The sequence below is a fragment of the Mauremys mutica genome, chromosome 8, assembly GCF_020497125.1.
Source record: "Mauremys mutica isolate MM-2020 ecotype Southern chromosome 8, ASM2049712v1, whole genome shotgun sequence".
Lineage (NCBI taxonomy): Eukaryota > Metazoa > Chordata > Testudines > Geoemydidae > Mauremys > Mauremys mutica.
The window spans coordinates 42088449-42571904 of record NC_059079.1 but is presented as its reverse complement, the minus strand read 5'-3'; the positions used below and the strand labels follow the sequence as shown (position 1 = coordinate 42571904).

General features: G+C 42.3%; 2 protein-coding genes and 1 long non-coding RNA gene across 5 annotated transcripts; 2 read left to right on the top strand and 1 right to left on the bottom strand.

Annotated features, from left to right (window-relative positions):
• The first annotated feature begins 21051 nt into the window (after positions 1 to 21051).
• SLC25A24 (solute carrier family 25 member 24) lies at positions 21052 to 63057 on the top strand. Its single transcript, XM_045028589.1, has 10 exons — positions 21052 to 21607; positions 44252 to 44378; positions 45081 to 45168; positions 46139 to 46250; positions 47705 to 47863; positions 48900 to 49052; positions 52723 to 52830; positions 56081 to 56248; positions 58588 to 58738; positions 60769 to 63057. The coding sequence occupies exons 1-10, from the start codon at positions 21425 to 21427 to the stop codon at positions 60945 to 60947; spliced, it is 1428 nt and encodes a 475-aa protein (XP_044884524.1). The 5' UTR covers positions 21052 to 21424; the 3' UTR covers positions 60948 to 63057.
• Positions 63058 to 200181: 137124 nt separating this feature from the next.
• Positions 200182 to 435252, top strand: VAV3 (vav guanine nucleotide exchange factor 3). Of its 3 annotated transcripts, XM_045028140.1 has the most exons (27): positions 200182 to 200385; positions 252698 to 252814; positions 286135 to 286193; positions 289696 to 289761; positions 291346 to 291454; positions 300361 to 300453; positions 300562 to 300630; positions 307741 to 307844; positions 309687 to 309786; positions 310855 to 310950; positions 312396 to 312464; positions 314333 to 314419; positions 314851 to 314936; positions 315352 to 315484; positions 315872 to 315981; positions 342788 to 342889; positions 345271 to 345371; positions 358279 to 358301; positions 362127 to 362172; positions 388148 to 388284; positions 403874 to 403939; positions 413450 to 413484; positions 415624 to 415740; positions 416429 to 416516; positions 420766 to 420895; positions 430365 to 430516; positions 432353 to 435252. In XM_045028140.1, the coding sequence occupies exons 1-27, from the start codon at positions 200182 to 200184 to the stop codon at positions 432392 to 432394; spliced, it is 2541 nt and encodes an 846-aa protein (XP_044884075.1). In that variant the 3' UTR covers positions 432395 to 435252. The 3 variants fall into 3 exon arrangements, with proteins under 3 accessions (XP_044884075.1, XP_044884076.1, XP_044884077.1); XM_045028141.1 differs by lacking the exons at positions 200182 to 200385; positions 252698 to 252814; positions 286135 to 286193; ... (10 more) ...; positions 315352 to 315484; positions 315872 to 315981 and adding an exon at positions 326665 to 326759; XM_045028142.1 differs by lacking the exons at positions 200182 to 200385; positions 252698 to 252814; positions 286135 to 286193; ... (10 more) ...; positions 315352 to 315484; positions 315872 to 315981 and adding an exon at positions 339127 to 339327.
• On the bottom strand, positions 302698 to 320247 carry LOC123376258. Its single transcript, XR_006581733.1, has 3 exons — positions 319674 to 320247; positions 303223 to 303299; positions 302698 to 302959 (listed from the first exon to the last, which is right to left on the bottom strand). It is a non-coding gene; the product is annotated as an uncharacterized LOC123376258 (long non-coding RNA).
• Positions 435253 to 483456: the final 48204 nt, after the last annotated feature.

The following is a 483456-nucleotide window of genomic DNA, read 5'->3' as shown; positions in this document are numbered from 1 at the left end:
AGCACGGGTGGCGATGCAGTCCGAAATCAAAATAAAAAAAAGAGCTCCCGCATGGACCATGCGGATGTGATCGCTGTAAGGGCAGGGCAAATCCGTTCTATCAGTTCTATCAGCGCTCCGTTACAAGAAGATGAAATTCAGAATCCTTTTTTAAAAATCTCCAGACAGACGCCATAGCAGGGACTCAGCGCACTGCAGCGTGACAAGCGTAACGGAAAGCCAAAGAATCAAATGGATGCGCATGGGACTGGAGGACTGAAGCTATCCCACAGTTCCTGCAGCCTCCTAAAATTTATTTGCATTCTTGGCTGAGCTCCAAATGCTTCTAGGGTCAAACACAGTGCCCGCGGGGTCAGGGCATAGCTTGGCAATCTACTCACCCACCCCCCACCCACCCCCAGAAGCGCAAGGTAAAACAATCCTCTGACTCTTTTACATGTCACCCTATCTTTACTGAATTGCTGCAGATAGACGGCGATAGTGCCAACACCAACATCCTTGCTCCCCCCCCCCGCCATGGGCGGCTGATGGTACAAAAGGATGGAAATCCATCCTCATCATCAGCATAAGCTGATCGTACAAAATGATGGAAATCCATCCTCATCATCAGCCTCAGCTGATGGTACAAAAGGACTGGTAACCGTCCTCGTCATCAGCCTATTGGCCCTAATTTTTTCTGGTGGATGGATGGTGCAATATGGCTGGTAACCATCCTCATCATAGCAACAGGGGGCTGAGCTCCATCAGCCCCCACCCTTCATGTGTAAAGAAAAGATTCAGTTGCCCCTGGACTAGCAGTGGGATGCTGGGCTTCTCTCCTACACACTCCTTACTGTCCTGTCTGGACTATCATAGCAGCTGGAGGCTGCCTTCCACTGATTTCTCACTAACAAGTCAGTGTGTCTTATTCCTGCATTCTTTATTAATTCATCACACAAGTGGGGGGACAATGCTACGGTAGCCAAGAAAGGCTGGGGGAAGAACGGAATCAACAGGTGGGGTTGTTACAGGAGCACCCCCTGTGAATAGCATACAGATAATAATTTCTGCGGGCTCTGACACAGAGCAGGTGGTTCTCTAGCACACTTGCCTATATTAGGCAGCACTGATTCTATTTTTAGATACCAAAAAGGAGGGATTGACTCAGGGAGTCATTCCCAATTTTTGCTTTTGCGCCCCTGGCTGATCGGCCAGGGGCACTTATGACAGCAGCCAATGGTACAAAACGATGGAAGGTGCAATATGGCTAGTAACCACTCTTGGCTTTTGCGCCCCTGGCTGATTGACCAGGGGCACTAGCAGCAAAATGGTACAAAAGGACTGGTAGCCATGATCATCCTCAGTTCCAATTTATGGAAGGGTTTGGATGGTGCAATATGGCTAGTAACCATCTCTGCTGTCATGCAAAAGCAAAAGCATGCTTCTGTGTAGCGCTGCTGAATCGCCTCTGTGAGCGGCATCTAGTACACATACGGTGAGAGTCACAAACGGCAAAAAAAGCTCCATGATTGCCATGCTATGGCATCTGCCAGGGCAATCCAGGGGAAAAAGGTGCGAAATGCTTGTCGGCCGTTGCTTTCCCCCAGACGAAGGAGTGACTGACGACATTTACCCAGAACCACCCGCGACAATGATTTTTGCCCCATCAGGCACTGGGATCTCAACCCGGAAGTTCCAAGGGGCGGGGGAGGCTGCGGGAACTATGGGATAGCTAGGGAATAGCTACCCACAGTGCAATGCTCCAGAAATCGACGCTAGCCACGGACCATGGACGCACACCACCGATTTAATGTGCTTAGTATGGCCGCGCTCCACCCGATTTTATAAATTCTGTTTTACAAAACCGGTTTATGCAAATTCGGAATAATCCCGTAGTGTAGACGTACCCACAGTCTACATATAAGCTAAGTAACTTGTTTTATTTACACATATACATCAGTCCTTGCACAAAGGGAATTGTACCACACAGCATTTTTTCCTAGGAATAGATAGCTGGAACAATCCTCTGCCCCAAACTCAGGCCACATGTAAGACTAGAGTAGAAATTGAGCCAAGCAGACCAAAGGGTTTACCAAGAGTCTGGTAACAAACACAGAAGTGGTAGATTATTGAAGCTCTGTGCATGTCTGTGTGAGGGAGAATCACCTCAGACTCCGTGAAAGCAGTAGAAAGCCAGGGCCAGTCAGAGTGTAGCGTGACCCTGAGAAAAAAGTTAGAGTGCTTTTGGGTAAAGTGCTGGCTGGAAAGATGCTTGGAAGCTATAAGAAACAGGTTGGCTTATGGAGTAGGGGGCATTCCTAGTCAATCTATAGGAGAATTGAGGAAGAGCTGCAAGGAGCAGGGAGGCTGTGGCAAGGAAGCACCTGGTGTACAGGAAAGATAGCTATTGCATTTATGTTGAACAGTTTTATTTCTGGGTTTGCTAAAGATTATTAGTACAATCTAGAAATGGTGCCTTGAAGAGAGATCCTGAACAGACTCTGGGTTTGCTGTTTAATTCTTCCTGCACTGGGGAGACAGACCAGCAGCCTACACAGGTCAAAAAGTTTCTGTTTAAAAACATGTAAGTTAAGACAAGGAAAATTCTATTATAATTTAATGATGTACATGTAGGTCTAATGTGAGTAATCTACAATTATTTTCTCCCCATATTATAGAATAAGCTCCTAGGGCCTGATGTAAAGCCCACTGAAGCTGATGGAAATATGCCCCATGATTTCAATAGGCTTTGGAGCAAGACCTGGCATAGCTCAGTAAATCAGCTTCTTTACTGCTGACATATGTTTATGTTCTCAGTTCTCTGATTTGGAGAAATGTCTTTCATTTCCTTAGAGAAGGTGGGTGAGGAGGTTATATCTTTATTGGACCCACTTCTGTTGGTGAAAGAGACAAGCTTTCGAGCTACATAGAGCTCTTCTGCAGGTCTGAAAAAGCTCTGTGTAGCTTGAAAATTTTTGTCTTTAACCTACAGAAGTTAGTCCAATAAAAGATATCACCGCACCTGCCTTGTCTCTCTAACACAGGGGTCGGCAACCTTTCAGAAGTGGTGTGCCGAGTCTTCATTTATTCACTCTAACTTAAGGTTTCGCGTGCCAGTCATACATTTTAATGTTTTTAGAAGGTCTCTTTCTATAAGTCTATAGTATATAACTAAACTATTCTGTATGTAAAGTAAATAAGGTTTTTAAAACTTTTAAGAAACTTAATTTAAAATTAAATTAAAATGAAGAGCCCCCCGGAGCGGTGTCCAGGACCCAGGCAGTGTGAGTGCCACTGAAAATCAGCTCGTGTGCCCCCTTTGGCACGCGTGCCATAGATTGCCTACCCCTGCTCTAACATCTTTGGACCAACACAAGTATAACACTGGTCAGACCCTTAGTGTGACCTTCCTGGCCAAAAGCATCAAAATTAAAAGTGTCAGAACTATGGATTTCTTAGTGTATTTAGAACTTTTAACCAAGAGGAGATCTCTTAAAATAGCAAGAGAGATCTTTATCTTAAGTAAAGGAAAAATACTGTAGGCAAAAATCTAGCAACTTGAGATCATCAATATAAATGTAAATTTGATTTAAAACTTCACCTAATAATCTGTAAGAGTTAGAGCTTTATTTTAGGGAAGCCTTATAAGTGCTTAATATATTGGATGTGATTCAAGCAGGTATTTATTGTGGCTAATCCAGAAAAATTTAATGGCTCCAAGTCCCAGAGTCATATTAGATAGGATTAAAAAAAAGAGGGGGGGGGAAATATATCCTCATGCTTCAGGTATAAGCCAAACACTAAGTGACAGGAGCCAGGAAGAAGTTTCCTCTATAAACAGGCTATTCCATAACTGTACATAATAAGGTTTCTCACACCTTCCTCTGAAGCATCTAGTACTGGCAACTGTCAGGATGCAGCATAGTAATTCCTATGTTTCTAAGTTCTGTGCACATTCTGCAAGTCAGAACAGTATTTCAGATAGTAATTGATTTTAAGTGTACTGTTCTCATAAAAATGAAGTTGTAGTTTGCGAAGAATAAAAAAAGAAATAAAAGAACTGACTGAGGGACAGTCTCATTACATTTGAAGCATGAATGTAAATGTAGAAGTAAGAACATGCCTTAGTGACTGAACTTAACTCATTTTTAAAGGGTACACCATTAAGCCCCAACCTTGCAAACATTTATGCATGTTTAACTTTAAGCACCCAAGTAGTGGTCCAAAGTATCAGGACCTTAATGTTTTTCAGTTTTTAAAACAAAAAAAAAAGGGAAATTGTTTAAGGGTTTAATCTTGCAAGGTTCTAAGTGTCCTCAAACAGTGCTTTGCAAGAGGTGCTCTGTATTTCACAGGAACAGCCTCTGTATTAGGGGCTCCCAAATCAGTAAGGGCCTGATCCTGCACAATTTAAGCCTGTGAGAGTTTTGCCATTGACTTTGGTGGGAGCAAAATCAGGCCCACTCAGCATATACTACCATATAGTAGCGCTTTGAAGTGCTAAGTGTAGTCAAAGCGCCAGCGCTAGGAGAGAGCTCTCCCAGCGCTGTCCCTACTCCACCTCCCTGTGGGAAATAACGTACAGCGCTGGGAGCCGTGCTCCCAGCGCTGTGGCTTTGACCACACTGGCACTTTGCAGCGCCGCAATTTTCAGCGCTGGAGAGGGTGTGTTTTCACATCCTGCTGCAGCGCTGCAAATTTGCAAGTGTAGCCATGGCATAAGGATAATATTAATTTCACATTACAATTTTACTTTTTACCTACTGGTTTTTGTGGATTTTTAGCTGGACTGCAATCGCAACGTAAGTGGGTAAACCAGTGACTATAGTGTGGGACTGATGGCTTTGATAACTGCCTGACTAACTCAAGCCATCCCTCTGCTCTGATTAGAATGTGTGAGCTGTACATTGGTGAGCCTCCACAATGCAGTGTATGACTTATTTGTTCAACCAGGCTTTTGATCAATATTTGTAACAGGGAATGTGTGTTTCTCCTAACAGTTTTGTAATGTAACATTTTTACAAAGACAAAGCACCAGTGAGGTTTGCGGAAGGGCACAAATTAATAATTTGTGATTAAATAAAATATTGACTACAATGGTATTTCCTTTCTGACTCCAACAATACAATGTACTTTCTCACTTTTTTTTATATATTCCAGTGCCAAGTGTTAGAATGTGACAGATTGATTAGAAAACAGGATGGAACTAAATCACGGAATTCAATGTTTGATAAGGAAATATTTTTGATTGTATAATATTCAGATTCCAAAAAATACACTAATATCTTCTAACGTCTTATTGTAGATGGGAATCTAGAACAGAATGCATCTCATCTATGCAGAGAAGAAAACATTCATTTTATCACCCTAAAATAAAGAAAATTGAGCCTTGAATGTGTTTTACCCAAAGTTAATATACTTGCATACTGTACTTATCCTCTGTTTTCAGGATAATTACAAAACGCTTAAAGCATTTTCAAAGAATGAGACAGGACTGACTAATGTAGGTTTTTTGCCTAATGCAGAATTAAGAGATGGGGCCAAATTCAGTCCTGGTGTAAGCATACTACAACTTCATGACAGTCAGTGAATTTAGGCCAGGACTGATTTTGGCTCATGGAATAGGCAACTTTCATAACTGTTTAAAAGTGCATTATCAAGAAAGCCTACATATCCAGCAAGAGCCATGATACCTGGTGCAGGCACTGAATCAAAATTCAGCTGAGTTATCTCTCCCCCCCGCCCCAACCAGGCTATTAATAAGATTTATTAAGCAGGCTTATAGTCTTTAGATAAAGAGCTATAAATATACTAAAGTATAAGTGGTGGTATTGACACAATTGAAATATTTATTAATTCTCATGAGAGTCACTAATTAAAAGCTTTTACTTTACTAAATTAAATGTATATTCTGCCAGACTAGTATGAAATACAGGTCACGCTGTTTTATCCCTTGATAGTCTGCTGCACAGCCATGCAGCTTAGAGGGAACTTAGACCAGCACCCCCTGCTCTGAAGTGTTTCCATCATTTACAGGGTTTACAGTTTTGTTTAATGGCTTTTAGTCTCCCACCTCCCACAATAAAAATTGTTCCTGCACACCTATGTGACTCAGCCTTCCAGACAACGCTCTCACACTATATATATGAAACAGACCAGATCTCTTCTAGGTCATACAGTCCTCCAGGGGCCCATCCCAGTACCCCTCTGTTGGTATCTTTGTAGCCTTCCCCAGGCTGAGTCTTTAAATAGTCCCAGCCCTGCTATGGAGCCATACCCCTAAAGCTTCCACCCTGGAGACTGTCTTCCTACAGCCCCCCCTTGGGCTCAGTCTTTACTCAGTCCCAGCAGCCAGCTAGGAGCCCCTCCTTTGCTCCCCTCAGTTCCTGCCAGGCACAATCTCTCTCTTGTTCCTCTTGTCCCTGCAAGCAACTCATCAGTCCATGGTTCTGCTGCTCCCCCACCAGCCACAATCCTTACTACTCCAGCTTCAGGCAGCAATTGAGTGACTTTGGCGCTGCAGCTCCTTTTATATGAGCCTGCTGGGCCCTGATTGGCTGCTCCCTGTAGCCTCCCTCATTGGCTGCTTCCCTACAGCCACTCTAAGCCACTTGGAGGACTTTTCTTTTGCTCCTCTCTTGGACAGGGTGTGGTAGGACCCTAAGGCCTCCAGCAGGGGGCCTCAGACCCTGGTACACCCCATCACAGAACCATTCTGCATTAATATTTTAAATCACAATGTATTCTGTTCAATGACATTCTGCACTACTCTATGGGAACGATTCCACTCTTAGGCTTGATCTGCTCTTAAAAGTCAACATAGATACATTGGTCAAGTGTGTGAAAAAACATCTTCTAAAGTGCTGATCCAACCCACAGAATAGATGCAGCTATGTTGATAGAAGAATGTGTCTGTTGATGTAGCTACTGTCACTCAGGGAGGCGGTGTTCCTACAGCGATGGAAAAACAACTTCCATCAGTGTAGGCTGTATCTACACTACGGGGTTATGCTGGCATAGATATGGTTACTTAGCTATGCCAATATAGTCTCCATAGTGTAGACGTACCCTGAGTTACACTAGTGAAAATCTGGAATCACTCCATTTACGGCAATAGGCTTGATTCTCCACTACTTTATCTTGTGTAGCTATTTACACCTGTGCTAAGTGGGTATAAAATGCACTTGTAAACCTTTCTGCCATCTGTCAACTAGGGTTGGTGTCATGGGGTGTCAAGTCACGTGTGGTGAAAGGAAAGGGCAGAGGCAATACCCAGCCTTTTAGGTCCCATGCTGATGACCCTTACTATAAAGCATGGTATTACTGCCTAGTGACTGGAGTCAATAAAGCAGCCTTCCCAGCCAGGGCAGTGTGACCAAATGGCCAGAGTCAATAAAGGCACCCACTTCTCGGTACTGTGTAGCCTATTGGCTCATTGAGGAAGTGGGGCACCACCTAGAGAAGTGTGGCACCCTGGGTAGGGTGACAAGCCCTCCCTGCTCCTCCAAGTCCCAGCCTAGGGCCCTGGTGGTGCTGGGGATGCTCACCACAGAGTCAGCAGGGATCCTCCCAAAACACACTGACCGGTTCCCAGGTTCGCCCACCAAAGAAGTCCCCTGGGCTGCTTCATAACCTTTCTCCTTCAGCAATGCTCTACAGTTCCCCCAAGTCTCTGGGGTCCACAAGCGATGTAGCTCCAGCCCGCACAATCTCTTCTCCTGGAGTCCATCTGTAGTGCTGCTTGTCATTGCTCTGTAGCCAGGGCCTGTAGCAGCTCCCTGAAAAGAGTCTGCAATCTACATCCTCCCTCTTCAGCAGCCTGCCCAGACCGAGTTGGGCTGCTTCCTTTTATACTCTGCCTCCAGGCTGAGCATGCCCACCAGAGTCAAAGGGGCAGGGCTTCCTCAGCGTGCAAAGCATAGTTAACCCTTTGGGGGCTGGTGCAAGGTAGGTACACACCATCACAGTTGGGTTCAATAATACGTCCAAGGAACCCTTTCTATAAATGAATAAAATGTCAAGCCCCCACCAAACCTTGCTCTGTCTCCCAGGATTTAGGGAATTAACATTTTAAATCCCCCGGACATCTTTACAGGCATTTTTTCCCCCTTGGGATACAGGAGCCCTTGGGAATGTGAAACCAAAAATACTTTTTGTTTGGGAAAGTTACAACAAACATATTTATATAAAAATGAGCAAACCCCAAACAGTATCAGGGGTATGGCTTAGCCCACAATCCTAACTATTTATTACCTGATTTATTGCAGTGCAGAACTCAATCACAAAACAATCCCTGCCTGCCCGCCCACCCACCCACCCAATGCCTTTCTCATGAATCCAAACAGACTCAGTGATGCTGAAGAAGTTGGCTCCATTCAAGTTCAGCAAAGCCCACACCACCAGATCCAGCTATAACATACACCTCACTAGTCTGGATTCACTTGGTTAGCTATACCATCTCAGCTGCTGCCCAGTCCAGTTCACCATCGCTACTGGTCCAGCCCTACACTCCAGCATCTACACTTCATTATGCAGGCCTGAGTCCAACCACCCATATGCCAGACTTCCACCTAGCATCCTCCCAAACTGTGGCTGCTGTATCCCTTTGTTTGTAGTACAGTGTGGGAAAACTTGACTGTCCACTAAACTTGACTATTCAGAGGACAAATAAAATTGACCCGCAGGATTGTGGAATACTTTTGGCAGCTCCCAGAACATAAGTCCAGTGGGGTTGTGTCTACACTGCAAAGCAATAGGACTTGAACACTGGGTCCTGGCTTTACTCAGCCGCAGCCTCTCCACTCCTGTGAATATGTCTAAATAGCAATGTAAACCCAGGCTTGAGCCTGGACTCAAGCCAAACCCTCCTTGCCTCCACACACCAATTGTGCTAACCTAGGGCTCAGATCCAGGGTCTCGGGACCGTGCAGGGCTGGAGGGTCCAAGCATAGGGTGCTTGCGCCCCCCCCGCCCCAACTCCACCCCTGCCCCACCCCATTCCAACCCCTTCCCCAAAGTCCCCGCCCCAACTCAGCTCCCTCCCTGCCCCTATTGAACTCCTTCCCCAAATCCCCACCCAGGCCCTGCCTCTTCCCTGCCTCCTCCCCTGAGCATGCTGCCAGGGCCGGCTCCAGAGCCCAGCGGGGCAAGTACCCGCCTGGGGCGGCCCTTTCCCGGGGGGGCGGCAGGCTGGGCCGGCGGACCTGCCGCAGTCATGCCTGCGGGAGGTCCACCGGAGCCCCGGGAGCAGCGGACCTGCCGCAGGCATGACTGCGGAGGGGACGCTCGGCCGGCGGCTCCAGTGGACCTCCCGCAGGCATGACTGCGGACGGTTCGCTGGTCCCGCGGCGCGGCAGGACCTCCCGCAGGCATGCCTGCGGCAGCTCAACCGGAGCCGCCGGACCAGCGAACCGCCCGCAGCTGCGGGAGGTCCAGCCAAACCGCGCGACCAGCGGAACCTCCACAGTCATGCCCGCGGGAGGTCCGCTGCTCCCGCGGCTCCGGGGCGCCTCCTGGGCATGACTGCTTGGGGCGGCCGAATTTGTAGAGCCGCCCCTGCATGCTGCGTTCCCGCTCTTCCCCCCTCCCTCCCACTCACGGCTTGTTACGCCACGAAACAGCTGTTTCATGGCAGCAAGTGCTGGGAGGAGAAGCAGGAAAGGCGCACTCAGGGGAGGAGGTGGAGGTGAGCTGGGGCGGGGTGTGGAGGGGAGCTGCCGGTGGGTGCAGAGCCCCCACCAGTTTTTCCTCATGGGTGCTCCAGCCCTGGAGTACACACAGAGTCAGTGCCTATGGGTCCAAGCCCATGTTAAGCAGAGACCTAGGGTCTGACTCCTATTGCTTTCCTGTGTGCACATGGCCCTGGCTTGACTTGGGTCCTGGAAATCCTCCAGATGTATCCCAGAGTTCCCAGCGGCAGAGGAGCAGCACTGCAGGCAGCCAACACAGCAGCCAGAAGCACCATTGCTGCCTGGCTGAGCGTGGTTCCCCCTTCTTGCTCCAGCTCCTTCTTACTGCTGTGTGAAGCCTGCCAGGAGCTGAGAGCAAAGCTTATATGCAGGAGGCAGCTCCCAGCCATGGGATGTTGTGAGTTGTCCCTCCCCCAACTGTGCTGAAACAGGAGCCCTGCTGCTCCCCCTGCCTGCAGGGCAGCACTTGGTCCCAGCTTTGCTCTCTGCTCCTTGCTCCTCCCACTCCTACCTATTGATTTGTTTGCAGGGGCACCCGGGCTGCATGGACTGTCAGGGTGGTGTGTGGGAGCCAGACCCAAAACTTCCCCACAGCCTCCCAGAGATCCCTTATTCCTGCCTCCTGGGGTGCAGAAGGGGCAGGGATAAGGGATTCCTAGAGGGTGCTGTAGCATACTGCACTCCAAGCCCTGGGGTTGCACTTTAATGCTCTGCAGCAAGTAGCAGTCAGGCTGGGGTGTATGTGTGTTTTTCCTCTGAAACCTACATTTTATGTCAAACTTCAAAACAAACAGACAAAAATAAATAAAAAACAACCAAACAAAAACAATGAATATCAAATTTCAAAAATTAAGAATTGCAAAGTTTCATTTTAATAGGGTGGAGGCTGATGTCTTAATTATCCTCAGAACAGGTGCACACAGGCATTTTCCTGCCCATGTGACTCAGCCTACAGGTGGAGAGCCCAATCCTCAGATTAGAGGGTAGTTCAGTATAAAGCCTTCTCAAACTGCAGTCATTCTACTGAGCCAGCCACCAAAAGAACTAAGTATGCTCCTTACGGGCACCCGAGTCCCATCAATAGCACCAGCACAGTTAGGAAACAGGATGGGCAGTAAAGTTTCCCCACAGTGTACCACGTTCCTATGGCTAGAGTGTGAGGGGGGGGCCTAGGCACTTAGGGATATGTTTACTTTGACTCAGGTTTGTGCACAGCATTGTGTACACCAGAACCTTAGGTTTGAGCACGGGTCAGAAATTTCTTAACCTAGGGTTAAAATGCAGTGTAGATACTCAAGTCCAGGGTTCCCTGACACGGGTCAGCTGATTCAAGTTCCACATTGCAGTGTAAGGATGATTTGTGGAACTCCTTTGGCTTAATTTAATCAAAAGCTGTCCTTTGTGCCGTAATGTCTTTGAACTCATATGTTCTTGGGACTTTAAATAAATTATAGCAAGGTGCTGTTACTACACAAACTTGTATGTATTTTCATTAGCTACAATATTATTTGATTGATTTAATATACATAAGTGTAACCCTTCTGCCTGTCCGAGTTGGCAGCAACAAGGGCCGGGTTCAGTATCTAGAGGTTCCGTTTCAATAACACAATGCAAAACCGGTTCGAGCCCCCACCTAGTGACCTGGGACAATTACATACCACCCCCCAGGGCGCCTCCAAGAGGCAACACTTCCCCTCTCGCAAGCACGGAGTCTGAGTGTAGCAAAATCCTTTTAATAAAGGAGGGAAACAATGCGGCATTCTGTTGGGGAAACACCACAAACAAGATTCATAACACAAACCATGAGCAAAAAGCCCCAAGTAAGTTTGACAGTGTCCTTTTCCCCTCAGGGTTTTAAGTTCAGCAACCCCAAAAAAATTACCTAAAGTGCCAAAAGTCCAACATCCCAAAAGTCTCTTGAGTCCAGCAACCCAAAATTCACCCCAAAGTCTCTGTCCCTAGTCAGTGCAGCCCCAGAGTTCAAAAGTTTATCTGCAGAGTTTTACCTCCCGCCAGGGTGGAAATGGGGGGCGGGGGCGCAGCGGTGTTAAGGGGCACCTTACGTGGTCTGAGGCTGACTGCCCCGCCTCTCTGTGGGGTTCTGCTGCAGCCTTCACCGCCAGCCACTCCGCTCCACCAGCCGTCCCGTGAGCCGCTCCAGACGTCCCACGAACATGCTCCGCTCTGTTAGCCACTCCACCAGCCACCCTGTGAGCCACTCCAGCCATCCTGCAAACTGCTCTGCTCTATCAGTCACTCAGCAATATATCTTCAGGCCCCCCCAAAGCACTCAGCAATTTCAGCTCTTCGTAATTTTAGCTCTTTAGTGACTGCAGCTTGTAGTAGGGGAGCCTCAGAGCTGGTGCACCATTAGCCCAAAGTTAATTCAGCTCAGCAGCTTGTAACTAGACTTCTAATGAAATCAAAAGTAGCTCTGATATTCCACAGTGGAGAGAGGAGGCAGTGCAATTGGTGTTTCAGGTCTTGAAAATGGCCCATACCACCAGGTACACATATCTGTCCCCAACCTTGCTCAATTCACTGCATTTTGGAACCCATGTCCCTTGTCTAGTGAGTGCTACTTAGTTGATGGCGAGTCCCTCTGTCATAAAACAGTTCCATTGTCCTTGATTCACATAATCAGGGTAACAACACTTTATTCTTCCTGCTCCAATAACAGAGAAACTGGGGATCCCACAGCAGCCAAAGTGACCATTTGGGCTGCTGTGGGCTCATGCTAGGTGGGGTGGGTGTGCCTATGCAAACAAGATCAGCCCCTGAAGTTCTTTTCCACAACACGCCACAATTCACCACCAGATGTCAGGGTAGAGCTCATCCTGACTGCTTACATAAGGAGAAAACATTTCATGTATAAACATCAGTGTCTAAGGCCTGGTCTACACTACAGAGTTCAATCTAACAATGAAGAATCCTGTGGCACCTTATAGACTAACAGACGTTTTGCAGCATGAGCTTTCGTGGGTGAATACCCACTTCTTCGGATGCAAGTCACGAAAGCTCACCCACGAAAAGCTCATGCTGCAAAACGTCTGTTAGTCTATAAGGTGCCACAGGATTCTTTGCTGCTTCTACAGAACCAGACTAACACGGCTACCCCTCTGATACAATCTAACAATGTAAGTGTCTACACTAAAATTTCACGCCTACCAACGTAACTGCCCCGGTACGCCAACTTAATAACTTCACCTCCTCAAGAGGCATAGAGTCATTGTTGATAGGTCAATGCAGTGTCAATATAGACACTGCACTGCTTACATCAACTGTTACTGTCTTTCAGAAGCCATGCCACAATGCCCTATGCTGACAGTACAATCAATGCAAGGACTCCTGGTGAGGACACGCACTGTTAACGCAAGGAGCGTAGTATGGACACGGAAAAGTGAATTACTGTGGCAGCTGTATGCCAACATAACATAGGTCGACATAATTTTGTAGTGTAGATATGTCCTAAGTGTAGTAATTTTATAAAATGTAGTGTCTACTTTTGTACAGTTAGGAAAATGTCAATTCCAACAGATTCCTGTGAGTATTTACATGCAATTTTATTAATCATGTGGAAATGATTAGGTGATGTTGAGCATAGGAATGACTTATTGGCTCAGCATGTAAGTTAAAGTTGCCTGAGGTCAACTTTAATTTATGGTCCAGATGTTTCTGTGTTCACTTTGGGGCAACTCTAAATCATACACCAGCGTTTCCCAAACTTTTTTGGTCACGGAACACTTTTTAGCCTATTACGGCACACTTATAATATTATTTTGTAGTTGTTTGGTTTTCAAATAAAAATTGTGTTATTTATGCTCAAATATATTTTATTTTATAAAACAAAGCAAAAATACAAATTTAAAACAACTTGAACTAACAATTTCTAACTGGAAAGCACGTATAAAGTAGTACAAAAATCAAGTGCAAGAGTCAAAATTAAAAACAGTGTTCTACTTAAAAAAACTGTTTTTATATCTAAACAAACACCAAACAAATTAGATTTTTATTAGGAAAATCTATTTTTATAAATAGAAATACAAATTTAGATTTAATGGGATTGGTGTTTCTGTGTTTTTCTATCACAAATTTGCTTAATATTAGGAATAATGCTGGAAAGTTGAATCCTCATGCCAGGCACAGCATCAAGACTATTCCTATATTTGGTTTTTGTTGCAGTATAACACGAAAATCCCGTCTCACACAAATAAGTTGTAGCAAAAGGAAAGAGCACTTGAACTGCATGTTTAGCCACATTAGGGTACTCTTCTATTAGGCTGCTCCAAAAATTATTCAGTGGAAGATCCTTACACTTTTGTTTCAAATCAGAGTCAGAAATTAAGTCAATTAGGCTTTCATAATCGTGTGCAGTAAAGCCGACTGGTTTGGCAGTAATTACAAACGGATTTCGAACCCAAGCATTATCATCAGTAGTTGTAGGAAAATATTCTAATAAAGAGGCCTGCAAGTCACATAAGTGCTGTAAAATGGTGCTGGAAACTTCTTCATGGACTGTAGAATTTATTTCAGTCAGAAATTCAGGTATTGTAGGGAAGCAGTCGAAGTTACACAGAAGATGCCCAGAATTCCAGTTTCTTTTTTAATGACGAAATTTTATCCATTATAGTAAAAATGGTCACATTCTTTCCTTGCAGCGACAGGTTAATTTTATTTAATTTTGCAAAAATATCTGCAAGATACGCAAGTCTCATTAGCCATGAGGAATTTGTCAGTCATTAAATTTTTGTCCTGAATTATCTGAAGTGAAGAATACCAGTAGTTCACTATGAAGCTCAAAAAGCCTCACAAGCACTTTTCCTCTGGATAGCCACCTCACTTCCGTATGTAAAAGAAGCGCTTTGTGTTGACTACCCATTTCCTCACACAAAATTTTAAATAACCTGGATTGAAGTGGTCGAGATTTGACAAAATTGATAATTTGTACTGCTTCATCGAGCACAATTTTCAGATATGCTGGTATTTTTTTAACTGCAAGTGCTTGTCTGTGTAGAAGACAATGGCTCTTAGTGCTTTCTGGTGCCACACTTATGATTTGCGTTACAGCTCCCTTCATCTTCCCAATCATTGCCCGAGCACCATCAGTACATACATCAATACATTTTCCCCAACTAATTTCATGCTTTCTGATAAAATTGTTGATGCAGTTGCATATTTCTTCTCCGGTTCTGTTGCTTTGCAGAGATTCACATAAGATCAGGTCCTCTTCAATAATATTATTAAATCTATGTCGGACAAATACTAGTAGAACAGCAAGTCCTGAAACGTCAGTGGACTCATCTAGCTGCAAATTTTCAGTCGGCAAACTAGCTTTTTTTCTATGTCATTGGCAAGATCTTTAATACGGCGTGCAACAGTATTATTTGACAACTGTACAGCATCAATTTTTTTACCAGACTGCTCGCTCAACATGCATGTTACAATATCTTTCGCGCAAGGCTTGATAAGCGTTTCTCCAATAGTGTGAGCTTCTCTAGCAAGCGCTATACGGTAACTTACTCGATAAGATGCCTCTGTTGCACTTTTGTTGTCTGTTTTAGCAATTGTAATCATCAAAAGTTTACAATTTCCAAGTGAGTCATGCTTCCTCTTGAAAACAATTATATCTTTGTCTTTGTATTCAGCATGCTTGGTTTCCAAATGCCTACGAAGTTTAGCAGGAGCCAATGAACTATTTGCTAGTATTTTGTTGCACACGATGCACTGTGCATCAGCAACATCTTTATTTCCAACACACGTAAAACCAAAAGACAAATAACTTTCATCATACTTTTGTTTTGGTCTTTTAACACCTGCTTCTTCTTGTTTTTTTGATATACTTCGGTGGAAATTCTTTCACCTTGAATAACTCACTAGTACCAACAGATTTTTCAGCAACAAAAGACTGCGATTGTTCATCCTCACTTTGAAGTGTCTCAATATTTTGCTTGTTTATTTCGGCCACAGCTGGAATCCCAGAATAACTTGCTTTTTGTTTCAAAGTTCCTTCTTTTAGCTACAAATCCATGGTGATTAGGTTTAGTAACAATATTTAAAAATACTGATTTTTTTCAAATTTTGTTTTTTCACAAATATTTATATTGTTTCGAGTGAAGCTAGTTTAGTTGTGCTTACCGCACACACGGTAAAGACAGACAGGTTTGAACGTGTTGAGAGAATATGTTATATTCAACATGGCATAAAGAGAATGGTGTGTGCATACCACGGCAGTTCGCGCAGGCTCAGGTGGAAGGGGTACGACGTCACTAACTGAAACATGCCCAAAAGGGGTAGACATCAACATGCTTGCGTGCCACGTTCTCTTTATGCCATGATATTCAATACGAGATCTATCAATAACTGGAAAAAGAGTTTTATGTTAAATTATAGTCATTCAAAAAGACTTGTAAACTATGCTTCAAATATGCCAAATTTAAACTTAAAAAAAATTTAAAGACCCTTTTAAAAAATTATGATTCTTTCACGGAACACATCATGTGGAACACAGTTTGGGAAACACTGTCATACACTATATAGCACAGTACTTGTTATATTATCTTACACAGTACACCAGAAGAAATAACTAACAATGACCTTGTTTCAAAACACTTTATAACTTTACAATGTTTTCTATTGCTGCAGTGAAAACATAGAGCAGGGGTCCTCAGTGCAGTGCCCGTGGGCGCTGTGGCACCCACGGGGGCATCTAAATGCGCCCGCGTCCTGGTCGTCGGTCGAGCATCTGCCGAAATGCCACCGAAATTCAGCAGCAGTTCAGCGGCGATGCCTCTAGATGACGCTGCTTGCCACCGACAAGCGACGTCATCCAGAGGCGTTGCCGCTGAAATGCCGCCGAATTTAGGCCGCATTTTGGCGGATGCTCGACAGCCACCACAGTCCTTCGTCTGGCACCCGCCAGACAAAAAAGGTTGGGGACCACTGACATAGAGGGATTGAATCTGGTCTCACCTTTATTGGCATAAATCAATAGGTGTAGGTCCATGAAAGTTAATGGAATTACACCAGTATAAAACTGGTGAGAGGTCAGATTCAAGCTTGTCATATTGGAAAAATTGTTTAGTAGCACTGCTCAAAAAAAAAAAAGTTCTCCACACCTAACATACAGCATTCTGTGATCATACAAAAAATAATTAGCCATTGCATAACTGATAGATAATATGGAATAAATAACATACAACATGTATTTAAAGATTAATGCATGTTGTGGCTGTTGTATTATGTAAGCTTTGGGGTGACAATAGATTTTCTGTGGTAACATGCTCCAAGATGTTGCAAGTGTTATGCTTATAAGAAACACACGAGATCTTTTTCAGGGGAAAAGGCAACACACCGCATTTATTGAAGATACAACAATTAGCATATGCATTCAATCACACCAAACACACACAGACACACACACTGTCCTGCCAGTTGATATTATAGTTACCAGTCTAGAGTCCAGATCAATCTAGTGGCCAACTAGGTTGATCAAGGGTAGGGTGGAGCTGGGTTCCATCAGTCACAACACAATGCTCTGGGGAAGTCTTAGTGGGACAAACCCAAAGTTTCATGGCAAGACACCCTGTTTATATAGGGATTTTCCTTCACTGGGATCAATGAGTTTTGCACCGTCATGCTGTAATCAATTGTTGTTTGACAAGTGCTTGTTTTCTTAAATTGTCCTTCACATCCTTTATCTTGTTCTTTCATCAAGTTCCTCAGGGAGTTATCCCATGGTGGTTTTGATCACAGCTATCTTGTCCCCAATGATAGATGCCTGTCTCATTTTTAGAGTCATCAATCTGCCCTCCCCAACATTTCAATAGGGGCGTGTTGCAGCCCCCTGGCGCCTTTGCATCTCTCTTCGGTTCCTCCCTCATACATCTGGTCCAGCGATGGCCTTCACACTTAGCTCTTAACACATACATTCCCCATTCACACACAAAACAGAATTCATTTACACAGGACATTTTGAACAGGAACATCAGATTGCAATGCAAAAGAAAACAATCATGGCATTCTTTTACTTATTTTAAAATGCTAAACCTACAACAAATTGGTGACCCTCAAAGGTCTGTTACTGCCTTGAAATCAGTCCAGACACAGATTCTGGCTGATGTATCTCTACCCATTGTCCCATTAGGCCATTCCTTTCTCTTATTCAAAAACAGTGGCTGGCAGGATATGATCAAATCATACACGAGTACATTTAATATATGCTACATTATTATTCTTTATCCTTTATTCTAAATGATGTTAATACATACTACATTATTATTCTTTATCCTTCATTCTAAATTATATAAAATACAAGAATAAAATCCTACTACTACACAAGAAATAAAGTCATATCTTGCTAAAGCAGCATGGTGTTGGCCTTACACCTGAGGATATTAACAATGATCAAAGGAAGGACTAATTTAAATGTGTTCCTTAATGAATAGCAATAGAAACCCAGTCCTTATTTTGGCCTTTATGATACAATAAAAGTACAATAAATAAAAAGAATAAACTAATGATGATGGCAAAACCATAAGTGTTACCATTCCTAAATTCTGAATGCAACCTAAAATGGTTGTGGCAGGGTACAGAGACCCTCTAGAGCATGGGTAACAGGCAGGGAGCTGACTCATTGTGCATGTCTCTTGCTGGCATGGAAGGGTAGAATAAAATGAAAAGGCTGAAGTACCCTATTAAATGAAATGGGCTAAACTAGCACAGAGCCAACTCAAACAAATGTGGGGGCCCCTGCAGAAACAATCAGTTGAGATTTAGTGTATGACCTTCTCCCCAACTTTCCTCAGACTGCTATGATGCCACAGCAGTTAGGGGCAAATAAGGAATGTGTCCAGAACTGGTGTGTGTATTTTTCCCTTGGGTTATCACAGAGCTCTCAGTCCGCACAAAACATCTTGTACTCCACAGCTGGTAGCACTGGAGCATGAGTGGTAAATGTTCCACTGTGATTTCAACATGTTTCCCTAGTAATGTAAGGCTCCAATGATCTCTATGGAGCCTTGAAACAGGGACCATGTCTTCTCTCTTTACACAGCACCTAGCACCATGGGGCCCAGTTTGGATGGTGAACTCTTAGTACTACCAGAATATAAATAATAAATAACAATAACCGAGTGAACCAGCCCTGAAACCTGGAGTTCTATAATGGTTCCTTAGTATGCAGTGTTGTTGTAGTTATTTTTGGATTGCATTGTACTGTACAAAGCAGGTAGTTGTACCAAATGTTAAAGGAACTTTTTAGCTTGAGTAGGGACTTTTGGGTTTTTTGTTTGCTCATGCTCCTTGCTCATGCTGATTGTGGTTTTGATTTGTTAAAGCTGATTAATTTTCCTCACTGGATAATAGAAACTTTGGAGGAAAAAATTGATTGATTACATTTTGTTTTTCCATTGGCCCATGTGAATTGCCTTTGAGAGCTTACAATGGTCTAATGTGTCTTAGATTTCCAAAGGGCAGATGCATGGTTCATGCTGTGCAGTCAGATACACAACTAAGTTAGAACACACACACATAGGTTAGAAAATCAGAAAGTGACCTTAAAATGCAAGTCAACCTGGATAAATATGTCAGGGCAGACTGCAGTAGATTAAGCCTCTATTTTAAAACTAGTTTATAATCTTAAACACATTTTTCAGATTCTGTTTATAAATAAGCTAAACAAATGTAGTGAATGCAATCCCTGGGCCAACTCTTGCACTTTCTTGTGTAGGTGTACTTGGGAGCAGGGTGGATAAGAGTACAAGAATCCCCTTCTCTACTCAAGACATATACGCAGCGGCTAGACAGAATGTCCACAGTGCTTCCTTCAGTGCTAGGTGAGTAACCTGGCTAATAGACTTAGTAACGATCCATGTGGGGTATGGTCTGCTATTTTGGTGGCATGGCCAGACCACTGGCCATTCTGTACATATGCTGCCATTGGCAGCATGTTCTGAGGATATATGTGTACGCATTATTCCCTTTTGGATTAACAATGAGTGTTGCTGAACCTATTGCTTCCAGAATAAGGAAGCAGGATGGCTCGTGGATCCTCTGCTTGACTACTCCTACTCCATTCTTTCTCCAGTGTAGTAAAGAATGTTAAGGGCAGGGTTTTCTCCTGTCACAAAATAGAACCACATTATTCGTAAGAAAATTATCATCATCAGTGACTTTTGAATATAATAGAGGTATGAAATAATTAGGAAGAAAACACTACTTCCTCAACTACACATTTCAGTATACTTAGTTGTTGCAGCATTGCAATCACATCTATCCAAAGTCCAGTACTGCAACCACTTATGCCTTTGTTTGACTTTAATCACATGAGCAGCTGTGTTTAAAGTTAAGCGCATATTTACAGGATTGGGGCCTCAATGACTATAAGAAAGACCTTTTGGTGCATGCTCCATGTAATAAGACTAAGAAAAGTAATACCACTCCACTTAATTAATGTCATCATGTTTGAGCATTGATCTTATTAGTCATTCTTCCTTTGGATCTTCCATAACTTGTGACAATGTTCCCTCTTTTAACTTATAAATTGCAGCCTCTTGGCAGTGGCAAAATTCCAAATAAAATAAGTCTGGGTTAGTATCTCAAGTCCTGAGCCTGCTTTCATTGAAATCAATGACAAAACTGTCATTTATATTGGGACCAGCCTATTAATTAAAAATTCTGCCCTCAGGTACACCCTTAGAACCTTAGTAGGGTATGTGTTTGTGTATCAAGAGAGAATTTGGTCAATTGGCAGGCAACTTAGACCTAAAATGTAGAGTTTAGCTAAAAAAAGAAAAACAATAACACTTACTACTCATATAAATCAATTAAACAGGTTTTCTGGTTGAATATAATCTCTTACAGTTTTTGCAACTATTGCAGGATTGCTGTTGCATGAGAATCTGAAAGTGAACAGACTACAAACAAAATGAAACTATCTTAATTGTCAAAGTTACATAAAATGCAAAAAGTAAAAGTAAACTGGATATAGCAAATTATTTTTAGTTTTGTAATGTACAGCATTAGTAGCATAATCGCAGGGTTTTTAAAAATGTGAACTTCAACCTGGCAGTTTCCCTTTAACCACTTCCCTAACCACTGGACCATCCTTCCTCTCCATGCAGAAGAGAGACAACTGTCACCATAAATGGAAAGACCAAGGACAGCAGAAAATGTGGATCAATAAAGTTTGAAATAAACAGTATTTGCAGGGTCCCATCTTGCTAAGCACTGACCCGCTGCACGCACTGGTACTGGGGCTGTAGTTGGGTTTCAGTGAACCGGGGGTTTCAGTTAACCGGGGTTTCCCTGTACTGCCTACGGGCGATGTTAAAAACTCTGGTTCCGGCCCTGCTGGCGCCCGCCCCCCAGGGACATGACAGCCTGGTCCAGCGCAGCTTTCCCGTATCGACCCTTCTTCTCCGGCGGTTCCCTGTGTAACTCACCCCGGCCGCTCCCTGCTCCGCCATGGGCGGCGCCCGAGGCGAGAGGGGCTGACACGGCACAGGCTGGTCCCATCCCCCACCCACACCCGTCACCGCGGCGGCTTCCCTGGCCCAGCCCAGCCGCCGGCTCCGCCGCTCAGGGAGGGGAGCAACGCCCCGCCCAGCCCGTGGCGAGGCAGGCCCCGGGAGCCGCCCTTCCCCTTCCCCTTCCCGCTGCGCTCACTGGCCGCTCCTGCCGGGCTTGCCCAGGCTCTGGTCTCTCCTCCCCGCGTCTCCGGCCCGCTTCCCGCCGCTCCGCCCGTCCCCGGCGGCACCATGTTTCGGTTCCTGCGGGGCTTGGTGCTCCCCGAGGCTGCCTGCGAAGAAGCCAACAGCAGCTCCAGGTACGAGAACCTCTTCAAGAAGCTGGACCTCAATGAAGACGGGAGAGTGGACATCGCCGAGCTCCATGCGGGCCTTAAAGCCCTGGGCATCCCCCTGGGCAAAGATGCCGAAGAGGTAGGGGCTGGCTGGGGCTGGGGCCGGGGCCGGAGTGTGTGTGAGAAGAGGTGACTCCTGTGAAAAAGCTCTGGGCTCCGAGGCAGTGAGCAGGCACTGGCCTCTGCGGTAGTGAGTGGGGTGTCCCCAGTGACCACTTGCCTCTGGCTGGTGTGCAGAACGGGGCCCAGCCTGCCCGGGAGACTGTCTACACTACGGAGTTTTGTTGGCAAAAGGCAGCTTTTGTCAACTAAACAGTGGATGGAGGTGTACACACTGCAAGGCGCCTCCCGCCGGCAAAACTCTCCTGCTTTGGCAACAAAATAAAACCATCTCGACAAGAGGCGCAGAGCTTTTTTTGCGACAAAGTTAGATGGACTAAATGTCAGTGGCGACACCATGCTTGGTTTCGATGCTGTTAGTGGCCTCCAGGAGGTGTCTCACAATGCCCATCCTGACCGTTCTGGTCAGTAGTTTGAACTCTGATGCCCTGCACCCAGGTACACAGATATCTCCCCGCTTCCAGGGTTGGCTTTAGCAAGTGCAGGGCCTGATTCCTTGGGGGGGGGCAGGGCTTGTACTCACTGGGCGGTGCTCCCAGTCTTCGGCAGCACTTCGGATTGCCAACCGGGGTCATGGGGCTGTGGGTTTTGCCGCACTCCAGCCGGGGCTGCGGGGCCATGGGGCTGCCACGCTCCAGCCGGAGCTTTGGCCGGGAGAGTGGGGCCTCGGGGCTACCGCTCTCCGGCCGGGGCTGTGGGGCTGCCGCACTCCAGCCGGAGCTCCAGTCGGGAGAGCGGGGCTCTGGGGCTTGCCGGGGTCACGGGGCTGTGGGGCTTGCCGCGCTCTGGCTGGGGTTGTGGGGCCGTGGGGCTGCCACGCTCCAGCCGGAGCTCCGGACAGGAGAGCGGGGCTGCAGGTCTTGCCGCGCTCCGGCCGGCGCTCTGGCCAGGGGAATGGGGCCGCCGAAAACCCTGGCGGAGCTAACTGCTGCCGGGGTGAGTAAAAAAAATTAAAAAGGCGCCTAAGGCGCGGGGCCCTCTTAGGTGCGGGGCCCGGGAATCGGGCAAATCGGCCTAAAGCCGGCCCTACCCCCTTCCCCCTGCTTTTAAAGCCAGCTGCTGCAAAGCTCTTTGTCTTGCCCTGAATATTACGATTACTTCCCCAGCTGTTTTTTTTTTTATTTGTTTGCTCTGTTGCCCATTTCAGATCCCTTCTGCCCTGCGGTGGGGTATAAGGCCGAACCCATTAGAAGAAGCAGGCCATATAACCAAAATGGAGCTACATTTCTAAAGTCATTTTGCTATATTTAGATATATCTTGTATAAGAAGAGCCTCCTCCAATATGTGTTAGTGTAAATCAGGAGTAACTCATTTTAAATCAGTGGAGTTACAGTAGTCTAGGTGAAAGGAGAGAGAGGCCTAAAATATGCAAAACCTTTTTGTCAGGGTTCTGGTGGGAAACAATTTTTTTCCTTTTAATATGTCTAATTTAAATATCTTAGGCCAGACAATTTTTTAAATAAAATGCCAGGACTGCGCGAGTCATTAGCTGTTTATAACCCCAATCTTTGAAATGGATCTGCATTTCAGTGGGACTCCGTCCTGTCATAATGGTACACTTGCGTGCATCTAATTCAGGACTGAGGCTTGTGTTTTTAATTCCTGAGTATTGGGGGTTGGACTAGATGACCTCCTGAGGTCCCTTCCAACCCTGAGATTCTATGATTATACAGTTTTTATTGTAGGAACTATCATGTATAGGCTCTCTGTAAGGCTGTAAATAGATTAAATGTCCTGAGTCAAAATTTTATTAATAGCTTGGCAGTTGGTAATTCTGTGGGCAGTTGGGCTTGGTCTTGCTCACAGTGTGTCATCTCTGGTATCTCGCCACCCCTTGTTGCATGATACCTGATAGCACATTCCAGGCCCAGCATAATAAAGAGAATGATTTTGCTGATTTTGGCCCTGGCTGCACAATTTACATCTCTCTGCCTGCATGATCTGAGTCATGGCAGTGTAAGTTCCTCTTGGGCAGCAGATAAGAAAAGTTTTAGCACCCTCACCCGTCAGCCTCTGTGTCAGTGGGGTGTAACATTAGCACTGGCTACTGAAGAGCAGATGCCAGTAGAAATGATGAGTATGGGCCTGGCCAATGGAGAGTTAAAATACTTTTTTTAGTTTATATGTTTATAGGACACATTCCATGACTCCTCATACACACAACCCCAAAACATTCATACTTCACTGTGTTGTGATGTTCTTGTTGACCCATTGCACTTGCATGCACTTTACTGTCAGTGACATAATTTCATTTATGAATATAAAAATCTGACTATATTACAGAAATACCATTGGCCAGATTCTTAGCTGGTGAAAATCACCCTAGCTGCACTGAGTTTCATGGAGCTATGCTGAGTTACACCAGTTGGCTAGGGGTATATTGTGAAATGGCTTATCATACATAATTCTGTGGATAAGAATCTTCTTATGGTAAGGTGATTTTATTCTGAGAAGGCAACATTTGGTCCAATGTGTGTGACTTTTAATTAGATCTCCTTGTTAGCCAAAGCTGGTGAGATTGGCCTTACTAGGATAGCTAATCTTAAAAGTTTGCATTTATTTTAGTTATCTTCAATTCGTATTGACTTTCCAAATTTATTATCAAACCTGAGATTAGTTTGGCAAGATAGATAACTCTATCCAGTGTCACATACACAGTATATCTCAGACTTCCATGTAACACAGTGGAGGGCAAACTGCAGCCCGTGAGCTGGATCTGGCCTGTCAGGGCTTTCAGTAGGGTTCCCTGCCTGCCCTGGCCCTGCGCCGCTCCTGGAAGCGGCTGGCACCACATCCCTGCAGCCTGAGGGGGTTGGGGGGGCAGAGGGCTCTGTGCACTGCCCTTGCCTGCAGGCACCGCCCCCCGCAACTCCCATTGGCTGGGAATGGGGAACTGCAGCCAATGGGAGCTTTGAGGATGGTACCCGCAGGTGAGGGCAGTGTGTGGCGGAGCCGCCTGCCGCACCCCACCGCCAGGAGCCACTGCTGGACATGCTGGCCGCTTCCGGGAGCGTTGCAGGACCAGGGCAGGCAGGGAACCTGCCTTAGCCCCTCTGAATGCCGCTGCCACCCCAGAGCCGTTCAAGGTAAGTGGTGTTGTGCCTGAGCCCTCACCCCTCCTGAACCCCGCACCCCAACCCCCTGCTGCACCTCTCCTGCACCCCAACCCCTTGCCCTGAGCTCCCTCCTGCACTCCACCCCGCTTCCTGTACCCCAGCCCCCTGCCCTGAGCCCCTTCCTGCACACCACACTCCCTCCCGCACTCCAACCCCCCTGCCCTAGTCATACAATTTCCCCACCCAGATGTGGCCCTCAGGCCAAAAAGTTTGCTCACCCCAATGTAACATAACCATAGTGTAACATTATGCATTTCTCTTATTTTTATTATATGGAATAAATAATTTGTTTTTTAATGACATGCATTATTGATTAGGCCTCCACTTATGGAAATAAACGTGTGTGTGTGCGCGCGCACTTATCTTACAAAGGGAATGGGAAACCAGGACAAAGTGGCCTAATGATAATGTTACATATAGTGTGTATTCTTAAAACTCATCACTTTCAAGTTGATCTTGAATAAATAAAAGATTACTGTACTTAAAGGAGCTTTTAGCTTCCTGACTGTCCTTGGTATTCATTCATATTCTATATTGTCATTACCCAAGGCAATTTATTAATATTCATACAGGAAAATAAAACAGGAAATGCACTTTTGAGATAGAAGCACACGTCATATGGCCTCCAAATCAGAGAGATTCATTTTGTTTTCATCTGTAAGGGTGCAAATCCAGAGCAGGTCCACCAAAGTGAATGGAGTAACAACTGTGTAAAATAGGTGCAAGTGAGACCAGTACTGGATGCGTTGAATTAGAAAGCCTGATATAGTTGCAGTGTTCAAAACCACCATTGCAATGGGTGGATTTGTGTTCTTTATTTTTTCTCAGTTACTTAAGGGAGGGACGGTACAGTCTGTTTGCTTAACTGTGAGAATTGTCAGTTTTTAATTGCATGCCAGCAGCGAATGTCAATCCTACTTCGTATGCTCAATATTGAAAACCTGTTGCACCAGTTTCATGCCTGTAGTAAAGTTGGCCTTTTACCTGGTGCAGGGGATGAAGTGTGGGTGGGGCAACTTAGGGACCCAGGTTTTCTCATATTTAAGGGAAACTGAATGTTTAATTTCTCAACCTACCGCACTGAAAACTCTGGGAGTCAAGATGCCTTTTCTAAGGTTATAAGTAAAAAAAGTTTTACCATGGCAACCTCCTAATAATTGTCAGCCTCTCCAGTTTTGCTTGATAACTTTTACATATGGAAAAGCTGAACCAAATGTAGAGACTGAGAATCTCTCTGCCAAGTACTGCTCAGTTACATCAGTGTAAATTGGAAATAAATCCATAGAAATCAGTGGAGTTACCTGGATTTACAGTGATGTGACTGAGAACAGAAATTGTCTTCCCTTTCTTTAGCTGCTACAAAATTTAAAAAACAAAACAGAACCAGAAAAACCCTACCTTCCATGAGTCATGTCATGCATGCAAGGGTGGGAAAAATATGTGGAATGCACTCAACTTCTTGTATGTTGGTTGTTTTAAACTTAGGCTGTACTGTAGAAATAGTCTATGTCAGCAAAATGTATGATGTTCAGGGGTGTGAACATTCTGCCCCTCTGAGCGAGGTAGGCTACACTGACATAAGCATTCATGTGCACAACAAGAGAGCTTCTCCCTACACCTTGGGCATGTCTACGCTACAGAGTTATTTCAACCTAAGTTATGTCAGCATACAGCTGCCACAGTAATTAAATTGCATTTGCACGTCCATCCTATGCTCCTTCTCACACCAACATAGCTTATGCCTCTTACAGAGGTGAGGTTTTTTTAATGCCTAGACAAGAACTCTCTCCCATCAGTATAGAGCGTCTTCACCAGATGCACTACAACTGCATAGCTGTACCGGTGCAACTGTGCCACAGGCAGCCTCACCTCCAGCTCTTTTCCTGTGCTTAGGTAGCTACTCAGTTTCTTCTGCCCTTTTCTGAGTCTAAACAAAGTAAAATTGTCCTGTTCTGGTGCTTTGTTTCACTTCAAGTCTTAGACGTGGTCTACCCTACAAATGTATGTTGGTATAAGTATGTCACTCAGGGATTTGGAGAGTCCACATCCCTGAGTGACATGGTTATATCGACATAACCCTCAGTATAGGCAGTACTATGTCATCAGGAGGGCTTATCCTGTCAACATAGCCACTGCCTCTCAGAGTGGTGGAGTACCTATGCTGTTGGGAGAAACTCTCCCATTGGCTTAGATAGCATCTTCTCTAAGTGATATGGTGGCACAGCTGCACTGATGTAGACAAGCGCTAAGGCCTGGTCTATGCTATGGATTCAAGTTGATGCAAGGCAGTTTATGTGTAAATTTCGCTCCCATTGGCGTAACTGTTCCACTACACTGACTTAATAACTCCACCTCCGTGAGAGGTGAAGAGTCAGTGTTGATGTAGTACAGTAAAAGCTCTTCTATCTGGCATGTTGAGGGGCTGGTGGAAGCCGGTAAGTGAAAAATGCCATTTAACTATGAGGGAGGGAGTTTGGGTGTGGGAGGGGGCTTGGGGCAGCGAGTTGAGGCATGGGAGGGGGTGCAGGGTGCCAGATCCGGGGGGGGGGAGGCGCTCACATTGGGCAGCTCCCTGCAAGTGGTGACCTGTCCCGGCTGCTCCTAGGCAGAGGCGGGGCAGGCAGCTCTGTGTGCTGCCCCATCCTGCCCCAAGTGCTAGCTCCGCAGCTCCCATTGGCTGGGAACCACGGCCAGTGGGAGCTGCTGGGGCGGCACCTGCAGGTGGAGGTAGCACACAGAGCCACCTGCCATGCCTCCGCCTAGGAGCAGCCGGGACAGGTCACTACTTGTGTGGAGCCGCCTGAGGTGAGCGCCCCCCACCCCCGGATCTGGCACCCCATACCTCCTCCCGCACCACAACCCGCTGCCCCAAGCCCCCTCCTGCACCCAAACTCTCTTCCAGAGCCTGTGCTCCACACCCTCTCCTGTGCCCCAACCCCCTGCTGACCCCACGCCAACCGGACTATAAACTGGAACTTCAATGAAGATCAGAAATGCCGGTTTATAGAACTTTCTGGTTGGTGAAGTGCTGGATAAAACAACTTTTACTGTAATTAGGTCAACACAGTGTCAATGTAGACTCTGCATTGCTTACAGCGACTGCTACTGGCTTTCAGAAGCTTTCCCACAATGCACTGCAGTGACAGTATTGTCTGTACAAGCACTCCTGATGAGGACATGCACCGCCGACACAAGAAGAGCATAGTGTGGACATGCAAAAGCGATATAATTACTGCCATGGTTGTATGCTGATGTAACTTAGGTCAGCATAATTTTGTAGTGTAGACATGCCCTAGGTGTAGACAAATGCAAATTCAGTGCATAAAATTAAGTGCACATATAAGTCTTTGCAGGATTGGGGCCTATGAAAAGATGATAAATCTCATGCTTCATGGTGTAAGTTAACTACTTGAATTGTTCAAGAAGAAATTTCCCTTTCATATTAAAGGATTATATAATTGGCCTCTTGCATAAGGAGTCTTTTAAAGAAGCATCAGATAAAGGTCACTGTCCATTTTGAGATAATGGACTAAATGGTATGCGCTGGTATTTCCTCTTCCCCATCTTCTCATTCAACTTTATTCATTTCAAAACATTCTGGCAAGTGAAATAACATTGTTGCTATATGAGGATTTATGTGCACAGCCCTTAAAAGTAGAATAATTTATCTCACAAAAGGACCCTATAGAGCACACTAATAAAAATATGAGGAGTTGATGGTCTGCTTCTGCTTCATCTTGTCAATTTGCAGCAGACCAAACCCAGACTTCTTAAAAATTAGAAATGTGCGTATATGAAAGGCTGCCAGAATGGCACTGATTATAGTTTGTAGTATATACTACTTCCCAGAATCAAGTAGAGGCACAGATCACATTACAAAGTTGCACAGAAGCCAAATGGACACACTATTTCAAGTCAAACAAAGAGGAAATGCAATATGGCCACAGTATCATATGGCTTTCCATAGACAGCATTAACTATAATAATACCGTTAATGCACAGTCATTCTGAATAGTGGAAAAAATCCTTTTGCAGAGAAGCAAAAGGAAAATAGATACTGATTTCTTCTTAAAATGAGAGAGCAAGAAAAACTGGGACCAGATCCTCAGTTGGTGTAAGTTAGTGTAGCTCCGGTGATCTGATCTATTCAGAATACACTGAAGGTGTTAAATTAGCATCCCATAAACAATGCATTTACATGTAGAGTTCTATTTTTGTTCATCTCATCATATTGCATACCAAACTTTGTGATAAAGCTGAAGATGGAAAAGAATTTTCAAGTGTTAGTTTTCAGAATGATAGCAGATTATTCGGTTGTTTATTATATATCTAGACCCAAGATAAGACTAGTGAGATGTTATCAGATTGAATATTCCAAGTTTCAGTGACAATTTATGGTCTGGGTTGAATTACTTTTATTTAAGATAATATTTTGACATAATGGGCCTGATACTCATTTATAGTAAGAGTATGTCTACACTTAACCCTGCTGTAGCAATTCTGTGTAGCCACTCCCTACATTGATGGGAGAAGTTAATTGACCTCCACAAGAGGCAGTAGCTATGTCAATGGAAGAATTCTTCTGTCTAATTAAGCACTGTCTATACCAGGAGTTAGATCTGCTTAACTGTGTTGCTCAAGGGTGTGGATTTTTCACACCCCTGAGAGATGCAGCTGGATCAGTTTCACTTTTTAGTTTTGAGCTGGCCTAAGACCTCTTTACATAGCTCGGACAGTGTAACGGGACCTTAAGGTGGGAGTAAATTACATTTATACCCATATGAAGGCCCCTTTACACTTTCAAACTGGCGTAAAGGAGCCCTAGTATAAATGAGAATCAGGCCCAATGATATTTACCTCTCAGCAATTGGTTTGCACTAATATCAACATTTTATCAGGTAAAATGATTTTTCTTTTATGCCCTGAAAATAAACCAGCAAGTGACCCAGAAGTCCAGTTTTAGTTCTAAATACATGTTCCCTAGACCTGAAAACACTGCAGAACATTGAAGTGTATATAACATAAAGAATAGAAAAACAAAAAAATAATTTTAGAATGCTTTCAACTAAACCAAAGTTTTTGAGGTTTGCATTTTCTTTATAGTTCTGCCCCTTTTGTCTGTGAGGAGGTTTAAATGCATAATTATACCACCATATTTATTACGGCATAGCTAAGTATGTGTATAATCTGATAATTGTCTATTTTAAGTCTTAAAATACCACAAAGCTAAAGTGTGTGTGTGTGTAATCAGATTGAAACTTGTCATAGATGTTTCTAGCATAGAAAGCATGTCCCCCTTTTATTTCAGCTCTTAAAAAAGCAACGTCCCACCCCTCCCCTAAAAGCTACATAACTGAAATTAATAACAAAACTATGTGACATTTATTTTTCTTGATGAGACAAGGTGAAGTAAGCAGCGTTTTAGGCCAAATTAATCTAAATTAGTGCCTCTTCATTATAATGTAACCTGGATAATAACATTTCAGAAGTGGCTGTAGCTGCAGCAACTGCGTGAACAGAAATTTGGAAAGCTTTCCAAAAGCAGACTGTAACTACATTTTGAATCCATATAGTACAGGGTTTACCCATGAAGTTTCTCACACATTTCTCTCTCAGTTCCCCAATTACCCCCCATGTTCCATTCAAATTGCATGACTGTTTGAGATCTTTGTTTCCTTAGTTCTCTATTCTTGCGTCCTTCCAAGCCAGATAAGTCTTCTGTTGCGCTGAATGTCAGCTGTCTCATTCCCTTCTCTGTTCTTAGATACTCTTTTTAGTAACTATTGATTAATGAGTAATGAAATTGCAACATTACTTCTCTTCAGATCTGCAATAGGGGGCATAGAAGGTCCCAAACCTTACCATAACCAATGTCTTATCTTGTAGACTTCAGTGACGAAAAATCACAAATGTTTCCTCAGTAATAAATCTGATTTTAGTTTTAATAGGACATGCCGATTAATTAAAATGAAATAATTTTTAAGACCACCAAAGCCTGCCATATGCAGCAGGCCCTAAGTCTCCATTAAAAAGATATATCAAGTGTGCTTCTCATACTTAAGCCTCTGAAAAGTGAAAATTAATCTTTATGTACATTTGGGTTTCATTGGTTTTTATTTTATTTTTAAGTAATGCTTGATGGTAAGGTCAGGATTTTATGAAAAAATGTCATAAGTGATTATACCTCTTCCTCTTGTTGCTCCAGCTCATAGCAACAGAAATTGCCCCATATGGACCCCAAGTCAGCAAAGCTCTTATACATGTGGTTAACTGCTTTGCTGAATAATGGTTTTGAGTCAGCACAAATGGGCCCAATCCAGTGGAAAACTGTTGATTTTAATCCAAGACTGGAAGACCCCATGATTCTAGGTTTGTCTACATGGGGACACTCAGGAAAAATTAATCCAAATTAGCTAAAGATGTGAATTAAAACTGGATTTGTTAAAGGGCATTCAGTTTTATTTAATTAACTTCCAAAGTGAATTAAAATAAACTGAATTAAAACCACTTTAATTCAGAATGAGTGTGTCCACACAGGGGTTTAATGCAGTATAACTAAACTAGTTTCAGTTCACACCTTTAGTTAATTTGGATTCATTTTCTTGAGTGTTTCCATGTAGACAAGCCCACGTGACAGGCTGTCCTACTTAATGGACAGATCACCCTGCCAAATATGTCCGGAGTTGCAAGGAATGCAGATGGAGAGCTCATGCAAAGACAACTCGTATCTCTTATGCTGTGCTGCTTCAGATCTTGGCAACTTTTAACTCCCAATCCATGAGACTGAGGGCAGGTCTACACTAGAAGTGCTACATCGGTTCAGCTGTACCGATGCAGCTGTGCCACTGTAGCATGTCTGGTGAAGATGCTGTATGCTGACAGGAGAGCGCTCTCCCATTGGCATAATTACTCCACTTCCATGAGAGGCGGAACCGCTGATGACATAGCGCTGGTGTGGACAGCACTTAGGTCACTGTAACTTGCATCGCTCAGGAGGGTGTCATTTTCACACCCCTGGCAAAGTAAGTTAGACCAACTTAAGCAGTTGCGTAGACCTGCCCTGAGTTGCGAGTGTTAATCCAGGCTTTAGAATAGCCTTTTCTGCATGCCATAGGTAACAAACGATGGACTGGCATCTGATTGGCTAGCCTCATTTTGTGGATTTTGTTGCTTTGCATGGACTGGTGAAAAGAAGATCTCTTGCTCCCTGGTACTGTAAGAAGGGAGAACTTCAGGTCAATAAATGGTGTAAAGTGCTAACAGGGACAAAGTTGTCATATAGTGATCAGCATCACACACTTATATATCATGGTTCCTTCAAGCTTCTTGGATGGATGGATTTCAATTTTGGGAGCAGGAAGAGGCCACTGCATATATTTTAAATGACAGCAGTACTCCTGGGAAGGAGGGGAAATAATCCAAAATACAGTGTCTGGGTAGGTAAGCTTGGCCTCAGGTTCATTTGGGTTTAAAAGGATCTATACTGGAACTATCCCTCAGCCACTGCAATGTGGAAATACTGATTTATTTATAGTGTTGTATTTAGTGTATTTAATAGTGTCATTTACAGAGTTCCATAAGTGTTCTTTAGAGATATAAATAGGACAAGGGGCCAAAGTTAGGCTTGGTGTTAGGAGTACACATCCACTGAAGACAGTGGAGTTGCACTCACTTAAGTAGGGTTGAATTTGATCCAAGAAGCTTGCAGTCTGATACAGAGGTGACATTAGACTAGGATGCAAAGTTAGATCCCATATGAAGGGATATTCAGTAAGCAAGCTTTCCTTCAGCTATACCCCCTCTTCAGTCTAGGGAAAACCTGTGAAACAAGTGGTCAGTATTGGTGACCTGCCTGGTTTTAATATGTAATGTGAAAACATCTGGTCACAGCTGGGCAGATAGTTACTGTTCTTATTGTGGTGCTGTTTTGATTTTGGCTTTTTTGTAATGCATTTGCAGCACTGCACTCTATTTACTAGTCATAGTTTACAGAATGATCATGAGTCACTAATTGCACCAATTAAGAGTCTTTAAATGCTGTTTCTTTGTCCTTATTTTCTACTCTAGATGAAGAGGCAGGAAGTTGGAAACACCCAGCAATCTCTTGGTGACTTCTGACTTTTAAACATTCATAAGATTTAATTAATCAGTTAAAATAACAAGCTAATTTGATTGAGAACTATTTTATAAAACAAAACCAGCCTTGTTACCCACCACTTCTTTATTTTGGAACAATGATTAATTCTGAAAGGGAAACTTTTTCACAAACTTTATTTAAAATCATAGTTACAATAGTTTAATAGTGACATTTTCAGGAATTTAAAAGAAAAATCTATATACAAATGTAAAATAACTTCTACCCTCTTCTACTGTGTAGGTACCATTATGCTGAAAATATCAGTGGGTCATAATTGTACCACTCAGTAATCTAACAATGTGCCAGGTCAGTTATAAAGGTGTCAGGTGCAAAATATTTAGTGGCTTATTTGAGAGATTGTTGCAGGTTTACCTTGTTTGGCAATGAATATTGTATGTTTATGAACAAGAAATCATGGAGTAGCTGAGAATACTGGGGAAAATAAAATACTGCAGCATCCTTGCCTATTTCCTCAACCCAGGTTTTTAATTTCTTCTAGTGTTTCATTCCACCTCCAAATGCTTGGGCTTGTGTTGCCTTAGTGTGCTAGGTTGAGAAAAGGTGAAACAGTTAGCTGTTTGTACAAAAGGCACCAGAAGCAGAAGAATAGTGACAAACTGTTCATTTGTTAGAAACCACAGCTTGAATGGTATAACATGTCGGATCTGGATATTCAGTCAAAAAGTGGAAGGCCTTGATATTAAAATACAAATAGACAAACAGAAGGCAATTTTAAGGTTTGTGTATCATTAAATCTGCTGGTGTGCTCAACTATTAGTTATCAGTTCTTTGTATATATGCCTTGTTGCTATGTCTCGTGTAATATCTTTATTGCTTGGGTTCAAAGTTTCAGACAGTGAGACGTGAAATGGCATGCCTTGGGGAAACATGCAAACTTTTTTTTCCCTTGCCGTTGGACCTAACCAAGGGTGTGGTGAGCCAACAGCAAGTCTATACCAGGAAATAGCTCTCCTGGCAGCTCAGGTTACCAGCCTCATCATTTGCCTCCCTAAGCCTCTGTTGTCTGGTTCTGGGGAGTAACAGGGAGAAGCCTGCACTGTAATTCATCTAATTACCCCTTATGGGGAAAGCTGGAGAGTAAGAGGAAGCAGCAAGAAGGTTCCAGAAGGACAGGAAGATAGAAAACAATGTCTGGTACCAGTCTGCACCTGCAACAAAATAGAAATTTGGTGGCAAAAGTGTTGAAACCTGCGGTGTCTTAGAAAAATGCCAAATTCTGCAACCACAGAATAGCAGAGTCAATGGGGCCCTTGTTGAGGTGAAGGTGCAATTCATATCTCAGAGTTATTGTTTCAGGTTCTCTGCAGACTCAAGCAGGCATCATTGCATTATCTATGCTCACAAAATACGTGGGCTGCAGCCTATAATGAATTTCTGATCTTCCAAGCATTGCTGCTCTCTTCTTTTTGTTTTTAAATTTAGGGCAGAGAGGGGAAAGAAGAAGCTTTTAGTTTTGGAATATAAATTCTGGTTGTTTTTCAGTTTCTTTCATAATCAAGTTATTTTGTTTTCTGTGGTGTAGCTTCACAGTCAAATATCTGGGTCTGTTCCCAGTGCTAGGTTGGGGGGAATAGAGCGCTCTGCACCCTGTCTATTTTCAAAGTCTGATGCATTTAAAAAAAAACAAAATTCACATTTAAAAAAAATTAAAAACATACCTTAAAAATGTGTAAATTAACTGCATTCATGACCTGTTTATTTTCAAACACATGCTTTGAATTCTGAAAGGTCATTGCAATTAAATTTTTATTTAGGACACTATCCAGTTTCCACTGAAGATAATAGGGATTCTCTTTATCTGACATTGGTTTGCCAGAATGAAAACTGCTCACTGGATGTATATATTGACCTGCTGCATGCCAATTAGCTTAGCCTAGAGAGCATATCAAAAGGGTCAATGAAAATTTTGCCCCAGTATCTGAGGATAAATTGACCTATTATGTGTGTCAGCCTATCAAAAAACCAGGTTATCTGTATTATTATTTTTTTTAAAGCTTATGGTCTTTTTCATGTGTAAATAATGATCAGTCATGCAGCTATCTGATTGGCACACTTTTCCATAATTAATCTAAATAAATATCTTTAAAAATGTCCTTTTATTATTATTTATAAAAATGATATAGTGTATATGTGTATAAATAACACACACCATTATATTCTGGCATCATGAAAATGATTCATTTATTGTTCTTGTACTCATAAGTGATGCTCTTCTCATATGACACATGAATTAACAAATTACATGGCAAATGAAAATTAACAGATAATAACTAGAAGCAAATTAGTTGATTATCACTGACACCAGATTTTCAAACACTTGGTGTCACAAATGAAGTATGTGCTGTAAGACGTCCATCAGCAGGAAACTCAGAAATGTTGGCTTCAATCAAAAACTTTATCTAAAAAATAAATTGTAGAAGATTTTCATCCTAGGAATTTCCAGAATTCTAGGGTGAGCAAAATGGATGATCCTTCTTTGAAACACACCTTTTTCTTCCGCCCCACCCCTCCCTCCACCATGTCAAAATGGTTTGGAGAGGCTCGGACTGTGGCAAGAGTTTGTAAAGACAAAATTAGGGAGTCCCCATTTATTACTTTCTAGTGACTTCCATATAAAATGTGTTGAGTTTATAAGTAAAATTTATGTTTTCTAATTGCAAGCCCTACAAACTCAGCCAGGAATCTCTATTCTCTCGGACTCTCTTGTTGTTCTCTAGTAATAGAGATTCTGTAATTGGAACTTAGTTAGTTAGCATTCTGTTTCACCTATGAGCCAGAACATAATCTTGCTCATTTTCCCATAGGGGTGTGTGTGGGGGGGTGGTGCACACAGAAGTATGGAGTTGTAACAATTTATTTTAGTCAGTGAAGCACTTGGAATATAAACACGTTTATTGGTTTAGACAGTGCTACTTCTAGACAGACAGGGTGGGCGAGGTGTAATATCTTTTATTGGATTAACTTCTGTTGGTGAGAGAGACAAGCTTTTGAGTTTACACAGAGCGCTTCTTCAGGCTAAGCTTGAAAGCTTGTTGGTCTAATAAAAGATAGTACCTCACCCACCTTGTCTCTCTAATATCATGGGACCAACATGGCTACAACAACACTGCATACCACTTCTAGATGTCACATTTCTGATCAGAACTTCAGTGTAACAACCTCTTTCTATAAAGGACTAATCTAGAAAACAGACTTTTATCTCCTAACTAAGAAAGTCATAAGAACATAACATAAGAATGGCTGTACCGGGTCAGACCAAAGGTCCATCTAGCCCAGTATCTGTCTACCGACAGTGGCCCATGCCAGGTGCCCCAGAGGGAGTGAACCTAACAGGCAGTGATCAAGTGATCTCTCTCCTGCCATCCATCTCCATCCTCTGACGAACAGTGACAAGAAATCTATTGATGAACTTCTGAGTGATGTTATTAATGACAGAATCTGGAAGGACCAACCACAGTGATAAGGGTGTTTGAGTGAGCTTGGCTTGGGTGTCCCTCATCAACCAGTTGTTGCTAAAAGAAATTAAGTCATAGCCATACTCTACAGTGTGTTAAGAGCAGTAATACTGAAAGAAGTTGTACCCTGCAGTCCATTAAGAATAGTTGATATAGTGCAAAATAAAATGTATAGTTGTTTTTGAACTGTGCACAGTTTGCCATGCTAGAGGAAGGCATGGAAGTCACTTTTTATTTATTTCATAACTGAGTGCCATCTGACCTTCCCCCTCTAAATATTTATTCACAATTGTCTAATCCAGTGGTCCCCAACATGGCGCCCGCCGGGGCATTTATGTGCGCCTGCCTAGTGCCCAGCAGGGGAGAGAAGCCGTGGCCCTGCACCAGCCGGGGACAGAGAACTCAGGCTGCGAGCATGGTGTTCTCTGTTCCCAGCAGGCGCGAGGCCTGCCTACTGCCCAGAAGGGGAGACAAGTCGCGGCCCCGAGCCTGACAGAGACAGAGAAGTCCAGGGCTGCAGGCTGCGGGCGCTGGTGTTCTCGGTCCCTGGCAGGCGCAGGGCCGCGGCTTAAGCCAGAGAGAAGCCACGGCCCCGTGCCTGCCAGGGACAGAGAACCCCGGGGCTGCAGGCGCCGGTGTTCTCTGTCCTCATGGCTTCTCTCCGGCTTCTCTCTTCTCTCTGGATTCATATATTATGTTATATTAAATATGATGTTTTTCATATTATTTAATGTACAAATACAAAATAAGCCTTGAAAAACTGTTGGCGCCCGCCACACTCTTCTGAAAACATGAATCTGCTACTGGCCACAAAAAGCTTGGGGACCACTGGTCTAATCTCATGAATTTTGTTCAGAAGATCCAAAATGTTTAAAACTTCAAATATGGGCATAGATTACTTGAGTGGAAGGGTTGGGGGAAGAAGAAAGAGACATTTAACATACCAAGATGTTTTAGAGATCTCCTCCTGGCCTGTACAGCCAGCATATGATACATTTTTAGTTTTCTTTAAGCTCAGTAGATTTTTTGGCTGATTCTTGTTGGTCTGCTCATTCTTGGAATGTGCTTTTTATTTGGGGGCATGGCTACACTTGCAAATGTAGAGTGCTTTGAGTTAAGCCAGCCTTCAGAGAGCGCAGTAGGGAAAGTGCTGCAGTCTGTGCACACTGACAGCTGCAAGTGCACTGGCATGGCCGCATTTGCGGCACTTGCAGCAGCATTGGGGAGCAGTGCATTATGGGCAGCTATCCCACAGAGCACTCTTCCCGTTCTGGCGCTGTGGCTTGTGGGAAGGGGGTGGGAGGTGTGGGGCATTCTGGGTCCTGTCCCAACACCTGTGATGCATCGGTTCGCATCCCAACATTCCCTGTGTTTCCGTCCACATTTGGCACCATCTTTCAACGTTTTATGTACTGCGTGCTCTGTCTTCCCTTTCGGTCTGCGGGAATGGAGCCTGAGCTGCTGAGGAATGTGCTGATGAGTCTCGCCAGCACGTCACGTTTGGCAGTTGAATTACTCCTTAAGATCCAAACAGACAGTGAGGACTCCGATGATATCGACTTGAGTAACGCATATGACATGAGATTGCTTGTGGCATTCATAGACATGCTCACCACTGTGGAACACTGCTTTTGGGCTCGGGAAACAAGCACTACTGAGTGGTGGGATCACATCGTCATGGAAGTCTGGGATGACGAGCAGTGACTGCTGAACTTTCGGATGAGAAAAGCCACTTTCATGGGACTGTCATGAGCTCGCCCCCACCCTGTGGCGCAAGGACATGAGATTGAGAGCTGCCCTGACGGTGGAGAAGAGGGTGGCTATGGCAGTCTGTAAGCTGGCAAGTCCAGACAGCTACCGATCGGTTGCTAACCCGTTTGGAGTGGAAAAGTCAACCGTTGGAATCATGTTGATGCAAGTTTGCAGGCCCATTAATTGCATCCTGCTCAGAAGAACCGTGACTCTGGATAATGTGCATGACATTGTGGCTGGTTTTGCACAAACGGGTTTCCCTAACTGTGGAGAGGCGATAGATGGAATGCATATTCCAATTCTGGCGCCAGCCCACCTAGCCTCTGAGTATGTTAATTGGAAGGGGTATTTCTCTATGGTTCTCCAGGCACTTGTGGATCACCAGGGGTGTTTCATTGACATTAATGCAGGCTGGTCCGGAAAGGTGCATGACGCATGCATCTTTCGGAACACTGGCCTGTTCAGGAAGCTGCAAGCCGGGACCTTTTTCCCCAGACCAGAAGATCACCATTGGGGATGTCAAAATGCCCATTGTGATCCTTGGAGACCTCGCTTACCCTTTAATGCCGTGGCTCATGAAACCCTACACAGAGAATCTTGACAGCAGCAACAGGTTCAACAACAGGCTGAGCCAGTGAAGAATGACTATGGAGTGTGCTTTTGGCCATTTAAAGGGCCACTGGCACTCTCTGTATGGGAAGCTGGACCTGGCCGATGACAACATCCCCACAGTTATATCTGCATGCTGTACCCTCCAAAACATTTGTGAAGAGAAGGGTGAAAGATTCACTCAGGCATGGAACTCGGAGGTTCAACACCTGGAAGCTGAATTTGAATAGCCAGAGAGCAGGGCTATTAGAGGGGCCCACCTTGGGTCTGCAAGGATTACGGATGCCTTGAGGGAGAAATTTGAGGCTGAAAGCCACCAGTAATGTTTGGTGCCCTGCATGGGAGTGAAGTGCAGTGGTTCCAATGTTAGTAGGAATTTGTGTTTTCTACGCTGTCTTGCAGTGCCTCTTGCTTTCCTGGGCTAAGGTAACTTTTACTTTATGCAATAATAAAGAATGTTTTCAAAGCCAAAAAATCCATGTATTGAAAAGAAACAACTTCTTGGGAAACAGGGCAAAGGGGTGGGATGGGGATCGGTACAATCACAGATTTGCATATGTCCTGTTATCATACTCAGCCTTCCTGTCTGGAGTGCTGTGCAATGAGTGCTGCACTTCAGGATGGTTATACTGCATGGTGATGGGGGTTGAGCGCAGTGGGTAAGGGTCATAGTTTTCAGGGCTGGGTGGTAGTGCTCCACCTGCATGGCTACGAACGCCTGGATCGAGTCTGCTTGGCGCTCCATGATGCTTATCAGCCGATCCGTGCTTTTGTGCCGGTGCTCCTCATTCTGCTGGCGGATCCTCCTTTCACTCTCTCTCCACTCCTGCACTTTTAAATTCTCATTAAGGGACTGCTGCAATCTTTCGGCCGGTGTTAACATGGACAGCTGAGATCTCAAGGTTGCATCTGTAAAGGCAAAATGCAGAGACGGCATTGTTCACACCAGACAGAGCAATGATTCCCCCTGTACTTAAGCACAGTCTACACAATAGCATAATTTGCCTGTCCCAAAGCGAGCGCACATAACCCCCGGGAGCCCCCAAATGGTGACTAAGCACAGGGTCAAGTGTGACTGTTTCATGGCCGTACTGTCCTCTGGGTTTCTGTGCCTTTGGGAGAGCCATCAGCTGCAGGGGGCCCCTATACTGAACACTGTCCCCACATTTTCCACAGGAGTTCATCCTGGAAGATATCTCGCTGCTGAGGGTGACCTGGGAAACAAGGGAGGGTCTTCTACTACAATGCGGCTTCCACCCTGGCCCATATGTAGCTTGCCTGTGTGCAGCAGTGGTCCCCCCACCCCTGATGGCACAGTGGCATGGACATGTTAGCCTGACTGGGACAAGGACCACAGTGGCTCTCCCAAGAAACCTGTACAAGCGCATTGCCCAAGTTCTGGATGAGACCTTTGAAGAGACCATTGAGGCCGATTACCATGATGTGAGAGAGCACATCAATGCCCTATTCTGCATCTAGGCATACAGCCCTAACCCTCTTCGCCCCAAGAGCCCACACCGAATAACTTCCTTCCCAAAATAAAAGTTGCTTACCGGGAACCTCCTCTGGTGTTTGTCCTTCCCCAAGCACCATCCGCCATGACTAGCCACCTTCCTCCTGGCTTGAGAGCAGCTCATGGCTGCATGCATCTAGGGATTCCGGGGTGTCTTCCTCCTCAGTACCCTCATTCCCACTTTCCTCCTCCTCCTCCTCCTCCTCCTGCCTTGTGGAACTGGGCTCTAAAGTGTCCATGGTGGTCCTTGGAGTGGAGGTGGCGTCGCCCCCAAGTATTGCATCCAGCTCTTTGTAGGAACGTCAGGTTGCGGGGGCACCACCGGAGTGGCGGTTTGCCTTGCGAGCTTTGTGGTAGGCATTCTGCAGCTCCTGCACTGCAGTGCGTCCAGTCATGGCCCCTTTCCATTATGTCTCTTGATATCTGCCTGAAGGTACTGTAATTCCTACGGCTGGAGCGCAGCTGAAACTGGACAGCTTCCTCCTCCCAAACACTGATGAGGTCCAGCACCTCACCATTGCTCCATACTGGGGATCACCTGGTGCGTGGAGGCATGGTCACCTGGAAAGATGCACTGAGAGCACTCCATGCCTGGCTGAGCAAACAGGAAGGGGATTTTCAAAATTCCCAGAGAATTTAAAGGGTGGGGTCTGACGGTTGGTCACCTGAGGGCAGGGTAGTAGAGTTCAAAGTGATGACCAGAGTGGCTAGAACAGGCATTGTGGGACACTGCTAGAGGCCAATCAGAGCGCATTAAGAGATCAGGGCATCCACACTGGCTCTGCAGCGCTCCAGCGGGGGTGCATCAAACGTTATTCCACTTGCTGAGGTGGATTACCAGGAGTGCTCTAGCCGCGGAGTCTGGGCGCTCTACATGCCTTGCCAGTGTGGACGCATCGTGAGTTAGGGTGCCCGGGGCTGCTTTAATGCGCTCTAACTCACAAGTGTAGCCATGCCCTCAGTAAGTTGTAACTGGTTACAGTGGAATGAGCACTTATTGCATATTGAGCGATCTTGTCTCCAGATCAAAGTAAGCAAATATGGATTCAGTAAAATGTCATAGTTCACAATAGCCATACAAATTTGTACTGAGATTGATTACCTACCTATATAAGTGCCATAGGTATGCAAGGCATTTTACGACAAGGCTTGCATAAAATCCTGTGGTAATATAATTCATACAGATAACACATCATTAGTACATGAGTGGGTGGCTAAGGTAAGTAGAATGGAACTGATGCGGAAGTTCTTGGGAGACCATTTTTGTTTTAGTGCATGTAAACCCTGATTTGCAATTACTTGAGTTATGTTAGGTTCTTGGTTCATTTGTTTTATAATCCCATCCTATTCAGGAGCAGGAGTGGCAATGGGGAGTGCCAGAATGCAGACTAGCAATAAATTGGCAGAGATGTTGTATTTATACAATGAGCACATTTGGATGTAACTGGTTGTCTCAGATCCTAGCAAGCAATTCCTCCTGGCCACCCACTAGAGCCACTGTGAGAGGAATCCAAAGCCTCTGTGCTAGGGCTCTCCCGGGGGGATTAAGCTTCTGGAGCCTCAGCAGGCTGCAGCACTGGCTCCTCCGTGGCTGCTATCACTCCTCAGAAATGGGGCTCCTCAGCCTACCTGTCCTTGGCCCCTAGGACTAGTGCTGGCCTCTGAGATACCCCAGTTACTCAAACACACACCTCTCCCAGAGCTCCACCCCAAAGGTGTGAAACTTCTGGTTATAATTTAACTCTCTTAGGGGCACACAGCAGTTGTCAAGCAGTCAACACACACAAACTATGCACAGAGTCTAACAACTTTATGTTCTTTTATGGTTAAAGTACAGGAGAGTACAGATTATACAAACCACAGACACTAAATGCATGTCTCCACCTCAGTTTCCTCACCACTCCAGGGCATTCTTTGGAGTTGAATCGTTGTCCCTTGGGGCCATCTGGGTGCAGGAAAGCAGGTAGGGCTCCCTTTCCTAATGAGGACGCTACATGCTGGGTGACCTTGTCCTCCTGGAGCCCCTTACTCAGCTTTTGACCCCTTCTTTCTCTTGCCTCGTGCTTCCTCTTCTTGTGTGGCTCCCCTATTCCTGTGTGTTTCTTTATTTAACCCCCTCTTGGTTACCGGATCTCTCTTGTTCCACTGCTTCTACTACCCCCACTATCTTTGGATGTGTTAAGCTAAAACTGGATTTCTAAAGCTTCAGCTACTTTATATCATGACCTTTGTGAGTTTCAGTACTATTGTTAACCTTAAGTATTTCCCACTTTCCCTGTATCTGCTACAGGCCCTGTCAGCAATAGTGGATTGACATACATATAGGCACTCATAATACAGCAGTTTTTCATAATATAGCTTCACAATATCAAACTGAATTAATAAGTTGTACAGATATAGCCCTGATTCATCACACTTGTATGAAAATATTTAAACTAAAAACACATTCATTTATTTTTTTTAGCAGAGATTTCAAATGTACCATGAGGCGCTTTGAAATATATTCTTCAGAATTCTGCTCTCAGATCAGTCTCTGATCCACCCAGTGCATCTCTAATTCTGTATCCTGTCTCATTAGGAACGCGACATGTGTCGGGAGAGTGGAATTTAGGCATTCATATCCATCCTGAAGTATGAGAGCAGAACTTCACCTTAAACTCTATACTCTAATCAGTGATTCTTAAACTTTATTCATTTACATCCTACCTTAAATTTTTTTTGTGAAGTTAACATCAAGCTCACGTATCACAGTTTGGAATCCCTGCTCTAAGAGATTAGCATGCTATAACTCCTCATTTTTGTCACTTCTTTAGACACAAGCAGGGCAAGGTGTTGAACGTAGACTAAATGCCTAGTAAGGGCTTGGCTACACTTGCAAGTTAGAGTGCATTAAAGCAACCCCAGGTGCCCTAACTCCCGACCCATCCATACTGGCAAGGCACTTAGAGTGCCTGGACTCTGCAGCTGGAGCGTTCCTGGTAATCCACCTCCACGAGAAGCATAATGCTTGTTGCGCCTCGGCTGAAATGCCCCAATGTGAGTGTGAACAAGGTGTTGCATTACTGTGCTTTGATCAGCCTCCAGAAACATCCCATAATCCCCTTAAGTCAAGTGGCCACTCTTGTCATTGTTTTGGAATCGGCTGTAGGAATGTGTATATGCCCATTCAAAGCTCCGTTTCTGACAGCCAGCATGCTTATCTGCTCTGGGACAAAGCAAGCCATTGATGTGGAATGTTGCTTGCTGTGAGTGTGTGAGAGAGAGAGAGGTGGGGGGAAGAGGGGTCTGAACTTACAAGACTGTATGCTGACACACTCTCAACGCCCCAAAACCCCACGCTGTCTCCCCCAACATACACACAACACACTCGCGGTCACACTCCACCCCACCCCCCGCATTTGAAAAGCATGTTGCAGCCACTTGAATGCTGGGATAGTTACCACAATGCACTGCTTTTTGTGGCGTTGCAAGAGCTGCTAATGTGGCCACGCCAATGTGTTTCCAGCTGAGAGTGTAAACACTCGGCAGCGTTTTCCCTGCTGCAGTCTCCGAAGGCTGGTTTAACTCCCAGCGCTCTACATCTGCAAGTGTAGCCATGCCCTAAGTAAGATCACAACCTGAATCCAGTTCATCCCTGTGTCAAACATGTATTTATATAGGCTGTATTTAACCCTTGGATAATTTCATAGGTAGAACTACATTTAAGAGTGTGTTTTATTTGTCTCAATATGTCTTATCATTGCTTCCTAATGACTGTCTTACATACAGTCATTTTAGTATAAAATGGAAGTAGCAATATTTTCCTACCCAGCATGGGGTGTGTTGAGGTTCAATTGGGGGGGTCAGTTTTGGTGAGTGAGGAAAAGTGTTTCTTTCCCAAACTCTACCAATGTGAGATGCCGGTCACGGTTGATTGTGCAGATCTTAATATTACAAAGCACTTTTCTTTCATTCATTCTTTAATCAATAATATTTCCTTAATTATTTTTCTCTCAACAGAAAATTTTTAAAACTGGAGATTCTAACAAGGATGGGCAGCTGGACTTTAAAGAATTTATGCAGTACCTTAAAGACCATGAGAAAAAAATGAAACTGGCGTTTAGGAGTCTGGACAAAAACAATGATGGTATATCTTTATTTCCACCTGACCTGGGGTTCAAAAACCTGTTTGAAAGAAAAATGTGTGATACCAATTACTGAACTAGATTTCAGAATAATTCAGTATAAAATGGTTATTTCCCCAAAACATTCAAGGACCTAAATATATTGTGTGTAATGTAAATATTGTATGTAATAAATGGAGATAAATTTTTTTTGTTGGAGTGTAAAGTTTGCTGAGATGGAACTTGTATTGCTAATATGGAACTTGCATCCTCTCTAGTTAATTTCCATTGGAGTAGGAGCAGACTCGTAATTTTGATTGAGTATCCACATCATAGTCACTTACTAATTATATAAGGATTATATTCTCCTCCAGTTAACAGCCTTCAAGATGGCAGACCTAAGGAATTTTGCTCTGCAGCCGGAGGAGCTGTGAGGAAGTCTCTTGTTAGAAAATATATTTTCCCCTCTTTGATAGAGGGAGACTGACTCACTAGGTGTTTGTGATGCACTTATGTATTACAAAGACTGAGCAGATATTATCCAGTTATATCATTTAGGACTTCAGGGTAAAAGTGTATTAAGTGGTCTGGGCTGCTTTGTACTAAACGATAGTTTAAAGACTTCCCAAATTTTTAAGTAGAACAAAGATCATTATCATGTGAGTTTACATACCAAGATTTGAAGAAGCTTTTAACTTGTACATATTTTCTTTTAATGCTTTAAGGAAAAATTGAAGCATCAGAGATTGTCCAGTCTCTCAAGATATTGGGTATAAATATTTCAGAACAACAGGCAGAAAAGATTCTAAAAAGGTCAGAAACTATTCTTATTTCTAGTCAGTGTTTGTGACTTTGTGTATTCTTCAAATGATTGTTCATAAACATGTTTACATAATTCCAAATCAGACATAAAAGGATAATTTTTAATCAAATATAACTATTGATTAGCAAAGTACAACACTAGTTTTTATTTTCATATTAATTTAAGACTGAATCTGAGTCATGCTAATATTTAGGTATCACACCTATCTGCATAACCAAAAACAGTTTAACAATAAAAACATGCTCTATTTTCCTTTCTTAGAGTACTAAAGAGCCAGTCATACCCTTCCAAATGTGATAGTACACTTCTACCCCGATATAACGCTGTCCTCGGGAGCCAAAAAATCTTACCGCGTTTTAGGTGAAACCGCATTATATCAAACTTGCTTTGATCCGCTGGAGTGCGCAGCCCGGCCCCTCCGGAGCATTGCTTTACCGCGTTATATTCGAATTCGTGTTATATCAGGTCGCCTTATATCGGGGCAGAGGTGTAGAATAGGAATTCTACTATACTAGGTATTTAAGTTCATAAAATTGAAAGATTCATAAATCGAACATCTCAAATTTACGGTAGGTATGGTGCTTAAGTTGTAGTATGGTGCACTGCATTGTTTTCTTGTCCTTCAGACCACTGCAGAGTGTGATTTCAAATGCATTGAAGGCATTGGAAATGTGAAGGGATGTCAATTTGTACTTCATTAACATGACTTTTGTTATGACCACTTCCCCTTCCCCCATACCTCAGTTGGGAAAAATGGTTCGTTTTACTGGACAGTTATAAGATTGGTATTCACTGCTGTACATGGATTTTCACACTCGTGTGAGGACTGGTTTGCATGGGTTCACAGGACTTTAAGCTTGAAAAAGTTTGCAGGTAGAGTAACCAGATATTTTATTTATTTTTACTATTTTCCAGACACAATTTAATATTTTGCATACTTTTGTTTTGTTTTAATTTCAGCATTGATGCTGATGGGACAATGACAGTGGACTGGAATGAATGGCGGGATCACTTTTTATTTAACCCAGCTACAGACATAGAGGAAATAATCCGTTATTGGAAACATTCTACTGTAAGTTCAGCTTGTATTTTAAAGGAGGGGTGTGTGTGTGTGTGGGTGTGTGTGTGTGTGTGTGAGAGAGAGAGAGAGAGAGAGAGAGAGATTATCCTGCATCTTTGACTCCTCACCTGGATTCTTCTTCCAAATCCATCTCTGCCAGAACTAATTTTAGAACTTCAAGCCTTCTGAGAAGCTTTAGACAGCTGGTATAGTTTGTGTTTTTTCCTCCCCAGATGTGGTGTTCTTATCCCATCTTCCTGCCCCAAGTATCCTTGTGGGAGTATGAGTATTTAGTCCTGGATCAGTGAAAAGTCTAAGGTCCAGTATCTTGCTCCTCCCAGAAGAGCTTGCAGTCTAAATAAACAAGACGAAATGCTACAGAGTGTACTATCTCCATTTTACAGATGAGGGGGACTTGGGGCATTAAGAGTGGTACCATCTAAAATTAAATTCAGCAACAGTATAAATATAATTCACTTTATTAAAGGAAAAAAATTAATCCTCCCACTCCCCAGCTACTTTGCAGTAATTGCTTTCTCTTATTGGAAAGATTTTTCGCGCTCTTTTTTTTAACAGCAAATGTAACTCATATGTGAAACTGTATTAGTAGTATTAAATGGTGCAGTCCCTCTAATTTATTATTACATATTATATGATGAAAATGAAGGTATGCATTTAAGTTATTTACAAAAATCCATAGCCCCCTGTCACCTTTAGTAATGTTCGCTGTTGTTCAAGTTGAACAGTAAATATTTTAAACTAAACACCCATCTGGCAGGGAGATTTTAGACTTTCGCAACTGAATGATAGTCACTAATGTCTCTTCAAAACATTCAGTAAAATTGTTGGTTGGAACAAGAAAGATTGTAATGGATTAGTGAAATGAATCATATAATTAGGTGCTATATTTATTTATAATAGAAAGCTATTTTTAAATGTGTGTCTGTAAAATACATGAATAAATTACCTTGAATTATTAATCTCTTGACAGCATCTTTAAGAGATTATCAAACTAATCCTTAAAGACTGCCTGGATGAAAGGTTAGTAGCATGTAAGCATTTTGGACTTGGACACTGTCTGGAAAGCTTTACTGAGCTTGACAAAATGTCTTCATTACAGCTGTGCTCAAGAAAGGAGTTTGTCATAATTTTTAATGATGATGGTGCTGTCTTTGAAATGGTGGGTTTTGGGTGGTGGTTTTCTAAATATATTTAAAGAGAAAAAAGGGTCACTTTTGATTTTTGTTGTATAGAATTGCTCTTACTGTAATTTCATTCCATTGTTATACAATTCAAGTATGTACATTACAGATTATTGATAGCTATTTTTATGTCTTTAATGTAACTTTTTATACATTGTCATTTGGTATGGTGCCTATTTGTAGTCAAGCCAGTGTCAGAACTATCAGTAAAATCACTAAATATGAAATATAGTTATTGCCCCTTTCTGCTTTGCATTGTGACAGGTGTTGGATATAGGTGATAGCTTGACTATCCCAGACGAATTCACAGAGGAAGAGAAAAAGTCTGGGCAATGGTGGAGACAGCTGTTATCAGGAGGAGTGGCTGGTGCCGTCTCTCGAACAGGTACAGCACCATTAGATCGCCTTAAAGTCATGATGCAGGTGAGTTGCAACACTTAAGCAATTTTAAATTCTGGTAAATCACTTTTCCCCTTTAGCATAATGTGGGCCATGTTGTGGCAGTTTTTTAGAGGAGTTCCAGCTGGCTGGGAGTGTTTGTAAATTAATAGCAGAATATAGCTTCTTACTTCTAGAGAGGCTCTCATTGTGCTTTTAAAACTGTTTCATAATTTGTTTTGACTTAGGTCCTAATCCTGCAAAGATAGACTACATTTAACTATTCTTGTGGGCATAATAGTATGCAGGATTAGGCCCTAATTTGTAGATGTCTTTTGCACCCTGATGCTTGCATGTTTGTTTTATGCATTTTGCTGCTTTTTTTAAAGAATTCAAATGCTGCATTTTTGTAATGAGACTTGCTTTGTGGTGTATTGTTGTACAGATATTATATTAAATACGTTCCCGTTTGATATCTGAAATGATTAATAAAAGACTGATACTGGAAAATACATCTACCCTATCAAAATCAGTTGTGCTGGTATAAACTACAACAGTGTATTAAGATCAGCAATAAATTTCACACTTTTTATACACTTCCCATACATTTTCAAAATTACAGGATTTTAAACAGTAGCTTGGCTTTATGTTTTCTGAGTCTGCCGCATAGAAAGTACGACTCAATCTAAAAAGCACATTATGTAGTGTTTCTATAGTATGCATTTTAAGGAATATATTGCATTTCTCTTGATAATGAGCATTTATATTCCCTTTTGAACCAGTAGCCAGTTTGGAAGAAATATCACAACTGCTATAAAAATGAAAGACTGGAATATTGTTACTATAGTGTTAGTTTTCAAGAAATACAACAGATAATGAATGGTGTGAAAACAATCCTTAGTTTACAGTCATATTGCAGCATCTCAGATTGACTACAGCTATTCAATTATGAGACAAGTAATTATACTGTCTGTCTTCTAGGGTTTTTTGACTTAAGTATTTACTACAACATTATCCTTTGTTGCTTAAAATGAGTCCTATATCCAATCTAAGCATTTCTTTTTCTTATTGTGGTTAATAGGTTCATGGTTCAAAGTCAAATAAAATGAATATATCAAGTGGCCTTAAGCAGATGGTGAAAGAAGGAGGCGTCCGTTCCCTTTGGAGGGGAAATGGTGTGAATGTTATTAAAATTGCACCTGAAACAGCTATTAAGTTCTGGGCATATGAACAGGTAATGTGTTAAATCAAGGTGATGAACATTAATACTGAAAAACAAAGAATGCAAAGATGATGAAAATACATATATAATGGTTTTATTGATCAAATTTAAAATAGTCTCATGACTGGTTTATAAAATATGTGAGTAATGTGGATTATTACTGTTGTACTGTGAACAATGTAGGAAAGAAATCAAACTCGCATCATTTGAGTTTAAAGCTACTTACTTATCTATGTAACTTTTTATGGAGAGGTGCTCTAATGTTAAATACTTCAGTTTTGATTTCTAAATAGTGAACACATAAAAATTTAGCATGTTGTTTTAGCCTAACACATACCCATGTACAGGATTCCTTTTAAGTCAAATGTCATTGTGCTGCAGTAAGATGCCCTTAGCATGGATTTCAGAGTTATATTTACCTCTGAATCAGCTTTACACAACATATTAAAGGCCTAATCCTCCTTTGGAATAGAGATCTCCCTGCGATCACAGTTTTAGTTTGGAATTGTAGAACACCCAGTAACTGATCTTTGCTTTCTCATCTGTGAAGATGGCAGAGTCTTGCTAGGACCAGAAGTAAGAGCAAAGTAATGTACAATACATCAACACTCTTCTGTGCTGTAAACAAACAACCCCAAACCCAAAGCTATTTTAAAAAATTATCCTTTGTGTATAGGATGTCTGATTTACAACTTCTGATGAGAGGTGGTAATTTGCCCTAATGTGCAGTTATTGCTTACATCCCTCAATACATTACTCCTTCCTCAGCTTAGCTTATTAGTAACTGATACAACTACTCAGGCAGAACAAAGACAAGACTGTAGTATTTGGCTGCCTATAGCAAGTGGTATGGTGCACATAAGGCGTAATTCTCCATTCCTTGAGTACCCATTCACTTAAGTTGGAGTTCTGGGTGTGCAAGGAATGCAGGGTTCTCTTCTGTTATAAAAGTGCAACCATATAGGTATTGAATGACCAAAAAAACAACATTTCTGCAGAGTTAGGGTTGCTTAGTGATATGTCGTCTCCTTGCAGAATGTTGAGTGAATCAAAACTGAAACTTCTGAAAACCAGGAAATGCGGAGTTAAGGCATCCAATCTTTAACTCTACCCTCCTTCAGCAGTTACCCAATTCATCCCATTAGCACATGTACTGCTCCTCCTCTCCATAATGCCCTCCTTTCCCAGATAAGTTCATGGCAGATAGGTCTATCAATGGCTATTAGCCAGGATGGGCAGGTATGATGTCCTTAGCCTCTGTTTGCCAGAAGCTGGGAATGGGCGACAGGGGATGGATCACTTGATGATTACCTGTTCTGTTCATTCCCTCTGAAGTACCTGGCATTGACCACTGTCAGAAGACAGGATACTGAGCAAGATTGACCTTTGCTCTGACCCAGTATGGCCGTTCTTATGTTCTTAAGCATTCACATGTCTAATTCCCCCCTCATATTTTGATTATATTCCCCACAAAATAAAACTGCCACTCATGACTCTCAAATTGTAGCACTACAACCACTCAGTTCAAAATTCCTTTTGTGTTCCATGGGTGCTTGTGATTAACTTATCCTTAGTTATGTTAATTGAAGGATGACTTTGCAGCAGTCAAACAGAATGAGCTCTGATTCATCCAGTGATTAGTAGCTTTCAGTTTAACAGTACAGGGCAGCATAAGGAAACTTTTTTTAAGACGACCTGTAAACTGGGAACCTCTTTGTCAAGTGACCCCAAATTTGAATCCCTAGCTCTACCCTGTGCCCTCATGAGAGACACCAAATTTTCAAACCAATCTGACTAACCATTTGGATTTCAGACTACTTAGACTTGAGCTTTAAAGCATATAAAATGGTGGGAATGAAAATTCTCTAGCTGCTTTTCTGTATTGGTACATGTGCATTGTAAAAACGTACAGTAATTCCTCACTTAAAGTCATCCCGGTTGTTTCGTTGTTACGTTGCTGATCAGTTAGAGAACATGCTCATTTAAAGTTGTGCAATGCTCCCTTATAACGTTGTTTGGCAGCTGCCTGCTTCGTCCAGTGCTTGCAGGAAGAGCAGCCCATTGCAGCTAGCTGGTGGGAGCTTGGAACCAGGGTGGACCAGCAGCCCCCCTATCAGCTCCCCGTTCACCTAAGTTCCCTGTGCTGCAGCTACCCAGCAGGCTATCAATTGCCGAGCAGTTCAGCTGTCCCTCCCCCAACTTCCATGTGCTGCTCCTGCCCTCTGCCTTGGAACTGCTCCCCGGAGCTTCCTGCTTGTTGTGCAGGGTGGGGGGGAGAAGAGGGGGACTAATGTCAGGGTGTCCCCCTTGCCCCTGCTCCTGCACCCTTCTTACCCCATCTCCATAGAGCAGGAGGACACACGACAGGGCTCAGGATGGAGGGAGCTTGCCAGCATAAGCTGCTGTCTCAACTTGCTGATCTACTTAAGAAGGCAATGTACTTAGAGTGAGGTCAGCATACTTAAAGGGGCAATGTGCATCTCTCTCTCTCTCACACACGGTGTCTGTGTCTGTCTCTCTCTCTGCCATGCTGCCTCCATTCGTGCTGCCTTGTAGAGTACGAGGCTACATTAACAACAATGGGTTAACCCTCAGCCGATTGCTAATTCATCATTTAGCAGTAAGGCATTCCCTGGGAAATAGCCCATCCTGTGATTTCACCACCTCAACCAAGTTTCACAATCATCATCGCTGTGTACCAGTATTAAATTGTTTGTTTAAAACGTATACTGTGTGTGTGTGTGTATTTGGTTGTCATGGTAATAGAATCTTGTGTTGCTATTAGGGGATAGCCCAGCTAGTTTTGGCTGGCTGTTGGTTAGTTCTGTGGTGGCAATAAACGGCTGCTTCAAGGTTCACAGCTCTCTGTGTCTCCAGTGATTTCTTCTTAGAACTGTTGCCCCCCAAGGATATAATATATGTGTGTGTGTGTGTGTGTGTATGTATGTATATATTAAAAAAAATTACCTGGAACCTAAACCCCCCTATTTACATTAATTCTTATGGGGAAATTGGTTTTGCTTCAAGTCGCATTTTTCAGGAACCTAACTACAAAGTTAAGCGAGGAGTTACTGTACATTTTCTTAAACACTATTCTCAGTTTGGGTCCCTCAAAGATTGTGTGCAAAGCACTACCTTGGATAAAATTTGAGAGATCTAGACTATTTTGACCCTCATCACATCAATAGCTTGATCTCTAGATTCCCCTCCCCCCTGCAACTTTTTTTTAAAGACTTTTTTCTAAGTCTTATATGTCCAGGACCCCTGGCACAAATGATTCTAAATGTGGGTCACACATCCTGCCCTGTACCCTCCTGAGGCATACCAAATTACAAAGACTAACCAACTCAATTTTAGGGGATTTAGAAAGGTTGGTCTTTAAACCAATGTCTTGGGGCAACCTTAACTATAGTGGTGTTCCCATGCCATTATAGTATGGGCAGAATTGATCCCACTCAGTGGGACCAAACGTAAAGGACTTTCACAGGCTGGAAGATCTATGTTTTTATAAATCATTACACAAAGAATTGGAATGTAAATATTTTTAAGTTGTGTTAATTGGACATCTATAATGCAAACTTTGTGGGAAAACCTCTTGTCATATTTCTGCTTCTGCTGGTGGATTCTACCTGCCTCAGAAAGATGTATGATATATTTGTCTTTATGTATTTTACCTACACAGTATAAGAAGATATTTGCTAATGAAGATGGAAAGATAGGGACTGTTGAAAGATTTGTATCTGGTTCTTTGGCTGGGGCAACAGCACAAACCTCTATTTATCCCATGGAGGTAAGCAAGAGAGGACCGGGCTCCCACTGAAGTCAGTGCCAAAAATCCTATTGACTTCACCAAGAGCAAGATAAGGCTTTTTTGTGGAAATATTACAGGAGTTCTGCCTACATCACGACTTTCACTTGAATTCTGTAGGTTTACTCCTTCAGAATCACACCATAATGCTACTTGACACTTTCTGGAATACAACATGGCATGTTCTATACTTAGATTTTCTGGTGTTTAGTGTTATGTGGGGTTTTGCTATTTTCTGAGTTTTATTTTATTTAAATTGCCTCATTTAAAAAAAAAACAAACCAAACCACCATGTGCATATGTGTTGGGGGTTGTGTTGTTTCTCTCTTAAAATGTTAGAAATTGGATTGTCACAAATTGCATGCTAAGTCTCCAAGTCTGGAAAGCATCTTTGTTCAGCAGATCAGTTCAGTGTGTATTTAAGTCTCATGAAGTAAAAGACGTAAGCATATGCTTAATGTTAAGTATGTGCTTAAGTACTTTCCTGAATGTGGCCCTGCCACTGGGACTGGCCCTCTGAAGGCCAGGCATCTAGCCTGACAGCCTCCACTAAGGCAAACGAGCCAATCCAGATCCACCTGTGGATAGTTAATTGGATAAGCAGCTGTGTGGTAATTAATTAATTAAATAAAGGAACACTTGCTTTATAAATGGTTCTGAGGGTCAGGCAGGAGACCAGAACATAGAGAGGAAGCTCTTGGGAAGAGAGCTCTTCAGAGGAGCTGGGTAGGAAGCTACGCCCAGTGGTAGCAGAGGCTCCTGGAGAGAGGAACAGTCCCCGAAACATAAAGAGAGACAGCTCCAGAGGGGAGAGACTACAAAGCTCTTGAGGCAGGGAGGCCTGGGAGATCCCCTGTGATCTCAGGGTAGAGACTGCACAGCTCCAGGCAAAGGAGAAGCCTGGGAACTTAGGGAAGGAGAAGGCTTGTTTACACACTGTTTGGCTGTTGATTAAATAAACAAAATCTCTGAAGGGGCATTGTTCACTGTATATAAGCATCATTCAACTTATTGGTGTCAAGTATCGGGGTAGCCGTGTAGTCTGTATCTACAAAAACAACAAGGAATCCGGTGGCACCTTAAAGACTAACAGATTTATTTGGGCATAAGCATGCATCTGAAGAAGTGAGGTTTTTTACCCACAAAAGCTTACGCCCAAATCTGTTAGTCTTTAAGGTGCCACCGGACTCCTTGTTGTTCAACTTATTGAAAACCTGCTGGGGGAACTGAAGCAGTTCTACATCAGACCACCAGGGGGCACTCCTTTGAGTCCCTGCTATTACAGGGCCCAAGTCCCTGGCATGGGGTGAGGAGGCCTTGCCTGCAACAGAACCAATACAGGTCTGCTGTGCAAAGTTGGGGTTAGATTTAGGTAGCTTGTGCAGATGAAGTTAAGCTACCTCTGTTGGTTTTCGTTGCACTATGGGCAGATCCATCTGCTCCTCTGTGGAGTCACTGCTATTATTCCTCCACACAACAGGTAGCGGCTTTCAGCATGGTATTGCAGCAATTTTTCCAGCCTCAAGAATAGAATAATAGCTCCAGAGTGGCTATTTTTCATTCTGCAGCCTGGGTAGAAAATCCGTTTCCTCTGCCTGAAAGATGAATGACTCTAGTATCACACAGCAGAGTTGCCCAAGCTGTGTGCTGGGACCAGGATTTAGGTCTGTTCAAGCATTGCAGCAAGATTAGAAACTGATAAAATGTATCCGAGGGGTAGCCGTGTTTGTTGCTTTTACAGATCCAGACTAAGAGTCTTGTGGCACCTTATAGACTAACAGACGTTTTGGAGCATAATGCTCCAAAACGTCTGTTAGTCTATAAGGTGCCACAAGACTCTTTGCTGCTGATATAAAATGGTGACTCACCCTGAACTCTTTCTGATAAGGAGTGTCTCTCTGTGGGGATAAAAAAAACAATGGCATTCTACATAAACTGTGGTAGAATTTTTTGTTTTTAGTTGGGTCATTATTGTCCGTAGAAAATCAAGTCACAGCTGGCTTCTAAGCACATAGAATAAAGCAACCAAATGTTACAACATTCATCATTTTATATTCAAGTGGTGAACTACACAAGAATGAGTGTGGAGGTATGTAGGCCCTGTTCTACAATAAGGCCTGGTCTATACTTAAAATTTAGATTGACGTAGCTGCATTGCTCAGGGGTGTGAGTTTTTCACACCCCTGAACGCCATAGTGATGCTGACCTAACCTTGCTATAGATGTGGCTAGGTCAGTGGAAACCTTCTTCCATTGACATAGGTACTGGTGCTCAGAGAGGTGGATTACTTACAATGACAGAAAAACCCTTCCATCGCTGTAGGAAGCGTCTGCACTATGGCACTGCAGTGGTATACTACAGGTCTGTACCTGTGCTACTATAGCACCTAAAGCAGAGAAAAGCCCTAAGATATTCCCATCTTCCCAACCGTGCTATATTATTGCAGTAAAGTTGGTTTCTATGGTGTTCCTGGCCAAGATTGGATGCTGATGTGCCAGACATCACATATGGGAGCCATCTCTTACGAGACTTCCAAGCAGGCCAAATTCCTGCTCAGGGAAATCCCTTGGCAGTTTCATTTGAACATGGTGTTCTTCGCTCCCTATCTTGCAATGCTGGTGTAAAGTCACAGGCACTGTTAAACAGCTGTTGTGTTGCATTTCAGTAGTGAGTGAAGTGATCCCTGTATATCCCTTAATCATCTCATAAGGGTGTCATGAGTCTTTTTTTAATGTTTTCAATATGATTTGCAATCCTCAGTTGAAAAGCTTGATCCAGTGAAGCCTTAGAAGGAATTAGTTCATGTTCCTGCACAGTCTCTGCTTTCTAAATGCTAATTTCGCTAAGCAACAGCCCTAATTAGAGGCTCTAGATATCTTGTAATTTGTTTTTTAAAAAATTGTCTCTTGAACATAAGAAGGGGGAAAAAGGCAAATCACAACTTTCATCTTATTCTGATTTTGACTAAAAAAATACACCCTGTTCCTTCACAACCGTGAGCTTCTTAGGTGGGCTATTCCTCTCACAAATGATAAAACCTTGAGAAAACTAGTGCTAACCAAACCTTAACTCTAGTTGTTACAAAGGAGATTTTAAGCAGCAAATGCAAAGAGGTTCACTTTTTGGAAACACACACTTATGAGTATGCAAAGATTTGTTGTGCCAGGTTACCTATATGTAAGCTGTCTCGTGACCTGTCAAATAATTAATTCTACGTTTCTTCTACCTTCAGGTCTTAAAGACCAGACTGGCTGTGGGTAAAACAGGACAATACTCTGGGATGTTTGACTGTGCTAAGAAGATTTTTAAAAGAGAAGGGTTGAAAGCCTTTTACAAAGGTTATGTACCCAACATTCTGGGCATAATTCCTTATGCTGGTATAGACCTGGCTGTCTATGAGGTCAGTTTACTAACTTGATGCATGTATTATTTCTTTAGACACAAAAATGTGAACTGCCCTCCTGTTACCCTCTTAAAATATGTATCATTCACTCACATCTGTAACTTACTTGTAGTTACACTTATTTGTGGATTCAAAAAATATCCGCTGTAGTATGCTCAGGGCCAGTTTTTCACATATTTGTCCTTACTGTGTTACAGTATTGCCAACCCCATGATTCAAAAATCATGAGTCAGACCCACCAAAATCATGAGATTCCCCCAGAATCATGTGGGGTTTTTTTTGTTTGTTTGTTTTTTCATTTATATTGTGGTTTTGGTCTGTCTGGATTTAGATGATTTTGGCTCCCACTGCGGGAGCTCTCACCCCAAGGGATTCTTTACCTCTTCTCTCAGGCCTGTGGGGAGTCAGCTGCAGTGGAGTCTCCTCCTCCTTCCCAGGCCTGGTGTTGCAAGGAGGGAGATGGGAAGGGAGAGGAGCAGCGGAGCGATGCCATTGCTCACGGGAAGGAAACTGGGGAGGAGAGAGCAGAACTATCCTGAGCTGCTGAACCTTTTTGTGCCCCCCTCCCCTCCTGTGAGAACCGCTTTGGCTGCTGATGGGGGGTGGGGGGGGGGCGGGAGAGAGAGCTCTGGCTGCTTCCTGCAGCAGCCCTTCCCAGGAGGCAGGTGAGTGGAGAAGGCAGCCAATCAGGGGGTGAGGGGCTTCTCCCAGGCAGGCCTGAATTATCTATTTTGTATCTATCTGTTTTCTTTCTGAAAGAAAATGTATTACTCTTTGGAGCAGGGGACATCTTTCTGTTCTGTATTTGTACAGTGCCTAACACAGTGGGGTCCGGGTCCGTGCCTAGGGCTCCTAGGTACTTTGGTAATACAAATAATAAATATTGCTACTACTACAGGGAGATAAAGTGGCAGGATCGGACCCTTACACAAGTAGGTGATCCTTTCATAGTCAACCTCTTTTCCCCTGTAACATCCAACGGCATTGCTGGCATGAGTAAGTGTTGCAGGATCTGGCCCATGTTTTGGAAGTGGATTTCGGTAGGTTTAAACCAGAACATTAGACAGCTGGTTGTTGCAATGCAATATACTCATATCTTTCTTTTTGAGCACATCCCTTCTACAACAAACTTAAACCCTAAACACCTGATGGCTATTGTATGTTATGTAGCCCTATGGCTATCATACAGTTGAACATATGTAATTATTCCCTCTCATTATGACGTGATTATATTAATGTGACTGTATCAGAAATGTGCTTCACACTGAGGGGCTGCCTACACACAAAATGAATCTGATATAAATCGGGTGTGAGTTCAAAGTGGATTAACTATTCTTGATTAACTTCATGTGTGGATGCTATTATTCTAGAATAAGAGTGCTTTATTACAAATTATCTTAATCTACTTTGGGAGTGGATTAAACTAATTCAGAATAAGAACATCCATACATAAATTTAATCAGAAATAGATATTTCAGAATAATTTGATGTGTAGACAAGCCCTGGGAACATGTTTCACCAATGGCTCATTTTGTAGCACTGGCTACCAATTAGCTTCTGGGTACGGTTTAAAGTGTTGATTTTTGTCCTATAAAGGCCTAAATAGGACCCCTAAGACTGACCAGGACTAGCTAACATGTTTTTAAACATCCACTCTCTTTGCCTACACTGGGTGCTAAGGGGTCTCTAAAAATATGTTAATTAACACAGATTAGCTAACACATAGTATACTTTTTAAAGACTCATTTTCCCAGTCTAGACCAGCAGCGGAAGTGCTTGAGTTGAAGGCCCAAGTTTAAAGCAGTGGTGAGACTTGATGGCATTTTCTATAAGGGATCTTCTATTGTGGTACTCATTTTCCCACCTGCACTTGGTCTGAAATACCTCTGTCAGCCTTCTGTGCACAGTCTGTCTCATGTAACTGGAGTATAGGCACTTAATTCTGAGAAATGTGCCTCATAATAAAACTTGAAAAGGCAATTTAATATTTTTATCTATCACATTTTTAACTTTTATTTTGTGGTGCTTGTGGATCTATAAGGCTTGATCCTCCACTTGCTGAGTGCTGTGGCTCTTAAGCATGCACTTACTTTAAGCATCTAAATAATACCACTGAAGTCACTGGGCTTACTTAAATACATATAAAGTTAAGCACATGCTTAAGTGCTTGTTGGATTGAGGCAGAGCACTCAACACCTTGCAGGATTGAGCCCATGAATGCATTTGGAATATTTTTATGGAGGCAAAGGAGCACCTTAATATTGTTGTTAGCTGTTTAACTATCTAGTATAAACTTTTATATACGGCATTCAAATCCATTTATGTTTTCCTGGCAGGCTTTGAAGACTGCTTGGCTAGATCATTATGCATCAGACTCTGCTAACCCTGGTGTCTTTGTGTTGCTCGGATGTGGTACTGTCTCCAGCACCTGTGGTCAGTTAGCCAGCTACCCTCTTGCTCTCATCAGAACTCGCATGCAGGCTCAAGGTGAGAATTGAGATTTGGGAAGAATATCTTTTAAAGGTATTTATAATTTGGAGAATAATCCCTACTTAGTATGCCTGTTTTTAAGGTGTCTAATACCATACTGACCTTGCCCATCTAAACTTTTGATTGGCTTCGTTAGTGCTTGACACAACCTTCATGTTACAGATTCCAGCTCTGTGTGTTTTAATATTTATATTTTATAGATTTGTGTCATTCACCTTATGTATTTTAACCCATTTATGGAGCTCCTATCACAATCTATATAAAGATCATATTGTAAAATTAAAGGACAAAACTGAAGTAGAAAAAAAGAAAGAAAGAAACAAACACCAGAGCAAATGCATGGCCAGAGGAGACCAAGGAATGTGGTGTAGAGGAAAGCTCTGTGACCCTCAAGGAAAATACGTCCACCACTAACAAAGCGTCACTGACCAGCTGTTAAAAGAACAGGAGTACTTGTGGTACCTTAGAGACTAACAAATTTATCTGATCATAAGCTTCATGGGCTACAGCCCACTTCATCGGATGCATAGAATGGAACATATAGTAAGGAGATATAGATATACATACAGAGAACATGAAAAGGTGGGAGTTGTCATACCACTCTAAGAGGCTAGTTAATTAAGAGAATTTTTTTTGTATTGATAATCAAGACAGCCCATTACAGAGTTTGACAAGAGGTGTGAAAATACACCTCTACCCCAATATAACATGGTTCTCTGGAGCCAAAAAATGTCACCGCATTATAGGTGAAACCACATTATATCCAAAGGTGAAAGTAAGCCGGTATGGTCAGGTATGGCGTACCAGCAAGAGCTGGTATGCTGTGCCGAACTGGACCAGCTTCCCTGGCGGTGATTTAAAGGGCCTGGTGTTTTGGGGCATTGCTGGCACATGATGGCATATATCACATTGGTAGATGTGCAGGTGAACGAGCCCCTGATGGCATGGCTGTTGTGATTAGGTCCTATGATGATCACATTGTGATTAGGACCTGATCACATCAACCACGCCATCAGGGGCTCGTTCACCTGCACATCTGCCAATGTGATAGGTATGCCATGTGCCAGCAATGCTCCTCTGTCATGTAAATTGGCCAAACCGGACAGTCTCTATGCAAAAGAATAAATGGACACAAATCTGGTATCAGGAATCATAACATTCAAAAACCAGCAGGAGAACACTTCAACCTCTCTGGCCACTCAGTAACAGACTTAAAGGTGGCAATTTTGCAACAGAAAAGCTTCAAAAACAGACTCCAATGAGAAACTGTTGAACTTGAATTAATATGCAAATTAGACACCATCAAGTTAGGCTTGAATAGAGACTGGGAATGGCTGAGCCATTACACACATTGAATCTATTTTCCCATGTTAAGTATTCTCACATCTCTTGTAACTGTCTGTAATGGGCTATCTTGATTATCACTACAAAAATTTTTGCTCTTAATTAATTAGCCTCTTAGAGTTGGTAGGACAACTCCCACCTTTTCATGTTCTCCTTACTATATGTTCCAGTCTATGCATCCGATGAAGTGGGCTGTAGCCCACGAAAGCTTAGCTCAAATAAATTTGTTAGTCTCTAAGGTGCCACAAGTACTCCTGTTCTTTTTGCGGATGCAGACTAACACAGCTGCTACTCTGTTACCAACTGTTGCAAATAGGTGAGAAGAAAGGTAGTAGAAACTGCATGGAAGAGCGAGGTCTCAAACAGGAGAGGATAGATCAACAGGACAAATAGAACTTCCAGCATGTTGTTAAGGCAACCAGCAAGGTATTCTTGTGGATCTTTCATGGGAGGGAGTTCCAAGGCACAGGTCTGCAGCTGAAAGAGACTTGCCCCAAACTTAACAACTGAGAGCAGACCTTGCTGTGCTAGGAAATAGTGTTGAGAAGACTCTGTACCAAAGTCCATAGGGTTAGAGGTGATAAGTTGTGCATCTATGTAGTGAGGAGCTTTATATGATTAGAACATTAACATCACTAGAACTGCTGAATGATGGAGATTGCTATCTTCCTTTTCTTTTCTAGCCCTGTTGGAAGGAGCCCCACAGCTAAACATGGTTGGACTCTTTCAAAGGATAATTGCTAATGAAGGAATCCTAGGACTTTATAGGGGCATAGGCCCAAACTTCATGAAAGTGCTTCCGGCTGTCAGCATCAGCTATGTGGTTTATGAAAAAATGAAGCAAAATTTGGGAATAGCATGAAAAGAAGGAAAAAGCTGATAAGCCTCTAGCCTTCTCAGGAATATTCAAACCAAAAGGATTTCTCAAATAACTGGGTTGTTCTTGTTTATAATTGGAGAACAGATTACTGTGCAAAGCAGCTGTGGCTTTGTTTTTTCCCCCAAGTTGGAAGGAACTGCCTTAGTTTCTAACCCCCAATCCCAAAGTGCTATCAATATAGTATGGATTTTAAAAATAAAAAACCAACAGCATCTTTAAATCAGCTACACATTAAAAGATTATCAGGAAACCACCTATGGTTTAGCTCTTGGCTTTAATTTTTTTTGTAATTACTGCTCTCTTAAATATGCATTTGACTGGGGTGAAGCCACATTTGGGAGAAGTGTATACTGCATTGGTATTAAAACCCATAGATTTGTCATACCATCTTATACTCAAGCAACTCACAAATATCCTTTTGTACTTACCATCTGTAAAGGCAATATTGCTTATTTTATCAGTTTATCAAAAAAGTCATTGCCTTGGAGGCAGGTAAGAACAGAAAACCACATTAAACTTTGTCTCCTGTTGATAGCTTTTCTTTCAGGATGACAAAATGTTTGGCTTTTATTCCTCTATTTTTCCTCTAAAGAAATGAAAGTGCAAGGGGATGTTTTTCTATGGCATCAGAATACCTCAAGCTGAATTAAATTCTACATTTTTATGGTACAGTCACAATGACCTTCATAGCTCATTTCACTGGGCTGCTTTCCACTTAATTTATAAATGCTGGCAGCATTAGCCAAGACTGCCTTGGTTCTTGATGCAAGTTTTATAGTATCATAATAGTTAGCAAAGAACTACTGGATCACTAAACTCACTGCAAGCGCAGGTTATACTTCCAGGATAAAGGAAATACAGTATCTAATATGAAATTGATGCTGGCTGTATCAATTGGAGTGCACCGAAACAAGCAAGTTAGTAAAGATCACAGGGCTGATTATTGGGAGGCTTTTGAATGATTTTTCTCAATGGGATTTGGAATGCTGTCGTCCTCCTCCTGGAGTCTGAAGACTCATTTGTTTCCCATTCAGAATGGTTGCAGTTCACCAGCATCCTTCTAGTTGATAATACTGGAGGAGGAGTTGCTGTTGAACAGTGTGAGACACTCTCTCTCCCCACCTACCAAACCTGAAGGTCTGAGAGCACGGGCTTAGGGAGTCAGATTGGGACCAGAAAATGAGACTAGGTTGCTGAATGACTGGGTAGGACACCACAATCAGACCATTAAAGTGGCCCTTGGTTTTTATATTAATTAGGAAAATTACAAACAAAGCACTCAGAGCCCAAGAACTCATTTTTGATAAGCTATTATTTCACAGTTTCTTCCATATATGGGACGGATATTTTAATGTACAGACACTTTGTAAATGGCTTCCCCACTAAGGTATATTTCAGTTGCTTGCTGGCCTGAACACTGGCACAAAATAACTGTTTTTGTAGTGTTAATTTGCACTAATTCCATGTGGATGGAAAGAACAGATAGAATTTGGCCTTTTATGTAAGACACACACACACGGTGTAACCATATTTCATTCTTGGTCTTATAAATCCTGAGAGTTAATCTGGTGATATTATAAAATGGCAGCTTTTTCTGGCTTTACCTTTATGTTAACCTGCCCTCTAGTTTATGCACTTCTTTTAAAAGCCAGAGTCTGTCGCTCTACAGAAGGTATTATGCTGCTTATGTACAATGTCTTTATGATCTGATTGTCCATGTTCTTTTGTCTTTGCCAATCTCTTTGTACCTACATATAATTCATGGGATCCAGTTTTGTTTCTCAATTATCCTTTTGACTGTAACAGTTATATTCTTTATGCAACACAAAGATGACCTAAGCAGCGCCTGTTGTGTAGCAGACTCAGTCCATTTTGTTAATATTGTATAAGTGCCATTATGAGTTTTCAGTTGTGGTGGGGACACTTTCAACTGCCGAAGAGCATGAGACTATTTGAGTTTTAACTTTTCACCATGTGCCTCTAATGGGCTGTGTTCAGATTATGTATTCTTAGTCTGTGTACTGAAAAAAGCTGTTGATCACTTTTATAGATCTGTAAAATGACCTGTTTATAATAAATGTTTGTTTCCTAATCTGTCTGGGATGTATTATATTATTCATGGTTTGGAAAACAGATGCCCAAAAGTGACAATTCCCTTAACTCCAGTACCGTATGTGTGCTTTAATGGCAAATGAAAGACAAAGCAGCTCTAGCCAGAAATTAGTACTGAAATCGGTGTACCCTGTACCCATTACAATGGTATTTGAACACCTATTTTAGCATTTAAAGGCTGTGTCCTGGCTACACTACAGAATCAACTGTCAGAGGTCCCAGCTGAAGTATTAACACTGTTCTATCTTGCAGTGTAGATGGGAACAAGCAAAGTCCATATCCTTAGCACAGTTCAAGGGACACTCAAACCATGATTTGGTATGGTGTACTCGGCAAGATGGAAGAGCATTTTATCTGTCCAAGGACAGCCATGTTTGTAAGAGTGACTTAACATAGCTGAACCTTCTTGTATACTTAGTGCTTATCTGTCTTTAATTTAAAGCTAGCTTAGAAAGCAAAGGATACAGCCTTTTCAGAACAACTGGCTTCATTTTCGCTGTACACTTAATGGTTTGTTTGCCCAGCTAAGCATGGAGTGAATGGACAGCATAAAGAATTCCTTTTGATGCTGCAATCTTTCACATCACTCTACTCCTTCTAAAGGTTGAAATTCTATGGGAAGAAGCCTCCCAAAATGTGAATGTCATTCAATACCTAAAGTACTGTACATCGTACATAACTAAACAGAGATTCTGTACAATTACCCTCTTAACCTGTTGAGTTAAGGGCTGTGTATGATTCCTAACAGAACAAACATGTCTGCTATTCAGTTCTTTATTCAGAGAAGGTAAGAATGTGCATGCACAGAACTGTTATTGGAAAGACTTAGCCCTAAATGTAGAAAAGGAAAAAAAAAAAAGGATCTAGTGCCACCTGCCTTCTGTTGTGTTTAGAGGTAATGGCAAGAAACTTACAGCACAGTTTCTGTACTGAGACAGTCCTGCTAGCTCCTGTGAAATTGGATATTAATTGAGAAGGTAGTTGTGTGTAGGGATGAGTGTTGGAAGATGTATAAATCATGTTGTCCGAGTCAGTAGAGAGGTAGGTGTGTGTGTGTGTGTGTGTGTGAGTGTGTGTGTGTTAAAAAAACCCCTAGTACTAGAACATTGTTTTTCTTTAAATCTGCTACCCTGAGAGACTGAGTTCTACAATCTTCTCACTGGTATCTGGTCCTGATAAGATATTCTCAGATATACTACAGCTATCGTAATTAAGAAAACACGACTGCTCTGATGATTGGTTTTGAGATAGCAGTGATCCACAATGCCAACAGTGCCATATCAGGTACAAAAAAAACCCAAACCCACATTAAGAATATTAAGATAGGCAACGAGGATGTGGAAGAGAGAAGACTGGGATGGGAGGATGAAAGTGACAGGACAGAAGTGTCTGCACCCACTAGAGTTTACCCCCTCTAAGAGGGAAACATTTGGACCAGAATCTCCCATTAAAACCATCTGGCACTAGCAGAGAAGCAGAACACTGACTATAAATCAAGAACCATTTCTTCATACCTGCTCCCATAACTTTCAATGTACTCCACACTACTGATGATGAGACAGTTGTCAGAGGGCCTTTATTAAAGGAAAGTGCAATCCAGAAACATAACTGAGTTCAGTCTTGAAATTATTAGTGTTGTAGTTGTTGCACACACTTTTCTCCTTCCCACTCCTCAAATTATCTGTGTCTTGATCTAAACGTTTGTTAAACTCTGCAGCCCAGGAAAATGTGTTTTCTCCTTCCTATGTCTATTTACATTATCATTTGCTAAATATACTACATGTCTGATACTACTTCACTTTGCAGTTTCAAGGCATTTTGGTGCAAGACAGTTAGATTAACTTAGTGAAATGTCTATAACTCATACAAACAATATCCATAGGGCCAAAGTGTGGAATGAATATTTTTCATCCATAGATCTCAAAGGGTAAATATAACTATTCTCATCTTACACATGGAGAAATTGAGGGACAGCGAGGGTAAGTGACTTATTCAGTCACACAGCAAATCAATGGCAAGGCCAGGAATAGAATCCTTGATTCCTTGTCTACTGCCCTACCTCCTGGGCTTCTGAGACACACAGTGCTTGTAATAGTTGCAGTGTGCCCACCCAGCCTGGCTGGTCTGCTGTAGGAAGGCTCATGCACACATCTATTCCCTACTTCCTTTGCTAAAGCTAGTGATTAATGTGAAGTGTAGTATACCACTGAGCACGATGCAGTGAAACAAAAACTTGCCAATTATTTTCTTTCCTACAGAATGAACAGCACACTCTATTCCAACGGTGAGGTAAGATGAGGCTTTTCAATGGGCTTCTGACTTGGTCGCCCATGAGCTGTGAGGTGTTTATACCTGACATTAACTGCATATCATGCAAGAGCTTGAGCCCCTTCATTGTGATGCCTGTTATTACTCACCTTTCGTTTCAAACTCTTGCGTTGGTGGCAGCTGCATGTAGCAGAACCCTCTTCACACAAATCTCCCACCTGCACAGTCTATCTTTAATTGGCCTAGTTAGAAGTTTAGCCTGGAGGTGGATCCCAATGAACAGCTTTTGTGCTGGGGTATGCAAACCTCACACCAGGTCACACAGGATTAATGAGCTGTCATAGCCTCAATCTGCTGCACCACACCTGTGAGAAATGTTAGGCCTGGAGGGAGGAGCTTAAAACAGGAAACCACTGCATAATTAGTAGTAGATCAGAGAGGAGTAGTCTCCCAGTGCTCAGTTTCTAGAGAAGGGTTAGATGAAGGCCAGAGCTTTGTAAATGGCTGCTGCCTGAAAGCCACTGGCCCCTCCCTAAAGGGTGGGATAGCCTGACTTTGAACCACTATTGTTACAGACTAGCTCAAGCCTGATTGGGGCTACAGCTTACCAGAGGCTCTCTGAGGAAAGAGTCCTACCATGTCTGTGTGACAATTCATTGGTAGCCCAGAAGGGGTGGACTCTCCTAGACCCAAGTAAAGTGTTTAGTCTCTCGCCACTTGACCTGTGTGGTAGACTGCCTGGCTGTTGCCAGCTGGAGGCCAGGTGAGTGTAAAGGCCTTGTCCCCCCAACCCCGCAAAGTGCTCTGAGAGAGGAGCACAGCACAGCACAGTGAAAGGAGGCTGCTGTTCAGAAATGATTGTTAGGAATACCAGTGTGAGCAGGCCATTCAGGAAGACCTATCAGAAAGGTAATCTGAAATAAGATACTGTCCACACTGAATGGGAGTCAGGGATGGCTGATTATGTATTCATAGGCCTTTCCCCATAGTTTCATTTGATTCAGAACTATCCAACTGTGCACTTTGTTAGCCAATGTAAATTGTAGGTTCCTATTAATATTGGGGCTTGTCTACACAGAGTTATAGCTCTGCTGGTCAATTCCTAACACCCACACACCCCATGCTGGTCAGTTTCCTCCTGGTGACAAGTCCTTGTCTTATCCTCCTTCCCTACTATTTCTTGCACTCATTTACTGAGTCTTGTTTTAAGATTATAAACTCTTCAAGGCATGGATCTTCTTATATGTTTGTACAGCACCTACCACCCTGATCAGGTGGTAGGTGCTGTACAATACGGCCCTGATCAGACTGGATGATACCACAATACAAACAAGTTAACTGATTAAGCCTCTGCCCAGGAATTAAAAAAAAGGCCTTCCAAGGGTTTATCTCTTCATCACTGTACAATGAAAAACTAGCCTAATTGAAACAGCTCTGTAAAAATGAGCAAAGATAGGTAGATAAGATAAAGGGTCAGCATGCCTTTACCCTTAGTATTCAAAATACCATCAGGGATATTTTATGGAAAAGTTGAGGCAGCTATGATCCCAAGTCCTGCTAGAAAATGCATAACAACCACTACCAAGCATTGAATAATATTATGAAATTTTGATCTAAAGCTGGGGGTCGGCAACCTTTTGGAAGTGGTGTGCTGAGTCTTCATTTATTCACCCTAAATTAAGGTTTTGCGTGCCAGTCATACATTTTTATGTTTTTAGAAGATCTCTTTCTATAAGTCTATAATATATAACTAAACTCTTGTTGTATGTAAAGTAAATAAGGTTTTTAAAATGTTTAAGAAGCTTCATTTAAAATTAAATTAAAATGCAGAGCCCCGCGGACTGGGGGCCAGGACCCGGGTAGTGTGAGTGCCACTGAAAATCAGCTCCCGTGGCGCAGGTTGCCCACCCCTGATCTAAACAGTATATAAGAAAGAGGTAGACTGCAATCCCCGATTCTGTGAGACGCTGAACTCTGAGAGCTGAGGGCACTCAGCACCTTGCAAGAGTGGGCCCTGAATCTGGAATTGAAGAACAAGACTTGCAATGATATTGCATATGAACAGTTCTAGCTAAGCTCTAAGACCTTACATTGTCTTGTAAGATGCAGAAAATTTGGATACCATCAATGTAAATATTCTCTACATCCCTAGCAAATGAATAGCAGACTCATAATGATAGTTAGCAGGGTGCCAGATATCTGAAGCTACATGCCTTTGCAAGTGTACGTTGTCATCCAAAGGCAGGCTCCCCATTACATTTCTTCCCTTCTTCCTGACCTCTTCCTTTAATACTTCAGTGCTTCTTTAGTGAGCTTTGTAAGGTAAGGCAGTAATTCACCTACCCTTCTCTCCTATGGGCTGAGTGTGCCAGTGTTATACAGGCACAGCTTCTGCAAGAGACAATAGATGCAGACAAGTGTCGTCTATGTGGTAGCATGTGACTGTGCTGTCCAAACCATAGTTAGCCCTATGAAACCCAGGCAAGAATGTTTTAGACCCACTGCAATATTATGTGATATAGCATATCCACTACCACACTAAGTTATATGTGTAGGAAATGAGAAATAATCTAAGGATGGAGGGCAACACTTTATTACAGCTAAATGGCCAGCACTTTTATCTGAGCTGGAGCCATTACTATCTCTTAAAGAAGGCTCTCTAGTTACAGCCCCGGACCTACCTTTCAGCTCTTGTCAGTACACCTTCATCTAAGGCCCAGGAGTACTAAATAAAAAGAGGTTAACTACAATGTTTTTTATTTCCAATAACTTATTTAAAACAGCCAAACACTATACATGGTAAATCCCTGTAACCCTTTCTTCGAGTTTAAATTGCATAATATAAAATATAATGTATCTAGGCTTTAAACCCAGCAGTGCCATCTATTGGTACACTACAGTATAGGAGTAAAGAAGTGAACTCACAGCTTTCCAGGTGTCCCCTGCCAAATATGTAATGTATTCTACAGAGTTCAGATAGCTGAGTGGCTGTACAATGGGAAAGAGGCTGGCAAGTCTCCACCATGAGTGGAAAATGCCAGCAGCAGCAGCAGGGGTAACTTTCACCTTCGTTAAAATAAAGGGACTCTAGCCTGTAGCCACACAGCAACAGACCTGCTTGGGTCCTATGTGTAGTGATCCAAAGTGGCATTGGATTCCAGCTTCAAGACAGGCAGCTAACTTGTATGAGTTCTTGGGGCGGGCGGGGAGGGAACCTCTTCTTCTAACTGAAAAGGTTATGCAGTGACCAATAGCGGGGTGTCACACTTCGTAACTTCTGTCAGCTAAGCTCACTGCACACACCAGAGGTTTCTTGCATTCCTCCATTTCCTTCCCTCCCACTGTGCCATCATCCCAACCCCCTGTTTCAAGGGCTCCCTACAACTCCCTCTAATCTCCCCTGTGCCATGGGTTGTGTGCCCCCATTTACCAGGGTCCCCCATTCTTTCCCATAGCTGGTGCTCTGTGTACCTTCCATTTGGGGTCCCCCACAGCTTGGGCTGTGTTCACATTCCCATTTACACTACCATAATTTTTAATCTGGTATTCAGGGTGTCAACCTGTTAAATTCTACAGGGAGGATAAGCAAAGATGACATGAGGTACTGTTATAATGCAAGATGTTAATATGGCACCTATATATAGCTCTTAAAGAAGGCTCTCTAGTTACAGCACCTGACCTAGCTTTCAGCTCTTGTCAGTACACCTCCATCTAAGGCACAGGAGTACTAAAAAATATTGTAGTTAACCATTTTTTATTTATTTCCAATAACTCATTTAAAACAGCCAATCACTGTATACATGGTAAGTCCCTGTAACCCTTTCTCAGAATTTAAATTGCATAAAATACATGCATCTAGACTTTAAACCCAGCAGTGCCATCTATTGGTGCAACCCAATATAGTAGTAAAAAAATGAACTGCTCACAACTTTTCAGCTGTCCTCTTGCAAATGTGTAATGTAATGGCACCTATATCTATATAGTCTGAGCTATAGAAAATGGCAGAGGTGGTTGAAGCTGTACTAAACAGATGGTAGAAGATCTCTGTGTGTTCCCTGTCCTCCTTTGGTTTTCCAGTTTTCGCCAAATTTAACAAGGTTCAGGCCATTGATCCTTAGAACATTCCCTAAACTTTTGGAATTGATTAGCATTCAAAAGTTGTTACATACTTAAAGATGCTATCACATTAAGACCTTTGCAAACTCAGCCAGTATGAGGAATATTCATTCCACACTGCCCCTGACTGGCTTACTATGGGGGCTAGAAGGGGCCAATTAACTTTATAGGCTGCACCTGAAGGGGAGTCGGAGTTTGATAAGGATTAATTACAGCTGAAGCCAGTGGGGGTAGGATTATAAAACTGGGAAGTGCGGCTACAAGGTGGCTGTAGGGAAGGGTTTGCAGCCTTTCATGATAGGCAAATGGAATCAGGAGGATGCCTGGGAGGAAAAAAAAAGTCCTGGGATACTGGCCGGGTCAAGGTCTAGGTCTAGGAAGGGTGAAATAGTCACAGGGAGCAGAAAAAGCTCTGGTAGTAAATGCAGAGACAGGCCACGAAGGAGGTGGGGGGCAGAAAGGAGCCTGGGAAAACATAGACTGAGCAGATTTGAAAGGCCAGTCTTAGTGCCCTTGGCTGGAACCCAGAATTGTGGGGTGGGGGGCCCTGGGTTCCCCTACTAGTTGTGGGGAAGCGGCACAGGATCCAGAGGTAGAGTGGAAGACAGTCTGAAATGGCATCTGGACAGCTTGTCTGGTGAGGACTTTGATACCCTAGAAGTGGGGGTGGGAACTGTGTAGTGAGCTAGAGGGCTGAGACTCAAAGAGGGAGTACTTCAGTCACAGAGAGAGAGAGAGGGACACTATAGCCTGAGCAACTGACAACAGGAGACAACAGCTACTTCCTGGGCCTAGACACAAGGAGGTGCAACTGTGGTGAATGAAGCCCTTTGCAGCCAATAATAGGGATGTTCAACTTTTTAAAAAATAAGATTTTGCAGAATGATAGATCCATAATTAAATATAGGGACGTATAAACTTTCTATCTTGAATGTATTTTTGGAGAATTCTAGCTAAGGTATTTGTATGTCACACGGTGACAAGTATGGCTGTTAGTACCAGATGTGCAAGGTGAGGACAGAAGGTTTAACCCCCACCCCCCTAAAAAAAAAAAAGGCAGTTAAATAAAGTGATTGCATACAATGTTACTATAAGGCTATTGAGTAAGATCTTTTATGAAAACTTGTAAAGTGCTGAACTTAATAGTCATGATGAGACGTTCAGGGTGTATATGTTGTAATTGTAACTCTGGTGTGACTTCAGCATCACCTCACAACAAGTGGTGAAGCAATTGGCCAGGAAAGGGCTACCTCCCCACTGAGAGGAGATTGGCTTCAAGCACCTAGCCATTGTTCAGCCCAGGAGAAAAACAATGAGGAATCATCAAAACAAATGGGAACAGCTTGAAACTGAAAAGAAAACAGCAGTCTTCAAAAACTAAAGAGATGAGGGAGTTTTCCCCACTTGGAACATCTGTAGTGACTGAAAGAAAAACTCCCCTCAAATATACCTGTAAACCCTTTTAAAATGGAAGAGGTTTGAACTGAAGGGCACCCAGAACTAGGGGGACAGTCTGAAGGTCGGAGGTTGTCAGTGAACAATGGAACACTTATGTGGGTAGGGGGTATAGTGGGAAACTGATTAAAGACAATAAGTTTCCCTTTTGTAGAAAAGGGATTTTATCTAATATGAAAGTGTAAAGCCTGAGGTTGTCTTTGGTTTGTTTTTCTTTTAAAAATGGGGAGTTTGGTGGCACCTTAAAGGCTAACAGATTTATTTGGACATGAGCTTTTGTGGGTAAAAAAACCCACTTCTTCAGATGCATGGAGTGAAAATTACAGATACAGGCATAAATAGACTGGCACTTAACAGAAGGGAGTTACCTTACAAGTGGTGAACCAGTGTTGACAAAGCCACTCCAGTCAGGGTGGATGTGGTCCACTCCCAATAATTGATGAGGCAGTGTCATACCAAGAGAGGGAAAATGGCTTTTGTAGTGAGCCAGCCCCTCCCAGTTCCTATTCAAGACCAAAGTGATGGTGTTACAATTGCAAATGAATTGTAGCTCTGCAGTTTCTCTCTGAAGTCTGCTTTTGAAGGTTTTTTGTGTTGCAGGATGGCTCCTTTTAAATCTGTTGTTGAATGTCCAGGGAGATTGAAGTGTTCTCCTACTGGCTTTTGTATGTTACCATTCCTGATGTCTGATTTCTATCCATTTATTCTTTTGTTTATCTTTGTAACTTTGTTTGCTCTTCTTTACTTTTCTGTAGTTTTTCTATTAAACTCTTTATTTTTTCCAAGCAAATCTGTGGTGTGCACACTCTCTGGAGTGTGTATGCCAAAGTGAGCTAACTGGTGGGGGAGTGGGGCTGATTTCATGCCTTCAGGGGCTGATGAACCAGAGGGGAATGATTCTAGTGTCTAGTAATGAACTCAGGGAGGATGGTTTTTGGGGGAGACTTGGGTCTGGAGGGTTGTTGGTATCACCCTGCAAACAGTAACTAGGCTGGTGAGAACCAGGGTAAGACCTTCTGCGTGTGGGCAGGCTGCTGATGTCAAGGAATTTGGGGGCTTTTGTGCTGTGAACCATAGCAGCAAAGTTACAGGGCAAGTGGTGACAGATCCCCTTACTGGTCTGGGTGGACCCCAAAACATCACACCCACATTACCATGGTATGTGTGCACCTTATCGTTTTAATGTATTTATCCTCACAATCTACCTGTGAGATAGGGAAGTGTGATTAGCCCCACTTTACAGCTGGGGAATTGAGGCACAGAGAAATTAAGGGCGAGATTTTTTTTAAAGGCATTTAAGCACCTAAAGAAGCAGATAGGTGCCTAATGAGGTTTTCAAAAGCACCCAGGTGCCTCACTCCCATGAATTTCAACTGAAAATTCCCCTAGTCACCTATCTGCATCTTTAAGTGCCTAGGGAGGAGATGACAATCTTCACAGAGGCTCCCCGGTTACAAGCAGAAGCACAGTGAATGTTGTATAGACAATTGAACATCTTTAAAGGATCTCCTGGTCAGAAAAACAATGGCAAAAGCAGCCCATGTTAGGGCCAAACTTTCCTTCAAATAGGCTGATTGCTGTGATAGTCCCTCAGTGCTGAGCTGCATATCTAAAGCAAAGTGTGATTACATTGCAACTATCCTGCAGACTTAAAACATTGATGTCCTTGGACTAGAAGAAATGTCTGGAGACTGAAAGCCACCGGTCAAAGGATATGTCCTCATATATGCAAGCTGTCACCCCAAATATGGACTCATGATACATGTAAAACACAACCCTAAGGATCCTGTCCTGGCCACTGTCATGGGAATGGCCATGTCCAGTGTTACCAACACCAAACCATCCTGCATGCAATCACTTATGTGGTGGTACCAGGGGCATCGATCTAGCTACCCCAGAAGCATTAGTATGGCTTTCAAATCTCAAGATTCAGTTATATTCTCAGCCCATTGCTTTTCAAATGCCATATGAAAAGGTGCCTAAATACCTTTAAAAATCTGGCCCTAAGTAATTTATGAGCTTGTGAAAATTGTACTCATAATATTTAAACTCTATATTTTTATCTTTATCTTAGCTCTGTTCCAAACTTGTTTTCCTGTCCAGATGGTTTATATACATCCATGTAGCAGTATTGTTGCAAATGGTCATTGGAATGCATGTAGACAAATGCTAGAGTTCACATCTGTGGAACTCAACATGACAAAAAAGTCATAGTCCTTTCTCATGTCTACTTATTATGGCACTCCTCTTCCTGAACTACATTCAGTGGCTGTTTCTGGCTCAGGAGGCAGAGTTAAATCCAATTTATTTTGTCTTTGTGATATCAGTTTTACAGGGATGGGGAAAAGTGAAGAGTACTAAATTCTGAGAGGGTGCTCCATATGTCATATTTTGCTACCCCCGAGACCAGTACATGGAGAAAGACGAAACTCAGCAAGTTCTGACAGGGCGACTCGCCTCTGTCAGAATTTGCTATCCCTGTCTCTGAACAAGAGGAGGTATTTTTGATGGACTAGCAAAAATGATATGCCCCAGTAACAGATTTTGCTGCAGATAGAAACTTTGTCAGAATTTGCTGAAATTACAGCAAACAATAAGAATAAGAAAACAGTGAGACCATTTGACCTATAAAGTATTAAGTAAGGCTTTTATTTTAACAACATTCCTTGTCTCCTTTCCCTTTAGCTGGTGAGTTTTTTAGAAGTGTGTGTGGGGGTTCCCCAAAACTTCTTTGACAGGTCTTTAGATGGTGGTAACAGCCCTTCTTTGTGGAAAAAGAGAAGTTAGCTGAGATGGATTGGATCTGTTGTTGTTGTTAAAGTCTCATTTTATTTCCTAAAAGGAAAAACAAGACGAATTCATACAAGAGGGGAAAGAAGACTAGCAAAGATATAAAATACAGCTTCTGTCTCTGGTGTTGACTCCCACTTGAAACCTCACTGCTGGAAAACAGAAGCTTAGCATCAGGGCTGACCCACAACATTTTGGCACCTGAGGCGGGGAGCTCAAATGATGCCCCCATGTCCCCTTGCTTGGGCCAAAACTTTGAAAGGTCTCAAATCTGCCTTCTTTCTGTTCTACTCCCCTCATGGCACTGCTCTGCTACCTACCCCAATAAGGGAGAACTAACAACTTAAAATGCCACGTTAAAATTTTTTAAGTAACACTTAATTTTCAAATGCCTGAACAGCAAATGTAACTTTTCTTGTCTGCATAGTAAACACTGGCATTTTTATCTGTTTGAATAATCAAAGTGGTGCTTTCCGTGCCTTCTTGGTTGCAAAGATTTGAACTGCTTCCTGCTGAAGGTCTACAGTCTGGGCCAGCTCATTCTCTATTGAGATGGTTGCAAGGCCTCTCCTGTGTCATTGTGGATCATAGATGTGTTTTTATTAACTTCAGCTTGGAGAACCTGCATTCTCCACTGGCAACTGTTACAGGAAGTGTTAGAAGTATGCACAGAGCAACAAAAGCATTTGGAAAGAGCGTGGTCATCTTATTTGTGCACATATATTCCAGAACAGCTTTGGAGTTGATCCTACTGAAATGTATCTTGAAAGGGCTTTCAGTTCATCACCTAAATCACTCACATCAATATCACACATGTCAACACTGTCTCTAGTGTCCTGCATTGCTGGTGTAGGTCTTCAGGTATAGTGAGGAGTTTTGGAATATCATACAACAGCCCAAATATACTGCTGTGTTCCTTGAGCTGCATGAAACATCCTTCAACTGATTGTATTGCACAATCTAGCACCTGGTTAAAGAATTCAACTTTGAATTGTTGTTTGGAGTCTCTTATGGGATTATCCCATTCCTCGTAATCAAAATGTCTTCTTCGGTGACTCTTGTATTCTTGAATGGGTGGGAAAATAGCTTCAATGTAAAGTTCCTCTGCCAACTTCTGTGCACTCTTCAGAACATTGTGAAATCCCTCATCTGACCAGTAAGACTGTAGGTATGACTTCGCTTTGTCCAGTTGTTCCATTGCTCCAGATATATCAAGGTCAACACCTTGAAGTCTCTTGCTTACAACATTTATTTCAAACAGTATGTCATGCCACATCACTAAGCCACACAGAAATTTGAAGTTATGTATGTTTCTGGTGATTCCATTTCTTTCTGCCACTGTTCTCCCATGAACAGTTCCTGTCATAGCATTATCCTCCATAATGGCCCTTATGGCATCATCTATCTTCCCAATTTGGTGTTTGATAGGCTTTATCGCCTCCACTCGACTTTCCCATTGTGTCACACTCAGTGGTTTCAGTGTCAGAGGATAGTCCCAGATGTTGCTTCAAAATTTGCCATCAATGAGTTAATGCAGAGAAAAATAGATGCTTTGAATTACATTTAAAAAATTCATCAGCCTCACTAGACGCTGATGCTGCATCACTGACCACCAAGTTCAATGAATGAGAACTGCATGGGATGAGAAAAGCTCAAGGGTTTAACTCTCAGATCAGTGTCTGCACTCCTCTGTTCTTTCCTCTCATGTTGGCACCATTATCGTTGGCCTGACCCCTCATGTTGGCTATCGCAATTCCCGTATCTTCCAGCTTTTTAAGAAGCATATTTGTCATACCAGCTCCTGTAGTATCATCAACATGAATACATTCTAGAAAATGCTCTCTGACAGTCACCATTGTAGGGACATTTTCACTAGGTTCTGTTGTTGTTACAAAACATACCATTAAAGTAATTTGTTCAGTATGGCTGATGGTCGGGTGTGCAGTCCAGAATAACAGAGTCATATTTTGCTGGCTTCAGATCTGCCACAATTTTCTGTTTGACTTTGTTGCCAGTAACTGTCTGATCTCATTTTGAATTGTTTTTCCAAGGTAGTGGTGTGTGTACATTTCTTGCATGGTGACTCCTCTTAGATGCTTCTGGAGTACAGCATCAAACTCAGCCATCAGCTCCACAATTTTAAGGAACTTTCTATTGTTTGGCACATACAGCTGATCTGAAGTGCCACACAGTGTTAGGTTTTGGGTAGCAAGCATTCTCACAATGGCAATGAGCCTTTTCAGAACATTTTGCCAGTAAAGAGACTCTGATGCAATCTTCTCTTGATGCTGATCATCTATGGTGGCCTTTAACCTTAGTCTCCTCTCACGCTCTTTCCACCTATGGAATGCTCTCTGGTGATTTGCTGCCTTCTCATGGCATGCCAGATTTCTAGCCAGATTTTTCCAGTCCTTTATTCCTGTAGAACCCAATGTGGCTGGAACATTAGACTAGAAGAGTTTGCAACAAAAACAGTAAGCAGCATTCTGGGTTTTTGAGTACATAAGCCATGGCCTCTCCACTTTGTCACCATTGGGGATTTCACGCCAGTAATGTGTTGGATGGAAACTTCTATTTTCATTGTCTTTGGGGAACATGAAGTTTTTCACTTGCTGTGGCCCATGCAGTGCAAGGAAGTCCCTCAAGCTACTGCTCAAGTGGGTCCACAGTCCCGGATCATCTAGACTTAAGGAACTAAACTCAGCAGCAGCTGTTTCTTGCGCCTCCACAAAACTCTTCTCTGATCTATGCTTTTCTTCAGGAATGTGCATGGTTACATCCATTTGAGATGGAGATATGGATGCTGCAGTAGCTGCCAGGTCACCTGCACTCTGACTAACTGGAAGATCAGGCATCTCCTCACCATTCACATCCTCACTGGGGCTGGAAGACTCACCGTGAACATTTGTGTCTATGTATCTCAGGAGAGCTCCTTCCTCCTTAGGCCTGGTCTACACTAGGGTGGGGGGTCGAACTAAGGTACGCGACTTCAGCTACGCGAATAGCGTAGCTGAAGTCGAACTACCTTAGTTTGAACTTCTTACCTGTCCAGACGCCGCGGGATCGAAGTCCACGGCTCCCCCGTCGACTCCGCCACCGCCGTTTGCGATGGTGGAGTTCCGGAGTCGACGGGAGCACGTTCGGAGTTCGAACTATCGCGTCTAGTTTAGACTCGATAGTTCGAACTCCGAGAAGTCGAACGCTATGCGTCGACCCGGCAGGTAAGTATAGACCTACTCCAAGATAGAAAAGCTTCCTTTGCTTGCTTGCTTTTTCTGAATGCTGCCCCACAGGGGTGTTCTTTCACTCATGACTGCTGTTCTGTGCCAGCTATAGTGGCTCTCAACACTCAAATGAAAGGGGACGAATAAGCAGGCTGGTAGCAGGGCCTGAGTGAAGGAAGATATCCGCATCTTAAGGGCTTAACTGGCTCCTACTACTTCAGTTGACTGCCTGTTCTCCTCAAGTGGGTTCAGGGAAGCAGCGGGAAACAGGAAGCTCCCTGCAAAGTTGGTGTTAATCAGTCCAGGCTCCTGGGGGCTAGAAAGGTACATAAGAGGCTCCTCCTTCTCTCTCTCTCTCTCTCTCTCTCTCTTCCCCCCCTCCCCCCCTGCAGCTCCAGTTGATTTCTGTTATTCCCTCTCACCTTTTCTCCTGCCTGCCATGTCACTTGTGCCCTTCTTCCTCCCGCACAGCACTCCACCATCTCTGTGCATCTAGAGCAGAGAGAATACATATGCACCAGCAGCAGACACAATTTTCTACACTCTGGATCTTAGTGGCACCCCCCGTCACCCCCCCACACACTCTGGCACCTTAGGCGGCTGCCTCAGTTTGCCTCATGGTAAGGCCAGCCCTGCTTAGCATGCTGACTTATCAGCCAGTCTAAGACCTGGCAAACTAGTGCAGTGTTGCGCTGTTTCGGGCATAGCTTTTAGCTGTAACTTTGGTTACAGGCTTACAGCAGTGCTTCAAAATATACAATCTTGGCCAGATAAGCCAGACTTCTATTAGATGAGGGGTGGCAGGGGGAGAGGGATAGGAAAGAGAAGAAATAAGGTGGGAAAGAAAAAGGTCAGGCAGGGGGACTAAGTGTTACACCCTAGTGGGGGTTGGGATGTAGCCAGAGTTGTGGAGGTGGTGGTGTCATTTGGGTTGGTCTCTCTCTGGCCCAGCCTGGTCAGGATATCTTTGGTGATCAGGATGATGAAAGTATAAGGGAGTTATGCTGGATTTTGGAGTCCCAGGCAATGGTGAGGGTGGCAGCCATGATGGCAAAGCTTCCTACAGCAGTTGTTGGCAGACAGCTGCTTTTTCTGGTAATTTTTCCCCACAAGCTTTTAGTGTTTAAGAACCCTAAAAGGGGGTGTAGGGCAGAACAGTCCATCCTCTCATTATTTTGTTCTGCAATAGGCCTCATTTCCAACACCCCAATTTTGATTAATTGATTTTTTTTTTAGGGGGCGGGGTCCTCACTTTCCATATTTACCAAGCATCAGCTCAACACAGTTCTTGAATTATATTAGTAGGCCTTTTTTGTTTTAATCTAAACAAAAAGGCCTACTAGTATAATTCAAGGACTTTGTTCGGATCATGCCTGGTAAGTATATGTGTGTATTAGTTTAGTCTGTCTCCCTTTTCTACCTTCTCCCATCAGCATTTATTATTATAGATTATTGTGACACTTTATAAGCTATTATCAACTTTCTACAGTTGAACTCATAATTTGGGTAAATTTGTAGGCCGAGTTATTAAACATAATACATTCTGATTCCAAGCTGTCTGCAGGCTTGCAGCTTGTACAGATGGATCAACTGTGGCTCACACAGCTCATACCTGATATCTGGCTCATAAATATTTCATGTTGCATTTGCCAGCCAGCCACGGTTTGGGAAGGGATCAGATACCAGTGCAGCAGAGCATTTCTCCCCAGGGAGCTTCTGCTATACTTCAGCTTTCTTCTTCTTGACTATAAATCACTCTCTGGTACTGTCCATCTCTGTATCCCCTTTGTTATGTTAAAGCTGACATAATTTCATGTTCAATGCCCCTACTGGGAACATCTGCCTTTTAGTTTATGATTTGACCAATAGGTTTTAGTCTAATTCACTATATTAAGGAAGAAGAAAGGATAAAGGGGAGATTTATCTAATCAATATGACTTGTTTGGGTTTTTTTTTTTCTTGGAGTGGGTAGCTAATACCTACACATTGCTTTACATATAGTTTGTTGGACAATGCTCCAGTGCCACTAATCATTGTCACAGGGTGATACCTTTGTTAGGTGAGAGTATAACCCAGTAGCTCGGGCATTAGACTGGGAGTCCAGGAGATGTGGGTTCTTTCAGCTCTGACAGTGACCTTGTCAAGTCACTTCACTTCTCTGTGTCTCTGTTTTCCCCTCATAAACTCAGTCCCTGCCTCAACTAGATTGTCTTGTCTGTTTACATTGTAATCTAACACTGTGTGTGATCAGCACCTAGCAGAATGAGGCCCTGATCTTGGGTGAAGACTTTTGGTGCTACTAGAATACAAATAATAAATAATATTCTGGTGCTTCCTTAACTCACTAATCTCGGCTGTCTCTCACAAACCCCTCCAGGTGCTGTTACCACTCAGTACAACTGCATTGGGAGCCCTTTGACCAGCTAGATTGCATGGATGCTCCCAGAGCCACTCCCGAATCTCACAGACAGGCATCAGTTAAATCCTCCTTCCCCCCCACCCCACCTTATACTACAGGAATATATTGTCTTGCACTGCTCAAAACCCTTTTTTGAGCAATGCAAGTTTATTAATTGGTTCACCAGTTCATCAATGAAAGTGGACATGCACTAGCCTTTGTAACCTGAGCAGATTTACCAAGCACTTCAGTCAAACTCACTGGTAAGGATAAACAGAATAAGTTTATTGATTTAGAAAAGAGACTTTAAGTGATAGACAAAATCAGTAGTTACCAAAGGAAAAGTAAAGATATAAGCACAGTCTTATTAGACTATGCAATATCTGGACTAAGCAGTTTTCCTCTCCCTACTGGACACTGATCAGATACCAGTGCAGCAGAGCATTTCTCCCCAGGGAGCTTCTGCTATACTTCAGCTTTCTTCTTCTTGACTATAAATCATATGTAGGCTCTCCCTGTTAGCCTGGGGACCTGTCTCCTCAGTTCCAGCATTCTTGTTGACTTCAGTGTAGGTGGGGGAAGAGACAGGACCAGCCATGGGGCTTCTGTCCTCTATTTTATATCCTCATTCCATGTGCTTGGAGTACACACGTCCAGGCCTATCTGGTGGGCATTGCTGACTCACCACGCAAGGTTGAGAAATTCCCCTGGTGTGACCTTGTGCAAGTGAGTCATTGAGTTGTAACTCTCTTGCTGGACAATGACTATTGATGGTTGTTCAGCACCTGCCCGGGTGTTGGTTACCTCCCTTGTTGTCTCTGGGGAGCTAATATCTGGGTGATTTCCCCAACCCACAGCATATTTTGGTGACAACCATATAACACAATCTCATAACTTCATATGTACTAATGATATATATATTTAGATAGAACAGTGGCTTTCAGAAAATCATAACCCTTCCCATGATGTTTTATGTCATGCTTTATATGAAATATCAGTTGTATATAAATAATGAATATGGGGATTACAGGGTGCTCCCCTGAGGTATAGAATGTCACAACATCGTGATCTGGTGGGATAGGTGCTAAAGGTATAGGCTATGGCTGCATTAGAGCGCTTACAGCAGTGCAGCTGCACCATTGTAAGATCTCTCATGTAGCAGCTTTAAGCTGACAGGAGAGAGCTCTTCTGTCGGTTTAATTACTCCAGCCCCAGTGAGCAGCAGTAGCTGTAGTGCTGTCCACATTGGTGCTTAGGTCGGTGTAATTTATGTCACTCAGGAGTGGTTTATTCACACTCCTGAGTGACACAAATTGTGCTGACATAAGCTGTAGTGTAGACCTAGACTGTACCTAGAGAAAGGAATTTGACTTCCTGTTTGGTTGGCAATTTTAGCGCTGCCTCTTTGGCAGTACTTCTCACAATGACAGCAAACCAGCCCAAATCCCCAATATGGAGCATATCAGACTGCTGAGAACTGGAGTTACAAACCTTACTTGCAGAGGAAAAGTGTTCAGCATCCGGAGAAAGGAGAGGAAGGATTTAGTGTTCTCATGATAGATAAATGCAGCTTCACTGTCTAACTGGGACTTTGGTTTTAGAACTCAAGATGGGGTGCAGAATTCAGCATGCACAGAACAGCCAGAAAGGGAATAAGGGAATTGCAACTTCACCTCCCCTTCCCCCCATTCAAACAAAACATGTCACGTATTTATACTGCAGTTGTAATATAAAAGCAGATATTTCATTATTTCCTTTCTCCCTGCCAGGTGCAAAAAGCCAGTTAGATGGAGGTGATGATAGAGCTGTTTTCTGTCTGGAATGCCTTAGTTAAATAGTGCTGCTACCAAAACACTTGTGAAGGTTTCCCCTTCCTCTTTCACACCCTGGAATTATCACCATAGATAATAGGTGAAATTCTGGGCCCTACCTGACTCCTGGGAAGGGTGTGGTTAACTCCTACTCTAGTTTCCCAATTCTCTTACTGGTACTCATGAGAAGGCCTGTGAAACTGTCTGGTTGTGGGAGGGGAGGGAAAGAGTGCTTGGGGATGATAGAGGCCTAAACTCCAGGACTGGGATGAATTTAGAGCTAGGGAATGTTCTATTTATTAGTAGCATTTTAAAATTATAATTTTAAGTGCCAGCAATGTGCTAATATGCAGGTTGTGTTAGATATCCTGGTTAGTTGAATTACCTTATTTTCTTGTTGTAAACTATGTCCTTTACCCCTCAAGAACGTCTCTTGGATGAAGAGACCTTGCTGACAAAGACATGAAAGATGAGTGATAAGAGAATGAGCTTTGATGCAAATTTGGAGTAATAATATTTAGCTCTTATATCAGTTTTTCATCTATGGATCTCAAAGTGCTTCAGAAAGCAAGTATCATCATCTGGGATTAAACCAAGCAGATTCCCAAAGGGAATCCCCGCTGTGCAGGGAGAATCTCTGCACGTGTAGCTGCCTTCTACATCAGCTCTTGTCTGTATTTCTGGTGTAAGAGGTGAGCTGGGGGCATGGTAGAGCTGAGCTACACTTTGTCTGATCTTCCACTGCTAGAAAGTCCAAGAATGGAAGTTAGAATAGCCCTTCTGCTCTACCTTCTTGCACAGCCAAGTGGCCAAGGATCAGGGACCTATAACTGGGTCTCTGTGGTGGCCACTCTACACATCTGATCCGCATTCTGGCATAGTGAAGAATCAGGACCACAAGGTGTAGGACAGAGGAGTGTTGGACTCTATATATTGTGGTGTTTGGGCTCTGCCCATAGAGGGGAAATGTTTTTTACTGTCACAAAAGTGCATTCAGCTTTTTGTTTTCTGGTTCTTGTTCTTAGGGACCAAAACTACCCCCCAAAAATAAGCCTACAGTTATCTAATTTGTCCAGTAGGTGGCACACCTTTCTCAGTGCTGAGAGGTGCTCTGCACTGCAGACTATTGCCAAAACAGATACTCTTTGGCACTGATACTTAGACCTCAGTGGTTCAGGGCAAAATTAGTGATCAACATTACCCAAAAGAGCCACAGTAGTATGAATGAATTGTTTCATTTACTATAGTACTATATATTCATATTTAAACAGCATAACAGGAAATACTTGGTTTAGTCATTTTGCTATGAGACTAATAAACTATTATTTTATAAACTACAGTTGGTTAATAACCTAATAAAAGCATCCTGATTGGGTAATAACTTAGAATGGTTAAGAATTTCATCAGGGTTTTAATATCAAGTGCTGCAAAGAGCAACAGGAGACACTTTAAAGAGCTGCTTGTGAGCCTCAGTTTGAGTATCACAGCTCTCTGGTCTTGGAGGGTATTTCGTTAAAGCTCTTAATGTCTGTTCCCAATGAGTTGGGGAAAAAACACTGCACCTTTGAGGCTGGATATAAATATCCTCCACCTTCTATAATTATGTGGGGAGGGGTGCAACAGAGTTATTTTGCCTGATGGAATAAAAGCCCTAGCTGGGCCCCCATCTCTGCCCCTGTTTCAGTGGCTAGAGGGCCAGTGGGAAGTCACACCTTTTTTTGTCTACAACATCTGACTAGGAAAGCCCAGCTAACACCTTCACCTCAGCTCCTGCTCTTCTTCCGGCCTCCCTTTCTCTCAATGTTAATAACAGGTTCTTTCAGTGTTTGTATCTATCGTTTGCTTTTCTTCATCTTCTCTTTTGTCACCTTTGTCCCTTTTTCTGTTGTCATATCTGACAGGCTAATTTAGGGCCTGATCATTCAAACCTTTCTTCATGTAAATAGTATGTGCTCACACAAAGAATCCTGTTTAAACTATGTTATGGCTCCAATGAGACAGCACCTCTTGTGCTATATACAGAATAGGACACCCCAGTAACAGATGAAGGTCAGCAAATTGAAGGGACCTCCAGGGAGGGATCCAAAAATGGTTACGGGATTTAGGAAGAAAGTTTCAAAGAATTAATAAAATGTATCCTGGCTATACATCCTGGCTATACAACAGCCAGCTCTGGAGTATATGAAGGGTGTAAACTCCAAGATAAAGGAGGAAAAGTGAACACTGGTACCAGTGATGGGAGTTGGCTGGGGGGAAATGAGATCAAAGTGAGCAAATGAAATTTTAGGCTGAAAATCAGGAAAGTATTTCATTACCAGGGAAAATCTCCCAAAAGATTTTCATTGCTTGGGATGCTATTTAAAGATGGAATTAATCAGACCCATTAGGACATGTGATAGAATACAATCCTCCACTGCCTACGTGTTGACTAGAGTTGAACTAAGAGATCTCTTGCCTTTGTCTATGATTACTGTTTTTCTCCATCATACAGAATTATTGTTGTATCTTCACTTGAATCTATACCATTCTGCTCCTAGATTCTTGAGAATTGGTGTCAAGTATCAGAGGGGTAGCCGTGTTAGTCTGGATCTGTAAAAGCAGCAAAGAATCCTGTGGCACCTTATAGACTAACAGACGTTTTGCAGCATGAGCTTTCGTGGGCGAATTCCCACTTCGTCGGATGATGACTTGCATCCGAAGAAGGGGGTATTCACCCACGAAAGCTCATGCTGCAAAACGTCTGTTATTCTATAAGGTGCCACAGGATTCTTTTTGAGAATTGGTGAGTCAGAGCTTAAACACTGACAAGGCACATCTTGTTAAAACAAACAAAAGGGATACGAAATGTCCACACTCCAAATCTAAAAAGCCCCATGTGTTCAACTTCATGTCCAACCCACATACGTTCTGATAAGAATGTCCAGAGAATAATTTGACATTTCAGTCATGTTTAAATATTAATATTTAAAAAAGATGATGAAAGTAACTTCTTTTTGAGAAATTCTGACTGTTAGTTCTCTAACTTTCCCATTGTAGTGTTAGAAATAAATCAGCTGGCTTCTTTTAAAGACTGTGATCCCAAATGGCAAAAGTTCTGAAAGATCTGGAATTTTAAAAAGTCTAACTACTAACAGTTGTCTCTAAGGTGATTTATACGATTCAAAGACATCCAGGGCTGGAGTTTGTCATAAGAGGAAACAGTAGGAAACCAATGCTCTGGTGCCACTTTAATCTTCAGGAACTGTTGCTCACTAGAAGTATTTGAAACTTGTAATTACAGGCTTTTTAAACTTTCAAGTCTATCTCATTAGTATTTGAAGTTTAAATACTCGGTGGGTTTGTAATGGAATGGATCTGTTGAGAATGGACCTTATACTTTGAAAAAGAGAGATTCTGCTTTCAAAGGCTTTCTACAAATGACATTCTTTTCAATTTTTTTTGAAAGGTGCTTTTTGAAGGTGAACCTATTGTCAATATTAGGATTTTTCAGTAATCTGGCCTGTTGGAATATTTGGGCTTCAGTCTCTGAGTTCTCCGGCTTTAGACTTACCCAAAGTTATTTTGTCTGGCTCTTCAGTAGCTTATGTGAAATCGGTTTCATGGCAGTCCAATTCCTAAAGGTCAGGAGACTGCATCACAAAAACCATCATCACGATGAGTACTAACTAGCAGCTTGCTAACAGCCTTAACAGAAGACTGAGGTTGAAATGCGTATGGATGATTTCAACAATTTCCATCCCACCATCAACCTCAGCCTGGACCAGTCCACACAAGAGATCCACTTCCTGGACACTACTGTGCAAATAAGTGATGGTCACATAACCACCACCCTATACCGGAAATCTACTGAATGCTATACTTACCTACATGCCTCCAGCTTTCATCCAGACTACATCACACAATCCATTGTCTACATCCAAGCTCTAAGATACAACCACATTTGCTCCAATCCCTCAGACAGAGACAAACACCTACAAGATCTCTATCAAGCATTCTTAAACCTACAATACCCACCTGCTGAAGTGAAGAAACAGATTGACAGAGCCAGAAGAGTACCCAGAAGTCACCTACTACAGGACAGGCCCAACAAAGAAAGTAACAGAACGCCACTAGCCATCACCTTCACCCCCCAACTAAAACCCCTCCAGTGCATCATCAAGGATCTACAACTTATCCTGAGAGACGATCCCTCACTCTCACAGATCTTGGGAGACAGGCCAGTCCTCGCTTACACACAGCCCCCCCAACCTGAAGCAAATATTCACCAGCAACCACACAACAAAAACACTAACCCAGGAACCTATCCTTGCAACAAAGCCCGTTGTCAACTCTGTCCACATATCTATTCAAGGGACACCATCATAGGACCTAATCACATCAGCCACACTATCAGGGACTTGTTCACCTGCACATCTACCAATGTGATATATACCATCATGTGCCAGCAATGCCCTTCTGCCATGTACATTGGCCAAACTGGACAGTCTCTAGGCAAAAGAATAAATGGATACAAATCAGACATCAAGAATTATAACATTCAAAACCCAGTCGGAGAACACTTCAACCTCGCTGGACACTCAATTACAGACCTAAAAGTCGCAATATTACAACAAAAAAACTTCAAAAACAGATTCCAACAAGAAACTGCAGAACTGGAATTAATTTGAAAACTGGACACCATTAAATTAGGCTTGAATAAAGACTGGGAGTGGATGGGTCATTACACAAACTAAAAACTATTTCCCCATTCTAATTTCCCCCCTACTGTTACTCTCACCTTCTTGTCAACTGTTTGATATGGGCCATCCTGATAATCACTACAAAAGTTTTTTTTTCTCCTGCTGATAATAGCCCACCCTAATTGATTAGTCTCATTAGAGTTGGTATGGCAACCCCCATTTTTTCATGTTCTCTCTGTGTGTATATATATCTTCCTACTGTATTTTCCACTGCATGCATCTGATGAAGTAGGTTTTAGCCCATGAAAGCTTATGCCCAAATAAATGTGTTAGTCTCTAAGGTGCCACAAGTACTCCTGTTCTTTTTGCAGATACAGACTAACACGGCTTCTAGTCTGACAACAATATCAGGATTCCAAACCCCCTCATATATTTTCCCCTTAAATGCACATAGAAAAATACTGTGTATAAAATACTAAAATAATGCTTGATCTTGTCTTCATAAATAGAACCAACCATTTAAAACTCCTCCTGAGCTAAGGCTGTAGCATAGCTTAGAAGCATGAACCCAAGTCTCCTCTCACACCAATGTAAATCCGTAGTATCTCCAATGGGAGCATCTCACTCTCTCATCAGAGCTCTCTTGCTCCTCTGATCTCCTTGGCCAGCCCACTGCCCCTGCACTCATGTGCCTCCTGAGGCTCTATTATGTTGGACAGTTGGTCAGGAGCTCTCTTTCCTTGGAGCATGACAAGCAAGGGAGATACACCCATGTCTCCTTCGGGTTTGTCTTCAATTGGGGAGAGGAGAGAGCCTGCTGCAATGAACCAGTTTCTCTCAGTGCTTAATTTGTGCTAGGGCTTGCCAGGGCTGAACTCCGCAACTCTAGACTTGGCAGTTTATAGCAGCTCTCTGGTTGCTGCATCAGTTATGAAAGTTTTTTTTTTGGTTAAATGCTTGAGTCTCAGTATCTCTTTCATTACAAATTAAGCATTGGTCTCAAGAAGTCCCTGTGGGGAGGATAGAAGTGCATGGATTGTTAAACTCCGCTCACTGCTGGGACCTGTGGTTGGGGGGTGTGTGTGTGGGGGGGGCGCTGTGAGGAGTTGGCACTACCTTAGGACTTTACAGTTGTCACTATCCCACACCTTCTGGGCACGTGGAACAGAAGGGCTAGAACTTAAATCCTCTTGCTCCAAAGGCACAGAGGCCTACCTCTTGAGCAAAAGAGAATTTCTCTAGGAATATAGAGTCTTGATTTCTTTCAGTAATAATGTTAACTATAAGTAATGTTAAAAGTATTAATAGAGATCAGTGCTGTAAACATACACTAATCAGATCATTACAATATATTTGAGAACGTTTTGTTAAGATGACATACTTCTTGTTTTTTATTTTATGTGTAGAACACTTGATTTGCTGCAGATTACTGGAATTTATTTTTTAAAACAAGTGACAGATTCATTAATTTCTCATAAGAGTTGTATACATTTGCTGAAGTATTACTATTTAACTGCATGACTGACATCTGAGCATTGCCATACCAGGAAGATTGTTATTAAATTAAGTTAAAGTAAGATATACAATATTATTAAAATGAATAAAACTGACAAAAGCTGGAAAATGTGTTGTCCAGGATAAACTCCATCTTTAGCTCATGTTGCTGTGCCAGTCTTGTAACGTATGTAATACAATATGTAGTATCTTCCTCAGTTCTGAGGCCACTGATAAAGGATCTTAACAGCTGTAGTAGAGGTTCAAAGAAGGGCTATAGAATGAATTTCTTGCTTTTTGTCAGCTTAAAACAGAGCCTTATATTTGCTTCCTATATCGTTTGGTGTGTAACTTCCTTTAATATGTATTCATTTTAAAATAAAGAGAAAACAAACATCTGTCAGAATGTAAGAGTTGAAATGTGACTGAATCATAGAATCTCAGGGTTGGAAGGGACCTCAGGAGGTCATCTAGTCCAACCCCCTGCTCAAAGCAGGATCAAACCCAACTAAATCATCCCAGCCAGGGCTTTGTCAAGCCTGACCTTAAAAACCTCGAAGGAAGGAGATTTCACCACCTCCCTAGGTAACCCATTCCAGTGCTTCACCACTCTACTAGTGAAAAAGTTTTTCTTAATGTCCAACCTAAACCTCCCCCTCTGCAACTTGAGACCATTACTCCTTGTTCTGTCATCTTCTACCACTGAGAACAGTCTAGATCCATCCTCTTTGGAACCCCCTTTCAGGTAGTTGAAAGCAGCTATCAAATCCCCCCTCATTCTTCTCTTCTGCAGGCTAAACAATCTCAGTTCCCTCAGCCTCTCCTCGTAAGTCATGTGCTCCAGCCCCCTAATCATTTTTGTTGCCCTCCGCTGGACTCTCTCCAATTTATCCACATCCTTCTTGTAGTGTGGGGCCCAAAACTGGACACAGTACTCCAAATGAGGCCTCACCAGTGCTGAATAGAGGGGAATGATCACATCCCTCGATCTGCTGGAAATGCCCCTACTTATACAACCCAAAATGCCATTAGCCTTCTTGGCAACAAGGGCACACTGTTGACTCATATTCAGCTTTTCGTCCATTGTAACCCCTAGGTCCCTTTCTGCAGAACTGCTGCCCAGCCATTCGGTCCCTAGTCTATAGCAGTGCATGGGATTCTTCCGATCTAAATGCAGGACTCTGCACTTGTCCTTGTTGAACCTCATCATATTTCTTTTGGCCCAATCCTCTAATTTGTCTAGGTCCCTCTATATCCTATCCCTACCCTCCAGCGTATCAACCACTCCTCCCAGTTTAGTGTCATCTGCAAACTTGCTAAGGGTGCAGTCCACACCATCCTCCAGATCGTTAATGAAGATATTGAATAAAACCGGCCCCAGCACCGACCCTTGGGGCACTCCACTTGATACCGGCTGCCAACTAGACATGGAACCATTGATCACTACCCGTTGAGCCCGACCATCTAGCCAGTTTTCTAGCCCTTACCGTCCATTCATCCAGCCCAGACTTCTTTAACTTGCTGGCAAGAATACTGTGGGAGACTGTACCAAAAGCTTTGCTAAAGTCCAGAAATAGCACATCCACTGCTTTCCCCTCATCCACAGAGCCGGTTATCTCATCATAGAAGGCAATTAGGTTAGTCAGGCATGACTTGCCCTTGGTGAATCCATGCTGACTGTTCCTGATCACTTTCCTCTCCTGTAAGTGCTTCAGAATTGATTCCTTGAGGACCTGCTCCATGATTTTTCCAGGGACTGAGATGAGGTTGACTGGCCTGTAGTTCCCCGGATCCTCCTCCTTCCCTTTTTTAAAGAGGGGCACTATATTAGCCTTTTTCCAACCATCCAAAACCTCCCTCGATTGCCATGAGTTTCCAAAGATAATGGCCAATGGCTCTGCAATCACATCCACCAATTCCTTTAGCACCCTCACATGCAGCGCATCCAGCCCCATGGACTTGTGCGCGTTCAGCTTTTCTAAATAGTCCCGAACTACTTCTTTCTCCACAGAGAGCTGGTCACCTCCTCCCCATACCGTGCTGCAGAGTGCAGCTGTCTGGGAGATGACCTTGTCTGTGAAGACAGAGGCAAAAAAAGCATTGAGTACACTAGCTTTCTCCACATCCTCTGTCACTAGGTTCCCTCCCTCATTCAGCAAGGGGCCCACACTTTCCTTGACTTTCTTCTTGTAGCTAACATACCTGAAGAAACCCTTCTTGTTACTCCTAACATCTCCGGCTAGCTGCAACTCCAAGTGTGATTTGGCCTTCCTAATTTCACTCCTGCATGCCTGAGCAATACTTTTATACTCCTCCCTGGTTATTTGTCCAATCTTCCACTTCTTGTAAGCTGTTTTTTTGTGTTTAAGACGAGCAAGGATTTCACTGTTAAGCCAAGCTGGTCGCCTGCCATATTTACTTTTCTTCCTACACATCGGGATTCTTTAAAATACAGCCAGCTTTCCTCGACTCCTTTCCCTGTCATGTTATTCTCCCAGGGGACCTTGCCCATCAGTTCCCTGAGGGAGTCGAAGTCTGCTTTTCTGAAGTCCAGGGTCTCTGTTCTACTGCTCTCCTTTCTTCCTTGTATCAGGATCCTGAACTCGACCATCTCATGGTCACTGCCTCCCAGGTTCCCATCCACTATTGCTTCCTCTACTATTTCTTCCCTGTTTGTGAGCAGCAGGTCAAGAAGAGCTTTTCCCCTAGTTGGTTCCTCCAGCACTTGCACCAGGAAATTGTCCCCTACACTTTCCAGAAACTTCCTGGATTGTCTGTGCACTGCTGTATTGCTCTCCCAGCAGATATCAGGGTGATTTAAGGTCACCCATGAGAACCAGGGCCTGTGATCTAGCAACTTCTGTTAGTTGCCGGAAGAAAGCCTCGTCCACCTCATCCCCCTGGTCTGGTGGTCTGTAGCAGACTCCCACCACGACATCACCCTTGTTGTTCATACTTCTAAATTTAATCCAGAGACTCTCAGGTTTTTCTGCAGTTTCATACTGGAGCTCTGAGCAGTCATACTGCTCTCTCACATACAACGCAACTCCCCCACCTTTTCTGCCCTGCCTATCCTTCCTGAACAGTTTATATCCATCCATGACAGTACTCCAGTTATGTGAGTTATCCCACCAAGTCTCTGTTATTCCAATTACATCATAATTCCTTGACTGTGCCAGGACTTCCAGTTCTCCCTGCTTGTTCCCCAGGCTTCTTGCATTTGTGTATAGGCATGTAAGATAACTCATTGATCATCCTAGTGTCCCAGTATGGGGCTGGAGCCCTCCCCTCTTGCACTCACCTACTTGTGCTTTCTCCCGATATCCCACTTCCCCACTTACCTCAGGGCTTTGGTCTCCTTTCCCCGGTGAACCTAGTTTAAAGCCCTCCTCACTAGGTTAGCCAGCCTGCTTGCAAAGATGCTCTTCCCTCTCTTCGTGAGGTGGAGCCCATCTCTGCCTAGCAATCCTTCTTCTTGGAAGACCATCCCATGGTCAAAGAATCCAAACCCTTCTCTCCGACACCATCTGCGTAGCCATTCGTTGATTTCCACGATTCGACGGTCTCTACCCTGGCCTTTTCCTGCCACAGGGAGGATAGACGAGAACACCACTTGCGCCTCAAACTCCTTTATCCTTCTTCCCAGAGCCACGTAGTCTGCAGTGATACGCTCAAGGTCATTCTTGGCAGTATCATTGGTGCCCACATGGAGAAGCAGGAAGGGGTAGTGATCTGAGGGCTTGATGAGTCTCAGCAGTCTCTCCGTCACATCGTGAATCCTAGCCCCTGGCAAGCAGCACACCTCTCGGTTTTCCCGGTCAGGGCAGCAGATAGATGACTCAGTCCCTCTGAGAAGAGAGTCCCCGACCACCAGCACCCTCCTCCTCCTCTTGGGAGTGGTGGTCGTGGAACCCCCATCCCTAGGACTGCACATCTCATGCCTTCCAATCAGTGGAGTCTCCTTCTGCTCTGTTCCCTCAGATGTATCATCCACTCCACCCTCTGCACTAGTACCTGCGGAGAGAACATGAAAACGGTTGCTCACCTGCATCTGTGTTACTGGTACATGGACATTTCTGGTACTCTTTCCTCTTCTGGAAGTCACATGCCGCCAATTATCCTCACTGGCCTTCTGTCCCCTCTGCGTAGCCTGCTCTGAATCTTCAGAACATTGTGCCCGCTGAAGCTGATCCTGACGTCTATCCAGGAAATCCTCATTTTTTTTTATGGAACGCAGGGTTGATATTCGTTTCTCCAGACCTTGAATCTTCTGCCTTTTAGCTGGAAACGTATTTAGATACTTTTTAATACTTGTCTTTAGAGAGTTTATAAAAAGTTCATCCATCTCCTGTTGATCTGTAGTGGCTTGTTTTCTAATTATGCATCTAGTGTCTTGTGATTTAAACCAAAAAGACCATTTTGATTGGTGGCATTTTGTAACAAATTTTAGTGAAATTTTTAAAAAGGAGATTTCAGGCATACAGCACTTAAAAATTCTTTCATATAATGAAATCTCTGTATGTTTATGCCTTATGGTTATCTTTACTGTATTCTTGTGTCGTACTTCTGGAGGAAAAGAGAGGGAGACTGGTGCCTGGGTGACAGCCTTAGAATGGGACAGTAGTTAAAGATCATCAGCAAGTGAATAAGCCTTTGCACAGCAGGACAATGGGGTGGCTGCAACCTAGGTAAAACCAGTTTTTCATATTTGGACTTCTGGAGGGTGGTAACAGGCAGCAGACCACCTGATAGGGAATTTTTGCTCATGTGAAGGAGTCTTTGAGGCTGGCCAGGAGGGTCACATGACAGAGGGGATTGGAAATTATAACAAGACCAGGTCTCCACTAAATAGAAATCTCTTACAAACCAGAAGAAGACTTGTCCCAAGGAGTGAGGGCCAGGAGAGGGGAACTGGAGACCTTTGGGGGTTGTCACTGCTTTCAGAGAACCCGTGAGTTGTGAGGAAATTGAGGCAGGGAATTATGTTTCTTATTTTGCCTGATTTTGTAGATCTCTTGTGCTGTCTAAAGCAAAGAGAGATTTCTAAACCAATCACTTTTTAAAGTCTGCATCTTATTTGTTTCAACTGTCACATGTTTCTGAAATTATAAATCAGATTACCCACAAGGCTGGCGCTCTGGGGAGGGTGTGCCTAAGCTCCATGGGAGTCATGAGCAGCGTTCAGCACTGGTCCTGGACTAGGGCAGCTGGATGCTGGGTCCCACATCCAGGATACTAAAGCAGTACTGGACAGTTCAAGGAGAGAGCCTCGAGGCCAAAGGAAGAGACAATGGCTGGAGCCTACCCACACCAATGTATGGATCTAATCACAGCAGCCTGGAGGAAGCTCAGCCAGGTGTGTGACCATCCCACTGGAAACTTGAAGGCAACTAAGCTTCAGTCCTATTGAGAAGAATGGGAGGAGGTAGCCATTTTGAATAAGGTAATAAGAGAATGGAAGACAAGAGTAAGAGTGATCATGAAATCAGGAGCAGCTTTAAACCTCCTCCCCCACCCGCCTGATATCGCAAGGCTTGCAATAATCACACACGAACTGGCAACTCAGTAGCTACATGTTTTGTAAAATTGACTAAGTCTGCTGACAGTGTGCATTGCCACAAGTCTTTCATGAAGTCCACACTTTATCTAGTCCTCATGAAATGGCTGTGACTTTATTGTGCATATTTAACAGCAGCTGTTCTAAATGGAATACTTCAGTCATTTTAAATGTCTCAAACTACTCTATACCGCTACCTCTAGAAAAACCTCATTACCCCTTTTGATCTGGGCAATTAGCCAAAAGTCAGGGTCCTGTGGGCTCTTTCCATTAAGAGAAGACACTAATGATGGAGTCAGTATTTGTTTGAGGTAATCTTATTTACAAAAATGTACATAAAGTCTTGCTTCCCTGAATATAGTAGGAGACCAATTCTTTGCTCACAGTGCCAAGTCTCTTTCCAGATCGCAATCTACCCAAAAGTTCCCCCTCAAGGACATGTATCATGATACATGTCCTTCTCTGGCTGTCCGTGGCTTTCTGCTGCATTATCTGTGTCTTTCTGTGGTGATTCTCATTTATCTCTTTCATTCACACGTACTTGCATACCTATATATATGCACACACACCCACACAGCTGCAACAAATGCAGGGGTGGGGGATTGAGTGGATATTAGATGTCTGGGAAACCCCATGGGCCACATGTCCCAGCCCCTATTCCAGCCTTACATGTAGCCTGTGTTGGGCTGGAGGCTCTTATTGGTTCCGTTATCTGCTCTATAATGGAGCTCAATCACTTTTTGCATTTATCTTGAATTTTCCCTCAGGAAATGAAGTTCTCAATGACTGAGAATTTAAATTAAAACACCAGGAAATTCTCAGTCAGCAGCCAATGTTTCAATATAATCTGCCTTGTGTACATTCAGGCATGCTCCCTCTACAGAACAGAGAACCACTCCCTACCCATTACCATACCATGACGTTTTTTTAACTGGGGGATTTTTAAAAAAATTTTGCTCAACTAAATATAAATTAGGGGATTTTTCTCTTTTGTTTCTGTTTATGATTATTTGGTTTCAGGTTTCTGGTTTCCCAAGGTTATGATGAGCAGGTGTGTGGGTGTGAGGAGGAGAGAGAGAGAGAGCTGTGAACCAAAGCTCTCACCCCCATCATGTACGCACTTTAATTTCCACTTTGCGTCTCTATTCATGAATAATCTTCACTGGAGGGAAAATATCATACTAAACAGAACCCAGTCTAAAGCTAGCTGGAAAGTTTCTCAAATAATAAAATGAATGAGGTTGCTGAGCTAAATGTTTCCCTAAAGACTGTATTAATGAGCATTCTGCTTATTTTGGATAATTCCCCTTTCATTTAATGGCCAATGTCAAAGATTAAACAAACCACTACTGTACATGTTAAATTTATACACAGTTGTGCCCTTGTAGAAAGTATAATCCGCCTGGTAGGATGATCAGATGGGCTGAGAGTGAGTGAGCACAGAAATGCTAATGAGAAGGAATTTATGTATTGGCAAAAAAAATAAATAAAAAAATTACAATATTTGCTCCTGGCTTCAGGCTCTAGGTGGTGCTTCCAAAAATTAAAGGACCACCATCAAGTTTAAAATCATATTGTTTAAAAAAATTGCTATCCTATATTGCTAATAATACCTCATGTTATTCATCTGAAAGAATTTTAAAAATCTGTTGGTTTTCAAGACTTTTTGTTTACTGTTGGTGTATCTGTGAGCTTGGACAATGGAGAGCAGCTGGTTTATTTACCATCACTTTTTGGTTCTCACATACCCAGTGTTGTGATGTTTGGGATGCAAATGCTGCAGGAGAAAGTTCAAATCCAAACAAAACTGTTTTCATTGAAATGAATAAATGTTATGAAAACATTTCTATTAATAGCACATTTAAGGTTTTTGGAGGGGGTGATAAAAAAACCCCCTACATTTGGGGCCAAACTTCCTGACAATGCCTCTTAAATTTTCCCATTCTGATGCAATAGGACAATGCAAAGCTATTTAAATACCTTCTTTATCCAGCATCTTCTAAATAGTTCCTTCCATCTCTTTTGTTGCAGTGCTGAAATTTGAGGATCCCTGACTTGAATCGCCCAAGACCTATTAGGGGACCTGCTTAGATCATGGAGAATCTCATATTTTAATGCGACGTAACATAGTATTGGCTTCCTTTCACTTACCTAGACTGGAGAAGTGGGACAGTCCCTTATGGTGCCATGTTCTGCCTGCTGAGAGACAGATCCATGCAGGATTGGAGAAGGGCTGAATTGCCATTGGGCTTGGCAGCACTTCCACTGCAGATGGTGTTTTTGTATGGAGTTAGAACTCTGCTATATGAATCCTCCAAGCTGGCAAATCAATACTATAGCTCGCAGTTCTTAAAGCTTCTCTGCCTTCGCTGTTATGGACACTCTTGTTTGAATTGGTAGATCTCAAATGGATGACTTCAAAACTTGAGTTCTGACTAAGGCTGTCAAGCGATTTAAAAAAAATTAATCGTGATTAATTGCATTGCTAAACAATAATAGAATGCCATTTATTTAAATATTTTTGGATGTTTTCTACATTTTCAAATATATTGATTTCATAGAATATCAGGGTTGGAAGGGACCTCAGGAGGTCATCTAGTCCAACCCCCTACTCAAAGCAGGACCAATTCCCAACTTAGGCCTGGTGTACACCAGGGTGGTGGTGGGGCGGCGGAATCAATCTAAGTTACGCAATTTCAGCGACATGAATAACATAGCTGAAGTTGACGTACTTAGATCGACTTAGCGTGCTGTCTTCACCGCAGCGAGTCGACTGCTGTCGCTCCCCCCTCAACTCCGCCTGCGCCTCTCCGGGCAGTGGAGTACAGGAGTCGATGTGAGAGCGCTTGGGTCAATTTATTGCGTCTAGATTAGATGCGATAAGTCGACCCTCGCTGGATTGATCGCTGCCTGCCGATCCGGTGGAAAGTGTAGACATACCCTAAATCATCCCAGCCAGGGCTTTGTCAAGCCGGGCTTTAAAAACCTCTAAGGAAGGAGATTCCACCACCTCCCTAGGTAACCCATTTCAGTGCTTCACCACCCTCCCAGTGAAAAAGTTTTTCCTAATATCCAACCTAAACCTCCCCCACTGCAATATGAGACCATTATTCCTTGTTTTGTCATCTGCTACCACTGAGAACAGTCTAGATCCATCCTCTTTGGAACCCCCTTTCAGGTAGTTGAAAGCAGCTATCAAATCCCCCCTCATTCTTCTCTTCTGCAGGCTAAACAATCCCAGTTCCCTCAGTCATCAGTCATGCGCTCCAGCCCCCTAATCATTTTGGTTGCCCCTGTTGGATGCTTTCCAATTTTTCCACATCCTGGTTGTAGTGTTGGGCCCAAAACTGGACACAGTACTCCAGATGAGGCCTCACCAATGTCATATAGAGGGGAATGATCACATCCCTCGATCTGCTGGCAATCATAGAATCATAGAATCTCAGGGTTGGAAGGGACCTCAGGAGGTCATCTAGTCCAACCCCCTGCTCAAAGCAGGACCAAACCCAACTAAATCATCCCAGACAGGGCTTTTTCAAGCCTGACCTTAAAAACCTCTAAGGAAGGAGATTCCACCACCTCCCTAGGTAACCCATTCCAGTTCTTCACCACCCTACTAGTGAAAAAGTTTTTCTTAATATCCAACCTAAACCTCCCCCTCTGCAACTTGAGACCATTACTCCTTGTTCTGTCATCTTCTGCCACTGAGAACAGTCTAGATCCATCCTCTTTAGAACCCCCTTTCAGGTAGTTGAAAGCAGCTATCAAATCCCCCCTCATTCTTCTCTTCTGCAGGCTAAACAATCTCAGTTCCCTCAGCCTCTCCTCGTAAGTCATGTGCTCCAGCCCCCTAATCATTTTTGTTGCCCTCCGCTGGACTCTCTCCAATGTATCCACATCCTTCTTGTAGTGTGGGGCCCAAAACTGCACACAGTACTCCAAATGAGGCCTCACCAGTGCTGAATAGAGGGGAATGATCACATCCCTCGATCTGCTGGAAATGCCCCTACTTATGCAGCCTAACATGCTGTTAGCCTTCTTGGCAACAAGGGCACACTGTCGACTCATATCCAGCTTCTTGTCCACTGTAACTCCTAGGTCCTTTTCTGAAGAACTGCTGCCTAGCCATTTGGTCCCTAGTCTGTAGCAGTGCATGGGTTTCTTCCATCCTAAGTGCAGGACTCTGAACTTGTCCTTGTCGAACCTCATCAGATTTCTTTAGGCCCAATCCTCTAATTTGCCTAGGTCCCTCTGTATCCTATCCCTACCCTCCAGCGTATCTACCACTCCTCCCAGTTTAGTGTCATCTGCAAACTTCCTGAGGGTGCAATCCAAGCCATCCTCAGATCATTAATGAAGATATTGAACAAAACCAGCCCCAGGACAGACCCTTGTGGCAGCCGGTATCAAGTAGAGTGCCAACTAGACATGGAGCTAATGATCCCTACCTGTTAAGCAAAACAATCTAGCCAGCTTTCTAGCTACCTTATAGTCCATTCATCCAGCCCATACTTCTTTAACTTGCTGGCAAGAATACAGTGGGAGACCGTATCAAAATCTTTGCTACAGTCAAGCACATCCACTGCTTTCCTCTTATCCACAGTGTTGTGTATTTGGTTGTCATGGTTTTTGGTTCCTATGGTAACTGAGTTAGATTATTAGGGGATAGCTCGGCCAGCTTCAGCCGGCTGGGTGAGTTCTCTGAGTCTGTAAATAAAATGGTGGTTTTGTTAGCTGTCTGCTGTCTGGCCTCAAGTGATTTCTTCCAAAACCGGCTGCCCCCAAGGATATAACAAGTGGCGACGAGGGTGAGATTCCGGTGCTGCTCCAGTAACAGAAGGAAGTAGAAGTCAAGGTAAAGAACAAACAAACAAAAAAGCTGCTTGTTTGCACTGACTGTGAAAGTGAAACTAAAATCATGGCTACTCTGACCAGGCCACTGGAACCTTTTGATGAGAATATAGAGCAATGGCATGTGTATACTGAGCGTTTTGAGCTTTTTTTTATTGCAAATGACATTACAGAAGCGAAGAAGGTGCCAATATTCTTAAGTGTTGTAGGGGCTAAAAACTACTCCCTGCTACGCAGCTTACTACACCCTGTTAAGCCAGCAACTAAATCTTACAGTGACATTGTGGAAATCCTGGAGTCCCATTTTTCCCCAAAACCACTGGTAATTGCTGAAAGATACAGGTTCCACAAAAGAGACCAAAAGGAAGATGAAACAGTTGTACAATTTGTAGCCATTTTAAAAAAGCTAGCAGAACACTGTGAATTTAAAGAAATGTTAAATGATGCCCTGCGTGACAGGTTAGTGTGTGGCCTCTACAGTGAAGCTATACGGAAGTGCCTACTGACAGAGGCTCAGCTTACCTTACAGAAGGCTGTTGATATTGCTCTCTCCATGGAGAGAGCAATAAGGGAGGCGCAATACATCGGTGCATCCCCTAGGGTGCAAAAAGTGTCACAAGAATAGACCCACAAAATTGTGCAGAGTCAAGAATGTTACTGCTGTGGTAAGCCGGGTCACCAGGCATCAGAATGCTGGTGTAAGGACCGGGTGTGTCGATACTGTGGCAAAAAGGGATACATTGAGTGTGCCTGTAAACAAAAGAAAAAGAGGCCTGTGGTCTGGCCGACAAAAAGAGGAACACTGCATACCCTAGAGCAGACCCAGGATGATCAAAGTGACACCTCATCGCAAGAGGAAGTGCCACTGCATGTTTTGTCTTTGGCAATGGGCTCACATGAATACTGGGTAACCCCGCTGTTGGAGGGCAAACCTATACACATGGAACTGGACACCGGTGCAGCCGTCTCGCTGGTTTCCGAGACTGTGTATAAAGAAAAGCTACAGCATCTTCCGCTTAAGGCAACAAAAACTGTTCTGAAGACGTATACGGGAGAAGCTGTGCCCATGTTGGGCACTATTGATGTTAAGGTGGAGCTCAATGGACAGGCTGCTAAATTGCCACTGTTTGTGGTGAGAGGTAACTACCCAGCCTTAATGGGTAGGTCTTGGCTTGGGAAGATTCAACTGAACTGGGCAGAAGTGCACCGGATGACTAAAGAAGAAACCAGTCTAACCCCTATACTAAGGAAATATGCTGCTGTTTTTGGAGATGATTTGGGAAGTATGAAGGGAATCACTGTGACATTGAACATTAAACCTGACAGTCCACCAAAATATCTGAAAGCCTGAACTGTGCCATATGCCATCAGGCCGAAAGTCAAAGCGGACCTGGAGCGCCTGGTCACCAATGGAGTCCTAATACCAGTTACCCATAGCTCATGGGCCACTCCTATCGTTCCAATAGTGAAGAAAGATGGCTCCCTCTGGATTTGCGGTGATTTTAAAGTCACTGTCAACCCAGTGTTGTGTGCAGAGCAATACCTGCTTCCCCGCATCGATGACCTCTTCGCAGGCCTGGCTGGGGGACAAAAGTTCAGTAAGATTGATCTGAGTCAAGCATATTTACAGATGCACGTTGATGAAAAGCTGTTGACTATTGTGACTCATAAGGGGCTTTATCGATACTGTCGCCTACCCTTCGGAATAACGTCTGCTCCCGCCCTGTTCCAGAGGGCTATGGACCAGATCTTGTGTGGCTTGTCAGGAGTTCAGTGCTATCTGGATGATCTCCTGGTCACTGGAAGAAATGAAGAGGATCACTTAAAGAATTTAGAGGCTACTCTACAAAGACTGGAAGAGTATGGCCTACGAGTTCGCAAAGACAAGTGTGAATTCTTCAAACCCTCTGTTGAATATTTGGGACACATCATTGATTCTGCAGGTCTTCATAAGGCCCCTGCAAAAGTTAAAGCTATTGTGGAGGCTCCCCCACCTCGAAATGTAAGCCAGCTGCGCTCGTTTCTAGGACTACTGAACTATTATGGAAAGTTCATCTCACAGTTAGCCACACTGCTAAAACCACTTCATGAGCTCCTTGGGCAGAACAAGGCCTGGAAGTGGACTGAAGCCTGTAATGTTGCATTTAACAAAACTAAGGATGCATTGCTAAATTCTGAAGTTCTAACGCACTTTGATCCATCCTTACTCCTACAATTGGCCTGCGATGCCTCCCCTTATGGAGTGGGAGCAGTCGTGTCACACATTATGCCTTTGGGAGAAGAGAGACCTATTGCTTTTGCTTCACGCACTCTAAGCAAAGCAGAAACCAACTATGCCCAAATCGAACGTGAGGCATTAGGAATTGTTTTTGGAATTCGGAAGTTTCATCAGTACCTGTTTGGGTGAAAGTTTACTCTTCTCACAGACCATCGACCTCTGACGTCAATTTTTGGACCCTACTCAGGCATTCCCCCATTAGCTGCTAGTCATATGCAACGTTGGGCATTGTTACTTTCAGCACACACATATGACATCAAATATCGGAAATCCACTCTGCACGGCAATGCAGATGGCCTCTCAAGGTTGCCTTTGCCGGTCAAACATCAAGGTAGTGCCCAAAAGGAAATCTTCTACTTTGAACAGGTAGAGAATACACCCATCACTGCTACTCAGATAAAGAAGGCAACTCGCGTTGACCCAGTATTGTCCCAAGTTATGGACCTGGTGATGCATGGAAAATCTCGACAAACCTCTCCGGTCTCACCCGACCTTGTTACATACATGTCCAAGAGGACGGAGTTATCGGTCCAATCTGGTTGTTTGTTGTGCGGGAGACGTGTCATTATTCCACCACCACTGAGATCACAGATGTTAGAACAGCTACATTCCGGTCACTGTGGAATAGTGCGCATGAAGGAAATTGCACAAAGCTATTTTTGGTGGCCTGGATTGGACAGTGCTATTGAAGAGAAGGCAAAAGCTTGTATGTCATGTCAGGGTGTGAGGAATGCACCCCAGTGGGCACCCCTACACCCATGGGACTGGCCTGAAAACCCGTGGCAACGTATTCACGTTGACTTTGCTGGCCCCCTTGAAGGAAGCATGTTCTTGGTGGCAGTAGATGCCCATTCTAAATGGCCAGAAGTCTCTATAATGCAGTCCACTACTGCAGAGAGTATTGTCCAAAAACTACGACTCTTTAGTCGTTTTGGTCTGCCAGAACAACTTGTGAGCGACAACGGACCGCAGTTCGTCTCTCAGGAGTTTCAAAATTTTATGAAGGCAAATGGGATACACCACATCACGTCAGCACCATATCATCCATCCACCAACGGATTAGCTGAAAGATTTGTGCAGACAATGAAACACGCTTTGAAATCAGCAAGGGGACAACACTCCATTCAAAAGCGTCTGGATACCTTCTTACTTTCCTACAGAAAGACACCTCATGCTACGACCCACGCATCTCCGGCCTTTCTAATGATGGGACGACAGCTGCGCACTTGCTTTGAGCTGCTGAAACCTTCTGAACCCCGACAAATTGTGCAACATCAGCAGCAAAATCAAGTTATCAGACGAGCACCCAGAGCAAAAGAGCGAACCTTTAGCCCGGGACAGCCAGTTTTGGCTCGGAATTATACTTCCAGAGCTAAATGGGTCCCTGCCACAATCATCACTCAAACAGGACCTGTTTCCTACACAGTCCGGACTGCAGAGAATCTTACCTGGCGGCGACATGTAGATCAGCTGTTGCCAGGTCATGCCAGTCCTCAGGACACATCTGCAGTTGAGGGGTCTGACTTCACCACTCCTGGTGAGACACCGAATCAAAAATCACCTGTTTCTGACTGTTCTCCTCCATTACTGCCGGCGGCTGAGATGCCCCTTTGCCCAGCACAAGCTGATACCACTTCCTCACCCGTTCGTGCTGCGGACCCTGAGCCCATGGTACTTTCGGGTGCAACAACACCAGAAGTTCGCCGTAATCCACCTAGAGACAGAAGGCCTCCTCATCGGCTGGATCTTTAGCTAGGGCGAACCCATGGTTATGGGGCAAAATAATCCCCAGGGTTTAGCCGGGAATGGAGGCAGTCTACCCTCCTTCTCTAGTCTAGTGTGTGTTTTATTTAGGGGATGTTCTTATTAGGGGGGGAGGAATATGTTGTGTATTTGGTTGTCATGGTTTTTGGTTCCTATGGTAACTGAGTTAGATTATTAGGGGATAGCTCAGCCAGCTTCAGCCGGCTGGGTGAGTTCTCTGAGTCTGTAAATAAAATGGTGGTTTTGTTAGCTGTCTGCTGTCTGGCCTCAAGTGATTTCTTCCAAAACCGGCTGCCCCCAAGGATATAACACACAGAGCCAGTTATCTCATCATAGAAGGCAATTAGGTTAGTCAGGCGTGACTTGCCCTTGGTGAATCCATGCTGACTGTTCCTGATCACTTTCCTCTCCTGAAAGTGCTTCAGAATTGATTCCTTGAGGACCTGCTCCATGATTTTTCCAGGGACTGAGATGAGGTTGACTGGTCTGAAGTTCCCCGGATCCTCCTCCTTCCCTTTTTTAAAGAGGGGCACTATATTAGCCTTTTTCCAACCATCCAAAACCTCCCTCGATTGCCATGAGTTTCCAAAGATAATGGCCAATGGCTCTGCAATCACATCCACCAATTCCTTTAGCACCCTCACATGCAGCGCATCCAGCCCCATGGACTTGTGCGTGTTCAGCTTTTCTAAATAGTCCTGAATCACTTCTTTCTCCACAGAGGGCTGGTCACCTCCTCCCCGTGCTGTGCTATCCAGTGCAGTAATCTGGGAGCTGACCTTGTTTGTGAAGACAGAGGCAAAAAAAAGCATTGAGTACATTAGCTTTTTCCACATTCTCTGTCACTATGTTGCCTCCCTCATTCAGTAAGAGGCCCACACTTTCTTTGACTTTCTTCTTGTTGCTAACATACCTGAAGAAATCCTTCTTGTTACTCTTAACATCTCTTGCTAGCTGCAACTCCAAGTGTGAATTGGCCTTCCTGATTTCACTCCTGCATGCCTGAGCAATATTTTTATACTCCTCCCTGGTCATTTGTCCAATCTTCCACTTCTTGTAAGCTTCTTTTTTGTGTTTATGATCAGCAAGGATTTCACTGTTAAACCAAGCTAGTCGCCTGCCATATTTACTATTGTTTCTACACATCGGGATGATTTGTTCCTGCAACCTCAATAAGGATTCTTTAAAATACAGCCAGCTCTCCTGGACTCCTTTCCCCCTCATGTTATTTTCCCAGGGGATCCTGCCCATCAGTTCCCTGAGGGAGTGAAAGTCTGCTTTTCTGAAGTCCAGGGTCCGTATTCTGCTGCTCTTCTTTCTTCTTTGTGTCAGGATCCTGAACTTGACCATCTCATGGTCACTGCCTCCCAGGTTCCCATCCACTTTTGGTTCCCCTACTAATTCTTCCCTGTTTGTGAACAGCAGGTCAAGAAAAGCTCTGCCCCTAGTCGGTTCCTCCAGCACTTGCACCAGGAAATTGTCCCCTACATTTTCCAAAAACTTCCTGGATTGTCTGTGCACTGCTGTATTGCTCTCCCAGCGGATATCAGGGTGGTTGAAGTCTCCCATGAAAATCAGGGCCCATGGTCTAGTAACTTCTGTTAAGTATCAGAGGGGTAGCCGTGTTAGTCTGGTTCTGTAGAAGCAGCAAAGAATCCTATGGCACCTTATAGACTAACAGACGTTTTGCAGCATGAGCTTTCGTGGGTGAATACCCACTTCTTCGGATGCAAGTAGTGGAAATTTCCAGGGGCAGGTTTATATAGGCAAGCAAGAAGCAAGCTAGAGATAACGAGGTTAGTTCAATCAGGGAGGATGAGATAACTAACCTCGTTATCTCTAGCTTGCTTCTTGCTTGCCTATATAAACCTGCCCCTGGAAATTTCCACTACTTGCATCCGAAGAAGTGGGTATTCACCCACGAAAGCTCATGCTGCAAAACGTCTGTTGGTCTATAAGGTGCCACAGGATTCTTTGCTAACTTCTGTTAGTTGCTGGAAGAAAGCCTCGTCCACCTCACACCCCTGGTCTGGTGGTCTGTAGCAGACTCCCACCCTGACATCATCCTTGTTGTTCATACTTCTAAATTTAATCCAGAGACTCTCAGGTTTTTTTGCAGTTTCATACTGGAGCTCTGAGCAGTCAGACTGCTCTCTTACGTACAATGCAACTCTCCCACCTTTTCTGCCCTGCCTGTCCTTCCTGAACAGTTTATATCCATCCATGACAGTACTCCAGTCATGTGAGTTATCCCACCAAGTCTCTGTTATTCCAATCACATCATAATTCCCTGACTGTGACAGGACTTCCAGTTCTCCCTGCTTGTTTCCCAGGCTTCTTGCATTTGTGTATAGGCACTTAAGATAACTCGCTGATTGTCCTGCTTTCTCAGTGTGAGGCAGGAGTCCTCCCCTCTTGTGCTCTCCTGCTCATGCTTCCTCTCGGTATCCGACTTCCTCACTTACCTCAGCGCTTTGGTCTCCTTCCCCCAGTGAACCGAGTTTAAAGCCCTCCTCGCTAGGTTAGCCAGCCTGCTTGCGACGATGCTCTTCCCTCTCTTTGTTAGGTGGCGCCCGTCTCTGCCTAGCACTCCTCCTTCTTGGAACACCATCCCATGGTCAAAGAATCCAAAGCCTTCTCTCCGACACCACCTGCGTAGCCATTCGTTGACTTCCATGATTCGACGGTCTCTATCCGGGCCTTTTCCTTCCATAGGGAAGATGGACGAGAACACCACTTGCGCCTCAAACTCCTTTATCCTTCTTCCCAGAGCCACGTAGTCTGCAGTGATCTGCTCAAGGTCATTCTTGGCAGTATCATTGGTGCCCAAATGGAGAAGCAGGAAGGGGTAACAATCTGAGGGCTTGATGAGTCTTGGCAGTCTCTCCATCACATCGTGAATCCTAGCTCCTGGTAAGCAGCAGACTGCTCGGTTTTCCCAGTCGGGACATCAGATAGATGACTCAGTCCCCCTGAGGAAGGAGTCCCCGACCACCACCACCACCCACCTTCTTCTCTTGGGAGCGGTGGTCAAGGACAGTGCATCTCATGCCTTCCAATTGGTGGAGTCTCCTTCTGCTTGCTTCCCTCAGATGTATCATCTAGTTCAGTCTCCACATTAGTACCTGTGGAGAGAACATGAAAACAGTTGCTCACCTGTATCTGCATTGCAGGTACATGGATGCTCCTCTTTCTTCTTCTGGAGGTCTCATGCTGCCAAATTTCTTCACTGTCCTTCTGTCCCTGCTGTGCAGTCTGCTCTGATTCTTCAGAATGTTGTGCCTGTAGAAGCATATCCTGACGTCTGTAAAGGAAATCTTTATTTTCTCTTATGCAACACAGGGTTGATACTTGTTTCTCCAGACCTTGAAGCTTCTCTCCCAGTATGGAGACCAGCTTGCACTTTGTACAGACAAAGTCGCTTCTGTCCTGTGGAAGCAAGACAAACATGGCACATCCTGTGCCGGTCACAACAGCTGATCGCTCACCATCCATATTATCTTCCTTCTAAGAGCTTCCTCAGCTGTTGCAGTAACTACTCAGAGAAGCCTGCAAGATGAATGCCTCAGTGGGCTCTCCTCAGGCGAACTCCCAGTCAAACTCCCTCTGTTTGCCTCGCTGCTCAGTTGGTTTGCAGCTGATGGCCTTTTTATAAGTCAGGCCCACTCAAGGCCCACCTGGAACAAATCACTCTCAATTCACACTTTTCAAACAATCAAGCACTCAAATTTGAGTGAGTGGCACTGCAATCCCATGAGCCAATGAAATGAGTGGAGTCATAATTAAAATTGCTGCAGTAGCGGTGCTAAAAATAAACTGGCTAGTTTGTAAAGGGATTGTGGTGAATGGAATAACTGTAATGGAAAGTCCTGCACAATGTGACGGAATGTGATGTTTCTGCTAGAAGACCTTAGAACTCCTTTCTACTCCTATCAAGGAAGCTATACTATAAAACCTGTATTTGCTGTAGATCTAATCCATTTACAGAGAACTCAACTATGGAGACACTAAGAAACCCCATTGTAGTACATAGATTGCAGTGACTAATAAAATCCTGCAATTCACTGGAGTGACATTACTTATTCCTTAAAAAGGAGCAATTTTTAGATCTAACAACTCTGGGTGGTAGTTGAAGAGGGAGGAGAAAAGAAGGGCAGATCCATGCAACATTTTTATTTATTTTTATTTTATTTTTAAAAAAGCTTGTTTTGAGTAATAGAGCTGTAATTCCATCTGTAGGCTCGGGTGATTACATAAACCACTCAAATTTTGCTCTTTTGAATTATGACATGAGTAGAAACTCTCAATGTAATTACGGGTTTGTAATTTGCAGTTGCCTGTTTGAGTATGGAGTTTTCTTTAATGTCTAAATCAAAGAAACGTACCTACTTGTTGTTTACATAGCCTCACCATCTAACCTTGTGTCAAGAATATAAGCAGGACTTTAAGGATGCCAATGTGTAAATCCAGCATTTCTTGGGTGCCTCTGTCAGTCCCCACAGAATTCAAGCTATCATTAAAACACAACAGAAAATCTTCCACTGCAATCCAATGCCTTCCTTATTCTGCAGACAGGCTGAAAAAATAGCTGTATTAACTGCCTCATTCAGCATGGGATATTAACTCTGAAGCCTAATGATAAATTATATATTAACATTAAACGGTTTTGCCCCTTATTGTTTTAGCTGAATCATCTGGTAGTGCTGGACATGGTAGATTTTTAGAGTTAGGAAAGATATGCTAGGTTATTGTGTACATCCTTGGGCTCCACTGCAGGATTGTTCTCATTATTATCCACAGCTTTGTCCAGTCTAGCTCATCCATGGTTGCTGCTTAGGGACTGCAACAGAAAATGCTGCCATATTACATGCTCTGTGCAGGTGTTCCTGCTCACTAGACTTCATGAATGTGAATGAAGTGGCCCCTCCCTAATTCTCCTTTCCCTGTCAGCTTATTCAATGCTGGTCCAAAGATCCCTCTTCCCCTATATCCAGAGTACATAGCCTCCCCGTGCAGCTGGTTTGCCCTCCCGCCCAAGGTACTGCCCGTAAGCTGTCCCTCTGACAATTCACTCTATCTTCAGTGAATTAGGGGTAAATTATTACAGGTGTATCTATACAGTATCACATCACAGTATCATCTGGGCACTGTAATTCACACAGTGGTCAGATCTTTACTGATACACATAATGACAACAGCATCTTATGAACATCTATCTTATTTAGTCATATCAGACAGGTTTTCATTCACTGTTTAATGCATGGGGATATAAAGTATTTAGCTGAGAACAGGGTTCTATATATATATATATGAATGTCACAGAAAGATTTATGAGGATCACTAGAGCAAGTGTGCAGTTTTAATTCTATTTAAAACAACAACCTCTGTTCTGCAGGTGAAGCAATGACAGATTGATGAAGTGCATCCTTAGGTTAATTGGCTTTCTCTCTCTCCCTGCCTCCAGATAAGTGTGAAGTAATAACTTTTAAACAATCACCCTTTCACTCCCTTCATGTTACAGATCATATCCAGAATAAGCCAAGTATAACAAGGTTGATTAGTATTTTGCATTGCAGGGAACCCTGTATACCACTGTAGTATTAAAACTTTTGACTGTTATAACACTTTCCATCCAAGGGTCTTAAACCAGTTTACAAACATTAGTTAAGTCTTCAGTGATATGGTGGCAGGGTAGTATTATTTTATCCCATTTTATTACAGGGGTATTCTAGCGTATAGAGAAATTACGTAACTTGACCAATGTCACTGAGAAATATGTGAAAACTAGTGATAGAACCCATATATCCTGAGACCTGGTCCTATGCGTTAACCTCAGCTCACCAAATGAGTGTCGTCAAGAAGAAGAAGTGTTTCTTATGGTTTTGGAAAGGCTGTTCTGGTAATTCTGGCATTTTTTAGTAGGAGGATGTTTTGTCTTTCACATTAAGAATTGACTGCACAGTCCTGGTGTACTCCTCATTTAGTAATTCGGTCTCTCTTGGGTACTTGACAGAGAGCTTCTTATCTATTTCCCTCCAACCCTTCTGTGAGTGAATTAACAATAAATCACCTTCCATTGCATGCTGTGGACTCCACCAGCTTTAAGGGATATCCTGGGTGCATAGTTGGAGAATCCTTATCCAATAACTGGGAGGGCAGGGAGCAAGTGTGAAGGCATGGGAACTTGTGATGGTGATCAGTGACTATAAGGATGCTGGGGGATTCACTGGTTTGAGGGTCAAATCTCCTGCTTCTGGAACATGGGTCAGAGCTGGACAAAGAGTATATATTCCATAAGACTATAATAAGGAGAAAAGTTCTTGAGTGTTGGCTTTTTAAGACAGTTCCTATCTTCAGCATGGGTGATGAAAGGCAGCTATGTGTCCAGATATCGGTTGTATAAACTGTTCTTATGGCTAGCCATTTTTTCCATCGTTATGACTTCCCAGATTTTCATGAGCCATCTGCCTAGCATTCTCTTTTTTCCCATCTGCAGCAGTAGTAATTCTAGCAGCTTATAACCGCAAAGTAGCACAACCTGGCAACACTTAAGTAAAGTAAGAGAGACAATAGATTAATTAAAAATTTTATCCACCAGCAATCAGAATCTTTTGATTGTTGGACAATTTGGGAATATGATTTCCATAGTCATGTCAGCATAAATCATTTTTGGGAAAACCAGCCCTGTGCAGAGGATTATCAGAAAACCTTTGTACCAATTTGATTCCATCTAAACCCATTTTTCAAGTGCACAGTTAGCTGCAACAGGAGCAGATTAATTCTTCTCAGAAACTAAGATTTTATTTGCATGCCAATGAAAACTGTCAATAAAAATCAGAAAATATTACATGCCACATACGGTCTATGTAGCATGTATTTCAGGGAATCTCAGTGTGACAGAAACTGAACGTGGCCCAGAAAATTCCCAGCTAAACCTGCAGATCTGGCTCTTTCCTAGCACTGTTATTCCTGTGTGTCTCATAACAGCACACATATGTAATGTAACACAGTATTTAGGCTGAAGATAGTACATTGATTTATGGGACAGCAGCAGGCTTAGCACTAATGCCCTGATCCTTAAAGGTATTTAGGCATCCAATTTCTATTGAAATGAATGGGAATTAGATGCCTGAATACCTTTTGAGTAGCTGGGCCTAAGTTTCTTAGTTATTGGTGGTTTGTTAGATGCCCTAATGTTAATGGAACTAGGGCTTGTGTGACCTCTGCAGGGTCTAGTCTATGTGGGGTTTATGACCCAAAACATCCATGGTCTCTTTCTAGGATAGAGGTCCCCAAAACTGTGGTGCCCCCCCCAGGGGTGTGGAGGAATGTCCAGGGGGATGTGGTGGGGCCTGGGGAGGGAGCGCCAGCCAGCCCCGCTCCACCCCAGCTGCCCCCGTGTGTGGCTCTGTCCCGAGCCTCGGCATGGCTCTGCTCCTGGCCTGGCTCCTGCTCCCACACCCAGCCTCGGCCACTGGCCACGGCTCTGTTCCCTGGCCATGGTCCAGACTGCCAGCTCCCATTGCAGCCCAGCTGTGGCTCCATTCCCACCCCTACCCTCAGTCCCTGGCTACAGCCCCACTCCCGGATACAGACCCGGCCCCAGCCTTGGCCCCCTTATCTCGGTCCATGTCTTCCCCCCCCCCGCTCCACCCCGAGCCACAGCCCTGCTCCCAGCCCTGACTCTGGTGGGGCGCAGATGGGGGCATGACCCTCAAAAGTGTGGGGACCATTGTTTTAGGATTTAGCAGGAGTGGGCCAACCTTTGATGGCTCACTTTGAGGATGAGGTTCTACAGAATGCTAACCTGCAGCCAACTCAGCAAATCACCCCACAGCATTCATGTTGCTTAGCAACTATGTGCTAAGACTTAAGGGGTGCTGTCTGACTCTTCTGCTTCACCCAGCAGTGGCTCCAGAAGGACAAGGAATGTGTCTACTTTCCTGCCGCTTCTGTGAGTGCGGGAGAGGTATGGAAGTTAAGTCGCTTCCTGACTCCCACTGAAGAGCCAGTGGATTAGTGGAGTATGGGCTACTTGCCAGACACAGAAGAAACAAGATGGCTGCCTGGTAACCCTTAAAGAAGAAAGCGGCATCTGATCTATGGGCATAAGGTCACTGGCTTCTCAAAGTCCATGAGGGTAGGATGGGCAGCTTCCCAGGACCTTTGAGGAAGGCTCCAAGTGGAGAACATAGCGGGGTGGGAGCCAGGACTTGAGCATGAGTTTATGTCTGTGAAAATGTTACAGACCTAACTGCTTGTTTGAGGGCTTATTGAGTTCCGGGCTCTGCCTGAACCCATTACATAGCACTAACCATGGTGAAAAATACAGAGAGGTGGTGGGTTGTTTTTTTTAACAAATGGAAAAATGTGTCCAACTAGTGTGGTACGACATTGGCAGATGCCCTTAAACTGAGTAACTTTACTTACATTCCAGCAGTGTTCTCAGACCAATAATACTGAGAAAGAGACAGTGCCAAGTACACGTTGTAACATCAGAATATGCTCAAACAAATATCTTGCTTCTGTTTAAGAACTGCACTCAAAAGCCACAACAATATTATTTAGGCATCAGGCTGGTTGGAAATGGGAATTTTTCGTGTGTGTGAAAATTTGCCCCTTCTTTTTCTTAGAAAAATGTTGAAACTCAAAATGTTCTGCCCAGCTTTACATAGGTGTTTAATCCTGACCTTTTATTTCAAAGTCAGTAATGGGAGAAAAAGAGGAAAGTATCTTAAATTCTGTTTGGGGGTTTCTTTTGGATCCAGCATGTTGTGAATAAATGGTATAGTTCTTTTTTTGGCTTCAGGAGCTGTTGTCAAAGAAAACACTTCTGTTGGCATTGTACTGTATCTGCAGAGCTTCTGTGCCCAATACACTATGAACTGAACTGTTACAGTCCTTCCAACTGGTGCAGTAATGGCTCCTTCAAAGCCATTAAAAGTCACACCAGCCCTCCTCAGAATAATTTACAGTGTGCTGTTCTTGCTCACCTGTTCTGTACAATACTTGGAATTAAGAGTATTCTCTCCCTGAAAAGCCTGCTAGAAACTGCAGTGGTTTAATCAGATTGTAATTCCTGTAGAACAGTAGAGAATTTATATAGTTACAAGCAATTGTCATTTTTAATCCTTCAAAGGACCACGTGATACAGTATTTGCAACTAATGCATTTAAATGCTTTTTCTATCATTTGTTAAATAAGTTATTAATAATTATTTTCATTATTTGACCAGTCCTAATAGTGAGGGTTTTATCGAGTTCAGATTTGTTGCCACCTGAGCCTTGTTTTTAGTATTCTGTTTTTCATCCTTAAAATGCCTTGGCATAAAATATGAAGCATTCCTCTTCCTCCCCTGAAGGCTCAGAGGAAACTACTGAGCCAGCTGTATCTACCCTTCACCATAAGTTAATTAAAAAAAAAAAAATTACCCCTTGTAACGGGTCGGACTCACCCCCCGTGGCGCCTCCTGCTGGTGACTCTGGGAATTAGCTCTGTTTCAGCACTGGAGCGCCCTCTGCAGGCTGGTGATCCACCTGTCTTCAGGCCCCCCGTGTCCCTCCCTGGACCCGGTGCCCTCTTACATGGGGTGCTGCCCCCTAGCAGTAACCCCTTTCTCACTGGGTCTCCCCTCCTTGGGGAACCCCCACTCTCTAGCCCCACCTTGCCTCAGTATGTGGCTACTGTCAGTCATTGTCTAGCCCCACACCCTGGGGCAGACTGCAGTATCAGCCTATTCATCACAGGCAAGGAGGGTTTGGACCTGCTGCTTTGTCCTACCCCTGGGCTGCCCTCTGCAACCCACAGTACCTTTGGCCCACTGCTAGGCCACAGCCTGGGGCTTTCTAGGCTGGAGCTTCCCAGCTCCTCAGCCTTTTCCCCAGCCCTGCTTCACTCAGGTATTCAGCCTCAAGCTAAGCAGCCAGGCCCATCTCTCTCTGAAGGCAGAGAGAGACTGTCTGGCTTCTCGCTTCCCTGCCTTTTATAAGGCCCTGGGCTCAGTTTGGGGCGTGGCCCCCAGCTGCAGCCATCTCCCCAATCAGCCCAGCCAAAAAGCCCCTTCCCAGGGCTGTTTTTAACCCCTTCAGGGCCGGAGCAGGGTCCACCCTGCTACACCCCTGTAGTCAGGCAGGCACTGAGAAATGTGCATCTTTGCCTCTAGGAAGTTTTCTGGCCCCCGTCACTCTCCCTGCAAATGAAAGGGGCCTCATACTGTCTCAAAACATACTGTCTCAAAACTGGCCTGTGACTGGCTTTTGATATTTGAAAAAGCAGGAAAATGTAATGAACTAAACTCTAAAGTCAGTCGGTGACAATACTTTGCCCTGATTGATTTGACATGAAATAAAAGTAACTATAGATGATATATCTGAGTCATATAAATGATACAAAAATAGGAATTACTATAGAGCAGTGGTTCCCAAACTTGTTCCTCTGCTTCTGCAGGGAAAGCCCCTGGCAGGCCGGGCCAATTTGTTTACCTGCCGCGTCCGCAGGTTCGGCCGATTGCGGCTCCCAGTGGCCACGGTTCGCTGCTCCAGGCCAATGGGAACTGCAGGAAGTGGCGGCCAGTACTTCCCTCCGCCCGCACCGCTTCCAGCAGTTCCCATTGGCCTGGAGCAGCGAACCGCAGCCACTGGGAGCTGCGATTGGCCGAACCTGCGGACACGGCAGATAAACAAACCTGCACAAGTGGCGGAACAAGTTTGGGAACCACTGCGATAGAGGATCAAATGTATGGTCTGTCTAGTCCAGGATTCAGCCTCCAATGCTGGCCAGAAGTTTCAATGGAAAGTGTGTAAAAGCAGCAAAGAGTCCTGTGGCACCTTATAGACTAACAGATGTATTGGCGCATGAGCTTTCGTGGGTGATGTACATGCATCCGACGAAGTGGGTATTCACCCACGAAAGCTCATGCTCCAATACATCTGTTAGTCTATAAGGTGCCACAGGACTCTTTGCTGCTTTTACAGATCCAGATTAACACGGCTACCCCTCTGATAATGGAAAGTGTGAAATTCACAAATGAATAGTTATGCAATAACATGCTTGTAAAGGAAGTTCCCCCCCATCCCAAGTGGTTAGTGGCTGGATGATATCCTTAAGCACGGGAGATGATGTTTCTTATAGATTTTTATCCTAGCTAGTGTATCTGTATATTATATATTTTACATAGTTTTTTTAATAGCAAAACAAAAATCTTGAGTTACAGTTAATATTGCTAAGTGAAATCTGAGACCAGATGTACCATTAAACACACATCTGTGAGTAAAACAATCAACCCCCACCCACAATCACTCCCCCACACAGATATTCAAGTCTACGGAAATAACTTTAATTGCTCTGTCATTAAAACTTTAATAACTAAGTAGCTGACAGAGCCTCAGTTCATAATGACAAAGATTCAGTATTAGAATTTTAAAATGCCATTTTAATGAAAACAGCCCTGTGCAGAAGTGTGCAGAGTGTGGGTAAGTATATGTATATATTGTGGCAAACCCAGGCAAAATGGCTACAAAGGGAGGGGTAGGAATTAGTCCCAGGGGGGTTAAAAGGCTTCTCCCTATCCATTGAGGAGAGACAGCCATGAGAAATTAGGTTCAGATGGAACAGGGGTTACTAGGGAACTAATTTGGTTCAGCTGGCCCCAATTGCTGGTGACCTTTTAAAACCCTCCCTGGCAGGGTTTCGGGGGTGGGGTGGGGAGTGAGAGAAGCAGAGAAGCTGCCAGCGAATAGGTGCAGCAAGGCTCTGCCCTCTTCCAGCAAGGGAGACTACACTCTGTCCCCAGAAGGGGAGAAAAACAGCAAGGGACTGACTGAGAGGAGGATCAGCCAGACCCTGCGTGACTGGGAAGGCTTTTACTTTGCCCAAGCCTGTGTCTCCAAGGCAAAAAGGGACTGAGTCAGCTGAGGAGAAGCAGGTACTTTGCCACACATGGTGTCAGGGGTGGGATGTGCTAGTGAGTGTGGCTCTGTGGCAAGCCATCTCAGGGCAAGGTAAATCACAAAAAAAACAAGAAAAAAACAAAAAACAATGGAGGACGGAGTGAAGGCGTTGTTACAGGCCACTGCGGCCCAGCAAGAGGCTACCAGAGTACAGGTGGCGGCCCAGCAAGAGTCAGTACGTGTCCAACAGGAGACAAACCAGCTGCTGATGAACCAGGCGGCCCAAGATCGAGCCACCCTGAATGAAGTAGTGAACCAGCTGAAAGCCCTGACCACGCTGACCCACGGGGCCCAGGGGACCCGGCTGCTACGGGCGAGCAACTATTTACAGAAGATGACTACAGATGACGATATAAAGGCACATCTCCTCGCATTCGAGAGGACGGCACTGCAGGAGGCATGGCCCCAAGACCAGTGGGCAGGCCTCCTGGCCCCATTCCTGTGTGGGGAGGCCCAGAAGGCCTACTTTGACTTGACCACAGAAGCAGCTATGGATTACCCCCAGTTGAAGGCGGAAATCCTGGTGAGGACAGGCGTGACGCCGGCCATAAGGGCCCAGCGCTTCCATGAGTGGAAATACCGGGTTGACAAAGCACCAAGGTCCCAGCTATTTGATTTGATACACCTCGCCCGGAAGTGGCTCCGCCCCGAGACCCATGGGCCGGAGAAGGTGGTGGAAATCCTGGTATTGGACAGGTACATGAGGGGGTTGCCGCCAGACATACGAGGGTGGGTCTGCCAAAATGATCCCTCCTCTTCTGATGAACTAGTTGCTCTCGTAGAGAGACACTTAACAGCCCAAGAACTTTCTCGGACCACCGAGGAAGGGAGGCGCCAGAATCGGAGACCAGTCTCTGCGCCGAGGCCCCGGTTTGCCCTAGCGCCAGGCCGGACAATGGAGGGGAAGAAGGAGGCGGGAGAGCAGCCGGCAGTCCCGGAGAGGCTGGAGGACTGGGGGAGAAAGACTCGGGGGATAAATCCCAGCAGCCCGAAAAATAGGGGGCTGCCCCAAGCGGGGTACCGATGCTATGCCTGTGGCGAATTGGGGCATATTGCTGCCCAATGCCCAAATCTAGGAGAGCCTATGCAATGTGAATTGGGAGATATAGGGGGACTATGTGATCTAATAAGTCTGGTGGGGGTTGCGATGGTCCCACATAGATACACTAGGCCCGTTAAGATGAACGGTATAGAGACCACAGCATTAATTGACTCGGGAAGTGCAATCACATTAGTCTCGGGGAAGCTGGTCAGGCAGGACCAACTATCCCGGGCCAAACGCTCGGGAATATCCTGTGTGCATGGGGATGTCAACTATTATCCAACCATCCCCGTAAGCATAGAAGTTCTCGGAAACCCCACTAAGTTGACGGTGGGAGTAGTTCCGAAACTCCCTTACCCTGTCCTTATCGGACGAGATTTCCCGGGGTTTGATGGCCTACTCCCCGGGGATGAGATAGAAGAAAATAATGACCCTGGGACCCAAGGTGTGGTCCAGATAGATGGCCCTTTCCCAGCCTTCCATGAGTTTAGCTAGGATTTGTTCTCCCCGCCGGGGAAGCCCAGGAAGACTCGGAGGGAACGGAGGGCGGATAAAAGGAGGGGGACGAGGATCCTGACCCAGTACCAGAAGTCTACGCTGGCAGGGGAAAGAAGGGGCTCGGCTGACAGCGGGACTGGGTCGGCCATCAACAACCCTATCATTGGGCCTGGTTCCCCAGGGGCTCTCCCCGAGGGGGAGACAGAGGTAGACCCCCCCAGAATTTGGTCAAATGGGGACCGCACGCGGGAATTTTGGTCAGGATCAGGCCAATGATCCCATATACCACAGTATTCATAAGGAAGTAGTCGAGGTAAATGGGGTCCCAGTGGAGGGGAGAGTTAAGGGCCCAGGGCCATATTACATGATTAAGAAAGATCTGCTATATAGAGTAGTCCGGGTCCAAGAGCAAGTTATAGAACAACTCTTGGTCCACCGGAAGCATCAGAGGGCAGTAATGGATCTGGCCCACAGTCATCTGTTCGGGGCCCATCTAGGAGTAGATAAGACCCTTGATCGGATCCTACAGAGGTTTTTTTGGCCTGGCATTTATGCGGCAGTCCAGCGATATTGTACCTCCTGTCCGGAATGCCAAATACATGGGCCCCAACCATACTTAAGGGCCCCTCTGGTACCTCTGCCAATTATCGAGGTTGCATTTGAGCGAATAGCTATGGACATAGTAGGGCCATTAGAGAAGTCAGCCCGGGGCCATCAGTACATTTTGGTAGTGCTAAATTATGCCACTCGATACCCCGAGGCCATACCCCTACGGAATACCATGTCCAAGACCATAGCCAAAGAATTAGTCCAAATTTTTTCCAGAGTAGGAATATCTAAGGAGATCCTGATGGACCAAGGGACCCCCTTTGTGTCTAAACTGATGAAGGACCTATGTACCACGCTCCACATACGGACCCTTAGAACATCGGTCTACCATCCCCAGACCGACGGCCTTGTTGAACGTTTTAATAGGACATTGAAAAACATGTTGCGGAAAGTGATTAGTCGTGACGGGAAAGACTGGGATGCCCTGCTGCCTTATGTACTGTTTGCTGTGTGGGAGGACCCTCAGGCTTCCACTGGATTCTCCCCCTTCGAGCTGTTATATGGTCGCCACCCCAGGGGCATACTGGACCTGGCTAAAGAAGACTGGGAAGAACAGCCGAACCTGGGGAGAAACGTTGTGGAACATGTGCTGGGGATGAAGGACAGAACAGCCCAAGTCGCTCCCCTTGTGCGTGAACACATGGAGAAGGCCCAAGGGGCACAACGGACGTACTACAATCGTCAAGCGAGGACCCGGAAGTTCCAGGTAGGAGACCGGGTGATGGTGCTCATACCCACAGCAGAGAGCAAGCTCCTGGCCAGGTGGCAGGGGCCATATGAGGTAATAGAAGCTATAGGAGAAGTCGACAATAAGGTCCGACAGCCAGGTCGCTGGAAGCTGGAGCAGATCTACCATATAAATCTGCTGAAACCTTGGAAGGATAGAGAAGCTCCGGTGGTTGCACTGGGGGCACCATCCCCTACAAGCAACCAGCCCGACCTGGTGGGAATATCCTCAGAGTTGACTCCGGAACAACGGTCAGAAGTGATCAGCCTGATCGAACGCAACCAGGATGTGTTCTTGGAAAAACCAGGCAGGACGACTGAGGTTCACCATCACATCTTCACAGAGCCCGGAGTGAAGGTGAACATCAAGCCATACCGGATCCCGGAGGCCAAGAGAGAAGAGATTAGGAGAGAGGTCAGGAAGATGCTGGCCTTAGGAGTCATCGAAGAATCTCATAGTCAATGGTCCAGTCCCGTGGTTTTAGTGCCTAAACCGGACGGCAGTATGAGGTTCTGCAATGACTTCCGCAAGCTGAACGAGGTGTCCCGATTCGATGCATACCCTATACCCAGGATAGATGAGCTGATTGACTGATTGGGAAAGGCACGGTTTATGTCTACCCTTGACCTTACCAAGGGCTATTGGCGGATCCCCCTGGCCAAGGCCGACAAGGAGAAGACGGCCTTTGCAACTCCAGAAGGACTATATCAGTACACTGTTCTCCCCTTTGGGTTGCATGGGGCTCCCGCTACCTTCCAACGGCTAATGGACAAACTGTTACGACCCCATGGAAAGTACGCGGCAGCCTATCTCGACGACGTCATTATCTATAGCCCCGACTGGGAGACACACCTGGAGAAGGTAGAAGCAGTCCTGGACACTCTGAGGAAGGCAGGACTGACTGCAAATCCCTCCAAATGTTCAGTCGGGTTAGCTGAGGCCAAGTACCTTGGGTATATAGTGGGGAGGGGCGTGATGAAGCCCCAACTCAATAAGTTAGAAGCTATACAGAAGTGGCGCCGACCACTCTGGAAAAAACAGGTCAGAGCATTCCTGGGACTAGTGGGGTACTATAGACGGTTCATTCCCCACTTCACCACCAGGGCATGCCCGTTAACAGACCTAACCAAAGCTCGGGGCCCAGACATAGTAAAATGGTCTGCTGCAGCCGAAGCCGCTTTTGCCAATCTGAGGACAGCCCTTTGCACAGACCCCGTACTAGTAGCTCCGGACTGGGGGGAAGGAGTTTATCTTACAAACGGACGCCTATGAAGTAGGGCTGGGGGCGGTGCTTTCACAAATGGTCGGAGATGACGAACACCCCATCCTCTTCCTCAGTAGGAAGCTCCTACCTAGGGAACGGAAATACGCCATAGTGGAGAAGGAATGCCTGGCAGTAAAATGGGCCATAGAAAGCCTCCGCTACTATCTACTTGGGCGGAGGTTTACCCTGGTCACGGACCATGCCCCTTTGCAGTGGATGCACCAAAACAAGGACAAAAATGCGAGGGTAACAAGATGGTTTCTGTCGCTTCAACCCTTCCACTTCAAAGTACGACATAGGTCTGGAACCCAACATGGCAATGCAGATGGCCTGTCGAGGGTGCACTGCTTTCCGACCCAAGTAGCCCAACCCCGTAGTGTTGAGCGGGGTGGGGGGGAATATGTGGCAAACCCAGGCAAAATGGCTACAAAGGGAGGGGTAGGAATTAGTCCCAGGGGGGTTAAAAGGCTTCTCCCTATCCATTGAGGAGAGACAGCCATGAGAAATTAGGTTCAGCTGGAACAGGGGTTACTAGGGAACTAATTTGGTTCAGCTGGCCCCAATTGCTGGTGACCTTTTTAAACCCTCCCTGGCAGGGAAACGGGGGGGGGGGGTGAGAGAAGCAGAGAAGCTGCCGGCGAATAGGTGCAGCAAGGCTCTGCCCTCTTCCAGCAAGGGAGACTACACTCTGTCCCCAGAAGGGGAGAAAAACAGCAAGGGACTGACTGAGAGGAGGATCAGCCAGACCCTGCGTGACTGGGAAGGCTTTTACTTTGCCCAAGCCTGTGTCTCCGAGGCAAAAAGGGACTGAGTCAGCTGAGGAGAAGCAGGTACTTTGCCACAATATACACACACAGAAGCTGCAGTAAAAGAATATTATTAAGGTTGCAAAGTCAAACACTCAAAAGTTAGGAAATGCCAGAACTAAGGTGGCCCATGCCACATTAATTTGTCTACTTTCTGCATGTGCATTATGATTTAGTCTTTAATTACATGATCATATACTATTTTTTCCCCCACAAATAGGTGTCTGAAGAGTTAAGTGATACTGCTGTAAAATTTAAAGACTGCTAATTTTGGATTAAAGGCACTAAGTATCTTCTAGGGCCTAACTTTCAAATACACAAAGGCCCCTTCATGTATTTGAGAATCAGGCTCACTGGATGCAGCTTTCTGTATTCTCAGGAAAAAAAATGCTCCTATTAAAACTGATTTTAATCACAGAATCTTTGTGTCTGTACTATCATGTCCTACCTCCTCTCAAACTAAGCCACCTTCTTCGTGGCAGGAAATGGGGGAGGGGGAAAATACTTGGAACCTTTGTCTGTGTTAAATAAAAGTTAAAGAACTCCAAGTGAATGCCCTGTGATATTTCAGTACATAGCGTACCCTTCTTTTCCTATACTTGTTGACCCTGATTCTCTGTTGTAAGCCTTGTGCCGTCTTGTACACAGCTGCTAAGTGAGTCTTGTGGGTATACAATACTCTCTCAGGGAACTGATGGGCAGGATCCCCTGGGAAAATAACATGAGGGGGAAAGGAGTCCAGGAGAGCTGGCTGTATTTTAAAGAATCCTTATTGAGGTTGCAGGAACAAATCATCCCGATGTGTAGAAAGAATAGTAAATATGGCAGGCGACCAGCTTGGCTTAACAATGAAATCCTTGCTGATCTTAAACACAGAAAAGAAGCTTACAAGAAGTGGAAGATTGGACAAATGACCAGGGAGGAGTATAAAAATATTGCTCAGGCATGCAGGAGTGAAATCAGGAAGGCCAATTCATACTTGGAATTGCAGTTAGCAAGAGATGTTAAGAGTAACAAGAAGAGTTTCTTCAGGTATGTTAGCTACAAGAAGGTGGTCAAGGAAAGTGTGGGCCCCTTACTGAATGAGGGAGGCAACCTAGTGACAGAGGATGTGGAAAAAGCTAATGTACTCAATGCTTTTTTTGCCTCTCTCTTCAAGAACCAGGTCAGCTCCCAGACTACTGCACTGAGTAGCACAGCATGGGGAGGAGGTGACCAGCCCTCTGTGGAGAAAGAAGTGGTTCAGGACTATTTAGAAAAGCTGGATGAGCACAAGTCCATGGGGTTGGATGCGCTGCATGTGAGGGTGCTAAAGGAGTTGGCGGATATGATTGCAGAGCCATTGTCCATTATCTTTGGAAACTCATGGCGATCAGGGGAGATCCGGATGACTGGAAAAAGGCAAATGTAGTGCCCATCTTTAAAAAAGGGAAGGAGGAGGATCCGGAGAACTACAGGCCAGTCAGCCTCACCACAGTCCCTGGAAAAATCATGGAGCAGGTCCTCAAGGAATCAATTCTGAAGCACTTACAGGAGAGGAAAGTGATCAGGAACAGTCAGCATGGATTCACCAAGGGCAAGTCATGCCTGACTAATGTAATTGCCTTCTATGACGAGATAACTGGCTCTGTGGATGAGGGGAAAGCGGTGGATGTGTTATTCCTTGACTTTAGCAAAGCTTTTGATAGAGTCTCCCACAGTATTTTTGCTGGCAAGTTAAAGAACTATGGGCTGGATGAATGGACTATAAGGTGGATAGAAAGCTGGCTAGATCGTCAGGCTCAATGGGTAGTGATCAATGGCTCCATGTCTAGTTGGCAGCCGGTATCAAGTGGAGTGCCCCAAGGGTCAGTCCTGGGCCAGTTTTGTTCAATATCTTCATTGATGATCTGGAGAATGGTGTGGACTGCACCCTCAGCAAGTTTGCAGATGACACTAAACTGGGAGGAGTGGTAGATATGCTGGAGGGTAGGGGTAGAATACAGAGGGACCTAGGCAAATTAGAGGATTGGGCCAAAATAGATCTGATGAGGTTCAACAAGGACAAGTTCAGAGTCCTGCACTTAGGACGGAAGAATCCCATGCACTGCTACAGACTAGTGACTGAGTGGCTAGGCAGCAGTTCTTCAGAAAAGGACCTAGGGGTTACAGTGGACGAGAAGCTGGATATAAGTGGACAGTGTGTCCTTGTTGCTAAGAATGCTAACAGCATTTTGGGCTGTATAAGTAGGGGCATTGCCAGCAGATTGAGAGACATGATCATTCCTCTCTTTTTTTTACATTGGTGAAGCCTCATCTGGAGTACTGTGTCCAGTTTTGGGCCCCACACTACAAGAAGGATGTGGAAAAATTGGAAAGAGTCCAGTGGAGGGCAACAAAAATGATTAGGGGGCTGGAGCATGTGACTTATGAGGAGAGGCTGAGGGAACTGGGATTATTTAGTCTGCAGAAGAGAAGAATGAGGGGGGATTTGGTAGCTGCTTTCAACTACCTGAAAGGGGGTTCCAGTCTAGATCCATCCTCTTTGTTCTCAGTGGTAGCAGATGACAGAACAAGGAGTAATGGTCTCAAGTTGCAGTGGGGGAGGTTTAGTTTGGATATTAGGAAACACTATTTCACGAGGGAGGTGGTGAAGCACTGGAATGGGTTACCTAGATTTTTAAGGTCAGGCTTGACAAAGTCCTGGCTGGGATGATTTAGTTGGGGATTGGTCCTGCTTTGAGCAGGGGGTTGGACTAGATGATCTCCTGAGGTCCCTTCCAACTCTGATATTCTATGATTCAAATCAGAATAGTACTTTGCACATGGGTGGAAATGATTACCCAAGGTGCAGGGCCCCAAAGAATTAGGTCCACTGTATTTCTTTGGATAGTAGAGCAGATAAATCAAGTAAAGACTCAGTATCGTTGATAGTAGATTGTTAGATGTATAATGTAGAGTTCATCATCACTCCCATAATTGCATTGGTCGTTGGGGCACCACCAATTGTCTCCACCCTTGACAATTGGGTGTCGGTACTTAAGTCTCTGAGAAGTCCATTCCTGTCCACTCTTTTATGTTGTCAGTCCATCTCTTCTTCTGTCTACCTCTTCCCCTGTACTGTCTCTTGGATCTTGGATAGGCCAGATAATCTTGTTACATGACCTACCACGTTAGCTTGCGCTTCTTAGGAGATGCCCAGGATTTTACGGAAGTATCTTGTGCAGCAGTTTCAGTTTGGATTCCAGGGACATGTTCTTATTCCTCCAAATTGGCTTTAGCTTTGCTGCTGCTGTTTGCGCAGTTCTTGCCAGAATTTCTGTCTTGGATCCTTTATCAGTGATGATTGCCCCCAAATACTGAACTGTTTCACTGTCTCCAGCTCTAGTGAGCTGATTCCATCAAGTTTGTTTGTCATCAGTTTGGTTTCCTCTGCACTGATTTCCATGCTGAATTTTGCAAAGGTTTCATCCAATCATTTCACAAGGTTGGCAGGCCATCAATGTCATCAGCATACCAAAGATTTGAGATTGTTTGCCCCCAATGCTGACTATTCATATGTGGTCTTCTAGGGCATCAGTTATTATGCGCTCCAAGTAGATGTTGAACAGTGTGGGTGAAAGAAGGCAGCCTTGCCGGACTCCAACAGTGGTGCGAAACCACTCTCCTATTGTGCTATTAATGAGAACTGCATTGTTGGCCTTGGCATACAGTTGTTTAATGGTAAAAATAAGCTTACGACCAATGTTGTACTTCTTCAGGGTTGCCCAGAGAGCTTTGTGCCATACTCTGTCAAGCACCTTATTGACGTCAACAAAGACATGGTAGATGTCCTGCTGGTGTTGTAAGTACTTCCCACATAGAACACAAAGGTTGAAAATCTGTTCTGTGGTACTTCTTCCCGCATGAAAGCCAGCCTGTTCTTCAGTAATTATATTCTGTACTTGTGGCTTCAATCTGTTCAATTATCAGAGGGGTAGCCGTGTTAGTCTGGTTCTGTAAAAGCAGCAAAGAATCCTGTGGCACCTTATAGACTAACAGACGTTTTGCAGCATGAGCTTTCGTGGGTGAATACCCACTTCTTCGGATGCAAGACTTGACTTGCATCCGAAGAAGTGGGTATTCACCCACGAAAGCTCATGCTGCAAAACGTCTGTTACTCTAATCTGTTCAATATGACTTTCAACATCACTTTGCTGGGATGGCTAATTAAGCTTATGGTCCAGTAATTTTGATACAATTGCAGGTTGCCTTTCTTTGGCAGAGTGATGATTAGTGACTGTGTCCACATAGAGGGCCACTCACTGGTCTGCCAGATCTTTTTGCAGATCTTGGTGAGTACATCTATTACTATTTCTCCTCCAAATTTCATCAGTTTGTCTGGGATGTTGTCAATACCTGTAGCCTTTCCATTCTTGAGTGATTTCACAGTTGTCTCTACTTCTTCACACAGTACAGTATTGGAAAGTCATCCTCCTCTGTTGAATCTGGGCTGTCTAAGACACTAGGATCTCCATTTGTCTGGTGGCTGTATCAGAGCAGTAGTTTGTCCGCCTATTAATGATGTCCCTTTCTTCTGTAAGACTGTTCCCTTCTTTGTCTTGAATTGCATTAGTTTTGGTCCGTCTTTCCTTTGTCAGATCTTTTACAACCTAGAAGGCTCGTTTGCTATATTTATATTTAGAACATTGTTTTTCAATCCATATCTCCTTGGCCACCTTCATTCCTTTCTTGATCTTTCTGCCAATCACTCTGTATTTATCAGCTCCCTCAGTGCTGTTCTTGTCTCTCAAGTTCTCTTCTAATGTCAAACATTTGTAGTATTTCATTTGTGACCCATGGTTTTGTCTTAAGATATTTCCCAAGGATGTCCTGTGCTGCCTCATTCATTACAGCGTTGAAATTGTTGGTCATTGTTTCTACGTCTTCCTCTAGAGCAAGCAGCGGGGCAAATTTTCTGCTTGGAATGACTCTGCAATATTTTGGTTTCTGAGTCAAACTTTGGTTCTGGTGAACTTTGGCCTGACAATTTTCCTTTGCTGCAGCCAAAAATGTAGCATTACAAGGTCCTTGTTTTAGATCTGTTAATCCTAGAATGAAATCGGTTTTGCATCATGTAGTCTATCTAGTTGTGATGTAGACCATTGTGCATGCCATGTTGATCGTCTAGATGCTTTATGTACTCCTAATGTGTTTGCAAGAACCAGATTGTTATAGCTGGCAAACTCCAAATGTCTCAATCCTCTCTCATTGGTTACTACATTACAGAACGGGCCACAATAATCTCACCAATTTGCCTGTGCATCAGTACCCACTTTAGCATTCCAATCTCACTGTACAATCAGGATATATTTCTTGTAGGGGCGTAGACTTGTATTACTGTGATATTAAATGGTACTGCCTTTAGACGATGGAAATAAACCTGCTGGACATTGGGCGACATCCTAATACTGAATTCTTGGTATCTTTATGCACAAGAAATCCTATGCCATTGACATGTTTGTTCTTTCCACTGTAATAGAGTGCATGGCCTTCTTCCATTAGTACCCCTCAGGAGGTGCCAGATGTACTGTTCCATTTTGTACATGAGTTCTTTCAATCTCCCTATTTGTCTCAATGTCCTAACATTGCCATAGCCACGTGGAATGTAATCTCTTCCACGGATCCTCCTTGTTGGGGTTACACCTGTAATATATTTGTCGCAGCTGCCCTGGTGGCAGATAGATGGTGCAGTCATTATTAACCCAGGCTGTGATCAGTCTGGTATGGACATGGTTGACTTGCTCATCATATGGTGTATCTTGGGCAAATTTCTAACCTGGCAGAGCCCATCCCTCTCCAGGTAGCTCCCTTTTAGTTGCTTCTTGTGACATGCAGGAGGAGCAGTGGGTCTATTCTGTCCCCGGACCCACAGGGGAAAATGTAGTTTTATAGAATATAAAAACCAATTGGTTTTTCACATGGGTGTGGAATTGCCTGGCCAGTAAAACCCTTAGATTAATAATGCCAATTACTAGGTAGTTGGGGGCCTAATCCTGAAAGGCGCTCAGTAGATCTGGGTGAAAAAGGTAATTCTGTTTCATGGAGGATTTAGAAATTTAGTTTAACTCTGATTCTGAACAAAAAACCAAACATTTTGAAATTCTCCACCTAAGGGAATGGAGCCCTGGCTCAGGGACAGTGTGACTGCCGGGCTGCCCCAGAGCCATGGACTTGGAAGACTGTGAGTCCCTAACTCCAAGGCAGTCTAGTGAATTGGCAGCAGAACAGGCAGGTTTCCATTGGACCTTGCCTAGCAGGCAGGCTTCTGCCAGTCCTCTGCCTGTATTGTGACAGAACTTTTATCAGAACTGAACCGCCTCCACAACACATTTAGATTTTGCAAATTTCACCCCAAAAAGGGTTTCGGATGAATTTTTGCGACCAGCTCTAGTGCTGATTGCCTGCAGAACCCACAGAGGACCTGATCCAAAACCCATTGAAGTCAATGGGAGTCTTTCCATTGGCTTAGTTAGGCTTTGGATCAGGACCTGAAAACATAGGGCTTCTTGGGAGTTACTCGGCAACTCTCAAAATATGGCCCATAGTTATTAATAATGGTTGTAGTTTTATCAGGCCAAACAGAGTGCAGCTACTTTAGTTTCTCTTCTATTCCAAATGGATGAGTGGGAAAGAGTTAATTTTATTTTATTTTGTCTATTTCATAATCATATTCATTTTTAACTAGACTGCACATATCTGTGGCATTAAATCCAGGGTCAGCCTTGATACAACTGATGGAAAATGTCAATTTCCATTTGTCACCTTAGCTTAATATTAGATAAATACTTAGCATTTTGCAGTGCTTTATCTCCTCCACATTAGTGAGTCTGTCACTGTTCCTAGTTATCTCCATTGTCTGAGTGATGGTGACATAATTCTAGAGAATACAATGAAGTCCACTTCTGTTAGACCTTTATAGTGATATATTGCTCAAAACTCATCTTTATCCTTGTCCTTATGAAGACTCTACAGGGCCACTTCATCCATGAACCTGAGTGACTCTTGGCATGAGGATTGAGGTGGAGGCACAAAGGTGACACTGTAGTAGGTCTAGCCTGGTACATGTTGGAATTGCTTTGACCCTGGTGCAGGTTACAGCAAAAACTTGGACTCCAGCAGCAATGGCCTATATAATCCATTCAAAAACTGGAAATAGCAAGGACAGAGGAATTCCCAAACTCATCCATTCCTTCCCTGATGTATCTGTCCTCCATGTCCCCTGAAACAGAGGGTCCTGCAGGAGATAGTGTAGGCCTGACTACACCAGCTCTGTCCCTGCCAGAATTCCATGGGGGTTCCTTGTCTCCTTTATGTTGATGGAGTCAATGCAAAAGGGCTGCAGTGGATCAGCGATTTTAGCCCTATGTACCCTGATTGGGGTTAGTACCTTTTATAATAGCATTTGATCTGTTGTATACCTCCCCTTTGATCTGATAGACTTGCCTAAACTGGGTGTGAACATTCACAGCTGGAAGATTCATTCATTTATTTTGTAATGGGGTTTTAAACATGAAGGCAGTGATATTCATGCCTTGTCTTGCAATTGCATCACTGTTCGCATTGGCTCAAATTGTATATGCCGAAATGTCAATAGCTGACAATCTGAAATGTGGACAACGCAAGTCATGGGATGAAATGGTACCAGCCTGCATGGTTTATTCATTTTTTGCCATAGCTCCATGTCAGCTTATTCTGCTCCTTAGCTGGTCACCTACTTCCCTTTGGATTGCTCATTCTGGTCATTTTGCAATATGTGAGATGAGTGGGTCTGAATAAGGCACAGTAGTTTGTCAGAGTATTTTCCCCATTTCACACTGGTTAATATTCTGAATCCAACTGTCTGGTCTTCTTGTATGTTTACCTTCCTTAGCTGTTTGGATTGCTCTTGTCCTTTTTCCTAATGGACTCCCATCTGATTCAGAATGAGAATAAAATATCCACACATTGCTCGTGCTAAATTGCTTCTGTGTGGTGGCTTTGGATTGACCCACGGCTTCTTTTGTTGGAACTTGAGATGCCTAAAGTTGAGATCCCTGCCAAGAAATGAGTGCAGGAGAGAGTGCTTTATATTCAGTGGCTCCTTCCTATTCTCAGAGGGAGGACTGGAAGGTTCAGTTTATTTAGCCTGTTTTGTGCCTTAGCTGTACAGCATGGTCCCTGTGAAGGTCCATTCTCAGAGGGAGAAACCTATGTTTTTTACTGTTATCCATAAACATACACAGCAGTGGGGCCCAAAGAAACGGTACCCATTTTGCTCAGTGCAGCAAAGTGAAAGCTCACGTGATACTCATCTCTTACTGTATAAATGGTAATATGCATTTTATAATGACACTTAACACTGACATTTCCAAGACTCCTACTAGCATCCTGATGAAAAGTGAAATGATTTTTGCCTCCAGCAGTGTCAGCACCCAGTGTATGGAAATTATATCAGTAAAAAAACAACAACAAAAAATCACCTCCTGATTCCCTCTCAGTTTAACAGGAGAAGCCAAGCTTTCCAATTCAAATACATATTCAATGTTCTGCAGTCTAATTCTCTCCTGTGTGGTGTTAAGCTAGTATGAAAGCACAATGGGAGCAGCCTTTATGCTGCCTTACCATGGCGTCCATAGAGCTGGACTTACACATGATATTAAAATGAGAGAGTTGCTACTAGCAGGAGCTTTGGAAATGCCAAGCTTAATGGAACACTATATTCTGAAAATCCCTTGAAAGCGTGTGGTGTTTTGGATTGGTACACTGCCAGCGGTTTCATCTTCATGTCTCTGGCAGCATTACTACCTAGAAGCAAGGTTAGGCAGTCTTTAGCTGCTTTAAATCTGGGCACTGTCTTCTCCTCTCAGGAAATGTAAGTCTGCTCAGGCATCCTCTTCCAGTACAGGCCTGTTTCATTGACATTGAAGACCTGTTTAGGGGAATAGTCACCTTCCTCAATTATTTTCTTGAGATAGTCGGAGTTTTTTAACTGTTGCAGTATCAGCACTAGCTGCCTCACCAGACATCTTGATGTTATGCATGTGGAAGTGCCTCCTGAACCGATCAAACCATTCCCAACTTGCTGTGAAAGTCTCTGTCTGTGATCGTCACCTTGGTCTCTCTTCAAATTGTCATACAAACTTTTTGCCTTAGCTCGTATCACTAGCAAACTTAGAGGTATGTTCCGCTGGTTTTGGTCCTCTATCCACCGTGAAAGAAGATGCTCCATGTTTTCCAGCAAACTACTTCTTGATTGACTTATTGTAGTAGCACTAAGCAGTGTTACACACCGAGCACTAGCCCTGATCTTGTCGGTATTACTCCAAAATAGTCTCACAGTAAGACCTAGAGTGATGCCAATGTCTACCGCATGCTCACCTGCATCAAAATGCCTTAAAATGTCTAATTTAATACCCAAACTAATGGTTTTCCTGGTTTTCTTGCTGCTAGTGGTACTGCTACTGCTGGGCACTCCACTATCACATGTTGGATGTTTTTGACTCATGATGCTGGGTGATGCTCCTCCGGACGGCACATGAATGTGCTACTCTTCACTCCCTTCACCCTGGAGTGGCCAGGGTCATGCAGCATCAATCAACTATTGCAAGGGAAAGAATTTGGAAAACCCATGTCATTCTCCGTGGTAATCTGCTCCCCTACTGGAAGCCCTGTGGGTTTAGGCTAGGACTAGTTATGGGGTTCTTACTTTCTTGCAGGTTCTTATTTTCACAGGAGCCCTGCTGGAGGACAAAAGGCCTGTCTTCCAGGGTGCCCTGGAAAAGCTGGCCCTGATATATCGTCCCTAGTAAACATGCACTCAGCACCCGGGCAGCATTGTAACCAACATAGTAAGAGGAGGAAAATAACATTTGCTGCTGGGCTGTGCCCCTCCCTGCTGTGTGCATGCAGGGGCAGAGAGATGCAACTGGCATTAAAGTGAATGGCAAAGCTCCCATGGATTTCACAGACTTTCATGGGAGCAGGGCCAGGTTCTGTGCATCTCTATGCTGCTCTATGCTCTACCCCCTTGCTACAGCGAAGCAGGTGCTGGAACGCTATTACCGTAACTTGCTTTTGGGAGGGCTGCTGCCCCCTGTGTTCTTACCCCCCTCCAGTGAAGGGTGGCGGGGCGGGGGGGGAGCGGATAGAACCAGGGCTTTGGAGCTGTGCTCCGGCTCCGCTCCAGCTCCAGGCAAAAACCTGCACCTCCACTGCTCCGGAGCTGCTCCGCGCTCCAGCTCCGGGCTCCTCTCCAAAGCCCTGGATGGAACATTGTTTATTCAGCCACAAGATAGCAAGGCAGGGCTGCTGCTGAGCACCCCCCGCAGCTGCTTTGCAGTTGGCCTGTAGCCTCGCAAGCGCTTGGCATAGCACCCTATTCCCGAGCAGGGCGGTGACTGGGCCATATAGTTGCTCTTATAAAGTTGCTTCTCTTCTGGAGAATCCTGCAAGCCGTGGACAAAGCAGGCAGCCAGATGATGTTATAAGGGAGCATTGCACAACTTTAAATGAGCATGTTCTCTAATGAAGCAGGGACATGACATCAAAACAACGTTAACTGGGAGGATGTTAAGTGAGGAGTTACTGTATATTGGGAGTGGAGAAATTCTTATGATATATGATGGCATTCACCCAAAGCACCTTCTAGTCTGTAGTGTTTTGGACCATGACAGTACAATATGGTAGTGCTTTCTTTTACAAAAATAACATCTGAAGCTGAGCTAATAATTTTTAGTGTTGTTTATCATTCAGAGCTGGATGCCCGGCTAACAGCTGCTACTCTCCAGCTGCCCAGATCTGAAGGCAGCATAGAAGTAAGGGTGGCAATACCGTGACCCCCATCTTAAAATAACCTTGCGAACCCTGCAACTACCTTTTGGGTCAGGAACCCCAATTCAAGAAACCCTGGTATACCCTGTGAAATTTGTACAGTATAGGGTAAAAGCACACAAAAGACCAGATTTAATGGTTTGTGATGCATTTTTCATGGTCGTGAATTTGGTAGGACCCTAATTATGAGTGGCCAGAGAAGTCACATGGTATTGCTTCTGTTCTCTGTTCAGATAAGCATACAACCACTTCTGGTGTGAAGATTAGTATATGCAAATGTAAAAATCTTATACTATTTATGGTTATCAACCGATATTAAGATAATCCTGGAAGGTAGGTAATGTCCATTTCTATTGGTATGGCAACGCTGAGCCTGGATGTTTGTTGATGTTTGCAGTCCAATAAAAAAAAAAGTTCATAAATACTAAGAGTGGGAAGTAGATAAAAAGTAGTCTTCTCACTTTCCTACCTCCCATAACAGAGACCTCCAGATGTGCTCAGGAGATTCAGAATAGAGAAAAACCTAATACAAAATTACTATAGAAAATACCTCCTAACCTTTTATGACCTGTGGGTTCTTTTTGTTGTGCTCACTAGTAACCAAGGCCTGGTCTACACTAAGAACGGGGGTCGAACTAGGGTACGCAAATTCAGCTACGTGAATAGCGTAGCTGAATTCGAAGTACCCTAGTTCGAAGTACTCACCCGTCCAGACGCCGCGGAACCGAACTCCGCGGCTCCAAGGTCAACTCCGCCACCGCCGTTTGCAGTGGTGGAGTACCGGAGTCGAACGGAGCGCTTCCGGAGTTCGAACTATCGCGTCTATATTAGACGCGATAGTTCGAACTCCGAAAAGTCGAACTCTCCGCGTCGAACTGGCATGTAAGTGTAGACTAGCCCCAAGAAACCTTGTAAATTCTGAGAGGTATAACTGTATAAATTACACAACAAACTTAATAAATCACTTGTGAAACTCTGTTCTTTTCTGTGGGATGCTATAGTACGCCACCTCTGCCAGCCTCTTAACCCTCCTCTTCTCACCCTCTAATTACATTAGTTCTACAAGGAGGCTTTTTAAAGATAATACAAAGAAAAATAAGCCCACATTAATTATGCTCCTCCTTACAGACAATCATACAAAACAGTAGTATTGACTTAACCAGATCACTACAACAAAGACATTTGTCTTTAACTGCACGGGAATAACACCCCAATAAAGGCCAAGTTTTCTGGTATTCAGCGCTCTCAATTGGGGCCAGATTTTCAGAAGAGCTCAGCACCCTGCAAGTTGGAGTCTTAATGGGTGCTGATCTGTAGTGTTTAAATGGGAGCAGAACTCTTGAAAATGAGACTCCAGTTGTGACTGCAATGTACTGAGCATCTTTTGCCATTCAAGTTGAGGGTTGATTTCTGTGGGAGTTGATTAAGCCCTGATCTTTCCTTGCACTGAGGAGCAGGAACTGAAGGTCAAACCACTGCGTCGCTGTAGTGCTTCAGTGCAGGTACTGCCAATGCCAACAGAAGAGGTTCCCCACTCGGCATAGGTAATCCACCTGCCCAAGAGATGTAGCTATGCTGATGTAAGTTCCCAGTGCAGACCAGCCTGGGACTGCCTGTGGGGACTGAGTGCTTCCCTCACTCTGACATGAGGAAGTGGGATGGGGAAGTATTTTCCTTTATTTTTAGACTTTACATCTCCCTTTGTATTTGGTCTGCCCAGAGAATGACACAGGAGGTGAGTGGTGCCTGCTGTCACTCCAAAGAGGCGGAGGTGGCAGTAAGAAGTTAACCTTTGACAATCCAAAACAAAGCCAGCTCCAGTTGCTCTTCTTCTGCAAGCATGTGCTAGTTTCAGCCAATTATCCCCAGGCAGTGCTTCAGCTTTTCCCAGTTACCAGTATGTTTTGAATAAACATAGATGAGAGGAAGTAGGAGCCATTATGTCAAAATACTTCCCTGCTCAATGCCTCAAGGAAAGACCTATCACATTGGTACAAATGCTTGACATACAGATCATATTCAGTGTTTGATCATCTGTCATTTTTCTTCCAAGAAAGCATGCTATCGTTTGCCACTGTTTAAAATAACCTCAGAGGAAGTCAGGAATTAATCTTAACCTCAAACACATTGAGCCTTATATTTCCTGTCCTGCTACAGAATGTGCTATCTGGTTTCCTACACTTCACGCTTGCTAAGTTTAGTTCCTTGAAGCCAGCTGTTTAGAAGGAAGGGAAGTGAAAGAAAACAATGTTCTTCATGGATAAAGCATTACACTGTCCATAGTAATCCTGCTTATTTTCTCCTCTCCCCAAATATCTTTTACTTTTTTTTACAAAAATTACACAAAATAGTAATTTCCATGAAATTTTTCAGTACAGAAAACAGTTGAACTCTTTTCCTTTGTCCCATAGTTCATACATATTTAACTTCTGTTGTGATGTGTTGTAGGGAAAAAAACTATTATTTAATAACCTTGTCATAATCATTTAGCAGTAACTAGTGTCACACACTCAAGCCATAGCTAATTTCTATATTGAACAGTTATGCATTAACGTCATATCAAATCCAATACAATCACTCAAGACTTCATCTTAGAAAGTAGACAAATTAGCAGGATACCAGACATGAATTTGAATTGCTTCAGTAGAAATATTAAATACCATAAAAGGTAGAGTTGCATACACAGTGCAACCAATCAATTTTGCCTATACATCAACACATTTCTCAGCCCATATACTTCAGACAAAAGGTACTTTTCCTGAGTAGGAAGTTTCTCTCTCTCTCTCTCTCTTTCATTTTTTTTTTTTGGTGTTTGTTGCAAAGGATCTTTCTTGCTCTGTTCTGCTGCTACAGGCAACAGAATTTCAATGGCATACTGTCCAAACTGAAAACTTGCTGGGAACCTTATTTTTCCTGTATGGGCATTCAGCTGCCTCCTCTGTTTCACGTCCATTTCTCATGACGATTCTTGGTGGACTAGTGCTGAATCTTCAAACTGTTTCTGTTGTTGGATTGCTTCTAGTACCCCATATCACAATCCAGACCTCCTTTGGGTATTTGGGTTAGGGTTAGGGTTGTTGGCTTTTCTTTTTGTTTTTTTATTGTCCCCTGATACTATTGTGCAATGATCCATTTCTTCAGAAAGACACCTTATAGACCTTGATCTTGATTTTATTTTATTCTGTGTCCTCTCTTTCCATAGCACATTGGTTAAGCTCTTTCTGCCTGTCACTTTTAAAATATATCTGACCTTTCAAACCATGAAAACCATTCAAAGGACAATTTCCTTTTAATGAAAAGGTTTTACAACATAACTAGATGCAGACAAGCTATATACAATCTTTTGACAGATGCAATAACTCAGCATAGGCATGTATGTCTGCGCATCTATGTATGTTGAGTGATCCTCTTCAAATCAGAAATTAAAGAACTACTTATAGGGGATGACAGTTAAAGTCATTACTAATGGTTCAAAAGGCTAAATGACTAATGATGGGACTTTGGGTGTTTCAGTTAGACCGAATTTATATTGTGAACTGCTATTTCCCTTTTATCCCACCTAGAAGTAGCTGTAATGCCATTTGGGTTGCTCTGGTGTTTGCATAATATTGCATCCTTCCAGGATCCTGTCACTAATGGCAAACAACTGTTATACTGAGTTGCTGTGCTTGAAATTCAGATCTAAATTGTACACTCAGAACTCATATCTATTAATGTAAAAAAATGCTTACCCGTCCTTGTAAAAATATTTTAAATAAGGTAGAATTCAGTGGAGGCTAGTGACATATGAAAGTGAGCTGGTGTACATTCAAAGTTTACTGACACTATTGTGTAAAGATCATACTATGTCAATGTTGAGCTTAAAACAGTGTGGGAAAAGCCTATCCTGACATTCTGCTTTTCCATACACAGAAAGCAAACTGATATTTTCAGTCAGAATGATTGTTACAAACAAACAAGAAAGCACAGAAGTATAGTCTCACAGTGTTTGTACCTCCTTTGGGATGGCTGCATTGAAGTGGACACACAATGGATTCCTGTCTCTGTGGACTTTTGAGCTTTTAAGTTTTAAAAGTGCAGTACGCAGAAAACCCAGGCCAAACTGCTACAGATCTAAATTAGTCACATCTGCCTAATCTTAGGTATACCCACTAGGAGAATTAGTGACAGATGGTGGTTCAACTTCTTCTAATATCCAGACACTGGTTAATAGAAAAGCCTGCTTAAAGTACATTTAAAAAGAATTAAATTAACTTGTAAAACAAATATCATTGTATATTGGAAATTTACAATCAAATGTCTCTTTTTCTCTCTTACTAAAGAATGGGCCCAGTTCTCCTCTCATGTAAACCCAGTATACAATGGTGTAACTCCATAGACTTTAATGACATTACTCTTAAATCAGTATCAGAGAGAGGAGAATTGGGCCTCGTTTTTGTGTTCAAAAAAAAATTTAATTACATGGAAGAATCTCCCCCCCAACCCAACCATCCAAGACCAGTTTCATGCTCGCTGATACTTAAGCAGTATTTTATACTGTAGCTATAGCATTTATGACAAGATGAAGGGAGAAGAGGATGGGCACAAAAATCAATTAACTATGCTCTTGAATAGAAAAATTGTCCTAACATATGACTGTATTCAGATTAATTCCATGAAGGAGACAGGATTGGTCAATGTTTCTGCTGTGCTGTTAGGGCTGGGAAACTGCTAAGTAAATATAAAGAAGATGACAATATCTAATTCAGATCTGATTGTTCTACAGATGTACTGTAACAACTCTGCGGCCACTCAGGAGTCTGAGGCCATGTCTACACTACAAAGTTAAGTCGATTTTATGTAAATCAGCATAGAGCCTCCAATTTAAGCAAGTCTATCAGGTGGTTATGGGTACTTGCTTACTTATGGGTATTCCCATGATGCACTTGCCTGCCTCCCTCCTTCCCTCCCTTCCTGAAATTAACAGCAAAGAAATCAAGCCTTTTTTACACTTTTTCCTAAGCCTGGGTTACAGCTGCCATAGCACTGCAAACATGGTATGCTTGCCAAAGCTCCTTTATTTTCATGGGGCACTGCTACATGTCCCTGGTGTAGCTCCTCTCCCCCATGCCCTGTGCGATTTTAGCATAGATGTTAGTGTTTCTTTTGCTGTTTCAGAGCTCTGCCTGCACAGACTCTTCTCCCCACACAACAATAAGATCCACCACCTCCTGTGTACTCCATGCTGGAGCATGTTTGAAGCCTTGAGCATCCATGATCAGCTGTGCTGACGAGCTCTCCATGCTGATCAAACAGGAAATGAAAATTCAGTGTTCTCGGGGCTTTAACAGGGGGATGGCTGTTTCCTATGTACCTGGCTGACATGCCGTGGAGTTGAAAGTGCTCTTCAGAGCAGTCACAGTGGAACATTTGAATTACACAACACAGTGTCTACACTATCCCCATGGCAACCCGTGGATGTCGAATCAAGTGCTACGCCTCTCATGGAGGTGGAGTACAGAAGTTGACTTTAAAGGCCCTTTAGGTGAGCAGAATGAACTCAGTAGTGTAGATACATACATTATTAAATTGACCTAACGCAGCTTATGTCAACCTAACTTTGTAGTGTAGGCTGGGCCTAGATTGTGTCACTATTCTGTACCTCACAGCCACTCAGAACTTCACGGCTGCTGCAGGTAAAGAGCTCAGATCCTTTTGCACCAATAGCACAGGCTCTTGCCACTTGAGCTAAAGGAATATTTCCATTACTTACTAGCAGTATAATGTTTGTGGCACCGAGCTGAGTAATTCTGCTCCCATCCAGTAGTTGGAAACTCTTTACAACAGTAAATAAGAAAGATGGTAGGAACATATTTGACACTTTCTTCCCATAATTAGTGGGCCAGGTTCTGCCTCCTTATTCAAGATGAGTTGTACCTTACTCCCTGAGTAGTCTCCCTGATTTCAGTGTGACTCTACTTACAAAGTAAGGCAATACTCAAGATAGTTAGGGATGGCATAAATTGGGCCTAAGTAAGCAGCTTCAATAATATATAGCTTTAGGTCTAGCTGCTATGGTCTCAGCATTGGTAGCATGCTCCCTCATGGAGGTAGCCTCTAAGAGCCTCCTTTTACCCTTGTAGAATCCCAAAGGTAATGTCCTGTAGCTTTACTATAAAATCATGGATTTTGTCTATAATCACATTACAGTAAGTGTCCACATTTCATATTTCTGATCTTCCACTGGTTGGAAAAAAGGATCCAGATGAGAAACTTAAATCAGTCCCATCTGTCCATCATGATTTAAGCAAATGACACTGCTGACATCAGAAAGTGTATTGCATTTGAAAAGGGCATCTTTATCTACTTGGAAGTAGGTAATTTAGACATTATGAAATATAAATTAAGAGAAGTCAACATTTCATAGTAGTGGCAGGGTCCTGGCTGATAGTCATAATGGACTGAAAAGATTATAAACAAATATAAAAAGAGTACAATTAAATTTTAGTGTGCATAAATATATAGATTAGATGATGATTTCCAAAATGTTAACATCTATCAAATTCTTATATATTATTTAAACAGGTTTTAAAGTGGGAAATACATTTTTAACTATTTTAAAAATACAATATTTATTACTAGGATAATTTTGGGTTTTTAAAATAGATATGGTGGGGTTGAGGAACTGTCCATGGAAAGCAGCAGGGGTTGGTGTTTAAATCATTGTCCTATACACCCAGATGCCCTAGCCCCCACAGTCAGAATTGCAAAGGGACTTACTCTGGATGCAAGCTACCTGGCAGCTAGACAAACATGGAGCACAGGAGTTCCTTAGGAGAATGCTGATGTCGCAGCTAGCACCTGAAGCCCAAGGGAGAAGGGGATATAAATAATTGGCAGGGAAGGAGCTAGGGAATGACAGCAATATAGAGGATAGATAGAGAGTTGAATGCTTGAGGAAGCCAGATGAGTAGTGCAACAAGATGGCATGTTTCTTCCAGTTCATGTGTTAGTAGCTGCTAGAGCCCTGCGGAGAGCTCCTGAAGTTTAGTTGATTCATTGAGGCAGGCGTAGTTTGTTATATCCCTTCTGGGATACAAGAGATGGAGTGGCCATTCAGGAAGAGGGAACAGATGAGGCCCCAGGGAAAACTTTGTCATCTTTACATGCAGGGAAAAGCGAAGGTGGAATGCAAAGACCCTTTGGACATTCCCTTGTGCGGAGGTGGCAGGTTTGTATAATTTTTGGTGGTGCCCAGAATGGGTCCAAGTCCCCCTGGCCTAAGGCTCTGGGAGGGACTTTGGATGCAGGCTCTGGGAAGAAGTTTGGGTGCTGGGTGCAGACTCTGGGCTGAGGCAGGGGGTTGGGATGTAGGAGGCGGTGTGGGCTTTGAAAGGGAGTTTGGGTGCAGGGTGGGGGCTCTGGTCTGGGACAGAGTTGGGGTTTGGGAGGGAGTGTGGGGTGTGAGGCTGGGCCAGGGATGAGGAGTTTGGGGTGAAGCAGGCAGGCTGCCCTGGGGCTGGGGGCCCAGAGAGGACTCCCTCCCCACCAGCCCTCTTCCCACTGGGGGAGGAGGGGCCCCTCCCCACCCTACCCCGGCACGAAACTTCCCCAGGCTCCCCCAGGCTGCTGCTCAGGAGGTCCAGCCAGGATAAGTCCCCTCACTCCAAGTCGCCTCGGAGTTGCCTGCCAGGAGGGGGTGCTGCCTTGCACTTCCTCCCTCCGCAAGTGCCTTAGCCTTCCCCTGGCGCTGCTCCCTTGTGGCCAGCAGCAGCTGGTGAGGGAGTGCAGCGTAGAACTGCAGGGGGCAGCTGCCCGGGGCAGGCACATGGGGGCAGCAGGCAGGGCCAAGGGATGCCCGGGGGGAGGTGCACGGGGCAGTAGCCGGGGAAGAGACCCAGTCCCAAACATTGGTGGAGCTGGGCCTCCCGGGCCCTGAATTTGCAGGCACCATGGGCCCATACAACTCGCCGCCCCTTGTGCTGCCCTTGTGCTGCCCTTGTGCTGCCAATAAAAAGCATAGGGACAGTTGCGGTCATTACATTTGGATGACTGCAGGGACTGCTCTCTTCTTCCAGTGCCCTCAGGTGCTCAATCTACCCTAAGATGGGTGGGGCGGGGAGAAGGGCATGTCCTTTCACCATCCACACACCCCAGTTCATGGAGCTGTGCAAGTGCAGAGCATAATGCAAGCTGTACTAGCCTAATGGATAGTGCAGCCTATATACTCAAGTGCACTGCAAAACTTGGGGTAACACTGTACCTCTTGAGGCCCAATCCATCTTGCAGCCTAGACCCTCCTGGAGGTGCACTCACCTAATGCAGGCGAGTGGTCAAGTAGTTCTCATTTTGGGTGAGTTCAGAGAAGTACAGTATATGTTTACTATGTTGACAAAACCTGGTTTCGCTTTTAAGTAATAGGCAATTTTCTAAAATAAATGACTGAAAGGTTTCACTTTTTTAAATCTCTGTTTTAATCTGTTCTTTCAATAGACTTCAGAGAATAATGCAGATCTACTAGCTTGTGGAGTCATGGATTCCAATCATTGCTCTGCCAATCATGGCAGCCTTAATCACCCACCAGCCTGCTTTTCCCTCAAGCACGTGTTCTCCCCTGCCATCTGGTTGCACGGGAAAAAGTTCATGTCATAATTAATAAAGCCACCAGCTAAATCCTTTTTTAAAAACTTCCTCTGCTGTTATGCCTGTTAATATGCTCCTGCCTGGCATTGGTTAAATAAGTAGTGAGCTGTGACTTCTGCTTTTCTGCTAACTCTGTGTTCATTTTATCATTGCGTCATCCATCCTATCCTACCCCACAGAGTTTATCTGTTTCATCCTGCTGGTATGGCCTATCTGACATGCAGTGTGTGAGCTCCCTGGGGCAGTGATAATCTCTTTACTTTTCTGTACAGTGCTTGGCACAATAGGGCCCTGATCCTTGAGTGGGCTTCTTAGGTGCTACTGCAAAAGAAATAATTAACAATCAGGATTTAAAAGGAAATTTTGAAGCTGTAATTGGTGGCACTGTAAGTAGGGCTTCTGAACACACATTTCTGAAGAAAAATGAGGTTCTTAGAATGGCATTGCTATAGGACAGGACAGTATTCCTAGCATTATACCAAAAACATTGCTGTGTACTTGTATGATACATTTCTTTAGTATCTTGAGCAATCGATGACTAAGTATCATCGGACACTTCATCAAAAAATAGATGAATGTTTGTTTCCCTAAAACAAGGAAATGATGAAAATCTTGTAACAGATTCTAAGTAACAACCCAAAATGCCTCCCATTAAAATTAAAGGAAAGACTCCAATCAACTTCAGTGGGAACAGGATCAAGCCCAGAATGATGAAAGAAAACAGACATTTGCTTGCAGAGTCCTCTAGAATGAAGACAGTGATGGCAGAGAATTCAGGATTTTTATTGTACATGTCACAGTTCAGGGCAACTGTACCTATATTCCCCCCTATGGTCCACCAAGGAGATGTACCTAAAGGTTTCCGGCTCACAGCCATCACCTCTCCTATGTGGATACCCATGTCTCTTTCTCTCTCCTGACCAGAGATTTTCCAGGCTGCACACTTCAGTGCTTATACTGTGATATTTCCAGCATACCAGACTGCCGAAAAGGCTAGTATCTGTGCTTTGCTTTCTCTGTAGAGGCTGTGCCTAGTATATTTCCCACAATTATAAGTTATCACACAACTTGTTATAAGCAAGCACATTTATTCTTAAGGTGAAAACATTACATCATATTAAAAACAATAAAAGACTCTACATACATGCTGAAAAGCTTACCAGAGGTCACCCCAATTCCAACCTCAGGCTCTGGTAGGTATCAGTCCTTCAAAACCCACACCTGGCTTTTCCCCATGGTTACAGGTTCATTTCTGCTCTATTCAGAGCACAGTCTGGGTAGACCAGGTGTTTCTTTATACTGGTTGGGCCTTTATACTGAAGGCCTTGGGCCTTCAGTAACAGGTAATCAGCAGACTAAGATCCTCTCCTCAGAGTATAGCTTCAACAGGCTTGGTTTTTGCATAACCAGAGTTGGGTAATTTGCATTAACCTCTCCCTAGGAAATCGCCAAGAAATCTAGTTAACACTTATTGTCCAAAAAGTGCATACATGTCTGGTATTTTTCAATAGTCTTTTGAAGTCCCTGTTGTTACATCACTCACATCTCCCCCCTAGAGATGTTACATACAACCCTAGCCCACAATAATACATAAACTTAATACAATAAAGTTTTTCAAGAATACTGCAAGAAATTACCATATCTGTCACACATAATATTCACTGTAAAGTGATAACATCGAGTTATCAAAATATTTCCTGCAGCCTATAAGATGACTCAGGAATTTCTCTGAGGTTCAATTTACAAATTATTCAGTGTAGCCAATTGTACTCCCAGTTTAGAGTGAACATCATTCCAAAGCAATAACTTCTAACATAAACTGATTTGATTTTAATGTGTTTTCACTACCCATGATGGTCTAGAGCGATGTGATACAATATATAACAATGAAAAGAAGCCTTACCTCTCAGAAAGAAAACTGTTAATTCAGATAGTTTCCTTGTATTTACCAACAAAGGCCAGCAGTGTTTGTTGTTGGATTTATTGACATAAGAGAACAGCATATGAAGAACCAAAAGTTTAGTCTAGCAATCAGGTGTTTGGGCAATGTTTTCTGATAGATTGGGTCATTAGGGTCCTGCACAAACTCGAGTATAACCTGCAATGGCAGTAATCATATGGACCCGAATAACCTATGGAGTCTGACAAACTAATGGGTGGCCTGCTCTCTTTCTGTTTCTGAGGTAATTTTTCACGACTCCAGGAAAAGACACTCAGTCTTAACCTCAGACAGAAAGAGGAAGAGAAGCCTAGCTGTAAGCCAGAAAATATCATGAGAAGGCTAGTTCTTGTGGGATCTTCAGCCCCTAAAGTCTATTGCGTGATGCAACATCAGCTGTTTTTTTGAGGTGGTTGGGCACTGAGGGAAGAACAGTAGTTTTGTGAAACTGGTTGTTGGTGACAATAGTTCTATTAATTAATTCAATTTTTCTGGGGAATAATCCCTGCACTTATTTTAATAAACCCAGCAACCATTTAGGGGAATCTCTAATTTAGTTGAATAAATTCTGGCTTTGGAAGAAAACTTCCAATCTTTAGGAAGACAAAAATCAGCTCTCAGAATATTAGAAGGAGTTAAAATTCAAATTGCAGCAAGGGCCATTCTTGGCAAAATGTTCAAACCTGGGTATTTAAAGTAATATACCTACATCCACATATGGGCACATAAATAGAAGTGGCCTTGTTTTCAAAGACACTGAGACCCTGAAGCTCCCACTGACTTTGGGCATGCAGCATTTCTGAAAATCTGGCTATTTTTATTTGGGTGGCTAAATACTGATTTAGGAACTTGAGGTAGGCACTGAGGTTTGAATATTTTTGCTGTTGATGACATCTATTGCTGTGTTGTGGCCAAATTTAGCCCTGATGTAAAGGGAAGGATTGGTGGGGATGGGAGGATGTGTGTGTGTGGCGGGGAGAACTCCACTGAAGTCAGGCTTTTGGCCTCTTACACCAGAGCTGAATGTGGCCAAGAGAAACACAGTGATTAGGCACTGCACACACACACTAATAATCTAATATAGTTTGGTGTTGGAGACTCTGGAGAGTCCTGCACACATTTACATCATTCTAACAAACCAGATGAATATCTATTGCATTATCAAATGGAGAGGAAGGTTCCTTGTTATTGCCTGATCTGGTATGTTGAAGCTCACTGGAGCACAGCATTTTATTTGTTGGAACAATTATAATTACTTCAGCAGAAAGTAGCTCTCTATGTCATGGCTGCTGACCACAAGCCTGGTGGTAATTCTTTCTTACAGTCACCAGGGCATCACAAAGGCAGATTTGCTGAGGCCATTTGAGCATACAGTTCTTGATTTCAGCAGGCATATCTGAGCAAGGTCACCCATATTCTGATGGTTAAAACTCATATTCTATTGGCTAAAATAGAAGACTAGCCGTTAAGCAGATTGTGGGTGTGTAATTATGGGAACAGGCCTAAGTACACATTTTACACGGAGTTCAACAACTGCTTGGTGTGTTTCTGGTGCTAGTCTTTCCAAAGGTGGTAGAGAAGAAAGGATCACACCTGCTGCCTAGTGGAACTGCCCAGGTAGAGAGGAGGAAAAAAAATTAAATCAAGCCACTTCAAGTGTGCAGCAATCACATAGGGTTCTAAGGGTCTGGTTCCTAATGTAGGCACATTGCTTGTTGGAGCTCCCAGCTAGGCAGTGCGCTTCCATCCCCAGCCTCTAAGATGAGGTATTGTGCCCACCTGTGGTGATTAGATGTTGCTTGTAATTATTAGAACTGGGAGCACTGGCTGTTGGGAGTCTGAAAGGACAGGAAACAGGAAGGAGGGGGGAAGAGTTTAGGAGGCTGAGTGAGAGCTACCCAGCAGCTTGGTAAAGAGGTTTCCACTTAAAAAATAAAGTCCTGTTGAAATTTGTTAGTATCTTGCCTGGTTACTACAGCACCACCACAGTGGTTTCCAAGCACCTAAGAGTAGCTATCCTATTTTAAAATCTTTGCTCAGCATTTTCATAGATGTCCTGACAGTCTATCAGAGAATAAAATGTATGTCTTTTCCACTGCTTTTGACTCATATCAAATATGTTCTTTTACTCAAATTGTACTGCAGTATAAAAACTTGCTGGTCGTGGAAGTTAGGAGGTCTGAGAATCTTCATTTTTAGTCAATACTGATGACACAAGACACATTTAGGATGATTCAAGGAACTGTGTTTAATGTGACCAAACCAGGGTGAGGCTGTAAGCAGCAGATCATCAGGGAGGTGTTTTAGGACTTTGGCTTAATTGATCAATTTTGTGATGCAAGATTAACAGGAATCCATGAGTTGGGCTAGCACTATAGTTTAAGCTAGAATCTATACTATTTCCATAAATCAATCCCTGTTCATATTGGCACATCAAGAGGAATGCATGGCTATTGCTTACTAAAGCTTATTGCATTCAGTGTTGTTATTTTACATTTATTTTCCTTCTGTAGGCAAGAAATAATTCACTGATAAGTGAGAGAGGTTTTTACTATATATCGGCTAATGTGATTTAAATCTTTGTGACTTTAAAAATACCTGTGAAATACACAAGAAAAAACTGAAATAGAAATAATATTGAGAAATAAATAATACAGCACACACATCACTCTACTTTCCAGTATTTTCTGGGTTTGACCAGATCAGAAATATCACACAAAGTGCTCATCTGGTGGCATTTCTGCTTCCCGTCCCAACAGAACCGAGGTGTTACAGCAACATATGAAATGACAAAGGGGCCTGCCTGATCAGTCCCCCATCACAACATGCAGAGTTTCCCCTTTTCGTGGCTCTCCCCGTGTAGGCTGAAGAGGGAGTGTTCGGTCAGTTTGGCAGTGCTGTCTAGCTCCCATATTGGAAAGGGCTCTCTGCAGGACCAGGGATCTATGGCTGGGGAAGTAGAGAGAGAGGCTGTGGTCCTGCTGGTGGTTGGGCTGAGGGGGAAACATGTTTCTCTCCCCACTACCCACACCCTACAGAAAAGTTAATCAGCCTGAGGGATTTGGAATCTTCATGCACTAAGGCGAGAACTTCTTACCTCTCCCATTCCTCACACAGAAAAGATTTGCAGGGAACCCCCTTGAGGGGTTCCTCAGAGACTCTATTCCTTGAAGAGTCAGTTATTTCCACAGAACTGGGCAATTCAAATTGAAAAGGGTGGAGGGGGTGAGGGAGGGGCTCCAAACTTGACAATTGTTTAAAAACTAAAACCTCAAAAAGGATTTGAATTTGGTTCATTTTGAATTGCTTTGATATTTTAGGCCAATTCTCACTTAATCTGAACCAGTTTGCCCACCAGTTTTCTGGTGGCCAAAAAAAGAGCCAGAAACTACAGCACATTCCTTATGTGTAGTTTTCATTTAGAGATACTTTGAGATCTCATTTAGAGATCTGAGTGTCTGCTAAATAGGGTGTATGCCAACAATCTTGCACGAAAACATTGCTGATGACCTTATACCTATTAAATAATACAAATGCTCTTCCTGTTTGCCAAACAACATGACAGTAGGGATCACTGCTATGCACTGGGGAGGCATGAACTATATAAATGGCTTTATCCTTTTTTAATTAGGCCATGTCTAATTAAAAAGGTGGCATGCAATTACTAGCATTCATAAAATGTTTTCCAAGTCAGCATGACTCATGGGTGTGGATGGGGAAAGAGGGCACTTTAATCTACTACATGTATATATTCTTTTGCTGTGCATCTATTCTTTGTAATCACAAGCAGGTTTGTTTGAATTATTTATTGTGTATATGCGTTTTTTTGTTGTTTACTTTCCAACACAGCAGCTAGGCTGGTGTCATTTTACAAATAGCATTGGTTAATGATGTTTGGATGGTCCATATATGGGAAATCTGATTTTGGGGTCAAATTTAGGATTCTCAAAGGGCAAATGAATTTGAGAGAGGGAGCCAGAAGGGGAATTTAACAGTTCAAAATGACAGGGTAATTAAAGAACTGATGCTGAATTATTCAAGTCAATAGGAGTTTTTCCATTCAGTTAAATGGGAACAGGAACAGGCCCCAGAACTTTAAGGATCCCACTCAAATCAGCCCACCAATGACTGAGTCACTACTTTGAGAGACATGCACAAGCCCTTCTTCCAGGGATATTACTGCATATGAAACATGGATATGATGCTATTGTTGTCTGCCTTCTAGCCAGTGAGGCTATATGTAGAATCATAGAAGGACTGGAAAGGTCCTCAACAGGGCTGGATTTCCAATTAGGCACAGTAGGCACATGCCTAGGGGCGCTGGTGTTCTAGGGGCACTTAAAAGTTAAAAGTGTATTAAAAGTTTCCTTTTTTACAGAAAACGCAAAGGTCAGCTGTTGGAGGAGACGGGGGGCACTGATGACGCTGTGCCTAGTGGCACGTAATGTTTAAATCCGGCCCTGGTCCTCAATAGCTATCTAGTCTAGTTTCCTGCACTGAGGCAGGACTAAATATTATCTAGACCATCCCTGACAGGTCTTTTGAGTAATCTGTTCTTAAAAACCTCCAGTGATGGAGATTTCACAATTTCATTAAGTAATTTGTTCCAGTGCTTAACTATCCTTACAGTTAGGAAGTTTTTCCCAATGTCTAACCTAAATCTCCCTTGCTGCAATTTAAGCCCTTTACTTCTTGTCCTGTCCTGAACTGATAAGGAGAACAATTTATCGCCCACCTCTTAATAATGGCTTTTTACATACTTAGGCCTGGTCTACACTCGGGGGGTGAGAGGGAGGAGGGATATCGATCCAAGTTATACAACTTCAGCTACGTGAATAACGTAGCTGAAGTCAACGTACTTAGATTTACTTACCGCGGTGTCTTCATTGTGGTAAGTCGACAGCTAACGTTCCCCTGCGGCGACTCCTGCGCCTCTCGCTCCGGTAGAGTACTGGAGTCGACGGGACAGCGCTCAGTGGTCGATTTATTGCGTCAATGCCTATTGATCCAGCGGATAATGTAGGAAAGCCCTTGAAGACTGTTATCATGCCCCTCATCAGCCTTCTTTTCTCCCGACTAAACAAATCCATTTTTTTCAGTCTTTCCTTGTAGGTCATGTTTCTAAGACCTTTACTCAGTTTTGTTGCTTTCCTCTGAACTTCCTCGAATTTGTCCACATCTTTCCTAAAGTGTGGTGCCCAGAACTGGACACAGTACTCCAGTTGAGCCTTATCACTGCTGAGTAGAGTGGAATAATTATTTCTCGTGTCTTCCTTATAAAACTCCTGGTAATATACCCCAGAATGATGTTCACTTTTTTTGCAACAATATTACATTGATGACTCATATTTAGTTTGTGATCCACTCGAACCCTCATATCCTTTTCTGCAGTACTCCTCCTTAGGTGGTCATTTCCCATTTTGTATGTGTGCAACTGATTATTCTTTCCTAAGTGTAGTACTTATCATTTGTCCTTATTGAATTTTATCCTATTTATTTCAAACTGTTTCTCCAGTTTGTCAAGATCATTTTGAATTCTAAGCTGGTCTTGCAAAGTGCTTGCAACTTCTCCTAACTTGGTATTGTCTGCAAACTTTATAAGTGTATTCTCTATGCTATTATCCAAATAATTTATAAAGATATTGAATAGAACTGGACCCAGGACAGATCCCTGCAGGATTGTCAGGAATTCAGCAGCCTCTGGGCTTGGTTGTCTAGCAACCCAGTGAACTGGGCTGGGCTCAATAAACACACACTAAATGACTCTGCTCCTTGATTGGTCAAAACAGCCAACAGATTGCCATTTAAGCCTTGTAGCAACAGCACTGCAGTGGCTGCTCAATGCATTCCATGGCAGCAACTGTGCCATACGTGCTTCATGTCCAGCGCCTGCTCCACTTCTGCCTTAGTTCCTGCCTGCTTCTGAACTCCTGATTCTTAACTTCTGGTTCTGACCACTGGCTTGTTCCCGACCATGCCTCTGATTCCGCTCCAACCACTACAGTGGGTTCTTGCTCTGACCACTAGGTCGCACTGCCTACACCTTGGTGTGTGACTGAGACCCCACTCAATATGCCATTCCAGCTTGATTGTGATATATCTATCCACAAAGCTTGTTACCCCAACAAAGAAGGATATTAGGTTTGTTTGACATGATTTGTTCTTGACATCCATGTTGACTGTTGCTTATCACATTATCTTCTTTTAGGTACTTCCAAATTGATTGTTTGATTATTTGCTCCATTATATTTCTGGGTACTGAAGTTAAGCTGACTAATCTAAAATTCCCCACATTGATCTTATTTCCCTTTTCATAGATAGATACTATATATTCCCTTTTCTAGACTTCTGGGATCTCTCTTGTCTTCCACAAGCTCTCAAAGACAATCGCTAATGACTCATCTCTTTATCAAGTTCCTTAAGTATTCTAAAGGAGTACTTTTATTTTGTCAGGCTCTGCCAACATGAAGACCTCTAACTTGTTCATGTAATTCTTAACTTGTTCTTTCCCTATTATTATCTCATATCCTACCTCATGTACATTGCTGTTCAGTATGTTAGTCGTCCCATCACTGCTAACCCTTTTGGTGAAAACTGAAACAAAAAGGCCATTTAACACTTTGGCCATTGTTGTGTTTTTGGTTATTGTTTTTCCCTCCTCACTGAGTAATGAGCCTACTCTGTCCTTGGTCTTCCTCTTGCTTCTAATTTATTTGTAAAATGTTTTCTTGTTACCCTTTATGTCCCTAGTTAATTTAATTTCATTTTGTGCCTTGGCCTTCCTAATTTTGTCCCTATATGCTTGGGTTTTTTTTTTAATATTTATCCTTTGTAATTTGACCTAGTTTCCACTTTTTTGTAGGACTTTTTCCTGAATTTCAGGTCACTGAAGATCATCTGGTTAAGCCAGATACTCCCCATCTTTCCTGTGCAGTGGGATAGTTTGATTTTGAACCCTTAATTATGTCTCTCTAAAAAACTGCCATCTCTCCCTGCATGTCCTTCCTGAACAAGCTGTACCCTTTTATAGAAATATTCCAGTCATGTGAATTATCTCACCAAGTCTCTGTGATGCCAAACCACAGAACTGGGTTATTACTTATAATTTTACCATAATATCATTCAGAGGTCCCGAACCTCTGTACTAAGGGGACCTCTATACTAAGTGTCAAGCCTTTGGAGCTTACAGTCTAAATGAACAAGACAGACAAAGTGTGGGGAAAGGAAATATTTGTATCCTCATTTTATAGATGAGGAACTGAGACTCAGAGAAGTCAAGTGATTCACCCAGAGTCATAGAGGAAATCTGTGGCAGAGCTAGGAACTGACACCATGCTGTTGACTCTTCAGTCGAGTCTTCCCCATAATCCCACTCTCTAGAGCTCTCTGTTGGAGATGCTTATTCTGGATATTAATACACATCATCCTCATATAAAACACAATGAAATGATGCGGCAAAGTACAGTACAGACCCATTTACGCATAGATGTTGGGAGTCAATCCGTCATGACCGCGTGTTAACGGACCACAGGTTAAGAGGGCCATGCTGAAATATCTTAAGATATCTATATATACACGTATAATTATCTAGGATTACATACGTATTCACAGCGTCCCAAATACTGCAGGCCTATCTGTTAATGGCGCTTTGCAAGAATATAAATTCAAATGTGTAATCTAATAAAAACATTACTACTACTACACAGGGGTGAAAGTAACTCAGGACACTTACTGGTACAGGGCAGGGGCAGCTCTGGCCCCCAGAAGGGGCGGGGCCTCAGGCAGAAGGGGCGGGGCTAGGGGTCAGCATCCCCCAGCCAGCCCTTAGAGGCCGCCTGGTCTGCGCTGCCTGGGGTTCCCATTGTGATTTAAAGAGCCCGGGGTTCTGGACGCTGCTGCTGTGGTAGTGGCATCTGGAGCCCCGGGCCCTTTTAAATTGCCGGTCCCGGGGCAGCTGCTCCCTTTGCCTTCCCCCCCACCCGTCGGCAGCCGAGGGGCGGGCAAAAAGGGCAGGGACCTTAAAGTGCTGCAGGGTCTTTTGCCGCGGCAGTGCTTTAACATTGCTGCATCCCCCCCGCCCCCCGTCAGCGCTGCCCTTTTTGCCTCCCCCGTCGGTGGCCCTGCTGGTGGGGTCCCTACCGGCAGGGCCGCTGACGGCGGGGGGGGGGGAGGGGCAGCAACATTCAAGCACTACCATGGCAGTGCTTTAAGAATGGTTCTTGGCCGTGGCAGCGCTTTGGGGATCCTTAAAACGCTGCCACAGCAAAGGACCATTCTTAAAGCGCTGCTGTGGCAGCGCTTTAACATTGCTGCTCCTTCTCCCTGCTCCCCATTGGCGGTAAAGACATACAACACATTTCCGCTCCGCACTTCCTGTCAATTTCTATGTCAATGAGTTAGTGAGAAAATCTGTAGTGCTACATAGCAAGTTCCTGTACCGCATGTTAATGAGTCTCGCGTGTTAAATAGGTAGCACTAGGAGGCATGGTGCTACCGTGCGTTAAGTGGATTCATGCGTAAACAGGTCTGTACTGTAATTTAAAAACACTTGCTAAAAACTTGGAAAGCGAACTTTTGCCTGAGGTTTCACCCTTCCCAACTACCTCCCACCATGGGCTAAAGTACAAGGATCACGTGCATATTCCACACATGATCCTTACATTATGCAAGAGTGTCCTTTACTAGGTATAATCCTTGCATGTTAATGCATTACACTTGAGTGACATATCCATGTATCAGCCATGTATGATCCTTGCACTATTTTTGTTGGCGTAGGACCAAAATATAAGGAAAAATAAATAAAGCTCCACTCTCCCTCTCCCACATGTAATGTAGCATAGTGATTAATATGAACAAAGCAACAGGGTATGTAACTGACTTCTGTCACTATACCTTGTCCTCCTTTCATGTCTCTTTTCCTACTTGGTTCAGAAAGCAGAAGCTGAGCATGGAGTATGGCTGGCAGCTATCAGGGCTGAGCTTTGGAATCATATTTTCCTGCAGTGAAAAACACTAGGTTAAGATCTAGTAACTAGATTAAGTTTGTGAATGCTTCATTGGCTGGCTTTGCAGTTTTCTCTGAATGGCTAAGTGCCAGCTCTGAAATATTTCTGGGCCTTTGCCATGATGAAGCAGCTGATGAGCTGTCAGGGTTATGATTTCCTCCCATGTCCCAATTTCCTTTTGATTTAACTTTAGTTTTCAGGAATGTGCTCGTATCTATAGAATGTGAGAACAGAATCTTGTGTAAACTCTGAGTTTGGCAGCCAGTGTTATCCAGTGGCAACAGAAGAAGATTGAGGCCTTGTCTATATAGGGACAACCAAGGCTTGTCTACACTTGAAACGCTACAGCAGCACAGCTGCATCTCTGCAGTTACACTGCTGTAGTGCTTCAGTGTTGACACTGCTATGCCAATGGGAGGGGTTCTCCTGTCAGCATAGGTAATCCATCTCCCTAAGAAGTGGTAGCTAGGTTGATGGAAGAATTCTTCTGTCAACCTAGTGATGTTTATTCAATGATTTAGGTCCCCTTAAGTATGTTTCTCAGGGGTGTGGGTTTTTCACACCCCTGAGCAGTTAGCTGGATCAAACTAATTTTCAAGTGTAAACAAATCTCTGGAAAGTTAATCCAAATTAACTATTGAAGTAGATTAGTTAAACAACATTAGATCCCTGTGTGAACACTCATATTCAGAATGAAAGTGGCCTTAATTCAGTTTAGCTTCATTCACTTTGCAAGTGAAGGAAACGAAACCAAATTAAGGCTACTTAAATTCTGAAGGAAAGTGTTCACATAAGGATTTAATGCAGTTCAACCAATCCACTTCAAATTCACATCTTTAATTAATCCAGATCAATTTTCCTGGATGTCCCTGTGTAAACAAATTTTAGGAGGCAGGATACCTGGGTTCTATATCCAACTACTCTTCACTTCTTATGTGATATTGCATTTACCATTTGTTCCTCTCTGCACTTCAGTTTTCCCATTTATAAAATGAGGATAGCAATACCTACCCTTCATCGTATAGCATGTTGATATTCTTAGATAAAAATTAATATATTTGTGCAAACTGTTGTAATAGTGATATCAAGTTTAAAATGCAGGAAAGAGTTCTGTGGCACCTTATAGACTAACAGACGTATTGGAGCATGAGCTTTCGTGGGTGAATACCCACTTCGTCGGATGCATCGACGATGCCACAGAACTCTTTGCTGCTTTTACAGATACAGACTAACATGGCTACCCCTCTGAAGTTTAAAATGGTAAAATCAGATCAATGCCAACAGCCATGTTCACTATTTTCTAATATATTTCAACAACCTGGCACTGAAAAACCCTCCTTCAGTACTCTCGCATATGAATCTATTTCACATCTGTGTTCAATTCAAGAATTAAAAGTAAGGCTTTTAACTGCTTTTGTGCACAGAGTGCTTGATTACAGAATCCCAACGTCTACACTACGGGATTATTCTGATTTTACATAAACTGGTTTAGTAAAACAGATGGTATAAAATCGAGTGCACGCGGCCACACTAAGCACATTAAATCGGTGGTGTGCGTCCACGGTCCGAGGCTAGCATCGATTTCTGGAGCGTTGCACTGTGGGTAGCTATTCCGTAGCTATCCCATAGTTCCCGCAGTCTCCCCTTGGAATTCTGGGTTGAGATCCCAGTGCCTGATGGGGCAAAAATCATTGTTGCGGGTGGTTCTGGGTAAATGTCGTCAGTCATTCCTTCCTCCGGGAAAGCAACGGCAGACAATCATTTCGCGCCCTTTTTCCCTGGATTGCCCTGGCAGACGCCATAGCATGGCAACCATGGTGCCTGTTTTGCCTCTTGTCACTGTCACTGTATGTGTACTAGATGCCGCTGACAGAGGCGATCCAGCAGCGCTACACAGCAGCATTCATTTGCTTTTGAATGATAGCAGAGATGGTTATCAGCCGTTCTGTACCATCTACCATGCCATTGTAAATTGGCAATGAGATGACGGTTACCAGTCCTTTTGTGCTGTACCATCTGCTGCTGTCATAGGTGCCCCTGGCTGAGATCGGCCGGGGGCGCAAAAGACAAAAATGGGAATGACTCCCCAAGTCAATCCCTCCTTTATGGTATCTAAAAATAGAATCAGTCGTGCCTAGAATATGGGGCAAGTGTACTAGAGAACCAGAGAGCACAGCCGCTCCGTGTCAGATCCCGCAGAAATGATGAGCTGTATGCCATTCACAGGGGGTGCCCCTGCAACAACCCCACCTGTTGATTCCCTCCTCCCCCAGCTTCCTGGGCTACCGTTGCAGTGTCCCCCATTTGTGTGATGAAGTAATAAAGAATGCAGGAATAAGAAACAGTGACTTGTTAGTGAGATAAAATGAGGGGAAGGCAGCCTCCAGCTGCTATGATAGTCCAGACAGGACATTAAAGCAGTGTGGGGGAGAGAAGCCCAGCATCCCGCTGCTATGATAGTCCAGGCAGAACAGAATCTTTTCTTTAGACATGAAGGGCGGGGGCTGATGGAGCTCAGCCCTCTGTTGCTATGATGAAGATGGTTACCAGCTGTTCTGTACCATCTACTGGGAATGATCAGGAGTTTTTTACCCAGGCGCCCCCAGCCGACCTCACCGGAGACTAGCCAGGAGCACTCACGGGCTGATGATGAGGACGGATACCAGTCCTTTTGTACTGCACCATCTGCCACAAGGCTGATGATGATAATGGATATCAGCCATATTGTACCATCAGCCACCCATGAGGGGGGGCGAGGATGCTACCGTTGACTGCTGCAGCATCGCGTCTATCAGCAGCATTCAATAAACATAGGGTGACATTTAAAAGAGTCAAGAGAGGATTTTTTTCCCTTTTACTTCTGGGGGTGGGTGAGGGGGGTAAATTGACGAGCTATGCCCTGAACCACCGCGGACAATGTGTTTGACACTACAGGCATTGGGAGCTCAGCCAAGAATGCAAATGCTTTTCGGAGACTGCAGGAACTGTGGGATAGCTGGAGTCCTCAGTCCCCCCTCCCTCCCTCCATGAGCGTCCATTTGATTCTTTGGCTTTCCGTTACGTTTGTCACGCAGTAGCGTGCTGAGTCCCTGCTGTGGCCTCTGTCTGGAGATTTTTTAAAAATGCTTTAGAATTTCGTCTTCTGTAGCGGAGCTCTGATAGAACAGATTTGCCTGCCCATACAGAGATCACATCCGTACGGTCCATGCTGGAGCTCTTTTTGGATTTTGATTTGGGACTGCATCGCCACCCGTGCTGATCGGAGCTCCACACTGGGCAAACAGGAAATGATATTCAAAAGTTCGCGGGGCTTTTCCTGTCTACCTGGCCACTGCATCCGAGTTCTGATTGCTGTCCGGAGCGGTCACAGTGGTGCACTGTGGGATACCGCCTGGAGGCCAATACCGTCCATTTGCGGCCACACTAACCCTAATCCGATATAGTAATACCGATATTAGCGCTACTCCTCTCGTTAGGGAGGAGTACAGAAACCAGTTTAAAGAGCCCTTTATATCGATATAAAGGGCCTCTTAGTGTGGACGGGTGTGGCGTTAAATCGGTTTAATGCTCCTAAAACCGGTTTAAACATGTAGTGTAGACCAGGCCCCAGATATGTAATCATTTCATGTTCCTGCTAAATGACTGACAGCTCTGGCTCTGCTATCCTGTATGTATTCCATGTGGCTCACACCTCACATGATTAGAGGTAGACAAGTGCACAAATGTTTTGTAAAAAGTGTTTTAATACAAGATAATGCCTTGAAGTGTGTTAGGTACATTGTGCCATTTACCCAAATAGAACTACATACATGGAATTGCTTTAGATGGAACAGGGTTAAAAAATACATAAGGAAAAAGCAATGAAAAAATAACTTCATTTGAAGTGAAAATGCTCCTAGACAGGGGCAGCTCCAGGCCCCAGCACGCCAAGCGCATGCTTGGGCGGCAAGCCGTGGGGGGCGCTCCAGAAACCAGTTTAAAGAGCCCTTTATATCGATATAAAGGGCCTCTTAGTGTGGACGGGTGTGGCGTTAAATCGGTTTAATGCTCCTAAAACCGGTTTAAACATGTAGTGTAGACCAGGCCCCAGATATGTAATCATTTCATGTTCCTGCTAAATGACTGACAGCTCTGGCTCTGCTATCCTGTATGTATTCCATGTGGCTCACACCTCACATGATTAGAGGTAGACAAGTGCACAAATGTTTTGTAAAAAGTGTTTTAATACAAGATAATGCCTTGAAGTGTGTTAGGTACATTGTGCCATTTACCCAAATAGAACTACATACATGGAATTGCTTTAGATGGAACAGGGTTAAAAAATACATAAGGAAAAAGCAATGAAAAAATAACTTCATTTGAAGTGAAAATGCTCCTAGACAGGGGCAGCTCCAGGCCCCAGCACGCCAAGCGCATGCTTGGGCGGCAAGCCGTGGGGGGCGCTCTGCCGGTGCTGCGAGGGCGGCAGGCAGGCTGCCCTCGATGGCTTGCCTGCAGAGGGTCCGCTGGTCCCGCGGCTTGCCTGCCGTGCTTGGGGCGGCAAAATTCCTAGAGCCGCCCCTGCTCCTAGAGCTGTAAAATGTATCATTGTTAATCATTCCCAGCAGCACAGAGCAATGTCAATTAAAACAAGTATTTATGCTTCACCAGCATGTATTGATTCTCACTTGCTGATCTGTGTATTTTATAAGATCTATGTACAGTCCCACATGTAGTAGAAGATGGTCCCTACCGCAAACAGCTTAAATGAATGTTGATCTCATGTGTAAAACTTACTTTTTCAATAAGAAATTGTTGGTATACGATAATTGACCATGTCTTTTCTAATTGTTTTCAAATCTTTAGATACCAAAAAAATATAATGCCTGAAAAACAATTAGGCTGTCAAAAGATTTTTAAAATTAGCAATTAATTGCAAGATTAAAAAATAGTCACAATTAATTGCAGTTTTAATTGAACTGTTAAACAACAGTAGAATACAAATTTAAATTTATTATATATATTTTGGATGCTTTTCTATTGTAGCATGGCAGGCACTCACCACCTGGCCGCCTCCTGCTGGTTACCTCGAGGATTAGCTCTTCCAGCTCCAGAGTGCCTCCTTCTGCCAGTGTCTCCCTACCAGTACCTGCTTCATTTCAATCTCCACCACTGCACTTCAGGCCCCGCGTCCCTCCTGGCCCACGGTGCCCCTTCTCTGGGGTACTGCCCCACAGCAGCGCCCCCCAGACTCAGGGGTCTTCCCTTTCCTGGGGAACCCCAGTCCCCTAAGCCCACCTCAGGGGCACACTGCAGTCTGAAATGGCCATTCATCATCGGCAAGGGGGTCGGACCTGCTGCCTCTTCCTTCCCTGGCTGCTTTCTCACAGCTCCAGGACCTCCTCAGGCCTTGGAAGCAAAGCCTCAGCCAGGGAGGTCACCAGGCTGGAGCTCCTCTTGCTCTTCCCAGCACTGTTCTGTCCAAGGTACCCCCTTCTACTTGCAGGTAGCCAGTCCTTCCCTCTCTAAGGCTAGAGAGCAACTGGCAGCCTTTTGGCCCTGCAGCCCTTTTATAGGGCCCAGCCTGGCCCTGATTGACTGCTTCCCAGACTTCTCTGATTGGCTTTCAGCCCCAGCCCTCCCCAAGGGCTGGCTTTTAACCCTTTCTGAGCCAGAGCGGGGTGACTGCCCTGCTACATCTACATTTTCAAGTATATTGATTACAACACAGAATACAACGTGTACAGTGCTCACTTTATATTATTTTTATTACAAATATTTGCACTGTAAAAAAATAGTATTTTTCAATTCACCTCATACAAGTACTGTAGTGCAATCTCTTTATCGTGAAAGTGCAACTTACAAATGTTGAATTTTTTTTTTATATAACTGTACTCAAAAACAAAACAATGTAAAACTTTAGCGCCTACAAGTCAAAGTGTGAATGGGCACATGAATGTTTAGTATACCTGGCACATAAGTATCTTGCATCACTGGCTACAACAGTACCATACGAATGCCTGTTCTCACTTTTAGGTGACATTATAAATAAGAAGTGGGCAGCATTATCTCCTGTAAATGTAAAAACTTGTTTGTCTTAGCAATTGGCTGAACAAGAAGTAGGACTGAGTGGACTTGTATGAGATGAATTGAAAAAATCTGATTTCTTTTATCTTTTTACAGTGCAAATATTTGTAATAAAAATAATATAAAATGGGCACAGTATATTTTGTATTCTGTGTTGTAACTGAAATCACTATATTTGAAAATGTAGAAAAAATCCCCAAATATTTATAATAAATTTAAATTGATATTCTATTATTGTTTAACAGAGTGATTAAATCTGCAATTAATCACAACCATTTAAAAAATCTAGTTAATTTGTTTTGTGTTAATTGCATGTATTAACTGTGATTAATTGACAGCCCTAAAAGAATAACTTATTTTGCATAACGAGGACTTGTGGTTAAAGCGATTTAAGTAAAACTGGGATTTACTGTATGTATTCTTTGTTTTCTAAATATTGGGATGAATTTAGAGCATATGTTTGTATGACTGTATCACCAATTGATAGAATTACAGAAGAGATAAAACAGGACTAGAAGTACAGTAAACTAAAGTGAGCCTCATGCAAATGTTGCATTGCTGTACTTAAGGCTCCCTTAAGTATGTTGAGAGCTGAATGCTGTACATGTTAAATTTTACATAACCAAGCAAATGCTTAGAGCAAAAAATTGTATTTCCACAAGTAGTTGTACTACTAAGTTACAGTTGACTAGTTTTCTTACAGTTGACCATGCAAGAGCAGAGGTTGCACTAACATTACATCCAGGTGGCAAAATTTTCCATGTGTGAAAAGTACACAATTAACTTTGTACTGCAAAGAGATGACACATCTGTTACTATGCTGGAAAGAGTTTCTGTACTAGCATCCACAATGCAATTTAGGATTCAGAAATCTAACAACATATAAATAGCATAAAACTTGCTTGATTAAATTCTGAACATTAAAATGTTAATTAAAAATAATTCCTTTAAACTGTTGCTTCCCTCCATACACTGTCTGTGCTGAGTTGGTTGGGGTTTTACATGGAGAAAGTGTACCAATTTCTGATTGATACTTTGAATATTAAGTCTATTATTCTTCTGGGAAATAAAAGGGACTCTTTATACGGGAGGTCCAGTCACAGAAATGATGTGAGTCCATGTGACAAGCCAGTGTATGCAGCAGCTGGTCAGATGGGGAAAGGAACTGAAAACTTAATTGTAAAGCTTACGCATGTGAGTAGTTCCACTGAAGTCACTTGGTCCCAATGGGAATTTAGTCATGTTTAAAGCTAAGTGTGTATGTAAGTGTTTGCGGTGTTTGTCAGCTTCTTGAAGCAAACACCTGTCTTGTTCTTGTTCTGTGTAGCATCATGTACTCTTCAGGCATTGTGTAAATAATAGTAGGGTCCCCAGTCTTTAGGGGAATCAAGAGCTTCATGGCAATTATTTTTAAGCCAGCAGGAGTTCAGTGGGGGAGAGAGAAAGTTGATAACTCTGGAGTCTGAGATTGTCAGCTGGAAAAAAAACCCAAACCCTAAAGGAATTAAACCTTCAGTGTTTGGCAAATACCAAACAACTCAGCATTCAGTGCAAGGATAGACTAATCTCCTTTAAAGTTATTAATATTACTAGCTGCAATAGTAATAGTATTAGTAATGTGTGATAGACTATGTCAATGTGTATAATTCCTAATTAAAAGTCTGCTCTGAATAATTAAAAAGTCTGCTAGTAAACATATAATCAACATAGTGCTACTTTACTATTTGCTCATGACTCCAAGATATTTTAATGGATAATGTCTGTCTGTAAAAATGACTCATGACCTCTAAATCAGTTACTGTCTGAGAAACATTGGAGTATCAAAAGCCGTTGGAAAACAGCATGTTTTTATGCCCTCTGTATCACAATATACAGTGTCTTTAACAAACTTTAGCTGGTGAAGAGGTCACTGTAGCTTCTGAAGTCACATCATGCTCCTCTCTCCAGTTTGTTGCAAGCTATAAAGCTCTTTGGTTATTTCTGTGTGGAAAATATACAAATGTACGTCTATTTCCTTTGTAGTCATCTTTCTTCCTCCTGCACTTAAGCATTTTCCGATGGTAATTTATATACAGTAAACACTGACGTCCAAGAGGCTGCACTTCCTCTATCTTCATCAGTCGATCCATTCAAATACCAAGCCATTCAAACTATGTTAGGCAGGTTCAAGGCAGGTATACACTATCTCCTCAATGTTTTGACTGTGCTCTTCTCAAGGAGCCTGATTCTCTTCTCATTTGCACTTTGTGTAGCTACCCGTGCCTGTAAAAGGGGGGTATAAAATGCTATCATTTGGATCTGGCAGTGTTTGAGACCCACTTTGCACAACCCAAGGTGCCAAATACTGGTGATCAAGCTTGAGTCTATTTTATATATTTGTAAGGGACAGGAATTGAACTCTTTCAAGTGGTCACATTATCTCTATTTTGAAGTAATTATAATAAGTTGTAAGATTCAGGGTGACCAGATGTCCTGATTTTATAGGGACAGTCCCAATTTTTGGTTTTTTTTCTTATATAGGCTCCTATTACCCCCACCCCTGTCCCAATTTTTCACGCTTGCTGTCTGGTCACCCTATTCACCATACACACACAAGCTGATGAAAAAAATATTTCCATTGATAATAATCAAAATGTATAGATAGGCAAAGTGAAAAAAAAACTTCAGAGTCCCACCTTAATGTGTATAAAATGTATTGTATGTAATGAATGATAAATACATACACTGAGCAGCACAGTATGGGGAGGAGGTAACCAGCCCTCTGTGGAGAAAGAAGTGGTACAGGACTATGTAGAAAAGCTGGATGAGCACAAGTCCATGGGGCCGGATGTGATTGCAGAGCCATTGACCACTATCTTTGAAAACTCACGGCCACGGGTGAATTCCGCCACCCCAAGCAGGGCGGCGCGCCGCAGGGGGCGCGCTGTGGCTCCGGGGGACCTCTTGCAGATGTGCCTGTGGAGGGTGCGCTGGTCCCGCGGCTCCGGTGGAGCATCCTCAGGCATGCCTGCGGGAGGTCCACCCGAGCCGCGGGACCAGCGCACCCTCCGCAGTCATGCCTGCTGCCCTGCCGGCAAAATGCTGCCCCAAGCGCGCGCTTAGCGCGCTGGGGTCTGGAGCCGGCCCTGCTCACGGCGATTGGGGGAGGTCCTGAATGACTGGAAAAAGGCTAAAGGCCAGTCAGCCTCACCTCGGTCCCTGGAAAAATCATGGAGCAGGTCCTCAAGGAATCAATTTTGGAGCACTTGGAGGAGAGGAAAGTGATCAGGAACAGTCAGCATGGATTCACCAAGGGCAAGTCATGCCTGACTAACCTAATTGCCTTCTATGATGAGATAACTGGCTCTGTGGATGAGGGGAAAGCAATGGACATGTTATTCCTTGACTTTAGCAAAGCTTTTGATAGAGTCTCCCACAATATTCTTGCTGGCAAGTTAAAGAAGTATGGGCTGGATGAATAGACTATAAGGTGGATAGAAAGCTGGCTAGATCATCGGGCTCAATGGGTAGTGATCAATGGCTCCATGTCTAGTTAGCAGCTGGTATCAAGTGGAGTGCCCCAAGGGTCGGTCCTGGGGCTGGTTTTGTTCAATATCTTCATTTAATGATCTGGAGGATGGCATGGATTGCACCCTCAGGAAGTTTGCAGATGACACTAAACTGGAAGAAGGGGTAGATACGCTGGAGAGTAGGGATAGAAATACAGAGTGACCTAGACAAATTAGAGGATTGGGCCAAAAGAAACCTGATGAGGTTCAACAAGGACAAGTTCAGAGTCCTGCACTTAGGATGGAAGAATCCCATGCACTGTTACAGATTAGGGACCAAGTGGCTAGGCAGCAGTTCTGCAGAAAAGGACCTAGGGGTTACAGTGGACGAGAAGCTGGATATGAGTCAACAGTGTGCCCTTGTTGCCAAGAAGGCTAACGGCATTTTGTGCTGTATAAGTAGGAGCATTGCCAGCAGATTGAGGGACGTGATCATTCCCCTCTATTTGGCATTGGTGAGGCCTCATCTGGAGTACTGTGTCCAGTTTTGGGCCTCACACTTCAAGAAGGATGTGGAAAAATTGGAAAGAGTCCAGTGGAGGACAACCAAAATGATTAGGGGGCTGGAGCACATGACTTATGAGGAGAGGCTGAGGGAACTGGGATTATTTAGTCTGCAGAAGAGAAGAATGTGGGGGGATTTGATAGCTGCTTTCAACTACCTGAAAGGGGGTTCCAAAGAGGATGGATCTAGACTGTTCTCAGTGGTAGCAGATGACAGAACAAGAAGTAATGGTCTTAAGTTGCAGTGGGGGATGTTTAGGTTGGATATTAGGAAAAACTTTTTCACTAGGAGGGTGGTGAAGCACTGGAATGGGTTACGGAGGGAGGTGGTGGAATCTCCTTCCTTAGAGGTTTTTAAGGTCAGGCTTGACAAAGTCCTGGCTGGGATGATTTAGTTGGGGATTGGTCCTGCTTTGAGCAGGGGGTTGGACTAGATGACCTCCTGAGGTCCCTTTCAACCCTCATATTCTATGATTCTATGATAAAGTATGTATTTACAACTCTGCTAAAATAGCCAGCTCAGGCATTAACCAAGCTGGAACTGAAGATAATTATGTGGCATTCATAAAGCTTTAACTTTTTGAATCTGAATGTTTACATTAATTAGAAATTTATTGTCTGACACTTTCCCTCATAATTTTGTGAAACTCTGAAAATTTAAATGGATAAAAATCTAAAAAACCCACTTAAATAAATTATATATATAGAAGAATTCTACCAAGCTTAATAATCATATAATTTCATTGTTTCTATTGTTGCTAGGCTAATAGAACTGAAGACCTCTTCAGGACAAAACAGAAATAGTGGAGTGTTTCACCCCAAAGTGACTCTAATTGTCAGGTATGCACAGTATCAGCAGCATAATGCAACACACTGTGTTGGCAACAGATGGAAGGAGCCCTGGGGTGGCTGCCATTCAGAGATTGAATGGCCCATGTGTCAAAGATGTAGTCAACTTGGCATACAGAAGGACGAAAAAAAATCCATATAATTCATGCACAGGGGGTTGGACATGGGGAGAGATGGGATGGGAAGAGGAAAAGCAGAACCTCTGTACATATGATCCAAGAACCATCTTGTTGGTGCAGAATACAATGGCTCAGTATAGATGATCGGACATCAAAAGGTGCAGCTTGTGCCCCCAGCCTACCATATGCTGAAAACAGTATCATGCTATCAGCCAGCTGGCACCTTGATTGTGCCCTACTGCTTCTAGTCCCTTATCCTTCCACTGGTCTTCCTTGCTTACCCGTCCTTGCAGCAGACCCAGTTCTCTCGGGTAATGGGCTTCTCATAATGATCCAAACTTTGTGGATCGACGGACTCCCCTCCTGGCCTGGATCTATAGTTCTTTACTAGTCCATTCCTGCTGTTCCATAGCCAGCAGGCTGTATCCTTTTGGGACTGGACTATGCCAACAAAAGCCATAGGCAGATTCTTTCTAATCCTCTCTTGTGCTCTAGTATGAATCCATCTTTGCTGCACTGGGGATGGTTGTGTTGTAGCAGAAGTTAGTTTCCTGTGATCTCTCCTTCACCTCATTCATCTGTACAGCACAAAGCATAATTCAACCCTTAGTCTTTTGAATATTCATGTTTCTTCAGCACTTCCTATAGATAAAACTCAACTTTATTTTGTGAAGCATTTTCTGCACAAAATATGGGCCTGAGTCTGCCAACCCAAACCTGACTTAATTGGGGCTACTCACATGAGTAAAAGGTGTGAAAACTTTGGGCCTCTATTTCAAATGGCTTAGGAAATGTAAGCAATATAATTACATTGTTAATAAATAACAGCAGATGGAGATACTGAGGAAATATGAAGTCGGAAGAAAGACATATTGTAGGTTAGATTTGTAAAGTGGAGAGTCAACGAGACCTTCTCAAGGACTCTCAAAGTCTTCCTGCATCTATAAAATAGTCTATTTGATAGCCTAGTCAGTTCTACTTATACAAGCAAATGATGGTCTTTTAAATGTTGCATTAGTCTACCCTAGATCCCATGCCAAATGCTCCTTGCTGACCCTGCAGTATCTTGTACCAGTATATACTGCATGGGGTTTAAATAGCAGAATAAGTCCTTACTGCTGACTTCACTCCCATACTTTACAGGATTATTATGTTTTGATAATTCTATTGGTCCTTTACCTGAATTCAACTTATTCATATATGTTGAACTGCAGAAGTCTCTTCAGAGCTGTCCCATCTCCCCCTTTCATACATATTCCAGATGTAATCTTTTTATATTTATTTTGAGGGGTCTTAGGTCTGTCTTCACCACTTCATTATTAAATAGGTAGCTAGTCACTTTCATTCATTGACTTTACAGCTTTAGGACTCAATCTTGCTCCCAATGAAGTCTGATGCAAAATTCTAATTTACTTAGGGGTTAGGCCCTTAAACAGCACATACTTTATAACTGTTGCTTATTTAGTCTGCATCGTAGAGGCTTCTTGAAGATTTAGGCTGAGATTTGCAAAGTCACCTAAGAGGTTTGGCCACCGATTCCTATTGAAACAACTAGGAACGAGGCATCCAAATCCCTAGATGTCTCAAAAATTGCAGTCTTAATTTTTCACTTGTCTGTGTTCAAATTCCACTTTCTTACTTGTTATATTATTGGTTTTCATTCGAATGAAATGTTTATTTCCCTGATGAAGGTGTGGGTGGCCACTTCCTCTTTTCCTGGAAGTGGTCAACAGAGGAGAGTAGAAAAGAAAAAGGTTTTAAAATGCACACATTTTAAAAACAGTCCTATATCTTATTTTGGCCTATCTGTCCTCCAGTTCCACAGAAGTGTGTACAATTGAGTAAAAAAGTGAGACTGGAAAGAACAGCAGCAATCAGCACCTAAGAGGGGAAAATGTTATTTAGGTTACCAGCTCTCGTCTACAGTGGTTGGTTTGCACCTTCTTGGAAAAACAAAGCAAAACATAAAAGACCCAGCTGCAGACTCTAAAAATAGTTCTTAGCACCTAAAGGCATTAGCACTTTGTTATAAATAATTTAATGCAAAATACTCAAGCAGTTATTTATTTGTTTTAAGGAGGAACCATTTTCTGAAAAAGTCTCGGCAGTCACTGGAGTTGAGAGGAGCTGAAGGTTCACATAACAAGGATTGACATAATTGCAGGTTCACACCCAAAGTAAACAGGGGGCCAAATTCATCTCTGGAATAATTCCATTAACAATGACGTATTCACTAGGGATAAATGTAGCCCAAAGTCTCTTACTCTCTACACATCTTAGTCATAAACAGTATCCAGATTGGTTTGTTTCTTCCTGGAACCAAGTACCCTGCCTTCCTCCGTTTACAGACCTGCTTTCCTGAAGAAGACCAGCTGCCCGTCTTCCTTCCAGGAATAGCAACTTCCTGTGCGGTGAGGCAGGTATTATATCTTCCTTCCCTCCAGAGATAACCCTTTCCTGCCTTTGCTGAGGATGAGGTACATACATCCTGTCCCAGTATCCTCACACATAGAAAATGCTATCTTTAAATAACTTTAAATACATGGATGTTTAATTAAAAAAAGAAGTAAGCACATTTTAAAGTAAAAGTAAAAATCCCCCCTCAAGCAGCTTGTATCAAATGCTTTTGCTTCTGTCATAACTGAACACACTCACACTGTAACAAATACTCAGCTAGTCAGATATAGAGAGATTCAGTGATAAGTGTTTTGTGCCTGTGCTGCTCACAATTACCTGTGAATACCAACTGGGGCAGCTTTGGGATGGTTCTGGACAAAACACATTGTTCATCTGTACAGTGCCAAGAAATTTCTTGCACCACAGGAAAGATGAGAGAATCTTGCAAACATGGAAAAACATGATCAAATCACTGACAAGTAAAGACATGTGTGAATTAACCTGGAGTCTGCTAACTCATTTATGTGATGCACAGCATTAAAACATGCTGTGACTATTTTTTTAGTACAGAAAACCACAGTTTCTGCAGTGTGAGGGGCTCCATTATGTCTTATTGGCACAGGAACGAATGGGGGATGATGTGAAGCACTAACATGCCCGAAGAATAGGCAATACTCTGTTGGTGGCATACCCTGGCAGGCATTGAGAGTATGCTGCTGCCATCCACCTTTTTAAGAGGGGCCACCAAGACAGTTCTTTGAACATATACATGGAGTTACACCTGGGATGAACTTGGCCCACTGTGTCTAGATAAATCATACACGGGTTGAGCTTTCAAGGCATTCAACAAGTGCTGAGCACACTCAACTGCCCAGGGAGTTAATGGGCACTCAGCAACTCCTAGCAGAAGATCAGTAGGTCCTGAACCCAGGAATGCTGGCTTTCAGGCTGCTGCTGCATCCACAACACCATTCAATGGTTCTACTAGTGACTGGCGAATTGGGAGACCTAAAGCTTTACACTCCACTAAAGCTACTGCCCCAAGAGACACGACTGGAAGATCTGCAGAGTCTCTGATTGGGCCAGGTGTGCTATTTAAGACAGAAAGAGATACTGGAAGTGGTTTTTCCAGCAAGGTGGATTCTGGCTTGTTGATGCTAAGACTGTGCCAGCTGCTGCCTGACTCACAGCCTTGTCCACAGTTCCTGACTTTGACCCTGCCCTGTTCCTGGCTCCTGCCCTCAGTCTTGTTCTGGTCCCTGAACTCTGTCACTCTAGTTTCTGACAACTCTAGCTCTGTCATAAATATAAAGGGAAGGTAACAACCTTTATGTATGCAGTAATATAAAATTCCTCTTGGCCAGAGATATAGAATCACTTACCTGTAAGGGGTTAATCAGTTCAATTAACCTAGTTGGCACCTGACCAGAAGGACCAATGGCGAAAGAGGATACTTTCAAATCGGGGGGAGGGGAGGGGAAGGTTTTGTTTGTGCTCTCTTTGTGTGTGCCCTCTTGGACAAAGAGAGGGACCAGGGCGGGAAGAAACATCTCCTAAAAAGATCCTGAACTGATACATCTAAAATTACAGAAATTGTAAGGAATAGCAAGGAAATGCGTTAGATTATCTTTTGTTTTAGCTTGTGAATTTCCCTATGCTAAGAGGGAGGTTTATTTCTGTTTTTGTAACTTTGAAGTTGAGCCTAGAGGGGAATCCTCTGTATTTTAAATCTTTTTATTTACCTGTAAAGTTATCTTCCATCCTGATTTTGCAGGTGTGATTCTTTAACTTTTTTTTTAAAATAAAATTCTTCTTTTAAGAACCGGATTGATTTTCAGTGTTCTAAAAACCAGGGATTTGGTCTGTGCTCTCTTTGTTAACCCATCACAGGGGGTCTCAAACTGGGGGTCGTGAGGTTATTACATGGGGGGGGGTGACAAGCTGTCAACCTCCATCCCAAACCCTGCTTTGCCTCCAGCATTTATAATGGTGTTAAATATATAAAAAAGTGTTTTTAATTTATAAAAGGGGGTTGCACTCAGATACTTGCTATGTGAAAGGGGTCACCAGTAAAAAACTTTGAGAGCCACTGACCCATCAGTCGGTATATTATTCTCAAGCCCCACCCCCTCAGCAAAAGGGGGTGAAGGGGCTTGGGAGAATATTTTGGGGGAGATAGGGCTCCAAGTGGCCCCTCCCTGAATGTTTGATTAAATCACTTGGTGGTGGCAGTAATACTGTCCAAGGACAAGGAAAGGAATTTGTGCCTTGGGGAAGTTTTTAACCTAAGCTGGTGGAATATAAGTTTAGGGAGTCTTTCATGTGGGTTCCCACATCTGTACCCCAGTGTTCATGGGTGGCAGGTTTGTAGAAATTTTGGTGGTGCCCAGAACCTGCCCCCCAAACTCCGCCACCACCTGCCTAAGACTCTGAGAGGGAGTTTGGATGGGGGAGGAGGTCTGCGGTGCAGGCCCTGGGCTGGGGATTAGGGTGCAGGCTCTGGGATGGAGTTTGGGTGCTCGGTGCAGGCTCCAGGCTGGGGCAGAGGATGGGGGTACAGAAGGGGGTGAAGGGTGTAGACTCTGGGATGGAGTTTGGATATAGGCTATGGGCTGGGGCAAGGGGTGGGGGTGCAGGAGCGGGTGAGGGGTGCATGCTCTGGGATAGAGTTTGAGTGCAGGCTCTGGGCAGAGGGGTGAGGGCATAGGAGGGGCGAGGGGTGCAGGCTCTGGGAGGGAGTTTGTGGGTGGAGGGGGTACAGAGGGAGGGGGTGCAGGCTCTGGGAGTTTGGGAATGGGGGGTGCAGGGGTGAGGGCTGTGGGGCTGAGGATGAAGGGTATGGGAAAGGGCTCAGGGCTAGGGCAGAGGGTTGGGGTGTGAGGTGAGGGCTGAAGGGCTGTGGATGAGGGGTTCATGATGCAGGAGGGGGCTCAGGGCTGGGGCAGAGGATTAGGGTGTGGGGGGTGAGGGCTCTGTCTGAGACTGGGGTTGAGGGGTTTGGGGCATTGGAGAGGCTCAGAGCTAGGGCGGAAGGGTAGGGTAAGGGCAGTCTGCCCTGCCTTTAGTAGATGGGGGGGCACTAGGACTCTGCAGCAGCAGTTGATGGCAGGAGCTGGCAGAGCAGGGTCAGAGTGAGCTGCAGGCTCCTGGGCCTGGCGGAGGTGAGCGGAGGCAGCAAGTGAGGGCTGGGGGACACTCATGGGGAGGCGCGTGGGAGTGGCAGGCAGGGCCGGGGGAGAGACCTAGCCCCAAATATTGGTGGAGCCGGGCCCTGAATATTGGTGGAGCCCGGGCACCACGAGTGTATATAACTAATAACCGCTCCTGCCAGCGTTCAGAGTGAGGAGGGAACCCTGACAGGCTCGGACCCTAGGTTATGGCTCTTTGGCCTTTGACTCAGCACTGACCATTAGCTTTGACTCCTATTTCCTGTCTGACCCCAGGTCTGACTTTCAGCGGTGACACCTGGCTCCTGACTCTGCACATGCCCATGGGCCTTTGGTTCCTGAATATCGTACTGACCACCAATCCAGACTGCCCAGGGTCACTGGCACCTATGTTCCACAGACCCTCACAGTCATTTCTTTGCAGCATCAGGCACCCAGCAGTTAACAGGGAAGACTGTTAATGTGGTGTGGTTGAAATAATGGTCTCCAAGGCTTCCAAAGCCAGGAAAAACATAGCCTGCATCACTTTTTTTTTTTTGCCAGAAGCTGGGAATGGGCGAGAGGGGATGGATCACTTGATGGTTACCTGTTCTGTTCATTCCCCCTGGGGAACCTGGCATTGGCCACTGTTGGAAGACAGGATACTGGGCTAAATGGACCTTTGGTCTGACCCAATATGGCCGTTCTTATGTTTTACTTTTTTGGGGTGGCCATGCTTGAGCAGAACTGAAAATTATTATTACATATTTACAAAGCTTGATGATCATTCCTCTAAGGTGGAATAACTTTTCAAGTGAGGACATCTAAAGTAAATGTCCAAGGAAACATGGAGGGTTTGTCTGAGCAGCAAAGATGTTCGCTGCTCTAGCTCATTCTAGGATTGTGGTCTGCACAGCTCTTGCTGGTGATCCAGAGAGCTGATTGGCCACATGGTGCTGCCTGTTATCATCAGTCCCAGAACCTGATGCTGCACTTGCTTTATGTCAAGCGGCAAAGTGGAAAGAAGTTAAGTAGAAAGACTTGACAATCCTCTCCACCTTCATATTGCTGGCAACACTGTCAATAATACACTCCATAAGAGTTTTACTGCCATCTCCCACAGGTATCCAAAAGCAACATTTACTCCACCTTCATCAAACTTGTGCTCTAATGGAAAACCTTAAGTGACCTCAGCAGGGTTAAGGCAGAATAACTTCCCAAATGCAAAGAATGTGTGATGGTCAGATATACCGACTCAGGACGGATGCTGAGATAAAGTTCCTAGATACCATTAATGACTTCTTCTTGGAGCAGCTAGTTCTGGAATCCACAGGGGAGAGGTAATTCCTGATTTAGTGCTAAATAGAGCACAGGATCTGGTCCAAGAGGTGAATATGGTTGAATTGCCTGTTAATAGCAACCATAGTCATTAAATTTAATCTCGTTGTGGGAGGGGAGATACCAAAGAAGGCCACCACAGTAGCATTTAACTTCACAAAGGGGAGCTACACAAAAAAAATGAGGAAACCTGTTAAATGGAAATTAACAGGTACAGTCACAAGAGTGAAATGCCTGCGAGCTGCATGGAAACTCATAGTGGCTCAAATTAAATGTAAAGCTAGAAGCCTTTGGTAATTGGCTGAGCCTTAATCAGTGGGTGTGGCATTCACACAGGCCAGGGCTTTATAAAGCAGCACACAAGCGACCAGGGAGCTTTGCGACCAGGGGCTGCTAACAGGGAGTTTCGCAAGGGAGTTGGGAAGGGAGTGAGGGTCCCTTGCCGGTTCTACCTGTTTCCCTTTATTCCCCTTAAAACCTATAAACTTAACTACATTGAAAACTTCTTGCTTTAAACAACTCTTTCATTAACTAGGAGACCATGCAGGCAGAAGCCCAGCTGCAGAGTCGAGACTATCCAGTTTATTGCACTGAGGGCAGGTCTACACTACGGGGGAAAATCGATATAAGATATGCAACTTCAGCTACGTGAATAACGTAGCTGAAGTCGAAGTATCTTATATCGAATTACCTACCGTCCTCACGTCGCAGGATTGATGTCCGCGGCTCCCCATGTCGACTCCGCTACCGCTGTTCAGGTTGGTGGAGTTATGGAGTCGACAGGAGTGCGTTCGGGGATCAATATATCGCGTCTAGATGAGACGCGATATATCGATCCTCGAGAAATCGATTGCTACCCGCCGATATGGCAGGTAGTGAAGACGTACCCTGAGTGTAGCATGTATGATTACCTGCCCTGTGGGCGGGTGGCGTATGTGTGCATTCGGTGCAAGGAGCTCCTGGATCTCAGAGACCATGTACGGGTTTTGGAGGCCAGGGTGGCGGAACTGGAGGAGCTAAGGGAGGCAGAGAGGTATGTTGATGAGGCTTTCCGGGACACTGTAGAATTGTCCCAACTCCAGTCAGACAGCCCCTGCGCTGTTGAGGAGGATGAAAGGCCCAGGGAAGCAGAGCAGTCAATGGGAGCAGAGGGAAACATTTCCATAGTTGGGACCCTCCTTCCAGGTGCTGGGGTTGCCTCCCGCACTGAGGTTACCTCTCCAGGGGAGGGAACTCCAGTTGCTAGGAAAAGGCAGGTGTTAGTAATGGGAGATTTGATCATTGGAAATGTAGATAGCTGGGTTTGTGATAACCATATGGTGACTTGCCTGCCTGGTGCGAAGATTGCAGATCTCTCAAGGCATCTAGACAGACTTATGTGTAGTGTTGGGGAGGAGCCGGTGGTCGTGGTACATGTAGGTACCAATGACATAGGGAAGGGTAGGAGAGATGTCCTGGAGGCCAAATTTAGGCTGCTAGGGAAGAGACTGAAATCCAGGACCTCTATGGTGGCATTCTCAGAAATGCTCCCAGTTCCACGTGCAGGGCCAGGTAGGCAGGCAGAGCTTCAGAGTCTCAATGCGTGGATGAGACGATGGTGTAGAGAGGAGGGGTTTACATTCATTAGGAACTGGGGAAACTTTTGGGATCGGGGGAGCCTATACAGGAGAGATGGGCTCCACCTAAACCAAAGTGGAACCAGACTGCTGGCACTAAACATTAAAAAGGTTGTAGAGCAGTTTTTAAACTAGGAGATGGGGGGAAAGCTGACTGCTGCAGAGAAGTATGTGGATAGGACAGAGACTTCTCTTAGGGGAGAGTCTAATGATAGAGAATCTCCAGGTTATAGTCAGGAGCAGAGGATGGAAGAGGATAATGTAAGGGCCAGATCAGATGATAAACATTCAGATAAAAAAGAACTGACACATCAGAAAAGGGCAGACAAGTAAACAGTGACAAGTTTTTAAAGTGCTTGTACACAAATGCTAGAAGTCTAAATAATAAGATGGGTGAACTAGAGTGCCTTGTAATAAAGGAGGATATTGATATAATAGGCATCACAGAAACCTGGTGGACTGAGAGCAATCAATGGGACACAATCATTCTGGGGTACAAAATATATCGGAAGGACAGAACAGGTCATACGGGGGGGGGAGGGGAGTGGTACTATCTGTGAAAGAAAATGTAGAATCAAATGAAGTAAAAATCTTAAGTGAATCCACATGTTCCATAGAATCTCTATGGATAGAAATTTCATGCTCTAATAAGAATATAACATTAGAGACCTATTATCGACCACCTGACCAGGACAGTGATAGTGATGATGAAATGCTAAGGGAAATTAGAGAGGCTATCAAAATTAAGAACTCAATAATAGTGGGGGATTTCAATTATCCCCATATTGACTGGGAACATTTCACTTCAGGACGAAATGCGGAGATAAAATTTCTCGATACTTTAAATGACTGCTTCATGGAGCAGTTGGTACAGGAACCCACAAGGGGAGAGGCAACTCTAGATTTAGTCCTGAGTGGAGCACAGGAGCTGGTCCAAGAGGTAACTATAACAGGACCGCTTGGAAATAATGACCATAATACAATAGCATTCAACATCCCTGTGGTGGGAAGAACATCTCAACAGCCCAACACTGTGGCATTTAATTTCAAAACCAGGAACTATGCAAAAATTAGGGGGTTAGTTAAACAGAAGTTAAAAGGTACAGTGACTAAAGTGAAATCCCTGCAAGCTGCATGGGTGCTTTTTAAAGACACCATAACAGAGGCCCAACTTCAATGTATACCCCAAATTAAGAAACACAGTAAAAGAACTAAAAAAGAGCCACCATGGCTTAACAACCATGTAAAAGAAGCAGTGAGAGATAAAAAGACTTCCTTTAAAAAGTGGAAGTCAAATCCTAGTGAGGCAAATAGAAAGGAGCATAAACACTGCCAAATTAAGTGCAAGAGTGTAATAAGAAAAGCCAAAGAGGAGTTTGAAGAACGGCTAGCCAAAAACTCCAAAGGTAATAACAAAATGTTTTTTAAGTACGTCAGAAGCAGGAAGCCTGCTAAGCAACCAGTGGGGCCCCTTGATGATCGAGATACAAAAGGAGCGCTTAAAGATGATAAAGTCATTACGGAGAAACTAAATGGATTCTTTGCTTCAGTTGTCACAGTTGAGGATGTTAGGGAGAGTCCCAAACCTGAGCCGGCTTTTGTAGGTGACAAATCTGAGGAACTATCACAGATTGAAGTATCACTAGGGGAGGTTTTGGAATTAATTGATAAACTCAACATTAACAAGTCACTGGGACCAGATGGCATTCACCCAAGAGTTCTGAAAGAAGTTGAGGAGCTATTAACTAAGGTTTGTAACCTGTCCTTTAAATTGGCTTCTGTACCCAGTGACTGGAAGTAAGCTAATGTAACACCAATATTTAAAAAGGGCTCTAGAGGTGATCCTGGCAATTACAGACCGGTAAGTCTAACATCAGTACCGGGCAAATTAGTCGAAACAATAGTTAAGAATAAAATTGTCAGACACATAGAAAAACATAAACTGTTGAGCAATAGTCAACATGGTTTCTGTAAAGGGAAATCGTGTCTTACTAATCTATTAGAGTTCTTTGAAGGGGTCAACCTACATGTGGACAAGGGGGATCCAGTGGACATAGTGTACTTAGATTTCCAGAAAGCCTTTGACAAGGTCCCTCACCAAAGGCTCTTACGTAAATTAAGCTGTCATGGGATAAAAGGGAAGGTCCTTTCATGGATTGAGAACTGGTTAAAAGACAGGGAACAAAGGGTAGGAATTAATGGTAAATTCTCAGAATGGAGAGGGGTAACTAGTGGTGTTCCCCAAGGGTCAGTCCTCGGACCAATCCTATTCAACTTATTCATAAATGATCTGCAGAAAGGGGTAAACAGTGAGGTGGCAAAGTTTGCAGATGATACTAAACTGCTCAAGATAGTTAAGACCAAAGCAGACTGTGAAGAACTTCAAAAAGATCTCACAAAACTAAGTGATTGGGCAACAAAATGGCAAATGAAATTTAATATGGATAAATGTAAAGTAATGCACATTGGAAAAAATAACCCCAACTATACATACAATATGATGGGGGCTAATTTAGCTACAATGAGTCAGGAAAAAGATCTTGGAGTCATCGTGGACAGTTCTCTGAAGATGTCCACGCAGTGTGCAGAGGCGGTCAAAAAAGCAAACAGGATGTTAGGAATCATTAAAAAGGGGATAGAGAAAAAGACTGAGAATATATTATTGCCCTTTGTGATGGAGCAAGGCCGGATGGCTACAGGAAAGTACTCAGGAACAGGTATGTTAGCCCCAGGCTAAGCAAATCCCTAGTACCATGGGAACCAAAATGGCAGTTGCTCCAGGGTAATTAAGGCACCTGGGGCCAATTAAGAACTTTCTAGAAGGCACTGGAGAGAGCTACATTGATTGGAGCACCTGCAGCCAATCAGGGCAGGCTAATCAGGGCACCTGGTATAAAAAGGGCAGCTCACTCCAGTCAAGGAGGAGGAGCCAGAGGAAGGAAGGGCGTATGAGGAGCTGGGAGCCAGAGACACAAGGAGCTGAGAACTGAGAGGGTGTACTGCTGGAGGATTGAGGAAACACCATACAATCAAGCAGTATCAGACACAAGGAGGATCCTATGGTGAGGATAAGAAAGGTGTTTGAAGGAGGCTATGGGGAAGTAGCCCAGGGAGCTGTAGCGGTCAAGCAGCGGTTACAAGTAGCACTATAGAGACTGCTGCAATTCACAGGGCCCTGGGCTGAAACCCGGAGTAGAGGGCGGGCCCGGGTTCCCCGCAAGCCTCACTACTCCTAATCAGACATAGGAGGAGGTGATCCAGACTGTGGGTTTCATCCAAGGGGAAGACCACTGAGGGGAGGAAATCCTCCAATAAGCACAGGACCTACTAGAGGAGAGGAGGAACTTTGCCACACCTTATATAAATCAATGGTACGCCCACATCTCAAATACTGCGTACAGATGTGGTCTCCTCATCTCAAAAAAGATATACTGGCACTAGAAAAGGTTCAGAAAAGGTCAACTAAAATGATTAGGGGTTTGGAGAGGGTCCCATATGAGGAGAGATTAAAGAGGCTAGGACTCTTCAGCTTGGAAAAGAGGAGACTAAGGGGGGACATGATAGAGGTATATAAAATCATGAGTGATGTGGAGAAAGTGGATAAGGAAAAGTTATTTACTTATTCCCATAATACAAGAACTAGGGGTCACCAAATGAAATTAATAGGCAGCAGGTTTAAAACAAATAAAAGGAAGTTCTTCTTCACGCAGCACACAGTCAACTTGTGGAACTCCTTACCTGAGGAGGTTGTGAAGGCTAGGACTATAACTGCGTTTAAAAGAGAACTGGATAAATTCATGGTGGTTAAGTCCATAAGTGGCTATTAGCTAGGATGGGTAAGGAATGGTGTCCCTAGCCTCTGTTTGTCAGAGGATGGAGATGGATGGCAGGAGCGAGATCACTTGATCATTGCCTGTTAGGTTCACTCCCTCTGTGGTACCTGGCATTGGCCACTGTCGGTAGACAGATACTGGGCTAGATGGACCTTTGGTCTGACCCGGTATGGCCGTTCTTATGTTCTTATGTTCTTATAACCCAAGTTAAAAAAACATAGTAAGAGGATCAAAGAAGAGCCACCATGGCTAAACAACAGAGTAAAAGGAGCGGTTAGAGGTAAAAAGGCATCCTGTAAAAACTGGAAGTCATATCCTACTGAGGAAAATACAAAGGAGCATAAACTCTGGCAAGTCAAGTGTAACAGTATATTTGGCAGGCCAAAAAAGAATTTGAAGAGCAACTAGCAAAAGACACACAAACTAGCAGCAAAAAATGTTTGAAGTATATCAGAAGCAGGAAGCCTGCCAAACAATGAGTAGGGCCACTGGATGATCAAAGTGCTAAAGGAGCACTCAAGGAAAACAAGGCCATTGCAGAGAAGCTAAATTAATTCTTTGCATCGGTCTTCACTACAGAGAATGTGAGGGAGATTCCCATACATGAGGTATTTTTCTATGACAAATCTGAGGAACTGTCACGGATTGAGGTGTCACTAGAGAAGGGTTTGGAACAAGTTGATAAATTAAACAGTAATAAGTCACCAGGACCAGATGGTTTTCACCCAAGAGTTCTGAAGGAACTCAAATAAGAAATTGCAAAACTACTAAGTGTAGTATGTAACCTATCACTTAAATCAACTTCAATACCAGGTGACTGGAGGATAGCTACTGTGACATCAAGTTTTTTAAAAAGGTTCCAGAGGTGATCCTGGCAATTATTGGCCAGTAAGTCTAACTTAAATACCAGGCAAATTGGTTGAAACTATCGAAAAGAACAGAATTACAAGACACATAAATGAACATGATTTATTGGGGAAGAGCCAACACGGCTTTTGTAAAGGGAAATCATGCCTCACCAATCTATTAGAATTCTTTGGGGCTGGGTCAACAAATGTGTGGACAAAGGTGATCCATTGTATATTCTGTACTTGGACTTTCAGAAAGCCTTTGGCAAGGTCCCTCACCAAAAGCTCTTAAGCAAAGTAAGCAGTCATGGGATAAGGGAAGGGCATTTCATGGATCCGTAACTGGTTAAGACAGGAAACAAAGGGTAGGAATAAATAGTCAGTTTTCAGAATGGAAAGATGTAAATAGCGGCGTTCCCCAGGGATCTATGCTGGGACCAGTGTTGTTCAATTTATTCATAAATGATCTTGGAAAAGAGGTAAATAATGAGGTGGCAAAATTTGCAGATGATTACAAAATGTCTCAAGATAGTTAAGTCCAAAGCAGATTACAAAGAGATTTCACAAAACTGGGTGATTGGTTAACAAAATGGCAGATGAAACTCAGTGTTGATAAATGCAAAGTAATGCACATTGGAAAACATAATTCCAACTATACATACAGAATGATGCGGTCTAAATTAGCTGTTAGCACTCAAGAAAGAGATCTTGGAGTCATCATGGAGGTCTCTGAAAACATTTGCTCAATGTACAGTTGCAGTCAAAAAAGCGAACAGAATGTTTGGAACCATTAGGAAAGGGATAGATAATAAGACAGAAAATATCATCATATCACTATGTAAAACCATGGTACACTCACACCTGGTATACTGTGTGCAGTTCTGGTTGCTCCATTTAAAAAATGATATATTAGAACTGGAAAAGTACAGAGAAGGGTAACAAAAATGATTAGGGGTATGGAACATCTTTCGTATGAGGAAAGATTAAAAAGATGGAGACTGCTCAGCTTAGAAAAGAGATGACTAAGGAAGGATATGATAGAGATCTATCAAATCATGAATGGTGCGGAGAAAGTGAATGGAGAAGGAATATTTACACCTTCAGATAACACAAGAACCAGGGGTCGCCCAATGAAATTAATAGGCAGCGGGTTTAAAACAAACAAAAACAAACTTGTTGCCAGGGGATATTGTGAAGACCAAAAGTACAGTGGTTCAAAAAAGAATTAGAAAAGTTGGTGAAGGATAGCTCCATCAATGGCTATTAGCCAAGATGATCAGGGATGTTCTGGGTGTCCTAAGCCTCTAGCTAAGAGAAGCAGGGAGTGGATGATGGGGGATGGACCATTGGTTTGACCTAGTATGGTCATTCTTATGTTCATATGTCTTGATAAAATTGACATAAATCCCTTGAGGCAACTGCGAGGGCTCTGCTGCTATAAGTACATATGGAAAAATAAATTCAGTCCAAATCTGTATTAACTTTTCCATGGCCCTCTCTAAGTATTAGGTAACCGCTCATGAGGGATTCTGGGCATGGTTGAAAAGGACATCAAGACACCAAATATAATATTTTTAAATTCTCATGATTTTTAAGATGATCTTAGGGGTTTGGGGGCCTGACTCACGATTTAAAAAAATATTTTTGCAGGGTTGGCAATACTGAAAATGCTAAGGGCCAGCATGATGTTCTAGTGCAGGGGTTATTGCAACATTTTTTTTGGTGGACCCACTGACACTTTTTCCTAAAATTATGTATTTTTCCTAAATTAATAAAGTACTATGCACATTATATGTATGTGTGTATATATATATATGTATATATATATATATATATATACACACAAATCATTGTAATTTATTGATGTAAGGTTTTGGAGTTTTTTTGCAGACTCAATAATAAAAATAATTCATAGTTATCGCTATTCTTTACTGGACCTAACAGAATACAAACACAAATAAGGTGCTTTGCATGTTCTTGTCTTTTTTTTATTATTGTTTCTTTTACTTTTTTGTAAAAGTGGTTGTATAACAATTCTGAAGTAAATTTTAAAATGCTTTGACATAATAGAAGTCCAAATAATAATGAAAAACATACCTGCGTTGCTTGGGTCTGGGGAGGGGAGAAGAAGAGAGGCATGGCTGTGGATGCAGCTGGCCTGGGGCTGCTCTGGGCAGGTGGTGGGGCTCGGAGCCCTGGCTGGTCCTGAGAACCTCTGGCCAAGGGTGGGGGGGGTGTGCTCTGGACTTCGGCTAGCCGGGGCTCCTCCAGCCGAAGGGTGGTGGTGCTCAGGGCTTCTCCGGGGATGGGGCTTGTGGCTCCAGTTGCAGGGGGGGCCATGGGTGGCAAGTTTGTAAAAATTTTGGTGGGGCCCAGAACCCGCCCCCAACTCCGCCCCCCCAACTCCGCCCCCACCTGCCTAAGGCTCTGGGAGGGGGCTCGGCGGGGGAGGTCTGGGGTGCAGATCCTGGGCTGGGGATTAGGGTGCAGGAAGGGTGCTGGGTGCAGGCTCTGGGCTGGGGCAGGGGGTGGGTGTGCAGGAGGAGGTGAAGGGTGCAGGCTTTGGGATGGAGTTTGGGGTTGGGAAGGGGTGTGTGGGAAGTGGGAGGGAGTTTGGGGATAGGAGGGAGTGCAGGGTGAGGACTGTGGGGCTGAGGATGAGGGGTTCATGATGCGGGGGGGCTCAGGGCTAGGGAAGAGGGTTGGGCTGTGGGGTGAGGGCTGTGGATGAGGGGTTCATGATGCGGGGGGCTCAGGGCTAGGGAAGAGGGTTGGGCTGTGGGGTGAGGGCTGTGGATGAGGGGTTCATGATGCGGGGGGCTCAGGGCTAGGGAAGAGGGTTGGGCTGTGGATGAGGGGTTCATGATGCAGGAGGGGGCTCAGGGCTAGGGCAGAGGTTTGGAGTGTGGGGTGAGGGCTGTGGGGCTGGGGATGAGGGGTTCATGATGTGGGGGCGCTCAGGGCTGGGGCTGAAGATTAGGGTGCAGGGGATGAGGGGTTCATGCTGTGGAGGTGCTCAGGGCTGGGGCTGAGGATTAGGGTGCGGGGGGAATGAGGGCTCTGGCTGGGGCTGAGGATTAGGGTGCAGGGGATGAGGGGTTCATGATGTGGGGGTGCTCAGGGCTGGGGCTGAGGATTAGGGTGCGGGGGGAATGAGGGCTCTGGCTGGGGCTGAGGGTTTGGGGTTGGAGAGGCTCAGGGTAAGGGCAGCCTGCCTTGCCAGTAGTGGTGAAGGGCAGGCACTAGGACCCTGCGGCAGCAGACAGCAAATCTGCTGGGAGCCCTCCTGGCAGCAGGCAGGGGAGAGGCGCGCTGTGTTCTGTCAGGCAGGGATGCAACACAACGCGGCGGGGGGGGGGAACACACGGAGGGGGGTGGCAGGCGGGGGCTGGGACCTGCTCCAGGCAGGGTCGCGGCGGCAGGGGGAGACCTACGGTGGCCGGGGCCGATCCAGGCAGGACCAGGGGGGCGGGAAGAGACCCAGCTCCAACTATTGCTGGAGCAGGGCGCCCAGCCCTGAATATTGCTGGGGCCCGGGCCCCACACAAATATATAACCTGCCGCCCATGGGGGGGGCAGAGGGGTCTTGGGGCTCTGGCTTCCGGGGGTGGGTGTGAGTGGAAGGGGTGGAGTCAGAGGCTAGCCTCCCTAAAGGGGGGCTCCACCCACTGCCCATGTGCCCGCTGCTTGCCTACTCACCCCCCTTTCCCGCCACTTGCCTCCTGCATCCCTCCTCAGTCCCCCACCTGCCACTCACCTCCTCACTCTCCTGCCCCAGACACCCCCTTGCCCACTGTGAGAACCCCCTCTTGCTGATGGCTCACCACTCACCTCCTCACTCCCCCGCTCACAGCCTGCCTCCGCACCCTGCTGCTGGCTTGCCGCTCGCCTTCTTATTCCCCGCCAGCCCCCCCCGCCACTCGCCTTGTTGCTTGCCTCCTCATCCCTGCTCCCTCTCTGCTCGCCTCCTCACCGCCCCCCACTGCTTGCCCTCCTCTTGCCTCCTCACTCCCCCGCTCACAGCCAGACCTCCCCACCCACGTCCTCACTCTGCTGCTTGCATGCCATTCGCCTCCTTACTCCCCCTGCCAGCCCCCCCCCCACGCCGTTTGCCTCCCCGCTTGTCTCCTCACCCCTCCTCCTCCCTCGCCTCCTCACCTTGCTCCTTAACCGTTGTGCGTCCCACCTGTGTCTCCAGAGAGGCAGCACCTTGAGCAACAGGGAGGAATGCAGTGTTCCCTCTAAGTTTTTCCACCCATGTGCAAAATGAATTTTGTTATGTGCACCAAAATGGAGGTGATGTGTGACACATCACCTTAATATTGGTGCAAATAACAAAATTCATGTGGTGGGGGTGGGGTCAAGGGGTTTGGAGTGTGGCAGGGGGCTTAGGGCTAGGGGAGAGAGCTGAGGTGTGAGGGCTCCGCATGGAGGTGTGGGCTCTGGGGGGGTGGGGCTGAGGATGAGGAGCTCAGAGGCTGGGACAGAGGGTTGGGGTGCAGGGGTCTGAGGGCTCCGGCTGGGGGTGGGGCCGGGGAGAAGGGGCTTGAGGTGCAGGAGGGTTGTCCAGGGCTATGGCGGGGAGAGGGGACTCCCCCCCAGCTCTCTCTGCCTGCAGCAGCACCTGGGCTGGGGGGGAGAGGTGCCTCTCCCCGCTACGGCAACTCTGGGGCTGGAGCTGCAGGATAGGCACCCTGTTGCCCCAGCAGGTTCGGGCTGGGGGAGGAGCGCCCAGGTCAGGCCTGGGGCCGCCCTATCAGGGCCGTGGCTGGGTCCAGGCTGGGCTGCTCTGGCTGTGCTACCCCGGCCACAGCAGAGTTGGGGCTGGTGGACGGGTTCCCCCCCAGCTGCAGCAGGTTGGGGGCTGGGCTAGGTTAGGGCAGGGTGAGAGGTGCCCCTCCCTGGCCGATCCCCGGGCGGGTTCCCTGAGTGCCTGTGTGGAGCTAAATAGACTGCTGCATGGCCACGCAGCTTACAGGGAACTTGGAGGGGCTGTTGCTTTCCCCTCCCCCACCCAGGAAACTGCTGTGGCCGCAGGGAAACCCCATGGTGGCCGCAGGCGGCCACGGTGCCCACATTTGAGAAACGCTGTTCTAGTGTCAGCCCAATGCCTGGTGGAGCTCAGGCCCAAACACGTATCCCTCATTCCTCTGGTTTTCAGCGGCTGTGTGCGCTATAGAGATAGCAGGCCAGTCCATGTTGGGTAATATTTTGTTCAAAACTGTAGCCTAGGCAGGGCCATATTAGACCTTTGTACTGAACCACAATGATCCTTTCAATTTATGCTCTGTTTTCCTGTGTGTTCCAGTGTTCTGCTTACTCTCATCACTGCAGCCAGATATTGACCTGGTGGTTTTAAGTTTCCATCCATTGTCAGCCAAGCACATTATCCTGATAAGTGTGTTTCACTTATGACCAATTAGGGTGCACCCCTTGTTCTATTCTCCTGCCTGATTATCATTATTTTATATAACCTCTTTTTACCCCACAGCCTCCTTTGTCCAGTTCTTTTATGTCCAGTGTTGTCCTCCCTCTACATAAAAGAAATGGAGAGTTATTGATCCATTGCAGTTACTAATATAAGGAAATGTAAATGTTAAGATAAAATAATCTCCTTAAAATATCAGCTGCTAACAGGACTTCTGTTTTTCAATATTATTTTAACTCTTTCTAAAATTCATCTGGATAACTAAATATGGGTTACATCTTAAAGCCCTTGCCAGGCAAACTTTCATATGAGTCAGTGTAAAAATGGGTAAGGATGTAGGCAAATAAGCAGGAAAAACACAAAGGGTGAAATCCGGGCCCCACTGAAGTCAATGGCAAAACTCCCATTAACTTTAGTGGAGCCAGGATTACACACATAAAGGCCAAACGCTGCACTCCTAAATCAAGCTAACCTGAAGTGAGTTCAGTGGAAACTTCACTTGATTAAGTGCCATAGAATTTGTTTTGTGGGAAGGGCCGGAGAGGAAAACAATAGCAATAAACACTGTACAGTACTCAGTACATCATACACACCAGAAAACTAATGATAACAGGTGAATTTTAGTGAATATGCACAGCAGCAATATTATTAAACACTGATTATTAGAACAATTGTGCAGTTAGAATGGCTATCGTGGGGGAGGGGGAGAGTAGGGTGTTTTCATTAATTATTCAATAGTTGGAAGATCTATATTCTGCCTCAGACTGACTGACATTTCCACCATCTGCTAGAAACCTCATTTTCATGTGAACAAATGGTAAAACACTTTCCCAAATGATAAAGGCTCATATTTTTGTAATGCTTTGCCCTTTCAGAGTAATTGCTATTCACTTCTTCTGAGCTGTAAATAAGGTTGATTTGTGTTCTTTAAGGTTTCCAGTGTAAATATATAGGAAAGTGTTACAAAGACTAGATCACTGTAATTGCTCCATATTTGGATGTGCTTGACAGGCAACCTGTTAGGGATAGAGTACACTTGTTTTTTCTAAATTGTAATAGGGGTCATTTTGAGGCCCTGATCCTGCACACACTTATGCATGTATTTAGAAGTATTCCTCTGAGTAAATCCCAATGTGGGACTGGGACCCTCATTTTAAAAGGACACAGTGGGTCAGATTCATTCCTAGTGTAACTCTAGTGAAATAAAGTCTTCACTGGGGATTAATTTGTCTCAAGGGTGTTTAATTATCGGTGAAAGCCCCTTATTAAATACAGGTGCACTGCTGCAAAGGAGCATAATGCAATTACATGGTTGAGAAAATGGTCATGCACTTGCCCTTTCTTTGAGGGTGCCATTTAAATACATAAAAAATGCTGTGTTGGCCACTGCGGGAATTGATGAGAACTGTGGGGAAATGCCATGGGCCAAGGAACATTGATAGGGATTATGGGAAAACTACAAAGCTGCTGCCCTTGCTCAGCCTAGTCTGAGAAGACCTCAGGTTCCAGGGCTGGGTCAGCACCTTTCAGAGGCATTGACATTTCTACACATGTTTTAAAGAACAAAATAGTCCCTATATCAAATAAAATTCAGGAAAAGCTCTGGTTTGAGTTAAACAGAAGTCAAGGATCTATTACACAACACACTTATGGTGACTACAGCAACAGATGGAAAATTCTGTCAGCCTTTTTTACCCCTACTATTTTTTGAATGTTGGCTGGTGAAAAATATGGCATCCAACAGGGCAATATGGCTTAGCAGTAGGCTAATCCTGCATCACTCTGCATATCATTCCACAGCTTGCAGCAAAGACAGGGGAGGGAGACCACCTTCAAAGTGCAATCCTGTTTATGGAAAAGCACAATCTGGGGCTGACATCAGCCAGGCTCACTGCCTAAATTATCATGATGCCTGGCTCATATTCAAGAACTGCCGGAGGAACAGTTTAGAAGTACACATTACTCCGCTTTGCATAGAGGATTACATCCTGCTTTCAGGAAATCTAGTTGTTGTGGTTGCCAGCAACATAATAGGCCAGATCCTGTAGTCTTTATTCTGTTAAAATTTTCACTGGATGTAATGGGAACTTTCCTGAGAAAAGAATGCAGAGTTGCCCCCACCATTTAACACTGTTTCTACATTTGGAATGTTGTAATTCTGGAGAAGATGTAACCAAACTGATCATGGAAACATAAACTCCCCTCTTGCTTTTTCACTGCAAAGGAAAGATGAAAATTGAATAACAAATAATGCGCAGCTTGGCTCTGTAAAAAGGGCATTATGGGAGTCCACTTTTTTATTGTCTCTTTTTATGATTTCCAGGATGAACTAGCTGAATTTACAAGAAAGGCAATGTTTGCATCTAATTTGTAAAGTCAGGCTGAGTTCCGAAATTCAGGCTGCATTTTTTCTGGCTCATGTGCCATCACCAACCATCAAGATTCTGCAGGCCACATTCTGCTCTCCTTTACACCTATTGCAAATCTATTGAGCCTGTGTTTCCACTACTGTAAAACCTATCACAGGCATTTACACCAGTGCAAAGTGCAGGTAAAATGCTGCCAAATCACAATTATCTTGAATTTTAATATTAAGAACAATAAAATATTTTCCCTAGAGTTTTTCAGTAGTAACGACAGTAAGGTCATCCATGCAATCTTACCAGATCCATCCATGTCTTTTCCGTTCACCATTCACACATTCCAAAAATACCCTGCATCAGGTACTTGTTAGGAACATGATTAGTAATATAAACAATGCACACTAATATAATAATTTATTTATCTAGCTCCTGCCTTTTCAAAATATTCCTTTTATAATACACATTTCTGGGCAATATTCAGTATTTATGGTTAGAATAAATACAGAAAAAGCTTTTGTGCTGGATTCTGTTTTTTCATAACAAGTTGGCAATTGGATGAACTTGTCAGGATGAGTCAAATTGAGACAATACATTCAGTTTAATTCCCCTAGCCCACAGCAGAACATCTACCTAGGTCATACATTACAAGAAGCTTTAAACATGCCCTGATACTACAGCAAACTCCATCTACTCTGTGAATGTTAACTTACATGCTTCAGCAGTTTTATTGTCTTTCAAATGGAAAGCATCTTCAAATGAACCTCTAGGGATCTTTTTAGAGCAATATGGATCCCTGTCTTTACTAACGTCTCACAGAATCCTTTAATAGCAACATACAACAGATGGACAGCTACCAATGTTCATAATTGTATTTGGCATTTTATGACCTATACAATAATGCCAAATGTAAATCTCAAATATATTAAAGTGGCATGTTTCTGTCACTGCTTTTAGTGCAACAAAAACAGCAGATCTCAGTTTTGGTATTTGAGTTTATATGGTGGTTCTGAACCCAACTTTTTTTTTTACTTCCTTGTTTTCAATTCTTGATTTTGCATGAATGGTGAAGCCAGTTTTACCACTAGATTGACCATCTTCAGATATGAAGGAAGAACTTTGGATACTGAGACATTAGGATGGTCCTAGGGCTAGGAGATAAAAGATTATGCCTGTCTTTGTCACTGATTTCCTGTATGATTGGAGGTAAGTCACTGATAGCCAACTTTTCAAAAGTGGCCTCCAATTTGGGGTGCCCCAATTTTTCGGTGCCCAACTTTAGAGCCCTAGAGTCTGGTTTTCACAGGTGATGAGCACCCACAGCTGCAGTTTACTTCAATTGGACTTGTGGGTGCTCAGCAAAAAAATCAGATCTCAGGGTAAATCATGACCCTGCTGAAATGAATGGAAATTTTGCCATTGACTTCAGTGGAGTAAGGAGTTCACCCTTGAGTCTAAAATTGGGTGCCCAGAAATAAAGGCAACCAAAACTAAGAGATCAGTTTTGAAAAATTGTGTCTTAATCTCTCTGTGTCTCAGTTTCCTTATCTGCAAAATAGGAATAATAATACCTATGTCCCAGGGGTATTATTGTTATTTATTACAATGTTGGCACACTGAGTGAAAATTAGTCCCTCCTAATAGCTAAAATGACAAACCATCTTTGTTAGAACTCTCTCCCCCTCTCTCTGAGCGTGTTTTACTCTCCATGGCAGCAAACTTTTTACCTGCATGATCCCATTTTCAGACTTACTGCTTCCCACAGTCTCAGACAGCATGGAGGATGTCACTTTGTAGAGAAAAATGGTGTTCTTTGCACAGAAGATTGCAACTCCATCCGCAGATGGTGTGATTCCACTTGGGGCACCGCTGCTCTATGAGTACATTGGCATGTGTCCTTCAGTCCTTGCAGATGCTGCATGTGGTTATCTCACAAAAGTATCTTAAGACTCTTGAGATTGATAGGGGTTAATAGAGAAAGAAAAATCATGGAGCAGGTCCTCAAGGAAGCCATTTCGAAGCAATTGGAGGAGAGGAAAGTGACCAGGAACAGTCAACGGGGATTCACCAAGGGCTAGTCATGCCTGACCAACCTGGTTGTCTTCTATGATGAGATAACTGGCTGTATGGATATGGGGAAAGCAGTGGACGTAATATATCTTGACTTTAGTAACACTTTTTTGATACCGTCTCCCACAGTATTCTTGCCAGCAAGTTAAAAAAGTATGGATTGGATGAATGGACTATAAGGTGGATAGAAAGCTGGCTAGATCGTCGGGCTCAATGGGTAGTGATCAACGGCTCGATGTCTAGTTGGCAGCCGGTATCAAGTGGAGTGCCCCAGGGGTTGGTTCTGAGGCCGGTTTTGTTCAACATCTTTATTAATGATCTGGATGATGGGATAGATTGCACCCTCAGCAAGTTTGTGGATGACACTAAGCTCAGGGGAGAGGTAGATATGCTGGAGGGTAGGGATAGGGTCCAGAGTGACCTAGACAAATTGGAGTATTGGGCCAAAAGAAATCTGGTGAGATTCAACAAGGACAAGTGCAGAGTCCTGCACTTAGGACGGAAAAATCCCATGTACTGCTACAGGCTGGGGACCACCTGGCTAAGCGGCAGTTCTTCAGAAAAGAACCTGGAGATTACAGTGGATGAGAAGCTGGATATGAGCCAACAGTGTGCCCTTGTTGCCAAGAAGACTAACGGCATATTGGGCTGCATTAGTAGGAGCATCGCCAGCAGATCGAGGGAAGTGATTATTCCCCTCTATTCAACAGTGGTGAGGCCATATCTGGAGTGTTGCGTCCAGTTTTGGGCCCCCCACTACAGAAAGGACGTGGACAAATTGGAGAGAGTCCAGTGGAGGGCAACAAAATTGATCAGGGGGCTGGGGCACATGACTTACGAGGAGAGGCTGAGAGAACTGGGCTTGTTTAGTCTGCAGAAGAGAAGAGTGAGGGGGGATTTGATAGCAGCCTTCAACTACCTGAAGGGGGTTTCCAAAGAGGATGGATCTAGACTGTTCTCAGTGGTGGCAGATGACAGAACAAGGAACAATGGTCTCAAGTTGCAGTGGGGGAGGTCTAGGCTGTGTTGTGTATTTGGTTGTCATGGTTTTTGGTTCCTATGGCAACTGAGTTAGATTATTAGGGGATAGCCCGGCTGGCTTCGGCCGGTTGGGTGAGCGCTGTATCTGTAAATAAAATGGTAGTTTTGTTAGCTGTCTGCTCTCTGGCCTCAAGTGATTTCTTCCTAAACCGACTGCCCCCAAGAATATAACAAGTGGCGACGAGGATAGGATTCCAGTGCTGCTCCAGTAACAGAAGGAAGTAGAAGTCAAGGTAAAGAACAAACAAACAAAGAAAAATACTGCTTGTTTGCACTGACTGTGAAAGTGAAACTAAAATCATGGCTACTCTGACCAGGCCACTGGAACCTTTTGATGAGAATATAGAGCAGTGGCATGTGTATACTGAGCGTTTTGAGCTTTTTGTTATTGCAAATGACATTACAGAAGCGAAGAAGGTGCCAATATTCTTAAGTGTTGTAGGGGCTAAAACCTACTCCCTGCTACGCAGCTTACTACACCCTGTTAAGCCTGAAACTAAATCTTACAGTGACATTGTGGAAATCCTGGGGTCCCATTTTTCCCCAAAACCACTGGTAATTGCTGAAAGATATAGGTTCCACAAAAGAGACCAAAAAGAAGATGAAACAGTTGTACAATTTGTAGCCATTTTTAAAAAGCTAGCAGAACACTGTGAATTTAAAGAGATGTTAAATGATGCTCTGCGTGACAGGTTAGTGTGTGGCCTCTACAGTGAAGCTATACGGAAGCGCCTACTGACAGAGGCTCAGCTTACATTACAGAAGGCTGTGGATATTGCTGTCTCCATGGAATTGGCTACAAGGGAGGCGCAATACATCGGTGCATCCCCTAGGGTGCAAAAAGTGTCACAAGAACCGACTCACAAAACTGTGCGGAGTCAAGAATGTTACCGCTGTGGTAAGCCGGGTCACCAGGCATCAGAATGCTGGTGTAAGGACCTGGTGTGTCGACACTGTGGCAAAAAGGGACACATTGAGTGTGCCTGTAAACAAAAGAAAAAGAAGCCTGTGGTCTGGCCGACAAAAAGAGGAACCCTGCATACCCTAGAGCAGATCCAGGATGATCAAGGTGACACCTCATCGCAAGAGGAAGTGCCACTGCATGTTTTGTCTTTGGCAGTGGGCTCACATGAATACTGGGTAACCCCGTTGTTGGATGGCAAACCTATACGCATGGAACTGGACACCGGTGCAGCTGTGTTGCTGGTCTCCGAGACTGTGTATAAAGAAAAGCTACAGCATCTTCCGCTTAAGGCAACAAAAACTGTTCTGAAGACGTATACGGGAGAAGCTGTGCCCATGTTGGGCACTATTGATGTTAAGGTGGAGCTCAATGGACAGGCTGCTAAATTGCCACTGTTTGTGGTGAGAGGTAACTACCCAGCCTTAATGGGTAGGTCTTGGCTTGGGAAGATTCAACTGAACTGGGCAGAAGTGCACCGGATGACTAAAGAAGAAACCAGTCTAACCCCTATACTAAGGAAATATGCTGCTGTTTTTGGAGATGATTTGGGAAGTATGAAGGGAATCACTGTGACATTGAACATTAAACCTGACAGTCCACCAAAATATCTGAAAGCCCGAACTGTGCCATATGCCATCAGGCCAAAAGTTGAAACAGACCTGGAGTGCCTGGTCACCAATGGAGTCCTAATACCAGTTACCCATAGCTCATGGGCCACTCCTATTGTTCCAATAGTGAAGAAAGATGGCTCCCTCCGGATTTGCGGTGATTTTAAAGTCACTGTCAACCCAGTGTTGTGTGCAGAGCAATACCCACTTCCCCGCATCGATGACCTCTTCGCAGGCCTGGCTGGGGGACAAAAGTTCAGTAAGATTGATCTGAGTCAAGCATATTTACAGATGCACGTCGATGAAAAGTCCCAAGAGCTGTTGACTATTGTGACTCATAAAGGGCTTTATCGATACTGTCGCCTACCCTTCGGAATAACGTCTGCTCCCGCCCTGTTCCAGAGGGCTATGGACCAGATCTTGTGTGGCTTGTCAGGAGTTCAGTGCTATCTGGATGATATCCTGGTCACTGGAAGAAATGAAGAGGATCACTTAAAGAATTTAGAGGCTACCCTACAAAGACTGGAAGAGTATGGCCTACGAGTTCACAAAGACAAGTGTGAATTCTTCAAGCCCTCTGTTGAATATTTGGGACACATCATTGATTCTGCAGGTCTTCATAAGGCCCCTGCAAAAGTTAAAGCTATTGTGGAGGCTCCCCCACCTCGAAATGTAAGCCAGCTGCGCTCATTTCTAGGACTACTGAACTATTATGGAAAGTTCATCTCACAGTTAGCTACACTGCTAAAACCACTTCATGAGCTCCTTGGGCAGAACAAGGCCTGGAAATGGACTGAAGCCTGTGATGTTGCATTTAACAAAGCTAAGGATGCATTGCTAAATTCTGAAGTTCTAACGCACTTTGATCCATCCTTACCCCTACAATTGGCCTGCGATGCCTCCCCTTATGGAGTGGGAGCAGTCGTGTCACACATTATGCCTTTGGGAGAAGAGAGACCTATTGCTTTTGCTTCACGCACTCTAAGCAAAGCAGAAACTAACTACGCCCAAATCGAACGTGAGGCATTAGGAATTGTTTTTGGAATTCGGAAGTTTCATCAGTACCTGTTTGGGCAAAAGTTTACTCTTCTCACAGACCATCGACCTCTGACGTCAATTTTTGGACCCTACACAGGCATTCCCCCATTAGCTGCTAGTCGTATGCAACGTTGGGCATTGTTACTTTCAGCACACACATATGACATCAAATATCGGAATTCCACTCTGCACGGCAATGCAGATGGCCTCTCAAGGTTGCCTTTGCCGGTCAAACATCAAGATAGTGCCCAAAAGGAAATCTTCTACTTTGAACAGGTAGAGAATACACCCATCACTGCTACTCAGATAAAGAAGGCAACTCGTGTTGACCCAGTATTGTCCCAAGTTATGGACCTGGTGATGCATGGAAAATCTCGACAAACCTCTCCGGTCTCATCCGACCTTGTTCCCTACATGTCCAAGCGGACGGAGTTATCGGTCCAATCTGGTTGTTTGTTGTGGGGGAGACGTGTCATTATTCCACCACCACTGAGATCACAGATGTTAGAACAGCTATATTCTGGTCACTGTGGAATAGTGCGCATGAAGGAAATTGCACGAAGCTATTTTTGGTGGCCTGGATTGGACAGTGCTATTGAAGAGAAGGCAAAAGCTTGTATGTCATGTCAGGGTGTGAGGAATGCACCCCAGTGGGCACCCCTACACCCATGGGACTGGCCTGAAAACCCGTGGCAACGTATTCACGTTGACTTTGCTGGCCCCCTTGAAGGAAGCATATTCTTGGTGGCAGTAGATGCCCATTCTAAATGGCCAGAAGTCTCTATAATGCAGTCCACTACTGCAGAGAGTACTATCCAAAAACTACGAGGACTCTTTAGTCGTTTTGGTCTGCCAGAACAACTTGTGAGGGACAACGGACCGCAGTTCGTCTCTCAGGAGTTTCAAAATTTTATGAAGGCAAATGGGATACACCACATCACGTCAGCACCATATCATCCATCCACCAACGGATTAGCTGAAAGATTTGTGCAGACAATGAAAAACTCTTTGAAATCAGCAAGGGGACAACACTCCATTCAAAAGCGTCTGGATACCTTCTTACTTTCCTACAGAAACACACCTCATGCTACGACCCAGGCATCTCCGGCCTTTCTAATGATGGGACGACAGCTGCACACTTGCTTTGATCTGCTGAAACCTTCTGAACCCTGACAAATTGTGCAACATCAGCAGCAATATCAAGTCATCAGACGGGCACCCAGAGCAAAAGACCGAACCTTTAGCCCGGGACAGCCAGTTTTGGCTCGGAATTATACTTCCAGAGCTAAATGGGTCCCGGCCACAATCATCACTCAAACAGGACCTGTTTCCTACACAGTCCGGACTGCAGAGAATCTTACCTGGCGGCGACATGTAGGTCAGCTGTTGCCAGGTCATGCCAGTCCTCAGGACACATCTGCAGTTGAGGGGTCTGACTTCACTTCTTCTGGTGAGACACCGAATCATGAATTACCTGTTCCTGACTGTTCTCCTCCATTACTGCCGATGGCTGAGATACCCCTTTGCCCAGCATGAGCTGATACCACCTCCTCACCTGTTCGTGCTGCGGACCCTGAGCCCATGGTACTTTCGGGTGCAACAACACCAGAAGTTCGCCGTAATCCACCTAGAGACAGAAGGCCTCCTCATCGGCTGGATCTTTAGCTAGGGCGAACCCACGGTTATGGGGCAAAATAATCCCCAGGGTTTAGCCGGGAATGGAGGCAGTCTACCCTCCTTCTCTAGTCTAGTGTGTGTTTTATTTAGGGGATGTTCTTATTAGAGGGGGAGGAATATGTTGTGTATTTGGTTGTCATGGTTTTTGGTTCCTATGGCAACTGAGTTAGATTATTAGGGGATAGCCTGGCTGGCTTCGGCCAGTTGGGTGAGCTCTGTATCTGTAAATAAAATGGTAGTTTTGTTAGCTGTCTGCTCTCTGGCCTCAAGTGATTTCTTCCTAAACCAACTGCCCCCAAGGATATAACAGGCTGGATATTAGGAAACACTATTTCACTAGGAGGGTGGTGAAGCACTGGAATGGTTACCTAGGGAGGTGGTGGAATCTCCATCCAGAGAGATTTTTAAGGCCTCTGGCTGGGATGATTTAGTTGGTGTTGGTCTTGCTTTGAGCAGGGGGTTGGACTAGATGACCTCCTGAGGTCTCTTCCAAACTGAATCAATGGTTCTATGATTCTAAAGCGAGAAAGTTAGGAAGAAATAGGGAGAAAAGTCATTTGCCTAAAGGCAGGGGTGGGTTGGAATTTCCCCATAGCAACATAAAATCTTACAAATGCCAGCAATTATATATTATAATGTGCTATATTAGAGATGGGCCTGATCCATCTCCCACTGAAGTCAGTGAGAGTTGAATTAGACCTGATAGGCATAGGTGATATCAGGATGTTGTTTGCTGTTTCATATCACTTGGATTCTTAGCACATAACTGTAAAAACAAAACATCTCTGATCCCTAATATGAAGCAGCAGCCCATTTTGATGGTGTTCTGGTAAAGATGCAGGTTTTCTAAAATGCTAAATCTTGAAATATTCCCATCTCCATTCTGCCCTCAGGTTGTCTTCCCAATTTGTAGTTGCCATGCCTGCATATTTACAGCCAGAAAAAAGATGAGCTTAATTATTGTAAATTATGATTCTTCTTTGTATTAACCTCAACCAAACACCTCACCCCATATCACCAGGCATTCTCCTTTGGCTTCCTAGATCTTGGAATTGTTAAACTGCTGGAATGCTACAAAGCTGATCTCTTTTTCTCGACAGCTAAGAATATGGAGTAAAATCCTGCCCACTGAAGTCCATGACAAAATTCCCACTGGCTTCAATGGGGTCAGGATGTCTTTCATAGTGAATGGAGAGTTGGTTTGATGGTTTATGTTTATTATATGGCGGACAATTATTTGAGTTTTTGTATAGTCCATTTTATTATGCTGGTAACTGGTTTACTGACATATTTCAATTAAATGTAGATATGCTACAGTATTTTCCCAGTTTGCTATTTTAAATGTCCCAGATGGTGACACTTCCATCACTTTCTTTAGAGAGAGTATTCCACAGCTTATTACATCTGATTGTCAATAAGTATTTCCATACATTCAGTCTATACTATGCTAAATTTCATTCCATTACTATTTGGGTCCCTTTGTATTATTTATGTGCCCTCCACAGCATCTGCAACTACTCCCAAGTTAGAATCATCTGGACATTTAATTAGCATACTATCTTCCAGGTCATTATTGAAGAGAGGACCCACCCAATATTAATCCCTATAATACACAACTGTACATGTCTTCCTAGCTTGATACATTGCTGTTTATTCTTGTCCGTTTGTTTACAGGCATTCAGATAGCTTTCAGGCCATTGTGATAGTGCTCCTCTCCAAGCCAACTTGAATTAATGTTTCATGTAAGTTTTCATGAGCTATAGTTTCAATTGCTTTACTAAAATACAAATATGTTATGCATTATTATTGTAACCCTATATTTTAAAAAATTCTATCTAGTTTGTATGGCAAAACATATTCTCCATAATCTCATTAACATTTATTAATAACTAAGATTAAGATTCTATTACAGGTATTTTTAGTCAAAGTCAGGGACAGGTCACGGGTAATAAACAAAAATTCATGGAACCCCACAACCTGTCCCTGACTTTGACTAAAAATACTCTGGGGAGGGGGTGACAAACAGAGTGCTGCTGGGGACTTGCAGCTGCTCCAGCCCCACCGCTGCTCCCGTGGCAGGGGCTGACCACTGCTGCTCCGGCAACAGAGGGGCTGACCCAATCCCGGCCACTGATCTGGCGGCCTCAGGGCTGACCACCGGACAGCTGTTCTGGTGGCTCCAGGGGCCACTGCTCTGGCGACTGCTGGCTGCTGTTCTAGCAGCCCAGGGGCTGCTGCTCCTGCTCTGGTGGCACCAGGGTTGACTGCCGGCAGCTGCTTCAGCCACACTGCTGCTCCAGCCTCAGGAGTGCTGACCCAAACCCAGCTGTTGCTTCAGCACTGGGGCTGCTGCTCCAGCGGCCCCATGTCTGACAGCTGCTCCAGCCTGCCCCATAAGAAGTCACGGAGGTCCTGGAAAGTCACAGAATCTCTGATCTCTGTGACAGAATCGTATCCTTATTAATAACTAATGTAAGGTATACGTTCTAAGTGGATATTAAGGAGCATCAAATCTAACTGAGAAACACTGGCCAACAACTTGAATATAGCCAGACCTATTTGAGAGGCACTAACCCTTGATCACATTAATTTCAGTGGTAGACAGAGGGCAGTCTGGAAAATTCTGGTCAATGCTCTCTTAATCTCATTTATTTTCACTGGGATGTAAGTAGGCTGCTTAAGAAAAGTTGGACAGGGGCCACATGCCTACTATTCACATTCAATTGAAAATAGGCAGAGCCAGTGAGAAACTCTGGCTAGCAGCCACATTTTCCCAATGGACTTTCAAATGGGAGACAGATAAAAATGAATGATGACAGGCACTGAAAGCATACTCTTATTCACTTTCACACTCTGTCGATGAATTCCCTATCACTGTAATCAAGTGGACTTGAGACATGCTGAGCAGCAGCTCAGTAGCTGTTTCAGTCTAGGCACAGGCCTTTATTACCTATAAATAATGATGACAGGCCTTCACCTCTAGTGTGCAGCAGCTTCTCACCTATGTTAATCAAAAACACACTCAAGAAACTGCCATACTCAGAAAGCAGAAAAGCCTTTAAGCTTCAAAACAATTGACAAGTTTGTCAGTCAACAGTGCCACTCTTCCATTTCAGAATGATGGGAATTTACTGCCACAGGGAAGGATTAAAATGATCTGTGTTTGTTTATTAAGATAGCAACCAAAACTGTGTGAGGTGTTTCCTATAGACATATAGGATGACAAGTCCCTGTATGGAAGAATACATGGTCAATAGCCTGAGCTGCAAACACAAGCGTAGTGCTTCCTACTGTCCCAATCACTTCAGTAGGACTGCTTATTGTAGTAAGCGCTATGCTAGGTAGTAAGGTCCTCATCCTACAAGAAGCTCTGTGTGGGTGGAGCACAATTGATTTCGGGGAGCTCTGGCTAAGTGCTGGGGCTCTTCTGTGCAGAGCTCATTGTGGAAGTAGTGCCTAGACAGATGACAATATAAAGACAGGAAAAGGAAGTGGGGAGAGGTGCTTTTTGGGAAAGGAACCATCATGTTGCTCTGTGTTTGTACAACACCTACGACAGTAGGGTCCTGGTCCAGGATTGGGGCTCAGGTACTACTGCAGTACAAATAATTAATAATGCACCATGCATCTTTAAAAAAAATTGGAATATAACTAAGTTGTTAATTTTAAATTTGATGAGAGGGAAACATCCAAGAAAATTTCCAAAATCACCCTTACAAAAACATGGTTTAACATAAAAGCCAACGAAAAAATAAAGGAACCTGGAGGTTGCCATCTTGGTAGGAAGTAGCACAGGGTAGAACTAACTAAAGACATTTCACTGCAAACTCCAGTGAATAAGAGAAGTGGGAAACTCTTTGAAGGCTATTTCCGGTGACATTTCAATGTGTAATTCTTTCTTAAATGTAACATTCTTCTCATAGAAATGTTTTTTCTTTTCTTTTGCAGCTGCTGTCCAGGTTTTTTAAAGCAAGACTGTAATGCAGGGGTATTAATGGTTTTGTTACAGGAATTTGAAGCTAAAAATACCATAGGTGAATAGGTTAATTAAGTGTTAATAAGAACAATGTGAAATATTCACACTGAATCTTAAAACCCATTCGAACTGAGCTTCCGGTCTCAGGTATGTGACCCTCCAATCTGTGCTTGTGAAAGGATGTGGACTGAGAAGATTAGTAAAGTGGCCTACCTTCCTCCTCAGATTATTTGAGCCTTCCCTCCATAAAGACATCTTTGGTGAGAGAAGGGATTCCTGGGGCATGGGAGAAGGAGAGGATGCTGGGTGTTCCTTTGAAGGATAGAGTTAGCCAGACTCAATCTCCAAACAAGTCTTCAGCAATTGGTTCACTTGAGAACCAAATTACAGGAGACTCTCACTTAAAAATGTGTTGCTTAACAAGAAAAAAATTTATTTTGAACTGTTAGAACATAATGAAGATATTGTCAAATAGCTCTTAATATAGAGCAGATTTGAGAATATTGGAAAATTTGAACACCTACAAATGAGCTTTTGTGGACAATTTACAAAATTAGGGAGAACTGGGAAAGTACTGAAAAATAGGAGGAAAGTAAATGTGCAAATCTTCACAAAAGAAGAGTGATCCTGACAGTCTCTGTAACCTCTTTCTCTAGTAAAATAAAGGAACATATAATGATGTGGGGGAAAGCACCAACAGCCATTCTTATTTTCATTACATTGGTGTAAATCTGAGTAGCTCCACTGAAGTAAATAGATTTACCCTGATGTAACTGGAAATTCTAAATTTGTAAGACCAAATTCTGTCTCCATTTATACTCTGCAACCTCAATATTAGTGAGGTTGCAGGGCATAACAGGCAAAATGAAGGGAATGGAACTACAAGCAGCAAATAACATGTGCTTATAAGAAAAGCAAATAAGGCCAATTAACAATGCCCAGTCTTGCCCAATTATGGTGTTTTTTGATAAAATGATACTTAGCAGTCACAGCCCTCCCTCCTGTCCTGTTTCTTCCCCTCCTCCCCGCAGGGGATGTGCAGGGGTAACTGCCTCCAATTCCAGACCAGGCTGCTTGGACAGAGATAGGGCATGGAGCCTATTCCCCCAGGTTCCCATGTAGTTCCTTCTTCAAAGCCAATTTGCTCAGGATCTGCTTAGGTATGTGTATTTGTGTAAAAATGTTATCTGAGAGGCAGGAAGTGATACATTATAGGAATCAAGAGAACACATTTTAGACAACATGAGAGTCCTCATGGAGTAAAGTCAGAACCTTTAACTTTGTAAAACATCCTGAATTTGCAACAGGGATTTCTAAGATATTTGGGATTTCAATTAGGTATCATTTAAAGAAAATACTTGTTTACCAATGCCCGGCTTGATTAAACAGCACTGGAATTTTCCTTCGCATAAAAGGATTTGATCCATCCCACTAATTAGCTTGCAGCAATTTTAGACATGCCATTTAGAAATCAGAATATCAGATGATACACACTCATTCACATATATTGTTTGTAAATGCAACCCAACATTTATACTGCAATTATATGTGATGGCTCATTGATTCCAACTGGCTGCAGGTGACATGGGGATGTGTGACTCTCGCTTTCTATTTCTTTCTTTCATTTTTTTGGCGTCACTGGTACAATTCTTGTCAATTCATTAACAGGAAATAGCTTGTGGTTACAGTCGGAAAATCATTTTCTTATACCATTTTGTTAACTTAAAGATAGCAGATAAAAACATCTAATTATAAAACCATGGTTTTTTTGTATTCTTGGTCAAATCATTTTCACCCATTCTGATCGGTGATGACATCCAAGCGATCAAAGTGCAATTTGGTATTTTTGTCTCCTTTCCATTTTAAATGGCAGAATTAAGTTTTCTATAATTCTACATAGTTGCAAGCATTCAGATTCTGTGCTAGCACATTATATTACAAGCTCATAGCTCTTCCAATTGTTCAGAAAATAAAATAATTCATACACTGCACTGAATAAATAACCTTATAGTAGAGTTATTTACTCTCAGACCCATTGGCCCAATCCTGAAATGCTAACTAAGGGTCTGAGTCTATGCTGAGAAGTACTTAACTATGCAAATACCCCATTGTGTAATATGGTAGTACTGAATACAAGGATAGCAGAATTGGAACTGCAAGCAGGACTCCCACTGAAGTTACACCTTCCCCACCAATTATTATTTTGAAAAAACATAATAGCATAGTCACACTGTCACAAATCCTTAAAAAGTATGTTCTGTATTTTTTCAAACAAAAATACTTCCTGCTAATTGAAACTTACAAATTATTAAATTGTATTTCTACTCTGATAAGCTGCTCTGTGTGAATGGCTTCATAAGATACCACACTCACCAAATCCACATCAAATGTTATATTTACAAGTTGAAAATATGTTTTTTCTTTCTGCCAGTTCCTGCCAATGCAACCAGGTATCTCAAGCTGGGTTCTTCCTGGGTCATGCATCATTAGACCTTAGTACCTCCTGTAGCACTGACACATTGGGCAGTCCAGTTCCCCTGAATATGGTCGCTCACCAGTTGTGGTACTTCTTCCCATGTGATGCCAACACATTCAATATCCCCTGCCACTGTCTTCTGCCAGCTCTTCCTCACTTGCTTTTTCCTCCCTGGGGTACCCAATTCCATATGTGTACATGTCACAACCATATGAGCCTTCTTACTTTAATATTTTCTAACATGTCATATTTTCTTCTCCCTGACACTTGCATTTGTTATTTTGTCTTTCCATAAAATGTGTAATATCTTCCTCAGCCATCTGTAATGGGCAGCCTCAAATTCTTTTTTGTTAGCCACTGTGATTGGCCACGTTTCTGCTCCGTAAACCAGTGTGCTCAGTACAATTGCACGGTATAATCTGACTTTTAGTTCAGTGTGAAGACCTGTTTCACCAGATGTTGTTCATCCTTCTAAAAGTAATGTTTTTCCTAATCTCATATGAGTATCTTTATCACAGCCACCTTCAATGGTCATCATGCTCCCCAGACACCAGAACTCTTCTGCCTTTTTTATTTCTTTTCCATCCACATACACCATTGCATCTGTTCCTACCTTCATAGTCTTGGTTTTCTCTGCATTTACTTTCTATCAAATGTTTGCTGCTTCCTATTCTACCTCTGATTTAAAGGCAATCATTTAATTCCACATTATATATAATAAAGCAATATCATCAGCAAAGTCAAGGTCATGTAACTCTTTTCCGCTAACCTTCTGTTGCCTGCTTCATCACACAGCCTATTGCTAATGCATAGAGGTTGGTGATAATTCACAGCCTTGTCTTCCTCCAGTTGCAATACTGAACCACTTGCTCAGGGCTATATCTAATCTTACCGTGTATCTACTTCCATCATATAAGCTCCTTATTATGTCAATATTATGTCTTACAGTCAATAAAGTTGATTAAGATGAGTTTTTGCCAAGCAGTAGCTTTTCCAAGATCTATCGAAGAGTGAATATCTGTTCACAACATGATCTACTTGGATAGAACTCAGCCTGTTCTTCTCGTAATATTCCATACCACTGCCTTCTTCGTTCTATTCAACGTAAAGATAGCCAATACTTTGCCTGGGAGTGATAGTGGTACAATCTCTCTACAGCTCATACAGCTCATGCAGTAACATCACCCTTTCTTGGCAATTCCCTGATTATACCATTTTTTCAGCTTTGTGGCCTTGTTCTTTCATTCATAGTTCATTACAGTTTTATTAACTGGTGAATTAGAATTTCACTTCCCACCTTTAGTGCTTGAATTCTGTCAACCCCAGGAACTTTCCCCTGTTTGAGGCTTTTGATGGCTGGTTTAGTTTCATCAGATGATAGAGCTTTCTCTTCTCTTTCCTACTTAGCATTTGCATTTCTGGTCAGCTTAATAGGGAATGGAAATTTTTGTTCATTGTCTGGCTTGATCTTCATGTGTTTTCAACATCTATCCATGAGAGTCCCTGATGAACATCACCTATGATAGTCTGGTGCTTCTTGAGAGGACGTTCACTATTCAGTAGAGCTGCTTGAAGTGTCCCCTTTGTGCTGCTTCTTCTGCCTTTACAGCCTTTTCCTGAACCCAGGCATTTCTATCTTGCCTGGGTCTCTTCTTTATTTCTTTTGTCTTTTTATCTGAATCTTACATCTGCCTCCAAGACTTGCCTGTCTCTTGCACTGTTCCTTTTTTGCCGTCAGAGCTTTCTGCTCATCAATCATAGCCCATGTTCCAGATGTAACCCATGGATCTTTCTTCCACTATTTCCTTTGCTTTCTCAACTACCATCTTCCAGTTTGATGATCTGTCTTCCAGACGTTCATCAGCCTGGTCCCGTAAAACACCGGAATGGTTGCTGAGTACAGTCTGGAATCTATGTTTCTTTGTCCTTGAACTTCTCTATAGCTATAACACTCTTTTTGTCTGTCTTCATGATCATTTTGAGTTTACATTGAAACATGGCCACTAAAAGATAGTGATGTGAGCCAACATTGCTCCTCTGCTGACTCTGACATCACTCAAAGATGATGCTCATCTACACATCTACAACTAGAAATCTACATCTCTCTGTCTGACAGTCACATTGTCTGATGATCTCCTTGTAAGCTTGTGAATTCTCTTGTGCTAGAAGAGATAGCCTCATATCTTTGAGATGTTTGTGCCATAGAAATTTAAAAGCCGTTCACCATCATCAGTTTGGATGCCATCCACTGCTGTTCCTATGATTCTTCCCAACCAGTAGAGTCGTTGCTGGTTTGTGCATTGAAGTCACCTATCATCAACTTGATGTCATGGTTAGGCATGTCATCCAATATTTGCTGCACCTGCACATATAATGTGTCCTTTTCACTGTTACCTGATGCATTTGTTGGTGCATATACTTGGATTATTGTACACTTGACATATTTTGTTTGCTGCCTGACTACTATTATTCCGTTGTTCATTGGCTTCCAAGAGAGCAAGGTCTTTGCTATATTATCTAGCATAATTCCTACAATTTTTTCATGCATTCATCCTTGTGACTATAAGATTGTAGCACCATCCGACACCATCTTGCCACTCCCTGCTCATCTTGTCTCACTGACACCAAGTATGTTCAGATAGTATTATTTTATTTTTTTTATAACCTGTGCCAGCTTTCCCCTATTATACAAAGTATGTGCATTCCATATGCCTACTCTTGTTACAGATTTGATCATCAAGATTTGATGTCTTGAAATCTCAGTCTCCTTTTTAATTTCACTGAGATCTATCATACCTGGGTTTTGAGCTCCATCTGTATCTACTGTCCTCAAGTTTTGGTTTAACTGACCTATTTCTGTGGCAATAAGGTTTTACCTGAGTGGGTTGCAAATCCAACTGCAGAATCCTCCTTTTATCCGGCCTTGGGAAAGGCACTGTTGTTAATAGTGGTAGAGTTAATAAATCATTACCAGTAATAATGACTGAGAATCAAATGCTGCTCTCAAGTGCACCTGAGCACCCCACTCTCTTCAAATATGCTCTCAGTTACACCTGTGCAATCCCACTATCTTCAATGTGATTTCAAAGGTAGAGTTTGAACCTACTTGCTCTTGGGGCTTTGAGTCATTCAGGGGCATTCCCATTTGTTTTTTGGTAGGAGATATAGCACCAGTCAGTTATGCAAAATGGTGAGGTAACTACAGACCCCATCTGATAAACCTGCACTTATTTGTGTAACTCCTATGATGCCAGTGTAGTTCCTTCCGTAAGTAACACCACTCACGAAAGCACTGCACATTTGTATAAATGTGAAAAGAATTTTATGATTAGCAAAATACAGAAGTCTCTTGTTGTTAAGTTATAGCTTTTAAAAACTGTATTGTCAGGGAAAAACATTTTAACTGGTCTATAAGTTATTAAAAAGGTTGGGTGAAGTATTCTGACCTCAAGAACCAACAGGAGTCAAGATTTTGCCAGAAAGAACATTTGAAAACTGCAGGTGGCATTGGGTTATCTCATATAATCCTGCTGGTGTTTATAACCAAATTAAGATGCTGGAAGAATTTCTGATCCCCTAGATACTGAAGGAAAAATATAGGTTTTTTTCATTTTATACTAGTGCTTCTTAAAAAGTTTTGTAGTTACAAAACAAGTATATCATTTTAATTAACAGAAACATACTGTTTGCGTCATCTAGTTTGTCTCTTCTGTGAGGAAATAAAAGGTACCTTCACAGAAATCCAGAGGAGTAGTAGAGAAGTAGATCTAGAGGGTACTGTGAACTCTGATGGATATTAGTACTGTTTCTCATAAGAACTTAGTCATAATTCTTGTTCGTTTTATAGTTAATAATATTTTGGTTGACTGCAACAGTTTAATTTGAATGTTTTATACTCAGATTACTTGTATGTTGGTTGGGAGGTATTACATTGATGAAAACTGGATGCTTGGCAACCCTAGCTGTGCTGCCGCACTCCTTGGCTTGAAGTGATTTCCATTATATACAGGATTTACAGTTTGGTGCAGTGACTCTCAGCACCCTCACTATTAAAACTGTTCCAGCACCACTGTGAGGGAGACTGCTGATCTGAATCAGGACTGCGGGAGCAGTAAATTTCCGTGAAGTTAAAAGATACATGGTAATTTTGAGGACCAATCTTCCATTACTGGGGTACCGCCCCACAGGCAGGGCCGGCTTTAGGCCTATTCCACCAATTCCCCCAAATCGGGCCCCACGCCTAAGAGGGCCCCGCACCCAGTGAGAATCCCTTCCCTGGCTAGAGGCGCCTTTCTAATTTTTACTCACCTGGCAGTGCTCTGGGTCTTCGGTGGCACTTCGGCGGCGGGTCCTTCGCTTGCTCTGGGTCTTTGGCGGCACTTCGGCGGTGGGTCCTTCAGTGCCGCCGAAGACCTGGAGCGAGTGAAGGACCCACCGCCGAAGTGCCCCCGAAGACTCGGAGCACCGCCCGGTGAGTACAAGCCCCACGTGTTTTTTTACGTGTGTGTGTGTGTTTTTGTTTTAGTCAACCCTGCCGGGGCCCCGTCGAAACAGTTCGAATTGGGCCCCGCAATTCCTAAAGCCGGCACTGCCCACAGGGCCTGATCCTACATTCCTGGTGCTGCCCCCCTCAGCCAGCGCTCAGGGAAGAAGGCTGCGGGGTCCCTGCTGTCTCAGTCCACTGGTTCAAGCTGCTCAGTGTGCAGGCTTGTAGAAGTTACAGGAAAGTGGCTGCATCAGGATAAACCTGATCACGAAAGCTCATGCTAAAATAAATTTGTCAGTCTTTAAGGTGCCACAAGTACTCCTGTTCTTTTTGCTGATCATAACGAGCTCCCCTCTCTCAACGGGGCTGGAGGAGCGTTTGTCCTTTTGCATGGCAGGGGCTTCCAGCTACAGGAGAAGGCCCTGCACGGGAAGGAGAGGCCCCGGGACCACCAACCCTGCAGGCAGCTCCGCAACACCGGCCCCTCCGCCGAGCGTGCACCACTCGCCCAGGGACAATGCGCGCGCACCTGTCCCGAGCCCATCCTCTAGTCTGCGCAGAGGGGGAGGGGGAAGCTCGCACGCAGCCTTTCCAGGCGCCGCCGCCCGGCAGCAGCTGCCGCTCGCGCTCTGCAAAGGGCTGGGGCGGACAGGCGAGCCGGAGCGGAGCACTGCGGCAGCGGGGAGCCCCGCAGGCTTCCCTGCCTCTCTGGGTTTGGGGACCGGGCGCTTGCAGCCCGGCATGGAGCCCTGGAAGCAGTGCGCCCAGTGGCTGATCCACTGCAAGGTGCTGCCGCCCAACCACCGAGTGACCTGGCCCACGGCTCAGGTGTTCGACCTGGCGCAGACCCTCCGCGATGGGGTCCTGCTCTGCCAGCTGCTCAACAACCTGCGCGGCCAATCCATCAACCTGAAGGAAATCAACCTCAGGCCTCAGATGTCCCAGGTAAGGGCGCCGCTCCGCAAGGGCTCCTGCTGACCCCAGCTCGCATCCCCCATTAATCAGCTGCTTAATTTCTTTGTGCAAATGCGGAGATGCTCTAAGTAGCCTGCTCGTGTTTTGCTTTCACTTACCCGGTAGCATTTAACTCTGTAAAGTGTTGGAGGAGGGAATGCGCGCGAGGTGAAAGATGCTGTAGGGAGTTAAGCCCTAGTGTATGGAGGGGCACATGCCCACCCTCCATGTCCCCTACCGTAGTCACAGCACGTTTTATGAGACGTACTCAAGCTACTCTGTGTTTACAGTAGCTATTGTGAAGTAAGGAGGTATTGAAATGCCTTCTATTTTTTTAAAAAAAGCAACAAATAACCCTCCTAAAACCATACAAAACACAACCCCTCCCCAACATATTTCTATTTTGTTTTGTTGTCAAGTTCTGTCCCGATGAGTAGGTCAGCAATTTTAAAATGAACTGTGTCATGTAGAATGAAGAATCTAGAAATTTGAATTACCATTCTGTATAATTACAATAGCTAGGGGGAAAAAAACTCCCAAGAAGACTAACTTGACATAAATCTGCTGCAGCCCTCTGAAGGTTTCTGGGCATGTGATCTAATCACATGCTGGTGTTTTTAGTGTTTCCCCAACCATTCCTCAAAAGACAGGCAAAAAAATATAACAAAACCTGTGTGTGAGATTGTTAGGCATCTGATCTTCATGGAGATCAAAGTTAAAGCTCAGGGTGCCTCTCAGTCAGTGCTGTGTGCCTGTGTCTTGAATTACATGTTGTATTGGGGACCTCAGAACAGAGGGGCTCCTTCTCGATCTCAGAAGCTGTGATACCCTAAGTACATGATTTCAGTTTCGACTGTAAATTTCATGCTTTTTGTCAGATAAAATTGGACCTAATGTTACTTCTTTCACTCCCCTCCCCACTGGTGTTTTTGAATTTCCTTTTTGTTTATTTTTGAGAGGCCCCCATCCTATAAGGCACATGATGCAGATGGGGAGCTCCTTTGAAGTCACTGGGGTTTTGCACAGGTGTCTTTTCTCGTGGAACAATTTACAAAGATCAGGGGTCCAGTCACTGACCCTGCAAAAAAGCACATGCTTAATTTTAAGCATGTGAGTAGTCACATGGAGTTTAATATGCAGAAGGTTAATTAGATGGATAAGCTTTTGCAACTTCAAGGCCTTGTTTTGTATCCTTCTCCTTTTTGAGTTGTATGAATTATAGTGTTAATCCTTATTTATGGAGCGGTAATCACCATAGTTAAGCTACCTTCCCAGTATAAGCCTGATTTTTAGTACACTTTGCTTTTCCCTCTAATCTTCCTGAATCTTTACATCCTGCACCTCAACCCTGGTAGATTTTATCTGAGAAATTGATTTTTTAATTTTTAAACAATTAAAAACTGAGCAGTTATAAAGTTATGGTGTTTGGAACTGCAAATACTTGTCCTTCAGATCTGAAAAATTTCCTAATGATTTTTTTGTGTCTTGTCTCAAAAGGACTTAGAATTTCTGAAACTGGGCCTGACCCTGCAAATGAGTCTATTTGGGTGGACTCTGTGCTCCTGTGGAGACTCATGCAGAACTGGGGTTGCACTTTGTTGGCTTTGCTGAAGACAAGTTCCTCTTAGTCTTATAGGGGGCGATAAAGAGCACTGTTCAAACTAATAATACGAAAAATGTATGTAATACAAACAATTTATAATTAACTGACTTTTTGTTTCTGGTTTTGCTGGATTGACCTGGATAAACAGGTACATAGGGGCATGGATTGGAAGTGAGAGCATGGCAGGAATTGTGGTGAGTTAGGAGTCTGGGAAGAGATATGGAGAGCATGAAGAGTAAACAGAGGATGATGGTAGGTCTGAGGACTGAGAGGTACCTGGTGAGGTAGCATAATGCCATGTTTCCTGTTTTTGAAGGGAAGGGGTAGTGGTGAGGATGCGAGTCCATGGAGTGGTAGGCAGGATGGTGGCATTCATAAAGCAGAGAGCAGGGCTCCTCGAGGGCATGGAAGTTGCAAAGGACAGGGAAAGCACAGGGGATGTGCGCAGGGGACTGGAGGAGGCATGAGAGGGTTACAGGAACGACGTGGGGTGTAGTAGTAACTTGTTGTTTTGACCCTGGCATATATTTTTGCAATTTTAGGGTAGCAAGTTAAGGCTGGTTGATTAAGAGTGATGAAGGATTATATGTCTGTGGAGAATTGGTTGGATCTCTTCATTGTTAATTTCCAGACATTCTTGTGTTTTGTGTTTTAAAGAGAGGCTGAATTTTTGATATGAATATATATGTTAGGCCATACCTGAATCGTGAGTTAATTTGGAAACCCAGAGAAGACCTATTTGTTTAAGAAAAATTTGCTGGAACAGTATAAACACTCAAGGATTATATTATGCCTGCTATTTTTTTGGATAACTAGACACTTTGCTGCAACTATATTACAGTCATTAATGCCCGGGATTCTGGCTGTCAGTTGCCTGGGGCTGATGGTGGGAGCCCTGCACTGTCAGCACTGCCTGGCTGACAAAAAGAATGCCAGTCTTTAATATGGTGACGTAAAATATTAACATTATATTAAAATATTATGAGAAGAGATTCTGAGTACAAGTGATCTGCTTCTAATCTCACTTGATACGCACTAGTAACTTCACTGATGTGTACGGAAGTTAAGTAGATGTCTGCTGAAGCGAGAATAGACTTTAACATTTTGCAACAGAATACCAGAAGGACCTAATAATATATAACATTTTACTTTTTTTATTGAAGCTCATTTTAGATTAGTGGGAATGCAATATTACCACCCAGGCTTAGGAGCCTCTCTTATTTCATGTGTTATTAAAAATAGATGCCTGTACAATTAATGTAAATTGGACTATGCTCGCTTGACATATTTAGTCCACAACCACTGGTTGGTGTCAGTTATTTTCTTTCTTTTTATTATACCATTCTCATTTTGGCAAATGCATTTACTGCAAAATATTCTGTAAAAGCCAATAATGCATTATAAAAAAAAATCAAGAATAAATTGCAACCCGTCAAAATAAAAACTACACCAGCAGCGAATTAGATGCAAATGTTACGACAGACATTCTAAAATACTTATACTATTCAGATTTTGAAGATTTATATGACGTTGTACAGAAGAGGTGGTATTCTGTACCTTTTGTTAAATGACGTAGAGATGGTAGAGGACATGAATTTTAAGTGGAGCAAATTCAGACGAAATTCTCTTATAGCACACATTTAGTAACAGTATAAGCTAAGTAGGATTTGCTAGAGTGGAACAGAGCACTAGTTCATCTACTCTGGCATTCAGCTTCTGGCAGTGACAGTCTTTGGCCTGGTCTACACTAAGTGGGGGGGTCGAACTAAGGTACGCAAGTTCAGCTACGCAAATAGCGTAGCTGAACTCGAACTACCTTAGTTCGAAGTACTCACCCGTCCAGACGCCGCGGGATCGAAGTCTGCGGCTCCCCCATCGACTCCGCCACCGCCGTTCGCGGTGGTGGAGTTCCGGAGTCGAGGGGCGCGCGTTCGGAGTTCGATATATCGCGTCTAGATTAGACGCGATATATCGAACTCCAAGAAGTTGAACGCTAGCTGCCGACCCGGACGGTAAGTATAGACGTACCCTTTGAGGGAAGAATTCTCATTCTTCCTCCAAATCCTGGTTCTCCAACTCATGATACAGTATATGTATCCCTGTATGTAGAATGTGTGTGGATGATTCCTTGCTGATCCTTGTAGGTAATCTGTTTTGTGTCCTCATGCATAAGGTCTGGTTTTTATTACTTCCATCGCTTGCAAAACTATAAATAATTTACAGATCAACTGTTGGATATAGCTTCATATAATATTCACATTTCATTATTGATAAAAATAGCTAGTTGATTTTACTTCTGATCAATTAAAACGGTAGTAGTTTGATGCTTATTTTTAACAGACAAAAGCAAAATACCTTCCTGCATTCTTTTTCAAAGAGAGCTTTCTGGAGAAAGCTACAATGTGTAATGTATGTATGTGTTTAAAAAAGCAGGATCATTTGAGGATTATTCAGATTCATACCTATTTGGTGAATATTCTCTGTAAATATGAGCCTTCAAATATGATTTAAAATGTTACTTTGATTATTTATAATATATTCTTGAAATGAAACCTTGATATCTGTATATTATATATTTGTATAATGTCAGAGATGTAGTAAATGCTTCATAGACAGGTAAGAAGGCTGAGTCTGTGGCCCCAAAAACTTACAGTCCAAGGTCCTGATCTGGCAAGCAGCTTTGTGCAGATGAACACTTGCAACTGCTTCAAGCCCACTGACTTGAACCTGGCTCTTGCAGGTATAGGGGCTTGTCTTTGTGGATCAAAACCTATAAGAGCCAAATCTTGATCCCAGTAAAGATCTTGCTAATTTATGCTAGGTGCTAAGTGCCTCTGCAAAGTGAAGAGAAGCCTCTTCTCCCATTGATTTCCATGAAAGAAGTCAATCAGACCTTTGCAGGAGGCACTTTCCACATTAGAAAATCATCCCCTGAAAGTTTCAGAAATTATTATAACCTTGGATATGTTTAAAAATGTATTTAGGTCGGCAGTGCATAAATAGAAAATGAAGGGCCTAATCTTGTGAGTTGCTGAGCATTCTAAAAGGGTACTGAGCATCAACTCCCATTGTAGCTTAAGTGAGCTGAAGGTGCTTGGAACCTCTTGGGGAGATACTTTTATGATTGGGCTGTACATTTGCAGTGTTTTCAGAAATAGTTACACTTGTCAGTAGTCCAATAAATTCTCTGCATTATGTAATATCTGCATTGTAGGATCTCACAGTGCTTTGTAAACACTAGTTAATTCACCTGTTCCTGTGATGTAGCCAATGGTATGTTATCCCCATGGGCACAGAGAGGGAAAGTGCCAGTGGTAGACTGGGAATTAGAACTTGAGAGGTCCTGTCTCCCAGATGCATACACAGACCACTAGTGCATATTGCTTTGTAAGCCAAGATGCCCGTGGTAATATTTTGCCTGTATTGTTTGACCCTCATGTGGCTCTTTATGGTTATGCATGTGTCTTTTGTGGAGTCAAACTGGTATTTTCCTGTTCAGTTTTGTCAACTCTCATGGATTTGGTCCCTGCTGCAAGCAGAGTTATGATGATGTGAAGAATTCTGGTCATCAAACAATTTTTGGGAAACAAAACCGTAGAGCAAGACACTGGCCTCATAAAATGCCCTGTAGTCTAGTGAGAAGTGCATTAAACTGCAAGCCCAGATAGCATGAGTTCTACTCCCAGCTTTTCCTCTGACTGCTGTTGACATTTCTGTGTCCTTCACATCACTTATTGTGAACCAAGGTTTCATGCCTTGGGGGGTAGCTATCATTCACCAATTTCAGAGAGAAGGTAAGTGATAGCTTGCATTGCAGGCAGAGCTGGGAATAGACCCCAGGCCTCTAATATTACAGAGTCAAGTCTCCTCCATTTTGCCACATAATGCTTTCAGAGGAGCACAGCAAATTAGATCTTTCTGTAACCCACGTTAATACAGTGTGGCTCTGTGCCACCCTTTAGCAGCTAGACGACATATAGAGATTTATGACTTTGTTCCCATGGTAAGAGAACTTGTTCTTTAGATGAAATGGTAGAGACTCTGGTTTTTACATCCAAAGCTCCTGGGTTCAGTCCCCACAGATGACTCAAATAGGGTGTTGTTACGTTTGGCTATGATGTCTGTAACCACTAGACCATAATCCGCTGTTAGTGCAAGAAATAGAAACCAAGCATCCTGCTGCCCAAGCATTCCACTGTTGTGTCACAAACACGTGTGTGACCCACTGGCAAGGTGTGTGTGGTCTCTCCCTGTGTGGGCTGGGCTACATAGAAGATAGCAGCATGTTGTTCTCTACCACCCACCGCCTTACTCAAGTTACTCCTATAACTAAAGTGGAAGTTGTTTTGTGCTGTGGATCTGAAGGTTATGGATTCAAACCAGGGCCGGTGCAACCATTTAGGTGACCTAGGCGGTCGCACAGGGCTCTAGGATTTGGGGGGCGGCATTTTCTTCGGCAGCAACCACGGCGGCTGGATCTTTGGCCGCCCCGATCACCGCCGGCATTTAGGCGGAGGGAGCTGGAGCAGGGGAGTGCAGGGATGGCCACCTGCAGCAAGTAAGGGGGGGCGGCACGCAGGGGAACTCCCTGCCCCAGCCCACCTCTGCCCCGCCTCCTCCCCGAGCATGCCGTGGCTGCTTCACTTCTCCCACCTCCCAGGCTTGTGGCACCTAAGCTGATTGGTGTTGCAAGCCTGGGAGGCGGGAGAAGTGAAGCAGCGACGGCGTGCTCAGGGAGGAGGTGGAGCAGGGGTGAGCTGGGGTGGTGAGGTGCATTAGGGCGGAGGGTCGGGGATGGGGAGCTGCCACGAGGGGGCACCTCAGGGTGGAGCGGGGGAGCTGCTGCGGGGGGGGGGGGGCACCTCAGAGCGGGGGCTCGGGGACGGGGAGGGCGCAAGGTGGAAGTTTCGCCTAGGGCACGAAACATCCTTGCACCGGCCCTGATTCAAACACTGCCGATGACACATGTCGAGGTCAAAAAACACACGTATATGTACAAGTCAGTGTAAGGACCCCTGGAGTCATTGTTTTGATGGTTTTATATCGCAAAACATTGTATTTAGAAGCAAATTTGGTTATTGTGCAAATGTTTGTTTTACTGTTGCATTTTTATTATTTGTATTTGGTTACAGGGAGTTGTCCCTTTTAAGAATAGTGTTTGGCTGACTGACAGCAGCATGCGGGAGATTGTGTGTGTCTTGAGAGTGGAAGGCCCACTGTGATCAAGCTCTAAGAAGGCCAGAACTTGATTTAATAAACTTCTCTTTCCAGGAAGTCAGCCTCATTTTTGAAGGACTAACGGTAGTGCTTATGAGGGACTGGAAGTCTTAGGGCATTGCTAATGGGCTACAGAGCCTTTTGCCTGTAGGGCACCAGTGTGAATTGTGCCCAGCTCAGCAGGGATTAAAAGTTGTTCCCATCAATGGATATTTAATAGCCCCTATGTGAGAGGAGTCTGACAGGTCCCAGTTCCAGCTCCTATGTCACAAATTCACCACTATGCTTTGCACTAGAGTAGAAGCTCTTTGGGGCAGAGACTGTCCCTGCCATGTGTTTTCACGAAGACTAACAATGGGACCCGGTGAGGGTCCTGTAGCAGGGGCCAAAATCACATTACTCTAAGTTTGCAAGAATTGGCAACATCTGTTGTCATGCGCATACTGGGAGAGGGAGTTCAGAAGACAACAAAAACCACATTGAAGCTTTAAAAAGACTTTTTTTTTGCCCATATGTATTTTTGGATTTGACTCATGCATTTTGAGCTTTGATGTTGGTAATAGTGCATACTTCGTGTGGTGTTGCACAGAACAAACAAAGCTGTCCCATTACAAGCATGCTCCTCATTGTAAAGCAGCGCTGAGCCTTCCTAGCAGCCAGAAAGGGGGCTAAGAAAGGGACTGTGTTAGTTTAATTATGGAAACCATTGATTGTATGATGCCTTAACATTGTGTTGCAAAAGTTTTCGCGAGATGTCGCATCAATACATGATGACCTTGAGTCATGAGGATTGCACAACACAAGATAATGTCGGAGTGTTGCATTGTAACTTTGTGGTAATTCCGTTTCATGACAAACTGCTTCCCCAGGGCTGGATTACACTGGTGTAAATAATAAAAATAGAAATGACCCATAACTGAAAGTTCTAATCATAATGTTTAATCTTAATTGTAACAGATATTCGAGAAATTGTCATCAGAAATATGGGCCTTAAAACAAATTAGCTGTGCTGACCTGCATTAGACTATCTTTTTGCAACTTCTTTATCTGTGGCACTTGGTAAATTTTATTTTGAAATAGTTTTTGCAAGGAGTTCTGTTAACTTGTGAGAAATTGCTAAACAGGAAAGCGGCAAGTGATGTGCTGTTGGCATCGGAGTTCACTAACGGGGATGTTTATATAAATTATTTATTTAAAATAACCATTTCCTGTAATCATTCTTAAAACAATAAAATAAATTACGGTTTATTTTGTCTAAGTTTTATAAATTTTTACCCCTTATTTTGAAGGGAGTAGTTTTTTCATATGATCACCTAATAATATGGAAGCACATTATTGTTGTCATTCTGACTCTGGGTTATCTTTGGGTGTAGAAATTAAGATTTAATGACAAACTCCTTCATGCTTGGGTGGCAATATGTCTGCCAAACTCCCTGTGCAAAGTGATGTGACTGTATCCCTTAAATCTTAGGAGGGGACCAAAGGATCTGAATTTTGAAAAAATATAAAATAATTTATAGTAGTTCTTGCTAATGTCCCCAGGAGCCAAGATTGTCTCAGCATTTTTATTCTAATCTCTTTTAAAATTTGATTTATCAAGGATTTTGAGCTGTGACGGAGAGTCTTACAAGATTGGGACTTGGCATACTAGTTATCAGCTCAGGAGAACAATTTTTTTTTTTTTTGTTAACAGGAGAAATCCTGTTTGATGAACTAATTGGGGATTTAGGAATTTATAAAATCAAAAAGTTCATAAAATTTAACTTATCAGAATTACAGTATTTATAGTGCATACATTAATTTATTACTCATCCAATGACAGTGTACATAACTAACGGTAACTAATGTATACTGTGATGTTTCTTTGTTTGATAGAATTGCTTCTCTTCCCTGCTGCCAAATGGATCAGTCTTTTAAAAAGTGAACTGCTACTTGAATATTGGCTGAAGGATTGAAGTCACATTCAGTGGCAGAAAAATGACTTTGGCAGCAGAAAAATGATTCAGATAACTGGTTGTTCATAAGATTGATGCTCATAAAATCGGGGTTCTATTGTGTTTTGCACTTGGGTTATTGAGTTATGAGAATGCTAAAAGGGTTATGTTTAGGTGTTAAAGATGCTTTTTTCTCTAACTATAAAAACATTTTGTTTAGCTAAAGTTGGGAAATGATTTACTGTTTGATATGAGGTGAGAGGAATAACATGAGAGAGAAACAACAACATGAATTAATTAATTTGTAATGTCTGTTGTTGAGCACAAGCAACAATATATGAGGGATAAGGTGTTTGTAATTCAGATAACAGGCTGTCCCATTAAACATGGCCAATTAAACAAGTGAATATTTTGATTTGTTTTAGCCTCTGATCCTGCAAACATTTATGCACTTGTTTAATTTTATTTACATGCTTAGTCTCATTGAGTCCAAGTTAAATACGTGCATAAGTATTTGCAGAATTGGGGCCTTCATGAAATAAATTATGTAAATAAAAAAAATAGAGATTTCCTTGTAAAGAAAATGTAGCTGTAACCTGATCAATTTTGCTCAAAAAAAAAAATACTCAGGAAGAGTAATAATCTGGCTCTTGGTTTGTAACTTTCTGACAAAGTGACCAATTGCACTTATTATTCTAAGAAAGTATCAGAGGGGTAGCCGTGTTAGTCTGGATCTGTAAAAGCAGCAAAGCGTCCTGTGGCACCTTATAGACTAACAGACGTTTTGGAGCATGAGCTTTCGTGGGTGACATGCATCCGACGAAGTGGGTATTCACCCATGAAAGCTCATGCTCCAAAACTTCTGTTAGTCTATAAGGTGCCACAGGACTCTTTGCTGCTTATTCTAAGAAAGTGAAGGAAATAAAAATGGTCATCAGATCAGTTTCCAAATATCCTTTACTTGATTCCCTTGAAGAGAAAAAGGAATATGCACTCGTAACATTTTTTAGGATTATATTTACATGTTAACCACTTAATAAGTACTTAATGTAGCAGGGTTGTGTTGCAAAGCTCATCTCAGGTACTGCCCTATGCACCATGTTTAAAGTGCTGCATGTTCTATAGAATATCAGCACTAAATACAGGGCGGCCAAGAGGGGTGAGGTGAGGGGGCAAGTGGGGCAATTTGCCCTGAGTCCTGCGAGCCCATGCCTGGCGGCGGTCCAGGTCTTCGGCAGCATTTTGGTGGCAGGTGGCCCTTCAGTCGCTCCGGGTCTTCGGCATTTCGGCGGTGGGGGGCCCTTCAGTGCTGCCGAAGATGCGGAGTGACTGAAGGGCCCCCCGCTGCCAAAATGCCACTGAAGACCCGGACCGCCGCCGGGTGAGTACAAGCGCCGCAGCTCCCCGACTTTGCCCCAGGTCCCCTGAATCCTCTGGGCGGCCCTGACTAAGTATGCTGCCACTGGTCTCTCACAGAAGCTATAGTGGGTATCAGCAGCAAAGAGTTAAATTAAACATCCAAATAGGCTTGAGGAAATGTTCAGTTGGGGTGGCCTATGTTGTTTTCTGCTAGGTATACAGGAGAAACTGAGTTATCACCTGCTCTTGAGCTGATAGAGGGTGGGAGTGCTGTGGTGACAGCAGGCAGAGCAAATCCTTGTGAAAAGGAAAGAGTGAAAAAAGATGGTGGGGGAAGGAGAAGAGATGTAGCAGAAGTGGGAGGCAAGCAGTCAGAAGAAAAGAATGTGAACTAGAGAGGGAATAGGCAGGAAAAGAAGGGAGACAGATCAGAAGGGGCATCAGAAAGCAAGTGAGAGATTGGAAAGAAAAAAGGAAAATCATTTTTCATGCTAAGGAAAATCCATAGAGCCAGATCTTGGATGTTCCGTGTTACTCTTTATGCAGTGATGGTGGCACGTCAAGAAAGCTTATGCTCAAATAAATTTGTTAGTCTCTAAGGTGCCACAAGTACTCCTGTTCTTTTTGTGGACTAACATGGCTGCGACTCTGAAACCCGCTATAACCTGCTGACTGTATTCTAGGAGGTTAATTACCAGGGCGGTAGTATTTGACACCAGGAAAATCTACAGCTATATTGTCTGTGGATTTAAACATCAGAAGAATAAAGGATCTCAGTTTTCTGGCTCCAACCTTTTCCTTTTACTGAAGGTCAAATTAAAAAACTGGCAAAGAGGAACTTATGGGAGTAAAGAACCAAATGTGAAGGTAAAGACAGTAAGGTGACTGGTAGATGAGAAGGAAATATGTGGGTATTGGAAGGGGAAAGAAGGAGAAAAAGAGGGGTGTTTATGAAATATGGAACGTTGTCAGGTGATGTCAGCACCAGCTTGGTGGTAGGGTCAGAGTGAGTGGTAATGCTGGGAGATGATTAGGGGACCTGGTAATTATAAATTAAATTCCTGGAAACTGACAGAGCTTCATAATTGAGAGTAGGCTTGACTTGCAAGGGAATGAGGAGGGGAGGAATTAGCTAGGGAGTGTCAGACAGATAATACATTGGTGAGAGAGAGAAGAAGATTAGGTACATAATTTGAGAGCAAAAGGATAAAATGAAGATGGAGGAGAAAATTGTGAGAGGGACAGAAAAAGAAAAAAGGAGTTGGAAAGGTGATGATGTTACCTGCCAGTATCATTTTTGTGTTGAAGTTATGTGGACCACCAAGGAATTCAGGGCAGCCAGGTATCTTATACTGTGGAAAAGGCCACCTAGAACGCTTTCTGATCTGCACTGCTGTGATGTGCCAGGAAATGGGGAGGCAGCTTGAGATGGGGGCGGGGGGAGGGAGTGTGCACTGCAGCCCTTCAAAAGAGCAGGGAAGTTTTTCTCTTGTCTCATGTTTAGATGACTCTGAATACTGAGATAGTTAGTTATTTTATTAGAGCACCAGCACTTGTCTCTTATTAAGATCTTTGGTTCACTGTGAGGATAAAAAATAGCAACCGGTCAATTCCCTTTGAAGTCCTACCTTTACACTAGCGTTAAAATTTCCTTATCGATTCTGTGCAGATTTACCTTAAATGTACACAACTTACTTGTGTTTGTTCTATGGAACCTAATTACAGTGCTTGTTTCTGTAGCATTCCTATTCACATTCATTTCAATACATTACCAGACTTGGTGACATAAAGAAAACATGACTGTATATCTGCATACTTTGGTTTTTCTTATGGTGGCAAATTGGCTCTATTTTCTATGCATCCTGGTTGTATTAGGTATCATCTGCACTTAACTGGTTTGCCCCCTTTTTGCTTCAGTTTGATAGGACAAGTGCCAAAACTTAGAGTTGTGAAATACTATTTTGTTTTCCTCCTATGATTTCTTAGAAATATGTATAATAGTTCCTAAACGAGGGGTCGGCAACCTTCCAGCAGTGGTGTGCCGAGTCTTCATTTATTCACTCTAATTTAGGGTTTCGCGTGCCAGTAATACATTTTAACGTTTTTAGAAGGTCTCTTTCTATAAGTCTATAATATATAACTAAACTATTGTTGTATGTAAAGTAAATAAGGTTTTAATAACTAAATTAAAATGCAGAGCCCCCCCCGGACTAGTGGCCAGGACCCGGGCAGTGTGAGTGCCACTAAAAATCATCTCGCGTGCCGCCTTCAGCACACGTGCCATAGGTTGCCTACCCCTGTTCTAAACTGATAACTTAATAGCAAAAGTATGTCTTCTTATTTTAAGGAAAAAGATATTCTGTCCTATGTAACTGAACACTGTTGAGCCTGACTCAACTTGTAGTTTGGTGGGAATATATATTTTAGAAAACATTCAGTCAAATACCACATTTATTAAGAACAATAACAACAGTCTTGGTAACCTTGCATAGTCAAAAGAATAGTCACAGAATAATTGTTTGTTTGCATATTCAAAAGTTGGTCCCCTTTGCAGGATTGGGGTCTAAGACTCCATCTATGAGGAGTCCCATTGAAATACCCTGCGTGAGCATAAGGGTTTGTGCTAGCATACAGTTTGGAACAATCAACAGGATATTAATACAAAGATTCTAAATTCTTAAGCCATAGAGTTTTCTGCACCTGTGAATTTCAATTGTTCTGCATTATGACTTAAACTTGGTTTCTTCCTCTTATGATTTTATCTGCAAACGTTACTTTTATTTGATCATAGCTTTTCTATTGCCCTCTGAACCTAAATACTAATCCTGATTTCACATTTGGCTATTTCAGTGTTCTTGTCATCACATTGGTGTTTTTGCTATTACAGCTTATTAATGACAATGGAATTCACTAATGATCCTTATTTAAATATACCTTGCTGATACCTATTGCTCCACATTAGCACCACTGAGAATAGCATTCCAGTATTGTCTTACTCTTATTATAATGTACTAATAACAGCTTCCTCACACCCTGTACTGTAGGAGAAAAAACTTGCATCCCTTTCTGATTCCTTGCCTTCTCTCCCATGATAATGATCGGTTTCAGAGTAGCAGCCGTGTTAGTCTGTATCCTCAAAAAGAACAGGAGTACTTGTGGCACCTTAGAGACTAACAAATTTATTTGAGCATAAGCTTTCATGGGCTACAGCCCACTTCTTCGGATGCATATGCATCCATAGAATGGAACATATATTGAGGAGATACATAGATATACATATATACACATAGAGAGAGCATGAAAAGGTGGGCTCTCTGTATGTGTATATATATCTCCTCAATATATGTTCCATTCTATGCATCCGAAGAAGTGGGCTGTAGCCCACGAAAGCTTATGCTCAAATAAATTTGTTAGTCTCCAAAGTGCCACAAGTACTTCTGTTCTTTTTTATGATAATGATCGTGATTTTTATTTATAAAATATATCCTAATACTTTAAGTAGCATTTGGGGCCAGATTGTTAGCTGATGTAAATTTGGGTTGCTCTGTTGAAGTTAGAGGAACCATAATGATTTACATAAGCTGAAGTTCTGGACCATGACGTCTCTTGACTAGCCTTTCTCTGAATTTCTTTTAAGTACGTGGTGTATTTCTGTAGAGTTTTTGAAAGTGGCAGACTGATCAAATTGTCTAGAGCTTAGGCAGATGTTTTGAAAGCTGCTTCATGCTACTCTCTAACATACCTTAGCTCTGACTAGTGGTAACCATGCTTTGCAAGTCTTGAGTTGCTGAGCAGCAGCAGTTTTGTTAAATCATGCCAAGTTGTGTAAGGGTTTAGAGAATAAATTTTCACTTGATACTTGAAACAGGTTTGAACTTTGGTCTTCAGAGATGTGAAGTTAATGCAGTAACCTACACATCTTTAAGTAAGAAGCTAAAATTCTTACGGATCTTCCTTCTCTTAATAGTTAAAATGTTAACTCTCTTTTGGACTACAACTTGTTTTTTTTGGGGTCCTGAGTAAAATAACGGCTGATGAGCTTTGGGCCGGGTTCTATCATCCACAGAGCACATCTGGCAGCTGGGCTGTGTCAGGTCAAGAGTGCATGCCATTAAGAAGATACTAGAGCATTTTAGCAAGTGGGGGAAGCAGGTCAGTGCACATGTGCTTAATGGTGGGGGGGGGGAGAAAATTGGTAAACAATGATTTTATCAACTAAAAGTGGGTGTTAAGCTTGTTGCAGTTAGGAGGGGTTTGGCTGCCTGAAGTTCATCTCCGAAGGCGTTGGTGTATTCAGGTTGTGGGAGGGCCATTAGGAAAGCAAGATTCAAGTGGTGAGCCATGCCTAGGGCTTGACCTCATTGCTGCTTCTAGAGAACTATTTTGTTTGGAATTCCTACCACACCCCTTCCAAGTTCCTGTTCCCTTGCAAAAGGTGAAAAATCTTCTGTCCTATCCATAGAACAGGTAGTTCATGAGCAGCTTGAGCTTATTCACATGCTGTTCCAACAATGTGCCTTGGCCTGTCTTTGAGGGGCTACCTCTAGTAATCATGAGGTAGCTCAAGGTCTGTGTTTGTTCAGTCTTTGAGCCAGCATGGCTAATGTGATAAATCTGGTGGTTTTCTCTGATTTGGGCTCCCGTCCACTAAGAGCTCGCACTGATGCCACTGACTTGCTTCACAGAAGACCAAACTGAACAGACGGGGTGATCTTTGTTAACAAGATCGATATTTTAATCCCTCACTTCTGGCTTGTTCTCAGACAAAACATAAAAGCAATGTTGCTGAGGAGACTGTTGGTTGGAAGGATTATGCCTTAGAGAATTTTAGTAACTAATGGTGCTGTTCAGTTACAGGCTTTATGAAGCATTAAGCAGATGAATTCAATAATCCTGTTGGAGTATCCCTATATTTGAGGCAGGGTCCTACAGCTTTCCCTTTTTACAGAAGACCCTGGAAAATTGATTAGCCTCGATGAAAGCCTTTGCTGGCTAGAACAGTGTGATTTGCATCAAAATGCAGTCTTAGTGATGAGAGAGGATCACATATGTAAAGACAGAGGAGCGGTGTAGGGAACAGAGTGCCTGCTGTTAATACTATGTGTGCAGCTCTTAAGCAGCAAACTGGAACATAATTCAAGTTTGTCGTCTGTTCTAAGCTAAAATTGTCCAGATTCATGGATCCCTTCGGAGTCTAGTTCATTTATGTGGTACACATCCTGCGCTCTAAGAATTTAAATGGTCTGTTGTTGTCCTTGGGGGGGTTCTTAGTTGCAATAACCAAATGTTGTTTTATAGTTTTTGTAGGAATTTTAGGTATAACATTTGCCCAGCTAACACAAGAAGAATAGGAAAGTGTCTGTGAAATTAGAACACAGTACCCCATTATTTGTTTATCTCCTGACATATGCAGTGGTGGTTTTGGCACACATTGCCAAGAGTAAGTCTAAAGGGTGATTCTGCTTCCATCAGTAACACAGTGACAGCTGTGGATGCATGAGGCTCATGATTAACACTGTCCTGCTGTGGGCCAGGTCTGGCCTTATGGCTGAGTTGTGAGTTTTTCACTGATCCTGTGCTTCATGTAGTCCTATAGACGATCTAGGGTCAGCATGTAAATTTAAATAAATAAATAAAGAGGCTGGCTCTGTCTTGATCCTAGAATGCTCTATTGCCATTTGTGTGCCACAAGACAGATGGGACTGCAGTTTTATAGAGTATTTCTCCAAATCTCAAAGAGAATTTTGAAAATGCATTGCACCGTGTAGTGTTCTGCTTGTTGGACTATTATGTTTTATGATGGGTTTTATATTTTAAATCTTTCTTTTCTGTTTGGAGAAGTGCAATAACCCTGATGGTTGCAACCTTGTTCTGGTCCCTTGAAGAACTATTGTAACATTTAGAGTTGGTTGAAAATTTTTTGATTGAACAGTTTTTGGTTGGAAAATGCTTTTTGTGGAAATAGAAATGTTTCCTGGGAATTAGAGATGTCGATTAATTGCAGTTAACTCATGCGATTAACTAAAAAAAATTAATCGTTATTAATCACAGTTTTAATCACACTGTTAAACAATAGAATACCAATTGAAATTTACTAAATATTTTGGATTTTTTCTACATTTTCATATATATTGTATTCTGTGTTGTAATTGAAAACAAAGTGTATATTATTTTTTATTACAAATATTTTCACTATAAAAAGGATAAACAAAAAAAGTGTCTTTCAGTTCACCTACAAGTACTGTAGTGCAATCTCTTTATCCTGAAAGTGCAATTTACGAATGCTTTTGGCAGCAGACGGTGCGTTACGACTGGTAGCCGTTGATATTGTATTCCTGTGTGCTCTTTTAACCGACCTCGGTGAGATCTGTCAGGGGCGCCTGGGCAGACATGGGAGTGACTCAGCCAGGTCATTCCTATCTTCTGCTGAGCATCCAGGAGATGACGATGACTAGCAGTCGAACTCCACCGTCTGCTGCCACCCTAAAGATGTAAAAGATAGATGGAGTGGATCAAAACAAGAAATAGACCTGATTTGTTTTGTATTCATTTGCTTCCTCCCTTCCTCCCTCTGTGAAATTTAGGGTTTTCAGTTCGATCCTTGAGGGGGCCATTCTGTGTGACAGTTGTTTGTGTTTCTCCTTGATGCAAAGCCACACCCTCTATGGACTTTAATTCCCTGTAAGCCATGTCGTCAATTGCCCCTCCCTCTGTCAGAGCAGACAATCATTTCATACCTTTTTTCAGCCCAGATGCCATAGCACTGGGATCATGGAGCCTGCTCAGGTCACCGCGGCAATTATGACCACTGTAAACACCATGCACATTATCCTGGAGTATATGCAGAACCTGAACCTGCCAAAGCAAAAGCAGGCAAAGAGGCGACAGCAGCGCGGTGACGAGAGTGATGAGGACATAGACATGGACATAGACTTCTCGGAAAGCACAGGCCCCAGCAATGTGCACATCATGGTGTTAATGGGGCAGGTTCATGCTGTGGAACGCCGATTCTGGGCCCGGGAAACAAGCACAGACTGGTGGGACTGCATAGTGTTGCAGGTCTGGGACGATTCCCAGTAGCTGCAAAACTTTTGTGTGCGTAAGGGCACTTTCATGGAACTTTGTGACTTGCTTTCCCCTGCCCTGAAGCACAAGAATACCAAGATGAGAGCAGCGCTCACAGTTGAGAAGCGAGTGGCGATAGCCCTGTGGAAGCTTGCAACGCCAGACAGCTACTGGTCAGTTGGGCATCAATTTGGAGTGGGCAAATCTACTGTGGGGGCTGCTGTGATTCAAGTAGCCAATGCAATCACTGAGCTGCTGATACCCAGGGTAGTGACTCTGGGAAATGTGCAGGTCATAGTGCATGGCTTTGCTGCAATGGGATTCTCAAACTGTGGTGGGGCGATAGACGGAAACCATATCCCTATCTTGGCACTGGAGCACCAAGCCAGTGAGTACATAAACCGAAAGGGGTACTTTTCAATGCTGCTGCAAGCACTGGTGGATCACAAGGGACGTTTCACCAACATCAACATGGGATGGCCAGGAAAGGTACATGACGCTCGCATCTTCAGGAACTCTGGTCTGTTTCAAAAGCTGCAGCCAGGGACTTTCTTCCCAGACCAGAAAATAACCGTTGGGGATGTTGAAATGCTTATAGTTATCCTTAGGGACCCAGGCTACCCCTTAATGCCATGGCTCATGAAGCCATACACAGGCAGCCTGGGCAGTAGTCAGGAGCTGTTCAGCTATAGGCTGAGCAAGTGCAGAATAGTGGTAGAATGTGCATTTGGACGTTTAAAAGCTCGCTGGTGCAGTTTACTGACTCAAATAAACCTCAGCGAAAGCAATATTCCCATTGTTATTACTGCTTGCTGTGTGCTCCACAATATCTGAGAGTAAGGGGGAGATGTTTATGGTGGGGTGGGAGGTTGAGGCAAATTGCTGTAATTACATGCAGCCAGACACCAGAGCGGTTAGAAGAGCACAGCAGTGCGCATCAGAGAAGCTTTGAAAGCCAGTTTCATGACTGGCCAGGCTATGGCGTGAAAGTTCTGTTTGTTTCTCCTTGATGAACGTCCCTCCTTGGTTCACTCTACTTCCCTGTAAGCTAGCCACCCTCCCCTCCCCCCTTCAGTCACCGCTTACAGAGGCAATAAAGTCAGGCTTTGTTATGCAATGATTCCAGACTACATGCTACTGGCCTGGCGTGGTAAAGTGTCCTACCATGGAGGACGGAATAGGGCCTCCCTCCCCAGAAACCTTTTGCAAAGGTTTTGGGAGTACATCCAGGAGAGCTTTATGGAGATGTCCCTGGAGGATTTCCGCTCCATCTCCATACATGTTTTCCAGTAGCTGTACTGGCTGCAAATGCCAGGGCAAATTAATCATTAAACATGCTTGCTTTTAAACCATGTGTAATATTTACAAAGATACACTCACCAGAGGTCCCTTCTCCGCCTTCAGGGTCCGGGAGCATGCCTTGGGTGGGTTCGGGGGTTACTGGCTCCAGGTCCAGGGTGAAAAACATATCTTGGCTGTTGGGGAAACTCGTTTCTCTGCTTCCTTGCTATGAGCTATCTTCAATATCTTCATCATCATCTTTCTCGTCCCCAAAACCCTCTTCTCTGTTGTGTGATTCTCCATAGACGGAATCAAAGCACAGGGTTGGGGTAGTGGTGGCTGCACCGTCTAGCATGGCATGCAGCTCATCGTAGAAGTGGCATGTTTGGGGCTCTGATCCGGAATGGCCGTTTGCCTCTCTGGTTTTTACCTAGGCTTGCCTTAGCTCCTTAATTTTCACACGGCATTGCTGTGCGTCCCTGTAATGGCCTCTGTGTCCTTCATGCCCTTTTGAGACTTTTTCTAATGTTTTGGCATTTCGTTTACTGGAACAAAGTTCAGCTAGCACGGATTCATCTTCCCATATGGCGAGCAGGTCCCATACCTCCCGTTCGGTCCATGCTGGAGCTCTTTTGCAATCCTGTGACTCCATCATGGTCACCTCTGCTGGTGAGATCTGATGAGATCTGCACTCACCTGCACCTTGCCACGCTGGCCAAACAGGAAATGAGATTCAAAAGTTTGCGGGCCTTTTCCTGTCTACCAGGCCAGTGCATCTGAGTTGAGAGAGCTGTCCAGAGCGGTCACAATGGAGCACTCTAGGATAGCTCCTGGAGGCCAATACCGTCGAATTGCATCCACACTACCCCAGCAAGGCCGATTTCAGCGCTAATTCCCTTGTCGGAAGTGGAGTAAAGAAATCGATTTAAAGAGCCCTTTAAGTCGAAAAAAAGGGCTTCATTGTGTGGACGGGTCCAGGCTTAAATCAAGGTAATGCTGCTAACATTGTAGTGTAGACCAGGCCTGTGACTAATCGGAGGTGCTGCTCTGACAAGGTCTGGTTTTTTTGGTTGGTGTTTTCTTATCTCTACCTCTCCATTCTCAGTTTTGACTCATCTCTGTGTTAGCTGCATGTCCTCTTACCTGTTTCCTCCTTGTACTTTATTTTTACCTTCTCTAAACCCCTCTCTACCAGGTATTTTCTTTCCCCCTTGCTTTGATACACCCATTTCCCCTTTTCTACATTCCCTTTCTTCCCTGATGCTATTCCTTTGTTTTCAGCTATTTCCCCTTCCCTGTTGTCTTCCTCTTTACAGTTCCTGTTGGCTCAGTAGGGAACGTGTCTCTGCAAATCCTCTAAAAGCTGTTTCCCTGTATTTGTGAGAATGTTAGACAGGAAGGACATAGTAGGTGATCTGTGTATAGAAACACTGAACAATGAGATTTAAAGGGACAATGCAGAGCATGAACAGAACTTGTATGGGAGTTTCTCTTCCTTTTTAGTGAGGTTCCTTTACATACCCCATCAGCCATGAGTGATAGATGTGACAGTCCTGTGGTCCTGTTGTGGGAGGTGAGATCAGACTTGGTATCAGGTGCCCCCCAGAAGTAATGACATTTCAGTGGTGAATGAAGTGATTCTTGTATAAATAGTTTTGTGAAGCACTTCGGGATCCTAAAGAATGAAAAGAACTATCTAAATCTACGATTATTATAATTAGTAGGATATGATGTAGAAGCATCACCGCTATATGTTTGAGAATGGCTCTAAATAGGAACCATAAAAAAATCCCACTGTGTTGTGGACCCAAAGAATAATACCAGTGGGAAGAGGATGAAAGAGAGAGAGAGAACAGTAAATAATAGAAAGTTCTTAGTTTGTGGGGAATTGTATTTGGTTTTCTGCTGGCTGTTGATCCACTTATCTATCACTTAGTTAAACTGGTAGCAGAAAGATACTTAGAAATAAAACTTTGCCCTGAAGTTTGGCTTCTCTCTCCCTCATTTGAAAATGTATTTGGGGGGTAAGGAAAGGAAGAACAGAGTAGAATTTCCCTTCCGTCCCACATCGGAAAATGAAGTTAGCCCTGCATATGGTAAGATAACACACACAATTTTCAGTCTGGATACAGACTAGAACCACAACAAAATAACTCCAGTGCCAGATAACAGCCTTTGCAGAAAGACTGATTCCCCATGGAACTGGCGCAGTGGCAGTATTTTCTAATGACAAACATAAATCAAAGAGAGGAAAAAATCAGATAGCATTAGGAAAGCTAATAGAACTTCACCTTTGTATCAGAATCTTTAGAGACCATTCTGCCAGCATTTAAGTAGTTGTTGGCTACCTTCTGCCTCAAAGTATCAGCCTCCGAGGCAGCAGGATAACAATATGCTGGACTTCAGAAATGAAAAATAAATCCATTGTTGCAATATAAAAAGGAACCTTCCCTGCTTCTCCTTTCACCCTTAAAAATATCCTCCTTTTTCATTCTTGCTGGAGCCATAGCTTTCTGTGGCAGTGGAGAGTGGTACTGTGACTGTATGTGGGTGAAGTAGCATTCTTGGGCCTTCAAAACCACAGTCATCAGAACACGCCAAAAAATTCTAAAGTCTCATTGTGAGAATATTAGGCATAGTGTCTCTAATTTCTCTAAACTGTTACTTGCTAGAGCAGAACCTTGCTAATTCCCACTCATAATTGGGACACTCTGCTTTTTAAATTTTTTTTTTACCTCCTCAGTCCACATACCTTATATGGGTCAAAACTCATCCCCTTTCCAGAGTTTTGACTATTTTAAGCAACAATAGGACAATGTAAAGACCACGCCAAGTTTTCTCGCTAGGCTTGGCTGCACCTCTGGTTCCTTGCCAAGAGCTGGTCAGCCCACCCATTAGTACCATGGAGACAAACTCTCTCAGTTTGGACAGCAGCTGCTCTCTGAAGCTTGCTTCCTCCTTCCTTGCTTTCTCCAGCTGGAGAGCCCTCTCTGTGGGCTTGCTATTGCTGGCAGTTGTTTCAAGGAGGGCTCAGAAGGCAATTTCAGGCCAGGTGTTGAGAACAGACCATTTACTACTACTTGGTCTGCAAGTGGTTAAAGTTAAACAAAAAATTACAGTGAATCCTGGAAGCTGTCTTCATATGTGGAAATCCCACTGATCAACTCCATCACCTCCTGACCTCACACATCACTTCTCTCATCCACTCCTTCAATTTCCTCCTTAACTCTCACTCTGCTTCAGGGCCGGCTCTACAGTTTGCACTGCCCCAAGCAGTGTGCCAAATTGCCGCCGCAGACGGCGGGGGCAGTCCGTGTGCCCTTAGGGTGGCAGGCGCATTTCCGCGGCGGTGGCAATTCGGCGGCAGCTTTTATGTTTAGCTGAAGCCGCCCTGGACAGCTAAACATAGAAGTTGCTGCCGAATTGCCCTCATCGCGGAAATGCGCCTGCCGCCCTAACGGCGCACAGACTGCCCCTGCCGCCCGGGGCAGCAATTCAGCGCGCTGCTTGGGGGCAAAACAACAGGGACTGCCACCCCTTGCAGAATGCTGCCCCAAGCACCAGCGTGGAATGCTGGTGCCGGGAGCCAGCCCTGCTCTGCTTAGGCTTCTTCCTCTCACAGTACAAAGGTGTTGTGGTCTCTCATCCTTAAAAAGTCCACCCTTGACTCCTTCTACCTCTTTAACTACCACTTTCACCTCAAAACTCATTGAAAAGTATCCTCTACTATTATTACCTTGAGTTCCGATTCTCCAAATCTATTCTGGATCCCCTCTAATCTGGCTTTCCCTCTTCTCCCCTCCCCTCAAGCTGCTGTCACCAAGATCTCTTCTGACTCCATTGTGGCTGGATCTCAGGGCCACTCTTCTAACTCCATTGTTTTTGGCCTTTTGGTTGCTGACAAAAATAAGGCTAACTCCTCGTGATGTGTTAAAACCGGAGTGTGAGGGTTGTCTTTCAGCTTTAATCTTGAATGTACTTATTTGCAGAAGTTTTAGTCAAATCCTTAATATTAGTTGTGTTCATTTTAAATTAATTAATTTAATGGGTGACAGAATGGATCACTTGATGATTACCTGTTCTGTTCATTCCCTCTGGAGCACCTGGCATTGGCCACTGTCGGCAGACAGGATACTGGGCTAGATGACTTTTGGTCTAACCCAGTATGGCCATTCTTATGTAATTATTATTTATATATATATATATTTTACCCCTAACTAAATGCAGGTCAGGAATGGCCATGCTATTTTTACTCAGTTTTTATAGATTAATGTTGTGATACATATGCCCTGAGACTGCTGCACTTGTTTGCCAACATATCCTGTAGCCTTAGGCTAGCTTACTATTGCTTTCCTATTCTGTAGATATTCTATTTACAAATGTGTTAGGTTTTGGATATGCCATTGTGAAAATGTTTCTTCTCACTGAGGCGTGCAATTGCACCTTACTTCACACTTAAAATGTTCTTTGAAAATACTGATTTGAGTGCAAATCCCTTAATATTACAAGACAAAACAGGCCTGGAAATGTTGGCGAAGGATTAATACACATGCAATAGCCAAATACTTGTTTTTCAAACATAAGAAAAAATATTTGGTTTATGTCTGACCATGTGGTATTAACTGTAAGACACCACAGTCATTATGTGCATTAGAATAACTTAAGGCCTTGTTTGGAGAGAGGGAGAGAGCCTCCAAGAATGAAAAGGAGTAGAGAGAATGGTTGGTACCTTCATCTTTCTCAGGCTGACTTTAGGAATGGCCATGGCCAATCATTCATCAAACTTCAAGTATTCAAATTATCACTGGTTGATTAAAGGAAGAGACATCTGTTCCTTATGATAGCCAGGAAAGTGCATGTATTTGCATTAGGAAATCAGTGGACTTTCTATTCAGGCTCAGTAATATTTCTTAGTCTTGTCAAGAAATGGTTATTATATTTAGCAATCAGGCTGGGCAGAATCTCAAACTCGTTGTTTGGGGGTAGAATGAAAGATTTATATTAGTGCTGCCTGCACTGCTGTCAAAGAATCAGAAATGTCCTCCAATTAATTGGCTGATGCAGGGGGAATTTCTTCTTGAATTGCGTTCTAAGCCTTCCTTCGAAGTACGTAGGATATCTAGAAGGGACTTTTTTGATGCCAAACCAAGATTCATTACAGTAGCAGAACTACTTGAGACAAAAGTATTAAGTTATTTGACTCATTACACATTAACTCAGTACTAGTGTTGTAAACTCATCAGGAGTGAGCACATGTGACCACAACATAAATATGATTTGAATGTGCTCTAGAGAGTTATAAGCTTTAAAAATCTGGCAGGAGGTTAAAAGTATTTCCAGCTGATCACACTTAGTGACTAATGGAAGGAAGTAAAGTCATCCATCATTACAGATACCATCCAGTGCTTATCCAAACTGATAAGTGTTATCCCATGACATCCAAGTACTGTTTTTTAATTTTTTTAAATAAGTTATGTGTAGTTATTGATGAGCTCTGGTTGCTGCAGTGAGAGGAGGGGGGTGGTGGTGGTGGGGAAGCAGTGGGTAGTGATAGAGAATACAAAAGCGGGAGATTGCTCATTCTGCTGTGCACCCTATTCCCTCGTCCCTGTGGAACTCCTTCCACAGGTACTCTGTGGTGATTGGCTTCTGAAAATCCTGATTTGCATAGTTATTGCTGGCAGTTTATGAATTTAACATACACAGGTTCCCCCCAACCTGAAGGAATTGTTTCCTTCTCCAAGGGGAGGTTTGAGGGCACTGGCAGGTGGGGAGGCATTGGCAGCATGCATGGCTGCTGGAGGAGCTTGCCAAGGAAACATGTAAAGGTGTAGGGGTTCCCATGAAAAGATCAGCATAGATATTGGGAGATCAATAGGTCACATTCACCGGATACATCAGTTTTGTGTGTGTGTGTGTGTGTGTGTGTGTGTGTGTGTGTGACACCCTTCTGTGCCCTCTCTATCGGGAAATAATGAATCAGAAATTTGGAGTTTCCAGACCCTTATGTTAGAATAATCCACATAATTGTTCCTGTGCTTCTTCTAAGCAAGGAACAATGCTAATGTTAAGGGGATAGTGTTAGTGAACTTCTTAAATGAATTAAGTAGTATATTAATGCCACTAATAGAAAACTACTTGGTTCTAAAAACAGATTTTCTGGCCTGACCAAATGTTTCCTGAACCACAACCATGTAGCTACAGCACAATTTGAAAAAACAATTAGGGCTGTCAATTAATCACAGTTAACTCATGCGATTAATTAAAAAAATTAACTGTGATTAAAGAAATTAATCGTGATTAATCACACTGTTAAACAGTAGAATACCAATTGAAAATGATTCAATATTTTTGGATATTTTTCTGCATTTTCAAATATATTGATTTCTATTACAACACAGAATACAAAGTATACAGTACTCACTTTATATTAGTTTTTATTACAAATATATGCACTGTAAAAATGATAAAAGAAATAGTATTTTTCAGTTCACCTCATACAAGTACTGTAGTACAATCTCTATTGTGAAATGTAACTTACAAATGTAGAGTTTTTTTGTTACATAACTGCACCTAAAAACAAAACAGTGTAAAACTTTAGAGCCTATAAGTCCACTCAGTCCTACTTCTTGTTCAGCAAATCACTAAGATAAACACGTTTGTTTACATTTACAAGAGAAACTGCTGACTGCACCTGAAAGTGAGAACAGGCATTCATATGGCACTTTTGTAGCCAGCATTGCAAGGTATTTACGTGCCAGATATGCTAAACATTCGTATGCCCCTTCATGCTTCAGCCACCATTCCGGAGGACATGCTTCCATGCTGATGATGTTCATTTAAAATATACTGAGTTAATTAAATTTGTGACTGAACTCCTTGGGGGAGAATTGTATGTCTCCTGTTTTTGTTTTACCTGCATTCTGCCATATATTTCATGTCTCAGATGATGGCCCAGCACATGTTGTTTGATTTACGAACACTGTTACTGCAGATTTGACAAAACACAAAGAAGGTACCAAGGTGAGATTTCTAAAAAATAGCTTCAGCGCTTGACCCAAGTTTTAAGAATCCAAACTCTGAGAGGGTCGAGGTGTGGAGCATGCTTTCAGAAGTCTTAAAAGAGCAACATTTTGATGCGGAAGCTCCAGCACCCAAACCACCAAAAAAGAAAATCAACTTTCTGCTGGTGGCATCTGACTCAGATGATGAAAATGAACATGCATTGGTCGGCTCTGCTTTGGATTGTTATCTAGCAGAACCTGTTATCAGCATGGATGCATATCCTCTGGAATGGTGGTTGAAGCATGAAGGGACATATGAATCTTTAGTGCATCTGGCATGTAAATATCTTGCGACACCAGCTACAATAGTGCCATGCGAGCGTCTGTTCTCACTTTCAGGTGACATTGTGAACAAGACATGGGCAGCATTATCTCCTGCAAATGTAAACAAACTTGTTTGTCTGAGCGTTTGACTGAAGTAGGACTGAGTGGACTTGTAGGCTCTAAAGTTTTACATTTTTATTTTTGAATGCAGTTCGTAAGTTCAACTTTCATGAAAAAGAGATTGCGCTACAGTACTTGTATTAGGTGAATTGAAAAATACTATTTATTTTGTTTTTTACAGTGCAAATATTTGTAATAAAAATAAATATAAAGTGAGTACTGTACACTTTGTATTCTGTGTAGTAAATGAAATCAATATATTTGAAAATGTACAAAACATCCAAAAATATTTAAATAAATGGTATTTTATTATTGTTTAACAGTGAGATTAATCACAATTAATTTTTTTAATCGCGTGACAGCCATAAAAATACATTCTAATCACTTTGCACTTTGCCTATTGTAATCTCCTCTCTTCCCTTGATTCTAGCAACCTCGGCCCCCTCAAATCGATTCAAAATCTTGCTGCAAAAATCTTCTCTCGTTGCTCTGACTACATCATCTCCCACTTTAAATCCATCTATTGGCTCCCTTTCTTCCAGTGCATTGAATAAAACCTCTCATTCTTGTGTACAGAACCTCAAGAATTTAGCCCTGTCTATCTGACCTGTTAGCTTGTTGCAAGGTTGATTCATACCTTTGCACTGCCAATGATGCCAGGCTCAGTTATCCACTTCTCCAACAGGCATATTTATGCTTTTTTTCCATACTGCCCTTTATGACTAGGGGAAAAGCTACCAGGCAAAATCTGTAAAGCCACAAGCTTGTCCTCCTTCACATCACTCCTCAAAACTGAACTCTTCCTTAATCTATACAGGAAACTAAAACCTGATAATGGATAGGCAGGTGAAAAGCTGTGATTGCTACTACTCACTGGTTAAGAATTGCACATATCTTATTTTTGTTACCCTGTATCCCCCACCCCAACTGGCTTACTTGTCTCATCCACCTGTTCTGTCTTGTCTTTTGTAGACTGCAAGCTCTTTGGGAAGGGACTATCAAGTACTATGTTTGTATAGCACCTAGCATAATGGGGTGTAATGTTAAATAATAATCAATGGATGCAGTGTTATTGTAGCTATGTTGATCTCAGGATAATAGAGAGACAAGGAGGGTGAAGTTATATCTGTTATGAATTTTATTATGAAATTGGTCCAATAAAAGATTTACCTCACCCCTCTTGTGTCGCTAATAGTAATCAGTGTCAGAACGGCAGAGGTGATTTAAGACATTTTTATAGCTTAGCTTCAAATTTAGCACACAGTACATTTGACAAAGGTCCTAAGAGATCATTTGTATTAGAATTTTAATATTATGTAGCTTATAATTTTAATATACAGGTAACTTTTCAATTATTCAAGTGATGTTGAAAGTTGATAGTTGATAGTATGTTGATGTTGATAGTATGATCGACTAAGTTTCATTTATGAAAGGGACACTGTTGACTTGAATTTTGGTTTTTGATAGAGTACCCTTGAAATTGTTCAAAAATTTTAGGTGTTACTAGTAACAATAGGAGATAACAAAATTTCAGATAGCAGGTAGGGCTGTCAAGCGATTAAAAAGGTTAATCACGATTAATCACTTGATTAAAAAAATAATTGTGGTGTTAAACAATAATAGAATGCCATTTATTTAAATATTTTTCAGTATATTGTACATTTTCAAATATATTAATTTCAATTACAACACAGAATACAAAGTGTACAGTGCTCACTTTATATTTATTTTTATTGCAAATATTTGCACTGTAAAAAACAAAAGAAATAATATTTTTCAATTCACCTGATACAAGTACTGTAGTCCAATCTCTTTATCATGAAAGTTGAACTTACAAATATAGAATTATGTACAAAAAAGCCTGTTTTGTTTTTGAATGCAATGTAAAACTTTAGAGCCTACAAGTCCAATCAGTCCTACTTCTTGTTCAGCCAATTGTTCAGCCAAACAAGTTTGCTTATATTTGCAGAAGATAATGCTGCACGCTTCTTATTTCCAGTGTCACCTGAAAGTGAGAACAGGTGTTTGCATGGCACTGTTGTAGCCGGCTTCGCAAGATATTTACATGCCAGATGCACTAAAGATTCATATGTCCCTTCATTCTTCAACCACCATTCCAGAGGACATGTGTCCATGCTGATGACGGGTTCTGCTCGATATTGATCCAAAGCAGTGCAGACCAACACATGGTCATTTTCATCATCTGAGTCAAATGCCACCAACAGAAGGTTGATTTTCTTTTTTGGTGGTTTGGGTTCTGTGGTTTCCACATCAGAGTGTTTCTCTTTTAAGACTTTTGAAAGCATTCTCCACACCTCATCCCTCTCAGATTTTGAAATGCACTTCAGATTCTTAAATATTGGGTCGAGTGCTGTAGATATCTTTAGAAATTTCACTTGGTATCTTCTTTGCATTTTGTCAAATTTGCAGTGAAAGTGTTCTTAAAATTAACAACATGCTGGGTCATCATCTGAGACTGCTATAACATGAAATATGTGGCAGAATGTGGGTAAAACAGAGCAAGAGACATACAGTTCTCCCCCAAAGAGTTCAGTCACAAATTTAATTAACGTATTATTTTTTTTAATGAGCATGAGCATGGAAGCATGTGCTCTGGAACGATGGCCGAAGCATGAAGAAGCATATGAACCTTTAGTGCATCTGGCATATAAATATCTCGTGACACCAGCTACAACAGTGCCATGCGAACGCCTGTTCTCACTTTCAGTGCATTATAATTAAGAAGTGGGCAGCATTATTTTCCATAAATGTAAACAAATTTCTTTCTCTTAGCGATTGGCTGAACAAGAAGTGGGATGGAGTGGACTTGTAGACTGTAAAGTTTTACATTGTGTTGTTTTTGAGTGCAGTTATGTAACCAAAAAACCCTACATTTGTAAGTTTGCTATTTCACTAAAAAGAGATTGCACTAGAGTGAGGTGTATGAGGTGAATTGAAAAATACTATTTCTTTTGTTTACAAATATTTGCACTGTAAGAAAAATAAAAAATAATACAAAGTGAGCACTGTACACTTTGTATTCTGTGTTGTAATTGAAATAGATTATATTTGAAAATGTAGAATAGCAACCAAAATATTTAATAAATTTCAATTGGTATTCTATTGTTTAACAGTGCGATTAATCGCGATTCATTTTTTTTTTTTAGTTAATGCCATGAGTTAACTGCGATTAATTGACAGCCCTAACAGCAGTGTAATTTTTTTCATGTTAATAGTTTCCCTTTAAAGGTGGTTCTTTTATAGGAGATGTAAGGAAAAATAAATTATAGCCACTATTTGCACGGGTTTTTTTATATACACACATATATATACGCTATGTAAAAACCTGGCTTAGTGTGCTTTGTCTTTGCCTTGCAGGCAGGCTTGTGCTTTTACATACTTCCACATTAGGCTGCTGCAATTTCCTTTATGTATGTTTTGCAGCCAAAAATATTAATAGATTACCGGTCATGCAGAAAAACGACTGAGCTGCTTATCTATGTCAAGCATGATCAGAGACTCTTTAGGAAATGTTACATTGATGGTCAATATATGAGCCCAATTTTTAATATTTTTGTTTAAAAACTTGAATTTTATGTAACCAAGTACACAAGTACGTTTAAAGGTTTATGTATGTAAAAACAAGTTGAATTATATACCATACACTGTTGCTTAAAACATGAAAAAAGAGATTCTGCTTGCCTTACTCACACAAACAAGTTTAATAGGATTACTTGCATGAGTAAAGTAAGTAGGATTTAGCCCTCATTTGATAGGATCAGAAGAGTATACTATATACAGGGATTTGCTGCATTATATTCAATTGAGAATAGTAGCTACAGGATCCCCTCTGCTGTGGAAAGTTTCTAAATGACTGTGTTTTAAAACTGTAACTACTCTCAGATTTGAAGAGGCTCACATATAACCAATGATGATCAGTTATGTGGCATCCCTTTAGTGCTGAAGAATGACCTTTCTAGCCATTGTTAGCAGTATATTTTTACAATTTTAAAAACTGTATAATCTGGGATTTCTCACAACAAACTTTTTGGTGGCCTCAGAATGTGGCCAGCAGCTCTTGCTGGTGGCTGCTCTGACAAACCTGTCGCTCGATCCCTGCGTTCTGCAGCTCTTCACTGAGAGCTCACCTCGGAGAAAGTGGGTCAGGAATTCACTGGTCACCTGCTCCCAGGCTCCCAGTGCCCTGGCCTGGCGGGAGTGAGGGAACTGCCCAGGGGAGTGGCCTGACAACCGAATGCTGCAGCCGCCACCACTGACAAGAGCCGCCTCTAGCGCTCTGCACACCAGCCACACGTGTCTTCAGTGGCGCTTCACAGAGCCCCCGAGGAGGCTGCCTGTGGTGCAGGGCGCTGATCCCCGCCAGCAGTGTCAGCATAACCATCAAGGCAGTGCATCTTGCTTCCCTTTGTAACAGCTCGTCAGGAGCAACACTTGGGTGTTGCAGGGAGGGCCCACTGCTTTGCCGCCCCATTCTCTGCCCATGCTTTGCAGGCTGTCATGGCTGCAAAAATATCCACTGAGGGCTGCATGCGGCCACAGTGGTCACATTTGAGAAATACTGTGTTAAACCTACAGGGCCTATCTCATCTGTCTTGTAAACACAGTGACTTATACCAGGGATGAATTGGGTCTGATTATTTAAAATGATCCCTCATACAATCTTCCGTTCGCGCTCAGTAATAATACTTAGCTTTTATATAGCCCTTTCATGTGTAGATCTCAAAACAAAGTACACTGCTACCTCGATATAACGCCACCTGATATAACATGAATTTGGATATAACGTGGTGAAGCAGTGCTCTGGGGACGGGGGGGTCTGCGCACTCCGGTGGATCAAAGCAAGTTTGATATAACACGGTTTCACCTATAACGCGTAAGATCTTTTGGCTCCAAAGGACAGCGTTATATCGAGGTAGAGGTGTAGCAATAACAGTGATTATTTACTTTTGTAGAATACTCTGTGGCTGGTCTCCCAGAATAATTATTTATCAGGACAGTGAAAATGTCTGTCAGTAAGGATACTCTACATGACCAACATGAGTTACTATTAGCTTGCACAAAGATGGTCTATTTAAGTGGAGCCCACATTTTATTTATGATTCTTAAATCTTTGCCTGGCCTTGGTCCTGCCTCCATTTCTGAAGGAATATTTTGTACCTTCTTGGTGCCTTTTGGTTTCCTGAGCTGCCCTTGCTACAGTAACATACAGTTACATACAGTAAAACCATAGGGCACTATGGCAGTTGCCTGCTGCACTATGCATTGAAGGATTTAATTCTCACAGGATTTTGCAACAGTTTATCTAAAGCAAAACTGAAAAATAATCATTCCTTCCATCTTTTGGGCCACACATTGCACTCATATGAGCAGCCAATCCAATTTTAGCACCTAATATTGAAGGCTGTTTAGGCAAAAATCTCCCATTGACTTCACTTACAGAGGATTTGGAGGGCTGGACCTTGTAAATTGTAATTTGTTGTACTATAAATGTGTCACCATCATAGTAATTATACTGAACTGTTTTAAGTAATGCAATGCTTGTGAAAGTGTCTTAAGAGTTATCTACAGTTTTTCGTCCTGAGCTTGGAATGGAGAATAAATGTGGTATCTTGACTATCACTGTGTGGTTGGTAAATGCTGCTTTTTTATTTATTTATTTATTTATTTTTATATAACTGGGGCTTCTGTGCTACATTTTCACCTATGGGCCTTGAGAACATTGCTCAACAGGCTCTGAGTCCAGATAATTTGAAAACATTCTATAGAAGGGTTTGTGTTCTCAGATTTATTCACCATTCATTAACCATTTTAGACTGTCCAATGTAGTCTGCTATACACCATGGGATTTTGGTTTTAAACATTTTTCCATTTCATAAATATCCTTCATTCTGATAAGACACCTGCACATCCTGAGTTTTTTTTTTTTTAAAGTTAGTGATAGTTACTGAATTGATAGCCCTTGAGAGGAAAGTCCTCTTTTCATCCATGGATCAGACAGTGATGTATTGCAGGCACGACAAGATAGAAATGCTCCCTCCGCACCAACATGGCTCAGCCTTGATCTGGAGAGGGCCATCTGTAGAGGTGACAATAATTTAGTCTCTGGGACCATTTGATCATTTGCCTCTGCAGAGTCTGCCACAGGTATCAGTTCATGCTAACTGAAATTGTGGTTCTAGTACATCCCCACTTGGACCTTGTCTACACTTGTGTCAGCATATAGGGTACGTGTAGCTACATGCCATAGGGAAAAGCTTTGTCCACACTGTGGTATGTAGCTATATGCAGAAGTGAAAGGGTCTGGCAGGGGAGAGGCTGTGGGGAAAGGCTCTGGTAGCTCCTTACTGCCAGAGCCTTTCCTCACTGCCAGACTCTTTCACTGCAGTGGGGATAGGCTCTAGCAGTGGGAAGGTACTGGAGCCATTCCCCACAGCCGCTCCCCTGCCGGAGCCTATCCCTATGGCAGGGAAAAGCTCTGGCAGTGGGGAGGCAGCGGGACACTACACTGCTAAAAATAGCAATATAGATTTGGGAGGCACTGCTTGGATATATAGAGAGCTGTGTAGGGTATATAGCCTAGTGTTCTAACATGTCTTTACTCTACTCGCCCTAGCAGTGCTTCACCATCTAAACTGCTATTTGTATCTGTTGCTAGGAGGGCATGGAGTGTATGTTACTCTATATGATGCCATAAGTGTAGACATAGCTTAAGACCTGGATTGGCTTCACTGACATATTTCATGTTGGCAAGGACAAAACTGTGAGAGAATAACAACTTTTGATCACTCCTGACCTGTGCCAGTACTACCTGGTGTATTACCCATGGGGAATCCCTGGGAGAATGTTCTGGTATACACCTGGTCAGCCCCTGCTGACAATCTGTTTTCCCATATTGTCTTATCAGGGTTGTAGAAACAAAGAGGAAAATGCTGAATTCCCCGTGTTTACCATCATTCTCAACTGCTGTGCATAGGTTTAATTAAAAAAAAAAGTAAATTTTTAAATACAATTTGATGATGTAAACTGGAATTCAAACTGATCAAAGAACTTATAGATTCTTGTTTTACAAATTATATAGCTACTCCAGTCTGAATTAATTATTTAATTAGGGAGATTATATGTCACTGAAGAAATGGAATGCTCAGAGCCCCCTATAGTAATTCCTGCACAGGATAGGATTCAGTTGGGTACAGTAATTCTGTACAAGTAGAATTGTAGCAGGTGCAAGGAGACAAAAATTCCATCCCGACCCCAGAGATAGTGACCAGTTAGGGATACAGGTATAGGTTTAAGCAATTAAGATAAAAGCAATTTTATTAGGGTTTCATCAGGTTCCTCTGATAGAAGAAACAAATCAGTTGTACTTGTATTACCACATTCGATTCCAGAAAGATTGGCAGCTGGTGTAAGGGCAGGGACAAGGATCAATGTGTAATGGAATAATTGGCTAAACCCCAGAGAATGTTGTGAGATGTAGATACTGTATACAGTGCATGGCCAGTGCCAGTGGGTTTTAACTTACAACTGTGCTGCAAGTCTTCTAATGGTATTTGTCTTTCAGACACGGGAATTCCCTTTGGGTTATAGTACAGATTAGGTTTTTATAAAATAGCTATTGAAAATACCAGAAATCTTCTTCACTTTTGGTAGTTTGGTAGATGTTATGTGGAAAGTTGTGTTAGGTCCTACAGATCTTCTGTGATTGCTGGGAGCTCATCCCATGGACACAGGTCTTGGGGAAAGACCAATTCTTGATATGAAGTAAGAAAATAACATTTTACAATTTTGATTTAAGAAGCTACCTTCACTCCTAACCATAATCGTCTTTAACCCCCACTCCCCAGTCAAAAATGAGATCCCTATGCCTCCTTCCCCACCACCCCCAAAATTGGAAACCATCTACGTGAAGGTAGATGTCTACGATATGCAGTTCGGGTACATAAAAACATAGAAGATATTTGGTTTAGCTTCCTGTCTGATATATCTGGTTTGTACCAATGAGCAGCCTAGATATTTAAAAGTGAAATATCAGTAGGTAATGTTGCCTGTTATGTGGGGATTTAGAAAATGTTACACATCTCAACATTTCAGTAAAGCAATATGTGGGCCTTGTCAAATAAAATGGAGTTATGAATAAAATCCAACTAAATATCATACAAGCAGAAATCTAGCATGTGCTGGTGTGATGCCTACTCCATGGAGATGATGAAAGGGCTAATGTGGCCTGATGAGGGTGGGCCAGTTGTAATTAATGATGTGACCCAGCTGGGGACTGACTGATGTTATTAACAGAAGTTTAGTGCAGAAGGAAGCTACAGGGAGAAACTCTGCAGCCACTCTCCCGATAGGGAATGAAGAGACCTGGGAGAACAGGGGGGCTCTGGCAGGGTAAGGAGAAAGCCCAGAGAAATGCTTGGTAGGGAGAACTCCAGAGAGGTGGCAGAAAGTGAGTGGAGTGAACCTTGCCTGCATGTTCTAGTGTCCTTGGAGTGGAACCCAGTGTAGAGGGCAGGGCAGGCCTGGGTTCCCCTACCAGCCATTAGGGAAGGTGATATAAAGCCTCTGACGTAAGCCGATAAGGACTTCTGAGAGCCCTGAGAAACTGGTGTATAGACCACTGGGCCCAGAATTGAGGGTGGGAGACCAGATGGAGGGATCAGATACTTGTTTTTGCTACACCTTCTGTTAATTTGAAATGTGACTTGTTGGAGGGCTGAGTCATGAGATGAGGCAGACCACTGCAGGGCCAGAGCAGCTGTTGGCAGGGGACACTACATGAAGAGAGTATGCTACGCTATGCCAAGGTGTGAGTGGATGCTCCAGCAGTAAGTGCACTCTAATACCCCAGGAATCAGTCACAAGAACTGAAATAAATGTAGCAATGCCCCTAAATGGCATGCCTTACCAACAGACTTAGCTGTGTTTCATATTGTAGCTGTTGTCTTTTTTGATTTTTCTTTCCTTTGGTCATCAGAGCCTCTTGAATGCTAATTTATTAAAATCTTCCAGTTGTTGACAGTCTGATTAAATCAGGTGGATTACAGGGATACTTTTAAAGTAAGCAATATTCAGGGAAGCGCTAATGTTTCATCATCTGAAATGAAATGTGAGTGATTAGAAACCCTGTTTTGGGATCAATAAAATATAGTCTAGCAGAAAATCAATGCATATTATAGATATGCCTTTTAAAAAAGCATTCCCCACATCACAGCTGTGAATACATCAGATCAGTGGACAATAATCAATATGTCGGTTTAAAGTGCAGTTTCATAAATGCTTTTACCTGGAAGCATCTTAATGCCAAACAAATGTGGCCTCTTTTTTCCTCTTCCTGTTGCGTTTTTCTTTCTAATCTTCCTACCATTGATTCAGTGATTCAGGCCTCTCCTATTCCTGCTGCTACTTTCCATTGCATCTATTTTTAATTTCTTCTCTAGACCATTGTTCCTGACATGATTCTCATTGTCTATCTTCCCTTTCCTTTCCCATTCTCTCACTTCTGATTCTTCTGTTTTCCTTTTATCTTTCTCCTTCCTCCCCTGTCTTCCAGCTGCTCCCATTCTTTCCTTTTCTTGTTTTCTTCCTTCCCTTTGCCTTCCTCCCCCTTTCTTAGCTGTTTCTAAACCACTTTGGGATCCTCAGAGGAAAGATGCTTTAGAAGTGCAAATACAGGATTAAGCTGTAGATAGATTATTGGTTAACAGAAAAGGTAACTAAATATGTGAAACCTACTGCCTGTTGGGTCAGGTCTAGTGAGATAATGCAGTTTAATAATGCTTTTGTACAATGTGAGATAGCACAGTTCAGTGATATTCTGCCAACATTTTAACAAAGGGCTCTCACAAAAATTCTCTTTTGTCCTACGATACGCTCCAGAACCTCAGCACCACCCAGTTCCCTTCATGCCCATTACTTCCTTGATACAATTAATTCTCCTGAGGGATACTATGGTCTGGGCCTCCCTATCCACTTAGTGACTGCTCACCCTCCTACACGCTGCCTCTCCTGTTCCTCCAGTTGCAGTAAGGTCTCTGGAAAAGGTGGTTCCCTCCTGCTTCAGGGATGCCTATGACTCCATGATTGAAAGGATGGAGGGGTGTGTGTGTGTGTGTGATGATGATGCTTTTCATCAAATGTTTCTGTGACTGGTGATACTGGTTCCTCTAGCCCAGGGGTCCCCAACACGGTGCCTGCGGGCGCTATGGGGTCCGCGGGGGCATCTAAATGTGCCCGCATCCTGACCAGCGGTGGAGCACCCGCTGCAATGCCGCCGAATTTCTGTGGCATTTCGGCGCGACGCCTCTTGATGACGTCACTTGTCGGTGGCAAGTGACATCATCGAGAGGCGTCACCGCCGAAACGCTGCAGAAATTCAGCGGCAACGCCTCTCAATGATGCCACTTGCCACCGAAAAGGGGCGTCTTCGAGAGGCGTCGCCGCCGAAAAGCTGCAGAAATTCGGTAGCGACGCCTCTCGATGATGCCACTTGCTGCCGAAAAGTGACGTCATCAAGAGGCGTCGCCGCCGAAATTCGGCGGCATTTCGGCAGGTGCTCCACCACCGCCACGGTCCTTACGAAAAGGTTGGGGACCACTGCTCTAGCCATATTTGAGACTATAGCCACGGTTCTCAAACTTCATTGCACCGCGACCCCCTTCTGACAACAAAAATTACTATACGACTTGGGGGTGGTGGTGGGGGAGAACCATAGACAGAGCCCACCTGAGCCCCGTCACCCAGGGTGGTGCGGCCAAAACCAAAGCCTGAGTCCCACCTGCCTGGGCAGAGGGCCAAGCTCAAAGCCCGAGCTCCACTGCCCGGGAAGGGGGGGAGGGGCAAAGCTGAAGCCCAAGGGCTTCAGCCCCGGGTGAGGGATCTGTAAGCTAAGCCCTGCCACCCAGGGCTGAAGCTGAAGCCTGAGCCCTGTTGCCCAGGGCTGAAGCCCTGGGCCCCAGCAAGTCTAACGCTAGCCCTGGTGACCCCATTAAAATGGGGTCCCGACCCACAGTTTGAGAACCACTGGGCTATAGGAACAAAGATGACAGACTTTCAAATCCCCCCTTGCTTTTCCAGCACCCTGGCATCAGTGCAGCGAAGGAGAAAGCCTTCTGCAGAAGTGGAAGGGGAGGAGTTAGCTTTCTCTGACCCATGTTGCTCTGTCTCCTCCCATCAGTGCTGTCTGCAGCTCTGTACCCTACTAATGTGCCTCTGCTCCATCGGCGAGAAGTAAGGCAGATGATCAGTTCTCATCTTCTTGGTGCTGGAACAGAGTAGTGAGAACAACAAAGGCATTTAAACAAGAATCCCCCCGAAGCTCTGTCCACAGTGTCCCAGACACAATTGACTGTTAGTTTATTATGAATCATCTGGAGGTCTTTGCCTGGGGTGTTTAATTCCTACATACCCTGAGAGTGTGAGTCTTCAGGAATATTTATTATTATTATTATTATTAGTAGTAGTAGTACTAGTAATATTTTCATGGATTTAGAGTAAAATAAAATGTTTTACAAACATCAGCTGTACATGTGTGCTCACAGCTGGTAAGTTGTTAATACAATACAGAGCTCCCAAATTATTACCTCTGTGGGACTTCCCAGCATATAATATCCTCTCTGGATTTGCTTCTTGGATTGCATGTTCTGTGCAGCAGGGACTATTTGTTTTTGTGTGTTTTACGGCACCGGCACTTTATTATTAGTACTAATACTCCACATTTTATTGTTTGAAAATGAAATGATTCGCTTTCACATCATGAGTCTTCAGCTACGGAAGGTGTAAAAAAATATTGCCTTCAACCATCTTATTAGCTGCTAATGATTTTAACCCTTCTAGCCCTCATTATCAACTGTGCATATATCTATAACAAAGCCATTACGCCAACAGGGAAACATTCAAAACATCCCCCTTCCACAGCATTTGTAGCCCTGGCATTTCACAGAACAAGGGAGCAAATTTGGAATGCAGTGTTGGATCTGCATGATGGTGGGTGCAATGTGCTTTTACTAGGTTACCAAGACAGCATGTTCCCAGGTCCTTTTAAGGGCATTAACAAGCCAGTAAATTATATTTGAAGTTGGAAAACAATAATGATCATAGGTTAAGTTGCATTGTGGCGCCTTTGTGATCCAGAAACAACATATTTGGAAATGGCCATATGTGCTCACTCCCCTCACCAATTCTGGTGCCAGAATTGCTAAAATCTCATTTTTGACACTTCAGTGTTGCAATTTTTCCTCTTGCTGGCTCAGGAAAAGGCATTAATAGATGCTGAATTAAGACTTCATCAGAAGTCCCTATTTGATTAATTTAGAATGCTTACAGCTATCTTTATTGAATGTAGTGACAATTACAGCTGTTGGCAGAGCAGAACTAATTTAATCTGTTTTGGCTGCTGAAATTTGTGAAGGAGCCAAGAATGATTTCTGGGAAGAATTGTTAACCCTGAACAAACAATCCTGTAAGTTTCGGAGTGTGCTATCATACCCTTATTGTTAAATATCAAATATCCTGATGCTAAATAATATGCAGGTTTTTTTAAAGAACATATCCAGTAGTGGGAGTGCAACATGTTGCATTTTGGGAACCCTGGGTTTGAATGAAGATTATGCATGTTAGGGAACAGACCGTTATCATTTTAGAGAAGATGAGCACTGCATGTGTGGGAAGCTACATCTAGGGGGGATTATCTCTTTGAATCTTGTAAGGATCTGACTTTTTTCCTTTTCGGCAGGGGGTGGAAAAAGTTAACTCAGGATACAGTCCCAAGCATTCACTGATAGTTGTATAAGGTATGTGTAGATGGTACATACCTTTTATTTTTCCTTACAAAGTCATATTATAACTTTCCTAACCTTGTCATGGAACAGCTTTGCTTACAAAACTGGGACTTTCTTTGTGGGCAGGTGATCACAGAATATTCATTACATTTGTATAAGAGGTGACAGCTTTGTTGGCACAGAACGAAATGTGAGGCTTGCAGGCCCTAGTCTAAGATTTAGATTTAGCAGGATTAAAAAAAGGATTAGACATTTATATGCATAGCAACAATCTTCAGAGTTGGACTTGTTATAACAAATATTAAAACAAACAAGCAAGAGGAGAGAGAGAGAGAGAAACCTTCAAGCCTCAGGGAATAAACCAGATTCTTAGGAGGAGACTTTCCCTTGAATCAGGTTATTCTGTTGCAGGGTTTCTTTCTCTGAAGCAGCTCAGACTGGCCAGACATGATGACAGGATACAGAACTATATGTGACACTGCCCTGATCCAATATGGCCATTTCTGTGTTCCTGTTCTTCCCTAAGACATACAGTTGCACACCTGCTCCTTTCCTTGTGCCTTCTTGGTGCCATAGAGCGGGAGTAAAAATGATGTCTTTCTATCTAATCTCTTTGGGAGCATGGTGGAAATGGACTTTCCCTACTTAGGGAGGATGAAGAAGCTTGCCAAGTTCTGCAGCAAGAGTTGAGAACTTGGAAAGCAGAAAGACGTGATCAGTTCCTCTCTTGTGCTCCTCTCTCCTATTTTGGCTTCATTCTACTTTCCCAAGACTTATAAAAAGGTGCAGTTAGGAGAATCACTTTCTCCCCCAACTCCCACTTCACTGGTCTTGCTTATCTGAGTAGTGGTTCTCATCATATGTATGTGACATCACTTCTTTAAAAACAAATTACCAGACTTTCTAAGACACATTGACAACGGCCAGTTTTTTTTATCCAATCACTTTGTCATATGTACGATTGGTTGGAATCTCTTGCCTTTGGTCTACAATTTTTCTCATATAAAATGCTGATTCTTACATCAGAACCCACAGTTGTGTGGGTACACTTGTAAGACTTTTTAAAACACAGAAAGCCTGTAGGCCAGGGTAAGTGTAGGTATCTAGAAAATCGTTAAGGGATGGTATCCTGAACTCTCCCTTAGTTGATGAGTTCCCGTATTTTCAAAGAAAAAAACCGTGGATCTAGAGGGCACAGAGTTAAATAATGTAATTTCTTTATTTGTAGTGCAGTAATCTCTCTTTATGGGCTCTGACATCCTCCCTTTTGGATACTAGTCACTATGAATCACCTGCCTGAGTTCTAGTGTTGTGATACATTTGGAATCTGTTAACTTCTTCATGTGACAGTTCAAAACTGACAAAATACTTTTTAAAGTGCAGTAAGTGATGGGGAAATACATTGTAATATGAGAAAACAAATAAAAATCATCTCATTGATCTGCGTGGGATTAGGGAGATAATATATCTTGTTAGTTTTTTTTTTTTTTTAAAGAGACTGCTCTAAATTCTGATGCTGGAGGTGAACAAATTATAGTCAATTTCCTATCATCTTTTCAGTAGGGTGTGACACAATAATCTAGTTGTACAAGGGTTGCTTCTTGCTTATATTTATTCCCAGACTTCAATGAGAGCTGTGTATCAATATTTGAGGGCAGAATCTGTTCCAAATGCTGAGTGAATATTCAGTGAACCAGAAGCAAATATAAGGAAGTATAAGCAAGAAGCAAAGCTTGCACAGCTAAATGACTGTCTCATCATAATAAAAAGAGAGTAGGAAAAAACTTGTATTCCACTTTCCAACCATGAAATTTAGAAAATGAACTCTTAAAAGATCCATTAGGACCTAATTCCTCACATCAGTCATTTCTGTGGCCGTTTAGTCTCCTCTTTCCATTGACTTCAATAGGCGTTGAACATGAATATCTAAGGCAGAGTTTGGCCCCTAAAATTGGTTATGCTGGTGTCTCATCCCTCTTTAAAATTTCTCTTCTAATATAAAATATTTCAGATACAGAATATTGTCTATAAACAATAGACGTGGCTCTTACTAAAGTACTTTGATCTTCAGCATTAAAGGACATTTCCTGAGAAATATCATTTAAACTTATATAAATGGAGGAAATGTGAAGTTGTTCTTTCTTTTACATTTTCATTTATCATTTCATCAGAGATGTGGCACAGAGAAATCCTTTCTCCATGCCGGCAGTCACAAATTCCTGCCTGTGCTTTTTGTGCCTAATTAGCTGTTTCTGTTCAATGCTTACTGTAAAATATTTCTTTATATTTCCTTGTCTCTGCACATCAGCTTATGCCATATTGAATAAGCTTTAAAGAAATGCTCTTTTTCTGGCAGGTAACAAACATTGTAAGTCGAAAAAGACATGCTCTTCCTGTGGAGATGGATATCATAAGCCATACTGATCACTCTTCCAGTCTGTAGCACTTAGTTCTTTGATGCTGTGTTGCTCATCACTTAACAATTACACCAATCACATCTGCTTTCCTAGTGGAGAAGCAATTGTGCAAACTGATTTTTTTCTTTCAAATAGATACCTTTTAAGACCTCTTAAAATCAAGTTCCTCACAGAGTAGACAGGGGCCTGTAACGTCCTGGTGACACTTTTCAGAAGAGTAGGGGTTTTCCACAATGTCTTAGCCAGTAGTCCAGTCTCCTTGACAGTGCTGTACAGTGTGTTGTGTTTGTCTGCATGTCAGTACTGGTGTATGTACATAATTTGGGCATAGGTGCTGCAACTAGGGTGCTGGGGTTGCTGCCACACCTTCTGACTTGAAGCAATTTCCATTATATACAGGGTTTACAGTTTGGTTCAATGGCTTTCAGCACCCCCCAATATAAAGATTTTTCCAGCACCCCTGAATTTGGGAACCCCAGAGAGGAAAAAGTGCTATAGAGATGTCAGATATGATTATATTAAAAGCTACAGCTTATAAGACTGAAAACAACTGAAAATTCAACACAATTAACTTATATGTAAAAACAAATATAATTTTATCCCATTATAATTTTTGAAACTTGGCTTTTGGTCATGAATTTATTCAATATGTGTGGTAATAGAACTTGTATGGAACACTTCCATTGACACAGCTTCTATTAATATTAGACTGAGATCGGCTTTGATATCCTACTGAGCTCAAGTAATTTAGACTTGATAAGTGTCATTGGAACTGTAAGAATTGTGTGAGACCTCTCCATTGCTAGATCTTTAGGAGTCAGTACAATGTAAAGGCAGTTGAATGAGATGCTTCTATTATCAAGTTTTTGCAGACTGTTTGTATCTGCAATGCTGTCAATGAAGCAGTAAGTAATGTACTGGAATAGGATTTCATTGTGAGTAATTTGTTGATTAAAAATGTTTTGTTGAATAACCTTTCCCTCTGCTTCAAGATACCAGTCCACACAAAGGCCTGAAGTATCTGTAATACTTAGGGATCAATTATGCCGTGTAGGCACAGCCCATTGCAAAGGCTGGTGTGAAGCCACACTGCTGCAGAGGGAACAATGGGAGGCATTCTGCAGGTTACTATCCTCCATATAGCTGGTACATAGGGTGGGGTGGGGACAATGGCAGAGCCATGGTCCTGGGTTCTCCTAACCCTTTTGGGGCATTGAGTATCCCCCTAGGATGAGAGAACACTGGTTGTGTGCCTCATGATGCTCTTTTGCCCTCCCCCCACTGAGCTACTGTCTAGTAAGCAAGCGGAATTGGCCTTTAACTCCTTAAAATTAGGCCATTTTAGTTGGCGTACGAGGCAGGGCTTAAATTCAGCTGGAGCTGTCCAGAGCGGCGCTCTGGTAAATATTTCAACTCCCTTGGAGTTTTTATAGCATGTGTGGGGGGCTCCAGGCGATACTCTATAAGAATTTAAGCCCTGGTATGAGGCAATGCAGTATTGGAGAAAAACATGTAATTTTTTTTTTTTACTCGTATTAAAAATAACACACTAGAGCAGGGGTGGCCAATCTGAGCCTGAGAAGGAGCCAGAATCTACCAATATATGTTGCCAAAGATCCAGGGCCGGTGCAACCATTTAGGCAAACTGGGCGGCCACCTAGGGCACCTAGTGGTTGGGGGCGCCTAAAAGTCCCCTCAGGCGAGGAGGTGGAGTGGAGGTGAGCTAGGTGGGGGGGCACGTGGGGAGGGCTGCCTGCAGTAATGCGGGGGGGTGGGCGCACACAGGGGAACAGCTCCCCACCCCAGCTTACCTCCATTCTGCCTCCTCCGCTGAGCACACAGCTCTGTCTTCTCCAATCAGCGCCGCAAGCCTGGGCGGGGAGGAGAATTAGAGCAGCGCCGGCGTGCTCAGTGGAGGAGGTGGAGCCGAGGTGAGCTGGGGCGGGCTCCCCAGGCAGGGTTAGCTGCCTCGGCGGGAGTCTCCCCAGGCGGGGTTAGCTGCCATGGGGGGATGGGGGAGAGTCTCCCCGGGTGAGGTTAGCTGCTGGGGGGGGAGAGTCTCCCCAGGCAGGGTTAGCTGCCATGGCGGGAGTCTCCCCAGGCAGGGTTAGCTGCCACGGGGGGACGGGGGAGAGTCTCCCTGGGCGGGCTTAGTTGCTGTGGGGGGACGGAGGGGAGAGGGGTTAGCTGTCGCGGTGGGGGGGTAGCTGCTGCGAGGGGGGGCTCCCTGGGTGGGGGGCTGAGTTAGCTGCCATGGGGGGGAGGTGCAAGGTGGAAGTTTCTCCTAGGGCGCGAAACTTCCTTGCACCGGCCCTGCAAAGATCCACAGTAATAAGTCAGCAGCCCCCCAGTAGCTCACCCCTAGTGCCTCCCACCCACTGGTGGCCCTGCTGATCAGTGCCTCCCCCTCCCTTCCCACGCCTCCTGCCCATCAGCTGTTTTGCGGTGTGCGGGAGGCTCTGGGGGGAAGGAGGGAGGAGCAAGGGTGCTGGAAGGGGTGGGCGCCTGGGGCAGGGCCAGGGCCAAGGGTTAAGCAGTGAGCACCCCCTGGCACATTGGAAAGTTTGCGCCTGGAGTTCCAGCCCCGAAGTCAGCGTCTATGCAAAGAGCCACATATTAACTTCTGAAGAGCCGCATGCCGCTCCAGAGCCACAGATTGGCCACCCCTGCACTAGATCATTCCAGTCTAATAATTAAACTTCACTCCACTCACCATTACATTGACTAGGAAGCTTACTATAGTGATCTGGAACATGATGTCCAAATACCGTAGTGTGTTTGTAAAGGGTAACAACTTTTACTAAGTGTTTTTAAATTATGTAACATTGTGAAAGAAGAGAAACCCAGGTTTGGGTTGGAAGTCTGTGTGTATTGTGGAAGAGACTTTCAGAGATTCAGAGGGCTGGTAGGTGCCCAGTTCAGTGAAATTCTGTGAGAGTTAGGTACCTAACTGTCCTTTGTGCCATTGACAGTTGTCCCCATAGTGCATTTCTGGAAGAATGCAAGGTATAATGCGTTTTTGGAAGAAACACAGTAACTTCACAAGGCCCCTGATATCTAGAGGGCTAAAGCTACTAGTCAGAGGTTGACACCCAGGATGAGGAGGCACCAGCAAGCAAGGTCCAGTGTTATCTACAGAAGCCTCTGGATTGTAGATGTGTGAGTCTTCAAGTCCCAGTTAAGAGAAACCCAAGAAATACTAACAGTTGATCCTTGCTGGAACTACCATGATGATGGCCATCTTTGTTTAAAATCTATTTTTCATAGAGAAAAATGTCCATTGAAAATTATTTATATTTGTTTTGGAAAAGTTTATCTTAAATCTTTCTCTGAAGGAAATATCCTGGATGTCTTGTGTGGATTTTCCAGAATGTGATCTTTACTGCAAATGCAGCATTTTATGTTTTTAATTTGTAAAGGATTTTCCCATATAATTTCAAATAACTTTTACTGAAACAAAAGTGAAAATAAATATGCATATCTTTTTGGTTTTAGTAACCTTCAAATTATAGCCAGGAAGCTATTATGGTTAATTTAACTGTTCAGAGATGATAAACCTTTTAATCCATTTGAGCGATAGAATTGATAGTTATTGAACCGTTAAGTCTAAAACCAAACTTGCTAAGTATGCTTTCAGCTAACAGGGCGATTTCATCATATTGTCAGGGGGCCTGTTATTTTAAAGAAATTATGTTGTGTGTAACTAATGATGTGGTCCCCGAGGCAGGCTCATGCAAAGAGATAATAGAAGTGTTGTGTTGCCACACAATATCTACTGAATGTTAGATAATAGAGGTAAGAATTATGTCAAACTCAGGGCCCATTACTTACCCCTTACCAATCTACTTACATGTTCTTGTAATTTTCATGTACTTAATAAATCGTTTCATCCCATTAATCATTCATTTAGAATATTCTTAGGAATTTTATTTAATTTCTACTAATATTAGTAGTCATTTATCTTAACACAATTTCCTTCAAAATATAAAGCCAGGTGGATATGATTGTTTAATACTGTTTTATTTGCTTTTATAGCTTATTATATATAATGCACAACATGCAGATATCACAGAGTCGTCTCCAGATTTGACATAACTGTTGGTTCTTTATCATGGAATATAATGCTGAAGTCCTTTATTTTTAGTTTTAGTAGGAATATTTTCATGGTGAGGAACCTTGTTGAATGGTAGCAGGGGTCCTGATGTATATGAGATATACATGTAATGTATTGATGGATGAAATAGATAATTTATCTATATGAATGAGCTTTTGAAATGCTTTTGGAAGTGGGACTATAGCAGACCACACAACTGGTGTATGTAGAGGGATTGTCTCAGTGTTTACCATGATGTTCCTTGCTCTGTACCCCAAGGTGGGGTGAAGTCTTGCAGTCCTTACTCATGCAAAATTCCCAGTGAAGTAAAAAACTTGTTTTGTTTTCAAATATCGAATTTCCCTTTTTTGTTCCAATCCTTGTTTGTTCTAATATCTTCTCCCACTGCAAGTACATTTATTTAGATAAAAATTGACTGCTTAGTTTCATGGGGGATTCTGTTGGCCTTGTTCAATTGATTTTTAAAGATGTCTTGTTTTATTGTAACACCAGTATTTTTGCTTTTGAGCTTCTGGTTTGAATGAGCAAAAACACTCAGGGAAAAACATGGCAAACAGTGCTAAATTTTGCATGCTTTCAAGGCAAAATTGTTAATCCCTCCATCATTTCCTCTAGCTTGGGTGGGGAGAAGATCTCTAGAAACCATTTCATTTCGTGAGGGGGCCAGAAGAGAATTTAGACCAGGGGTGTGCAAACTATGGCCTGGGGGCCACATCTGGCCCTTCAGACATTTTAATCCAGCCCTCAAGCTCCTGCTGGGGAGCAGGGTCCGGGGCTTGCCCTGCTCTGGAGCTCCAGCCAGGGAGTGGGGTCAGGGGATTGCCCCGTTCTGCACATGTTGTGGCTTCGTGTGGCTCCTGGAAGCAGCGGTACGTCCCCACTCCAGCTCCTACACATAGGGGCAGCCAGGGGGCTCCGCACACCGCCCCTGCCCCAAGCACCACCCTTACAGCTCCAATTGGCTGAGAACCAAACCCCTCAGTCCCAGCCCGGAGCACCCTCCTGCACCCCCAACCCTCATATCCAGCCCCACCCCAGAGCCTGCACCCCCAGCCGGAGCCTTCTTCCCTTCCCGAACCCTGGCCCCCAATTTCTTGAGCATTCATGTCCCGCCATACAATTTCCATAGCCAGATGTGGCCCTTGGGCCAAAAAGTTTGCCCACCCTGACTTAGGCCAAGACTCTGTTTCCCCTCCTCCATGACTTCCTCTCTACCAGTGGGCCACATGCTTCCTGCTGTCCTTGGGGGTTAGAGGACATATCTTAGTGACCTTTCTTAACCCCCCCCCCCAATGTCAAGGTTGTGTGACGGCTGGTTCCCTCCCTCCATCAGATTCTTCTAGGGTGGCTACTGGCTTATCTTTATATGCACTGGCAAGGTAGACCCCCTCTTCCCCCCACTCCTGTCTACAGAAAGATCTTGTGACAAGGGATGTGGGAGGAAGTGGGTGGCATCAGTCTTGGATGAAACTTGTTTCTGGCTTACTAAAATATTCTCAAATCTTTTGGCAAATCTGGGCAAAGTTTTAGGCTCATTACAACTCCTGTTCCTTCAGGTAGGTCATTTGCCGCTGAGCTTCCAGTTCCTTAAAGGTGATTTATTTCACAAGTTTTAATTTTTCTTTACATTGGCAGATTTTGTCTTTGATGAATGTACAAAGTGCTCCTCCTTGCTAACCTTTCTAGCATGTAGAGCATTAGTCAGTGATTACAAGTGTGTTGTATATATTTCATTGTGAGGACATCATTAAATGTAATGCATACTCTGTAATATAAACTCTGTTGAACAAACCTGGTGGCTGTAACTTAAAAAAAGTAGCAACCCCTCCCCCCTGATTAATTTCTGTGTAGGTTATTTTGTGATTCAATTCTTGGAAGTCTCAGACTCCACCAAACCACTTTCCTTCAGACACATTGTAGTATTATGGTGGGGGCAGGAGTACATGAACTTGGCCTCCTCAGTTAGCAGGATAAAGAGGCCTGTATTCCACTCCTCTTTTCAGTATTGGTTTGAAAACCATAAGGTTCCTGAAACCAGGGAAGAAGTTTGTAATGCAGATCCAATGAAAGGTCTTGTCTTCTGTAAGCCTGACACACATTTGTGTCTGATTCAAACTTTCTTATTCTGTTCCTTATTCTATAAATTGTACATCTGACACACAGCTACCGGAAACTTTTAGTTTATGGTTTGACTGCTGTGGTTTGTTTTACTGTGCATTACATTGAATTTGTCAGCCGTTGTCTTATCTGACATTCCATGACCATCCCAGATATTTTCTAATACCTAAGGTTGCTAATGTTGAATGAGTGCTTTAACAACACGAGTACAGACTTGTTAGAATCTGTTTTTGCCTCCTACCCTCCCCAGGCTATAAATATTTCTCATAAACCATAGTTTTGTGATATTTCTTACCCAAATTTCCACACTTGTTGCTATTACAAAACGTTGAGGGACCATATACCTTGTACCCACACACATACATACAGTTCCCTCTAATTCATTGTGAGTTCTTATCCTCTTTGCAATGTGTGCAATTCAAAGTGTGTGTGTGTGTGTGTGTGTGTGTGTGTGTCTCCCTTGAACTTCTTTCAGGTAGAGCAGGTAGGCAATTCTTCCCTTGTCCCAAATCCTTTGCATCTCTTCAGCACCAACAGTTTCAAACTCTCACAAGCAGTGGTAATTTCCTGTCTCTTTCGCTGGCTCCCAGTGGGATAGCGAGTACACCATCTGGATCCAAATAGATTAGCACAGTTTGGAGACCTAGACCTTGTAGTGGACGCAGCTTATCCATCTTTGGTTCAGCTGCTGAGCTCTACCAGGCTGTTTCCAAACTCTCACTGAGCTGTAGTTGGCTCAGCCTTCAGATGGTGACTATGATATGTCATGTCATGCCAGGTGGTCTGCCCACAAGGAGAGCTTCCTGTATAGTTTCAAAAGAGCTACTGAGCATGGTTTGTGCCACAGCCCAGCTTGTAGATGTTTTTGCTTCCTCTGGTAGTGTCATTTTGTCCAACTCTGGCAAGTCTGTAAACACACAGAGTCCCCAAAAGTAAACCAATAAACTGTGTCTCCACCTCACTATTTCGTCCCTTATTTACACCACTAAATGCTGAAATGCATGCATGCGGATAAACCATTTGGCTGTTGTTCTGCATATGAGAATGTTGGCATGAGTACCACAGTTTCTCTTTATGAAGAAACAAGTGTATCACTTCAGTTATATAAACACAAAAATAATTTAAAACATGGGCTCAGTTCAGTAATCCTTATTCTCATGGATCAGGCATTGAGAGAATTGGGTTTTAATCCTGGTTTGCTGTGTGACTGAGGCCTGGTCTTCACTGGGGGGAAGGAGGTAACGTAGCTGAAGTCGACATACTTAGACCTACTCACCGCGGTGTCTTCACTGCGGTGAGTTGACTGCTGCTACTCCCCCGTCGACTCTGCCTGTGCTTCTCGCAGCGGTGGAATACAGGAGTCGACGGGAGAGTGCTCAGGGGTTGATTTATCGCGTCTAGGCCAATCCAGCGGGTAGTATAGACATACCCTAAGATAACATTTGAAAGAAAATTTCAAGCAGATTGCTGTGTTCATTGAAATAATACTGTTGCCTTTAAACATTTAAATTATTTTGTACTGTTTTATATTGGATTGTAAGATTTAATAAAAATAGATTTTGTGGAGTTGTATCTTCTCATAAAAAGAACTGGTACATCTTGCACTATTATTTTTAGGTATGTGTCTTTCACGCATTGCTGCAAAATTATTGACGGGTTGTCACTTTCACTGCTGTTTCAAAAGATAACATGTCTGGGCTATGGTGAAAACAAATTACAGCCCCTTATCTAGAAGAAAACAGCTTCCAATGCCATGCAAGACACATTGTAGAGAACAATGGGTAGACTCTTTATTTAAAATGGGCTGGTAATTTAAAAGGAGGGGCTGCGGTTTTCGGGTTAACGTGCAACACAAACCCAACTAACCCCCCCCCAATTCTCTGAGATGATTGCTTCACCCCTCCCCACACCGCGTGGCCAACAGCGGGGAACATTTCTGTTCAGCCACAGGCAAACAGCCCAGCAGGAACAGGCACCTCTGAATGTCCCCTTAATAAAATCACCCTATTTCAACCAGGTGACAATGAATGATATCACTCTCCTGAGGATAACACAGAGAGATAAAGAATGGATGTTGTTTGAATGCCAGCAAACACCGGGACCATATGCTGTGTTATGCAATGATTCCAGACTACGTGCTACTGGCCTGGCATGGTAAAGTGTCCTACCATGGAGGACGGAATAAGGATGCCCTCCCTAGAAATCTTTTGCAAAGGCTTTGGGAGTACATCCAGGAGAGCTTTATGGAGATGTCCCTGAAGGATTTAGGCTCCATCCCCAGACACGTTAACAGACTTTTCCAATAGCTGTACTGGCTGTGAATGCCAGGGCAAATTTATCATTAAACACAGTTGCTTTTAAACCATATATAATATTTACAAAGGTACACTCACCAGAGGTCCCTTTTCCACCTGGCAGGTCTGGGAGGTAGCCTTGGGTGGGTTCGGGGGGTACTGACTCCAAGTCCAGGGTGAGAAACAGTTCCTGCCTGTCGGGAAAACGATTTGTCGGCTTGCTTGCTGTGAGCTATCTTCCTCGTCCTCAAAACCCGCATCCCTGTTGTGTGCTACTCCATTGATGGAGTCAAGCACAGGGGTGGGGTAGTTGTAGGGGCACCTCCTAGAATGGCATGCAGTTCATCATAGAAGTGGCATGTCTTGGGCTCTGACCTGGAGCGGCCATTTGCCTCTCTGTTTTTTTGGTAGGCTTGCCTCCTTAAATTTCACGTGGCACTGCTGTGGGTCCCTGTTATAGCCTCTGTCCTTCATACCCATGGAGATTTTTTCAAATGTTTGGGCATTTTTCTTTTGGAATGGAGTTCTGATAGCACGGACTCTTCTCCCCTTACAGCGATCAGATCCCATACCTCTCGTTTGGTCCATGCTGGGGTTCTTTTGCGATTCTGGGACTCCATCATGGTCACCTTTGCTGATAAGATCTGCACTCACCTGCAGATTGCCACGCTGGCCAAACAGGAATGAGATTCAAAAGTTTGTGGGCCTTTTCCTGTCTACCTGGCCAGTGCATCAGAATTGAGAGTGCTGTCCAGAGCGGTCACAATGGAAGACTCTGGGATAGCTCCCGGAGGCCAATACCGTCAAATTTCGACCACACTACCCCAAATTCGACCCGGCAAGGTCGATTTCAGCGCTAATCCCCTAATCGGGGGAGGAGTACAGAAATTGATTTTAAAAGCCCTTTAAGTTGAAAAAAACGGCTTCATTGTGTGGACGGGTGCAGGGTTAAATCGATGCAACGCTGCTAAATTCAACCTAAACTTGTAGTATAGACCAGGGCTATGTGGAGTAGGGCCTGAAGAGGAGACAGTCCAGGATGTATATAGGGAGAAGAGGAGTCAAGGAAGCAGAATGCTCACTTGATATAGCTTTCTCCAGTCCCAGGCATTAGTGCAATTCCTCAGCAGAGTATGATTCAGAAGTGCAAATGATTGGTAGCTATAGCTGTATTCAGGCAAAACGAATCTCCGATTCCATCCTAAAAATCAGGATTGTTCTATCAAGCTAATTTGCTAACTTGATAAATTGGGAACTAGTTCTCAATTGTGCAAAAGTTACTATAAAATCATAATTGTATAATCCCCCAGTGTGTAATTATGGTCCTTTTTGACAATATTATTTGAGATGTCTTGAATCTGTAAACACAGTGCATGCATTTGCAGTAAATCTCTGCAACTACACTTCCAATTAATTCTTTTTAATGAAAATACGTGGTATATTGCAAATTGATTGCTTTTCTAAGTTCAGTGCAGTGGTAATTTTTCTTTTAGCACCTAAAGAGTGTGGTCCACTCTTATTCACTAATTGCTTACAATTTTTTTTTTTAAAACTGAAGCCATTTTAAAGCTAACTTAAACTTGGTAACTTCTTAGCTTTTCTCTTTGCCAACATAAAATTAGCTTAAACAAATTATGCTGAACAAAATTCCTCTCTTTAGGCCTTGGATAACACTATTTCAGTCTAAAGAGAATTTTAATGACTGAATTACAAACCACCTGAAAATAATGGTTTAATAGAGATACTAGCTAACCCTTAGAAATGGTAATATTGCAGTGGGTTTTGCTATACATGTTGTGGCAGAGCTCTGACCTTGCTCCCGTGGGTCCTGCACTTCTAAGCGGTTTATGCTAGCCTCAGTGGCTCACTGTGACCCTCCATATAGTCCTTCTCTCTCTAGGGCCAGGGTTACAGTCTACTGAGCTCTTTTCATCATAAGCCAGCAGGGAGGTTGGTGAGAGAACTCCCACAGTCTCTGTTGTCCCTAGGGGCTTGTTTCAGAACAGTTTAGCCTCCTGTCCTGACAGGGGCCTGACTTCCCCTCCCAGGAGATATTCCTGTAGTGGTGGGTTGGGGGGAACCCGGGCCTGGCCTCTACTCCGAGTTCCGGCCCAGGGACCCTAATGGTAGCAGCTGTTGGCAGCCAACCTTTCACTGCCACAGTTGCTACATTTCCCTGGGCCACTTCCCTACAGCTCTCCTGCTTCTCCCTTCTTCACCCTTACCTTGGGGCTCCCTTAACGATGGTTTGAGGGTGTCTTCATTAACCAGCCCTTCAGCCGCACTTCCTCTCCTCTGACATCCTGGCTCTCCCCTGCCTGACTGGAGTGAGCCCTTTTTATAGTATCAGCAGGGCCTTAATTAGAGTCAGGTGGTCACATTAACTTAATGGCCTCACCTGACTCTTTGCAGGTTAATTAGAGTGAGGTGTTGTCATTAGCCTGGAGCAGCCCCTGCTCTGGTCAGTCAGGGAACAGAAAACTGTTAATCCAGTGGCCAGTATATCTGCCTTCTGCTATTCTGCTGTACCCAACTGGCTTGGGTCTATCACAATATATAATGGCAAAAATAATCATGAGCTTCCAAAGTATACCACAAAGTAGCTGGTAATTACATGCCTGTACACTAATAATATTATTTGTTTTTTTTTCTCTAGTTTCTCTGCTTGAAGAATATAAGAACATTCCTTTCAGCATGTTGTGAGATATTTGGGATGAAGAAAAATGAACTTTTTGAAGCATTTGATTTGTTTGATGTGCGAGATTTTGGAAAGGTAATTTAAAATTTCCTGTTTACTAATATCTTCTTTTTTTTGGCTGGATAAAGTGGTTATTGGGTAATACTTGCCATTGGTTTTATATAGCAAAGATGTTTGGTCTGGTTTTCTTCTTTTCACACTTGTGTTGCATTTTTCTTTTCTTTAAGTCATAGTTGACAGAGGTCACCTGCCTGGGTGTTTTAACCATTGTGTCCTTTAGATCTGCTCAGAGATCTGCTTTAGATCTGCTAGAATTGCAGTGGCCAATGTATACTAGCACTTCCCATCATTAGTGCTACTGGTGATGCACTAGTGCTAGCACTGGTGGAAGACTTTAGGGGAAAAGTGTAGTGTAAGAGAGGCCAAAGAGGTCAAACACCTAATGTTCTACTGATAGATTCACCTCTTGGTTCCTCTCTTGGTTTGGCTTGCTCACAAGGGCTGTTCTGTTGAGAGCAAGTTACAGGCAGAAAAGGAGCAATGTTATGGGGCAGAGAAGGACCATATAGTGGATTGGTGTCATAAGGAAAAATGTGCACAGCTGGAGGAGCAGGGAGTAGCAGTGGTGGGTGATGAGAAGAGGAGTCTGGGCTGACTGTAAAGTCAAGTAAATCAAGCAGTCACTTGGTGCTCCATATCTTTTGGGGGGAGCCTCCTATCCCGTGCAGGCTCTCAAGCTCTTGGAGTGACTCTACCTTTCTCTCCAGCAGTGGGACTTAGGAGGGAGAAACAGTAACTCTAAGACCCTTCATCCCCACCCCCTTATGGTGAAGGGAAAGGAGTGGTAGGCAACTCAAGACTTGAATTCTCTTCCCCCACTTCTAGTTGCTTGAAGCTGCTGTGTTGTCTGTGGGCCTACAAATTGTAAGGCTTGGCACTTAGAGGAGTAATGGGAAGAAGAAAAGGATGATAGGAGTGGCTAAGCATGGGGAGGGAGAGAAAAGTGAGGTTTTTGTGTGAACAACAGGTGATAACAGTAGTCAGATGACATGACAGTGGAAGTGGGATGTCCCTAACCTGCAGCATCACCGTCTTTGCACCTATAATTTTATTCATTGTCTAGGCTGGCAGAAATGGATGTAGGTTTAGTACAGACACTCTTTGTCTTTTCTCCAATATTTTCAAACCAGACTATCAGACAGTATGAACATGTTCTGGCAGGCAAATGTCCTGGTGTTCAGGACTACGGTCTGTGGGAACAAATCTGTTACGTACAGTTAGTGTGTCATAATGGATATACCAATTGCATGACAGAACAGGCAGTCTCTGAAGTCTGGGGAAAGGATATAATTGCCAACAGTGTCCACAAATAGCAGGTTCATTTTAATAAGAAATACAGACTTTAAGATTGTATACAGTAGAATTGTTTGAGCAAAGCCCTCTTTTGATGATTACATCTGAATGAACACTAAATGTAGGTCCATGCCAATGTTCTAATAGGCAATTTAATGCCAAGACAGGTCAGTTTGGTTATAATTAGCACTCCCACAAGCTACTACATTCTCTACCTGTGCCACTCACAAAGGTGCAATTTGTGTTCTGCCTTTCAAAAACCAAATAAACCCTTTTTTCGGTCCGGTCCTTACAACTGAATGTTCATTGTTCAGTATAAATGAGGCCCAATTTATCACTATATGTGGGACCTGGCTTTTGGCAAGTATGGTTTAATAGATTCATGTAGCCAAATGATCACTGAAAATAGTAATCTACATAACATAGTTCCACTGTGTTGGCTCTTCATGTACCTTTGGATTTCTTATGTTTTTTCTACACTTTTCGCCCTAAAGCAAACCTTACAAGTAGTCTTCCTTTTGGTTGCTTTCTAGATAATAGCACACTTACCTTGCTATTTGGGGATGGAAGGACTTCTGTGCACAGGCGAAGTAGATATGACCAAAGGGATAGGTATTTAGTATAGGAGGAGGGTGGGGAAGAGAGGAAGGGAGGGTGAATGAGAGACAGAGAATAGAGGGTCAATGAAGTAAAAGAAGGGGCATGAGAGAGGGGAAAAAGAGGGTTGGGAACTGTGAAGAGGAAAGCTTGGTTTGAGAAGGAAGAGGATAGATGAGGGAAGATAATGGGTAAGAAGGATGTGAGGGATATGGGGTTATGAAAGAGTTAGGCTGGTTAAGCAGAAGGGAGGGAGGTGGTCCAAGTGTAGATATACCCATAGTTAAAATAGTGGTGGGGTGCCACAAGCCGGGGCCCTTCCAGTCTGGAACTGCTTGACAACTCTGGCATCTTTTTCTTTCAAACAGTTTTAAGATTTAACCCCCTCACCTTCCTTGTCTGTTTAACACGTGACAAAGCTCCCAAGTACCATTTTTACTGCTGTGAGACTGAGACACAATGCTAATTAGTTACTGTGGGCTTCTCTGAGTTATAAAGAGCTATGTATGTAAACCTGTGATTAGTTTTTCTGTGCGCAAAAGCTGGCTTTCTCTAGTGTATTGTTTGTAACCTCCTACATACTTGTCTGCTCTCTGCCATTGCCAGCATGTATTCAGCACAGATTTCTACTTCTGAGTCAGTGCATCACTCCCCTAGTTTAACAGAAGAGCCTATACTTATCTAAAGACCATGCCACATTAAAAATATTCCAAATCCGAACAAATATCTCAGAAATAATTTCCCCTTTTTAACATCTGAAGATACAATATTTCCATTACTTTTTATACATTGCACTTTATAATAGACAGGAGGCCTGATTCTTATTTACACTAAGGCTCCTTTAAGCTGCCTAAGGGTGTGTCTACACTACGGGATTATTCCGATTTTACATAAACCAGTTTTGTGAAACAGATTGTATAAAGTAGAGTGCATGCGGCCACACTAAGCACATTAATTCGGCGGTTTGCGTCCATGTACCGAGGCTAGTGTCGATTTCTGGAACGTTGCACTGTGGGTAGCTATCCCGTAGCTATCCTATAGTTCCCGCAGTCTCCCCTGCCCATTGGAATTCTGGGTTGAGATCCCAATGCAAAAACAGTGTCGCGGGTGATTCTGGGTAAATGTCGTCACTCAATCCTTCCTCCGTGAAAGCAATGGCAGGCAATCATTTCGCGCCCTTTTTCCCTGGATTGGGAGCTCAGCCAAGAATGCAAATGCTTTTCAGAGACTGCGGGGACTTTGGGATAGCTGGAGTCCTCAGTACCCCCTCCCTCCCTCCATGAGCGTCCATTTGATTCTTTGGCTTTCCATTACGCTTGTCACACAGCACTTTGCTGTGGCCTCTGTCTATCATAGCCTGGAGATTTTTTCAAATGCTTTGTCATTTCGTCTTCTGTAATGGAGCTCTGATAGAACAGATTTGTCTCCCCATACAGCGATCAGATCCAGTATCTCCCGTACGGTCCATGCTGGAGCTCTTTTTGGATTTGGGACTGCATTGCCACCCGTGCTGATCAGAGCTCCACGCTGGGCAAACAGGAAATGAAATTCAAAGATTCGCGGGGCTTTTCCTGTCTACCTGGCCAGTGCATCCGAGTTCAGATCGCTTTCCAGAGCGGTCACAATGGTGCACTGTGGGATACCACCCGGAGGCCAATACCGTCGATTTGCGGCCACACTAACCCTAATCCGACATGGCAATACCGATTTCAGCGCTACTCCTCTCGTCGGAGAGGAGTACAGAAATCGGTTTAAAGAGCCCTTTATATCGATATAAAGGGCTTTGTTGTGTGGATGGGTGCAGGGTTAAATCGGTTTAACGCTGCTAAATTCGTGTAGTGTAGACCAGGCCTCAGTGATGTAAAGAGACCTTAATGTAAATAAGAATCAAGCCCATGGTGTTGCTTTCTGGTACTGGTGATTGAAGTGGCTCACTAAGCATATCTAACTACTTTTGTTTGATTGTTTGTGCAATATAAAGAGATTGGCAAACCAAGAAATTCCACCTGTCCGTTTATGCTACTGTACATTTTTTGCTATGCTAGGAATAGTTAAGCTATAGCATTGTACTTCCAGTCTTTTGCTTTCAAACTTGTTACATTGCTTATTCAAAAATACCAATGATTTTTTCTTGGTTCTGTGAACAGCAGAGGAATTAAAACAAAGTCTTTTAACAGCTACTGTTGCAGTGACTGCTCTACCAGGTATCCAGTGTTTGCTATAATTGTAGGGTCCTTATCTAGACCTTTGTGTCAAGCCTTTGCTACTTGTTTAAATAGGCTAAAAAGTGCTTTATGATAGTGTAGCATTACTTACTATTGGTTTCTAGTTAGTTGTTGAGAGAGATCCTGGTTCACATAGTTACTCTAATATGACCATAAAGGGCCTGATTTTTAAGACAGCCACTAATCTTGAAGGAGAATTTTTGCAGATTCAGTTAGTTACTGGTGCAAAATTGTACCTGTGAAATAACACGCTGGATTGAGGCCTGTCTCAAAAATGTAGCTCACAATGTTTCACTGGCTATTTGACACATGACTTTTGAGGTTTGTGCTTTGTAAAGTTGTGTTCCAAAATTAACTTTTATCTTGTGTAAACTGAAGCAGAATAATGTAAGCTGGCATTTGCAGAGATACTATCTCTTTCATGAAAGATTTTAACTATTGCATTTCTCTTCTCCCAACACAAAATTAGCCTTAATAGTACATTATTTCTTTTATGTATATATTGTAGTGAACATGTGCTAGGTGCTGTACAACATATAGGAAGGAAGAGATAATTCCTGTCTTTACAATATTTGACAATTTCAATGAGCAGCACAGACAATGTCTGAAAAGTCAGCAATTCCTGCTGTGCATGCATGCAAACATGCTTCCATAGTCTTAGTCAGATTAGTGACAAAGGCACATGGGGTTATTTAATGAGACTTGCCTCTCTTGAGTAATAACAGCTGTTTGAGCAAAAGTGGTGTTGCTAAACCAAACAGCAAAGATAGTGTAATACTTGCAGTAGCTTTGTGTGATGGGCATCTTTCCAGCGTCACCATTACTCTGTTTGCAGTTCATCTGTTTTCACTGCATGCAGGAATGAAAGCTTGTCACACGTGACTGGAGGTTGCTGTGTGCTCTCTCTAGTGATAGATAAATTGACTTGTGTTTAACTAGTCTCTTTAAATGCCTAGGGACATAGGCAACTTTCTAGAGCAGATAGTGAATTTGAAACCATTAAAAAGGAGTGGAACATTGTAAAAATATCACATATAGCATAGTCTCAGGGTTGTAAAATGTGTAGGAGAGTATAACATAGTGTGAGATTTGATCTAACAAGACTAACAGAATATGCTTTATTGGTTTGGAAACGTCTCCAGTTACTAGAAGCAGTGGTGATGAGAAGGAAGCTTTCCTCTGATTAGTTTGATTTTTCTGTGGTCAAACAAATTTTCTTAAATTAATTATTTTTTCTATATGGAAAAAAATGTTTGTATACATTCCCAACCCTACAGTCTTTACTCCCACAAATCCCTTTGTGAATTAAGTAGGAGTTAGGCATGTGCAAAGGGCTACAAGATAAGCACCACTGGATTTTCCTCTTAGTCATCAACTAAAAAAATTCCATTATGTTTTCTTTATTTTAAGAACCATTTTCTGAATCATTCTCCCTGCCCATGGACATAGTTAATAGGAGTTTTGTGCACAAACAGAGAGAAGGCTGGTAGTGGTGTGATCACTCTAGTTTTGAGAAGATTTCTAGTTTATAGAGGATCTTTTGGACCACAGGCATTTTCCAGACTGCTGGCCAAATGAATGATTAGGTGGATGTGTGTATATTTCCACAGCTTCTAATGCACTAAAATCTTAAATTAAATATTTGAGTTGGAAGAAACTGTAGTGCAATACTGACCAATGCTTAATACTTCTAAGGGGCCAAATTCAGACATGTAAGTGAGGGCAACTCCACAAGCCCCACGTGTCTTGATTTTCATGAACTCCTTTTATTTAAGGAACCACTCCGGAAACCACATACAATCACACATGTATTGAGTTTTTGTTGCTTGTTCTGCAATTATATTTTTATAATTGTTGAATTTTTAAACTTATTGTAATAGAAAAAATGTAGTCAGTTTTATACTGCGGGTTTCCATGGTACCCATTTAAGCAAACAAACAAATTAGGAAGAACATGTCAGATGCAAATGAATAATTGATTTTAAAGAAAGGGATAAAAAGAGGAGAAACAAAAAAGGAGACCTGGTGAATTAGCATTTGAAATATTCCACAGTTGTGCAGTTATTTTATTAAGATCCTATTTTTTTAAAATAAGTGGTAGGATATGACTTGTATGTCTAGTATTGCCTTTTTGTCCTCCCACGGAAAAAAAGGTTCCATAGTTTTGATCTTTTCCCTCTTGTATGTTTCAAGTATTTTCCCTTGTTTAGACAGCAGCAGTCACAGATGGTGGGTTCTTGTTGTAGCTGGATACTTCCTCCATGTTTTCTTCCCCATATAGCTATAAACTCCAGTAGCAGATGTAGTGCTGTCAGGGGTAGCCTGAATCCAATCCTTTAGTATACCAGGCTGTAACTACAGTACTTTTAAAAACGATCTGGTGCTTTTTAACTATGGTGAACAGTTGTTACAAACTGTTAGGTATAACAGTAAAACTAACACAGGTAGGAGCAAGTGAACTGGTTTTTCCAGTTTGAACCCACTATGACATAATGGGATTGGAAATTTGACTTGAACCCTAATGTTATTGAATTTGTGTTCTGCTTTGCAGTGACTGTGTGTGTGTGTGTGTGTGTGTGTGAGAGAGAGAGAGAGAGAGAAGTGAGGGGAATGGAGATTAAAGTTCCTAAGGAAAAAGTTACATGAGGATGAAGCAGAGAGTGAACAGCGTGAAAAACATATACCCATGCCTTAATACTGGGATCAAGGTGAGGGGAGTATTCCAAATACATAGCACAGATTTCCCTTTATTATCTTTTAAAACCGAATCTCCCTTGAGGGGGGAAGGGTTTTAAATTGCAGGAAAAAAAGGTTCTTGAACTAATTCAATAAAATCAGAAAAAAATAAGTTGAGACAGTTGCTAAGCCTCAAACTCCATGAGGTTCATCCACTTCTAGTCACAACTATCTATTCTTCTAGTAGATTTCAGTGCTGTGTATAGCTTGCTGATGTAGCATGGAAACCTCCACCCCCTCACACACTGGTGCCAGGCAGTGTTTTCATTAAAAATTCCACCTCCGAGACTCATTTTTTCACCACCCCAGGACTGTTGGGTTCTTCCTCTCTATACCTGTGTGCCAGAATCAACAAATAATTTTGATACTTGTGCCTTCAATTCTGCCGGAATCACATAGTCCTCTAGCATCCCCAGTCTTTGGTGTGTCTTGTATCTCAGCAATTGCAGCTGTCATAGCTTCTCAAAGGTGATTTCAACCTACTGTAGGACTCATTTGATAAAGAATAGCTCTGTGATGAAATGGGAATCTAAAGGCCTGCTGTAGTCAATGGGAGTCCTGTTGCCTGGAGCTATCTTTACTCTGGTCATCGGAAGTGTAGGGAATAGAGTGCTGGTCACAGGTGTGCTCCTTGCTTCAAGCATAGCTCAGTTTTCTTACCTTGTTTACATCAAGTCTGTAAAGTTAATAAGTTTGAACTTATTTTCATAATAGGTATTTGACAACATGCTATTATACAAGATTGGTGAATGACATCAAAAAGAACAAAAGGGCGTTAGATTTACTAAGCAAAAGTGGTGTAAACAAGTATTTGGTCATTCGCAATGCTATATAAGAGCTAGGTTTTATTAAAAAGCATATAGTGCAGCTTCCAGCACAGCTACATCCTCCATCACACTCAAAAGGCACATTTGCACAAAGTACACAGCAAAGTGCTCTGAAAATACTGAATGTGTAAGCAAGAGTCTTGTACTATATGGTAATTTTAGCTACTCTGTCACTGTTAAGGAAATCCTGACACTGATTCAGCAGAACATCATGAACAAGCTCAAGTATCATGTTCCAAGTGTGTTGGAATTCCACCAAGTATGTTTTCAAAAGATTCCAGGAAGAGCAGACAGATGTGAGTATTCACATGCCAAAATCTACATGGCAGCTTGATGGTTATAAAAACAATGAAATTCACAGACAAGAACTAAATCTCAGTGCATAGAAATCAAGTGCAGTCCAGCAGTAAGGTCTCAGGAGGCACCTGTCAAATATTTGGACAGCATCACAAACTGTGCTGAAGGATGCTTGAAAGGTGTGGACACTTGTATAGAAGCAGCTGCTGTCATGTTTCAGGCCCTTCAGTGGCCTCTGGGGATGTTGTGACATCAGGCTTGCTACAAAGTTCCAGATCTATAGAACCATGGTTATACCACTCTATTGAACGGAAGTGAAACATGGGCACTAAAGAACATAGGACTGATATTTTCAGTTCTCATCATCTTTGTCAGTTATTCCATGTCAAGTGGCAGGAAAAGAACAGAAATGAGGATATTCAAAGCTGAACCCAACAACCACCTCCCTGAGCACTTGTTCAATTTAGGCAGCTTTGTTGGTATGGACATATTAGAATGGAAGACAAATTAATTTTGAAGTGTGTGTACCAAGGAACGCTGCTACACAGCTGACAATCACATGGGCACCAAAAGCTTTGGTAGCATGACAAGAGTGCCAGTGATGAACATGAACTAAATATACAGCCATACCACCAAAAGTACCTTGCCAGAGATCAAGCCGAGTAGTGCTTGATCCACAAGGAGGTTACATCCCTTTAGGATTTGCTATGATGAAGACAGTCTTGTACATAATTCTATATTTTTATTTAATGGTTTATGTATAAAGTGTGTGTGTGTGAGAGAGAGAGAGAGAGAAGGGTGGGGAATGTGGCAGTGCATCAGAGAGAATTGGGTGGAGCACAGAAGTTTGACAGAACTGTAAAAGAAGCTTGTGGGATGTGACCCTTCTTTGTAAACTTAAACACAATGAAAATTCACCCCGCTATTAGTAATGCCTTGTGGATGTTCAAATAATACAGTCAATTATACCTAATTATGCTATTTAGTAAGTCCTGGTCTATATGCACATATTGTATCAGTATGAAAAAAATCACCCTCCTCACTGAAATAGTTATTGATGTAGTTATACCTGTAGAAGCCCTAGTGTGGGTGCCGTTATACATGAAATAAAGGTGCCTTATGTGGGTGTAACTTATTCCCCTTCCTGTATGGTAATAGCTATAATGACTGCATCCACATTAGGGTTTTTTTTTTTTTTTTTTGCCACTTTTACTATGCCGGGATAGTTAAAACTGGAAAACTTTTAAGAGTAGACAACGCCTATCAGACGTTGCTGAAGACATAATTCTACTGTATAGAATTTTGCTCCTTAGGAGACTGATCCCACTAGGTGCTGCATGTCCTAAATTCCCATTAAAGGTAATAGAAGTTCACTGAAGGCAAAATTTGCCTGTATTTTAGGACAGGTCTACACTAGAAGCACTACATCTGTGCAGTTGCACCGCTGTAGTGTGTCTGGTGAAGATGCTCTATGCCGACGGGAGAGTGCTCTCCCGTCACGTAATTACTCCACCTCCGTGAGAGGCAGAAGCTATGTTGGCAGGAGAGCATCTCCCACCGACAGTGCTGGTCACTATAACTTGTGTTGCTCAGGGGGGTGGGGGAGGTGCCTTCAGAACGGGGCTCCCGGCCAGCAGCTGCAGCTCTCCAGCTGCTCAGCTCTGAAGGCAGTGCTGCTGCCAGCAGCAGTGCAGAAGTAAGGGTAGCAGGACTGCAACCCACCCCTCCAATAACTTAGCAACCTCCCTGCAACTCCTTTTTGGATCAGGAGCCCTACAATTACAACACTGTGAAATTTCAGATTTAAATAGCTGAAATCATGAAATTTACTATTTTTAAAATCCTATGATCGTGAAATTGACCAAAATGGATTGTGAATTTGGTAGGTCCTTACTAATAGGGTATCATGGGACTAGCTCAGTAAACTGGGACCCCTCATCACCATAGTTGATCTAGTTGCCTCACAAATACCTGTGACTTGACATTAGCCCAAAATGCTAAAGTTGCTGAGCTAGTGACCTTGTGGCAACTTGTGCTTTGATATCAGGCCAGAAAACTATATAGATGGTCTAACCCATAGAAGCCTTTGCTCTGAAATCTACCCAACAAATTAGAGGTGATTGGCCACTGACTATATAGTGGCCTGTGCTTGAAATCAGACCAGCAAAGAAGTGTAGAGCAATCCTATATGCAGAAAAGTGGTTAAGGTACATAGAAGCGTTGGAGAGTGCAGAGGCTTCCCTTCCCCTCACTCCCCGGGGATTGGGGAGGCTCAGTTCCTTTAGATCTCTCTCTCCTCATGCCTCTTTAGGTGGGGGAGTTTCAAGTGGTAGCATCAGTAGGAAATGGTGCCTAGCAGGGAAGTTGGTAGGGCTCCAAGGCCTACCTGCCAGTAGCACCAGCATCTATTTAATGGAAGAAGAACTGTCCAAGCTATGATTTGCCGATTTGTCTTCTCTCTTTTCCAGGTATTTCATGGTAATTTCCACTCCTCTCAAGAGGGCAGAGAGTGGAAGTAGGGAAACAGAACTGACAAGGCTGTTCCATCTCCACTCCTTTCCATATTGGATTGTGGTTGTGGTAGCACTGTTCTCCCTCTACACAGTTCCATGCTCTTTGTGTGTGACTGGCCATAGGGGGTACTGACTCCCTTCTGATATGCTTGTTCTATTCTCCCTGTTGTCTCCTGTGCCATGTCTTATAGCACAAAGATGCTAGAATGTCACTTTGCTGCAAGATCTCAACATCCATGATGAAGTATAATCATTAAAACTAGTGGGCTTCCCCCCCTCGGTTGCTTGTGACCCAAGCAGAGCATACATTTTACAGTGAGGAAAATTACCATGCTTTAGAGCTTTACCCAGGTGGGGCTGAACTTCTCCTCTGAGGTGCCCTCTGTTGTCAGTTCTAAATCTTTTGTATTTTTCATTTAGATACTAATTTTCCATAGCGGTGCCTTTTGGTTGGGTTGACTGCACATCCTTTATGGATCATGAGAGAAGATTTACTCATGTTGCTGGAAAGTCATGTATTGGTTCAGGGCTCTCTTTGTGTTCAGAATTTATAGTCGCGTCTGTGGTGAGGGTATGGCGTGAATGGTTTAGATTCCATTTTCAATATCAGGAGTATTAAAATCTAATGTTCCATTAAGCCAGCTGGACTCCAACTTTTCAGTTGATTTTTTGAGTGCTGGGCTAGTATTGCACACTCGGAAGCAAGACATTCTACTGTTAAATGATGACAAAACCGTGGCTCCAGAAAACGTTCAGTCATGGTGCATAAATTTAAGCAGGCTAAGAGCAATCCTCTGTACCTTTGTCTATTATACTGGGATAGTGCCACATCTTATTTTGCTTAAGAAGTAATGGGCAGCAGACTCTGATGTGCTTGGATATTGACACACTTCAGTGTGGCGGATAATTAGGCTTGTAAAGGACTTGAAAAACGATGCCTACAAGCCAGGGTGCAATGTGCATTTAAAGGAATAAAACGTTTTCTTTGCTGTGTATCGTATTTCCTTGCAGCATTGTCTAGTCAATGCTCTGTTTTAATGATGTTAAAATATGTGACTTACCGCCTTGCTCTGCCTCTGTTCGACCTTCTTTCTCTTCCTGGCTTTGCTCAGTTTTTCCTCTTTTCTATACTATGTCCATGTCTCCCTCGTCCTTCATCTGTCTCTTTCTCTTCAATGTACTGTCTACCTCCTTTCTTATATTTTCTGTCTCTCCTTTCTTTTTCACTCCCACCCCATGTGCATACAGTAACATGCATGTCCCCTAACAAACACTGTAGGGCTTAAAGATTTTTACCAGATTTTGAATAGTTAGAGGGCCTAACCTTCGGAGCCAAAGACTGATAGAAAAGATGGGTACTCTCAATGTCCAAGGAGATGCCTGTGAGAAGCCAGTTCCCTTCTCAGTGATACATTATGGACATGATTTTCAGAGGTACTGAACATTTATTGCTTCAACGGACGTCACTGGAAGCTATGAGTGCTCAGTATCTTTGCATTTTAGGCCTATATAACTAGAAAATACTTCACAATGGATTAAAGTGTCAGAATCTCTACTACCGATGCAGCACCACATCCTATGTTTGAGAGAATGACTCTTCTCTTTTGGAATAGATTCCCTTTTGTGTCCTGTGTCAATTCACAGAGCATGGAGTGAGTGTAAGTGCAGGTTATTATGGAGAGACTGTATTCTTTTCATAAACAAGGTTGGGACTAGCTTTTCAGTACAAGTACATTCTGGTTTTGCCCTAACTTAACTCGGATTGAACCAACTCACTTGAAATGTTTTAGGTCTGTTCCTCTGTTTGAGAATTTTTTAGTAAAGTTTGCGGAAGAGGATCTGACAACGTCTATCCAAACGTCTCTTTTGGTGGAGCTAATTTCCTGTGTTGATTGGGGAGACTTCCTGCTGTCCATCGTCTCTCAGTTGACCCCAGCTGAAGAGGCCCACCTCTGATCTGTTCAGGATCTGAGCTCAGGAACTCTGCAAGAGCAAGGCTTTGGTTCCTCCTCCTTCAGCTTGCAGAAGTTTAACTTGGGGACATAATTTCTCCAGACTCAGAAGTCAGTGCATAGTGTACAGAGTTGATGTCCCCAATTACCTGACTCTGACTGTATTACAGAGATATGGGCATTACAATGCTTACAGCCTGTTCTTGTGGATAATATCCATGATGTCTGTTACTTGTAAGCTTCACAAGGTCTAATATGGGTGTTCACTCCATGTCACAAATGCAGAGATCTTTGGAGTTCTTCTGTCTTTGAAATCAATAAAGCATGCTGAAATGTCAGAACAATTTGTTAAAAAAAAATTGCATGCCAAATTCTCTTGTAAAACAAATTATAAAACAAAAAGAGCACACAGTTTTTTATTATGCTAATAGTAACACCTAATATTTATGTGGACATTGATCTCCATATCATTCCTATAGGCAAGCAAGTAGGAGTATCCCCATTTCACAGAGGAACAAATAGGAAAACTGAGGCAGAGAGAAATTACATGACCTGCTCCCACAGAAGTTGGGAATTAAGAGTGCAGTTTTATGTAAATGGTGAAGCTTAATTTGTGATAGAGAAATAGTGAATTGATAAGCCAGTTTTGAAAAAAAAAAAAAACCTTCTGTAAACAAGCCTTAGTGATATTAGGTGTAAGATATTATGATACTGATTCCAAGAGTAAAAGCCAATAGAGTATTAAACTTGGTGTCCTCTTTAGAATGGGCACCAGTTTTGCTATAATGTATAATGTGTACCAGGCAGAGTAGTTTAATCCTAATATAGTATGTAATTGCACATGTCCAGACAGTCTTGAATGCAACACTTACTTAATTGAAGTATTGTTTAGGGAGTTGTTAGCTCTTGCTTAGCTGTGTCTCATCTGATGTGGAATGCCTTTCCTCTATGAGTAATTTACGGCATGAGTAACATATGCTCTGACAAACGACACTCCATGAAGTGGCTATCTCTTAAAAAGGGGAATAAAACACAAAAACATTTCTCATTTTGACTAACACTGCCTAGACATAAATCAAAGAGTAAGATTTTCTTTTTGCAAAAAGTAAAAACTAAAAGCCAGGGACTATCTATAGCTAGGCAATCTGGAGACCATTATTTAGGAGAACTGAGGCCAAGTATTGCCTACCAAAATCCTTTTTTCTGCAGCTGTTAAAGTGTAGAATTCAATTTATCTGAAATGGATGATCTGCAAAGCATTTTACAAATAATTTGGCTTGTGCTCTTTGTTCTTTTTAATGTATTAAGGGGGCCAGGATGATTTTTTAAGCTTATTTTTTTTTATTTCTGCTTTAATTTCATGTCTTGTCTTCTCTAATTCTTGGAGGACTCACTGGGGGCAAGATCTTGGATGCTGTGAACTTTCACATCTTAATTGAAAGGGGTTGTGTGTGCTGAACCTCTAACAGATATCCGAGGCCGGATTCCTAGCTCTGCCTGAGAAGTACAAAACACGTATTGAGAGAGGGGGTGCGGAGACTGCTAAAGTTGCACAGCGTGCAGGACCAGGGCGTACTGCTCTGAGTTACAGCAGTTCTCTCTCTCCCCTCCCCCCTCACTGCTCTAACACCATCTGCTAATGGCACCAAGGGGCCAAAGCCAGAGTTGGGTATTTGTATGTTGTAGGGGGTGTTGGCGCTGAGGCCCCTTTGCTCTGGCCATAGCCCTTTTTCCTTGCTACACTGGCAGCAGGAAAGAACAACACAAGATTCTAGCGGATGATTCGTCTTGCACTGGAGCTGGATAAACAAACAAACAACAAAAAAAGCCCAAAGCTCTGTTATCATCCAAAAAAGTTCTCAGATATTTGCCCTTATGAATTACACCTGTGCATGTACAGCTATAGCAAGGCATTTATCTGTGCCATGCCAAAAGTCCTAGATTGTCATATCAGGGATAACCAATCACTACCCTTACTCTGCAGCTAATCTGCATGCAACAATATCATTGGTTGTATGAGGGAGACTGCATAGATGTTGGAGTACTTGACCTAACTGCCACAGCTGTGGGACAGCATGGGCTTTCAGTTACTAGTAAGCAGCATAAATGTTTTGCATATAATGACAATGGATGGGTAGTCATCTTGTTTAAATTTCAGCACAGTTGGAGAAGATTCAAACTTTAGGTTAATGTAATATTCAGTCTTCCCAAGAATGATAATTCTTTCATGCCACATTAGTATTTTATTTTTGGATACAAACTGCAAAAACATGATGAGAAAACTCAGAAAAATCTCAGGACACAAACACAGTTTCCTTGAAATGTGTAGTACATGATGCCACTTAGAGCAAAATTTATTTCTTGGAGCACAATATTTATAAATTTCTGGAAGGTGCTATGCTTTGCACATTTTACACGTAGCTTTGGCTATTTTTTAAAAAGTAGGCTTAAATAAGGTTTTATTCATGGACATGGATATATCTCAAGTTGAATATGAGCAGCAGAAAACATTTTCTACTGTATTATAGAATATCAGGGTTGGAAGGGACCTCAGGAGGTCATCTAGTCCAACTCCCTGCTCAAAGCAGGACCAATCCCCAGACAGATTTTTGCCCCAGATCCCTAAATGGCCCCCTCAGGGATTGAATTTACAACCCTGGGTTTAGCAGACCAATGCCCAAACCACTGAGCTATTCCCCCCCTTACAGCTACTGTGACAGTTGACATAATTGTTTAGGAAAACAGTTGAGAGCTAATCCTCTTGCATATATAATTAATCCTCCAAAAGTCTACTTCATGGGTTATTTAAAACCTTAAAAGGTTTAAAGTGTTTCTAATATATAACTGACTTGAGCAAAAGTACATTAGCAGCCTTGTACGAGTGAATGATGTGTGCTACCTACAGTGGCAAATTGATGTTAGAAAAGAAATTCTGTGCACGATGTTATCCAGCTTTCACCAAACTGTATAAATGAGTTTAGGGAATATTGGTTGATGGTGCTCTTATGGGAGAGAGGAATAAAAGTATAATGTAGGTCGCAGTGAAACAAGGATTTAGAAAGTTTACTTCCAATATTTGCTTCAGAAAAACCCACAGTTCAGTTTTTCTGGTTGTTCAGAATTTCGAAAGGGGTCCAACACTTATGGACAAACATATTCATTATAGATAATGTTTACTCAGCAATTAGTGGAGGTTTATTTTCTAGCACTAGGTAAAAACGAGAACAGATTTTTAATTCTGCTATTTATTGGTTTGCGAGCAATGGGACAGGCCCTTAGGGGAAGAGGATTGGCAGGGGTGGCCTCAGGGGTCCTGTTACCAGCAATTAGAAAGGTGACAACACTAGACTGAATTCTGCCCTCAGTTACACAGATTTGTGGCAAGTTCTGTGGAAATAAATGGGAGTTGCACCCATATAATTGAGGGCAGGAGAGGATCCCATGAGTCTGATTCTGATCTCATTTAAAATGAGTTTATTCCACTATAACTACATTGATTTCAAAGAAGTTAGTCCTGATTCATAATTTTAAATGAGATCAGAATCAGGCCCTAAATGCTTAGATTTAAGTAAGGAATGTGAAAGTACTAGACAGCTTTCTTCAATAACGATGAGAGACAGTATAGTAATTTTGTACCATGAGAGTGAATAATGTGGAGAATCAGTTGCAGTATAAACTTGAGAATTGTGGGTATTGAGTTGGCATTCAAGCAATACAGCTTCTGGTGTTAAGGATTTACTGGCAGCTATTTTTTAGATGAAATTTGATCCTTCTTTACAAACAGAAAAAGTTTAATCAATACTAGTGAAGATGAAGTTAGGTTAGACATCCCAGTGTAGTTTCTGATAAATTGTTATGTATTTTTGATCAAAGAGCTCATACTTGCACCCAAGAAAGGTATAAAGTAAGATTTTTATTTGAAGAATATATTTTCAGATCTATCTTATCAAATGCAGATTTGCAGGCAGAAAATAAATATTGTAAAATGCTGCTAACTTATCTTTGGTTTTCTTGGGTGCTGTTTTGTCGTCTGGGGATTATTTATAGGATTTCCATTTTATTTTATTTGATTTAACCTGAATATTTTAATTACTTGTAACAAAAAGCTATGTTACAAAGAAGAGTTCAGTTACATATGTGTTTGATGGTCTTGACTCACCAATTCATAAGCTCGCAAGGTATCTTCACCAGTGAGACAATTGCCCTAGGGAGGTGGCAGATGACAGTGTTATCACTTCTCTGTTTTGGAAGGTTTGCTATAGGGGGGAGAGTTGAAGTTCTGGATGGGATCCCATAAGAGCACTTAATCAGCACATCTATAGAGTGCGTGCTGTGGCAACCTTATGCTGCTGTGCCCTCCCTCTAGGCTAATATTCCATCCTTGGGGGCTCCATAGCCGGTTATGCCAGCAATCGCCAAGGAATTAATTTGGCCCAGCATCTGTCTAACATTGATTCAAATGTTTGTGCTCATAGTAGGTAGCATGCCTGACTCATTTATAACATTTTAGTATGTAGTCTGAATCATTGCAAATGCAAGCTCTGGGCTGGGTCTCCTCATAGCTCCCACAACACATGCTGAGTCTTTGCAGTGTTCCACAGTCACCGGCATAGGCACTGTTCTTTCTGCAAGAGTCTTGTTCCTGTTTCATTAAAACCACACTGGCAATAAGAGCATGTGGAAGCAAGGGACTGCTATGTAGAGGGCTCTCATGGGAGAGAGTTGCTGCGCTATGTAGTAGGTACTTCTGGAGAGCTAAAGGCGCATTCTGGCCACCCATGGTAACTATTACTATATCCTTGCACAGCTCAATTTGTTGCAGTCGTGCAACTTGCAACTCCCCAAGGACTCCATTTGTCTTTGGACTTTACGGTTCAGTCTCAAGATATCTGCAACTGGTTTAATTCCATTTACCCTAAACAGTTCAACAGAAAACAAGTTCTAAAGAAATCCTTGCAGTGGGAAAAGCTTATGGAGACCGTATTAGTTTCATGGTCTTTCGACCTTTTCGCTTCCATTATCAAGTATCTTTCCCATAATTTCGCACCCTGACTACGAAAAGTTCTTAATAAAATAAAGTGATAAATTAAGTTTTCTGTGTAAGAGGTCTGCTAAAACACAGCAATGGTGTTTTCTGCTTCCTAAAAAAATTTAAGAGGTATTGCTATCCAGCAAATGTTAGATAATTTAATCAAAATTTTGTAAGGGAGTTACACAGGACATAATCATAGAAAAGAGCTGGAATACTAGACGCTTGATAGTAAAATGTCCCTTGGTTATGTGGATTTTATGGAGCAGCTGACATCTTTATTTCCTGTTTCTTGATGGAGATCTATACTAATCCTGTTCTCCATACATACATAAGTATTAATGTAATTCAGGAATGGCAGACGCCACAACCAGAGAACATTCTGACATAAAAGTAACAGTTTTCGCATCCACTTCATAGGGATTAGATTAACTGTATATTCAGTTTTGAAGCCTGGAGTTAATGCAGAAATTTAGGGCAAAGACCTTGTTAGTGGACAGAGCACCTCCTGCAAAAGGCTGGGCACAAAATTGAATGGGAGCTGAGGATATCCAGCACTTAGCAGAAGGTCCTTCATTTGAGGCTAGCAGGTGTTTAGATCTTCTCATTGTTCTGGTCTTTGTGGGAACACTTCATTTCTCTCGAAACACGGTACTCCACCTGTGCCATGCACAGTTGCCTAAATCCAGGTAGTTAGTTTACTAGTGTTGTCAGTACCAAATTAACAATACCCCAGTAATAAGAGTGTTGAGTTCGAAAGGGTGGGTGTGGAATATAAACTGTTCTCTCCCTTTCTAGGTTGCAGCTTTGCTAGTGCTTCCCTAGTGGTTCTGAAGATTAACACCCTATTAGTCTGTATGAAATGAAAACAAAGGAAAGAGGAGAAATTAAGAAAATAGCAAGACACAGAAAGGAAAATATGAGGAGAAAAATGCAGAATGGGAGCAGAGGGGAGAATCCATTATTATTAGTAATAATTATTTGTATTATTATAGTGCCTGGGAGCCCTAGTCATGGACCAGGATCCCATTGTGCTAGGCACTGTACAGATGGAACAAAAAGACCTATTGTGATAAACTCAGGACAGACAGCTGCAAGGGAGGGGTAAGAATCAATCCCAGAGGGTTAAAAGGCCCTCCTCCTTATCAACTGGGAGGCAACTACAGGTCAATCAGGTTCAGCTGAGAAAGGGTTACCAAGGTAGCACTTAGAATCAGCTGAGGGGGAGCTACCTGAGGTTAATTAGGATCAGCTGATTCCAACTTAGAGCTGCCTGAGACCTTTTTAGACCCTTCCCTGGGAGGAAGGAGGGAAGAGAGCAGAGAGAGAAGGAGCCCTGCTGCCAGGAGTGTTGGAGCAGCAAGACAGCGAGCCTCACCAGGAGGAGAGGCAGTACTCTCTCCCACAAGGGAGTAAAAAGACTCTAAACAGGACTGGTGGAGATAAGGGGAGCAGACTTCCCCAGTGTCCCAAGGGGGACCATATTACCCAATGCTGTCTCACCAGGGCTAAAAGCAGCAGAGGCTGGGGAGACTGAGAAGGTGCCTTGCCACACTATGCAGTGAGGATCTACAATAAATTGTGATGATAAAGGCATAGAAGATATTTTGATCAGTTAAGACTCATGTAAGCAAGGAAATCAATGTTATTGATGATAGTTTTCCAAATGATTCCTTCTGATCTGGAACTGAAAATGATTCTGGTGGTTGTGGAAACTGGACAAAACCATTTCCGGTACCATTTTAGAAAGACTTACTGCCACCACGTCTTAATTATATGTTCTTAAATGATTTTGACTACATTAGCACTTGAACTGTTTTCTACGGTGGTTCAATGGGAACAGTTGTTGAAAACCATTTAAAGCTATGTTTCAATCCCCTAATAGGCAGAACTCTATTAATATTGGGTGCTGGATGGCATATGAGGCTACTTCACCACTTGAACATAATTAATATTGGACCTGATACTGCAATCCTTATTCATGTTGAATATGCTTTAGTCACGAGTCACCCCACTGAACTCAATGGAACTGTTCACAAAACCAAATTATGCTTATTGTAAGAGTTGTATTGGGCCCATTATATTTTTATTTTATATTCTGTTTCTACTCCTCCATGTCTCTACTCTTCAAACTGTGTAGTAAATAGGTCAGGGGAATCTCTTGAATTGATCATTAATGGTTATTTTTGAATGAACTATGAATTTTTGATTCATATATATTTTTAATTAGAAATGAGGAAAAAGCTAAATCCTGGTGTAAATCTATTTTGTAATGTTAGGTAAAATGTTGACAGCAAGGTTAGCATTTTCAAAAGTGCTATGAGCTGTGTGCAATTTCATTAAGCCTGCCTTGGCTTTGTGCAAAAGAATCAATTTGACAATGCCACAAACCAACTGTCTGATGGCTTTACATTGATCGGTGTGAGTTCATCACACATTGGGCAGACAAATCCTCAGGGCAAAATCCTCTTCTGTGTGAAGCTTCTCGTGGCCTGAGGATCCCGGTGCACTAGCACCCAGCGAATCTCATTTGGAATCCTTTTTCTTTCCTGCTCTTCTACTACCGTTAATAGGCTGTGGGAGGCTTTTGTAGAGCCATGCTCCACCTGTTCATGGTATTAATGGCAGTAGGCCCACGAGATATACGTCAGCAAGTGTATTGTTCTAATAGCCATGCAGGATGGACAACGGAGGTAATTTCAATGGGCAAAGACCAAAAAAATCACACTGCACCATGCAAACAAAATCTCAGCTCTTTGTATTATGTTTATCCAAAAAAGCACTGGGCTGAGGACTGAGCCTTGATCTCAGTGTAAACAGGAATAGATCTCGAACAGCATAGTTATGCTGTAACAATGTAGTACCCAGTGAAATACAAACTGATTCAAAAGAGCTCTGTTTCTACCTCTTCAGTTTTCTTTCTCTTTTCCTCTTCATTCTCCTCATTTGCTTTTGTTTCTTGTTTTTCTCCCTTTTATCTAGGGTTGCCAATTTTGGTTGGATGTATTCCTGGAGATTTCATCACACAACATAATCTTTAATTAAAGATTAATCTTTAATTCCTGGAGACTCCTGGTCAATCCTGGAGGGTAGGCAACCCTACTTTTATCTTTCTTTTCTTCCTTGTTTCCTTTCTCTTCCTCCCTTGCACTTGGCTCCCTCCACTTCGCCCCAATAAGAAGGACCAGAATATTTTTTCCTGTGTCTAGTAGGCTTTTGTACAATTCAGCATTGCGGTGCCTTAGTCACGTTTTGGCATCAATCCATTCCTGAAGTGAGTATCGTTGGATGTGTGCAATACAAGACATTTCTGTTCTGATGGAAACAGAAGTGGGGAAAAATCAATGTTTGTTAAAATAAAAAAAGGGAAAATCTGTTAACTAAAGGATTTTTTTGGTCAAGCTTGTAAAAGCATATTACAAACAGTGTAGAGTAAACACATACATACCAGTTGTTGACAGTGTCTTTGAAGTCTTGGTACTGGACTGTTTCAATGATCTTACTTAGCGTTCATTGATTCGTAGACCTGCTTTATTCTTTAACACATCTATTGTTTTTTATGTTTGAAATTGAATATGCAGCAATGAATAGCATGAATCTGGGAAGCTTTAATTGCTTATTAACATGCTCCCCTCCCCCCAAAAACAGTTATGAATATAAAAATCTAATCTGCTCAAGCTGTTGCCACACTTCCTGACCACATGTTAACTGTATAATTGAATGACTGACACATATTTCAGTATTGCTCCCTAGTTAAATAAGGCCATTATCATCTTCATAAATAATTCTTATTAGCACAGTTTATAGAAATAGAAAATGTTCTCTTTTGCAAACAGTGTTTAATAGATTGTACCCCAAAGGGTTTCACATACAGTTTATATTTTGTTTGAGCAAATGATGTATTAGCAGTTTGATAACTGTATATTTTCCCAGTGCCATCTCGAAGATAAATGTTTGTGTAAATTGACTGCTGGGGAAAGATGACGTGGCCTGAAATCCATGCAGCTTGAAGTCCTCTGTTCATCCACAGACCATGTATAGGACAGAGAGCAGCAGTCCAATCTTTTCCACACTGCCCTATCAATGAAACTCAATTCAAAGCCCTGGAGTCAAGTTTTCATGTCAGTTCAGTGTTAGGCCTCTCTGCTGAGACTGCCAAGAGTGGGGCCAATTAATACTGGCTGTGGTGGATTTATTTCTCATTTGGACATGGTGTACTGGACTGAGACCCAGCTGAATTCAGTTGAGTTGCATTTCACTGAACTGCTAGTAATGACTTTCAATCACTGGTAACCTGAGCTGGAGCCAGCAACCTTAGATGAAGGTTCTGTGTCCCATTACCAACCTCCTGAGACAGACAATCCTCTCCCTCATGTCTTGCTTTTCACAGAAACAGAAAATTATTGCACTTACCCATAAAATACATATTATGCTAAGAAATGGTCTTCTACAAAATGTCACTATGTATGTAATTTTGATTTGCCTATATTGTATTTACCACAGTATGAATATTTAAATATACATTTACAGTAAGATGTGACTTAGAAACAGCAATAATTCAAAATCTACGACGCTGCTTTTCCTGGTCTAACCTGCTTTTTTGTTGTTGTTGTCATTGGACTGTACGCTCTTCTGGGAATTGTCTGTCTTTAATTTTCATGTCATATGCAGCATGAGTACAGTCTCAGTGTAAAACAAAATACTGATACTAAGATACTGACCAGCACAGCCATTGTCTTTTGTAAGTAAGAAATTGCACCTTATTTGTCTAGCTTCAGCTTCCAGCTGTATGCTCATGGACAGTCCAATGCTCTGTTTTATTACAACAGTGCTTAAAGTAAGGTCGCCATTCTTTAAACAATATCTAAAGAACCTTTAGGCATTGTAAAGATTCAGAAGATCTGCATAAGAGTCAAAACCACAAAAGCAGACAGGAAACTGCTGTAAAAACTCCCCTCCCCCATTACTTTCTTTTTTTAAACATCTCAGCCTTTTGGACAGAAAAAGAACTCTAGAGATCAGCAAGGATATACTGCTTCATGCAGTTTGGATTATCTGAGTCTCATAAAACTGTCTAGGGAAGCTTTTGTACTTTAAAACTGGCAATTTTAATCTTGTCACTTGAAAATGGAAATAGATGTTAAGCACAACTTTGTTAATGAGTAAAATATATATAGATATTGTTCATAACTGGATACTGATTTATTAATGGTTTACTCCTCGTGTCTTTAATTTAGTCCTGTTCTGTTAAAATTGTAGCAGAACACTCAGTGTTCTGCATTTTTCAGCTTTTTCATAATTATAATGGTGAGTGTAGCCTTCCCAAGCTAGCCTGAATCCGGCTAGTGCAGGTAACAAAAACAGTGAAGACACTGCAGCGCAGGCTTCAGCATAGATGGTATAAGCCAGAGATGGGCAAACATTTTGGCCCGTGGGCCACATCTGGGTGGGGAAATTGCATGCAGGGCTGGGGCAGGGGGTTGGGGTCCGGGAGGGAGTGTGGGGTGTGGTAGGGGGTGCAGTGTGCAGGATGGGGCTCAGGGTAAGGATTTGGGGCAGAGGAGGGGTGTGGGCTGTATGAGGGGGCTCAGGGCTGCGGGTTGGGGTGCAGGAGGGATGTGGGGTGTGGCAGGGGGGTTGGGGTGCAGGCAGGGGGCTCAGGGCAGGGAGTTGGGGTGCAGGGTATGGCAGGGGGCCCAGGGATGGGGGTTGGGGTGCAGGAGGGGTGAGGGGTGCAGCAGGGGGTTGGGGTGCAGGCCGGGGGCTCAGGGCAGGGAGTTGGGGGTGGGGTGCAGGAGGGGTTTGGGCTCTGGCCCGGCTCCACTTACCTGGGCAATGGGAGCTTCAGGGGAGGTATCCACAGGCAAGGGCAGCGCACAGAGCCCTCTGCTCCCCCGTCCCCCAGAGACTGCAGGGATGTGGCGCCGGCCGCTTCCGGGAGTGGCGCAGGGCCCGCAGCGCCATGGGGGTGGCAATCCCACGGGACGTATCCAAAGCCCTGAGAGGCCGGATCCGGCCTGCAGGGTGTAGTTTGCCCACCCTGGGTATAAGCACAAAATGCACCCTGGGGATGTATGTGGCTCACTAGTTCATTCTGAATTTCATACTATGTTGTCTTCACTGCTAGCTTGGGGTGGGCTTATTCTGTGTAGACATATCCCTAGAGTGGATGTTAAGTTCCAGGGTGAAAGGTTTAAGTTTGGAGAAAAATGCTGCTTCTCTACGCAAGATGTCATTGAAGAGATTGTTGGAGAAAACAGATGCCAGATGAGACTTCTCCAAGTCAATGCAGATGTTGTGCAGGCTGCCTGAGATGTCATAAATCATAGTCTTTTTATTTTCTTTTACATCCTTCCCAGCCCAATGTTAGAGCACAGGGTGAAAACCAATCTCTTCCATTCCTCTGTGTCATCTGCAGCTGCTTCCATTTGCTGTATGGTGTTGGGATTGACTATTCAGCCGTCTCTGTTAAGAGGGGTTCTTAAGGCTGCTCTTGGATACCCACGTTTCCTCGTACTAGTTGGTTTCCACTTGACAGCTTTGTATGATTGTGGTGGAAACGATCTGCTGGTTGGTGATTTCTCAGATCTATTCATTGTTAATGAAGTCTTTCCAACCAATACCCAGAATCTTTTGTAGGCTTTTATTTTCAAGGGTAATTAGTTTTCTGTTTGATGTTTTAGTCGCTGTCCAGCTCTCGCAGTCATATGTTGCCACTGAGGTTGTGTTTGAACTGAAAATTCTCACTTTTGTTCTGGGGCTTTATGTCTTTGATTTCCCTACATTGCTGAGTTTAGTAAATGCTGAGGGTGCCTTTCCTATCCTTGATGTCACTTTCTTTTTGAGATCTCTGTTAGGTTAATATGGTGCTGCCCAGGTAGATGAACTGTTCTACGTTTTTGATATTTTTGCCTTCTAACATGATGTAACTGTTTGACGTCTGGGTTTCAAAGATGTTTGCTTTAGCATAACAAATTTTTGAGCCCTACTTAGCCTGCTATTTTTGCCAGGTTGTCAGTCTTTGTTTGTAACTTTTCAGGGTTGTTGTTCAATAGTGCAGTATCAGCAATAAAGTCTACATCTTCTAAGCATTTGCCATCTACTCATGCTGTCTCTGGTGTTTGTGCTGCTAATACATTTCTTTGTTATCCAGCCTATGGCAGAGCCAAATACAGTAACTCCTCGCTTAACGTCCTCCCGCTTAATATTGTTTCGAAGTTACGTCGCTGCTCCATTAGGAAACATGCTTGTTTACAGTTGTGCAGTGCTCCCTTGTAACGTTGTTTGGCTGCCTGCTCTGTCCACTGCTTGTAAGATCCTGTGGAAGAGCAGCGACTTTACAAGGGAGAATTGCACTAGTTCCTCTTCTCTGCCTCCACCCCCTCTCTCCCAGCGCTTCCCCCACCACCAAACAGCTGTTTTGCAGTGCTTAGGACTTTCTGGGAGGGAAGGGGAGGAGCGGGGACATGGCATGCTCCGGAGAGGAGGTGGAGTGGGGGTGGGAAGAGGTGGGTCTGGAGTGGAGCGGGGATGGGAAGAGGTGGGCCTGGAGCATCCTCCGGCAAAGTTGGCACCTGTTCTTCTGGGGGGAAGCTGCTGCTCCTGCTGCGCAAGGTGCTTCCTAGAGTCCTTGACTGCAGCGGCTGTGCCTGTGTGAGGTAAGCCAGGGGCACCTCCCAACCACAGTACAGTACTGTACAGTATATAATGCCTTTTGTCTGCCCCCCCCACCCCCAAATTTCCTTGGAACCTAACCTCCCGCATTTACATTAAATCTTATGGGAAAATTGGATGAGTTTAACATCTTTTCACTTAAAGTCGCATTTTTCAGGAACATAACTACGTTAAGTGAGGAGTTACTGTAGTGGAGATACAATGCAGCCCTTATTCATTCAAGTGTTCACATTGAACCACTCTATTGTCTGATTGTCCACACTTATATAGCACTTTGCATATCTATACATAGCCTTGATTATGTTGATAACTTTATCTGGGATCTGTAGGACTGAAGAATCTTCCAGAATGTACATCTGTGTAGGCTGTCAAATGCCTTTTGAAAATCAGTTAAATTGATGAAGAGGGGAGCATGCTATTCTATACATTTTTCTATGATGGAATCCTTCTATCATGATGCAATAATTATCAGAAACAAACAAACAAAAAGGGTGATCTCACTGATTGTAATGAACTGAAGGGAAGTACCCTTTGTAGGGAAAGCCTTTTGTGGGGAAAGTGGTGATACTACACAGGATGAAAGAGGCAGTGGAAGAAGCTTAGAGAAGAACAGGCTGGATTCAGGTCCAAGAGATCCCGTGTGGATCAGATATACACATGAAGGACCATGGTAGAAGAATGACGAACTTGCCCTGTATTAATTCTGAAATATCGCTTAGTTTGAGAAATCCTCCTTCTCAATGGATATGTCAGTTTCTCTGAAGGATCCTTGCAAATAAAAGCTGGAGTCAGATTTTTGAAAGAACCACAAGCATCTTGTTCAGTCATAGCTCTGCCATCGCCCTTTGTGTCAAGGCATTAGGCATCTGGCTTGTATCTAATATCATTGGCAGGTCTTTCTCAGTCACAGAAGCCAGGGCTCAGTGTGCAGTTAATGAATTTTTCTACCATGCCATTGCGAGCTGGTCACACTATTTTCTTTCCTTACCAGCAGTCTTATGTGTAGAGAAGTTGGCTGCCTATTGTTCTCCAGGTACATCTCAGGCAGAAGACAGTGAGGAGAGGGAGAATGGATATAGTTGAGTGGAGATCTGAGGCTGGATGTGACATAGCGGAGGCTTCAAAACCATACTAAATGAGGTAGAACTATATGTCGCTGATGAAATGGCTAGCAACCCACTACGAATGGGTGGTCATTTATGCAGGAAGTGTACAGATTTAAGACTAAAATCCTTTATTTTGCTGCTATCAGTGCTCAACACCTGGTGCTCATGTATTGCTTTTATTTGAATGAGTTAAAATGTACCATGAATCTGTAAACCATTTTAATTACAACTTTTTTCTTTAATAGTTTGTTCAAAAGTGATTGGAATTTCTTTAAAGGAAGCTGTTAATAAAGAAGGGAATGTGCATAATCCACTTATGTTCCATTCGTCATTTTAACTAAAGAGTAAATAGGAACAAAACAAAACTAGAGAAATAAAAAAGAGATTGTAAGGTGAGGGGCAAATGAAATGATGTGAAGGAAGCACAGACAGTATTAGAAACTGTTGTATTTTTGAAATAATGCTAACAAAATGTTCATGTACCACATGAGGCAATATTGCTATTAGTTAAGAGCTGGAGCCTGAGAATCAGGACTGCTGGAGTCTATTCCTAGATTTGCCAGTAACTTGTTGTCTGGGGTTCCTGATTTAACCTCTGTGCATCTCCATATACCCATGAAGAATTCAAGTACCATTAATCGTGTTATTTGATACTATCAGATTTGCATGGTTTGGTCTTCCATAATTTGCATTTATTTATGTGTTTAAGAGCTGCCCTTGCACCAAAGTGAGGATCTGGTATCATGCTCACTATTTTCTTCTTTTTAAAAATATTTTTACCCAGATGCACATATCTTCTGTGTTTGTTTTTCAAAGAGCCCTTGTCCCTTTCCTCTTCCCCAAAGAATTGTGGTTGGATTGAAAGTGGGTTGAATTGGCACAGTATGCTAAGTCTTACATTATCAGGAAAGACAGACGAAGAGAAGTTTTCAGCATAAGTTAACAGCAGCCTTTGCTGAAATAATGTGCTCTTCACATCAGCAGTTGAGTAGTCACTATGGAGTTACTTGGCTACATGTCATTTTTCACATCTGTCAGCTAAATTAGAGATTCAAATGTAAAAGTAACACTTCCTGGAGAGGACTATGACTCCAAAAGTCAACAAATGGAGTACAATAATATATGAATATATTTTTCCCCTTCTGTGTCAGATAAAATGTTGACCCAGTATTGTTCATGATTTGTAAAAGGAAACTCCAGCCTTCTTCCTCGGAGCAGCAGTCATAAATTTGAAAAGATAACAATTGTTTCTCAGCATGAATCAACTGAGAATATATAAGTAGTGCAATTTGGCATTATCTTTTAAAACTGCATGCTCCTGAGATGTGCAAAATGGGAACATTTTTTCTTTTTTCCCCAACACCTTACATGAGTGAACACGACAGAACGGAGATGTGAGATTGAGTGGCAGCATTGGCCGTGGTTGCTTGCATGTTATTTGCATAAAGTGCATAGGAGTTCCTCAGACACTAGAGGGGATGAGGGTTGTTTAAGTAGCTCAATCTATAGCATGTAAACATCTTTGCTTCCTCACAGGCATTCGATTTTTCCATTTTATTTTAGTTATTCCAGTGTATCAAGCATCTGACTAAAGCTCTAAACATAAAAGTATACATCCAAATAATCTCCTCCCATCAAACAATTATTTTCCTCAAACCACTGAACATCCCTAAGAATCTCCCTCCCACCATATAAAAAAAAAAGCAACAAACTCTCCCTATAGCCCATTTACTTCCTTTCAAACTCCCCCCTCAGTAAAAGTCTAGGAAAACATGGATAGATAGAATGTAATGTGTGCCCTAAAAATTAACACATCTGGGCTGAAGGGGAGGAAAATTTTCCAGAGTTGAAGGCTGTTCAGTGAAACCATTTTTTTGGTTTAAACCAGAGAGCTGTTTCCTGAAGTACTTTGTCTGATTGCAATTACATGAGGCGAAAGGTGGTCTCTTGGTAATCAGGACCTAAGTCATTGAGAACTGCAGTTGTGTTTTTTACCTATAAAGTGTTGATTGTAGAACAAGCAGAATTATAATATGTTCCTTGTCTAAAACATTAATTGCACATTAAACAGGTGGGTAGATTCTTTGCTACCTGAAGTTTGAGTGGTCTTTGTGCATAGCCCCATGAGGAATCCATGCATGAGGTGACTAAGGCATGGGTGATTGTTGTCAGGTTTGTAAGTAAAGAATGCTACATCCTTGCCAAGCACTGATGGGGAAAATGTGCTCCTGGCTGGGTAACAGAGAGCAGGTGTGCTTGCTCAGTTGAAGGAGCACATAGCAGCTATGCCATTTTTTCTGGTGCAGGCATTACCTTGGTTTTAGTTGTCTGATGCTCAACCTGATTACTCTTACCCATGCACTGATCTTGGCCTGACACTAGATAAGTCTTCAACCGTATTGACTGGATCTGATGGGTAGATCTGGGTATTAACTACATAGTGGAGTCATTGCTATACCGTGTGACATCTTCAAATATAAATGATCTGTGTGAGAGTGTTACCCAGGGCAGACAGTTACCTAGTACTAACCTCTGGAAACCAACCAACCAACCAAACAAAAACCCACCCCAAAACACAGGGCACTACAAGAGGAAGTATCAAAAAGAGATGAGTGTATCAGAGGCTGGGGTCACTGTTCCAACCATAGACAGGAATTGAGGCAGTGGATGGGCTGTGTTGTACACCTCTTGTTTGTCTGAAGATTGTGGCAAGTAGGGGCAACTTCCCAGTGCCCTTGGAGTTAACTGCACAAATCCCAAGTTATTCAAGTTTTATGTGTGATGGAAATAGTGAAATTACTTATAAAATAGGGGAAAATGTATATTTACCTTTTATCTTCTCCTGAATCCAATGGTCAAAGAGGTTTTGCTCAAAACTTAAAAAAAAAAAAAAGAAAAGAAAAGAAAACAACCCAAACATTTGAGCAAAGACCATGATGTTTCAGAAAGAGTAAAAGAGTAAAAATAGGTTTGTAAGGGAAATGTTTTACAATGTTAACCATAGTAGTTGCTACTGAAATGGCTGCTATCTATCTATCTATCCTATCTCTGTAGATTTAATTCATTTTTGGGGAAGAATTAAGGGTCAGGGCTTCAAAAAGCTCAGCATGTAATCTGGTCATAAATCAGGGCTTTGGAGCAGAGCCCTGAGCTGGAGCGCGGAGCAGGTTTTTGCCTGGAGCTGGAGCGGAGCCGGAGCACAGCTCCAAAGCCCTGCCATAAATTACGTAATGGTTGTTGCAGGGTGCTGGGCATTTGTGAAAATTTCACGCTTATTTAAGTGCCTAAATAGGAACCATGCTACTTTGAAAATCTGACCCAGTCTGTTTGTTCCAACGTGTTACAGAATAACTGTACTTTTAGTCAAAGCTATTAAGATGTCAATGCATTAGACAACTTCCAGTTTATGAAGTTACCACAAACATTTAATTTATTATATAGCTAAAATACAGTATTTATTACAAACATGGGTCCAATCCTGAAAACAACCCTGAGTGTATAGAGCTTACGATCATGTCTAGTTATATTGACCTCAGAGTGCCTACTCAGCATAGTAAACACAAATCTGTAGTGTTTACTGGATTGGGCCCAAAGATTACAGTCAACAAAAGCATTTAATTGCTGAGATACTGTAAATAGTAAATGAACAATGATTAATTGTACATATACTCTTCATGTGTGGCCAGGTGCTTCAGTGTATTTAAACTGTTGCCTGTTTAAAGGATGAATGTAGATTTGGTATTACATTGCAATATGGTTTATTTTTATAGTTGTCTTCTTAAATATCAGTGGGAAAGGGTTTTAAGAAGACATTTTAATTCTATATTTGAAGTGCAGGACTTGTAGGTTGACTGTGTTGTTAAAAATACACCACCATCAACACAACACCACTCACATTTGCCTTATCATAGCACAGTTTAAACTAGGCGAAATCTCCATGACTGGAGAAAGATGAAAGAGAGTCACCCTACAGTACTGTTGCTATAACTACACATAGGAATAGCCGATGTGACTTACTGAGGAATATTACTGCAGGAAGTTACAAAATAACATTTCAACAGAGGATACAGATGTGCATACACAAACAGCTAACAAGTGAATGGCTTCTTAACCCATTAATATACAACTGTTCAGCACGTGTATCCAAGTTGTTGCAGTTTTTGGTTTTGAATCAGGTGAAACAATAATAAATACTAAGTCCCAAAAAAACTATTGTCAGAGAACTTCATGAAGTAAAAGTTAATGTTTCGTGCAAACCCATTCACTCTGACAACTATGCTTGAAATATATGAATCAAGAACACATCACCCACTGGGGAACAGTCCAGGATACACTTCCTTTTGGAGTGTCCTGTGTTTGAATTTCATGCCCTATTTTGCATAAACTCATCATGCACTGAAAAACAGTCTTGGGTGTTATGCTCTAGAAATGAGAGTTTGGCTTTGATGTGTCGAAGTGCTTCTGAAGCAGTGCATAACCTCATGCTCAAAGATTTAGAGTTGCTTGTAAAGGAAATGTAGAAATAGCATACCGGCAGAGCTTCCTCTTCATTTGTTTGACTGTCTCTTTCCCTGAAGGCTCCCATGTTCTGCTAGAAAAGTGTCAGAAGGGAGTTTTTCTCTTGTTTAGTGAGCTGTAGTAAACTTGCCGAATTAAATCTTTTCACCCAAAAACCTCATACACAAATATTGAAGTGTTTAAAAACAAACAAACAACAGATCTAGGTTGTGCATTTGTGAATCAACCCCAAATAAGGGGCAGTTTGTAGCTGCACTGTCCCTGGAGGGATTCCCTGAGTCATTGTGCCTCCCCAGTTATACTGGATGAATAATTTGTTACAGCCCTTTTAAGGGTATAACTTACTTCTTCCTCACACCTCCTGCAGTCAGCCAGCACAGAGTTATGGCTGCTTTCTCCCGGCCTATTCCCTACTCACTTGTCTCTGAGGGGAGCAAAGTCTCATGCACTCCTGTTATTGTTTATTAATGTAGTGCTAGTAGCCCCAGTCCTAGACCAGAGCCCTGTTGTGTTGAGCATTGTACACGCACAGAACAAAAAGATGGCCCCTGCCCCAAAGAGCTTAAAATCCAAGTTAGCACCTAGAGCTAAAATCCAGCTAAGTCCAGTTGTGCAATGTAGCCTATTGTGTGTATGATTTGCTGGGAGGAAGTATTCTGGGGAAGAAAGCTGAGAATCCTAAAAGATTCCTTAATTCCAGTTAAACAGAATATTCAGGTCCTCTGAAAAATAAGAATGAAGGACGGAGATAAGAAATACAGCGTGAAATACCATGTAATGGGCATTAAAGATAGGGCACATTGTAATCCATGAGTGTGGAGCCTCTTCTAAGATGTATTGTAGCTTCCTGCACAATGCTTTGAATAACCTACAAATTTGAAATATTGTAAAATCAGAAAATGTTGTGTGTGTGTATAGCCAGTACTGCTAACAAGAGCTAGTTGGAGAAGTTCTGATGTACAAATTCCAGTGAGAATTTTTTCATTAGTCTAAAGTGAAATGTTTCACAGAGGTGATATGATTTCAGCAATCTGATAGGAGCCACATCCCAGGCAAGTGCCCTGAGCTGTAGAGTTAGTGTTTTCTCTCTCTCTCTCTCTCACTATCTCATGTTGGAGCTCCTCTACTTTGAATGTACAAATATTCATTGGGTCTGAGAGAGACTGACTCTCTAGCCTGGTGTTCACAGCTCTACCTGATTTGGAGCAGAAATTTGAACCTCGGTCTCCCACATCTCAGGTGAGTGCCCTCACCACCTGACAGTTGGCTATTCTTGGATGGGCGTCTCTCTTTGACCTGAGAAACCTTCTCGACTAAAGCTTAATTGAAGCCAATGTTTTCATGAAAAGCTTTGGTTTCAATGAATCAGCATTTTCAGATGAAAGAAGTTTTGTCGAACATTTCTTAACCAGCCATACTTACTAGCTATGGTGTTTTTTTTAGCTGCAGTGTGTGCAGTGAGTTGATAACTACTGTGTGTGTTTTAGCACATAGTTTTTCTCTCTAAACATTGCATTGTTCTGTTGTGGGTGATGAGGTCTTAATTTGCAGTTTTATCAGCAGGCTACTATACTAATTATTTGTGGAGGGTTATGTCCAACCAAAGCTTGCTTTATAGAATGTGGCATTCCTAGAAATATATTTAAATATATTTCCTCTGATATGCAAGGCTTAGCTTAATATGGACTAGCAATCAGGCCAATTCAGTCCTGGTGTAACTGGGTGCCGCTCTTATGGTTTCAGTGGAGTTGCAGGCATTTACATTGGGTCTCATTTGACTCAATTTTTCGGGAAAACGATAATTGCCAGCCTTACAGTCGACAGTGCTCAAAGTGAGAGAACTTATGCATGACAGAGCAAATCTTAACTGGTGGGAAGACCACAAGGTCGCCTTGTATTGCAGATGACTGGAAAATAATTCCACACATACTATCAAAGTAACTGATTCCGCTTTCCCCTGTATCCTTCTCTTTCTTGATGTATGTTCTTGAGCACCCTCCTTAAAATGAAACTCCAAGAACGTTTTCATTTTCTAGAGATGAGCCGGGACTTGCTTCCTGTCTGCTGCCAACTTCTTTATTAGAAACATGTTAAGAATGAGTTGTCTTATGGCTCTCTCTTCTGGTCAGTTGGTGGAATAGCTGGAATGAATATTTTCTTTCTTCTTGGTGGCTAAAAAACAGCCTTCTCATGGCAGTCTCCAGGATAACATTTCATTCGTCTAAATGCAAATTGAACCTGCTAGTTGTGGATTTAAAAATACTATTTTATTGTTACTCTGAAATCTATTTAAATTGTTTAAACTTACTCTTTATCACGAGCCATTCTCTCCATTCCCCTCCCTCCCTGACCCCCAAAAGTGCTAAAGACCTAATCTTGGGAGCTGCTGAGACCTTGGGAGTTGAGGGCATGAAGCACTTTGCAGGGCCAGATCCGGAGTGCTTACTATTTGTGGTGTATGATGCAAATTAAGCAGGAATTTATTATAGAATTGAAAAATAGAGTACAAAGTATGATATAGTTTCTGTTCTACAACGAAACAAATATTTTCTGTTCCCTTTTTCTGCAGGTCATAGAAACACTATCAAAACTTTCTCGCACTTCTGTTGCATTAGCAACAGGAATAAGGTATGACATTGTGCTACTAAACTTCCATTTTATCATTTATAAACCAAGTACTGTAACATTTTCCATGATATACAATTAAAAGAAATATGATCTCAGTTGCACTGTTTTAGCCTTCTTTTTTCTGTGCTTCTAATTGTGTCTAGAGTAGCATTACCGGTAGTTCTGACGTTAAAACTCTACATGTTTAAATGAAATCCTTATCACATAGCCCGCAAATCGAAGCTCCTTCATGCTGAATCTCCAGCGTGCTAATTCACGCTACTGTGCAATGTGCAGTGAGATTTTATATTTTCCAGAATTAAGAGCTGAAGGTGCCTTCTTCCCTTCCCCTGTCATTGCCTGGAAATTTGCTTTTACCTTTTTTGTGGGTTTGTCTGTATTCTCTATATTTAGAAGTAAACAGCTATGTTAAGGAACAGCCATTTGTGCTGTTGTTGTATCTAAAGACCGATATCTATTTTTGTGTAAAACACTTGCTTTCAACAGTTTATAATTTGTCTGTTCAAATTCACTTTGGAATGGAAATAGCAGCTTAAGTCTCACTCACAGCTTTGTTTTAAACCATATTTGAAATATATATTGGCTCTTTATAAACAGTTGTAGATAAAACAAAAAATAAGTTATTAAAACATTATTTCTTTTGCATGTAAGCAACTTTAAAATTTGAAATTGATCAAATGGCTTGTCTATAATATATAGTCCAGTTGCTCTTAATATTTTGACAAAAATATTTGTTTTAAAACAATATAACTTGTGACAAATAACTTTTTTTTCTAAGAAATTGTATTGAGTTTCTGTTGATAACCTGCTGTATGTGTATACTCAGTTATACAGCATAAAGGAATTGTTGTGCATGTTTTAAGTATGTTATAATGAGACTTCCACACAAGGTATTTACATATGTTGTGAACTAATACTCCTGCGTAGGGCTCAAAAATGGCACTCACCAGTGGCGATTGAGATGCTTTCTCTTACAGTGTTTGGGGCCTACCTCATTAGTTTAAGAAATATTAAATCTCTCTTTCAAATAAAAATAAACATATTTACAAGAATTAAGGCTGTGAAGATAACCTTCCAAATGTCAGCTGAAAGTAAACCAAATTCAGATGTTTTCCTGAGCCAGTAGGCAGCTCTCAGTGCCTCTGGTGCAGCTGACAGATTTCTCAAGCAGCAGCAGAGCAAAAATTTACAAGGTTCTACTCAATTTTCATTACTGCTCTTTGGAACCCTATAGGCTGTAGTTAAAATATCAAGAATATCAATTTCATGCTACTGCTTGGGAAAGCTGTCAATGGCAAAAAAGGCAAGCCTAGAGTTTTTAATGGCTGGGGAGGATCAGAAAAAGGAGAGCCTGGGGAAGAGACCTCCCTCCTCCCTCGCAATAGCTGGGGAGTAATGAATGGGGAAAAGAGACAGAAATCTCCATTTCCTTTCCAGCATCTTAGGGGGTGAGAAAAAGAGTATGGAGTTTCATGTTCATCTGATACCCATGAGTCAGAGCTTGATATAAAGGATGGAGCCCTCAAACACATGACATTCTGGTAGAAATCCCTCTTCCTAGCATTAGGCACAACATTGCTGTGCTTCTCACCAGCTCATTCCCATTTCAACGCCACTTTCTGGTGGGGCCCTCACCTCACATTCTTTTCTTTAATGCTCTAACTATAAACTTACGAACTACAGTATAGTTAAGCTCTGGAATAGGCTTCTAAGGGAGGCGGTGGACTCCCCATCTTTGTACATTTTTAAAAACAAGTGGGACAAACACTTGATCCTGCCTCAGTGCAAGGATCTGGGTTTGATGACCTCTCAAGGTCCCTTCTTTGATTCTGTCTCTGTCTGGTTAGTAGGCCAGCTAATAGGTGTCTGGTGAATTTTCAACATTTATCTGCTCCTGGTATTCAACACATTGGGACAGTTTTCCTTCTCCAAATGTGCATTCCCCTACCCACCTCACCTGTAAAACTGAAAGAGGGTAGAGAAAGAGAAGGGAAAGCAAGAAATACAGGGCATCCCCTAAGGCAAAAGAAATTTCCTCCATTAACTCAGACATTATTAGGCACCTCATGGATGATGACCTGGGTTCCCTCGTTGGATAAGTAACCAAGGATCTCTGAACCTTGAACTCTGTGGAGCCTACTAGGGCATTTTCTGCCTCTCCTTTCTATATGTTTGCTGAGGAGCACTAGGCTTCCACATGGTGCTAAGGCAGAAGATGAACTGGTGAATGGCCAAAATTACAGAAACATAGTATATGGTGGGGAAATAATTATATAATAAGGGTCAAAAACTGCCTTATAATGTACACAGATGGCTCCCAGAGATGTCAGTGATATGAACCTTCTGTGTACATAGCCCACTGCCTATTGTTTGAGCCCTGTAGCAACAGTGCAGGAAATAGACAGGTGAGAGCTCGGCTACTGTCCTGCCTCATTTTCTGCAAAGGTAGCAGGAGCAGCAGTGTTGTGCAGATTCCTCTTAACACTCTGTGTAAGTGTTTGCTGCGGGGGCACGGAGGATGTCACCGGCCCATGCACTATAGAACACTCTCCAGCCACAGGATTTTTTTCTTCCTTTTTCTTCAGGGCTTCACTTTTATGTCTTCAAACCAAAATTGTTTAACTTGTGTTATACAATCAACCATGTCCTTTCCACCTGGGGGTCTTCTACAAAGGCCTATCTGCTCCCTGTAGGATTGCACTTCACAGGACAGCTGCTTAGAGTCTGAGCGAACCCCCTGACTCCCTTCTCCATCTTAGCCTGCTCCTTACAGATTTATGCTCTACAAGCTGTCTTCCTCAGAATCATACAAATCAAACTGGGTTCTTTTCCTTGATCCAGGGACTCCTGCAGTTCTCAACTCAACTACTTGCTGGCTTTTACAAGGACCAGGTGATGTTCCAAATTATCACCTGAACCCTGACCTCACAGCCTCAGCTGGAAGGCAGCTTGATTAATCACAGGTGAGGCTGGGCCCAACTCCCCTAAAGGGCCAGCCACCCTGTGCCCGATAGTAAGCTTCAAAGCCCCTCTGCTCGCCCCTTCCTAAAATTAGAATGGCATACTCCCACTTTGACAAACTAGGAGCCATAATTATACCTTCTCTCACCTTTCTACACAGCCCACATTTGACTTGGTCACTTTCAAGCTTTTCACATTCACCCACCTGAAATATCAGAAGTCAAGGCTTTAAAACATAAATGAACAAAAAATCCTTTGAAAATCATGGAATTTAGACTTTATTGTAAATACAGAGTAGTTAACATTTGCTTTTAAAATCTCTGATTTATATTCATGGTTACATGTAACAGTTCCATCCTGCATGTGTGGCAATTTTTTTTTAATTGTTAACTCCTGTAAACCACAATATCAAAGGAGAGAGACACACACACAGATTGACAGACATATTAATCCAAATTGAAATTTCAGCAGCATACCACCCAAACTGAACACCCAGACTGGTTCTGTCTTTGATTAATACTGTTGTCTTTTGTCTCTATAGGCCATTCCCCACAGAAGAAAGTGTTGATGATGAAGATATCTACAAAGGCCTTCCTGATTTACTAGAGTATGTTGTAAATCTTCAAGCAGAATGAAAGCTTTTAGTTTTCTGATATGTAGCTATTATTTAAATGACGTGATGAAAAACACTTTTATAAAATAAGTTATTTTATCTGATTGATCAAGGATTGGTTAGAAAGGAAGGATTAATTGTCCAGAAAAAGTGCCTTAGTTTAATGATTGATTTTTCATACATATGAAAATAAGATGTTATTTCATGAGGGGGTCTGGTGATGAATTGAAGTATATCAGTGCACTCTCTAGAATTATTTGTTTGTATCATCAAAATGCTTATGTTAAATGACAGCCTCAGTGAATGGTTTCCCCTGATCCTGCAGGTAATTATGTGTATATATATTTTTATTCATGTAAGTAGTCCCACAGAATCCAATGGAACTTATCACTTGAGTAAATTTCCATATGCAGTTAAGGGTTTGCAGGATGCTTGCTATTTTGGGCCGAGTACATTGCTGTACAAGGGAAAGTCAAAAGAAAAAGGGTTTATATTTTAGCCATCCTGCTTCTTCTGTTTGAGTAGCAGAGAGGCTATAACAGACCTTGACATTCTCTCAGTTTAAAATGACTAAAATCTTGTGGAAAAATCCTTATGTTTCAGTTGTGACACATATAAATTTAGCAGTTAAAATCCCCGAGTCTAACAATTTACAATGCAGAAAATCATACAGCTCTGCCAAAATTTTATATTTTGCTATATTATTAAACACAGCATCTTAATACAAAGGGATAGAAATATGATTTCAGCAAGAACAAGAAGTTTGGTGTTGCATACAAAAGTTACCATTTAAGATTTATAGTTTTTTGCAATATGTGCATCAGTATTAAAAATATAGTTCCTAAATATGCTTCCAAAATAGAAATCTATTACAGTATTAGGTGCAATAGCTTCTATTTTGATGCACTGTTATAGGATTCACATGTAAAAATTTACAACGAATTTATTTCGGATTGGCTATTATGTCAGGTAGCATGTACCATACACTGAATTGTAATAGTTAGATGCTCTCTAAAATATAGATAGGAAACAATTAGAAGTGTGTATTTCTTAAGAAATATAAATAGTTTGAGAAAGCTGGGTTTCCCCCCTAACTAGTGAAGTTTATTTTACAAGAATAATTCCACCTTAATGATCTCTCTCTGGGTCCAAATGGTGTTGGAGGAACTGACAGTCCCATTTAGTACATGGGGAGTCACTCTTTTTAGGATAGATTTTAATTTGACCTGACGCTGAGGCTCATCTGTAACTTAGGTAGCAAGAACTCAGTGCTCCATTTTCTCCTTAGAAACCGTATTTCAAGTCCTGTCATGGTTCGAAACTTAACTCTGTTTCTTCAAACTTGTGTTAATTTTAAAAAGTCAGATTTTAAATGTGTTGAGGTAAAAAAAAAATCTTATTGATTGATTGTATAGTCCCTTTGTGGTTTAGTTCAGTTTGAGAGTTCTTTTTTATTCATCTGTTTTAGATTTACTGGAAAAACCCAGACACTTGGTAAATTCTGTTTCCTAGTGTTGACTCTGTAATCCCTGTTCAATCCCTGATCCTTTGTCGTTGCTTTTCCTTTTCTTCTTTTAGTGAAAGTGGTGGCGATGAGGATGAAGAGTTATATGATTGTGTCTATGGAGAAGATGAAGGTGGGGAAGTATATGAAGACTTAATGAAAGATGAAGCAGCAGATCAACCTGTATGATTTCTATTTTTTGAGTGACTACAGACATATTCATAAAGAAATAGTGGCAGTGTGAAAGTTAAATATTTACTAGCATTCATGAGGTAACTTGTTAGCTGTTTTCACTAACACTGTAAGTAATTTTTTTTAAATTTAGATATTTCAAATCTGCTTTGTTGTTATGGTTGAGTTCACATTTGTGTGCAGTGACCATGTAACATATGCAGTGGATCATAATATTATCATCCTGCTATGAAATCCAACATTCTCTTATGGAGAAAGGGTCAAAGATTCACTCTGGTAATTCTTTCTGTGAAAGAAATACTAATACTATTTCAACAGTAAAAAGAGAACATTAGAAGAAATCGTTATTTAGTTAAGATCCTGAGGTTTAAGTTTTGGGGTAACCTATACCAAAACTCAGTAAAAAGTATAAGTTTGGCATGATTTCAATATATAACCATAAATCAGAACAAGCAGCTGGTCTCAGTTGTTTGCTTGAAATGTGTGTGAACTACAGTGGATCTTTCGATGATCTTAGTCTGAGTTTGCAATAAAACTCAAAACCATGTGAATTTCAGGTATCATTATGGATATTTCTCCCCATCCTAGCAGTTGACACCTGACATATTTTCCACTTTGCAAACTCTTTGTTTCTTTCTTGACTATTACAAATGAAATACCATTGGGTATGCAGCTTTAGTGGACATAACAGGGTGAGTTTAGGAGGGAATGGCAGCCATAGTCTGAATTTGCTTGTGGGAAGAAAAAATAATACTAAAGATCTAAAAATATTTAATATTAATTTCTGAATTAAAAAGAACAGTAGATTAAAACATGCTGCATTATGTCCACATATTTTTATACCTGATATGGTAAGAATGGATGTATTATGTTTGTTTCATTGGCATTGTATATCTTTGTTGGATTTGATGATTGTCTTAGTAGGTAATAATTTACTATTAGATTTGCAAAGGTGATGCACAGTAACATTACACATTGGCACAATTCTTTCATTTGAGTCCTTTGAATGAAATTCACTAGCATAGGGGACTTAGAGGTGACTTGCAATTGCAAATCAATTTTAAAAGACTGAAACTGCTTTAGAAATATGTGTTTGGTGTTCTAAATAGTTAGAGAAGAATAAGTATCGGTTTAAAAGTATACCTTCCTTTTTATTTTGATGTACTTAAGTTTCCTGTACCAGCAGACTGCTGCCACAGAACAATTTTTTCAGTGTACTGAGCAGACTGTTGGGCTTTTTCCCACCCTTTTTAGTCCCTTTGACCATTGTCATGACTTCCTGCATTCAAATTCCAAGATATTGTAGCATCTGCTATAGATGGCAAATTGATGTGTTAAATAGTAACACTCACAAAAATGGCCCGCTTGTGCAACCCTAATTTGTGTTGTGTGAGCACTAACAGACAAGATCAGTCCTGTTTACTTGGGCTCTTCCTTGGGGCTGCTCTCATGAATTAGTGCTCAGCAACATAAATAACGGTTGCACAGTTGCTATACAAACCACTTTTGGAAATGTAATACATACACGTTTTATTTACAAAATAGCTCACAAAGAAGAGATTAAAGATAGACTCCAATCAAAATAATAATGTGAAACCCAAAAACTTGTTTAAAAGGAACTGACATGAGTAAAGTGTGACTTTCCCTCCAATACAAACCTTTGATAGCAAGGAAATACCATGTTTTGGGACAGCTCTTAATCATAACTTAATGTCCACACACCAGGTTTCCACTGACAGACTCTGCATCCTCACAGAGAACTTCATTCTGCCTCAAACTGATAAGGAAATGCACCACACACAGCATCTTTCCCACTAGGCTGAAAGAAATAGGTTTGAAGGAGGGATTTGCAGGAAGAGAATGAAGTGGTTTAGTGTGTGGGAGGGAGGAGGCAGATGTAGGGAACTACTTGAAAGAAGGTGTGGAGTGATAGGCAGGGGGAAAATACACAGACAACATGAAGAGGTTGGAGAATAGTAGTGTGACTTTTTGTGTCTGAGTGAGTGACATTGCTTTTTAGTAACTAGACTATGGAGTGGATGTAGACTTTCTACTATGATCAACAGCTACAGGAGCCTTCCTTTAGCTCAAGGGTTAGAGGCCAGTGTGGTTTTTTTTAAGCTAAAGTCTCAGGGTTCTAGTCCTGACTTCCTCTGTGTGAAACAAATGTATCTAGTAATTGTCTTTGTCTGCTGCACATGGATTCATTACAGCAGGCAATGAGCTGAGATACAGGCAGAGCAGCAGTCATGAAAATCCTTGGAGATGTGAATGAGGAGCTTGGATAGAATTTGGAAGGAAGCAGGGAACAGGTGGAAAGACTTCAAGGGAGACAAGTTACATTATTATTATTTTATTATTTGCTGAGGTTTTTTGGGGTGTGGAGAATCCAATCCTTACAATGACATGAACGATAAATGTCCATGCAGGAGCAATCCAGGAATTGTGTCCAGTCCCCAAGCTAGTCAACACCTGCCCAAATGTTTCTTTAGGAATCTTTTGAAACACATTCTTTCATATTTGTCTGTATCCTGGAAAAAGAACTCTGATACCTTGGTATTCTGAACTCCAGCGCATGCATTTTGTGCTCAGCCTTAATAAGCTCAATGTTGCATTGGGCCCATGATGTTCAAATCTAACATGACCATCAGCTTCTGCTCTGAGTGATGCCCCAACTGCACTATATTGCTGATCTCACACCTGCAGGAAACTGAAGCAGGCCTGTTAGGGTGAGGCAATCCCAGAGTCCGATAAAGAACAACAAAAAAACCAAACCCAACATACAAAGATTGCAGGATAGAGCCCTAAGATCCAGCTACTGTCCTTGATTCAGAACAGATTATGAATATGGACCTAAATGCAAGGAAAAGGTAAAAGGAAAAATTATAAACAAACACAAAAATTAGATGCGAGCCCATTACTACCAGCAGTTACTGGCATGAGAGTCTCATTGATTTTAACTACTATGAGTAACTGGTTTCAAAGTAGCAGCCGTGTTAGTCTGTATCCGCAAAAAGAACAGGAGTACTTGTGGCATCTTAGGCCTGGTCTACACTAGGACTTTAATTCGAATTTAGCAGCGTTAATTCGAACTAACCGCTCAACCGTCCACACCAGGAAGCCATTTAATTCGAACTAGAGGGCTCTTTAGTTCGAATTTGGTACTCCACCCCGACAGGTGGAGTAACGCTAAATTCGACATGGCTAACTCGAATTAGGCTAGGTGTGGATGCAAATCGAACTTAGTAGCTCCGGGAGCTATCCCACAGTGCACCACTCTGTTGACGCTCTGGACAGCAGTCGGAGCTTGGATTCTCTGAGCAGCCACACAGGAAATGACCCGGGAAAATTTGAATTCATTTTCCTGTCTGGGCACTTTGAATCTGACGTCCTGGCTGGACATCGGGGCGAGCTCCGCAGCACCTGCAACGATGCAGAGCTCTCCAGCAGAGGAGTCCGGCCAATCCAAGAATAGAAAGAGGTCCCCAGCATGGACAGACCGGGAAGTCCTGGATCTAATCGGTGTGTGGGGCGAGGAGTCTGTGCTGTCGGAGCTGCGCTCCAGCAAGCGGAATGCAAAGACCTTCGAGAAGGTCTCCAAAGCAATGATAGAGAAAGGATACAGCTGGGATGCAATGCAGTGCCGCGTGAAAATCAAGGACCTGAGACAAGGCTACCAAAAAGTCAGAGCGGCAAACGGACGCTCCGGAGCCCTGCCGCAGACATGCCGCTTCTACGAGGCACTGCATGCCATTCTAGGTGGGTCTGCCACCTCTGCCCCACCAATGACCGTGGACTCAGTGGATGGCATAGTGAACCTGGACAATTCCTCCTCGATGTTCGCCGATGTGGAAGATGAGGAACGGTCTGTGGAGGACGGCGCAGGCGACAGCGAACACAATACCGCTTTCCCTGACAGCCAGGATCTCTTCATCACCCTCACAGAGATCCCCTACCAACCCTCCCCGGCCGTTAACCCGGACTCTGAATCAGGGGAAGGATCAGGCGGTAAGTGCTATAAACATGGAAACATTTATTTTTTTATAAAACAGGTATAAAAAATAGAAATACTATATATAAAATTTTCAATGAAAAACTATATGAAAAGTAGGTCCACACATATAGGGATTGAACAATAATCCTCCAGGGACAATTCAAGAAAGGTCTCATTTAGGTCCTCGAAAAGCCTCCGCAGGAGGTTCCTGGGGAGAGGTGCCTTGTTGGGGGCTCCATGGAAGCACACTCTTCCGCGCCAGGACATCCTTATGTAGATGGGAATCATCGCCTCCACAAGCATGGCCGCATATGGTCCTGGTCTCTGCAGGGCTTCCCTTAGCATCCGCTCTTTGTGACTCCGAGGGACCCGCATCAGGGTGATCTCGTTCATGAAATGCTGCATCTAATTAGGGCAATTAGTGTATTGTTACTGTTGTGAATGGTTGACTTTTACTTTGCATAACAATGACCCTCGCTTAACAGCCACGTGTTGTAGGCCACATAGGAAAAGCATACATTGATCTTTCCCGTGCACTGGCGGGAATGGCTGGAAAAGGGTCAGAGTATATGATTTCCAGATTGCCTTTAGCGGGAGGGCACAGCTATCCATTAACTGATAAGCAGAATGTACTGTAAGGCTTACCAGGACTGTCTGCTAGACGGATTCAGCTGTCTCTCCCCACTTGTCCGCTCTCCTGTGCAATGCCGCAGCCAATGAGAGCGTATTCCGAAATCTCGAACTTGTCCTGAGATCTCGTGAGACTTGTTGCCCTGTATGGTCTTGTTCAGAGAAACTGACTAGACTGTGTTCACTGTTCGCAAACATGTATCTGTTCAAGGAAATCAGTTACTTTTCCCATCACACAGCTTCGGCTCTTTCCCGGACTGCCCCGGCATCCCCCTCGCAGAGGCTGGCGCAGATTAGGCAGCGAAAGAAAAAGACTAGGGACGAGATGTTCGCGGAACTGATGGCTTGCTCCAGAGCCGAGGCGGCAGAGCAGAGACAGTGGAGGGAGACCCTATGTCAACAGCATCGCACACACATCGAACGGGAGGACAGGTGGCGGCAGGAAGACCAGCAGGCGACTCAAACGCTGCTTGGGCTAATGAGGGAGCAAACGGACACGCTCCGGCGCCTTGTTGATGTTATGCAGGACCGCAGGCAGGAGGACAGAGCCCCCCTGCAGTGTATCTGCAACCGCCCTCCCCCCCCAAGAAGTCCTGCCCCCCCGCACCCAAAAGTACAAGACGGCGGGGCGGTAGGGGCCGTGAGAACTGTCACTGCACCACTGCACAGCGCTAATGTACCACACACCTCTCACGCTATAAATGTGTAGAAGTGCTTCCCTTACAGGCTCACCCAGTCCCAAATCCAAGTTTCATCCCCCCAGTGTGTATTAGATTATTAAAAGCTGTTTGCTGTTGTTCACTGTTTCGGTCACGTCTTTCGTGTCAGAGGATTTTTTTGTGTATGGGGGGGGAGGGGATTTATAATTGCACGGTATAGCCTACATTACCAGGGTACAGACTTGGGGCCATGATCAACTGCAGGGCACACACACACTGCAGTCAGTAGGCACCAGGGTCACTCTGTGTGGTGTATGCTGCCCCGGGTCATTCTGTGATGTGTATGCTTGTCCAGGGTCCTAGCGCCTGCCACCCCCTTAATGTTAAGGCATGCTGCCCTTACCATGCACTTCCACCGTAGCAACGAGCCTCTCCGCTGCCCTGAGCCCCAACAAGAGCCCTCATCCACGGACAGATACTCACCCTTCCCCCACACCCCTCACCCCTTCCTACGCCCAAACCCACAGCCCACTGCCGTCATCCAAACCCCTATCCAAAGAAGGCACCACTCGCCCCTTCCTGCAAACCCACCCCTTCCTGCAATCCCTCCCCTTCATGCACAACCACTTGCAACCGTCCCCCACCCCAGAGACCTATGTAGGAGCAGGAGGATGTCATTCCTCTATGGAACAAGCGGTCTGTACATCAGTGCACACCGTGCCCAGCACAGTATGCGTCCATGTTTCAACACCTGAACAGAAATGCAAAGTAAAACAAAGATTTATTAATAATGAGTGTTACAATTAATTTGCTTTAAAACGTGCTTTGGAAGTGGGGGAAACTTGGAGAACGGGGTATGTAACCGCAGATCGAAATCGACACATACAGACACAGGCCCAGGGTCAGTTTCTCTTGAAAGCAAGTGGAGAGTCATAGGTTACCCTGCTCTCCGAGGAAACTTGCTTTCAAAGCCTCCCGGATACACAGCGCTTCCCGCTGGGATATTCTCTCGGCATGGGTGTCTGGCTGAGCGTAAACTGCAGCCAGGTGATTTGCCTCAACCTCCCATCCGGACAAAAAGGTCTCGCCCTTGCTCTCACAGAGATTGTGGAGCACACAGCAAGCAGCAATAACTACGGGGATATTCTTTTCGCTGATGTCCGAGCGAGTCAGTAAGCTCCGCCATCTCCCCTTGAGACGTCCGAAAGCACACTCCACCACCATTCTGCACTTGCTCAGCCGGTAGTTGAAGAGTTCCTTCTCTCTGTCCAAGGCGCCTGTATAGGGCTTCATGAGCCAGGGCATTAGCGGGTAGGCTGGGTCCCCGAGGATCACTGTAGGCATCTGCACATCCCCAACCATTATTTTGTGGTCCGGGAAGAAAGTACCTGCCTGGAGGCGTTTAAACAGACCAGAGTTCCTGAACACACCTTGCCCGCCCACCCAATGAAGATGTTGGTAAAACTTCCCCTATGGTCTACCAGTGCTTGCAGCACCATTGAAAAGTAGCCCTTTCAGTTAATGTACTCGCTGGCCTGGTGGGCTGGTGCCAGGATAGGGATGTGAGTCCCATCTATAGCCCCACCGCAGTTTGGGAATCCCATCGCGGCGAAGCCATCTATGATGTCCTGGACGTTTCCGAGAGTCACTACCTTTGAGAGAAGTTGCTCAACGATTGCGTGGGCTACTTCAATCACAGCAACCCCCACGCTAGATTTGCCCACGCCAAAGTGGTTCGCTACTGACCGGTAGCTGTCTGGCGTTGCAAGTTTCCAGAGGGCTATGGCCACTCGCTTCTGCACACTCAGGGCTGCTCGCATCCGGGTGTCCTGGCGCTTCAGGGCAGGGGACAGCAAGTCACAGAGTTCAAGGAAAGTGCCCTTACGCATCCTGAAGTTTCGCAGCCACTGTGATTCATCCCAGACCTGCAGCACTATGCGGTCCCACCAGTCCGTGCTTGTTTCCCGGGCCCAGAATCGCCGTTCCACACCATGAACTTGACCCATTGCCACCATGATCTCCACGGCGCGGCGTAACCTGCTTTGTGAGAGGTCTGCGCCACTCTGTGAATTCCTGTCCTCACCGCGCTGCCGGAGCCTCCTCGCACGATTTCTCAGCAGCTGACTGTGGAAGAGGTGGACGATAAGGTGCGAGGAGTTGACAACGGCCATAAGTGCAGCGATGATCGCAGCGGGCTCCATGCTCGCAGTGCTGTGGCGTACGCGCTGTAACCGACAAGAGAAGGGCGCGAACAGATTTCCCGCCGGAGCTTTCAGGGAGGGAGGGCGTGATTGATGGTTCAATGACAACAGTTACCCAAAAAGCACCCTCGACACATTTTTCCCCCAGGAGGCATTGGGAGCTCTACCCAGCATTCCAATGGGCAGCGGGGACTGCGGGAACTGTGGGATAGCTTCCCACAGTGCACCGCTTCCAAAGTCGACGCCAGCCCCGTTACTGTGGACTCAGAAATTCGAATTAGTGTATTTACTGTGGATACACAAATTCGACTTCATAAGGTCGAATCCACAAATTCGACTTAAGTAGATTCAAAATAGTCTTGTAGTGTAGACAAGGCCTTAGAGTTTAACAAATTTATTTGAGCATAAGCTTTTGTGGGCTATAGCCCACTTCATCGGATGCACAGAATGGAACATATAGTAAGGATTATATATATATATATATATATACACACACACATTGGCAAAACCGGACAGTCTCTATGCAAAAGAATAAATGGACACAAATCTGACACCAGGAATCATAATATTCCAAAACCAGCAGGAGAACACTTCAACCTCTCTGGCCACTCAGTAACAGACTTAAAGGTGGCAATTTTGCAACAGAAAAGTTTCAAAACCAGACTCCAACGAGAAACTGCTGAACTCGAATTAATATGCAAATTAAACACCATCAACTTAGGCTTGAATAGAAACTGGGAATTGCTGAGCCATTACACACATTGGATCTATTTCCCCATGTTAAGTATTCTCACACCTCTTGTAACTATCTGTAATGGGATATCTTGATTATCACTATAAAAGTTTTTTTTTCTTAATTAATTAGCCTCTTAGAGTTGGTAGGACAACTTCCACTTTTTCATGTTCTCTGTATGTGTGTATATATATCTCCTTACTATATGTTCCAGTCAATGCATCCGATGAAGTGGGCTGTAACCCATGAATGCTTATGCTCAAATACATTTGTTAGTCTCTAAGGTGCCACAGGTACTCCTGTTCTTTTTATGAGTAACTGCTCACTGTTGTGAATGAAGGCCCAAATTAAATAAATATGGATCTATGTTTCATCTTAATCTCATTATATTATTTTAAAAAGTATATAAGAAGGATTAAGGTATTGTTTACCTTAAAATATAACATACTGAATGCCAAATGTTATCAAAATTCAAGGACTACTAAAATTCTAGAAGTTGCCAGCTAATTGTGCTTTTAAAAACTATTCCATTTGTAGTTGTTACAATCTTTTGAAGCTGTAATACTGAGAAATTACCAACAAGCAATGTGTCTTAGTAGCCAAACAGTAAACAAATAAAAGAGTTTGTTGTACAAGAGGTGTCCACAAATGAATTAAACTTAACTTGCTTCTAATTGCAGAAATGTACTGAAAATGACATAAGAAGCTGTTGCCTTGCTGAAATAAAACAGACTGAAGAGAAATACACAGAGACTTTGGAGTCAATAGAGAAAGTAAGCCACTGAACTTTATGCTAATAGAATAGTTATTTATATAGTAATGTAATTGTATAATGGAATAGAGAATATATTAATCCAGTCAATGTTCACTTTTCTTAACAGTTTTTCATGGTGCCATTGAAAAGATTTCTCTCAGCTTCAGAGTTTGATACAGTGTTCATCAACATTCCTGTAAGTAATCGTATACTTAAAGAAAAAGGCAGAGAATTTGTGTCTGGTTATCATTTTGTGCAGTCACATGCTATTGAACAAAGTGGTGACTTGAAGTGTGATGTGCAAATTCCCTTCAAAGCTTTTTTGAATATGCTGTAGGATACTGTACATCTTAGTGAAAATGATTTTAGACCTTATCTTTTTATAGTTACTGTGAGGAAATTTTTTTTGCATACAGCCACAGTAGATTGTCAGCAATAGTATAGACCAGATATTCTGCTCGTGTACATTGGAGTATATTTGTTGATTTATACCAGCTGAGATCTGGCACTATAACCATACAGTAACTCTTAGAAGATCTGTTACATGCAAGTATTTTATTGATTGAATTTAAGTTAAACATTATCCATGTATGAATTTCCTCACATCCTTCTATGTATAATAGAGAAACATAGATCATATTTTGTGTAGATAAGATGGAAGACATCTCTTCAGAAATTTACAAAGCACATGACCATCATCAGCCTATTGCACCTGAACATTGAATCAATGTAGAGAATGTTTACACAGTATTTTGATTTGCAGGTTTGCTTCTGAAGAGACTTTTTATAGCAAGCTTTCAGATTCTCATTGGTATCTGCCCTCGACGTGTTGTCACTGAAGACATTTAAAAATCAATATAGCTTACAGCCTTATACTCAGAATTTGACAGGGAAAGTTGTAAAAAATAAAATTAAAAAAAAATAAAAAATTCTGTAGTCTCTAAGAAACTTCCTATTGAGTTGAAATGTGTTGAGGTTACCTGTGTGAACTCCATATGCTTTGGGATATCACATTGACTTTTGGAGACTTTGCAATCCAGCATACTCACAAAAAAGGTGTAATTCCAACTTTTTTAAGTTGGTGCTGGTAAAATACAGTTGCAGGAATTTAGTAACTGTCTTAGGCCTGATCTATGGTCTGCTCTACATTACACAGTTACTTCGATGTAAGCCACCTTATGGGAACCTATGTGTGCATGTGTCTACACTTGAATTTGTCTCTGGCTGATATAAGCACCCTGTTTTAAGGAGGAAGTAAAACCACCTCCCCAATTGGCGTAGAACCATGGCTGCCCGACTGAGGTCAACACAGTGCGAGTATAGGAACCTGTGTTGAACCTAGAGGTCCTCTAGCAGCTGTCTCATAATGCCCCATTCCCCGCAACGTGATCGCTTTGGCCACAATTTTAAACTCCATTGTCCAGGAGTCACAGAGACCAGAAGCCTCCCTGCCCGCTTTAAAGCCCTCTGTGTTTTTTGGAATGCCTTTCTCGGATTGCCCACCTTGGCAAGCATACCTAGTAGCTCACCCTTCTTGCGTGCAACTGCCTAGCTGACCACTCTGGCTCCACATACTAAATGCACCACTGCCTGGAGAAGACAGGAAGTATTGGATCTCCTGGATCTGTGGGGAGAAGAGGCTGTGGAAGCATGGCTATGGACCAGCCACAGAAATGTGGACACCTACAAGTAGATTGCATGAGGGATGCAGACAACGGGGTATGACAGGGACCAGCAGCAATGCTGCTTGAAACTTAAGGAATTTTGCCAGGGAGGCCACAAAGCCAGGGAGGCCAACAGTAGATCTGATGCTGTGCCACAGACATGCTGCTTCTACCAGGAACTCCATGTCACAGTTGGTGGAGACTCCACAGACTACTGTGGTTACCTCAGAGGAGACCCCTCCCATGAACAGTGAGGAAAAGGAGTGTGGAGTGCAGGGAGGAGAATCCAGCCTTACTGCAAATCAGGACCTGTTTAAGACTCCTCCACAGTGTAGCCAGTCCTGCCAGGTGAACGTGAATGAGCCAAATGAAGGGGAAGGGAACTTGAGTAAGTTTGTGCATGCATTTTTCCTTACAATGTTTACCCTTAAAGATGGTGCCTGGCCCATCCCCAAATGAACAAGAAAAAGGCATTGATGCTTCACTGTTTTAATCATACAAGAAGTGATAGAGGTAATACAAACAGTGGTAGAATTGGCATGTGCTTTCATTCCCCCATGGATTAAGTGGAGCCATGTGGAGCACTTTGTTTACATGTCTAGGGATGTCCCTTTTATCCTTCTGAGCAATCTCAATACAAATTTCATGAAGATACTCTGCAATCCTTTCCTCAAGGTTTCTAGGGATGGCTGTCTTATTTCTTCCTCCATGGCAGGACACTTTCCAATGCCACTCGGCTGGCACCTTTACAATCAACAGGCTTGAGGGCGTATGGGCCTGGATGGCTTCAGGATGCCAGTTACAGCTGTGTTCTCTGTGCCTTTGTCACCTTCAGGAGTGAGATATCCGCTCAAATCACTACTGCCTGTGAAAAATAGTGCCAGTATTCAGTGCCATTGCTTTATAGCTGTAACCATGGAAATAGAGGCTGAAATTTTATAGCTTCATGCAACAGAAAATCCTCCCTCCCCACACCTTTGGCAGGCCATACTCAGTTTGTGCTGACGTGACCCAAAGCTTAAGTGTGAATAAGCATTTCTTGTTAAAAGTGTCCATAGGAATAAGGGTAGGGAGTTTTGAAACATATGGTTCCCTTTCTGTTGTGACTGTAAATCCAGTGGTACCTGCCTGTTTTTTCAGCAGCTTCTGGGCATGGTGGCCTTGAGAGGGTGTCCCTTCCACACCTGCAGAACACCTGACCCTGACGAGGAGAAAGAAGAGGACTAAGAAATGCTGCATTGGACAATGAAGAAAGGACTTGGGGGGTCAATATGACCAACAGCATGGGAATTGACAGGCAGCAAACCAAATGCTGCAGACCTTGGTTAACCTATATGTCCACCTTTTTCAGTCTTGGAGAACTCCACAGTCACTGCTTCCTACACTCCCAAACATACCACATGGCATCACGGAGTACATCAGTATCCCTACCACTCCATGCCAGAGAACAGCTAGGAAAACCACAGCTTCACATACACAGATTGTGAATCACAGTCTTTTTATTTGTAGCCACAGTGGTCTATATCTGTGCACTCAAGTGAACACAAATATTTAAATCCTTTCTAGTTTTAAATTATCACCCTGTTAAGTTATGTTAAACATTTGTGTAATGTTGCCTGTAGTTATTTTTGCACATTGATTTTTCTGCACTGTTTTTCCCCCACTCAGTAAAGTTCAGTTTGTGGAGAATGAAATTTATCTTTCTTAGTTCACAACAAATACTGCAGAATGCATAGAGATAATCAAAGCAAACTGTAATTGTAAATGCACATCTAACATCACAATATTCATAATTTCAGGAAAATACCTAGTCGTGTTCATAATTGTACAGCAAATGCTTTACAATTCTTAGCAGCACCAAAGCTCCAGGCCCAGAGAACACTGCTGTGGCTGACTGTTAAAATGCTCTTTCAAAGCCTCCCTCACCCATATAGCTTTGTGTTGCGATCTTGTAATAGTCCTTGTAGACACAAGGTTCAAAGTCAGCAGGCCGATGCTCCACTTCTGCCCTCTACCCTGGTGGCAGCTTGCCTCACTAATATTGCGCAGGACACAGCAAGCAGCTATAACCATTGGGATATTTTTCTTACTGAGATCCAATCTAATGAGTAAATACTACCAGTGCCCCTTCAATCTAGAAAAAGCACGTTCAACTGTCATTTTGCATCTGCTGAGCCAATAGTTAATCTTTCCTGGCGGTATTGAGGTGGACAGTATATGACTTCATGAGCCAGAGGTACAAAGGGTAGGGTGAGTCCCCCAGAATCACTATCAGCATTTCAACTTCGGCAATGGTAATCTGCCAGCAGGGAAAGAATGTACCTGCTTGCAGCTCTCTGAACAGTCCTGTGTTCTTAAAGATGCGAGCATTGTGCACCTTCCTTGGCCACTGGTGATCCATCAATGCTTGCATAACCAGAGAAAAATAACACTTTCTGTCGATGTATTCTCTAGCAAGGTGAGCTCATGCCAAAATAGGGATAAGCATGCCGTCTATTGCTCCAATGCAGTTCAGGAACCCTATTGCTGCAAATTCATCTACTATTTCCTGCAGGTTGCTGAGAGTCACAGTCCTGCATAGCAGATGATTAATGGTCCTACAGACTTGTATGACAATGGCCCCTCACTATAGATTTCCCAATTCCAAAATGATTTCTTCACTGATTGGTAGCAATCTGGCATTGCAAGCTTCCAAATTGTGATCATCCCTCAGTGGAGAATTGAGTGGTGAGCTCAGCACATAGATCCAGTGATGTGGGCTTTTGCATCCAAAAGGTCTGCAGCCACTGCTCCTCATCCTAAACCTGCTTTATGATGTGATCCCACCAGTCAGTGCTTGTTTCTTGGGCTCAGAGGTGGTGCTCTACAATCTGCTGCTGCTCTATGAATACCAACAACAACCTTGAATTGTTTTTCATTATGCCCCTCAGAAAACTGTCCTTGAACAAATACTCATGTCGCCCCATTGTTGTGGTACATCCTGCAGGCCTGCAAAGACAGGAGAATCATGCATCCTGTAGAGGGCAAACACTGAAAAGAGCTATAGAATCATAGAATATCAGGGTTGGAAGGGACCTCAGGAGGTCATCTAGTCCAACCCCCTGCTCAAAGTAGGACCAATCCCCAACTAAATCATCCCAGCCAGGGCTTAGTCAAGCCTGACCTTAAAACCTCTAAGGAAGGAGATTCCACCACCTCCCTAGGTAACCCATTCCAGTGCTTCACCACCCTCCTCATGAAAAAGTTTTTCCTAATATCCAACCTAAACCTCCCCCACTGCAACTTGAGACCATTACTCCTTGTTCTGTCATCAGGTACCACTGAGAACAGTCTAGATCCATCCTCTTTGGAATCCCCTTTCAGGTAGTTGAAAGCAGCTATCAAATCCCCCCTCATTCTTCTCTTCTGCAGACTAAACAATCTCAGCTCCCTCAGCCTCTCCTCATAAGTCATGTGCTCCAGCTCCTAATCATTTTGGTTGCCCTCTGCTGGACTCTTTCCAATTTTTCCACATCCTTCTTGTAGTGTGGGGCCCAAAACTGGACACAGTACTCCAGATGAGGCCTCACCAATGCCGAATAGAGGGGAATGATCACGTCCCTCAATCTGCTGGCAATGCCTCTACTTATATAGCCCAAAATACCGTTAGCCTTCTTGGCAACAAGGGCACACTGTCGACTCATATCCAGCTTCTCGTCCATGTAACCCCTAGGTCCTTTTCTGCAGAACTGCTGCCTAGCCATTCAGTCCCTAGTCTATAGCAGTGCATGGGATTCTTCCGTCCTAAGTGCAGGACTCTGCACTTGTCCTTGTTGAACCTCATCCGATTTCTTTTGGCCCAATCCTCTAATTTGTCTAGGTCCCTCTGTATCCTGTCTTTATCCTCCAGCATATCTCCCACTCCTCCCAGTTCAGTGTCATCTACAAACTAGCTGAGGGTGCAGTCCACGCCATCCTCTAGATCATCAATGAAGATATTGAACAAAACTGGCCCCAGGACCAACCCTTGGGGCATTCCGCTTGATACCAGCTGCCAACTAGACATGGAGCCATTGATCACTACCCGTTGAGCCCGACGATCTAGCCAGCTTTCTATCCACCTTATAGTCCATTCATCCAGCCCATACTTCTTTAACTTGCTGGCAGGAATACTGTGGGAGAGTGTATCAAAAGCTTTGCTAAAGCCAGTTATCTCATCATAGAAGGCAATTAGGTTAGTCAGGCATGACTTGCCCTTGGTGAATCCATGCTGACTGTTCCTGATCAGTTTCCTCTCCTCTAAGTGCATCGGAATTGATTCCTTGAGGACCTGCTCCATGATTTTTCCAGGGACTGAGGTGAGGCTGACTGGCCTGTAGTTCCCCGGATCCTCCTCCTCCACAGGTTTGGGAGATTTTTTAAAAAGGCACAAAAATTTGGGGATATTGCTGGATGGAGAAAGTTACATCATGAGAACTTGACCTCTAGCTCCAGAGATCCCTGGGAAAGTAATTTCTTTCCTACAACATATTGTGAATGTTTCCTAAAAGGCATTGTGCTGGACTGTGGCTTGTGGCACATTGGGATACCAACTTGTGATGCGCCGCACTTTACATCGACACAAGCACTCCTAGTGAGTACACATAGCACTTACGTGAGCAGCCAGATATGCACATGAGTGATGTACTAACTTCAGTGGCTGTTCGCTGATGTAACTTGTGTCAAACACAGTTTGTAGTATAGATATGGTCTAACAGTATTTCTTGAGTCCTTTAAGGAAAATAATGGGCCACTTCACCATGATTGGTCCCTTGAAATATGTGTTTACTACTAAACACTATCGGCTCCACCATTATTTAGCTGTAACATTCTGAGTACGTTTCCAAGACCTGAAGAAGAGCTCTGTGTAAGCGCGAAAGCTTGTCTCACTCACCAACAGAAGTTGGTACAATAAAAGATACTACTTTACCCACCTTGTTTCTCTGATTCCATGGCAGTTTAGTTAAAGTCCTGCACAAGTCTGGGAAAATATATCCCTATTTTAATATATTCACCTTGAAGCATTTCTATATATTGCATTTGTAGCTCTGACTGTTATCTTGTACTGTCATTAGGTACTGTTTTTTATATACTGGTCTTGAACTGAAAATCTTAAAATTTCTGCTGCAGTATAGCTTGGCTCAAGTATTTCTTCAGCATCCTTGTCTTTTTCCTGTCCCATTAGCAGTCCATTGTATCAAGACACTTATAGTGATTGCAGTTAACTTAGTACCAGGATGCCACTAATTGACCGATGTAATGTACAAAACTGTTTTTCCACAGCTCAGGGAAACGAATCATTACTTTTGTCTTGTCACTAAAACGTTAACTTGACTTGCTTAATTTTAAAATTATCATTATAAAATGAAGATGAACTAACAGTGCACATTTCAAGTTGGAATAAATTAGCCTTTATTAGGTCTCTGAGTTTAGTTTTCCCTTGTCACGTTGTATGGAAGATCCGGCATTTCAACGCAAATGTTGAAAGTAGCAGCTACTCATAAGTGATCTGTGTCTTAGTTTGTTGGAATTAACAGCTATACACGGAGACACTAATCTTCATTCTGGAAGCTTTAGGGGTTCTATTTGCATTTACATTTTTTTCTTATATTACTGTTTTTAAGGAACTGGTGAAAACCCACAGAAGTCTAATGCAGGACATTTTTGACTCCATTGTAAACAAAAATGACCAGAACCTGTATCAAATTTTTATTAACTACAAGGAAAGGTAATATTTATACACTAACTTTTACATACTTTAGTGATAACCTACACTCAGTCCATTGAAGTGTTTCTCTATGATTAAATACTTCATAAGCATTTATATAATTGGACTGAATATCTATGGGTAACAGCATCAGTATATGCAATGGGCTTTGAATGTGGAAAGTACGAAGGAAGTGCTATTATTATTTTATAGAATGGATTGTTCATTTTTTCCCCAAGTGTTTTTGTCACCGCTTTTTCATTTAAAAATAGCATCCATATTTTATATGAAATCATATAACTTATTTTGCACAGCTTCTGGCATAAAAACGATCTTCGAATGCTTTATAGAGATAAACAATATGGGTACAGCGATAAAATAAGCAGAGATGGGGAGAGAAATAAAATAAGGCAGCAAGATACAAGCAAGGCATTCCAGAGGACAGAAAGAAGGGTAAAACAGGCTGAGGAGAGTCTTAGGGGGTCCATAGAAGGTGTTAATGAAGTCACTTCTGAACTGGAAATTGAAATAATTGGGGAGCCAGCTGAGTTGTTTGAGAAGAGGTTGATGCAGTCACACAATGCTTGTGAGAAAGCAGCTCTAAGCTAACAGAAAACGCCTGAATCTGGAAAGCTGGATTTTGGGGAGATGATGGGAAAGGAAGTTGCCATAATCACATTGAGTGGAAATGAAGCCATATATGAAGGTTTCAGCAGAGGAGGAGCTTATGGCAGTGGTATGTGTGTGCGTGTAGATGATGACAGACTGAGGGAAAGGGTGATTATTGGAAGGATATGGTTAGTGAAAGCAAATGGCAGGTCTGAGTGTAGAGAGGAACTACAGGAGCAGGAGTTGTGTCTCAGGATGCTCCTTTTCTCCAAAAGAAGCAATGTAACTTAAGGAAGCTGAGAGGAAACTACAAGTTTATTTTGTCAAGGGAGGAGAGATACTGGGTCTAGATCTATTTGTACTGCAGTATAGGTTTAAAATAATAATTAAAGGTGAAAGATGTGCAGTTAGTATCATCACTTTTGATGTGGAACCTAATGCTAAACAGAAGATGATCAAGAGGGAGAAAGATTAAAAATAGAAGGCAAGAACTGAGGCTTGTAGATCCCCAAAGATGGAGTTTACAGTTTAAAGAGGAGTCACCTCTAAAGATTTAGAACAGTTTGAGAAGAGTGGAATGAATTGTTACTGAAGGGAACAGGAAGTTCCTGGTACAAACCTGGATTCTTTCCAGTAGCTTTACAAAAATCAACCAGTGGATACCATGCTGATCTCTGACTGCTGTTAAGAATTTCTTGCATTTACATATGTTAGCTATTATCTTGACCCAAAGCCTCATGGAATGTAAACTCAATAGAAGCTGTTAAATCAGTTTGCAAAACCTACTGTTGCTGTAAAAAGAATGGATGTTATTAATCCTGGGCTAATCCTATGTAACAGAATTTATTCATTGCATCCTTTGAAATCTATCTCTTAGCATTGTAAATACTAATGGCTCTGGTGCTGTTAAGTAGCAGTTACATTGCCTTGCAGCCTGAAACAAATGCTTTATTGTGTCAGTGTATGCATGTCAATGTTAAAGTGAATTGAAATGATTTTACAGCATTTTGATTATGATCTTTAGTATTTTTCAAACATGCACCTCATTATATTATTGGGGAAGCTTTGTAATACACATCTAGGGCCAAGTTATTATGTTTGGATATGTAGGTACAGCTCCCAATTGAAGGGAAGAATACGACCCATATATTTGGTTTGTGAAGTGTGAACAAAGACTTGTTTTTTTGTTTGTTTTGTTTTGTTTTAAAACCCACACACCCTCCCTCTTGTTTTTTTTCTCTTGCTTTGGTTTAGAATGGTTATTTATGGGCAGTACTGCAGTCAAGTGGAGACAGCCATATCCTGCTTAGACAACATTTCTAAGACAAAAGAAGATGTTAAATTGAAGCTAGAGGTACTGATATTTATTATTTTATATACAAATATAGATCTGCCATCTCCCACAAAAAGAAAACTGTCCATTCTGACATGTGGGTCTATACGTTTCTTTTCTTTTCCTTTTTAACTGGAGTAACTGACCAAATTAAATTGTCAGGTAGAGACAGAAGAGGTCAAATCCTGGTCCCACTGAAGTCAGAAGAGGTCTTACTAATGACTTCAGTGGGGTCAGGATTTCACCCAAGAAGTGGTTTTGTCAATGAAACTCTTTTTTTCTCGTAGTGTTTTAGGTGAGCGTGAAGGTAGCTGAGAGTAAAATATGTTAGTTATAATTAGAATAACATTTAAAGACTAAACTCTGCCCCTCAGCACATCTCTGCACAAGGGATCGTGTGTAAGATGCACCACCCGAGATGTTCAGACAACCTTGGAAGCACAGTTTCTCTTTGGATAATCAGCTACAGCCTTTTATAGGGCACAGCATACTGCCCATCAGCTTTGGTGGGGAAGTGAATGTGCAGGGTGGGAGTTTGATGATCCCACCTGTGATAAACAGGATTTCTAGTTTTTAGGTTTACTAGTTACCTTCAATCCACACAGTTGTCATGCCTGTTGTGCTATTTATGCCTACATCTAATAAGACAATGAGTCTTCTATTTACCTGCAGTGTTGCATTTGAACTACCTGCTGGGCACTAGCCAGAGTGATTCCAACTGCTATCTCTGTTGCTCTTATAGATGCTCACAGCTTCAAATCAACAAAACTCTGTGTGGTTTCTTATCTCTAATTACAGTGTTTATACCACAGTCATCACTCTGCTATCTGAACACCTGAAGAATAGGATCTGGTTCTGGATCCAGATATTGGATACCTCAAAATTCAGGGATGTTCTGAGCCAGGGTTTTGGTTCAGCTTATCACTATGGAGATGCTTTTTTCCTCATTATGATGGTATTTAGTATCCTAATATCTGGGTGATCTGGCAAACTTGTATGTCTACTTTAAAAAATTAGGAGTGTACTTCGAACCTTTTTTTCCCCCCAAAGAATCACAGTTCAATCTTTAATTTTATTTTTAAAAACTAGGAATGTTCCAAGAGGGCCAATAATGGGAAATTTACTTTGCGGGATCTTCTAGTTGTTCCTATGCAACGAGTTCTGAAATATCATCTGCTGCTGCAGGTACTTTATTTTTGAAGTTTAAAGTGATTAAGCGCAAAGCTATGATGGTTTATCATCAGAGGATTGTTATAATGAGGGTTCAGTGTCTTTATTAAAGGACAGTGATTAACATTTTTATTGACTTGAATTGCAACTTATCGGTCTGGAAGTTAAATCCAGTGCAGTTCAGCCTTCTCTGTGGTGATCATTCCACACAGTTGAAGCATATCTGAGAATAACAATCACTCTTCATTTAATGACTTATTTAAAAGTTAGTGGTGGCAAACTATGAGAATGGTGGTTTTGTAATGTAGACCACTACACTCAAAGACTAAGCTGAACGAGATTATACCATTCTTTAAGATACTTCCTTGCTATAGTAAATTATAATAAAACCATATTTATTTTGAAATGCTTCTTGTTATAACTCACAAAGCTCTTGGCTTGCACAGTTAGTCCTATAATGAGGGTGGAGAGTCTTATAAATTTAATTTGATAGCTGTTCCAGGAGACTCATTAGTTCAGCAGCAAAGAAATATATTACTGTATTAGATTGTCAACCCTGCTGATGCTTGTAAAATGTCATTTTAAAAAGAGCTACTACCTTTATGTGAAGCATAATTTTGACTCTGCAGTGCTTTGTGTAATTCAAACTTATTACATTTCTTGAAATATATCTATATAAATGCAAGTCATCAATATTCTGATCAATGGAAAATCATGAAAAAAACAAACAAAACAAACTGATGACAGAACCACTTTCTTAAAACATTTGAGACCTGAACCAAAGCAATATAATCAAATTGTATATTATGAAAAAATGATATGAAAGATTATGTCACTCATAGTGTTTTAAAGTATGAGGCATCATAAAACTACAATCAGGTATGTAAAGGGGTGTCAAAATATATTACAGTATTTTCAGGAGAAAAATATCCACAAAAATTGTTAGAAAAACTGCACTTTTAAGTAGAAGCATCTATTCCCACCATTTTCTAGTATTTTAGCAATATACACCTCTACCTCGATATAAAGCTGTCCTTGGGAGCCAAAATATCTTACCACGTAATAGCTGAAACCGTGTTATATTGAACTTGCTTTGATCCACCAGAGTGCGCAGCCCCACCCCCGTGGAGCACTGCTTTACCGCGTTATATCCAAATTCGTGTTATATTGGGTGGCATTATATCGAGGTAGCAGTGTATTATTTTTGGTTACAACATATAGTCCTCTTCTTATTTCTCTCTCGATTTTCTTTTTTGCTTTTAATTAACCCATTAATTTTTCTAGATTCTAGATGGGCTATGTATCTTTTAAAATATAGAAAATAGCTTAACATTCTTATACTGTCAAGATATGACCAGTGCACAGTAGTCATTTTATTTGAGTGATAAATGTATAAATTGATTGGCAGCTGGCTGAGTGAAAAGTTGTTATAAGAAATATCCCTGCATTTTGCCAAATAGGAACTGGTGAAGCACACTACTAACCCAACGGAGAAGGAAAATCTGAAGCTGGCACTTGATGCAATGAAGGTAAGTGTGCCATGGCAGGTAGATGTTTACATCTTCACTGCCAGTTAAAATGGTTGGGGCCTTTTTCAGAATTCACAGGCATGCAGAAGTGAAGTTCACAGTATATTTTCAGCTGAATTGCAGGACCTCCTTCACAGTAGAGCTAGCAAATATTTGTTAACTAGACACAATCTCTCATGTAAGGAGGCTAAATCAAGGATATTGCCACAGGGTTTTAGTAACTGAGTTAATAGGTTGTATATGGTATGGAGTAGAGATGGCTGGCTTCTATTTACTTGTAATATCCTAACTTTTACATTCTGTCCCGTAGTTTTCAGCCTCCTAACCAAAAATTTTGCCTTTCCCAGTTTTACTAGTCTTTTACAAAATGGGTAAAACTTCCATTACTGCAGATCGCCTCAAATTTTGGTTAACAGTTTCCCAGTGAGATAAACACAATTCTCTTTCCTCACAACTTATATCCTAGTAATGTCTTTGTTGCCTTAGGCTAGAAGGCATTAATATCTCTCCTAGTGACCATTACTCCACATGTGCTACTGCAAATGACACAAGCAAGGGCTTTTTAAAATAGCAGTATCTCCTTACATGTTTGGTGCTGTATCCCTTGGCAGTCTGCAATTCCCTCTGCAACTAGCTGTACTCTCTTAGTTTCCTTTTCTTCTGATGCTGTGCACTGAGTTCAGTTACTGTTTTCATTATATTTTCCCATTCTATCCTTTTCCTGGTTAATATGTTAGACAATTGTTCCATTTAGCACAAATTTCCTAAAAATTTGTTGCTCCTAGCTATTACAGATTATATACTGCTGAGGACACACAAATGAGGATAAACACTTTATGTTGAATAGAGAAAGATAAGCCGCAAATTTACCAGCACATTCAATGCACAAATATAGAAGATATACTAGTCCAGGGCTTAAGATCATACCTAAACTTTTTCCAGATCCCAACACATAGGTGCAAGAGATTTATTTCCCAGTGTCAGTCAGGCACATTATTGTTCATGGGATCTGAGGAAGCTGGCTGTTGGTATGCTATGATATACCTTCTATTTTGCTATTCATACGTTACTGCCCTCTCATTGTATGCCTGGGTCTTGAAGTTGTAGATATTTGGGCACCCTACTAAACCTAGCCATGATTACTGCATATAGGAGCAATTAGAGCCTTGACGTGGTTACATCTTTAACGCAGGCCTTGTTGTCATCAGATCTCTGAAATCATGTGCAAATATCAAGACCAAAGGAGGTATCCCAATCCCTGACTGAAAGAAGCACTACACCAGGGTGGAGCAAACCACCTTTAACTTAAACACTGGTTCTTGTAGGTGGAAATGACATTCCTTATTTAGCTATTAATTTTTCTTTAGCCCAGCTGATAGCAGTGCTTCTTTGTGCCTGGCTGATTTGGGGTAGGTCGCTCTCAGTCTCTCCAATTGGAGCTCTTCCACTTTGGATAAATAATTAAATATTTTTTGGAGCACAGCCATGAGCCTGAGTCTCCGATATCCTAGGTAGTTTGCCGAACCATTGGGCTGTTGGCTATTCCGGGAGTCATTTTTTGGCAAAGGAAAAAAAAAAAATCCAAAGGTCTAGATTTCCTCTTAGTGCAGAATGTGAATATTTTTTAAAGTCTCAAAATTTTTACAGGATGAGAATATCATTTTCTGCCCAGCTTTAATAGAGAGCGTTTTTTAAAAGCTTGCATACTTAGGCAGGTATATCAACAACTTCCGAACACTTAAAACAACTTTTAAAAAGTCTTATTGTGCAGATTAGGCAAAATAAGGAAGATAAATACAGTTGCTTAAAATAATGTATTGGAATTTTACTGACTGAAATATTCCCCCCTCCTTTTTTTTATGCTTTAGGACTTGGCTCAATATGTAAATGAAGTGAAGAGAGATAATGAATCCCTCCGTGAAATTAAACAGTTTCAGTTATCAATAGAGAATTTGGTATGTCATAGGCTATATTTACACCCTTGTTTATCCCAGCTTTTCACCATTGTTCTACTTTACTGAAATTACTGCTCCTTACCATCTTATATAATACTAGAAGCCTGGGTAAAATTCAGGTATGTGTATGTATTGTTCTTTTGGCTGGCCTGGAATGATATCTGTATACAGTGACTTCCTCTCCATTTCCTTAGATGCATGCAGCTAAATCAATTTTGTTGCACAGTGCCCCAAGTCCTTTGGAGGGTGGAATAAAAGGAGTTTGTTTATGCCTTATCATCCTTAGTAGGACCAAAAGGTGCCAAGTTCTTTTTGACTCTTGGAGAATCTGGCTTTGTAGTATAATAACCAACTGACACTTGAATGTCAGAAATTATCTTTACTCTTCTGCTGGCATAAATAATGAATTTATTTCCTTTTTTTGTTTTTAGAACCATTCTCTCTTAATGTATGGAAGACCACAAGGTGATGGTGAAATAAGGATAACTACATTAGACAAACGTGCAAGGCAAGACAGGTGAGACTATAGATACAGTACTTGGGTTGCTAAAGACAGGATTGGTATTAGATTAATTCTTGTAAAATACAGCATGGCATCTGCCTGTGAAATTTGGTGTCAGTTCAGGAATTCTTGTGCATACATCCTCCTTTCATTGTACACACATAGCTCCTATTAACATTAATGCAAAGGAAGTAAATTTTCAAAGTGGTTCATGAGAAGTTAGCCATTACATTAATATCTAAATCCCTATGCACTTCTTGCAAAAGTACTTTAAGTGGTTCATGTTTTGTTACCCAATAGTTTAATTGCTAACTTTCAAAATCATAAGTGCTCCAGGCAATGTTTAATATGATAGTGTATTATTTTAAAAGGATTAGTGTACTGGCATACAGACAATATTTTTAACCCTTTATATATTATATTTTCATAGGCATATCTTCTTATTTGATTTAGCTGTAATTGTGTGCAAACGGCGAGGTGATAATTATGAAATGAAGGAAATAATAGATCTTCAGAAGTACAAAATCACAAATAATCCCACCACTGATAAAGAAAATAAAAAGGTAAATGTTTATATTACTACTACATACAAAATATATGCCACTATTAAATATTTGAAATCTGTAGGTCTTGAGTGTATGAAATATTCTGCAACCACACTTCAGCAATTTGTGTATATTTTTTTTTAAATTTCAAATCCATATAGTATCAAAACCACACTGGACATTGTGGTTTAAAGTAGATGACTGTTAAAGGGCTTCAACTATGTTAATTTCTGATGTAATGAAGAGATATGAATGAGCTATTATTAAACTGAAGAGGTGCAAAATAGTATGGCCTCCATTTTTCTGAACTCAGGGTTGGTGTTATATGATGAATATAAAAATATTGTCTTTGTTCTGCCTGAATATTAAATTGTTAACCAGTGAATTGCCATACTTTTCACACAGTGGTCTTATGGCTTCTACCTCATCCACATACAAGGACAAAATGGGTTGGAATTTTATTGCAAAACTAAAGATTTGAAGAAAAAGTGGCTTGAGCAGTTTGAAATGGCACTGTAAGTATATACTTTTCTCTTATGTAAAATCATTTCCTTAAACAGTATATAGGAATATCTTAAACAGTGCTTTAATATGCATTTTAAATTGTAACAATAATTCTGCACATGCAAGGAAACTATTTTATTTGAATTTTTGAAAACAGAACTCATAGCTGACATATATGAGTATTTTCCTGAAATACTTCTAGGAAAAGATAGAGGGCACTCTAAGCTCTGTTTTGCTTTATAGCATAGCTGGTAAGATTGTTTTAAAAATACAGTCTGAAACACCTAGGGAAAATATTAATTGTTTTAGCAATAAATATTTAACATAATGGTGACTGATTTTTTTCCATCTTTATTTCTTGGTACATTGAAATACATTTTAAGAGATATGGGGATGTTGGCTTTTTTCCTAGTGGCTTTAAACTAATTTATTATGTAGCATTTGGATCAGGTTGCTTGGTTTATTAAGTTTGATTTCCATTGCTTGACATTGTGCTCGTGTGTGTGTGTGTGTGTGTGTGTGTGTGTGTTTCTAACATAAAAAAATAGCATGAATATGTTAGACGTCTCAAAAAGTAATATATCAGAATATAGCATTGCAGATTGCATTATAGTTATGTGCTTTCAGCTTTATTTTTATTTCTGATTCTGTTGGAGAAACAAACATGGATATTGGTACTGAAAGTATTCTGATTAAATTTAAAACACAGGAACAAAGAAATCAGGTGGAAAAGAGGCAGTCACTGCATTTTTTTTTAAAGGGGGGAGTGCAGAGGGATATTCCCCTAAGAGTGGTGAAATTAACAAAGACAGGGTATCACTTACATGAATTTTTGGTTGAGTGAAAGGGTTGTCATTAGCTGCACTCCATTGAAACACACTTACAACCTTAATTCCTGTTAATTATATTTTTTGTTTAATTTTTTCCCTTTTTTCTTTTAATGAGAGCCAAGAGTTTAAATTGGGGTAGCATAGACGGTATGCAAGAAGAGAGCCTTGCTCTGCCATATGTTCTGAGGCCCATCAAATATGGTTTCCCTTCCTGCTGACATTATTAAATGAGATTTGGTGGTCTCAGCCTTGTCCCTTATGGATATTTGTCCACCTCATAAACCCACACCACAATTTAACACTATTCCACATGATTGGCAGTCGTAATCTAGAGCAGCACAGGGCTGGAATAGTAGAGTTACTGCAGGTCAGGGCTGAGTTGTATTAGCAGAACTGAATTGTAACCTTCCATAGTAACATTCTTTGCTCTAGCCAGTGTTACTGCTCCCTTATTTGTATAACCACTAAAACTCACTAGATTTAAAAGAACTTGCAGCATTTAATCAATTTTGTAATCTCAGACCTTTTTTATTTTTTTCGTTATTTGTGGGTTTTGGCTTTATAGAATATCTCCCAAAAGTTGCACTCCCCTTGGTAGGATCCCTGATTTCCCTCTCCCATGAGTTACCTCAGCATGTAGTGTGCTAATGAAATTATAAATGCTGAAGCATGGAGTCTGCCTTTGGGATTAAACTAACCCCGTTGTTTTTCCATATTGTTTGGTGAGTCTGTTTTTTTTCAGTTGTATTTCCACTCTCTATAGGGTGTCTATTAAAGTTTGATTCTATTCTGAAAAATTACTATAATAAAATGACAGTTTCTTCAGCACATTCAGAATTGTAGTTGCTGACTTAACAGGCAAAACATTTTAACTACATATTTTAGCACTTTTGTTAGGACTGCAAAATCAACACAGCTGAAAAGGAGTGAGCTGGATTCTTTCCTGTGCATCAGAAATAGCATTTTACTATGTCCCACTCAGTTATATCTATGCAAACCCACTGCCGTCTGAGAAGCTTCTTGAATGAAGATAGGGCTACCCAGGTGTTACTATAAGAACCTAATTTGTGAGGAAATTCAGATCCCATTTACATCAGTTTAAATTAAGAACAGGGCCCAGACTACCCTAGAAAGGTTTTACTGATATAACTGTCCATTCAGGGTGTTTGTTTTTTTTTGTTTTTTTTTTAACTAAAATATTTTTACCGGTATGAGCCCTAGCGTGAAGGCAGAGGTACTGATACAAAGGTGGTATACCTTATGTTACTTCCCAAGTCAGAATAACCTATATTGGAATAAGTACATTTATAAGCTTTCTCGTTGACAAACCCTAAGTATACTGAAGTGTCAATAGAATTACTCCTGATCTATACTAGCGTAACTGAGATCAGAATTTGGTCCTCTGTGTGCAGAGCCTGACATTACTGATGAAATATATAATGGAAAGAACCCAACTTCTCTCTCAGAAACCTAGGTTGAGTTTGCATGACTGGAAGAAAATGAGCAGATTTGATCTGGAAAACATTGAGAAAAAATAAACATGGAACCCTGCATTGTCACTTTTCAGATTAGAACAGCTCTTTACATAGAAAATTGGGAATACTTTTTATCCCCATGAGGATACTCCAAACTCTAGCCCTGATCTGTGGTAATATGACAGGTCATCTTGTGGGGGAAGTTTGAGAGCAATGGGTACTGCTGCAAGAAGATATAAAATACATTAAGATGTTTTTAACTATTTCCATTTATGTGGCAGTTCTCCTGTCACCATGTCTGTATTTACTGTTATTCTGAGACTATTATTTTGTTTAGAAAAATGGCTAAAATCTGTGCACCTCAAGTTTTATTACCAATAAGAATTTCCTAAGTATTTTTAATAAGAGAGCTAGTACAGATGCTCTACATCCTCAGTGACAAGATAAACTGCAACACCACAGCACTAAATTTTATGCTGTTGACCTATACACACTAATCTACAAAATTGAGGCTGGCTCAACTGGCCTTGAATCTAATGTATTGTGTACAACCTTTCAAAATTGTCAGTTAGTTCAGGGTGCTGGATCTTCGTGGCAGCATTAGAAAGAAGTGGGCCACTGGGGCAGCACACTAAAAATCACAATTGGCCTCCTAAAGCTGGAACTTTTGATAGACTAACATGCATGATTTGTTTGTGAGAGTGTTGCACATGAATAAATGTAACTGGCAAAGAGCAGTCCAATGTGCTTTTAACAGTAGCTTGTCCATTTTGAGGTGATTAGGGTTCTCTATATATTTGCTTAACTCTCATTAATATTAATGGAAATTGTGCATGCACAGGGGGAGAACAAAGCCATATGTTGTGTGATGGTTCCCCCCTGGGGTATCACTTGGAATTAGGGTACCATCGAGCCCTCTGACCCACCAGCCTGGGCTCCCTCTCACACTGTGCTGCTGTGACAAACTGCAGACATGCTCCTGGCCTTACACTTCCTCCAGCATTCACACAGGTAGGGACATACCCAGCTGCAGTTACATGCAGGCTTTCTGACTAGCCACTACACGAACCAACAGTAGAAGGGCTAAAGCCCAGGTAACTCTCAGCTCCCTAGGCACGCACGTGCCCCCGGAGCATAAACCTAAAATTATGCCGTCTTGTGGTGCACAGGGAACGATACAGCGTAAGCGCATAAAGTTCGCCTCCCCTGCTCACACTTCACTCCAAACTCACTGGTTTAGATTAAAACATAAAATAAATGTATTCATTACAAAAGATAGATTTTAAGTGATTATAAGGGATAGCAAACAGATCAAAGCAGATTACCTAGCAAATAAACAAAAATGCTAACTAAACTTAATATACTACATAGATTGGATATGAATTAGCAGATTCTCACCCTAACTGATGGTACAGGCAGACTTGTAGATTCTTAAGGCACAAGCAGCTTTAGTCTTAGAGCTTGGGTTTTTCACGTCTTCATATACAGGTCTTCATGAAGAAATCCCTTTAGCCTTGGTCCAGCACTTCCCCCGGTTCAGTCTTTTTTTCTCAGGTGTTTCCAGGTGTCTTCTTGTGTGGGGAGTGAAAAACAGCAGATGATGTCAGTCCCTGCCTTATATAGTTTTAGAATATGGCGGGAACCCTTTGTTTCAAAACTTGGTTCCCAGATCCGTTTGTGGAAAAATACTGACATCCCAAGATGGAGTCTAGATTCATGTGGTCTGGTCCTATGCCTTTGCTGTCTTATAGCAGCCATTGTTTACAGGGTAGTCAAAATGCCCACAGGAAGGTTAAGCTATTCCACAGTCCATTGTCTTTGCTGATGGGCTATCAGCCCTGTCTGGCTTCTTCATTGGTTTACCTGAACGGCTGTCTGTGGGTGTTTTCCAGAGTAAGCCCATTTGAAATACAGATCCCTAGTCAGTATTCATAACTTCAGATACAAAAATGATACAGGCATACAAATAGGATAATCATATTCAGCAAATCATTATTTTTCCAATGACACCTCACATAACTTATCTTGTACAAAATGCATCATAATTATGTCATAACCATATTATAATATTACTATGACAAATATGGGATGTAGTGTCACATGTTGTTTCAACAAAGTTGTGCTCCTTAAAAGCAGTTGTAATAAATCCGGTCAGTTGGTGTTTTGTTTTTGCAGCTGTGTTAGTAATTTTGGATTAGATTATAGCTATGTAGTTTAATGTGTACTGTTGTTTTTAAAAGAAAAGGTGTTACAAAAAGTGTTTAGTATACAGAAAGTGGTAGGGTATATGCAATCTTCAGCATGCCTAATAATGTAGATGTTAATGGAAAGGCATTACATATCTAAGAAATTGTTGATACTGTGTTCAGCCAAATTATTACACTCCCCCACCTTAAGTTAATGACATACAATGTAAGTATAGTAAAAGTAATAATAGTGAGCTTTGACCTAAGAGATAAGATCTACTGTTTCTTGTTATGCTTATAAAGCTATTTTTAAAGAAACTAATTGTAGAAGTGTGAAGGCATTATTTTTCTAGAACACACCAATTCCCCATCTAGTCCATTATCCTTCCTCCAATAGTGACCAGTGCTAGTTGATTCAGTGGAAATGTTAAATTCCCCATGATGCACCTAATAATTTTGCAAAAGAATACAACATGCAGAGTTAAGATCTCTTCTCATTATCAGTCAATATTAAGTTTGTGCTACAAAGCAGAAGAGTCGATGGCTCTTTCAGCTTTATTCTAGCTATTTCTACTGCAGATCCCTTTCTTATTCTTACAAGCTAATTTAATCACATAACCCTGTGGCAATGAGTTAACTGTGCTTTACTTAAAATGTTTTTCCCTTTTTATCAGACTTAAATGTGCTTTTCTTTATAATTTTATCAAGTTATCCTCTTATATTCATAGAATCATAGAAATGTAGGGCTGGAAGGGGCCTCGAGAGGTCATCTAGTCCATCCCCTACGCTGAGGAGAGATTAAGTAAACCTAGCCCATCCCTGGCAGGTGTTTGTCTAACCCATTCTTTAAAACGTCAAGACTTGGTATTGTGCAACCGCTGTAGGTAGTCTGTTCCAACTGTGGCCCAGACCCTGTTAATTGGCTGGACTGGACTCACCTGATATGATCCAGGGGTGATGGGCCTACTCCACCCACAGGGATCAGCTACATAGTGATAGCAAGGCAGGGATGTGCAATATTGATTTATATTGGCATTAGATTTTCTGTGCTATTCAGTGTTCGCTTCTTAATGCAGAACTTATTTGCATTCTTTGGCCACCACTGTGCACTGAAGTGTTCACAGTGACATCTAGATATTTTCCTTGAAAGACTACAACTGCATACTAGATTCACACATTGAGTTAGCAACTCAGAACTCATCTGTGTACCTACAACATGCAAAATCTTGCACTCTAGTCTGTGCTGAATTTCATCTGTCATCATGATGTCCAGTTTGCTAATTTCATTTTTTTGTAGTTTCTCATTGCCTTTCTCACTGCCTAATCTACTGTAAATTTTGCCATCAGCAAACTTCAGCTTCACTATTCAAACCTTCTTTCAAGTCATTAAGAAATACGCTGTATAAAACAGTGCTGCTCAGGTTCCAAGATGTACAGAGCCAAAGAATATCGCAGTACCTCATGTAACATTGTTATCTTCTACATTCTCCAAATCCATTGAGTACTATATGCTAAGATCATTAAATGCTCTTTGTGGTGAGGAACGTTAGATTTTGCATTATAAGTGCTGTATTGACCATTGTAGCGCTTAGGGTATATTATGGGCCAGTTGTCCCCATATGTAGTATTAATATGAGTCCAAAATAAATGTATGTTTATGTTTTTACATAAAACTGACTTCATCTTATGCATGACCCGCTTAGTATATTAACAGTTTCACAAGACTGTGGAATCTTGTTCCAGATAAGCCTAAAACTGGATGTTAAACTGTTTCTTTGTCCTAGGAAGAATCAAATATTTCACTGAGCTATCTTAAATCTCTCACTTTGGGCAGCATTCTTAAATATTTGAAAGCTGTCTCTCTCATGAAAGAGAGCTACTGGGTGTTGTGCTTTTAATTTTAACAGCGCTGTGTCCAGTTTTTGGGGTGTTAATAGGTTCTTTAGTAGTTTGTGCTGCAGTAGAAGTATGATCTAGTCTGCTGGTTTTGAAAACTCATTCTTTAATTTGGACACCAGCTGTCATTCTCTAACACAAGAAAGCCAGAACAGTCCATCTGAATGGAAGAAAACAATCCTGAGATTCATTGACACACAAACCTGATAAATATGTGCATCACACCTTGCATAAGCACACACCTACATTTTAAACTAAGCAAGCTGCATAATGCATGGGTATAGTCTTTTGGTTACCTGAGTGGTTTTTTTATGACTATTTTTTAAACTAGTACTAGAGTCAGGGTAAATGAAAATGGTTCTCCTATCTATTATTATATCTCCATTTCCCAAATTTGCATTATGCTCTGTGACTAATGACTTATTGGTCAAAGCCAACTCAGATAGACCTGCTCCCTCAGATACTGCATTAATAATGCATATGCATTAAAACTCCTTCTGAGAGACTATTTGAGCTGTGACATATTGAACACTGACATACTAAATTAAAGCTGTTGCTATCAATGCATTTTAAAAGCTTTAGCTACATGCTGCATTTTCCAAACAGCCTGGAGAAGTATTTCACTTTTAACAAACTGGATCTAAGTTTGCTTAGTTTACCAAAGCAAAACACAAACATGCCTGTCTGGATATCCTTGATATCCTGCCTGTTTCCTGAAGTGGTATGACACGGAAGAAGGAATTGGGTTATTTACCTCTGTAGGTATAGATGTTATTAATCTGAGTCATGCATTACAGCTAATGTACCACAAATGGTACCTTATTTGAAAAAAACAGGAATCAATGGGGTAGAGGAGGGGCCACAGAAAGAGAGCTCAGATGTCTTTCCAGTGGCAGAATAGAGGGTAGGGATTAAAGTGGCCCAGGCTGCAGCTACGTGCTGTGGAAAAAGGGAGGCGCTCATGTTGGCTTCACTGCCTGCTATCCAGTCCTGAACAGTACTTCCCTCCTGTGCGCTGTATCACCATCTGTTTGCCTGGCATCTCCAGGTTTGTCAGTTTTGTGGATGCATGGCCTCTTGGCATTTTGGGGGCAAGGTAATAGGTGTTGTAAATGGACATAGTGCGCCTTCCTTCCCCACACCATAAATCTTCTTCTTAAGGATGATGCTTCTTGGAAGGATCAGCATCCTCTTGTCTTCAGGAAGTTCCTGGTGCACCTAGTGTTTCTGCTGGTCCCACATGAAGAATGTAAATAGGGGCAGGGTTATTTCTTCAAAATGGAAAATTAAGGCGATGGCCCTAAATTACCTGAACTCAAGCTAAGTGTTAGTTTTACTCAGTAAAACTGAGGGGAAGAAAGAGGTGTTTTAAGTTGTTGAGTTACACATAATTTTATCCTCAAAATTACTAAAAGTGTAGTCTAGAGCTGTGGTTCTCAACTGGGGGTCAGCGGCCCCTGGGGGACCATGAGAGAATTTCAGGGAGTCTGCCAGAATAAACCAGAGAGCATACAAAAATGTAAAACTGTTTCACCTTGCACTATTTGGACACATTGCTTTTTTTTTTCTTTTAAACCAGAGAACATGTTAATTTTCCTGCATGATATGCTGAAACCTATTGGCTTCAGCAGGGCCGGTGTAGTTAGAGGGTAGCAAGCAGGACAATTGCCTGGTGCTCCGCACCACAGGGGGCCCTGGGCAGTGGGGCTTGGGCTTTTGCTTCAGTCCTGGGTGTCAGGGCTCAGGCATATTAATATTTGACCATAATATTTAGGTTTTTTATTTTGTACTTATATTATCCTTTTCTTTTTTATGTTATATAGATGTGTGGGTTTAACTGTATAATTATCAATTTAATACAGCTTTTAATCTACTAGATATGCAGGAAAACAATTGTTGTGGCACAGGTGGGCCATGGATAGCGGGTGGGGGAGGAAGGGGGACTCCGAAGGAAAAAGGTTGAGAACCCCTGGTCTACAGAAACAAGAAATGGGAGGCCAGATCTTAATTGCCTCCCTTGAAGCAATCTGGGAATTTGACTCACTGTTTTAGTCACATAGGGTTCTTTTCATGCCTTAGTGGACACCAGAGTTAAAGACCAGAAAATGAATCACAATTATTATTTGATTATTAAAGAAAGGGGTGGGGGAGTAAAAATAAGTACAGTCCAAAACCGATACAAATAATAAACAATGGTTACTTCAATTACAATTATTTTGTCTGTCTGTGGAGAGCTTTCAAGAGGAATCCTACCTTTGTGAGTGGGTCTATGCTGTCGGGGATTCTCTTCTCTAGGTAAACTAAAATGGAAGCATGTTATTCCTAGAATCAATGGGAAATGGAATTTTGTTTAAGGGTTGGTGGATCCTATTTGGTTTAACATGGATTACTTAAACAGTTAATAAGTGAGCAGTGGTTAGTAATCTTAACTAAGTCCTATGAAAGCAAATAAAGTTTTACCTCAGTTATTGAAAAGAAGCCCTTCAAGGAGAAATCTTGAGTAAATTAATTACTATTAAGAATCTTACACTATTTCTTTGTGTTTAACAAGATTAGATGTTGTCTCCTCTCCTGCAATAATTGAAACAATCTGGAGAATCTGTAAATATCTTACATTGCAATAGCATTTCAATATTCCAGTAAAATGATTAAAAGAAAAAATTAAATCTATTCTCCTGGAAGTGTTTTTGCAAACTTCGTCTGACCAGTGATGAAGTCTCAGTGATGTTATAATGTTGTAGAAACCACTTTGGGCTGGAAGGTTGCTTCTTTTAATGCTGTATTGTAGCTTTTATTTTTCTGATCTGTCTTGTTGCTGATGCTGTTTGCTTGCTTGCTTGTAGGAGTGTCTGCTTGAACAGGCAGAGCTGTGTTGAGTGTATGTATGCTGATGGCTCCATTCAGAGAGATTTATGTCCTTCTCTCATTTCTAGTCTTACTGAAGGTGGAGGGTGTGCTTCTTTCAGCAGTTTGGTTAAATTCAAATATCAGCCACTGTCACCTCTGATTGCCTGAAGTTCCTCAGTCCATATCTGGGGGTCTAATTAATATTCTTGATTTTTCAAAAGTGCTGAGCACACAGTAGCTCCCACTGCAGTCAGTGCTAACTTTCTGGGTGCTTGATACTTTGCAAATAAGGCTATTTATTTATTTAGGTGCCAAAGTATGATTGAGGTACCTAACTTAAGGCAGCCATTTCTGAAAATCTTGGCTCTTGGGAAACACCTAGTGCAGATCTAGATAAATCACCTTGTTTCTTGCAGTGATACCTAGTATTAAGATAATAAGTAAGACCAAACGGAATGGAAAGTTTTGTTGTCTTTGGTTATCAGGTTGTATGATCTTTATTGCTGCCAAAAATGATAGATACAATATCCAACTTCATATATCAAACACACTTTAAACTGCTTGAGCAGCTTATGCTGAGTGTGCCAACTCAGTATTCATCATTCACACCAATAATGTTCACAGTGTTCTAAATTTTCATAAGCAAAACACTAGCTGCAGAACAATAACAGAGCTCTTAACTGAGAAGGTCTGACACAAGGTTGAGGGGTAGAGCAGAGTTCAAGGCAATGAGCTCTTTTTAATTCCCTGTAGCATTTCTTCTTCAATACTTGAAACAGTTTTAATTCACCACGGACTACTTGCTTGATACTTCATATAAATACTTATTTGATATGCCACTAGGGCTCACTGATTGGCATGTATTAAATATGATTCTCCTCTGTCAAGATTTAATCAAGTGAAGTGGCACAACAGTTTAAAACAATATGTAATATTTTTGACAATGATTTTGTTGAAATGCAAATATCTATTAACTTCTTGAAATCAGATCCCAAGTTTCAGAGTATTTTCTGCTGAAACAATTAGCCTGGTTTACTGGAGGAGCTGATGTGGAATGTGTTTTTTCAAAACAAAACCAAACAAACAAAGCTAATTCATACCCTCCTTTGTAAATCTGACTAGGAAGAAAAAGTTGACACAACCTCACAAAATCCCACCACACCATCTCCTTCTAGGAGAGAGTTTTGCAGGCAAGTATGGGCTGGGGGGGGGGGGGCAGGAGCCTAGTCCTCCAATGACACAGATGTCGCCAAAGATCTATTGGGAACCCAGTCCTCAACTGTAGGTCATCCATATTTGAGGGCTTGCTGCAGCTCCTGTGTTTTTTCTATCCATACAGTAGCATGGTTCCCTGAGTCTCCCATGAGTGCAGGCTGCCATTGGGGTAGACAACTTTGAATGGTATCCATATAGAAAGGAGGGGGCTTGGATAATGTCTCTGAGGTTCATCTTCTCTCTACCATGTGGGTAGTGGCTAGATTAGGTCAGTGTTTACACTGCTTTCATCCTCTCTGTACCTCTTAGCAGAAGAAATGACTTATTCCACAATTTCTAGGTCAGTGGCTGTTTTTATTGATATTCTGTTTCCATTTATGGCTACTTAGGATGCATGCTGGGTCATTCTGGGTTGCCTCTGCATTTATTTAATTTTAATTGTGACGTATTTATGTTTAGTTTTGTCACCTAGACTTGCTGTGATCCTTGCAGTACGACATGTGATTGCTCCCTTCATGGAAATCGGATACGCAGAAATGTCTAAGGGACATACCCTCTTTCTCTATTTTGTTCTGCAATACATTTTTCCTTGTGTTATGAAGAAAATAAATTAGATTGAAGTTATTTGGAATCTTGGAGGGAAAAGTTGAGTTGTTAATTAAGTGCCCCAGAGAAGCAATTTTTCAAGATTAATTGAAATGTTTGTATTGGTTTTAAGCAAAACCTCCACAATGGCCTTGACTGAGAGAGGTGAGAATCTGTACAGCTTTTAATTGCCAAAACCTAGCTAGTATTGAAAAGCTGCCAGAGAAGCAATTAAAAGAAATGGCCCTTAAATATGTGAGAGAGGTAGAGAACCAGTCACTGAGTAGCAGAGGACGGCACAAGGCCAGCAGTTTTTTGAACTAAAATCCTAACTGGTACCATTAATGGTAATGGTAAATACGTTTTTAAACTCCATGTAAAATAAGAGAGAATACCTTCTTCATGGCCATTCAATACCTGATCTTGCTCCTCTACCCTCCTGCAGAGGTATGAATTGTGATATGGACATTTATCCACCACAAACTGGACTGAGGACCATAATTCGTTTCTCATAAGCTGTGAGAGTTGTTGGATGGAGAGTAACTTTTGGTCATTAATAGCCTATCAGACCTACAACAAGAGTTCAGAGGCTTCTTTCTTCCAGTGCTTTCTAGTCTAAGACATTCACTTCTTTCTTTCACTATTATATCATGTTATTGTCACTTTTGTCATTCCCCTTTTGAAATTTTAAGTTTCATACATCTGTAAGAATTTAGGAAGATTAATTAGGAACATATCACGTTGCTTTACATACGTCTTACCATATTTCTTTTTATGGCAGATATGTAGGCAGCTGATATTCTTTGTTTGTAATGAGGGCTTTAGTGTCCAGTCCTTAAAGAAACAAGTTTTTTTATAACTTTGTTTGCATTATTTTTTGTAAATACTTATTTTAATAGCCTCATCCAAAACAATTTCAGACATGTAGCAAACAAAAGATCTTTATGTCTGTAATGCTAATGTTGAAATATGTAGACTGAAATTCCTTCTCAGGAGTCTCTACTAGAAATATAACATGATTGGAGACATTTTCAGTATTTCAGAACTTTTGCAATAGGGATATGAGCATTTATATTTTTAGATACATGACCTTTCGGAGCAATGAAGACAGAGATTTTGATGTCCTTATTCTCTCATTGTGGGGGAAGCCAGAATACTGTACGCTTCAGCCCTTTCCTTATCTAGCCTGTTGGGTCATGCTATCAATAATTATTACATATTTAGGGTAGTGCATACTGGAGATATATAAGATGGAGTGTTAAGGCTGCAAGTTTAGTAGTATTCTTGGTGCAATTTATTTATAAGATTTGGTGCAGAGGAAGTTTAAATTGATGGTAAGGAAAAGCATGTTTGTGCCTAACGTACTAGAGAAATTATTCAATAACAATTAATCTGTTTAATCTGACCTCCCATTGTGAAAGGTAGTTGGCATTTTTTTCTTGTTGAATATAAACATAAACCTAAAATTGACAATAAAAACTTAAATTGCCACTATGGAAGCCAAATGCTACTGTACTCCATCACTATTAGAACACTGTTCTCATCTTATGTTCACAGTATCTCAGATTATGGCCTTATTTAAGCAAAGAAATGTCATAACATGGCTCTTGTACCACCTTCATTGTGGCATACATTATGGAAAAGTTGTTGGACCTGAAATTTTCAAACTTGGGTGCCTAAAGCTAGGCACCTAAATAAGTGGCTGGATTTTTCTGGGCTCCTGAACATCAGCAGCTCATATTGACTTGAGTATCAATGTTTTCATTTAGGCATGCATTTTTGAAGAAATTGCTTGGAGTGTCAGAGTTTGGAGAGGACATATTCCCAGGTTATTAGTGGGAAAAGAATACATCATACTCACATTTGCATTTGTATTTCAAGCAGCTATATTTTGTATATACATACATCATCTATAATTCTGATGTCTGTTGCATGAAAAACTGAAGCAAAGGATTATGAATTGGAATAGCAGAAAAGAACAAACACATATTAGGCATTGAATGTTAAGTGTTAGCATGTTTTGCTGTCTCACCCAGTTTTCTTTCATAACCATGTTTAGACTACTGTATTTTTAGACATGTTTATCAATCAATTGGTGTAATTTCTCTTTCAGAGATGGCTGGGTATTTTGAAGTGAGTATTGATGATGATGAGAATTTATTCCATATTGTGTAGGCATGTGAAGAATTAGTGTGTCCCCCTCTGACAGAGTAGTACTGAGCTGCTTAAATAACCTATAGCATTACCTCCAGTCTCTCTCGCCCTTAATGTAGGGCAAAGTGACTGCTGGGAGAAACTCAGGTTGCAGAAGCTTGAGGGACTAAGTAACACTTTCTGGCATGGTTTGGAAAGTGGATGAGTTTTATGTGGGTGGCTGAGGTTCGTTGTGCCTATTCATTTGATTTCTCTCCTGACAGGTAAGGTTCAAAGAGCACAGATAGTACTCAGTATCTGGAATTAAAATTATTCTAAAGTGGTAGTATTTCACAAGTATGATGTTGGCAAAAAGACTTAACACATGAAGCTCTGGTGGTATGAGAGTTTTGTCATGTGCAATATCTGGGAAGATGATAGTACAGAACTATGAGAACTATGCAGGAAATGGATTTGTTAAAAAACTAAGGCTTTTGAGGAGATAATGGAGATTCTGATCCTAGAACAAATTATTTGCATGGTTGATGGAGAGGAGATTATCTGAATGACAAGGGAGGATAACAAGACAAGTATGTGAAGGTCCTCTGGGTTGATCAGGTAGCAGTGAATTGGTCCCAGTGGGGCTAATGTTCAGTAAGTCACTAGGAAAGAAAAGGCTTTACCAAGAGGCTGAGGGGCAGCCCCAAGGCCATTAAAGCAAAGACTGGTTTAAGAATAAAGTTGGGAAGCAGAATGCAGCAATGTGCTGAAGAGAGCTCTCGGGCACTCATAGTTGTCCTTTGAAAAGTTTCTGCTGCTGATTGAAATGAGAATTGTGATGATTTCTCTGTTTATGGTTTCATCCCCTTTTTGTATGTTGCTAATTCATCCCAGCAGGAGATGACATCCCTGGACTTTTAGAAGACTAAAAATGAGGAATATTTTTCCTTTAGAGTGCACCAAATTACCAGTTATGTTTTTAAATATATTCCCAAGGTGGAATATCTTCACACCAATCTGCAAGGGTGTGTGTGTGTGTGTGTGAGAGAGAGAGAGAGAGCATGACACATTCTGTTGTATACTATATACTCTGTACATTCTTCAGGACCAAAATATTTCGAGAGACTGCAGTTTAATATGTTTATCAATTGATATTGCTTCTTTCTTTTGTTGTGGCTATTAGAGGGCGTGTTTGTCTAAATGAGAACATTAGAAACATGGCTCATTCCTTCTCTTTATAAGAACATGCACTATTACTACATAGGGCTCACAGAGTAAGGGGGAAATGTGAGAGCCCCTTTTAAAAACACTGACCTCATATCACTGGTAAAATGTTGTGTAATTATATGACATACTATATAGGACGTAAAGCAGGGGGACTGCTGTTGGACTACTGTTGGACAGCTCACAGACACCCTATTAAACAGTTTCATACGAAGTCTTCCTGAAGTCAGGGGAGATGGCGTGTCATAAGAATTAGAGATGGTCCTACTCTTTCCTAGAGCACTGGGGTATTTGGGCCAATCTCAGCTAAAAATATACCCCCTAACAAATACAGCTCAAACAAAGATTCTCCACCTTGGCATATTCATTTGTAGTCTGAGCAGAATGTTGTGCTTACTGCTCATGCCTCAAATTGCAGAGATGATCTGTTTAGAAAGAAAGATATCTGGGCTAAAGAAGGGCTCAAATCCTGAGCTAAAAAGGATACCTGAGGTAAAATAGGCTCAGTCCTACAAACACAATGATGAACAACTTTACTCATGTGAATAGTCCCTTATATGCGTATGTGTTTGCAGGATTGGGCTAAAGTGTGTAGTAAGCATATAGGCCCAACAGTTTCACAGCACCAGAATGTACAATACTTATTACTTGTGTTAAAGGTGAAAGCTCACTTGTGGGTTTTTCCCCCCTTCCTGCTGCTTAGGGTTGATGGAGACTCCTTGGAAATGGAAGGATGTGGAAATCTGGATTTATGATGCCAAAAGGTTAATATCCTTACATAGGTGGCGAGTTATATGGGCCCATGTTGCCTATGCTTCATCAGTATTTAGGAACGTGGTCCCAACTCCACCAATGTTTGGGCTCACCGCGCTTTGGGGGGCCCCATGATTCAGGGGACTACGGGGTCCAGGATGGCTTGTGGGTTTAGCGGGGGTCCTGACAGCAGTGAGCAACCCCGCCTGAGCCTGCTCTGCTCTGCCCTGCTGGCTCCCAAGATCGCTTGGGGGAGGGGGTAGAAGCCGGAAGGAGGTGGGTGGGGGTTTAGAGGAAGGGGTGGAATGGGGGCAGGAAGGGGGTGGAGAAGGGGTGGGCTGGGTCTGGGTCGCTTGCTGCTGCCAGTGTCAGGCCCCCCGCTAATCCTCCAGGCCACCCAGGACCACGTGTCCCCTGAAGCACAGCGCCCTCCAAGGCACGGGGCCCAGAGCGGTTGCCCTGGTCTGTCCTATGGATGGGACGGCTCTGCTTGGACCCGCTCTGGGCACCATCAAAAATTATACAAACCTGGCACCCATGGGTCCTTATTGTTATAGCAGGGAATAGAAACAAGTATAGGTTTAAGAATAGTCAGCAAAAATGAAGAAGAGATGGGAAAAAAATGTGCCAAAATTAGAATATTTAGGGTCTGCACTATATATCATGATTTGTCCTCACCTCTAAGCTAGTGGTGGGCAACCTGCGGCCCATCAGGAATCCACTGGCAGGCCACCAGACAGTTTGTTTACATTTGCATGGCCACCTGCAGCTTCCAGTGGCCGTGGTTCACTGTTCCAGGCCAATGGGAGCTATGGGAAATGATGCGGGCCCCAGGGATGTGCTGGCTGCCGCTTCCCGCATCTCCCATTGTCCGGGAATGGTGAACTGCGGCCACTGGGAGCTGCAGGCTGTCGTGCAAATGTAAACAAACTGTCTGGCAGCCCACCAGCGGACTACCCTGATGGGCCGCGTGTGGACCGCAGGGTTGCCCACCACTGCTCTAAGCTATTATAGTATGTGTCAAATGCCAAATGTCTGAAAAACTACACAATACATATTTTGAAAATCATTAGCAAAGAAGTGCATTGAAATCAAGAAACAGAATTCAACAAATTTCAGTTTAGGAAAGGAGACTTCTAGAAATTTGTGACGTGACATATGCTTTGTAGTACCTCATATCACATTATTTCAGTCTCATCTGATGACTACATAACTCACTGTAACATAATATATTATGACTGGGCAGGATATTGATATGTGGAAAAGAGTTTTCAAACCCACAGCTAGTGATGAACTGTATTTTGTTTAAATAAGGACGTTTTGGGTTTTTTTCCTTGTTAAACCAGAAAACACAATGGATAAGATAGATACTATAACTCCTCACTTAAAGTCGTCCTGCTTAACGTTGTTTCATTGTTATGTTGCTGATCAATTAGGGAACATGCTCATTTAAAGTTGTGCAATGCTCCACTCTTACGTTGTTTGGCTGCCTGCTTTCTCCACAGCTGGCAGCCTCCCTATGTCCTCCCCACCTCCCAGTGCCTCCCGCCCGCTGGCAGACCCCCCGGATCAGCGCCTTCCCCATCCTCCCCCCACCTGCTGCCCACGGCAATCAGCTGGCTTGCAGCATTTTGGAGGCAGGAGGGAGTGGGGAGGAGCGAGGACTCAGTGTGCCTCCCCATTCCCTCCCCTGCCTCCTGCCAGTGGCAATCAGCTCACTTGTGGCGTTTTGGAGGCAGGAGGGAGGCGGGAGGAGCCAGGATGCAACGTGCAAAGTAAAGGGGGAGGAGGTGTGTGGGGAGAAGAGACGGGTCAAGGATGGGAGTTTGGGGGAAGGGGTGGAGTGGGTGGGCTGAGGGTTGAGCCCCTCCCACCCCTGGTGCTTGCAGAGTAGGGGAAGCTGCCCTGGAACCTAACCCCTCATAGACTCATAGACTTCAAGGTCAGAAGGGACCACTATGATCATCTAGTCTGACCTCCTGCACAATGAAGGCCACAGAATCTCACTCACCCACTCCTGTAACAACCCCTTAACCTATGTCTGAGTTATTGAAGTCCTCAAATCGTGGTTTAAAGACCTCAAGGTGCAGAGAATCCTCCAGCAAGTGACCCTGCCCAATGCTGCAGAGGGAGGAGAAAAACCTCCAGGGCCTCTGCCAATCTGCCTTGGAGGAAAATTCCTTCCTGACCCCAAATATGGCAATCAATTAAACCCTGAGCATGTGGGCAAGACTCATTAGCCAGCACCCAGGAAAGAATTCTCTGTAGTAACTCAGATCCCACCCCATCTAACATCCCATCACAGACCATTGGGCATATTTACCTGATAATAAAGATCAATTAATTGCCAAAATTAGGCTATCCCATCATACAATCCCCTCCATAAACTTATCAAGCTTAATCTTGAAGCCAGATATGTCTTTTGCTCCCACTACTCCCCTTGGAAGGCTGTTCCAGAACTTCACTCCTCTAATGGTTAGAAACCTTCATCTAATTTCAAGTCTAAACTTCCTAATGTCCAGTTTATATCCATTTGTTGTTGTGTCCACATTGGTACTAAGCTTAAATAATTCCTCTCCCTCCCTGATATTTATTCCTCTGATATATTTATGAAGAGCAATCATCTCTCTCCTCATCCTTCTTTTGGTTAGGCTAAACAAGCCAAGCTCTTTGAGTCTCCTTTCATAAGACAGGTTTTCCATTCCTGGGATCATCCTAGTAGCCCTTCTCTGTACCTGTTCCAGTTTGAATTCATCCTTCTTAAACATGGGAGACTAGAACTGTACACAATATTCCAGATGAGGTCTCACCAGTGCCTTGTATAACGGTACTAACCTCCATATCTTTACTGGAAATACCTCGCCTGATGCATCCCAAGACCGCATTAGCTTTTTTAACGGTCATATCACATTGGCAGCTCATAGTCATCCTGTGATCAACCAATACTCCAAGGTCCTTCTCCTCCTCTGTTACTTCCAACTGATGTGTCCCCAATTTATAACCAAAATTCTTGTTATTAATCTCTAAATGCATGACTTTGCACTTTTAAATTAAATGTCATCCTATTACTATTACTCCACTGTAAAGTCCCACTGAAACTCCCCTGTTTACAGCTCTGATTGCTGGCTCCTGTGCTGCTGCAGCTGTCCCTATTTACATTAATTCTTATGGGGAAATTGGATTCGCTTAAACATCGTTTCACTTAAAGTTGCAATTTTCAGGAACATAACTACAACGTTGAGTGAGGAGTTACTGTATATCAGGTTTTTAAAATTGTTATTTAGCCACAGTTTTTGCCTGATTAGTTACTGTATCTTTAGTTAGCTTTTCATACTGTGATCACTTTACCTCCTTATGTCATCAGAGTATGAACAACGTTATTTTTACCATTGCATTGTTGATTGTCTAATATTGCATCTGATGAAGCATCCCTAAACTAAACTAGAAATTTTGTTACATAATAATTTCCTTTTTGGAAATGACCTCTTACCCAATCTGAGACAGTTGGGCTGTGTCTTTCTTCCTACAAATACTGGAGGTAATATTTGACCAAGACGCTTCAGGGCATGGCCATACCCCTTCTGCCATCACACCAGATAAGTCCTTCCAAGGCTGTATGGAAATACTAAATTTTTGTAGTTTAACTGTAAATAAATCTTGAAGAGACTGTCAATCATGTAGCTGCTTGGGGTGAAATCCTAGCCCCTTTGAAACTTAATGGGGTCATGATTTCACCCTTTGAGAACTTATTTCAGGTGGGTAAACTGGAGGAAATGTCAGTCCCAGGAAGGAAATTACCAAATAAATTCCTGCTCTAGAACCTGTCCCATCCCCATTCTAAGACAAATAGGATGCCGTAAAAAGTAAGGAATAATTAGTAGGGAGGGAGAGATAAAACAGAAGAAAAATTATCCCACTTTTCTAAAATATATCGGTATTCATCTATTTTGGAACTACTGCTTGAAAGTATCTTCCTTCATAGGGATGCTTCTGCAGAGCAGTGAAGGTCAAGCCTGGAGAAAGTATTAATAGATGACCAGGTTCTAGCTTTACAGTATTCCTCTCTTTTCATATATGCCTTTTTCCTCACAGGAGGCCTCTGTGCAATGTGTTGAGTGGGCTCTGATCCCTTCTAGAATCACTTAATCTGTGGCTGGATATACTTTAGTGACACAGCACTTGATCCACCTAGCTATGGGGACTTCAGATGCTCTCAGGCTCAGGCATTACGTATGCGGGAGAGGAGTAAAGATGCTGTTTTCCTTAACTAACTGATTGTACTAACGTATAATTTACCTGCTCTTTTCACGTCTAGCATGTGTCATGCTTTTCCTTTTTGGTGTTGTGGCTCTGGGCAAAATGAAAGAAGAGTGATTTCCTGTGTGGTAGGGAAGGAGGAGTTAACCTTGGTTAAAAGTTACTTTGGCTTACAAACAGCGGCCTTGTTTTCATAGAAGATCCAGTGAGGCTCATGTCTTTCAAGAACAAAGATTTCAGAGACTCCTCTTGCCAAAGTGGTTGCAACTCAGAGGTAAATTTTTATGTAAAAGAAATACAGTGAGAGCTTGTATTGCTGTGGGCAGATCTGATGTAGAGAAGATAGGCCTAACTTTTGGTTTAGACAGAAGTGTTGATCTAAAGAACCTCTAATCTAGACCATTATGTGAGTTAAAAATAAACCTTGAAGAACTCACTTTCATGAAGCTGTTTAAAGCTGAGACGTGATATGCAATGGAAATGGAAGGATTTCAATGGCCCAAGTCTAGTCCATCCTGTAAGAAATTCAAACAAAATACTTGGTTTTCTGGAGCTGATCTTTCTTCCTTGACACAAGTATTTGGGATTTAGACTTGAGCTTCTGGTGTATGTAGTTTAGGGAGAAGGAAAAAGAAAAGAGAGATGATATAATATTTACCAATATGGTACTAATATGTTCATTTAATTTGTAAAATTCTTGACCTTTACATATTTGATTTTTGCTTTCTCTACTAACATGATAGTGGAGGCAATATTTTTTCTCTTACTGAGGACTGTAAAATAGGTGTTTCTCATGTTAGAATTGACATACAACAACATTTTGGGACAATCAGTTTTTATTTTAAAAAATAACAATGTAGGTCATATGCATAAGGCTATGTGTTCTGTTACTAGCTGGTGTGTTTTCAGCGGCTTGTATAAATTAGAGTCTTTGCAGACAGACTAAAAGGAGAGCGTAGGACAATTGCATGCATATCAGAGCAAATGGTAAAGCAGTATAATAATAGCTGACCTACTGCATGAGTTACTGTCACCTCCGTTCACTCACTATACTTGTTACTTTGAGGCTTGATTCTGCTCTGTTGAACTTAATGGGAATTTTGTCTTAGATTTCAGTGGGAAGATGATCAGGCTCTTGGGCTTATTTTGATTTGCTTTTTAACACTTTTAGAAGTACTTTGAGTCTCTCTGGCCAGTCTACACTTACCAGGATTGATGCTGCTGCGATCATTGTAGCGGGGGTCGATTTAGTGGGTTTAGTGAAGACCCACTAAATCGACCGCAGAGTGCTCTCCAGTCGACTCTGATACTCTACCGGAACGAGAGGAGTAAGGTAAGTCGACGGGAGAGCGTCTCCCGTCAGTGCAGTGCAGTGTAGACACTGCAGTAAATTGACCTAAGCTACATTGACTCCAGCTATGTTGTTCATGTAGCTGGAGTAGCGAAAATTAGATTGACTTACCCCGATAGTGTAGACAAGGCCTGAGTGTGTGAGGCTGATAGTCTTGAAATACCTTCACAAACTGTATCCTGCTCTGAATCGAAATATTAAAGAAAAAAGTAGCTTTTGTTAGGAGCATAGTGTGTACTGTAAGTTATTCTTGAGAGTTTTTAATTCTTACATTATTATTAGCATCAGGGGCGGCTCTAGTAAATTCGTCGCCCCAAACACGGCGGCACGCCGCAGAGGGCGCTCTGGCGGTCGCCGGTCCCGCGGCTCCAGTGGACCTCCTGCAGATGTGCCTGCGGAGGGTCCGTTGTTACCACGGCTCCGGTGGACCTCCTGCAGGCATGCATGCGGATGCTCCACCAGAGCCGCGGACCTCCGGACCCTCCGCAGGCATGCCTGCGGGAGGTCCACCGGAGCCGCCTGCTGCCCTCCCTGCGACAGGCAGAGCGCCCCCCGCGGCATGCCGCCCCAAGTGCGCGCTTGGCACGCTGGGGTCTGGAGCCGGCCCTGATTAGCATGGCCTAAAATACCCATCAGAACTGTGTGCCTCATTGTGTGAGACCTTATACAAACACGCATTAAGACACAGTCCTTGCCCATGAAGAGTTTACAGTCTAAAATCACATTGCTCCATAGTAATTTGATAGGATAATGATAATCTCCAAAATGAAATAATAGAATATCTGTATCTTTCTCCTCTAGGAGGATAATATACAAGACAATTGCATCACTGTATCTTGTACACATAGACAACAAGAGATATTAGTCATATGGTGGAAAACAATGCTAAAAGTAAGGTCATTAACAAGCATAAAAACAGAGAAGTCTCATTTGCCTTTGAAATTCAGTTTCATTTTCAGCACACTCATATTCAGGAGATGCGTTATAAGACTGACCTTTCTGATACCACTGCATCGATACTTACTACTCAAGGGCTGCTTTGAATATTTTTCATAAGTGTTCAGTCAAGAGTAAAGATACTGATGTTTGGATCTTTGCCTGTGTTACACATCACTGCAGTTCATCGCTATAAAATATCTTATTCTGGGAATTGATTATAATATAGTGAAATGTCATCTTATCAGTATCTCCAGCTTTACCAGCCAGTTGTATGTCTCTGATAACACCTTGGGTACTTCCTTAGGTGTTTCAAATTCTTAATTTTTCTCCCCTTCCTTTACTTGATTTCCCCCCCAATCCTAATTCTTGTGTTAGTTTAGCAAACAAAGCACCAGAGACATACATAATCCTCAGTGTGAAAAGTAATTGGTTTTGTTAATAAAACGTTTTAGTGAGGGTTAATTTCATTTTTCTTATCCACTGGTATAGATAAAGGTATAACAAAGGTTATCTAGAAACAAAGTATGTTCTTAGCATATCAATGATCTTGTTCTTTTAGCATTATATTAATCTAAATGTGATTTTTTAAAAATGCTTGTTAGCTTTATATAGAACATAAAAATGAATAAGAATACTAACGCAGCAGCAACAAAGACAAAACTGAAAACAAAACCCTGTAGTGGAGAAAAATACACAGCGCAAACAAACTCCTTGAAATGGAAAGAGTTACAGAAGAAGAAAAACTGAACAATATGCTAAAAAATGTTCTTCTTCAAATGATTGTTCATGTCCATTCCAACCAGGTGTGTGTGCGCCGCGTGCTTGCCAGCCGGAAGATTTTTCCCTTAGCAGCGTCCATAGGGTGGGCCTGGGCGCCCCCTGGAGTGGCACCTTCATGGCGCCCAATATAGGGCCCTGCCAACCCTCCACCCCATCAGTTCCTTCTTACCACTGGTGATGGTTAGCTGGAACTTTGTTCGCTCCTGCAGTTAGCGCTCTAGCAGTGTCTGATAGCATATCATTTATATAGTTTATCAGTTAGTTAATAGTTGTTCCTTATAGTTATAGTTAGTTGGTTTGGGCCCCCCTCACAATGTTCCCCCTCCTGGGGTATGCCCGGGTCTCCAGGGTTTAAGCTCTGCGAGGCCTGTGGCAAGTTTATGCCCAAGAGTGATCCTCACTCTTCCTGCTTGCGGTGCCTTGGTAAGAGTCCCCAGAAGGAGAAGTGCTGTATCTGCAAGAGTTTCCATCCCAGAACCCTCAAAGATCAGAAACAGAGACTAAAACGTCTGTTGATGGAGGTGGCATTGAGGCCACACTCTGACCCGGGACCCACTGAACCGGCACTGACCACGTCCTCATCGGTGCGCAGCGCTCCGGCACCAACAGCACGCAAAACAGCCCCAACTAAGGATTCTAAGCCCGCCCCCCCCCCCGTCACCGCCACAGCTCGGGCCGTTAGAAGTCGGCCTCAGCATGGCACCGCTCTCCATCCCCAGTGCCGGTAAAGAAGAGGAGACCGGTGAAGGGTCAGTCACCCTCTCGAAACCTAAGGGGTCTGTGGTATCCACGAGTGTATCAGGACGGACCGCCCCCTCCTCGCTTCCACCCAGGGTCTCGTCGACTCCTGCTCCTGCCCATCTCAAAGAACAACAGTTATGAGAAAGTGAGTAACTGTTTTTTCTTCTTCGAGTGATTGTTCATCTCCATTCCAACCAGATGTGTGTGCGCCGGGTGCACGCCAGCCTATTTCGCCTACACGGAGTGTCCTGGCGGTTCTGCAGCTGGTAAGGCCGAGGGGCAGGCTGAGGCCTAAAATGCCTGCACTGGGTAGCTGGCGTGTGGAGCCCCAGCAAGCGCAGAGTAGCCCTAGAGTCCTTCAAACTGTGAAGTCTCTTATCTGTTTTTCCAGAGAAAAGGAAGGATCCCTCAAAGGGGAGGTCCTGTATGGTCTGCTGGACCTCGTGGGGCAGCCCAGAGACCTGTAGCCAGGAGCCTCACCTCATCATCACCCCCTATGGGCAGTGTGCGCAAGGCTGCATCCGCCGCGTCCAGAGCTGCTTGCAGAGAGGCCGGGGAAACTTAAACCGTGGAGACCCAGGCATACCCCAGGAGGGGGAATGTTGGGCGGGGGAGGGGGGAAGGCCCAAACCGACTAACTATAACTATAAGGAACAACTATTAACTAACTGAGAAAATGTATACACTATATGCTATCGGACACTGCTAGAGCGCTTGCTGCAGGAGCGAGTGAAGTTCCAGCTAGCCGTCACTGGCGGTAAGAAGGAACTGAGAGGGTGGAGGGTCGGCAGGGCCCTATATTGGGCACCATGAAGGCTCCACTCCAGGGGGCGCCCAGTCCGACACTATGGACGCTGCTAAGGGAAAAATCTTCCAGCTGGCATGCACGCGACATGCGCAGACCTGGTTGGAATAGACAAGAACAACACATCTCGAAGAACAACCGTTACGAGACAATAAGTAACAGTTTTTTAAAAAAAAACCCTCAACAAGATAACAATGCAACAAAATGATTAATGCAATTTCTCTAAGCTAGTACTGCTTAAAGAGGAACAGTGGGGAAGATAAACTAGCATATGATCACAACAAATAATCTACATGTGTTTATAGATGTATTAGTTCTGTAGGTACATGTTTCCCACAAGCAAGCTGATATTTTAGCAGCATAACTAGAGGTCTTCCATTTTATTGTATAGAGATGTCTAAATTATTGTATAGAGATGTTTGTAGGCGTTAGAAAACTCATTCAAAGAACACTAGCTGAAAGAGCAGTAAATATTGTATAATTACTTTTGAAATAGCTTTAGTCACCTAATTTGTTGCTGGATAACTGTGACTCAACTCTGTCCAGCATATGCTGCTCGCATTTTCTAATGCAGTGTTTCTCAGTCTGTGCTACATGGTCTTTGCTGATGATCTACAGAACGAAACATTCTGAGACCCAGGCAGTGGAGAATTGGAAGGAGAGGCAGGTCCACGAGATGATCCTTGTCATATGAAGTGGTCCTCAGAATAGAAAGGAAAAAGCAGACTATCGTTGTTCTGATATGTGTGGCTATTTTCCCAGTTACTATGGTATCTAAGAAATGGCTTATACTGTACATCTTTTGGGAACAGGCTTGGATAATAAAATATTTTGTTTCATGGTGTGTGGCACAGACTGTGTCTCTTAGAGAAATATCAATGCAAAAATAAGACTCACAGTGTATGGATTCAGATTCCCTGTTTAGATTTGGTGCACCCAGGGGCGGCTCTAGGCACCAGCTAAACAAGCTGGTGCCTAGGGCGGCAAACTGTAGGGGGCGGCATAAGGCCGGGGTCCCAGCTCATCCCGCCGCTGCCAGCTGAGGAGCAGCCCGTCCCCTGCAGCCGGGGCAGGGCCGCGCTACCGGCTCCGCTTGGGGGAGAGGGATGGCCCTTACCGGTAGCGCGGCCCCGCCTGGCTGCAGAAGACGGGCCGCTCCTCCTCCGCTTGTTTGCGCCACAGCCACCCTCCCCCCGTGGTGGGGGGGGGGGGCTGAGCTCCGCCCCGCTCAGAGCCGCGGGGTCAGGGGGCGGGGCTGTGAGCTCCGGGCCGAGCGGCTCCTCCCCTTACCACGCGGCTCTGAGCGGGGAAGAGCTCAGCCCCCTCCGGAACCACGCGGCTGCAGCGCTGGGCAGGGACGCTTCTCGAGGCGCGCGGTGAGCCGGGGGTGAGCAGCCGGGGCCGGGGGCTTGGCTAAGGGGCAGGGAGTCCTGGGGACACTCAGGGGGCAGGGAGGGGGCACAGGTTCTGTGGGGGGGCGGTCAGGGGCCAGGGAAGGGGGGGTTGGATTGCGGGGGTCTCGGGGGGGGGGGTTGTCAGGGCACCCCCCCAACCCCATTACCCCCCAGGCCCAGCCCTGACCCCCAGCTCCAAGCCCAGCCCCTCTGAGGTGGGCACCCCCTCAAACCCATCCTCCCCACCAGCCCTGACCCCCAGCTCCAAGCCCAGCCCCTCGGACCTGGGCACCCCCCCCGGCCCCATCCCCCCCACAGCTCTGATCCCCAGCTCCGAGCCCAGCCCCTCTGATCCGGACACCGCCCTCACCCCATTCCCCCCACAGCCCTGACCCCCTGTGAGCCGAGCACCCCACAGAGCCCAGCTCCCCACCCAGCCCTGGGCAACAGCAGCACCACCCCCAGGCGACAGCCCATTGGCACCAACCATCACCATCACCCAGCAACAGCCCGTTATGTAATTGCAAATGTATACAGACCAGTAAAGCATTTAATGTTTTTAAATAATGTATTTGGTGTATTTTCAAATTATTACAAATTAATTTTCACTAGTTATTTTTTACATTTCCAAATACATATTACTATAGTATTGCAAGTTTTTTTTATGGAAGGGGCTCCCAAAATTGCTTTGCCCCAGGCCCCCTGAATCTTCTGGGCGGCCCTACGCAGTGTGTGTGAGGAGCCGGGGAGGGAGGGAAACGGGGTCTCCTGGAGCCGAGCCCGGGCTGCGATGGCGGCGAGGGGCTCTTGGAGTGTATGAGGAGGTGAGCAGCCGGCTGGGTTCGTCGATGCTGAGCAGGTAGCCCCGCAGCCGGAGATCCTTGCCTTCCCTCCTGCCGGGGCTGGGCCAGGGCACCGTGAGGTTAAAGAGCAGCAGGTCCGGGGGTGCTGTCCAGGTCCTCGGCCGCCAGCATGTCGGGGGTGAGGGCGGTGAGCGCGAACTGATCCACCTTGGCCACCAGCAGTGCTGCAAAGCCCAGGGAGGGGGCCGTGTTCTTTGCGCCACGTCGTAGCCGCGCCACCACCTGGAAGTACTCCCGCTCCGTGCTGCCCAGCAGCTCCACCCGCATGGGGACAGAGTCGCAGCTGGGCCAGGGCTCGGCTGCAGTGTGCTGGTAGCGGATCCCACATTTGGGGGGGAGCCCAGTGCTGGGGCAACAGGGGGTGTGAGTGGGGGGCACTGGTGGGCGGGGGGGGGCAGGCTCATGTCTGGGGGCGGGGGGGGCAGCCAAAAATTTTTTTGCTTGGGGCGGCAAAAAACCTAGAGCCGGCCTGGGTGCACCGGTATTCCCAAATTCCTTTAATTAAAAGCGTATTATCAAATAATGTAATTTACTTTTCTCTAGATCCAATATAAGACCGGACAATGCAAATACAAATTTTCATGAGTTCAAAATGCACACCTTCACTCGTGTCACATCCTGCAAAGTCTGTCAAATGCTTCTGAGGTAAGTCTTGTAGTGTAAAGTATTGACTTTAATTTAATTCAAGAACCTTGCTGGGAAAAAAGAGTATGGAAATGACATGCATGGTGAGAGAACTGTTCAAGATAGACTATCTGTAAAAGAAACCTAACCTATGTGTTTTTGTTTTGGTATTGAAAAATTTTACCAGACCTCAAAATGAGAGCAGAAAGGCTATTTAAAATCTCATGCCTGCAACATTGTGACCCATCACTACCAAGCATCTTAGCACCACTCTTTCCTCTTCTATTTCCTGATTCCAGCTCTTCAGTTTTATATAAGTTGTTAATAAGGCTGTCAAATGATTAAAATATTAATCACGATATATTACAAGATTAAAAAAATAGTCACGATGAATTGAAGTTTTAATCGCACTGTTCAACAATAATAGCATGCCATTTCTTTAAATATTTTTTGGATGTTTTCTACACTTTCAAATGTATTGATTTTAATTACAACACAGAATACAAAGTGTACAGTACTCACTTCATAATCTTATTTTTTATTACAAATATATTAACTGTAAAAAGATAGAAATAAAACAATATAAAATGAGATCTTACATGCTGATGATGGGTTCTGCTTGATAACGATCCAAGGCAGTGCGGAATGGACACACATTCATTTTCATCATCTAAGTTAGATGCCACCGACAGAAGGTTGATTTTCTCTTTTGGTGGTTTGGGTTCTGTAGTTTATGCATCAGAGTGTTGTTCTTTTAAGACTTGTGACAGCATGTTCCACACCTCGTCCATCTCAGATTTTGGAAGGCACTTCAGATTCTTAAACCTTGAGTGCTTTAGCTATCTTTAGAAATTTCATATTGGTACCTTCCTTCTGTTTTGTCAAATCTGCAGTGAAAGTGTTCTTAAATTGAACAACATATAGTGGGTCATCATCCAAGACTGCTATAACACAAAATATATGGCATAATGCGGGTAAAATACAGAGAAGGGGACAAACAATTCTCTCCCCAAGGACATCAGCCACAAATTGATTTAATACATTATTTTTTTAACGAGCATCATCAGCATGGAAGTATGTCCTCCTGGAATGGTGGTCGAAGCATGTACCAATGAACTTACTTCCCTAGTGGGTCAGACTTGGAATAAAAGCCATGGGTAGGCTTGAATCTAAACCCCACTTGAAATTCAAAGGGCTTCAAAATTGAACTTATAATTTTTGAGAGTTAGGGTATGTCTACACTTAGGGCTGCCAGCCATCCAGGTTTTACCTGGACAGTCTGTTTTTTGGCATCTGTGTGTGGGTATCCGGTCAAGTGTACTGACTGGACACCAAAAGTCCAGTTACTGTGGGGTTGGGGGAAGCGCCAGGTTATTAACCTTCATGAGACCCGGCTCCTACCTGCATACAGGCTCCTTGTCAGGCTGCAGCAGCTCCCCTCCCATCCCCGGAGCAGAGGGAGCCCAGATGTGGCGGGGGTGGGAGAAGGGAGGTGGAGACAATCCAGTGAGCAACAGGGGGATGGGGAGACAGGAATGAATGATGGGGGCAGGGCCCTTGGGGAAAGAGGTGGGGCAGGGGCCATGCCTCTGGGGGTCTGGTTAACAGCAATTAGAAAGGTGCACTCTATCTATACTGCAATTAAAAACCCACGGTTGGGCCTGGGCTTAAGGGGCTGTTTAATTGTGGTGGAAATGTTCAGGCACGGGCTGGAGCCTAGGCTCTATGACACTGCAAGGTGGGAGTCTTCCAGAGCAATTTAATACCTTCTTTGCCCAAGCCCTCTGAGCACAAGTCAGCTGGCATGGGCCGGCTGCTGGTGTCTAATTGCAGTGTAAGCATACCATTCCTCCAGGGGAGAGTGCAGGGCTCTGTGAGGTGTGCTCAGCGGCTCTTAACATTCATCAACATCTTTCCTTATACTTTTCTTTTTAATGGAAGCAGTTTATAGTCAATAATATAGGTAATAAAATCTTCTATCCTGAAAAAAAATTCCTCCAAAATGAATCCTGTCCTAGTATGCATGTTCATTATACATTCCTATTGAAATCAAATGGAGTATGGATCAGTGATAGTATAGGGACACTGTGGTATTTATACTTGGTACAATTTTGGCATGTACCATGCCAAACCCCATTTTGTGCCCAATTGATATGAAGTATGTTAGTTCCCCTGATTTACTAGTAGAATATCTGGTTCTAAATGGCTTGAAGTTCTGAAAAGGAGACTGAAGTTCCATGTTACCCATGATCTGTTGCCCCTCTTCTTCAAGCTTTTAAGTACAATCATTGTGCAGCACAGAAAATGACTTCTACTGCCATCTACAGTATTTTTTATGCTAATTATTTAATAGATGCAGATTTTTATCACTTAATGTATCACTATCTAATTTTACTTTACAGAGGAACATTTTATCAAGGCTATTTATGTTCTAAGTGTGGAGCTGGGGCGCACAAAGAATGTTTAGGGAGATTAGACAATTGTGGCAGAGCTAATTCAGGTGGTAAGTCATTTTTATTGTTGGAATACTGCTTTTAATTAGGACATAAAACTTGCTAGATATAATTAAGGTTTAATTTACCTCTAATTTGTGTTTATTGTAACATGCATACTTTTGAAACTACCATTTATAAGCACAGTTAGAATTGCATTTAAAATTCATAGTGACTTTTATTCTTGCTAAACTGAAATGTAAGAGAGGAAAGGAGTGAGAACTGCTGTGGGACATAGCAGTTTCCTTAGCCTGTGTTCCTGTACAGCAACAGATTGTTCTGGTTTTAATCATGAACTGCTTATAAGTAACATCTGTTATAAAGAAAATCATCCTTTGACAAACCCCACCCCAAATGTCTCCATCTCAATCTTCCTCTTTTGCTCTCAGCTCCTTGAGCTATTTGTTTGTGCAGCCTCACCTTCCTCTCCCTGTTAATTCTCTCTTCGATCTCCTTGGTTTCCATGGTTCCCACACACTCCACTCAAAATGTTCTCACTAATGTAATTGATGGCTTACTACTGTTCTCATCCCATCTGGTGACTCCTTCCCCCTGGTTTTCTCCCCTACCTATGTCCCTCTAGGCTTTCCTGATTCTCTTTCTACCTCTCTAATCATTCCTTCAATGTATCTGTCTGAGGCTCTCCCTTCTTAAATAAATAAAATATATGGAGATATACCTACCTCATAGAACTGGAAGGGACCCCAAAAGGTTATTGAGTCCAGCCCCCTGCCTTCACTAGGAGGACCAAATACTGATTTTGCCCCAGATCCCTAAGTGGCCCCCTCAAGGATTAAACTCCCAACCCTGGGAGCAGGCCAATCCTCAAACCACTGAGCTATCCCCCCAATCGAAACAAACAACGTATATGATCTGTTTGCCATTAGAGATCTATACTCCCTTGGAACAGCTTTCTCTATTTCCTCTGTTCAGATCCTGCAGAGCTTCATCCTCCTCTTTCCACTTTCAACTTATCCCTGGTACCTCATCCACTCTTGTGACTTATGCTACTGCCTCTCTCCTGCAACTCCCAAGCTTTCCTTTCCTCTGGCCTCTTGTCTCTCTCTTTAGTATTGCATCTCTGTTTATCTGTCTGACATCTCCTCCTGGATGGACTACTGCTAACTAAATCTTGACAGAATTTTTCAACTATTTATTTCTGTAGGAACTTTACAGGTTTACAGATCCATGCCATATAAATATCAGAAACAAAACAATAATCATTACAACGGTGAGCTTTTGCTTTTAGAGAAACATGCTACAGTAATATAGTCATCCCTATTTAACATGGTTACCCTATTACAGAGTGAGTATCTTTACATTGCAGGAGCATGCACAGGAATAAAAATTTGGCCACTTTTTGGAGGGGCACTTTCTGTGCCCCATATGGCTGGAGAAGCTTCCTTCCCACCCCCGTGACTGGAGGAGCTGGTTTGCCCTGGGGCCGATGGAGCTTGCTCTCCCGGCCCTGGAGGAGTTCTGTGCCCCACTGATTGGGGGGTGGGCATGTCCCTGCTTGCTCCCCTTTCCGTATGCCCCTTCCATGACATGTCATTTCTAGTGACTTTATTAAATTGAGTGAAATCTCAGGTATGAATATCAAATATCAATATTAAAAGTAGTGGACAGGTGTACTAGGATTTTTTTGGTGAATATACTTTGAGTATTGACTAAATAGTAACCACATGTTTAAGCATCTTTTTGTTGTCTAGAGCTAGATAGAAATGTTAATTCCTCATCTTTCTTCCTTCCCTTCCTTCTTTCTGCCTACTCAGTTGCTGTCAGTAATTCTGCTACCCTCCCTCTCAACCAAGCTTGTAACTTTAGTGTCATATTTGACTCTTCCTCCATCCAGGCTCTCAGCAAATACTGTCACTTCTTCTGTCAAATACTGTCAAATCATCATGTTGGGAAATGTACATATGTTTGACAGAATTTTCCAAACATCCATAGAGCTCATTAGAACATTGGGAAAAAATTGTAAAAAATTTAACTGATAAAAAATTTGCTATATTTTGTTGGGAATTTTTTTTTCACTTAAACTTTTCTGACCAGTTCTTTTTCTTACCTTTCTAAATCTGTTCTTTGCTCTCCAGTCTTACTGCTTAAAACCTTTTCTGTTGCTTGTCCATCTCTCACTTTGGCTCCAATAATCTCTTCTGCTTTCCGACTTCATTACTTGCAATCTATGCAAAATGTGTTTATAAAAATGATATGGTCCAAGCAGTGGAAAAGATTATTTCCTTGTATACAACCCTTCACTGGCCTTTGCTTTCAAGGCTCTGCACAAGTCTGTTTCTACCTACATCTCTGCTCTCATTTCTTCCAACTTTCCACTTTGCTATGCAAAAGCCTCCTTCGAAACTACTCTCCTTTAGTTTTCTTCTTCACTGTAAACTCCAGTTCAGGAAAGCATCCCTAATCAAGAGAGCATTTATGTGGGTGCTTACATGAGATTTAGCGTGTTCATGAGGGTTTTCCTGAATTCTGTGCCTTCTTACATGCTGTCCTAAGAACAGTCTCTCACTTCTTGTGTACCAAATGATCCATGTGCTTTTTCCATTCAAATCTCTCTCAGAAACATACTTCTTCCACAAAGCCTTTTAAGGATAAGCTGCCAAAGTCAGATTTTTAAATTATATCATCATTAAAAAATATATTTAAAACAATCAAATGTAACTAATTGAAACAAACAATGTATACGATCTGTTTACCATTAGAGATCTATACTCCCTGGGAACAGCTTTCTCTGTTTCCACTTTCTTCCTCACTCCCACCTTCACCTGTTGTCATTTTGCTCATATTTTTATCTTAATTGGATTACAAGCACCTTAAGGGAAGGGACGTCATATTTCAATTTGTCTGAAAAGTATTATATATACACATGGTGCAATGTAAATCAACAATAATAGTCATAAATGTTTAGTTAACTCAGGTTCTCTGATTTTTCCTCAATTCTCCTGAATATACACTGAAGTAATGCTGTTCAGTTGCTGGAGGCAAAATAATCACACACATGCTACTTCATGAATTAATGAACTGAATAAATTTTCATTTTACAACATCCAAAGATACAGTATGTTCTTTTTGATTTTATTTAGAATATTTTACCTCGATTTTTTTTAAACGTAGAAGTACCATATGTCTCTGTCATGAATCAGTGGTTGCTCAACACACTTTGGTGCAATTGGATTATGTAATTATCGCTTATTACTTTATTTATTTTCATTTATTCTGATTGTTTAATTTTTTCTGTCCTTGTGAACTTTTCTTTCTCACCGTTTGTCCTTTCCTTGCCTATATGAAGGCTCCCATGTTTCTGTACTTACTATACAAACTACAAAATTGTTAAAACAAAAGTACCCCCCCACACAAAGAATCAGAAAATTTGTTTTAAAACTGATCACTAAGGAGCAGGATGTGACTTCTTTACAGTCTTCTATTTCTTCTATATCCTTTTGGGATGGGGTGACAAGAATTCAAAACAATAGTCCAGGTAAGGGTGTGTCAATAATTTATGTACTGGCATTCTAATATTTCGGTATTTTCTCTCTCCTTTTTAATATAGTTTTAACATTTTGTTTTCCTTTTAGACCACTGAGCAGATTTTTTCACTGAGCTGTCTGAAATGATGCCTAGAACTTTACCTGAGTGGTTTAAGGCCTTTTATAGTGCATTCCAAGCCTGTTAGTATCATAGAATATCAGGATTGGAAGGGACCTCAGGAGTTACTGAAAATTCAAAAAATAGACTTCTAGAGACAGATGAAACCTTAAAAATGACAAATTTAATAAGTGTCAGATTTAGATGATACACTGATGAGGAAGATGTGACTAAAATCTAAAAATAAATTACTACTTTGTCAAGCAATGACTTATATGCAGACATATGCCAGTTCTTTAGATATCTTGTTTCAAAGAAGGCCAATTCAATAGATTATAGAAGTTGCAATGATAAAGGTGCTCTGGTAATCAGTTGAATTGCTGAATGGTATAACATGTCCAAATTCAGCCCTGGCTTTTCTTATTGTTATTCCTGCCCCTACTTCACTGAGCATCTCTTGTGGAAGTCCTGTGGCTGTGTTCACTTCCTCTGCTATCAGGTTATCCTTTCTTCCTGCAGTGCTGCTTTGTTCATGCCTAAGCAATCCTTCATTTCTTCTGTCATTCACTTCCAGTCCCCACCAGCTCTTCTCTACTCTTAACTCTCTGATCAAATCCCCTTCCCTGCCTCCCCTTTTCGCTTGTACTCTGACAAATTCCTTCAGTGGGGTTGTATAGTTGTAACAAAGCACAGATTTTAGCAAGTATGTATATATTTTCATTACAGAAGCATTTATAAGGGCATACTGGTTCCCAATTGAATGGCTTTTGCAAAGATGCACCCAACTTTGTCCAAATCAAAAACTTAGGCTACTCAAAATATATTATCCACACTGCTTGTACTCACTAGCTTGAACTCTCCACCACTACATCACAGGCTGGTATTTCTTCCCTCACTCCCTTCCTTTACTGTCCTTCTTTTCACCAGCATCTAAAATTAAGCTCTTCAAACATCTTTCCCCCTCCAGTCCCTAAGCCTGTCCCTGCCACGCATGCAGTGCTGCTCAGAACAGGGGATAGGAGGGCCATTTCACCTTGATTTTCAGTCTGGTAATGTGGGATCTTCCTATCACCAGAGGAAGGTGATGCTATATGGATGGAGTGAAGAGTGGGATCTAGGGCAGCAGCACTCCTTGGGGCCGGGAGCGGGAGAGCAGGGTGGGATTCTCCCTGTGCTTTTTGAAGAGATGGGAAGAAGCTGTGCCACCTCATGTTCCCCCTTTCATTGTTCACACGTAATAGGAGTCAGCTCTGTGGGCCTTACAGTTTCTTGACGTTCCTCAGGACTACCCTAGAATGCCAATAACTGAGCTTGATTCCATTTTAATAATCTAAATCAGGGGAAATACCAATCTGCTTTATTACATTATCATACTTCAACCAGACCACCCCTTTTATTATATCCTTCCCATTAAAATAGGATTGAGTGTCTCAGACAATTGTTTCCTGGTTGCATAGACAATTTAATCTTTCAATGAGATAAATCCCTGAGAATAGGCAAAAGTATCAGAAATATTTAATAAAATAAAGTAAAATCCACGACAGTCTCTTGTTTATAGCTGTCTCCAGGTTCTCCAGAGAACAGATGTTAGAATCATCTCCGATTCAGACATAGATAAATAGGAAAAAATCTTAACTGGCATTTTTACAGTGTGCTGTAGCTAGGCAGAACTGAGCACCCCAAATTTGCTACTCGAACAACTGGACCATTTCACACTGTCATTTTTAGTAAACAAATGGTGTCAGGAGAATTGCTCTTCCACATGAGCTCTGATTAAAATACAATTTTATCGTATATTACTTGATAAAAGTCTATTGTCATTTGCTCCCTACCAGACCAAACAAAAACCACAAAACAAGCTAGCCTCTGCTTGATTCCTTTTTCATTTAAATTCCTCTATTTCAGATTGTTCTGCCTGAGAAAGAGCCAAATGGACTGAGAGGGAAAGGATATATAGCTTTCATATGCATGGATAGTATGTGATTACTTGTTAAAAAATGTTAGAGGTGTATAAACTGTAAATGAAAGAAGCTACTTTTTATTATAACATATTTGTGCAAAAGTACATGTGCTACTTGCGTAGATTTTCATATGTTGCAGCACATAATTTTTATCTCACATGGGATTATTCATAATCAAGATGGGTTTCTGACGTTATATAAAACCAGCAGCTTTCCCTATTTACCTTTCCCTGGCTTGTTCAGTAGCTATAGATTTGCCGGCTGTCCTCCAAAGCCACCATATCAGCAGCATTGACCAGCAAATGTTCAAGTCCCAGAACGCTCATTGGAGAGTTGCTGTTTCTTGTTTAACTTAAATAATATTGTTCAGTCTTTGTTGAACTAATGATCCATACTGAGCTTGAATAACAATCACTGTGGGATCAGGGTACTTTGGGGCAAAGTCCTGTCTTGGGCAACTGCTGGTGCTACTCCTAACACCTATCTCTATACAATGTAAGGTTATAGAGTCCATATGCCCTCATTGTGAGCCATAAGGAACAGATAGCCCCATTCCTCCTTTTAGAGTAGACTACTTTACATTTTCTACATTTTAAAAATTAAAATTAAAATATTTTAAAAAGAAGACAGGTATTCCCCTATTGTATCCCCATATTTCACTGTTCATTTAGTTAGCATGTAAGCCCCAGTTGCTCTGCTATATAACTGAAGATTAAGCTATTCCCACTTAGACTCTTCTTGGACTTTAAGGCCAGGAGGGACCATTGTGATCATCTCGTCTGACCTCCTGCACATTGCAGGCCTCAGAATCTCACCCACCCACTCCTGTAATAGACCTGTAATCTCTGGCTGAGTTACTGAAATCCTCAAATCATGATTTAAGGAATCCAAGTTACAGAGAATCCACCATTTACTTAATTTAAACCAGCAAGTGACCCATTCCCCATGTTGCAGAGGAAAGTGAAAACCTCCCAGGATTTTTTGCCAATCTGACCTGAGGGAAAATTACTTCCCAACCCCAAATATGGCAGCCAGGCAGCCCTTGAGCATGTTGGCGAAACCCATCAGCAAAACACCCAGGAAAGAATTCACTGTAGTAACTCAGAGTCCTCCCCATCTAGTGTCCCATTTCTGGTCATTGGAGATATTTGCTACTAGCAGTCACAAATGGGCTACATGCTATTGTAGGCAATCTCATCATACCAGCCCCTGCCAAAAAGATGAGTCTTCAAAGATGTTTTAGAAGTTGAATAGTAAGTCAGAAAATCCAATTTGTTAGGAAGAATAAAATCCAAATCTCTATAAAATTATCAAGCTCAGTCTTTGAAACCAATTTGGTTTTTTTGCCCCCATTACTTCCCTTGGGAGGCTATTCCAGAACTTCACTCCACTGAGAGCTAGAAACCTTCATCTAATTTCAAGCCTAAACTTGTTGATGGCCAGTTTCTATCCATGTGTTCCTGTGCCAACATTGGCCCTTAACTTAAATAACTCCTCTCCCTCCTTGGTGTTTATCCTTCTAATGTATTATACAGAGCAGTCATATCTCTCTCCAGTTTTCGTTTGCTTAGGCCAAACAAAGCCAAGCTTCTTAAGTCTCTTCTTCTAGGGTAGGTTCTCTAATCTCCTAGAATTCCTTCTCTGCACCTGCTTATAGCAAAACTTCCTATTTGCACTATTAAATTTCATCCCATTTCTATTGTCCAGGTTTTCAGCATCATGTATAAAATTCAAGTCTGCCTCCATATTGGCAATACCTTCCAACTTTGTATCATCTGCAAGTCCTGCTTGGGCTTGAGCCTGGGCTCTGAAACCCAGCCGGGGGGGGGGGGGGGCTCTTAGCCTGAGCGAGAATGTCTATACTGATATTTTTAGCCTTGTAGCATGCATTCCATGAGCCCAAGTCAGTTGACCCAGGCTTTGAGACTCGCTGCTTGGGGCTTTTTTTCTTTTTTTGCAGTGTGGACATACCCTCAATGGCTACACTCTCCTGTTTGTAACCAGTCCATATTTAAATTAAAATTTTCTTTTGTAAAAATTCTGCTGGTGGACATTGTGACCCTATTTTATATAGCAGCAGTGTAGGAACTAGTTTGTCTTGCTTTATTGCTGGTTTGGATGCTTTACAAAAATAGTGATATGTAGACATTATGAAAATGCAGTGCTAAAAAGATGAGTCTTCATAGATGTTTTAGAAGTTGAATAATAAGTCTGAGAATCCAATTTGTTAGGAAGAATAAAATCCAAATCTCTATAAAATCAAATGGTACTGTCCTTACTCGAGAAATTCTCCAAAGGCCTTCTGAACAAGAGTGGAGGTTATGGATCCCATTATATGGACCAGTAATTTTTCCTGATATGAAGAATCATGCTTGTTACGAGTTCTGCTTACTGTGTAGGTTGCAAAATATTTTAAAGTTAGCATGCTGCCTCATTGAAGGCAGATGAAGTTTTCTCAGTGCTAGACTAAAATGTTTACAGATTATTGTTCCTTTGAGGAGTCTTAGAGGCACAATTCTGTGCAAACTGTGAGTACTTAAGGGAAGTAGAGGAAGATCCACAAATTATTAACTGCAATTATCGAGGAGAAATGTGATAAAAAGGATGTGGAAGCGTGTCAAGATCTTCGTAAAAAGATATTGGTGATATCCTGAAGAACGAGGAGTACTTGTGGCATCTTAGAGACTAACACATTTATTTGAGCATAAGCTTGCATGGGCTAAAACCTACTTCATTAGATGCATGCACTGGAAAATACAGTAGGAAGATATATATATACAGAGGACATGAAAAAATTAGTGTTCCCATACTAACTATAATGAGGGTAATCAGTTAAGGTGGGCTATTATCAGCAGGAGAATTAAAAACCTTTGTAGTGATAATCAGGATGGCCCATTTCCAACAGTTGACAAGAAGGCATGAGTAACAGTAGGGAAAAAATAGCATGGGGAAATAGGTTTTACTTTGTGTAATGATCCATCCACTCCCAGTCTTTATTCAAGCCTGGTTTAATGGTGTCAAGTTTGCAAATTAATTCCAATTCTGCAGTTTCTCATTGGAATCTGTTTTTGAAGTTTTTTTGTTGGAGTATTGTGATTTTAAGGTCTGTAATCGAGTGACCAGAGAGGTTGAAGTGTTCTCCAGCTGGTTTTTTAATGTTATAATTCTTGACGTCTGATTTGTGTCCATTTATTCTTTTACGTAGAGACTGTCCGGTTTGGCCAATATACATGGCAGAGGCATTGCTAGCACATGATGGCATATATCAGATTGGTAGATGTGGAGGTGAACGAGCCTCTGATAGTGTGGCTGATGTGATTAGGTCCTATGATGGTGTCCCCGAATAGATATGTGGACAAAGTTGGAATTGGGCTTTGTTGCAAGAATAGGTTCCTAGGTTAGAGTTTTTGTTGGGTGGTGTGTGGTTGCTGGTGAGTATTTGCTTCAGGTTGGGGGCTGTCTGTAAGCAAGGACTGGCCTGTCTCCCAAGATCTGTGAGAGTGAGGGATCATCCTTCAGGATTGGTTGTAGATCCTTGGTGATGTGCTGGAGAGGTTTTAGTTGGGGGCTGAAGGTGTGACGGCTAGTGGCATTCTGTTCCTTTCTTTATTGGGCCTGTCCTGTACTAGGTGACTTCTGGGTACTCTTCTGGCTCTGTCAATCTGTTTCTTCACTTCAGCAGGTGGGTATTGTAGTTGTAAGGAAGCTTGATAGAGTTCTTGTAGGTGTTTGTCTCTGTCTGAGGGATTGGAGCAAATGTGGTTGTATCTTAGAGCTTGGCTGTAGACAATGGATCGTGTGATGTTGTCTGGATGAAAGCTGAGGGCTACCACTCTGAAACCTGTCACCATGCAAGGTGATAGCCTGGAAATTTTTCCTGAAATTGTAATATGGGTTCATAGGCTGATTACTGTGAACTTCCAAGATAAAGCTGAAAGACAACTGTGAGTCTAAGATAACAAACTATGGAAATGCTAAGAATGGAAATGAAAATGTTAGAGCCAGAAAAAAGAGAACTTTTGCCTAATAGGTATGGCATTGTAGGACATGAGTATGAATAATTCTGTGCAGATGAAGCAAGGAATCTGCTCTTGAACTCCTAATCAGAAAGCCATGGGGAATTGATTCACATGAGGATCTGATGCAAAGTTTGCTGGATATACGGAGAGTGAAATTGAATAGACATAAGGTTTTTCCTACCTTAAAGTAGTAATGATTTCACTTTGTTGGAGACTATAGATTTTACTTCAGCAGTTTTCTTCTCACCATAATGAATGAGATTTGTGTATATATGCTGCAGATAAACAAGGCTTTTTTTGGCAATATTGATATCAGGTGGTTAGTTTCACTGTGGTCTATAGACATGTCGAAGGGGCTTCCTGAGTTAAATGTTACATGTAACAGTTCAGTGTATGCCAGTGTTGGCAAAGTTTTAAGGTCTAATTCGGACATGGAGTAAATAGATAAAATACTGTCAACTTCAGTGAAGTTGCATTTGCTTATGCTGAGTTTGAATTTGGCCCTCAGTCTTTAATAACAAAATCTCTGCTGGCTTGAGGTAATGGAGTAGTATAGTATTTACTTTGAACCTAAATATCACTAACGTGACCTATTTCCATAAATACTTCTCTCAGTAAAACTCATAGGTACCTATCAGGGATATTTATAGTCTTTCTATGTTACTGGTTTTTTGCATCTCTCTGAATCCCAAATATTGGAAGTTAATCGTTCAACTTCTCTTTCTATATCAAATCACAACATTGGGATACTGAACTCACTTTATCCTAGTGAACTTTGAAACTCACTCCAAGATTAGTGTTTATGATATTCATAAAAAAGCAGCAATAAGCCACAGCTGTTATTAAGACAAGGTGCTTTCTTCACTCAAAAGCAAAACAGTTCACTGGACTTTCATGTGTCATCCATAAAGCCCAAATCTCCTCCTATAAACTCTCCCACACCAGGACAGAAAGGCACCCAGTACGCTCTAGTATTTGAGACATATGGGGACTGAAGATAAAACACTAACAGAACTGATGATTGGTAATGAACTTTTATAATGATTCCATTTTCATGGTACTTAGTTCAGTTTTGAAGTCATTTATAATGCCAAGGTAGTGATGCTATACAGGAGTAAAGGCCAAAAAGGTAATTGCATTCTTACCCTCCTGCCCTTACCATAGGTTGGCATTTTCAAAGGAGTCCAAGTGAGTTAAGTGCCTAAATCCTATTGAATTTCAGTGGGATTTGAATACTTAACTCCCTTGGGCTCCTTTGAAAATCTAAGCCTTAATAATCTCTTCAAAACTATTCATTTGCTTCTCCCTCTCTCCCTGCTCTTTTACTACACAAAGGTGAGTGAATATTTTTGGAAAGGCTGAAAAAAAATCTTTACAACCTTTTTTAAAAAAAATTCCCTTAGTGTGACAGAGAGTTTTCCCTGGCATTCCATCGATGAGGGGAAAATTATACTGCTCCTACTTGGTAGCATTCTGTCCTTCCAGTCTCCTGCTGAGATTTCTTGGTTCATATTCTTATTGTCTGTTTATCTTTAAATAAAATGTTAGTAACCAAGAGATTTGTTCCGTATAATAAGAACCACCTTGGATGCATTTTTTTAGCTTTAGCAAATCAAAATGTTTAGATTTAGAGCTTCATATTTGGCTCATTCAATATATTGGTAAGCAATGTGTGTTTTGCCACTGGGATGCTCTCCTGAGGACTCTCAGAACCATAAACCACTGTGTTCCCTAAGTGAGGGACAACTAGAATGTTTTTTTGCTCCCTTTCTGTTTTGCAGAGTCCAGTGTCTTTGCCTCAAAAGCCAGAAGACTTCATGGGGGTGTTGACTCTGTTCCCCCTCTGTTGCTAGTTAGCTTGATTGCTTGATTAAAACTCATCTTAATTAATTAGCCTCTTAGAGTTGATATGGCTACTTCCACCTTTTCATGTTCTGTATCTCCTTACTATGTGTTCCATTCTATGCATCTGAAGAAATGGGCTGTAGCCCATGAAAGCTTATGCTCAAATACATTTGTTAGTCTCTGAAGTGCCACAAGTACTCCTGTTCTTTTTTTTTTTGGTTGCTTTGTTTATCCTATATGCAAATATACTTTTATTATCCTCTACCTGTAATCAAGCCAGTCAGACAGATAAATCCACATTTGTCTGTCTAGGGCAGGTTTGATTTATGCACTATTTCTAAAATACATTTTAAGAACATATTGCCAGGACACATACATAATTCTTTATACACAACCCGTAGATAGACCATGCAGTAATATCCGCGACCAACATATCACCAGTTTTTATGACATCTTACTCAGTACACGTTTATAGTACAATAATAGTGTATACAATCAGTTGATTCAATTGCTTATTCTTTGGAGTTCAGACTCTCCCCGCCCAAGGTATCTGGACCCTGATTGTCACACCGATATTTGAAAAAGTTTGGAAATTGTTTATGGTTGTAAACTAAACACTGGACATGTGCAATACATCATTTTCCTTAGCAGACATCAGGAGTGGGCCTGGAGAATTCCACATAGAAATAAACACAGGTGTGTGATAAGGCAGTAAAATAAAATCTAGCGTGCAGTGATGTGTTTATTAGAAAGTATGCTGATCAGATCCCCATTACCCAAACCCTTGCTGGGTTCATAGAAATGTGTGGTGCTCTGTATGCACACAGCTTTAATGCAGCCATTCTGATAACCCACAAGAGTACCTTTCTTTATCCTTTTCTCATGCTGCTTTTTTTTTCTTCACTAAAAGAAAACAAGAAAATTCATTGCAAAAAAACCCCTCCTACAGTATGTTGGTGCAGTGCTACTTGAGAATTTAAGTACATGAATCTCAGGAAACTTCAAAGCTAAGGTTCTCACCACAACCAGTAGGCAAAACATTGAACTGATTATACAGCAATATAGAATATTATTAGGTGCAAAGGGATTAGAGGGAGTTTAAATTACAGTTGCAATAGGAATCTTAACTATAGAATTTCCCAAAAGGTGTATGTGGTTACATAGTGTTTTTGAAACTCGGTAGAACCATTTCTAAAGATTTAAATGATTTGATTGTTTGGCATACAACTGTTGGAAAGTTCAGCATAACTCAGAAACAGGCCATTTATAGCGTTGGTTCAGTGTTACCTGACAAGAGCCAATCAGCTCGAAGAACACAGTTTGCAAAACAATAACTATCTTAGCTCCAGGGCTGTCGGACCATATTACAGGTATCAGTTAGCAAAACAAAGCAGTAGTGTGTTCTCGTGCAGCGCAGCACAGACAGAGATTACTATATAAAAGAACAAATTGACAGACACTGATAATGCCCATTTTTACTTTTGTTTCAGAACACGGAACCCTGAAACATGAGGTAAGGATTCATTTTCAATTTTTATGCAATATTTATTTTGTTGATGGCTTACAAATTGCTCATTTACTGCATATGGCTGTGCCAGTGCAATAAATAATGTATTTCTCTGCAGCTAACTTGCATTTATTTAGAGTTATGCAAACTCTGGCAGTAGAAGTGACTCCATGTAAATGAACTAACAATTAGATATATCTGTATTAAATTGCAGGGGATTAACCTAATTTTCATTGAGATTTTCAGTGTTTACTGGGAAGAATGTAGGTTTTCTTAAATTATAGGGGGAAAGTAAAACAATGTTGTTAATTTAACTCGGGATATCAGTGATCACAGTTCTCCAATGCTTCTAGCCAAATTTGGCAACAGAGCTAAAACTACCCTCAGGTAAATTTCAGCAAATTCTGCAATAATAATATACTACTATGGACTAATAAATCTGCAATTCTTCAGCCTACAGTAAGCTGCAAAATTTGCAGTGGAATACTGACTTTTTACGTAACCCTATTCTTTCTTAGTGTCACTCAGCAACTATGGCATTTGCTTAATCCTGACAGGATAGTAAAATGAACTACTAATGTCCAGAGAAGTTAGTTTGGATGCATGATGTGTCATGACAAAGCTCTGAGAATATTGCAAGTCACAGTGAAGTATCTCGCTGCCTATTGCTGATGTCTTTCCATGATGGTACAGGAAGAAGTAAAAGTCCTACTTCCCACTAACTTTGACAAAATACAGACTGTTTTAAACCCAGGACACTACATTGTGTTTCCAGCATCCATTTTAGATCAGTTGATGTAAATTCATTCTGTAATCAGGCATTACGGTTATGAGCACCATATACATTTGTATAATGATGATAATTTTACCTATTCAGGTTTGTGATTGTCTCTACTTGCATGCTGTCCTGCCATGACTCAGGTTGGCAATGCAAATCAAAAGAAAACTATTACTGTTATAAAAATATAATGGCAGATTAATGCTGACTGCTAATAAATGTTACATAATTAAGACTGTGTATTCTCAGTCAGCTCCTAGGATAGTGCATATTTTTAGCTAGTTTCCACTGTCGAATTGCTATTTGGAAGTTCATGTGTTAAGAGACCTGTTTAAATTTCCTTAAAACCTATCAGAGGAATTAATAGAATTCCACTGACAATTGGTTTTGTTTTACACCACTTACCTGAACAGAAGTGTTATATACAGGTCTGTCATCTTTAGTAATGTTAATGTTGTATAATCTAGTGGCTAAATGAATTGTAAAAGGAAATCTAGGACTGAAAATATAAGCCCTCTGTACTGGGCAGGTAACAGGTTTTTTTACTCCCTTGACTTATGGAGAATTTCATGGAGGATATACATTTCTGTCACATATAGCTTAGAAAACCTAGTGCTTTGGATAATTAAAGTGTAATGTTAGGGGCCCCGGATGGTTGAGGTGACTGGTAAATAGATATGGAATCTTTCACCTGTGTGGCTCCATTAAATGTTAAGATCTGGCACAGATCACCTTGTGATAACTGTTCAGTGGCCTATGTGTAATGAGATGGTGAATTCAGTTCAGCTCAGCCCCTAGTGGGCAGGTGTCCATATCATAAAACAACTCTTATAGTTGACATTAGTTTGCCCTATTTTGATAGTTTATGGGAGGGGGAGGGATTTAATGGGTATAGAATCCCTCGGTTTTCCTTGAGGGGATCACACATTATAAGGATTAAAAAACATTGACAGAACTCTGAGAGGAGGAGGGAGGAGTGGTTGGCATGTGTTTATACATGTTTTATGGTTAAGTAGAAGACCTCAGTTGCCAGTGCAATAAGCTCACTTTAAAACGTCTGTTGTATGTGCTCATTTTAATAGAATCCTCACCAGCAGCTTGCTTACCTTACCTTCTGCCATGTGCTGTTTGTTTGTTTTACATTTTAAATCTCTCTGTAAACTGTTAAACATGAACATCTTAAACACCAAAACTATAGCATGGTTTGTTTGCTTACAAGTCTGTTGATCATTACACATGGCATACAGTATTGAGGAATCTATAAACAGATTGCTTATGGTATGTTATGGACAAGGTTGCCAGAAGTGAGTAAAACTACCAGTGATGAACATATGTGGCTGGATGAGATAATATTTATCCTAATTCTATTTTATTCCTCCTCTTTGCATGCCTCTTCCTCTAACTTGATTCTTGAGATTTTTGTAAGAAAAAATTCCTTCTCCTGATGAGGTTTCTGTACCTTGATTTTATGTAGAATGTAAAATTGGAGCCTTATTCTCATTTGTGCCATGGCTCCTTTAAATGGTTCTGGCAGTATAAAGGGGCCTTAAATGTATTTAATATGTCTTTAAGGTCCCTTTATGCTGCCAGAGTGGTATAAAGGGGACTTAGTGTAAATGAAGATCAGGTTTTTAAGAAAAGATGGATTTATGTTACAGAAAATGTGAAGATCTACTGAAAATAATGATAATATAAGATGAAGCATTCAGTACATTTTCACACCCTCCCAACATTTACTTCCTTGGATATTTTTATGCCCGCTTCTTTCCTTTAGTCTATGTAATTTTATTGTTACATTGATAAATTATCACATTTTTTTCCAGTTAAGCCATGGAAACATTTTGCAAACCACTACCATAACTTCCCCTCAGCTTTCCCAGCTTTCCCCTGCCCCAAGCTTATGGCTCCTCTCCTCTCTGTGTCAGTGTGAATAAACAATACAGTCACAATTTAAAAAAAAACCCTGATTGCACCCTTTGGTTTTGCTCTGCTTGGCTTGAGTAAAACATTGTGATTTGTATGAGCCCTCATGCAAGCTACTAATTAAAACAAGTAGCAGGAGGAGATGACTAACTTACAGATATACCTTATTATGCACTGAAGTTCCTCAGGGCCTGTTTAAACGCAGAGGTCTGTGCAATTGGTACAAATCAGCACTTGCCAAATAATAAACCATCATGTTTGTACAGTGTACATGGAATTTCATATAACTCCAGTTTGCCTAAACTAAACTTTAAAAAAATAGAACAAAAGTTTATTACTTCATGTTTTTTAAAAAATTAAATACTCATTTGAGAGATGGGACAGGCATTGTTAACTATAAGGAGCTTTAGTACAAAGCAAGAATAGTATAAGTCTCCCACCGTATTGAAATTGCAACTTCATTCACATGCATTCTTGCTGCTGTTCTAGTCCTGGATCTTCCCTGAGGCAGACAATGCCAAACTATGTGGTGTATTTTTCCGCTATAAAATAGGTTGAGTTATTACAATCATTTTCACATGTGATCTCAGCGGAGTTTGAACCCAGATGTCAAGAGGTGACAGGCTAACACATGAACCTTTTGTGTCACTTGCACCCCAACAATAAATATTAACGCATGATATTTCTGTATTAACCCCACTGTATGATGGAAGAGAACTTTTTAAAAATTAGCTTTGCCTAGTAGACTACAAACACTAGTTTAGTTGAGAGTTACAAACACCTTGGGAGTGGAAGTTGTTCGTAACTCTGAACAAAACGTTATAGTTGTTCTTTCAAAGGTTTACAACTGAACATTTACTTAATACAACTTTGAAACTTTACCATGCAGAAGAAAAATGCTGCATTCACTTAATTTTTTTTTAGTAGTTACGTTTAACACAGCACTGTACTGAATCCCCCCCCACCCTTTTTGTCTCTGCTGCTCCCTGTTTGTATATTTCTGATGCCAAATGAGGTGTGTGGTTGACTGGTCAGTTCATAACTCTGATGTTTTTAACTCTGAGGTTCTACAGTACTTAGAAATGAAAACCGGTTTATACATGTCTTTGACTTGTATTTTTGCTTTGCAGAAAAGAACTAATGGAATTCGAAGAAACTCCAGACAGATGGACTCAGGTTTGTTTTATATCTTCTATTAATTACCCTTTTGAATTAAAAAGGCAAAAGAAAGCTTCAACTATAACATCATGCTGTACCATGATCAGCATTACACTGCACGCAGCATTGAGAACACACTGCATATTTTTCTGTTGGGAACCTAAAGTCTTGCAGATCTAAATCAATGGCTTGGCTGTGTTTTCATAGGTATGGCCATATGACTGACTGAACTCCAGGTTTTTTTACATGCATGTTTATAAGCAGTGCTTGTTCAGCTTTGTTTGCACATTGAAAAGCCTCTGGGCTTTTGGTTAGCAGTTTCTCCACCCTTGTGTACTTTGCTGTTAAAAACAGGCAGCTGCGTATAAACCTTAGTTTCTGATCCTGCAGAGTTGTTGGTGCTTTCAACCTGCCTTGGGATTTACCTGTGCCTTGCTGGACTGGACTTTAGCTGCCCTCCAAAAAAGCCATAAATAGTCTGCAATTTTATATACACCTTCCTAAAGGCTGTATTTTTTCACTATAGTCTGTTAGATGTTGTTATAGAATTGTGGACACTGGCTCTTAAGAAAATTAAGGGTTTAATTACAAACTATGTATTAACTGGGTGAGCATCTCCTCTGGAGACCAATTATTTGTCTGAATAGAATATTCAATAGATCTATGTAACACTGAATTTTTTTACAGTAATTATGCTTTTGTCTTTTGTATGTTTCTTTTCACAGTTTAATTACTGGAGATTTGTTATGCATATGGTAATAGCTATTCTTAATAAAATTAAGTTATTGTTAAATGTTTCTTAATGTAGACACCCAAGAACAGTTTGAGTAGAACACTAAATGGGCTAGCAGCCTTGCACCATCTCAAAACCTGGTGAAGCTGTGTGTTTGCTGAGGAGTAAGTGTGGTGGTTAGGCTGCCATCATTCCAAATGTTCAGCTGCACAGGTTCTAAAGGTTGTAACTACTTGAAACAATCCACACCCTTCTTACTCATGTCAGATTATCAGATGTTTTAGAAGCCTTACAGTTGCTTTGTTGCTTCTAGCTAAAGCTTGCTTCACTCTGCACTTAGGTCAGTCTGTATGCCTTTTTACTCAAGGAAACTTGAAACCATTTAAAAATAAGTTTAACTTTTAATATGTACTGCTGTCAGAAAGTGCAGCATAAAGAGTAACAAGCCATTGGCCTAGTGGGGTTATTGTCATTTACTCATTCAATTATACAAACTGATGTATTAGGCGTATTGTTCCTGTGTGTGAGCTCTCATTTAGGCCCACATTTTTAAACTTTGCTGTCTACTGTTAGGCGCTCAAGTCCCTCTGTAGGCACTTAAATACAAGTAACTTGAGCATTTCCAGCTCCCATTGAAGTCAGTAATTATTGAGATCCCTTATTCAGGAAGGTGGCTTAAGCCTGTGTATAAATGCCACTGAAGCAGTGGGATTTAAGCACATGCTTAAGTGCTTTCCTCAATCAGGGCCTAAGTTATTAAGGCCCAGATTCTTCGAATAACTTATTCTGGAGGTTGAAGTCCATTCAACGTTAGTATTGATGGCAGACTCTGGTCCTCAATTGTTTTTTGGAAGCCAGTGGAAGTTCAGGACCTCTGAAAATCATTCTACTATTTTTTAGGTACCTAAGTTTATGTCCCCTGGTTGAAAATGTTGGTCTTGAATCTTCATACTTCTGCAAAATTGATTCTGCTATTACATATCTTTGAAATAAGAGCTAACAAAATATAGCTGAAAACTACATATTGATCACATTCTTCTGTATAAGCAATGTGGCAATTTTCAAATTAAGTCACAATGGCAAGGCAATCCCTATCTTATTTGTATCCTTCTAGCACACAGTCTTGGAGGCTCCTGCAATAATCTGGTCAAGTTAACATTTTAAAACAAGAACATCTGTGGGTTGAATCCTGGCATCTTTTTTGCATTTTCTAAATGTACTGTTGACTGGTAGTGTTTCCATCAGATAGCAGCTTCTATCTCTCAAGGCAATGTGCAATCAAGAGAACAACACTTGTAAGAGACAAATCAATTATTTCAGACATTCATTACTACAGTGGTGCTAGTATCTTTTCAAGAACACAGGATCATAAATCTCTGAAAATCCTAGCACTACTGTGATATTTCTGTTGAAAGTGATAGTCAAGGTCAAAGTTACCAATTAAACTTTAATACACAGGCTTTAAAAATTGCCTAGTCTAGCACGTGTTTGAGAGGTCTGATGTGTTTTGCTCCCCACAGTGTTGTGATACTGAAGCCTGGGCCATATTTTTAACAAAGCTGATATTTGCTGTTTTTCAGTAGCATGTCCTTGCCATGTCCAAATATTAGTTGTACTGTATGTAATCATCACTTTTTTTTTTGGCAAATCTGCTGTAGCCTGCTTCTGTTCTGTTTCTGGCTATTTTAAAAATAAGAGTTGTCTATGATACGCCCCAACTTAATAAAAACTGAGTTGTCTTTGGAGTGTAAGGAACAAATTTTGTCCTGGATTACACTTGCAATCCCCTGTGACAGGGATTTAGATCAATTAAAAGGTTGGAGGGGAGCCTGTGGGCAGTATATGTCCCTAAGGAAGTAGCAATTAGTGTGAAGGTATTGGAATTTTCATGTGGCTTAAAGTAATTCTACTTCTTTTCTGGCAAAGCTCTTACTTTGGTTAAGAAAGATCCCTAGCCGAGCTGTGCTACCCTATAAACAATAAATGAATAGTGCCTGTTTTTCTCTTTAAAGATTATGTGGTTGTATTTGGCAGATTCCTTTTAGAGTTAAAGATATTCACTTGTCACTCTTTCTGCTTCATAAAAGGAAAGGATAAGAGACGGGGCCAGAGGGGCAAACAGATAAGGAAGGGGAGAAGCTGGTAGCAGGTGGAAGAACCAGCAGAAAGGGAGTGTACCTAGACCTATGCAAAAGAAAAGCAAACTGAAAAGCAAAATCATATGGTCTACTGTTTGACTCTTTCCCCATGCCTTGTGGCATTCCCACGTGGGTCCAGTTAAGGATCGTCTATCCACTGGTTTTTATGGGTACCAGGCTTGGGACAACCATTCTCCACATTACACTGCAGTTAACAAAATGTGTGTGTTTGTGTGTATGTGTTGCTGGCATATTTATGCATATCTGTGAAGCAAGCAAGAATTTGGCCCAGGGTTTGAATTTTCTTCATAATACAAAAGATTAAATGAAAGTTTGTATCAAAGGGGATTTAAGATGTGATTTAGGTTTGCAGGAAACTTTGCCTGGAATGGGAAATCTGAAATAACTCTAATTTTTTGCATTCTGAAGAGGGATCCTGCAAACCTTTATGCATGTTTTACTTTAAGCATGCTGTTGACATGCTTCAAGGTAACCATGTGCATGAGGATTTGTGTGGCTCAGGGCTTATTTTGATAAAAACATGCACTGCGCTGAACATCTATAATGTCTGTCTTTTGCTACACTTTTTGTTAATAAGGAAAAATTGTCATAAATAGCTTGCTCCCCAATATTTGTAAAAACACAATTATTCTCTTTCATATAGAAGTGGTATATTGCAAGTTTGTCGGCTGTCCCTTTTATTTCCTGGTATAAATAGAGCTAAAGTGTAATGGATTCACTGTTTAATGTTTTTAAACTAGGTTTACCCTAAACATTTATGCTAATACAAATATTGGGACTTTAATGACTAAAACTGTAAAAAACATATTTTATGTCAGTATGATAAACTTGGCAAAAATGGGAACACTAGAAGCTTGTACTTCAGATTTGTTGCAGAGAAACTTGAAATCTGATCTGTGAAAGAATGCTATGGGGAACGTATTCTGATTTTTAAAATAGCTGATTTTCTTGCAAGCATGAATTAAATCTTGGAAAACAACCTTAGTTTTGGATTGAGGGGCAAAATGAAGATATGTATCCCACAGTTTACTGCAAGAAAACCTAAAGAATTCACAGTAACATTTCATCTGATTTCCAAATATTTTACAAAATTGTGTGTGTGTGTGTGTGTGTGTGTGTGCAGCATCTGGTCAATGTCTGTCTATATATGCTTTGCAAAATTAGTGTTTAATACTGATTATACACATTGTTAATAAAGGAAAGGAACTGAAGGAAAGTGTGAGGTTATTGCTTGCAGAACATACTTTATTTCCAATTGCACAGCTCCCAATGTAACAGAGATATGGTTATTTAAATAATAAGATACAGTGGGAGGTTAGATACAGCATCTTCATGGTTTTTATGCACATTAAACTGTGAAATCTCATAATCAGTGTGGTATTGTAACTCCCTTTAAATATAAGCAATGAACAGAAATATTAATCTATTTTTATGTATTATAGTGAATGTCTGTTTTTCATATTAGAAAAGTAGGAAATATTGCAATATATTCTGAATGATGTTTTCCCTTTCCAAGTATATGTCATAAGCATACTACAGTGTTTGATACCATGTTTCAACATAATGAGACATATTTTGCCATGTGATATGTATGTCCGATTCATTTTGATTCATTTCATTGGGAGCCTCACCCCTGCACGGTATATCCAAGAGTAAAATCTGTCTTATTCAAATGTTTTAGATGTCCTGACTTAACTGTAACCTCTTGCTAAGCATTGACACAATTGTTACGTGCATTGAAATCGCAGCTACAGCTGAATTCTATTTAACTATTACTTTTCATTACAAATACTAAATTTCTGCATATCTGATACTCACTCTCATCTGCGGGACCTATCCAGGCAAAAATGAGCAAACCCTTGAAGGCTCTGGATGATTGCTGCATACAGACTTTTGCCATTTACCCCCGAACACAACACATCCCATTACAAGGAATTAGCTTATTTCAAATGGAATATCATTGGCAGAATATCATTGGACAGTGGTTCTCAACCAGGGATACACAGAGGTCTTCCAGGGGGGTATATCAACTCATCTAGATATTTGCCTAGTTTTACAACAGGCTACGAAAAAACCCACTAGCAAAGTCAGTACAAACTAAAATTTCATACAGACTATGAGTTGTTTATACTGCTCTATATACTATACACTGAAATGTAAGTACAATATTTATATTCCAATTGATTTGTTTTACAATTATATGGTAAAAATGAGAAAGCAATTTTTTAGTAAGAGTGTGCTATGACATTGTTGTATTTTTAGGTCTGATTTTGTAAGCAAGTAGTTTTTAAGTGAGGTGAAACTTGGTGGTACACAAGACAAATCAGACTCCTGAAAGGGGTACAGTAGTCTGGAAAGGTTGAGAGCCAGTGTCATAGGACACCAAGCACAGGATCTTAGCAAAGAGCATCCAATAGAAAATAGCCCACTTCAGTCTGTGGCTGGCAAGAAGATTATGATCCAGCCTGTCAGACTCAGATCTGTCCCTAGTGATCTACACATTTATGACCCCTGGGTTTCATTGTTACAACTCATTACAGATAGAAATGAAGCCATATACCGTGGAAAATCTTTAACTGGTACAAAACCTGTCTGGTTATTAACCTGGGTCATTGTGAACATGTTACCATCACGCTCCCCATAGAATATAGAGTCGAGTTCAAGGCCTCTGTACTGATATTCAAAGCCACACTGGGGAATAAAACCATCTATCTTACTCCCCTGTGCACTCAGCACTCCCCATTCCCAGAACAAATGGGTGGGGAAGGGCAGGAATCTGGTGGAACCTTAGCTTGCTCCATCTTCCCAACACAGCAGGTTAGCTCTTGTGGTAGGGTTGTGATTTGCTGCTGCAATAAACCAGCAATAAATTACAGGTCCCTCTTCCCCTAAGCAAAGGGAAAGCAGCGAGGAAATTTTGTGTTAGAAGGTGGCTATATATCATGCCTCAGAGGGCCTTGGGTGTGCCCCCAAAAATCTGAAGTAGTCATACAGGACGCAGATAGGTGCTTGTTTTATCTTGTTTTATTATTTAAACCTCAAGAAAGCCTAAGGGCCAGATTCCAATCTCTGTTGCGCTGTTATAAATATATAGTAACATAACTAAAGCCTTCTATATGCCATTATACCAGTGATCAGAGACTGACCCCAAGAGTAATAGCTGGACTCAGCATCCTTACTGAAGAGTGATGGATTCTTCTTCACGATGATGAATTTCTGTGGATCACAGTATGAGAATCATTGGTGTAGAAATCTGAGGCATTTTTAATGTTTTAAATTTGCTCAACAAATTAGACTGGGTCATGAATATGGATACTACTTTGTAAATGTATAGCACCTTTTAATAATGAATTTTATGTTCCTGGCATTGTTGAAATGCTGTATTAGATAATTTGGACTTTCAAAGGACCATACCAGAAGTATAGTATTAAGACTATGCTACTAATTAGAAGTGCTGCTAAAACAAATTGCTGAATGAGACTATTATTTCAAACATACTGCGTAGGTCTGATAATAAACAAAACCTTACTGCCAAAATATTACCAATCCAAACAGGGGAGACTAGAATAACAGGCATCTTAAAAACAATAATTTTGCTTTATTTATAGCATGGTAAACACAGAATAAAGTTAGGGCTTGTCTACACGGTGTGGCAAAATGTACCACAAGGTTGTTATCTGTAAAATGCTCTAACTGCCCCGGGTAGACCCTGCTGTCTAAAACACTGATACTCTTGCGAGCCACAGTCTTGCGAGCCAGAGTAGCCCTTCTTGCAGCTCTTTGCAGCACATGATATTAAAACACTGTGTGATTTAATTATTAACCAATCAGGATGCTTTTATTATGTTATTAACCAATTGAAAAAAATACTTGGTTAGATATTTTGCTGTGAGAATATATATTTACTGTTTAAATAAGAATATATCGTACCATAGTAAAGGAAACAATGAATTCACACTACTGTGCCTCTTTTGGGTAGTGTTGATCGCTAATTTGGCTCCTGAACCACTGAGTTCTTAGTATCACTGCTCTAAAAGCTACCTATTTAATGTAAGTTCCCTTTAATATAGTCCTGAACTAGGACTACGTTAATGCAAATGAGGTACCTTTTAGAGCTGAATGTACACAGAGCAGTTGGACTACCACATGTTAGAGCACACCTTTAGTGCACTTTGCCAGCACTGTGGAGACAAGCCCTTGGAAAGCACTGGAAGTATTCTCAAGGCCATTGTAGAGACTTGAAGGAATTCTTAAACTTCTTCTATTTTGGAAGAGTAGGTTGCCTGATAATTAGCAACTATGATAAAAACAGAACACATGCATTTGCATGTTTCACTGGAGATATTTTTTCACACTATGTAACTTTATACTTGCTAAGTCTTCACTAAAATGTTTCATTGTAATAGATTAAACTATTAAAACCGAAAAGGGCTTTGATGATTCACATTTAAGAAATTTGTTTAACTTTTATGGTTTATCCTATATACAACATTATTCAACTTCACTGTAATATTTCTATTGACAAATCTAACAATACATTTTGTATGCATTTGTAAGCATGGATAGAACATCACAAGTAGGTTGCAATTATACATAAGGAAATACTGAATGTAAGGTAATATGAAACATAATTATATCGTTGGTTTAAAATTGTAGGCAGTGATTTTCCTGAAAACCTGTCTGGAAGTAACACAGGAAAAAGTTTGCAAAATATCTAATTTTGTTGAGGGGGGAAAAAGTCAATCCCAGTGTTAGTCTATTGTTGTTCCTTGTCCACATGTTTATTTGTTACTTCTTCGATCTTCACATCTGCTTTTATTTCACCTTTTTTTGTAAGCTGGAACAGTGGGACAGTGTGTGTTATTTCAAAGTGATACTCTGTCAATATGCTTGGGCAATAGTTTCATTTTCCTTTGTCCTGGGGTACAGCTAGAGCGGGATGGGAATTTTTCAGTGACACATTTTTTCATTGGAATAATACAGATTTGTTGAAACTGAAACTGTAGGAAAGGGACAGTTTCCACAGATCTCCCTGATTTGAAAAAATATTTGGGAAAAAGTTTCGAATGTGTCAAAATGTCCCTTTATGGCATATTTTAAATTAAAAGTTTTGTTTTTTGCTTTGGAAAATCTTGTTGTTTTGAAATTTTAATTTATACTAAAAAAGTTAGAATAAAAAAGGTCAAAACTGAAACATAATGTTTCAATTGACCCTATCAGATTCTTTTTTTATCATCAGTTTGTGAAAATCTTTGAGATTTCAACTTTTTGTCCCAGTTCGAGGGGGTGAGGGGATGTTTTGAAATAGAAAACTCTTTCTGTATGGGAAAATCATTTCCTGCCCAGCTGCTGAGGTGCAGTACTCAAATCCAAGGACTATATGTCAGAACATTAAACTCTGTGCTCTGGCGCTCCTAGATCTGGCCCTTCAGGTGTAACTTTACCAGAACATAGTAAGGTCAGCTGTCTTCTGACACATTCGTGTGTAAGGTGGGTGGGATAAAATGGCTCTAAAACTGTTTTAGTGAATTGTTACAGCCCCATTTCCTTGAATGCTGTAGCACAAATAGATTCCCCCAAACGGTTCTGTAACAGTGGTGTCTCTCACACTCTGCAAACAAAAGAGGAGTTAGGATGTGTACCACCCCTAAGCATGCTGAACTTATCAGTTAAAAAAGTATCTGCTGTCCTACCCAACTAAATATTGAGCTAGATGGTTGCTAACCTATATTGTGATTTCTCATCTCAGAGCTTAATACCACTGCTACTTTTGCTGTAGCACTGATGCTAAGTGTAGATATTTCCTCTCCCGAGAATAGTGTATCATGATGGCGCAAGAACCAACTTGCCTAATGCAATGTTTTGTCTCCATGTGAAGTGTTTCAGTCTGGGTTTCTTGTCCTTTATTTGGGTTAATATATTTTAAATAAAATTTATTTTGAGATTCATGGTAGGGTGGGATGTCATTTACCTGAGCACAATGGATATATTTTATTTCAATATATTTGCATAGCTTTCATTTGCATTCATGTTACTTACATTTATGTATCTGCATTTTCAATGTGCCTGTTGCTTTAGTATCTAAGCAGCGATCTAGCATTAAGAGCAGAACATAGCCGCTAGGATACATCCTTTTCTTTTAATTAAACATCAGAAGACCCAGATGCCAAAAGATGAAACATATTTATTTTGTCAAACTCTTTCATTGTTCTTTGGCTAGATTGCAAGATTAGGCTGCAGGTGGGTAATTTTCTCTAACTTTTGTTTGTACTCCTTGGAGCTGTTACTTTGCTTTGGTCGACTAACAGATTTTAGTTCCCTCCCAAGGAATGCAATGTTTACCCCATGTTCGGCATTTTTAATGTATGCCAAGGTCAAAGTTCTTCAAAACCCTTCTTTTACGTCCACAAGCACACTATATTAACGTAGATTGTTCCATGCAAAATGTGATTCCTAAAAGAGAGTTGGCACACAGAGGGTGAGGATTAAACTGGCACAAATGGACATACAAGTCTAAGCAATGAAAACCATAGAATACTGCTTTTCAAAGAACAATACGTTCCCTATAAAAATGCAAGTGTTCAAATTAAAGATGTCCCAGAGTTGCTTTTATTCAGTATTAGAGAGACAAGGTGGGTGAGGTAATATCTTTTACTGGACCAACTTCTGTTGGTGAAAGAGACAAGCTTTCCAGCTTACACAGAGCTCTTCTTCACCACTGGGAAATGTACTGTGTGTCACAGCTAAATACAAGCAAAAGTCGTTAACACATATTTCAATGGACCATTCAAGGTGAAGTTGCCTGTTAACACCTCTCCAGTCACTGTGGTCCAGGGAGCTTGGGAGGGTTTTTAAGTGGGTTATAGATTGTTGTAATAAGCATAAATCCAGTTTCTCTATTCAGTCCTTGATTTTTAGTAGCTAGCAATGTCATGAATTTAAGATATGAATTTAATTAGTGTTGTCAGATGGCAAGTAGAAGAGAATGGCATGTCAGCAAAACTGTTATTTACAGGGACTTGTAAATCTCCAATTAATTTGCAAGGGCAGAATGTCACTTACCTGTATATTTCCATGTCTGTTTTTAATTGTTAGAGTTCTAGCATTCCCAGAAAGCAAAACAGAGATAATAAGGCAATGAATTATAATAATCATAACAAGTCACTGAATTTTAATATTACTCGAAAGGATATGGATTTTTTGTGATTCATTCATTTAATTTGATCACTATTGAGAGTAATGCTTACACAAAGAATTTAGGAAACATTGTAAACATTTCTAAGGGCTAAATGTTCCCCTCCTATGGGAGAAGAAATACTGCTAAAACTCAATTAGGAGAACTTTGCAGAGTTGCTGCTGCACCCTGCCCTCATCAGGGGAAGGTTTTGTGGCCATGTGACAGGGAGAGGAAATGGCCTTCAAACCCTGGGAATCTGCTGAGAAATTGTGATGCTTCTCAATAGAGAGCTTGATCTGTGCATCTTTTTGGGCTTCCTGCTACCCATGCTTGTTGCAATAATACCTCTGCACTGAGTCTACCTTCAAAGCTAGTAGGTTTTGAGGGAAGCATGCCACGCAAGATACTTACCCCCTATGTCAAGCATGGCAAAGGTCCCGCAAACCCATGGATTCTTAGCCGCCTGGTGTTTGTCCAAAAAGGTTTTTGTAAGTAATAGGGGGCATATAGAAACACCAGTTGCCCTTCTGGTGAATTTGGAGTTTTTCTGGCTTTAAAATGTCATTTTGTTTCGAGAGAAGTTACCAGTTCTCTCAGTATTCCTTGATTTAGGTATAGGGAATTGCTCTAAAACTGGAAATAACTTGGTAAGGCACCTAATATCCCTACCTCTCAGAGTGGGGAGACTGATTTGTTAAAATGAATAGTGTAGTGTAACTGATCATTGTTATTTAGTGTTTTTACTTTTCACATTTTTACTAAATGTACTTATTTTAAAAAAATATTTGGGAGTCATTACCTTTACATTAGGACACATTACATTTACATGGCTGTTCCTTCTGGTAGATGAACCCGTAATGTGTTAAGTGAGGCCTAATTTCCATTGTATGATAGAGATATGGTAGACTATGTAACACAATTATTGGTAACTAATTTCCCCTTCCATGGCACATTATCTGTTACCAAAAGAAAGAAACTAATTTCTGTACAGGTGCTAATTATGTAAACTGAAAACAACTATCAGAGGGTATCAACTTTGTGGTCTATGTAAAAGGAGCTTGGTGCTTTCTGTTCAGATCATGTCACAAGAAGTACCATCATAATAGTCAAGGCCTGAAAAATGTACCTGACACTTATTAGCTAGTGCCTCTCTCTTCCTTTTGTTGGACCTCCATCCCTTTCCTGGCTGCACTCCACATTTTCTGTCTTATTTTTGCTATAGTGTATTAGGATTTTGCATCTTTTTCTGGCTTGGTTTCTGTCTCTCTCCCTTCACTCCCTTATGTCAGTTCCTTTCCTTACACTGTGTTCTTTTATTCCTCCCGTCTTTTTGTCTCTCCTTTTTTTTTTCTTTCTTTCATTTCTGCCCCATAATCTTTGTAAAACTGACTTTCTTAGTACCATACATCTCAATTTCTATATAGACTCATCACACACACACTCAAACACCTCCACTCCTTGGTACTACTTTGTGGGAAAGTGTACAAGATACCCCTAACAGCTAGAAGACTATTAGCCAGAGGCTGATATGGAAAGTAGTGGGTGCCCTAATGCCCAGATGAGAAATCTGTAAACTTCTTACATCCACTCCTCTGGCTGCTGGGATTCCTACCAGGATGCTATCAATGGCCTTGTTAAGGGGATCCATCTTTCATACAAGCTATTGAGTAGTAGCTGTCTCAGTATTGCCAAGCACAAGCATTCAGAAGTTACAAGTCAGCCCTCTTTCTTTCCCCTTCCCCTCCACCCCCAATGCTATTGGAATAAAAATGAGATTTTAAAAATTATGCATTTTGGTTTTTTATTTGCCTTTTGGTTTCTGAGCTTTTGGGGTTCACATATTCAAGCTTGTCTCTGTAACAGTAAGGGCTAGTTCCTTAGTACTTAGAATTTTTTCTCCCTCTTTTTTTAAAATGAAAGCTGAGATTCTCAGTAATCATTTGACTCTAGATGCTGGAGCTTTAAGAAAAACACTAAATATTGACTTTCATGATAAAATCATGAGAGCTGGCAATACTGCAGGGTTGGATAAGTGTAAAGACCTCTGAAGAGCCTCAGGGCTGTTGCACAGACATGTTTCTGAAACAATGGGAGTGTATTCATTTCTCCACTCCTTTCCCAGCCTCAGGTTTTGATGACTTCTCCCCAGTGAATAGCCTCAATGTCTACCCAAACTGCTGCTCCAGAGCTTTCCCAAGCAGGAATAGAGTGAAATCAACCTGTTTCTTATTTCAGTAGTCATTGATTTGAATGTATGTGAGGGTGGATTAATGAACCCTTTTATCCCTTCAGGATGGTACCTTCAGGTTAATGCTGGGGCACATTTGCAGGGAGGTGTGGGAAAACTAGTACTGCTGTAGCCCTTGCTGTTCTGTGAATAAACAGAAGACTTTGCTCTCCAGCTCTGTCATAAGTGTTTAACTTTTTCTTAATCTTTAACACGCAGCACTGAATTAAATAGTAACTTCATTATCTGAAGCATTGAGAACACCACCCTGTTTTCACTAATCTTTTGGGTTATTCTTTAACCAACCCATGTGGGGGAGGGAAGCATTTGGAGTCCGTCACTCTGTTAGTTCAGGTGGTAAACCTGCATGTCTAAAGCTGCTTTTGAATTGCTTCCCTAATTGAATTTGATGGCAGCAAATTGTATAAAGTATGATATATCAACAAAGCCTTCATAGGTAGATGACATCATTCCTTCCAGAACGACATCTGACTTAGGCTAGTGAGGGTTTGCTTGAAAATGTACTGATCATTACAGTATAATTTATGATTACAGCACAGCAATCGCCTTGGATTCATGCCATACGATCTCCTTTCCACTGCTTTAATGCTTGTTCACTGTAGGACTCTGGGCCTTTGCTTTAGCAGAACATTGAGTTAAATGAAGAGCAGGTAGGAAGACTGAAAAGGAAAAAGATCCCATAATCTAAAGATTTAAATCCAAAACTGATTCTGTGCATGTATGTTGCATATGCTACTGTCTACTTCCAGTGGTGTTGATTATAATACATAAAGCCCTACGTGGTCTAGATCAAGAAAAGTAAGAGACATCCAATAATCAGCTGAGGTGTTCTTGCTGACAAATTCCTAGATTTGAACTCAGGACCACTTGAGGTGAGGAATGTTCTTGATGGAAAGATCTCTGGAGATAACTGCCCTTGTTGGACTGCTGGAGTCAGTATGTTGACCTTTGAGGCATGGTTGATGTTCTCTTTGATTTACCCAATGTTTGCTTGAGAGAGGGTAAGATGATAGTTTCTATTTTATTCTCCATAGGGGTTGAGTGGTCGATGGTGACTTTATCTTGTAAATTTCCATCTGTACAGTTGTGGGGTATTCCTTTATACTGCCTATTATTGATTCATTATGTATTTTGTCTTAATTTTCTGTTCTTTGAGTAGCTCTGCATATTCCCATTTATGGGTACTGGACCACCTTGTGGTGCCTTATGGTAGAACTTCTAGCAGTGTCCCCTCAGCATCATGACACACTGAAGGTGAGGGTATGAAGGGGAAGAGCTCCCTCACCACCTCAGTTTCTTCCATGCTTGGATGGATGTGACTGCTCTTTGGAGTTGGAGTTTCTTTCTGCATAGAAATAGTTAGCCCATTTAGTATAGTTAGTGAATTAATAGTTAGCAGTTCCAGATTATGGTGGAACCAAAGAAACAGAGGAAGCCAGGATTCAAGAAATGCACTTCCTGTCTGGCTGTCTTCCTGGCATTTGATGACTTAGTCTGGTGCCTCAAGTGCCTGGGAGAAGGACAGTTGCTTTCTGGGTGTTTGATCTGCTAGACTTTTACTCCCAGAGCCTGTAAGGACAGGGAAATTTGTTTGCAGATTCTTCTTCTAAAGAAAGCCTTTGAGACTAGACCCTCTGGACCCAATCAGGCCTCAGATCTTAGGTCTAAGACGTCAGTCTCTGCCCCAGTGGCTACCAGTGTGAACTGACCGCAGGGTCCCAAGAAGTTGCAAGCCCTGTCAAGGTTGGATTCCATTCCCACAGCTCCCTCAGTCAAGCCCCCGAGTTTACAGATGCCTGAACTAACTGAGGGCCATGTGGTCAGGTCCATCTGCTCTGGATCTGCAAGAGAGGTCAAGAGACAATTTGGCTACCTCATTTCCTCCCAGTAATCCAGCCCTGACAGAACCCCTGCTGCTGCAGGACCAGAGGAATCTTTCACTTGCAGATTGAAGAAGATGGAATTGATCAGTGTGGCAGAATCTGGGCTTTTAGCACCTTCGGTTCTGTCTGTTGAGCTGCCAAAGAAAAAAGAGGCATAGAGAAAAAATTCTTAGCAGTGCCAGTTCCTGTGCATCAGAGCTGTTGCATCTGCATAATTCGGAGAGAACTGCTATGGTTCCGAAGCGGAGATCTGTTCCACTCACCTATAGTAGCAAGGGAGATGGATTTGTGTATAATATCGGACCGAGGTTGTTCAGATCCTTTGTTGATTACTGGGTCAGTTCCAATTACATCCGCAGTTCCAGAGAGCTCTGAAACCATAGTTCACCTTTCAGCTCTGGTTCACCTTTCACCAGGTTCACCTTTCAGCTCTGATTGAGTTGTCAGTTCTAAATGGGAAGCACAGGGTTTCCAAAAGAAGGTATGTTTCCCCAGTTTCAAGATCTTCTTCCTCATCCCCTGTTAGGAAGAAGAGACTAGAAGATGTTGCTGGAGTTACTCTGGACTATCCTATGCTTCCTCCTTCTAGGACCCCTATAGGGTCTCCAAGAACTGGTTCTTCCTCCAAGGATGTTACGCAGTTCCACAGTTAGGTGGCTTGTATAGTGTCCTCTTTAAATCTTCCAGGAGTGTCTGTAGAAGAGACTTCTCACCCAATGTTTGATATCCTTGGTGCTGCTTCAAGAAGTAGAATATCTCTAACCAAAGTTTATGGGTTTGGTGTATCCATCATGATGTTTACCCTGTGGCCCTATATCTAGCAGGGGAAAACAATGAAGTCATGGATCATCTTAGCTGAGAGAGCTCCCAAATGCATGCATGGTCCGTTAAAGAACAGTTGGTTCAAACTATCTCGAGCTAGGGTTGACCAGATGTAGACTTGTTCACAACAAGGTCCAGCAAAAAGTGTCACCTCTTCTATTGCAGAGTAAGCAGGGACAGTCAATTCCTTTCAGTTGCCTCCTTTCTGTACTGAGGGAAAAGCTTGATGTATGCTTTGCCTCCCTTTCCCTTGATCCAGAAGGTACTAAGAAAGATATGTCATGATAGGGCAAGGATGATTCTCATTTCCCTGGCTTGGCTACATCAATCGTGGTTTACTGATCTCCTTCAAATGTCTGGCAGAGTCTTTGTGTCTTCTTCTGTCCCCAGATCTATCTCAGCAAAAGATCAGGATCATTCATCCGGACCCACAGTCTCTTCATCTGATGGTATGGGCAATTGGACTTGGACTCTGCTCTTGAGCAGTCATTTTCTTCATCTGTACTGGGTATACCAATTAAATCTAGAAAACAGGTCACTAGAAGCTGATACAGTTTAAAGTGGACCAGATTTCAGACTTGGATGAAGGGAAGATCTGATTTCCTTGTGTTCTAGAATAGCTATTGTACATTACTTTGCTGGTGTGTTATGTGCAATGTTCAGTTACAGTTGCTGCCATGTACATATGGCAAAATCCATCTAGATCAGAATGGGTCCCATTGTGTGTAAGATAACAGCTATCAGGTATGTGGTAAAGGGCATGCATATCAAAATCAGGGTGTGGAGGCCACAGTAAAAGATTGTTGAAGAGGCAGATGATAATATAATTCATAACTGAAGCATTCAGAAGCATTACTGAAAAGTCCAGTGTCCAAATGAAACCAGTTCTATCATTTAGAATGTCTTAGATTTTATAAATATTTGCTAGAATCCTGTCCACTTTGTCAGGTTTCTCCCAACTTTTTTCCCTCCTGTGTTACAGCTACAACCCTTTCTCAGTGGAGCTTGCTGGACACCCACAAAGCTTATGAGAATGTATTTCCATCAACTGCTCATTAAATCTTCTATTGGAAAGGCAGATGCTATTGTTAAGAACTGAGTGCAAAAGAGAAGAATGTAAACTCCTTCTAATACTTAGTTTTGTAATTTGTTCTCTATAAACCATCAGTGGATACATCTTCTGTAACGTGTGTGTGTATTTGTGTAAATGTTATAAATTGTAATTAAAAGCAAAACTAGTCAGAGAGCCTTAATGTCATAAAACTGCATTTTCAAAGATTTCATTGTACACAGTTATTTAGGCCACCCCTCCATGAGTACTATTTAAATATATGTGTAATGCTGCCCATATGATGATTAACCATTCATTTTGCTGAACTGACATATTGGAAAACAGGGCCGTCTCCTATTGTCATGCTTTTAATATACTTTGAGTCACGCTGCACATAAGCCCTCCCTGTCATATTCTTGCTGTTACACATTTTGGAAGCCACTCCTTATTATCATTATATTTGTCTCCAAGCAAATAACCAACTTCCATCCAAAAGCATGCATCGCCTGAGTGTACCAGGATATTTTCTTCAACAAGGTACACAAGTTTAGGCTGTATACAAGACACACAGCATTGTACACCTCATGGTATTCAATGTCTTGTTTTCCACAGTGAAGTCTTCCATTCACATTCTCCAGATCCTGTCTGCCAAAGCAAATCTTCTTTCCCCTTTCATTATATACCATACTTTTCTTTAAAATGTACATGTAAGTGAACAGCCCACAAAACATACTTCACAAAATATAGGCAGGTCCTCTGGAATATCTGCTTAGTAACTCTTCCACGCTTCATTCCCACTTCTGTTGCCAAGTCTTGCGTTACTGATCATCCACAACTCTGTCTGCTCATGCCCTTATGGCTCATCCTTTAATTGTTTGAATTTTGTTTGTCCTATTTAAGTTGTGAGCTCCTCAGGGCAGGTACCTGTTTAAACAAAAGTGTTTGTAAAGTCCTGCACACCTGTGCCACTATATTAGAAGGAATAACAGTCAACATAGCATCTTCTGTTCGTTCAGCATCTAATAAATGCCATTTTGTGCTTTCATATGCTATAGCACCTCAATAAATCACACTTGTTAGTTCACATACCCAAGGAAGATAGTCTCCTCACTTCTTAGCAAAGATTTAATAGCAGAAGTTTTTAGTGAAGGCTTATATTTCTAATACATCATTATTTGTAAAACTATACTATACCAGTACAATATAAATTATTTAAATTACTTTTCAGTTGTCAAAGTAAATGAACAAACTGCATGTTTTGTGGTATTGTTCTCTTTTTCATTTGTGTGTTCTTACTCGTTAATTCTCAACAGTTAGTAATTTCCATTGTCAGTTTAAAGTACTGAGATTCTTCAACATTTAGACATGACCTTGAAACCCTTCCTTAGACTCATTCAAGTCACTTGAAGTAAAAAATGGTTGTTTGAATGTGAGTTTGAAATGAAATATGTACAATGAAATTATTCTTAATACATGTTTATTGAAAGAGGAAATTTTCATGAAAGAGAACTCATAGCCAGTCAGCGAAGAAAATCTATGTACTGTCTAATGTCTCCACCTTTTATACCATGCTCATCATTGTAATATTTGAATGCCTAGGAGTATTATCATTACCACAGCACAAAGGCGTGCACGTTATCTAGTTTTTCTCCTCTTTCTCTTGAAGCCAACCAGTATTGTATTGGGATTAACTGGGAAGCCAAAATACAAAAGAGGAATATTAAGATTCCGAGCACACATGTCTGAATGTTGAGTATAGGCCGTCCACCTAAGTTTCAATTTTGCATGGAATTTCTATTGCTTTAACTTGTCTCTCTTCCTCTACAATCCACATTTATCCATATGAGCCATCTGTGTTGTCTTAGGCTGTCTAACCTAGATTCTCAAAAGTAAGTGGGCTAAAGTTAGATTCCTATGTGCCAGATTTACAGAAGTTTTCAGCAAATGAAATAGGGGTTGCTTCATGCCCCACCCCCCCAAAAAATAAATAAATAAATAAACTCCAAAAAATCTTTACCTGTGCCGAGACTTTCTTAAGCTAGGAAATTTCTCCTTGGAAGGGATTTATCTTTGTTTTATTAATCCTAAAGTAATGTGTTGATGCAAACTAAAAGCTAAAATCAATGCTTGAGATCCCAAATGTTTCTATGTGTGTTCTAACTTTGGCTAAAAAATGGGGTGTATTCTTATGACAAGATATGCTCATCACGATATGGGTATGCACTGTACTCAGTTCTGTAAACTGGAGATATATTCTCTGCAAACTTGTTTAACAATCAAATCTTGTAAACACAATATAACAAAAGGGCTTCTTGAAGTTGTAAATTTTTTCCATTTCTGATAAAGACATGAATGCTGATCAGCCTGTGTTAGCAGAGAATTTTTCCCCTCAGATCTTGAGCTTTAGTTGCTTGCTGATATGTTTTTTTCAGAAGTTGCTACCCAAAGAGTAGCTGATGCAGTAAATGGTAACAGGTAGAAAATCAGTCCTTACAAAAGCTCCAAGTTCCACAATTAGGGAGGATAAACTAGAGATTGGTGAGGACCTAGAGTGCTGCTTCAGGGAGGAATTTAAAGAGATACTGTACTAGGAAGTGTTGAAGGAGAACTGGAGTGAGTAAATTAAAGATGAATCAGAATGTCACTGGGAATAGATTTAGGATTGCAAAGAATTTGAATTTCTCTAGTACATTTATCTGTCCTGGGGGATGGAACTTTAAAAGCTTTTATCTGTGTGGAAGTGGAGGGAAGAGAAATGTAAATATTTTTCAATTAGGCTTTGGAACTATGTTGTAAATTTGTCAGCTGAGGTGGGGGAATGGGATGGTGCAGCTCCCTTTCCTCCTCCTGCTCCCCCTCCCCCCCATATCCCACTAGAGTATTCTGTGCTTAGGCAAGAGAACAATGCAGTGGTACGAGGAGAGCCTTGCCAGGGAAATTTCTGTCTAAATGCCTCCATGAGTGGAACTTTAAACAGTTAATGGAGGAAAGGAGGAGCTGAATGTTAAATATGCAAGAAGCCAGATTTAGCAAATTTGTACATTGAAGTGAACCATAATGAATGTAGGGCCAAGTGAAGGAAAACGTGGTAAATGTTACAAGTGGAAGGATAACTAATCAGAAGCAGAGCTCACTCAATGAGCTCACTCAATGAGCCCTGAAAGTATGACACAGTGTGACCATAAAAGGCAAAAAAAAAAGGCAGATTCAAAACTGATTCTTTAGGAATTGTCAGTATTTCAGTTGAAAAGGCATCTTGCCTGGACATAGTGTGAGCTCATGAAAAGTATCTTACACATTTTTAAACTCCTCAAGATGCGTAGAAACAATGACATTTAGAATTGAGAGAACCAAACATCCTCTTAAGGCATCCTCTTTCTGATGCAGGAACGCCCACATCTTCAGTAGTTTTATCCAACATTAATTATATTCCTTAAATCCCCATTCTATTCAGAAAAGTATCCTTAAAAGATTGTGTTGGGATGTTCCGTGTATATTGTCTCAGTATCGTTAATCAGTGCAGTGTAAACAGAAGTAACATGGAGTAAGAACATATTTTTGTCACTGAAGTCAGCAGCCATGACTCTGAAGAGTCATCATCAGATCTGTGGAGTACAATAAGGCCTTGTTTTTGCATAGTCACCTTTCAGAATAGAATTGGGCATTAAATGTCCTTTTCAAATTGGATTACTGCACTTCAATGATAGTGGCTGGGTAGTTGCCTCATAGAGATTATTGACTTTGATGTTTTTTTAAGTGTCTCAGAGCCATCAAGTTGTGAACATGGCTGTTCACTGTATTCACATGCGTCACTTGTTACCCTCATCATCCCATCTGCTCTCCCTCCATTGTTGTAGTGATGCTCACTTGTTGCTTTTTTTAAATCTTAAATTAGATTGAGAGCTCTATAGGGCAAGGGCCGTGACTTTATATGTGCTTGTACAGTCCCCACCACAACTGGGTCTTTGGGAGTTACTATAATTCAAGTGGTGATGATCATTTGAAAATCAAAAGCTTAAATCACAGATTTAGCTAAATTCTAGCACTTGGTTCCCAGTATATCATTATGTTGGGTCTTCTACATGATTAGTGATATTCTGAGTCACATTTCTGACACTTAACCTCAATCGTTACATACTTACAAAATATTGGAATGGGCTTATCTCTCAATTAGTTGGTTTGTAGGTGGATGTGGCTTGAGAGAGTTACCCACCTAGGGGACTAGGATTGAAACAAAGTCTTGTTGGTGGCAAAGCAGCCTGTCTTCAGCTCCAGGGGAGGCAGGTGCTGCTGAGCTAGGGCTCTGGCTGAGTTAATTTTTTTTTTTTAAAGAATGTGGTCTTACTTCATTCCTTCACATACACTTGATGATATAATATTAAGCACTTGATCCAAAGTGCATTGAAGTCTGTAGAATTCATTCTATTACTTTAATGGCCTTTGGATCAGACCCCAAGTATTTGGATGATTCCAGAAAATTCATGAAACAGACTCCAACCATAAAGAAGGGATCATGAGACAATCCTTGTCAACCCAATCCTCTTTCTGATCCTCAAGATTCAAATGAACTCGCACTGAACTTTCAGTGCAAACAGAGCTCACTCAATGAGCCCTGAAAGTATGACACAGTGTGACCATAAATTCACCAATATGCCCCATTCTCCTATATTTTTGTTCCATCATTCTCTATGGTAAAATGAGCTCTGACTAAAGCCTAAACCAAACTTTTGATTATTCAGGAATAACCGCTGCTGAGGTCTTCTCTGACGGGGTTATCACTGGCATGAATGACTTCTGTTGTAGGAAGGAATAGTATTTACATATCTTATTCCTCCTGGGGAATCTTTGTATCAGACTCTGATGGACCTTCAGTGCTGTTGATAGATATAGAGATGCTTTAATGCACAGATGTAGCTTATTCCTAATGTTATGGGTATTCTCTCTTAATACTCATTTTAGAACTAAAACTGTATGGAATATGTGAGCCTTCTTCCTTGTCCTGTAATTACCAGAGAACATAGTCAAATGTGTAATACAAGTTTAAATAAAGGTAAAGTCTGCACTGTAGCCAGATTGGTACTTTATAAAACATGGCTACAACAGACCTGTGTTTATTCCTTGTTTTTTCATGAACTGTGATTCAGCTCAATCTTTTGTGTCATCCGGTCTTGGCTACTAAGGGGCATTCACCTGGAGGGTCTTCGAGTTTAGTCTGGCAGCCAGAGGGGACATGATTTCAGCCATTAGATGGCTTATGAAGGCCGATATTGTAGCTGTTTCTTTTTAAAGATCAGACGTTGGTACACTGAGTTTGTTTGTTTGTTTGTATTGGGAAGTTTACTGGTGTAGACATGTGAGCACTTAGGTAAAATCCTGGCCCTAGAATGACAAAACTCCAATTGATTTCAGTGGGGCCGTGATTTCAGCCTATTGCTTTTTTTTTGTTATAGTAGTTCTATGTGCATTTAAATACATTCACAAGCACCTATTTTTGCACCAGATATATACCTCCCAAACTGTTTTCTGTGAATATGCCAGATCTCTTTGGTATTGCAGCTGTAATACCTCACAGTGGTAATGTCTCTAGAACTATATTTTACATCATCAATTTTAGTTGTTAATTCTCTGTTTCTACTGAAGATGTTTTGTACTTTCATAGTCCTCTCAGTGAGGTGTACCTGAGAATATGTTGCTGAAAATAATGGGCGTTACCAACATTTTCTTTGAGTTTATAGAAATTTGCCCCTGTACTACCGTGAAACTCAACTGAATTGTTTATACCTGCTAATCTACACTTTTAAAATTAGTGATAGGGTTCTATAGATAACTTTAGAAAATAAAATTCAGTTGTTGGTGGAAACAGGCTTCCTCCTCCAGATGTTCTGTATGTCTCCTCGTGTCATTGGCATTCAAATGCCATTTACTCCTCACTCTCCCTGAGATTCCTAAGGAGAAATATAGATTCCCTGTTATAGGGTGATTGTTAGGAATTTTTGAATGTTCTATAATTAAATGTCACTGAGAACAAGCTGCTTTTAAAAACATTTGCTTTGGTGGTAGAATTTATAGATGTTTAAAACACATAATTTTTTCTTGCATTATAATATATTTTGCCACGATATAATTCTAAATCACAAATTTCCCAACCATACACATTATTTACTTTTGTTGATTAGATATTTTTTTTAATGAAAAGCTTATTGAAGTTTGTGTTTAACAACAAAAAATTGCTCTTGTTTACAGACAAACCTATCCTTTCTAATAATGTAGAGTATTTTTGAACAAGTGTAAGAAGTTATTAAATAGTTTAGGACTCCTTTGGAAGGATACCAATTTTTAGATTTCCATTAGTGATATTAAAAATATTGCACTCTATGTTCAGTTGTTTATGAATGTGGAGCTTTGGGGCCTGTCAATTCAATGCTATAATGTGAAGCCTGTCTCAACCCCTTGTTTGTTATCTCAAAAAACACATAAGTGTTCTTGTGATATCTGCCATCTTGGCTGATACACCAAGACCTCCAGAGCCAAATGTCCAAGCAGCTACAGCTTGAGCTAAAAAGCTCAGGCTCTCTAGCTAGGGCCATAGCTGACTCTTGTTTTCTATGGATTGGGCACAGAAAGGGATCTGTAACATACATCACTGGGTTACATTTTCCTTTGTGGACTTTCCTTAGCAGGGTTTGAGATAGATATAGATATATCTATATATATATATATATATATTTTTCTCTGTATGAACTCTTGGTTGTGAAGTTTTTATTCCTGCAGTGTGTCTTTTGAAATAATTAAAAATCAGCATTCTTTCAAAGACAATTGGAGGGGGGGTGGATGGGGAAACAGCTAGATTCCAGATCTGAAATACAGCTGTAAACACCATTTCAGTATTAACCAACTAAAAGTGCTTCTAAGTTACTATACCAAATCAGCATTATTTGACACAGAGAAAGCTAAGCACAGTTTTCTGCACATTCCATCCATTTGCCGCCATTCCTTGCTATATGCTTCCATGTACCCCAGTCATTCTCTCCACACCTAATTGAGATATAGCTGAGGTTCTGTGGGAGGAGCTTTTATAGAAGGAAGAAAGCATGTGCACATTTTTGAGTAATTTCCATGATTTGTGTTAGTCTTCATTCTCTGGAAAACTGTAATCTTTTTTTCTATATATTAAAATTATGGTGCAGATATAGCTCCTTCCACTGAAACTTTTCAGATCATGAATAATGCATACATCCTATAGATTCACTGCTTTTACATGTGTAATCAATACAAGCTATCTGTGCCATGTCTGAATTTGCTGGGATAACCAGAGAACGTGCTCTCTGTGATTCAGTCAGTCCCATTATTGGAGGAGGGTTAACACAGGAGAGACTTTACTAGATTGTTATGTTAGGTCTGCCTCTTGAATATGAAAATCAGTTTATAGACCTTGTGAAAGCATCTCTTTGTGCAGTAAATATTTCTACATTCTCCAGCCTGTTGCGATTCAGGGCATGCAGTGTGCCAGGTAAAAGAAGTGTAATAGTTGGTCATCATATTTTCAGTTTGACAAATTGTAAATTTATGTCTCCCTGTATCTGTCTTGTGTTAAATACATCATGTGTTCAAAAATTACAGCAACAGGTAAAAAGCACATCAGTTTATATTGAACCTTCGATTTCAGCCCACTTTAAGGAAAATGTTTCATTTTTAATTTATATTTTGTTTTAAAATGCCAACATTCATAGAGCTGAAAAATTTCTTTTAAATTATTCTACTTTAGCTGCAAAGCAAATTTCAGAAGTTAAATTAACATGAGGTGTTTGTAAGTAACAACAAAAAATATTCATTATTTATATAAGCAAATATGGCAAGTAGACTTGAGGTAGTCAAGTGACATGACTGAGTTCCCACAGCTGCCACCGAAGATTTCAAGTGGGCAATGAGAGTGCTCAGTGCCTGTGTCACTTGGGATCATTAATCCATGGTCCAGCGTGTTAGCCAGTTCTTTTAGGAAACTTCAGTTTTGGTACCAAAAATTAATGAGAGACTGAAAATATCACACAGAGTTTTGTTTCAATAATAATTAATGAAATCACATGGCTCAAGAATAAGAATCTGAGACAAAGCCCATGAAAGTTAATAGGATTCTTTCCGGTGACTGCAATGGGTTTTAGATCAGCCCCTTGGAGGCCAAGTGCTGGAGTCTCATGTTGACAACTCACTTTTGCCATTGTAATTACTGTAGCATTTGGTCTTAACAGAATTAAGCATGTTTGAATTATATGCAAGGCACACAGGCATGATATATTTTAATGTTGTTAATACTGTGCTATCTTTTTTACAATTCTGCTGTTTGAGACAACATGGAATTTCTTGAACACTGTTGGCCTGCTGAGCATTCCAACTCCCACTGGACTACCCACAGATGCTTTTAAACAGACCCTGAAATATTTTATTTACTTATTATCATTACTAGGGTTTTTAAAATTATTTTCTCTAGAGTCTGGACCTTTTCTATACCTTGAGCAAGAAATTTGGACCTTGACAAAAAAATAATTGACTACCCCGATGTATGTTTTAATACAGCTAAATTTAAATTGTACATCTAGGAACAAAGAATGTAGGCCATATTTACACAGTGAGAGACTCTAGCCTGGGAAGCAGTGACTCTTAAAACAATTTGTGGGTGATGGTGGATAATCAGCACATGAGCTCTCCATGCAGCACTGTTGCTAATTTGATCATTTGATGCATAAAGAGGGAACTCTCCAGTAGGAGAAGTGTGTTTATATTATCCCTATTTTGGCACTGCTGCAGTCACTGCTGGAATACTGTGTCCAGTGCTGGTGTCCACACTTCAAGAAGGATGTTGAAAAATTGGAGATGGCTCAGAGAAGAGCGACAAGAATGATTAAAGTATTGGAAAATCTCTCTTATAATGATAGATCCAAGAAGCTCAATCCGTGTAGTTTAACAATCAGAAGGTTAAGGGCTGAATTGGTTACAGTCTATAAGTACTACATTGGGAAGAAATATTTAATAATGAGCTCTTCTGTCTAACAGAGAAAGGTGTAACACAATCCAATGCCTGAAAGTTGACAAATTTAATTGGCTTGTATCTCAGGAGATGGCATTTTCACCTTTGAAAAAGACCACAATTCAGATGCAGCCAATATTGGTGCAATAGGGCCAAAATGCTACCATGAGTTCTGCTTTTTAAAATGAAGTATTAACTATACATCACATAACACTTAAGAAAAATGAGTTGTTCTTTTAAAAAAACAAACAAAAAACAGATTGCATCAGAAGCATGGAATGTTTGTCACTCTGATTCTCAGACTTGTTCCTTTTAGTAGAGCCATTTATGGAACATTGATTCAAGCCTGGAGAGTTTCTCCATTTCAATGTCTTAAGTATTACTTCATCACATCCATCACATTTTTGTTTTGGATTACAAAGATAACCTTAACATATGAACCGTATACAAGGCCAGTGTTATATATACACAGAAAAGGATGAACCTCCTTAGTGATGAAATCAGCCTAGTGCCCCAAGAGGAAAGGAGGAGGTGGTAGGGATGGAGTTGATGGGAAAAATGATTCTTTTCCATTAAACTGTATGTGTTGTGCTTTTCTGAAGTAAGAAGTAGCCTAAAGAGAAATATTTTTCTTGAACTAAAAAAATATAGTGACGAGCTGAGAGAAATTTCTCATTTCATTACTTGTTCAAATATCAAATACAGTAGCTGGTGAAATCTGCTTTTACTTCCTCCCCCAGCTGCTCCTAGTTAAACTCCTAACATTGATACGTTATCTTTATTATTATTGTTATTGTTTATTGTTATTAATTATCTATTATATGTATTATTTTATGCACATTGGAATTTCTTAGATTGCCATGTCATTGACCAAAAACCTGTATTTAATTTTTGGCAGGTTTACCAAAAATGCAAGTCGTTAGAAACTACAATGGGATACCGCAGCCAGCTCCACATGATGGCCCACCATTACACATCCAGACTGGGGACACTATTGAACTCATCAAAGGAGATGCACATAGCAGGTTTTGGCAGGTATGGGCTTAGCAATGGCTACATTCCATTGCTTGAGAGAGAAAACTCTTATTTGCTCATTACTGTTATACCCTGTTTTTATGTTATCATCATCAACAAAATCTTTATTTTTTGTGCATTTTACCCAAAATACACGTCTAATGTAAGAATTTCACCTTTCGGATGCCAGCAGTGCGTACCCACTGCTTTTTGTATCTAAGGGATTGATCATGCAACTCTATTCATTTAAGTGAGTAAGTTTGCAAGACAGGGCCCTTGGTGTGAACCATTTTACTTAAATGATTTAAGATGAAGAAAGTGCATGGCACATAAGCAGCAAGAGTACCCTGTGTGCTTTGAATTCCCAAGTCCCCTCAGACAATAGAACTAAGGGGCATGCTAACCAGATAAAATATTTGACTTGGATGAGAATAGTGGATAAAATAGTTATCAGAGGTTGAGACAAAATTGTTTTAATTTGTTTGGGGGACGCCTAAATCAAATAATGACTGTTTTGTGTTTATAGGAAAACTATAATCTATTGATTGGATGAAGGGGTTGTTTCCATGGCAACTCAATATCACATGATTCTAGTTGCTACTTCTGTTACAGAGATTGTTTTATTTATTGAACACTCATACCAAATAGAGATTCAAACTACAGCAGCTTTCACATTTTGCTCTAAAGACAGGCATAAGAATTTTAATTTTTTCAAATTATATTTTCTTGTTTGTTTTTAGAGGTTGTGTCTCTGTGTGCACAAAATGGACAATTTGCAAATTAATAACATTTGGGGGAAAGCTGATGGTAAAGAAAAAAGTATAAATGCAAGGGCATCTGAAAGGTGTCTGGTATAGCTGTTCCTGTGTTTTCTTACTGAGACTTTTCTTTGAGAATGCAATGACCTAATGAATAATGTATTGAGAATACTGTGCCAGATTTTTTTGGAGGTTGGGGGGGGTGTCTTTGGACATATTTGATTTTTATAGATTATATATTTCACTTAAGGATTGATTGATCCTGTGAGGTGCCAAAAGCCTTCAAGTCTAACTGGCTTCAGTGGCAGCTGAGAGTCCTTGATTCTTTTTAGGATCAGATACATAACTCATAGGCAAGAGTCATCACAGATATCCTTATACAGCAGGAATCAGACGTTTTATAAATTGATCACTCAAGATGCTCAAGCATACTCTCAAAAGAATACCCAGCACCTGTATATATCCATGCAGGACATAGTCTTTAGGACCATTGGACCACAGATTCTCATGTGAAATGTAAACAATTCTAAAAAATACGGTTACCAGATAGACTATGACAGCTTCATGACATGCTATGCTATGTCATGGGTAGGCATCCTATGGCATGCATGCCAAAGGCAGCATGCAAGCTGATTTCCAGTGGTACTCACACTGCCCAGGTCCTGGCCACCGGTCCGGGGGGCTCTGCATTTTAATTTAATTTTAAATGAAGCTTCTTAAACATTTAAAAAACCTTATTTACTTTACATACAACAATAGTTTAGTTATATATTATAGACTTAGAGAAAGAGACCATCTAAAAACATTAAAATATATTACTGGCACGCGAAAGCTTAAATTAGAGTGAATAAATTAAGACTCGGCACACCACTTCTGAAAGGTTGCTGACCCATGTACTATGTAAAGACATTCAAGTGTGTTTTCAAACATTGGCTTATGTACGTTTGTATGTAGGCAGTTTTTCAGTTGTGTACATGTAGGGCTCAATTCTGCAAGATGCTGAACACTCTGGCCCAATCCAGAGGGGCTCTTAAGCACGTTCTTAGCTTTAAACATGAAAGTAGTCCCACCTCATGTGCTTAAGAGTTAAGCATATGCTTTAGGGCTTCTCTGGATCAGGCCAGAGTTCCCAGTAACATATAGGACTAATCCCATGGCCACACACTGGTATATCTGTCATTTTTGGCTTTTGGAAAGTCTCTTTGATATTACTTGAATCTGTCATGTTAAAGGATTTAGGCAGAAACATGTTATGCTTGGCTAGTGGGAGGAGACTGGTAAGTGGATGATGCTGTGTGCCAACAAGCTATCTCCACAGCAATCTTAATACTAGTCTTGAACCTTAATGGGAACTGTCATCCCCATTAGCATCTTTGGGTGATTTTTTTCTCGGATATGTTGTCAAAGACATACTCTGATGTCTTGGTCAATTTGTAAGCCATATTAAGAAGTAACCGCAAAACATAAGGTTTTATTAACATCTTGACGTTTACTCAAGGGACATTTTGGAATAGTTTCTTTTTTTTTTACCTGAAAGACCATTGTGGATACTATAGACTCATAAATTGACCAGAAGCTCAGATGTTAGTAATAAATAAATGGTTGTATGCACAGTTATGTGCAATTTGGTTTTTTGTTCTTTACGGCATACCTAGAAAAAACATAAAATAAAAACTATGGTTTCATCTTCTCTAATAACTTAAACCCAACCAAATACATTTTGATAAATGTTAAGAAAATCTTCCCAAGTGAAATATTTGTATGCTTGGTCTCAGTCCTTAGTAAATTTTTTATCGTCATTTTCTCTGGCTCAGTCAAGGCTGTATACATCCTGGGTTCCTCCTCTTTACTCCCTCTCACAAGCAGGAGAAGCATGAATTGTCCTAGAGGATAGCAAAATTCTGGATTGTGATAGGTCATCTTTTGGCCTGTCTCAGTGCATAAGAAGGAGGAGAACCCAGCACCTGTACTCTCTCAACTGAACGATCAAAAGCAAATTCCCAGGGAATATAAATTGCCTTAATATGAAACATTGAAAATGAGAGGGGAGGGGGGTTGATGCCGCAGTGGTTTAGTCCACTACCTCCAGCTGAAGATCTGGGTTCAGTCACAAATGAAAATGAGTGAGGTGGTTTCATGGTAGTATTCAGGCACAGCAGTTAGCATGACAGGCTTTCTTTGCTCAAGGTCCAGAAGTGGAATAGCCACAGTGCTTATCTGTGTGTGGCTTGCGCTGGTACTACTGATCCTTCACTTTTACACGTAGTAAAATCACTCACAAAGTTAATTAAATAAGAAAGGGAGAGGGGAAAGAGGGAAAATTTGGTGTTTTAAATGGAAATTTCAGACCCTTATCTGGAACTCTGCTGGTTGGTGCAACTGTAATAGTGAAGAGTCTCATTTTTATTACTGCTGTTTTTTTTTCTCTTCTTTTGAGTTTGTTCAGAGCAAAGTACTTACTTAACCTGAGGGTAAGCTTTCAGGGGTGACAGGATGTATCATATAAGGTGTGATGTAATGCTGGTTTTACAGGTTTCCATTGCAATTATACACTGTCCTCAGGGCAATCATGTTTTCCATGTATGCCAAAAGCATATAAATGTGCACTGTACTCGTTTCTTCCACTGTGAAAAACAACACTTCTTTGATACAGACTTAGACCTGTAGAAATTCATTGCTATTACAGAAGTCCTGGCTAATGCCACTGTTGTTTATAGTCCCCCTATATTTTCAATGTAACTCCCTAAGAACAATAACTGTGCTGTGAACTTTTGTTCTTGGATGAAAAATTAAATCTTTACCTTTTGGGGGGAAATTTTCTATGTTCCAGTAGTACATAGAACTCACCAGGGACCAAGATATAGTATTGTTATGTGAGGTCACTGCTAGAAGAGAGAATAGATAGAGACCTGCTGGCTTAAAATCTATAGTAACAAAACAGTTTACATCAAATGTACAATAACAAAACATCCAGCATAACAACATTGTTCACCTGGAAAAATATCTTCCAGTATTGGGGAATTATATATGAAAATACATATACTATACTTAACAGGGGGAAATCTGCATGTGGGGGTCTCTAGGGAGTAGTTACCTATTTGCTATGATTGACTATTCAGTAAATTTCCCCATAAATGACGCACATTTGGAAGAAAGTAACTGAGGATCCTATGCACAGTCTCATGAAATGTTTCTATTTTGTCTTGAAATTGAATTGAAAGAAATTTCATAGAGAACCTGAGCCCAAAGTAGGTCTGCAAACTGCTTTTGTCCTAGTATGAGTTTGGTTGCCATCTGTTTTGATATATATTGCTAGGGCTGATTCAAGATATATCTGAGGACATCTGTTGTGGTGTCAAATGAAGAGATGGGTCAGGGATTTTTCCCAAGCTCTGGCCCCATTTGTTGCCAGAAGTTATGAGACTCTGTAAGTTCCTGAAAGTTATAGTAATAGTGTAATCCTCTTTGGTGCCTGCTGAAGAGTTGATGGATAAACATTTTAAGGTGCAACTTTGCAGGATGTGTCAGTTCATAAGTGTGGGCCACGTCATGTTAGTCTTTTTTGAAAATGCATTAGGTTGGTAGAGCTATTAGGCTGAGATTTTCAAATCTATCTAGGGGATCTGAACAGCCAAATCCCATTAAAATTATCCAAATCCTGTAGGCAGTTATGAAGATCTCAGCCTTACTGTTTAAAAAGAAGCTCAATTTTCATTGTCAGTGGAAATTTGTGCTATATGAAATTTATTATCCTTTTTGTATGTTGCTTATACATCACATATTGCATGTAACATGTTCTACACTGTGTTACCTCTGAAGGCCATTTGGAAACATCAACACAGAATGTGGGCATCACCTCATAGGTGGGATGGATGTATGCTACATGAACAATGTATAGTACATGAATATATACCATCTGTCCTGTACTCTGCCCTAGCTCTTAGTACACCAGCAGATGAAATTTCAGGTACCAATCAGTGTTTGCATATCTCTGAATGGAACTGAATCAGATTGTCTCAGAATTTACTTATTACTATATGCCCCTTTGTAGCATTCAAGTGGAACATTTTTGCTCTCTTTCCAAAATCAAACTTCAGGGAGTGGAAGGAGCCTTGATTCTTCCTCCTTTGGAGTGCAATTTAGGTGACTTTTAGGACATGGAGCAGACATGTTCAGTTTGGGTCTTTCCTTAATTTGGGCCCATCATCAGAGGGTGGAATGGGGAGAGACAGAGATAGGATGTGATTTTTGCTCAATGTGAACAGCATTTGTTCATTTAATTTTGGTAATGTGTCTACTTATAACTGTGCCAGGCATGATACAAGTAAACTAGATCTGAACATCGTCTAAAATGTTATGAACAATTTTTTTCTAAAAACAAAACCTGCCCTTTTCACAAAAAATGAATGTTTCGTATTTTCATTTTTTTTACTAACCTGAAAAAATTAAAAATTAAGGTGTTTTTTGAGCTTATCATTTTCCATTTCCATTTCCATTTCCCCAACTTTTTCAGTGGGAAAATGAGAAAAGGATGGGGGGTGGGAATGATAAATTTGATAAATAATTACTACATTTTTCAGTTTCATTTAAATGTGGGGGAAAAAAGGGGGAAAATTAAGAGAGAAAAACTGTGGAGGGAAGGTAGAAAAGCAGAAGGGGAAGGAAACCCATAAATTAAATAGGCCTTTTCAATAAAAATGTTCATGTGGAATAATTTTTCACTCATTTGAAATCTTCTCTAAACTTGCAGACTTGCTTGGAAATGTTCAGTTTACAAGAAATGTTTTACATTTTTTGATCAGCTTAAGTTATAAAACCTGGTTTCTTTTCACTGTTGTTGCCTAAATCTGTGGAGAGATTAGCAATTTCTCAATCAGAGGATGATTTATTTAGCCATAGCCAAAAAATAAGATGGAAACTAGATACTGTACAACCTAGCGTTAACTTTTCAGCTGTGCACAGTCCTAGCTGTGAATGAGTCCATTGAAGTTAATGGGAGTTGCAGATCTAAACCTCAGGCAGCACTCTGGAGATTTAGGGCTACTGTGCAAAATGGTTCCAGGAAACCTCCCCATTAAAACAGGTTCAACAATAATGAATCATCCTCTAGTCTCACTGACAAGTGTCATTTAAAGTAGCAATCTGAAGGTGTTCATTGCTTCTTTATATGCTGCAAGCATTCTGTAATATAATTTCTTTAGCAATTTAGCCCAGATATTTACTACTGCATTTGGGATGGCCTTTAAGGCTTTTGTTAGAAGGAAATTGACTACTTACTCATCGCATGAGAAACAGTTAACAAGGAAGAGACATGCAGTTGAAAGAAACGATTAGCAAACTTGAGGTGCAGTGGTGCAACAAATCCACTGCTAGTTGCGATGGTCTAGTGCCTATGCACTCAGTACAGAAATCCGCAGTCATATACCTGACTGCATGCATCACAGTGTTTTATACAAGGTGACATGGGGCCTTGAGGGATTTAGCAGGATATCTAAAAGTAAACAATAATCTAGTATTTTAAACATAATTAGGAATGAACATAAAATTATCCAGATCAATCCTATAATTAGCAAAGAATTTTAAAAACAAAAAGCTCCTTTCAGCCTGCTGTAATTTTTATACACTAGATTTTTGAGGATTTTTAAAACTCCCACTATTATATGAAACAGGCAAAGCTTTTATTTAGAAGTGCAGATAGTCCTGCAGGCAGTGTGGTGCTATGGTCATGCTAATTTCCTGATATGTAAGACAGCTACCGTGTGTTGGCTAACTTTGTTGATAGCTGATTTGAAAAAGTAATCAGAGTGATATCCTCCTTCCATGCCTGGATGACCTAGTGGGAAGATGACTGCTTCTCCACAGCCCATAAAATACAATGCAGCTGCACTAAGGTGGCCACTGGCACATCCCCAGAATACAGGAAATCCCCACTCCCACCTGCATGGGCCTGCCCCTGCCTGTGCCACTCCTCACGGGATGCCACTCCCATGTCAACTGGTGTCCTCCTGCATTCACATAGATTTGTATAGTTCACTAAGCCAGTGATCATCCCCTCCCCGCCTCAGGCCAGCAAAATGACCGCTCTGTGTTGTTGGAGAGAGAACTGCCATGGAGCAGTGTGCCATACTGCAAAGGGAACATGGAGTACTTCTCTGGGCAACCTAGGGTTGCCAGGTATCCGGTTTTCGACCGGAACTCCCCGTCAAAAAGGGATCCTGGCTCCACTCAGCGCTGCTGCCCGGGCTGTTAAAAGTCCATTTGGCAGTGCAGCTCCCTGCCTGTTCTAGCTCTGTGAGGCTCCTGGAAGTGGCCGGCATTTCCCTCCAGCTCCTAGGTGGAGGTGCAGCCACAGGGGTTCTGTGCGCTGCCCCTGCCCAGAGCGCTGGCTGCACAGCCAGGGGGCGGTGCCTGAGGACAAGGGCAGCATGTAGAGCCAGCTGGCCGCGCCTCCTCCTAGGAGCTGGAGGGAAATACCAGCTGCTTCCAAGAGCTGCCTGAGGTAAGTGCCAACCTGGAGCCCACCCCCTGAACTCTCTCCTGCACCCCAGCCCTGAGCTCCCTTCTGCACCCAAACTCTCTCCCAGAGCCCGCATCCCCTCCCGCACTCTGGACAGCTCAGTCCCAGCCTGGAGCCCGCACCTCCCAGCCCCACCCCAAAGCCTGCACCCCCAGCTAGAGCCCTCACCCTCCCTCACACCCCAATCCCCTGCTCACACTATGAACCCCTCATTTCTGGCCCCAGCCCAAAACCCGCACTCCCAGCCAGAGACCTCATCCCCTCCTGCACCCCAGCCTGGTGAAAATGAGCAAGTGAGCGAGGGTGGGGAGGAGCAAGCATTGGAAGGAGGGGGTGGAGTAAGTGGAGGGCAGGGCCTCAGAGAAAGGGTAGAGCGGGGCGGGGCAGGGCAAGGGTGTTCAGTTTTCTGCATTTGGAAAGTTGGCAACCCTAGGGCACCCCCTTCACTCATCTCACTTACAGCAAAGTGCCTTCTGAATTTTGAGCCAGATGTCAATTAGTCAGTGGTGCAGAATTTTCCCCAAAGTGTTTAAATGAGTTTTAGAAGTACTATAGGAAATAGCAATATTAGTGCTTTGTACTTATCTAACACCTTCCAGCTAAGGTGCAAATGCTAATGACTCTCTCTGAGTTAAATATGTATAATCTCCATTTTACAGATAAGGAAACTGAGGCACAGAGAAGTTAAATTTTGTCTTCAGGGTCATGAAACAGTTCAGAACTTTTGACTTCCAGTGTTATGCTTTCACCATTAGGCAGTGCCACCAGTACCTGAAGTCATTTCATGTACCGCCTTGTTAGAGGTATGGTGTTTAGCATTAAAGATTCAGTATTTACTAACAGCTGCCACATAGGAGTATGTTTTGAGAAGTGGATGGTTCTTAATAGTGACCTCACAGGGCTGCTCTGGCACTTGTGGATGCATCCTACAGCAATCTGAATTTCGTGGGAAGACTTCTTGTACAGTAATTCACATGCAAGGATGTCCACTGACAGTGTGATCTCTTGTCATATTTCATAAGAATGTATGAGTGTCTTGTGCCATTTGTACCACACATTCTGCTGAGTGCCCCACTGACTAGTTAAATGCGGAACACTTACAAGGAGAGATCAGAAGTGCATATGTGTGTTACTAAATTAAGGCAATATGGAGATTATACACATCCCAGATTTGTCTCTTTCTCATTTGAGGTAATGGAACAATTTAGTTTGATATGCTGCAGTGCTAGTTGAACCAGCCTAATACTGAAATGCATTATATATTGTAGCCAGACAAAAATAGTGTTTTGTACAAAAAGCAGAGTTAAACATCTAAATATTTATTAGAGGCCTATCCTTTACCAGTGATTTGAAAGAGACCATATGTAGAGATTTCTGTGAAGATGTTTGTCTGCATTTTTAAACTGTAACTCAATAGTCTGTTCATGAGCTCATCAAATTTTGATTCTAGGCTCCTTTCTAATTGCCATGTAAGTATGTTACTTGCTGTGTCATTTTATTGTGTGGGTATCATTGATGTCTTTTGCTTTAGATAAATATTCCTTTATTATATATACTATCAGATTGTATAGCATGTGGGCACATGCAAAGCTGATTAGTAACAGTCCTGGGTGATTAGATACTGAAATCTGTAAAAAGGTTCACTTTGGGGTATAAACAGAACACAAGAAAATACATAAACACCATGAATAGCTAATACTTAGTAAGGAATGGGAGGAAATACCATATTCTGATATGGGTTAAGAGATGCAAGAATTGCTTCCTCATGTGCCCCTATTTTGCATTATTTTAAATGCATATCAATAGTTCTCTCACACATTGTATTCTAACTAGTGCTCTTTACCCCTTCCTCACCTTGCTACACATTTCTCTCTATTTGGAATCGGTGACAGTTGCTGTGATCATTACCTGGGTGTGATAAATTGCATAGCAATCTTCCCAGGAAGATAATGTTCCCATTGAATATGCTTACGGCACTTCAGTTCAAGAAAACTTCCAATTTTTCAAGAACACTCATTAATTCTGCTCCTTTTTACATCCAGCTCCACCCTTGTTTTAAATTCCTGAATGATGGTTCATGTGGTGTGTGATGGTGCATTAATTTCACCGGGAGTTAGGCACCTCGGCACTTTTGAAAATCACACTAGGCACCTATCTGGATCTTAAATTGCCTAAATACCTTTAACAATCTGTCCTTCAATGCCAAAATATAGATTTAGGAGCCTAACTTTGGGCACCCGTGTTTGAGAATGCTGGGCCTAGCCCAGTTCTGAAAGGGCTGCCAGACCTGGTCACAGATGTGCAGTTTATGGATCTGAAAGGCTTTTTTTCCTAGCTTCCCTACCTTCAGAAGGCAATCAATCCATTGGTAAATGCCAAAGTATGGTGCTTTAATGAACAGTTTACATTTGGTTACGAAGAGTTGGTAAGAAAGTGAGTGGAAATATGAGGGGTTATGTAACAGTTGAACGGTTTCAGTTGAACTGTTCTTTCATGTATTCCCAAAATATGTAGTTACAGCAGTACACACCAAGTGCATGTGTGTTTAGGGATTTGTGACTCTTGGACCACTTCCAGTATGTGGCTCAGGAGACATACTTATTAAAAGCAGCAAAGAATCCTGTGGCACCTTATAGACTAACAGACGTTTTGCAGCATGAGCTTTCGTGGGTGAATACCCACTTCGTCGGATGCAAGTAGTGGAAATTTCCAGGGGCAGGTATATATATGCAAGCAAGAAGCAAGCTAGAGATAACGAGGTTATGCTGCAAAACGTCTGTTAGTCTATAAGGTGCCACAGGATTCTTTGCTGCTTTTACAGATCCAGACTAACACGGCTACCCCTCTGATACTTGATACTTATTAAAGTTAGATAAAGCCCATTATAAAAAGCAGTCTTGATTAGTCGCTAACTAGAGGTGATACCTGATGGGGAGGATAGGTGGTAATGATAATTGCAGTTGGGTTGTATAGGAGTCCGACCAGCTGATGCTGTGCTGAGTCAATACATTCTTTCAGTTGCCCTACACCAGCATTTGCCCACTTTTGGCTTTGCTTCAATATAACTCCATCCAAGTAGACTTTCCAGAAGACTGTGAACCCAGGGCTAAGTTTAGGAGGATTATCTTAAATTGAATTTTTCTGGCGAATTGACTGTCCTGAATGTTGTTAAAAATTCATTGCCAGTGTGCATGGGATGTGGTCCCATTTGAATCTTTGTTCTAAACCATCTTTGGTCTATTAAAAGCTTTTAGATGTTAGGGGCACATGAGGGATCTTGCTCATTTACTTTAATATAAATCAGGTCAGGATATTTTGAAAAGAAGCTTTGGTTTTGGGTTACTGCATCAATGCAGCTCTTAAATTGACTGTATTTATCCATCTGATCATCTGGCAAATTTAAATCATGCTGACATCAGAAATGGTTTATTTTCCCAAGACGTTGTGAGGGTGGTGATGGATTTGAAAGGAAATGTCCAATATCTTTAATGAGGCTTTCCAGCATAAATCTACCAGATCTCTATCAGGGAAGACACTCTGTGCCCCCCAGATCTTCTATTTCAGGCTCCCTGATTATTGAAAGGATTAGTGCTGGGACAACAAAATATTAAGTAGTTCTTTGAGTGCTTGTTCACGTCCATTCCAATCAGGTGTGCGTGCACTGCGTGCACGGTCGTCGGATAGTTTTCCCTTAGCAGCTCCCATCGGGTCGGCTGTGGAGCCCCCTCGAGTGATGCCTTCATGGCACTCAAAATATGATCCTGCAGACCCCCCCACAACCCCTCCTTCAGTTCCTTCCTACTGTCCGTGAAGGCCATTGGAACAGTGCTCACTTGCTCAGCAAGTGCTCCCTTAGCATTCTTCTGTTAGTCATTACAGTGTTATAGTTAATGTAGTATAGATAGTTAGTTTAGATAGTAGGTTGGGAACGGGGTCTCTCCCCAATCCCTAGCCCCCCTTGGGCTCTCGGGCATGCCATGAGCACAAGGCTTTAAGCCCTGCAGTGCTTGTAATAAACCTATGCCCATCCATGACCCCCACGACTCTTGTCTAAAGTGTCTGGGTAAAGTGCACCAAACTGAATGGTGCAAAATCTGCAGGGCTTTTCATCCAAAAAGGAGCATGATTTCCAACTAAAACAATTGTTAAGGGAATCTGCTCTCCGCCCACAGCCAGCTGCGGACCGCCAGGACCCGGCACCGGGCACGCCCATACGGAGTGCTCCAGCATCCGTATGTGACATGGTGCCGAGGACTGACTGTACCACAAGAGACCCTCGGCACCAGCACTCCCTGGCACCGCACCCAGGGATAATGGCCCAGCACCGCTCAACTTCCCTGGTGCTGCACAGGAGAAACAAGAGGGTGCTTACCGGTACCGATATCTGCAGGACTGTCAGGGGATGCACGGGTGCACCCCAGAAAGGACCCGGTGCCAAGTCAGCATGAGTCGGTGCCATTGACTTTGGTACCCCACAGGGGACCGTCGAGTCCGGAACGGAGCAACTCTTTGACAGGGCAGTGCCAGGTGGAGGTGTTAGAGCCATCCTCCACCCCAGACACTTTCAAAGCCGCCAAAAACCTCATCAAGATGGTGGCTGGATAGCCCCCAGCTCTCAGGGACAAGCCTCCAGTGCCGATAAGACCAGTACAGTCTAGAAGCAAGGCCGCTATGATGCAGTGCTCGCAGTCCCCAGCTCAGTGCCATACACGGTGCCGCTCTCAGTCACCTTCGCCGCGGCACTGCTCATCGGCACCGAGCCCCACAAGAGCACCTCCAACACCGGCGACGCAACACTCTCCTCCTCAGCACTGAGGCCAGACCGATCCCTGGTGCCAACAGAGGATCAGCACCGACCCGCAGCACCAGGCCTTCATCCTTGATCGCTGGCACCGGATACCCGCTACCGGTCCCCATCATTGGATCCCAGGCACCGGTCCCCAGCAAGATCGTCCAGACACCAGTCCCCCAGTTCATGACGGCACCGGTTGTCGGTGCCTGGGCCCTCGGCACCACCATGGTCCTCGCGATCGGTATCTGCTTTCTCGGAGTCTGATGCCAACTTGTACAACTCGATGCACAGATGACATAGGTCCAAGAGGCAATGAAGGAAGATGCTGGCAGCTGCAGTGGCCCTTTTGGACCCCCTGGACTTACCATCAGGCCGAGGGTACCTTTTCAAGGGGGTTGAGATCAGTAGCATCAGAACACCGGCCACCCCACTCTCCTAGGGACAGGCCTACACCTCGGGGATCCGAAGCTATTCTGTCTCAACTGCCCCTTCAGTCTCCAGTCGCAGCAGAGGCGACCCCAAAACGAGACCAGCCACAGAGTCAGGATACAGCATCCCAGGCACTAGGTAACTGCCACAGGGGTGTTCACTGACCAAGAGGAAGTCAGAGAATTGGAGGGGTAGGAGGACCTGGTATCCCCTCTGGCCTCCTTGTCCTCTTCCCCGATGAAGCTGCGGCAAGGGCGTCAGCTTCGGGCCCTCCTCCGATTGACCATAGGGCATATCAGGACCTCCTTAGGCAGATTGCCCATCACATGGGGTTGCAAGTGGAGGAGGTGGCCGAGGACCCCATTGTAATATTCTCACTCCCAAAGGTCCATCACGAGTAGCTCTGCCTTTGATCAAAACAACAAAGACCATTTGGCAGACCCCAGCCTCGATTCTGCCAACCGCCAGGGGTGTCGACCCATTCGCCGCCCAGAGCAACAAGAAGTGCCCAATGTTCTGCTCCTTCCAGAAACACAGCCTGGGTTCAATCATGGATATGTTTCTGCTACTCTGGGGACCACTTCATGTATTCCTTCCCATCGGTCCCACTTGTACACAAGGTGCTGCTCAAGATCCACAGGGACACAGTGGAGGTGATTCTGCTGGCCCCTGCGTGGCCCGTCAACATTGGTACACCATGCCTCTGCAACTGTCAGTGGACACCCCAATCATGCTACCACTCTACCCCGATCTGATCACTCAGGACCACAGTCGCCTCCATCACCCACACCTCCAATCCCTCTACCTCATGGCCTGGAAGCTTCATGGTTAAACCCCATGGAGCCCCTACATTTGGAGCCAGTAAGGGAGGTTCTGCTCGACAGCAGGAAACCTTCCACCAGGGCTACTTATCTAGCCAAGTGGAAGAGATTCACTTGCTGGTGTGCCCAGCAACACCCCCCCCACACACACTCCAGGCATCTATACCATTCATCCTGGAGTACCTTCTGCATCTCAAACAGCAGGGCCTAGCTGCAGCATCCATCAAGGTGCACCTTTCTGCTATCTCAGCCTTCCACCCAGGAACGTCTGGACGCTCTGTATTAGCTAATCCATGGTAGGATGTTTCCTCAAGGGCTTGGAATGCATATATCCACAGATTAGGCAACCAATTTTTGCATGGGACCTTAATCTGGTCCTCACCAGGCTCGTGGAACCCCCTTTTGAACTGCTGGTGACTTGGTCCCTGCTCTATTTGTCATGGAAGGTGTCCTTCCTGGTAGCCATCACATCAGCCAGACGGGTGATCAAATTAAAGCTCTGACCTCTGGCCCACCCTACACAGTCTTTCACAAGGACTAGGTACAGCTCAGGCCTCACCCAGCCTTCCTCCTCAAAGTAGTGTCCCAATTCCACACTGGTCAAGACATTTTTCTATCCATCTTCTATCCTAAGCCTCACACCAGTACCCAGGAACAGAGGCTGCACTCACTGGATGTTCAGAGAGCGCTAGCATTCTACATTGAGGGCACAAAACCATTCAGGAAGTCGAACAAACTGTTCGTGGTGGTAGCAGACCGGATGGAAAGACTCCTGGTCTCATCTCAAAGAATATCTTCCTGGATCACATCCTGCATCTGCACATGTTACAAGTTAGCCAAGGTCCCAGTCCCAATTCTTACAGCACATTCCACAAGGGCACAAGCCTCGTCAGCTGTGTTCCCGGCCCAGATCCCGATACAAGAGATCTTCAGCAACAACTTGGTCATCGGTGCATACGTTTACCTCTCACTATGCTATCACCCAACGTGCCAGAGATGACGCAGCATTCAGCAGGATGGTGCTCCAATCAGTGATTCCTTAACTCTGACCCCACGTTCAGGGTAGAGCTTGGGAGTCACCTGATTGGAATTGACATGAACAAGCACTTGAAAAAGAAAAGACAGTTACTCACCTTCTCATAACTGTTGTTCTTCAAGATGTGTTGTTCATGTCCATTCCAATACCCACCCTCCTTCCCCTCTGTCGGAGTAGCCAGCAAGAAGGAACTGAAGGGGAGTCAGGTTGGCAGGGTCATATATTGAGCGCCAGGAAGGCACCACTCCAGGGGGCTCCACAGCCAACCCGACGGGAACTGCTAAGGGAAAACTTTCCGATGAGTATGCATGCAGCACGCGCACACCTGATTGGAATGGACGTGAACAATACATCTTGAAGAACAGCAGTTGTGAGAAGGTGAGTAATCGTCTTTTTGCAGTACATAGCACTTACATACTGCAGTGCTTTGTCATTCAAGGGTCACAAAGTGCTAGGTGGGTCAGTATTGTTATCCTCATTTAGCGGTGGGGAAACTGTCACACAGCAGAGATTATATGACTTGTCCAAGGTCACATTTTCTTTGCTGCAGTGTTTACTCAAGTGTTGCCCCTAATACACGACTCTTCACTCAAGTGTGGTGGTGCTTTTAAATCAAGTTGGCTGAGGGCACAGGCTGCTTCTTGAGTTAACACAACTCATCAACTGCTAAAGACTTGTCTGCATGGGAAGCTAGTGCCCAGCAAGCTACAATGTGAATTTACAGCACTAGCTACCCTGCACTTACTCTGCATATGGACAATCTTACCATGCATCAGAAGTGCCTCTGTGTGCTTTAGGTTAATATGCTTTAAAGTGTATTAAGCTAACCATCTTAGCTTGCTGCTCACTAACTTCCCTTGCAGGCAGGCCCTAACACAATCACACTGTACAGCTCAAGAGTTACTTTGCGGCATGGTTGCTCACACTTCAGAGTAGTTAACTCGAATGTAGGTAACTCGAGTTAACTCTACAATGAAGATTTAATCACATGAGTCAATGACAGGATTGGGAATTAGAAGCCAGATCTCCGGAGTCTAATCCTCTCACCCTATCTACCAGACCACTCAGATTTAACCATTTGTAATTATTACTTAGTTACAGAAGTCAAGAAATTATTACTTTATAAAATTTGAGTAAGACTGGCACTGAATTTTAGAACTTTTGCTGTTTGTTTATTTAAATGAATCTCTGCATACAGGATTGCTTCCAATCTACACAGTCATTTGCTCACAATGGGAACTTTTTGTCTATTTCTAGGGTAGAAATCTAGTCACAGGGGAGCTTGGCTACTTTCCAAGTGATGCCGTAAAGCCTTGCCCATGTGTAAGTACAAATGTTTAATTGTCTTTGTCAGTATAATAGTTTCCTCAGGAACATTCATAGGAAAAGTTGCCTGGGTCATACCACGATTTCATTAATCCTACCTTGTGGGAAGCATTATTTTAGTTTTTGTGTTTGTATGTTACATTCAATGTTGTTTAAAAATATAACATTCTAATGCTTTTGGTTATTGGATTTAAATTGTAAGTGTTAAGGAAACATGCTCAAGAGACAGATTTTAACTTTTGGGAGTTTAATAAATTAAATTGTCTAAAGAGTTTTCAGATAAATACAATCAGACAATAGAACAAATATATTGTGCAGTAAAGCTGTTGGGTTTTTTACAGTGAGATGAAAATGCTGTGGTTTTAATCTGTTTCCCAGTCACTTTGGGTTACAGAGAGAGATTACACCATAAATAGTGAGTTTAAAAAAAAACCCATAAAAGTAAAAATAGAATAAAGAACAAACAAATGAATAAATAAACCCTCCAACCAGATCTTTCAACATACTTCTGTGTCCCTGTATGCTTTGACCTGCCTGTGTTTTGTGTTAAGAGGACAAATACTCTCAAAATACTAAAAACTGCAGCAGGATAACAATAAGAAAAAATAATTTACAGTATAGCTTCATAGACTGTAGGGCTGGAAGGGACCTCGAGAGGTCATCGAGTCCAGTCCCCTGCCCTCATGGCAGGACCAAATACTGTCTAGACCATCCCTGATAGACATTTATCTAACCTACTCTTAAATATGTCCAGAGACGGAGATTCCACAACCTCCCTAGGCAGTTTATTCCAGTGTTTTAACCACCCTGACAGTTAGGAACTTTTTCCTAATGTCCAGCCTAAACCTCCCTTGCTGCAGTTTAAGCCCATTGCTTCTTGTTCTATCCTTAGAGGCTAAGGGGAACAAGTTTTCTCCCTCCTCCTTATGACACCCTTTTAGATACCCGAAAACTGCTATCATGTCCCCTCTGTCTTCTCTTTTCCAAATTAAACAAACCCAGTTCTTTCAGCCTTCCTTCATAGGTCATGTTCTCTAGACCTTTAATCATTCTTGTTGCTCTTCCCTGGACCCTCTCCAATTTCTCCACATCTTTCTTGAAATGCGGTGCCAAGAACTGGACACAGTACTCCAGTTGAGGCCTAACCAGCACAGAGTAGAGCGGAAGAATGACTTCTCATGTCTTGCTCACAACACACCTGTTAATGCATCCCAGAATCATGTTTGCTTTTTTTGCAACAGCATCACACCGTTGACTCATATTTAGCTTGTGGTCCACTATAACCCCTAGATCCCTTTCTGCCATACTCCTTCCTAGATAGTCTCTTCCCATTCTGTATGTGTGAAACTGATTGTTCCTTCCTAAGTGGAGCACTTTGCATTTGTCTTTATTAAACTTCATCCTGTTTACCTCAGACCATTTCTCCAATTTGTCCAGATCATTTTGAATTATGACCCTATCCTCCAAAGCAGTTGCAATTCCTTAGAGTTTGGTATCATCTGCAAACTTAATAAGCGCACTTTCTCTGCCAATATCTGTGTCGTTGATGAAGATATTGAACAGAGCTGGTCCCAAACCAGACCCCTGCAGAACCCCACTTGTTATACCTTTCCAGCAGGATTGGGAACCATTAATCTGATAAGAACAGATACAACTTTAGATAATGCTTTCAACTACTCTCTAATACGGTTATCCAGCCAGTTATGCACCCACCTTATAGTAGCCCCATCTAAGTTGTATTTGCCTAGTTTATTGATAAGAATATCATGCGAGACTGTATCAAATGCCTTACTAAAGTCTAGGTAACCACATCCACCGCTTCTCCCTTATCCACAAGACTCGTTATCCTATCAAAGAAAGCTATCAGATTGGTTTGACATGATTTGTTCTTTACAAATCTATGCTGGCTATTCCCTATCACCTTACCACCTTCCAAGTGTTTGCAGATGATTTCCTTAATTACTTGTTCCATTATCTTCCCTGGCACAGAAGTTAAACTAACTGGTCTGTAGTTTCCTGGGTTGTTTTTATTTCCCTTTTTATAGATGGGCATTATATTTGCCCATTTCCAGTCTTCTGGAATCTCTCCTATCTCCCATGTTTTCCAAAGATAATAGCTAGAGGCTCAGATACCTCCTCTATTAGCTGCTTGACTATTCTAGGATGCATTTCATCAGGCCCTGGTGATTTGCAGGCATCTAACTTTTCTAAGTGATTTTTAACTTGTTCTTTTTTTATTTTATCTTCCAAACCTACCCCCTTCCCATTAGCATTCACTATGTTAGGCATTCCTTCAGACTTCTCGGTGAAGACTGAAACAAAGAACTCATTGAGCATCTCTGCCATTTCCAAGTTTCCTGTTACTGTTTCTCCCTCCTCACTGAGCAGTGGGCCTATCCTGTCCTTGGTCTTCCTCTTGCTTCTAATGTTGTTGTTGTTGCTTCTAATATATTGATAAAAAGTCTTCTTGTTTCCCTTTATTCCTATAGCTAGTTTGAGCTCATTTTGTGCCTTTGCCTTTCTAATCTTGCCCCTGCATTCCTGTGTTGTTTGCCTATATTCATCCTTTGTAATTTGTCCTAGTTTCCATTTTTTATATGACTCCTTTTTATTTTTTAGATCATGCAAGATCTCGTGGTTAAGCCAAGCTGGTCTTTTGCCACATTTTCCATCTTTCCTACCCAGCGGAATAGCTTGCTTTTGGGCCCTTAATAGTGTCCCTTTGAAATACTCTCCTCAGTTGTTTTTCCCCTCAGTCTTGATTCCCAGGGGACTTTACCTATCAGCTCTCTGAGCTTAACAAAATCCACCTTCCTGAAATCCATTGTCTCTATTTTGCTGTACTACCTTCTACTCTTCCTTAGAATTGTGAACTCTATGATTTCATGATCACTTTCACCCAAGCTGCCTTCCACTTTTAAATTCTCAACGAGTTCCTCCCTATTTGTTAAAATCAAATCTAGAACAGCTTCCCCCCTAGACGCTTTTTCAACCTTCTGAAATAAAAAGTTGCCTGCAATGCAATCCAAGAACTTATTGGATAGTCTGTGCCCCACTGTGTTATTTTCCCAACATATATCCAGATAGTTGAAATCCCCCATCAGCACCAAATCTTGGGCTTTGGATGATTTTGTTAGTTGTTTAAAAAAAGCCTCATCCACCTCTTCCACCTGGTTAGGTGACCTGTAGTAGACTCCTAGCATGATATCACCCTTGTTTTTTACCCCCTTTAGCCTAACCCAGAGACTCTCAACACTTCTGTCTTCTATGTCCATCTCCACCTCAGTCCAAGTGTGTACATTATTAATATATAAGGCAACACCTCCTCCCTTTTTCTCCTGTCTATCCTTCCTGAGCAAGCTGGTACCCATCCATACCAACATTCCAATCATGTGTATTATCCCACCAAGTTTTGGTGATGCCAACAATGTCATAGTTGTATTTATTTATTAGCACTGCCAGTTCTTCCTGCTTATTACCCATTCTTCTCGCATTTGTATATAGGCATCTAAGATACTGATTCGATCTTGCCTCTCAGTTTTGCCCTGACCCTCTTTTCTCTCTGCTATTATAGCCCACGCTCTCTCCTGTTTCCTACCCATCTCCCAGGTCTCCATGTTCTCCACTTACCTGTGGGCTTTGCTCACCTGTCCCCCGTTGAACCTAATTTATAGCCCTCCTCACTAGGTTAGCCAGTCTGTGTCCAAATAGGGTCTTTCCCCTCCTCAAAAGGTGAACGCCATCTCTGCCTAGCAGTCCTTCCTGGAATAGCATCCCATGGTCGAGGAAGCCAAAGCCCTCCTGGTGACACCATCTTCGCAGCTAGGCATTCACCTCCACTATGCACTTGTCTCTGCCCGGGCCCCTACCTTTGACAGGAGTATGATGTACTCATAATGTTTTCTATGAGCATGATAATATATTGTGCACTCCTTCATTGTGACTTTCCATAATACTTTGGATCAGATCACCATTGTGTTACTCCAGATTTAATGTAGTATAACTCCATTGAAATTAGTGGAGTTACATCGGTATTAAACCAGAATAATACAATGGTTAACCGGGCTCCCTTGCTTTGCTGTACACATGCTTTAATTTGGTTCAGAACTAAATTCAACTCTATTAATCTACTTTGATTACAACATTCAAGATATCATGATGGTACTGTTGTTAGGTAGAGTCATCGTTTAATGGATACAACTGTTTTCACACATTATGATAGGCCTTTAAGGTTTAGATCAAACCTTAGCTCCAAAATAAATCTCTACATTAGTAATACATCATAATATTGTTTAACAGCAGATCAACATATCTTTTACCATTTATAATTAGGGCTGTCGATTAACTCACGCAATTAACTCAAAAAAATTAACTGCGATTATTTTTTTTCGTGATTAATCGCGCTGTTAAACAATAGAATACCAATTGAAATTTATTAAATATTTGTGGATGTTTTTCTATATTTTCAAATATATTGATTTCTATTACAACACAGAATATAAAGTATACAGTGCTCACTTTATATTATTTTTTATTACAAATATTTGCACTGTAAAAATAATTAACAAAATAAATAGTATTTTTAAATTCACCTCATACAAATACTGTAGTGCAATCTCTTTATTGTGAAAGTGTAACTTACAAATGTAGATTTTTTTTTGTTACATAACTGCACTCAAAAACAAAACACTGTAAAACTTTAGAGCCTACAAGTTCACTCAGTCCTCCTCCTTGTTCAGCCAGTTGCTAAGACAAATTTGTTTACATTTACAGAAGATACTGCTGATTGCTTCTTATTTACAATGTCACCTGAAAGTGAGAATAGGCATTCACATAGCACTTTTGTAGCTGGCGTTGCAAGGTATTTACGTGCCAGATATGCTAAACATTCATATGCCCCTTCATGCTTGTCCTCTGGAATGGTGGCCAATGCTTCCATGCTGATGATGCTTGTTAAAAAAATTTAATTAAATTTGTGACTGTACTCCTTGAGGGAGAATTGTATGTCTCCTGTTCTGTTTTACCCGCATTCTGCCATATATTTCATGTTATAGCAGTCTCAGATGATGACCCATCACATGTTTATTTTAAGAATACTTTCACAGCAGATTTGACAAAATGCAAAGAAGGTACCAATGTGAGGTTTCTAAGGATAGATACAGTATTCAACCCAAAGTTTAAGAATCTGAAGTGCCTTCCAAAATCTGAGACGGACAAGGTGTGGAGCATGCTTTCAGATGTCTTAAAAGAGCAACACTCTGATGCAGAAACTCCAGAACCCGAACCGCCAAAAAAGAAAATGAACCTTCTGCTGGTGGCATCTTACTAAGATGATGAAAATGAACGTGCATTGGTCCGCTCTGTTTTGGATCATTATCAAGCAGAACCCGTCATCAGCATGTCTTCTGGAATGGTGGTTAAAACATGAAGGGACATATGAATCTTTAGCACATCTGGCACATAAATATCTTGTGGTGCCGACTACAACAGAGCCATACGAACACCTGTTCTGACTTTCAGGTGACATTGTAAACAAGATGTGGCCAGCATTATCTCCTGCAAATTGTAACCAAACTTCTTTGTCTGAGCAATCGGCTGAAGTAGCACTGAGTGGACTTGTAGGCTCTAAAGTTTTATGTTGTTTTATTTTTGAATGCAGTTATTTTTCGTACATAATTCTACATTTGTAAGTTCAACTTTCATGATAAAGAGATTGCGCTACAGTACTTGTATGAGGTGAATTGAAAAATACTATTTAATTTGTTTTTCACAGTGCAAATATTTGTAAGCAAAAATAAATAAAGTGAGCACTGTACACTTTGTATTCTGTGTTGTAATTGAAATCAATATATTTGAAAATGTAGAATCAACCAAAATATTTAAATAAATGGTATTATATGATTGTTTAATAGTGCGATTAATCTTTGTAATCGCTTGACAGCCCTATTTATAATCTCACAATCCTGTTCAAAGATACTTGTCATGCCATTGTTACTTTACATTTAAGGCTATGTCTACATTATGCAGCTCTTAGCAACACGGCTGTGCCACTACAGCCATGCTGCTAAAAGGCGTGCAGTATGGCTGCTGTTTGTCAGGTTTTGTCGTTCAGTTGCCAGTGTAGACATAGCTTTAGTCCTGTTAAACAGAGTGACAAAGCAGATGCCCGATAAAGATAATATACTACTCATCAAAATATTATGTAACAGAGCTTAACTTTTTTTGTAACCCTATTACTATATTTTATTAAGCATAAAGCTGTGGCAGTTTAGTGTCCCACAGTCATGCTGGATGGCGTTGGGCACAGTCAGCACATGCCTTGAGCTAGTGTCAATCACTGGAGCTGCCCTGTGGATTTGGAAACACCACTCTAGGGCAGTACCTAAGATAAATATAGGGGGCTACTGTAAATACTGTGGAGACCATATTTATTTATCGGGCTAAATCAGCTCATTTTGAGAGAGTACGACCGTAGTTTAAAGTGGGAAACTCAAAGTTAAGGAAACTCTTCTGTTAAAGCTACCAAGGCAACACAAAGATTACTTAGTGTCTAGTGACAGAGCTTTCTGCTAAATTTAGAAATATACTATTAAGCAGAGGATTGGTTGAAAATAACATGATTTTACAGTATGAATAAATATTATTCCTGACATGTTAGCAACCAGAGGCATAAACTGACGAGAAAGATGAATTGATTCTTCACCACTGCTAACCTGGAAGGGCAAAATATAAACATCTTCTTATGACAAACAATGCAGTTAAAGATACCGAAACATCTATCAGATTTTTAACGTATTATAACTTGTACTATTATTAAGTGTTACAGTCTTTACAACCGGACAATATAAAAATGCCCAGAAACAGCATAAAATACATATATCAAAAGGTTTTAGGAATGAATATTGAATGAAAAACTGCTGAGTTCCAGAATATCAAATTCCAGTCCCTTCTCAGCTATAGCTATAAATGCTTTATTCTTCTTGCAATATGCAGTATTTGTCAGCAGACATTTTTATACCATATGAATAGTATCAGAGTCTGTGTCTTTTGTTCAGTTTTCTCATTGCGGTTGCTTGGATTTGGATGTATAACACAGTGCAAGCCAACAGCTTCTAGTACAATGTTTGATTGTTTTCATTTTTCTCTGCAATGGACAATCTTTACTTCACAACTCAACACACTCAGGGTTGAAAAGGATTAATGATTGCTGGTGTTCTAGCTGTCTGCAACCAAAATGACCTGCTATGATAGATGAGCCAAACCAATTTAGAATTTCAGATTCCATCCAATATAGGACTGTATGCTAATATTCAGGGAGGGTAGTGGTCTTCCTAATTGCCACTACTGTCCTGCCACTGGTACACTCACATCAAGTAATTTGAACTACTTTCCAAACTTTATTCTAACAATACAAAACATTCAAAATGGAAAATTCTGTAGGCTAACATAATTATAGAAGTATCTTACATATAAAGACTGGCTTTATATACACTGGGCTTTTTCCTGACAGTTTCTGAGTGGAGCAGCTTCACTAATGATAGGAAGGTAGGAGTGCTAGCTATCAGCATTTTTAACGTTTAGACCGTCTCTCAGTCAGGTGGGAATGATGCCTGAGCCCTATCTACTACGCTGTTGGTAGCAACGGCTTAGCTGGCTTTGTTCTGATATAATGCTGCTTTATTTTCCTAGGGCTTGGCTACACTTACAAATTTGCAGCGCTGCAGCAGGGTGTGAAAACACACCCTCTCCAGCGCTGCAAATTGCGGCGCTGCAAAGCACCAGTGTAGTCAAAGCCCCAGCGCTGGGAGCACGGCTCCCAGCGCTGTCCGTTATTCCCCACAGGGAGGTGGAGTACGGACAGCGCTGGGAGAGATTTCTCCCAGTGCTGGCGCTTTGACTACACTTAGCGCTTCAAAGCGCTGCCGCGGCAGTGCTTTGAAGTGTAAGTGTAGCCAAAGCCCTGGTGCTTGTCAGAGGTTCATGTAGGGATACGAGAGAATGTGTCACCAACTAAATCCCAGCCCATGTCTGTTGTCGCTAAGCTTTGATGCAATGGTGTTACAAATGGACAGTACACTTTTTGAATTTGTGTAGGCTGTCATGGCTTTGGAGTCCATTATAGAGTCACAGCTGCTCTCTTTCTTGTTCTCTTACAACATATATTGGCATTTGGCTAGCAATAATTCCATTCCTGATCTCTTTGCATTTTACAGAAGCCTTCCATTGTTCTGGTTAACTCTTGCCCTCTCTCCCCCAATCTCTCTGCCTAGTCTAATTGCTTTTTAACACCTTCCTGGGTGGGAGATTTATTATCATGCAAATAAATAGGTCACTCTATTCTTAGAGCAGAACTCTTTAACATATTGACAACAAATTCACACTAGTGGCGCCTTTGTGCTTTGGGGAAAATACAGTTTTCGGTGATAATGTAATACAGATTGTCAGCATTAAAATCATAGATTCAGGTGCATTCAAATAAGACTAAGAGGCTGGTTATCTGTCCAAAGTACCTTTTACAAAAACACTTAGGAGGAAAAATTGGCAATCACACAAAATGCCCAGGACAGTAAGCAGGATGTGAGCTCTGCAAAGGTCATTTCAGAACCTGAACCTTACAATTTGGATCACAAGGGTTGGAAACAAATCAACACTCTACAGGTTGGGAAGTTCAAGTTAGCCAAACCTGTGCCCTCCAAGAGGGTCTCAGGGGTTTTGGTATCTGTTGGTGGGGAGCATGGAATTCAGCTGGGGAAATATTCATTCAATTTACATATTATATATGCGTATATATACTATCCTTTTTTGTATGTTTGATTTTAGTTTATTTTAAACTATTTGAAAATTAAATAAAGTAGGAACACATTTTGAAAGGACAACCATTTAATCCAATTTTAAGGTTAAAACTTGTTTCATGCAAATGTATTAATAAATTCATACAATACCTCAGAAATGTATGGATTATTCAGTTAACCATCTCAAGAGATTATATAACATGCCACCTAAGCTTTTACTTCAACTAAGAATAGTGCCTTTTCAAGGCAATCTAATTCAAAAAGCACTTAGTGAATTTAGTGTGCATCATTGTACATTCAGTTGCACACTTTAATGATGCATTGCAACAATATGCCCTATTAGATGAGCATGTTATGGATGAAATGAGAGTGGAGGCACTGCCAAAATCCACTTCAGATAGATTAAAAAAAAACAATATGGGATTTGTAGCACTTATCTGTCAAAAATTAAAAGAAAACCTCCCCCAACTACAACAACAAAATACATAAGTTTAATATTCTGTCCTGTTTTCAGACCTATACAGGGTATTCACACTTTATTAATTTATTCAGAATAAAGTAGACTAATAGATGAAGAAATGTGATCAATCTGATTCTTATCCCCCCGGTTTGATGTAGGGTATTTGGTCATTAGATCAGTGCTAACTAATTTGTGAGTCAATTAGAAAAATATTCTTTAAATAATTATATTCTATGATATCTTTTTACACCCTAGGTGCCTAAACCAGTAGACTACTCTTGCCAACCATGGTAAGTCCTGGACTAGTCCTATGAAAATCACGTTGAAATAGAAAACACAGTTTTCTCTCTATGGCTATCACAATCTAATTTAAATTGCTTTAACCTTTCTTGGTTTCTGAAGAAGGTATTGTGTAGCAGTTTTGGAAAACAACACTGAATATGCACTGCCTAAAAGCATTTCTCTTATAATAATATGCTTAATGATTTTGACATTTTGTTTACAAGTCTATATATACACAGTCTGTATCCCAGAGGTCTCTAAAGTGATATAAGAAAAAATCAGTACAACATGAATTATGCAAGAAGATCTTACATTTTAAGTGGCTAAACAAAATGAAGAAAGTGATATTTTGTTTTGTGAATAATTCTGAAATTTTGTTTGACAGAAAAGCTATCTATTAAGTGATGTAAATGGACAATGTATCAACTCTACAACAACTGTCAAAATGAATCATAGTGTAGTGTAAACCCTCTGCTCTGGAGTGAATTTGACTTAAAAGGATTATAAATGCACAGTGACTGATTCTGTTTTTACACTGGTTTTACAAATTTATTCCTGATTTATACTGGGTTGCAGTAAGTGAGATCAGAATCAGATCCACTGATCCAAACAAAAACTTAGCTTTCATAGACAGTGAATAAAATCCCAAAGGGGAAAAGTTGCTGTTTTTAATTTGATTCTAGCTTCAGTTATGCTCATAGTTTTGACAGAAGAGAGGACAAAAATAGCATTGTGTTCAAAAACTAAAGTTGAGGTTCTTTGTGCCTTTTCAGGATAACACTTTATTTTCTAAGCATTTGTAACTTAAACGTGGGAAATTGCCTTAGACTGAAACTTGCCTTAAAAAGTCTCAAGCCTGGGAGCTCATATTTTGTGATAATTTGAAGAAAATTGTCTCTGATACTTCCTTTAAAAACTAAAAGCAGCCCCAAAGTAGAAATTTGATTTTTTTGTGATATTTAAAGATTTTTTTAATGCTAGATTAACTATATATATAACTGTATTATAGTTATATGTATTCATTTTTAAAAATTGTGTACAGTACTGGTTCCGAATATTGACTGAAATTATTCTGCTTTTAAAAAGTAAAAATAAGCAATTATTTCATTTTAATAAATGCACATTTTTCCCCACAGTTAAAAATATAGACCCCAATTCTGCAAGCGGATCTCTGCAGGCAGACCCTTATGGAATCTTTTGTCTCAACCATTTCAGACCTGGTCATAGTTTAGGGCTGAAGTAGATTTTGAATCTAATCTGTTAGGGTTTAGTCTGCGCATTTACATTTTAGCCTTTAGAGTAAAATAAATAAATATGAATCAAATGAAATTATTTTTGTTTGTTTAAAAACAAAATTAGTGCATCAGTTGGCTGATTCTCCAGTCTGTTACACCAACTTCACCTGAAGTCAGTGGATTTATACTAGTACAAGACTGGTATAATATAGTGTATATACAAAATATTTCAAATAAGTAAATTCCACCACCTGGTCCAGGCCACCGTTTAATTATATTTTCAGTATAGGCCCCAGTTCAGCAAAGTACTTCAGTATGTGCTTAAGTGCTTTTGAAGTCAGTGGGGTTTAGGCACATGTTTAAGGTTTTGTCTACAATACCACTTTTGATGGTAAAAAACACCCCTAAGTTTCACCAGCAAAATTGCTGGTGCCAACGTAGCTAATGCCACTCATTGGGGGTGGTTTAATTATGCCAGGAGGAGAGCTGTTTCCTGCCAGCAAAGAGCAGCTATGTGGGAGACCTTACAGCGGCACACTTGTAGTGGTAAAGCTGTGCCGCTGTAAGGTCCGTAGTGTAGACATAGCCTAAAAGTTAGCACATGCGTAAGTGCTTTTCTAAACAGGGATGGACTTAATCTTGTGCTTCAGTGCTTTTCTGAATAGAAGCCATAGTCCTTTGTGCCCAAAAGTAGGAGAGCGTATTGCACGTTATACCATTACTTAGAAATTTCTGTGCTTTTTATTATTTTCCAGCACAATCTTGAAATACAGTTCATTTACCAGTAGCTTTTGACGTATCTTTCATTCACCATCTCATGTAAAATACTGGAACATTAACTTGCGTATTGGAAAGACCTACTGCACAGCTTCAAAGATGAGTCTGGCTAGTATTTATTTGCTTTCCTTACAGGTATGCAGGAGCAATGGAGAGGCTGCAAGCTGAGAGTGAACTTATTAACAGGGTAAATAGAACTTACCTGGTGCGACACAGGACCAAAGAGTCAGGAGAATACGCAATAAGCATTAAGTAAGTGGGACAAGCACTTTTACAGAAATAGATTTCCTGTTTTCATTATTGCCTAGTCAGATGTTTGTAATCAGTAAATACAGAAAATCATGAATCTCATTGCAGCTTAGATGATAATATAATATCCTGTCACTTAGTACATAAAACTATCAGTTGCTAGAAAAGTAGTTCAGGCATATAGGACAAAAAGTGAACATCAGCATAGCTCCACTGAAGTTAATGGAAAGATACCAGTTTACAGTGGCCTCTTGGATACTAACAGGCAATTGTTTAGTCCTGATTCAGCTCCTATTGATGTTAAGGGGAGTCAGTTCAAGTCTTTAGTTTCTAGGACATTTCAGTAAAGAGTGTGTTAGCAAATACATTTCAGTAGAGTGTGTTCTATCAGCACAAATTACTAAGAGAGTCTTGTTTGTTTCTGCATCGATCCTCAATATGAACTTGAAAGCAAGCAATATATGGAATCCCCTAATTAGAAGTAACTTTTTTTTCTGAATACAGGCTACATCTTCATTCATACACTAATAAATATATTTGGTTAATTAGATGTCAACTGTGTATTGGCATGGATATACATTTTGTCTTAAGAATGTATTCATGTAGTGTTTTTGGGGTATGCCCTCAGGTAATTATTGATCACCACTTATTAAAAACACATTTATATTCAGAAGTTATTAATTGCCCACAGGTACAATAACGAAGTGAAACACATCAAGATTTTAACAAGAGATGGCTTTTTTCACATTGCGGAAAATAAGAAATTTAAAAGTTTAATGGTAAGTATTGATTAGGTTTTTTCAGTGTGCAATTCCCATGTAACTATTGCTGTTGAAGTACATGCTGGTTCTCTAGATTTGCAGAAATGTGGTATGCAGAAATACTTTCAGGTTAGAATCATGTCCATCATTCCTTTATATATTTCTGATGTTCAGTCTTAGACGTCAGTGAAGGTGGTGTTGGTGTATGCTTAAAAATATTTGTATATAAAATTAGAGCCAGCTTGGGGCCCCTTCAGTGATGTGCTTTAGAGGGGAAGAAACCTGCACATGGTCAGCAACTGGTGAAGTGTCTGCACTCTCCTGAGAGCAGAGATTACTCCCTAGTAGTATTCCTCTTCATGCTAACCACCCCAAAAAGGACAGGGAGTAGGCTGGATAATGACCCCCGCACATCTAATAAGCCTTAGATGTCAGGGGACATTGTTCTGCCTGTTCCCTGGGCTGTGCTAACAGGGACTATGCTACCCCGGTAGAGAAATTTTGTTTTTCTGTCACACATCAATATAGGCCAGTGCCTGTCAAGCACAGTCTGGTGCTCGGGTTGTTTCTACCCAAAGGGTTTTTTTTTATTGTGGCTACCACTGGTTCTGCTCTTGCAGTGTAAGTAGTAGTGTTGATAAGGGTCTAGGTAGTTTTTGGCATTTTCAGTTTTGTGTTGGCTAACCCTGTTGGGACCAGCTCTGTCTAACCCTGTTCAGAATGTCTGGTGTATATAGACTAAGCGTTGTGTCTTATCTATCATGGCACTCTCAACACTGACAAACTGTTCGGCTTTCAGCTGAGGAGTCCCACAAGCTGTATAACCAGCATTGTGTCCCTCTATAACAGGGGCGGCCAAACTTACTGACCCCCTGAGCCACATATGACAATCTTCAGAACTTCAAGAGCTGAGGCGCATCTGCCAGGGCTTGAGGCTTCTGCCTCTCGGGAGGCGCCTGCCAGGGCTTGGGGCTTCAGCCCCACTCTGGCTGAAGCCCCAAGACCCAGCAGACATGCCCTGCGGTGCTGAAGCCCCAAGACCCTCCTCCCCACTAGGCAGAAGCCTCTATCCCACCACCCCACTGCAAGGCAGAGGTCCTGAGTTCTCCCCTCCCCCCTCTGCCCAAGTCTGGTAGGTAGAGAAGGAGGGGGTTCTGTACTTTACTGTAAAAGAGCTGCATGCAGCTTGGGAGCCCCAGTTTGGCCACTCCTTGTCTATAGCAAAGGGGGCATATCCAGAGAATGGACCTGTGACTGGAGTGCTGATATAGTAAAGAAATCCTTAGCTGGAGTAATGGCCCATTGGGGTCATTGTCACCCAGTCTAAGTAAAACAGCTGCTGTAATTTATGAAGGGGGCCAAAGTGTCGTGGATTGGGGGAATGCAAAAATGGTCCCTCCCACCACCTTCAGGCCCTACACCAAGCACAGCTGAGCCATGCTCAAGAATTGAGCCCAAGTCATCATAATTGCCTTGTCCAGTGTGTTTTCATTTTGTTACTGATTTAAAATGTTTCCCCAGAATCCCCTGGTAATGGGGAGAAAATCTTTTGAATCCTGAAATCTTCTTTGGACGATTTTCTCAATAAGAGAAATTATTTCAATATTTTGTTTTGGTAATACAACACTTATACATATAAGGAGTCTGAATGAAGTACCTCAAATGCATTTGTAAAATTTCACCAAGCAAGCTTTTGCTGGTATGGTGTTAAGGGAAACTAGTTCAATGTATTATATTTAGATCAATCAGTTAAATAGCACTTACACTGCACCTTTCCTGCATACCTCTTCAAAGCACTCTACAAACAATATATTCAAATGAAGGATAATGCAAAGCAAGGAAGTCTTAAGGCTTGATTTAAATTTAGCACCTGAAAAAAAAGGGTTCCAGTCTTTAAATCAAGAACATTCTGTGAGCGACAAGGAGTTAAACCAAGATCTACACTCAGTGTGATCTTAACTGAAGAAATCCTCATTTGAATGCAAGCAGCGTAGACCTCATGGCAAGTACACTCTAAGCTGATTTCATAAACTGATATGTGTCTTCACTTGGCAGTGAAGTTCTCTTAGAACAAGAGCAGTGTGCCTAGAGATCTCAGTTTTGATAACAAGAGAGCTCAGTAGAACTTGCAAATCCATGAGGGAAGGGGTAAACAAACATTTCAGTAGTCCAGCTGGGAAATGATGAAAGGGATATCAATATCTTGTCAAGATAGCTCATCTGGAGTCAGATCCTGCAGAATTTCCTTAGGTGATGGTGAGACAGTTTTACAGTGTGTTTGATATAGATCTCAAAAGCACACTGCAAATCAGAAATAACTACAGGATTGCCAGCTTTGAAAGCAAAAGAATGGAGCTCCCATCAAAGCTGACAAACAGGGAAGATAACAGAAACCTGTGCTGAAAAGGCCCATCAGTAGCAGTTTGGCCTTGTTTAACATTCAGTGTGAAAAAGTTGCTTGATTCCCTAACCGTAGCATTATAAAGTATGCCATGCAATGGTAGAACAGACTGGTGGATCTATGTGAGCACCACTGGCATGTGCCATAAACCAGTTACTTTGCTGTACAGACCAAGAACATAATCAATACTGTCCAGAAGAAGCAAGTAAATCCAGTACAAAATTAGTTTTTAGAGTGGATCTATGAGTGGTAGGGAAAACCAAATCAGCTATCGTGAGGGCCCAAAGCAATGACCTGTAATGGCATTGTATATTTATTTAAGGTAATAAACAAAAGTAGGAGCTCTGCCACCCTGCTTTTTATTTATCAGATACACTGTGAAAACTATGGCTGTCATGTGGAGAACCTAGGGTGCCTGGCTGTAACATGTAAGAATCCAGTAATATAGGGCCAGATCCTCAGCCTGTGTACTCTCTACTGAACGTATTCACGTAAATCTGTTGATCCAATCCATAGACTGGCTCATTCAAATCTAAGACTTGTCTACATAGTAATGTGCACTGCATGGGTATGATTTCTAAATCACACTAACGTGTCGCTCGTTTATTGGTCTCTGTAGACCTTGCTGGTGTGCATTAAATGTTCACTTGTGAGCTTTCACAAACATACATTAAAGTGCAGTAGGGAACATCTTATGCACACCAACAGGGTCTACATGGACCACTTAATGCACAGTATGTTAGTGTGCTTTAGATATCACAGACCCATTGTGCGCATTGCCCCACCACGCAGACAAGCCTTAAGAGTTGCATACTACATTTGAATACTGCATTGAAATATCATGAGTTCTTAATGTTTGGAGGTTTTACAATGAGAACTGTATTGTATTGTACCTCCTTAGCTTTCATATTCTACTTTGGCAAATAATTTATAAAACATATGGAAAATTCTCAGATTGGATCCATGGAGAATGTGAAAAGCTGTGTTCTCTGGACTTATTCCTGATGCCATCTGATACACTGCACATTATCTTATGAAATCACCTTGAAACATTTACGTGGTCCATATACTTGAGGAGAAAGCACCTGTTGATTATAAGGCTCACACTGTTATCTGGTGTCTGTGATTTCAGAAAAAGATTTGTGGATGATCATTATTTATCACTGTAGTAAAAAGCTGAGAAAGTAAAGATAGGTACAGTGAGTAGTTAGCAAGCAGCTGACCTCCCTTTTACCTTTGTTCCATAAGGCAAATATTAATTAATCAATCTGATTGAAAGTAGTAAATACTCCTTTCAAACAGAGAAGTATGATTTTTTGTCCTATAAATTTGAATCAAAGCATTAGTAACTCAAGTACAACAAACTAAATAGAAGGCAATGATACAAATAGGGTGTTTAGCTCATCTATGCAGGGAGTGGCTATTTTAGGTAACATGGCTTTATGTATATTTACTGTGCAGTTATCTATTATAAATAGAGTTGGGTGGAAGTTTTTCAGCAACTAATAATCTCACCAAAAAGACATTTTTCAGGGCACTGAAACTGTTCGTGAATCTAGGTAAAATTCAGCAAAAAGTTTAATCTGCAAAAAAGATTTTTAAAATGTCAAAACAACGTTTTGAAAATAAAATGCCAATTTGACCTAAGTGAAATATTTCCATTTCTTGAATGAAACCAAATACATTTATTTTCAGGGTGTTTTTTTGTTTTGTTTTGTGTTTGGCCCTGAACTGAAAAATCAATTATTTGCTCAGCTCTAATGATAAGATCACCTGTATAATAAAACTATCATTAACTGTATATCTTACTGTTGAAAAGGATGCAAATTAAATTTCCAGTAATGTTTTATTCCCTCTTCCTCAAAGGAACTTGTAGAGTACTACAAGCACCACTCTCTCAAAGAAGGTTTCCGAAGTTTGGATACAACTCTTCAGGTTCCATACAAGGAATCTGAAAATTCAGATGGACAGAGGAGTAATAAAGCAAGCAGTAACTGTGAGTATTATCATTGTTCATATTATTTGCTGTTATTTTAACACCAAAAGCATAATGATATTTAAAACATCTTCATTTTGCATTTTTGACATGTAACCAATTAATATGGTAATGCGTTCAGCTAGGATTTTTCTACAGCTAAGCATAATCAGATCTGCCAACAGGTTTATGAACATGTCTAGTGAGACTTCCTTGCTGCCAAACTTAAAATCAGGTTAGTGTTCAAAAATCTATTAGAAATGCACGTGAGAGATTTAATTTGGAGGCTGCCTAGTTTTTGCAGATGTTTACATAGGCGGCACTGTTTTCAGTTACATGTATAAATAAGTAACCATTTCTAATCTTGGATTGAGATTTAAATAGATCAGTCATCTACTATAACTGCATTTTTGTAAATTAGGGTTTCGGTAAAGAGAGAGACACACAGTTTTTCAAGTAATATGTCATTTGTTGAATCATTTCATTTGTTTTCTTACACTTATCTTTTAAGGCCATAATTTGCAAGCCTGTACAACACTTCTAAAAGAGTTTTCAAAATACATACCATATAAATACCTGTTAAAAGACTTTGTATTTTTGGAGTAAATAGCTACAATATGTGTAATTCTGCTCTTATGAACATGTAACATGTTCCGTTTTAAAGGAAAGTCTATAAAACTGTTATTGCCTTTTTAGAAGTTCAGTGCTATTTAAAACAACTGTTATGTGGTCTCTTGAAAATATTTAATTTTTCCCTGAAAGAATATTAGACTTCACAGCATTTCAGGCAATGGCCGTATCCTTGCACTGCACCAGATAAGAAGAAGAATGTAAAAATTAATGATGACTTTGACAATATGAAGACTGCTGTGAATGAAGATACAGTCAAGCCTGGTATCTTGTGGCAATGATTTTGACTATTCCATCATTTTCACTTACTAGATTTCTTCTTGGATTTTCACTTGTTTAGCTATACTCCATGGACATGCATATATAATTTCCAAGAGACTTTCTCATTTTTTTCCGGTAAAACAGGAGCATTAGGGGACTTTTAGGACACATTGTTTTCAGATTATTTTTCATCCATTTTCATTGTTTTTCTTTGTTTCTTTCTATCATCCTGTTTCCTCTTTTCTTTCTTCTCTTGTTTTCTTTCTTTGTTCCCCCTGGGTGTATACAGTGCAATTAAACACCTGTGGCTGGCCTGTGTCAGCGGACTTTGGCTCGGGCTTTGGGGCTGTAAAATTTCAGTGTAGACGTTCAGGCTTGGGCTAAAACCTGAGCTCTGGGACCCACCCACATCCCCAAGCCCAAACATCTACAGTTCAATTTTATAGCCCGGTAAGCCTGGGTCAGCTGATATGGGCCAGCCGCAGGTGTTTAAATGTAGTGGAGACAAACCCTATGAGTTTTTTGAGTTTTCTCCCTCCTATTGTATCCTAGATTCTCTCAGGACTTCACGTCTGTTCCTACTTATTCTCTGTCCTTGTCTCTTTTCAAATGATCTTTTCCCCCCATTATCCTTTCTCCCTTCCTTTCCCCATCCCTCTCAATCTCTATCCTCTTTTCTCCTCACCCCTGCCTGGCATGGAGTGCCAGGGCATTGACTGGCAGGAGGAGTGTACCCTGCCTGCCTTACCTTTGTGTTTATTTTAGTTATTCTCCGAGAGGAGCAGAAAGGAAGCACTGCCTCTTCTTTCTTAGACCAGCTGATAGGAGGGAGGCCCAGAAGCAGGCATCTGTATCCCATGTAAGAGTATTAACGTATAGGAGAAATATCACAACTGTTGCAAATTCCCGCAGGATACAATATTTTATATAGTGCATATTTCACTTCCTTCACTCCACTTCTGAAAAAAAATCTGCATTACAGGGGATTATATGGAAGAACAAGAGAAATGAATGTGGGGCACTTTCCACTTAAGAGGTTTGGCAGGCTTGGCTTTGTGCTATGTTGAAATTGGAACATTTTTCCACTACGTTTGCTGGTGAAAACTGGAAAATTTCTCTCTGAGGCCAAATTGATGAAAAGGCTCTCTATTCTCAGATTCCCCATGTAAAACCTAATATATTAGCACAGTGCTAAGAACAAAACACAGATTGTTTGATCCTGGATGACACTTTGGTTAATGGATTTGAAGGTTGTTATAAATCTGATTGAGCTTTTCCTTCTGGACACTCCAGACTTTAGTGCTGGACCCAAACCATGAGTATAGTGTTCTCTTGAGGCTCAGCAGAGTTTAGGCATTGTTTCTGACTTTGGGCCGCTAGGCACACACTCCAGATACAGACACTCTATCCGTCTTGGCAGGCTCTGAAAATAGCTCAAGCTGTCCCAGGCCTCACCAGTATGATCTCAGAGTTCCACTGAACCTGATTTACTGTTTCCCTTTTTGGGGACTATGTGACAGTGTAAACAAGTAACACACAGACTCTGCAAAGGAATTTCTAAACAAACACACTTTACTCTTAGACAGCACAAATGGTACAGATGATGGACAAACAACAAAACCTGCATACAAAACTCGATTTCACTTTCCTCACCACTCCCACAGTCCTTTGGGATTTGGTCAGTGACTTTTCAGGGTTCCAGGATTTTCCTCTCCCTTTTCTCCCCCTGCACAGCCTTGTCTGCCGCTCTCTCTCACTCTCTCCCTTTCTACTGAATCGAGCCCTTTTTATGAAGTTGCAGTCCCCTTTATTAGGTGATCACTAGGAGCTGCTTCAAGTCCCTTTCTCAGGTGATCCACTGGGTGGTTACAAGGCCACTGGAGAAAAAGGGTTTCTCTGTCCCTCTCAAATACACCTCTTCCCCAATATAACGCTGTCCTCGGGAGCCAAAAACTCTTACCACGTTATAGACGACACCACGTTATATCGAACTTGCTTTGATCTGCCGGAGTGCGCAGCCCCTCCTCCCCCAGAGCGCTGCTTTACCACGTTATATCCGAATTCGTGTTATATCAGGTCGTGTTATATCGGGGTAGAGGTGTATTGTTGGCAGATCATCTGCAACTCATGCTTTTTAGTTTTACTGCTGCCCTGTTAGTTTTCTCCAAGTTGGCATTACCTTCATAGTTAGGGTATGTGAACCCTGCAGTGTTTGATATGCAAAGCAGTTACAGAATTTGTTCTCTGGAATTTTGTTAGCAGGGATTGCAACTTGGAAGCAAACCAGCCACTGCAGATTTTTTTGGCCATTTGAGTTGAATTCGCTTCATTCCCCAAGGGAATCTTCACTCAACCAGTTCCTCTCTGACCACCTCCTGCTCTCCTTTGAAGGCATAGAAGGGATAGCTTTTGAGAGGGAGTCTAAATGGCAAACCTCCTTCCCTACAATTTGTCAGTTTTCCAACCTGAGCCACATGTTCACCAGATTTTCACAAGCACAGGCTGAGGCAATTAAATATGTCAAGCTTCCAACTTCAATCTGAGACTGAGTGGAGGTTTGAGATAGACATTTTTCACTGCTCTGCTCATATGAACACCCGTTTGGATTTTTTTTGGGTAATAAATACATCTTCTCTAATGATGCAAGTTTCATTTTTTTGTCCTTTGATACCTTCATAGTATTTGGTATGCATTGGGCAAAACTTCATAACATTAGCAGAGAGAGACATTTCTGACTTGGAGCATTTTTTAGAAATTTAGGAAGCTCTACTGCAGACATTGCAAAAGTCCATCAAGTACTAATACCAAATGTTTTGAGAAATCCAAAGGCAGCTTCAAATCACCTACTTGTCTAAGATGATTGGAAAAAGGGTTTTATTTTAATGGTTTTATTTATTTCCACTTTGAAGATCAGAATATTAAATGGCTGTTAGGTTCTCCTGTAATTTTTTGATATGACTTTCAATACAATTTCCATATTATTTCTTAGAATATGAGGCAAAGGGTGATTTGAAAGCTGGCATGCTTGCGTCACAGTTCTCTCAATACTTGGCTGTTAGGACTGAATTATCATTTCGTACCTAAAATTAAGTTGTCTTTTCACGTACTTCAGAAAATTGTCCAGTGGTTCTTTTTAATCTCCCAATGTCCCAGGACTTGTCTCCTCTTTTTAGATGTTAATTGCACACTTTCAGTAAGCATGAGGATACCTCGTCAGCTATCAAATATGTCAAGACATCTAGATGTACTTTACTTTTTTCTTAAGATGAATGTAAACAAACAAAGATGGGTTTTGGTGCTGTGGTATGTTCTTTGGTCCTAATTTTCATGTCAGACTGCTTCTGCGTGCACAGTGATTGCACCCACAAAAATGGGCATGTACTTTTTTGCGGGTAGAAAACATACTGCCACCTAAAGGAGAGCAATTGGGTGATCGGCAACCTGCTTACTATAAATGTGTTGGAGATTTAATTAGTGTGTCCTTAACTCTTTGATTACCTGAGGATACATTACATTTATCCATCAGAGTGGGGGCTAGAATACTGGCTGCACAAGTTTAAGTTCCTGAGCCAAATTCTGCCTTTTGTGTGTGCTCAGAACTTCCACTGAACTGAATGTGAGTAGTATATATGGATCCAAACCATCATTTAGTCCTTAAAGGATACGAAACATGCATCAAATTCCCATTGATGTTAATAGTTATCAGAGTAGAATGCTGTGATCCCTACATGCATGGTGTGAGGTCCAGTTTAACAAGGTACTTAAGAACATGCCTAAGTTAAGCATGTGAATAGTCCTATGAATACCAATGGCAATACTTATGTACTTAAACTTAGACACATGCTAAAGAACTTGGCTGAGTTAGGGCCAAAAGCATTTAAAAATGTATTAAGAAAAGAAACCACTTTATTTGTAAGAAAAAACAGTTTAAAATTCTTTTCTGCCAAACCCAAAATGGATTTATTTTTTATTTTTTGTTTTTCAAAAATAATTGTGAAAAATTAAATCATAGATCTACATTTTCCACTTTTCACAGTCAATTTCCTTCCAGACTTCCTCAGTGAGGAACCGTAGTTTCCTTATTACCAATGACTTACATAATAGAAATACTAATATTTAAATATTGTGCCAATATTTCAACATTCTTTTGCTTCTCTCTTTTTCTCTTTCTTTCTCTAAGCCCCCTCTTTGTTCTGTGGGTTTTCTTTTGTAACTTCTCCAGACTACAGCTTTGTTCCCCCTTCCTCCACTCCTTTCTGGTCAGGTACTGCTTACCGCTTTTATATTTCTTCTAAATTTGCTTCTGTTTGCAAATTCTTTCTATGTGCAGCCAACTAGGGAAGGGACGAATCTACTTTTTCATTTCTTGACTAAATGCAGAATAGCAGCTAATGCTATACCCTGAAGACTGACTCCAAATCTCAGTAACTACTTAACATGATAAGCTATAAAGACAAGGTAATCAAAGGGTAGAAAGTTGTTATTCTTGCAGTCAAATAAAATCAAACTCTTGTAAAATAAACTTTTAAAAGTATACATTACTATAAACAGAATTTGAATAGCAGCAGCAGATCTCAAATCGCCACTAGTTCACCATTCAGTAGTGGAATCCTATAGCAAGTATTATATTTTTTAATTGATGTATTCATACAAATATGCATACCTGAAAATTGCACTGTTCATGAATGAATCAAGTATTCGTCCCATCTCTACAGCAAACCATATTGTGGCAGTGTCATAAAATGCTGTTGCTAGAGTTCTGTTGTAGCAAATGTTAGATTTTGCACTACCATTGTTTGTTAATTTTACTCATCTGTTTTTCAAATGTACTCACGTTTTCTTTATTCTCTTTTAACCTTCTCTTGCTTTGAAAATATAAAAACATTTTGAACTAACAGACTGTATAAAAAGATTGAAATTTACAGCCATGCTAATCTCAATTCCAACTACATTATGGCAAACTTGCACTCCATTATTAAACACCAGTAAGTAAGGATGCTATTGTGACCTTTAAGCCATAGTTATGGTGGGGCTGCACCACTTTTCACCCAGTAATTTTGCCTGTGGCAGGCAAAAAGTCTCTGAGATCCCTGAAGGAGCATACACAACAGCAACTGCTACACCCTCTAAAAGAGTGCAGCATTTGCTCTCCTTATGCTAGTTCACTTCCACTTACAGAGGGTGGATTATCTGGCCTAGGTAGCACAAGGTTTTGGAATGGAGGTTGGCCCCTCTTCTACCCTTGTGCATAGCACTAGTCCCAACAGAGCCCTTTATGTTGGTAATTAGTAAGGATTAACTGCACTCTGTCTCCTCCACAAAAAGAAATCCTGACAATATCTGATGTAAAGCATGTCTTTGTAATAATTAACAACAGCAATGGGGCGTCAGGTAGCGTTAGGTAATTTAATCATGTCGGCTTGGATGGCATTTCATATTCTGGCAGATACCGTGCGTGACTCTTTGCGTTATTTATAAAATCATCTCTTTTTAAGACACCAAAAGAGTCTTCATTAAATTCACAGCTAAATGATAAAAATGGAAAACATGATCCCTAAATATTATGGGTGGGGTTTTCAAAAGCACCTTCAATGTTGGCTTATCTCTGCTCCCACTGGAAGTCAGTGGTAAAATTCTCATTGATGCCAGTGAGAGCAGAATTAAGCCAGCAATGTGTGAGCACTTTTGAAAATCCATGCTTGCATACGGGCGAGAACTGATGTACAGTTTTGTAAAATTAAGCAAATGTACATTGCTTCAAGACCCAGAGAACCCACTAGCCAAAAACAAACCTTATGGGGATAAAGCCTAAGTTAAGAGAAATACATAGTGTGAGATCAAGCTGGTTACAATTTGTATTAATGAGAAATTGGAAGCAAAGGTAGAAATCTGACACAGACCAAAGTGTCCTAGTTCTCTGGGGCTACAAGCATTAGTGAGTCCTCTCTGGGTATGTCTATAGTGCAATTAAATACCCAGGGCTGGCTTGTGTCAGCTGACTAGAGCTTGCAACGAGGCTGTAAAACTGTGCTGTAGATGTTCAAGCTCAGCCTGGAGTGCAGGCTCTGGGACCCTCCTAACTTCCAGGGTCCTAGAGCTCGGGCTCCAGCCCAAGCCCAAACCTCTACACTGCAACTAAACAGCTCCTTAGCCTGAGCCCCAGGAGCCTGAGTCAGCTGGCATGGGGCAGCTGCAGGTTTTTAATTGCACTGTAGACATAGCCTCTTTCCTTTTTAAAATCTCCCCGACTGCTTGTTTCAATTCTTTCTTTTCTTATTTCTCTGATCCTCTCTCCCCTATCTCCGGATTCTGTCCTTCTCCTCTTACTTCTTTCTCACTTTCCCCTGTGCTCCTCACTTTGAAAAGGGTTTGAAATATTCTGCCCCCTTTCCCTCCCATTCCCCCAATATTTTACTGCCCACTATTCCCTGCATTTCTCCTCTCCTTAGTTCTTTTCCTCCCTCAGTTCCCCTTTCCCCTTGTTCTCTTCTTTCTTATCTACTTCCTTTTGTTCCTCCCCCACATCTCCCCCAATGTACCTTGTCCCCTTGACCTCTCCCAAGTCCTATCCTCTTTCTAGAGTCCAGAGAGGCTCTCTGCTTCCCCTCCCCTCGCCCAATCATTTACTGGTCCTTATAACCCCCAAATCAATGATCCCCTTCCCCAAATAGTTACTGCTATTGCCATCCACCAAAATACTGACCCCAAATCAGTAAGTGCTGCTAGTGCCCTCTTCCCCCACAAAATGTCAGTTACTGCCTCTGCTGCACCCCTTCTCCTGCCCCATCACCACTTATTCTTGCTGCCCAGTATGGTATTTGACATAATATTGATGTAAATAGGAAAATAGTCATGGTATTGGACTTGCTAGAGTGTAAGTAGTAATATACTGTGCATGATTGTCTATATTCTTCAGCATCTTCATATTGTGCACATAAACAATACATCAAGCTGCTAATTCTCTTCTATATAATTTATTTATATCCTATAGGCATATTCTAAAAACTAATGCTGAGTGTGAAGTTATAGTACACTATGATGTTGTGGAAATATAAGGTCATAATTCATTTTCAGACATGATTTGACTTTAGGTATTTCAGTTTTAATCATTGATGTGCGCACAGTTGTAATTATTTGAATGCACGGTATCTGTTATGCAAAAGCTGCTGTTCATATGAGGTCACAATAAATATCAAATAAAAGTATATGCAGCAAAGCTATCAAATGGTTGATTTTTGTCGTAGCTGTTTAGATTTTCTAGTTTATATGCTGTGATTTGTATTTCCCTGAATTTAAACCAAAGAAGGCAGCTTGCTCTGATTCTTTACTGTTAAATTTTGATTGCATTTTCAAAACTAGAATGTTAATAGCAATTCCTAAAACTCTTTGGGAAACTCTAGTAATAATGTGCTTGCTCTCTTGTTCTCTGAATTATGACAAAGAGAATGATTTCGATGATTCCTCCAACTCACGGTTGTTGGCCATACTCCAAATACACTCAGGATTTTTTCAATAGGGATTTTAGTGTGTTAATCTCCCTAGCTCCCTTTGTAAGGAGCTAGTCAGCACTAATGGGAGTCCATTTCGATCTACAGCAGCTGTTTACTCATGGAACCAGTTGCAAAGGGAAATTGCCTTTATTGAAAAACACTGTTTGGATGCCCCTTTGCATACCTTAGGCTTCCACCTTTGCCAGTTGCTGGTCTAACCTCTGAATCTAACGTATTAGCCAGTGTATATTTTTTCTAATATACCCAAAGTATAGGTCTCACCCTGCAAGATGCTGAGAACTTTTACCTCCTAATGGGCTTACAGGATTGGACTCTATAAGACTTCATAAAAGGAGTATCAGTTTGCTACAATTAAAGCCATTTTTGAATTGGACATATTAGAGACATGCAGTTTTTGCACTTGTATCATTCAGAAATGTTTGAAGTCATTTTTATATCAGTTTAAAAGATTTAAGCCCCAGTTCTGCAAGGTATTTTAAGTCGGTGCATCACTGTAAACCTTTAAGTGTTGATTTTGTTGGGACACCTCACATGCTTAGACTTATGCTAATATTTAGGACTTTGCTGAATCAAGGCATTTTTGCTTTGTGGTGAAATTTTGTGAGCCAGGTTCAACTGATCATTTTTTATGTTTGATTTATAGTGTAATCCCCAGAAAAATGGTGGTTTACGTGATCCAGCGGCCATACAACAGATAACCCAAACTGTAGAAATGCATTTCTTTTTTGCTGTTAGTTGGAAGGAGTTGGTCTACAGCAGCAGTTCTCAAACTGTGGGTCAGGACCCCAAAGTGGGTCAGGACCTCATTTTAATGGGGTCACCAGAGCTGTCTTAAACTTGCCCAAACTGTAGACATTTATTCTCCCCTCTCCCCCCGCCAACCACATAAAGTTCGCCAACCTTGTGTTGAATTAACCTTTAAAGAAGGCTTCTTGATTTCTTTGGGTGGTTGCTTTCACATTTACATAAAATTGTTGCTAGTTTATTTTGTAATGGAATCATTGCTATACATTTTACAGTATTGACTTAATTGATTAGTCTGCAATTAACAGATCATAATAACAGTGATTTCCTGTGTTCAATTTCAGTGCTAAGTCCGAAAGCAATAGGCATAGCCATTGCCCGCTATGACTTCTGTGCAAGAGACATGAGAGAACTGTCCTTACTGAAAGGTGATGTGGTAAAAATTTACACAAAGATGAGTGCTAATGGCTGGTGGAGAGGTGAAGTAAATGGAAGGGTAGGTTTTTCTTTTATTTGGCATCATTTTGTGCTTATCTCATTGGTAAGTCTTTTAAATGGAGTCTTCAGACATAAACCTTTTTCACATATTTTCTCTCACAGTATATCTGACACATCATCAGCTCTGTTTCAGACGATCCAGACAGTATGCTTGATCACCTTTCCCAGAGTCTAAATGAACTAGGGTCATGGATGAGCACTAACTGGCTGATGTCCAGAGTGGATAAGACTGTTTGTTTGGTGGGGGAAATAGCAGAGGTTATAACCCTTAGCAGCAAAACATCAGGGTCTTGTTGGATCCCTGGTTGCTTCTTGGTTTCCAGCTAGCAGGAAAGGCAAGGAGTGCATTTTACTATCTTTCCTTTTGGATGTGCATTTCACCACTGCCTTCCATACCTTTGTCAGCATAAGACTGGATTGCTGCAATGGGATTTACATGAGGTTACACCTGAAGAGCACTCAGAAACTTCAGCTAGTACAAAATGTGGCAAGAGGCTTATGTAGCAGTGATTTTTAGAGGGAGCATGTTACATCTGTGCTCAGAGATTTGTGCAGGTGGCTGGTAGTTCCCAGGTACAATTCAAAGTGTTTTGTCATAGAAGCCCTAAATGGTTTCCATCTCTACTTTAGGTTGCTACCACTCTGCTCATGTAATACCTCTGCAATGGAGATAAAGGGAAGTACTCAAGGTCATGGTTTAAATGGGAAGAGATTAGTGGCAGGGCCAGGGCTTGCTGTAAGGCTCACCTGTTTCTCCAGCTTTTGGTAAGGGAGGGTGGATGTGGGTTGGATGGTGGTTGGAAGTGAAAGTTAGTCCTGTGGGATAGGGTGGGGAGAATGCTGGGATTTTGTGTTTTACATTATTTGAAGGGTTTTTTATTTTGTACATTTGCCTAGAGCATGAGACAAGCCCATTTTAAAAAAGAAATAAGCATATAGATTGGAAGCAATATAGAAATCTAAACTATTTTTGATGGTCCTGTGTCCTATGAAATAAGTTGATGATCTCATTCCAGGTGTTAATGGACAGATAGCCACATCCTAAAGAAAAACATTAGGAACTGGCATTCTGTTTGACAGTCTCCGCAAGATGGGCTTTGGGACTTGAGTTCTCTTCTTTCTCTAGAGATAGTTCATCCAGAACAGGGTACATTGACAGAGTAGCATGAAGTAGCCTGCCCTTGTATTGCACTCTGCTATAGATATAGGACTTCACTCTGCAAGGTTAATGATGTGGTTTCTTTCATGAGCAATGCAGTAACTTAGTAACAATGCAGTATAAATGAAAAACTTCGGGCTCTGTCCTGCAATTCTTTCTCATTTAAAATGACTCCTGACTCCATTGAGACTTGAGTGCATGTAAGGACAAGAAAATCAGTTCCTATTTAATTTAGGCGAATAATGGTAATGGGGACTTGTGAGCCTGATGGTAGCTTTGCAGAATACTTAGATGTCCTTCACCTCCAAAGGAGGAAATAGCAGCTGCCTGCTTCTAGTAAAACTCCTTGTTTCTGCTCTTACTCTTCTTCTTCCACGTTTTAGTGCTTTGGGGCACAGTCACAGCTAATGGGTTAGTTCTGATCTTCCAAAAAGAGGTTTTAATGTCCAGTGCTGCAATCTCCAAATCATGGGATCAATAATTTGCATCACTTGGTTGAGAGGCATTATTCTAACTAAGTACTGTAGTGGCTCTATCACGTTTATCTTTATAATTTTGTGTCCTCTTGTTACTAAACAGAACCATTATAGTTTTGCCTAGGCAGGCCTTTCAAAGAATTGTCCTGTGTCATTAGCATCTTATGTATTATTTTTCTTCTGCTTTTGCCTTTTTTAGGTGGGCTGGTTTCCATCAACCTATGTTGAAGAAGATGAATGAATTGAACACTTACTTTGCACTGTTGACCAGAAATTTCAGGGACTGTGGAATACAACAATCTGCAAAGCATTATTAGTCTTGTTAAGTATTTCAAAAGCAGCGTTTTCTGTCTGTCCAAACCCTCCAGTCTTGTTGTTGGAATTTCTACAGAAGTTTATGCTGACAGATTAATGGTTTGCCCAGAGCTATGCAAGAAACAGCCTGCCAGTTTGCCATCATCAGGGACCAGTATAAAGCCCAAACCTCACCTTCCCAGAAGATCCTTGCAAAACAGATTTCTTTATGCTGCTTTTCATGTGGTGGTACACAGCGAATGCTACCTATTGGTAAATGTTTAATAAATCTTTTTTTCTAGTAGCTAACAGCTGTGATGGTAGAAGGAGGAGATGAAGGCTTATTACTCCTTATCACTGCATACAGAAAAAGGAAAGTTCAGTCATGCCAGTGGGCATGAAGTAAAGTCAGTATTACCTGTCTTGAAACATCAAGCAATGTTACTTATCACATAACAAACAGTTGTGCACTCATCAAACCATTCTGAGAAAAATAGAAATGTAGTAAACATTAATAGCCTTCTCTTCCAAGGTACATGTGTGGGATGATTATAACTGACTTGAAGTCCTGCCTAAATTTTCAAACAACTTGTTTTTATGACAGCAGTTTTAAAAAGTGGCGTGTTACTTAGTGTGGTTCTGCTAGAAAAAAATGACTGTAAAAACGGGATTGTGGTGTTCTCTTTTTGTTTTGTTGTGTGCTCCAAAGCTAATTCAGTTTACAAATAAGCAACTAGGAATCTTAAAGACAAAATGTGTTCTTTATAGCTCATGTATCATCAGTAGTTTAAACATTTTGTAGGTCATATTCTGCCTATAATGTGGCAAATTTGGCTTTGCAGTAGGAATTTAGTTAACAGTTCCTTTCCTGTGTGAGCACAAAAAGAATTCTGCTCACTGTCCCATAAGTGTATTGGCTCTGCAGGGCTGAAAGAATTAAATAGTAATAAAAATATATTTTTGGAGCAAAGCAGGGAGATTTCACCCTAAATACACTCAGGAACCAATCTACAGGGAAAGAAGGTATCATTTTTAAGGGTAGTACTGCACTTCGTATCTTAAACTACTGGCACCTTTGTATTTTGGTTTTGGAAGCTTTCTACATCAGGTCTCCATGAAGGGCTTTTTCTCTTTCCCTTGCTAGCAAATAGGAGCATGTATCATCCCGTGTATACCTTCTCGGTCATTGGCGCATAGTAAAAGAACCTCTTACAGATTTTTTTTTTCTGTTGCCTGCCTTCCTGTTTTTCAGGACACTAACCCTGATTGTTACTTTTCTCCCAGAGTGGCACTGATATTATGGCAATGCAGTGGTATGGACTGTTCCTTCCACAATGTAATGCATAAGTGTCTATTATCCTTAGAAAAAGAGCCCCCACGTTAGCATGAAAACCTGTAACCTTGGTGTCAGGCCTGAGCAAGTGATATCTGTCCTTTGAGCATCAGAATTTTAATGAAGTTTGAAAGTCCTGGTTCACAGAAGAAAAAGGTGAAACAAGTGTTAGTGGTGATGTTGTACAGGTGTGAATATACAATTGTTAATATTTAGCTAATCTCTTACCTGTAAAATTTGGGCTAAACAAAATGTTCCTGCATATATAAAATTCTGAACTGCATTTTTCCTGTGTGTGACACTCTCCTCCTTCCAGTATAAAACGCAGGAGAATCTATTCCCACAATGTGCACACAGACCAGCAATACAGACCCTTTGCAACTGCTATCCACCCTATTGACTAAATAATATCCAGTGATCCTCCACAGAATGAGCACATACCCCAACTCCCCTCCCTTGGGCTGCTCCCTCCCTCCCCCGTGGTCCCCACTTTTATGCTGGCCTATTCTTGGCCAGCACAGACATCCCATTCACATCATGGGGGGGGGGGGGAGTTACAGAGACACACACATACCTGTGCAGCCATTCCTTCCACACACTGCATCCTGCAGGCAGCCCTTTTGCAGGGCCAAGTGGTGCAGCGAGCCTCTCAGAAATTCTCCGCATATGGGTGAATTTTAACCTTAGGGATGAATCTCCGCCAAAGTAGCATAGTTTCAGGGAGTTTACCTCAAAATTATGTAACTGTGATTGAGTTGAATACATTATTTGATGGAACTGATTCAGAGCATTTGTAAATGTGTAAATGATTCCTAAAAGATATTTTATAAAGTGATCTGTACAGCAGTTTAGACTTGGGTATGTTGTCTGGTTATATTTTGCCATGCAATAGTATATGTGTTGTGGGCCTGATCCTATACTCCTTAAGTGGACAACACTGGTTCTTTGGCAGCTTGCCTGCTCTAGGGGTAAAGGAATAGGCTCTAGCTCTGTGAAATGTTTTGTACTTAGCTATTAGCATGTAGTTCTTGTATGAGGAGAAGCAGTTTAATTCAATACAGATTAAGAAACACATCTGTTATGTTCAGTAACCTAGGGTTTTTTTTAACATTATTTTGATAAGTAGACTTGTTACCCTAAATTTGTTGTGTGCTTTTTAGCAACTCAGGGGTCCAGCAATTTACCTTGGAGAAGAATTAAAGTAATACCTAAACACTTTTTCATAGTATTCATACTGTACATCTTTGTTGTCTCTGTGTAATGCCCTGTATTGAATGAGTTAAACGCCACATCTTAAATTATATTTCTAATACCAAAGACTTATGTAACTATTCCAGAGCCGCTGCTTCTCAACGTGCTTTCTTTTGCCTGTATGGAGACCTTGCTGTCATGCAGTGACTTAGTACAGTACTTTAATTTGTAATATTTTGTACATATGTGAATATAATAAACTGGTTAATTTCTTGTTTAAATTCACGTGTCGGAATTCATACTTGGTAGTGTAAAGGCATGGTCTGGCTCCTGTGTGGCTTTTTAAATAATTGCTGTTACTAGCTGGAATTGTTAATGGTCTGTTTATCAAACCCATACTTGTATAAACCTTGTTTATATGTAAGATTGTGTTGTCATTATATATAGGTCAGTATAGTCTTCCTTCCTTTGAGGATTTCTTCTTAGACTAATGTCCCTTATGCTATATCCGGAATAGCTTTGTATATGGATGGATGGATGCTCAGAATCAGCTAATATATTGTTGTTAATTGTTTATTTGTATGTTTTCCTCTATCTAAACCTGCACGTGTAATTTCTTGCCTGACCATATACTTTTAAAAGAGATTCCTCTTGTCCATCTTGTTTTATAGATGTGCCCATCCCTCCTCTTTCTCCATTCCTTCAGTGCTTAGACACACGCGCACGTGCATTCAAGTTGACTTGAGATCAAGTCTGAAAATATGCTGTGCGCATAATTTCTTGGGCTGCTAAACTATCTTTTTATAATGTACCCTGTTCACATAAAGTTTTGAAAATATAACCCTTTATTTACAAACAGAATAATTACTGTGCCAATTTATTAATGTAGCCAGTTCAGTGATAACACAATTCAAACACGGCTTTACCGTGTCACTTCTGCTTTTCAGTAACAAAGCTTTTCTTTGTGGAGCCACTTTTATGATAATCATTAAACTTAATGAGGCATTTACACATCTCTACAGATGGAAGGCATAATTTTCCTGTCATATCATATATCTAAGAGTCACACCTAACTTGAAAGACACAGAATGCATTTCAATTAAATTCTGCTCTTATCTCTCACACACACACACACACACACACACACACACACACACACACACACACACACACACACACACACGTATGCAGGTCCCTTTCACTTATATGAGAGAGAAGAGAAGTGTGCCCTCTGCTGAGTGAGAAATTAAGAGAAATAGTTGTAATTGATCTGTAGGGGCTGTTCATGATGGGGTTCTGAATGCCACAGTTTGCTTTGTAGGAATTAGAACTGAACCAGCCACCGAAGGTTGATTTGGAGGTTGAAGTTGGACAAATTCCTTTCTCAACATGGAAAATCACCCCCACCAAGATCACTCCTTCCTATTCCCCAAAGCAAGCTCTAAATCTCCTCCAAAGGCAAGGTGAGGTGGGGTTCCCAGGGCTTGTTCAGGATATGGGGGCGGGAGAGAGGTGTGCCACTTGGAGGGGAGGTTGCTGGCTTAACATTGTGGGCTTTTTCTGTGTGCAAACATTTTCTGCCTATATTTGTGGAACACATGCAACCTCAGACCCAGGCTTGGTTTAAGTTCAGTGCAAATGTTTTGCATGTCTCTGGTTTCCATTGATATTGTGACCAATGGTATTTTCCAGTCAAGCTGCAATTGCAGTTTTAATGACTGCAGTAACCCAGGGCTCTTTCACACTCAGTTGCATGTGTTACATTAATACTGCAGCACATTCATGGTTGTGGCTTTGCTGCACACTATGCCCACTCAGAGATTCACATTGATGTTGAAGATAGAATTCAGATTCTCCTGCCCTGAAAGCACTGGCTCCTCCCACTTGAGCTAAAGATTAATCACAGCAGGCTAGGGTTTATGACACACAGCTAAGTAGGTCTAATTCTATCTTTTAGAAAGCAGTGATCTGTATCATATGCGTGCATGCACACACACAGTTTTTAGCCAGTTTATTCTGATCCTGTTGAAGGATACTTACTAACAGAAAACAGTATTTTTGGTGATATTGGACAGATGCTATCTGCACACCTTGTGCAAATAACTTTAGCATGAGGGGTGAATTAGATGACTTCTTGAGGTACCTCTAGCCCTACATTTCTCTGATTCTTTGATTGTATCCTAACAGTGCTTTAAAAAACAATAGTGGTGCAAACTGGGTAAGCAAATTCAACAGTGCTTCATCTGTTTACAGCATCGAATCTTAGAATCTGTTTTATTATGAGAACAAATGTTAATCTGTCCTGTAGTACTCCATGAAAAGGGCCACAGAATTTTAAACATTTATCTGAATTTCCACTAGTGATCGGTAGCTGGTGGGTCACTTTAACATCACAGCCAAAAGCTTTATGAAGCTAATGATAAATAATATATATTTTTCACAATATGTTGAAATTTGTAATTCAACAACAGAATATACAAAGAATTAAGCATCAGCATTCCAAATGCAGAAGACTGATTCATTGCATATCTCAGCAACTTTCTTTTCAAGAGCTAGGAGCTATTTGTTTTTATAGCAAATTAGATTTGGGTTTTTAATTTAGTTTTATAATTCCTGATTCATTGTACAGTATGCCACCCATTCATTATAAGGATCTCTGCTGCTTACTCTGAATATAATATTAGATTTTATTTAGTAATAGAACCCTCCTGAAATGTTTGAGACATCTGTTTCCTTCGCTTGTTTTGACTACAATTTTAATCTTGTGCTTTTGAAAGCTAGCTATGTAGTTACTTTAAAATGTTGCAGTTTAACCTTCAGTAAACTCATAGTTAGAACAAATGACAGGTTAGTAGGTGGCTATTTGCTAAAAGGGTTGTTTGCGTCTTTCAGAAATCAGGTTTTGCTAAAATTGCTATGGCAAAATGTAGCTCCAGAGAGGACTGAAATTATCTGAAAAGAAACAGGGGACCAGGAAACAAGAAGACCAAAGTTGATAGCAGGCCATGTGTGCTGTAATCCTACAGTCTGATGTGTAAAGTTTCACATTAATACCTTTTCTTACCCTGGATAACTTTTTGAAAACTATTGCCCCATATATCAGGTGCCTGTGCTAGCTTTAGCTTTGAACCAGATATCCTTTAATGCAGGGGTGGCCAACTTGAGCCTGAGAACATTGCCAAAGAGCCACAGTAATACATCAGCGGCCCACCAGCAGCTCCCCCACCCCGCTCCCAGTGCCTCCCGCCCACCAGCAGCCCCGCCAATCAGCACCTCCCACTCCCTCCCGATCAACTGTTTTGTGGCGTGCAGGAGGCTCGGAGGGGGGAGTGAGGGCACTGCAGGCTCAGGGGAGGCGGCGGGAAGGGGTGGAGTGGGGGCAGGGCCTGTGGCAGAGCCAGGGGTTGAGCAGTGAGCACCCCCAGGCACATTGGAAAGTTAGCGCCTGTAGCTCCAGCCCCGGAGCCACATATTAACTTCTGAAGAGCCGCATGTGGCTCCAGAGCCACAGGTTGGCCACCACTTCTTTAATGCTTCAGCAATCTGAAACCTTCACTAATGCAGATACTATAATTGACTGTCTTTGGGGAATAGTGGGCCTGATCCTAGATGCTTTTGTTTGCTTGTAACCTTTAAGCTGAACCCCCAAGAAAGCTATTTTGGATGCTTAATTTTTGGAATTGCTCTTTTAAAATCTAGCAAAAGCCTACGTTCCAGATGTATTTTCTTTCTTTTTGTTTTTAATAAAATTTACCAGAAGCACAGACCTCAGGATTTTAAATGGACATATTTTTCCTTTTGGCTGCTTGAAAGCCAGGGAGGTTTTTTTCCCCTCTTTTCTTTTCTTTCTGCCAAGCCAGGGAGTCCAACAAGCAGTTTATTTTTTTTTCTTTTCTAGCTTCGTGGCAATGAAATAGTTAGGCTAGAGTAGGGCAGACTGTGCATGAGGTTGAGGTCAGGCACCAAAACCTTAGAAAAAAACAGTCTTCCCAAAGCGGCACGCCATGGAGAAGACAGACCCAGATCAAGCCCAGACATCCAGCTCCATGATGGAAATGAAGGGAGCAGATGGAGGAATGGGGACTTCCCAAGAGGGAAGGGTCAGCCTTCCCCTAACTGAGATCCTGGTGCCAAGATGGAGGGATGCCCTTAACCCAGACTGAGTTCTGACTGTGGAAGACAGGGATTTCTTCCTACAGATGATGTGCTTGGAAGCGGAGGACAAAAGAGAGGCAAAGTGCTTGGAGTTGGAAGCGGAGGAGAGGAGACAGGCAAAGCGCTTGGAGGAGGAAGTGGAAAGAGAGGCGAAGCACTTGGAGGTAGAAATGCAGGTGCTGGAGTTAGAGCTTGGAGGTGGAGTTAGAGCTGAAGCGCCTAGAGCTGGAAAGGTCTAAGCTGATTCCACCAGGTAACCCTAACAGTCCTTCTTCAGGTACCGCTCCCCATTTCAAGAAATTCCCCACATACAAGGTAGGTGATGATACAGAGGCCTTCTTAGAAAATTTTGAAAGGGCCTGCTTTGGGTACAACACCCCTACAGACCAGTATATGGTGGAGCTAAGGCCGCAAGTCAGTGGACCCTTAGCAGAGGTGGCAGCTGAAAGGGGGGGAGGAATAGCTCAGTGGTTTGAGCATTTGCCTGCTAAACCCAGGGTTGTGAGTTCAATCCTTGAGGAGTCCATTTAGGGAAGTGGGGATTGGTCCTGCTTTGAGCAGGGGGTTGAACTAGATGATCTCCTGAGGTGCCTTCCAATCCTTATGAACACATGAATGAATACAAACTTTTTAAACAAAAGGTCAGAATTAGAATGGGGCTAACATGCCCGTTGGTGGTTCAGAATCCTAAGGTGGAAACCAGACATGGCATTTTCCCAACATATCTACCACATTGTAAAATATTGGATGCCTGAATATCAGGAGCAAATGTTAAATCTCCGGAAGATCTGTCTCTCCTAATACAATTGGAGCATTTCTTAGAGGGTGTTCTTGAGGAAACAGAAAGGTACATCCTAGATGGGAAGTCCAAAACTGTAATTGAGGTGGGGGAGATTGGAACCAAATGGGTGGAGGTGGCAGCGAAGAAGAAAGCTAGTAGCAGTTGGTGTGGATACCAGAAGGGGCAACCCAAGACGACACCCCACCATTGGGGTCAGCCGAAGGCCCCATCTTACAAGGAGGAGCCCTCCACACAGCCAGGGAGACCCCAGATACCCTCTCGTCCCACCACCCCACTCTCCAACCACCCGCCTTGCCCCAGCCCACAGTCAGCTGGGCGATGCTTTAAATGGAATGAGCTGGGGCATGTGAAGGCCAACTGCCCCAAGAGCACCAGCCGACTGCAACTCATCACCCCGGAGTCCCACTGAGAGCCTTCAGGCCCAGATGTCTCCCAAATACCCACAGAGTGAAGGGAAACTGTGAGTGTGGGTGGGAGGAAGATTACTGTGTGGAGAGACACTGGAGCACAGGTGTCAGCTATCCACCAATCCCTGGTGGACCCCAAATTCATCGACCTAGAGGCCCAAGTGATAGTGCAACCCTTTAAGGCCAACTCTTTTAACTTGCCTACAGCCAGGTTGCCTGTTCAGTACAAGGGCTGGTCAGGAATATGGACTTTTGCAGTCTATGACAATTATCCCATTACCATGCTGCTGGGAGAAGACTTAACCATGTGAGGCTAGCAAAAAGGGTGGGAATGGTCATCCGCAGCTAGGCTAAACAGGCCTCTACACTTAACTCCATTCCTGAGCCTCCTACAGGAACCCAGCCAGAGGTGGTGGAACCAGACCCCAAACCAGAGTCTATGGCAGCAGTTGTAGATCCAGTTCCTGGAACCCAGCCAGAACCAGCCCAAGCATTGGAACTGGCAGAGCAGTCAGCACCAGAGCCCATGCTTGTAACCCCACCAGAGTCAGGGGAACCAGCACCAAGGGGCACCACAGTGCATGCACTGCTGCAGCAGCTGGCACAAGAGGCTCAACCAGAGGCTGAAATACCACCTAGTGCACAAGCGGAGAGTGGTTCACAGTTAACAGAAACAACCCCATCACTTCCATTGGAACCAAGCCCAGATCCACAACCCAGCGAGGAACTAATGTCTCCAGCATCAAGGGAGCAGTTCCAGGCAAAGCAGGAGTCAGATGAGAGACTCCAGGGAGCTTGGGCGGCGGTACAGAGCGACCCACCACCTCTCAGCTCTACTAATAGGTCCAGGTTTGTTGTAGAAGGAGGACTCTTATACAAGGAGACCCTTTCTGGTGTGCACAAGGAGGACTGGAATCCTCAGAGACAGTTGGTAGTTCCAACTTAGTATAGGGAAAAGCTCTTGAGCTTAGCCCTAGTGGCCATGCTGGGGTGAACAGGACCAAAGACCATTTGGGGAAGTCATTCCACTGGCATGGAATGGGCAAGGACGTTTCAACCTATGTCTGGTCTTGTGAGGTGTGCCAGAGGGTGGGAAAGCCCCAAGACCTGGTCAAGGCCCCTCTCTAGCCACTCCCCATAATTGAGGTTCCATTTCAGTGTGTTGCTGTAGATATTCTGGGTCCTTTCTCTAAGAAGACACCCAGAAGAAAGATGTACATACTGACTTTCATGGATTTTGTCACTTGATGGCCGGAAGCAGTAGCTCTAAGTTTAGACTAGCTATGAAAATCCACCGTCCATACCTAGAAGAATTCACTGGGACAGGGAAAGTTTAGATAGATGCAATTAGGGTTATTTCTTTTATTTTCTGTAAGGCTTGTGGATTCCTCTGTGCTAACCCCAGATGCTTTTGTTTGCATGTAACCTTTAAGCTGAACCCCCAAGAAATCTATTTTGGGTGCTTAATTTTTGGAATTGCTCTTTTAAAATCTAGCAAAAGCTTGAGTTCCAGATGTATTTTCTTTCTTTTTGTTTTTAATAAAATTTACCTTTTAAAAGGACAGGATTGGATATTTGGTGTCCTAAGAGGTTTGTGCACATGTTTAATTAGCTGGGGGCATCAGCTAATTTCCTTTGTTTCCTTTCTCAGCTCTTCCCCAAATGGGGGAGGGGAGGAGGCTTGAGGGTACGCCCACAGGAAGGAATTCTGAAGTGCGCCTTCCTGGGTTTCAAAAAAGGGGTTTTGCATTTGGGTGGTGGCAGCGTTTACCAAGCCAAGGTCAGAGAGAAGCTGTAACCTTGGGAGTTTAAAACAAGCCTATAGTGACCAGTATTAATTTTTAAAATCCTTGCGGGCCCCCACCTTCTGCACTCGAAGTGCCAGAGTGGGGTATCAGCCTTGACAATATTCTTGAATATTATACTGCCATTGGCCCTGTAGCCCGTCAGTATTATTATTATTTGTATTGCGCTAGTGTCTAGAGCCCCAGCCCCATTGTGCCAGGTCCTGTATAAAAACAACTCTTTCCTCCTCCTACCTGCTTTCACAGACTTTTCTGTCTTCCACCTCCTTGGCTGTATGTGAATCTTCCCCTTTTGCTTCTCTAGCCCATTTCCCCTTTCCCCCATTAGTCATATATAACATTTATATCCAGAGACCCCAGTCATGAGCTGGGCACCATACAAACACTTGAAGCTTATCTAAATGGAGAGTTAGTGGACAGCAAGCTAGGGTGTCAATCTACAGCACACTAGCCTGCTGCGCACTAACTGGCTCTGGCGAACCCGTCTACTGCACACTAAAAGTTCCCTAGTGCATTTTGATCTATTCCTGTCAAGGAGCAGAAGGGAACTTTTAGTGCATAGTAGCTGATCTACATGGCCAATAAATGCATGGCAGGCTAGTCACAAAGGGCTTATCTATACAAAGAGTTAGTGTGCAGCAAGCTGGAGTGTAAATCTTACAAGGCTGCCTTGTAGATTTACACTCCAGCTTGCTGCACACTAACTCTTTCTATAGATAAGCCCTTTCTAAAAGGGAGTTCTTGCCAATCGAGCTTACATCCTGCTTCCCTGTTGTTCTCTCCTTTCTTTCTCCTACCTCCCTTGCTCTGTTCCTCCCCATTACTTAAGAAAAACTGTGTAGAGCCAGAGGGAAAGATTTCTCCTAAGAAGGAAATGTAGAACTATTGCTAAATGTAAGAGAAGGATAAATACATTTGAAAGTGAATCAAGATCTCTGAGAGCCTGGCATGAGATCTACAGTGTCTGGTACTGCAGGTCAAGCAGTGACCATGAACTCTAATGACGGTAACACATAAGGCTAGATTGTGTGTCAAGGGCACCCAGCCCACAGTAACAAGCAGCATGTAACTGAGCTATCCCAGGGGCAGTGCAGAGGAGAAACTGTGACCCAGGATGCCATGATCCTTTCCCACCATCACTTTGCTCTAGGCAGGTAGTAATGTGCCACTCATCCATCCCATAGGAATTGGGGGTGGGAGGACAGAGACAATGCTCTGCCTATTCCTTAGCCGCCTTCTTCAGGAGGCTGGAGTGTAAGTGGGTGTGCATCTCCCCTTAAATTCCAGGTAGTAAGCAGGGGAGTTAAGGGTTTTTTACTCCCCTGTACAGGCATACACTCTGTTTCAGAATTTCACTCATGGATTTCTGAATGCCTTACATAATTGCTTTCCGTAATTAAGCTGTAGCTTCACTAGACCAGGAAAGGCTCTCAAGTTAAAGGATTAAACTTTTTGAAATTATATGATTTTTGTAGTGTTCCATTCACTGACTATCTCGCGGGTTCAATTCAAGTTAGATAAAACCGAAGTGTTCTGTGTGAGGGAATGCTAAGTGTCCTGTATTTAGGAGAGGAGTGGTAATAGGTAATAAAACCCAGCAGAGTAGGCCCAACTCTGAAATTGTATTGACTCAGCCAGGTTGGCTCTGGAAAAAGAGCACTTAGATTGTAAGGGCCGATTGCACTTCAATCCTTTACTAATGATGTTCATCCTTATTGTTGGGGAGAACATTTGTTATAACCCAGCACACCAAGTAAACTTCCAAGGACAATTCTAGGAAGATGATGGAATTTTCATCTTTACTGTTTGGGATGTAACAAAACATTGTTTTACTAAAATTACATTAAATCATAAGTATAGTGAGAGTAGGTGAAGAAAGGAATGATCAGATAAAAAGAGAATCACTGACAAATGTTACCCACATGAACCTATTGGGCAAGATTCTGATCTCACACTGGTGTTAATCTGGAGTAAATCCTTGGACTCAAAAGAGTTTATCCATGGCATATCTGAGATCAGAATCTGGCCTATATTGAGTATTATTATCATAAAATACTTTACCATTAATATTTAAACAAGTAAAAAGCTCTGGTTAATTCTGTATGAGATATGAAAGTAGATCTTCCTATTGACTATTCCTAGAATTATTAACATAAATTAATATTCAAGCTTATGGGATCGTCTCTTCTGCATGCTGAATGTGTATACATAACTACAACGGCTTATCTAGTAGACACAAATGAATTTTTTCTTGATTTTTGGACTTGTCCTAAATATATTGTAGTTATCAGTGAAATGAATCAATAAGTACAGAAAACAGCTGTACTATAAATAACATGCATCCAGTCAGTATGACACTAATAAAACTAGATATTTTCTCTTTCTGCCTCGTCATCAGCATTATACTGTGAACATCAAGAAGCTTTATTTGAATGTCACTAGAAGAAAAGTTTTAATTACCAGTTGAATTCATCAAAACATTTAGTGGAGAAGTGACATTAAGTAATAATTAATAGACTGTGTGATGTGGCTGTTGTGTAAAATGACAATGATTAACCTGTGACATAACAGAATGAGGCTGCTCCCCATTCAAGCACCAGTTATTCTACAATGTAGCTATGTCTAGGCTGCCCTCTGCCACTAGACCTCTGCCTATCTCTATACACACAAGGAAATTGGGTTCAAAAAAACAGAATTTGTTATCTTGACTAGCAATCTGGAATTTTGGGTCAATTACTTGTCACCTTAAACTATGATGCATGGGCTTATTTGTAGCCACTAACAGTAATTGCTCTGCTTATTACGACTCTGGTTGCTTATTACAGAGTAGGTGCTGATGCTAGTATATATATGTTTTTTCTCCCCATTGGGTAACTGTTTCTTGCTGTGTATATGCTTGAGAACATATCTTGGCCGAAGTCTTAGATCTCTGAATGCCCAGATAAAATCATTGTACAGAAGAAGAATAAACTCTAGATGGATCTGAAGTGAACTGATCTCAAATGCACAGATAGGTGAGTATTAGCAGCCTTATTTTACAAATAGAGAACTTGAGGTAGAGGTTAAAGGCCCAAAGCAACAGATTGCTGAGTGCCCTCGACTTCAGTGGGAGCTGAGGGTGCTCTCCACTTTCCAGGACTGGGCTTTAATTAACTTGCCCACAATATTTTCTGTTAAGATCCTGTCCGAATGACAAGTGAATTGTTCAATATGTTGGCTGTTATGTAGATTGACCCCAGTTGCTTTGATGAGTGTTTCCTTTCCTGGTCATAGTCGAGCACATTGTAGAAGGGCAGATTTCTTTCTCTATGGAAAACTGCTTGTGATCTGAGAGTGCTGCAGATGGCTGATTAGTAAGTGTTGACGTACATCTGAAGGAGAGAACTGTAGTTCCCTGGGGCATCAGTGATTTTGTAGTCTCAAAATACTATAGCTTCCATTTTTTGTATCATGTACTTTACTGTACGGTGTTTAGAACTATATTACAGCATGACAGGGTGTGCCTGGCCTTGGCAGCTTCCTACTGGAGGCCACATGGTCTCCCCTAAAAAGGAGCAGTGAAGGTGGGTCTTCCAAGCCTGTCATGGGCCTTAGCAGGTCAGTTCCAGGCAGGAAACTGGAAGTGTACTCTCTGGCCAAAGGAGCTCAACAACTAGTCAGAGGATATCGCTGGTTGAATTTACATAATTGGGATTGCTGAAAGAAAAGAGCCTGAGGACGTTGGCCCTGAGATAGGGCTGGAGATAAAAGGGCAGGCAGAAAGAGGCTGAGGGAACGTGCAGTGAAGGATTGAGGTAAGCAGTATGTGGCTGCTGTGTATAAGGTCCCTGGGTTGGAACTGGAGTAGTGGGCAGGCCGAGGTTCCCCTACCAGCCACAAGTAAATGGGGCATAAACCCCACGAAGGAGAAAGGATTGAGCTGGGAGCCGCCCAAAAGGGCTGTATTTAAAGGGACTTAGAGCTAGGATTAGTTTAGTTATTTGGACTTGTGACTCAATCCCACTAAGATCCACTAAGGTCATCTGGCAGCCTGCAGGGGGCGCCAGGGTTGAGAAAAGGACTGTGGTACCACACTCAGCCACTAGGAGGCACACAAGAGTGAGTGCACCTATCACATAGGGGCAGTCCAGAGACATATAATTCTAATAAGATTATACAAGACCTGTTCTTCTGCTTACATTTCTCACTAATAATTTCATGTTTGATTTCTATATTTTACTTAGCTGGATAAGTGTTACATTTTAACATTTTGGTGTTGAAATCAAATTTATTCTTTGTCAGAACCCAGCCATTCTTCTTGTCAAAAAGACATATGATGCATTAGCTTAAGGGCGATCGCTAATAACTACATAAGTGACATTTGGCTATATAGAATGGGCAAGGCTACATATATCTTTGTCAAGCTATCAAGATTTGCATACACTGCAGTTTGTGCTGTTTAAGAGAGCTGCTGAACTAATGCAAAACAAAACAAATTCAGGTTTGGCCTTTATACTGTTTCATTGCAATTAACATCTGCTCCTTCCCGGGTTCACAGAATATACCTTTTTTTTCGTGTTTTGTGTTTATAATTGTAACCAAAATGAGCTTGCTGCAGTTGGAGTGAAGAAAGCCATTTGAGTGCCATGTATTCTAAGTAGGCATTGGTGAAGAGAAAGGTTTCTGTTTGTTTGGGGGTTTTCTCCTTGAGAGAAATGGAGCAAAGTGTTTTTTTTGTTGTTTTTTTTTTGGGAGGGGGGGTTGCATTGGATTAGGTAGTATAAGATTTCCTATATTCTACATTTTACTGCACCCTTCCAATGTGTTTGATGTAATACTCACTTCCACTTGTCACCTCTCAAAGACATAACATAACAAAGATGATTTATGGTTGTTCAACACCACAAGACATCTTGTGTCGTGTTTCATCACTAGTGGACAGAAGGCCACATTTCTAAAGGTATTTAGATGCTTCTGAAAAATCCCACTTGGTGCCTATCTGCATTTTTAGATGTTTAAATACCTTTAAAATTCTGACCATAGGAGTATAAGCAAAACAGGACAAATCCTGCTCTCATTCACAGTGACTCTGGTGGGAGCTTGTAGCAGTGTAACAGAAGAATTTGGCCCCAAAACTGTATGATGTAAGCAGAGCAAAAATATGGTAAAATATTTTTTCCTATTAATACAAACAGTTTCACAGCATAGTTAAAGGTTAAAAACCTAGACGCAGATCCTCATAGGGCAGTGTTTCCCAGACTTGGGACGCCGCTTGTGTAGGGAAAGCCCCTGGTGGGCCGGGTACGGTTTGTTTACTTGCCGTGTCCGCAGGTCCAGCCGATCGCGGCTCCCACTGGCCATGGTTCACTGCTCCAGGGCAAGGGAGCTGCTGGAAGCGGTGGCCAGTATGTCCCTCGGCCTGCGCCGCTTCCAGCAGCTCCCATTGGTCTGGAGTAGCAAACTGCGGCCGGTGGGAGCTGCGATCGGCCAGACCTGCGGACACGGCAGGTAAACAAACATGGCCCGGCCCACCAGGGGCTTTACCTACACAAGTGGCGTCCCAAGTTTGGGAAACACTGTCATAGGGTGTAAATTGGCATAGCTCCATTTATGTACACCACGTTAGGATCTAGCTCAGTACACTTAGGGTGAAATTCTGGCCGCATTGAAGTCAAACTCCAGTTGACTTCAGTAAGATCAGAATTTTATACTTAAACTCCAGATGTCCATGCCTATTAATTGACATTTAATTATTGAGAGTGAAAGAATGTTACCATGTCACTTACCTGTTATCTTTTGCACCATTTGCTCTCTTTCACTTCATTGAACCTGGACAAAGAAAACAACTGGTCAGTTTTCTTATCTTTCTGGTCTGTTTCACTGTTACTCTGGCTCTCGTGCACCTGCGCAGTGCTACATTGCTTGGGCTGCTAATATCCCAGGAGAATGTTTAACCTCTATAATGTAGTGTATCTCACACCCATGAAAGCATTTCTGTTAAATGGCACCACTGTGGTACCAAATTGCTTGGGCAGGTCCTGAGAACAACTTCCCCTTCCCCAGGAGATTCTCACCTGGTGCTCACCAACCAATAGCACCACCCTCCTTGTAAACAAAGCCACCATTCACCAGACCGGGTGCCTCTTGAGAGAGATGGGATTGACGTGGTGGTGATCAGAAGCAGCCTCCCATGTCACTCCTTTCCATCCTCAGGTGTGCACACATGCATCCTAGCACTGAGTTTCCCTGCGTGCTACGCATGGCAACAGCTCCATCTGTGTCACCAGTGTGGTGGAGCTGGAACAGATTTTAGAATGAGGGTGCTGAGCTGTGCATCCTTACCCTTGTCTGTGCCCCTCACCGCCCCCTCGAGCTGGGGCCAGGAGCAGGGCGAGACCCCGGGTGTGGGGCCAGCAGCCAGGATCCTGGGCATAGAGTGGCAGCTGGGACCCGGGGCTGGAAGTGGAGCCCCCGAGCGCAGGGCTGGCAGCCGGGCCCGGGCCTGGAGGCAGAGCCCCCAAGCGTGGGACTGGTGGTCGGGACTCTGGGTGGATGGGGGCTTGTGGCCGGGACTCCACGCAAAACCTGGAGGTGCTGCAGCACCCCCCACACCCTTAGTTCCCATGCCTATGCACAGTGGGGTTCCCTCGCTGGCCACTGGCAGTGTGCTCAGACACAAACCATGCTCTCCCTGCTCCCTTTACCCCACTTGTGCTGCTCTTCTCTATCCTCTCCTGCCCATAGCATAGCAAGTTAGCCATGATACTGTGACTAGGTAGGCCAGCCTCTCTCTCGCCCTTACCACAGTACTAGTGGCACTGTCCAGTAAGACCCTCTACCTTTCTCTAGGCTAGGGGGCTTCCCTTCGGCTATTCTCCCTGGTGACCCACTCCACCAGCTGCCAAACCCACATTCTTTGCTGTGCAGCTGCTGTAATTTTGTTGCTCTATCACCTTACTCATCCCACCAAAACCACTCTACTATCGTTATTGCTGTTTGGTGATGGGAATCATGCCCTCTGGTTTGTCTGTCAAACCTTACCTAATAATCTCTCCTGCTTGTGTTTGATGGTTCTACTCTTTTTTTGGCAGACCCCACGGGAGGGCAACAAGAGCTCTGGCTGAGTATTGCTGTCTGTAACAGGGTGGTCTGCCCCTTTAAGGGCTAGAGGGCTGAGGCCAGCCAGCCCTGTTTACTAATCAGATGTAGCTGAGAAAGAGAACAGGTGCTCCCCATAATGAGCAGCAGGAGGGGTCTCAGTTGATTGAGGGGGGAAGGGTGTGGCCTGCCAGAGTGTCCTGGTAAGGGAAGCAGGAGAAAGGTGCTGGGGAAAAGAGCTCTGGGAGCAGGAAAGCTCAGGAGCAGAGTATGGGGGAAAAATCCAGGCTGCAGTAGGAGGGTAAGCCCAGGGGAGTGGATGCTGATTGCACGGGACTTTCATTTTGCTCCAGGACAGGTGGGTAGTGTTTGTCTGACTCCTTTTGTTTGGAATCTTGAGTTCTATTAAGAGCCCCTGGGGGAAGTCCGGGGACCATCCACTCTGAAGGATGAGTGGGCTAGAAGAAGAGCTTGGACTGGCAGAAAATGACAGAGCCAAGTTAGAACTTTTGAGTTATGATATTGGACTTTATTTTAGGTTATTTTGAAGCCTCTATGTTAACAAATAAGCCTGCCAGAAAGGGTAGCTTTAGCCTATAGAGTGTTGGTCTGACGCAGGTGTTCTCAACCTTTCTTTCTGAGCCCCTCCTGCAACATGCTATAAAATTTCTGTGGCCCAGCAGCGCCACAACAACTGTTTTTCTGTATATCCAATAGATTAAAAACCAGGGTCTGTGTTAGGGGGTAGCAAGCAGGGCAATTGCCCGGGGCCCCGTGCCACATAGGGCCCTACAAAGCAAAGTTGCTCAGGTTTTGGCTTCAGCCCCAGGCAGTGGGGCTCAGGCTTCGGCCTTCTGCCCTGGGCCCCAGCAAGTCTAACACTGGCCCTGCTCTCTGGCTTATTTTGGCCGACTCTCTGAAACCTGCTCTGGGCCCCCAGGCCCCTGGTTGAGAACCATTGGTCTGAGGGACTTTTGATAGGGGAGCTGAGGCTGGGGTTGTTCCTGCGATGCAGGGAGTATCTCAAGTAACACTGTCCCATATGAGTTCCTTCCAGCTCCACCTGTTACGCTTCTATACACAAAAACACACTAGCCTATAAATAGTTTTATTTTGGATAATGGAAAACAAGAAAGAAGTAAAATAAATTCTTCATGAAAGCGACAGTGTGTCTCGTAGTAGGTTGCAACAGCTCTGAGAATTAAATGGCTGTTGTTTCTACAGAGGTGCATAGCTCCTACAAATATAAAGGTGCATAACAGTTACATACCCCATTTTTTCCAGAACTACAAGGAGAGATCAGGGGACTAGCAGTAGGGACAAATCTTCCTTTCAGCCGCTCTTGGGCTTTGTAGTCACAGTCATCAGCAGCTGGCCACCGAACACTTAAATCCAAGCAAAACATACATAAAAAAATGCTTTTAGTACAAATACAAAGTCATGACAACACTTCTACGAAGATGTTTGCTTTATTTTAAAATGATGAACAAGAACTAACGTGGAGGAGTAAATTGGCTAGCACTGTCCCTTTAAAGGCCCACAGCCTGATTCTCAATTGGTGTACACGGTGGTGTAGTTTCACAGAAGTCAAAAATGCAGATTTTTCCAGTTTACGCTGGCTGAGGCTCTGGCCCCAAGTATTGTGTGTAGTCAGTAATATTTCAGGTTATTCAGGATGCTAATGAGATGCAGCTTTGTAGTTGCCATTTCTTGAACTTTATGCTCATTACTAACGTAAAACTAACAAACCCACCTGTGGTTCTAATTTGAATGTTGCAATTATTTTTTAAAAATCTTTTCCGTGTGGGCCTAATTTAAAAAAAATGAAAAGGGGAGCTGGCCAGTTGATGAGCTGCAAAGCCTTATGGTGCCAGCTGGAATGCCAAGGGAATGCAAGTGAACCTGAAATCCTTGGCTGGGGCTTGGTGGAAGAACAGGTGCATTAGCTAACTGATGCCCTTGCTCTCCAGCAACCTTATCCCGCTCTCTCTAAGGACAATGAGTGTTTTGCTGTTAACTTCAATGGGAACAGGAGCAGGCCCCGGGGAGAAGTGCAGTTGGATCTGTCATGTAGCAATCTCCAGCTAGCAGATCCATTAACCAGCTTTGGTGTTGACTTCAGAAGTAACAGCTGCTCACTCTCTTGGCTGGAGAAAAAGACTTGGGGAGATCTGAATAAATGTGGGAACATCTGGTATGGAAAGAAATCAAACGGCGTAAATTATTTTCAGTGTGTTATTGCTTAATTGTTCTTTGCTATGCCAAAAAGGAGAGGTCGCAGCGAGCGTCAAACCTCTTCAGGCAGTGCTCCAAATCTTCCCAGTCTGAGCCCCTCTCTCCCCTGCACTCCCCCCACAAGATTAAATGTATTTTTCTTTAAATTGAATCAATAGTCCTTTCTTTGGGAAAAGCAACACAAGCTACTCATCACTGGGTTCCCTCTACCCCCAACTGTTCCTATGTTTGTAGTCAAGAAAACTATTTTTTATTAGCCATTTATCATCCTGTCTGAGAGGGATTTTTTTTAACTCCACGGCACTAAAGCACTGCATGTTCTAGTCTTGTTGCAGAGAGCAGTTCAGTCCCTATGGCAAAAATCAAGGCAATATTAAGAGTCACAATTTCAAAGGAAAACTTTCAGATGCTTTGGCTATTTACATCTCACATTAGATAAATAATAGTTTTGAATGTATGTGGTCAATTTTTAGGATTTCAAAATATTACCTGAAATACTTTAGAAAGACAAGTAGAATGAGGTAATATCAGAGACGAGCTTTCTCACCAATAAAAAATCCAATATTCATCCATCTTGTCTCTCTACTATCCTGGGACTGACATAGCTACAACAACACTGCATACCGATATAGTTTAGTTAACCAGAACTCCAGATTATTTGTAACTGCATTTTGTCTTTAAAATAATGTATAAACTTGTCCCATTAACACACAAGACTGAGACCCACACCACATCTAATTAGATGAAATAATTGCATCTTGCATTGCAGAGCTATTTTGTTTTTGTGTAAATTATAAAGCAGTCATTAGCATGCTCATGTGCATCAATGACAGTGTACAGATGCTTGGTTTGCAGAATGTTATGTTCTTTGTGGCCACAAGATGTCAGGCTAAACTGAGTGAGGGAGAGTGTTTTACCTATAGAATTTAGGTGTTTATTAAATTATGACAATTGAATAACTAGAGCTGGGCTTTTACAATAAGCCAAAAGAGTTAGGTTCCCAACTCCCAGGAAGTTCAATAGGATTTGGGCACCTAACTCAGTTAAGATGCTTTGAAAATCCTACATCTTGTGGCTGTTGAAACTGTTCTGCAGAAAAACCCTGTGTAGCAGGGTTAAAAGTAAAGTATAAAGTTAAGTTACATGTACTAGCCACAGGAAGACACACGTTGGGATTTTCAAATGGTCACTTTGGGAGCAGAATTAGACCAGCAAATCTCACCCATACATGCTAGATATTGCCCAGAAGATATTTTAAGCTGTAAACAACACTGACACATACCTGTACACAAATTTACTGAAGTCATTCAACATTGCTCTGATTATATCTATTACCTTCAGCAACCAGAAATGCTGTTTTTACATTATACTTATGTTAGGGTGACCAGACACCCCAATATTAGGGGATTAGATAACTATACTCCCCCTCTCCCCCCCCCCCCAAAAGAAATGCCCTCATTTTTCACACTTGCTGTCTGGTTAGCCTAACTTTTGAAAGCTGCTCCAGAGTTCTGTAAGCAGGAAGGTTTATTAACATATCAGCTACCTTAGCTGACCTAAGAAGATGTGATGTGCTGCCAAATTTTAACAAGGATTTCCTCCAAAGATTTTCCACATCACTCAGTGATACTTGTGACATTTTCTGGGTAAAACACACTCCTCTCCCTCTCCACCCTGAATACACTCATCAATTCCATGTTCTTCTCTTATCCAGATTCACTGACCCTTCCACCTACCCCTGTCCCAGCATCTGTTGGTTCACCGTGCGTCTCCCTCCTGAGCAGATGGGTGAGCTGTCCTGTGCCTTCTGGCTGCAGTGGTGGGAAGCAAGTTGTCCTGCAGACTCCCATTGTTGGGCAATTAGGCAGGTATGGAGCCAGCCCGTTCTAGTGGTTGGGTGACTAAGCTATGCTCCTCTGTCTGAGTTACAGAGCTAGGATGCTGAGTACTGTCCAGTGTTCCTCAGTACAGCATCACTTTTGTGTTTACTTCACCTGAGTCCTGTCTCTTTTTCATTGTGAGCGACACTGCAGATAAAAGGCTGATTCTGTTAACAAAGGGCTCTTGGGAGACCTCCTGGTGCGCCAGGTAAGGAGCAGGGTGGAAAAAGTCCTTTAGACAAGAGAAGTGCACAAAAGAGAAGATTGGTTAGGTTAAAAAGCAATGTGCTATCAAAAATACCTTGCAAATGAGTGGATGGATAGAGATTCAGTTATTCTCTGTGTATGTTTGTGTAATGCATATAAATATTACGTCATGGAGGTGTGAATATTTGTAAGTCACTTTGAGATCTTCAGATGGCAGACAGCAGTCCAAAGTATTGATGGGTTTATAAAAATGCATACACATAATATGTATGTATTATTTGTGAAGGTCTTTACTCTGAATCATTTTAGTTCCTCTTAAAAGGCCATTTCTGCCCTGCTGTCAGTAATGAATCTAATTAACTGGTATTAAAATATTGCTGTTCACTATGCCTCTGACCATAACTTTTGTCCACCTGCCTCTCTGTCCTGCATCTGTGCACAGGAACCACTCCTTCCTATATGTCAGGAAAATTCCCAGCACATTGTGAGCACTTTCATACGCACATAATAATTATTAAGCACAAATGCTGTGCTCAGAGCTGTACAAGTTGGATTGAAGAGATTCCCTGCCCACAGGAACTTACAGTTTGAGACAAAGATCTGACACAAACATAGTGGGAGACCCATAGAAAGGTAACATGTTAAGGGTTGTTGTTGGTTTTTTTTTTTTCATATGTGCACACTAGCATAGATCCTGAATAGAAGTGGATTGGTAATGGGATCCAGAGCACATGATAGGTAATCAAATCCAGTGCAAGGTAGTAGTGACTGAAAGTTGGTACTGTCTACTGGCTGTTTGGTGGCTCGCATGAAATTAATTTAGTGCTCAGAGTCCATTTCCCAGTGGCAGGTGTTCATGTCAAAAACACCAACATTTGGTACTAATTGACTTGGTGACAGTCTGTTTGGGTGTTTGTCTCCTAGATCCTGACGTTTCTATAATCTTCCTGTATGTCTCTTTCCTCTAGTTCTGTGAGAGTACAGACAGTCCATTCTGGGTAGCCATTAACTGGCCAGGTAGGCGCCACCACCTTGTAATGCTGTGACTTTTGTTACCTCATCATGGATCTGCTGTGAGCCAGACTTCCTTTTGACATGGAAATTGGCCCCCATGTTTGCAGTCTCAGCAGAGATATTGAGAGCTTGAGTGGAAATGCAGAGAGAACTATCAGTTCTGTAGAAGCAGCAAAGAATCCTGTGGCACCTTATAGACTAATAGTCTATAAGGTGCCACAGGATTCTTTGCTGCTTCTACAGAACCAGACTAACACGGCTACCCCTCTGACAGTTCTGTACAGCAGCTTTCCTTTTACTGCTCTGGGCTTAAACACCTTGGTAAAGTAGTGGTGGTAGGGAGGAAAACATGTGAATTACTCATTCTAGGTGTATATATAGTAAAAGTTCATCTCCAAGGCTGTTTGCTTGTGGAAGGTCCCATAATGTATCACTTAGAAGAGGTAAAACAGGAAATAAATTCCAGCCTCCGACTGGGTGACATGGTAAGTGATCATGTGAATCTAGAGTTTGATTTATTCTCCATTTGTCTACATCTTAACCATGCAGCGATACAAAGTGTATAGGCTGCAGAAGGACTTCTGTGCTTTAGTAAGTAAAACAACGACTGAGCTTTTAGTTCCTTGGCAAATGGGGTTTTCACAGAGGAAAGAAAACTGGCCATCTACACAGTGCAGTGCACCTATGAGTGTGTGTTTGGATTCAGTCTCTACAATTGGTTAGATGTTTTCCTTTAGAGACAGATGTCTACTTCACAGTAGACTACTGGGACTTAGTGAGTCCAGATATGTCCATTAGACTCCTAGACATCCAGTCATTGGTGGATGTTGCTGGGACTGAGACCAGGCAGAAAGAACGATGTTAATTGTACTGTCTCCCATTGTGAAACAGTCCCTGATTGGATGAAGGGAATGACCATGAGGTGGAGTTCATGACCGGGCAGGTCAGGTGAGATGAAATGAGTGAGGCTTTCCAGCAAAAAACATTCAAATGAAATTGAAAACCATGACAAATTAGAGAAAATTAAAATCTCTTTTTTCCCTTCTCTTCACACAAACTCAATTTTAAGTATCTGGCTAAATTAAACAGATTAGACTTCAGTGTCTCATACTTTCAGCTATCCATTTGATTCATATTATGAAATACACGTTTAGTTCATTTGGCTGTTGAGATGTGACGAATTTGGCCTGAAAAGAAGAAAGTTGACTAATATGTTAGCTAAAAAGCCTGAAATGGAATTGTTTTTCCTGTTGTTCTGAATGCTTGCTACTTCTCTGCCCCTGCTCCCTGTCCCCATTGGAGTCCAAAGATACACCATGAAGCCTTTTACTAAGTTTTATATATTTCTGTAAGAAGACTGAATTAGGTTTAAAAGCATGTGCTGGTACATGTAGGAAAGCAAATGTTTCCCTCTTGGCTGTTTAGTTGTCTGTAACAATAACGTCATAAATAATGTTTCTGTGTGGAAAAGAAGGGGATGTTTATCAGATAAAATACATGCCAGTTAGAACAAAATGTTAACACAGATTAAACAGAAAAACATGCTGCTGGCAAACAAACAGTAGGTGAAAACAGCTTCAGCTAGGGAATTCCTTTTGTCAGCTACATAGAAATGGTGCCTGCCGTATAGGTGTGATTTTAAAATGAAGATGTTTGTCACGAATAGTGCTGTGGCTGTGAAAACATTCAGATGAGGACAATTTCAATGTTGGAGTAGGATAATGCACAATAAATGGACCTGTACAAATGTTGTGTATAAAATAGCATTAGTGGGATAATGCTTCTGTGGTGGTGGTTTAATCTATTCTTGAAGTTCTTATTGTTTAAGTTAATTTAAGGCCTGATTCAAAACCTGTTGTAGTCAATGGAAGGCTTTCTATTGGGTTCAATGGACTTTGAATCAGATCCTTGGTGAATGCAGATTAGTTAATCTTTGGAAAATGAAGGGTCTGTTTTTCCACAGAATTGAAACAGCAGGGACAGTGGGATTAAATTTCCCAACATCGATGGAGCAATGCGCTTTAGGTGTGTTTAGGAAGGACCAGTGCTAAAGGAGGAGAGATCAGCATGTGCTCACTCATGTTCTCTCTTCCCCTCTCTCCCCATTTATGATGTGGACATGTCCCTTAGTAACTGGACTGAGATTGCCAATTCATTGCAGGTAAACCTCAAAACAGCCACCAGTCAGGAATTTCTGTCATCACAGCCCAGATCTATGTCATGTCCTTTTGAAACATTTCCTTTTTCTGTTTTTTAATATAATGGTGAGCAGGATGGGCAATTTACAACTGATGTTTCATCAGGACAGGAATTACTGCTTCTTAAACTGTTTACATCCCACTCGCAACAATAAAGGAAGTTTTTTAAAATAGATTTAGAAAGAAAACAAAACATCATTAAAACAAAAATTGACTTCTGTGGGATTTGAGCATGTGCTTAAGCGCCCTTCCTGAACTGGGGTCTAAATTGATCAGCTGAGCCCGTATGAAGAAACAGATGCCATCCATCAGGAACTTATATTTGTAGCTTTCATATCTCCTTTCACCTGCTTACGGAGAGATGCTTTTGCTAGAGAGCTGAAGATGGGAAAACTATGGGAGTTTTCACTACAGACTCAAAATGTTTATTCTATGATTCTTACTATTGATTATTGCTTAATGGTTTCACATCAGGATATCACAGAATACAGAAAATACTTGGAGCACGTTTAGTAATTATTTAAAATTGCTTGGAGTGGTGCACGTATTAGGATAAAGAATAAAATGGAAGGAAAAAATAGGAATAAAATTTTGGGAATTAGAATGAGAAAATGCGGAGGCACTACTAAATGTTTACTGGCCAGCTAAATAGGTACAGAAAAGTTAATAGTCTGGTAAAAAGTGTGCACTAGAGAGAGGTAAAAATCTGAAGAATTCAATTATGTTCAACCATATTTGCTGTCTTTTGGATAATCTGCACCATACTGGGACATATTGATTTATGAACTAATTAGTTGTACACAACAAAAATATTTATAGAAAATGTTTCTCTCAACCAGCCCCCAAACCACCCAAACGTGAGGAAAATGGTCTTTGTGTCTTAGAAAATTAAATTTAATATATATTTATGAGGCCATTCAAAATGTAGAGTCCTTCACTACCAAGTTTCCAGTAAGCAGAAACATCCATGTATCAAAACCTAATTGTGTCAGAAACCAAGGCATTTGGGAATAAATTTAATTCTACAGCTGCAAAAGACATTGTATATTAATTTAGAGGCTGCTTATAGAAATGATTATATGAACACTAATAAATCCAACAAAAAAATCAAAGTGGCAAATAATATATAGCCATCTTCCTTCTTTCGCAAAAATTTGGAGCATTTACTATTATTTTTCTAAAGTACAAAAACAATCTGCATTACTTTGGCTCTTACCCCATTTCTGAGTGGATGCCGTAAGTGTGGATCACCCCCCAGCCTTAGATTCAAGAGTAGGATGGGAACCAGCAAAAGAAGACTAGAATCACATGTATGAAGTACTCAGAGCATCTTGTGATACGTATCATGAGACTCCATGCATTACAGGAAAAGATGACATCATGGAAAGTGTAATGTAAAATGGATTTGGAGTAAGCTTATTTGAAGTAGTTTTTGGCTGGAAAATGCTTGTAGATGTTTGATTTTGGACTTAAAAGAATTTGGTGAAGCAGGAAGCACTGTGCCCAGTAGTTAGGGGAAGGGACTGGGTGTCAAGACTCATGTGTTCTTCTCCTGATTCTCTCCCTAACTCACTAAGGGTATGTCTACACTGCCCGCCAATCCGGTGGGCAGCGATCAATCCAGCAGGGGTCGATTTATCGTGTCTAGACTAGACACGATAAATCAACCCCTGAGTGCTCTCCCATCGACTCCTGTACTCCATCACCGTGAGAGGCACAGGCGGAGTCGACTGGGAAGCAGCAGCAGTCGACTCACCACAGTGAAGACACCGCAGTAAGTAGGTCTAAGTACGTCGACTTCAGCTACGTTATTCACCTCTTGTTGCTTCACTTTCCCCATCTGTGAACTGACAACAATCATTAATGTTTGTGAGGTACTCAGACAACGATTAACACTGTGGAAAATTATTCACCAGTAAATTTTTCCTGGTTTAGTCACCACTTTATCATACCCTACCCAACAATTACAGAGATTATCTCTGCCTACCAGAAGCAGGGAGGCAAAAGATCTCTGTCAAGGCAAGTACATAAATACCGATCCACCCACTTCTTTTCTAGTTGAAGACATCTAGAGCAAAATAACGAGGGCATAAAAATATTTGGAGAGAGGGAGGCAAGAGGGATGTAGGATGGGATTAGAGAGGACAAGAACAAATATAATTACCCATGCATATTTTCTGTTGTACTTCCCTCTTCTCCCATCCTACTGAGCAATAGCAATTAGAGACAGCAGATGTTGCAAGAAATGAAACAAAGGAGTCAAGCTAACCATTCAGTGGTGCTTGGTGCAGCTACTGGCCAATAAATGGCAGCACATAAAGACAGGTCTAATAGGTATTGCCAAATGTGAGGGTGCGAATATCTGACCAGGTAGCTATCTCACAAGTTCTTCCCTATGAATCCACATGGAAATCTCACCAGCAATTTAGAGGATTGAACTAACAATCTATAAAGAGCCCTGGTGCAAACAACTCAAACAGGCTAGAGGTGCTGGCTCAGTCACACCAGAGTCTGTCTTGACGTCTGCCCAGCAAACTGCAGTTGTTGAGCAGGATCAAGGTCAGGAAAACGTGTTAGGAGCACAGTTCCCCCTCCTTTGCTAAAAGCAGAGTGTGAGTTTCCCTCCTCTCCTTTTCCTAGGCTTGAAGGTCTCTCTTATCCCAGTGCTCCTCCTGCTCTTGCCTCTTTTTACTAGCTTCCATTGACTTCAATAGGGCCAGGAAGTCATCCTGCATGTGGCTTACAAACACATGAACTGACAGTAGTTACTGGTATTTGTGAATATAAATGTTATGCTGTGCAGCCCTATGTATATTTCCAGCTGCTGCTGCTCAGATCTTGTATTTTTATGGCTGTTTTAATGTTTTTATGCTTTCTTCATTGCTTATTTTAAAAGCAGCTCATGAAATAAACCTGGATCTATACCAGCCTAATGTAATCCTGACTCATCTAATTAGAACAATCATTTAGGATGATCTTTCTGTTTCTACTCAGTTGTGTCAATTAGGAAGGTTTTTTTGTGTTGTCTACAGAATCTCAAAGAACTTGCCCACTCCAATTTTGTTTTGAGTTTAAAAAAAAAAACCTTCAAATTGTTAACTGGTTCATATTTGCTAAACTGTAGTTATGAAGAAGACAATCACATAACCAGGTGTCAGGAGATCTAAATTCTATAAATGGTTCTGCCTCCAACTTTGGGCAACTTAGCTCCTCTGTACCATAGTTTTTGCAAACTATAAAATGGGGATTAATAATCTTTTTCCCCTTATATGGGGCCACACATTGGTGTTGGGCAATTTTAGGCATTAATGTTTGAAGTTTTTGAGACGTTCCAAAGTACTGTCTAGCCCCTGACGAACAAACCTCGAATTAGGACATTTTCTGTTTACTTTTTTGCTTCTGTATCTTATTTTACTTTCTTGTTATGAACACTATCTCGTGGGATAAGAACTTGCTGTTTGCAACTGTATTTTTAATTTATCCTTGGATGGAAGATGCCATAGATGTGCAAAACATTTTTTAGCTCTTTTTGGGTTCTCCGAAATGTAGTGATAAATCAAGTCTGTATGTTTCTGTGACATGTATGGACAAACTCTAGTTTTTGACATTTTGTGCACATGAATCTCTTAAAACCCAAATTATTTAATGGGAAGCTTAGCTGCCATGCAGTGGTTTATCTGAAATTCCAGAGCGCACTCATTCTGTTTCATACATCTCCTATTTTTTAATGAAAAGTAACACTAATGCATGGATCTCTCATTTATACTGTAGCAGCTTCAGTATTTTCCCATGCTATAATTTGGTGCCCATCAAGGAAAGCTTGTCTACTAGGTGAGAGGAGGTGAACATCTACAAAAGTAGATGGAGGTAACTTTAAAACAATTGCAGAATGGTAAAAAGCACAAGGGAATATTTATATTTCTGTCTTTGGAACATCACGTTTCCAAAACTAAGTGCATGAATGAAACCTGTCTGTAGACCAATTTGTTACTACTGTAGATCTAGCTATGCCTCATGACACTTGCAGTGCCTAATATAATTCCCATTAAACCAATTTAATTCAAATTATCTTAGAAAATATCTAACAGGTGAGAGAGAGGGATATTTATCCATTAGTGATATGATTAACTGCTTTACCTGCAGTCACCTGGAAATCCATGAAAGTCAAATAAAAGAGATTCCTGAATGATCCCAGTGGGGGAATGATATTCATAAAAATGGTTCATAGCTGCTCTTCTAGACACAGTTAGTTAATGTAGTGCAGAGGGATACATCTGCAGGACAATAATGCTAATAATGGAAACATTGTTGCAAATCTTTTAATGGAGAAAATGGACATTTAGTAAGATAATCCCCATTTCAAATTCTGCACAAGAATATGAACATACTTTTGGGGATTTTGTTGGGAACTACCTGGTTGGGGAGTTCTCTTTTATAGAATCATAGAATCATAGAATCCAAGATCAGAAGGGACCAATATGATCATCTAGTCTGACCTCCTGCAAGATGCAGGCCACATTAGCTGATCCCCCCACTCCTTTAGCAAGCGACCCCTGCCCCATGCTTCGGAGGAAGGCGAAAAACCTCCAGGGCCACAGCCAATCTACCCTGGAGGAAAATTCCTTCCCGACCCCAAATATGGCGGTCAGCTGAACCCCGAGCATGCGGGCAAGACTCTCCAGCCATACCCTCTGGAAAAAGGTTAAGAATATCATATCATTGACCCATTGTACTATTTACCAGTGTGGCACTTAATTAACCTATTGACTAAGCCCGGTATCCTATCATACCATCTCCTCCATAAACTTATCTAGCTTAGTCTTGAAGTCATGGAGGTCCTTCGCCCCCACTGTTTCCCTCGGTAGGCTGTTCCAGTATTGCACTCCCCTGATAGTTAGAAACCTTCGTCTAATTTCAAGCCTAAATTTCCTAACTGACAATTTATATCCGTTTGTCCTCGTGTCCACATTAGCACTGAGCTGAAATAATTCCTCTCCTTCCCTGGTATTTATCCCTCTGATATATTTAAAGAGTGCAATCATATCTCCTCTTATCCTTCTTTTGGTTAGGGAAAACAAACCGAGCTCCTCAAGTCTCCTTCCATACGACAGGCCTTCCATTCCTCGGACCATTCTAGTGGCCCTTCTTTGTACCCGTTCCAGTTTGAATTCATCCTTCTTAAACATGGGAGACCAAAACTGCACACAATACTCCAGATGAGGTCTCACCAACGCCTTATATAACGGGACTAGCACCTCCTTATCCCTACTAGAAATACCTCGCCTAATGCATCCCAAGACTGCATTTGCTTTCTTAACGGCCACATCGCATTGCCTGCTCATAGTCATCCTACGATCAACCAGGACTCCTAGGTCCTTCTCCTCCTCCGTTACTTGCAACTGGTACCTAGCTTATAACTAAAATTCTTGTTAGTCATCCCTAAATGCATAACCTTACACTTCTCACTATTGAATTTCATCCTGTTACTAATACTCCAGTTTACAAGGTCATCCAAATCTCCCTGGAGGATATCCCGATCCTTTTCCGAATTGGCAATACCTCCCAACTTGGTGTCGTCCGCAAACTTTATCAGCCCACTCCTACTCTTGGTTCCCAGGTCAGCAATAAATAGATTGAATAAAATCGGACCCAAAACCGAACCTTGAGGAACTCCACTAGTAACCCCCCTCCAACCTGACAGTTCCCCCTTCAATACTACCCTTTGCAGTCTCCCCTTTAACCAGCTCCTTATCCACCTCTGGATTTTCATTTCAATCCCCATCTTTTCCAATTTAACCAGTAATTCCTCATGCAGTACCGTATCAAACGCCTTACTGAAATCCAGATATATTAGATCCACCGCATTTCCCTTGCCTAAAAAATCTGTTACTTTCTCAAAGAAGGAGATCAGGTTGGTTTGGCACGATCTACCTTTCGTAAATCCATGCTGTAAACTATCCCAGTTGCCATCGGCCTCCTGCTCCGTAACCACTCTCTCTTTTAAAATTTTTTCCATGACTTTGCATACTACAGATGTTAAACTAACAGGCCTGTAGTTACCCGGGTCACTTTTTTTCCCCTTCTTGAATATAGGAACTACATTAGCTAATCTCCAGTCCAACGGTACAATCCCCGAATTTAGAGATTTATTAAAAATCATCGCTAACGGGCTAGCAATATCACTCGCTAATTCCCTTAATATTCTAGGATGAAGATTATCCAGGCCCCCCGATTTACTTCCGTTAAGCTGTTCAAGTTTGGCTTCCTCCGGTACCTCCGATACCGTAATGTCTACCCCCATATCCTCATTCCCATCGGTCCCTCTATCACTATTCCTTAGCCCTTCATTAGCCTCATTGAAGACCGAGGCAAAATATTCGTTCAGATATTGTGCCATTCCAAGATTATCCCTAATCTCCACTCCGTTCAAAGTTTTAAGCGGACCCACTTCTTCTTTCTTGGTTTTCTTCCTATTTATATGGCTAAAAAACCTTTTGCTATTGGTTTTAATCCCCTTCGCTAGGTCCATCTCCACCCGTCGCTTTGCCTTTCTCACTGCTTCCCTACACCCTCTGACCTCAATAAAGTAGGTTTCTTTGCTGATCCCTCCCATTTTCCAGTCCTGGTACGCTTTCTGTTTTTTCTTAATGACCCCTCTGAGACGCTTGCTCATCCAGCTCGGTCTAAAACTGCTATCTACGAGCCGTTTTCCCTTTCTCGGGATACATGCCTCTGCCTTTAGATCCCTAAATATGTTAGTCCAGTCCACTTCCCTAACTAGTCGCCTTAGTTTAGTAAAGTTAGCCCTTTTGAAATCGTAAACCCTAGTCTCAGATGCAATATTGATTATCCTCTCATTTATTTTGAAACGAATTAGCTCATGATCACTCGAGCCAAGGTTGTCCCCTACAACTATTTCCTCAACAAGGTCCTCGTTACTCACCAAAACCAGATCTAAAATGGCATCCCCCCTCGTCGGTTCAGCAACCACTTGATGAAGGAATTCATCAGCTATCACGTCTAGGAAAAGCTGAGCCCTATTATTGTTACTAGCATTTGTTTCCCAATCTATATCTGGGAAGTTAAAATCCCCCATGATCAAGCAGTTCCTATTAGTGTTTACCTCCTTAAAAACATTAAAGAGCTCTCTATCCGTCTCCAGGCTAGATCCCGGCGGTCTATAGCACACCCCAATCACTATCCCGGGTGAGGATCTAGTATTTTTCTTCCCCAATGTGACCATTGCCCAGACAGACTCCGTATTATCCATTGCATTGCTAGTTATTTCATTACATTTCACCTCATTATTGATATACAATGCTACTCCCCCACCTTTACCTTTGCATCGGTCTTTCCTAAACAGCACATACCCTTCCATACCTGTACTCCAGTCATGGCTACCGTTCCACCATGTTTCGGTTATTCCTATGATATCGGGTTTCAATTCTCGGACCAAGAGCTCCAGTTCCTCCATTTTATTACCTAAGCTTCTCGCATTGGTGAACAAACATCCTAATTTTTGCTGTTGGGCTTCTCTCACTCTTTTCACCCAACTCGGTAGGGACACAGTACTACCAGGATGACCTGTAGCTCTAGTATCCGTCCCCCCCCTCTTCCTTACACCTGCCTGCCCCCCTCTGGCTATATCTGTTGTTATCTTATTGTTCTCACTCCCAATGTATAAATTTGGCGTGGAGAGCACCAGGACCTCTCCCAACCGTCTCCCCCCAGTGTCTAGTTTAAAGCTCTTTTAATCAGATGAGCCAGCCTCCCTCCTAGAAGTCTACTTCCTTCCCTACTTAGGTGGAGCCCATCCCGCGAGAACAGTTGTCTGTCCCCAAAAGCCTCCCAGTGCCCATACATCCCAAAGCCCTCCTTGTAACACCACTCCCTCAGCCAACTGTTAATCGTCACGATTCTCTCACCCCTTTGGCGCCCTTCCCTAGGGACAGGTAGGATCCCACTGAAGATCACCTGAGCCTCAATTTCCTTGAGCGTCTTACCCAACCTGGCATAGTCTCCCTTGATCCTGTCTAGCGAGAATCTAGCAGTGTCATTCGTTCCCACATGAAGGATGACCAAAGGGTTCTTACCTGCTCCTCTTAGGATCCTTTTCAACCTCAGGTCCACATCCCGTATTTTAGCGCCCGGTAGACAGCACACCCTTCTGTTCTCCGGATCGGCCCTGGTCACAGGCCTATCCAACCTTCTCAGTATTGAATCCCCAATCACGTAGACCTGCCTTTGCCTGGGGATAGTGCGGTCCTCTAACCTATCCCCCGTCCCCCCTCGTCGCACGCTCCTTCCATTCCTATCATCCCTTGTGGTTCCACTTAAGCCATCCTGTAACCTCCCTGGGCCCAAACTTGGTGCTGTCTCCATAGACTCCTCCCCTCTTTCTATGGGACTCGCCGCTCGTCTCTTTTTCCTTGGCCTCCCACCATCAGCTACCACCTGCTGTACCCCTTCCTCATTCTCCAAACCTTCAAACCTGTTCCTTAGCTCTATATCCCCCTCACTGGCTCTCCTTTTCCTCGGCCTGCTTCTTACGGTCACATGCTTCCACCGCCCATCTTCCTCTTCTGGCGGTCCCCCCTCGTTGGCCTTAGCCCCTGCTCCCCCCTGTGCCCCTGGGCGTTCCCCTTCAGTTACTGCCTGCCATTGCTCCATCAGCTGCTCGAACCCCCTTCTATTCTCTATCAGGGTTTCTACCTGCAGCTCTAGGCCCTGGATCTTTTCCTCCAGCAGCTCTATTAGGCGACACTTCATGCATACATAGTACTGCTCTGGGTCCCCCGCTAGAACCAGGTACATACCGCAGCTGCTGCATGCTCTCATCCTCGGTGTGTCCTCCACGGCTTGGCTCATGGCTGCTGCTGTCCCGGCCTCGCTTGGTGCTTGTACCTGGGGAAACACAGGGGACACGGCGCCGCCCCCTTCCAACTCCCACTCAAACTCCCCTGTTTGCTGCCTCCTGTGCCGCTGCTCGCAGCTGTGCCGCTGCCTGGCTGGGCGGCCGCTTTTATAGGCCCCTCCTAGCCTGGCTCCACCCCCTAATCAGGGCTCAGCCAATCCAGGCTCGGCTGCCCCTTCAGCAGACTGCCCCTCCGGGCCTCTGCTCCTCCAATGGGAACTCCCACTCAAACTCCCCTGTTAGCAGCCCTGTTTGCTGCCTCCTGTGCCGCTGCTCGCAGCTGTGCCGCTGCCTGGCTGGGCGGCCGCTTTTTATAGGCCCCTCCTAGCCTGGCTCCACCCCCTAATCAGGGCTCAGCCAATCCAGGCTCGGCTGCCCCTTCAGCAGACTGCCCCTCCGGGCCTCTGCTCCTCCAATGGGAACTCCCACTCAAACTCCCCTGTTAGCAGCCCTGTTTGCTGCCTCCTGTGCCGCTGCTCGCAGCTGTGCCGCTGCCTGGCTGGGCGGCCGCTTTTATAGGCCCCTCCTAGCCTGGCTCCACCCCCTAATCAGGGCTCAGCCAATCCAGGCTCGGCTGCCCCTTCAGCAGACTGCCCCTCCGGGCCTCTGCTCCTCCAATGGGAACTCCCACTCAAACTCCCCTGTTAGCAGTCCTGTTTGCTGCCTCCTGTGCCGCTGCTTCTTTCCTTTACTCCTTGTTTAGAGAGCAGGATTCACCCCACTTCTGATACCATGTAGTATGAGGACGCAAACACAGAGAGCCATGCTTTAAGCAGTAATTAGGGAACCCCATAACCAGGAAGTTCCTGTATTTGTTAAGCTCCCTGATGCAACACATCCTGGTCTTCTCTGGTAACTGTGGAGGATCAGGAACTCTTTACCCACCCCACACACATGATACTAGAATACATTCAGGGTGAAATCCCAGCCCCACTGAAGTCAGTGGCAAAACTGCCATTGACTTTAATGACCAAGAATTTCACTGTCAGTTTCCAACCATCCCACAACAGCTACAGAGTCAAATGAGGCTTTGCCATCATTGTGGGTATCCTTGAACAGCAGGTAGAGAATGTAGAATGTGATGCTGAAGCCTTCAAAATTGATGCAAAAATTCTAGGGTGGGGGCTGGGGAGCTGCCGCATGGGGGGTGCCTCAGGGTGGAGGGGGGGAGCTGCCATGGGGGGTGCCTCAGCGCGGGGGCTCAGGGACGGGGGAGGGCGCAAGGTGGAAGTTTCGCCTAGGGTGCGAAACATCCTTGCACCGGCCCTGCCCAGTTGGCTTTCCTAATCCCTCTGTCCCTGCTCTGTCTGCACCACCAACCTTAACATCCAGTCACATGATACTTCCTGCCTTTTTTCTCTGGCTAGGGAATTTTTTCTCTGCTTCCCTGCAGAGAGGTGAGGGGGAAAGTAACTTTTTCTGGGAGTAAATGTGGGGTTATTGAGGCTTCCATTGACTCTGTAAGGTCTTCCATTCAAATGTGTTGATTCCAGCCCAGACAGACCTAGTAGGTATGTGTCTCAAATGTTAGCCCTGATCTCTCCATCTCCCAGGGAGAAAATTAATTCTTCCCCCTCACCATCCCATGCACCCCACCCCAATGGGCATTAATGTGAAGTGGATAGGTAGAGTCATATACAGATAGTTCATAAAAATATTACAGAAAATCCCCACATTTGTCACATCAGTATTGATCAATTTTCATCCCATTGGTTATGATAACAGAAGTCATGGGAGTACAGTGATCAATTTTTCTCGATTAACTATTGACATTCAGGATGCTTAGGATATATGCATGTATTTGAAACGTTAACTGCATAGTGAATTATAGAGCAGAGTTAGCAATCATATTTATAAATTTCAGCATAAACTTTAATGGATTTCCTGAGCACAATCAGATCGTGTGTTTGATGCTAGGAATATATCATGAGTTTATGACTGTGACAGTATATCTGGACTGCTCCAGTTAAAACAAATTTAGTTGCTTATTTACCTTTTGCTAGTACAACTGAGTTTAAGAATAGTGAATCTATTAAATTCGCCCTAGAATCTGCAAAGGAGGACTCAAATAGTTAGTTAAAACTAGATTTACAAGGTCAAGAGTCTGTAACTGCAAAATTGGTGCAAATCATAAAGCCCCCAAAGCAAGATTTTCAGGACTATAGTAATAAGATCAGAGAACTGGGAAGAGTTCACAAGAAATTGGAATCAGACAAACAACTCTTGGACTTCTAAATTCCTCCTCCCTGAAGGTCAAATGTAGAAATGCAAATTGAAATCCTGGCTGCAGAAGCTGATCTTACTGAGAAGGAAACTGAAGTCCAATAAAAGAAAATTAACCCCCAGAATAATAACCAGCTTCCACCTACAGGTTAAAGATCAAAAAACTGGCCCAGGTCAATCAGGAATCTAACATTTAAAGGCTTTAGTGGAATCCAAAGGGAAAGAATTCAAGCACAGGCAGCACAGATAAGAAAACTAGACTATTGTAGGGAACTCCAAGATTCTGATATTGGAAAGAAAAAGGAAAAAAATGGGCTGCTCCTGTGTGTGCTAGGAAAAAGGAACCCGCAAGGAATATACAGAATGGTCTAAGGAGTCCAAGGAATGACCAGTTTCAGTGCATGTTGTGCTAGGTGTTATCATGTAGTGAAGCGACATCACATTATCTTGTGTGATTGGACATGACATGAGGAAGACAATAGGGACAAGGGAATAAATGATCTGAAAAGAGCACATGTCCACAGCCAGTCCAAATACACACATGTTCATATGCATATGTGATAAATGAAGGGGAGGGAGTAGCTCCCTTTTATGGACGCCCAGCCAGCCAGTAGCTATAAAATCCCTCTTAGTAGCTGTTCTCTAATTGCTCTACCTGTAAAGGGTTAAAAAGTCTCACTGCTATGCCTACGTAAAAGGAAGTGAGTGGACACCTGGCCAAAAGAGCCCAAGGAAGGCTAGAACTTTTTAAAATTGAAACAAGACTCCCCTTTTGTCTGTGTCTCTGTCCTTTGGGGAGAGGCAGACAGGGCTGCAACTATGCTGTAAGAAGCTTGGGACCAGGTATGAAAAATCATCAGTATCATACCTAGAAACTCCTCATTTGAAACCCCAGATATGTAAGTAGGTCAGGAAATGTCTAGGAAGACGCGATTAGGCTTCTCTTTTTTTATTTCTTTATGGCTTGTGGATTCCTCTGAGCTAACCCCAGGTGCTTTTGTTTTGCTTGTAACCTTTAAGCTGGACCTCAAGAAACTATTCTTGATGCTTAATCATTGTAGTTGCTTCTTTTTAAATCTAGCAATAGCCTGAGTTTCCCAGATGTATTTTCTTCCTCTTTTTTAATAAAATTTACCTTTTTTTTAAGAACGGAATTGGATTTTTGTGTCCTAAGAGATTTGTGCACGTTTAATTAGCTGGTGGCAACAGTTGATTTGCTTTGTTTTTCTTTCTCTGATCTTCCCCGGATGGGGATGAAAGGGCTTGAGGGTACCCCACAGGAAGGAATTCCCAAGTGTGCCTTCCTGGGTTCTCACAGTGGTTTTGCACATAGCTGGTGGCAGCATCTACCAATCCAAGGTCTGACAAAAGCTGTAGCCTTGGGAGTTTAATACAAGCCTGGAGTGGTAAGTATTTTTAGAGCCTTTGCAGGCCCCCACCTTCTGCATTCGAGGTGTCAGAGTGTGGAAACAGCATTGACAGCATATATTCATGCAGCATTTGTACCTCATGTTTCCAACAATTCTCCTCACTATGGGGTATGAGAGGACTGAACAGTTTCCCCCAGAATCAGGCTAGGGAAATTGAAACTGGGGCAGGGTCTCTCTTTTTTTTCCCCTCACCTGCCTGGAGGGGGAGCCTAGAAGCAGCAGGCTCTCTCTTTTCCCCTCTGTCCCCTTGGAGGGGAGGGGAAACCTGAAGGGGTAGAGATCTTGCAGTATAAAAATCTAGAGGATGATACAGCCAAAGGCAGAATTTTTTCTTTAATTTTCCAGTGTCAGCATTTCCCCCCCACAATTCATAGCTCACTAATTAAAGAATACTAAAAGTGACATCCAAGGAAAATTCTAGGACTTGGGTAACAAAATGAATGTTATTTTTACTTCCAAGTCTCTCTCTAGTATTAGCATAATTAGGTATCGCAAAATAATGGCCTATTTCGCCAGCAATTATTGAAAGCTAATAAAATATCTCCTAATCTTAAATGTTGCCACTCTGTTCAATTTACCATTCTATTACAACTGGTTTTTAGGTGATGGGAGAAAGCAAAGAGGGAATTAATGTATTAATTATATACTGGACTATTTATGTCTAAATCATGCCCAAAGAAATGGAGGAAGCCTTCCTCCTTTTCCCACTGAGGGTCCTACTTTTTAAAATGTCGCCAGAGTCATTGTTATGCCATGTTAGAATGGAAACAATTATATTAATTTATTTAAAAGAGGGTCTCCACTAATAGTAAAGCAGCTACATTTCTTTCAAATAGTATGTCAGGTATGTGCATCCCACAGAAACACTTCATCTGCCAAGTTAATCTTGCATTCCTTGTGTGCCCCAAACTCCTAGTTGCCTTCAGTTAGAGCTTTGAATGCATTGGGTATGCAGGATCAGGCTGTAGGTGTGCAAAGTGCTTAAGCACATGCTTAACTTTAAGCATGTGAATAGTCCCATTGATTGCTGAATTGGAGCTTTAATATGCAATCCAAATTCTATTTCATGTTTATATGATTTATTAGTATTTATTTTAAACTCACCTTGCAGTAGTGCAAAAGGGGGGAGGGATAGCTCAGTGGTTTGAGCATTGGCCTGCTAAACCCAGGGTTGAGAGTTCAATCCCTGAGGGGCCACTTAGGGATCTGGGGCAAAAATTGGTCCTGCTAGTGAAGGCAGGGGGCTGGACTCAATGACCTTTCAAGGTCCCTTCCAGTTCTAGGAGATTGGTATATCTCCAATTAAAACAAAAACAAAAAAGCTCCATGGGGCCCAGCACAAACATACAGTAAATGACACTTCCTGCTCCTCATAACATCCTATTGTATGTTAAGGTCACTTTTATCCTGTGCCTACACCTACCTACAATTAGGAATGATATAGCATTTTTGTAATGACTAGGGTTGTGTGGCTCTTGGGTTAAGACTCCTCAGAGTATGACAGCCAGACTCATTGTGGGTTTTGTTGCACTTTATACATGATAATAGGACTTAATTCTGATTTGTGTACCAAAATAGTGCAAGCTGCAGATATATCTTTTGGCACACTAAAGTCAATATTTTCAACCTGGATGCCTAAAGAAAGGCACCTGAGGCCTGGTCTACACTACGCATTTAAACCGGTTTTAGGAACGTTAAACTGATTTAACGCCACACCTGTCCACACTACGAGGCCCTTTATATCAATATAAAGGGCTGTTTAAACCGGTTTCTGTACTCCTCACCAACGAGAGGAGTAGCGCTAATATCGGTATTACCATATCGGATTAGGGTTAGTGTAGCTGCAAATCGACGGTATTGGCCTCCGGGCGGTATCCCACAGTGCACCACTGACCGCTCTGGACAGCAATCAGAACTCAGATGCAGTGGCCAGGTAGACAGGAAAAGCCCCGCGAACTTTTGAATATCATTTCCTGTTTGCCCAGCGTGGAGCTCCGATCAGCACGGGTGGCGATGCAGTCCGAAATCAAAATCCAAAAAGAGCTCCAGCATGGACCGTACGGATGTGATCACTGTATGGGCAGGCAAATCTGTTCTATCAGAGCTCCGTTACAGAAGACGAAATTCCAAAGCATTTTTTAAAAATCTACAGACAGAGGCCACAGCAGGGACTCGTCACGCAGCAGCATGCTAAACGTAACGGAAAGCCAAAGAATCAAATGGACGCTCATGGAGGGAGGGAGGGGGGACTGAGCACTCAAGCTATCCCACAGTTCCTGCAGTCTCCAAAAAGCATTTGCATTCTTGGCTGAGCTCCCAATGCCTGTAGTGTCAAACACATTGTCCGCGGTGGTTCAGGGCATAGCTCGTCAATTTACCCCCCTCACCCACCTCCAGAAGTAAAAGGGGAAAAAATCCTCTCTTGACTCTTTTAAATATCACCCTATGTTTACTGAATGCTGCTGATAGACACGATGCTGCAGCAGTCAATGGCAGCATCCTCGCCCCTCCTCATGAGTGGCTGATGGTACAATATGGCTGATATCCATCATCATCATCAGCCTTGTGGCAGATGGTGCAGTAGAAAAGGACTGGTATCCGTCCTCATCATCAGTCAGTGAGTGCTCCTGGCTGGCCTCTGGTGAGGTTGGCTGGGAGTGCCTGGGTAAAAAACTCCTGATCATTCCCAGTAGATCGGCTGGTAACCATCTTCATCATAGCAACATGGGGCTGAGCTCCATCAGCCCCCGCCTGTCATGTCTAAAGAAAAGATTCTGTTCTGCCTGGACTATCATAGCAGCGGGATGCTGGGCTCCTCTCTCCCACACTGCTTTAATGTCCTGTCTGGACTATCATAGCAGCTGGAGGCTGCCTTCCCCTCATTTTATCTCACTAACAAGTCACTATTTCTTATTCCTGCATTCTTTATTACTTCATCACACAAATGGGGGACACTGCAATGGTAGCCCAGGAAGGCTGGGGGAGGAGGGAATCAACAGGTGGGGATGTTGCAGGGGCACCCTCTGTGAATGGCATACAGCTCATCATTTCTGCGGGATCTGACATGGAGCGGCTGTGCTCTCTGGTTCTCTGATACACTGGTTCTCTAGTACACTTGCCCCATATTCTAGGCAGGACTGATTCTATTTTTAGATACCATAAAGGAGGGATTGACTTGGGGAGTCATTCCCGTTTTTGTCTTTTGCACCCCCGGCCGATCTCAGCCAGGGACACCTATGACAGCAGCAGATGGTACAGCACAAAAGGACTGGTAACTGTCATCTCATTGCCAATTTACAACGGCATGGTAGATGGTACAGAACGGCTGATAACCATCTCTGCTATCATGCAAAAGCAAATGAATGCTGCTGTGTACCGCTGCTGAATCGCCTCTGTCAGCGGCATCTAGTACACATACGGTGACAGTGACAAGAGGCAAAACAGGCTCCAGGGTTGCCATGATATGGCGTCTGCCAGGGCAATCCAGGGAAAAAGGGCGCGAAATGATTGTCTGCCGTTGCTTTCCCGGAGGAAGGAATGACTGACGATATTTACCCAGAACCACCCGCGACAATGATTTTTGCCCCATCAGGCACTGGGATCTCAACCCAGAATTCCAAGGGGCGGGGGAGACTGCGGGAACTATGGGATAGCTACGGAATAGCTACCCACAGTGCAATGCTCCAGAAATCAATGCTAGCCTCGGACCGTGGACGCACACCACCGATTTAATGTGCTTAGTGTGGCCGTGTGCACTCGATTTTATACAATCTGTTTTACTAAACCGGTTTATGTAAAATCGGAATAATCCCGTAGTGTAGACGTACCCTAAATTAATATTTAGTACAGCTGGTAGAAATTTTTTTGAACCCATGAAGGAAATTCAGATAATTCAAAATTTTTCTTCTTGAATCTGGACAAAACAAAATATTGAAAAATTTCAAGGAATGGAGAGTCCAAATTTTTTTTGATTTGGCTTATTTCAACATTAATCTGTGTCCTCTGAGCTGTCATGGTGTCCCCATTCTCCAGGCTGAGTTCTTTGGCCAGATTTAATTTCCCATAATGTGGTGTGGTCATGTGACTCCCATTATGCATTACTGCAATTCACCCAGAGGGGAGACTGCAATGTACCAGGGGAGATGTAGTCCAGTCAGGAAGCTTTGCCCATAGTGGAGAATGGGAGGCATGAGTTACCTGAACAACAGCTCCCATGAGGCACCAAGGCAGCTCAGGTGGACTCAGATTAATGTCAAACTGAGCTGAAATGAAAAGTTTTGATTAATTTAAACAAACTCAAATGTTCTGATGTGGTTAACCTGACCCAAAGCAGAATATTTCATTTAAATTTTCCCAACAGGAAATCAAAAAAAATCTGAAAAATCAAAGTTTCTTTGGAAATTTTTGATTTGTGGAAACTGCTTTTTCTGTCAAACATTTTATCAGAAATTTTCTGCCCAACTCTAATACATAGGCACCTAAATCAGTGACTTGATTTTCAGAAGTGCTGATTATCCACAAGATCCCTGTGAAGCCACTGGGAATTGTGGGTGCTGAACATTTCTGAAAATCTGCCTACTTTTTATTTAGATACCTAAATTCCCACTGAGGCATTTGTCTTTGGGCATCCAGGTTTGGAAGATTTTGGTTTTAATATGAGTATATTTTTTTTGCAATGTAGAATATCTCTGTAAGGGGATTCCAATATCCCCTTTCTCCATATCATGCCTCTGTTTAATCCATATTGGGTAATCTACAGATGAAAAAGATATTCGCTCATCTAGCTCACTTCTCTGTTAATGAAGGATTCATTATACTGATAGGCCAGATTCTGATACTTTTACTCACAATGAACAGCACTTTGATTTTAGTGGGATTTCTTGTTGAGTAAGGTGCTACAGGAGTACTTGAATTTGGCTGTAAATATTCCACCCACCCCATTGCCCTTATAGGCATCTTTACTTGCAAATATTTTTCCTGATGTGCTTGTTCAGGCTTGTATAATCCAGAATGAGTTTCCTAATCATTTCTTTACTAGACATCATAAAGATCTGTGCGGGGCGTGAGAATTATATTTAATGAGAAATAAAAATATATTTGAAACTGTAGAATCTAAACTGATCATTCAACAAATGTATGAAAAGAACCTACAGTACAGAATCCTTGCCTCCATTTCATAGTTATCGCTCACTTTAATTACAAATGGCACGTTTCCACTGCTGACAACATACTTTATCAATATATTGCAAACATTTGCTGATGTAGCATTTTGGAACATGTAGTAAATATTTTAGTTCATCTAATCCACCTAGCACTTATGTTCTGCCCAAGACACACAATTAAGCACTCACTTCATGTCCAACTCTATGTCTTCTTCCATATGGCCTTCCATGACTTGGAGCACAATGCATGTTCTTGAGTCCTTTCTTCAAATGCACTTCTTCATTGAGAGGCCTGTATCCTAGTTCTTTCCAAGCATGTATTAGGTAAGCGGAAAACAAATGCAGAGGTGTTTACAAGGCACAATGGTAACCCTCGCTTGTTTCTATTTATTGCATCATATCAGTCTTCTATATTGTTCATTTAGATTGTAAAGCTTTTGAATCTGTGATCTTGTCATATTTGTCTTAAAAGAGCCTAATGCACATTTGGTTCTATATACATACTGAAGTGATGGGTTTACCACAAGTTGGGTTTTTGTCTCTAGCACACCATAACACAAGCAGTGTGCCTTCCATTTCATCCAGGGAGATGCCGCTGCTACAAAATGTTGCAGTACTCTCTCATGTTTTGCACAAGTAATTTCCATTCTCTTGTGCTTTTTAGTACATAGCATTGTGAAAGAGAGAGGTAAACTGATTTATATTTCTAATGGGGCTGTCAAGTGATTTAAAAAATTGTGCGATAAAAAAAATTGTATGATTAAAAAAATAATAGAATACCATTTATTTAAATACTTTTGGATGTTTTCTACATTTTCAAATATATTGATTTCAATTGCAACGCAGAATACAAAGTGTTCAGTGCTCACTTTATATTTTTTATTACAAGTATTTGCACTGTAAAAATGGTAAACAGAAGAAATAGTATTTTTCAGTTCACCTGCAACAAGCCTCTGTGCATCCAGATCCCCCCTCAGCTAAACTCTCCACTGAGCTGCCTGCACCCAGATCGTCACACAGAATTCTCACACTGAGCCCCTCCACATTTGGATCCTGCCTGGTTGAGCCTGCGTGCCCCACACCTGCAGAGGGGCAGGGCCCCAGGGTGTTTCTGGGGCAGGCCCAGGCTTTGCGCTGTGTCAAGGTTGGGTGCAGCTTCACCACTGAGTCTGTGTTGCGGGGGGGGAGGGGGGGAAGCTACAGGGTGATCTCCCACCTTTTTACAGCCAATGGCCTGTGCTCCCCACTGCCATGCTGGAGCCTCACCATTCATTTATTGACAAAACGTGCAGAATTTTAAAATATTGTATGTGGGATTTTTAATTTTTTTGGCACAGAATTTTTTATTTTTGGTGCAGAATGCCTTCAGGAGTAATGAGTCTCTGAGGAGTAGAATGGTATTGCCAAGTTAGCTGAAAGATATATAAAATTGTATCCAGACAGGACAGCTCCTTTTGATTACACATTTGAGAAGATTTTGTGTGGTGCTTTACCCACTTACATGAAGTATTTTCTATTCATATGTGCTCTGCCCATACTAATATATATATTGCTTACCCCCTTTTGATTTGAGTGGCTGCTCAAAGTTTGGACCTTGTGTTTGGACTGTGGTCTGTTTGGGGTTCCGTGTGCTGACTGTGTGGGTGCTGAGCCTACCAGCCTGCTAGGCAAGGCTGAGAGCTTCTTAACGAGGCTTTGATCCCTAAGCCCTTTAGCACCCATCAACCCTTAACCAGGGGGCTAGCCAGGAAGACCGGGGCTTTAAAAAGGCCGCTCCTAAGCAACCAGAGGAGCTAGCGAGCAGGAGCAACTAACAAGAGAGTTTTGTGAGGGAGTTTACAGGGGGAGTCATTCCTTAAACTTAAGCTAAAAAAGTCCTCTGCTAAAAATAAAACAACAAAAAAAGGAACCAGCTGCAGGAGTAAAAAGAGAATGCAGACCGAAGTCTAGCAACAGAGTAGGGGCTACCCAATTTATTGCACCCAGTGCAGCATGTATGATTACCTGCACATACGTGTGCATTTGGTGCAAGGAGCTCCTGGTCCTCAGAGACCATGTACGGGCTTTGGAGACCAGGGTGGGTGAGCTGGAGTGGCTAAGGGAGACAGAGAGGTACATAGATGAGACTTTTCAGGACACAGTAGAATGGTCCCACCACCAGTCTGACAGCCTCTGTGCTGTTGAGGAGGATGAAAGCCTCAGGAAAAGAGAACATCCAACTGGAGCCAGAGGGAAATGATCCCTATAGTTGGGACCCTCCTGATGATGTGGTATCCTCTCGCACTGAGGATACCTCTCCGGGGGAGGGAACTCCAGTTATTAGGAAGAGACAGGTATTAGTTATGGGGGATTCAATCATTAGAAACATAGCTGAGTTTGTGATGATCAGGAGAACCGCATGGTGACTTGCCTGCCTGGTGCGAAGGTTGCAGATCTCTTGAGACATCTAGATAGATTTATGCATAGTGTTGGAGAGGAGCCGGTGGTTGTGGCACATGTAGGTACCAATGACATAGGGAAGGATAGGCGAGAGGTCCTGGGGGCCAAATTTAGGCTGCCAGGTAAGAGATTGAAGTCCAGGACCTCCATAGTAGCATTCTCTGAAATGTTCCAGTTCCACGTGCAGGGCCAGTTAGAAAGGCAGAACTGCAGGGTTTCAATGCGTGGATGAGACGATGGTGTAGGAAGGAGGTGGTTAGATTTATTAGGAACTGGGGAAACTTTTGGGAAAGGGGGGAGCCTATACAGGAAGGATGGGTTCCACCTAAACCAAAATGGAACCAGACTGCTGGCATTTAAAATTAAAAAGGTTGTAGAGCAGTTTTTAAACTACGGGCCAGGGAAAAGCAGACAGGTGCAGAGAAGTATGTGGTTCGGACATCCCTTAGGGGAGGATCTATAAATGGAGATTCCCTATGTCCTAATAAGGAAGAGAGGATGGAAGATGATAAAATACAGGTAAGATCTGATGAGAAACAGTCAAAAGGAAAAAAGTCCCATTCAATTACATCATGTAATGGCAGACAGCTAAAAAGTGACAAGTTTTTTTAAAGTGCTTATATACCAGCGATAGAAGTCTAAATAATAAGAAGGGCGAACTAGAGTGCCTCGTATTAAATGAGGATATTGATACAAGAGGCATCACAGAAAGTTGGTGGAATGAGGATAATCAATGGGACACAGTAATACCAGGGTACAAAATATATCAAAAAGACAGAACAGATCATGCTGGTGACGGAGTGGCACTATATGTGAAAGCGTAGAATCAAATGAAGTAAAAATCTTAAATGAACCAAACTGTACCATAGAATCTTTATGGATAGTAATTCCATGCTTGAATAATAGGAATATAGCAGTAGTGATATATTACCGAACACCCAACCAGGATGGTGATAGTGACTGTGAAATGCTCCGGGAGATTAGAGAGCCTATTAAAATAAAAAACTTAATAATAATGGAGGATTTCAACTATCCCCGTATTGACTGGGTACATATAACCTCAGGAAGGGATGCAGAGAAGTTTCTTGACATCTTAAATGACTGCTTCTTGGAGCAGCTAGTCCTGGAACCCACAAGAGGAGAGGCAATTCTTGATTTAGTCCTAAGTGGAGCACATGATCAGGTCCAAGAGGTGAATATAGCTGGGCCCCTTGGTTATAGTGACCATAATATAATTAAATTTAACATCCCTGTGGTGGGGAAAACACCAGAGCGGCCCAACACTGTAGCATTTAATTTCAGAAAGGGGAACTACACAATTGTTAACTGTTGAGAATAGCTCACTTCCACCTTAATTGAACTGGCTCATTAGCACTGACCCCCTAGTTGGTAAGGCAACTCCCATCTTTTCATGTGCTGTGTATTTATACCTGTCTACTGTATTTTCCACTCCATGCATCTGATTAAGTGGGTTTTAGCCCACGAAAGCTTATGCCCAAACAAATTTGTTAGTCTTTAAGGTGCTACAAGGACTTCTAGTTGTTTTTGCTGATACAGACTAACACAGCTACCACTCTGAAAGAAATTAAAAGGTAGAGCACTAAAAGTAAAATCCCTGCAAGCCGCATGGAAACTTTATAAAGACACCATAATAAAGGCTCAACTTAAATGTACATCCCAAATTAAAAAACATAGTACGAGAAGCAAAAAAGAGCCATCATGGCTAAACAACAAAGTAAAGAAGCAGTGAGAGGCAAAAAGGCATCCTTTAAAAAGTGGAAGTTAATTCCTAGTGAGGAAAATAGAAAGGAGCATAAATTCGAGCAAATGAAGCATAAAAATGTAATTAGGATGGCCAAAAAAGAATTTGAAAAACAGCTAGGCAAAGGCTGAAAAAGTAATAGCAAAAAAATTAAGTACATCAGATGCAGGAAGCCTGCTAAACAACCAGTGGGGCCATTGGGCAATTGAGATGCTGAAGGAGCACTGAAGGATGATAAGAAAATAAATGAATTCTTTGCATTGGTCTTCATAGCTGAGGATGTGATTTGGAGATTCCCAAACCTGAGCCATTCTTTTTAGGTGACAAATCTGAGGAATTGTTCCAGATTGAGGTGTCATTAGAGGAGGTTTTGGAACAAACTGATAAACTAAACAGTAATAAGTCACCAGGACCAGATGGTATTCACCCAAGAGTTCTGAAGCTTCTGTACCAAATGACTGGAGGATAGCTACTGTAATGCCAATTTTTAAAAAGGGCTCATGGGGTTATCCCAGCAATTACAAGCCTGATTTCAGTACTGGGCAAACTGGTTGAAACTATAGTAAAGTACAAAATTGTCATACGCATAGATGAACACAATTTGTTGGGGAAGAGTCAAACATAGTTTTTGTAAAGGGAAATCATGCCTCACAATATACTAGAACTCTTTGAGGGGGTCGAGAAGCATGTGGATATAGTGTACTTAGATTTTCAGAAGGCCTTTGACAAGGGATAAAAGGGAAGGTTCTCTCATGGTTTGGTAACTGGTTAAAAGATAGGAAACAAAGAGTAGGAATAAATGGTCAGTTTTCAGAATAGAGAGAGATAAATAGTGGTGTCCGCCAGGGATCTGCACTGGGCCCAGTCCTATTCAACATATTCATAAATGATCTGGAGAAAGGGGTAAACACTGAGGTGGCAAAATTTGCAGATGATACAAAACTACTCAAGATAGTTAAGTCCCAGGCAGACTGCAAAGAGCTACAAAAGGATCTCTCAAAACTGGGTGACTGGGCAACAAAATGGTAGATGAAATTCAATATTGATAAATGCAAAGTAATGCACATTGGAAAACCTAATCCCAACTATACATATAAAATGATGAGATCTAAATTGCTGTTATCACTCAAGAAAGAGATCTTGGAGTCATTGTGTATAGTTCTCTGAAAACATCCACTCAATGTGCAGTGGCAGTCAAAAAAGCAAACAGAATGTTGGGAATCATTAAGAAATGGATAGATAATAAGACAGAAAATATTATATTGCCTCTATATAAATCCATGGTATGCCCACATCTTGAATACTGTGTGCAGATGTGGTCATGCCATCGCAAAAAAGATATATTGGACTTTGAAAAGAGTCAGAAAAGGGCAACAAAAATGAGTAGGGCTATGGAATAGGTGCCGTATGAGGAGAAATTAATAAGACTTGGACTTTACAGCTTGGAAAAGAGATGACTAAGGGGGGATATGATAGAGGTCTATAAAATCATGACTGGTGTGGAGAAAGTAAATAAGGAAGTGTTATTTACTCCTTATAACGCAAGAACTAGGGGCCACCAAATGAAATTAATAGGCAGGAGATTTAAAACAAAAAAAAGAATTTTTTTTTCACACAACACAGAGTCAACCTGTGGAACTCCTTGCCAGAGGATGTTGGAAAGGCCAAGACTATAACAGGGTTCAAAAAGAGCTAGATAAATTCATGGCAGATAGATCCATCAATGGCTATTAGCCAGGATGGGCAGGGATGGTGTCCCTAGCCTCTGTTTGCCAGAAGCTGGGAATGGGCGACAGGGGATGGATCATTTGATGATTACCTGTTCTCTTCATTCCCTCTAGGGCACTTGGCATTGGCCACTGTCAGAAGACAAGATACTGGCTAGATGGACCTTTTGGTCTGCCCAATATGGCAGTTCTTATGTTCCAGTTAGGAGTAGAAATTGATGACTGAGTCTGGTATTTTCTTTTAGGCAATCTTGTTTAATTACAAGGATTGTACAAAGTCCTGCTTCTCCAAATGCAGGAGGACCCAAAATCAGGTGATAGCATCTTTGCTTGCAGTCTCTTTAGCCAGCATCTGATCTCAAAGCGCTCTCTTTATCGTCTCCCAGAGTCATGCTGTGCTTCCAGGTTTCTCCTTGCATTTCTTGAGTCTCCACCCACACAATCCAAAACTCCTGAGTGGGTTCACGTACTCCTTTTGTCTGAGGAGATTTGTCCTTAGTTATGCTAAGTAAAGGGTGAATTCACGCCCCGTCAAGCTCAATCAGGTTTTACCTCAACTCATAAGAAGATTGAGATAACGGGTATGTGAAGTTATTAGTTTGGGTGAGTCAAACTGACCTTTTTTTTTCTTTTTACAGCACAGAGATATGTTAGACATACATATCTTTCTTGATGCACCTTTAGGAAAATGGTAGTTTTGAGCAAGGCCACCCAGAGGATTCAGGGGTCCTGGGGCAATGTGGGAGAGCTGCGGCGCTTGTACTCACCTGGCAGTGGTCCGGGTCTTCGGCAGCATTTCGGTGGAGGGGGGGCCCTTCAGTTGCTCCGCGTCTTCGGCAGCACTGAAGGGCCCTCTGCCACTGAAATGCCGCCGAAGACCTGGACCATCACTGGGCCAGGGCTCGCGGGGTCCCTGCGGGGGCCCGGGACAAATTGCCCCACTTCTCCCCCACCACGCCGCCGGGCGGCCCTGGTTTGAGCTGAAACTGTTGTCAGACTCTCAAATGTTTAACTTGTTCATTATTTTTATTATTATTTTATGCATGTCTCTGAGTCTGGACTCAGTTCTGATCTCATAGTTAGTAGAAAGGAAACCTGGAAATTGTTCAGAAATAACTAAGTTTGGATTGTTTTGTCAAGTAACATACCTGTGCATTAATTTTGGGTTTAGAGTCACATTACCTCAGACTGTAATCATACAAGCTAAGCAAGGCCAAGTCTGGTCAGCACTTGGATGGGAAAACTTCAAGGAATGACTACTGAATGCAGAAAATAATAATGGTAATTCAGCAGCAGGCACTATACCCTCTGATCTAGTGTAGAACCATAGCCTCAGTATGGTGGTACTCTAAATTCCCTCTAAGCTGTGTAGCCGCGCAGCAGCCTATTAAACACCATGCACGTGCTCAGGCCTGCAGTGGGGAGAGATGAATTCTCCCCCATCCTTGTACCTGCTCTGGCACCCTTCCCCAGGCACCAACCCAGCCTGGCCTGGTGCTCCACTTCACATGCGCTGAGACCCAGTGGCCACAGCACTGGCTCCTCTCTGGACCTTCCTCCGCGCTTTTCTCAGCCAGCTGGCTGAGGGCTCCTCTCTCCACCCCCGCCCTCCATCACCAGCAGGCAGTAGCCGCCGGCTGGGTGTGCACGGGGGGTAGGGGAGCAGGAAGGGTGGAAAGGAGCCCACATCTGCTCTCACTCCTCTGGGCTGCCGGTGACGGATGGTCCACCGCTTTGGGCTCTCCTGGGGTCCAGAGACTGAAGCGGCAGACCATCACTGGTGGCCCAGACTGCAGACGGACCTGCCGCGGCCTGGGGAGTGGTGACCCTCCCTCGGCCCTAGCCCAGCCCCCCAGACCTGCTGTAGATGGGGGAGAGGCACCCTAGCCCAGCCCTCTGGACCAGACGCAGCCTGAGGAGAGGCGCCTATCCGAGACCCACCATAGCCCCGAGGCAGCCTGCTCCCCAAACCACTCACTCCCAGACCGGAGCCATCACCCCCTCCTGCACCCCAACCCTCTACCTCAGCTCTGAGCTCCCTACCACACTCCTAACCCCTCAGGCCCACCCCTGCCTCGCACATCACCTCCATATTGGTGCACATAACAAAAAGTTTCGGCACACATAAGGGAAAAATTAGAGGGAACACTGATGGTATTATTATTACAATTTATGTAGCACTAAAGAGCTGTCATTTTTAGTAAAAGAAGGGCAAGGTTCCTTTGCCCGGAAACTGGAAAGTGTGCTTTTTCAGATAAGATATAAAACAGCAGTCATGACTGTTCTGGACAACTGCTCTGTATTTCCCCTCTGCGGTCCCTTAAGAGCACCAACTCTAGGCTCTTGGCTCCTCAGCCATCACCTGTCTTGGACTGAGACCTGTGTCTCTCCCTCCTGACCAGCGTTTTTCCAGGCTGCTCGGTTCCCTGCTTATACTGTGATGTTCCCAGCAGGCCAAACTGTCTAAACAGGACTGCATCCGTGCTTTGCTTTCTCTTCCCAGGCTTATGAACAATATAATTGCCAGCAGTTATGAGTTACCACATAGCCCTTTATAAGCAAGCACATTTATTTTTAAGGTGAAAGCATTACAGAAGTTAGCCAACATATATGTTAGGTGTAGTATACACCACATTAATAGGTGTTATATGCATGATATTAATTTAATATTCATAAGTGTTGTGAAGTTAATCTAACTGAATGTAGTATTCTCTTCTCACAATTCTGTTCACTCATGTCAGGTATCTCACAACACTCTGCAAAACTGAAGTCAGCTTTGGAATTAGAAAATAAGAAACTTGTAAAAGTAAAGATGCATGAATACTTTGTACCACGTACAGTTAAGGAGTACTTTTATGGCTCACCAACACTTAGACTGTCGTATTCAAAATAAGAGCTGGAAATTTTAGGGAGGTACCTTCACAGACCAGTACCTGGAATGCTTTTTTCCAAAATAAAGATAAGAAAGGTACAGAACAAGAAGTTAAGGAAGGATTGGGGCCCCCTTTCAACAGAAGGCCCTGTCTGTTTGCTGGATGAGAAAGAAGG

Coding starts and splice junctions, on each gene's coding strand:
- SLC25A24 (XM_045028589.1), top strand. CDS start 21,425: ATGTTTCGGTTCCTGCGGGGCTTGGTGCTCCCCGAGGCTGCCTGCGAA. Junction 45,169..46,138: donor GCAGAAAAGATTCTAAAAAG/GTCAGAAACTAT, acceptor TTTTAATTTCAG/CATTGATGCTGATGGGACAA. Junction 56,249..58,587: donor TAGACCTGGCTGTCTATGAG/GTCAGTTTACTA, acceptor TTTTCCTGGCAG/GCTTTGAAGACTGCTTGGCT.
- VAV3 (XM_045028140.1), top strand. CDS start 200,182: ATGGAGCCCTGGAAGCAGTGCGCCCAGTGGCTGATCCACTGCAAGGTG. Junction 314,420..314,850: donor AGTTATCAATAGAGAATTTG/GTATGTCATAGG, acceptor TTTTGTTTTTAG/AACCATTCTCTCTTAATGTA. Junction 315,982..342,787: donor GAGCAGTTTGAAATGGCACT/GTAAGTATATAC, acceptor ACTTTTCTCTAG/ATCCAATATAAGACCGGACA.